Source organism: Falco rusticolus, chromosome 6 (assembly GCF_015220075.1).
Source record: "Falco rusticolus isolate bFalRus1 chromosome 6, bFalRus1.pri, whole genome shotgun sequence".
Taxonomy (NCBI): Eukaryota; Metazoa; Chordata; class Aves; order Falconiformes; family Falconidae; genus Falco; species Falco rusticolus.
This window is the reverse complement of record NC_051192.1, coordinates 15,703,932-16,248,734: the sequence shown is the minus strand read 5'-3', so window position 1 is coordinate 16,248,734 and position 544,803 is coordinate 15,703,932. Positions and strand designations below refer to the sequence as shown.

General features: G+C 42.7%; 6 protein-coding genes across 9 annotated transcripts; 3 read left to right on the top strand and 3 right to left on the bottom strand.

Annotated features, from left to right (window-relative positions):
- Window positions 1-793: 793 nt before the first annotated feature.
- EFHC1 (EF-hand domain containing 1) lies at window positions 794-18,628 on the bottom strand. Its single transcript, XM_037393143.1, has 11 exons — window positions 18,501-18,628; window positions 12,489-12,710; window positions 10,626-10,913; window positions 10,019-10,168; window positions 8,414-8,606; window positions 7,884-8,104; window positions 6,943-7,083; window positions 5,529-5,742; window positions 4,768-4,915; window positions 3,755-3,971; window positions 794-1,425 (listed from the first exon to the last, which is right to left on the bottom strand). The coding sequence occupies exons 1-11, from the start codon at window positions 18,561-18,563 to the stop codon at window positions 1,354-1,356; spliced, it is 1,929 nt and encodes a 642-aa protein (XP_037249040.1). The 5' UTR covers window positions 18,564-18,628; the 3' UTR covers window positions 794-1,353.
- A 4,041-nt stretch (window positions 18,629-22,669) lies between these two features.
- On the bottom strand, window positions 22,670-37,769 carry PAQR8 (progestin and adipoQ receptor family member 8). Its single transcript, XM_037392609.1, has 3 exons — window positions 37,741-37,769; window positions 37,246-37,298; window positions 22,670-28,278 (listed from the first exon to the last, which is right to left on the bottom strand). The coding sequence occupies exon 3, from the start codon at window positions 28,222-28,224 to the stop codon at window positions 27,166-27,168; it is 1,059 nt and encodes a 352-aa protein (XP_037248506.1). The 5' UTR covers window positions 28,225-28,278; window positions 37,246-37,298; window positions 37,741-37,769; the 3' UTR covers window positions 22,670-27,165.
- A 9,436-nt stretch (window positions 37,770-47,205) lies between these two features.
- MCM3 (minichromosome maintenance complex component 3) lies at window positions 47,206-57,709 on the top strand. Its single transcript, XM_037392696.1, has 17 exons — window positions 47,206-47,503; window positions 47,720-47,832; window positions 48,329-48,537; window positions 48,833-48,963; window positions 49,660-49,898; window positions 50,282-50,390; window positions 51,082-51,235; window positions 51,760-51,891; window positions 52,337-52,545; window positions 53,071-53,245; window positions 53,432-53,558; window positions 53,882-54,032; window positions 54,200-54,340; window positions 54,564-54,667; window positions 55,721-55,803; window positions 56,164-56,239; window positions 56,478-57,709. Exons 1-17 carry the CDS (start codon window positions 47,423-47,425, stop codon window positions 56,674-56,676), a joined length of 2,433 nt encoding a protein of 810 aa, XP_037248593.1. The 5' UTR covers window positions 47,206-47,422; the 3' UTR covers window positions 56,677-57,709.
- Window positions 57,710-65,688: 7,979 nt separating this feature from the next.
- Window positions 65,689-71,577, top strand: LOC119150554 (interleukin-17F-like). Its single transcript, XM_037393147.1, has 4 exons — window positions 65,689-67,696; window positions 67,836-68,104; window positions 68,942-69,186; window positions 70,521-71,577. Exons 2-4 carry the CDS (start codon window positions 68,078-68,080, stop codon window positions 70,756-70,758), a joined length of 510 nt encoding a protein of 169 aa, XP_037249044.1. The 5' UTR covers window positions 65,689-67,696; window positions 67,836-68,077; the 3' UTR covers window positions 70,759-71,577.
- Window positions 71,578-78,017: 6,440 nt separating this feature from the next.
- IL17A (interleukin 17A) lies at window positions 78,018-79,846 on the bottom strand. The gene is made up of 3 exons (XM_037392931.1): window positions 79,820-79,846; window positions 78,999-79,243; window positions 78,018-78,255 (listed from the first exon to the last, which is right to left on the bottom strand). Exons 1-3 carry the CDS (start codon window positions 79,844-79,846, stop codon window positions 78,018-78,020), a joined length of 510 nt encoding a protein of 169 aa, XP_037248828.1.
- Window positions 79,847-123,450: 43,604 nt separating this feature from the next.
- On the top strand, window positions 123,451-401,959 carry PKHD1 (PKHD1 ciliary IPT domain containing fibrocystin/polyductin). Of its 4 annotated transcripts, XM_037391751.1 has the most exons (68): window positions 123,451-123,521; window positions 124,315-124,449; window positions 129,866-130,021; window positions 131,163-131,284; window positions 133,882-133,959; window positions 135,983-136,127; window positions 137,102-137,201; window positions 140,372-140,429; window positions 141,766-141,844; window positions 144,071-144,145; window positions 145,386-145,450; window positions 146,458-146,497; window positions 147,059-147,129; window positions 149,022-149,123; window positions 149,429-149,524; window positions 150,637-150,772; window positions 151,604-151,718; window positions 152,552-152,827; window positions 153,600-153,689; window positions 154,427-154,520; window positions 156,703-156,845; window positions 157,760-157,890; window positions 158,877-159,061; window positions 159,435-159,573; window positions 162,162-162,316; window positions 163,797-163,981; window positions 165,033-165,155; window positions 166,768-166,873; window positions 167,357-167,635; window positions 170,662-170,792; window positions 171,587-171,722; window positions 175,090-175,285; window positions 176,735-176,802; window positions 179,450-181,063; window positions 181,235-181,378; window positions 189,236-189,449; window positions 193,853-194,003; window positions 218,208-218,358; window positions 231,556-231,768; window positions 248,567-248,774; window positions 249,742-249,899; window positions 251,496-251,690; window positions 252,757-252,882; window positions 255,531-255,664; window positions 260,619-260,731; window positions 262,704-262,803; window positions 264,120-264,254; window positions 267,486-267,621; window positions 269,324-269,570; window positions 285,784-285,961; window positions 286,470-286,665; window positions 294,664-294,729; window positions 296,424-296,543; window positions 305,152-305,289; window positions 313,832-313,945; window positions 315,889-315,976; window positions 319,402-319,556; window positions 321,477-321,629; window positions 321,999-322,877; window positions 324,046-324,208; window positions 328,158-328,318; window positions 370,842-371,847; window positions 385,386-385,521; window positions 387,870-387,957; window positions 391,557-391,664; window positions 395,277-395,432; window positions 396,624-396,758; window positions 400,821-401,959. In XM_037391751.1, the coding sequence occupies exons 4-68, from the start codon at window positions 131,233-131,235 to the stop codon at window positions 401,171-401,173; spliced, it is 12,081 nt and encodes a 4,026-aa protein (XP_037247648.1). In that variant the 5' UTR covers window positions 123,451-123,521; window positions 124,315-124,449; window positions 129,866-130,021; window positions 131,163-131,232; the 3' UTR covers window positions 401,174-401,959. The 4 variants fall into 4 exon arrangements, with proteins under 4 accessions (XP_037247648.1, XP_037247649.1, XP_037247647.1 ...); XM_037391752.1 differs by lacking the exon at window positions 123,451-123,521 and having other exon boundaries at window positions 124,239-124,449; window positions 129,926-130,021; XM_037391750.1 differs by lacking the exon at window positions 123,451-123,521 and having other exon boundaries at window positions 124,239-124,449.
- The last annotated feature ends 142,844 nt before the right edge of the window (window positions 401,960-544,803 follow it).

The window sequence follows — 544,803 nt, the reverse complement described above, 5'->3', positions numbered from 1 at the left end:
CAGTTTCTTTCTTTTCTAAAGCCTACAGCTCCAGTAATTTCATCTGTAAATTCTTGGTCTCTGGGAAAGCTGATTAGGATCTCATTTAAAAGTTAGCCTTTGTCTGCTGATGCTTGGAAGGCACACCTCATGCAACACCAACCCACGCTTTGAAATCCAACGTGGACCAGAGAGAGCTGTGGCGATTCTTGGTCAGAGTGAGCAGCAGCACAGAATGGGCCCAAAGGGAAGAGCGGTGACCCTTCTGAACAAGGGGAGACAGGAGGGAGCTGTCATGTGGAGACTCTCGGCTGTCTGAGGGGAAGTGAGGATCCACAGCACAAAAACTGATTTAAATAAGCATTTTATTCCAAAGAGCTTTGTTCTCAACCGGGTGCATGATAGCTGCCTTTCATATGTGCTCAATGGCAATACCTTGGCAGGTGTCATTTGGGGTGAGAAGGTCCCTGCCACGTTTACCTTCATGGAGGGATGATCAATGTGACTCTTACGTGGAGCACAAGTGTCATAACTCTATTGCTATGCCAACTGCCAGTTTTCCCTTTTCATTGGACCTGTCTGGTAAGATGACAGGTTGCATAAAATGGGTTTAGATAGTATCTCAGTCCTAAAACCATTCTCCCAACCTTTTGTTAAAAAATGCAAAGCTACTGGCAGCAGATTTCTGTACAGACCCCTGCTGTCTCCATAGCTATATGAGAACTACACTCACCACTCATTTTCAAGTAAAACCAGAATCACACTTTGTGGGGTTCCCCCCCCCCCCCTTTAGCTATTCCAGCCACTGAGGTACTTCTGTTTAAAGCAGATTTATTAACAATTTTTAGCAGCCATGCATAACTCGCTTACATTCAGAATAGCAAGTGTGAGTTTATCACAGTCTATGGCAGGACTGTTAGATCTTCTTGCAATGCAAATAACAATTTAAACTGGCAGGTTTTGCTGTTTGGAGGTGAAAGGCCCCTTTCAACTCTAAGAGAAATCTAGAGTAGTTATCACTCCAGGCTTTAGAGAGCTTAACTCTAGCAAGCCTTGCTACACTGCATTAAAAAGTTGTGAGATTAACAGGAGAACCTGGCTTTGGTTCTCCAAAGTTTTTTTTTCTCCTGTGAGTTTCATTTCAATATCCAGCAGTTTTGAGGTTGAGTTTTGTGGTAACTAAAAGGGCAGGGAGAGGTAAGGAAGGGGAAAAAAGTTAACAAAGTGAGGGTGAAATCAGCTCGCTTTAGTGAGGATGGAAAGGGGAGAGTGAGTGAAGCAGCATGAAGACTGGATCATCCTTTTTGAAGTTCAATGTCTTACGTCAGCTAAGAATTTTATTGCTGATCTTGTGCTTCAGCTTCTGGGCAAAGTTCACGAGGGGAAGGCTCTGAGGAAGTCATGGTAGTTTATCTTGTCTTCTCCACATGAACATAGGTCAATCACCTGGGGGGGGGAGGGAAGCAACCACAAAATAAACACTATAAAGAGTTGGAAGAAGCTGCAAATTTGTTTTTTTTAGGGGAAAGTGCCCAGAGGTACTCCTTTTGCAACAGAGCAGAAGATCTAACTCCCCTGTGCAGAAAAGCCTCACACCTTATCATCCTGAATCATAGATAACCTTGAGTGCTTATAGATGACACTAATCTATGCAAGGAGAATAGTTAAAGCGTTTGAGTTTAATCCTGATTGCCTTCACAGTATCACCACAGTGGCAACATGTCACAGCACTCTCCAACTTATCAAGCTGCAACAAGGTCTTTTACTATCTCATACCAGCATACTCTTCATGCCAGTCCCTCTGCTGCCTTTTCCCTCACCTCATCCAGGGCATGTGTTCTCTCTTCTTTTGCTTCTTCCTCCCTCTGCTTGCTGCTCTCTCTTCATTGGGTCTCAACCACTTAACTTAACCAGCCACACCTGCACCTTACCTACATCGGCCAACCCACCACCCCTGAAGCCAGCCCACAGTTGTGTATCATCAATGCTAATTAACCCAGGTTTATTCCTACATTTCCCCCCCCTTTTTTTTTAACATTTCATACCTTATATTTTTAACAATCATTACAACCCTTTAACAAACAAATTTTTCATACAGTCCTCTATAACTCCTCTAGAGCAACAGATCCACAAAAAACTGAAGTATGACACAGACTGACATAGGCTACAGCAAATCTTTCAGAAACCCCATAACAATCCCTGCCAAAAGTGGGATGAGGGCAGCATGTCTGACCAGTTACTGTTCACTGGTGTCGCTTTGGTGTGTGCACATGGCATAAAGTGGAGACACAAATAATTGAGCTCAGCGACAGCCCTACTAATGAGCCAGTTCTGGTATCCGTGCCTGACCCTGCATTGTGTTACAGAGCTATATCCTTTGTGTGCTTAAGGGGAAGAAAGAGGGCTTTTGTTTCTTTAATTGCATAACTAATCTCTTTCTGACACCCAGGGAGATGGAAAAGGTCTAATATCACAGTTCCTTGAAAGGATTCTTCTTTCCCTTGTCGCCTGGAGACAGATTTACTAGGGTTGCTCGTGTGACTGACAGCTGTGCTCCTCTCCAATCCAGGCAGTAGTTATCTGCCATATGTTTAATTTATAGCACAGCCACAATTCTGAGGGCTCTGGGCACACTCTTATTAAGATCTCAAGAGAGAAGAGGATGCCTCTAGTGTATAGGTCCTAGATGGGTATTCAAACATGGGGGTTTAGCCTCAATTGTCACAGGTTGTCCACATGCTCTTGGGCATGTCACTTCATCTCCCATTCTCAGAGTGGAAGTGGGAAGGACTGCCACATTGTAAATTCCTCAGGGCAGAGTGGTCTCCGATGAACTCTAGTACAGCAAAGCCCTGGGTGCTGGTCAAAGGCCTTTGTTCAGTGCACATTCAGGGACAAAAATACCCTGCCTGTGCACCTTTCTAACCACAGCTGTGATGCTCACAGTTGACTGGTTTAGGAATTATTATTTTTTTTTAATCAACGGAAATACTCCCTCTGGTTTCTAGATTTATTTAAATTCTGAGTCTGCCTTTATTGGCCACTAATCTACTGCATATCACATTATGCTAAAAAGCATCGTTGCCAGTCATATTCCTAAAACGATCCTCCATCCCCACTACATGATTTTTTCTCTTCAATTCCCCTCACGTTTTCTGCTATGCAGACTGTGATCTCTGTATCCTGTTGCTCACAGTGCCCAGCAAGCCTATGTTTTAGTTGTGTTAACCAAGTGGTTATGATTCTAATATTTTTTTTTCTATAATACTTAGTTCTCAAATCTTCAGTTCAGTTGCTGTAAAATCCAGAATGCATCTAAGCTTTCCTATGGCTCATTCCCTAAGCTGTCATCTCTACTCAAGACCAGGTGTGCTTAAGTCATGATACTCAGAAGCACTGCAGTACCCTATGCCTGATCTCTATCATGATATACAACCTCTTCTGCTCATCTCTGAGACCAGCATGGCAGCAGGCACTTCCAGGCTTCATGTAATAGTGCAGCCAAACACCAGGCTGCCCATCTAGGGGGCAACCTGGGTACATTTCTGCCCTTTACTCAGAGGACAGCAATTATATCCTCCTTTAAGACACAGACTCAGTCCAACAGCTCAGAGGCCTTTCTGAATTGGGACTCTCTTGCCCTTTTCTTGAAGCTCTTCTCCTTTGTAGGGTAAAGGAGCTGTTGGTCTCACCTAGCTAGGGTTGGTTTGTAGAAGATCTTTTGGAAAAGCTATAGGAGGGGAACTCAGGATGCACAGTGCCCCTTCCTTCTGACCTTGTTAAGAAGAACGGTGTTGGTCGGCACACTCAAGCTGTCACAAAGGGCTAAAAATTTTGTTTTGTCCAGGACGCCAGAGCCATCCTTGTCACACTGAAGAAATGCCTCCCAAATGTTTTTGTTGTTCAAGTACTTATGGAGCTTCAGCTCTTCCTGAAGCTGCACAATTAATTCATCCAGTTCCTGCTTGTTGGTCCCAAAGGTGGGGATGTCACTGTAGAAGAAAGGAAGAACAAGATTTCATGTAAAAGCTACTTCTGGCAGCCTTACTGTGACACTTGTGTGCTGGCTGCCCACCACGGCTGGCCAGACTGTATTTCTGAATACTCAGCAGGCTTCTGGGGTGCTTGATTTTTATGGCAAGCTCATCTCAGCTTGGACTTGGAGATGAAGCTCAGTCTTGATCTTGGATCTGCAAGTGCTCTGGGACAAAGAGTGTTTGCTCATGTGCTCCATACAGTCCCAGGAACTGTATGCAACTCTATTTTCAACCAAAGGCCTTGAACTTGATATTAAATGACTCCAAAGTGTGTTTTGAGCTAATAGGGTTGTTACTGGTTCACCCAAAATGGGTCCAGACAGCTAAAAAAGATGTGGTCCGGGGTCTGATGGGCTGATAAGCACAGCCAGAACAAATGGAAAAAAAAAGATTCCACCAACCCTCTGCTGAGCCTGCAACCATCTAGTGGCACATGGCGATACTTTTAGCAGCATCTGACACAGTTAACTGCTCTCTTTTGAGAAAAGATGACTGCATCCATTTAGCTGGAAGTGTCTCTGTTTCTGAGCCAGAGCTGTCTCCCAAGGCTTTTGGGTCAGCAGCAGCCATGAGGTCATACTGTACATACTTGACCCTCTCTGTATGTGCCCAGACACAGGCTCTTGGAGCTGAATAATCAGCTGAGCAGCCATTAGACAGCGGGCTGGAGCCCATGGAGGCTGCTGGAAATGCCCTTAGCTGTCAACCCTGAGTCTTATTTAGCTTCACAATGTCATCCTTTGAAGCTTACCTGTTGGCAGTCTCTTTTACCACCTGCCGTGGGTGAAAATGATCCCTCAGGGATTGCAGTGTTGCCTCAGGGAAACTCTCTGCATTGCTCTCCATGTAATTAAGCACATATTCATCAGCATCAGTGATAACAAATCTGTGACCAAACACTGGGGAAGAGACATTAAAGAAAGCAGTGTTACTTGTCTTTCAGCATGGGCAAGTTACTTCCTCATCCAGGAGAATGCATAGTTTCTCTCTTGTGGCTGGGCTCAGGTTTGAGCGAGCTCTGCTGTTTGTTTCAGTCCTTCACATGAGAATAGTTTCACTGACTCAAAAGGAGTTTTTCTGCCAGAAAAGCTGCTGCTGAGAGCAAAGACCCCATGCTTGGACCTACAATGACTTCCCCATTAGCACTGGTGTGTTTCTAAATATTTCATTATTACATTTATTTTCCTTACAGGATAGATAGATAGATGGCTGGTAGTCATCTGGCATAGCTTTAACCCTGCGAAACCAGCAGGTCCCAAAATGCACACTGAACACATACTATGAAGAACATAGTTCTTTTCATAATAATGTCAAAGGTCCAAACATTGACAGTAACAGAGTTATATGAATGTGCACCAGCTGGTGATCTGGAAACTCAAATGTGATGAGGCCCAGAAGGAACCCATCTTTCAAGTGAAGGAAGGTATATGCACCGTCCATGCAATAAAAACATATCGGAGCAGACACTGAAAAGCGATGCTCAGAGTATTATCAATCCAGGCTGGATTTTACCTTCAATTGTAGAACCAATGGTGAAGTCAGAGGGCTCATAGTACATGGCATTCTCTGTAGTAGAGCCTGGTTTGGCAACTCTGGTCTTGCGTAAGTATTTGCCTCCAATGATGCCAGAGTTACGGACTGGGGGTTCATAGATGCTGATCATATCATTGGAGAGGAAATAAGAGAGGATGAAGCGACGCTTTCTGTCCTCGGGGTTTGGTGATTCCTAGAGGAAAGGTAGTGGCTTTGGAAAAGAACATTTGAACAAGGTTTTTCTTTCCTGGGGTGCTTAGGAGTACCTAGTAATCCACTCATAAGCATCCACAGTTCATGGCTTTTTTATAGTTGACTAAACAAAGCACTTGATGTAGACCAAAAGCTACAGATACACTGACATATCATAACAAAGCCCTAGACACCATTAAGTATCTGAATTTCAAATGTTACTTGTGCTATTCAGGCTAACAGAAGCAGAATCTGGGCTGCAATGACCCAGTACATTCAGTATTTCCACAGACTGAGTAATCCAAGAGAAAGGAATATCATATATAGAATGATTCATTACAGAGAGAGACTGGCTGTAAAATTCAGTATTAAAGTTGTATTTTTCATTATAATGAGTGCCTGAGAGAGGTTGGTGCTGCTTCCAGCTCTTAGTCACAGGAAGACACTCCCTTGACACACCAGTAACTTTACTTGCTTAGTTTAAAATTAAGTGGATCTGAACTCATCAGCTGTGACCTTTAGGATCTCCTGGACAATAGGAAAAAGAAAGCCCTTATTCACCCTAAGTGTTTGGAGAGGGCAAGCACCAGGCAGCACAGGAAATGCCATTGCTACCTCCGGATGTGCCAGAGGCTCCTTGCATAAACCAACTATAAAGCTGGCACAAAGGCCAGGGCCTGAATGCCATTGTTGTGTGTGGAAAGCACCATCCCCATGGACTCCCCAGTTTCTATGCTGGCACGTGGCTGCTCAGCTAGCACAGCCCCTTGCTGGCTGCTGTGGCCAGAACTTGCCTGGAGAAGAACAGGTGCTGGGAGCCAGGAGCAGAGACAGCAAGCTCATGCTTGTGGCAGCGGTTGAAGGCAGGCAGAGGCACAGTGCCCAGTTGCAATGCTGTTTATGTTAGGGCCATCTGTCACGTGCTGATGTCAGTGGGAGTTTTTCCATAAATGGCTGTGGTTTTCTAGCATGTCTATTTTGTAATTTCTGTCCTTGTGGTTTTTTTCTACCTTTGCGTCCTACTAACTGTCACAGCAAGTACACAATAACCCAATGGCATCCCCTGAGGGGCACTTGTCTGGGGAGCTCTCTTCCCACCAGCACAGAGGAGAATTTGCTAACAGCTTTGAGTAGGCTGTTCCTCTCATCCTTCTGACTCTACAACATAAGCTGGGGCTATACCATCACGTAAAGCACTTACCAGGGCCACCTGGTATCGCAGCACCTTGTGGTCATTCTCTAGCATCTTAATTACATCTTTCCGGGGAGGCTTTGGAAACAGAGAAAAGCAGTTCTGGAGAGAGTCTTCAAGGATGCCAAAACCATTATAGGGAGGAATTACCTGCATCCAGAGGAGATATCAAACACAAACAGCTGAAACTTAGAACAAGACAATATTTGCAAGACAGTTTATCAGAAACCATCTGTTTGGAAAGAAATCTTCTGTCACCAGGTAGCAATAGCTGTGACATCCTGCCCAGTAGAGATGCTACTAGCCTGGCCATGTTTTGGACCCTTTACTTATAGAAAATATTTAATAGAATTAAGAAAATGGAAATTCAGAAAGCCAGGTGATTTCTCTGAATAAAGAGACTGGCTATACTAATAACTAAACTTTCCTGTGCACAGGAACTCAGTCATCTGTATGGTTACACTGTTAACCTAATCCCCATCCTGTTTGTGGTCTAGGCCAGCTAGCACTGTAAACCATTCCTAGGCTTGGTTTGGGAGGTAACAAGGCCTGTGACCATCCTCAGGAGGCAGTTTGGACTCAGCAACAGTTTTGGAGGGTGAGGGAGAGTTTAGTAGTATGAGTGCAGTCAGACTATGCCAGCTGACTTTCCAGCCAAAACCAAACCCTAACACTGTGTAATTTTCTAGTATAGACAGAACCAGAGTTCTTCCCATCACTATCAGCAAGTGCTTTGTCCTTTACAGTAATAGAAATCAGCTGTTTCAGAAGATTTTCATTTTGATATCAATTATGACCATTCTTGTCTTGTCTTTTTCAACTAACTTGCTCTTTTGTTTAAGCCAAACTTATCTACTATAGGTTCTTATTAAGCTGAACCTATACTTCACTACAAGAGCTTATACTGACTGCTTCCTTCCCTCCCTTCCTTAAGAAATTGTTTGCAGTACCTGTGGAACTTCCTCAAGTGGTTTCTTCTTTATTTCCACTGGCTGAAAGTCTGTGATGCCAAATTTGTCGCAGTAGAAGTTTCGTGTGAACTCATCGCAATCATAGATGAAGAAGGTGCGTCCGAGGAGGGTGGTAGATTTGCCAACAGCAAAATCTTTAGCTGTGTACCACTCAAGTACCTCCTGATCAGAGATCTCCAGCACACAGCTTGGGAAGGTCTCTAAGAACAAGGGAATAAAAGGGAAAAAAAACAATCAGGTAGATGTTAACATTTTCTAGTGCTACAAAAGCAAGCTGTGTAAGTAGCTCCAGGGACCTGTTGGTACTGCTGTTCTGCCACGGTTTCCCAAAAGATAAAGAATGTAGTGATCATTTAAAGAACTTTTCTTTGGCTAAAAAACAATGACACTTGGAGAGTTCTCAGCAAAAAATCTCCAGACTCGGTGAACCTCTGACACAGGCACCACATATGCGTGTACCCAGCAAGGCACTTTAACAGAGACAGATGTGCTGGCCAATCTAAACTTACTTTTCTTGTCCACAAAGGTTTTGGGTAAGCGTTGGCGTTTTATCAGTATTGGGAATGGGTCTCTACCATCATTTTGCTTGTAGACTTCCCGAACCTCCACCGTGTCATCTGCCAAGTAGTAATGGATGATGTAAGGCCGATTCTCACCAAAGATGCTGTCAGTGTCATCCCACATGGCGTAGAAGCGAAGAACCTGGGGTGGAGAAAAAGAGGCAGAGAAGACAAATATGGATTAGAGTTACTAATCCTTTTGTCCAAATGAAGTGGGTTGAAATCAGTTGGGTGATTGGAGGCATCTAACCAATCTTCTCCAGAAGAACCAAGCCCTTGTTCTGTGGGTACTGGGATGAATGGGCTGCTAAGGCAGCAGTGGTAAGGGCAGCAGTGACCTGGAAAGCTGGACAGACCTGTCTTACCTTGACAGCAGCAAGAGAGAGAGAACAGTTTATGCTAAGACAAGAAATTTAGTTCAGGAAACATGAAGAAAAATGGTGGGAGGAGTGATTAAAAAGCAGCAGAAAATAATTGCCCAGGAGTAAGCAGGGAAGTAGCCTTAAGGGAAGTGATTTTTATAATGAAACTTAATACAGCAAGATAGAATCTTGTTTTGACTCTTAAACCTCTTAGAGGTTTCGTGGCCAATTCTTCACTACTCTTATGCTGAGGAAGGCAGAGCGGAATGCACTCAGCAGTCCTGAGGAGGCTGCATTCACTGCAGACCCCATCTTGTTTCTGCGTAGTGGAAATACTGTCTTTTAATGCTACAGAAATCAAACTCCTCACACTGCAATGCTCAATAGTTCCCCAAGGTACAGCTCCCAAACAGACAGCCCAGTAGCCATTGCAGGCGGAGTTGGCCCAGCACAGATTTGAGTCACTAAGGCTAAACTCGCAATAAAATGGTAGGCATGGCCCAGCTTGCATCCACACAGCAAAACTGTCTTCTTCCCTCAAAACAGGGTGAACACATCCAAAACGGCAACTGAATATGATCCTGACTTATGCTAACAGCTAGATGATGTTCAGGAAGTGCTTGATGGATAGCTGGCCAGGGACAACATGCAGAACTCAGGTCATGTCCAGTCCTGTTTTATTTTCTAGTATAGATGTAGTCTATAGGGTTTCATGCATTGTTGCAAGATGAAAAGAAGATCCAGGGGAGCAGGGAGAAGAGTGTTAGTCAACTGTGTGCACAGGGAGAATTCAGTCAGAGCAAGTGGCATTTGTGTTTGTCTGAAATTGTCCGCCCTGGCACCTGCCATCGATGATTTAGGGGAAGAGAGGAGTGGATGCAGCACACCCATTTGTACTAGAACTGCATCTGGCCGCTAACTTCCCGAGGCCAGTGGCTTATCTCATCCCAACAGAAAACAAGAGAGAAAAGGATGATCTAGAGCATAGGCTCTGCAACCCAAAGAGAAGCTATTTACCAGGCACAAAGCCCAGCAAAACCGTAACATTTTGTTTCTCACTAAAGCCAGGAATGGAGCAAATCTAGAGTCTGTGCAGCAGACTGAGATTTTTCAGAATAAGGCTGCAGACACAAGACTCAGGTTTCAATAACATATAGTCTGTAATACCGGCAATCACTACCAGCTCTCTCACCTGCTTGTCGTAAGTCAGAAACTGTTTCAGTTGGTCGAAATCTGATGGTGTGGTGTACTTGCGCATAGCCATCCGACGCAGTTCTGTGTAAGGATCAAAAACCATTTTCTCTGGAGGGTTCAGTTCAATTCCTTGGCTCTCCAGGAACACCTAGAAAGGTCATTTGAGGTATTAATGGTGCCGTGAGTTCTGAAGGTAAGATGTAACTAGAGATTACAGATGGGCTGAGATGAGTGTTGTCAGAATACTGCAAGATCATTCGTCACGGACCACCAGGTTGCAGGAGTAATTCTATTGCAACAGCAAATGGACTTCTTCCCTTTTTGGCCTTGGGAAGTGGCCCATGAAAACATTCAGCTCAGGAAGGACCTATGCAAACATCTTCAACAGGCATGTGAGACCACACTGAAGGTTCTCACAAGGCAGGTTCACACTTTCACAGTTTACCTTGATCTGAAGAAAGAAGTCTTCACAAAAAAGCAAACTGAAAGATTGCAAGCAACCTTACTGTGAAAGCTACAGCTGCAGACTACTGTACTCTAACAGGTCTGTCCACCTGTAACTCCCAGGGTTCTTTCTGTCAGTGTTCTTTGTACAAGCAACGCACCTGCGTGAACAGGTCACAGTTGACTATTCGGTAGGTCCTGCCATACATAGTGATGTTCATGCCCCGATTTAGATCCTTCCAGTGGTAATGATCCCCACGGTCATTCTTGGGCACCCGGTGGCGTCTCATAAGTTTGCCTTGAGGAAGACCAGAGTTCTGCACAACAGGTTCTATGACGGACATGCTGTCATCTTCCAAGTAGTAATAGATACGCACTTGGCGGATCCGGTAATTCTCTTCTGCAGAGAGAGGTACATCTTCCTGGAAATAGGCATCAAACTTCAAAATCTGCCAAAGGGGCCATATAGCAAAGGGAGAGAGAAAGAAACAATCTGAATACCATGACTAGTCTATTAAGACCAACAATATATTTGTAATTTGCTTTGGCAGTGCAAAGTTAGAGGACAGTAATCTACAAAAGCATCAAAGACAACTGTAGCCTAATCTGTGACTGATGGCAGAGGCACCATGAGGGCTTTTATCAAGACTTGCCTTTTACAAATTTGGTATGCATTGCACAGGTATAAAAAATACAGTCTTTTTCCCTACTCCTTCTAGATCACCTGCTATTTCACCTATTGCCAGGTGCTCAGTTACTGCCAGCAATCTAGTTTACTGACACATATTACTTTCTTTACTATTGTCAGCTTTGCAGACCCTGACTTAGGGAAGCTATCAGGAGATTTTAGTGAAGTGTTCAACCCATCTGTAGATTTTAATATCTGCATGTGTTATCTGAAGTCACATCTATTCAGCACTGAAAGCAAAAGCTAATCTGTGCTTGAGAAACAAGGAGACAAATCAGCCAGTCAATCACAGCTCCTGTGCTCGGCAAAAGTATGAGGAATATTCCCTCCAAAACCATTTAATGCCCCTAAGAGGATATAAGCGGCCAATTGGGCCTTGCATATCCAGCCTACATCAACCCAAAGGCCTGGGTAATTAAGTGATGATAAAGCCAGCAAGCTCCTACCAGCCAGCAAAAGTGCTTTGAAAGGGACCATGACTTCCCCCAGCAGCACTGGGGCCCCTGCTGCTACTCTGGCTTGAATGAAGGGCAGAAAAGTATCTGACAGATTAACCAGCAACATCTACATTAGTCTGAAGGAACAGCCTCAGTAATTAACATAGCACATCTGTTGCCCAGACTGTCTCACAGATGGGCTGAGGGTTGGCTGCAAACTGCCTTACCAGGCCTGCCAGACAGCGTGTAAATCCCCACACGTGCTCAAGTCTGCTGAGCTCACATGCTCTGCAGCCACTGCTCTGTCCGTGGCTGCGGCTGCACTTGCGAGCTTGCGGTCTGTGCCACTGGCAGAGTTAAAATCAAGGGTCAGCTCAGGACTGCTCCAAGCAGACACATAACCACCTCCTAGTCTGATACAACCACCAAGATGTAACACAGGAAGCACTAGTGGAGCAGTATGGGCTGTAACAGGCTGTGGTGACAAACACAATTATAAATAGATAGACCACAGTTAAACCAGTCAAAGAGGGTCCCCAGTGCAGACCGCCTTTTACATTTTAAACTCAGTTACAATTTCAATGTAGTTTTGGAAACACAGAAGGCCAAGCTGTGACTTACAGGGCAATGGTTACAAACCGAAGCTTTCCAGAGTTAATCAAACCTCCTTTCCAACGCCTGCTGGAAATGCTGTAGCGTAACTTGTGGGGAATGTCTTACATCGTTTACGTATTATAATCCTCCCAAGCAAAGAAAGCCTCTTTCAGTCTGGGGCTCAGCTGTCTCTGACTAAGGGCTATGGCATCTGAAAACTGCTGTACACTGTCCCATGAACCCTAGAGCTGACTGTTTGTCTCTGAACTTGGCCAGCGATATTCCTGGAATAAGCTTCTTTATACCTTTTTGTCAAAAGCCACGTGTGCTGGTATGAAGCTGGAAGGTGGAGCCTGCCTGGCTTGCCCATACGTCAGCGTGGGTCTCTTGTTGGATAATTCATCTAATTCAGCTTGAGAAAGCTGATTCGTATATAGTCGCTCCCTGCCAATCCCCACTGTGGGCAGCCGTGAAAAGGCAAATCCATTTTTGTAGCCCAGTGTCTGGGACCGATGAAAAGATGTTTTCTGTAGAAGCAAATCCAAATTGTTAAAATACTGCATGCACTTCGTAGATACAGCTACTGAAAGCACAGAAAAACAGTAAGAGTGTAACATCCAGAATGCCCCCTCAGCATTTTATTATAACCTACCACAGCAGTTATTTACAATCAGATTTTACACTTAGGTCAAGAAGGCTGAAAAAACATTAAGTGACTGGAGGAACAAAGTATCAGAGTGAACTCAAATCCTAGCACTGGCACACACTTCCCAAGAACTCAAATCACTTAATTTACCTGTTGCCAACATTCTCCGTGCTGAGAATGGGGTGACAGCACTTTATCTGCCCCAGCATTTCTCTCACCCACTCTTTGCTCCCTACTTTGTGTTATGGCAGTACAGAGCATCATGGGACCCCACTTTGTTACTGCTGTACGGTGCTGTGCACCCTCTGTGTTTTCCATTGTTATTTATTTTGTTAACCCTCTCCTGGGGATGATGCTCACAGGATTTTCTTTGCTGGGCTAAATCAAGGTGTGCTCACAGAACTGCAATTATGAAACATACCAAAGCATGTTAGCTGTTTCACCACCTCTCTCCACAGTCTGTGCAAGGGTCACACATTAAATAATGACAACAGTGTAAGACCCTATAGCAGATTAATTAGAAGCCTGATAAGACAAGAAGAATTTGATCTATGTGAGCACTGTATAATGCTTGGCTGTAGGATTCACCGGTTATTTTTTGTTTTGTTGGTTTAATCTTGGGTTTGAGCTTCCCGAAGCCTTTTACCTATCTCTGCTATCTGCCTCATGTCAGCTACTGAGCCATTCTTCAAGCTAAATAATTACCCAGATGGCACAGGTAGGTTCCTGCTTTGATTAAGGACACACAACAAAAAAATGTCAGAGCTGTGAACAGGATCTAATCTCTGTCAGTGCAGTCCTGTTCTTCACTACTGAAGATTAAGATCAGACTTGAGTGACATCAAGCTATTCAACTTGCTGTACAATCCACCACACCTGGTACTTCACCTGCAATTCTGAAAGCATTTGAAATAATGCATGCCTGGCTGGCCCCACTGGCCTTTCAACACTTAATGCTCCAGAAAAAGCAGGAGAAATTGAGTCCTTGATAAAAAAATCCCTGGCTTTACCTTAACTTTTGCCAAGTAAAACACAGTTGTACGCATTTCTAGCACTAAAGAAACAAGCTTCTGCTCCTTTTCCGGACCCAAACATGCAATCAGTCTAACCTCTGGCATATGAGCCACTTCTCCATCCCCTACCTCACCCCTCATGGTTAAACCTCTAATCTTATACACACCTTCAAGGCCCCCACTTGAGTTTCACATAATTGCCTGTTTTCTCTTTAAATTGGTACTACAGATCTTGCAATGCTGTGGAGAAAGCAGTTAGGAAAACAGTTCAGGTGAAAAGAGTTTACTGAAGACATGTTAGCAGACCCTCTTAGAAACATTAGCCCTGCCACAGAACTGCCATTTCCTTCTGTTAAATAAATGCTAAGAGAAATCTGTGGGAAAAATATTCAAGGAAAACCAGGAAGTTTGTCTTTAAATTGGGCAATATCAGTGTTTGTCAGAAGTACGCAGGCTTTTAAAGGCCCACAGTTGCCTAAAGAAAACACCTCATAAATTCATAAGACTACTAGAGTTGATAAGCTCTCCCAAGTGAGCGCGGATGCCAGATAACATCTCACAGCATCAGGTGACTAATGTAAATTTAAAAGGGAAAACCCAGAATGTAAACTCCTAATCTCAGTTGCTGCCAGTCCATATCTGAAGAAATTCCATTAAGTACTTCTTTTGCCAAGTCTATAACACTTCATACAAACACCATTCCCCCTCCCAGTGTCTCTGTTTCTCCTGTCACATGAGCACTGAGCAGTAACAATACTATCTTATTTGAACACAGAGGTTTTCTTCAGCACTTCTCAGCGTTCACTTGGAAAACAAGTATTGCAACGGCCATTTCATAGACTGGAAAACTGTGGCAAAGTGAGTTGATAGCACTCACTAGGGCTCATCCTGAGGAACACTGCAAAACCATTTCTGGAGTACAGATCTCCTTAAAACATTACCAACAGTTCAATACTTCAAGTTACTTTAAAGTAATGATCTGCTCTGCTAAGTCCCATGGCTGTTTCTTACATACACACAGCACAGCTAGAAGTCAATAGAAGCATTCACATGACTAAAGCAGGTAGGCTTTTACTGATAGAGGAAATAATATTTTGCTAGGGGCAGAAATTTGCATTGCAGATTTCCAAGACATCATAAATTATATTGAGGAAATAATATTAAGCTGAGATAACCTTTATTACTGCATGATTAAGAGTATTCGTTAGGAGTAAATGACTCCGCTTACTGTTGAAGAACTCAGTCATCACTGAGTTTTAGAAAATAGTTTGACTGTTCATGCCAGAAGGCACTACTAAGACTGGTACAGTGAGAATTTATCCTTGGGTGGCCCTAATCCACACATAAACAGATAACAGACAAGACAGGGTCCTATTTAGGAAAACAGAGAAAACTGGGTTCCCACAAAGGCATCCAGAATGATCTGGACTGGGTTTACCAAAGCCCATCATGGCACAGTCCTCGTCAAGAGCACATCATATCAGACAGGTATTAGTGACAATACCACCACTGGTCTAAGAAACATAGGACAGTATCTTCCTAAGGGAGCACTCAATCCCTTCAGCGTCGCTAAGATCCTTTAGAGGTTCCTCCCCTCTCCATCTGAGAAGCAATCAAGAGCTACAGAAATTTCTGTCACAAGGACACCTATGAAATACTGTAGTGTCCTCTAGAAATATCAGAAAGCATTGCAGTGGCAGGAGATGGAAGGGAAGCTTTTCTCCTTGTAAGAATCAACATTTCCACTGGAAGATTCAATGAGATCTGTGTCCTGGGAAGTAAAGAGGCTCGGTGAGTGAGATGGGAAAAGCAGAGCAGCCTGGCCTGAAGTGGGGCTCACCATAACTTGAGAAGATTTGGCAAAGGGTAGACTGGATTGGTAAGAGGTTCTCTCTTCTGTAGAGCACGATCCAGGGGACATATCAGGAAGACACAGAAGTGCTTGTTCTAGAAGTGTCAGTTTTCAATGGGACAACGAGTACTGCCCCAAAGCATGTGTCTTCTTTTTTTCAGTACAGCATATCCCATCACAAATGTTCACACACAAGTATATGAGTTTCCTTATCCTGGAATACCAAAGCATACTGGGGCCCTGTTCTGATGACCAGGCAACTTCGATGTATTGGGAGGGAACAGAGGGAAGACAGGGTCTCACTTGGAACACAGAGCCTTATGGAAATGTTCTTAAGGATATTAAGCTCCAGGGAAATCTAAGGCAAGCCCTGGTAAGGCAAGTTCCCTACAAAAGTCTGGGAGTATTGCTTCTGAGGGAAGCAGTCAGGATATTGATTTCTCAAAGTGACATTGGTAGCAATGAGCTGAAGTCGAGCAATGGTATCAGGACTTAAGATCTTAGTTCCTCAGGGAGAAGGAAGGGCAGAGCTGTCAGCTGCTCTGAAACAGTACTGGAAGAAACTCAGGGAGTCTGTTCTTGTCTGTGGTACTGCTTCCTCGAGGATATTGGAAGGATTTGGGGTTTTCAGATCCTTAGTGTGTGGGCCAGTGGGAATGGGGAAAAGGAGAGGCTGCTTACTGATTTAGTATCAATTCAAGTGCAGAGAATGAGGATGAGACCACTTCTTCCAAGGAACCTGGGAGCAGCTGAGAGGGTTTCACTTCCTTGGGATGATCCTGGAGGCTGTGTTGATATCAGTTCTGTGGAGGCATACCAGTTCTCTGAAGATTATCAGGTTCTCAGGTTCCACACCATTAGTTTCCTACGGACTATCAAGGATTCAGTTCTCCAGGCAACACTGGGAGAGTATTTGTGGAAGTATCAGAGCTTTGGAGGAGGGTGTATCAGGAGGGTATTGATTGCACAGGAGATTGGTGACTTCAGGATGTTATTTGTGCCTCTAAGGGTGGTGGAGGGTCCAGGACATAACTGTACTGGGATGGTTTGGGGGATTAATTCCTAGTGGAAGACTGCTTTAGGTTTGGGCAATGTTGGTTCTCCTGGGTATATCAAGACTGTTGAGGGGCTGTCATGTGAGTTTATGGGTCTCAGTTCAGGGCAGATTCAGAACAAGTAATAGGTTCAGAACACATCCCTTTGGGAAAACTGAGATGGTTCAGAGAAACAGTAGTTTTCCTGGGGGAATCATGTTTCCAGACTGTAAAGTGAGTTTAGGGATACTCCTTCCCTTGGGGTATCACATGAACTGGCAGGGGAGCTACTGGATGGGTTCAGGGGTAATAAATGTCCACGGGGAGAGTCTGCAGGTAGTAGTTCTGCAGTTATAGAGAAACTTTTTGGGGTCTCAAATGAGGCTAGGGGAACCTACCTCTCCAAAGCTATCACACTGGGAGAGTATTTGTGGAAGTATCAGAGCTTTGGAGGAGGGTGTATCAGGAGGGTATTGATTGCACAGGAGATTGGTGACTTCAGGATGTTATTTGTGCCTCTAAGGGTGGTGGAGGGTCCAGGACATAACTGTACTGGGATGGTTTGGGGGATTAATTCCTAGTGGAAGACTGCTTTAGGTTTGGGCAATGTTGGTTCTCCTGGGTATATCAAGACTGTTGAGGGGCTGTCATGTGAGTTTATGGGTCTCAGTTCAGGGCAGATTCAGAACAAGTAATAGGTTCAGAACACATCCCTTTGGGAAAACTGAGATGGTTCAGAGAAACAGTAGTTTTCCTGGGGGAATCATGTTTCCAGACTGTAAAGTGAGTTTAGGGATACTCCTTCCCTTGGGGTATCACATGAACTGGCAGGGGAGCTACTGGATGGGTTCAGGGGTAATAAATGTCCACGGGGAGAGTCTGCAGGTAGTAGTTCTGCAGTTATAGAGAAACTTTTTGGGGTCTCAAATGAGGCTAGGGGAACCTACCTCTCCAAAGCTATCAAGACAATTTCAGGGGTTATCAGATGGGTGAAAGATGCAATGGGTTCCTTGGGGACAAGTTTAAAAGTACCAAGTCCTCTGGAGGGTGGGCTTAGGGATACCTGGTCCCCTGGGAACAGACTTTCAATTACATTGGGAGAACTTGGGTGTATCAGGTCTGCTGTGGGTAGGGTCAGGGGATACCAGCTGGGTTGAGTGAGTTCAGGTCCCCGAGATGTGAGTTCAGCAATATTTGTTGGCTTTGGGAAACATCAAGACCTCCTGGGGGCGAATTCAGTGGGTATGAAGTCTGCTGGGGAGCATCAATGAGTTTCCAGGGCACCAGGTCCCTTGGGGGTCACTTCACAAGGTGCCAGGTCCCCTGAAGGGCTTCTGGTGAGTTTGAGGGGTACCAGGTTCCCAGGACACCACGTTCCCTCAGGGAAATCAAGTGAATTCTGGAGGTAACAGGCCTTTTGGGGGAATCAGAGAGCAGTCTGAGGGACAGGAGGCTCCCTTGGGGTGGGTTCAGGAGGTAACATGTCCCCTGGGGTAATATTAGATGAGTTTAGGGGCACCAGGTCTCCCGGGGAGTTAGAGGAGGGTCTGAGGGAGAACCAGGTTCCCGGAGGGGGGTCTTTGGAGGGTACCAGATTCTCCGCAGGAGCTGGACAGGGTGCAGGTCACAGACGAGCCGCTGGCGCAGGGCGGGGGTGTGGAGGCCCGGCTCTCAGGGAGGCACCTGCCAGGCCAGGGGCTTCGCTGCATCCCGGGGGGGGGCGTGGGCGGGGATCTCCGGGATGCAGGGTACACCGGGGCGGCTGCGCTCACCATGGGATCCCTGAAGGCATAGCCCGGGAGGAAGGGCAAGCCCGGCACCGGCTTCGAGCTCATGGCGGCGGAAGCGACCCCTCCGCGGGCTACGGCGACGCCGTCTCCACGGCAACGGGCGGCTGGCCCGGTGCGCAGGCTCGCCGAGGGGGGGCGCATGCGCGCCGGGCGGGCCGCGCCGCGCCTGCGCAGTGAGCCCGGAAGGGGTTGCCATAGCAACCAGAGGGCGGGAGCGCGGCCGGGGCGCCTCTTCGCGGGGCGGGGGCTGGGGGCGTCGGGCCGTACCCGAACGCCGGGGAGGGGGGCTTAGGGCGCCCTCGTCCTCGCAGTGTGGAAAAGGGGCGGTGTCGGGAGCTGTGGGAGGCATTAATCCTGTTTTCTTACGGATTTCGGCACACTTCGGCCTGCTCCAACACAGGCCGCCGCCGTGTTCCTTCTCCCCCCCCACAGCCAGCCGGCGCCTCTTAGGATCCCGCAGCGTCAACTCAGGCTTGACTCTGCCAGGCCCTCACCCCCTCAGCACAGCTGGACTATGTCAATGCTATTAAAATCTCTTGGCCTCCAAAAGGGGTGGTGGCATGCAGGCTGCTTTGTGGGAGTTGTCCCTGACCTGTGCCATGACCCGGGAGAGGAGTAGCTGTGGAGGGCCAAATCCATGGCTGCAGCGCTCAAAACATCTTAAAAGGAGAAGTGATTGTGCTGGTTTATGATTTATACAGTATGTATATTAGTTGTGAAATAGTGGGTTTTGTAATATGCAGCACTGACGTAGTTCCTGTTACAAACACAATTTTTACCTCTTTCTGAGGAAGCGGCAAAAAGCAGCAGCAGGGGAGCCGACAAGGAAAATATGGTTGTGCAAAAGTCACCCCCACATGCAAGAAAGCTAAGTCAATCACCACTGAGAAAAGAGGGTTTTGTATGTCTTTCCCTTGGTGTCTTTATCAGCAGTACACAAGACAGGCCAGGCTGCGATTCAAGGGCAGGCAGCAGGATCTGAGTGTTTTGTAAGCAGAAGTCAAGCAGACAGAAATGCAGCCAGACTGTCTAAGCATGGTACGGGAGAGAGAAGAAAGCCAGCCGGTGGGAGATAAAGAATGAATCTGTTGAGCTTAGAAAGGAAAATAATAGAGTGAAGGCCAAGTAGGGCTGAAAGAGCTGGATCTGAAAGACAGCAAGCTGCTAATGTGACTGCTGACTCAGATGCAGGTGCTGGCACCGAAGCACTCTCTTTGATTTCTCATGCTGTGATATCCAAGCACTGTTTAGCAGGTTTCCTGAACTTAGCAAAGACCAGGGCCTTTCTCAGAGAAGGAAACTTGCCTCCATGGGCTATGGGTCATCCTCTAGGAGAATGACAGCAATTTTTTAACAGCTGTGTGGCAGAGTACCCCTGTGCACAGCTCGCAATGGGACAGGGGTGCTGCTGTCCTGCTCTTTGCATGAGTGGGGAACTAAGGCCAGGGGACTTGTCCAGGGTCACGAAGTAGGCCCTTAGGCTCTGAATGTGAGCAGGGACAGGATTGGAAGACTGTGGTCCCAGTACATTCCTCCTGTGTGTTTTAAGGGAGATTAAGCAAAGCCATAGCAGAAGCTGGTACTTTGAAATAATGACCATAAAGCACTAGAGAGGAGAAATGGGGAATGAGGAATTAAAGCGGAACTCAGAAGATCTGGATTCAGCTGCATCTTTGATATCAATTTCTGTATTTGCAAGTCCGACTTGCCAAGGTTAAGACAAGCCTCTTTAGCCTCCTATATCCCCTACTGTCTACTCCTGAAAGGGAAAAGGAAGTCTTTATGAGGCTCTGCTTTCGTGGCACTGGAGGCCTCTTCGGCCACAGATGAAGACATCTCGCCCTCTGGTGGGTAGAAACACAACAGTACAGAAGCCTTGGTCTGCATGTTACAGTCAGAAGTAATAATTAAAATTATTAGTGTAGTGGTAATAGACGGGAAAAGAGCAGATTTTTCAGAGGACTGAAATTCACACCAAGTGTACATCCTGGGGGAAGGGGTATGTACATGATCACACGCAATCCTCCCCATAAAGAGGGTTTAAACTAGTGAAGACATGTGAAAGAGTTACCAGTAGCCCTGTCATGGAGCGATGGACAGGGCTGATAAGCAGAGGACACAGAGTAATGTGACAGAAAGGGACCACAAAATCAAACAGAACAGGACTTAAGCGGGGTCATCTTCAGCACTTGCATGTAAGCAAGGACGTGCCTGGAAGGCACCAGTATGGAGAAATCCCCAAAACCCAGTCTGGGAAATCAGTATGCTGATGAGATTCATGTCTCTCTGAAATGCGTGTACAGTAATGCAGACAGTGTGGGGACCACGCATGAGGAGTTAGAGATCTGTGTGCAGCTGCAGGGCTACGATCTTGCTGGGATCACGAAGATGATGTGGGATGGCTCCCACGACTCAAGTGTTGCAATGGAGGGATACAGGCTCTTCAGGAAGCACAGGTGGAGATGAGGAGGGGAAGCTGCCCTTCGTGTAAGAAAACAGCTGGAGTGCATGGAGCTCTGCCTGGGTGATGAGCCAAATGAGAGCTTATGGGTAAGGATTAAAGAGAAGACCAATGTGGGTGACAATGTAGCGAGTGGCTGCTATAGGCTGCCTAACCAGAAATAACAAGTGCATAAGGTCTTCTACAGGCAGATAGGAGGGACAACATAGCAGGGCATAAAGCAATCCAGGAGGTTCCTGGAGTGCAGTGCTGGTAACTTCCTCCTCCAAGTGACAGAGGAGGCATCAAGGAGAGGTGCTTTGCTGGGCATCATGTTCACTAACATGGGCTTATTGGGGATGTGAAGGTCAAAGACAGCTTTGGCTGCAGTGACCATGAGATCCTGAGGGGAGAGAGGAGGGTAAAAAGCAACCTTATAACCGTGGACTTCAGGAGAGCAGACTTTGCCTCTTCAAAGACTTCCACCTGCATGGTAAAGTCCCATGAGATAAGGCCTGGGGAGGAGCGGGGCCCAAGAAATCTGCCTGACGTTCAAGGATCACTTCCTTCAAGCTCAAGAGCAGTCCATCCCAGTGAGCAGGAAGCTGGGCAAAAATGCCAGCAGGCCTGCGTGGATAAACAACGAGCTCCTGGCAAAGTTCAAACACAGAAGCAGCATACAGAGGGTGAAAGCAAGTACATGGATACAGAGGAATACAGAGACATTATCTGAACATCCATTTCCAAGGTTAGGAAAGCAAAGCCCACCTGGAATTTAATCTGGCTAGGGATGTCAAAGACAACAAGAAGAGCTTCTATAGGTACATAGGTAACAAAAGGATGACTAGGAAAAATGTGGGCCCATTGCTTGGCAAGATTTGGGAGCTGGTTACACAGAACATGGGGAGGGTGAAAAGAGGACACAGCCAGGCTCTTTTCGGTGGTGCCTGATGCCAGGACCAGAGGCTGTGGGCACACACTGAAACACAGGAGTTCCCTCTGAATATCAGGAGACACTTTTTTACTGTGACTGGCACAGGTTGCCCAGAGAAGTTGTAGAGTATCCACCCTTTGACATCTTCAACAGCTGTCTGGACATGGTCCTGGGTAACTGGCTCTAAGTGGCCCTGCTTGAGCAGAGCCAGATAGCCTCCCTTCTAACCTCAGCTATTCTGTGATTCTGCACAGCTATCAGCAAGAAGAACAGAAGTTCTAGGTTTATTTCATGTAAGCTCACATCTGACTCACTGATATCCTTCTGTCCATCAATGGTTGTGTCCCTTCGGTTTAATTTTACGCAGGCACTGAAATGTTGTGCTTGAACAGGCACTTGTATTCATTGCTTGGCCACTAAAGCTGCACTGCTTTGGTGCCAGGCCACCAAATGAGTAGATGCTCACCTCTGATAGAAATTAAGGAAAACTGGACACCCACGGACTTTTGTGGATAATGAACTTAAATCCCTCTAAGCAGTGTCAGAGCAGCCATTCTGCACCTTCCTTGTGAAAAGGGAATGCAATCACAGAGTTACCATGAAACCTGGAAAGTGCTTTGAGATGCACAGCTAAAACCACACCCTATTGTTCATTACTGTTATAATTATTACCCAGTCTAATATATCCACTCTGTAATTATTATCCACTTTTCTTCCTAATGATTCATAACCTTCTGTAGTTGTGCATTTGGGAATTTCACACCACACCACTCGTTATGCTTTTACAGATTTCTTTTTTTTTTCACTAAAATTTTTAAATAATGATCAGTACAGTACAAAGCTTAAAATATTATCAATGTTTTCAACAACACAAAGTCAGCAGAGGGAAGTTGGGAAGGGGGTGGTTAATTTCTAAAACTCATACCCTTCCCTGTTCCCAGGGAGAAAAATACAAGTTCTTTTGTATTTCTGTTTAGTAACAAACAGTGCTTAAAAATAATCTTGTCAGTAAAAGACGTGAATTACAAGGCACATGAGGAACCTGTCCTTGCCTTGTTACACAAATCATTAGGCATAAATACAAGTTTAAGGCACCTCTCTCCATCCTCCCCTTCTGCTCTGTACACCAAGCAAATTCTGTCAGTGGCTATCAGCAGTTAAGAGCACCCATGGACCGGCAGACAGCAGAGGCTGCCTGTGAGCCTCAGGTTCCTTCAGGATGAATCCTGAAAAGGAATAGCATAAGGCACATCGGGATGAATTCTCAGGAGTTGTCCTCTACAGATCCAGGTTGCAAGATCTGCAAAAATACTGTCTCAGGACCAGAGATTCCTGGGGGAGAGGTTTAGGACCTTGGTCCCTTCAGGATCTCAGATGTGCTTAACCTTTGGTGGCCAGCTGTTCACCAAACCCTGCCTCTGGTACACCTCTCCCAGCCTTGCCTCCTTAGAGGAACACCAGGATGGAAGGAGGTGTGCTCCAAGCAGTAAGCCCAAGGAAAAGGCCTTGAGAGGCTCTTGGACAAGCTGAGAGTTTATCACAGCAGCATTTTTACTCTCTCTGACCCAGCCCTGGTCTCCCCCAAATCAACAGCAAGGCTTTCAGGAGGGAACTGGCAGCCACTTTCCAGTCCCGGCCCAGCTGAGGTGCAGGAGACTGCACAGTATATGGAGTCTGCCCAGGTAGGCAGCCAGGTGCATAAGGCACAAGGATGAATTCCGGGGATGAGGGAAAGAAATAAGCTGGTTGGAGGAAGAGGAGGAGGATGGAGACAAGGATGAAGAAATCTCCAGTGTTGGCGAGCCCCTTGTGACACAAGGGTGCATCCTCACAGCAGCAGCGATCCATATTGCAGTTCCCTGCTAAATCAACCCATCATAATAACCAGGAGGTCAGCTCCAGGTCTGAGTGCAGGGCCGCACGGGGACATGAGTGGCTTCACCTGAGGGGTAACATGAGAATATGTAAAAACACCACCACTGACACACTGTCACTTCTGCTGGACCAGGGAAGAGAAGACACAGAAAGAAGAAAGAGAAATACCTCAGAAAAGCCATGCAGGCACCTGCTCTCCCTGCCTCTGAACTAGACAGCATTACTGTACTCATCCTCCTTTGACAAGGGCAGGACACGTCATCTATTTTCAAACCCTTAGAGAAGGAAATGCCTGGATGACCCCTTCCTTTGGTTCCAGTGTAACTCTAGGTAGCAGCAGAGCAGGGTTTGCTATTAGCAGCGATGCCCACTCCCTCTCAGTTTCAGCCCCGAAAGGAGCTCTGGACCAGCCTGGTTTACTTGCCTTCTTGCACAGGAGCCCACTGGTACTGTCCAGCCAGACCCACACTCAGTGGCTTATTCTGCTTTACCGCCACAAAAGCAAGGCAAACCGGGCTGTGAGAAAAAGCACGGCTCCCGCTGGAAGTCTTTCCCCAAACTGGGAGAAGACCCACAGAGACCATGGAGGGAGCAAGACCATCAGGGCAGCTAAGCTAGCTGAGCAACCAGCTGCTGTGCAAGGAGGAACTGCTGCTGGCCTCCACTCCAGCCCTTCCCTGCAGGCAGCAGTGTTGTCCAAATGAGCTGGCTGAAAGTTAAAACCAGCAGAAAATTACTGACGGTTTTTTCAGTAGGATTTGTTTTCTGCTGGTCTGTCTCCTGGCACCAGCTTGCTCTGAGGTGAGATGAGCTTCTGTGCATGGGAAGGGGTATGATGAGGTTTAAGTGGGACCATCTCCACTTGCCACACCCCTGAGGCAAATCTGCTGTTAGATCAGCACTGTAATGTCAAAATGCACTGTAGGAAATGAAGTAAGAAATTTCTCAGCTGGACTGGATGTAAAACAGGAGGCCTAGAGTGATGAGAAAGGGTGGACTAGATGACCTCCTGAAGGCTTTCCTATGATTTCTTCTCCTGTACTCCAAACTTGCTTCCCTCTCCCTTCATATTTAATTTGTCAGTAGGGACATGAATTTCAAATCTGTCTGCAAAACACAGGACACAGCAAAGCACCTATTAATAGATCTGTTTTCAGAGACACTGTTGTCTGGCCCACTTTGCTCCTCCAGCAGCATAGCACTGTTTCCTTCAGGCTAATCTTGACCCAACTAGGAGGCTCTGAAGATATAAAAGCCAAAGGCAAAGCCTCTCTGTGTAATAAATCATGCGCACACGCACATACACAAACACACACATCCCTCAATGGTTAAAAAACAGATCAAGTGCAGAAATCAGTGCTTGTCATGACAAATCATATCTCCAACCCTACGGTCCGCCTGCTCAGAACCAGCAATCACAATTCATCTGCCTGCCCTTGGATTCAGTGAGACAAATCTGTGGCTGGAATAGATCCCATGGGTTCCTTGCTTTCAGCAAAGATTTATAGCTCCTAGGAATTTGCCAGATGTTTTTTGAGGCTGCAGGTCTTGCACAGGGTATAGCTGGGAAGAGCTGTGCCAGGGTTTACTATAGAAAGCAAGCAGTGTGTCAAACAGTAGGTGTCTAGGCTGTGGGGGACCACATCTCTGCATTGGCTCTGAGCATCCTGTCCTGCAAATGCTACCAGCTTCAGTGCAACAGTGTGGCTCCATATCTGGTATTTGCCACAAGCAAGCACAGAAGAGACTCACCTAGTGGAAGAAACAGTAAAGCAACCCTTGCTACACCTTTGACAGGAGTGACCCATGGACATTAAGTATCCTTGACCACTATCTTTGCTGCTCCACACAGGAATCACCAAGTCTCAGGGACAAACCTATCCCAAGGTTGCATACGACACTAACGCTGTAACCTTCCTCCTCCCTTTTGCTATTCTACCTTCGTCTAGTGCTGACAAAAACATGCCAGATTCACAACTCCATCGGACAGAGAAAAGCAATCCTGAAGCTTCAAGGTCAGCTTTCCCATAAGGCCCACTGAGGACTGCTTGGTGTCCTGAAAGCCCCATTATGAGGGGAATAAGGACTACTTCACTTTCGTACCCTTTTGGCCATGACCATAGTAAGGCTGTTGGAAGTCCAGGGCCCAGAGACTTTCCCATATCAGACAGGTCACACCCAAGTTACTCTACACTCCATGGACATTGTTGGAGGTCAGTCAGACTCCCTAGACAGATGATACAGCCAGTCTATGCAGGAATGCATGAACCTGTCACACAAGCAGCTAAAATTATGCACCAAGCATCAAAAGTATCTTCCCTCCTGGGGCCAGTGTCCTGAATGCTGACAGCCTCAGGGGTGCTCAGCCTCTGCCACTGACTGCTACTGAGGAAGGCTCAAAACCGCCTCCGACCTAACCCAGGCCCAGCTCCTCAAAGGCAACTAAACACTTAAAATGGAAATGAGGAGCCTCTGATGACATGTCTTATAGGTTACCAAATAGCCATCAGCACTGCCACTACCTCAAGTTAAATTCAGACTGCTGAGGAAGACCCCATCTCCTTTTATTAATCCTTGGGAGAGCCTGACTCCTTAGTTTTCATGAGCAGCTCCACTGCAGATGGTGCAGTCATGCAGAAAGAAAAGATGGAGCTGACCTAACATCTCTACCTGTGCTGGACCTACAACAGTCACTGGCAGACCCAGGGCTCAGGTTCAGACCCAGTTCATGCTAGAGGACCCCAGGTCAGGCCTACATCTCCAAACATGCTTTGCCAAAGCCACCTCAGCAACCTGGCACTGAGGCACTCGACAAAGGGGCCATAAAGAGAACCTGGCTTAGCCCAGCTGGAGCAGGAAAAGGACTATACCAGCCACAGTGCCACACATACCCTTGCAGTTGAACCCTAGAAATGTAGACTCCTCCTGAAACCTTGCTACTGCCTTTGATAGTAACAGGTCTCCCACAGATAGCAGAGATGGCAAAACCCAGAGAGGTTATCACATCCAGCTGTGGTCTTCGTGGTGCATTCTCCACTGCGTTGTGAGCCCTGGCAGACCCTTCTACAGTCTCACAGCCTTCACGCTGCCCTCCATGACATTCAGCAAGGTATCACCCACAGGTTTACGGGAATGAACAAGAAACCTCTGCCTATTCCAGCATCCTTGGTTAAGCGACTTGTTCTGGCTTAAAATGCTCCACATCCCCCTGGATGGCAAAAGGCAGTCCCTGCTGTGAAAATGCAGCCAGCGTGAAATCTCCAGCCCTCCACCTGAGTCCAGGGTCCTGTTAGTCACAGCATGTTAGGCAAATAAGACAGTTATGTCTCTAATATGTTATGCCCCTTTCCTTGATTTTCACCACCCCGGTGATGTCATGCCCATCATGTTTGTGACGCTCAGGAGTCCTTTTTAGCCAGGCAGGCCTTGATCCTGCATCGCAGGATGTAAGCTGTGACAGCACTACAAGCCACCAGGCCAAAAAAAGAGATGCAGGAGAGATAAACAGAGAAAGGCCCATGTCTCTTCAGGAAAATCTCCTGCCTGCTCTTGTAATCCAAAAGAATGGCCTCCAGCTGTGATAGGGTGCAGATGGCCAGGAAGGTGTGGAAGATCTGGTGGGCATGGCCAACGATATCACAGGATCCAGGGAAGTACTTCTCAGGGACTGGGCAGGAGAAGAAATAAGCACTGATAAGAAAAAACAGTATCTGGTATGTGTGGTACCAAGCAGCATCTTCCTCACAGCCCCCCAGATGACACACAATCACCCGGTGAGCAACAGGACTAATATCCAAGATGAACGCCAGCCCGGCTGGGATCACCTGGCACATCTTCCTCATGATGGGGTAAGGCCGTCGGTACCGGTATTTCGCGTAGCAGCAGCCGGCACAAGACAGCCAGCCACAGAAAGCAGCTGCCGGCAGGAAGAAAAGCCAGAACTTGTCATACCAGGCTTGGTCAGAGCTGTAGTAGAAATGAGCCAGGGCACTACCATACTGGTAGATGCTGACTCCAACATAGTCCACGAAGTAGAAGGTGTAGTGGTATAGCTCCGATTTGGACTGCAGCAAGTGGGCCAAGAGGCTGCAGGTCAGGTAGGTGACAGAGGAGAGAACAAAGATGAGCAAAGGCAAGGACCATGCGTCCATGGGTAACTGCTCAGCCTCCACGAATGTCTTAAATCTCAGCAGCACAGCCAGCGCTGCCAGGAGGTGAGTCCATACATTGACCACCTCATTGTGCTTCTGGAAGAGGCTAAGAAAGTAGTACCGCCAGTCCTGGCCAGTGGGACGGTACCCAGTGTGGATGTACGGCTCACGGAAGAGCTGCGGCACCTCACACTCTTTGACTGTGCAAGGCATCTTGGGGAAGCCATCCTCCAGCAGCCTGGGGAGACGGCTGAGATGCTGCCCACTGAGGGACAGTGTGCTGATCCGCTCCAGGATGGCTGTCATCTCGCTGTGTGCAGCGGCTTTGAGCCTGCCTCTGGGGAACGTCAGCTTCGTACCCTGCGGGAAGGGGAGAAAGAAGAAATATTAATGGTCATGTACTGGGGGCAAGAACATGCTGCCATCCCTGGGCGGGATAAGCCATGGCGCTACTGAGGCTGGTCCTGTTCTTAGGGGAAAGGGTCTTTTCTTGACTCGGCAGACCTAGATTCAGCATGGAGAAGGATGGCACAGCCCTGGCCCTGCAGTTCAGCCTATGTCAGATGGGCACAGCAACACCACAAGCCTGCCCTCCTCAGGCACTGAGCATTAAGCATGTTCAGGAGTAGCCAGGAGCTGCCAGTGACTGGATGCAAGAAGCAGTTCGATATCAAGAAAGGACCCAGTGACTTGCAGAGGGGAGTTTTCACCCCTTTCCCCAGAACACACTGCTCAGAGACAAAATTGGCATGTAATTACTCCTCTAAGGGATAACCTGCCTTTCTGCACCTGAGTGAAGAGGGTCCCAACCAAATCACGGAGGCTGCAAATAAGCTTGGCTTCACTGCCACACAGCTTGCACATGGGTTGCACACCTGGGGCTGCTGCAGTGAGTACGGCAGAGGGAGAAGGGGAGAAGTCCACAGTCCCAGACCTGCAGCCCTCATCCCTCCATGTGTAAGAAGCAGCATGACTGGGAGGTGATGAAGAAATGAGAGGCTCTGCATCAGAGCTGGCTGCAGTTTGCATACAGCATCGAAGCCTTGAGAGCATCTATGGAGTCATGCTGAGGTGCTGCCAGATGGGATGTACCTGGAAGCTCAGAGCAGCCAAACCCCAGTGCTGGGCACTGCTCTGCCTGCTGTGCTCCACTCTGTGGCAACCTCCAGAGCTGCTAAACTCTGGCTGGAAAGATTCAGATTCAGGGCACAGCAGGATCCTAATGTCAGGAGACTACCTCACAGCACTGAATTAATTCTCAATACCCTCTGTTTCCCTTCCCCCCTAGATATTTCTCTTCCCTGCTGGTGTTTACGCCACACAAACCAGAGGAGAACTCATCACACAGATGCCCATGCTTGAACTGAAATTGATGCTGATGGAGCCCCACCAGACTCTGCAGGGCTGTGGCTACTCCTGTGCAGCCAACACATACATGTTTCCAGGAGTGGGACCTGACGTCTTAGCTTATATGCACCCAACCAGAGCTGCAGTGGATGGATATGGCCAAAAATATGTCAATGCAAGTAAGTATTTTGCCTGAGTGTGGGAAATGGCGTATTTTTCTTCTGTTGCATCAGATAGCTGCTGCCAGAGGTGAGGCAGAGGAATAGTTTGCTGGGGACATTATGGGAGAGCCATGCTAGGCTGGTGACAGAGGACAGGACAGTGTTAAACACCAAGAGAGAGTGAAAGCAGGGAGGTGGGACCTGTCAAAAGTCCCAGGGAGAGACAGCATAAAAAAGTCAGAGCAGACTCTGAAGCAGGTTACAAGTTTCCACTTTCTCTCACAACCCGATGCCTCTGATAACAGACAAAGTATTTTCAGATTGCTTCCGTATTCTAGCAGATGGGAGTTATCATAATTAAGTTACATTTTCCAGGCAATTCTCTCTCTCCCTCCGCTTTCCAGGCTTTCTCCCTTAGCACATCTCAGGGCCGGGGTCTTTCTCCTGTTTGCCACAGGGGAATCTGGCTGCTGAGTTAGATGGAGCTGCCTTAGCCACAGAAGGAAAAATGGTCCCTGCAAATGTTTTAGTTTCATAGATAAGACTGAAGATAGAAGCACCCTTACTGGGGGGGCTGATGTTGTGCATGTTCACAAAGACTTTTTTTCTCTCTTAAGGGTTTGCAGGGTCCAGCTCTGATAGAACATGCAGTTAATTCAGCAGCTTGTGTATCCCTGTGGGGTTACATGCCAAAATTTAGGGAGGCAAGTCAAATTTTGACTCTGCAGCACTCCTTTGAGAGGATGTGTGTGTGGAAAACCCGCTCTCCCTAGTTCTAATGTACAGCCAGTCTATTCTGGCTCTTTGGGAGCTGATGAAGAAAGAAAGGCTCATTCAGACTTCAGCCTCAGCATAAGGCAAAGCCCAAGCAAGGAGACTATCCCTGGCTATGCAGCACTGTAGTACTCACCCTCTGTTCCCCTACATCTCCTTTGGATGATCTGGTCTGAAATTGGCTGGAGGCTGAGCACGTTGGGGTAGGAAGGACAGGAAGATTTTATGGATGTGTCTATATTAAGACAGTGTTTGATCTCCTTGTCTAGGTGCACAGACAAGAGCTCCCTTCCCACACTGGCTGCATCTCCCTCACCGCAGCACCAAGACATCTGCTGTCTCCAGCTGATGATCTCCAGGCCTTATGCACAGGTTGTCCTTGTGCAGATGTGCAAGTACAGACTCTGAAGTGTGTTGCATGTTCTAAGCTCCTCCGCCCTCTCTGTTAACCCGCCATAATGTGTTTTACACCTCTCCCAGCATTTGTTCTGATAGAAGTCAAGCAAGAGGGCTTGGACACCTGCTTGCAATCTCCCAGCTTCCCTTTAACTAAGCATGGTTCAAGAATTTGGGCCCACTACAGGGGACTTAGTGTTGAATCTTCATCACAATTCATCCCAGAAAGATGCTGGAAAATCCTACAAAAAGTTATTTAGGCACTGATGTTGGGAGATGGAGATCATGGTGGTGAGGCACAAGGAGAAAAGGCATGGTGAAGCTCCTCACCTCATGGAAAACACAAACTAACACTATTGTGGACGCCTGGACATCAGGAACTGAAAAATCAGCTCAGAAGCAGCACAGCCTGGGCAGGAGAGCTCACAGGAGAAGGGACAGAGCGGTCATCTCCTGCAGAGGCATCAAAATGCTGAAACCTGCCCATAAAGAGCAAAGGCAACCACAGCACATGCAGGAAGATGATAGCAAAGCCTGGGCATACAGATGCATGCCAAAGTGAGGGGCACATCGCCCCTTCCACCATCCATGGCCTGCCTGCTTTGCATGCTGACAAGGATATGAGAGAAACAGGCAGCTTCTGTACCAGGCACAGGCTGGCTCCGGCTTGTACGGTGTGTTAGTGCCAGGATTTTGCCATGGTCTCTCATCCCGAGAGCTCAGTGTATACAGCGAGCATTGCCTTTGAGTAGAGCTAGGGAGAGGATAGACGCTGCAGATCTTCCTGACAGCAGCAGATGGAAGAGATTCTTCCAGGCAGGGTTTCATAGCTGCAAAATGCCAGTTTTTAACAGGCTGAGGGAGGGTCAGAGATTTTTCAAAATAATAGTCCAAAATCACAAGAAAGACATCTGATACTTGGATAAACAATGCTAAATCAGGAACGTGGTAGAGTGCTTATTTTAAACCAAACTTGTGACATTAATGAGTGAGAACAAGTTGGCAATTTCCAGCGATCATGTGATAGACAAAGCAACGAGCAATTAACGTTAGAAAAGAGAAGAAAAAAACCCACCAAAAACCAACCAACCCAGAAATCTGAGGTCAGCACTGGCTGTTTCACTTTCACAGAGCCCCTATTCTCTTCCCTTCACGGGGGCGTAGGAGCGGCTGAAAGCCACATTCATCAGCAGGGCGTCTCGTTGAGATTCTGTCCTCACTCCCCATCTCCCGGGGATTCAGTTATTTTGGCTGCTCCCAATTAACAGCAACCAAGTATCATTTGTTCAGGGAGGGAGCTGCAAGGCGAGAAGGAGGGAGTGGATGATGGCCAGGCTGTATCATTACAGCCACAATAAGAACTGCGGCACAGGAGGAGAACGATCCTGTTCCAATTTTTCTCTTTTGAAGAGAGTAATTGGAAACCCAAGCTTTTCCCACCTCTTTTGCTTTTTGGGCACAGTCTGATGGAGGGGTTTGAATGAGAAAATTTCCTACAGAGGACAGCCGATTTTCCCACCGGTCTGGCCTCTGCATTAACTGTCTGGGACTCAGGCTGTACCAATGTGATATATTTGCTTGCAGACTTGTACTCAGGCATCAGAGGTTTACACAGGCTTCCAAAAAGGCAGTAATTCCTGCAAAACAAAGCAGAGAGGACTGGGGAACTCAGCTGTGGGGAAGTCTTTAAGAAATGTGTTTTATTTAAAATAGGAAAAAAAAGAAAAAGTGGTTGTGAACAGCATCAAAATAACAGCAGTGATCGTGCAGCAGTGGGCAACAGAGTGGTTTTGAGAGCTGCAGGTGATTAATTCCTGAATTCCTCTCTTCTGGGAATTGAGCAGAAGTCCCTGGAGGGACTCCAGGTCATTTTGAAACCTGGGTTTTTATTCTGACCCCTTCCTACATGGGGTTAACTTTGGTGTTGAAGCTCCTACAGCACCAGGATGGCAGAGGGCAGTTCAGCTTGCCTCTCCCAGGGCTAGGAGAGGTTTCACCAAGGCTGCACCCAGCTCAGAGGCAGTAAGACCCTTCCCAAAGCCTGCTGCCTGCAGGCTGGTCCTCCCTGAACACAAGCATCTCCTCCTATAACTAAACCACTTGCCGAGGGCTCAGGGCAAACTTTGAAAGACAGCTTGGGAGCCCAGTGCCCTCTCCTCCATCACATTCTGCCTGGTGTTTTCAAAAGGCTCCACTAGGGATGAGAAACTAAGAGACCAGAGACTGGCTCAAGCAGGAACTCCTATGTAGTCTTAGTATTATCTGCTTCCTTCTGGTGACAAAGGTTTAGGTGCTAACCTTCCTCCTAACTGTAACAGATGAACACAGCGCTCAGATTCCCTCCGCTGGGAGTTACTGGGATTTACACAGGTGTCACAGAGGTCAGAAACAAGCCGTGCCTGAGCAGGCAGCAGGGTATGAAGGGCTGATCTACACTCCAGCGTTGAAAAAGTGGAAATTCCCACAACCAGAGAGAGGTCAGGTGCTTGGGACTTCTGTACATTTGACTTACACCTCCTCATCTATTAAAAATGGGGATGCCAATCCTCGCCTGCTTAATGAGAACAAGATATGTTCTTAATGCACCACTGTAAGGCACCAGGCAGTGCTGGGACTACTTAACAGTGCATTGCACAGAATATTTCATTTCCCTTGACACGTGTACGTACCCGGTTACATCTACATCAGCTCAATGGGTGTATTACAAGCACTCATCCAACAGGGACCTGCACAGCTTAGGATGCTCTGGAGGGTAAAAGGTGACGTGAAGTGATTTACTGGAGACATTGAAGGGCAAGCCTTAAAATAACCTCATCTGTTAAGAAAAAAGGTCAAAGTAACCTTGTGGAAAATTTCAAATAAAAGAAAATGGCTCAGATTCTACCTTTCTGTATATACACATGCACACAGTGTGTAGCTGAAGCAGGGTTCATCCAAGCATATATTAATCAGGAAACGAACGTCTCGTGACGCCGCGAGATGAGCCATTAAAGCCAGCGGGAGATGGCAGGATCCCCCATGGAAGCCATGGCAGTGTCAGTCCCCTGCGATTTCTGGCCTGGAAGCAAGCCGGGCTGGCAGCCAGCTCAGCCGTGCTAAGCAGCAAGTGCCTCTTGACATGGGTTCGGCATTGCCTACGCATTGGGACGGGTCCAGGTGATGAGAGCAGCAGAGCCGGTGCAATGAATGCTGTGCTTGGAGGGGGCAGAACAAAACAAAGCTGCTGGCAAATACGGTGTCCCTGCAGCAAAGCTGAGGGGATCCACACAATCCCACCAAGGAGGAGCCCCTGAGGTGTCTGGGCGAGCAAAGCAGGGCAGTGGCAATCCAAAGTTAGGAAATGGAAGACTTTTGTGAGGCTGCTGGCTTTATTATGAGAGTCCAAACCCTGAGTCAGACATCATGTGTGAGGGTCTGATTTTCACAGCACTGAGTGTTCAGTTCTGAGATCAGCCAACCACTGTCGTGCTGCTGCACCCTTGAAATGAGTGGCCACATGCAAACTGTCTGCTGCGAATAATTTCTGGACTGTGCTAACTCCCAGACCATGCTGGGCAATGGTGTGGGTCACCGTGGCACATTTCTGATCTGACGAGATAAACACAGCTGCAGTTTCTTCATGCCTAACCACAGTTAAACCATGGTGATGCTACTTATAACACAGTCAATACACTCAGTGCATGAAAAAAAATCCCCATCTACAGTACTAGGCAGATGCAAAAATGTTAATGTTCATTATTTCTACCCATAGACTCTGGGTGAGAATTATCTCCTCCGGCAAATCCATCCCTCCCATATCAAAAATTGCTCAAGATCAAGGTAATAATCTGCAGTTTTCCTTCCTGATCTCACTAAACCTTTGCTGTTTGCATTTTCCAGATCAGCTCACCACTTTCTTTTCCCACACACAACTAACACAGCCCCCAGTGCTTTGGGGCTCAGTTTTGGGTGGATGTGAGATCCCTGCGTGGAACACCCATGATTACAAGCTTTGAGTACACCAGTAACGAAACAAGACCAGGACACAGTCCCAATCAATGACCTGCTACCATCAGGCTGCTGAAGTGTTAGCACAATCCTGGGCATGGTTTTGGTCCAGCCACTCACATCAGTGCCTGCCTGCTATATCCAATCATGCAGGGACCACCAATGGAGTGGGTTGACTGATCCATTTCAGATGCCAAAGCTGGAATTGTGCCAGAGAAGTGACTAGGGTTTTTTTCCCCATTGACTGAAAAAGGAGCCTGGATTCGTTGCATCCCACTCTCACCTCCCAAACTTCCTCCTGCAAGCTCCATGAGATATGGTGTCCTTCCCTTCCACACCTGAGTAGCTGCGTGCACACCCTGTGAGCACAGCACCTCTGCAGCCAGTTTGCCAACGTAAGAGGTCACTTACCTTGTGCCTTTCCTAAAGACACAGAACTAGCACCCACCAACAGGACAAATCTTTCAGTGCAGATCTGCTGGAGACAGGAACTCCTGCTAGCACAGGGAGACCTCAACAAGCCAGCAAATCCCTCCCTGCTCAGATCTATCTGCTGATGGGACAACCCAGGAACCATTCGCCTGCAGGCAGAGCAACCAAACCAGACTGGTTGTGTGCAGTTTGAGGGTCCAGACCCCGTTGCCAAAAGATCTCCCAGAGCCTATGGCCTGAGGCTGCTTAGCTTTGCTGTCATCCACAAAAGCCTCTTGCACAAAAACATTTTTTTAATGTTGTGGATTTTAGAGCTTCGGTCATTAGAAAAAAATGTATATAAATCATGCACACCACCACTGTGGGTAGAGAGCAGGCTGCCGGGGAGAGACTGCAGCTCTGTGCCAAGCCCCTGGGGCTTCAAGCTCTCCTCTTCCCTGCACTAAAAGTCTTTGTCCCCATCCAGGACCTCCTCCTATTCAACCCGTGGCCTCTCCCAGCAAGCTTCTAGGTTTGCAATGACAGCAGTGCCACCCTTCCAGGGGGCTGTGAAGCCCTGAGCAAGGACCAGCAAGAGCCAGGTGGCAGATTGCCCCCCCAAACAAGAGATGCAGACTGTGCTGTGTCTGCTTGCTTACATCCCTATTCGATCCCAAAGATTTGCTGGGGGGGAAAAAAAGCAACTGGGAGCAAGCTTCCACTTGCTACTGCCTGTGCCCCAAGGATAGAGGATGTAAGCTATGGCCACACGTGTACAGCTGCAGACCAAACGCAGAGCCTCCAGGAGCCTTTCTGGGAATCTGTTCCTCTGGAGGAATTTCTTTAGCATAAATGGATACTGCAACTAAAGGGCCTGGCTTGACCCCAGGCGCGGGGGTTATCATGTACACTGGCAGCTAAAAATTAAGCTGGTGCATGACTCAAGATGTGCAAGTAGCTGCAAGCATACACACGTGACCTGGCAATGGCAGCTCCCCTGTCCTCAGCCTCTGCCTGCGCTGCTGGCATATCGCTCACACTGGCCATCCCTCCCTGCGGCCAGAGGAACACAACCCTCATAGCCAGAGGCTCTGGCCGCAGCTTCAGTGTAAATAAAATAAAAGCAATGATGCCCAGAAAAAAGGAAATCCCGCAGCGAGCAGGGCTGTTAACGCACATCTTTTACCAGCTGAGCTGGAGGAAATGTGTAACAGCTTGTGGTTTGGCCCGACAAGCCGGTGGGTTTCTAGGAATTGTTTGTAACATGTCTCACTCCCCTGAACCCCACACAAAGGCAGGAGCACGGGTCGGTGGTATAATTCACGGCTGCCCATCCCCTCCCTGCCCCAGCAGAGCAAAATCAGACTTCAGACCCCCAGGATTTCACTCCGGTGGAGCACTGCGTAAGTGCTTCATCCTTTTTCATGACCTTTTCGTGACTTCACTCTTTTTCAACAACCAATGCCAGCGTGGCATCACACACATCCTCATCCTAACCCCTATTCGGCTGCCACAGCTGGCAATCCCCCCAAATAACCGCACCTCAAGTGTGCCGAGGTTATTTCCCAGCTCTGAAGCAATGATCCTACAGCCTCTGACAACAAATGCAGGTCCCCATCCCGCAGTGCAGTATAAAGCCGTGTGCTCCAGCCAAGGGATGAACCACCAGAGCTGCACGGTTATTGAACAAACATCGGGTCTGGGACCACCAGTCCTGCATACCCAGTGCCAGTGCATCTGCAGCACTTCCCACCCCAGCACAGCTACTGCGAGGCTCCGTATCCAACCCTGCTCATGCCAGAGATGAGTTAGTTTGATGCAGAGCAAACGACTGTTAAACGTTTACCCAATTTTAGATGGATATATATTTTTGTCGGTGCTAACCAGAACAGTTCAAGACTACAACTTCTTTTTCCCCTCAAAAAGCGAGATGCTCATGGCATTTTCAGCCAGGAAAAAATCCAGATGGGATATAGAGGCAACACAACCAACAGCCCCTGAAGCATCCTGGAGAAGATAAGCAGGGAACAACCCTTCATGGATGCTTTGAGGCTACGAGCTGGGGCGCGTCAAGTGAAATGGGCAGGTAGCAGCTCCAAAGCAAACAACAGGAGCTGGTTCTTCACCCAGCTCATGGCTGAACTATGCGTTTCCTTGCCGCGGCCTCCGGAACACCCCAGGGGTCAAAGTCACGAAAGGAAAACCCACCCACGGCTATTAGAAACAAACACGGAGGAAAACCGATGCCCACCTCTCTCCTCCTCGAAGTCCTTGAGGTGCAGGTCACGGGGGCGTGAGGGCAATCTATGGCAAAAGAAAATTTGTCCCCATGCGTCCCTCCCCTCCTGACGCCCTTCCTCTGCTGCCCACCCGGCCGCGGGACCGACCCCGGCTAGACAGACCACGGTTGTGCGTGGGGTGCGTGTGGGGTAAAGATCTCGCGTCCCACTGTGCCTCCCGCTCCACGCGTGCTTTACCCGCGCGGGGAACCCCCCCGGGGGTGGCCGCTGGGGTGCTGCCCGTGCACCGGCCCCTGCGTGACCCAGCCCCGCGGAAGGATGCTCCCGCCGCGCCGGGGATGCGGCGGAGCGTGGTGCCGCGAGCTGCGGTACCCACGCGGGGACGCCGGAGCCCAGCGGGCAGCAGAAGCCCCCGTGCTGGGTCCCGCACGGGACCCTCGGCGGAGTGTCCCCGGGGGAGGGGAGCTGCCCGCGGGGGGGGGGACCGGGGCTGCGCCCGCACTCACCGCCCGCGCTCTCCCCGCCGCCGCCGCCACCACCCACTCCCGCGGCCGCCGCCTCCGGCAGCGCCGCCGCCAGCGGGTGCCCCCGCGCATGCGCGCCCCGCCCGGGGGTGGCCCCGCGGCCCGAGCCGAGCAGAGTTCACCCCGCCGGGCCCAGCCGAGCCTGGCAGAGCCGAGCCTAGCCCGGCTGAACCAGGCAGAGGCTACCCAAGCCGAGCTGAGCCCAGCCGACCCGAGTTTACCCGAGCTGAGCCTAGGCTAGGCTAGCCTAGCCAAAGCAAGCTGAGCCTAGCTGAGCCGAGGCGAGCCTAGCTGAGCCGAGGCGAGCCTAACCGAGCCGAGCTAAGCTGAGCTGAGCTGAGCCAGCTGAGCCTAGCCTAGCCAAACAAAGCTGAACTGAGCTGATTTTAGCTGAGCCAAGCTGACCCTAACCTAGACAAGCCAAGCTGAGCTGAGCCTAGGCTAGCCTAGCTGAGCCTGGCCGAACCATGTCTAGCTTAACCAAGCCGAGCTGAGCCAAGTGGAGTTTAGCCTAGCCTAGACAAGCCAAGCCGAGAAAGCCTAGATGAGCCTGGCTGACATGTGGAATTAAACTTTATAACTCAGGATAGGTTGTAAAGCAGGTATGTTTAATTCACTGGCGTTCATCAGGGTGGGTAATTCCAAAAGTACCTGCTGCCCTGACTTCTTTGTGCATGTGTGATTCAAAGTATACATTCATACATATTCAATAGATGCCTGAGAATAGGTTGGGTTAGGATAATTAGTCTACCAAGAAGTAATTAACATAAGTTTCCTCCCATTTGCGCTTTCGCACTGTCTCCTGGTGGTGGTTGTGGGGGTCATTGAGGATGAAGGCTTAGTAGTCTCCCTCACTCTGAACTTTTCACCTTCACTCTTTGTGCAGACTCAGTTGTGTGTTGAGTTTCTTCCAAACTGAAAAGATCCAGTTTTCCTATCTCAAGGCACAGATGTTTGCATACCAGTGTCTTCTTATCAGCACACAGAGCATCCCAGGTCCAACTTATCAGTACAAAGGGCCCCAGGACCTGGCCTAATTTGCAAAGTCATACTGTGAAGCTCCTCTTTGTACATACAGTGAGAGTTTTAATTATTCAGAGTTTTCCATAACCCATTAATCTAGTTATTTCTAAGCTTTCTATCATGGCCAAGCCGACCTAGCCTAACCGAGCTAAGCTAAGCCAAGCCAAGCCAAGCCAAGACTAGCCCAGCCAAACCAACCTGAGCCGAGTTAAGCCTAGCCTAGCCTAGCCTAACAGAGCCTAGCCTAGCTGAGCTGAGCCAAGTCGAGCCTAGGCTAGCCTAGCCAAACTTGGCCAAGTCAAGCTGAGCCTGGCTAAGCCAAGCTGAGCCAAGTCGAGCTGAGCTGAGTGAAACCGAGACTAGCACAGCCAAACTGAGCTGAGCTGAGCCTAGCCAAGCCAAGCCCAAGGAGCCTAAGCTGAAGAAAGTGGGGAGCTCAAAGCAGTGGGAGCACCACTGTGGGTGGCCAGGTGTGGGTGCCCAATGATGGAGATCACACGGATGGAGATCTCTCTAAAGGATGGAAGTTCTACCTTCAAAGTAGAAAAGATGGGACCAGAGGCCACTGCTCCCTCCCATGCAGGCACATGCTGAAACACAGGAGGTTCCCTCTGAACATCAGGAAACACTTTTATACTGTGAGGGTACCCGAGTGTCACAGCGCTCTCCAAACTATCAAGCTGCAGCAAGGTCTTTTACCACCTCATACCAGCATACTCTTCATGCCAGCCCCTCTGCTGCCTTCTCCTCGTCTCGCCTCATCCAAGGCCCACTCTCTCTTCTCTCTGCGTCTTCCTCCCTCTGCTTCTTCCTCACCTGAGCACTGGCACAAGTTGCTCAGGCAGGTGGTGGAGTACCCATCCTTGGTGATCTTCAAAAGCCATCTGGATGTGGTCCTGGGCAACTGGCTCTAGGTGGCCCTGCTTGGGCAGTGGGGTTGGACCAGATGGCCTCTGGAGGTCCCTTCCCACCCCAACCATCCTGTGATACTGAGCTGAGAAGCTGCACGACGCAGCAGAGGGGCCAGGGAGGTCTCTGTGAAGTGGTGGGCGGTGATTGCTGGAGCTTATGGTTTTCAGTTGTAACTGCTAGGACAGTGGTATCAAATAAAAGAATTCATAGTCCTGAGAGCTGTTTTTATGCTACCACCAAACTGACCCCTGTGGAGGTAAAAATGAGCGAAGTGGGAGGAAAAAATAGAAGTGCTGCTGCCAACTGCCCGGTATCTGGGCTCATGTTCAGGGCAGAACCCCTGATTTTGCTGCTGCGGACGTGCAAGTGTGCAGGAGAGGATGATTTTACCCAAGATTTTCAGCCTAAAGACAGTACAGCCTTGAACCAGCTGCCAGCACTAAAACCTTTCGGCTCTGGAAAAGAGGCACTTGCACCCAAATGGCCTTTCAGGAGTGGTCTCTGGGCCCTTGAACGATGCCTGGGAAATGCCTGGGAGAGGCTTACACAGCCTGGACTGAACTGTGCCGAAACTACGGCAATTGGGTCAGCTGTAAAGTCACCATGATCCCAGGAGGGGGTTAATTTATGAGTGTGGAGTACCTGTTTCACCTTTCCAGTCTCTGCGTCAACTTGTTTATGTGGGTTTTGCTTCACTTGTTTTTTAATGGGTTTACAAGGGAAACAGAAGGACTGCTTGTTCTGCTGGGAGAGGATTGCAGCAGAGGCAGCCCACGAGCGCATCTTTCCAGATCCAAGATCACTCCGGCCTGGGTGAAGCTTCAGCACATCCCAGCACTAATCTGCCAGCACACGGGAGAGCAGCATTTGCACAGTGACGAGGGAAAACCTCCTGGGTGAAGAAGGTGGATACTAAAAGATAATAGATTTGGACTAGATATTAGGAAGAAATTCTTAGCTGTGAAGGTACTGAGGCACTGGCACCGGTTGCCCAGAGCAGCTGTAGATGCCCCATCCCTGGCAGGGCTCAAGGCCAGGTTGGACGGGGCTTGGAACAGCCTGGGCTAGTGGAAGGCATCCCTGCACATGGCAGGGGATTGGAACTGGATGGTCTTTAAGGTCCCTTCCCACCCAAACCATTCTGTGATTTTGTGAAATCTCCAGGGATGCTTGGTGGCTGTGAAATGGAGGTCATGCCATGGCTTTTCCTCTTCCAACCGTCTTTCCATCATTACTCACATAGGAGAAGTGGGAACACTCAGCTGAGTGCTGGCAATAGCCATAGCAAAGCTGTAGATGAGGTGGAAAGAAAAATACAACTCCAGCAGAAGAGGATGATGGGGTGAGACATCCCTGCTACAACATGCACATTGCAATGCTCCTGGGTTGCCTGCCCTTCTGTTTTGCTTCCAATTAAAAGTTTTGCCTGCATTTATCTTCATGGCATGCCCCAGGGCAGGCTTGAGAAAGTCAAAGAGCAGTTCTGTGTGGGATAACTGCTTTCCTGGGTGGGTGCTCAGCGCTGGTTTTGCTCACCAGGCTTGGTGGGTGCTGCGCAGTGAGACCTTTTTGATAATTGGCTCTATGACCTGCTCTCAGGTGACTGGCACCTGCCAAGCTGTACTCTGTAGTTCATCTCGGACTCATCCTGCTGCATTGTAGTCCCTGTTGCTCCCTATCTTTAACATTTTACACCCTGAAATGAATCACCTTTTTCCTTTCAATGCAAAACCCAGGTGTGGTTGTGTTTGCTTAGATTACTCCCAGTGGGCAGTTAAGATTAGGTTGTACCAGGCTGGGCTTTCCCTGCCCTTTACAGTCACCTGATATAATCCATGCATGCTTTGCACCCTCAAACATATCCTGAATGCTTTAGTTCCCCACACAAATATACATCCTAGAATCACAGAATGGTCTGAGTTGGAAGGGACCTTTAAAGGTGTGTTGGGTTTGCATGGCCAGATTTTGGTGGAAGGGGGGCTACAGGGATGGATTCTGTGAGAAAATGCTAGAAGCTTCCCCCATGTCTGATGGAGCCAGCGCAGGCCAGCTCCAAGATGGACCCGCCACTTTTTTCATTAACCTACTCTTGATTGGTAATAAGTTAATTTCCCCAGGTTGAGTCTGTTTTGCCTGTGACCAGAACTGATGAATGATCGCTCCCTGCCCTTATCTGGATCCACGAGCCTTCCGAGCCTTTCGTTACATTTCCTCTCCACTGTCCAGTCGAGGAGGGGAGTGATAGAGTGGCTGTGGTGGGCACCTGGCACCCAGCCAGGATCAGCCCACCAGAAGAGGCTACCTAGCCCAAGCCCCCTGCCATGAGCAGGGGCATCTTCAACCGGATCAGGTTGCTCAGAGCCCCGTCCAACCTGACCTTGAACATTTTCAGGGATGGGGGCAGCAAAGGATCTAACACCTCTCTGGGCAACCTGTGCCAGTGCTTCACCACCCTCATTGTAAACATTTTTTTCCTTATACCTAGTCTGTATCTCCCCTCTTTCAGTTTAAAGCCATTCCCCCTGTCCTATCGCTACATGCCCTTGTACAAAGGCCGTCTCCAGCTTTCTTGTCAGACTCTTTATGTACTGAAAGGCCACAATAAGGTCTCCCTGGAGCCTTTTCTTCTCCAGGCTGAACCACCCCAAGCCTCTCAGGCTGTCCTCATAGCAGAGGTGTTTCAGCCCTCTGATTGTTTCTGTGGCCCTTCCCTGGACCTGCTCCAACAGGTCTCTCCGGTGCTGCAGGCCCCCATGCACCCTCCCTGGCATGCAATGCAAACCCTATTTTTGCAGGCTGAAAACTGGTCATCCTGTTACTTTGAACTATCACCCGAAAAGAGGAGTTTGGTTTGGGGATCTGCATCTTTTTCACCAAGATGCATCCAAATACACCATGTGTACACTGCGCTGCCCAGGAGGAACGTAGCAGCTTTACACCAAAGACAACTGAATTATTCAAAACACCAAATGGGATTCGGAAAACAGGATGAATTACCTTTTCCCTGTATTTGCTCATAAAAAAGTGACATGTTATCGTAAGTGGCTAAGAGGAAATTTTTCTGCACCATGCATTGCGGTCTGTTGAATTCCTTTCCACTGGACAAGAACTGATGCTCATGGTTGGGCAAGTTTTAGATAAGATTGTGCAGATATGTACTACTAAAGACAGCAAAAAAACCCACGCCAAAACAATTTTGGTGAGGATATAAACCTTCTTGCTTCAAAACAAAATCTCCAGCCAACAGGGCTCAGGAGGGAAATTCCTTCGTGATCCGTAACTTTCATGCAGGGGTTTCTTTTATCTTCTTCTGTAATAACACATACTAATGAGTTTCAGGGTGCTGGGTAACATGATTCCTTTGCAATTGTTTTGAATCCTGCTTATATGCTTTCTTTAGTTAATAATTCAGAAAAAAACCAGCCCTGAAAGCCCTGGGTTACCAGTTCCAGCCCCTGCAATCAAAGAGAAACACTTGTTACAGTTAATTTTGCCACTCCAGCTGCTTCCCTCATATTGCACAAAGGGTATGTGGCAATTTGGGGTCAGGACTCTCCCGCCTCTGCATGGTTTGCATGGAGCAGGGAGCCCATCATGACAGTCAGATGATGCTGCTGATGTGGCTTACATGGATTGCTGCAGCTTCCTATCTTCCAAAACTAGACATCACTTGCTGAAATGATCAGTGGATCCAGGCCTGTGGCTGAAAATGGATCTCCGAGATCCCCATGCAGAGGTGATGGTGCTTTGTGTAGAGATGGGTGATTTCCAGGCTCAGGAGTGGAGAAAATGAAGGGGAAGAAAAAAAAGGAACCAGCTGTCACTGTCTTTAGTAACATCCAGAACTCATGAGAGCAGACGAACAGACCAAAATAGCAACACCAAACCTCAGGTGACCTATATCTGGGCCTTTTGGTCTTCCCTGGAAGCATGGTGGGGTTGCCTCATTACGCAGGCATGCTCCCAGCCCCACTTTCCAGAGCTTTCTTGATTCACCCACTCCTCTGGTTTCAATTGCCAGGGAAATTCAGTTTTCCTGGTGGCACAGCCTGTGTGGGTTTGGTTTGCTTTTTTATTAATTGCTGTATTTTTCTTCTGCACAGTAGGAGAAAAGAATGAATCCCCTGGATCTGGGGTAGATATGCATCAGAAGGATTGCAACAAGGCTTTACGCTCCCATTGCTGTGCTAAGATTGTGCTAGTGGCATCTGGGAGGAAAGGCAGACCCGTACCCACTGGACTCCTACTCTGGGAAGCAAGAAGGTGGCTACAATCCATCCTAACATGCTGAAGGTCTGAGTCTTAACTTCTTACCCACTTTATTGTGCTCTCCTGGTGAGATACCAGCAGCTCCCATGCATTTAAGTAAAGAAATTCCATTCATACACACTGCTAGTTGTTTTCCGTGTTTTTATTCTCCACAACTAGGGAAAAAAAAAAAGAGCTAGATCAATTTAAAGATTATTTAAAGATTTACTAGAGTGCGTGGGAATAGCAAATACTTCAAAGAAAATGATGTTAGAAATACTGAGCTCCATGCAGATGCGGTTTGAGTGAAATTCCTCAGCCTATTTTAGAAAACAGGTCAGATCAGAGGATTAAGAAGGGTTCCTTCAGCATTAAGTTGTACATCTTCCACATGTGGTCCTAAAGTGGTGAGAGCCAGGGCAACTCTCCTCTTGTGAGAGCGAATTCCCTGGTTGGGGTTCAGCTCCTGCAACTGCATCTGCAGGAGACCAGCAAGGAGAAGCCCCTGTTACTCCTTGGAAAGCATAAAATTTACACTGATAAAAACATCTCATAGGTGGCCTCGCTTCTCCACATTGTTTAAATTATTAAAAAGTGATTATTTAAAATTTAAAACATTTAATTTCATGTTATTATTCTTCCATTTTATTATAAATGTATTTGGAACCTCAAGTCCATTGTGTTGCTTGATGAGAAAGTGACACTTGGAGTATTCTCCCCCACATTTTTGGAGCTGTGAATGAGCCACAAGCCTCTCCTCTGCTCTCCAGGGGTGAGACAAGGTTGCTCAGCATGCAGCAAAGCTAACAGATGGCAACTTGAAAAGTGAGTTGTGACTTGAAAATTGACTTTTAGTTGAACTAAGGGACACCCCCCCCCCCCCCCCCAGAATCTTGGAGGGATCACAGGGTACCTACCCATAAAGGGATCTCCGACACACAGAGGTATGAGGAAGGAAAGAGAAAATGCGCTCATGGAACAGTTGGGGTGTTCTGGCCAGCACCCTATGTGGGCAATTCACCCATGAAAATTACTCCTGCATCCACCCATGATTCTTTGATCTTTCTGTGAGCTCTGCAGCCCAGCCCTCCTTGTATTTAGGTGCTCAATTCCTGTTTTTTTCAGTGGTTGGGAGATGCTAAATGTCTCTGAGCCTGTACTGCACTCTCCACCCTGTAACTGCTGGGATGTGGCAGGGAGGTGAATCTCTGGAGACCTTGGGCATCCTCCCAAGGGAGTCCCAAGAGGCAGGGAAGACTTCCACCTCACCTGTGTTATCCTGGTGTTCTCAGTCTCCCTCCCTGGCCCGACCTGCTCCAATTAATTATTCAGGCAAAAGCCACAGCGGAGCAGCAGTTGCTATAGGGCACTGTTGTGAATAACAACGGGCAGCTATTTTTATCCCTAACTCTTGTTACAGTGCAGTCAGGAGCCATGGGTCCCTGCCAGCTCTCTTGACACAGATCTCCCTGTCCTCAGCAGGAGGGGCACTGCAGCAGTTCACAATGTCTCTGTGGGCTGGGATTCATTTTGACCACCTAAATGTAAGGGAGATCTATATACCATCTATATAGACGTGTCTGAATCCCACCCTGGTACCACTTCGTTCACTGCCCACTGTACTTGTGGGTTGCTTTGCATCTGTATTTTTTTTTTCCCCATCCATATTTTAGCTGCAATAAAGCACATGGACTGTGTTTATTGCTAGATTTGGTAGTCTGTCTACTGCAGAGAGAAGGAAACTGTCTCAAAGGTGAAATCTTATGTCAGGTTCTAACAACTTCTATAGGATACATTGTACTTCCTTTGGGGATTTACACAGACTGATTCCTCCAGCCAGTTTATATCCTCACAGCTGGCATGCCCACCAAAATGTCTTGCTATGACCCTGAGAGTGTGGCAGGCGCACACCAAAGGCTTTCTCTGTGCACTCCTCCTTGTGCTGCCCCCAGCCACGCCAGCTGCAATGAAAATGAGAAATCTCCAGAAAATCAGAGGAAGGGGTGGATTGGAGGAGTGTCTGAAGGGAAATGGGTGCTACTGAGTGTGCGGAGTCAGGGAGGCTGTTCCAGCTGTGGAAAGCATCTCCAGAGCTAGCAGAACAACCTAGAAGATCAAAAAGAAAAAAGAAAAGAAAAGAAAAAAAGGAAAAAAAAAAAGAAAAAAGAAAAGAAAGGAAAAAATGAAAAGAAAAAAAAAAAAACACAGAAAGAAAACAGCAACAGAGCCCAAGAGCCTCCATTCTTGCCAATCTGCCATGTTTGGTACTCCATCAAAGTACAGTGGAGGGCCAAACACCTGAATAGGAAAATCTGAACTTTCACTTTGATGCGGAATGACATAAGCAAATCTCACAGAACTGAACAAATACCCAGGACTTGGGCTACAGATATCCTAAAGTGGCCACAGCTGTTCCCAGCAACATTTCCTATTATTTTAAGAGAGGTCTGGTCTGGGGGCTGTTTCCTGCCCCCCTTCCAAAAAAGGAATTGAAGCAGCGTGAATTGTGCCTCAGTGTTTTGCACAGCCCAATGCGCCCTGGGTGGATATTTACTACCAACCCTGGAGAAAATGCTTTTAGCTCTAGTACCCAGGGCCATGGCCAAGTTCAGGTGCCTGCTGTGCCTTGCAGATCACAATAGTTTTGTCTAGCTTTTTATTCTTTATCTATTCTTAAACAGAGCTTAGATAGAGACTTTTAAGGGATACCAAAAGTATTTTTTAAGGGGGAGCAGCCGGTTTCCCCATCCGGAGCGGCACTGCTCCATTCACACCTGAAATCACCCTTTTCCTTGCGGAGCGGGCCCTGCTGCTTTTGCGTCCCCAGCCCCACATTCCCGGCCTGGCGCTTGGCCACCTAAAGGGGAAAAGCGGTGCCCAGTCTGTGCGCTTTGGGGTGAAAACGTGCGGAAAGGGGGCTCCCCAAAACGCTATAGGAAAAGTGGGGGTTGTTTTTTTTTGTGGGTTGAGGGTTTTTTTGTTTGTTTGTTTCGGTTTTGCCTTTTTTCTTTTTTTAAATACACCGGTATTTGCGGCCGGTCGGTGGCTGCCAAGCGCCGGAGCCGGGCCCGGCCCCCCCGTGCCGACCCCCGCCCCCCCGGCGCGGCCGCGCTCCCCCCGCCCCTCCGCGCTCTGATAGGCTGGAACTGGGCGCGCGTCACTCCCGCGAACTCCATCGCTGCCCCATTGGCTGACGCGGGGCGGTGCCAACCAGTGAGCAGCGCCGCAGGGCGGGGCGGAGGCGGGACTCCCGCTCGGTGGCGGGAAAGGCGCTCGGTTTTGGCGCTACGCAGCTGCGCGGCGGCTGTTGCGGGGGGGGAACCGGATCGCAGCCGGTCGGATCGCGGGCGCTGCCGGGGCCGCTGCGGGCAGGGCCGGCTCCCCTCGCCTCCCCTCGCCTCCCCTCGCCTCGCCTCCCTCAGCTTCTGCAGTGGCGGCGGGATCCCCGCGGCGACCCCGGATTCCTTGAGCGGCCGGCAGCATGGCGGCGCCGGCGGGCGGGCTGGAGGACGCGGAGCTGCGGGAGGCGCAGCGCGACTACCTCGACTTCCTGGACGATGAGGTGAGGCCGGGAGCGGGGCTGCATCCACCCCCCCTTCCCCCGGGGTGGGGCAGCAGCGATTCCCTGTGCCCCCACCTCTGCTTGCTCGGTGGGGTGTGAAGGGTTTTGAGCTTTGCAGGAATGGGCGCCGGGTGGGGGTGGGGATGGCTCAGACAGGCGGACATGCAAAACGAATTGTTTTTTTGGTGGTTCCCCCCCCCCCCCCGCTTCTTGCAGGAAGACCAAGGGATTTATCACGGCAAAGTCCGGGACATGATCAGCGACAACCAGTACCGCCTGCTCGTCAACATCAACGACCTGCGGCGGAAGAATGAGAAGAGGGCCAGCCGGTGGGTGTGGGGCACCGGGGCTCGCCCTCGGCGGGATTTCAGGGGTCCAGCAGTCCTGGTTCTGCAGGTCCTATGTGGCAAGCAAGGGCCAGACCTTGTCCTGTGCACCAGATCCTATGGAAAATGTGGACTTGCCATTTTCCCCAGTGACGCCCATCCCTTCCAAGCTGGCAAACGCATGGTTTTGCCAAAACCTTTTGCAGCAAGCTGGGTTTCATTGTACGATATCAATGAACTCATTTTTTTTAGGATGCACGGGGATGTTTTGGACCAGACTTGCCAGTCTGCTCAGGGACATGGGAGGCTTTGCAGATGTGGTTGAGTTTGTTCAGCTCCATCTGTGGCAGTGGACCTGACACAGAGCTATGACGGGCTTTGCGTCTTTTCACCTCTTGCTCCTAGGAAACCTGTGGAGCACATAAAGGCATGGGAAAATTATTGAGGAGGAAGGCAGAAGGGGTTGATTGGTCTGCATCATCACCTCCCTCTGTTGCAGGCTCTTGAGCAACGCCTTTGAGGAGCTGATTGCCTTCCAGCGTGCCCTGAAGGATTTCGTTGCCTCTGTTGATGCCACCTATGCCAAGCAGTATGAGGACTTCTACATCGGGCTGGAGGGCAGCTTTGGCTCGAAGCACGTGTCACCACGGACACTGACGGCCTGTTTCCTCAGCTGTGTTGTCTGTGTGGAGGGCATCGTGACAAAGTGTGAGACTGGAGGGAGACCCTGGGGCTTCAGGGGTGGTGGGTCCAGGTGTTTGCTGCAGAGGGGCTGGAGTCCACCAGGAGCTGTGGTACGGCCTGGAAACCTGGGCAAAGGTGACAGTGGGCTTTGCAGAAAGTCTTGAGTGTTGGGAGGGTCTTTGAGCTCAGCAAATCCTGGCCGTGGTTGGCAGTGGATTGTGTCCCAAGTGCAGTTTAGCATTGGAGACCCTGTTGAGGACTGTCTGCTGACAGAGGTGTGGGACATCCCTGCCCTAACTCCTCTTTCTTCCAACCTCAGGCTCTCTGGTTCGTCCGAAGATTGTCCGGAGTGTCCATTATTGCCCAGCTACTAAGAAGACTATTGAGCGCCGATACACAGACCTGACCTCCCTGGATGCTTTCCCATCCAGCTCTGTCTACCCTACAAAGGTGAGGTGAAGTAACCTTGTGGGAAGTATTGGCAGGTTCCTCCAGGGAGAATGTACCAGCTCGGAGCCTGGGGCTCAAATCCCTGTGCATCCCTTCTCCCTCTGCCAGCATAGTCCATGGAATAGAAAGAAGACACATCACACGTGAGAAAATCCAAGAGAGCTACTAGGAACATATGAAGAAAGTCTTGGCTGACACAAGGTCACCAGACCTGCTAGTTAAGATGTTAGTTATGATCTTGGTTCTGTTGTAGTGTGTTTTTCTGGGAGGTTGTCAGCCAGTCTTACTGCTCCTGGGACCCATGTCAGCGTGGGCTTGCCTGTGCTGTCCTGGAGGCTCTATGCACCCTTGGGTAGAGGTAGAGGGTTTGCCCCATATTTGGGAATGGTGGAAGGTTGACCTGAGCTTTGTCCCCATTGCACACAGCCTGCTGCATGGATGGTGTGTCACCACTGCCTGCAGTAGGGACAGGGCTTGGAGAGACCATCCAGACTAGCAGTGATAGATGTTGGTGGCTTTAGGCAGTGGAGGGCTGTGGAGCTAGTGAACACCAACCTCTGGCAATCCTGATAAATCAAGCCTTTCCAGCAGTCTTGTGTGTGTTGGGTGATACAGCCTGTCTTCCCACTGCTCAGCTGACCCACCTCTGTGCTCCTGAAAGACGGTGCTAGTCTTTTTATTGGGTTCCTCCTCTAGGATGAAGAGAATAACCCTCTGGAGACAGAGTTTGGCCTCTCAGTCTACAAGGACCATCAGACCATCACCATTCAGGAGATGCCTGAGAAGGCACCAGCGGGGCAGCTGCCACGCTCAGTGGATGTTATTTTGGATGATGACCTGGTGGACAAGGTGAAACCTGGGGACCGCATCCAGGTGGTGGGGACGTACCGCTGCCTGCCAGGAAAGAAAGGTGGTTATACTTCAGGGACTTTCAGGTGAGTCTTCTTGTGTCTTGAGTTCAGCCTCCCCATCCTTTTCTATTCTAGAGTCACATCTCTGGAAGATGTGATCTAGGGCAGGCAGGTGGCCGTCTCACAACTGGGTCAAACATTAGCTTAAATCACTTGGAAGTGGTTTGCATCTTGCTCAGCATCAGTGTGTAGCTGTGGGCTCCAGCTGCGCACAGAGGTTGGTTGCTCTTAGAGATGCTCCATTGATGTCCCAGTGCAGTCAGATAGAGGGGGCTACAGCTCTTAAAGCTTTCCAGCCCTCTCCAGGACTTCTGAGGGTAAATGATGACTCTGTGGAAGTTTCTGCTGTGTTGTTGCTGGGATGCATAGGCTCTATGGGCCTGATCATGGCTGTGTCCCTTCTCCAGGACTATCCTCATTGCCTGCCATGTGAAGCAGATGAGCAAAGACGTCCGGCCGCTCTACTCTGCTGCTGATGTGGCCAAGATCAAGAGGTTCAGCAAGAGTCGCTCCAAGGTATTTAAGTCTTAGAAGGTGGGCTTATCAGGGTGTGAGATTGCAGCTAGAGCAGCTTTAAGGCTTGACACATGGCTAAGGAGGTGTCTTGTTGGGTTGCAAGTAATTCTTCAGCTGTCTTAGCAATGTGGCTGGATTATACCACTCACATTCTTTGAGTTTTCTGCTTAGGCTTTGATCAAATCCTTTTTTTTTTTTTTTTGTTGCTGCTTCTGTACTGCTAGCAGCATCCTTCCTGCCTGCTAGCAGCTCTGCTGTGCATAGCTGCTGGGACAGAGATCTGCCCTTGTTGTGTGTGTCCTTATCCTGCCAGCTGGTTGCCAAGGAATTTCCTCTACAGGAGAAACACCTCCTTCTTTCCCCTTCAGATCCCAAACCAGAATGAGATACTGAGGTCTGCCCCAACCTGGTCTTATGCCTCATAGCGTGGAGCGGAGAGAGCCTTGCTTTCACAGGGGTTGCTGCTTCCAGTGATGAACGTGATGGTCAGGATGGTCTAGGACTTCAGAGCCCAGTTGAATGAAAACTGGCCAGCAGTTGTCTTCTTTCTAAATAATTTTCATCTGTGTGGTTCTGCGATAGGAGTAAGCTCTTTTCTTTGGTGTGCTGAAATGGACTTGTGGAGTATTGCTTCTTATTCTTACTTGTGACAGTCCATCTGATGGGCTGTGCTTTGTCTCTTCTGCCTTAGGATATCTTTGACCAGCTGGCAAGATCCCTGGCTCCCAGCATCCATGGGCACGAGTACATCAAGAAGGCCCTCCTCTGCATGCTGCTTGGAGGGGTCGAGAAGGTCCTGGAGAACGGGAGCCGCATCCGAGGAGACATCAATATCTTGCTGATAGGTCTGGAAAAGCTAGGCAGAGGCACGCTCTGTTGGTGGTGTTGGGGGGGGGGGTGAGATGAAGGAACATTTTTCTGGACTTAGTTTCATAGAGTAATTGAAGTTAGATGGGACCTCTGGAGGCCTCTGGTCCAAACACGTGCGCAGGGTAGAGCCAGTGTCACTGGTAGATCAGGTTGCTTTGGGACTTGTCCATTTGGTTTTGAACATCTCCAGGGATGGGATCCCATGAACTCTGTAGGCTCTATCCTACCATCCAGCTGGCATTTCCTGGGTTTCTATTGTCCCCGTTGCCTCTGGTTCCACCACCATACACTTCTCTAAACTCTAGCTCCATCTTCTCTGTTTCCTCCCATTGAGTCGTTGAGGAAGGCGAGAAGATCATCTGATCATTTTATTTTATGAAGACTGAATGAACACACTTCTTGCCTGTTTTCCCCGCACCTGCTCCTGCACTGAGAGCCCCAAACTGGAGCCAGTATCCAGATGATGTGTGGTTATTAAACGTGGTCTTCTCCATTTCAGGAGACCCTTCCGTTGCCAAGTCTCAGCTGTTGCGGTATGTGCTCAGCACTGCGCCCCGTGCCATTGCCACCACTGGCAGAGGCTCCTCCGGTGTTGGCCTGACGGCTGCTGTCACCACAGACCAAGAAACTGGTGAGGGGTGGGCTGGTTCCTGGTGGGAGCTGTCAGGGAGATACTTGTTAATACCTGGGAGGGACTCTGTGAGGTCTAGGGCTGCTGTTTATTGCGCAGCGACTCTAGCAGTATTTGCTCCATCCAGAAGTTTTATGGCAATGGTAGTAGTATTTAGGGGTATTTTCTCTAGCTCTGTTAGGTGGTGGTCTTCTCTACTCCTCTTCTACTTGGTGCACCCCATGTGAGGGCTAGCAGCAGCTTGGATCTTGTTGTCTTCCTTATGGGCTTGCTCCTCATCCTGTGTCCTTCTGCTGTCAGGTTGGGTAGGAGGTGGGCAGCTCTGAAGGATGCTGCTGCTCGTTGAGGCTTAGCCTACTCACAGGGGTGGTGGAGTGCAATGGCAGGGCAGATGTGTGGGCTGCTGAGTGGTGTTTGACCCTCTCTTTCTCCCACCCCATGCCAGGTGAACGGCGTCTGGAAGCAGGAGCCATGGTGTTGGCTGACCGGGGAGTGGTGTGCATCGACGAGTTTGACAAGATGTCAGACATCGACCGCACAGCCATCCATGAGGTGATGGAGCAGGGCCGTGTCACCATTGCCAAGGCCGGCATCCATGCCCGCCTCAACTCCCGCTGCAGTGTCCTGGCAGCGGCCAACCCCGTTTATGGCCGGGTGAGTGCTGGTGTTTGCTGGTCCCCTCCATGGGGAAGGATGCTGGCAGCCATCTTGGTGGAGGAGGCAGCTGGTGAAACCCAAAAGATCCCCCAAAATCAGTGACTTGGTTCTTGTTAGGACTGGATCCGTGGGGCAATGAAGACCTGGTTGGTTTGGTCTCTGTTGCTGCTTGTGGCCCTCCTGGAGGAGCGAGGGGCTTGTGGGGTTTCTTACCCTGGCTCATTTCTGCCTGGGTGTCTCACAACAGCCTGGTGGACCTTCATCCTGGTGACATGCCCCAGTCTTGGTGCCTGATCTGGGATCACAAAAAATAGGTGTTTTCTTTGCAAATGAGAGCTATGCTGACCTTCCAGGATGGGGAAAAGAGGCCTTACTTCTGCAGCAGGCTGGATTTAGTGTGGTGTCCAGCTGCCTGGACATCCATCCTTTAAGGCCTGGCCTGAGAAGGTCTTCTCAGCCTCCCTGGCAGCCAAGACTGGCCCATGAGGGCCTTGTGTAACCCCTTATATTGTCCTCTTCCAGTATGACCAGTACAAGACACCCATGGAGAACATTGGCCTGCAGGACTCCTTGCTTTCCCGCTTTGACCTGCTCTTCATTGTGCTGGACCAGATGGACCCTGAGCAGGACAGGGAGATCTCGGACCATGTCCTGCGGATGCACCGCTACCGCAACCCCAGTGAGCAGGATGGGGATGGTGAGTCATTTTTAACTGCAGCCTTGTTGCTGCTCAGGCCTGTCCTTCCTCGTTGGGTTGTCACCCCTTGGTGGCAGCTCTTCGGGTTCAGCATCCTGGCTTTGTGGAGGACTGCTTGTGGTGGCTTTTGGAAGTTGCTTTAAAAGCTAAAAGCCCATTCTCTGTGGCCCTCCCTCCCCTCTCCAGCTATGCCCCTGGGCAGCACTGTGGAGATCCTGGCTACGGAGGACCCCGACTTCATGCAGGAGGAGGAGCAGGAGCTTCAAGTGTATGAGAAACATGATGACCTCCTGCACGGGCCCAGCCGCCGCAAGTGAGTCCTTCATTCCACATTGCCTGGAGCTCTCGGAGGGGCTTCCAGCATTATGACTTGATGGGTTTGGCTTACGTACCCAGTGGCTGATGGCTGGTGCCAGTGACGCTCCAGACGGTCTGTGGGGAGGTACATGAGCAGGGTGCCAAGGGAGATTTGCTCTGGGCTTGATCTCTCATGCCAGGCAGGTGAGGAACATCTGGAGCTGAATTCTCCACATGCCTGGGTGCCCATGAAGGGCAAAAAGTGGGAAGCCAACTTCTGCAAACACCTTTTGCCTGTCCCCACCTTGGAGGACATGGGTGTGCGTGCATTCCCTGCAGAGAGAAGATCGTCAGCATGGAGTTCATGAGGAAGTACATCCACGTGGCGAAGATGATTAAACCTGTCTTGACCCAGGAGTCAGCGAGCTACATAGCTGAGGAGTACTCCCGCCTGCGCAGCCAGAGCCAGATGAACTCGGACATTGCCAGGGTGAGCCCCGGGAGCAGTTCCCTGCCAGGCTAGGAGGAGGGAAACTGAGGCACAGGCTCCCCTCTCCCTATGGGGGTTTTCCACCATGGACGTGACCCCTCTTAGTGAGGTGGGATGCTGTGATAGGGGTCAGCCTTGCAGAGGCACCTTTCTCTCTCCCCCCCCAGACCTCCCCCATCACGGCCCGTACCCTGGAGACGCTGATCCGCCTCTCCACAGCCCACGCCAAGGCCAGGATGAGCAAGACCATTGATCTACAGGATGCTGAGACAGCTTTGGAGCTGGTGCAGTTTGCCTACTTCAAAAAGGTGGGCTGAAGGTGTCCCTTGTCTCCTGGGGGAGTTCTAAAATTGTCATTGGAAAAGTTGGGTTTGGCGCAGGGTGAGCACCCTGTGCCGCCGGTGGGGTTCTTTCCTGGTGATAGTGTGGGATGAGGCCACCGTGGTGGGATCTTGGGTCTCTTGGGGTTGGTCCCCTAGAAGCAGCTTCAGTGGAAAAGGGGCCTGAGTCCATCATGTCTTTGCCAAACAGGTACTGGAGAAGGAGAAGAAGCGCAGAAAGCAGGTGGAGGATGACTCTGAGACCGAGGAGGAGGATGAGGAGTCACAGCCCAAGGAGGAGTGCCGGGTGAGCAGGTAGGAGCCAGAACAAGGGAAGGGGGGGCATGTCATGCAAGGGGCACCATCCTCGTTGGAGGTTGCAGGAGGCAGTGCTGGCCTTGGGGAGATACTTCACAATTGATCAACCTAATGGATTGTCTACTCCCAGTTTGTGGTAGCGGGACATGGTTATTTTGTGGGTAAGGAAATGGCTGGATGGCCATGTCCAAAGAGTTGCAGTCAACAGCTCGATGTCCAAATGGAGATTGGTAACGAGTGGGGTCCCTCAGGGGTCCGTGCTGGGACCAAGACTATTTAATACCTGTGCAAACCTCATGAAGTTCAAAAAGGCCAAGTGCGAGGTCCTGCGTCTGAGCTGGGGCAGCCACCAGTATCAAAACAGGCTGGGGGACGAATGGATTGAGGGCAGCCCTGCGAGGAAGGACCTGGGCGTGGATACTGATGGGTGAAAAACTGGGTATGAGCTGGTGATGTGTGCTTGCAGCTCAGAAAGTCAAAATGTGTCCTGGGCAGCATGGCCAGCAGGTCAAGGGAGGCAATTCCCCCGCCTCTGCTCTGCTCTGGTGAGACGCCCCCCCTGGAAGGTAGATTTAGATTGGACATAGGAAAAAATCCTGCCAGGGATGGGGCACCCACGGCTGCTCCGGGCAGCCTGTGCCAGCGCCTCGCTGCTCCCGTCATAGAAAAAAGTTTTATGATGGGAGCGGTGAGGCGCTGGCCCAGGCTGCCCAGAGCAGCTGTGGGTGCCCCATCCCTGGCAGGGCTCAAGGCCAGGCTGGACGGGGCTGGGGGCAGCCTGGGCTTGGGGGGAGGGGGCCCTGGGGGGTTGGAACAAGATGATCTTTGAAGGTGCATTCCAACCCAAACATTTGATGACAGCCACAGCCCTCAGTCTGGTACCACCTTGGGTCCTGTGGCATGGGCAGGGATTTGTGGCCAGCCAGAGGGGGGTTCACTTGTGAGCCACAGGTGTGGTCCTGGCCAGACATCTCCAGGCACTTGGGGCAGGGGGGGCTTCAGATCTGCAGTCCAGTTGCAGCAGGGGTAACGTTTTTTTCTCACACCCAGGAGAAAGAAGGCACGCACAGGAGACAAGGGAGGCTCCTATGACCCATACGACTTCAGTGACACCGAGGAGTTGATGCCGGAGGGTGAGTCCCTGGGGTTTTGGTGGCACCTGGCTCCTGAGGGTGCTGCTGCCTTCTGCCCTGGTGGGTCTGCATGCCCTGGGGTCACTTGGTGTCCCTGGCGTGATGTGGCACTGTCCAGCTCCACAGATTAAGATGATTTATTTTTTATTTTTTTTAATTTTTTAAACCTTCCATGGCTCTGTGGGCCAGGAGAGTTAGTATTGACGATTAACTTTTTCCCCTCCACTTCCAAACTGCTGCAGAAGTAACAACATTGGGAGGGAGTCTGGCATCGCCCACCCTGTCTAAAGCCCAAGTGCTTTTGCTCTGTGGGTGCTTGAACACCAGGCAGGTTGGAGGTAACCCTTCCTTCTGCTCCAGTTCAGGCACATGCTCCAAAGACGCCCGAAGCCTCAGCTGCTGGTGAAGTGAAGAAGCCGGAGTTGGCTGAGCCAAGGTGAGTGGGGGCTGAGGGTGGTGGTGTCTGTCCCTCCCCACCCTGGTGGGTCCAAGCTGTTGTCTGGTGCTGAAGATGCATCTGTGGTGGGTGCTTCCAGCTCCGGTTTTGGCTTTCCTGCTGGGTGCTGCAGCTGAAATGGTAAAGGGCTGAGGCATCCTGGGCTGGGAAGGAAAGGGATGGACTTGCGTGTGTGTGTGGTCTCCAAGGTGAGAAGTAATCACCCTTCTCTGACCAGGTTGAAAGCATTCAAAGCTGCTCTCCTGGAGGTCTTCAAAGCTTCCCATGCCCAGTCTGTGGGTCTGAAGAATGTGATGGAGTCCATCAACCGTGATAACCCTGAGCCCTTCTCGCTGGCTGAAGTGAAGGTGGCATTGGCCCACATGCAGGAAGACAACCAGATCATGGTGTCTGATGACATTATCTTCTTAATCTGAGCCTCTGGGTGGAAGAGCCCAAGTTCTTGTGGAGTCTTAGTCTGGAGACTCTTCATGTTTGCCTTCAACTCTCTCCTGAACTATTCTCCTGGCTGAGCTGAACTTTGGGGAGCTCAAGTCTGCGCACTTTACAGTCCTTCACTGTGCTTTGCTGGCACCAAAAAAGGCCAGGAGCTCTGGAAGTTCTTACTGTTGCTGTCTTCAAACTGGGGTATTTGGGAAGAGGTTGGTTTCTGCAAGGAGCTAAAAGGAAAGGCTTAGGTGCAGATTATCAGTGTTCTTAACATACTGTTTTTAGCATTGCTGGTAATAATTCCAGCCTTTGGATAAAAAAAATTGTTTTTAGGAATCCAACAGTCAATAGCTGTGGTGGTAAGAGGCAACATGACAGCACCACTATTAGTAGTGAAGCTTTTATCCCCACCCCCATGCCCACTCTCCCACCCTCTTTTTAATTTTTTCCTTTTTCCTCAGTTATGTATCCTAGATCTGCTTCTCTCACAAGTAATGCTAGATACCTCATGCCTGTCCTGTTGTCTGTGACCAGCCACTTCCCCCACTCTTCCTACCCATCTCGTGCAGGATCTGTGGTAATGGAGGGGCAAGTGTAGTCTGATCTGCTCCTCACCCATGGGGCAACCTGATTTCTAGATTTCACAGTCCTTCCAGGAGTTTTGGCCCCAAGCAGGTGGGAAGGACTTGGGATGCTCTGAGCTGCCCAGGGGATCTGTCCCTGGTGCAGATGGGTTTGGTCTCCAGCTGCTCCTGCCTTTGATCTGGGATCACGCCTGTATGAATATAATGGGACCACCACAAATGGGAGGAAATCTTTTTGGCTTTGTTTAGTGGGTTTTTTTTTTTCTGTCCTGGTGAGTTTCAGGTGAAGCTTTGGAGAAGACCCTGAACAGCACAAGCTGTTTGCTGATGTCCCTGCCCATTTCTGGGCACTGGCACAGTTCCTGTGCCCTTTTTTCTGGATGCCATGAATATTGATTTGAATAATAAAAATACCTAGATACTGTTTCCACCATGACTTGTTGCTTACTTGGATTTAAACCGTTCCCACTTCTGGCGTTGCATCCCTGCAGTCTTCTGGGGCCCTGTGCTGCTACAGAAAGCATTCAGGACCCCTCTGGGCTCAGGGACGGGGCTGGGCACCTTCTCCCACCACACTGCCTTTGCCTTGGTGGACCAGGCACTTTGCAGAAATACCCTTGGGGTGGGTGGGTAATAAATGTGGGCAGCTCTTGCCTCTCCCACTGCAGCTACGTGGCCAGGGGGCTATGTGTCCTGGTGCCTAAAAGGACGGGGTAGCATCTCATTGCACAGGGAGGGGGAGACACCCTCGATTTTCTATTGCACACAGACCTGTTGAATTAGAAAAGCCTGATTTCTGAGCTGCCCTCATCCAGCACAGCTGTGATAGCAGAGTTTTAGGTTTGAAAGGGATTTTGCATGTTTTTAACCTCCTAAAGATCTCTGGTAGGATGCATTGCACTTCTACAGAGTGCCCTTAGACCTATGGCTTGTGAAACTGCAAAGACTGGTGAAGGTGAGTTAAATGCAGATGGTCAGAGTTGTTCTGTCTCAGTGTTTTGCTATGCAGAAGCTGAGCCAGCATGCTCTGCTTCTGCATGGCCACTGCTGTCGTGGCTGTGTGCTGCAAAGCCCCCAGGCAGGAGCAAGGGGCCAAAAATATTCAGGTATCTTCTTCAGGGTGTAGGTGGTATATTCACACCAACTCATCTGTGGGCAAGGGAACCAAACTTTTTCTTCTGGAAAGGTGCTTGGGTGCTTTGATTATCAGAAGTTCCCTGTGAATTTCTGCAGCTCTGACATTGCCCTGCTGTAGGAGTGGGAACACTGTCACCTCCCTGTCTCCCCTCTGCTTCTCTCTGACTTTCGGGGGCTGCTGCTCTTCGCGCTTCACAGCAGGAATCAGGGAGGGCATTTGGTGAGAGTAGCTTTTTGGAGCCACCTCCTTTTTCTGCTGAGGCCTTTGTGTTTTCCCTGTACTCGCAGCTGGGGAACTGCTAATGCTGTAGTTCCCATGATGGGACACCAGGAGGCGCTCCAGGGGATGTAAATCTTGGGTTCATTTTACCGTCTTGCAGATATCACAGCCTCGGATGGTAGGATGTAGTTATCTACCTCCCCCATGTGCTGGTGGCCACCTCGGGGTATCCTTTGCAGTTGCTCAGGCCCTGGGGAGAGGGGTCTTTGGTAAGCGAAAAACAAATCCACGATCCTTGGAGAGAAGCTGACTTGGCTGGTGGGTCTGTGGCTGGTCCATAGCTCGTGGGAGGGTTGGTAGGGGAACTGGTGAGCAGAGCAGCCACCTGGCAGCCACCAGGTCCTCCAGCATCCCTGCTCCTGAGTGCAAGAGCAGATCCCTGCTTTACAAGGGGACAGGGGCAGGTCTATGCAAAGGGAGCTTGTAACTACTCAGTAGCGTAGGAAATGGAAGGCAGCAGGTAGATGTTTGTGAGGATGTATAGGCAGCAGTACCACAAGGGCTGAGAATGCTTAGGAAGGCAGCTTCTTCATTTAGCTGCTCTCTGGCCCACGTGGGCTGTGTTCAGGCCAAAGAAACGTACCCTCGAATGCTCCATATCAGGTTTTGGTCTGGATAAACCAGTGAGTGGTTTCCTCATCCCTGTCAAAAGAATTCAGGCAGGAGGTGCCATGGTGGGAGTAGGTGGGAGAGAGGAAGGAAGGAGTGGGATGCAAGCAGCATCAGCTTGTTGTCAACATTAAGAAAATTGTTTTGGCAACGAGTGGTCAACTAACCCTATGGATGGAAGATCTGGACGTACAAATCCCAAAGGCAGAGAGGTTTGTGGGGATCAGCTGAGTCTGACCAACAGCCTGAATCGGCGATATTCCAGAGGTCATCCAGTTTTTGGATGCTCAGCCACATGGACACTGAAGCCACATCTGCTCTAATGAAATAAACAGTGACAGGGCACAGACTTGGGCACTGCACCTCAGCTAGCTGTATTTTTTGACTGGTCCTTGGCACTTTTTTGATGGGCTTAACTAGCCCTCTCCCAAACAAGTTTTGGCCATGATTCAGGAATATGCGTGGGCCAAAGAGCAGTTGTGATATAGCCACTTCATTTTGGAGCCTGGGAGCTTTTCATACAAGCAACATAGCCAGGCTGTGCCATTTGGTTTCAGTTCTAGAAAACAGTCTTTGCAACTGTATAATTTACTTTTTTTTTTTCCTAATATTTGTATAATATTAATTGCTGTTATCTTTTGTTTCCAGGCTTCATTCTTGCTGATGGAAAAGAATTGATAGAAAATTCTGGAATGGATGAAAATGATGATGGAGTTTATGATACTTACAAAGAAAAGGAAGGACACCATAGAATAAAGATAGTAATTCTCAAGAAACCTGGCTTGAGCAATGTTAGGGGCTATATAGGAAGATCCTGTGGGAAGACAGCCTGGCAAAAGATTACTAAATCTTGAAAAAATAATATGTAATGCAAACTGGGTGAAACAAATTTTATTCGATTTAGATGGGACTAAGTCTAAGCATCTGCAGGAGTTAAGGCTAATTGGCATTAAGATTAATAAAGATTAACTGTGCCTGTGGCTCTCTACTGAGTCTTAAGCAAACCTAAATTGCCAAGCACAGCTCCAGGTGCCTTGGTTTTAGATCACAGAGATCAGCTGAACTGAGCCAATATATTGGATTTTTTATGGGAAATCTTGGAGGATGGATGCAGCAAACTGGAAAGAGGGAAAAAAAAATGGGAGAAAGAAAAGGAGAAACTAAGGAAAGGTGTAGTTCCCTGAAAACTGCAGGAAGAGATAATCAAGCAAACGTTAATATGCAGTACATGCAGTAAAGGGATGGCAAGACTACAAGGTAAATCGTACCAAGCCAATCTAACGTTCCTTGACAGGTAATGGGATTTGTGCTTAGGAGATGGACTGTAGGTGTATTTTATCTTGAGCCGTATTAAGCCTATGTGCCTAAGTTGCACATAACTCTCATAAGCATGCTAAAAAGGTGCTCTAGTAATGAAATTAGGAGGTGGTGGGTGAATACTTGCTTGGAAAAGACACGCTTAGATAAGAGTACTTGTGGTATGGGGAGGATGAACAGAGCAGGATTCCCACAGGGATTTGTCCTTGGTTCAGCACTGGTCACCCCTTTGATTAGCAAGCTGGGTAAGAGAAAAGAATATCTTCCTACTAATACTGGCAGATGATGGCCGGTTGGGAGAGGCCTTGAATGTTCAAAAACCAGTTAGAATTTAAGAAATAATATGGAATATATAGTATCCAGTTCAATCAATGTGTGTATAAACCTCCGAATGGAAGTAGGGAAAATCATGTGCCTTAGAGGCTGGAGACTGATGGGGAGAGAATAGTCCTTTGGGAAGAGGCTTGTCATCGAGCAAGTAGATCACATACTAAACATGAGCCAATAAATGTCATGTTGGTGTCAAGACCCTGATATATTGGGATGTATAAGATGTTGTGGAGCCTAAAAGACATGGTAGTTTCGAAGAAGAAAGAAATAAGCTTTTTTTCCTTGGCCACAGAGAAGAATAATAAGCTTATTTATAAAAAGCAGATCTTCAGGAATAGGTTAGGCAATGAGCAATTGGGAATGATTCAGGCAGTGGTGCTGCTGCCCTGGGGCTGAGCAGATGCACTAAGTGCCTTTTGGAGATCTCCCATGTCCTACAGCGCGTAAGGGAAATAGTGCACAAGGTGCCAAAGTGTGTGAGATTTCTGTGACTCCAATTTGGCTATGTGATGCCATTCCAAACCACCGTACACTAAGAAGGGATCGGACCCAGGCTCTCCAAAGGATCTGAAAGCACAGTTGGCCAGCTATCTCCATGTCTTTGTGGCCTGACCTATGGAAGACCTGTCAGGCGGAACCGTACAGCGTGTGACTGCAAATGCAACCTACATTGTCTAAGGAAGAGCCTGTGTGTGAGCAAGAGGCAGCAGGGCTTTCCCCAGAATGGCCTTGGTAATGTGCTGACTAAAATTACCTTAATGGGGAAGACTCAGATAACAAAGCTGTGTCTGCGTGACCAAGACTTTTTAGATGAATCCTGCAAAGCAAGTGAGAGAATAAACTTCAGCTCCCACTGAGAAATGGGGAGGGTGCAACCTCTCTTGAGGGACATCATGCTCCTTTAGAGGTTAAAGACCAGAGGTAGTAAAAATAACGATTCGGGGAATCTAACATCGGTAAGGAAAGAGTTTGGTGGTGTATGTTCTCTGTTGCTCCCTCTCAAGTCGTGTCCCTAATAATTTACCTGTCTCATCCTTGCTGCGTGGGGGGGGGGGGGGGGGAGGGGGAGAACAGAAGCTCCAGTTCTGGCCCTGACCCTTGTTTTGAGGTGGGTGACCTGACCCACCTCATTACTCAGCTCATCTGGCCTGCTACCTGGGCTCGGTCATGCTCCAGAGGTGTGAATGCAGTGTTGGGCCACGTGCCCTGGTGCCTTATTTCACACGCTGTGCCTTAATATTATATGTCTTAAGCCCACGGTGCCCCTCACTCCCTCCAGTGCTACTGAATGCCCTATTTACCTGCCTGCTGATGGCACCCAGGCTGTGAGCACCCAGGCTGCAGGGGCGAGGGGTGAAATAGCCACACCAGCACCCTCAGCATCACCTAATCCCTGCTTACCACTCAACCCACAGCTCTGGCCAAAGTGTGAAGCCAAGTCAGAGCTGGCAGCCAAAAATGAGGTTTGCTCATAGAAGAAGCCCAGAGGTGCTGCCGGTCCCCGCCAACAGTGGCACAGAGCTGTGGTCACTGCGTGCTGGAGCAGAGCATGCTGACGGCCCCGTGCAGAGCTTTTGGCTGCCGGTATCTGTGGCAGACTTGGCAGCCACGTTTCCCCAGCAATATTTAGTCTTTCCAGTTCACATCTCTCAGCTGTGGTCTGCAACTCGGTCATGAGCCTCGTCGGTGTGGTAAAGTGCCGTCAGCAAACCCTGCTGGGGTGAGCGGAGATGCGTACAGTCAGCTCTCCAAACCAGAAGGTAGGTGATTTTATGGCATCACACATCATGAATGGAAAAACCTAGGGTGGTCAGCAAGGCAGGAGTAAGCTGCTGGAGGTACGAGCCCTGCCCTGGGCTTCAGCTGAGCTGTGCTCTGAAACGTTTGGCCTCGGCATCTGAAGGTTTCAGAGGCTGCGATTGCAGCCCTGTTATCTCCTTTGCTGCTGCAGGCTATGGCAGGTCCTCTGATGCTCTTCAGCTGAGCTGGGTGAAGACACCCACCTCCAAAATGCTGCCTATGCTCACAGCGGCTTGCTGGGATGCAGACACACTGGGTGCAATGGACTCCATGCATGGGACAGGGTAGTGGTGGGGCAGAGGATGCTAGAGAAACATTACTCCCAGCTATATCCTGTTGATTTATTAGAATTCTGGCCATATCTAGGCACCCTAGTCCCTCCTGCATGGCAGGGCACCTGCTTCTAAAGCAGAAAATGACTGTGCCATTGTAGCGTGACCACCAGCTATAAACATTTGCAGAGATGCAGCTGAGAAACAGCGCTTGCTTTGCCTGGTAGCAAAGTCAGTGAAATGCAGGTCACAGTTCAGTGCCTGGTGTTTGTTCCTCTGGGTTCAAAGGCATTTGAGTAGTTTTGGTTTCTGTCTGCTCTGGAGTTTTAATTCCATGTTTCCTTGGAGGTGGTACAGGTGCCTCCTGTGAAGTGTGGAAGCTGAAATGTAGAGAGCTTAGAAGGATGTGGCATCCAAGGCCGAGCTGAAGTGAGGCATGTCTTATGCCTGAAGCCCCTGCAGTGCTATGAAAACCTTACCCTGAGTGTGTAATGAATCCTGCAGTGCAAACAGTGGATTTCTTGATAATAACTGACGTGTAGAAGAGTTCTTGTAGGTGAAATTAAAAATATCTCTTTTCTTTCCCAGTCCCCATCCCTTCTCCTAGCCCTTGCAACATGGGAGTGAACAGCTTTTTGAGATAACAACTATTTTTCCTCCTTTATGACAACTTATATCAAGTGACCTCTTTTAGATAAAATTTTCAGCAAACTTCAACACAAGTACAGTCATAGGAAATTTCAGGTCAAAGAGGGAATCCTTGCTAAAGTTATAAGCTGCTGAAGACAAAACGTGTGAGTGGAAAGTGGTGGCCAGGGCTTATAACCTAGTACTTGGCATGATAATGTCATTGCTTTGTCACACGTAACAAGTTTCCTCTTAACCCCGTAGCTGCAAAATCCAACCCATTTCATGGCAATGCCCTTTTCCTTTCACCGTGAGCGCTCAGGGGGAAAAAAAATGGGGTCAGTTTCTGGGCATTTCTGTGATTTCCTGGTAATTCTACCCTCTCTTGATCTTCCATGCTCCATGTCTCAGTAGATGCATTCGTGGACATATAGATGTGAACAGTCAGAACAGGAACATGTGTCACAAACTTGGTATTACCTCAGGTGAACTTAGTAACCTAAAACATGACAAAATTTCGTGACATGAGTTGTGGTCTCTAAACTGTCAGTTGAATTGGACCACAAAATCATGACAACATCCTGCAGTGACATAGAGCATCAGTCGCAGGAGGTTTCTGCCAGTATTATTCAAGAGTGGTGATAGAGCAGGGACCGGATTAGTCATTTCTCATTGGGAAATGCCATGAATCTGTAAAAGGCTCGTGCTTTTCTGGAGAATGGAAAAAGCCATGAATCTGTTAATGTTCTGGGGGACAGAGATTAATTTGTATGAAGAGTCCTACACTTCAGTCCTCCTCTTCCAGCCTGGCTACATGGCTTTGGGAGAGGCTTCTCCCAGGGCTTTTTTCTATAGATCACACTGGTTACATGGTCTTTTTCTGCAATAAAAATAGCTTTTACCCCCCCAGAGAGCTGCTGGTGCTTCTGGGGAAAGGTCTTTCCCCTCCAGTTTGTGGCTGATCCTCACTGGATCCCAGACAGCGGAGCCCTTCCTCTTGCTTCCCCTTTTATTTTCATGCCTCTCTCCCCTAATTATAAAATGAGGATTGTTAGTTTGTGTCATTAGGAGCCTTTATTTTCCACGAACACGAAGGAGCGGAGGAGCAGTACCAGGTGGAGGAACCCAAGTAACGTAGTGCCAGTACAGCCCCCGACCTGGCTCTTTCAGGGCTGTCCAAGGAGGATGGTCAACCCAAGCTCAGAAGTTGAGACCCACTAGACAAGTCACTGGGGGAGGCTTTCCCCACATTACCTTGCTGGTGACGGGGCTGTGGTACTCATTACGGTGTGCTGGGAAGAGCCTTCTGGGATTGTGCAAGACTTATTATGGGATGTTTAGGGGAAGGGGCAAAGCTGAGGAAAGGAAAGGATCAGGGTGGATCAGCAAGGAACAAACAGGAAAAGGAGAGGAGGGAGGATAAGGGCTGATCACATGTGAGTGGGATGGTCAGCAGTACGCTCATGACTTGGTTTCAGCTGGGATAGAGTTAATTTTCTTCTTAGTAGTCAGTACAGCGCTGTGTTTTGGCTCTGATGTGAGAACAATGTTGATAGCACACTGATGGTTTTAGTTGCTGCTGGGTGATGTTTATACTAAATCAAGGGCTTTTCAATTCCAGCGAGAGGGCTGGAGGGGCATGGAAAACTGGGAGGGGACACAGCCAGGACAAGTGACCCAAGCTAGGCAAAGGGACAGTCCATACTATATGACGTCATGCTGAGTATATAAACTGGGGGAAGAAGGAAGGGCGGGACATTTGGCATTACGGCATTTGCCTTCCCGAGTAACCGTTACGCGTGATGGAGCCCTGCTTCCCTGGGGATGGCCGAGCACCTGCCTGCCCGTGGGAAGTGGTGATGAGTTCCCTGCTTTGCTTTGCTTGTGTGCGCAGCTTTTGCTTTACCCTTTTCCCCCCACCTTTCCATTTTCTTGTTAGTATTATTGTTATTATTGTTGTTCTTACCTCTTTATTCTGTTTAAATTATTAAATTTTTCTTATCTCAACCCTTGACTTTTACATTCCTTTCCGATTCTCCTCCCCATCCCTCTGAGTAGGGGGGAGTGAGCAAGCGGCTGCGTGGTGCTGGGTTGCTGGCTGGGGTTAAACTATGACAGCTCGTCTGGCTGAGTTCTGTGCCTGATCACCCCAGCGTGCGCTGTCCTCTCATTAAATGATTTTCTTAGCTTTTTTTTTTTTTTTTTTTTTTTTGTGTAATTTCACTCTCTATCTTAAATGCGAGTGCTCCAAGCTCTAAGGGCTAGCAGCTGGGTGTCGTGTGTGTGTGCGTATTGTGTGAGTACATATGTCAGTGTGGAGATGCTGAAGACATTAAGCTGGAGTAGCTCCAGGTATTGAAGCAGCCATATGTCTGGGCAGGATGCTGGGGAGACTGGAGGGTCTGCAAATTGGATACTGGGGATACTGGGAGGTCTAGAGAAGCTACTGGAGGGATTGTGGGATCTGGGGGTTGGCTACTGGTAAGGTTGTAAGTCTGGAGAAGCTGCCAGAGAAACCCACTGGTGTGTGTTTGTGTCTGTGCATGAAGCAATGGGGAGACTGGGGATCCAGGACAGCTGCTGCAGACGTGGCCTAAGGCCAATAACGGGAGAAATCTGTTATGTATGTATGTATGTGTGTGTGCGTATACATATATATGTACCTAATTTCCACTAACTTTCACCTGACTTTCATCCTAATCAGCCAGAGAGAGGAACAAGATGAGGTCATTGGTCCTGACTGTATTTGCTTGAATGATTTTTGCCTGTGTCAATCCATGTGGCTGGACATCTACATATGTATATATGTTATATACATGTTGCTTATATGTGTGTGTGTGTGTGCCTGTTGGGAATCCATGCTCAGCCTTGCTCCTAGATGGACATGGGGCATAGAGCTGTAGTAGCCTCACCTCTGCTGGGTTTGGTATTTGGGGCTACTGGATCTGGCAGCTCCGAACAAGGACAGCATTACCTTTTCATCACACTAAGGGCTTACACGTATATTTTACTGAACAGGCATGATGCACTGGCGCAGCAGAGGAAAAAATACATTGGGAAAATCCTTAAGGAGCAATTAAGCCCATCCGGGCTTTAGCTGCTAAATTCTGCCAAGCCCTTACATTGTGCATACTGAAGCTTTATATACATTTATGATTTAATCAAGTTTGGCGAGTTTTTCACAGGATCATCAAAAGATATCAAAAGACACTCCTAGTTGCTTGCCAAGATACCAAATCCATGTGGGTTTGCTCCAACAGTACCACAGGGGGTACTACGCTTTCAGCAGCCCCCACGCTTCACCCCACACCGTAACATGTTGCTGTGCCATCACCATCTACAGTCACTGTGCTGGTGGTGGTGATACAGCCCTTTCAGGCACTTTAAAATGAGACAAAAACCTGTTTAAAAATACTTTTTATTTTCTCCAGTCCCCACCGGCACTCAGAGGCGACCTAGGCAAAATGCAGTCCAGTATGGCTGTTGAGATGGTCTACCATGTATGCCCAAGGAGTCCAGCCAGGAGAAATGGTACTTCAAGGTCCATCCTGTAGACAAGGCCAGAGAAGGGGCAAGAAGCCAGCACTGCTATGGCATAGCTCAGGCAGACCCAAAGCTGAACTGAAATGAGGCTTCTGGTGATGGGCTGTGGAGGGAAACCCATGGTGATGCTGGTCAAGACCAGGAAGGCTTGTTAGTGCCCTCAGGGCCCTTACAGGGCATGCATAAATTTTTCAAAGAGCTGTCCAGAACACGTCAACATGGGACCTCAGCAATGAGCGCGAAAGCATCCCAGCTTCTGGTACCCTGAGGTACCCCAGGAGGAATTCCCCTGGAGATCTGCTCTTCCCCTGCCAGATCACCGCAGAACAGGAATCCCCGAGATGAGATGGGGGTGGATTGTGCAATTCAAGTAAATGGAGATTAAGTGTGAAGTTCCATGTGCTGTCCTCATTTTGAAACCCTTGTTGGGTGCCTGACTGCAGCTTGCTGATCTCTGCTATCTGGTTTATGTGAAGCACGTGGAAGTGCATCCACAGATGTGTTTCTGGTGAGAGAACACTAATATTAGAAAGTGGGGGTGGGAAGGGAAAAAAAAAATATCTGCCTGATCTATTTTTTTTTCTCCTTTTCTTCCCTTATCTGTCTGAATAAACTGTATTGGTTGATTTGGGATTCTGATGACACAGTATCTGCCCTCCTCTTTGTGGAGGCAGACGGAAGGAAGTGGGCTAGAAAATGAAATATCAGCTCCTAAAGTTGGGTCAGGTAAGCCAGCGCTATGCTGCAATGGAAAGGATGGTAGTGGTTGAACTTCACTACAAAAAGGAGACCACTACTGGCTTTGACACACACGGGATAGGTCTTTGAGAAGGAGAATTCTTGTGTTCTGTCACCGTGTGCATCCGCCTAAAGCAGCAGAGAGGTCGCCATGACTTGTGCCAGCTATGCTGCAGTGGTAAGTAGTTATATTTGGTGTAAGCATTAAGATATACTTGCTGCGAGAAAAAAAGGAGAATGCAGATCCCACGATGCTGTAACCTACAAGCAACCCTTTTGGTCTTAGTGGGAGCTGAATTGGATGCTAAGGTTGTCTGATACAGCTTTCTGTCCTGAGCTTTTGCAAATGGGTGTGATGCTGGAGTGACAAGGAGGCGATGGACTATGCCGGTTTTATCTGTGAAGGTAGCACTGCTGTTGTGGGATTTGGAGGGACAGTCCTTTTCTCAGACAATGTGCTATCAAAACTGTGCAGTGAATGTCAGTGGATTTAAGTTTCAACTTTTTCAACCTGGGTAGTATTTGCAGCACTGTCAACTCCTGTGACTTTCTTAAAAGCTTTGCATTTATCTGTCTTCCTAAATTCTGCCTCCTGGAAATGGCTCAAGAATCTCAGATTCCAGCAAGAAAAGGGTTATTTCCAGCAGGTGGCTGCTAGGTGGCCAGCCTTTCCTGTCCTGAGAAAGCATATGGCTTTCTAAGCCTAGGCATGGGGTCAGCTGAGGCCTTATCCCACCTCGCAGATCATAAGACATCGCTGTTTGGCTGCGGAGGAGGACCTTTCATAACTTGTTGGAGAGATGCTCTTCTTGGTGCAGAGTCAACTATGAATTAGAATTTGCACCAGAGTTTAGCATCTGTTCGTGATGGGTATTATTAACATCGTTGTGCCATTTGCTCATGCTGGCCCATCTTACCCAGACATAAGCATGAAGATGGTCCAGGCTAGTCAAGACTCTGCTTTTTGTGCTCTCTCTTGACTGAACAGAGCTAACGACACCTGTCTCTCTTCCAGTTCAGATCACTGCTTTTGGTGCTGGTCCTCGCACTCACTGTAAGGTGCTCACCCCGTGGGAGGGTAGTTCATGCTCGACCGAGCAAGGACAGTGGCTCCCTGAGGCTAAGTGAAGATTGCCTGAACCAAAAGGATCTCAAATTCCCTACAATGGTGAAAGTTAACATTCGTATCAGCAATTCAGATCATACCTTTAGGATGGTCCATGATGTCAGGAACCGGTCTCTTGCTCCTTGGGATTACAGGTAATGGTTTAGTTGTACCTAAATTGCCAAGGCTGTACTACACAGATTTTCTTGGTGGTGAATGATGGATAGTTCTCAGCATATGCCTGGAGTTCTGTGAATATTGCAAACAGTTCTTGACACATGCTTACGTTTTGATGTTGAGTTAGATTTCTCCAAGAGGAATGGTTTGCAGTGCAAAGGGACATCATTGGAACAGTTTCTAATCATTTTGTCCATCTTTGTCAGTCATAGAATCAAAATCATTTAGGTTGGAAAAGACTTTTAAGATCAAGTCCAACTGTTAATGTAGCTCTGCCAAGTCCACCACTAACCCGTGGTTTTAAGTGCTATATCTACATGTCTTTTAAATACCCCCCGGGGGATGGTGACACAACCACTTCCCTGGGCAGCCTGTGCCAGTGCTTGTCAACCCTTACAGTGAAAATCTTTTTCCTAATCTCCAGTCTAAACCTCTCCTGGTGCAACTTGAGTCCATCTCCTCTTGTCCTGTCACTTGTTATTACTTGGAAGAAGAGACCAACTCCACCTATCTACAACCTCCTGCCAGGCAGCTGTAGAGAGCGAGAAGGTCCCCCTGAGCCCCCTCCTCTCCAGGCTGACCTCCCTCATCCCCTGCATCATACTGTCCCATCCCCTTCCCCAGCCCCCTGCCCGGCTCTGGACATGTTTTGCCCCCTTGGTGTCTGTCTGGGAGTGAGGGGCCAGAACGGACCCCAGGGCTTGAGGGGCGGCCACACTGGTGCCCAGCGCAGGTCCCTGCTCCAGCCCTGCTGGCCATGCCATCCCTGACACAAGCCAGGATGCTGTTGGCCACCTGGGCCACCTGGGCACACAGCTGGCTCATGCCCAGCCGGCTGTCGACCAGACCCCCAGGCCCTTTCCCACCGGGCAGTTCCCAGCCACTCTGTCCCAAGCCTGTGGTGTTGAGTGTGGTTGAAATGATGATGAAACAAACTATTCCTCTAGAAAAAACAAAGACGTCAGTACACTGTATTTTTACATTTTCCTAACTGAAAGAAATTTTTGAATGCTGAAATTAAAACAAAATCAAAGAAAAATGAATAGTCCATTTGCAATCAGTTCTGTATTTCACCTAGCTCCACTGCATTCATCAACTCCCAAGGAACGGTCTGGCAGGATTATGTTCTCAAGATTTATTCAATTTCTAGGGATTCATTCTAAAAATGTTAAGGATAAGGAAATTCTTTGCCCATGTCTCATAGTGAGGATACACGGGTAAATCTTATGGTACTTCCATGGAGATAAACCAGAATAACCTGCCAAACCGTGTCATGCAAGTGCATAAGACACATTCATGTCCCCATTCCCAGGCTCGACGAGGACCCCAACCGCTTCCCCCAGGTGATCGCTGATGCCAAGTGCCGCCTCTCCAGCTGTGTGAACCCACTGGGGCAGGAGGACCACAGCCTCAACTCTGTCCCCATCCAACAGGAGATTCTTGTCCTCCGTCGGGAGCAGCGGGGCTGCCTGCCCACCTACCATCTGGAGAAGAAAGTCATCACTGTGGGCTGCACGTGTGCTGCTCCAGTCGTTCGCTACCAGTCCTAGTAGGAATTAGTAGGGGAGGCGACACTGGGAGGAAATATCTCCTACAAACATCCTGCTGGAGAAATCCCACAGTCGCCTTGCACACCAGGAATTCAACATGACATTTCCTTTCCAAATCTGAGCAAATTACCTCTAGAAAACAGTGCTTCTTGCTGTTATTAAGCTATGGATTTTAGAATGGGAACCACCAGGAGCTGGGGATGGAGGGAAGATAGAGGGATAGAGGAAAAGTGTTATCTGTGACTCCAAGCAGAGAGAGGGTAAAGCAGTGTGGTTGGGGTTTTTTTGTTGGGTTGTTTTTGTCGGTTTTTTTGGGGCTTTTTTTTGGTTTTGGTTTGGTTTTTTGCTTTTTTTTCAAAATTGTGGCTTATATCAGTTTGGTGAATCAAATGAATCATACTTTCAAAAGTTGTCCTTGGTAGTAAATTGCCCTAATGTATACATATCAACCAGGATGGCCACAAAAAATTCCTCTTTCTTTACCTTCTCCCTCCCTTCCTCACCTCCTAGCCCCTTTTCTGTCTCTGGCCACCCCTGCCCACTAGTGTGTTACCACTGTAAATCTGACATAAATGCCACTGGCCCTGATTGTCATCACTCTCTGGGTTTGTGTCACTGCTGCTCCATGGGCAGCAGCTGCTGGCTTATTTCAGAGCATTTTGGGAAAGAATTGAGTCCACTTGCACTGAACGTTAAAACAGCAAAGTACTAATGAGTGTGTATATTTCTATTTATATCTTCTATTTATGACTGTATTTATGGCTTTGTATGTGCTCAGAGTATCAAAAAAAAAGGTAAATGTTGATCTGTATTTATTCAATAACTTAGCTGCTGAATAAAAAATGTATTTTATTTTAAAGAATATTGGTTTATGGTAGCTCATAATGAAAGCAGACACAGACAACGGGTTTGTGCTGCAGTAGCACTGAGAGATTTCAGCAGAGATCAGGCTTTTTCCGGTGCAGTGGTATGAGTAAGAGGGAGTGCAAGAGAACTTGGCCTCAGTGGATGAAAAGATGCAAAAATGGGCTGAAAGTGGTGAAGTGAGGTTATACAGGCAGCGCTGGGGGAGCTGGCAGCAGAGCCGGGTTCTCTAGACCTTGGGGATGATCTCTAGGGATGGTGGGAAAGGAGGTGGGAGACATCACATTGCAAGGCTGCAGCCGGAATTTGGGATGGGGGTCTAGCCTAGTTCATGGGAGCTGGGAAAGGCCTGTCCTGTTCTCTTCCAGGCAAGATGTCATCATTATAAGCAACCTTCTCCCCCACCAGCTGGATGGTTGGCTGAGCGGGAATGCAGGGCAATGTGCAAAGATGGCTTCATCTCACTGCTTTGTAGCTAGCCAGATATTAGGTGTTGGGCTTGAAGTGATTGATGAGGATCCCTCCACATCAAGGGAACAAGGAATTGTAGTTCCAGGGCAGGGTTGCCTGCTGAGCTGAGGTGTCCTAACACAGGAAAGGAGGAATTGCCCTTTCTCTCCCTTAGCTGCACAAGGAACACCGCCTAGCAAGGCTCACTATTATTTTATCAGCTTGCTGCAGTGTTGCTTTTTTTGACATTACTCATCTTTTGTCCAGAGCTGAGCCAGATTCTCAGACCTCTGAGCTGGTTTCTGCTGGTGGAGATTTTAAGCCTGTATATATATATATATATATAAAATTATTTAAGCCTTGTTCACCTGCATTTAAACCAGGGTAAACCTGCATGCAAACATTCTCATTATTTCATTTTGGCTGCACAGAAGCCACTTCAAATTAGATCCACCTGGTGCAGGTAGACCCTGAGCTTCCTCCCCTGAGTAGGTCAGACGAGTTGTTGGGTCTAAATGACTCTTTGGTGCTTGTTTATCATGTCTGGTGTATTCCCTGCCCTGTGGGTCACGGGGAGCCAGTTCAGCAAGCTGTGTGTAACCAGGTGGGGAAACCACCTCATTCAGTTACAAGCATTTGTACTTATTTGTGGCAGCAGCTCTTTCGTTATGACCACCAAGCTCTTGATGTGGTGGAGTGCAAACCCATGGAGGCGTTTTCTGCTCACTTTTGTGTAACACCAGCTCTCCTCTTACAGTAACTGCTGACCAGGAAATCTCATGCTGCACACCTCAGTTCCTTCTCCTGACCTATTTCCCTCTCAACAAACCTAGCTCAGGGGGTTGTCCTCGCTTGTTTTGCAGGGAGAAAACTAGCCTACAATTCCCTCCTCAGACATAACTGCTTGGCACTGGGTTCATGGCAGCTGAACAGGTGTACGCTCCTGTGCTGATGCTCTGAAACACCCATCAACTTACCCTAAGAGTTGGTCTACCTGGATGAATTATGAAGAGGCTAATTAAGCAAATGCAAAGGTAGCTAATTAAGGAAGTTTCATCTATGGGCCGTGAGGTTTAGCAGCCAGAACTATCAACTGCAAACCACACACCTCTCAGTAAGGCATGCGCTTGTACGTGGGGATTGTTTCTAATAAAAGAGGCAACAAGGGTTATTTCCTTCTAAAGGCATCATTCTTAGAGTGCAGCTGGTTGTAAACATGGGTTGTTATTTTTTAGGTGCTGGCTTTTGTGATGAGGTAGGTGCTTGGCTTTCATTTCCAGCAATCTAAGAACACGGCAAACAAGTTTATACTTCTTGTAAACAGCACAGTCATATCACCACCAAAAGCAAGTGCTGTTCACGGCCGAGGACCAGCCTTTGCTAAAGGCTTTGCTTATTTTTGTTCCCCTTGCAGCAATGGGCCCAGTCCCTGGATGCCCAGCTGGGAATCTCTGGCTCTGAAATGTAGCTTAGAGCAGCCTTCTGGGACTCGGTGGTTTTACCAGGAGAAGAGACACAGCTGAAGGTGTAGCAGCAGTCACACACCATCCTTGTAACCTACTGGGCTAAGAAGCCTACTGTCACAGGTTGGTATCTGAGCCTCATGGCCTTTCCTATTCCTTTCCTCTACTGATTGCTGGTCACTAGCCTCCTTTCCCTGTCCCTTTGCTCGCTCCTCCTCTTGGCCATGCCTGTTCTGGCAGTTCAGGCAGGGATTACGTTGGGTAGCAGCTCTCATGGGATGTTGGAGGGAGCAGAGACCCCTGCTTTAGGATGGGCTGGGGGGCACAACTGATGTCGGGCTAGGTATATGCCTCCTCCCAGACTTGTGCTGTGACCTGTGAGTCAGGCTTCTTCGGACAGGCGGATACTCCTGGGGCTGTTTGAAGGGACTCTAGACCAGGTCAGCCTTGTTCCACAGAATCATTGCTTTTAAAAGGGCACAGAAATTAAATATGTAAAGAATACCAAGGTTGCAACCTAAAAGGCTGAAACAACCCAAGAAATGTGTGTGTTTGGTAAGGCAGAGGAGCGATGGTTTGAAAATCCAGAAGCTGATGTGGCTTATTGTGAGTTAGACCTAACAGACAAAATTTTAAGGGGATGAGCAATTTGCTGGTCACTCCTCTGGAGATTTGTGGTTTGGTGCCAGGATGATGGGTATAGGTGATGAGGTGAGTTTCCATATTAAATGTGACTGCTGGCTGTCCTGGGATATGGCCTGACAGATCAGACTGCTCCCATGTCCCCATCATGGGGTAAAGTGTGAGACTTGCCTTTGTCCCCTTCCTCTTCTTCTTTGCCCTCTGAGATTGTTTTTAACCTTGTGCTTAAGAAGAATCTAGGTGAGTGGGCCCAGTCTGCATCTTCTACAGCATGTTACAAGGCGGTGATATTTAAAAAGTCCTGCTTAAAATGTCTGTGATTGCCTGATGCTGCTTGGCAGACTCAGAGCTGTGGGTGGGGGTGGGACTGGTGCTGGCTTTCAGGAGCTGAGAAGATGCCAGCCAGGCTCAGCACCAGAAACAAACCACTCTTTCTATCTTTGATACTCACAAAACCATTTTCCATCTTCGCCAATTATTGTCCATTCTTCCAGGGCTGGGTAATGGTAGCAGTTTCGAGCCCTCAGCTCTTCAGATGAACCCATTCCTGCTTTCTGTGTAACTTTTGATTTATTATTTCTTCAGAAAACTAGCTCAGTTTTCCCACCTTTTTCTGTAACTTCCACAAAAGATTAAAAATATATTTGATGCTCTTTGGGTGTTGTGGACTGAGTAGGCTCTACTCAAACCCCTGCTTTCTGGGCATAGCTTTCCATGAGTGAGTTTTAGTGGGTTTAGCCATACAAGGTGTCCTGTTAATGTTTTACTTGAATTCTTAGTAAGCACAGTATGTTTGTATCATGATCAAGGTTCCCTGTTCCAGTAAATGTTTATCTTCTCTCTGACTTGCCCCTATAATTTTTTGGGGTTTGATTTTTATTTCAGACTTCTGAAGTCTGTACTCCTGACCTCTTTCATGTCATAAGGCTTGCCAGACAGTTGAATAAATATCTTTTACAAGCATATGGTATCTGTCCAGCTTGCTTTGACAACTAGCAGTGATAGCATGGTTATCTGATCATTTGCTACACAAATCCAGTCTCAAACTTCCCTTTCTGCTGGGTTTTACTATCAGGTTGCCACGCAATCCAGCTACTGAACCGCTGCTGCTCAGATTTTGCAAACTGATGTGAAACTGAGACAGAGAACAGCACTGGACTGGAAACCTTTGTGCTGAAGAGGGTTTTGCAGCAATGTTCTTACTCCACACCTCCCCATGATATCATTAAAGGACATCAAATTAAGCAGGAATTTGTACTGAAACTCTCCCAAATAAGAAATGACAGGTTTTACCTGTTGAACCTCAAAGTGATAATAGCTGTGCAAGGGTGAAAGAGGGGTCCTACTCTCTTTGGTCTCCTATCGTGATCATTGTTGGCTGTAGTCATGAATGTTTGCTCAGAGGAACAAAGGCACCAATTAGGCGACCTCATGGCAGGGTGCACTGACTTTGAATTATTCTGCACCCTTCCAACTGAACACAGCAATGGGGAGGAAGACCTCTTAGCTCATGATGCTAGGAGTTAGGAGAGAACTTGCAGGAGGAAAGAAAATAGCCCTCTGGCCAAATGAATCCAGGTGATGAAACAATTAAACGGTCCTGCGGGAGCATGTACAACACCCAAGCGGCTCACAGAGGTGAACATAAACTTGGCTTGAGGCCAAAAAAATAGAAAATGGCTGTGTCCTAAGGCACAGATTTAATTGGGTTGGCAAGTGGTCCAAGGGAGAGTGACATTGCTGGAAGGGCAAAGTGTCTTTGCAGCCTGTCCACAGAAAGCTGTTAGTGTTTTGTTACTCCAACGGTTTCATCTCTTGCTGACCTGCTTCTGACTTTTTCCACACAGTAGCTCTCAGCATTACTAACTAGTCTCCATTACTCATGTGCCAACCCCAGCTAACAGCACATCACTACCAGGTAATAAAGGGTGGGACTTACTGTAACTTTAACCGTTAGAAGTTACTTGGGCTGCTGTAGACAATTTGCCAAAGCTCTTTCTATAGTAAGTGGTAGGACATGGAGAGTTTATCTAATGGACAAGGCAGTCAGCTCTAGTTCAGTCTTCCTGGACTGATATAATTTATATAACTCCTTGAAAACCTCAAAGGATGAGTGTTCCTTGATTTTTTTTTGTTTGTTTTGTTTTTTTGTTTAAAGTCTGTTCCTGTGCTTAATATTCTTGGGACAGTCAACTGGGGTGAACCTCAGGACTTGCAGGGGACCTTAAGGAAGAGTAGTTGGAGATAAGGTAGGAAACAAGCTAAGTTCGGGTCACATATGGGCAAAGTTCTGTCAGTGTTTGAAGGAACAGGAGTTCATTGCCATTGCAGATACTGTGATCACTCAGACTTCATGTTTCCTTGGACCAGTGTGTATCTGCTAGGTCAAGGGGTAGTACGAAACCTGTGGCTGTGCTGTGAATTTATCTTACGGGCTGACCCACCTGATTTTGCCTGGAGTAGATTAGGGAGGGTTTAGGCTCACTGGCACAGCTGGAGGGAAAAACCTCCAGCAGTAAAAGTTGGGATGATTACATCTCCAGTTAGCACAGTTCTATCTGGAGAAGATGCTTTCACCTGAGAGGACTTTGCCTGTCATTAGAGACTTGCACCCCTGAGTTCTGCATCTCTAGAAATTCTCTATTTGCTGTTGCATTTGCCAGCGGCTTTTTGCCAGTGCCTGAGAAGGGTCACACCTCCCCGGGATGGCAGCAAACAAAACATCCACATCTTCACAAACCGGCCTACCCTTTGAAACAGGGAACATTTTAATCTAAGCATTTTCAACCCAAGGTGCATTTGCAGGGCTAGATATCCACCTATGCAAGTCCCAGCACAATGTAGTAGAAGTGCTGCGTCAGTGTGCTCTACATTTGGAGCGCTAACTGCTGACAGCGGATGTGTCGGAAGGACACGAGTACTGAGAAAACTACGACTGCAGTTAGCAATACGTGGTTATTTCCTTCAATTATCCACCCGACTCACTCATATGCTTCTCCTTGTGTACCCAGGCAGTGACCCTGCTGCACAGAAAATGTGTTGGATGGGTTGGGCTGAAATTCACTGATGGTGTTGGACCAAAGTTAAAACTCAGCAGTGGAAATGCCCTCACCTCTTTAGGGGAGGGAGTCTCTTTGTGCTGAAAAAAGTATTCAAAGTGTTGTGTTGAACCTCTCTTTACAAATTCCTTTCAGATAATTAGGTGGATAACTGGGTAGTGACCCACTGCTTTTTTTGCCAGTCTGCCTTTAATGTGAATCTATTGGGTGTCACTTGGTAAATCGTTTTCCTCCAGGCATCTTAGTTTCTCTTTCGGTAAGGTGGTGTTAATGATACAAGCCCTAGTATTTCCATGGGCTTTACGTTCTTCTGCAGCATCATGCAAATCTCTTATATAGTCATAATTGAATTGGGTGATTTCTTGCCTTATCAAAAAGGCTTCTTTATAAAGAATGGAGAATACCATAATTTTTTACTGTTTTAAATATTTTTTATTACCCAAAGATAAATAAACAGGTACATTATTACTAACATTTCCACCAGCATAAATAAAGTTACATAAACAGACATTTCAAAACATAAACTGAAGATGTGCAAATAACTCCCATTACTTCTTCAGCCCAGCATATGAAGGTGTCCGGATTCTGAAATCATAATTCAAGATTTTGGGGAAAAACATGTATTTTTTTTTTTAAAACTGAGACTCTTTTAATTTTTAATACATTTTGATAGATTCTAGCTAATCATTATGGCTTGATTCAGTTTTGTGGAGACTGAATTTCAGTGCTGTTAGGCAAAGGAGTTCTCCACAGCTCCCTGCTCTTACGTTCCTGGCTCCCTTTAAGCCTGGTGTCGGATCAAGGGGGTGACACATGTGCAGCCCACAGTGATTATTTTCTTTTCCAGTCGGTATGATTGGTGGGAGCCCTTCTGCTCCCTCTGGAGGACGAGGATCTCCTGCTTGATGGGGACAGAGTTGAGGCTGTGGTCCAGCTGCCCATCCAAATTCACGCATCTGGAGTGGCGGCACTTGGCATCAGCAATCACTTGGGGGAAACGGTTGTGGTCCTCGTCGATCCTGCCAGTGGACATGAAAGGAAATAGTTGAAATGGAAAATGCTGCTGCATCTCCAGAGGCATGATAGTCTGGATCACTATGGGCTCCCAGCTTGGGAATCTGTACTTCCTGGGAGATTGCCAATGAAGGGGCAGTAGACCCTCCACTACTGTAGGTTTTTAAGAAATAGTGTAAATAAGTAAATATTGCAGGTTTTTAAGTGTAAGGCAAGCATGTCAGGACTGCATGCAACTGCCTTGGCAAAAACAGCTTTCTTCAAAAGGGCACTGACTTTGGAAGACGGGTTAGTAATTATTTGAGCTTTCCAGCATGTCAGACTGACTAACGGACCCAAAGACCTTCAGTTTCCCCCCAAACCATGAAACAGTCTTAGGGCCTGATGCTGATGTTACTAAACCACCACTGAATTTGGTGCAATGTTAGCCCTCCAAGGTATTTTTTATGATGTCTTAGGTAAAGAATGCTTTTGAAGCTAAAGCTTGTTCCCATACACAAATAAACTAATTAAATCACAGAAGTAATTTGCTTTGCCTTCTGTATGTTGGCCTAGACCATGTTTTTGCTCTGTGGTCCTTTCTGTATTGGTTATCTTTCAAAGGGGATTCTACGATCTGTGGATACCCTCATATTTCCAAAATAGCTCAACAGTGAAGCACTGAAAATAAAGACGTGGGCATAGCCTTGGCGTTATTCTTGACCAGGGCAGCCGGTGGATTTCTAGACCACAGGGACAGATATTGTACCTGTAATCCCATGGAGCCAAAGAGCGGCTGCTGACATCAGGAGTCACTTTGGTGTCCTGGTTCATGCTGCTGATGCTTACATTGACTCTCACCATCTGAGGGAATTTTGAGTCTTTTTGGGGCGGACAGCCAGTATACGCTTGCTTGAGGAGGCTCTCCAGCTTGAGCCCAGGGTGTATCACCTTCCCATCAGCAGAACCGGTGGCTGACAGCACGGTCAGCAGCATCAGGAGCAGTGAGCTGAACTGAAGAGAATTGGTGCATTTAGGAACACGACACAGGTACAGCTGCTGTGACACAGCATGCCTAATGAACTCTTCTGTGCAGCTGGGAAATTCATCCACAGTCAGCCTTGCTGGTAGTTAAAGCCTACACTGCAGGTTGCAGTAAATATGGAAAAATGTGCCATATATCACATCCACTCTTGCTTTCATTAAGTAATTCTTACAGTGCTGACAGGTATGATATACACTTAGTTGTAATGTGGTGCTAAAATATTAAATTATGGAAAATAATATCATACAGGATATAGCACAAAGGATATAACAATAAAAAGACACTTTAAAGTTGAGTTTTCAATGTATTTCTTGACTCAGTGTAATTTGCAGTAGTCCTGTTCACTAACATACCTGTGCAGCCTTGTTGTTGCCCTGTGCTGGTGCTATTCAGCTGTCTCCCATTTTACTTATTTTTAGTTACTAATGGTTTAAACAAGCATTTTAAAGGTGGGTGCAGATCTCCATTCCTGACACTCATCTATTAAAATTTAAATATGTCTCTGTCAAACTGGGGGGAGAAAAAACCAGAAAGCAAGTTCTTACCAGAGAAGCACGAAGGATTGGCAACATCTTCCTTCCTTCTTTTACTGTGGCTGATGCTTGTGCTGGGCTCTGTTGAATTGAAGGTGTTTGGGTACATGCGCTGCTGGACGTTTTATAAGGCCTCCTGTGCTGTCCTAGTTAATTTGGAGTAGGTGTTTTTTTCCCAACCTGAACTGTGGTTTCTGACCATAGCTTAAGTGTATGTATATATATTCCATTAACGCAGGTGGAAGACAGGATATGGGCTCACTCTTTCTTAGATCTGTAGATGGTGTCTTTACTTTTAGCTATGCCACCCAAGCAGTAACAAACCTCAGTGATGATACTAGAAAACCACCATAAAATGGGCATGTGCTGCAGTAAGTGGGGGCAAAGTATACAATTTTAAAGTGAGACTAGAGCTGTTATGAAGTCAAACTATATTGATGTGTTTCATCGTCTTGGGATACTGTAGGTATCAAACCCACTGATGTCACTGGCATTGACAGATTGGATCTGTTTTCTCCTAGGTCAGTCTGATGTCTTTTCATCCTGAATTGGGCAGATGTTGGACAGCTGGCCCCTGTCCAATTGCTCTCCAATACTTGCCATTTGCTGTCATTTGTCTTGATGCCTGAAGAGCTAGGTTCCTTCTCAGCCTCCCATTTTTTTTCTCAAATGTCCTAGTTTGGATCAAACTATTTTTATTCATGTCTACACCTCAGGTGAGGTATGTCAGTTTTGATCAGAAATCCAAACAGCGTCATTCTCCATCTGGGAAAAAAACCCCCACCAACCATAAACATTGGTTTTGAACTTGCCACCTTTTCATTTCACTTCAGGCTCTTGCACTCTGAGACAGGGCTTTCATCCTAAGGAAAGGGGTCTGGGAAGTGTCTCCTAAGCTAGGGAGAGGACAGAGGGGCTCAAGAGAAACCTTGCAAAGGCTGTGAGATGCAAAATGACTTCTCTTGTAGGCAGGAAAACTGGAAGGAACCACACACACCTCCTCCATGGTATACAGGTGACAGCATGCTGCACTTGGAAATATTGGGGGCTAAAATACCTTGCATCGTGTAGCCCCAAGGCATTACGACTCCCTGTGTCCCAGCCCTGTATCCTGGGTGACAGTGATCCGTGTTCCCATGTAGCTCCTAACCCCACCCTGCTGTCTCTCCATCCTTGTAAAACCAATACACTGCAGCTGTGATGTACTCTGCCACGTTAGGATTTAAACATGCAATATTTAAGTATTGCATTTTTAAATATTTAAATCCACATGTTCAAGTGGACCAACACTATGTGATGAGGTGACAGTCAGAATCCCTTTCTCCCTTTCAGCAGTATTTTTCTAGATTTTCACTAAGATACTGTAACCTGGAGAGGCTGAGCTGTTTGAAGGCTGTGCCCCCTTGTGACTTTGGCTCTTTGTTGTTGCTCTAGCTGATAGCAACCACATTGTTTTGTCTTAGGCAGGTGTCTTCATGAGCCCTGAGTGCTCATGAAAATCTGTGGGCTTGACCTTGAAAGAGACCTTGCCTTAAAGGAGGCATGTCTGCATTCACTCCCCTCATCTGCTTTCAGGGATTTAAATCAAGTCAGTATTACTCTCTAGTAAGTATTTTTGTCACTGGGATTTATAGCATGTTCTGGGCCAGGGTGCTTCTGTGGCATCATCATTATCCTTTGTTGAGAGCTGAGAGCTCCACAGCTATGCCAGCCAGCAGGAAAGCAGGGATGTGAAAATCCTGGATAAAGCAGATACTGGCCTAGGAACTATTGCTTTCTCTTCCAGGCAAAAATCCCAACCACTAGCCTGCAGTGTCTTCTTCTTCCTGGTAAATACTTCATGGCATAGCTCGTTAAGACAACTCAATGTCTTCCAAGGAAAGACTCTGCACCGAGTGCTGCAAAACCTGGCATGCAGAGGGAGGGGGAGGCTCAGATCCCTCAGGCTGCAGCTTCTCAGGTCATGATGCTGATGGTAATGAACTATGAGATATAATAAACCAGCTACTGCCTTCTCTGCTGAAGTTCCTGGAGAGTAAGTAGGTGGGTGATAGACAGACACAAGGGTGTTGATGCTGCTCTTAGGCTGAATTTCAGTTACATTCTTTGACCAAGGGTCTTGCCTTTTAGAAAGGAGGGAGTGAACATAGAGTCTAGCCTTCTCGAACATTTCTTTCTTTGGAAATGGCTCTTGTCACTTTGCTCTGACCGTGGGTTACAGATAGCTGGGGTGTGCACCATACAGTAACAGTCAGGGTAACAGCCTTGATCTGCTAATGTATTCCTTTTCTCAGGTCTGATTTTGATGATGTTTTCAGATGAAAATGATGCAAATGAAGTGTGTTTTTTACATTTGCTTAGTATTTATGGGTAACTCCAAATTTTACTCGCCTTGTGCCATCCAAAGGAGGATGCAAATAAAGGTAGAATTTAGTTTGTGGTTTCTGGGATAGAAATGACCTATATCAGCTTGTTTAAAAGATGCTGATGCTTGAAAAGTTTAATGTATAATTCAGTTTCCCTCTTAGAGTTAGAGGTGCGCATGTTAAAGGAAACGGTCCCCTCAGAAGGGGTTTTCTCTAATGCCAGTTACTGAAATAGCCATTCAAAGTGGGACAGTTAAATTTCCAATTTTAGAAGCAAAAAAAGATTTCAAAAGACTACAAGGTAGTGGAAGGTCAAATTCAACCAGCCTGACCCTAAATCCAGGCTCATCTACTTTAAATATGTCAGTGGTTTGGGTTACCTCAGTGCTTGAAAGGTGAATAGTTAAACATTCAAACACAGCTAATGGAGCACAATGTTGCAATAGTGAAAAAAACCCCAAAATACTTTCCATGGTTTACTTTGAGCCATGAACACATTCATTTGCAATTGTCATAGGCAAGATGAGAGGCTCTCAGGAGAAAATTTACTTCTTGAAATGTTTCCATGAGGTCTGAATTATACAGACGAAACTCACATTTCTGGTTCCAAGATTTTTCCAACTTCTAAATAATTATTCTCTAATTTTTCCTGGTCTGAAGTGAAAACAAAAATTGAACACAATTTTTGCCATGAGATTAGAATTTACCCCATGGGAATTGTTTTGTTCTGACACTTATCTCTCTTTCAGCTAGAGATCTGAAAACTAGGACACTAACAAATGTTTACAGAAACAGAAAAATTAAAGGTTATCTAAAGCTTTTTGAAATCAAGCCTAGCCTTTCTCTTGGCTCCGGTGAAAGCTTTCTTGCTATTAAGGTGCTACTTAAGTACTTGACCCAACTGAGATTCTTCAGGCACCCAAATTTGAGTGTGATGGTCTTGATGACATTTTCTCCCCTCAAAGTCAGTGTGCGTCAGTGCCAGAGCTCTAGTGTCCTGTTGTAAATTAAGAGAAATAACAGATAGCTCCATATACTTTAAACAATTTTTTTTCAATCAATGTTTTTTTTCCCAATCACTACCAGTTCAGTTTATGCTACTTCTGGAAAATAAGGAACTTTACTGTTTAGATGTAGGAAGATACTTACTTCTTTTTTCTTGTTGGAGAGAATGCATTTTCTTCCTCCTGAGTTCATATTTTTATAAATCCCTATAAATAAGACAACACTCTTCCTCCCACATACAAGCACTGGATGACCCACTGCATTGTGGTGGCACTTTCTAGGAGACCAATGTTTCAACTGAGCTAGAGGCCTGTGGTTATCTGAGAGAAACTCAGAACTTGGCAGGGCAAGCTCTGAGCACCCTGATTAAACACTGAAGCTTAAGTTTAGTTTAGTTTAATTTAACCCTGCTCTGAGTAGATGGTTGGATCAGAGACATCCAGAGGTCTCCCTTCAAACTGGTTAAATCACTGCACCAATGTCCTACCCCTTCATCTTTGTACATCTTTTTTTTTAAAAAGTAAACTTTTTCCTCCATTAAACACCTCTACTTTTCCTTCCCTGTAGATGGGGTAGAAATTATCATCTCCTACTCCATGCCTAAATTTTCCAAGCAACTAAATCAATATCACAGTTATTCAACCTCTGTGGTCGCTGTCAGTGGTTGACACGTGTGTTGCATGACTAATATCTAATCGATAGTCAGCAACGGGGAAGTCACCATAAAGGAAACAAACCACTCAATCTTTTGGATTACTGTTTGGAGAGACAGGCGAAAAAGAGGGCTTCCAGGTATGTGCGTTGGACTTAACAAGAAGCAGGGATTTTAAACCTGCTCTGTGGTAATTAATAGATGATTAATATTATATGACAGTATACATAATATTACATGACTGTCATGTAGTCCAAGTAAGTGGAGGGGGGCTTTACATGGTCAGGAGGTGGGCGCAGGATATGACCACTCAGATCACAGCCAGATCCTGACCAGCAGAGTACCACTACTTGTGTTACTGCAGTGCCTAAGGGTTCGTCGTAAAGCTGGGACAAATTAGCGCCTGACGCCTAATGGAAGGGACAATATCTCCTGGTCAACACAAGATACTTGTCTGCATGTAAAGGGAGGTCTGAGAAATGCAATGACTGGCTGATGAGAAGGAATCTAGGCTGAAACCAGATCATCAAAGGTGGTAAAGATCTTCCTTGAACAGAGACAATTTGATTTGTCCCCTCATTTATTTATTTTTGCAGTTACCAATAATGTTAATGACCAAATAATTTTGTTATCGATTAAAGATCTTGCTGTCCATGTTTATTTTCATGGCTTCAAAGGCATCCTGTGGCAATACATTTCACAGCCTGTTAAAAACTGTACAAGAAGAAATCCTTTATGCATAAAATTGGCTGATATTGAAGCTGATAGAATGGTTCATACAATTAAGTCATTTTGAAATTCTCTGCTGTGCTATCTGCTTGCATCCTGTGTCTCAACCACACCTTGGTGTCAGCAAATGTCAGGAAGCAGGGGGAGAAGGACTGAGGTCCCTGCTGCTGCCCTGCACCCAGCAGGTCCTGCTTGCAGCACTTCCCAAATGTCCATCTGAAGTTTTGTTTACTACAGGTTGAGACATTTATTTCCCATCCAGACTGGGTAGAGGGACAAGTTGTTCCTGTTCCCTTTCCCTCATCTGGTTTTTATCTTGCTCTGCTTGGGAGGATCTCCACTTGACCCATCCATCCCTGGCAAAGCAGCACTCCAAGCTCAGGCAAATTGTCTGCATCGTGCTGACACGTCCTGATGCTCACAGACCCTCTGAGGGGCAGGGAACTGGTACCTGGCAGCTCCTCACAATGGCAGCACTGAGAAACTCCCCGGGCTGCACAAAACCGGTGTCAATTTTCCAGGCTTTGGAAAATCTTCCTTTTTGGGATGATTGTAATTAAAATTTATCTGAAATGCAGTAAGTTCTGAAGGTTGCCAGGAAGCCCTTGGTGTATTTGTCTTTATCTCAAAACCAATTGTCAGGTACAGATTTATCAGCCTCTTTCACCTCCAGCTACACATACTTTTTCTGCAGTAAATTAGCAGTAGATGCACTGGAGTGCTCATTTTCCAAAACTGAATATCTGTGGCAAACAGAGAGAAAAACATGTCACCTTGTCTGGAGAACATCTGAGATGCTTTGCACCATCCATTGGGGAAAAAAAAAAAAAGATAAATTGTCCTTGTGTAGTTTTAGCAATTCCAGATGTTTAAATCTGCAAATATGAGTTTCTCATAATGGGCACAGCTTGTGATTTTACATTTGTGTCTCAGCCCTGACTTCAACAAGACAACAAAAGGAGAAATGCAGCAGTGCACGAGGTTACTCTACAGTTGTTTACTCTCTCCTGGCTGCTTCGAGAGAGGAGAGAGACCAGAACATGGGACGCTGAAATTCCTCACTTTGTACTCTTAAACACCTCATGAGGATGAAATTTATCTTGGTCCCCAGTCTGATTAATCCTGTTTATTTGGGAAGGCTTCAGAAAGCACAGTGCAAATAAAAATCTGTCCCTGAAATGTTCAACCGTATCTGGATGGAGAGCGAAGCGGAGGGAAGATGAAGCAGAACTGTTAAATAGGAGCAGTCTCCTGCATCCTCAGTTCTCATCTGCCAGAGGTTCTCCCCGCAGCCCTGGGCTGGGCTGATGCCTGCCAGGCTTGGGATCTGCCCCCCCAGCCACTCGGCAGAGGTGAAGCAGCCCTCACTGCGCTGGGCACCACGCAGTGCCCGCCCAGCTGGCTCATGGCTTCAGCTGCAGCCAAGGCGATGCCGAAAGAAACGGGCTCAAATTGAGCGTTGAGAGGTCAGTGCCACGTGGGGAAACACCAGCCCTTAGCCGGTGGCTGCTCTGCCACCAGATTTCCAACCAATTTCAGGTCAGAAAATGGGTTTTATCACCAATACACTCACTGTCGATATCCCAGGGCTTACACTGGGGGCTGCCTGGCAGGTTTCATAAGGCAGGCTGCAGAAATAAAGTTGTTTCCACTGTGGCCATTTGCCCACTGCTTGGGTAAAATCTGAAAAACGGTCATTCATCACCTCGTTTTAAGAAGTCAAGCTCTTTTTTTTTTCTTTTTTTTCTTTTTCTTTTTTTCTCTCACAGAGAAACGACTCCTGGCCACAACATTTTGTATGCAAGAGCGTCAGAATTCAAAAGCATTAGAGAATAAGGGGCTCAGAGGGCTTTTGGTGAGAGTGGCAAATGCGTAATGGGGATCCTAATTTTCAAGCCCATTCTCCTAGCTGGGGTTTGAGTTGAGTTTTTGTTGTTGTTGTTGTTGTTTTTTGGGTTTTTTTTAAATAAGAAAAGGAAATTCATCATTTTCCCAAACATATGCAAATTCAGACCGCAGTGCAATGCAGTTTCCAGAACTATGCCAGGCAGAGATTTCAGAGAATAACCACTGCTGAAGGTCTCCTCCTCCAAGGTGTGTGGCTTTGCAGCAATGGAGTGGGGGTGATGGGTGGGTGACAGAAGCCCATTATCCTATTTTAACCTGAATGATGCCTTTTAGCCAGACCTGATCCTGTCTGTGCTGATGCCGTGGCTACAAGAGCAGAGCGGAGAGCTTTGGCAGAGCTCTTGAGTAATTTCTTTGTTGAAGTGGACCACCACTGCTGTTTTTAACAGCTGTTCCGGGTGGACTGACTGTACTGAATCCAACTAGGGCTAGAAAAGGGACTTGTGGTCCTGCCTGTATTTCAAACAATGTGCAATCTTGCATGACTGTTTACTCCTAACAGCTCTAACAGCTTCTCCATCAACACTGCAGGACATCATCCATTCTCTGGCGTTCATTTACAGGCCTTACTCTCTTTATTTTCCATTGCAAAGAGTAGGCAACAAACGACAGCCAACAAGTTAGCCCCAAAATGGATACAGGGATGAGAATAGCCAAAACCAAAGCTCAGCAAACTGTAAGGGTTGGGAGCTTTTCTTTCTTCAGTCCCTCTTGAGACCAGAGTCAGATAACTTAGTTGCTTCATCAGATAACTTCTTCACAAAAAAAGAATTCAAGTAGCTCTGCCAGAGTGAAGTCTTATTTGTAGTTGCAGCTCATAAGCCTCCCAGCCAAGAAGCTGTGTGGCTACAGTTCTCACGAATGCTGCTTATACACACCCTACTCATTGCTAATGGGTCAATCTAATTGGTAGAAGAGGTTATGAAGAAGCATACAGACAAAGGTCTCACATGGATCACAGAGGGATTACAATGTCATATTTCGGTCTTTGCTTCCCTGATGCTCCTCTGGGAATTAAGGAATGTCTGTTTTCTCCACCCCACAGAAGCTTTGAGAAGTGGTGTTGGGTTATAGGCAATGGTGGAATTTTCTGGGCAGGACGGTGCATGAAGACCTCTCATGGGACACCATGAACTCATGGGGTAGTAACTGCTCCCTTGTGATTCCAGGCTAGGGATAGCAGTACACAAAACATAAAGGTGTTTCTTTGCATTTTTGTTCCAGTGTTTCCAACCACTTTTTCCCCTTGTGTGCGCAGATCCTAGACATCCATACACGAATCTGCTCTCCACCTCAAAACCAATAGAAATATTCTGGTCTGAAATCGATTTTCAAGAGAATTACTTGTATTGTTTGCAGTTTTGAACTGCTGTCCTTTTAAAGCTTGAATTCTCCTTGTTAAAAGTACTTAAGAGCTTGAGAGAAAGTGGATTCAATATTTAATAAAATAAATCTACAATCAACCACGTGAGAATTTTGGGTTTAGTCTATAGAGAGAAATAAGTAATAAAGACTACAAACTGAACTAAAGACACCAATATATAAAAAGTCTGAATAACTAACACCAAACTAGAATCTAAACATGCTTCTCAGTTTCATAAACATCATAAAATGAACCTGTGTATTATTTTTGCTTTTCATTTGTAAGCTGCAATAACAGGTTTGGTTGTGCAGGCTGGTTGTGTATGTATTTGGACACAATTCCTTGGCACAGAATTAAAATATCTGTTTTAACTACCTCACAAGTAAAAAAAAAATACAAAATTATAATCTGTGGACTATAGAGGTTATTTATGTAATTGCAACCACACAATTATCACGGTAACAGTCTGTCACAGCACTCTCCAACCTATCAAGCTGCAGCAAGGTCTTTCACCATCTCATACCAGCATACTCTTCATGCCAGTCCCTCTGCTGCCTTTTCGTCACCTCATCCAGGGCATGTGTTTTCCCTTCTTTCACTTCTTCCTCCCTCCATTTCTTTCTGGGCTGCTCTCTCTTCATTGGGTCTCAACCACTTAACCAGCCACACCTGCACCTTATCTACATCGGCCAACCCACCACCCCTGAAGCCAACCGACAGCTGTATATCATCAATGCTAATTAACTCAGCTTCATTCCACTACAACAGTCCAGACACCTTCATCTTTGCATCCAACCTTCACTTCAGAAGATCTGTACCCTTTTAAAAGTACCAATACTTGAAATCAAGCCTTTTGTAGATACAACGAACAATATATAGAATATATAGACATCTGTATTTATTTCCTCTGGAAATACGGTACAGACACTCAGGAATAGAGGAAGCTGTTGCACTAGAGGGAACAAGCTGAATGGGGTAGGAGCAACAAGCTTTCAGAGGAGAGAAAATCAAAGTTACGGGTTGTTAGACGTTGGTTTTCTGACTGCTCTTCACATTACCTGTATAAGCCATGCTGTGCCGAGCAGTGGGAAGGTTGTATAAATATACAGGATCTGCATGCAGAACTGTAAGAAAACTCTGATTTCCCCAAAGTAACTGGTTAAGGATTTGCTAAAAGCTCTTCCAAAACAGTATCTGAATTTTGTCTCCTTTTTTTTTGTCTTTCCTATTATTTTTGTTACTGTGAAGATTGAAATAATTACAATGAAACGTGTCCAACACTTCTAACCAAGGAGAGAAATCCTCTTGCTGCTTCCTACCAGTTTGCAAAGCCTGTAAAAAACCTTCAGCACATCCCTGCAGAGGCACATGCCCACAGCCTTCACCTCAGCTGCCTCCCCTCAGGCGGTTCCTCTGGGCTGGCTCAGGAGATGGGATTTAGCGCTGAGAGCAGCAGTGCAGGAGATGGTAGATATCACAAGGCTTCTGTGGTGCACAAGAGCTGATGACTGATAAGCAACTTCTATGAGACAAGCGGAAGGAGACAAGCAGGCAAAGTAACCAAATGTCTCATCATCCCAGCCCGAATTTAGTTTGCAAAGGATTCAAGCAGCATTTTACCATATAAAGTTGCATCTGGCCAAAGTAAAATGCTAATCAGATGGTGGGGTGATCGCTTATCTGTCTTGTATTCTTTCATTATTTTTTTTTAGCAAAGGAGGGATGGGCAGAGGCTTTTTGCATGTGTGCAGGTGACCTTTGTTCCCTCAGGGGAACATTCAACTGCATTGAATGGTCTCATGCCCTGGCAAAACCTGGGCATGACTGGTGGAAGAGCAGGTAAATGGTAGTTGGTCAAAAGGTGGGTCTTGGTCCTTCTCCTCATGGAAGAGTTATGAGGAGAAAGGAGAGAATGGTAATGCTCTTCCCCTTGGAAAGCAAACACCAACAGCGGTCCTCCTTGACGATGATACTCAAAAGCTTTTGGGTGATAAGTGTCTGGTTTTGGAGAACTGAGGTAATGAGGTGGATCACATTTAGCTTATGGAGGTGTTCCATTTTGGGTTATTCAGTGTGAATATATAGACTTCTATATTTATTTCCTCTGGAAAACAGCCATTTGGGGTGAATGCAATGCTTCCTGAAAACTGACAGTTGTGACAATTAATGACCAGTAAAATTGTATTTTATTTTACTTTCATAAATATTATGCAGAGTATTCTCTAGGTGGATTTGCACCATGTTTTCATCTGTTGTGAACAGGGAGTTTGCTTAAAGAAAGCAGCAGATTGCTGAAGGCTGTTTCTAAAGTGGTTTAGACTTTAAGGTGCCTGCAGTAAACAAAAATTGGGTCAAATTTATACTTTCGGAAGGCAATGGAACTTGGTGATTTCTAAGAATGATTTCCTTCCTGAATTTACTCATCGATGCTCCTTGTATCTCATAATTGTTTGGCTAATAAAATGTAATGGAAGAGCATGTCTTTCTGCGTAAGTCAGTGGAAAAAATCACATTAGCAGCACCGAAGCAAAATGAGATGGGGTGACAGTCAAACCATGCGGATGACATATGTGTGAAAATGCTGCTGACTACAACCCTCTTCATTCCTGCTGTGCCAGGACTAAGTACGAAGGATGGCCTTGTCTTATAAAGCTTGGCAGAGAAAGGAGTGAGATATGGTCCTGCTGTGCTTACTCCATGGTGGAGAAAGCTGAACCACATACAGTTCAACGTCCAATGCCATTTCTTGCTTTCCAAAACATGTCCTGGGGGACCAAAACGACTCCCAAGTTCACTGGAAAGCAAAAAACCACAAAACATGACATTTTTCTTTCTTTTTATAAGATTTTATTATAAGAATTATAAAAATTTATCATGGAAAGAAACTGGATTTTTGATCCTTAGTGAAGCAAGGTATTTTTGTCCAGATCATAATGAAACAAAATTGTGAGTATTTGAGTATTCAGAAAGACCTTTCCTTTTAATAGTTGTTGATATTAGTTTTCATTTATGGTAGTGGTAAGAAATCTGTTGGTGGAAGCTCTGAGTTTATTAACTGCTGAAATGCAGGAGGAACACAACTATGGGAAGAATATCCTGTGCCCAGTCACTCTAATGCAAAGGATGCTTACCAAGATGGAACATCACATCAAGAAGCTAAATATTAATTTCTGTCTTGTTTTACACATTTTATTTTTCCTCACATTGTTGAGCAAGTAGACATATATACTTGTTCCCCACTCATTTTTTTTACATAATTTTTCTAAGGTACTTGACAGGACAGTTGACTGGAATCTCTTTTCCTTTTTAAGTTATGGGACTATTTCCACTTATGTGCTGCTTCTCCTGGTTTTTGTTTTGTTTTGGTTTTTTTTTTTGGTTTGGTTTGGTTTTGGAGTTTAAGTTTTTGTTTGTTTGATTTTTCTTGGGTTTTGTTTTTAATATGCTGCTTTTTCCCCTTCAGAAAAAAAAAGTAATAATCCATTTTTTTTCTTTCAATTAAATCTTAAAACCCCCTCAAAATTACTTCTTAAATTTTTTATGTTCAAAATCCATGATTTTTGAGGTGCTGGGAGAATCCCATTATATTTATAGTACAACCAATGAAATGATGAAAGAGAAAACAAAGAAACAAACAAAATCTTAACAACTCTGAAAGGGTAAACTGGAAGACAAAAAGGCATACACACCAAAAAAAAAAAAAAAAAAAGGAAAAGAAGAAAAGTACAATATTTGAGGGGAAGGGCAGCAGTGGCTGGCAATACTGTACTTTGGTGATGCTGTGTGCTTCAAAGGAAGGATGCAAGATGCCTGGAAACACTGTTTTGGGTGAACTGTGTGTGACAGGAGTCACCAATTGTAACTCTCTCAATTTTTAGTTGCTTGGAAAGCCTGCAAGCAGTTATCTTATTTCAGGCATCTGTTTAAATGGGACTTGAGCAGAAATCTCTTTGTAAACCAGGACTGGATTTAAGCATGTGTTGTACTCAGTCCAGAGACAAACAAGACCTTGCTTGGGATGACTTTTCCAGCCTTGCTTTCTGCTGTATGTTACTGCTGTACACAAAGGTTTTGGCTTCTGCTTCTCAGCAAAATCAACATGAAATAAGGTTCAGAGGATATTCTGTAAAAATGGATTATTGCTGCTCTTCACATGCCTGGAACACCTGAGTGAAGGTGTATGGGAGGGAAAATACTCTCCTTGCTTGGGAAAGGAGTTCAGTACAGAGATCCCAGAAGAAGAGCCATGGGGAAGGAGCTGTGAAAGTACAAGGTTACGCTCCCTGCTCCATCCACACAGGTAACAGAGTCACTGAGCAGCAGAGAACCCATCTCTGATGTCTGTGTCATCTGTAGCCTTGCAGGAACTGCTCAGCTCCAGGAAAGGAGGTCAGATGAGAGGAGGTCATGTTTTCAATGGTGAAGGAAAGCGGAAAGCCCTTCTGCAGCAACTTCAGAGCTGACCAGCACATTTTGGGAGGAAGAGGCTGAGCAGAGATGTGCTCAACCTGAGCATGACTCATCCCAAACACCAGGAGGTTTCCAGCAGCCAGCAGCGGAACAGCTCCTGCAAGGATGTGAGTGGGTGACCATCAAGGGCTCAGTGCAACACATTCCACCCCACAACCCTAAAAGACTGAGCTTGCCATAACACTGACCTCTCAGTGCCTCTGTGCAAGGATAAGGCTGTGTCTGCAAGGAAGGGCAAGCCCATGGGCTGGCCAAAACTGCTGCTCCAAGGGTTAACTCTAACCCAACTCATGCTGGTGTGCGGAAGGCCAAGCATAGGCAGGTGAAGTGTGGGGATGTGCTGGGACATGCCGTGCTACACCCTGGGGTAGTGCTGGGCTGGCAACGGCATTAGGGAAGGGATTTGTTCAAACCCAAAGGTCACCCAAAGGCACACACAAGACTTTTAGCTAAGGGAAATTCAGTTAATTTATTAGCAACGAGTAAACCCTCCCTAAGAAACTTTTAATTGGATAATTAAATAATTTGAAACTGACTTGTATACTGAAAAACAAAGAAGGAAAACCATAAAGCAGACACTTAGGGAAAAACCTTCTTTCCCTTCCCACAAAGCTCAGATCCAGGCAAACACCTCTCCTCCCCCTTCCTTGTCTCCAGTCCCCTTGTCACCACACACTGTACTCAGACCTCCCAGTCCCTTTGGTGAGTCCTTCAGGGGACACTGCTCCAGCATCGGTCATCCACGGCTGCGGTCCTGCAGAGGTACCCACTCTGCCACAGAGGGCCTCTGGATCAAGATGGATTGACCAAGCTCCCACACATTGTCTGGATTTCCCCAGTCAAATGTTTGTAGAGCCCTTGCTGGCCCAGCAAACCTGGGGCAGGAGGGACAGTGTGGCCATGGGGACCTTTTTTTCTTCCCTTGAGGATTTTGTCCCCTGCTGGTGTTTCCCCTGTTGAATCTTAAGTTGCTGCTGAGCACTTGGACCCAGCCTGTTGTATCTCCTTCCCCATCCAAGACAGCTCTGCTTCAGCGATGGGTCTTCAGCCTCCACAGACTGGTGCTGGTCCTCGAGTGCTGAACACCAGGAAACAGTTTAAAGGTAAGGACATGCTCCTGGGTAAAGACATGCTCCTGGATAACCCCAAAAGCCAGCTCCTGACATGGCTAGAGGGTTTTAGGGTGCAATGAGTGCTGGATGAATGTAAGCTGCCATGTCCCTGACCATGTCCTTGCTTTGCAGTCACTGCCGGTGCTGTAGGACTCACTCCTTATTGGTGCCTGAGGGATATCCTGGGTCTCCCATGAAGGGCTTGCTCCATGACTAATGTCTGCTGGAAGCATCAAAGCAGAGAAGAGCTAACCATCCCTGCTGACTGCCCACCACCACTGCCAAGCTCGAGGCTGGGAGAGACCCACCACCTCCTCTCCATCAGCCATCTGGGATATGGTTTATTACCTGGCCACCTCTTGGGAAGTAGTTTGAACTCAGTAATGCTGTGGTGGTGGCTGAGTGTGGACATGACCAGATGAGTCCATCAGGTCTCAGGGACAGAGAATGGGCCCTGGCACAAGTTATTGCTTTAGCAGAAATATACCTTCTACATACTGTGCTGGAAGTGTTGGATCTTCTGTTCGGGTTGAGTTTATTTTGGATGGGACCATATTTTCAGACATTTCCTACCATGAAAAACATGTTTTTTTCTCAACTGAGAAGCTGAGGATTGCACATCCTAATACTTGCTTTGCCTGCTGTGTTAGGAGGCTCTGGGTATCTACTGCATAACCCGACACTGTGCCCTGCAGGTGTACCTTCTATAGATGTGGTGTTCCTGCAGGGCAGTGCTGAGGCTGAGCAAACCCAAGCTGTGTAGAGTGCAGGTGCAGTGAGACATGAGATGTTAAAAAACTCCCCTTTCGACTCATCTCCAGGAACCGTTTCAAATCGGGAGCAGGTTGCCTCAAGTGCTAAGAAACCTCCAGGGATTTAGAACTGTGAAATGTGGTATCTTTGCCTGTGTGGTGGTGAAGATCCGTGAGTTGCCAGTGATGACAGAGTCCTTGCTTATCATCAATTGTGTATCTGGCATATGAATGAAACCTGGGTATCTTGGAATGATTTGGGTTTTTTTACCTGAATTTACTAAACCTTTAAGATTCAGTAGTGCCATCAAACCCATACAACTCCTCCTTGCCTCTCAGAAAACCCCCTTGACATGTGATGGGGTCTTAAAAGCTGGTGTCTTTGCTCTATCTGTCACACACACATGATCCTGGCCAGACTGTCCCCCTGTGCACTGTAAACCTTGTGTGTCTGGGTCTTCCAAAGGACACTGGCCATGGAGACCTGGCAGAAATGGAGCTGTGTTCTGATATATCCCCGTGGGGAAAATGCAGGGACTGAGAAGATGTGGCACTCCATGGAGCATTGTTGTCCTGTAGCAGAGGCTGAAGCTGCTTGGGAGAGACTGATGCCAATCCGTACTCTGTACAGGCTGCATCTATGCTCCCTCCTCCCCATTCATCCAGCAAAAAATAAGGGCATAATGGATGATGAACATAATGAGCTTTTGTTAATGTGCATTTGTTCATTTATTTATTGATAGCTTTGCTTTTTTTCCCCTTTTTTTCCCCCTTTTTTTTCTGCTTTTTTTTTTCTTTTTCTTTTTCTTTTTTGCTGGGATGAAGACAGGGGTCAACTTTCTGATGAATCCCTAAAGTTAGATGTCCAAATTCATTGCCTGGCACAGAGAACAGGTCAGGCCCTGTCAGCAAAGCCTTTTTCAAGTTATTTGGCTGCTTTTCTTCATTTGTTGCAGTATGGTGTGGGTGAGAAGATTTGGAAGATACCTTGCATGAAGATGGGTAAGGTGATGTGTCTGTGGTGGGCTAAATGGCTATGGGATAACTAATGTGCTGTTTCCTGTGGGTCACAAATACGTACCTTGTAGACTATGGTTATGTATAGCTCCTTTTTGCATTAAATAAATAAGAAAAGACACAAAGACACAGTGTGCTTTCAAGGATATGTTACTCTTGATCTTTATGTTTTAATTATTTTTAGATTTTAAATACAAATTCTTCGGACTGGCAGTGCTCAGTAAAAGGGGGTGTGGTGGATGCGTGCTCAGTAGGGAAGGGGAACAAAGCAGGTTGTATCTTAGGGTCTTGTAGGTCCACATTGACTTAGAAACCTGCTGAACGTTGCAGAGCCAGCAAGCCTTGGATGTGATATTTTGGGCCCGTGGTAATGCTAGAGCAGGCACGTGTGTGTACCCTTGCAGGGGCAAGCACCCTTGCAGTAACACTTATTAAACCCAAAAACCTATCCCAAACCTTTTCAGGTGGCTCATCCCCAGATGCACCTCTGGAGGTGTTCAGAGAGATAGCAGATCCATCCAGGAGGAAGGGCTGGTGGGGCCGAGCTGAGGCAGAGGGAGGCACACCTTCCCGGCTTGATGTTTTCAACACTGCTATAGCTGGTTGAAGGGGACCAAACCTCCGAGGAAGATGGGCTTGGTTCCGTTTGACCAGCCAGAGCAGAGCATAGCTCCTGACCATGCGACTCGCTTGGCTTCGCTGCACCTTACCTGCAAGGGGAACTGGATAGATTAAACAGGGGCACTGGTGCCCACCCTTGCTTAAATGGAAAGAAGGGTGCTGCAGCACTTAGGACACCGGCTTAGGAGACCTCACCAGTTTCCATCTTAGGTGTCTTCTTGTACATCCATTTTGGCTGAGAACTGGTCTATACACAGGGTCCATGTGATGCCTCCGTTCCTGGGTGGGTGGTTGGACTAGGGTGAATTTCCCACTAATACATAAGGTAATAGCATTTAAGGATGGAGATAAGCCTCAGGAGCCAAATCCTGGGTCCCTGTCTAGATGTTTCACAGAGTCTGGGCTTGTTTTGGAATCTGGTCCCAGCTCATGAGCCTGGACATGGGTAATGAGGAAAGTCAGCTGAAGCTTGGAAGATTGGCATTTACCCATCTTAAGCCACAGCAGCATGTGTCTGAAGATTTCTCTTCATACAAGCAATTTCCTTCCTGCCACTTTCTCTCTCCTTATTTTCCCTCTTTCCTTTTATTTATTTATTTTTTTAAAATTATTTTTTGTTTGTAATTTTTAGATAATAAAAAAAGGGAAAAGCAGGAGGCAGGAAGAGAGGAAAGACCCTTCCTTTGTCAATTGAAGGGAGGTCACCTGCCAGTTGTCAGTCAGGCATCACTTTTCAGAGAGCCGCCCCAAGCCCTCCAGCTGTACCTGGGTGCCTCGGCAAGGAGACAGCTGCTGGAGCGTGAGCAGCGGGGCACGGGGCAGCTTCCAAACAGGACAAAAGCAGCATTTTTCCAACCCTGTGCATAGGCCCCTTTCCATGTGCATATGGTTTTTCAGGGACCTGATAACATTTTTTGCTGAAAAGCATTTTTAATTAGTAGGAGGTTTTTTTCCTCTTTATTTTTTTCTCCCTTTGCCCTCTCAGTGCTCAGTGTAGGGAGCAATACTAATTCAAGTAACCTCGGGACTCCTTTGCTTGCTTCATGGGAGCTCTTTGCTTCATCAGGTCTATTCATTAGCAAGGAAAGCATCAGCAACATAAACTCTGTGTTCCCTATGGACACATCTACCCTGGTGCCAAAAGAACAGCTCAGGCAGACCTTCAGCTAGAACATTCATTTCATGTGCTCTCCCATCAGTGCCAGACTGTTGCAAATGTAATAGAAGTGAGGAAGAATTAGATCTATCCTTAAGCTGTTTGATAATTTTACTTTCAGTCAGGGTCTGGGTGCAGATAACCCAACCAGGGGATGGAGGGAGGAACAGAGGGTTGAAACAGTGGCCTTGACCCCAAGCCAGGCTATAAGTTTCCCTAAACCTTAGCCCCATGTCTGCATGACTAGTCTGCATTATTTCTTCTCATGTGTCCTTGCAAGTGTGTGCCTGTAAATTAATCCTGGCCCATGCTGTGCGGCAAGAGTTAATGCTGATTGCAGGCTCCAGTGGAACAGGCGTATGCAGGCTGGAGACAGCTGCAGAAAGTAAATAAGGGATGGGATTCCACTCCAGATTTAAAACTCAAATTTATATAGTCAGTCAAGACTAGGAACAGGTTCGGCTGACCAGCCAGAAGGGTTGCCTTCATTTGCCAGCACATGAGCATCTGCCACCATCTGGGGAGCCATAGGGTATCTGAGACTTTGACAAGTCACATGCAGATATGGCATAGGACATACCTGAAGAAAGGCTAGAAGCCAGTGGACTACTCTTAGGGTATAAAGAGCATCTTTATAGGCACCTAAATAAAGTTTGAATCTCCACAGACTACAACATGTCTTCAATGTGTTAGACATGAAGAGACCACCAGATGCAAAAAGGAAATGTTGTGTTGGAGACATGGACAATGGGTTGATCAGCAAAGCCAGGGAGAGAGCAGAGGTCAGGATTCACACCTCTCTCTGCTCTTTCCACTGGGTGTCTTTTTATCTTGCATAGTTCTTAAGATCAAAGAGAAAAAAATAATTTTCCTCTACTCTGTTTCTCTTCTGAATTAGTCTTCATAACTTAAGAGTTAGGTCTGTAGAAGAAAGACAGGATGAAATGATGTTTGACAAGCACCTTCCTGAATTACATGTAGGAGACCACAGGACTTGGGTCAGATGCAGAAGCCTTGGTTTTGATTCAGATCGAAATTTTGCAAAGCATCTTGGTGACTGAGGAACATAAATGTCATTGGTTTCAAGGTCTATATTGGTATATTAGATAGTGCTGAGGTACAAGCACAGGAACTCAGTGGTTTCTGCTGTGTTTAGCACAGTTGCTGGCACAGTTTTGACCTGTGTTAACTAGCGCTGACCCTGATGGTTCCCAAGCTGAGCTTGGGAATCAGGACAGGTCAAGGACCATTCCTAGTAGGGAGTCTGAAGATGACCATCTATTTAAGAAGGTGAGGGAGATGATTAGTCTTTTTTGCCCATTGTTTTTAGGGCAAAAGTACAGGTCCTGGCACTATTTAGTCAGCTAACAGTGACGCAGACAATGAAACTTGGACTTCTAGATGCCAAAGTCTCTTTGGAGTATGAGGCTAAGGAATATAAACTACAGTGGTAAAAGCTAGGTAGCTCCAACATTGCCTGCAGCAGAGTGTTGCCAGCCTGAACTACATAACTGGCCTGGAGGTTGGACAATTACATGGGTACGAATTTGCTGAGTTATGAGACCTACCTGCTAGGACTACCTCTCACAGCCAGGTTAAAATTCAGTTGTGAACATTAAATACTGCAGCATAGATGTGTCCTTAAGCTTCTAACTAGATCAGCTTTGTAGAGGGAATTTTGGGGTGAAAATGGGAAATGAGGGTCTGAAAACCTTTTCAAAACTGAGACTGTGATGCTAACAGCAATTCCCATCACTGCAGAGCTTCAGAAGATTTCCTAAATGCTTTATTAAAACAGAGATTGATTGAAGACTGCCTAAAATTTTGAGTATTTGGCCTACAGTGGAAGAAATTGATGTATGAGAAATGGTTTGAACTTTTCAACTCTGTGGAACAGGATATTCAGGATATCCTCGAGATATTCAAGGCATCTCTAGGTTGTCCTAGATGGGTGAAAGGCAACTGGCCCACTGTCTTGCAGTTTGCACTTAAATATATGGAATTTATTGGTACATGGTGTTGTTAGACCAAAGGATTAAGCAGTCCTTAGAAGAGGAAGGGACATTTGTGTGCATGGCAAGACTATCTTGAGCTATGATAATATAGATTTAGGGAAAAAAAGCCCATCATTCTTCAAAAGTCTGTGTGCCTGCTTTGCTGCACACTGTCACATTAAATAGGAGGCAACTTTCTGCCACCTGTTCTATTACTGTACTGAGAGAGTGTATTGCATTGATCTTGACCACTCTGCTACAGCAATTCCTGCTTCTGTAGCATTCATTTTAATCCCATTAAAGAAAATCTTGTAATGAATTACTGGGAGTAAAGGGGAGATCACATAACCGATGTGAGATCTAGATCATATTCAGTCTCGTTCCTTGCAAGTCATTCCTACTCAGTGCTGTTTGATTCACTCCACGTCACTAAATCCGAAGCATTTTCCACCAGCTGAGAATGGATGACAATTATTGAGGCTATCTGGGTTGTAGTGATTTTCTGAATGCTCTTGAAAACCACTTTCAGGACAGTGTAAATACTGGTTTTTTTTAGGTGGAGCCTACAGTCAGATGGGTGATTTTTCTGGAGAAAGATGTACAGAGTACATCTTTGTTACCAAATTTGCATGGATTCAGGACTTTGCAACCTTTTTAGATTTGCAGATCCCTATGGGCTTTCCACAGGCACTGAGGGCACTGTAGAGTGAATATAAGCTGCCTGACTATATTTGACAAAGTAAAATTTAAATAGAATGCAGTTACAGAAAAGCATTTGACTCCTTGCAGTAGCTGGAAGCAGAGGACACTGGTGATGTCTCCCTGAAACCACACACTTCCTTACATTCCATAGCAGCCTAATCCATATGGGGATATAAAGAAGCATGTCATCTCATAAGAGAAGTCTGGGTTGTGACCTCTGGGCAGCAGGACATCTGTCCATCCTCCGCTCCTGAAGAGTTAGTGCTGCTTCTCGGAGTGTTTCAGTGTTTTAGAGCTGATGGTCTGCTTCCTCCTTGGAAAAGCAGTGGCAGCACAAACCCCTGTAATTTCATGGGTGCCCTTGGGCAGTTCGGGATGTTTTGGAGGTATATTTTCAGGTGGTTCATATTTTCCAGTGTCTGTTGTTTGCAAGCACTCCCATGTACGCCAGTGCACAGTGCTGAAGGCTCGAATCTCATGTGCGTGCATGGAAGTGCACGTTGGATCATGTCTTGGACTTGTTTCAATAGCCCTGAAATCCTGAAAAACTAGAGTTTGCTGTAAAAAAACAAGTCACATGAGTAAGAGGTGGTAGATCACGTCCTTTCCTTTCACTTTATTACTGGTATGAGGGCCTGGCTGAGAAGAGGAGCTGTTAATATGTGCACAGGGAGATAGTCCCTGCCCTGGAGAACTGCCTGGCCAAGTAGGCAAAGCATTCAAAACCAGACAGCAGCTAACTGGAGCCTGGCCAGGTTTTTCAGAGACAAGCTTTTAAGCTGTAGCATCACAGTCATTTAGGTCAGAAGGGACATTTGGAGGCCTCTTGGGCATCTCCTGGCTCAAAGCAGGGCCAGCTTAGGTCAGATTGCTCAGCACCATGTCTAGCTGAGTTTGCATCTCCCCAAGAATAGAGATGTCTTAGCCACTGTGGGTCTCTGCCCCAGAGTTTGACTTCCCTCATGGCAAAAATCTTGTTTGTTGATATCTAATTGGAATTTCCCGTATTCCAACATGTGTCATGTCCTGGTGCACCTTTGAGAGGAGTCTGTCATGACACAGAGATCAGGAAATATGGACCCATTTCTGCATTTGATGACAGAAATGACCTACAGAAGTGAAACACAGGGCACCCTTGTGCCCGCTCCTACGCTAAGCACTCAGTTTGGAGCTTTTGTGCCCTCTCGTCCTCAGTCGGGCAGGCATGCTCAGGGATGCCGGACGGGCTCAAAGGGAGTTCTGGCCATGCTTGGGAAACAGCTTGTTGAAATCAATTTGCTCACGTACCAGATTCACAAAGATGGTTTATTTCTAAGCTGAAGCATCTCTGAGGATGGGGGAGGAGAGGGAAGCAACCAGGCTAGTGATATGCAACTAGTCCACATGAGTATAGAGTGCAGGAAAAGAAAGTAAGTTTTGTTCCCATGTCTTCTCTTCCAAAAGAGCCAAAAGACTAAGGAATGATCTCAGTTGATGAAAAGCACTACAATCAAGCTGGGAATAGCCCCAAGCTTTGAAGGAAACACAAAGCCTCTTTGAAGGCAGACCCTAGCAAGAGGTTGCTGGCCAGGCACAGACTCCGGATGGCCACAGAGCGTGTACGCACTGCTCAGGGGCTGCAGACCTTCCTGGAGCGTGGAGGCCTCTCCCCAGCTTTGTTGTCACCCTCCAGGCATTTTATTGTGTGTTCAAGAAATTGGGTCAGAGTGGCTTTCCATGCCTATAGGGTTCTCCATCCTTCCCTGTGGCAGAGGCGTTCCCCTGCATGGTGCTGCTTCAGAAAATACCTCTTTTGCAGCTTCCTCCAAGATCTGACATTACTGATTTTCCACCTCTTACATGCAAGCACCTTGGTTTTTCTGCTCCTACTTTCTCTCCCTGTTAGTTGCTCAGTAAATGTGTGTCATTCAGTGACGTATGTCCCCAAAAGGGTTTAGGATGGAAGTCCATCCCGTGGCATGGCTCATTGTAACGCTCAGTTGGGGCTGAACAGGTCAGTCACCTATGTTTTTACTTACAGTCAGATTTGAAGGACTAAATAGTTTGTGGCTAGAACAAGGCACGGAAAGGGATTCATGTACTCTGTGTCAGCAGAAAAAGTGATGTCAAGACATACATGGCTGGCCCCGTGGTGCATGGGAAGGTCACAGCAGAAGAGAGACTCACACTTCCCTCCTGAGCCCCAGCTTGGACCCTTCTTCTGTATCTGCCACCAGTGGAGAAACAATCCAAATAGCTACAGATATTTGTAAAAGAAATTATTTTACTGGCACTTTGTTCAAGCAGTATTTCAAGCCTCGGTCATCACTACGTTTGCCAGAGAGAGTCCTGGGACAGGTAATAGCTGCTTCCCTTTAAGTAGCAGCAATCCAGCAGATTTCTGCAAGCAGAACTGGCAAAAATTGTGGTAATTACAAATATAAACTCATAGCTCATACAACATTACTATCTTTTCTTTTCCATGGATTTAGAGGCTGTTGAGTCTAAGAATGACTCAAATTTATTTTCACTTAGAAATTTTGTGATTTTGATATTATACATGCTGCTTTAAGGAATTTTGCTGTTATAAAAAAGACTTATTGACTGCAGTGAAAAGGTGCATGGCTTTTGTAGCGAGTTGCTTGTTTGTTTTAAAAGTAAAGGTAAAAAGGTAAAGACTTCCCTTTGTGATTTCTAGAACAATTCATGGTGGGGAATTTCAGATTCAGTCATTACTTCATTAATGACAGCAACTGAAAAAACAAATGAGTGTGAATTTTAGAGGAAAATGAGTCAATGCAGTGACCCAGTACATGATATTGTTTAAAAGCCCACAGGATCAGGAGTGGTGTCTGCATTTGTGCTGTATAGAGATTTTCACACCAAGTGCAACACAGGTGTTGAAAAAGACCTCCAGCAAAATATTCCTGCTCTTTATTTTTTTTTTTTTAGTGGAAGAGAGACCAATATTATAGGACCATTTATTATGATTTGAGATTAAGAACTCAATGTAATATTTGCTTCCCAGTTACATGAAGGTTTTTGACTCAGAAGAGGTGGGGAGCTTGAGTCTTGCTGGCATGAGGGTAAAACTCCCAGAGATTTCAGTAGAGCTATGACTCAGTCGGTGGGTTCCCACTCTCTCGGGTGCAGAGATCTGTTTACATGAGTTATCAACAATAATGAATGAAAATACGTTTCCTCTTAGCCCAGTTAGCCCTCATGTGGATCTGCATGTTTCATATTAGTCATGATTATAAACACCTAATCGAGTAGAAAGAACCAACCCTGCTTCATCTCTGTGCTACATCTGGTGCCCTGAACAGGACAGGACTAGGGGCTACTGCAACAGCCTTGTAAGAGATTTTCTCCATTAAGGAGAAAAGGTACCCTTGCCAACGAATTTCAGTTAAGGTTTGCTAAATGACATCCACTTCCTCGCCCCCAAGTCTTTGACCCCAGATTTCTTGCTTCTCATTCCAGTTGCACAAAAGTTTTGGATTGCAAACCTGTAGGTGTCAGGCAGGGAAACTGAGGCTTAGCAGAGGGAAGTGGACAGATGGGACCAGCATCAGATCTCCAGAATCCCCACCCCATTTGCTATCAAGTACATTACTGTACCTTCCTATACATGGCTACCGAGCATGGCAGAGGAGCTCGAGGAGGTGAGATCCACCTCACTTGGTGTGGGACACAGGGAAGTTGTACATCCAGCCTCACTAGGGGCTGGGCTGTTGGCAGCTTTGACAAGGACACATACCATCATCAACTGGCAGTGGGAGGCCAGAAGCTTAACCTAGAGGAGACTGAGGGCAGGAGAGAGGAAAAATGGAAATTTGCTGTCTAGAAAATAGGGAAGGAAATAACAGCATTAGTAAATTTCATGGGTCTAATAAAAAATTCTGCCTAAAGGTGGGGGAACTGAAACAAACAAACAGAAAGGATTAAAGATAAGGGAGGAAAATTCTTGCTCAGACATAAGCAGCAGCCCTCTTCAGCAAACCTTTCATTTTGGTTCCTGGCTTTGGCTAAGCCATCTAAACTCCTGTGTCTTTATAGGAAAGACTAAGAGCCCTTACCCAAGAGTACTAATTTCTGAAGTTTTTCCTGTTTGGTTTTTTTCTGAAATAAGCCTAAGAATTCTAGAGCAAAGAAGTTTTGCATAGATACATTTTCTAGACTCATTTAATATATACGGAAAACATATTGTCCTTCAACAAATTGTACAGGATACTTACAGTTGCTTACTGGCAGCATGTTCTTAAATTTCTTATATGCCTGTATCAAAGTATCATACAAGTTCTGGGAACAGATATTGTGTGCAGCATGATTAGGGATGAAACTGTCACTTTGAAGATCCTTGATCCCAAGCATGTAGGTAGGCAAATATTCCCAAGTTATGTATATTATTCTGGTATAATTTGTTGACTGGGATTTTAAAATCTTATGTAAGTATAAATGGGCACTTGCTGATGATGCTAAAACCTAACTTGAGCAAGATGTGTGTAAAATTCAATGACTTGAATGAACTGGGACTGTTGCAGTACAGGCTCACTAGGTTGGCTTTCCAGACCACGCTCTCTGAAGATTTAAAAACCTCAAAACAGGTAGAATGAAGAAACATGGATTTGGAAATTATAACCAAGTTACTAGAAGTTAAGGAGCTGACTGGGACGCATACTTGAGTGTAAGAGATTGACAAGAATAGCAATAAAAGCCTGCAATGATGGAAGCCAGTAGGGTATAAATGTATCCATTTCGAGCCAGTATCTTTCTTTTTGACTATCGAAGAATATTATATTCATTGTGAACAGCAAATATGTGAACTAAGAGCCAACAGATCATGCCTTTTTGAGCCACTGAGGGTAACCCAATCGTCTGAGGCATATCCAGAGCCACATCTGTCCCTGCCTGGTGTGAGGAAGAGGAGGAGGAAAGAATGGGGCAGCTGTCCTCCAAGGGTCCCTGTGATTGGGACGGTTTGCCACTGAGGACGAGATGGGAGGTGATAGTCCCAAAACAGGGTCTCTAATATGCCTGGCATTCAGGCACTCACTCATCTGGGCTCTTTGTCAAGTTTATTTTTCCACCCTGTATTTGAAGACAAATGCTTTCCTAGGAGCAGTTGCTACTGGAAGGAGGGAGGCTGTTTAGCCTTTCGTTTGCCTGCTTACACGCACATGCATAGTGAGGTGCATTGATGTGACAGCAGTGCAAAGCAGGGAATGGGTAAATAAAAGTAATCTCATTGTCTCAAAAGGGAGACACCCCCATCCGCCCACCCCCAACCTGAGAGCTAAAAGGTGTTGTGGTTTCTCTCCCTAATCCTAATCCTTCCAAATACACTACCTTTTTCCGCAGGAAGGATTTGATCCCAAACCTTTGCATGGCTGGAATTTACCACCTCACTGTTCCTCGATCTATATCAAAAGGCACCTTGCATGAGACAAAAACTCATGTAGAGCCTTTTCTTGTCTTTCTTGCAAATTTTCTTTGTGATCACAGGCAAAGCAGTTAGCTTTGGAAGTCGAATTTGTTGTCTGAGGGTACATTTATGCAGCAGGGCTAATTATTCTCATCTAAACACTGTCCCAACCACAGCTTCCAGGAAGTTAAACACTCAGCAAAGCAAGTTTGCATCTGTCTGCAAAACACTGCTTGTATCTAGCCAGAGACTATATTTAGGCATTTGGGTTTTAGAGGTACTTTGTATGCCTGGGTTTTTCAAACTGTGGTAGGGTTTCATGAGGGTGTCTCAGAGATTACTGAGTTTGCTCCATGAATTATGGTAATGAGCCCTCTGCCTGAAGTCAGTGGGAATAAGGCTTCAGTGAGCACCTCTGAAATGTTCAGTCCTAGTGTGCTGATATTTCTTGTCTTGAAAAAGGGAGGTACTAAGCAGAGTACAAAGCTGGAGAGAATAAGTGAGTTGCCCAAGGTTGTTTGGAAAGGCTGTGTCAGAATCACCAGCAGTCCTGGCAATATGCCTGTCCATCCTACTAGTCTCCTTGGTTGATTTTCTACCACTTTTAACTTGATATAAAAAGGAATTGATGTTATGGCTCTTTAACTTGTATTTTCTGCTTTATCTGGTCTGATAGATGGTCCTTTTAAACTGACATCTTGGCTCTGGTTTAGCCCCGTCATAATTTTATTTAGCCGGCCTGATCCTTTGCACAAGAGCAGAATAATTGTCCTTGAGCAAAGCCTGCTCACCCATATTCCCACATTATGAGTGGGGAAACTGAGGCACAGAGCTGAAGCTGTTTGCCTGCAACAAACTGGAGCGCCTGTAGCAATGCCTATACAGGTTCAGTGTGGCCCCCCTTGCCCCTTAGCTTTCCTTTTTTCCCCATATCTTGAGTGCAAGTGAAGTTAGAAAATAGTGCAATTCAGGACAATTGTCCTTCAAGAAGCTGCTAGGATTTTTGCCACTGGCTTGAAAAGGTGGGGCATCTCCCTTGTCTTCTTTCTCCATCTAAGACTGTTTAGCTGGGGAGTTTTGGATCACCTCATCTCATGAACCCTTCCTCGTGCTAAAGCTTTCTCCTGGAGACCACGAGTCTTGATGGTATGCTCTGAGAGCAGGTGTGAAGGGTACAGCCTTGGGGAAGAGGGCAGAGCCCTTTTCCTTTAATTTCTTTTTTGGTTAGTTCCTCCACATGTGGTCCAAGCGTAGGAAGCTGGGGGAATGCATTCAGCCAGGAGGAGTTTAACCTCACTGCTAGGCTTTTGATGGCTTCAGTCATGCCTTCCTAATTAAAATAACCAATACTGCTACCAGGCTGGAAGTACAAGGAGCAGCCACCCATGAAGGGCAAGGACCCACAAAGAGGGCCCAGGAATGTGTCAGGAAGGGGCTGTCTCTCTCCATCGACTCCAGAAGGAGCCAGGGTTGACTGTGGTCTTCACTTAAACTCCTCCCTTGAGAGTCTAAGGGTAATGAGGATCAATTTGGACTTATGAGTGCCTGTACTCCTGCCTTCCACCCAGAAATGGAGAAAACACTTCATTCCTGGTAAGGATTCTGGAGTGATAAATATATCAAAACCATTGTGGAGATGACATAGTCTAACAGCTGGCTTTGGTGGACAGGGAGCCACTAGCTGAAACTTGCTGGTGACTAATTATTTCAAGATGATAATTAAAATCAGAAGATCACTTCCCCTGGAAGGTTTTAGTCACACCTGGGTACCCTTCACAGTCAAAGGAGTCTCCTAGGGAGGAATCTGAGATTGCAGAGCTTCCCAGGAGGTGACACTGGCTCTCCAGCCTATGCTGGGTGGCTAAGATCCTACAGCCCTTCCTCAACAGTCCCTGTACCCCCTGGGTTGCTGAAGGTTTCCTTGTGAGCTGAGAGGTCTGGCCAACAAGGCACCAAACACCATCTCTTCTGCCCTTGTGTAGCAAACCCTTTTTTTGAAGATGTTCCTGAAACTGAAACACATCTCTTGGTGTTTTTCTGTCCATAGCTATGAGGCTGAACACATGCACCTTGAATGGATGCTTCAAAGCCATGACCATGGGCCACATCCAGGCAGTGTGGTCTGGTCCACAGCATCCTGTTTGGACCATGAGGGCACCATCTCACCACCCTTCTCTTTTCCATCCTCGGCATCTCCTTCCATCCTGAGCATCTCTTGCCCTGCCCAGAGTTCCTTGTGGTTCCTTAAAATGCTTCACTTAACCCTGGATACATGACATTGCCTGCCTCTTGCCTGTTCTTTCTAGGCTTGGCCACAAATATCAGCAATTCTCACTCTGCAGGAGATATTGCATTAAAAAAAGAGTAAATCTCAGACATTACCTTCAGCAAAGTAGCAGTCGGTCTCTTCATCCTCCTCTCCTGGGTCCTTTATGGCTTCATAGCACCCTAGGAGTGTTATCTGGGCTGGCATCTTCAGCAAGGGGTGTTTTCCTCCTTTTTAAGGTTTCCCCAAGGAAGCAGGAGCTGGTGTGGTCAGAAATCCTGTCCAGCAAGCAGCCTATGCCTGTGGGTGCCGAAGAGTCTCTTAGCAAAGGCTGAGGCTAAAAAAGCACTCGAAGCAACATATGCTACTGACCCCTATGTGTGTGCAAGTGTGTACGGGGAAGCAGGTGTTTTCCCCTTTCCCGCTCTCCTCTGTATCACTGCCTCTGTTTTGTCCTTCTCTCTAGTGACAGCCATGTTACACTACGCTCTTCTCACTCAGTTTTCTACCGTCTGGACTCATTTCCCCCACACTGCATTAGCATCCTCCTGACTCCCTTGCTAGGTCTGTTGCTAAAGGCTTTCCACCAGTGTTTCTGTCTCGTCCCACTCAGGGCAGACCAGCTTTCTGCAGCCCTGGGGTCTGGTTGTCTGTTGGCTCTTCACATGCACCTTCCCCTCCCTGCCTCGCTCTACTGCTAAGATGCTCGCCTGCCATCCCACGTCGTCCCTGCCCCAGCAGGCTGTCACCATCCCTTTTGTACTGCCAACCCGCCTGCCCCCACCCCCACCCCCCCCCCACCCCCCGGCCAGCCCACCCCATTGCCCCGTCCTCCCACCTGCCTATGTCCTTTACAGCCGGTGGCCATTCCCATCCCTCCTGTCCACCTCAATCACCCTGCTGACAGTGGCATGTTGAGTGACACCGCTTCAGCTGTCCCGTGCTGGGAAGGCACTTCTTCATTTTATCCCTTTTTCCAATGCCACAGCTTGGAAAAAAAACACAAACAAATCAAAAAACCCCCAAACAACCACCACCCCACCCTCACCCCCCAAACTCCAACCACTACAGATTTCTGAGAATGGAGGCATTTATTACAGGTACATCGGTTTAGTATTTTAGCGGTTAGAGGGCTGCTGCAGGAGGAGAAGGGAGCTAGAGCTGGAGCTGCTCTGAAATGCTGGTGGGGCGCTTTGGCTAGCAGGGGTGGTTGGCAGGGCAGGAGGAGCTGGGCTTTTGCAAGCGTTGGGGTCAGAGATCAGGGGCTGAGCTCAACCAGCTCCACAGGTCACACCGGTACAGCCAGGAATACCAACCCTGCCCTGGGTCCCCTCCACCCTGGTGTCTTTACAAGTACATCATTAACTATAATCGCCTTCTCTTTTCTTCTCCCTCAGAGCTGTTTAAAAACTGGCATCCCTGGGAGACTGGAAATTAATCCATTTGTATGGGTGGATGTTTGCAGAGAGGTTTTGTCCAGTCTGTTGTCTGGCAGATAATATCAGTGAGGTGTTTGAGTGCCTCAGGGTGCCTTTTAGGTCCTCATCCTACCCTGGGAGAGGGCAGTGCTCTCAAAATGTTTAAGGTAGAGAAACTGAGGCACAAGATGACATACGCAAGTTCTTGGAAGGAGTTTATGGCACAGCATGTACTTAAAAAATCACACCATTTACTCTGTGTCTAAACTAGTAATTCAATATAATTGGCACAGTTCCCTGGCCCTGATGGTAAATGGCCTCACACTAGTATCATTAAAGCCTTTTAACCTCCAAAATGAGGTTGCTGTATCCAGCTGCCAGTTGGGAAGTGTCTTATCCCATGCAAACTCCTGAACCGTGCCTGGAAAATGATGGAAGAGAGTATTTGTCTCAGCTAAAACCATGCTGAGGATGTTCCTGCAGTAGGGGTGATGGAGGTCCTGCACTGAGCAGCATTGCCTGGTCCTGTTTCATTTACTTTAGGGCATTGCTCTCCCAGACAGACTTATTACAGGCTGTCTTTTACCACACAGCATGCTTCCTGGTTTTTGTCCCCATCCTACCACTACTTATATCCCAGGTGAGTGTTCAAACCTCTGGAGGGGATTGCAGGGTTATATGGTCACTCTGCTTTTAACATGAAAATGTTTCCCTGCTAAAAAAGCTGAGTACACTTCAAAAATATTTTTCCCTGCAGAAGAAAAATGACACTAAACATTGATGTTTTGGCAGAAAATAGGGGAAAAAATATCTATACTTTTAAAGGGTATCTTAGTTTCAATCTCATAGGAGTCTGGTAAGGAGCAGAGTGACAGGTTTACTTTTAAATTTGCTTCTTTAACTTGAGAAAGATGAGGATTTTTCCAAATTTCAACATAAGGAAAAAAAAAAGAGGTGGAGAGGGGAGTGGTGGTGAAAAGTATGAAACTAAGATAAGTTACTTAGGCAGATGCATTGGCCTGGTCCTGTCCTATCTGGTACAACCCTGACTTCTTGCTCCATGGTAAACAACAGTAATACCAATTTCAGAAAAAGATGTAACCTGTTTTTTTTTTCACTGAGTTCACTATCCCATGTAACTACACAACTTGAAAAAATATTTTTTTCTTCAAACATTTTTGTAGTGCTCAAAGATTTTTGGACAGTAGGGAAGAAATGCTTATTTGATCTGCTTGTGAAAGATAATAGTTTGGGAAGGAGCATTTCCCCCCACCCACTAAGCAATGTGAATAAATTACCTAAACCCCAAAAGCTCCTGACATTCAACGCAAAGTGTTCCTGGTGTTGCTCGCCCAAGATAGTACATGGATGGTGCTCAAGGTGCTTTCCTATGGACATGTGCTCCTCTGAAGCCTGGGAGGGCGCAGCACACAGAGTGGGGGCTGTACACCACCCCCTGCCCTCCCCCAACAGCCTTCATAGCTGGCATGCTTTGCAGAACAGGTGGGTGCCCCTATGGCATGAACCAGAGCTGTGAGGGTGCTGTGCACATGTATGTCACCTTCTGCCTTGAAGCCTCTGCAAAATCTGTCTGTGGTGAAAGGGGACAGAAGTGGGATGAGAAGAAATAAGAGAACAAATATGAGCATCTCATCTTTGCAGTGTAGCCAAGGTCCCGACATTGGGTTTCACATGGACTCAGAATCCCAGGCTGCATCACCAGCAGCGTGGGCAGCAGGTTGAGGGAGGTGATTCTGCCCTCTGCTCTGCTCTTTTGAGACCCCCCTGCAGTGCTGCGTCAGCTCTGGGGCCCCCAGCATAAGAAGGACATGGACATGTTGGAGCAAGTCCAGAGGAGGCCACGTAGATAATGAGAGGGCTGGAGCACCTCTCCTATGGGGACAGGCTGAGAGAGCTAGGGTTGTTCAGCCTGGAGAAGAAAAGACTCCAGGGAGACCTTAGAGCACCTTCCAGTACCTAAAAGGGGCTGACAAGAAAGCTGGGGAGGGGCTTTTTAACAGGGCCTGTAGCCACAGGACAAGGGGGAATGGCTTTAAACTAAAAGAGAGGAGATCCAGACTAGATATAAGGAAGAAATTTTCCTACAGTGAGGGTGGTAAAACACTGGCACAGGTTGCCCAGAGAGGTGGGAGATGCCTCATCCCTGGAAACATTCAAGGCCAGGTTGGACGAGGCTCTGAGTGACCTGATCTAGTTGAAGTTGTCCCTGCTTATGGCAGGGGACTTGGACTAGATGGCCTTATAAAAGTCCCTTCCAACCCCAAGCATTCTATGAATCTATGATCTTTCCATTCAACCTTTTGAAATGTACCTGTAGTGCTGTCAGTGCTACAACATGGACTAGTTGCCTGTGGGAAGCTCTGCTGGAAAAACATGGTGATCTTACCAGGATGCTGGAGACGCCACCACTCTGTCCTCCCACTCTCCTAATGTTGTAGTTTGATCAGGTTGATGGGAGCATGGGTACAAGGTCACCAAAGAAAGGAAGGAAAAGGAACCACAACATATCTTGTGCATGGCAGCAACATGAGGTTGCAGGGAGGAAGACATGACAGGGAAAGGAGACACTCATGCCTCAGTTTACCCACCTGCCAAAGAGGGAGAACCATGTGGATGACTTTCCATTGCCCTCTAGTAGTTTATTGAGGTTCTGCATTAATCTTGCCATGGAAAGATTACATCTGGGTGGCTGGGGGCTGGTGCTCTCCTGTAACACCCTGGGTAGATGCTTGGTTGGACGCAGTGTCACTGGAGCCTGCTGGTGCTTGCAGGTGGTGCTGGGTTTCATGAGGATGCAGGGACAGCAGCTGGCACAAGGTGAGCATGTAACTTCTTCTGCAACCATGTGAAAGCTGTAAAAAGAGGATCTTTTCTATATAGAGCTACTGATACACCTTGTAGTGATACTGAGAGCAGCACTTTAGCTCAGGGACCGCGCATGGTCCCATGTGGTCATGGTGGTCATGAAATTAACCTTGGCTTCCCTGAATTTGCTATAAGGTGTCAGCCTGCTCCTTATGGATAGAAACGTGGTTGTCCCTCTAACCCCATCACTCTGGTCCATTGCACACACTGAAACTTGCAGTGTAAAATGAAAAGTCTCTCTTTTTTTTTTTCCTTCATTTTTATTAAAATCCCACTTGTTTGAAAGAAAGAAGTTGAATGTGCTGCATTGTTTTTGGGGTTTTTTTTGGAGTCCTAACTAATAACCTATAGGGCATAAACTGCCCAAACTATGTTCACTTCATTTTTATTTTATTTTTATTCAATACTTAAAGATTCATGGGGATGTGGGTAAAATCAGTCTTCTACAGTGCTCCATGCTGATTATCATTCATGAAATAATTGATATGATGGATAACTATAAACTTGCCAGGCAAGTGTTCCTCTTGTAGCATTTGAACTACTGTAACATTAACCAAGAAGAGACTAATTTCTGTGTAAGGCAACCAGTCTCAACAGAAATGAGAAAAGCGTAACCATCACTACAGAAAGGCATTTTGTATAAGTAATGCAAAAGACCTACCTAAACCTTGTGTCTGAGGATTGCACCCAATTGTTTCTTTAATGGACAGACACCTCTTCTCTAGAGTTTTCCTCTCAGTGTAGGACATTTATTCAATAATAGGTGGTTGGCAGTGCAAATCTGATCAGTGAAAGTGTTTATAAATATTGGAGCTTTTCACAAGTGTTGGGATGGGGAGGCAAGTACAGACTATGGCAGATGAAAAGTTGTAGTGACGCCAACTTCTGCTGTTGCAGGTAAATGAACAGATGCTTAGATCTAGGATGAAAACTTTCTGTGTTGTGGCTGTGCTTGATCTGCTCAACTGAGCAGAGTCACACCAGATTTTCCCCTCAACAGGATGGGGTACAACATTTCTGCTGCCAGAGACTGGATGAGGGGACTGGGGAAGAAGCTCAGGCTCTGAGCTGATGATGGACACTTAAAACTAGATATCCTGGCAATTTTGTATGGTAGTTCTGGTATTCCTGGAAGATGTGAAAAGGGTAATTTTGCTTTCCCACTTTGTTTTTCTTTGCCATTGTAACTCTGTAATACCTACCATTGCCTTATAGCTTGGCTGGTTGGAGGAAAGCAGCCAGCAGTAGTTGTTTTTTTCATGACTAGCGAAAAACTTGGGGTTTGTTCCATCTTGGTCTTCACTAGCAACTGTTATTCTTCAGAATCCTTTCACTGAGGATCCTTTTTAGTGTGAGAGTAATACAGGTGCTATTTATTTTGCGCAGTATTCTGTCTCTTTACCAATCTAAATAGCACATGCTCCCGATATTCCTTTGTAACTGTGTACTGTGGTGCACCAAAACCCATGGACTTTTCTCATTTTCATTGTAGATGTAAAGTCCTTGTTAGATGGAAGTAGGGAGGAATTATATTCAGTCACGTAAGATTCATCTTTTCTGGGTCTTCAGTGGTGGTGGAGATCGGTTTGTATTTCTGTACGTTCCCTGGAGGGATGCAAAGAGGATGGAGGGGAACAGATCATCTGCCCTTCTGGCTGTGCCTTCATTCACACTGCCTGGGTAAACGTGGCTAGGAACAAGGAAAGTTGTGGTGCCTCACACCTGCTTGCATATTTGCGGGGGTGGAAAAGAGCAGATGTCCAGAGCTGCCAATTCTGGGAGTTCTGCAGGAATGTGGGGCCTGTGACAGCTGATTGAGCTGGAGAGGGTTTGGGTGGGGGAGTGTGCCTGCATGCTGCCTGGGAGAGTAGGTGATGGGGAAGGGAAGTGGAAAGTTGGCATGGACTCCAGAATGGAAAAGGCTGTTTGAACCTGGAACTCTTATGGCCTGGACGAAGCAACTACATCCTCTACCCTTGGGAGACACTAATTCTCGAGCCTCTGCTTCATTTTGAGTGTGCTTTCTGGGTTAGTTGATAGGAAAATCAGTTTGTTGACCTCTTCAGATTTGGCCTGATAGGGCAACTGCCAAAAGTTATCATCAGTCCAATTTCAGCAGCCAGAACTTCAACTCCAACAGTCCCTTGCACCATTAAGGGACATGAAACATGGGAAGGATAATAATCTCAAGAAAAGGCCAAGAAGTAGCCTGGTTTTCACCCAATATTCAGTGAATCTCCTAAGAAATTCTCCTGAACCGTGGCCTTTTCTGAACTGGCTGTTGTTGAGTTTGATTTGGCAACAAGTTTGGTTTGAAAGCATCTGAGTAGGACTCCACTGAGTGGGTTTGAGCAGAGCAAAGGCTACAGAAGCCCCCAGATCCTCCCAGCAATGCCAGTAACTCATGTGGCAAGTGCTCCTTGTTTCCTGTATTAGAGGTTCCCCAGTCTAAGGGATCTGAAGTATTATATTATTCCCTGCTTCATCAGGTTGATAGAACATTATGATGCCTATTGGCCCACTTAGTTCTTGTGAAATCAAGGTTCAAACAGACAAAGATTACAATGAATCATGCAAACAGCATAGTGCTGTCCACCTGCGGGCACAGATGTGGTAAAGGAACAGGACAAAATGAATAATAATGTAGAACACAAGGATGTTACCTGCTTTTGATGTTGAACTAATGAGAGAAAAATAGCTAATAAGATATTTATTACCTTCACAAACTCATTGTCTGAGGATCCAAGAAGTCATTAATCTCACATTACTCTGCTGTTATTTTTACTTAGATAAGGAGACCTTAAGTGAAGACCTGAAGAACTGAAGAGAACCACCCAGGGTGCCCTGTAAGTCTATGGCAGAGCTGGCAAATGGACCTGGGCTCCAGGTAGATCCACCTTTTTAGGACATTCAGTCTCAATTGTGGAGTGGTCACTTCAGATCTCCAGATACTTTCTGAAATCTGGGAAGAAAGGAGATAGATTTTTGAGGCTATCCAGTAGTAAAGGTGGGTCAGGTAAGACTGCTGGGAAGGCAACAGTCTTCACTTCTTTGCTCCTCTTGCCTGATGAAGGTCAGGAGCACCAGGGAGGCTGCTCTGCTGTATGGCCAAGGACTCATTGCAGCAGTAGGACTGCTTTTTCTAGCTATTGCCCAAGCCAGGAAGCCACTGTCATGCTGGTCTGCTGAGTTGGACAGCTTGTGGCTGTCTTAACTTATTGGCATTAGAACAGGAACAATGTATTCCTGCCTTCCTCTCCTCTGTACAGGAATGTCTTTCCTGGCAGGACAGCTCCATCTGCCTTCAAGGCAGGAAAAAGGATCCTGAAGAAGTGTTGTTGAGTTCTGGCATGTACTTAGACAGGATTAAAAAAAATTATGCCTTAGGGTAGTGTTTCAACCTCATCCACTGGTGTTCTTACAATTAAGGAGATTAAGGAAGAGCTCATCAAGGTCCAATTCCATGTCTGGCTTTTGGAAAATAGCTTGCAGGCAGGCAGGTGCACACATGGGTTGCATCAAGCTGTGCATCTTTGTCTTTCTGAAGCCAGGGTGTGAAATTTACTGCTCCTGACTGCCAAAGGATGGAAGAAAATTCTTCCTTCAGTTTCCAGGTAGTTTCAGGGCTTCATCCAGCACTCAAAAGAAGAGTTCATCTCATTCTTTTCTCCCCTCCCCAACCTGAGGCTGCAAAAAGCCCCAGGTTGCCCACGGTTCTTCAGGAGCCCCTTGGGGTCACAGCATGGCTGAGCAGGTCCTGAACCCAAAACCCCAACCCGGAGTCCCTTGGGGCAGGCAATTGCCAAATTGCCACCTTGTGTGAGAATGCATCTCGAGAGCTAATTGAGCTGGATTTATGGGCATGGGGTTCAAATGCGGGTAGCACCAAACCTCATCTGACTTAAATAAATAGAGTCCCCACCAGCAGGCCAGTGATTTGGAACCCTTGCAGATGCCCTTTGCTGTACCTCCACCCAGGAGCTGGAGGCATCATCCCCAGCCCCCAGCTGTTGCCCTTGAGGTTTACACAGCTGCCGCGGGGAGTGGGGGAGTGAGGGGTGGGGAACACAGCCTCGCAAGCGCCTTGGTCCCGCAGCGGGGTCAGAGGTGGACACGTTTGGGCTAAAAGAGGAACAGGTGGGTAAAGGGCTGACAGCGGGAACACTGGCACTTTTATTTTTAATGGCCCTCCCCCTGGTACGCTCACATACGGCGCTGGAAAGAGCAAGACACGACTGTACAAAATGCATCTCACCAGACTGAATGGGCCCCCCTCCCTAAATATAAGGGATTGTCTTGCTTTTGGGAGTTGAATATTCATTCAATTTGCATTTTAACCCATGCAAAACTTCTAAATTAAAGTATTAATGCATACACTTAAGTGAGCAGGCTGTGATCAAGGCTTTCTTACTCATCCCACCTGTGTTCTTTTGTCCCCTCTTTTTCTGTATTTTGCATTGCTGTTGGGTCAATGAGTCCGTGCAGAGGCAGGCACAAGGATATTTTGTTTAGAGATGTAAGAATAATCAGTTGTTCAGACCTCTGGCAGTACTGAAAAGCTGGGGGGAAAGATATCTTGCTGTGGTTTAACAGAAGGGGTTTTTTTTTAAGACTGGGTAGGAAATGGTTTCTTGCTGGATTCAGGCAGTTTATGAAGGCCCTATGATCATAAGGAGAACAACAGAAGGAAATGTGAAAGAAGTAGTTTTGAGTGAGAAAACAAATTAAGATTCATAACACTAAAAATAGCAGGTGTGCTGGACACCAAACAACCCGTCAGGGGTCCAAACCGAACCCTGACACCTTAATTTAAGAGAAAAGCAATATGCAGATGCCACATCTGTCCTGTAGTTGGTCAAGGTACTTTCACCAACAGTAAAGGGATTTTTTTTCTTTAGTGTCTCATCCTCATAGGCATGTTATTGTCCCACCCTGGTGGAACTGTATCCTTCCCTCTGCTTTTAGGGCCCTGTATTTCTGCCTGAAGATGGTTAGGGGGGGAATGGCCAAGCTGACATACAAGCAGAGCTCGTTGTGTGTGCAAGCACCTGAGATACTTGAGAAAAAGGCTTTACTCTTGCTGGATGGGGTGTAAAACTGTTTGCTTGCGGTGTAACTGCTGTTGTTGAGCTGATGTGGGAGCTCTGTGGCTTCCAGCAACCAGAAGTAGCTGACAGGAGTGGAAATGCTCCTACTTGCTGGTATTAGGGCAGGCAATCAGTGTGCCCATAAAAACCAAAGTTAATCAAGCCTATGGTAAAACCTATTCTTTGACCGTGGCAATACAGAGCAGACTTAAGGTTATTTAGGTATCTGCATAGCTTTCTCATGGTGTAATAGGTTTGCTGCTCGTCTGTGCAACTTCCATGAGTTTGTGTCTTTTACTCCCAAGAGAAGGACAATATCCTCAAGATGCAGTTCACTGACCAGTACATAAACATGAGTCCAACTTAACACGGGTCTGTCCGGGAGTTTGTTGTGTGTGACATCGGATTAGTAGAGTTAGGACTGAGAGAGACCATTAATGCTCTGCTTGAATCCACCATGTGATGACAGGCTGTGGAGCTTCATACAAGGTGAATGAGACCAAATCCCACCCCAAAGATTTGATGACAGAAGAAGATCTCATTTTCTATTTGGCTTTACATGTTTGCCTTCACAACTGGGATCATTGCAAGTTGTTCTTTTTTTTTTTTTTTTTTTTTTTTTTTCCAGTCAGGGCTGTGGCACATCTTACATAGAAGCCAATTTGTGCAAATAATGAAAAAAAACTGTCACTTGACTCCAGCCCTGAGGAATACAGTGGCAAACCATTCCCTCGCCTGGAGGTGAAGTAAAGCCCAGGAGCAGCTTGCTGCAGGCTCTTTTCTTTCATGTGACTAATACACACAAATCCCCAGTCCTCAGGGGCTTGGGGATCGCCGACAGCAGTGGCAGGCTGTGAGAAAGGGGTGAAGGGAGCAAAACTGTGCTCTCCTTTCATTCACCAGGGTCAGCTGTCCCACCTGTTCCCTCTGCTTAGACATGGGTAGCAGGGATGCAGGGGATGGGGCAGTGGCAGCCTTTAAAATGAAAACTCACCGAACAGGAGGAATTTTGTATTAAAATGAGAAACAAGTGGGCATTTGCCTTGCCACAAGGGTAGGGACGGGCAGAAGAAAAGAGACTGCTGGACACAGCGGTGGGATTGGTGTTTGCCTGAATCACTCCTCTGAGAACTGGGGACCAGGCCAAGGACAAGTTTCCTAATGAAAGACTAATGATGGATGAAGCTCAGTAGGTGCTGGGTTGCAGTTTGATTCAGAAACCCAATCCTCTACCAGCTGTTTACTTAAGCAAATGCCACGGCTTCATTCTGCCACAGTGCCTGCCTAGACTTCCCTGGGAGATTTCTTCCATCAAAGTGATGCTTCTTGATTTTAACCGCCAGCGCTGTCTCTGGGGTTTGCAGTCCAATCTGTGCAGTTCTTTTGTGCCATACAGTTTGCAAAGCCTGTAGCAGGTATCTTTTCCCACAGTCATGTGGGATTGTGTTTCTTTGGCCCTCTTTAAATTGAAAACTTTTTTAGGCTAGATGCTATCTGGTATTGTGTGGTTACAGAGGACATGACACAAGAGAGCTGTAGCCTATCTTGGATACTATTGTTAGCATGATAAAAAGCCCTGTAACACAGAGACTGAAGGAGTGATGGTCCATCACACTGAAACAGAGCCCTGCTTGATGGGAAGTGTGAATGAGATGGTGTGTATGAGCAGCCCAGCAGAGGAAAATCTCTTGGAAGACCTCAGTACGAGGATGTTTTTTAACAGTACAGATGCAGCTAGTGCTTGATTTGAAGTTGCATTTTCCCCTCTTGTGGCTGCATTTGTTACTTAGGAGGATTTCTATGCCATGATGGGTCTGGGAACTGGCTTTGACCTTTGTTTTCCCTGGCCATCTCATGAGCTTCACAGATCCCACAGGAGCAGGGGACCACCCTCTACATGCTGCCGAGAAAACCAAAGCTGCAGCAGACAAATCCCCTGCAAGGTGCTGGTTTCTCCTTACTCAGCTGCCTTGTGCGTCCCCAGGCTCCAGCATCTGCCATGGGCAGGCAGCCGGGTGACTTGCATCCCCTCCACAACCCGTGCGACCACAGGGGACACGAGCTGAAACACACTCAACCTTGAAACCAAAGAACCCTCAAACCTGTCATTAAAGCAGCTGCACTGGCAATAAATTTAGTATTTAAAGAAGTTCATTGCTTGTTTAAAATGCAGCAAGAGTAGCTATGGGAACAACTTCAACAGTTTTATCATGATGAAAATTGACCCTGGAAAGACATGCAGAAAGGCTCCTGGAAGCACCAACATTTTTCCTCTCAAAGGAAAGTGTGGAACCTATTGCAAATCAGCTAGGAAAATGAACCAGGCAAGTCAGGAAGCTCAGTTAGGGGCTGCAAGTGTATGTAGAAGTAGTGGTAATAAAAGGTTTTAAAATCTGAATAATATGAATGTTAAAATTTTCAGGAAAAAATGCTTTTTTAAGTGCAAGGGATCAGGAATAAAGGAAAATTTGAAGGATATTTATTGCTTTTCAGCTTCTTAGTTGACTTTCAATCCCCTTTTGAAAATTCTTATGATGTCCCCTACATTGGCTCATGCAATATTCATGTTAATATTCTCTGCCTTCACTACTCTGCCTTGCGTAAATCATGGCAGACAAGGGAGCAGCTCAGCTGGAGAGGTTATGGCTTGGTGCCTAAAACACCCGAGTAAAGATGAGGAGATCTGAATGCCATTCCTGACCTAGCAGCAGCTCTTTCTTCTCCTGACATGGGAAATGTTCATGAACTAGCTGTACTGGCTTTCTCATATGCAGATTTCTGTGCTAAGGTGTTTAATGAGGAACTGAATGGGAAAAAAACAGACACTGCTTCTAAAATGCCTCTGCTCATCCCTGTCTGACTATTCTTGCCCTGCCTGTGAGCATCCAGACATAAGTGATTCATGACTTAAGTACATTGAACCTCAGAAGGAAAGATGGGATTTTCTGTGTGTTATTTTACAAAAGATGCACCTAATATCTCAAGCCAGTTTAACTCAGCCCTACTCCTGTGGCTATGACTGTGATGGAAAGGGCATGGTGCTTACCATGATGGGGACAGCTCAGCCTGTTCCACTAAATCCAGGACTGAACACAGTGGCTTGGTGAGGGCAGAGGTTTAAGGCTGAGATGCTGGTCCCATTTGAAGGAAGCTCAGGGCTGTAGAAAGCGGGGAAGCTGTAGGTACAGTCCACCCTGCATGGTGGGACTCTAGCAGTGAGAGGTATTTACCCAGTCTATGGAGACCATTAGGTCCTGATTACAACCAAAGAAACCCAACCCCTGTGACCCCTGGGGGCCAACTCTGAGTATGGCTGACAGATGCCAGATCCCTGCTGAGCATTACTGCACTGTCTCAACTCATCTTCCCATGGGTAGCTTCACCCAGATGGATGGTGATGGCCAGAAGGAAGAAGGCTGGAATTCAGAGAGGGAAATTCAATCAGAGTGGGGTTTCCAAATCCCCTAGGTTCTCTTGGAAATCCCAGCTCAGCACCCTGCCTGCTGGTGTCTAACAAGCCTCTCAAGAAAAAAGACATCAAACCCCAGGATTTATTATTAATCAGTCCAGCTTCTTAACACCTTCTCTTGTGACCTTGGTTGCTAGGAAATTTGTGTCAATACACAAAAAGTGAAGTATTAATAGAAAGAAAGAGCAGCTGTAAGAGCTCTGCATGGAGTGGCATGGCCAGTGCAGAGGCTGCCCTTGCAGGACACTCTAGCCTGTGAAGACTTCCACACTACATGTCTGCTAGGAAGCCAACCTTGCAGGGCCCCTTTCCTGCTTCTGCAGTAGTGCCCATGCTATAAAACTCAAAACCAGCCTCAAAACCTTAGTCACTGCATCCATCCTGCTCATCGGGAGGAGACACTGGCCATGCTGACTCCTGAACCATGCCTGGGAATTGTTTGAGCTAATGTGAGCTGGTCTGGGTCAAAATGATGCAGGGATTTGTGATCCACGGAGGTGCAATGCCCAAACCCTTGGTCCTTTTATTTCACTCACAGATATATCCACAAAGCTTGAGGCCCATATGCTGAAATCTTCTTCAGAGACTGGGAGCTTAGCTGCAGATCCTCAGTATCTGCAGAATTCCTGATTTGATTTTGGCAGGAGGCTGATGGTGTGAGTGCATAACCTGTCCCCTCTTGGGCACAGAGGGTTTGCAGGTTGCCTGGGGAGGTGACAAATGCAATAGGCACAGGTTGGAAGAGGATGCTAACTACGGACAGTGCCAAGCTTGGAAGGCACAGACCTTTCTCCAAGACCCGTGTCTGGACTGAGTCCCTAAGTTTAAGCACTTTCATGTTGTTCTTCCCCCACTGGGTGTCCAGCACAGCATACCTTGCATGGGAGAGGAGGGTGCTTAGCAACAGCAGTGTCCAGGAGAAACATGATGAGGCTGGTGAGGCTGGTGGAAACATAAGCCTCATTAGGCTTGCTTTCCTTTGGGGTGTTTTATGCTCTATTTACAGGTGTGGATGCAGGAACTGTGAGTGCAGGCACCATTCCCACATCGTTCCCTGGTGACCATGTTTGACTTTGGTGAGGAGAAGGCAGGGAAGGCTGGTGTCCTCCACATGGGGTGGTTCATGCACCAGCAGGGCTGCGAGGGAGGAGGGAGGTTGCAGAAAAATTGCTAAACCTCGCCTTATCCCACATTATCCTCCCCTCAGCTGTTCAGCTGGGATGTGCCATGTGGTGTTCAACAACTGCCGCATTCCTCTCGCGAGGTGGCCACGGTGTGACGGCTGGGGGGAGCGCGAGGGGAGCCCTGGCTTGGCTCTGGCAAAGCTTTTCCATCCCAGAAATGCTGCAAGTCCTGGGGAAACTTAGAGCCTCCCATGATGCTACTTTCTGAGAGCACCTGCCCTGAAAAAGGCCTCATGGCCAGTGCACTGCCGTCCCCATTTTACATGCAGATGACTTGAAGATGAAGCTGTTCAGTCCAAATCATGCATTAGTGAGGGAACAAGCTGGGGGTAGGTCCCGCATCTCCTTCTCTTGTGCTTTTCTGCTTTATCTTGGCCTTTCCCTCAAGTGCAGGGGCTTAACAGAAAGCGGTCCTGGAACTGTGTCCGACAGAGCAGTGGCAGCTTGGCCGACCTTCAGTTGGGTTTCAGGGGTAGACAGGTCTTCAACGGTTCCCTGCTTCCACCTAGTGACGAAGAACTACTGCTCACCCCTCCTGCTTTTCTCGGTGGCCTTGCGGGTTGCAGCGCAGGAATGTTTCTCAGATTCACGATGCTGGCCTGTCTGTAAGGCTATTTCTAGTCATACACCTAAAACCCGTAATCTCCAAATGGATAATTGCAAGCAGAAACAACCAGATGGCCCGGGGGTGAATGGTTTTGGGCAGAACTTTCCTTCAGCAGGAAAAAACTTGCTTGCACAGATATACAAACATACGCTTATCCATCAAATGGTACTGCTTTCCTGGTTTTGGGTAATCATACCCAAACCTAGTCATCAGCTTGGAGTGGGAGAGTATATACACTTCATTTAACAAGATTCCCATGTGACTTGACCATTCCTCTCCTGATCTGAATTACAGGCCTGTGTTTCTGGTTATTAAGGACAATGTTCTTCACCAGCTTCCCTTTTTCTTTTGACTTTTCAGCTCCTTCAGGGGGATGGTTTCCTACACAGTGCCTTACCTGATCTGTGACTTTCTGCACAGAATACACACCTTGTTCCAGGCAAATCCTTTGCATCTGCAAACCTTGGACATTTAGAATCATAGCATTATTTAGGTTGGAAAAGACTTTTAAGATCATTGAGTCCAACTGTTAACCCAGGACTGCCGAGTTTGCCACTAAACCATGTCCCTACATACCTCATCTATGTGTTTTTTTAAACACTTCTGGGGATGGTAATTCCATCACCTCCTTGGGCAGCCTGTTTGAGTGCTTGGCCACCCTTTCAGTGAGGAAATTTTTCCTAATACCCAATCTAAACCTCCCCTGGTGTCACTTGAGGCCATTTCCTCTTGTCCTATTGCTTGAATTTTTCCTATATAAAGCATTTCTTTAAGACTGGATTGCAAAATGTTATATAGAAAGACAGAGGTGACAGTTCATTTTTTTGCTCACTATGATCTAGAGAGTTTGAGTGACTGGGTATATCAGGAGCAGAAATGTCAGGGATCTGAAGGCAGCAATAAGCCTTAATGGCCCTGATCAGCCTCACCTGTGACCTTCATCCACACCCTGCCCATGGGTCAGGAGCACTAGATAACTTCAGCTTTGAGCCTGTAGTCCCTCCTTGAGATGTGATGTAGGAATACTGGTCTTTAGTCCTGATTCTAGTCCTGCCTTCTAGCTGGATTGTGGGCTCGTGCTGCAGTTGAGCCTCCCTGCTCCTGAGGGCACTCCCTAGACTGACCCTGTACCTGGTCCATCCCCTCATTTGGGACTTTTAGTGGACCTTGTTACCAGTATCTAGCTCAGTCTGCTGTGTTCAGGTTATCATCTTTGAACTGTCTCTTCTTTGACAATACTTCTTTGAGAATTTCTTCAAGTTTACTCTTCCTTCTGACCATGTTTCCACTGTAATTCCAGCTAATGAGTAAACTGAGTGCGGACTGCTGAGCAGGATAGGGTTAACTTTTATTTGGTTCCTGTAATCATTTGCTATATTCAGCCGAGACATTGGGGCTTGGCCTAAGAATAAACCAAATGCAACTGGTTCCACTGCTGGGCAGAGCTCCAGAACTTCCCTAAAGGTTGATTGCCCATGACTTTGTGCCTCTGAATTGAGGTTGAGGAAGAACAAGGAAGCCTGTTTCACCTCCCCTTGGGGATGAGGTAAGAGCATGGATACATACTGCTATTGCATGATTGGTGCATGGTAACTCATTAAACGGCAGTTATGCTGTGGTGTCTGAGAGCTTCCTCAGTGGAAACTTCTATGAAGGCGTCCATACCGGTGTAAGGGCTCAACAGCCTATCATGTTTCTGGTGGCTCCATCAAAAGCCATCTGGGTTTCAAACAGATGAGTGCAGAGCTGGGAGTAGGGGTGATGCTCACCCTGTTATTCAGCACCTGATTTAGGCTGAGCTGGGTCTTCCCTGTAGCCAGTGGAGGCACATGGCTCTCCATGGGGTGAATGATAACACTATGTATGTCCACTGTACTCTTTTTCCGCTGCTGACTGTATAAAGAGCTACACTTGAGGTGTGGTAAGAATTCCTGTCAAATGTAGACACTGTTGGGAATGCCATGGAAAAAGGGAATTAAGTGTATATAAGGAAACCCTGAGGTCCACTTGCTGTGAAAGTCACTCTCAGACTGGCTATCAGCATATCAAGAAACCATTCCATCTGTTTCTCTGTCATATTGTGGGGGGGAAAAGATGATAAAATGGATTAATTGTTCTCCTGTTGGAGGATCTAGTAGTCTACCAACAGAAAAACGATTCCAGGTTAACTCTGTAATGGCCATTAAAGACTTGGAACAAAACAGTTAATAGCAGCAAGTAGCTTAGGTTAATAATTAAGCATGCTCAATGGATGGCTCTGAGCTGTCTGTGACAGGCATTGAACTTGGAGAAACTAGTCTGGTGGGTTTCAGCACACAGTGACTCAGTTACCCATGCAGGGGCTGAACTGAATGCCTAACAACCTCAGACTGAAAGTTGTGGTAGAGCTGGTGTCAAAGGGATGGAGCAGTTATGCTGGTGTCGGAGCCTCTGCCCTTGACTCATTGGAGGAATCGAAGAACAAATTGAATAAGGTAAGTAACACCAGGAAAAGCCCTAATAAGAATAAAAAAAAGTAAACCTAAATGATCTTTTATGCACCTGCCCTGAAATAGGAGGTTCATGTGCATCAGGGCTCTGGAGTCTGATCTCTACAAACTGCAGTTAGGGTAAAATGTGCAAGAAAAAAAGGGGGGGGGGGTGTAGTTACAGCAGGCCTTGTGGTAGAAAAATCAATAGAAGCTTAGAATTTGGCTTTAAAGGGTCAGTGTGTTTGCTGTGGTTATGTGGCAAGTAAAGTTTCTGCCCAACCCTCACCTCTGAGAGTGTCGCTCTCCTGTTGCATTTTTTCTACGGTGCTAACTCACACTGTGCATCTCTGCTCTTACCCAGCAGCTCTGAGGAGGCTTTCTGTTTGACATTTCATGACCATGATGTATAGCATTTGGATGATCTTAAAACCATGTTTATGGTAATAGCAATAGGGGAAGGAACACATGAAAAACTTTTAGCTTTGTTATAAGGTTTGCCTTTCCTAGAGGACCAACCAGCAGACTTGGTTTCTGGAACACCCACATCTATGGATGCATTGCATTACACTCTAATCTTGCAAAAAAAGTCCCCGCTCCTAAGGGAGGGAGAGGCTTTAGAGGCTGTGCAATATCTCCTTTGGTGTCTATTTTAGATCAGGAGTGTGCTTTTCAAGCAAATCAACTCATCTCCAGATAAGGTGATTTATTCCATGCCACAGAACTGTCCCAGTGAACTGATGCCAATCCTTCTGGCTAAATTCAAACCAAGATTGGCACCAAAAACCACTCCAGCTGCAGGAACGGTCTGGAAACTAGGACCATGCGTGGCAATCAGTTAGCTGAGGGCAATGTGCTCGAGCTTGTCTAGACAACAATTAACATGATGAGGCGTGTTTACAGAGCACAGGGGAGTGGGGGACGGATGGCGCCAAGGGAAGGTAACACCTTGCGGTTAATTGCTGGTAGTTAACCACCAATCAGGGATTGCCTAGGATGCAATGCTTAGCTTCAAGAACCAATCTGTTTAAAACGCGCAGCTTCTGAAAGTGTATAAACCCTCGTGCTTCTGTACAACAAATCGACATTTGCTTGCATTAAGCTGCGTCCCGTCTCTTCATTCGCCGCAAATTGGTGACCCCGACGTGATGCGTTTAAGGATCTAACGTGAAGGGCTTTCGAATCGCCTATCTGAGCGACATGCAGCGAATCCCACAGAACTTTGAATGATCCTCTGAAAGGAAGCAGGAGCCGGCCAGAAATCCCTCCGGAGTTGAGAGGTGAGCTGTGGGAAATCCGTAACGGGGAATCAGGCTTCGTCCCCAGAAAGAGACGTATATGGACTCATGAAGGGTCTTCTAGTCAGATCAGGGAGTCCGTGCCTCAGTCTCCTCAAATGGTGACCCCTATGGTGGTGTTCCGAAGCCTTGGAAGAATAAGGACGGAAAAAAGACAGCTCGTGGAAGAGGGCTGCGTTCCGGAGGAGACGGCTTGGCTGAACGATCGCCTTGCCGTCTGGACCAGGCGGACAACCTAAACCCCGAGGATAACGCCTGTATGCATCGAGACAGGTGAGCAGCCAAGAAACTTTAGAGACTTTGAAAGAATGAAAGTGTGTACATACAGCAGCCAATTGTATGATGCTGCCGCGGAGGGGAACTCCGTGTCGGGAATGCATTTAACATCTTGGTGGCAAATCCTGACTACTCTTTGCCAAGTGTGGACTAATTCTACTAACGGTGCTAAACCAGAGGAAGCTGTAAATTCCACCGACAGCGCGACTCTTCTCAAGACACCGTCAGTGATGGCGATTCTGTCCACACCTCCTCTGCCCCCAAAGCTTCTGTCACTGATTGCAGCGACCCTCACAACACAGGACCAAGCACGGGAACAGGACAACTCGGACAATGATTCCATTGACACTGATAAACCTTTTGATCCAGGTCCTATAGATCTGGAAAAGGAGCTAGACCTTTTCCCCACCCCCTCGTCTCTCCTGATGCATTGATTGTATTTTTGGGGAGGGTGATAGGGAGTCTGAGGGATTGGTGGCAGGAATGCAAGTGGGAAACACTCAAGTGATGGGTTTTGGGAGTCGCTATGGCATGTTCAGTATTTTGTCAGACAAATCAACCTGCAGAGTGGCAGCCTGTGCAATACGAGGCTGTTAAAGGGTTAAGCAAAGCAGTGCGGGAAGGGAGGATTCATAATACATTTGCTATGTCCCTTCTTGAAGTGATGGCAGAGCCTTATACACTCACACTGCATGATTGGAAGTTATTGCTTTGTATGGTACTAACTGATACAGTATATGATGTGGTTATCTGATTTTTGTGAGCTATGTGTAGTGGCCTTGACTGAAAACCTTAATCGGGGAATTGCTGTTAACTATGAGCAGTTAGCTGGAGCAATTAACTGTGCCGATTCTGTGACTCAGGCAAGGTATCCCAGGGACAACCGTTTGCAAATGAATGAGATGGCTATTAAGGCAGTCAGGATGCGGGAGTCTTGCCACAGTCTTGCAGGGTCCTAGAGAGTCACTAACTTTAATACTAACTTTATTGATTGGCTTCAGAATATTTTGCAACAAGTCGAACATCAGGAAGCTCAAGGGTTGCTTTTAAAACAACTGGCTGTGATAACGTCAATGAAAATTGTAAACGGGCAACTTTCACAATCGCAACCCCAACATGTGTCAAATGATTGTAACGCAGAACTCACAGCAGACTGTAACTCTCAGGCTGAGTTCTGGAATGCAGCATAACAGATTTTTGCTTCTCTAATCTCTTCTGTAAGAATAGTACACGCTTTTAACTTGCTTAGTAAATTAGGCTGCTAGCTTGCTAAACAAAGTAATACTACAAATACTATTTTTTTTTCTGGCTTATTAACAGATGTTGATTCTGTCCATCATATGTTGCTACAGAACCGAGTTGCTATTGATTTTTATTATTAGCACAGGGACACAAGTGTGAAGACTTTGATAGGATGTGTTACGTGAATCTGAATGACCACTGTGAATTAATTTACAAAAGTATACAAAACTCAAAAGCCTTAAAACAAAGATCTGCAACAGAGCCAGGGGCGGGATGCCTTTGGTCTCTTCTCACGGCTGGGAAACTTTGGGCCATGACTCAAAAGTATTACAGGTTTTATTATAATTATCTTTAACCACCTTATTGATGTTTGCCTTATGTCTCCCATACTTTTTTTTTTTTCCTGTATTCAGTGTTTAGTTGATTGTAACATAAATCAGGTCATGGTCACCCAGCTACACACAACCTTTGCCTTGTCGCAATTAACAAGCAAAAAAGAGGAGGATAGAGAATGTCTGAAGAGAGATGTAGTAGAGGAAGCTGGAGAATATTTGACCTAACAAGAGATGAGAGAACAGCTAGGTATTGTGAAGGAGAATAGGAAAGATAAACATGGTTATCTAGTGTTTAATAGGTGTCTGCATACTTGTAGAGATACATAGCTATGTAACTACATGAATGATTCCTGCCCTGAGCCTGGTGGAGCATACAGCTGCGGTTTGTGTCCGGGCTCAGAGATGTAAATAGGGGCTTCTCTGTTATGGTAAAAGTGTTTCTCTTTGCATAAAAAAGAGAGGGAATGAAGGGAATGACCCCAGAGGTATGTTCAGAGAAGGCATGCGATGTTTCGAACTTTTTGACTGAACCAGTTCTTGTTTGGTGTGCCCTTCCATCTATGTATAATGTTAATCTAAAAGAAGCTGATATTGTTTACACTTTGTCGATAATTTTCTGTAGATGCTAATGTAGTAGGAGGGCTATGATGGGAACGTGTCGCAGCGGTTCTTCTCTTATCCAGAGTAACAGCAGGGAAAGCATTAAAGAGTTGAATCACCTTGTTTGGTAGGCAGTTAAGAATGTGTCAAAATTGCCACTGCTTTTTGTTGTTGGTTCAAGGACATGGCTGTGAGGATTTTGATGGTATGTGCTGCGTGGATTTTAGGCGCCCCATTGCAGCAACATGTTATCAAAATCTGAGAAAATGTCAGCCTTTTTTGGCATCCATTCACTCAATTGGCAGTATTGTTTGTTTGCTATTACCTTGGTTGCTGTCATGTTTGCAAGGGCCCTGCAGAACATGGCAAACCTGGTACTAGCTGTTCAAAAACAAAAAGGGGAAATTGTAAAATTGTACGGAACAAAGACAGTGGGTTATTTTGACATTGATAATATGTCTTAGTTGGTTTTTTATTTGTTCTATTACTTGTGCCTTGTTTTTGCTCGGTTTCAGGGGTTCTTTTGTGCAACAGGAAGGGGGAGATGCAGGAGCGGGCTGGAAACTAGGACCATGCATGGCAATCAGTTAGCTGAGGGGAATGTGCTCGAGCTTGTCTAGACAACAATTAACATGATGAGGCGTGTTTACAGAGCACAGGGGAGTGGGAGACGGATGGCGCCCTTGGCGCCAAGGAAAGGTTACACCTTGTGGTTAATTGCTGGTAGTTAACCACCAGTCAGGGATTGCCTAGTATGCAATGCTTAGCTTCAAGAACCAATCTGTTTAAAACGCGCAGCTTCTGAAAGTGTATAAAAAACCTCGTGCTTCTGTACAACAAATCGACATTTGCTTGCATCAAGCTGCGTCCCGGCTCTTCATTCGCTGCCTCCAGCCATTAATGGATGTTCGGTCCCTGGGGCTAGGCTAGAGCTAGTGCTATGCAACACCCCTAAATGTTTGCAGTGTGGATGTTGGGTCCTCAGCATCAGTTGCTTTGCTCTGCAGTTCTGCTTCCTTTGGGTTGTGCAACAACTGCAGACGTCTTTATTCTGGCTCTTGTATTTTCCTGCTATTATCACCAAATGATTTGCTGCCCAGTCCTGAGCAGTTCTGTTTTCCATTAATTCCCTCACTTTTGCATGAGGTCAGTATATTGCTATCAAAAATATCCCAATTACCAGATCAGTGTTGGGCGTCTCAAAGTGCTTGGAGAATGCTTTTCCTCCGACATTTTGTCAACGGCCCTGAAACTCGTTACTGTATTATCTGGTGAAGGCCAGATGGAAAGAAATGGGAACAGAGAAGCAAGTTCCCTTCCCTCCACTTTCCTCTTAAGGAAGGAATGCACAATGCCCCAACAATATTCAGCACCCTTGGACACAAGTTGACCACATCTTCTAATCAATGTTCAAGAGCACTTTGTGCCTATAGACCACAAGTAACTTCTCTGCATGTGTCAGTCCTTTTAAAAATTACTTAAACCATGAGGTATTCTGAATTGCTGTAGCAGTACCAAAGACCATCACCCCCACTTTTTTTCTCTTTAATTCTTTGATTAGTCTTGTTTTCTTTAACATAGCCAATTGAGTTGATTAACAGCTTAATTTTGATTGGTTGTACGAACATTTACAGAAGGCAGCAAAGCAGAGTGCTATGGGCAATTGTTTAGGCTTTTTCAGGTGACCTGACGGGCTTTCACAAATGCACAAGAGAGCTTGAATCTTTGCAGCGTATACATTGACTGAAGCAAGACCACTACATGGAAGAACACATGAGATCTTGGTACCATTGTCCTGCGGAGGAACTGGGCCTGAGGAAAGTCGAGGTCAGTTCTTGTCCTTTTGTCCAATAACTGGCTGGTGGAGCAGGGATGTGAAATTTCTTTGCATCATTTTGCTCTTCTGTGGGACATGCGTTCTCTCTTTGAGAGTTGGTGATTATACAGTGCCTCATACAGTGATTGTGGATTTTGCCTTTTAGGTCCTACCGTAACAACAATCAAAAACCTGTATTAGGTTCTTGCCATATGATTTTATGTTTTGGGCTTTGGTGGTCTGAGCTGAGTTTTAACAACCAAGAGATGTTCTGAGTGAAGGGAACAGAACCCCACGAAAAGTAGTTGTCCCAGTCTCTGTTACTCGCTAGTGAGAATTTGAGCTTCTTTCTCATTTGCAAATGTGGCTAAATTAATTTCCATACTAGTACAAAGCTCAGGGTGAAGGCAGTAGAATTTTTTTGTTTATATTTTTAAATGTTAGAACAGTTCCTCACACGGGCTTTGCAAAGAGAATGTGTGATATGTCTGGCTATGATAACAAGTAAGACCAAGTAACTTCCTAGTGTACAAGGGTACTCAAATGTTTATTTTCTTAAATTTTAGAACAGTTCACAGCTGTTGGGGTTAAATTTACCAGTGTTCTTCCAAACAGTTCCTAGGCATGCCTGAGGAGCCGGCATGGTCCATTCCCAGTTTGGAGCTAGCTGTGTAAGGCTAGAGAGCTTAATAGCGTAGAAAAGTCCTACCGTTTGGCTTTGGAGCTGGAGAATGAGCATGGCATGATTTAATTTAATCTAATGCAATGATTTCACATGAGGAAGCATGGAGCTAGGAGATTTCATCATCAGGGGCTCTAAATCCTGTAATTGTTTTCACCAGTTCACCTGTGTCTAATGCTTAATTAGTCAGCCACCTGAAACGTGGCTCCAGTGGGGAGAAAGCTCAGCCTGAGCCTGTCTGGAAAGCGGTCTGCTCAGAGGGGCATATATTCTGTGTAGGTTTTTTGCATGGCAGGATAAAGAGTATGGTTTGCAATATGTCGATCCCTTATACTGTGTGAGATGTGACTCGGTGTATTCTCTGTGACTCCACATTGCAGCCCATCTTGTCCGTTGTAACACGGACCATTGCTCCCACAGCTTTGCAGTGTGAAGAAAAAATACAGGTGGGGTTTGTTTTAATGTTACAGGAAAGGTCCTAAGGCCCCAAGCCATGATCCTGGAGCCTGACTCCCATGAAATCCCCATCCAAAGTTCAAGATGAACCCTTGGAGGTCATTCTTTCTGAGTGCCGAGCTGATATTCCTTGCAGGTGGGTGATAGAGAGGTGTTGACTCCAACCACGCTGGTTGTAAAACTGCAGCAAAATCTGATGCCACTGGGTTGGATATGGGTTACTGTGAGACATGGAGAAGCATCTCTCAAAGGTGTTGGGTATTAGGGGATATTAACTGCAGTATACCGGACATTATCTGTCCATATCAGTGGCTTTTCATGGTGTTATATCCATAGCCACTGGAGATTTCTGGATTAATTGTTAATTTTTTTTCCTGTTCTATCTGGGTTCATCTCATGTCTGTTGTTTTCATTCACTTGGTGATAGTCATATTGCTGTTTGCATGTTGATAGTAAGGGTTCATGATGCAAGTGTGTGCAATATTTGGGTTCAGTGATCAATACTGGTGTTCGGTGAGATTGTGTTCAGGTGCAACTAAGAAGTTGAAAACCTCCTGAAATGCTGAAAAGGAAAGTGGATATCCCTGTAAATGGACTTCTGGAAAATTCTGATCATTGGCTACAATAAAAGAAACCAGCCACTGGTTCACCTTTATTAGCTTCAGAGGATGAGGGTCACCCTAATAACTCCTAAATTACCTTAAGCATTTGATGCCTTTATGAAAGGCACAGCATAGCAAGTTACAAGTGATTTGATTTCAGGAAGCAGGAGTTTCTTTCCAGGCCTGTGTTTGTTTCTTTCCAGGCCTGTGTTTGTTTCTTTCCAGGCCTGTGTTTGTTTCTTTCCAGGCCTGTGTTTGTTTCTTTCCAGGCCTGTGTTTGTTTCTTTCCAGGCCTGTGTTTGTTTCTTTCCAGGCCTGTGTTTGTTTCTTTCCAGGCCTGTGTTTGTTTCTTTCCAGGCCTGTGTTTGTTTCTTTCCAGGCCTGTGTTTGTTTCTTTCCAGGCCTGTGTTTGTTTCTTTCCAGGCCTGTGTTTGTTTCTTTCCAGGCCTGTGTTTGTTTCTTTCCAGGCCTGTGTTTGTTTCTTTCCAGGCCTGTGTTTGTTTCTTTCCAGGCCTGTGTTTGTTTCTTTCCAGGCCTGTGTTTGTTTCTTTCCAGGCCTGTGTTTGTTTCTTTCCAGGCCTGTGTTTGTTTCTTTCCAGGCCTGTGTTTGTTTCTTTCCAGGCCTGTGTTTGTTTCTTTCCAGGCCTGTGTTTGTTTCTTTCCAGGCCTGTGTTTGTTTCTTTCCAGGCCTGTGTTTGTTTCTTTCCAGGCCTGTGTTTGTTTCTTTCCAGGCCTGTGTTTGTTTCTTTCCAGGCCTGTGTTTGTTTCTTTCCAGGCCTGTGTTTGTTTCTTTCCAGGCCTGTGTTTGTTTCTTTCCAGGCCTGTGTTTGTTTCTTTCCAGGCCTGTGTTTGTTTCTTTCCAGGCCTGTGTTTGTTTCTTTCCAGGCCTGTGTTTGTTTCTTTCCAGGCCTGTGTTTGTTTCTTTCCAGGCCTGTGTTTGTTTCTTTCCAGGCCTGTGTTTGTTTCTTTCCAGGCCTGTGTTTGTTTCTTTCCAGGCCTGTGTTTGTTTCTTTCCAGGCCTGTGTTTGTTTCTTTCCAGGCCTGTGTTTGTTTCTTTCCAGGCCTGTGTTTGTTTCTTTCCAGGCCTGTGTTTGTTTCTTTCCAGGCCTGTGTTTGTTTCTTTCCAGGCCTGTGTTTGTTTCTTTCCAGGCCTGTGTTTGTTTCTTTCCAGGCCTGTGTTTGTTTCTTTCCAGGCCTGTGTTTGTTTCTTTCCAGGCCTGTGTTTGTTTCTTTCCAGGCCTGTGTTTGTTTCTTTCCAGGCCTGTGTTTGTTTCTTTCCAGGCCTGTGTTTGTTTCTTTCCAGGCCTGTGTTTGTTTCTTTCCAGGCCTGTGTTTGTTTCTTTCCAGGCCTGTGTTTGTTTCTTTCCAGGCCTGTGTTTGTTTCTTTCCAGGCCTGTGTTTGTTTCTTTCCAGGCCTGTGTTTGTTTCTTTCCAGGCCTGTGTTTGTTTCTTTCCAGGCCTGTGTTTGTTTCTTTCCAGGCCTGTGTTTGTTTCTTTCCAGGCCTGTGTTTGTTTCTTTCCAGGCCTGTGTTTGTTTCTTTCCAGGCCTGTGTTTGTTTCTTTCCAGGCCTGTGTTTGTTTCTTTCCAGGCCTGTGTTTGTTTCTTTCCAGGCCTGTGTTTGTTTCTTTCCAGGCCTGTGTTTGTTTCTTTCCAGGCCTGTGTTTGTTTCTTTCCAGGCCTGTGTTTGTTTCTTTCCAAAGGACTTTGGCAAGAAAGAGCTGGACAGGCTGTCTTGGAACCAGAACAGGTTATGTTTTCTGGGGTAGCCCTAAGTCTGGGAGAGTGTACAGAAGACAGCAGACTCATTTCTTTGAGGGCTGGGGGAACAAACATGAGGTTTACCGTCTTTATTTTAATTATTGAGGAGAACAGGAAACTCAGACTGTAGCTTGGTTCCCCAAGTCCTGAAGGCATCAAAGCCCTCCTGAGGGGAAGCAGTACTGTTGCATGGAGGAGACAGTTGGAGGAAGAAGGATGAGCAATGTGACTAATTTGGATGCCTGCAAAGAAACGAGGTGAAGGGTGGGATTACAGGAGGACAGCTGTCTGACCACTGTGTCTCACCCTGAATGAGATATTTTAGATGTTTGCATTGCACTTCAGCCTGATGCATCTGGGTTGTTTTTGCAGTGACAGCTATGGGATTGCTCATTAAGCCCCAAGAAGGCAGTGTCGCTGGAGGGACGTGGATTACTGTTACTCTGGATGGTGAGTTTTAAACTTTTACAAAGCACCTGTCAAAAGTAGCAAAGCATCAGCTCCATACTGAGATCTGTGGTTGGAGTGATGAAACGACAGACCCTAAGCAAGCGGCGTGGACTGTGGCACCCATAACATGAAATTGGCTTCAAATTATTACTTCATAAGCTATTGCTTATAGTTGCTTGTTTTTAAGTTCTTTCTTAGCAGAAGTCAGATTTTTACCTTATTTTTGCAGATGTAGGGCTAGAAATTTCCTTCCTGCCACCCTTTTTTTGAAGAAAACCTGAAAATCTCTGTTCATAAGTCCTATGATGTTGAAGCTTTAAAAACACTAATGCTAAACGTGAGATCTGAGTAAAAAATTCACAGAAATTGATATGTCATGCTCTTTTGGGCCAAAACCAGCTGCAAAAAGCTAGACCTGATTTTCCACAGTGTTGACTATTGATTCATTGGGAAGAGAGTTGGTTTCTGAGTCAGCTGTATGTTTGGTTTAGCTGCTTAAGTTCTGACACTCGATCATTCATAACTATGATGAATGATATTAGTCTTATTTGTCTGAATATTGTGCATTCACACAGAGATGATGAAATGGATGGAAGAAAGGAAGCTCAAGTATTCAAGGGAGTTGTTTACCCTGAGTGGCAGGCAGAGACAGTCACAGCTGGGAACTCACAGTTCAAGCAGCGTCTCTTTCTTTTTGGTGGGGGGAAGCAGACAGCTAGGCCTTGGGAGAAAGGGAAGAACCTTCCTGGGACCAGGAGGAAATGGAGAGTTTGCTGCAAATCAAGAAACATTGATGTCATTTAAAGTGAGTCTGTGGGCTGAGAACCACCTGTGAAGATCGTGAGCAAAGGCAGAGCTGTTTGTAAGCCTCCTTCATTTTTAGTTGTATTTGATCATGCTACAAAGGTGAAGCATGCTATATGTTCAGGTAAAGCTTGACTTTCTGAAGGTTAAAAGTCGTTGATCCTTTGGACAGGTCACTCCAAAGAAATGGGCCAAGCAGATCTATATTACAGCACAAGCCGACTTGAGGTCTTGTCAGCAAAACTGCAAGGCATCAGCAACTGCAAAGACAGTGTCAAACGATGCTAATTTTGCAGGGCTTTAAGTATCTGTGAGCACGTGTTTTTTTCCAGTGTAGATGGCTGAGGCGATTAAAACTCCTAATGACTGTCAATCTCTGCAGTAGAATACATGTGGGAGAGACCAAATACTGTACTAGAGGCAAAAACCCATGCAGCTGCGTGTGGGATGAACTTGGTCTTAATGTGTGTACTGGTTCTGGCTGGGCTAGTTAAATTTCTTCATAGTATAAAAAACATAGCTTGTTTGGTGCTCTATTTTGGATTTGTGCTGAAAAGTGTTGATAACACAGAGATGTTTTAGTTACTGCTGAGCAGCATTTGCACACAGTCAGGGTCTATTCTGCTCCTTACACTGCCCTGCCAGCAAATACGTTGGAGATGTATAAGCAGTTGGGAGGAGACACAGCCAGGACAGCTGACCCCAACTAGCCAAAGGGATGTTGTATAACACATGATGTTGTGCTCAGCAATAAAATGGGGGTGGGGTGGGGGTGGGGTGAGGGTGGTGGTGGAGTGGGGCTTCATCAGTCAGTTGGTGGTGAGCAACTGTTTTCATTTGCATCACTTGTCTTTCCTGGGTTTTATTTTTCTCTCTTGTTATTTTTTCTCTTTTCCTTACATTCTGTTGTATTAATATTTCTTTTTCATTATTACAGTGTTTTTTATCTCAACCCGTGACTTTTCTCACTTTTACCCTTCTAATTCTCTTCCTCATTCCACTGGGATGGGCAGGGAGTGAGCAGCTGTGTGGTGCTTAGTTGCCAGTTGGGGTTAAATCATGACAATATGAAATTACAGAAACTTGATTAAAAAAAAGCCTGATTAAGGGCTCTAAGCATTGTGCCTAAAGAGAAGCTGGGTTGGACAAAAAAGTTTGCTGTGTGTGACTGAATGTGAGTGATCCTGTCCTCACAGAACTCTTCTGATTGATTGCTTAGGCTCAACATCCCACCAGCTAGAAAGTGTGTCTCCAGCCAGCGCATCCCCGCTGAAGGTCTTCCTGGTGAATCCAGACCTGCCCAGGCTGCCATGTGATGTGTCTCCTTTATATTTTGACTTATCCACCATAAGATGCAGAACAAGGTATGATCCATGACTACAGTATGGGTGAGACCTTACCGGTTGTCTGGTAGGATCCTCATTTTCTTTCAGTGTCTGTACAGGCAATTTGGGAGTTGAGGGAATTCTGACGACTGCTGCTGTGGCTGCACCTCATCACCTCTGAAGCTGTGTTGCATTTATTCTTGTTTCAACTTAATGAAGCTCTAGACTACCTAGCATGAGAGTCAGTGAGGCTTCTTGGAGAGGCTAGGCTCAGATCTTCAGTGGTTTGTAGACACCTAATTCTTAGACACAAAACTCCCAAGAAAATCTTGACAGAGATTTTACCAGCTCTTTGTGTCCTTGACCTGTCCAAGGTCATAGAGAGAGGTTATGAGTAAAGCAGGAAACAAATATGGTTTCAAGCACTGGCTGGGCAATCTAAACTCCCTGTTTTCTATCCTGTCATAACTTTAAAGGAGGTTGTTTGACTACAAGATGAAGGATGTTGCAAGAGGCTGTAAGAGTGACCCTAATTGGGCTCTTCCATCTCTTACTGCTATGATTTGGCTGGGAGTTAATTCTGCTGAATGCTGTGCTGGGAAATTGTGTGCATTAAGGATGCAGCATTAATTTACAAACCAGGATCAAGATGCCCTGTAGATCCAGGCAGCCCTGGGTTATTTTAATACTAATGAATAACAATTATTGTCTGAGCATGTCTAATGAGCATGTCTGTGTTTTGCATTAATGTACAATTTGGATAGAGTTCTGTAGTAGTCCTCTCACCTTCTGCACTTAACTGTAATTTCTTGCTGTGCCTCCACATTTCTTTTAAATCTTAGTTTTAGTGTTTGGGTTCATATGTGTAAAGGTTGGGTTCACAGTATAAATTTGCTTTGCTCTATTGAAGCCTCAGTGAACCTGCTAAGACTACCCTGTGAGGGAACTGACTTTTCCTAAAAAAATAAACCCAATCTGTATAAAAATAATATAACACATTTTCTTCCACCTAGGTCTTCACCCCAGGAGGGTTCATATTACGTGGAGGTGATCTTTAAAGGACGTTTGATTAACAACCTGACTGATGCAGAGAAAGAAAATTATACTTTCAAGGTAATCACCAAGCAAATATAGAAGTGATGATAAAGAACTCAAGGCATTGAAGGGAGTCTTAACTTCAGACATAGTATCACAGCGAATAGGTTGAAATTTTCTCTCTTATATGCTGTATGTATGTTTGTATGTCAGGACAAGATGTTAGGATGTTCCTTCTGCCCCTTGAGACTGGGAGCATCAAGGTACTCATTAGTCTGGCACAGGATAGACTAGGTGACCTAAGAGGTCTTACTGAATCAAAAATCTGGGTCCAGGTAAATCTCCCTCTGCACTTAAGCCACACAGAAGACCCTGTGCTGGCTGCTTCTGGTGTTACCCTCTAAGCTGCAGGGCTGACAGCTAACAGTCTGCACTGACAGGTAGCCATGGGCAAGAATACCTCCCATGGGCACTGCTGGTTCCAGGAAAGGACATCCCTTCAGGTCTAGAACAGCTCTCCATACCTAAGATGAGCAAGATTTAGAAAGCTCAGACCTCAGCTGTGATTTCATACCTGTTGCTCCATTGTTTTGAGAGTTTGCTACTCTCCCCACCGACCCTGACCAGTATTTTCCCTTTGGCTCTCAATGTCAAAGTAACACTGTCTCGGGGGTTGTGGGGTATGGTGGTATTTGACCAGTTGAGGATGATGGTCTCAGTATCTCTTGCAGAGCAGAAACCTTAACCATGGCTGCGTGTTTTGTGATGAGGCCTGGTGTATTCAGAAGTCATATCCCACTTCTGTGCTAACTTTGAGAATCGAGCAAGAAACCCCAGCATTTTCAGTAAATTGCACATTAAAGCTGAAGAGTCATTGGGTGGTTCAGCTAGCTTAGAGAGCTGATGAAAAATCACCAGGGGATGCTGTTAATGAGGCACATTCCAAGCTAAATAAAACACAATGTGTCTCTTTGTTTTGGGACTGGGACCTGGGAGCTACGCGTATTAAAAATTAATTTTGCCTCCACATTAGATTGAAAAAGCCTGCTTCAGGCAGCAACAAGTCTGAACAGCTCGGAAGACTTGTGTCAGCTAGTGGCCCTAGCTTTCATGCTGCTTTTGGCTTCTTTCTCCACATCAGCTCTAGCTCAGGGTATGGCATGATGTTGCCTTTGCTTCTCAGAAGCGGTCATCACTGGAGGGAGTTTATGACTACCCCTTCATCTTTAACTTGACCATGAGGAGGAAGCAAGGCAAAGACTGAGCGTTGAAAGGGAACGAGGTTCAAGGAAATCTCGGGGGTGGGTGGGGTGGGGAAACCCCAATATATGCAATGGTGTCTTTGATTTGATTCAGTAAATGAGTTTTTAATTATTTATTGGACTGACAGCAGCATGTTTAAGTGCAAGTAAGAATGAGAGAGGGCTCAAAAAAAAGGTGAAGAAGCCGAGTCCAAAAAAGAGCAACGAAGTTGGTGAAGGGTCTAGACCACAAGTCTTAATGAAGAGCAGCTGAGAGAACTGGGGTTGTTTAGCTTGGAGAAAAGGAGGCTTGGGGGGACCTTATTGCTCTCTACAACTGCCTGACTGAAATAGAGGTTGGTCTCTTCTCCCAAGTAACAAGTAATAAGACAAGAGGAAATGGCCTCAAGTTGCACCGAAGGAGGTTTAATTTGGGTATTAGAAAAAATTTCTTCACCAAAAGGGTTGTCCAGCATTGGAACAGGCTGCCTAGGAAAGTGGTTGAGTCACCATCCCTGGAGGTATTTAAAAGATGTGTAGACTTGGCACTTCGGGACATGGTTTAGTGGTGGACTCGGTAGTCCTGAGGTAATGATTGGACTCTGTGATATTAAAGGTCTTTTCCAAACTAAACAATCCTGTGATTCTAAATAGCATGTTCCAAGTTATTTATTTATTCATAGAGCTGTAGTTCAAAAGCGCACCTTCCCTTTCTGTAACTCTGATTGTGGCTTTCTCAAGATTTCCAGCTCTTTTTCATTGCCTGTCCAGGTACTTCCCCTCTGACACCAAACCACACTGTCCCAGCTATGTCAGCGTGTTACAAGATGATATGCAGCTAACCCAGCACTGGATAATACCCAGTGTGCTGGAGACAATTCCTTATCCACAGCAAGAATTTTAAAAACACTTCCAAAGAGCTTCACTGCCTTTGTATTTTCTGTAGTCCTGGGATCCATATGCTCAGTTTGGACATAAGGCACTTTTTAGCTGCTGAAGCCATCCATTTATTTGTCCTCTTTGGTTTGTCATCTTCCAGGGAGGGACAAGGACATTTACAGAATATGCTGGTTCCATGCGAGTTAACCCTGTGTGGAGGATGTGTGCCTCTGGCCACTTCAGAGATGAGTAGTGCTCCCACATGCTTAGCCATTTGAATAGGATTGCTGTCAATGCAAGCAAAAATTTTCTAGAGTAATTTTGATTAAAAGAAGTCTCTCAGGTTTTAAAGCCAACTGGAAAAAAGAGGCAAAGGGCTGTTCTACTTGCAGATGCTTTGGCTGCATGTTCCAGGTCAGGTCTGTGTCTCAGCTGCTTTGGGAGGCTGATGATGACTTTCCTGTACTTGGAAAGTATCCCTGTGTGTTCCCCATCTTCTGAAGGCTTGCTCCAAAGCACAATCTCTGCTCCTTCTTGGATTCTGTTTAAGTCAAAAATAGTACCCCATAGCAGATTTCCAGTATTTCCTTTGCTGTTCCCTCAGAGGCCAAGTTAGTGCTTTCACCAAAACACCTCTGACGCATTAAGATGGACCAATGCAAGCTTTTTCTTTGCTACATTGCTTTAGGGTACCCAACAAGTTTGCTGAAGGCTAACTGAAGTATTTTACTTTGTGACTTAGAAATAGTTTTGAAGAGTATACTATTGGGAAGAAAAATGGTGCCATAATGCAAGATAAAATGGAGGTCTTGACTTCAGATAAAGCATAGCTTAGAAATTTTATTGTGTATTAAACTGTATCTTCTGGAACTGACTCAAACCAGGGGGGACAATCTGGGCACAAAAGGGGATGTAAAAATAGCAATAAGCTGCTCTGAATGCAGAGCGGGCAAGAAGAGTGTATGTGTACTTACTCCCTTCTCAGAGCAGGACTCTGCCTCAAAGATGAAATCTGAAGTGTAAATCTCTGAAATGCTGTTGCCAACCATGTTGTAAGCAATATGTAATCAGATCTTGTTGGACTGCTGCGAAAATGACTGCCATTTAACAACAAATTTCTCTTTGCAGTTCTCTGCTGCGCAGACGCCTGTGGTTTACCAAATTAGTCCACCATCTGGCATCCCAGGTACGGGACCTTTGTTTAAGCTGGAGCCCACTTTAATTATTATTTGATGTTCCATACATTACCCTTATGAGGGATCAGTCTTACTGGGGATTAAAACGGGCACCTCCAGAAATTAATGTCCAAGCCCATGCTGAACACAAAAATGGGTTTGCATAAGGGGAGAGAGTTGGCAGTGCTGGGTACATGAGAAGTGGGTAACACGCAATGACCAGGTTATTTGGTACTTGGCTTGGGCAGCCCAACTCTGCCTGAGTAGAGAGATGTTGCTCAGGAGGTGGACAGGTCTAATCAGTCTCAGCTCTTGAGTTGTCTGCCCTTAGTTATTTAGTAGTAGTTTCAAGAATTACCTATCGGGTGATGATATTGCAATACCATATAGACCTTTTGGTTATTGGGGCTTTAGATCAGACTTTAAAGTTACATGAGAAGACAGGAGTTGGTTTTGGTCTGAATGTTTAGCTGTTTCCCCCCTATTTCTAGTCTATTTATATTTGCAGGCTTGTTTAGAGAAAATTCAAATGCTGATTTCCAGTGTCAAGATTAATCAAAACATTTTGGTGTCAAGAGTGCAGAAAGGTACCTGGATGATTAGATCACAGAGATGCTCCTAAATCTAGATTCTTATGCCTTGCTTTAGAGTGCCTGTATGGAGGTTTCTATGTGTTCGCTGGAGGTTTGACCTCCCAGTGTAGTCAGTGAAGAATGAGAGTAATGCTACATGTCTAGTGCTATTTGAGTTGTCCTGGAGCATGAAGGACCTGCATGGAGCAGGTAGATATGATGCAGAACCGGGAAGACTCATTCCCTTCTGGAGTCACAGTGGGAGGATAAGGTGCCCCAAATTTTTGACGGCTCTGTGTGTGTAACTGAACGAAGTTGTCACCTAGTGTTGTCAAGGGAGTATTGGCAGTGATTCAGCTGGCCACATCTATGCTGAGGTCCTCCTTTAGACCTTGACCCTTTCTATGGTACCAATCATGCCATTTTGGTTGCCTTATGAGGTTCTACAGTAGAATTTGGATAGAATGTGGGGTTTAGCTCACAAAAGAGTTGAGCAAAATGTCTTCTCAGTACAAGTATTAAAGATCTGCTTTAAATTCAGGAATCAATTTTTTTTTTTTTTTTTTGTGGGAAACAAAGGTGTGTGTTTTGGGAAAAGTGAATTAAGTGCAAAGTCACCTTGAACTGTGGTAGAAGCTGAGAGCAGCCATCAGTGCAGCCAGTTACGCACCTCCGCAAAATTCACAAAGACCAAGAACAACTTCTGTTTGCCTCACAAAATCTGCAAATAAATTCTCTGCTTCTAAGACTCCAATTTCAATTTCTTTTTAAACAGGAAATTTAATACAGATTTATGGGAAAACAATTTCTGGAAGATATGAGACGCTGGACTTCAATGTGGATTATATTGATGGGTAATTATATACAGGCAGCTATCTGACCCCGTCCCTTTAAATTGGCATTTCTTCCATCAGCCTCCTTGACAGCAATAAATTGCAACCAGTTGGCCCAGAATTGCCATTTACTTCCTTTGTGGTTTATTGCAGCTCATGAGTTGGGCTCCAGCAAACTTTGTTAATCTAATTGCAACTGGTCCATTAAGCTAGTTGGTTTGTTTACTGGCAGCACAGTCAATCACAGCTCAGTGTGAATTGTACTGTAATTGCGCCTGGTTGCTGTAGATTTTATTTTGGCTAGCAAATTAAAACTTAACTAATTAAAATAATGTCAGAATCTAAAAGTTAAATAAATTTTCCCTTCCATTAGCGTTTTCAGAAAAACTATTAGTTTGAAGCAGATGCTCTGGTGAGTCAGAAGACAAAGCAGAATTTGAGACAAAAGGCTTTGTTGTTCACTACTTTAAACACTCTCTGGTCACTTCCTTGTGCTCAAGAAAGGTTTGATTTTTATTTTCTGCTGCTTCTATGGTTACATGCAACTGAGCAAAGAAGGTAGATTTTACAAAAAGTCAGGACAGCAGCACTTTAAGTATAGTGAATACAAAATGAGCATGAATGCTGACCTGCTGTCTGTCATATGTATTTACATAGTATGGAAGTGTTCTCAGATACTGCCAAGTTGTGATTTCCTTGCACTTGTGTCAATGGCAGGGAAGAACTAATCCCAGGTGATTGTTGTAAAGAATGAACTATAAATCTATAGTTACTCTGTTGGTATTTTGAGGATCATTTCAGCAGACCAGGGAAGGTGTGTAATCTCAGCAGTTCAAAATTTTAATTGCAGCCTCAGATATTTGACCACTAGATGCTTTTTAATGCCTTCTCAGGCTGAATGGAAATGTCCCATGCTAAGTAATTAAATTCTCTGCTAGTGTGAATGAAAGCACAGTGCAGATTCCTGCCATAGCAGCTGCACCCATTTTTCAGCCCTACATTTTTGTTCACTGGATGCATATTAGCATCCTTTGTTCAATATTAATTATTGTTTTACCTGCCTCTAGTGGAACTGTGAAACCTTTGATCAGTGGGAAGAAAGGCTGGTCTGTCTGACTGCAGGTTGGACGTGCCTGCATGCTCCATTGCTAAATTACTCATTTACAGCTTAAACTCACTGTTGCCAAAAAGGAAATGGCATCAAAATCTTAACATACCAGACAGGTTCACATTGTAGCTTCACATGAATACTTTGCCCATTTTTGGTGTGTTAGTAAATACGTACCAGGTGGGGACTTGGACTAGACCAAAGCAGTCTGTCACGCAGTCACACTGATTCAGTATTTGGAGAGAAAAAGAGAACAGTGTTTTATACTTTCAAGTGTGTTCTGCACCCTTTTCCATGCTTTGTACGGGACGCAACAGCCCAGTGATGCTGAACCAAACATTTTGCAGCACTGAATTTGTTTCTGTTCATCCTTAAAAGGAAAGGTATCTCAATATCAGCAAGCTGTATTAACAAAAGCAAACTCTATTATTAAAACCTCATAAAACTACACTCTGAAACATGGATCATAGCAAAGTCCTTGCGTTAGAGGTTTTGATTACGTATTTTCCTTAATTGCCTATTAGTTCTCAAATAATCTTTGCCAACCTTTGCTTATTATGCTAACTACTGTGAATTTATTGGTCCCACCTGATTCCTCCTCTCCAGTGGAAGTTGTTCCTTGCCATAGTGGTTTTTTACAGTGGGGATACTTGAATTTTCTGTTAGGAGCTTGGATGATTTTTAGCAGAGGGTGTTTATAGTGTTTTTCCTCAATGAAACAAAGACATGACTGAGCTGCATCTTGAAGCAGTATGGCTGTACAAGCACTTGTGCTGCCTGCTGCTTCTGGAATGTAGGGGTGGGTTTAATCCTCCTGGAGCTCAGACTTCCAACCCTTCTCTGCAGGGAGGAGATATCCAGCGATTCAGGGCTGGCACGGGTGTCTTGAAGATGGCCATGTCATAATCTTTACAAAGGTGCAGTTCTCGCAGTATGTGGGTAATATACTTTGCAAGTGAAAAGATAAGAGGTTAGGGCTTGTCCAGTTTTCTAGAAGGTTAATACATGCTAGATACAAGTGAGGGGGAATTCCTGTCCCATTTGAAAATATTGGCTGCTGATTTTGACAGGATCAGGTTTTTATCTGTGAAGCTCTATGTCACATCATATCTTATCATTTCTGTTTATTTTTTGCCTAGGCCAGCTATCCTTATGGCAGAAGGAGATGGATGGACCAGTCTCTGCTCTTTTGCTGACAGGCGAGCTGGGAGCATGTCAGTTCTTGGCTTGCTTTTTGGTATAAGGGCTCGGCATGTCTTGTGCACAAAAAAAGTTCTTAACTTTTGGAGAAGCTCTTCTGCTTTGGCTTTAGGTGGAGACAGACCATGAGGAGTTGATCCTACGGTCTGTGACTGGGGTACAGGAGGGCTGTTGGTTCTCTGTGGCTCTAGCTATAACCAGGCAGGGCCATGGGTTGTCCTCTGTCCTGGAGATGATATGCTATGTCCTGGCCACATCTATTCTGTTCAGCTCTTTAGACTTCAAAACAGGGTAGCCATTTAAAAGCTGCTTATTGACCTTGGTCAATATGTTGTCTTCAGTCATATATAGACGCTAATTTTGAAAGGTGAATTAGCTGACCTGAACCCAAACTGGGCAAGCAGAGCTCTTAAAATTTAACAGTGTAAGTAGACAGGCTCTGGTGCCTGGGCCCTGGCACTGCTCATGTACCCTTGTGTCCCCATCATGTATTAACGTATCCTTGTCTCCTGAAAGTTGCAAGAGACCCTTTATGCTGCTAGCTCTTGCACCCTGTTGAATTACACAAAAAGCCATGGGCTCTGCGGCAGCGTTTCTTTTATGAATGGTTAAATTCTCAGCCTGTGAGCCATGGAGAAGGGGGAGGCTGTTTTTACAGGGAACCAGGGGGAAACCTGCCCCCACAGAAGGTCACTGCTAAGGCTGCTGGGGTCCTCAGTGAACCTTCTAATAGCACTGCAAAATTCCTCCTGGCTCCCAGAAGAGGGACTTATATGAAAATCTGAGTTGATGATGAGATCTGCATCATTCTGTGGCTCCAGAAGGTTGGTGTAATGCCAGTTTAATTGCTACTTGTTCCTTCTTACAGAGCAGGGACATGTAGAGGGGAGATACTTTTGTCTTCCTCTTCACCCTCACCCTGTGCCCAGACTTGTCTTTGCTCAGTTTTTATTTCAAATGAGGGTTCTGAAGGTCAGCAGCAGAATCAGCTTCTAGAAACAAGGGTAAAGGAGCCAAACTGGACCAGTGTGTATTGTTGGGAGGCATTCTCTGAAGCTGCTGAACTCTTGATCATCGGTGGGGAGATGGGTTGTTCCTTTGCCATCTCACGTATTTCACCCCGTTGTTTCTAAAAGGAGGCAAGCATGACTAGCTCAGATGTATAAGCCCACATCTTTTCTTGGTTAGATGATTCTCACTGTATTTTGCTCTTTTTGTTCCCAAGGCTTAGCAAAGTCCTTTGTCTCTTCACAGCTACCCTATTCAGGCAGAAGATGGACTGGGGACCTTGCAGTGCCGGGTGGAAGGGAACCACATAGGTTGGTGAAAAGTGGGGAAAATCATGGGTTTCTGTTATTCCTGCAACTCCGGAAGGTAGAGGAAGGGTGTCAAGCATCCGTTTCTGCTCTGTCTCCAAAGTTAGGAATGGTGTTCAGGGCTGAGTTCACATAAGCTGCTTCAGATCAAAGCTTACCAGTCTTCAACGTAGACACTGCTGTGATTTTATGTCCTCTGCAGTCTTGGAGAAAATGAAATGCTCAAGTGAAACCATGATGTGATGTGGACATTGCTGACAGCACCGGTGTGATCTGGGGTCTTTGCTCAGTTTACTGTTTTACTTTAATCCCTCTTGTATGTGGTGGACCTTCCCTTTGCTGCTTTATTAGAGGAATAAATTGGATGCTCCCTTCTATTCACAATCTATCTTGTAGCAGGTTGGACGCCTTTCATTGTTCCTTGCTTCCAGGCAGCCTGAAGAAGCTTCTGATTTCTTTTGGAGGCTTTGAGCAGCAATCTTCCCACTTGGGGAAGATGATTAGAGATATATAAACCAGAAATCGATATTTAGCTTTCATGTAGACACTGATGGCTCAGTACAATAGCCTGAGCTTTAAAGGTATCTTGGATTATCCAGCAGTTCTCCAGTGGGGTGTCAGAGCTAATGAAGGTCTTGAAAGAGGTCTGTACCTTCCTAGCATGGCAGGTGAGGTCAGATAGGATCCACAGGGTCTAAGATGACCCAAAGGGCTTATGATTAGGCAACCAAATCCTGCTTCTGAGGTTTGGTTTGCAGGTTCAGATATATAACTATGTATCTACATACAGTGTCTACCTACGAACTAAGGCTCTAAGCTTCCTAAGTTGATATTTGGTTCAGTTCCTGCACACATACTCTGCTGAAATCAACACAGTTATACTGTTGCAAGGAGAGTGTAAGGAAGAGGAGAATCAGTCCTAGGATACCTGGATAAGGTTTGGCAGGATGAACTCTTCATGAAGCCCTCCACACTTCTGCCATAATGCATATTACTTTTCTCTCCTCCAGGGTCCCACAATGTTAGCTTCTCGGTGTTTAACAAAGGAAAGTGAGTAAAAATCCTTTTCTCTCTTTTTCTGTTGTTTCATATGGAGGCACAGCTGCATATGAGTCTAGGATAAGTGCATGATGTTTTTGCTGAACCTTGTGTTTCATTGCTTAGAAATGAGGTTTTGCTATCTTGAGAGGATGGTCATCAGATTGGGAATGAAAAGGCAGAATGTTTCTGCCCCAAGCGTCTCTGCTTTTGGGATTTAATACTTTAGATTCAGTGCCTGAAGCATAAGTTATCTGTTAAACCTAGCCGAATAAAATCCTGTCACCACGCTTTTAACTCTTCATCCAAATGGGAAAGAACTTAGCCATAATAGCAGGTGAAAATGATACTGTCAAAACCATACTTTAATATGGGACAGTACTTCTAAGAAAGAATTTCAGCTGTTAATGGAGTCTCATAAATTTATGCCTCCACGTGCTGGTCAAGGGTGATGCTGTTCCTTGTAGAAATGTTCCACTGTTCCTCTGGAGAGCAACTGTCTAGTTCTGCCAAAAGAAGGTCTACTTAAGTTAAATGGCCAATGTTCTCTGAGGCATTTTCTCTCTCTTGCAGGTCAGCAGTACACAAAGATGCTTGGCTCATCAGTGCCAAACAGGAACTTTTCCTGTATCAAACGTATTCAGGTATTGCACTGATCCACCTCACCGGCTGCACTGTCTTTGGCAACCCAAGCGTGGTCTAAGACAAGACCTCTCACTGTTGCCTTTCCCAAAGGCCTAATCCTGTTGTGTCCTCGTTTTGAGTGTGCCACTCCCCTGGTATGGGCTTGACTAAACAAAAAGCTGCAGATGAAAAATTTCAAGATGATGTGCTAAGGCTGGATGTGCTGCCATGGGCTACATTCTACATCCCCAGTGAGTTAGTGCTCCTCTCGGGCAGGGATATGTTTGAACTCTGTTTTGAACAGCCTAACCTGAGACAGTCAGCTACAGGAAAGCCATATGGCAGGGAATGACATTGCTTTATTGTTGGTCCTTTTCCTGTCAGATCAGTTGTAGGCTCGAGATGTTGCATCTAGAGAAACTTTTCCCCCCTTAAATCATGCTGCATTTGGTAAGGTTGAGATCTTAGAAGTGCAGACCTTAGGATGAGATAGATCCCACATCAACTATCAGGAGGAGATAGTGTTCAGCTTTTCCAAAAATTGAGTTCTGGATAAATGGTGAATGGCAGGTTACTACACCACTAATTAAAAAAAACAAACAAAAAAAACCCCACAAAAAAAATAAGGTACATTAACAATAACAACCTCCTTGTGACACTTCCAGCTATATTGTAGACAGCAGACAATGAAGTTCTGAGCACCCACGCAGGATTATGGTCATAGGCAATCACTGTCAGAGGTTCAGCAAGGCTGTATGCCCTACAGCCAAAGCAGAAGTAGGGTACCAGGGGCTGCAGAGCACTGGGCAACTGTTGACCTTAGAGGTTGTATAAAGCGGAAAGATCGCTTGGTTAACCTGCACAGGTCCTCAGCAGGGTCTCATCAGTTTTTTCCATTAAGTTGGCTGAAATTAATGTGATGAATGTATTAGTTCCTTATGGGCTGAATCTGAGACGCTTGTTTTTTTTAAAAGAAAGTAGCTAAGATGTACCTCTGTTATATATATTGTTTATAGCATACAGCTTGTCGCCTATAAATTCAAAGTGCTTTGTAAAGGAGGGTGATTTTGTGTCCTTATTTACAAACTGAGGCACAGTAAAATGAACTAACCCTGCGTGAAGCTAGCTGTTGACAGAGCACCAGCAGAAACAAGATCTGCTGGATCTATCCAGTAGACTGTACTGTGCTAGCCAGTAGTCGATATTGTAGAAGTAAGGTTTAAATACCAGAGGAATTAACAAAAATTATATAGATGTAGACCAATGTCCCTTATCTTTTTTGCTAGTCTTTTTTTCAGTACTATAGAAGTACAATTGGTTGGTTAAACTATGACATTCGAGTGTAAGGTGGGTAAATGTCATTAAATAGAAAAACAGGTTTCCAGTGTGGAAGGGCATGATTATAACAGAGATAAAATCCTGAAAGATTCTCACGGTCACAATGTGGACGCTCCTTTGTCAGGTGTTCAGCTCCCTCTATTTGTCCCTGAAGCCTAAGGGATGATTGGAAAGCGTGGTAACATCTAAGCCTACAGGCTAAATTGAGAAGTGAGTCAGAGAAGGTCAAAAGGATTAAAAGTTTCACTTCCACTTTTTTTATTTGCAGAGCTCCTCAATAGCACAGAATATAACAATTTGTGATCTGAGCATGACAGATTTAGTCACTGCTAAATAACAGTCCAAGCAGTACAGTATTTCTCCTGTCATGCGGCCAAGTTACCCATGTTGTTACCTGGTGTAATCCCAGCGTCTGCCAAAAACCCCATAAAGGATCAGTGAGATGCTGGTTTCATTTACAAGAGTCTGTGGTGCTGGAAACACTGCAAGTGCACTGCTGACTTCAACCGAAATAGGGCAGGGATTAACTTTTCCAACACTGGCTTTTAGATTTCCCTTTTTCCTTCCTCTGCAGAGATAGCCTCTGTGTTCCCAGCTGGTGGGAGCCTTGGAGGAGGCACTGATCTTACTGTCACGGGGGATTTCTTTGAGGAGCCGGTGCAGGTCACTGCTGCAGGTAAGAGGACAGATGTGTGACATACATATATATTATTTTTTTTCCCCCAATAAAGTTGGTCATGATCCTGACCACAAAACCCAACTGATGTTCATGGATACCAGTGTGGGAGCTGTAGGACTCACCATTGGGAAGGTCCTGTTATTCTGACTGTGGACATGACCCGTTTTGCTTGCCTGATAGTAAAAGCCAAGGCTTTTAGCAAAGTGTTGACCTCTTTCAGAAACAAGATAGAAACACAGCTGAGCTGGAGCATGAACCCAAGTTTCTCACACAGCACATTTGTCTCCTTTTTCCACTGCCAGGTGTCCCCTGCAAAGTCAAGCATGTCTCTCCCCAGCAAATCAAATGCACCACTGAGCTCATTGGCCAGGACAGGAGGCTTGGTGCCCCCCAACCAGGTACAGTATTCAGATGACTGAAGGTCCAAAGAAGCAAACACATAGAAATGGAGGGCAGAAATCATTTGGTGATGAATGCAGTCAAGAAATGGGGCTTTCCAGAATGCTGTCTGCTTCAATGTCAAGCCAGTTTCTCCTAGGTTTGATAGGGAGGAGGACCACAAAAATGATCAGAGGGCTGGAACACCTCTGCCATGAGAAAAGGCTGAGAGAGTTGGGGTGGTTCAGCCTGGAGAAGAGAAGGCTCCAGGGAGACCTTATTGCAGCCTTCTCAGTACTTAAAGGGGGCTTATAAGAAAGATAGGGACAAATGTTTCAGCAGGGCATGTAGCGATTGGACAAGGGGGAATGTTTTTATACTGAAAAGAGGGGAGATCCAAACTAGATATGAGGAAAAAATTACTGATGATGAGAGTGGTGAGACACTGGCACAGAGAGGGGGGAGATGCCTCATCCCTGGGAACATTCGAGGCCAGGTTGGACAGGGCTCTGAGCAACCTGATCTAGTTGAAGATGTCCCTGCTCATAGCAGGGGTGGTGGTCTGGATGATCTTTAAGGTCCCTTCCAACTTAAACCATCCCGTGATTCTATATAGCAAGGAAAGGCAAGGTGGAGAGCTCAGCCCGCCACTTGCAGATGGGTGATTCTGGGAGGAAGGTCAGCCTGGTTTGTAGGGCTGTGGAAAACGAGGGGAGAAAAGTATGGATAATATTTAGAGGAAGGATAGCTGAACTAGAGCTACTGCAGAGGCTTCTGGGGACACTGCTTGAGTGGAGCATTGCAGTAGGAAACTATTGTGCATACAATGAATCTTAGCTCATTTTGACTGTGGGTTGTCTCAGTAACTTTTCCTATAAGAGTAGATGTGAGCTTGGGTGGATGCTCTGCTCTCTGTAGATTTTTTTGTATTTTCTTGTAGAGAATTTCAAGGTAGAACGAATCCCCTAAAGTGAGATCTGTGTTCTGCCCTGGACTGCAAAAAAGACCCACAAAGAGAGCCAATTTATTAAAATTTTCTGTTCTGGCCTGCCTCCTTACACAACTGATTCTAGTACATGCTATGGGAGTTTTGTTGGCTGCTACTGAGAATGCTTTTGTTTTAACTTTCTAGGAAACAGAGGGCTTCTCTTTGAAGTCTGGGATGATGCCTCTGATCTGACAGAAGCAGGTCCTGGATATAGATGGCAGTTTGTACCTAATGCGAGTTCCTCAGTAAGACTTCTGTCTGGGGCAAAGAAGTCCTTCAGGTACTTAGTGATCTTAAAAAGAGATGAAGCCATGGCAATCGCCTTTAGTGGTGTAAGGTGTAGCAATAACATCTGACAGCTCTTTATAGCAGAGCCTTGCTGCATAGCTCCTATAAATCAAAGCAAACCCTCTGCTCTGAGGTCCTTTTGAAGCTCAAAATGTGCAGTGAAGTGTTTTATTTTTCCTTCTCTTACTTTCACTCAGTATTTCTACTCTACCTGGCCTAGATGTGCCGAAGTGCTGCAAAAAAAATAGCTACAGAGGTAGAAGGAACTCCAGTTAAAGGCTGTGTTGGGCTGGAGCTCTGGTCAGATGTGGAGCACCAGATCCTCAGCTGGTGTTGGCAGCTGCAGCACAGGTGGAGTTAATGGAAATAAATTTGCACCAAGCTGAGACAGTATCTGAGTCTTGTTGGTGTCCATTGCATCTTCAGATGCAGCCTTGAAAAGCTGTGCAATATGCAAGAATGCTTTCATTTTTCTATCACTTCTCTGTTTTTCTCAGTTGATCTTGTGTGTAATGTTGACCCTTTACCTGCCTGTTTGGGATTAAGACTGCTTGAGAAGAAATACACAAAAATGTGACCAACAGCAAAGCTATACTCATTTTCATGAGGCTGTCTTTTCCTTTTTGAACACTTCTGTAAAGCATAAATGACACTTAATGGGAAAATGGGTCGTCCTGAGGTTCCTTCAGTTTTAAAAGCTGAGATTTTGTTATAACTTGGTCTCACAGTCTCGTTAGACAGTGTACATGTGAAGGTGTGGTGTGGGGCTGGATTTTTTTGCAGTAACTTTTTTGTATATTAAGGTGGTTCTGTTTTTTCTTAGCTCCAGGCTTCGTGGATTTTTTGTGGCTCCTCAGACCAACAATTACACCTTCTGGATTCAGGCAGATAGCCAGGCATCTCTCTATTTAAGTTTATCCCAGGATCCAGAACATAAGGTATTACTTTTGGCAGAGAAAAAATAAGATCAGGATAGGAAATGGTTTTAAGGAAGGTCGTAACAAGTGGGATTTCTCCCAGAGTGAATTGACTTATTGGCCCTTGTGATGAATCTGTTGCAAAGTGCAATCTGTATGATTATATTTGATTGGCCCCATCAGCTGCTCAGCTTGTGGAAAAACTCACTCTTCCAACCAGTCTTTGAATGACTTTTTCAGAAGACCTTTTCATTAGTTCAGCACATCACCACCACTAACAATCTGTGCAAGGGGACCTGGAGGCTTGCTGTTTGACTTCCTCAGTTTACTTCCTTTTTTGCCTGTTAAAATTTTGCCCTCTGAAAACATTGGTCCTTTCCTTTGTAAAGCTGAGAGGATGTTATAAATGAAGTTGATCTATTTCTCTGGGTTATTCTTAAACCTAGTAACTTAACAGGGCTAGAAGCAATATAAAGGACTTTTCTATTAAAAAAAAAAGGGGAAAAAACCCCACCATCTCTCATGCTGCTAATGGTAAATGTACTACATCTCAGAAGGCTGTAGGCAATTCTTTTGTATTTGCAGGACATGTGATGTAGAACTGAAGAGTTCCCCATGCAACTTCTCATGGATGACTTGTTAAGGCTAGGGTTAGCTATAAAAATTATCTTTATGATACTGAAGCCTAAACCAGAGCTCTTTGAGATGATGGCTTTTCCCTGTATAGTAGGAAGGAATGTGTCAACCATCAATGCGCTGCTATCGGCACAAGTCTGTTTTTTTGGAGAGTGGTATTGGACAATGTGTCTTTTGACACCGGAGAAATGTCTTTGATTTGGTCGTTCTGGACACAGGTGAGGATAGCTTCTCTCCCTGCCGGCAATTCAGAGTGGTCTGAGAACTGGGTGAAGAGCTGGAGTGAGCGTTGGCAGCCAAAATCCCAGAAATTTGAGCTAACTGCTGGTTCGAAGTACTACCTGGAAGCGCTGCATCATGGAAAGGCACCCAGCAATGGGATGAGAGTCGGAGTCCAAATACATAACACGTGGCTGAATCCTCACGTGGTGAACAACTACTACATCGAGAGACATGAAATTCGGGCTCACGCCTTGCATCTTCCAGACATGCAGGTCAGTGCTGCATGCTTGCTTGACCCTGGGAGCTGGAGCAGCCCTGATTCAGTTGACAGGGATGGCAGCAAATCCTGATTGTAAAGGTCTTGTCTGCACTAGACCTGAAAGTGTGTTCCCACAGTGTTTTTAATTTGATGAGACAGTTGATGAGAATAGCATCATGAGCTGAAGGTCTTCATGGTTTTTACAAACATTGGTGGGCTCTGTAAACCCTATGGTTACATTATTACCTGCTTGCGTGTTAAAGCGTAAACAATGCTGACTCCCTTCAGGTTTTATCTCACTCATTAAGGCCTCACCTTGTTAACTAATGCAAATTAGTACGAGTTTGGAATAGTTTTTATTTCCCCTCCTCTGTGACAGCACACTCTGTGTGTGTTACCTGGTCACCCAGATGCTGCAATCAGACAATAGAAGCTTTCAGCCTGATGAAGTGCTCAGCAATGATGGAAGTTTTTCCTGGTGGTTAAATCCCACAGCTGTGGGTCAGGAGCTTTAGGGGCCGTTTGTGGCGGTGTGTCTGCACAGGTCATGTACCCCTTGCACTCCTGTTAATCTAAGAACAGAAGCCCAAGGCTTGTGTCAGGAGAGACCATGGAGGACAAGAGCAGTTTAAGAGTAGCTGAAGGGACTCTTGATTTACAGAGGCTTAAAAAGGAAAAATACAGGCCATAAAATCTTCCTTAGTAGAAGACATCAGGTATCAGCCTGTGCGTCTCATGCAGTTTGTACCTGTTTTCATTTATTTATTTGCTTATTTGCTTGCCAGATGTTGACTGTGTCTGGTACAGGGTATTTCAGTATCTCCTGGAATAACTCATTGCGCAGAATGATGCCCACAAATGCTACGGCTCGCCAGGTAGGTGTCGTGAAACACAGATACCCAGTCCTCTGCTGGGGTGTAATTGATGGAGCTCTGGTCCTTGACGGCAGTTAAGCACTTGTCCCAGAAGCTGAGATAAATTTTATATGATGAAGGGGTGATTTTTGTTACTGTGACTGTCTCGCAGTGACATTTTTGGAAAGACTGACTCCCAGGTACATGTTAAGCATAACACAGCATCTTTTCTTGGCCTGTCATGTCTGCAATGAAGTATGCGGTGTCTTCAGATACCAGAATCTTGGACTTCTCCTTCAAGACCACATGTGTAGTGTATGGCTCTTGCTTCAGACAGGAGCTCCCATCTCACTTCTTCAAAATCCCATAGTCTCTTGGTGAGGTAGTTGGTCACTGTTAAAACTACTCTGGGTGATAGCTCCATGATAGCCATTGGACATCTAGTCAACAGAGCATCATGCAGATGCCCAGGCTGTGATATAGCTCATGTAAGAAATATGCATCTTTCTGAGGTGGCTGCTAGACACCTAAAGGATGTCTCACGCCCCTGAAGGGTATCAGACATGGAAGATTATGCTCTGTGTTGAGTTGAATTTTATTCTCTACCATTTGGCCACCTGCTTGTTCAGAGCTGCCTTGCCACTGGTCCTTAGCTCATGAAAAATGTAGTGATGATGTGTATGTTGAAGATCTCTGCTGAAATGATCCAGAGACCATTGTACTGTGATTGCTTTTCACTTTCTTAATTTTTTTTAAAGGTGCAAACAGCAATAGAGGAACTTCTTTCAATAAGATGTGAAACTGAGCCAACTTTGGCTAAAATCCTTTTCCGTGATGGCTTTGAGAAAGAAGGTAGTGATCTGTGAGAAATAAGCAGTATTTTTTGTGAGAGTAGATTTCCTTTTATGAAATAAATATACTTTAAACAGTTACTGACAGTAAATTTACACTTTTAATGGGTTTAAGTACATATGTTTATGTTTCTCAGTTATTTGTTGTTTGTGTGTATTCTGATGGGGGAGTTCATCGAACTAATATTTAAAACCATATGATTAACATAATAATGAGTGATTCTTTCTGAATACTCTGTGTGACTTAGTCATATCACAACACGTTTATCAAAGCAGGTGATATGTTTTGCTTGTTAAAAACACTAGGAGTAGAGACCAAAAAAAATTGCAGCTTTTGGGGCATGTGGAATTATTCATGTTTCAGTCTGTCTGCTGAGGAAGCCAATCTGGTGTAGCCATAGCTGCAGCTCAGGCTGTGGAAGTGGCTGATTCTGACTCTGGAGGTCTTTGCTTTCAGTGTTCCTCGACGACTGGAAGTGAAACAGTGCAAATATCTGTGGTATACTTGACTGGTCAGGCAAGGTGTAAAACATCAATCGCTTCTGTAAAAAATATCAAATTATCGATAATGGTTTTCTAATATTGAAGGTATTGTGCACATCAGAAAGCCTCTCTACTAGAAAGTAACTCCAGTAACACTGGCACAGGTTGCCCAGAGTGGTGATAGGTACCCCATCCCTGGAAACATTGAAGGTCAGGTTGGATAGAGCTCTGAGCAACCTGATCTGGTTGAAGATGTCCCTGCCCGAGGCACAGGGGTTTGACTAGATGGCCTTTAAAGGTCCCTTCCAACACAAACCATTCCATGATTCTATATTTGGCAACAATTACAGTATACTTATCCTATGCCAAAAAGTGGATGTTTGCCTAGAAACCTTGTATTGCATTCTTGTATTTGATATGGAGAGAGAGAACAGGTCCCAGCCAGTAATATGTATATTTGGTGATTGATTCCTTCAGGTGAAGGAAAGCAATTAACATTAATTAGGAGGAGAGGGAAGCTTTATATAGAAAAATGAAAATAGCAACTGGACATTCTTAATGTGATTCCAAAACTACAACTCTGACGACAAAAGAGAGAAAAACTTGAGCTAACAGCCAATGATAGTTCAACAGTACAGTGGGAATAAAAATTGATGTATAACAGATAGAACAAAGGAAAACTTGTATTTTCATTGATGATCGTAAAATGTAGATGGTGTAAAAAGACAGCAGAACAACAGTGAAATTATGGCAAATGGATGCCAGGAAAATAGAAGAACAGTCACACACATTCAGACTTAGGGTCTACCTAGCCCAGTGTCCTGACTTCAGCAGAAACTAAAATAGATGCCTAGGGAAGAGTAAAAGCTGGATGATCATGTGTAATAATTCATCATTAATTCTCTCCAAATATGAAATATTTTCAACTCAATAACTTCCTGAGTGGAATGTCTTTTTTTTTTTTTTTATTTTTAATTTAGTTACTTTCAGTGGCTCTCCTTTCCCTGTATTTACATAATCTACCCTTGAACACCGCTGAGCTGTGCTCATAATCTCTTCCAGTGAAGATTTCAACAGGTCCAACACATGTTGTGCAAAGAACAACTACTATTTCCTTTTGCCTTTTTTTAAAAACAAAAACCAAACAAACAACAAAACACCACCAAAACTCTATTAACTTCATTTTGTAGGCTTTATTTCCCTTACTAGAAGAAAAGGTGAATTGTCAGTATGTGGTGACAGAAGAAAGCCTTTCATGTTCAAGGAAGGAAAGAAATCCTAGCAGTTTTTCAGCAGCGTGGTTGATAGACCAATAGCACAAATATCCCAAAGGGGAAGGTGGATTGGCTGAGGCTTTACCCATCAATATCCAGCTTTGCCTGAGTGTTTTCTGGAAAGGAAGGGTGGGTTTGGTCAAACACACTCTATATGGCTGAAGGCTGCTTTTTGCCACGAGGTTTTATGGTCAGAACAGTAATCTAATGGTCCCTACTCCTGTCTTCTGGCACCCTTTAAGGTGGGGGATAATCGCCCTGCAGATGTTCATCATTTATCTGATGCAGGAGAATATTTAAGTGTAGGACTGTCTGACTAATTTTACATACCTGCTTTCTGTATTTTCTTGAATCTCTTGACTGTACTGGTGTCTTATGAATTGTTTTCAAGTGTCCCGTTCCCTCTTGGTTTTTTATCTCTGTCAGATATGAAGGATGTCATTGCCACAGGACACATCGTCAGCGGAACAGAGCCCTTCTGTGGGAGGTTCAGTGTTCACAGACCAAGCCAGCTGGTGAAAACTTCCCGCTCAACTCTACCAAGATATGATCTTACCAAATACACACATGTAGGTGGCTGCTCTTGAGTTGGTTGCACTGGGGACTGAATATAAGAGCCCAACCAGCAACATAATAGCATCTGGTCTGCTTAGACTTCCCCCAAGTACATGAAGGATCATGTCTTTGGACTACGCTTGTGGTCAGAGCAGAGCATCTTTGGTTGGGTGGATAGTCTGAGAGCCCTGAGGCATAGATATTTTTTAACACATCTGGCTGTTATTTGGGGATGTAACTCTGGCTGAGGGAAAGGAAAAGGTGGGGTGGTGTTGGGAAAAGATGAAAGATGCAGGGATGACCTCTGCTTAAGAAAAGGAAAAAAAATCCCTTATCTGGTTTCCGATCTCACCCACTTTTCTGGTCATCTTCTACATCTACTTTTAATAGGAATAAGGTCCTGATTTCAACTCTCACCCTTTCTTTTTCACCTGGGGGAAGGCAAATTCTTGGGGGTTGCAAGGAAGGAGGTGGGAGGGAAAGACTCATCTCCAAAGCCCCCTGCAGTCCTTCCAGATTCCTTCCAGGTCTTCACAGATCTCTTCCAGTCCTATTTCCCCACCTTGTACACATCCTAAACCTTGCATCTTGCAAATCAAACCAAATCTCCAGTCTCTATTCCTCCCGCCCAGGTACTTGATGTCCCCACTGACACTTACCAGCTATGTTTTGCCCCAAAACTGAGGCCTAAGGGATCAGTTTCACACTATGTGGTGGCACACAGGTCACCTGGATGCCTTGCACTGTCTTCTCTGGGTGCTATTCAAGGCAATTTGGCCTTAAGCGGTGGGCTTCATTGCTGACCTTGAACGACATGTCTCCCTACTAACATTAAACTGGGATTTAAACAGAATATAATATCTTCTACAGGCATTACATACAAATTATGTGTGGTTTGATTTGTGAATTTTTTTCCCCATTTTTGCAGGTGTGTTTTGCACATAAAGGCCTTATGAGCAAAATCCTTAATATCTTGATGTCCTACACCAACGTCTCTTTAAGTTCAGTGAAAAGGAACCTCACCTGCCTATGGGATTTCAATGAAACTGACTCTAAAAGGTATCCAGACACCTGTAGTTTCCCGAGATTGTTTTCCATAGTAAGGTGTACAAGGAAAACTGCGAGAAGTTCTTATTTGTATAGGAACAAACTGTCAGTTGGAGTAAGCTGATACACTCTTTGTGTCTGCAGAGGCATTCCCAGAATGTGCTTCCATTCTTTTTGAGGATGTACTGAGATAATTTGCATGTTTCTTGTTATATGCATGATCTCACCTTAGTAATTCACAGATGGAGTTTGTTCTGTCTCTGGTAACACCAAAAGGTTTCAGAGGACATGAATTTCCCAGTTTCTCTGGCAACAGTCAGTGGATTTTTCTGCAGTGAGATAGAGTTAGGAATTGATTCCCCCCCTGAAACATCAAGAGATCATTGGTACACAAAGTTTCAAAGAATGCTTTAGTCTTTGATTTTCTTTATTCACTTAGAATTACATAGGTAGAAAACACTTGGTGTTAGATGTAAAACTTGGGTCAGGCAGACTTAGGAGTGCCTTAGGAACTTACCCAAGCTGCCAACTTCACTTTGTGATCTGTAAGGCTGTGTTGAGGGGGATGGGTGCATACCTGCAAGGGGAAGAAGGGGTTGGTGTTAATTTACTATGCGGTGGAGAAAGCTGGGAGCCTTGAGCAAACATCTGGTATTCTCAAGGGGCCTGAACTCTGCCTGACCCCCGTTCAGATTACTGCTGTTGTAGTGTCTTGCCAAGACTAGAGTGATGGTATTCATTCCCACATCCCACTCTTGTGATGCAGAGGAGGACACCTGAGCAGAGATCTAAAGCTTTATCTCTTCCTATGGGGAGCCCAAGACATAGAAAATGATCACAAGCCATTGAGCAAGTGTCTTATGTATGAGTAAATGAGTAAACAGTAGTAACAACAGCAGTACTTGACATTACCTGGAAGCTTCACAAAGCATCTCAAAAGTTGATGATTGCACTATCTCACAGCAAAAGTGACCTTGCACAACCTTGCTGTCTTCCAGCTGGACATTCACCTGCACTGACCTCTGGAAGGGGTGTGTGAATCTCTCCACACTTCTCCAGGACCTCCCTGCCAATTCCCCAGTGTTTGTGCATCAGATAGACTTGCTGAGCCCTGTGCTGCGAAAGAAAACATCTGCGTCATATTACCTTGATGAAGTCATCATCTCAGACAGAGCTGTGACTGGTAAAGGAATCTATTTTTTTTTTTTCCTCTTAATGTTACTGTGTTTCCAGGGTACTCCATTAAAATCTTTAATGATAAGGCCAGTTGAAACTCTTTCAAAGGGGAAGGGTATTTCACAACAGGCACAAAAATAATTTTGCTTTCTTGATTTTTTTTTTTTGTGTGTGAAAGCAATCAAGAAGGAATTGCCAAATTTGGGGTTTTGAAAATGTGTTTCTATAAATGAACCTCTTGCATTGTCTTACCCAGACAAAACCAAACACCCCACTCCCCACCCCCCAATAAGTTTCCAGCTATGAAATGAAAATAACTTAGGCATAGTGACAGCTGTTCTCCTTGCTCTAATGAATGCTTGTGCTTTTTTTTCTTTCAGTTTCTCGGAGACATCCCAAGCCACCTTGGCCAGGTGGGAGGATAGTTGAAGCAGTGTCTGTAGTAGGGTCATCTCCCACTTACAATGTGTCCTGGGTGGTGTCTGGCTGTGGTGCAAGTCTGCCTCTTCTCTCTCTAAGGTAGGAACAGTGAGGAGATCATCTCAATAACCTGTAATACCTCTCACAGTTTCCCCTGACATGTCTGGGACTGGTTGTCATCTAAGACAGGACATAAGAGGCAGTGGAGGATAAGACTGCAGCTTGGCAACCACTGTGCTTTCACTACAGTCTTCTCCAGGCATTTCAAATGGGCTGTGTTCAGCCTGTTTAGACTACTGAATCCTACACAGATGTCTATACTCGGTAGATGGGCTGCAGGTCTAAATTAAGATACTTGATTTCATTCTCAGTACATCTTTTGAGCTTTGCTCATCGTATAGGGTCTTGAACGTATATTGTAGACATCTGAGTGAATGTATCTGATTCTGGTATTGAAGTTCCATTGTATGAGTGAGATTCAGTTGCCGAACCAGAGGTGCTTAAGATGTTTCAGCTAACCTGGGGTTAAGAAGATATAATGTAGGACTAGAAGGAGATTCAAGCCCTTCTGGAGCAGTGGATGGAGATCAGCCAGAGATGCTCCCACCAATTACTGTGTTAGGCAATGTAAGTGCCTGAGATGGTTTCTATTCTGGAAGTCCCAAAAATGAAAGTGGAGGTAGAACCATAGACTAATCTTAGAGAGTGCAACATTAAAAAGCTACACTGGCAGACAGTAAATCCTATAAAAGTTGGATTGTATCCAGTTAAGACAAAACATGCCTGATGGGAATAATAGAGGCAGGCAAGGGAGAAGCTGAAATGATGCAGCCTCTTCTCTGCAGCTGTTATTTTGGCTCAGTTACACCACCCAAACTGACTTGCCCAGGTGTCCATGGGAAACCTCCTTTCAGAAGATGAACCTCAGTCTGGTGTAACTTACTTTGGGTTTTTTTGTGTTCTTTCTTCTTTGTAGCAAATGCAAAGTACCATGTCATTAGTTTTGAGTGCTCTAAAACCAGCTAAATTCTCCTTTAAAAGGTGGCTAAGATCTGAAGAAAATTAGGTCTGGTTCCCAGGGCAGCCAAATCCTTGCATCTTCTGGTGAAATCTAAGGTTTTGGTGAATTCATCAATTACATTTGGGTTCAGAGACATAGTCCAAGTCAGCACAAAGGAAAAGATGGGCACAATCCAGTCTATATCTCATTTTTCCCAGTGTGACAGCTGCTCAGTGGCAGCTCAGACTGTTGTCCTGCAAAGCCCAAGTCTAAGAAGTTAGGACATAAAAATGTTAAACCACATCTCAGACCTAGCTGTTATGTAGAAGTCATCTAGCACAGCACAGAAGGATTTAACTTGTGAAAATCCATCCTTGAAAAGCACATTTAATTGCCAGTGTCAACTGCAGTGTTTTTATATGAACCACTGATGGTAAAGGCAAGGATGAGAATACAGGGGGATGTCTGTGGGGTTTAATATGCATAAACAGAGTTGTAACTAACAGAAAGAGGGGAAATTTTTACTCCTGTGTGTAGCCTTTACAAGACTGACATTAGAATACTACATACAGCACTGATGACCGCATTTTTCAAAGGGATTTAGAAAAACTGGGGAGGGGGCTGTGGAGTCATGATCATGATTATGGGGCTGAAGAAAATGTGTAGGAGAGAAAGATTTAAGAAGCTCAACCTGCTTAGCTTGTAAAAAGAGGATTAAGAGATGGATTGATCACAGTACTTCTCACCAGGAGATAAAAAAGAAAGAAAGAAAAAAAGGATGCTGGCACTGGTGGGCTTCTTCACCTCACAGAGGAAGATGTAAGAGAAACCAGTGTGTGATGCTGAGGCCAGGAAGACTGAGAACAGAAATCAGTGTGTGCTTTAAAAATGAGTGGGCTGATCACTGTCTTTGGATATCTTCAGAATAAACTTGGCTCTTCCTCTTAACTGAGCCTGTGCCGTGCTTTATTCTAATACAACTTGCTGCTGTCGGGACAGGAATATTAGCTATTATCTGATGTACTGGCTGTACATCAGACCAGAAGGGTCAGTGGATCGTTTGATTTTGTGTTCTTGAAATTTGCTCTGCAGAAGCCGCCGCTGAGCTCTGGGTCGTCAGCTGTTATCCCTACACGTACCCACACGGGGGCACCATTGTACCGCAGAGAATCTCATTTTTCTTTGAAAAAAATAATTTTAGTGGCAAGGGAGGAAATACTTTAAGTTTTAGAAACTGAGCCTTGGGTGAGCTTTAATACACAAAAATTATCACTGTCATTCAGGAGAGGTAAGATTTTGATAGGCTGGAGGAGACTACAGAATGAAGTAGGGGAAGATTTTTGCATTGATGTTATAGCTTGCTGTCCAGGCTGCATTGAATTGGTCCTTTAAAAACACCACTACCGGGATAAAATGTGCTCATGCTTGGTGCTGTATGAACTATGTCTTCTACCATATTTTTTTAAAAAAAGTGTTTTCCCTTTTGTTTCTCTTGTATGCATTGCCTATGTTGTGTAGGTATAAGTTGGGAGTATTTGATTCCAGTTGAGCTCTGAATGTGTTCTCCTTGGGTCCTTCAAGAGTGTTGTTCCCATAGGTGTGTCTCTGCTGCTGGTTGACATGGAGGTGTCAGGAGTGGGGGTTCTTGACTGCTGATGCCTTCAGGTGAATCCTTTCTGTCACACAGAGGTGCTTTGCTTGCGGAGGGCTCTAAGGAGTACAGCTACCTTTATGTCGCCACGGAGGATGTGAGGGTCAGCCTCACCATTCAAAGAGTGCAAAAGTCATCCCCACCTATTGGAGGAACCTTCCACATCCACTTGGCCAATACAGTCATATCAGGTAAAAAAAGATGCAAATATGGGTCCTGGATTTCCTTTGCAGGAAGCCAAGTGAAGCACAACCTTGGAAATGCCTGGGGTACAGGCTGGCAAGTTAAAACAGTAGTGACAGTTTGTAGATCTTTGTATTTGATGTCCTTCAAGACAGGAATTAAGGATTATAGGGAGGGCAGAATTTCTAGACATCAGGTATGGGGTTGTTCCAAAATAAAGACAGCCACTATGAAATACTTGCCTTAATATTAAATAACTTTGGATCCAATCCCGAACTAGGATTTTGCAACCCAAGGTTTTGTTATTCTGCTATTTCTTCAGCCTATGTACTTCTGGTTGTCTTGTATAACAAGATGCATGCAGGTTGGCAGGAATTTCATTCTCTTTTAGGATTAACAGGATTGGTAATTGGCTTGAAGATACTACAAAAGCTCTTGTGCATAGAATTGCTTGACTTCAATTAGTGACGCTTTTAGATGTGCTATGTTTTCTTGTCTTTGGTTTAAATAATCAAGGAGGATTAGAATGAAAGTTACCAGGTTAATCTGAACAAAAGCAATGAGAAAGTAACTGGTGACTCAGTTATAAAGCCAAATAACAAAACAGATAAATGTAGCCTTAGAATATTTGTGAAATAACTCTTTTCTGCATGTTGTTACTTAAGATTTTCATACAACAGCTGGAGGCTGTCTCTATGGTGTCATGCTTTGAATATCATCTTTCAAAAATGTACTCTGTTCCTCTTGCCCCATTCCCAGGTCTTGTGCTTTCCCTTCTTTCTTGTGAATTGGTTTAGAGAGACTTATTGTATCTGCAGCTTTGAATGGCTATGGGTGTTTATGTCAAAAGAACTAAAACTTAATTTGCATTTATTTGGGATTAGACTCTATAAAGTCTTCTTGATAGACTGACTTTTTTCACACCCATCTCATCTAGAAAGTTTCCAGCCTTTCTAATTTGAAGGAAAATGATTTGCACACTGAATATTCATGTGTGATGTAATGTAAAAGTATTACTTAAAATTTTTGATGGTCCCAACTGGAGAGAAATGTCTAGGTTTTCTTGGCTATTTAATAGTGCAGAAGATCTTCAGACTAGATATAAGGAAGAATTCATTTATGATCAGGTTGGTAAACACTGGAACATGTTGCCCAGAGAGGTGGTCGGTGCCCCATTCCTGGAAACATTAAAAGTCAGGCTGGATGGGGTTCTGAGCAACTTGATCTAGCTGAAGATGTCACTGCCCATGGCAGAGGGGTTGGACCAGAAGACCGTTAAAGGCCCTTCTGACTCAAACCATTCTATGATTCAGTTCCATGATTTTTTTGGCATTTGGGGTCCAGTAAATTTCTCTCTGCTGCTCTTTGGCAATTACAGAGGTTTGAACCACAACAGCCTTGCACCAACAGTGAAACACCTTTCTACTAGCCGGTAGCTGTGCTTCCCTAGGAGTGATAATAGCCATTGCTTTCTAATGTCTTTTGCAGATGTTTCAGTGCACATCTCCTCCCGCCATCTTCGCAAGCTTTTGCAAGACAACGTAGACAATTCTACAGCCCCGTACTTCAACACCAATGACTTCATTGTGACCAAAGACTCAAACTCTTGCTATGAAAGCATCTGGACACTCACTTGGAAAACAAAAACTGGAGACTTGCCCAATGTTATCAGAGTACAGTAATTTATATTACTAACATCCACTTTGAGCCCCATTCAATATCTTTGTCCTTAGCTGATTCATTCTCCCAACATGTTTTTATGGAGACACACATGTGACCTTAGACAATCTATCTTCTTATCAGGAACAGCAGCTTAAGCAAATTCCAGATTAGATGATTTAAAAACCAATTGCAGTTGCAGGAGGAGAAATTACATCATCAGAGCCTGTGCTTCAAAATAATGAGGAGGCTAGAAAGTAATTTCTGTGCTTTGTTGCAGTTCTGCACAATAAAGGGATTCCTATACTGAAATAAAATCTATTATAATCATGTTAATATTTCAGTACAGTAACTGAAGCTCAGTACAGGTTTGTGGCATCATTTATGGGCCAAGAATGTTTTTCTGTTTGGGTTCATATTTGGTTCTCACAAATCTCAGATGAAGGCTCAGTTCACACTCTCCCACCTCAAAATTTGTCATGCACAAAATGAAAAAATGAATTTTGACTTCAAGTAGAAGGATCTCTTTTGAATAAGTACTTAGACTGAGCTGCTTCCTCCTTCGAAAAGAAAACCTATTTCTTTGTATATTCAGCTTCTAAAAGTGTAAGATCATTTTCAACAAAGCAATGAGCTTTCATGCTCAAGACATTGGCCTAAAGGGTGAGAAAAGCTTGATCTGCATCTTCACCTGTAGCACAGTCTCTTGTTTCACCCAAAGTCATGTATTTGGGAAGCAGATGTTCAGAGCTCTTTCCATGCCTAATTCCAAATGATATTATTGAGTATTAGAAATTTATTTGCAAATCTGGCTCCTGAATCTCTGTGCCTCAGTTTGCAGTCTCTTTGCCTGCAAAGTGACAGTGGGAATGGGGAGGTGTTGTGATGTCTTGGATAATAAAGATTTAGACCTGGAGATAAGATTCCTGGAAGAGCTTGAGAGAAGGCTTCCAGCAGTTATTTGCAGCCTTGTGAAGACTCTGTATGAACAGTGGGGGTATGGTTTTAATTTCAAATCACAGAACAGAAAAGGGCAAGAAACTTAAATTCTTTTTTCTTTGGCAGGTCTCTGCCAAACACCTCACTGGTCTAAAACCAACTGTTTCTAGTCGTGTGGTTTATGATGGGGGTGTATTTATTGGACCAATATTTGGGGACATGCTTGCTACCTTCAATAACAAAACACAGGTGAGTTAATGTGCTGTCACACTTCTTATTAATTTATCCAGGTTTTGTAGATCCAGGAGTCTCTTACATATTCAGGTACCCAGTTCTGCCGCTAAATCCTTTCAGAAATCTGTTCTGTGCTTTGCCATAAATTGGTCAGATTCTGTTCCCTGGTTTGGGGAGCAAGACTTTCCTCCAAGAGCTGTTGCAGGTGGGGAGAATGGTTATCATGGGTGATGGAAGGCAGTTTATTTCTTTTGAGGCAGTGGCCGTGGGCTGGCATCAGCTCTGGACAGCCACCCTTGGTGGGTCTTATGGTGCTGGCCACCAGACTTGGGAACGATGCTCTATTCATCTGCAGTGTTCCCACTGTTACACTGATGGGCAAAATAATTGAGATGGTGGCTGTGGTACTTGCCTGTGAATTAGACAAGTCCCTCAGCCTCTGTGGATCTCAATTCAGGTGTGGCAAGGGAGTAAGGAAGGCCTCCTGGCTGAGTGGGTCTGCTGGACGGAAAAACGTGAGGCAAACCATGCTCTTGGTTGCTGCAGAGCAGTGCTCATTGCTGGGTTTGCTCTCAGCAAAGACTGCCAGGCATGATAGCGATAACAGGGTGATGCTGGATATGCGCATAGGGCAGCTGTGTAGCATCTGGGGCTAGGTCACCTTGCTTTTTTGGTAAGCCTGTTCCCCAGAAATACAGACTGTCCTTCCCACAGTGGCTCAACCACCTATTGTATCTTTGCCACCTGTGTTGCAGATATACCCTCAAACAGACCAAATGAAACAGAAAGGGCAGCAGCAATCAGATTTCCTCTTTATATTTGAAGCTTTATTCTGGCTTGCTGCTAGCAACAAGTACAAAAATATCCCTCTATTTATTGTGTCTCCATTTCAGCAGAGTGCTTGGCAACTCTGTGCCTCTTGTGTTTCTTGGAGATAGTCTGCTTTTGCTTTTTGCAAGCGTTTCTGTGTTCCGCTGGTACACCCTTAATACCTGGGAGAGAGATGAAGAGGGGCTCTCCTATGCCCTAGCTGTGCCAATTGGCTCTTTTGAGATACCAGGATGTCAGAAGAGATATCTAATTATAACTTTTGTTAGATAATCAAGGTCACAGCCCAGCTTTCTTCTTTCAGCATGAGCAACAAGGGGAAAAAAAACAGATTTGATGGCTGCGTGCTGAAAATACATGTTCTGGGATTCATTCTAATCAGCCTTTCAGGGGGCTTTAAATACAATAAACTTGTTCCCAGGGTGGGGTGGGAAAGACTGGGTTGCGGCACACAAGGTTTTCCATAGATCACTAGAAGAACAGGAATTGCGAGGAGCTGTGGCATCCCAGCAAGATGGGAGATAAGATCCTGCAGATACCGAGAAAGGGTGTCGATACAGCTTCCAAAGCTGTGCTCTGCTTTGCCGAAGGTGAGCCCTAACGAGCCTTGCAATTAAATTTGTGATGAGGTTGCCATAGGATAAACAGCTGTCCGACTGTGCTCTCCTCTGGCACAGGCCAAGTGCTCTTGGTAGCTCAGGGTGGCTACCAGCATCACTCTGCAGGTCTCCCAGGGGGATGTGGCTGTAGAAAACACCTCTGTTCCCAGCTTTAGGGTAACCTTCTTCTCTGTCTCCAGGTGGTGGTGGTGGTGAATGATGTCCTTGCAAACTGCTCTGGTTCATGCTCTTTCCAGTTCAGCCAGGAGCTGACACCCTTAGTCACTGATGTGGAGTATTCATCAGGTAATGGGGCTCTGTGTCTGGACAAAATGGCAAAAGTAATGTTCTGTGAAAAAGATCTGCCAGATGCTGAAGACTTGGTGTGCATGTGTATTCTTTTGGAAATTTCTGATTTTATGGAAACTGTGGTTTCTGGTGGGGTACTTCTGATCAGCTCCAGTCTTAAAGTATGTAACACAGACATGTTTTTACAGCAATGTTGAGATAGTAGAGGTGCAAAGAGAAAAATAGCAATGATCTTGGCACTTAAAGCAAAAGGTGGTTCTCAGTGCCAGTTATTTTTAATAACTGTAAGGAAATACATAATAGCTGGACAGGGACAGGCAGAAATAAATGTTATGGGGGACAATGAGAGATCATTGGTGGTGTAGTTTTTAGGAGGTCCTGATGAAGATGGTAAAAAATTTTTAACTGTTGGTTGAAATTAACTCCTGGGCATTGCTACACAAAAATTCATGAGTCATCTTGTTGCTTATATTCCTTCAGATGATAGGTCCCAGGCCACAGTAGTTATCAGGGGAGCTGGCTTCACTGTGGAGAAGCCAGCCTTGCAAGTGGAGGTGAACAACACTATCTGCCACGTCATAATGTTGAATCAATACAAAGTGGTTTGCCAGATGGAGAGGCTGCCAGTTGGAGTCTACAAGCTGACACTACTGGTGAGACCTTATGGCTTCGCACTCAATGGCAGCACAAGAGAAGGCATCTTCCTAAGAGTTGACCCAAAGCTGGTAGCTATTGAACCTCCTACAGCTTCAGAGATTGGTAGGTCTGAATACCAAGCCAACTCTAAAGGGACATCTGCTTTCTGTTGCTTACTTTTCATGGTGTGTCTTAGTTCTGTAGTTTCACTACTAAGGTCTTCACCTGGTGAAAAAGCTGTAATATGGCTGGACACATCATGTGTACCCCAAAGCACTGGGGCAAGTCTTGTAAAGAGTGACAGATCTTCCTTGGTTCTTTGTGGACCAACCAGTTTCCTGCCTAGTTTTGTTTGGGAATAGTGAGTTCGAGTGCAGGTATATTCATTCCAGCAAATCAGATGGGTATTAGAGTTTCATAGCTCATCTCTCCACATCCATTTAACACATAGCTTTGTAGTATTTGAATTAATCTGGCCTAATTGTGAAATGGCTGAACTTTGGTTCATCCCACTCATATTGAAATGAATTCATATTCTGAGTTGTAAAATTAGATACAAAACTCAGAAATCTAGAGAAGCTCAAACTAAACTGAATTTCCTTCCATTCCCTTTACCCCTCCTTTCCTCAAAACAGAAGAGGAAATAAAGGGTGATATATTCCACCCCTGAAGACAAGAGCCTGGAAGATTTTCCACAGTGCTCTGGGGTCAAAGGACCATTATGACTCTCTCATCTGCCCTGTATGTGACACAGATGAAAAGACTTCGCCTGGAAGTTCCTCCACAGTGTCTAGACAATTGTAGTTAAGACAAACTAAATGCTGTAAAAAGCCACCCTTTCTTTGCTGGGAAAGGGAAGAGCCTCCCCAACCCAATGAGAAATGTGGAGAACCTCTTTACACACTTGAGTTGTGCAGTAAGGACCAACAGTCTCAGCATGTGACTTGCTTTCAAGCAGCTGGGTATGCACCTAGAGAGAACATGATGCAGGTCTACACGGACAGTAAAAATTATCCTGCTTTTGTATGGAAACTTGCTAGTTTCAGTATTGCGGTGCTTTGAAATCATGGTAATACGCATGGCTGAGAGCAGAAGTACTGGCCTAGGTGCAGCATGAAGCTCGCTTAGCCATGTGGCTTGGTGAGCTGTCTGTGCTATGCTTGGCCACCTTGGAGGAGGCAGAGCGAACCTCTCTGGATGAGCCATGGGATGGACTTGGGACAATGTAGAGTTCCAAAGCTGGAAAGCAAGAAGTTATGGCTTTCTTTGCTTTTATTTTGTTGGGGTGCATGGAAAGAAATCTATTCTAACCCTTTTCTTTCTAAACCCAAACCCACAAAAAAAACCCCCAAACCAAAACCCAAAGAACACAAAACCAAAAACTCCCCCAAAAAAACCTAAAAGAAAAAAGCCAACAATGGCAAGTTTTAGTGCCTGGGCCTTGCTTCTTATTTCCTTCACTGGCAATCCTGTTCTCCCAATTACAGTGATCCATCACTCATTAAGAAGAAAGCAAGTATAATGTTATCTTACATTACATATGCCTTGAACATTTATAATTGGAAAGAATTACAGCTTCCATCTGTGTTTTTAATTTCTTCCATTTAAAATACTTCTCTTCAATCTTATCGTAAAGTGCACATATGCAGTATTTCACTGCATATGGATATAAGTGTAGATATCAAAACTTAAGAGCATCAGTCTTTACACAACACACATGGATTTTGTACTCTAAATCTGAGGCTCCTTATCTGACAACTGTTACATTAGACACGTGGCTTCAGGTTTGACTTCTTGCTGTTTCTGACTCTGCAGACTTAATGTTACAGGAGAGGAAGCATCTTGTATTTTGCTGCATCAGCTCCCTCTTGTCAACGTATCACTGGTCTTGGTGGTACCATGCTGGGAGATCCCTGCGACCTAACTCTATAAGCATGGGATGCCTTTCTAAATATATTACCATGTTCCAGTGGATGGAAGGAACTTGCTGTTAACATATCAGATTGCTGTTACTTGCATGGTTTTGCTGCTAGCCAGAGAAAATCTAGAAGATTAAACTTCTGTAATTCTCTAGTGGTGTAAAGAATTAGCAGGACAAGTTACTTTGAGGAAAAGGTACAAGGGACTCTGCTGTCAATACATAATGACTTTTCTATAGAAGTTTGCTTAAATCACACATGAAAACCATCATATCCAGTTGGTTCCTAACACAGCCATACTAATACATTCACGTAAACACTGCATTGATAAAGTTCCTGCCTGCACAGTCTGTCTGTCCAGCCACAGCCCTAAAACTCTGCGGTACTGATAACTAGAGCAAGCAGCTGTAAGTTTCAAGCAAAATTTCTTTCTTTCTTTTTTTTTTAAATTAGTCTCCGAATCACTTCAAAGAACAAAGTCCAGGCTAGAATTGCCATTAATGTCCATTCCTGTTCTCTATCCCGTTTCTCTTTCTAATATCCCTGAATATTCTAGTCACTTGGAAAAGCAGAGCTGCACCCTCACTATTTGCATTGGAAATGGATGCTGCAGAAAGATCAAGTGCGAGTCTGGCTTGTGTTGGGTATGATCCTGCATGTGATTGAAGAGGCTCAGCTGTGGCTGGCACAAAGCAGAACTGAGGCTTCTTAGTGCTTCACAGAATCAAACCCTCTGTGACTTTCCTCATAACCCTGCTAAGCCTTGAGCCCTGCCAAGTCCCCTTTCTAACCCAAGTTTCCTAGACACATGCTACAGGCTTTTTTGACAGCAGGGTGCTTGGCAGCTATTTGAACTGTGAAATCACCTGCTGTGTTAAGCTCATTTTCCATTCTTAGTGCTTCTTCCTTCCTTCCTTATTTCATTCTTGGGCTGGGGATCTTTCTGAGGGTGAGATCAGAGGCCAGACCTTGCTGGCTTAAATAAGTATGTAATTAAAAAATAAACCGAGAAACAAACCCAGTCCTTCTGTATCATGGACAAGAATTCAAATAATAGGCAAGAAGGATCGCTGGTGAAAGAGAGGAAGGTAGGCACAGCAAGGTAGAAGCAGATCATCAGATCAACTGAGAGACAGTACTGCCTTTTGCAGTAACCTATTAATAAAGAAACCTTTGCATATAAAAATATTGTTCTACATCTTGAATGTAATGGAAGAATTGGTTTTGTAGGAGGAGTGAGAGTGGTTCTCAGGGGGACCAGTCTGGAAGGGGTAAACTTGGTGTTATTTGGCTCTCAGCCTTGCCCAGTTTTGGAGGATGGCAGAAATTCAACGAGAATTGAATGTGAAGTTCCCTCTCGGGTAAGAAATCACGGGTTTGTTTTTTTTTTGCAACAGTCAGCGGCCTACAGGCCTTCCTGTGTTTTCCTGGCCTAAACCTGCACTAGGGGAAGGGCAAATGATAGCCCATCAGCGAAATCTTGGTTGTGGGACAATTTACTGTGGATGACTCCTACAGTTTAGACCAGCTTAATTAACAATAGATTGACTGGGAATTTATGAAAACCAGTGAAATGGAAAAAAATCCAGATTGCAATGTCATTAGCCAAGCCTTGCATAAACAAACCCGGGGCTTTGAACTCCAGCAAAATTGCCCATCTCTGCTTTCCGTTGTCTACTAGTAAATTAAACGTGCCTGGGACAACTCCTTTTGATCACATTGCTGAATCCTCTTCAGCTCCAAATTTTCTACTTTACATCTAGATCTCCTTTGGACGTTATCTGTGTGTCATGCAAAAATGTGCCTAAGGGGTTGTTAGCAGCAGTGCTCTTTACTGCATGGTGAAGTTATACCCAGGACAATGTTAATAGTTTACATGTAGGGATAAGTGTCTGTAACCTACGACTGTTTCATTTGCTAGAACAGATACAGAGAATGAAAATATCCATAGCCTGGGATTGTTTTAAGGTTTCTAACTTTCCATAGGTGTCCCTTTAAAGTCAATGCAACTATACATTTGATTTTGGTAGATACACAAATTCTGTCAGTGCCATGTGCCTAAGTTGTTAAGTATGGGAGATGTAGAAATATAGGGAATAACTTTTTTTTTATTGGTGCATTCTTATCCCAGACATTTTTTCATTTCTTTTTCTAGGGTACAGAAGATGCTGCTGTCCGTGTGACACTAATTTCTGGATACCAGTCAACAACAGTTACCAACTTGTTCCAGTATGATCCTTCCTTAAACCCTGCTGTAGTATCGCTAAGCAGAAACAGAAGTGGCATAGCAGGTGAAAAGGCTGCAGACGTGTATTGGGCATCATCTATGGAAGTATTGTTGCTGATGGTGGTGGAGCAGGGGGAATCTAGGTCTATGGAGTTTGTTAATCTGATGCTGTTCTTTTGTTGTTTTCTTTTAACTTTGTACTCCTTGTGTTTCCTGCTAGCTCTGCTCAGGTCTGGTTGTTTTATGTTGGTTTGACTCTAGCATACGTGAGATAACGAGGTACTTGCCTTAGGCCAGTATGGATGATGTCCACAGGATGTCAGGTGCTGCACAGTGCTCCCTTTGTGTCCCGTTTCTCTGACTCTGCCCTGAAATTATTCCACCCATTTGTTCCTGATAACAGGTTCAGCCATGACAAGAGAAGCGATCCCTAGAGAACGTCCTTCTCCAGGGTCCCAGAGGGTTGATCATAAAGTGCATTATGTGCATTTTGGGCTGCTGAAAACAGAATAGAGGGAAATTTGTCTTACGGTCTCCCATTTCCAAGCTAAACTGTTTCTTCCAGTTTGACCTTGTGTCAAAGCATAGACTTCATGGACTTTGTGGGGGAAAAATCTGAAGTAGATCTCATGGACTGTTTATCATTCCTGTCTTTTGAATGTGTCTACTTGGGGCTGGGTTTTTTGCTCATTTCCCTTCTTTTTTTTTTTTTTTTCCCCACAAGGGTTTGGCTGGGCTTTGGGAATAGAAGGCATTAACAGTGAGCACTGTCTACTTAAAAACAAGTCTTTTGGGAAGGTTTACTACATTTCTGTGTGGCAACCAGATTCCTAGTACCTGAGAGGGAGAGGAAGGAAGACAGGAGGCAGAGAGAAATATTCCTACTTTCCTACCTACTCCACTCCCATTCCTCCAAGCATGCAATCATCTGCAGGTCTTTTCCTTGCTTTTTGTAACTTCTCCAGTACACACTTTAATAAAGCTCCCCCAGCTCAGCAGTTTGGCTGGATTTGGTGGGGATGCAAGGAATTAGGTGACTGCCAGTGACAAAATGCACTTCTTGACTCACGCTCGGCATTTCTGTTCCTTTTCCCAAATGCCCTTGTTGTTTTCTATTACTCCAGAACGCATAAATAAGAAAAAACGTCCTTTATCATCTGAACATTATTCAGATACCATAGCACCAAGGGGAGATCTTTTTCTAGCCGCTGGCAGCCCAGGTGCAAGAAATTCCTTAATGTTATTGTGTCTCTTGAACAGTGGTGTGGCTGAGTTCAATCTCCTATTCAGAACCTCCATGGCTTCATTTTTTAACATAATTTCCCTCCTATATAATAAAAAGAATAAATAAATTACACTGATGCCTTCCAGGCATCTAGGATTAAGCTGACAATTGACCAAGAGTCCAAAGAGTTCACACTATAAATATATTCAACTTCACAGGCTTTCAAACTTTATCTGACTCTTGAGCATGCAGAATTGAAAAGCACTGGCTTCAAGATCTGCTTAGAGGACCTGGTAGATGAAGGGAGCTTTGTACAGGTTCTCCCACCTCACGGGAGGCAGAGACTCCTCCAAAGCAGAGGCTGGGGGGCTGAATGGCAATGGTGACCTTGCTAAAGCCAAGTGACCTTGCCCTCTGCTTGGGAGACAAAATTGCCACTGAATCTTTAGTGAGAATGCATTAACCTATAGAAGTTGATTTTGATTAAGACTTAAGAGAGAGTGAAGCAGGTGAGCTGCTCCTGACTACCTCTCTCTGTGGCTAGGATAACGGTGACGTGTGCTCAATGAAGAGGAATGGGCTAAAATGGAGTTGGTCTGTGACAGCTAATCTTTGCTATCTGTTCTCAAGCAACTCTGTACATAGACAAGTGTTTTGGGCTGGCTGGCTCAGGAGGATGATAATTTTCTTTTTTCTTGATTAATTTAGGAGAGGGATTTATATAATGTGAAAGCAGGGAGTTAGGGTTGAAGACCCCTCCTCATCCTGTTTATTGGTGCTTCTGCGTAATTGAACCCTCACCCTTCAGAGGAGACAGGAGGATGAGCTTCACCTCCTAAACACATCTCTGTCTGCACTTGTTTAGGTGCCTTGCATAGTCAGTGAAGAGAAATAGATGTTTCTATGGTGGGATTCACCACAGCTTTTTTTTGTCTCCCTTACAGTAAGATGAATCGTGCCATAAAGACCTCTTTTTCTCTTCATTGACTACAGAAAGCTATCTTGGTGAAAATACCTTTATTTGGGCTGTTGGATACCACTCTAATTAAGCTTTTTCAGGAGGAATTTAGGTTGTGAAATTTCCTTGTCTACTGCCCTTGTCCTTTTGTGTTACTACACTACGCACACATAAAGGAAAGCATGCTCTATAAACTGAGTATAATTTAGCTCACAATACAGCTTAAATGGGGGAGGACCATGTTTCCTGAAAACGAGGTGCTTTGGATTTGGCTGGGATAGGGTTAATTTTCTACATAACACCTTGTATGGGGCTATATTTTGGATTTGTGCGGAAAACCCTGTTGGTAACACAGGGGTGGTTTAGTTATCGCAGAGCAGTGCCTACACAAAGCCAAGGTCTTTTCTGTTCTTCACCTCACCCACCAGTGAGTAGGCTGGGGGGGCACAAGGGCTGGGAGGGGACACAACTGAGACAGGTGACCCCAACTGACCAAAGGGATATTCCAGACCACAGAGTGTCATGCTTAGCATATAAAGCTGGGGGAAGAAGGAATGTGGCGAAATTTGACATTTTGGCTTTTGTTTTCCCGTTACACGTGATGGAGCCCTGCTTCCCTGGGGATGGCTGAGCACCTGCCTGCCCATGGGAAGTAGGGAATGAATTCCTTGCTTTGCTTTGCTTGTGTGTGCAGATTTTGCTTTACTTATTAAACTGCCTTCATCTCAACCTACAGATTTTCTCACTTTCACCCTTCTGATTCTCTCCCCCATCCCACATGGGCGAGTGAGCAAGGAGCTGCGTGGGGCTTGGATTATTTGTTAAGAATTTAGGAAAAATCCCAGAACTCCTCAGCTCCAGATTCTGTGTGCTTTACAAAGGCTGGATTTGGCTCTAATTAGCTGCAGATATTTATAGGATAGGTGTTTATGGTAAGGGAGCACAGATCCTGTCCTATCCTGAAGGCGTATCAGCAAGCTGAGAGTGGCCATCGATGGTTGTAGCCAAGCTCACTGTGCTAATGTCTCAGGACGACATTGGTGGTTGGTGACCTTAACAATGATGCCAAGGGATGAGTGGGATACAGAACTCTTGTGGTCCTCTGGTTTTTGTTTTGGGCTGATGGACATGACCAGACCTGTTCTGGCATGATGGGACTCCATACTCTTCCTCAGGCAATGGTTACACATGCTAAAATAACTCTTGACAGAAACACTGAAATAATTCCACCCATTCTTCTTTCTGCAGGGGGTCAGGAGCTTCACATCGGAATATCCCAGTTTGCCAGCTACCATGGGGCAGATATCAAGGTCCAAATTGGGGGCTCAGGGGCACAGATCCAGGTGCAGACGGACCGTGGTGTCAATGTGACGCTTCCAGCTTTGGCTGCGGGATGGTACAATGTTTCTGTTATCATCAATGGCGTTGCTGTCACTTCACACAGGTGCGTCAATGTATGTACCTTCCGTAATATATAAATACAATTCTCCATCCTGTTTGATATTTTAGGGTTAATCTGAAAATAAAGGTAAGAGTTTTCACAAATTCTGTACCTAACGGTGAAATCTGCAGTGTGGTATAAAATTATGAATAATTATCAAGGCATTTATTGATCTGTGAAACCGAAGTCAGCAAACTGCTAATGCTAGTCAATTAACTCCCCTTGGATCAGTAGGAGGCAGAAGAGAAACATTTTAGAAAAAACAGTTGATTTGATGAAAAATGCATATTCAGGAAATCAAAGGTATTCACAGATTCAGGTCAAATGCAGATAAATCCTGCTGTAGGAAAACAGCACAAGAGAAGAAACACTTTTCATGAGAAAAACAAAAGCTAGTTTGAAAAATAAAAAAATGCTTTGTTTGGAGAATTTTTAAATGATGCAGTTTCCATCTTTTAAGGTGACACCTCAAGTTCATACCCAGATAAATGTAGTATAAGTGAATTAAAATGTGGGGGAATACTGACCTTAAAGGGGGATGCAACAATGCATTCATGAGCAACATAGTTTTGCTCCTCAGCCACACAGCGTCCATGGCAGCTGCTAGGAATGATTCTGAAACAATGGTGCTGGGGAGGAGGGAGCTGCTTTTATTGCTCACAAACCACCCTAAGCTGCTTGTTGAGTTTTTGTACCTCAGAAGGAAAAAGCCCGTGGTCAGTGGGATGACATGCAGGGATTCATCCTATCTGATACTGGAGTCTGTTAGCGGCACCATCACTTTGCCTCCAGGGACAGAGAGTGGAGGGAGATGGGTCATCCCAGGAGACAACTCTGATCTCTGGTGGGCTGGATTGCAGGCTTGGGAAGGTCTACTTCTCTGATGTGTCTTTTTAGGACGGGGCTGTTTTTGAAAGGAGGGTGATGAGGAGGAAAAATAGATGTAGGTGGGACAGAAGCAGAGCTACATCCTTATCTGAGCAGGCTTCAGGAGGCTGTCTCTGGGTTTCCTCTTGCTGAGGTTTCCTCTTGCTGCAGTTACCTCTGCTGCCTCCTGGGAGGACATAAGGAGGGAAGGCAGCTGGGATGTCTCTTCAGTCCACTTGCATCTCCTGTCCATGGGCATAGCTACAGTGGCATTTGTTTGGTAAACCCCTCCCTCGTTCTTGCTTATTTTAATGGGCAATTCAGTTGTACCTCATGAACTAAATTTGACTCACAGGTTGCCACTTGATAAGACAGCATTCATAATAGATGTCACTGAAATCACATGGAAAAATTTGGTGTGTGGGGTGGACTTGTCACTGTGGCATTGAACCAAGGGGGTGTGACAGGCGGATGTTTGGTCTTCCAACCTAGAAGGAGTTGTAAGAAGGAATAGCATCGCAGCAGGAGAGAAAAATATATACAAAAATAAACCAAACCCCTTTCTATGTTGCTTGTGTTTTGCAGGGTTGAGCCATTAATCCAGTACATCTCGGAGATCTTCGGCATAGAGCCATGTTGTGGCTCCTTTCTGGGTAAATCAGTACATCTGCAGCCATTTAGGGACGTTAAAGGGATCAAGGGCACAGTTTTCCTGCAGGAATGGAAAGGGCATCCCATTTCACATCAGTTTAAATGAGGGTGGTTTAAATCTGTGACCCTTGATTATGCAGACAGCAGCAGTCTGGAAATGTGGGATTGTAGTGAGCATCCCTCTACCTGGTTGGCTGGCTCTGGGCTCCCTGTGCTTTGAATTTCATTTCCCCCAGTGCTTGCTCATGTCTCCTTGCATGTTCCTATTGGGAAAACAAAGCACACCCACACCTGACTCATCTGTGCTGTTTCCTTCAGTCATTACACCTCCATCTTTCAAAGCTTTCTGCAAGAAAGTTAGGTGGAAAGCAGGGTACAATTGTGCTTTGAATCAAACAACAATTTCAAGTGATCCCAAAGGGGACGTTCATTTTTAAGTTGAAATGACAAAAAAACCACACCCTTTTCCAATGTTAATTTTAATCGAAAGGGAAATATTTATAATTCCCATTCCAATCTTTTAAACATTGGAAATAATTTATGTGTGTTTCGGAGCAAAACATCTCTGAATTAAAAAGAAAAGTTTTACTTTAAATCTTAAAAAGCATATTTGGGCTGGTTGATTTATTTTGTCATTTGGCTAGGGGTGGGGGAGAGTTAAATCCCTGTAGTGAATTTTACATGAGCCCTTAGAAATGCTTTTATAGAAGACAGAGAAATTCTTGTGATGCAACTTCAGGTCCTCCACAGATTTCTTTCTCAGGTTTACAATGCATTTAAAGATACAAAAACTCAGTGGCTTTGTGGTGTATGATTAGTTCAATAGTTTGTGAAGTGCCCGAGCCTTGAAAGATGAAAGCAGGGATAGAGCTTGGAGAGTAAAGCCTATCATTTATGAAGATTAAGCTATACTAAAAAAAATAAAAATAATAATAAAAAAATTTGCACCTTTTCATATTTAAGCTTACATTGAAATTTAAATAAGAACTGATTAACTCTTTGGCTATAGTTTTATGAATGGCTTAAGCTGACTTAGAATATCACTGCTGCAAAAAGCCCCAGTCTTTCTCCCCTTTTCTCTAATCTTTTGTTGTCTCAACGCTTTCGTGGCCATCTGATTAAGGATTGGAGCTTGCTCAAAAGGAACCCTGTCATAAAACCAGTTATTTTTCAGCCAGATCATGGGAAAAGAAAGGGCATGGGCTTAATGGACAAAGAGGCTGAAACAAGGCAGGGCATGGGGGGTAACAGTACTGAAAACTAAAGGAAGATCGAGAGAGGCTTCAGCTGGGCTCTGGGCTTGGGAGCATGGGATTAGGCTGGGAATGCTGGAGGGTTTGCATTTTTATGATTATGACTTCCTAAAGTCCAGACTGCTCCTTCTTCAGTGCTGCCCTTCTTCTCAGCACCCTGGGTGGCAGTGCATATACCGGTGCTTTACAATGTTATATAAATTCATACGTCAAGATTCATGCTTATTCCAGATAATTAGCACCTATTGTCACTGGCAAGGGTGGTAGCAGAGACTCCCAAGGCTCCTTCTCCTGTCAGTGTGGAGAGGAAAACTCCATTGCCATGCTGTAGAACAACTGTGCTGGATCAGACCAAAGATAGCCTGTTTCCCAGAGTGACCCAAACATGGGATGATTTAGGAAGATTATATGAGTGAGGAGCAATGGATGATGATACTTCAACAGACTTCCAGCTTCCAGCACTAGACAACAGGACAACTCATTTGGGGGTCATAACTTTGTATCTAACTCTTCCTGGATTGCTTTTCCATATGAATGATCCTATCAGTTCACATCGAGCCTTGTTTACCCAGTTGCTGTCATCTTCCGTGGTCTTCAGTAGATACCCAGGGAATGAAAACATCCAGGGCAAAGACAGGGGAAAGCAGGCAGCCTGCCTTCCTCCAGCCCCTGCGAGGGAAGCCCTGGTCAGAGTTGCCTTTGACAGTGGAGGGGGAACTGCTCTTCCCTTTCTCTTCCTGTTCTACCCACTTTAAACGGTGCAGGCTGGGAGTATGTCAGTAGGGGGGGAGGGCTTGAACTTGGAAGCATTCATCAATATATCAGCTTTTCTGGTCAGTGAACTCCTCGCGGGCAAGTGACCATCAGTGCATGGCAAATCTGGTGCTCTGCCTGAGTGGCCAGGCAGAACTGAAGACTGAAGGAAGGTCTGCAGTTCCGGCTTTTTGTTCGATAGTTTATCATAACCCATTCTGTTTCTCTGTATGCAGCAGGAGCAAACCATCTCTACCATCTTCTGTACAAGCAATCCCATTCCCTGAAGAATTAATTCTCTGTTTCCTCGCAGAGGCCCTTTCGCAGTGGCTTCTTCTAGTTCTGTGGTGGCTTTCTGCTGTCATTTACTGCCATGAAGGTCCCTGGCTATCTGATACCTTAGCCTCCTGTTCACGTAGGACTATCCTGATATATGATGGCTATTATCTCTAGCTGTCTTGTTCAAAAAAAAAAAAAAAAAAAAAAAAAAAAGACTTAATTTCTTCATCCATTCACCCTGGCCAAGACTGTCTGCCGTGCTTATCAGCTTTATGATGGTTTGTGATTGTTCACACACAGTTATTAATTCCTTTCCTGCATATAATGTCTTTCTTCCTTACTTTTTTTTTTTGTTCATTCCTAGGTGGAACGCTGCTCACAATCTCTGGGGTAGGCTTTAGTCAAAATCCTGCCCTGCTTTCTGTTTCAATGGACAGGCGAACCTGTACGGTTACTCACTTGGCAGAAGAGACAGTTTGGTGCCTGACCCCTCCAGCTGCTAATTTGCCCAATGAAGATTCACAAGACGTGTCTGTCAGAGTAAACGTAGTCATCAGCAGTAGGTCACTTCAACATGCTTTCTCTGCAAAAAGGACCACCACCTTTAATTACCAAAGAGCTCTGACTCCTCTGATTACTGTCATTGAAACAGAAATCACAGACAGCAGTCTGCTCTTGAGCATCCAGGGGATAAACATCACTGGATCTGTGGCTAAGCTTGGGCTCAGTGAATGTGATCTGGAGTTTCAACGTGGCAACAACTCTGCCATGTTTTATCAGTGCTCTTTGCCACTGAGCAGCCTGGAGCCTGGGACTTTCCCCATCCAGGTTATTCAGAGGCAGCTAGGATATGCTCGTGTGACAGCAAGGCTGCAGGCCCTTACAATAACTCCACGGATAACCTCTGTATTCCCATCACAAGGATCAGTCTGTGGTGGGATGTTACTCACTATATCTGGTATTGCTTTAAAATCCAGGAGGAATTTGGTACGGGTCAGCTTGGGAAGTAATTATTCCTGCGAGATCCAGAATTCTGGTAACGATGCCATTAGTTGTACCGTCCTCCCAGGCGCTCATCCTTTGCATTACCGCTGGTTGGCTGAGGTGTCTTGGGTTCTTAATGTCACAGTGACTGTCAACGGGATCACCAGTGTCTGCCTTGGAGACTGTACACTCCACCTTCATGAGCAGTGGACCCCCATTGTAGATCTGGTGACCTGGGAGATGAATGAGACGTTCACCTACGTGATGATCAAAGGACAGAGTTTGGCATGGGCAAGCGATAGCCCCGTGGTACATGTGAATAACCAGGCTGTCTGCAAGGTAACTTTCTGGAATGAGACCAGCATCAAGTGCCAGACGGGTTGCATTGCCCCAGGGGAGCACAACGTTTCCGTATCCAACAGGCAAAGTGGGCAAGCTTGCTTCAGAAAGGCGTCCAGTGCTCTCACCATCCTGCCCCAGGTGTACCGGTTTTACCCACGGAACTTCAGTACCAACGGTGGAGGCCTACTCACCCTAGTAGGCTCGGCACTGAAAGGAAAGAGAATGACTTCTGTTCTCATTGATCATCACCCCTGCCTTGTTCTCAGTGTCACCTGTGTAGCTATCCAGTGCACGGTGCCTCCGGGTAAGGGGACTAGGGCTTTGAGTCTAAAAGTAGATGGCATCTCCTATTACCTTGGAAGGATAAGTTACAGCGAGGAGTTCACCCCAGCTTTCCTTTCGCTTGTTGCAACTGGTCTCCTTTTAACCGTGACAGTTTCGCGAGTCACAGAGATGGACACCATCGACGTATTTGTTGGAGACTTTGCTTGTAGCGGTGTCACCATCACTCGCTCTGCTTTGCAGTGCTCAGCTCCCTGGCTCCCTGCTGGCAAGTACCATGTGCTGGGCCTAGATGTCCCCAGGGGCTGGGCTTCCTCCAACCTGACCTTCACCTCTCCTCTGATGGTGGCAGCTGCCCACTACAACTGGGGTAAGTCATGGAGGCTTGCTGCAGCTCCTCCACTGAGGGACTGCAATGACTGTTATTTTTGGCATGAAAGAAAAAATATGACTTCGAAAAAATATGACTTCAAAAAAATACCCTTGTTGAGAGCTGACTGTCGGGCTTTGCCTTAAATCCCATTTTCTGTCTTTTTCCAAGGTGGTTTGAACGGAGGAGCGCTTTACCTGCGTGGAACTGGGTTTTCCCCAGGGAATACTTTGGTCACAGTCTGTGGCACCAGCTGTGGACTGTTGGGCAACATGACGATGACTGACCTGAGCTGCCTTGCCCCACGCTTACATGGTCAGTTAAGATGCAAAACCTGGCATTGTGTTAATGTCTTCTAAAAAACTGTCTTGACCCAAAACTGGGGGATCCCAGGGGAACAGAGCAGCAGCAGCAGCTCTGGAGAAAGGAGAGGAGCCAACATAGCACTGAATTGTGGGTTTTGAGCTCAGTCTGAAGACAGTTGCTGTCAGGGGCAGTTTTTGTGTCAATGGCCATGGTTTTGGACTAGATCCACCATGCGCCTGTGGTCACTCATGCTTTGTGGATGTGTATGAGATATGCTTCATCAATTGTGCAACTTCATCAGTTCCTTGTGGCAATGACTCCTTGGGAAAACGGCCTCATACAAAATGTGCATGAGAGCTGCAGGGCTGGGTACCCGAGCTGCTCTTGGCCATCGTGACCATCGTAGTGAGCTGAGCTCCTTTAAATGTCTTTTCTTCTGTGGCCTCATGTGTTTTGTGTTTTGGCTGCATGGTGGGACAGCTTCAGTGGGGTAAGGGGGTGGTGGTGGGGGAAAGATAAATGACTGGGAGGGTGAACAAAAGATGTACTGTGGCCAGTTCATACCTTTTGGAAGCTGGAGATAAGAATTTGAATTCCTTGAAAGGAAGATGGGATCATCCCACAGCCAGAACATCCTCCTTAACTGGAGAGTGGTAGCAGGGAATGATGCCAAAAACTAGCTCTTTCAGAGAGAAATAACCCTGCCTCAATTTTGGAGGAAACTCTTTGAAACGGACATTTCCTGGGGGACAGGATTTATTCCTCCCTCTCCAGCTGGCAGCACAGAATTAGGCTTCTAAGATCTGCAAAAGGCAGGATTTAAGACTTGGAATCTCACCCTGAGTCATATGCCATTCCCCAAACACTAGGCAAGAGCCCCTACCTTGGTGCTGCAGCATTCCAACACTTGGTCATGTAACACTTCAGCCCCTTCGTAGCTCTGATGTGAGGACAACATCCTGAGATCTACAGAAATATTTGCTGTTCTGTGGCCATTCAGAGGTCCATCATCCAAGTGACCAAAGATTTGTAGCCTCCTATCTTTTGTGGACCTGGAAGAAAGCTGACAGGGAGAGTGTCTATCAGAGTAAATGGCCAGGGTTTTGCTCAAATGTGTGTGAACTCTCCATCCTTCAAAATAGACAAAAGTTGACTAGATTAGTTTCTGAGAAACCAGTCCAATGTGAAATTTAATGTTCTTTTGAGCAAGGATTGGGACAAGAAGCATCCAGTGGTGGTCTTCAGCCCCAATTATTCCAAAATTCTTAATTTATTCTTATAATTTCAAATGGTCCCTTTCCTCATCCATGAGGAATACTAAGAAAAATGGAGAGGAGGGGAAAAAAGGGATTTAAAACCCAAACCCAAACACTCAAAAGGAGACGCCAAGAGGTTGTAAGGCCTCAATTTTCTTTCTTTTAAAAAAGATCCAGGCATAGTCCACAAAACTGCTTATTATTGTTTTTTAACCAAGAAAAAAGACATGGTGCTGGAGCATTGATAAACCTACAGCACAAAACAGGGAAGTCTGGTTATTGCAGGAAGAACAGCAGAATAAAATGCAAATCAAATTGATCCAGACTGTGAAAACATTAATAACTGTGTTCAAAATTCACCGGGTGGTGGGTGGCAGAGGCAGCCTCGGGAAAGCCATCTCAGAGGCAGGACCACGAAGCTTATTCCGACACTAGATGTCAGCAAGTGCCCGCTGATTGCTGGCCCCGTGCGGGCCGCCTTCCTGGCGAGGGGATGCGAAGGATGTGCTGCCTCACCAGCCAAAGGGATGCAGGCAGCCCTGCTTTGAGGCCAGTTACAAGACACCCCCTCTCTCCCCTGCCGTGGATTTTTGCAGCGTGCAGTCTTGCAAATCTCACCAGTCGAGTTACAAAAATGTTTCTCTCTCAATAGAGTATTTACAGGAAAATGTTGTGGGTTTTTTTTTTTTGGTTTTTTTTTTTTTTTTTTTTTTTGCATTTAAGAAAAAGAATAAAAATCCTTCGCAGGCTGCTTAAATCTGTGAGTGTTTGCCAGGCTATTTGTGCTCCCTGAGACAGCCTGTGCACACCTGCATGTGGCATCTGCGAATCTATAGAGTGAGATGCTTTCCAGACAGAGTTCCTCCTAAGGGTTATACAACCCCACCGTCTAGGGCATGAATGGACTTAAGTGCAGTTAGTCCAGTCTCACCTCGTGGTTGACGTGCTGCTGTTTGCCCAGGGAAGTTTGCTATTTGGCACTCACACATCCAGTGCTCAGACCTTTCTTTCACAGCCTCGTCCACGTGGGAGAGATGGCAAAGTGACTTTGGGGATGCGGGACCATAAGCCACAAAAGAGATGGGAGGGATAGGTCTGTGGTGCCCCAGGGCCCCTTTGGCACAGAGGTTGGCCCAGCCAGGTTGGATGCTTGTCTGATATTTTCTAGCACTGCTTGTGGACTGGCTGATGAGAAGTGAAGAGTTCAAGCTGCATTTCTTCTGTTACAGCATGCTGTGAAGCAGAAACACCTCCCCTCTGGCACTGCGGGATGTCAGGTGGCAGCTCACTGCCCTGGGGTTTCAGTGCTAGGTCATGTTGTGTCTGGCCTGCTTAAGATTAAGAGATGTTCACGTGGAAATCCCCAACCAGTCCATCTAGCTTACTCGTGATCAAATCCGTAGGGCAAGGCTCTGCAGGTAGGAAATGTGACTTTTCCTTTTAACAGGCAGTTTTCTAAGACATGAGGAACTGCTAGTCTCCACAGGATCCATCCATAAGCCTGCCTGCCCCACAGGGTCTTCCTTAGGAACGGGTGTTGAGAGGGGTTGCAGCAAGGTTTTGGTTTGATCATTGATAAGAGCTGGGCAGGCTAAGTACTGAAACTGTGCTCAATCCGGAGCACAAGGAGTAGGAACGTAAGCCCACATGCCTTTATGAAAACTGTTGCTTGTTGCCAGCTCCAGAAAAATTGGAACGGAGCGAAAAATTTGAGTTTCACTCTTAAAGCTTAAGAAAATTAAATAAAATTAATGAAACTACGCTCCCTTCATGGAAAAAATAAAACAAACCGAAACCCCCAAACCCAAACTAACCCACAAGTCTTTCAAGGTTTAGTAGAGAACTGGCTTGATCCTGACAGCTCTCCCCTTCTCTGGTTCTTGCTTTGTCACTCGTGTCAAGGCGCTGTTGTGAATAGAGCTGTGGATTCTCTTCAGCTCAGGTTAAATTTACAGAACACGTGATTAACGCCTGTGGGATTGGATTGTGCTCCTGTGAAAGATGGGAAGATTGGCAGGAAGCTTGAGGCAGGTGAGAAAATAACTGAATATTCCTATTAGGTGCCATTAGGTAGGTACCATATGTAAGTTTTGCAGTGAGCTGGTACCTGAAATAGTACGTTTGACATTGGGGTGAAAAAAAGCAAAGAAAACTAAAAGTGGTAAAGGCAGCACCTTTAAAAGGAGGTGAATTGGTAAGAAGATCCGTCAGGGAAAAACCTGGTTGCACCAGCATGCTTGGAGTAACAGGTCTGGCATTAGGACTTTGATATAACATCTCTTGGGATCTTTGGTGGCAAGTTCTGGACCTACTGTTAGCCAGATTACATTGTTAAAAGTGGATGTTTATGGAAGAGGATTTAGATGGAAGGCTAGAAATTAAATTAGGCTGGTTTAAAAGGAAGAGAGATATGGCTTGGTGGAGCTCTGTCTATGGGGCAAGAGTGGAGAGAGGAATGAGTTTTGGTTGCAGCAGTGCAGATGTTCCAAGGAGATGCGCTGAGCTAGGACTGAGGAGGACTACAGCCAGGGAAATGGGGTGATTTTTATGAGTAAATGCAGAAGATGTGAAGGGGACATGTCATGGCAATTGAGACCTCAGTAGAAACCACGGCCTCTGATGTTTGTTGTGGAGATCTAACTAAAGGATCCAAATGGTCCCTTCTGTCTTTCAAATCTGGAAATAGAATTAAGAAAAAGGCGGGGGGGGGGAGGGGGGAAGCATATTGATTACACAGCAGGAATGTTCTGACAGTGAGATCTATCAGGCAGTAGAATAGATGTTTGCAAAGTCATCTCTTGGGACTTCTGAAACTTGGCTGTGTGAAATGAATGTCTCCTAGGGAACAATTCCTCATAGTCAGAGGTCGGACTTGGTGACCTTAAAAGGTCTATTTTTCCCCTTTCCCATTTATTTATTTATTTTAACCTTTGTCTTCTTTGCGAAGCACATGTTAATAATGTGCTCTTCAGTCTATTTTGTGAGCGGTGGATGACCAGGGATGTGTGGTTTGGCACTGGGAGTCCTTGGGCAGTAGTTCAATCAGTCTGCAGCTGCCCTTGGAACTCCTGTAGGTTTTAGCCTCATCACACATCCGGCAGTTGTTATTAAACCGTGACCCAGAAAAAAGCCCTTGTGCTGAGCATCCCAGGATCCTGCCTTGAGCCAGAGTATCCCTCAAAGACAGGGTTGGGGTCGGTCGGTCCCTAACCCATTACCAACATGCAGAGATTTGGCTGCCATTGGGTCTTATCTGAAAAGAGAAGCTGTAATGGGACGAATGGGTTCATCTCAGTGATGGGATTGTATTACATGTCATTAGCAGGTTTTATCTTTATGGGGAATATAAAGCACAAAGCAGCTTCATTTTGAGGTTTGAACGCTAACCAATTAATCAGTATTTTGTCCCAGAACAGACAGACTATCCTTTTAGGACATACGAAGTAAGTTGCAATCTTTAGTTGATTTTTTTGTTACTGTTGTGGCAGATCACAGCACCAGTAATACCAGGGTTATTTGTGTTTAATGGTCAGAGGAACGGGGGTGAAAGGAAGGCCAAGATTTCCTCCTAAGAAAAGATACTAAATCCTCTGGGAGCAGGGGAAAATGAGGACCTTGGAGATCCCCAAGGAAGGAATGAGAAATGGACATCTCCCTGAAGAGTGGTATCTCCATCAGATGGACAGGAGCTGTAGGGTGCAGAGATGAGATCTCTCCCTCTTTCCATCTGAGAGGGAGAAGGTAGTCTTAGGTTTGCTTCTGGGTGTCTAGATTAAGCAGGGTTTTCTCAGATTTAGGTTCCACTGATCTCTCTACAACCCTTTGTAACCATGCTCTTTAGCTTAGATTTTATAAATGAATACCTTTTATTTGCCTGGTTTGATTTAGAAATTATTTCAGCAGTTGGCAGGATGCAAAACCTTACGTTCCCACAGGCATGATAACATTGAGATGTGGGCACCAGAGCACATCAGGAATGCTTGATTTCCATGTAACATTTTGGGAGTATCCAAAGAGTAACAGGCTGTTCTGCTGAGCTCTAAGGACTGTGCAGGTAATATCTTCTGGTGGCCTACATTATCCAGGCAAGTTCTTTGACAGCAGCAAGGTATCTAGGAAAATATCTAGGAAAATATTAATGTCCTGGGATTCCGTGGGTAATTTCTAACATTGATCTTAAAATAGGGTGCAACTGGTTTTCTACCCAGGGAAACTGTCATGTTCTTTCCAAGGCCACAAAAAAAAAAATAAATCCCAAAGCCTCTTTTGATTAGCTCAGCAACCTGTGGTGGTGTGTGGTGGTTTTTTTTTTTTTTTTTTTTTTCCCTTCAACTCTGGAATGTGCATTTAATCTTCCTTTGACCACCCATCTTCAGAGGGTGGTCCAACACTGGAACAGGCTTCCTAGTGAGATGCTCGATGCCCTAAGCCTGTCAGTGTTTAAGAGGTGTTTGGACAATGCCCTTAACAACATGCTTTAACTTTTGGTCAGCTCTGAAGTGGTCAGGCAATTGGACTAGATGGTTGTGGTAGATCCCTTACAGTGGAAAATGTTCTATTCTATATATAGATAGATGAATATTCTCTATTTAATGCTATATATGGTATTAGTCTAGCTGGTTATTCATCCAGATTAGCTGTACCTTCTCCATTACCACATCTGAGCTTATCATAGTCTTTTGTGTCACTAGTAGAATAGAATAGTAAAACAGAAGGAGCTGTTATACCCTTTTACAAAAGAGGGACTAGTTCTTTGTTCTGCAGGAAAGGTGTGGGTTTGCAGAGGAAGGAAAAGGGCAGTGCCATTGCTGCTTGGATGTCCTTCATCTTTGCTAGTTTTGAGCAGTTCTCAGCCTCTCACTGGCTGAAAAAAAAACCCCAAAACAGCCCATGCATGGCACCTCTGTTGGAGAAATTCCTGTACTGAATTGGTTCTGTTGCAGGTTGTTGCAAAGGCAAGATCTTCATAGTATTTAGTCCTATTGGATTACACTAATTTGCTAAAACACAGATATCTAGTGCTGCTTAAAATGCCCTTGGAATGGCAGCCTGGCCTCAAGGAAGGCACAAGGCTTTTGTGGGAACTATAGAACACCTGAGGTGGCTCTAGACATCATTTCTGGGAAGTAAAAGCAAAATACAGGCACGGTGCCATAATTGCTTTAGGCTTCTCTGTCTATTACTTGTCTCTCTCATGTTTATATGTTGGTCTTCGAGGCAGGGATTGTGTTCGGCAATGTTTGAATGGATGCCGAGCAAGAGAATTTTCACTGGATTTGGGAAAGGAAAGAGATTAAGCATGTTGCAAAATGTGTGAAGTAATGATGTGGGTAACTTTTTTCTTATTCTAAATTCAGAGAAGAAAAATACAGAAAAATTGTGAACTCTCTCTCTGAAGTTCAGAACAGATGAAATGCTAGGTTTTAATATTTCAAAAAACACCTTAAACATTAAATAGTTACAAACTTTTCAAAAGTACTCCATATGAGATAATTTTTAGAAAAAGCACTAAATCTTTTAACATTAGAAATATAGCATTTTCATATTTTTACCATTTCAAAACCCATTTTCAGAATTGCTTAGCAGCTAAGACATTCATTAACAATGACACTTTCCCAGCAAACAAAATACCTTTTGAACAAACTGGAACTTAGAAAAGTAAACAAACAAACCAAAATATTCCTTTCTTGATAAATTTGCATTGACTGTGTTTCTGAAACTTGAGGAACACTCCTGGATACTGCAGTGCAGCCTGTAATACTGTCCATAGACCTTTTCAGGAGTTCATTACAACTATTAGATTAGTTCAGGGTTAATGAAAATTCTCCAAAAGTCCAAAACGATCAGGGTTTTGAGAGAAACAGTTTTGATCTCCAGCATTGTTTAATCCTTAAATGGTTCCTTTTTTAAATTATTAAAACCAAACATTTCAACTGAGCTGAACTCCAGGGACAGACAGTTCTTTTTTTTTTTTTTTTTTTTTTTTGTTACCGTTTTTTGTCTGGGTTTAGAATAAGAAAACCTAATTTCTGTTTACACCACTGCTTCCTTAAATACACCTCAAAGCAAAGTGGCTGCTCCCATTACACTTTCTACCACATCCATGGAGTCAATCTTGGACCGAGCCTCTAGTCACACTCAGCTGCAAAGCAAGGTGGGAGATCTCACTTATGTTCCCCAGAAGCCCTCCAAGCTGTGGCAATGCTTTCATGAAACCTGTTTCTGAATTTCAAAGTCGTGACAGACATTAAGTTATCACATGTCCCTGGTAAAGGATTTGTGTCTGATCTGTAAACCATGGTCTGTCTTTCCCGGGAGAACTGTCCGTGCATGTATGTAATCACTTCTGTCACCTCCTCCTGGACAGACCAATTTGATCCCAAAGACCATCCTAATGCTCAATGCACAAAGGAGATTTTGCTTTGTGTGAGCGAGCACATAAGGGACAGAAGGAGTTGTATGGAGACCTACCCATCCTCCAAAAGGATGCACCAAAAGGGAGGTTGGGATATGCACATCAGGAATCCACAATGACAACTGTCAATAGCTAAGATATGCTTAGTATTAGTGGCTGCTTTGGGTTATTTTTTTCACTTTCTTGCCTTTGCAGCTTCTTTGGCCGTTCTCTGTGGCCTCACGCATTCTTCTGTTGACTGCCGAGAAGACAGAGCCACCTTCATCAAATGTGATGTCCAAGTCACCGTGGGTTCCTACCACCAGAGAGGATATGTGTCTTACCTGTATGTCTGTGAGGACAGCCCACCTCAGCAGCACTGGAGGGACATCAACCCACCCCAGAGGCGTTTTGCTGGTCTCTTTGCCAGGTTGGTGCTTCTTCTCCTCAACAGCTGAGTGGGGCCCATCCGAGCAACACCCCCCCGAAGATATCTCACCTTTTGCAGAACTGGCCTCTGCCAAATGATGGACTGAAGAAGCATATTTCTAGTTCTTAGGTTGAAGCCAGCAGAGCGATTTAGCCTTGAGTCCACTAGGGAGCTCCGCTGGGTTGTGAAATTCTTTCCTTGTGTCTATCAAAGCAACACTAGTCCCCCCCCTCCTTCCCTCCCGTCTTTTTAAAGGGTTTGAGAGACATCAGAAAATCCATCTCGTAAACAGCCTGCTTTGTTCCTTCTTAGGTTTTAATATTTATCTTCTGATCCAAAGCAACATCTGGTGGATGCCAATGGGGAAAAAGATTAGGCATTATGAGAAGCAGAAGGTTGTGTTTTTTTCTTCTTCTCTCCCCCCGCCCCCCCCCCCTCGCCCCCCTTCCTTTCTCCAAGCAGTTTCATGAGTAAAAAGTAGCAGAGAAAATCCAGCAGGTTGTGCAATATTTACTCAGCAAGGGTGCTCAGGCTTTGCAAATCCAAGGCCAAGTTGCCTAGGAGTATAAATTGGTACCATTGCTTTTAATGGAGCTGTGGGGATTTATACCTGCAGAGCACTTACTCCTAGGAGTAAGAGGGAGGTCTGAATTAAGGAATAAATGGATGAACAAAACTTTCTAAAGGACACTAAAGAAACAGAGAATTAGAATATCACTGCAATACATTGCCCATGATCTGCTGTACATGGTGAACCCCATTCCTGTCTGGTGGGTGATGCTGCAGTCCAGGTGTTTCAATGGAGTTGCAGAGATTTGGTACTCATCTTTATCTGGTCCTTATGTGACAGCTGGTGTTGTGAGTCACCAGAGGGAGTTCCAGATGCCCTGTGTTGAGAGAAGAAAACCAACTGGATTTACTGAACACAGGCAGCAGACACAAACGGCACTATGTTTTTAACTTATTAAAAAAAAAATAATTAAAAAGAAAGATCTACATAGTTACAGCATCTGCCTGGCAGACTGTAATTTCTTCCCGCACACCAGTTTTCTTAATTTGACCTGGCTTTCATAAGAAATAGACACCTTAAGAATGATGAAATTTTTGTCAGTTTTGAGAAAATCTGTCCTAGGGCAGAAAAAAATTATTTTCCTGTTGCGGGAGAGCAAGGCAGAATTGTGCCCTGAACTGTTTGCCAGCAGACTGCAGGCCAGAGCGCAGGAATCTGGCCAACTGACCTGTCCAAAGTCACATCGTGCATTGGTAATGTCCTGTGACATCCTAGGAGATGGGGAGGACAGTTTTCTTGGGGCAGACACGAGTAGGGAGTCGTAGAGAGGTAAAAAGAATTAATCTTGAAATTAAACTAATTTCATCAGTTCTATTGCTCCTGGAATGACTTCAGTGTTTCAGTACAAGAAACTTGTCTTGTCTTACTGAATCCTGTTTGGTTTTTTTTTTTTTTTTGCTTTGTGTTTCCTGGGTATCAAAACGGTGCTCAGGTCTTTACTTGTAAAAAAGGTGTCTGCAATGTGTCTATTCCTATGATTGTTTTTCTGCTTGCTCCTTTTCTTGGTTTGAGCTGCTCCTGTGTAAGGAAAAGTAATGCGGTCCGTTCGCTGACTGTTTCCTTATTGTTTTTCGCTGTGGTTTTGTCCAATTTAATTGTGAATGTCCCAGAGACAGGGTTTATTATTCCTTCAGGGAATCCTATCAGGGAGATATTTCTGAACCAAATCAATCAACTTTTTCTTACCTAATGTTTTCCCACTCTTCCAGTGTCTTCAACCTCTTTGTTATTATCATTAGTTTTTCCCCTTGTGCTCAAGCTTGTCTAGTAGTTAGAAATTAAAACTTGGGTTGCTGAGGAATTTTCCAGAATACTGAGTTTTTTTAATGGTAAATCTATTTCTAAACTGGTTCTTGCTGAAGTGGAGCAGGGACAAAGAAGATTGATTTCAAGTGAGTTTCCTGATCTGAAAAAGCTAGGGAGAAGTAGAGGAAGAGGGAGTTTGAAGACATCCAAATTACGTGTTTCAGAACTTTGGAAAACTTTTTTGTTTAAATTTCAGTTCAGAAAAAATGTTTCATTTCCAAATATTAATAGAATTTGTAGAAAAGTATTAGAAAATTCAACTGTTCAAACTAGAAAATAACTGTTTGTGGAATTGCCAAAGTATTACACATGGATTACTGTAATCAATAACAGTAATAATAACCAAAAAACGTATGAATTTGTATTCTGTGCAAACATTCAAGTGGTAAGACATCCATTCCAGGACGGGGACAAAACTACTTAAATCATTCCTGGCTTAACTGCACATCAAATCTCTCCTCTTCTTTCTTACTACTTCTACAGTGGTTTGAATAAAGCTTCTCCTAACCTATTCTGTACTATAACCTACACTTTGTGAGTGTATAATGGCAAATGTGTATTACTTAGAAGGGGTGCAAGTCTTGCCATTAACCATTCTGGTACTAAGATGCGTCACTGAATTTCCTTTAATATATCACCCCTTTTTTTTCTTACATTTCATTTAAATGCTGCAGTTTGTTAACAGTTTTCCAGCATCAAGGTTTCAGGATGCAGTTACTAGGGGACAGGGAGGAACTGGCTCTTTGCCTATAAGCAAAGCTTGTTAAGTTTTGTAAAAAGATGTGAACAACTGCTCAAAGGTCCTAGTATTGACTTCAGTGCCTGGCAAGTTGGGCCTATGCCCTGCATCCAGCCCACAACAACCCCTTTCTGTCTTTAAAACAGTTGGTTATTTAAAAGACACAGCTTTTTCTTGTAGCATTAAAAAGAAGTTCTATGCAGTCTTGAAAGATAGCCCAGTCCATTGAATTATTGCACAGGACAAGAGCAGTTCTCAAAGTGTTGCTATCAAAAGCATGTGTAGTTCCCTACGGCTGGCTTTTGATTATTGATACAGCAGAGGGAAAGGTTCATTTAAATATAGCGATAAAAATTCACCGTTAAGAAGGTTCAGCTACTTGCAGAAGGCTTTTTTCCTGTTGTTTCTAATGTGGCTGCTGCCTTTAACACTTTAACCCTGAAGAAGGGCAACAAAACAAACACCCCCTAAATGCACTGTCAGAGCAGCTCTTTGTTTGCACAATGAGCTGCTATATCCAGCATGGTTTGGAAATTTCAGGTTCATTAAACCATTCTGATCATCACCCTCCTAACAAAGCTCTGAGTGTTGCCTTTCCAATTAGGTCAATTTTGGTAGAACTTAGGCTCCTGACTTTGGCACTTCAGGAAATCCTGTTAGATGGGGCTTTCCCGAGCCTGAAAACCTTTGAAAATCCTGGTCCTATCTATCTGGTCCTCTATTTTGTCGAGCAAATCACAGTATGAACTCTGTCCTTTCTTAGCCACTCAGAAAAGTGGTATAATTTCTGAGCTATGTTGGTGTTTGCTCTAACTCATCTCCTTTCTGCTCGCCTTCCCACAAGATGCAGATGTATTTCTGATGGTGGGATGGGGAGAGGAAGAAGAAGGAGCAATGGCTGAGGAAGGAATGAAAAGTGATATTGGATTACACCATCCTGATCCAAAGCCTGTAGAAGTAAATTTGGAAGTTTTCCCCTCATTTTGAGAGATGTTGGATCCCATAGCTCCCCATAATGAAATGCTACCAAAGTCAGCAGCAACTCCAAGGGAAAAAAAAATGTTTCCTCCCCACCACCTTTCCTGTTACTTCTTCCCCCTATGCAAGGGGAGGCTTTAGAGCAAATGTCTGTTAGTATAACTGGCACATATATCGAATCTGCTTAGTCTGGGCTGTTAAGTAACTTTAATTAATTTACTAAGTTAATGTTCCAGTGCTAGCAACAAAGCATCATTGCAATCAGCTGGGTAGCAGGAATTGGAACCCCTAAATGAGCTCATTTTTTCACAGTTGGAATTAGGGACCAGTTAGCCAGTTGTGTGGTTTTTCCAATTTCTCCCCTTGCCCTAGGGGAGTTGCAAGTTATTCATTCCCTATTGCTAAGTGTGAGTAAGATGGGGAGGGGGGAGACAGGAACAAACCCTACACCATGTAGGAGTCCATCTTTGATCCTAACACTGCTGATTCCCTAGCTGTTGTCTGCGCTTATCTTCCTGCCTTGGTCCTAGAGTCGTGTTTGCTACTATTTGTAATAGTTTGGGGAAGCAGAAAGGCATCACTGAGAGATATTTACTGCATGTATTTTCATCCCGAGTCTGTGCAGATAAAGGGGGGAAAAACAAATAAACAATAAAAGAATGGAAACAAAATTACAGAAATTTGCAAAGTTTGACAAATGGTGGCCAGGAGTTGCCACAAGCTAATGGCTTGCAATGATTAATAAGAGTAAAAATAATTGCATTTCATTAAGATTGATGACACCCCATTTAACCTCCCTTCTCGTTTCAGCCCTAAAGTGGAAAGAGATGAAGTTCTCATCTATAATAGCTCCTGTAACATTACCATGGAAACTGAGGCAGAGATGGAGTGTGAGGGAGCTAATCAGCCAATTACTGCCAAGATTACTGAGATATGGAAAAACTGGGGCCAGAACACTCAGGTATAATCAAATCTTTTTTACAGACTGATTCAAACAGCTTAAAATTAAATTTGTAATATTGTGTACATTTAAAGGGGGCAAAAAAAAAAACAATTTAGGCAGAGCAGCAGCAATATATAATATTAAATGCTTTCCAACTTTGAATAGCAGTTGTAATGCAGTGCAGCTGAATTAATGGTTAACTATGGTTAATCATGTATTTTATGAGACATAAATGAGCTTTACCTTATTTTCTGTGCAATGCAGGTGTTTTTTCAAACTCTCCCTTATTTATATAAATTCAAAGTCTGTCTTAAAAGTGTTATTTTCTGTTACTTGAAATCTTAGCCATGTGATACAGAGTTTCAGCTCACTGGCAGAGACTTAGCATTCCGCATTTGTGCAGCTCTGCTTATATTTGTTTTTTTCTCCTCTTCGGTATCTGAAGTAAAATGGGACAGTCCTCTCCGTGCTATGTGCGGGTATAGCAAGAAGAAAGACATATGTAAAGAGTTCATGACAAAAAATTATGACTCTGAATTAACATGATTGTAGGGCTCTATATCTAAAAAGGTAAACGTTAAATGTCCTTTTAAAGTCCACGTGGTGTTGCAGAGTTTCTGGGGGCTTGAGCTAAATACTGGGTTGTGCCACCTGTGAGAAGAAATTCAGAGGGGTTGGATATTTGGAGAACATCAAATATCCCTTTGTCACTCACCTTTCCTAAATGAGCAGCTCCTGAGAAGTGGTGGGGACCTACCATGTACAGGGCAGAGCAAGTGGGAAGAGTTCCTCACCTGACTTATGGTAAAAAACCAAATGCTGTTTTTTAATCTATTAAATCAAATTATCATGCAGTCTTCTTGGTACAGTTGAAACCTAGAGAAATGAAGTTTGTTTGCTTAGCGTTGGTGTTAAATCTACCATGGTCATTTTTAACTCTGTAATGACGTTTCCTTTACTCCCCCATCCCACCCCAAAAGTGGCTGCAGTGTCCTGGCAAAGTAATCTTGGTGTGTTTCCAGTATCGGATTCTAGATCTTTTACTAAGAACCTCTGACTGTTTGCCTTACCTTACATGTATGGTACTATTGCAGCTGGGTATCCCAAAATACAATTGCTTGCCTTCATTCTGTTAAGTCTGTCTTGATCTGTGAAGGAATGTCACGTGTAGCCCTTTACCTATTCGTGTTGATCTGCCAGTCAGCCTTGCTAGTCACGCTACCAGAAACGTGCCCAGCTAAGGAGAAAACCAAGCCCCAAAACTTGCTAGTTGACAACTGCAGGAGGACAGCAAAGGGAAGTGCTCAGGCAAGTATCAGATCAATTGGTAACTGCTCCTTCCTATTCATATTTTCCTTCCTGAATGTGATAAGGGCATCTCTACAGCCCCAGAGCCTGGGCTGCAGCGTGTAGGAGGTATTACCTGCTGTTGGCTGTGATCTGAACAGCTCAGCTGTGTCACAGGTCCTGTAGTCTCAGTAACAAGATGATGACGGGTTGTCTTTGACTCAGGTAGGAGCAAGAATAGGAAGAAGTGGTGAGGTTTGGCCCTACTATGGTTTTTCTGCTCAGAGTGGGGAAAATCACGGAAGTCCTAAGTGTTCTGAATGATTAAATTCATTCAGGGAGAGCAGGACAAAACTAGCCGTGCTTTTAGATCTGGGATTTGTGGCTGCTTAATGAACCCAGAGGGCCTTTGGAATCATTTTATCCCTCTTCCCAAAACTGGTCTGGGTGAGCAGAGGTGGATGGGTGGGGAGTTCAGATAAATGGTTTCAATTTTGGTCCCTTTCTAGCTGACAGCATCCTGTTAAGATTTATGACCTGGTGCAGCATATACATGCTTCACTGTAGAGATTTAAATCATGTCATGTGAACTGGCCTTACCTTTCCAGTGGAAATAATGGTCCCCAGGTTCAGCACTAAGCGGTGAAATGCATTAATAGCACCACGTGCCTTAGGATAATGGTGCTATTAGCAGGCAGCACCACTCTGTGTACAAGTAATGGGGCTGCATCTCTTTATAATAACATCTGGCACATCTATTGAACTCTCATGCAAGGATCTCAAAGTGCTTCGTAAAAAACGGGCCTGATCCGTAGCTGTTCTCAGCATACCTACACTGCTCAGTGCTTTGTTTTCTACTCACTCTTTTGCTTACTCTCTTCTGAAGGATGCCCAGGCAGGCTGATAACTCAGCAGTGTCTTAGCACAGCTGAGCTTTGTGGGAGGGTTGCGGCAGAGATGATTAGATGATGATGGAGCAGAATTAGCTCCAGGATGGCACTGGAAGTAAAAAGAATTGTTGGAGAAAGGCTGACAGACGCTTATATTATCAAGAGCATGGAATGAATGGGCATTGGCAAGAAGAGAGAACAACCTCTGTTCAGAGCAGAAAATATTTTTTTTTTAAAAAAGTTTGGTTCTGCGAACTTGAGTCTAAGGGATACAGACATTAGGGTAAGGTCCTTTTTATTTCAGTCATTTTAAGACACCTAATAAGACCTGCCTGTAATTCTAGAAATAATAAGAAAGACATGAATGTGATTAGTTGGGATTTGGTAGGCTGGAAATGAGGTGAACGTAGACTGTGAATGTGACAAGGTTTGGCAGCAATCTCCTGGTGGGAGAATGCTGGGCAGGAAGATCCAGAGATGCCTGGGGAGGAGCGTGGTGGGTGCATGAGGGAGGCTGGGTGCCATGATATCCCCAGTAGCAGGGAACCAAACCAGACGTGACCTGGCAGCATCGAAGAGAAATCCACGCATAAGGATCCTGGTGTACAGTGAGTGGCAGAGGCATGTCCATTGGCTTGATCCTGCCTTTGACCAGCACGGGCGTTGCAGTGAATGGAAATAGGCCATTTTTCTCTTACCTGACTCTGCAGAACAGTATCCAGACAGTGAATTCACCCTGGATCTGTCAGCTTTACTAAAACTTGTATTAAATGGCTGTTGTAACTCATCCAGGAATCTGACCTTAGCCATGCTTGTTGGGTTTTGAATAACAACATGTTGCCAGATCAATTCTCCCATTTTTCTGGTCACATCCAGAGGATATTATATGCATTCCTATGGTGTTCCCCCAACGCCTGTTTGAATTGCAAGTGTATATGTGCGCCAAAGATGCCAAAGAGATTAACAAATGCTGCAAATGTTCTTCCTCGGTGCATTAGAGGTGGTTGTCCTTTGAACTTCTTTTACTGTCTTAGATACGCAGAAACTCCAATTACTAGAGGATCATTGTACGTAGATAGAAATTCTTCACAGATGCAATTCCCCCGCCCCATTTCTTTAACTCCCATTTTCCCCTGCTAATTTTCATTAAAATAGATCTTTATATGTATTTAAGAAATTAGCTCTAGGTACCTTAATTTTTGGATGATCTGCATGAGATGGCTAAGCTTAATTCTGCAGGGAAGAGAGTTCTTCTACCTTTGATTTCAATATAACTTTGCTGAAAAATTGGGCTGTAGCTATCATAAAAAATTAGAATGTTATTTTTGAAAATGCTGTCTGTTTTGTTCACGTTGTACATGTTGTTCCCTTGAGTCAGGTACTTGAATTTGCTGTCTAGGTTGAATCCCTCTGAATATTTGTGGGCAGAATCCTCAGGAAAACAGCTGTATTTTCTGGTAGGTGATGCAATATCCATCACTTAAGTTTTGTCCCTTCAAAGCTGATCTCCGAGTTGTTGCTTGCATGGTTACAATCTGAGCTGGGCTCAGCTCTGAATCTAGAGGACCTCCAAGATTTCGGGGAGTTTCAAGTTGCTGGCTGGAGATCCGTGAGTTGCATGGCAGACTTAATGAAATTTAAGTTCACCAACTTGGACTTTACCTGGGGACTGGTCTGTCCCACCACCCCCAGAGAATTTTATGCTTTTATGCTTTTCTTCATAAACTGATTTAGGCCCTTGCCTCACTTTCTGTTTGAAGTATTTTATCCCCTATGACTTAATTAGGTTGTGCAAAGTAAGCAGGAGGCCTCTGCCCCACTGTTGCATTCAGCATCATCAGTGTTTGTAACTTGCTTCTTTATTATCTAAGGAAGAGTTGCAGAATAATTTTTATATTGGTACATAATGAAGTTTAGCCTACTTAAAGGAGAGGGGGAAAAGAAAACAACCCATAACTGCCCCCCCACCCCAGCACTGATTGTATATCCCACAGGACTTAATTAGTTCACAGTTTCATGATACTCTGGATAATGGGAAGATATGAATTAAATAATAAAAGGGAAAAGTTCTAATGCTCACTCAGTACCTGTCCACTTCCACCTTGGTTGCATAATGAGATGTCAGCTACCGTGACACTGATGAGACATGTAAACCATGCTGATAACACACGTAAAGGATGCTCATGGGAAGGTTTGACCAGGCTTGGATGTCTCTGAACCCATTATGCTTAGTGAGCCTTCAGATTATTATTCCGGACCACTGGACCAGACCTAATCATCATGCAAGCATGCTGTTTGAGCAGTGCTTCCCTGCTCTGGCTCCCCCTCCTCCCCTGGCCCAGATGGGTGATATAATGTTTGTCGGAGGGCAGATGCCGCGTACATTAAGTCAGTCATAGGGAAGCTGAACTGGTATACTAGTGAATTCTCTACAACCTAACCCTCGAGGGGTCCCTATTAAGAAATAGAAGGCTAATAAAAAATAACTTGCTAGATAAAAATGCCATCCTGGATTATGGCTCTGCCTGGGTATGCTGTGCTGCCTTTAGTTTGTTTTTAAATAGGGCATTAAAGGAAGGTCCTGAGATTTAAGAAGTGGCTTAGAGTATTGAGGATCTGTAAATTCTTGGCTTGGTGATTGATACCAGGATAACTGCTTTGTTCACTTTTCAGCACAAAAAAAAAAAAAAAAGAGAGAGAGAGAGAAAAATAAAACCACAAAAGGCTGTGTCTGAGAGATGCAGTCACCTAAGATACCCTGGCTGTTCAGCTTCCACTTAATGTAATCAGAACTAGCTCTCCAAATCCCTTGCATTCCACTGCAGATCTTAGAATCACTCCTTTCTTTTTTTGGGCCCTTGTTTTCCCCATTTACCATCACCCTGGATGCTGCATTATTTGAAGGGAAGGAAGGAGATGAGATCATTTTGCCCGTTGGAGATATACTTTATAAAGGTGGCAAATCCTAGGCAGCTTTCTGGGAAGCATAAAAGGTTCTCCGGAAACACGGAGCACTCTGAACGTAAAGGGCTCTTACTTTGTTATTGACAGCAGGACTGATGCCAAACCTCTCAACCATGTTGTCCATCTGTGAGGGACACAAGTGATGGGAGGTGACTCTGCTTGGCAGGTCCAGCAGGCTCTTTGCACTCTGCATAGTAGATGCCCGATGCTCTTTTACTCTTGTTTTAGTGCCATCCTCATGTTGAGTGGATGTTTGATGGGTGCATTTTTAAGGGTGATAGGGTCATAATTGGTTGTGCCTACATGCAGACAAGTGAGGGCTTCCAGTCCGTGGTCAGATAGGTTTATAAGTATCTTCTGTTTAAAAAAAACCCAATGAAATAACAAAATCCAGTAATTTTAGCAGGGTACCAGTGCCTAAGGATGAAGGTGTGGGGTATTGTCTTTCAAGCTTCTTTGCCTTCAGAGCCCTAGCACACTCTAATATCTACACTGTCTCCCTTTGGTGCCCTTTGGCCATCTATTTCCACCTGCCCTCCATCTCCTGTACTGTCCTTTTTTTTCCTTGAGCACCAAACAACACCAGAAAGGGCAAAGAAATCCTTTCTCTGCCTTCTCCAGTGCTCTCCTTTGCTGGAATGCCTATGAGGGCAACAGCTACACCAGTCTGAGAGTGGTTAAGCAGGATAGGGATGAGACATGCTGCCTGTGAGGGTGGATGCATCTGGGTCTGAGCAGGAGCCCACAAATGGGTCCTGGAACCGTGTGCTAGCAGAGATGGAGCACTTGGGTTTGTGCTTCCTCTACCTCGATGCAAGGGAAGCGGTGCTGCCTGCCCTGCGTTACTGTTTTGGGGAGATGGATGCTAAAGGGTGCTTCAAAAGTGGCCTTTCCTCTTCACCCTCCTTACCTTAATACAGAAAAGTTTACACTGGAAGCAACAGAGCAGATTCCATCTTGATACATAGTTTTTTTTGTAGGGGTTAATAAATCAGCTCCCCTTTTCTCAACTGGAGGGAGAATTATAGTAAGATAGGATATTTCATTCCTGTGTATCCCTTTAGATGCTTTAAAACACCAGATGCCTTTATTTGGCCATAAGGGGTCACATCTTGCAGAGGCTGGGGAATCATTTCCTTTGACTCTAGCTTATTAGGGAGGATCCTGATAGTACCTGACATCATGGTGTCTTGGGCTTTGATCAGGGCTCCTGGATGCCTTGGCAGCACAAATAGCCAAAAATAACCATGTCACACAAGATGGGATGTCAGGAGTAAGGCTAGATGAAATTCTTCTAAACTATTGTGTGTATGTTTTTCATAAATACGCACTTTCAACAGCCCAGCAAGCCCACCCTTGCATCTCCATGTTCCCTGTTTTCTTACCCTGCTAGCTTGGTCACAGTGTTATTTTCAGAAGGGGGTAGGGAAGGCAACAAAACCAACCGAGATTTGCAAGCCTCACAGAAAGGAAGTGGGGGAGTCCATAATAATACAATAAAAAGAAAACCAGAACTCCAGTCTTGGGGTGCGGATGCTATCGGAGCAGAGAGGTACCATCTGCAAGGTTGTTAAGATGTAGAGAACCAAGATGGCCTCCACAGTAACCACAGGCAATGTGAAGAGATAAATGGTTGACCCGAGCCCGTGTCAGGCTAGGATTGATGCCACTATCAGCCCTAGTGCCTTTGCAATGATTTTTTAAAAAATCTCTGATAGAGTGTGTTATCTAGTTACTGGCACGAGGGCAATGGCCTGGAGGCAGTGAGGAGGAGGGGGAAGGAAGAAGGAGAGGAGGAGGGAGAGAAAGAAAAAATGGTCATTCCAGGAGGACAATCTCTGTTGGACTAAATGAGAAAATAAGGACCTTGCTCTGAAAGGGGATGGTAAATAAATAAATAATAATAAAAAGTGGCTGCTAGGTGTGTGAGAAAAGGATAAGCAAAATTGCTTCTTTTTCTTTCTCTGTGTTGTTGTGTGGTGTGGTTTGTTTTTTTTTTTTTTTTTTTTTTTTAATGGGATCGGCCTTGGGGCTGCAATAGGAAATTTAGAAGAAGTGCTTGTGGTGTGGGATTTTTTCCTTTTACTTTAATTTTTTGCTTCCTGATTTGAGGCTTAACTCTTTCATCTCCTGCTGTCAGATCAAAAATGAAGGACTGAACAGCCCCTTGTTTTTTGTTGGTTTGGGTTTTTTTTTGTGTGTGTGTGTGTGTGTGTGTGTGTGTGGTTTTTTTTTTTTTTTTCCTCCCAATCTCGCCATTTTATTAGTATCTCCGAGGAGATTGCTTCCAAAATTATACATGCCTTTTCAGGTAGCCCTCTTCTCTCCATCACTCATACTGCTGCACTAGAGGCACATTGGAAGCTACCCCCAGGGTGGGATTCTGTTACCCCCGAGGTGGGATGCCATTATTCCCACGATGGGATGCCAGTCCCCTGTAACCCACAGCACATCACAGCCTTTCCACTTGCATTTAAACACACCCATGTGAAATCAGAATAGAGCATGGCTCAGTTTAATGAGAACTGTTTTCCTTCTTCTCCCTCCATTTATTCCTGCTCCCCACCCTTAAGAGAAACACAGATTCAGAGTGAAAAGTGTTGTTTTGGAGATGTTCCTCCAGGGGAGAGAAAGCAAATCTTTCCCTTCCTGCATAAAGGGAAGGCTCGAATTAAGGTCAGGAGGGTGTGGGGAAGCCTTCCTGAGGGACTGTAGGCACGTTTTCTCTCCACTTGCTTCTAGGCTCTTGTACAGAGTCTTGCTGCCACTTTCCTGTTTAATTATGACAGAAACTCTAATTGACGACTTCAACATTTAGGCAGTTTTGGGGGCAGGGGGGAGCATTCTGCTGTTGAAAGCATGGCTATGGTTCTCTGTTCATGGCACTCGCTCTCCATTTGGGGGAAGGGGCTTGGGAGCGTTTGATGCCTGGGTTTGTGCTGGGGTGCACGGCCTTGGCCTCTGTTTGAAGCCCGAAGGAAGCCTTCTCCATCACCCCATCTCAAATTCAACTGGAAAAGGGCTGGGCCCCTTGGAGACAGTCATTACCCAGACTTGTTCTGCATTGGAGCGTGGCTTTGATGTAGGTGAAGGTCTTGCCCACCCTCCGTAGGTGTGATGTGGGCTGAAGATCCTTTCAGACACTTGCATCACTAGCTTGGGGCTCTGTGTCACCATATGACTTCATGTCCTCTCCCCAGTCCTGAACAGAGCAGTACCGGGGACTTGATGCTCCGCACAGGAGTTTTCTGTGTAACAGAGGTACTGGCTGACCTACAACCACTTCCCAAATGTTTCTGGGGCCTGGTTCATCACCCAGCAAGGTCTGGGCATGTGGTCACCTTGTTTTGAAAGCTGGGAGATGTTTATAGCACAGACTTGGACAGAGCGGGACCATCGGCAGGGCCCTTGATTTAACTGGACCATGAATGGAGATGCTGTCTTCATGCTCTTCAAGCACCACCAAAAGCATGTGGCCAAGGCTGAGAACTGGGTTACACCATGGTGTTGGAGGCAGCTCCAGGTCTTAAACAATGAAATGCCAGATCTGGAGGTGAGCGTGTTTCCTTTAGACTCAAGCAATAATCAGAGCCATTTTGCTTTATTTTTATGTTTTCTTGGTGTTTTGTTTTAGGCTCCTAAATCCACACTAAGGCCCTGATTGACAGATGAATGCCCAGTTCTGAGCAAATTTTAAACCTTCCCCTCAATGGCCTTGTTTCCTCATCCACATGAAAATTCATTTGCTTTAATCTTCCAAAATGCTGAGCCTACATGTGTGTTGGTATGTGTCAAGTGCCCTGGTGGCTCCATGTTCCTGCAAGTGACTCCTAACTGTTGGCAATTTATTCACAGACATTTATGCAGGAAAAAGACTTACTGGATGAATAAAAAGCCATTGACTTCTCAGGGACATTTACTCATTTAGATGAGCACTGGCTGGATATGGGCCAGTAACTCCGATGGGTTCATTATCATTAGTCATGGCTTGCAGAGGAAGCAGGATCTCCTTTTTCTGTTTCTACAATGTTTCTGCTAGGCTGTAGACCATACCTGAATCTGGTGCCTCTGTCATTTATGGCATCTGGTGAGTGGTAGGTGCTGGATTAGGCCACTTCTATAGGGACATAGCTCTAAAAAGCTGAGTTCGGTACATGGCCTGTTCTCTAGCCATGAGTGCAGGATCAGGCTTCCCATCTGATCCACAAGAAGTGAGAAGCAGCCTGGGATAGAGTGTGTATGGTGGGGACAAGCTGGGTTTTGCTTACTTTAGGAAAAAAGTTGGTAAATCCTGAGGATAACAAAAACCTGAAAAGCTTGATCTCCTAGTAAGCTGGTGGTATTGATAGAAAATCTTGTATTGTGATTTCTTCTGTGTACAGGCTTCAGAGTAAGAGTAGAGTAAGGATGAGCAGTATTTGTTGTGTTGTTTTTTCTTTTTTAAGGTTTGATTTTATTTTCTGGTTTTGTTACTGTTGGTGTTATCGCAAGGTTTTTCGTAGACTCAGCAATGTCAACTAAGTGTACAGTTAGAGGACAGATGAACTGCTGTACTATTTCAGTTCTGAGAGTGTTTATTAAAAACTTACCAAAATAATTGCTGTAGCAGGAGGAAAAACCAGCACGTTCAATCGCTCTGCCACAATTAATCTGCTGGAACCTTCCTTCTGTCTTTAAGGAAAGGGTTAATTTTATGTGACTGCTAGTAAAAACAAGCTGTTTTCATGATGAGTCTGTAATAGCTGGCTGATAGACTGACTTAACAACTGCTTGCTAAACACTGGGTAGGTTCCCCTGATTGGCAGCTCTGTAAGTGGAAGCCCCTCGTGTCCAATCTGTCCCTGTGAATAGCTGCAGAGCAAAGGACTTCATTAAGGGATCGTAAGGCTACCTCGTAAAAGCTAGCAAATAATTATGACAGCAATGAGAAGGAGTGGAGGGGACTGAGCGCTCTGTGGTCTCTGTGAAGAAAAGCAGACATCCCAGGGCAGGGGAGCATCAGGTGAAGTGGATGTTATAAACACTTTCCTGTGAATGCTGCATCTTCTCAATAAAGCCTTGGTTTAGCCCGTCTACAGCTCTAACAAAATATTCCCAGTTAACTTCATGGGTGGTGCAGGGCTGGGAGCTGTTAGCTCATACTCAGTTAAATTTCAAATGTCAGAGCTCATTAACGGTGATTGTAGCCAAAGACAGTTTGTGAGAAGCTCAGTAAATTTCACTTCCTCAAATGAAATTCAGGAAAGAGATTGCCATTTTGCTTATTGATTTATTTTCCTGCTTTCACACATCTTTGAGGCTTTGATAGTGATCAAGGGTCAGGTTCAGCTTCACCCACTTAGGGATTATGGTTCTCCCTCATTCACACAGACCCGCTTGCTCTTTCATTCTCACATTCTCATTTATTTACCTTTTTTCTTCTTGCCCTAACCTGTGTTTGGTGAGTGGAAGATGCAAGTTTTTGCTTTCAGCGTTGGGAAGAACTTTTCCCTGAGCTCACCAGCAAGCCCATGTGGGCACGCACAGCGACGCAGCATGGCTTCAGGTGTTCAGAACTGACCTGGGAAAAGATCGGTAGAGAGTCATGAGGTAATTCTGGATTAATTGTAGGGATGACTCACCCAAGGTACGTCTGTCTAAGCTTTCCTGTTCCTGGGACTTGGCTCTTTGTTGTCCTGAACAATTCTATGCCAAATGAATTGGTGCAGAAGAAGTTGGGCAGTTGGTGTTGCTCTGTAACCCCTTTTTGGGAGTCCTACTAGAGTCAGCACAGGGGTTAGTCAGGGGATGGAACCACTGGAGGTAAAAATGTGGCTTCAAAGCTGAGATGGTGCAGGCAATGCTACAGAAATTGAGATTTTCCATGAAGGAAGGGCTGCAGTCACTGGCCACCAGTATGGCCCCAAGCCAGTGTTCATTTTCAGGTCTGGAAGAAGCAGTTTCTGGATTACCAGGTACCCGAGGGACTTGAAGGCAGGTACCACGGGGTAACAGTTTCGGATAATTTTCTCCAGGTGGTGATAGCTAGTGTTGGCTAGGGCTTTTTTAGGTTTGCACCTGTATGCAAATCCTCATTTGGGTTTGTACTGTGGTATGGTGCCCATCTCTCCTCAAAATCAAATCTGCCTTTGGAAAACACTGCTAGGCACCCATCTGCATCCTTAACCACTTGGATGTATTCAGATGCCAGGGCAAGGATGTGCCAGCAAGGGTCCTTGGGTAAGGGGACCCCGGATTTTATGTCCCCAAACAGCTAACAGGCAGACAAATGTGTGTGTGGGAGGGCAGACGGCAAAAGCCATGGAGTGTACATTATTTCGGGGGATCTGCATTCCCAACAAAGATGAGCTATTACAGCCTTCCAAGACAGAGGGGTGGCTTTATAGTTCAAACAGCAGCAGTTCGTGCTTTCAACTCAAAGGCCTCTCAGTTCAGAGGGCAGCATCTTGGTCAAGAGGTTCTCTCTCACGCTAGTCTCTTATCTTTTTGTCTGATTTAAATGAAGTTTGGGCTAAAAGCTCTTGAAATTACAAGAGTGGTTACTGTCCCATAACGTGTGTGATGCTGCTATTCAGCGGAGGCATACTCGTTCATGGCACAGCAGTTCAGTACAAAGTGCACTAAATTAACTTCAGCTGCCTTCTGGCTTATGTTGCGGTGCTGTCTGCACCCCTGCTGAAATTGCCTCTCGTGTGTCACTGTGAGCTCAAACTACTGGAAAAAAAAATAAAAGAAAAGGAAAGAAAATTAAATAGATGGAAGCACTGTTTCATTGGGAACCAGTTCTAATTTTAGCTATATAAAATAAATGTATTAAAGTGTACATATCTGTTGTAGACGTATCCTCATTTGGAAAGTGTCTTGCGTCAGGAATGTTCTCTTGTGTTTGTGCAGCAACTTGCACAGTAGTTTCTGAGGCTTTATCTGGATTCATTGCAATTAAACAGGCACTCTTGACTGCAGGGAAATAGCATGGGTGCTCCCAGCCTTATAAATGCCACTTAATGCTCAGATTCCCATTAGGACTTGGTAAACTCAGCTCAAGGTGGCAGTGCAAAGGTAACCTTTGCTAAGAGGTGACATCTTCCTGGCCATCGTAACCCAGTGTTACCCTATTGCTTATGTGACCTTTTCTGTAAGAGTCCCATCTTCACCTTTTTACCTTTCTGGCAGATAAGTGTTTTTGATGATGACAATAAAGATACCACAAAGCACTTTTATTCTTGGTTGCCCCATCTGGGCTGTGCGTTTGATCCGAACGGCCGGCGTTCCAGTCAGATTGCACTATCAGATGGAGCTGGCTCTATTTCCTGCATTATTCTTCCTGGCTGTACCACATTATGCAATTATGTTTGCATTTAAACCTGAGCACTTACCTGTAATGATGCTGTAGTTCAGTACATGATACATTACAGCAGTAGATAATGCATACAGATAGGCTAAGAAAGCATGTTGTTGATGTGCTAAAACTAAACAGGGCATTGCATTTGAAAGCGGGCTCTGAAAGCTCACAGATTAGGCTGAGAGGTTTAAAAAGCTTGCATTACTGAAACCACAGCCGTGCAGGGTGAAACCCCCTTGCTGCTGGGCAGGTACAGGATGGAAAGGGCAGGGCAGGTTTCCCGAGGGCTGCCCTTCAGTCTCCATCGCAAACGTCTGCCACTGGCACTGCTGGTTGCTGCCACCCACTTCTGCAGAAGCAGGAGGGTCTCAGCAGCTGCTGGGAGTCCCAAACCCTGCACCCCTGTAGCACAGCCTAAGAGAGGAGCCACGAGGCAGCTGAGAGAACTGACTGTGCCTCCACTGCTGGCCAAGCCCCTTACACCTGCCTTACACCTGCTCTTATCCCTGTGATGCAGATGCAGCCTTGGGGGACAGATTCTGACCAGCTGGTTTGCATTACTGTCATTACTGTGCTGTTATGAACACACACTGCTACACCCACACACACCCACACCCACCCACACACACAATGTTTACAGTGGTGCTCGGTGGCTGGCTGGCAGACCCTGTCTCCAAGCGCTCAGCGTGATGGTTACCCCTGAAGTGTACCAAGGCACTTAATGTCTCATCTCCTTTAGGATGTCGCTTCTGGCAGATAAGGTGAAGACTTAAGTAACTTCCCCACCTCTTTGCAGGGCACTACACTGGAGCAAGGGCACAGATTTCAGAGAGTAATAGCTTTCGACACTGGAGGTCTGTGTCAGAACCTACCCTGGCAAGGCAGAAAAGCTGTATAGCCTGAAGAAATTTCTTTGTGGCCATTCAGGTCCTCCCTCTCAAAGGTGGAATTTACTTTTAAAATACTTTTGAAACAGGCAAAAACGGTCAGGCAAAATGTTTTGATGAAGCTGCTGCAGTGACTCAGCAGAAACCAAACCTGGTACAATCAGCCATGAGTTTTCCTTGCGGGATAATGAAGCAATTCCCTCCTACTACAGCAAGCACATAAGTTTTCTCTTCATTACAACGGGGATTTCAACCTATAGTCTTCCTAGCAGGTCCCTCCTTCCATCATGTTCTGGGGATCTGTGGATGGAAGGAGCAATGACTGGGCAAATGTCCTCCTGTTTATTTGAGAGAGGGAATATACAGCTGATAACATTAGGGCTCACGAAGCCTTTTACCTTTCAGTTGCATGATGCTTAAAATGTTCTGGGTGGTAACAGATGTTTCAGTGGAGCAATACCGTGATGACAATGAAATATTTTTCAAGATATGCCTGAACCTCTTAATGAAATAGTGAAAAAAATTGTAATAGAAGAACAGAGGAAAAGTGTCCAGTGACAGTCACATAACTGGCTCTGCTGCTTTGGCTGAGGAGATATATGCTGTGGATGCATATATGGCATCAGTGTTTGTCCTTGGATTGTGTGGCTTTGCTGTCTATATGCTTCATTTTATGCATAGGATGTACCAAGTTGTAGCCTACACGCAACGTTTTCTCTCTTCAAAGCACTTTTGAGTCTTGGCCTCAAAAACCAGGTTTGCACTGGAGACGGTTTGTGCATCAGTTCACTTGTATTCCCTACTTCCCCCTGAAAGCTGTGTGAAAGTCAGGGGCTGGATCCCACACCAGTGCTCTGGCCTTCCTCCCACCCTTGCAGCTGATTTGGGACTCTCATGAGTGTTTTTTCTCCTGACTGATCCAAAACCCCCATCATCATCATTGGATCTCCACTGGCACCGTTGGGGTGGACCAGCCTCATTCCTCCCACCCCATTTACTGTAGCGTTCATTCAGAAATCCTTCTTGCTGACATGTAGGTACATAATTTGATTTCTTTTCCTGCAAGTGGTTGGAAAATGGTTAAGCTAATCTTTGTATTTGCAATTTTTCTCTTAGATTAGTTGAAGTAAGTCAAGATCATTCAGTTGTGCGATGATACTTGCATGGTGTGTACTGCAAAGGCTAACACAGTCATCAGGCTCGGTTATCCTGTTTGTGTAAACAACATGATGTTGCAATTTTCTCATTACCATTAAATTACCATTTTTAATTTGTCTCAGAAGCCTTCATTTTTTGAGAAATCCCTGGTTTAGAGAGAAGTGTAAAATATATTTGCCGTTTAGCTGTGGTCTGGAAAACGAAAACCAGTCATGATGTGTCTGAAGTGGAAGATTGCACTGAATTCCCCATTGTGTTTACACGCACAGGATTTTCATGTAAATTGGGCTTGCAGTTAAAACTCTGCACTGGGATAGTTTCCACTGAAATAAACTGTCTCTGAATATCAGGCCATAGATGAACATTAGGAAGATTCTTGTGAATTCACAATGACTAGAGAAAAATTGCATTTTGTAAAACAGGGCTCTTCATGTGTCTCAAGACATTTCCTCTGCTTCCAGGGCATTTTCCTTAATATTTCCTTAATAATCCTGAGGTTTCGGATTCTAGGATTGACCTCCCATTATAACCATCAGAAGACCCTGACAGACCCAAGAACAACACTTTGGGACTGGTGTGATTGTGGTACCTAGGCCTGGACCTTCCCCTGGGTCTCATGGTTTGTTTAATTATGGATTGGCTTAACGGCTCATACCTGCCTGTTACTTTGTGTTTTACCTCATATTTGGGTGAACTTTGTTGCCTGTGCGTAAGAAGCTGACTTGTGCTATGTCTGGGACATGCACAGCCCTGACACCAGCGGTCTTTTTGTGCCCTCCCTATGAAAGCACCATTAGATTTAACTAATACTCCATGTCCTTAATTAAATACCTCTGGTGCAAAGAGCCTTACCTTCTGTGCTTGGAAATTGCAGTGATTACTCCCCTGCTGGAAAAGCCTTTTTTTTTGGTGGTTTTTTCGAGTGGTTTCGCTGGTTTAGTTATTTGGGATTTTTTTTTCTTTAACAGGAATTAAGCTGTTTCTCATGCCATTGTCCAGTTGCAAATTGGCCTGAGACTTGTGCCATGGGCTCTGACCTCTGAAACTGCCCACTCATTTTTTTTCCTGAACTAATCAGCTAGACGAACTATTTACAGTTGGCTTTTGGGTCTTCTCACTGCTTTTGCGACTGCCCCTGTCTGAGTAATTAATGACAGCGTGGCTTGTTTATGGTCTTGAGTTACTAATGCTGTTGGCTGCAAATGCATTTTTACCTCTGGGACGTGCTAGTTTCCTGGTTCTAGTCCCACCTCACCAGCCCAGGTCAATTTTTTGTGCGTAAACAGATTTATCCTGTAATAGTTGTAGAGAGACTAGGGTCATTCATCAGTCCCATAGAGAACATGCCCAACCAGATTCTTCCCTTCTTGTGCCTGTGCAACTCAGCAGAAGTCAGAAAGATTCTGACAGGACTTCCAAAATTTTAAAAAAAAAGGGAGGGGAGGGGAGGGGAAGAGAGAGAAAAGGAAAAGCATTTCTTTCTTTTTAACTCGAGATACAGGGAGTCTCAACTAGAATTAAAGATATTGGATAGTGCACCACCTGTCTAGCCATGTCCCAGACCTGATCCTTGCTGTACCAATGCTTACGGGAGTCATTAATGAAGGAACTGTCACGTGGCTTTCTTCGGTAGGTTAATACCACCTACATCTGAAAGCTGGAGTAAAGGGTAAAGAGAAGTTACATAGCAGGAGATGATGCAGATAAGCATAAAAATATAATCTTGTGGCCTTGGAAAGGTTTTGCTGGGTTATGTTCCAGGCTTGTTCTATCATGGGCAATCATGTCAAGTGTGCCGATCCATAAGGGAAAACACAGTTTGCTCGCCTGCTCCCTCTGGAAATCTGTTACAGACTCTCAATGCATGGATAGTCAGAAGTGTTCTGCCGGTTTCTGTCTTTAGTTTACTCATAGCTACAGTTTCTTTCAGTCTCCTTGGGGATAATGTTGTCTTTTGGCATAAATGATTAATTTTCCCCCACTGTATAGTTCTCTAGGTATCTTTCCTTCCTTGTTTTTTAATATGTGTAAGGCTACTTTCTTAGTGACTGGGGACTCAAGCTCAACCATTGCTGCCATTTTTTGTATAATTTCTATCAGAAACTGGAAGAAGACAGTCCCATTATCTCTCTCATCTTTGTTGCCCAGTTCGCTTACCAGTGTCTGCTCAGTTGGGTTAACCATGGGTGGTCTCTGCCATGACATGAATTCGAGAGGGGCTTCCCTTCAGGCCTCTGGATCAATAGTGAAATCCACTGTTTTACCAAGGCAGTTTGTGCCAACATCTAAAACCTGCCACCCTATTACTCATAGCTAAGCTGGCATCAGGGACTGTCTTAACGCTGGCTCTCAGAGAAAAAGGACATCAGTGGTCAGATCATGTTATTATCAGGATCATCATCACATGGAACTGAACTGGGTGAAAAATTTCTCAAGGTCTGAAGCTGACGAACTCCTAGGAGCCAAGAGGCTGTCTTTTCTTTGAGGGAAGGCTGGGAGAAATTAGAGAAGTTCAAATACCCTCCCTGTTTTGCCATGTTCTTCTTTAAAAAGACTTTCTAAGTGGAAATAGGTTAAACAGAAATGGTAGAGTTAAATGCGGTGCTTTAACTAAGAGGATGGAAGTAGATTGTCCATTGCAAACATTTCCAGAGGTTCTCCTTGTGTCACTTTCAACTTCCTTACATCCAGCTTAGAAGGCTGCTTGGAAATGCCTCAATCAATGACAAAGTTGGAGTACTGTGATGATGTGCTCATGAATGAAAGTCCTTTATGGGGTTGCTGATCACATTGTACGATCCACTAGACTGCTTTGGCACTCTGATTTCCAGAGAAACTCAACACAGGCTCTTTCAGTGTTTGAAGACAGCTTCTCTGAAATTGCTGCGTGGACAAGACAAGCCCTGCAAAAAATGGTAACTCTTAATCTCTGTCCTGTTTGCTTTTCTGTAGTGAAAACTGACCTTTTGGAATGGGAGGGAAATTCCCTAGAGAAGGATTCACAGTGTGCTGGTTTTTAGCTCTTCCCTGCCAGTTAGTGTTTGTTTGCTGTGCTCGTGTAATGACCATCAGATGGTACCCTCTGTCCTGAGACTGGTTGGAGAAGCCTTGGGAACTTCTGCATTCGTTATTAGCCTTGACCGTCTTCAGTCTGGCCATTCTTTGGTTTCACAGCACTGCCAGCTATTCATTTCTATATAGAAGCCTAAATCCATATATTTGTCTACAAAACAAGGTGTTGCACTGTACTGTTGGTAGAGAGGATATTGTTTCTCACTGCTTATACTTGGTTTTGCACAAAGTAAAGTATTTTCTGTTCTCTTTTGGATGATGCTATTCTGTCTTTTCTATGAAGCTGTATACATGCCTTCATTCTCTCTGTTAGCAAAATCCTTATACGCTGCTGGGAATGAAAAGACAATTGCAAAAGTCCTCTTTCGGTTCTAGTTTATGTAGAAAAAAATACATTTTTTTGCACTGAGTGATGAAATGCATGCAGGAGACTTCTTATAACAGCAGGATGAAAGAGTGTCCTGTCATGCTTGTCTCAGGGATCCTGGTTATACAGAGGAACACCTAGCCATACCAATTGAAATTCTGTAACTTTGCAGTTGTGAGAATTTTTCAAGTGATTTGGCAAAGGGTTAGAGGCCCTACAAGCAGGAGAGGCAGGGAATGACGCCAAGAGACAGGTTCAGCTTCTACGGGCACTGGGCAGTGTTTTGCATGCTAACTCCATTGTCTGTAGCAAATAACATGCATTTGCATCCCTTTCAAGTATGTGTAGGAGGGAGGAGCCTGCACCAATTTGTCTGTTTTAATTATAGATGTTCTACCCACCTTCCTAATTGCTCCTTCATTAAGGAGTAGTTTGTTGTTTCTTTTTTCCCTAGGAGCTAAAAATAATCAACTTTTGTTTGTTTCTGTAAATATTTTCTTTTTTTTGCCCTTGAGGAGATAATTATTTCTATTGTTGCATGAAGATGGTGGCCAATACAGGAGGAATAATTAGAGCAGATGGCTGAAAATACTTCCCTTGTAAAAGACATCTAGTGTAATAAAATACCTCCCCTCCTCTTTTGTCTCCTCCAAATATACATTTTTCTTTCCTTCAGGTGGATGTGAGTTGGGTGAGGGGTGTAAATCTTTTCCTGATGTATTAAACTGAGGAGCTGTCAAGAGTTCACAGCCTGGAAAGTGAGCTCCCTGTATCCATCACTGAAATTAAAGTGTTTTCGAATGTGGCATGGAGTCCTGGGTCTGCGGCGTGGGGAAATATATGCTGTACTCCATCACTTAAAATGTTAACCTTGTCTCACTGTGGTGACTGAGGACAGGAACACTTGCTCTCCGTACTTGCTGGTTAAATGGCAATCTGTCAGCACCAAGGAAAAGGCTACCTTGTGGGTGTCAGTCTCCGCTGTGTCTGCAGCACTCCAAACCTTTGCTTGGCCACACATGCTGGGAGGGGTGTGCCTTTCTCCAGCTGGAGACCATAGGAAGCAACTAGGAGACTTCCTTGCACATGCAAGCAGGTTGCTGTTGTGCCAGAGCGGTACTGTGCTCCGTGTCTTATCCGGGGTGTCTGGGGGAACAGATAAAGCTGGCTGCCAGGGGTGGAGTTGGTGGGAAAACCTCCAGGCTTTAGATTTTCTCTCTGTGGCCATGTTGCAGATGGCCCTCAGCTGAAACCCACAGCCCAGAAGAGAGTGCTGAAGCACAGAAGAGTCTTTTGTTTAACTACACTGCTGGCTCTTGGTTTGGTATTCAAATGTCCATCGTTTTCCGACCAGAGGATGAGGGCTCTTGTCTTTGTGTCTGTAATGGTTGTTGCAGTCCTCACTTTTGGGACTGTACTTTAAAAAATCCCCACCTAACCAAATTATAAAGTTACCACGAAGTGGGTTCAAATTATTTACACTGTGTCTAAACAGAAGTTTCTCAACCCTTTTAAGCCCAAACCTTGCATTTTGGGGAAGAGGGAGTTAAAAATAACCAGACAAACACGTTTTGTGTTGGCAGAATGATTGTTCTTCACAAAAATTTAGATGAAACATTGAAAGAGTGGTCACTTACAATCCCTTCCCTTTGTGACTTGTTTGCCAGTCTGTGTGGGGATGCCAGTATATCACTGTTATTTATTCATTTGTTGCAGTTGCTGCTGCTGTTTCTGAGCCCTGGCAGTCATAGGCACGAGCTGAGAAACTGGTACTGGGAGATCGTGTCCCCAGAGGCTGACATAAAGGCAACCCCAGGCTGGCTGACAACAGCAGCAGCTAAAAACATAAAATGGAAAGAAATCTGCCTGAAAATGGAAAAAGAAGGTGCAGAAGGGAGGAAGGAGACAATGTGCTGAATGACAAGGAGTACATCTTGTATCATATGCTCTTAAAACATCATTTTACCTTTACATAATTCATTCATTGTTCTGGAGCTCTATAATGGGGAAGGAGTTGCTACCCCCCCTCAAATTAACCTGTGTTATAACAAGAGGTATATAACTTGGTACATAAGGTGCAGGCTTGAAGTGAGTTCTGCATGACACACACCAGGTGGATATCAGGCCTGGGGATATATTGCAGGACACTGCTCATTGAATGTTCATGTTGGATCCCGTCCCTGGTACTCATGCACTGTGCTATCCCAGGAAGAGCAATGGGCTCCTTAGAGGTTCCCAGCGCTTGTGATTTCCCACCCACCTGGAGTTTCTGCCCGTATTTTGAGGGTTTGGTTCCCCACTGAGTTAGGGTTATCTGCTGTACTCAATTCAAAGTGCACAATGTTGCCAGGGTGGGTTTTCTGTGGGTGTTGGTGTAAGGGCACATCCTGCAAAAGTTTGGGTGGCCATTTGAAGTGTTCAGTTCATGCTATATTTGTGTTCTTGGGGAAAACACCAGAAAAGTCTCTTGCCTCAATCTAGCCACTGATTTTCACGAACTTTGCATTTCTATGGTCTCGCTCCTCCTGTTAAACCCAGTTGAAGTTGGCCATGTTCAAGTGTGAGCGCTGACAGTGACACAGATGGATGCAGAGATGTTACGGTCTCATAAGCTCTGTTCTTTCCAAATCGTCTCCCCAACTATCTGGTGTACGTTGGAGCCGGAGTGTGAAGCTACCACTTGACTGCAGCAGCTGCAGCCAGCCAGCTCCAGTTTCACCGTTCAGGCCTTGTTTTATGCCAGCTTCTCTTTCCCCCATCCTGACTTTCAAGCTCCCTGCCATTTGCTGTACCCCGTGCTGAAGCTGGAAAAAGCACAGGAGGAAAACACTCACTGCTAGCCTCTGATGTGCAGCTTTCCTTGGCTCTGTGGGTTCCTCCTGGCTCATTCAACAAGCGAGCATGGGATAGGCACCCAGCCATGACCCTGGCGCTTGCAGCTGCTGCTGCTCTTCAGTCTTACTGAGTAAGTGTTTAAATTAAACACTGTCGGTCAAATGCTGGGTGCCAAGCCGGGGGAAAAATGGAAAAGGAAAGAGTTTTGCTTCTATGAAAAAATAGTGAGGGGGATGAGCTCAGCTGCATTTTGCCATAGGCTGCTTAATAGGGACTGGACATTGCCACCGGCATTCAGCAAAGGAACTTTAAAAGTCCATTACAGTTGGAGATTGCATTGGGCTTTTCTCCCAGAAAACATGAAGAGGGTAATCATATGAGATTCACAAGGTCCAGGCAAACTGTGCTTGTGATTCAGGGCAGCTGGCTATTTCATTAGCCTTGCACTAGGCGATACCTTCTTCTTTCAAAGGTCTTAAGGAGCGGCTCTTTCATCTTAGGGAAGGGTGTAGGACAGCAAGAGAAGGATAACCAAATAAAATCTTCTGTGGTCTCATTTCCCTTCATCAGTTCAAAGCCTTTCCTCAATTTCTACAGAGTTGCTTTCCCTCTAACCCCCCCCGTACATTCTTCAGTGCCATGGTAATTTAAAGTACTTTCCTTTAGCAAACCCCCTTTCTCTCCTCAGAAAGATTCTTTAGATTTATTCTCTTCATGACAATGCTCGGATGATACAAGAGATTATAAACGTCTCTTCGTCCTGTGTTATTAGTTGATGTTCATCTGTTCACTTTTATTTTTAAAAAAATAATTAAATAATCCAAAATCACTTGAAAGACACACGTGCAAGTGACGCACATGGCAGCAGACTAAGCCAGGCATCTTGTCACTGGCAACCTTTAGGTACTGACTGGATGGAACAACAGAGATTTTTATGACCTTGGCCAACTAATTTCTGCCTCTGTGTAATCATTCTTGGGTAGTAAACTTTCTTTTGAGCAATAAAATCTGTCTGCCTTTGTTTAGGTTGATGGTGCAGGGGTTGCCTCTTACTGTGGATAAACGTATTACCTGAATAACACTTGGTTTCAGCCTGTTTGTATTTTTTCTGAGTGACGTTCTTAAGATGGTTAATTGTTCTTAGTTTCCCAGATGGTTCCAACCATTTTTTGCCTTATTACAGTGGTGGGTATCAGCTACTAGCTTTTATGCCAGAGGGTATAACACTGAATGGTGTGGAGTGTTCTAAGGGTTGACAGCAGAAACCTAGCAAGAATAGCTTAAACACTCATGTTATATAGAGAACCTTAAATGAAGAACTAGTGTATTTTCTAGTCAGAAAGAGGGATTGTCTTTAAAAAAAAATATTCAAATTCAGAAAAGGAGTTTATTCTTATTAACTCTTGCAAAACTTCTATCAACAGCTGACTAAGTTTTTGGTGCTAGCAAGAACAACCTGGTATATTCCTTATGCCTTTGCTTTCCCATTAGAGCTACTGGAGGCTTCTAAGTGACTTCAGAGGGTTAGAGTGACATCAGAGTGACTTTATACTGTTTAGCAAGCCTTCTCAAAAAAACCCCCAATGTTCTGATGGATCCCACAATTTTGCAACTACATGATGAAGTGTTTTGCTAGTAGCATTGGTTGAGTTTGTGCCAGACAAGAATTTATGGAATTTGTAATGGAATATGCAGTTTGTGCTGCAGTTGGCTTGGTAAGCAGTGTGGTAAATATGGGTCTTTCCATGAGCTGTACCCTCCTCTGTCCCTTGTTTTGAGACAAAACCAAGTTTAATTATCTACTTTTTCAGTGGATCTATTGTATACCCTTGTATATTGTGTATCATCTGCTTCAAAGCACTGTCAGTGAAGAGCAATTCACAGCCTCTCTGGAAAGACAGTGACTAAACATATCTATCCTTTCAGCTGGAATTTTGTCCTAAATCTCTGAAATATATAGATAGATGTTTGCAAGTAATGAAGATGAAACTTGTCCTATTACACTTAGCAACCATGGAGAAATTGTACCCTCTGTAACAGTTGTGTACAGACGTGAAGGCTTATTTGTACTTCTATAATGATGAAGAGGTTCACTCCCTCTGACGCTGGAGGTTTTGCTTCCCAGATGTTTTCACTGCATGTGTGTTAATGCACTCCCAGGCTTCAGTCTAAATTGAACCAAGTAATTCCCTTTGTACGGAAATCGTAGAATAGGTCAGAGGGTAGAACTTACCAGCATCCATACCCTACAGATGGGATGGATGTAAACCAGTTGTATCATTTAACCTGGGAGCCAGCACCCATTCCTTGCTGTAAACAATCAGGACAGTAGTCACCATATAATAGTTGGTGACATATAATCATAGCTGCTATGGGGAATATTGTATAAAATATCGAGCACGTAAAGCTAGAATTGACAAATGCACAGTTGAAAGAATAACTATTGTACCACCAGTATTGATTCACCTAAACCGCAGCTCCAGAGCAAAAGCTTTAATGCACGTGATGTGCTTTGATTGAAAATGGAATAACTTTATTTTGCTTTTGTATTGAGGTTATTCTTTCCACTGCTGTTTTGGATTAGCACAATCCAGTGAGGACCACAAATATTTCCATGTCTGTTCCACGCCCCCCCCCCTCCCCCAATCAGTTGAGGCTGTTCTTGCTAGTTCACATGTGAGTCCAAAAGAATATGTTATCAATGCATATGTCCACACTTGTACACACATCCATGCAAAAACATGCACACTTTCCTGAAGAAATCGGTCACACCTTCACTGCAAAGTTCATGATTAAAGTTTAGAGGTAAGGAGACACCATGACTGGAAACAAGTAGGTGACATTCTGACATTGTCACGAGTCGGGAACTAGTGCTTTATTTGGAACTGGCAATGCAAGCCATTGAAGGAGAGGCAATAATAATACTGGGTAAGCTGAGAAAGACAAAAAGGTATTTGAAAAGAGGAATGTGTCTCTAGATGCAGATGAGTGGCAGGAAAGCCTTTGTAAAAGCCTGTAAAGCAAAACATTTCCCATCGAGCGGGATGTTTTAATTCTAAACTCTTTAGGCTGTTTTTACAACATTGCCAGGAATTAACATGCAGTTCTGCCTCTCGGGAGGCAGAGAGAGACACACACTGGGAAACCCGCGGACTTTCCACAGCCAGCCCTGCAGCAACCCCCTGGTGACCCAGACCAGAATGAGACAAGGGGGGCAACCCCCAAGTTGCGGGAGGTGTTTCCGAAGGCCGGGGACCTCTCCAGCCCCAACGCTCCTCCATCCCTTGGCTCCACGCGGTGTCCCCCCGGGAAAGCAGCTGGTGTGGCACAGGCGTCTCCGCTGTGCTCTCGGCCAGCTGGCTTCCTGAAGGGTGGGGAGGGGTGAGCTTTGAACTTCTCTGGGTCTTGTTTTCTTTTCAGCTTGCCCTCCAGTTTTGCGGCCGGTGGGATGAAGACTCCAGCTGGCCTGCTGGCCACCAGCCGCGAGATGGCGATAACGTCACGATAGAAGGCGGCCGGACGCTGCTGCTGGGGACCACCACCACCAGGCTCAACCTGCTGCATCTTAAAGGTTTGCAGGAGGGGGGATTCAGTGCTCTTCTTCCTCCAGGGCTGGAGTTTTTCATGGCTGTGATCTCTCCTTCCCTTCCCCAGCTCCAGCATCGCAGGAGACCCCTGGTCAGGCAGGCTGAATCTGCTCTCAGTAGATACAACAGGATGATGGTGGGGGACAGGGGAAGGATTTAATTATTATGTATGCAGAAAGCATCGTTTATGCTGTTTGAGACATAATGACAGTACGAGTAGGAAGTCTTTTTTTTTTTTTTTCCCTTTCTCTTTCCCCCAGCTACTGCCAGTGCTGCTGTCCTGAGTGGCGTTCAGTGATAATGGCAGTGCCGATAACAATAATCAACTCTGTTTTGTTTGGCATCTTTGAGGCAAACGTGTTGCAGAAGCATTTACAAAATTAATGATGTTACAGAATTACAGGCCACAGCTACCCAATGTAATAAATAATCCAAGATCCTGGAGCATGACTGGTGGAGAGTAAATAACTGTGCACAATTATGGGGGGAAACACTGGGTTTTCAGGGTTCACGTACCCTGGGGTAGATTCAGTGTGTCAGTATATCTTTGTGGCTTGTCAAAGTAGGAATTAAAATTACTTGTAATTCAGTGCCAGAAATATTACTCCCTGGAAATTAGGCCTTAGTTGTGAAAACTGTTGTGCACATGCTTGCATTAAGTGAATTACTTGTTCTGGTGAAATTACTTGCTCAAAGGTAAGCCTATGTGTAAGCCCCTGCTGAAATGGAGCTCAAAAACTGGGAAAAGGACTCTTTATATGCTTAAGGACCTGGATCATCTTTGCTTGTAAAAATGATTTTTTTATATTAAAGGGATGTTAAGGATATTAGTTTTTCATTGAGATGATGATGAAAAACGTGCTTTGACAATTATATTTCAATCTAACTTCACTCATTCTATAAAGAAAAATCTTTGCAAGTTTATCCCTATTGTGAGAATATTTCCAAAAAATATTAAACTTGCTCTATCTAGGTTCAGAGGTTTTCAAGACTTATTACAGCAGGCATCATTCCTGTTAAAAACCCCCACAAAACAATCAAAATTAAGTTAGAACTGAGATTAAAAACCAAAGTGAAATGTTTCAGTACAACTTTTTTCCCTCTCTTCCCCAGTGAAAATCCTAAATCTATATGATATGAGATTCTTCTTAACCTCATTGTGATTACAGCATACAGTAGAGGAGACAGGTCAGTACCCCAGATTTCTGAGACTTTTGGCTGCAAATCTGGATGAGGATTTCAGGGATCAGTCTCTGTGAAGAACTGAGGCACAATCTTGCAGCAGAAACCCTTTGAACTTTGCGCCCACTCAAAGGCACATTTGATCTATGAGTCAGCACTCACGAAGCAAACGGAGGTCTGATTGAATTTAATGAAGTCTGGAATGGTATCTTTATGGCTTTGCCTCATCTGACATTCAAATCATTTCTCCCCTTTATCATGTGTTCCAAGAAGCTTGGTTTATAATGTAGATTAAGTTAGGAAAGCAGCATTAAAATATTCTAGATGCTGTTATTGTCTGCATTGCTACATGCCAAACACAGGAATCAAACGTTTTAGAAACAGAAGCCTGCAAGGTAGTTGTTTACCCGAGCTTCATCTTTGCTGAAGTTTCTTTGTTGCATCCACCCCCACTTGCATGGGTGCTGCTAGCTGTTTAGTCTTGGTTAGATGTGGAGTCAAGACATGCTGGGGTCTACTCTGATATGAGACTGAGATTTATCTTTTCTAACCTTATCTTTAAGTTGTCCAGCTCAGGGAAGTTGGTTAGGCTCCGGTACTGATAGAGAGAAACACACACCACCAAAGACTTGTTCATCTTAGGCGTTACAGATACCCGTTGTAAGACGAATCATGGTCAGGTGAGCCACTTAAAGTAGCAACTACCTAGTCTGTGAGCAGGTCAGATTATTGACAACTTTCCCCAGCTGCAAGGTGGGCATGACAATAAGCCCCTAACCTGCAGGCAGGTGTAGATACGAGCTTCAACTGAAGCACCCCCTTCCTAGTCTAGCTGGAGTGGTTTTCTTAGTTGGAGCTGGAGAACGGGATTAAATTGTAGTTTTGCTCCCTTTGGCTTTCACGACTCGGTATCAGGCTGTCTGTGCACTCACAAGCTGAGAATATAATGCACTTTACAGAAGAAAAAAAGCTGGAATGCTACTGGATTCATGCCTGTGTAAAGATGCTGTACTGCCCGTTTTCTGGTGCTGTATCCAGCAAACCCAACACATGTTTATGGGCCATTTCTTGGATTCCCCTTTTTTAGGACACCATGAGGATTTTGAATACTGCCTCTATGTTGTCTCCTTATGATGCTTTGAACATTGCAGAAATTGTTTAAAGAGTATTATAAGAAGGGTGTCACCTTTATATGCAGCCTTAAAGTGACCCTGCTTTGGCTGTCTTAATATACAGCAAAATACATATAGTGGTTCTGGTAGTGACCAGGTTGTCTGAGCAGAAGATCTGGAGACCAAAGCAGTAGAGAAACAGCATTAGGCAACTGAATCCTGCTCCCTGCCATGGGGGCTCAGCAGTTTCTACCTCCTCCTCCACAAACGAAGCATGAACACGTGGTTATCGGCAGTGGAAAGTTTAGTAGCCAGACTGTGAAACTGCTCAGACAATACTGATTGGAGAAGAGATACAAGATAGACAGATTGTAGATAACTGTATATTCAGCATATTGCAGTTATTTTCATAATCCCAACATCACAAGTATGGAAATATTTATGGTAACCCAGGACAGATGGAAATTTCCTTTGCGCAGAGCTTACAGTGGAGTAACTCCTTTGTGTTTGATGGGTTGATACCTCAGACATATGTTATTGTCTTTGTCTGAATTTATAGTGCTCTAGGGAGCTCTGGAGGCCAAAAAAGCTGCCTGACCTTTCAGGAGTACCTTGGGGATGAATTTTGGGGTGATGCAGCCAGTATACCCTGTTGCTTTTCTAATGGCAATTTGGAGATGGCCATCATTGGAGGCATAAGGGAGAAGATTCCTTTGGCCCCTATTCTATAAAAGCCTCAATATCACTTGTCACAGCCCTTCCTGTCCCCCTAACATTTGTATCTTTGCTGTATCTTAGCTGTCCTGCTAAAACCAGCGTGCCAGTTCCCTCTTCCATGGTCAGGCTCCAGGCTGAGGTTTTCAGAAAGGTCTGACTCACCTCACCCACAGTTTCTGCCTCTAAAACCTGTGCATTCAGTTTCCAGAATACTCCAGCTAATCTGAGGTTTGGGTTTTTTTTCCAAACTATGAGATTCCAGAAAAAAAGTAGAGAACTGACAAGCCCCAGAGATACTCAGGACAGTGCCAATTATTCTTTTTTTTGAAGCAATGCTTATCCGTCAGTATTTTGCATTTCTTGTAATTCATGCTTAGATCAGACTCTGGCTAGAATGGGTCCTGTGCATAGAGCTGGGGAGCAGAGAAATGCAGATACTAATTTGGCTTGACTTTTTCCAAGGCTTTGGTGCTATTAGCAAAAAGCATCAAATATTTGCTGGTACACCTGCATAAGTAGTTGTCAACTAACCAGTGCTTCAGTCACTGCTGATAAAGACTGCCTTTGAGTTTGCTGAAAGAAGGAGAAAGCTTTTCCCTGTTTTCCTGTCTATGGCATCAACCATAAAACCCATTTAGAAATCCCTTGTCAGTAGGCACAGTTGGAAACTACTTGTGTTGCGGTGTTTTCTGTGCCATTTTGCTCATCCCATTTGGGATGTGCATTGTGATACTTTTTGCAGGCAGTTTCTAGTTCATATTTTCTTTTTTTAATCAGGCAGAGACATTACAATTAAAATACCGTAAAAGCGATTCTGGCAGTATTGCAATAAGCATGTTTTTTAATTAAAGAAAGAACATAGGATGTACAAATAGTACCAGCTAATGGGAAATTTCATCCAATGTATTTTTTAATTGAGATTTAAAAGGAAGAAAAGTCAGCCCTATTTCTCCCTGTGCTGTGTGGTATTTTCCTGCATTGTTACAGTGAGGTGTACCAAGTCTGCAATAATTACAGTCTCAGAGCCTTAAAGTCCTGACTGTTTTCACGGGGGTGAAAAAAAAAAAAGAAAAAAGAAAAAAGAGATATCAGTTCTTTAATTTGTTAGTATATTTTTTTGCAGGAATTCAGTGTTATTCTGTAGAGTGCAACTTGCAGAGCTGGACATTCCTGGAAGAAGGGTTTTAAGGCACTGAATCTGTAGCAATTTGGTGGGTTTTTTTTTTCAGTTCTTTCCACAGCTCTAAACCCTGGCTCGTGGGTAGGGGCTGCAGATTTCCCTTTCCCATCATGTTTCAGATGGGCATGTACATTAGACTCCCAGGGCTCTTGCTTGCCAATGAAATTGATTTTCTGCAACTTCAGTAGCTCTTGAAACTCCTGTGGAGTGTTGTAGGGTGAGCAGATGGGCGGAAGGTAATCCTGGCCAAGCAACTGCACATCGCTTTGGCAGAGATGGGGCTGAATCCCGAGGCAGCACCATCCTCTTCCTCCACTCACCAGCATGGAAGGAGGGGATGTGCACCTTTCGGGGAAGCAGGTACTGCCTCTAATCATGGGATGGGAAGATCTGCTGAGTTGGTCTCTACCTGTCCTAGATGCTAATCAGGCCTAATCAGTAGCACTGTTAGTAGACCTGTCCTCACATGCTTTCATGTGGTACAGAAATACAGCCATTGTGACCTATGGAGGCTGGGAACTGAGGTCCAGGTCTTCCTAAGTTTTTAAACTACAAATAAATACTTTCAAAGGCATGAGTCTGTATCATGAGCCCTGAACTACAGAGGAAGCATGCTGTGTAATAAGTTTCTTCAGTTTTGAGGTATCCTCCTCTGGCGGCTTGACAGACCGTGCACTGCTATAGCTTTGCTGTAGGAACAGGCTGTCGCTAAGACCAAGGTCCAACCCGCCGTGCTGGACACGAGGAGATAAACCTTTAAATTCAAATGGCAGAAATCAGCTTGAAATGAGATAACCGTGGGTGGAGAGGTATAGCAAATAGAAACAGTCTGGTCTAATAGTCACCCAGACAGACTGTAGGTGAGCAGAAGCATATTCCTGCGCTCAAAACAGTGGTCCTGTCTCTTCCCCAGTGCATCCATCCCTTGCTGAGGGAGAAACATTTAATGCACGTCTGTCACGTGGGGACTTGAAATAATAGCTCAAGGTTATTTTTCCATCACACCTCTACGTGTGGTGTTCACCTTGATGACTATACAAGGCTCATCTGGAATTTTCCTTCATTAGGTTCTAGATGATGTCATACATGTTGGAAGCCATCTAGCAGTGTCCACACCTCTTCCCCACCAGGTTAGCTCTCCTCTTGCAAATGCATCAAAGATAAGTATCTCGGACGAGTACCTAAGAGCTGAAGAAGTAGAACGACTTCTTTGAAGGATATATACCTATGGCAGCATTTTCTGGGCTGCCGATCTGAATTGCCTTTGCCTGTCTCCTGTACTCTAAGGGAAGAGCCCAACTGGCTTAAAAGGGAGCATGTGCCATCTGAGCAGATGGCGGTGAGTGCAGCAAGCCAGAAAACACAGGCTTGTTGAGCTTGGGAGACAATTCCTGTCTGAAAGTACACAAGCAGCTGCCGTCTCCTCGCCCAGGGACAGATTAAGGCCTCTGTCCAGCCAAACGTTAGAATACAGGCTTAATTTTTTAGCATGTTAGTGATGTTCTGGTGGAAATACACAGGCATGGGAATTCACAGCTAGTTTGGGATCTGTACCCGTGTATTATGAATGTGGAGGTACATACCCAGGGAGGTGGAGAATGAGTTTTGGATTCTTGGTTCAGGCAGCCTTTGGGATGAAGCCAATATAACAAACTTCTTTTCTCCTTTGTGTCTTGCTTGGCAGTGGTCCAGCCTGTAACCAACTTTCATGGCTCATCCGACTGTCAAGTAAGCATGTCAACAGGGTGCAGGTGACAGTCGATGAAATAATCGGTTATTCTTATTTAAGGCTCTTAAACTCTGTATTCCTCTTCCTGTACACAGGAGGACCTTTGTTGGTTTTTTTGTTTTGTTTTGTTTTGTTTTTTTCCCCCCTTCCTGCTTGGAAGCCCCACCAGGAACACCCTTGGAGCCAGAGAGTGAGCAATAAGTGGGCTGCCAGCACACTGCAGCCTTGTTGTACAGGATCAGTTGTTTCAGCAGAGAGATTCCAGCTCTGGCAGTTGCCTTCTGCTGTTTGCCACTCCGGGATGCTTGCCAGGAATATAACTTCTGAGCTTAAGCTTGTCTCATGGGGGGATACTGTGGCTTTGTCATGTGAAACACCAAGTGAGAGGAACCAGTAAAGAGCAAGCTGGAGGCTGTGGGAATATTCATTATACATGGCCGTGGTGTACCCACAGCACAAGCAGAGCAGATCTTCCCTGCACGGTGATGGGAAGGAGCAGTCCAGCTGAGGAGATGACTTTTCAATCAGTAAATCCTCTTCTATGCAGGGGAGGTGTTCTGTTAGTTGAGGGGCATAGCACAATAATGAAGTATAAGACGATTCTTTTGGTACTTTCGTAACACCTTCTATTATTGATTATAAAAAACCCAAAACCTTTTCAGACTATCCAGCATATTTCTTGTAGCTTGCCTGCTCTAACACTTCATTCAACTTTACATAAAGAAGTAGAATTAAATCTGGTGATAATCACTTATATCCTTGCTCCCTAATGAGCTGTTCATTAGGAAAAACTATCTTGTATCTACAGTGAATGCAAAGTATGGCCTCAAAAGATGATACTAAAAAAGGCCTCCACATAAAAGGTGCACTTTGGAATGGGAACTTTGCTTCCCTCTGGGTTTGGGAAACTGCTAGAGCGCTCTAAATCACAACCAAAATAAAAAATATCAATATCTATTTAATGCATTATAAGAACATCTAGGTTAGAAGGATTTTTTTTTTTACAAGGTTTTTGAGAAGGGATATAAGCTGCTATTTATGAAAGTGTGAATCGTCATGACAGAAGCAAGGAGAAACGTCAGTCCTCACAATCCTCTACTCCATCATTATTTGTTCTTTTTTTTTTCTTTTTTTTTCAGAAGTGCATGATGCAGCCTGTTTCCATAGTAAATGTTCTGGAAACCTGGGCTGTGGTATTGCATGAGCCAGTCCAGGACACCTGTCTTAGTGACGTTTACATCAGCTTTTCAAATCCTTTTCTTTTGTGTGTGCTCTGCACTATTTCCCAAGAACTTCAGATGTCTTTTTTCACAAAACCAGTTCTGCCAGTGGTATGATGTTGCTGCAGTTATTCACACAGCAGATTACAACCTCCACCTTATTATCAGGTTTTTATCAGGTTGTTTTCCTTAATATTCCCTTTCCCCCCTCCTCCCCATTATTTGGTCTGGCTGTTTCTCCTCTCCTGTGGGACAGATGGAGTTGCCTAGTTTTTCCCTCTTTCTTTTCCTCTCTCTCTCTCTCTTTCTCTTTTGTAAAGACAGATAAAGAAAGATTTCTTTTCTGGGCAGAGGTGGAGGCTAATCGCTGGGTTAATTGAGAAGAATAGTGCTTCTGATGTTCACACAAAGTATCAAATAGCCTCAACATATTTCTCCCTGCTCTCTGCTCTCCCTCACTCCACCTAAAGAGACCCATTGAATTTGCACATTACTGTACAGAAGTGATTATGGGTTTAATTGTATTTATTTTGCTTGGTGGGGAGGCCATCATAACAGTAGTTGATTGATTTTTATAAAATCACCCTCAAGGTCATATGTAGGACTTTGCTTTCCTGTGCAGCCATAACAAACAATTTGAGGGTCACAGCCAAAGGCTCAGTTGAGCAATATTCTTGCCTTCTGCTTTCAGAGAAGAGATCAAGTGCAATAAAAGAAGGAAGCATAACTTTTATTTTCTTTTTACAAAAGGGGAAGACAACCTTGTAAAGCAGCAGCTGTATATTTATTCTGATCCAATGAAAAACAGAGATACAGAGATCTAAGGGTTAGAGAGACAATATGCAATTTTTTGACATGAAAGTGTTTGTAAGCTTGGCTGGAGTTGGCTTTACAGTTAGATCTGGTAAATGGTTAAATGAAGCCCTGCTAATGCTTTCTTTTCTTTTCTGTGGATGCTGCTCTTCTTTTATCTTCAGCAGATGAACTTTTTTTTCCCCCACTTTACCTTCTCCCAAGGACTGCTTGCCTTTTGCCTTGGTTCTGGAAGGGGTTCAGCAGCTTTGCAAATAGCCAGGGGACAACAGCATTACGGTGTGACCGTGAGTGTATATATCTGTTTCCTATGATTATATGTTGGGTCTGACTGCTGCTTCTAAGGGAAAGTGAAAGTGTCACACACAGCAGATGCCTTCTGGTGATCTTGATCTTGCAAATCTTTGCACCATTGCCAAGTGTGCTTGGGTTGCCATTGCATCTAGCAACAGAGAAAACCAAAAGCCGGGCAATAACCACCACCTTGAAGTCCAATTATTATTACTCCTTCACATCTAAATCTTCACCCAGGGTGGGGAAACCTTGCTTTTGTGTAGGTTTTCCCCCAGGAAGGGCAGACTTGCAGGCCAAGCATCGCACAGCTAGTGCCTGCATGCCTGCTGCTACTGAAACTTGTTGGGACTATTGCTCGTACTTGCACCCGGTGCAGAACAGTCAGCAGCATTCAAATTTATCAGACACCCAGAAATCCACAAAAGATACAGGAATTCTTTGAATCAACAGAGAGAAAAGTCTATCAAGACAGCTGATATGCAGCTAGCTTATTACTGGGGAACAGGGGATTTTAAAAAGAAGAAAGGAAACAAAAGGGAGATAGAGGACTGGTCATAGAGGACCAGGTGTATGTAAGGAGGCAAACAGTGATTTTTAGGAGCTGTATGAGGGTGAGCTACTCCTGACCAGCCAAAGCCATCTTGTGCAGAAAGGTGCACAAGAGACAGTGCAGAACAAGTATTAACACCCATCCCAAAAGCATTAACTCTTGCTGGTTGAGCCACTCCTGTTTTTGCAGGAAGAGGGACTCCAATGTGAAGTTCAAGGTGTCACCTTTTCACTCCTTGCTAGTTTTCCAGAGAGGCAGATATCTATACCACTGGCAGCAAAACACAGCTCTGTGGTGTGCTCTGTTGTGTCTCAGCACTGCTAATGAAGGGAGGAAAAATAAACAGGTGCTACTGTTTTTCAGCAGACCTTCTGTGGGCCAGGCAGGAGGAGGCAAATCCCAGACTCTTACGGGAAACAGGCATTTTCCCCTGGCTGCCTCGAAGTCATCGGAATGGCTGCAAAAAGAAAAGGAATGAGGAATCTTACATTCTCCCATCTGTGTCATCCCATGGGGAAGGGATAGAAGGTTTTGTGCGAGGAATTCAGTATTTCTAACCTGTCTTGTAGACAGCTTGAAAATTTTGGATGGACAAAATGTGGCTGAAACTTGGGAAAAAATTTGGGGATGTTATGTGAAGCATAACTACAATTTTGCAATCAAAAGATAGGACAATTTTGGCTACCAGCCTTCCTGGTTCAGTGGTACAGCATGGCAGCAATTAGAATACTCATTAAAAATTGTATGAAGAGAGGTGGAAACAGAAATGACTATACTTCAGCATAGGAAGTCAATAAAGACCTTGGGGTAGAACTCTTTTTTTTAATGCATAAAATTTTATTTTAAAGGAATAAAATAAATTGCAGTTATTTACAGTTCCATTTCTAGATTGTGGGGATGAAATTATTAACACTGCTGCTATAAGGCAAATGTATTTAATAAGTATTTCTGTTCTAGTATATCACAAAAGGAAGATGGACCAGCAGGTCCATTTATTACTAAAGAATGTTAATATAATGAAGATGTTAAATAACATCATTCAAGAATGCACATTCTTAAATCAACAGGTCTATTCTCATTCAAGAGCTTTAAAACTGCTGGAAAAGGCATTTTGTGGCCCACAAATATTAATTTCAGAGTACATGGGAAATTACAGAGGACTGTAGAAGTTCTGATCTTGTCTCAGGGTCCAGGCAGGTAAACGGAAAAAAGATATTGGCTGCTTAGTCTGATATCAACCACAGGTCAAATGAGAAAACCGGATAAAGTTGAACGTTACAGATGATTGAATCCATAAATTACTAACTGTAGGAATATACTGAGTGAAAGGATAGAAATTTTATGGAAGAAAAGCCAGAAAGCTTTAGTTCACTCTCTAGGAAAATTGCAAGTTTGTTTGATAAAGTTAATTCTGTAGAACATGTGATCGTGTGATGGCTAACTAAGGATCACCTGCCAAGATCTCATGGCAGCCATCAGACATGAAATGTACTAACTCAGAAAGTAAAGTGTTAGTAAATTGAACCATTCTCATGCCTACTTGGATGCCACTGCACATCATTGATAATTTGAAAGTAAATGGAGAGTCGCTTATCGCATTTTGTGAACGCCATTCAAACTAAATGCAGATTTACACCGCTGGGAAGAAAGCTGGGCCAGGAGCAATTAGGAATGAAAGTAATGATTACACAATCAGGGACTTTGTCAGACAAAGCCATGATCATGAAAAGGATCAACAGTCTGTGTGGCTCAGGGATGCCCACCTGATCTCCCAGTGCAATGAAGAGGCAAAAGGAGGCAGTGGGGTGTTTTTTACCATGAAAAGCAAGAGGCAGAGTGTGGGGCTAAGCTGGTTTTGCCTCTATAGGCAGCATCAAGAACAATAAAGCACAGAAGAATTAGGAGGTCAGGATTTCAAACTACAGAATGAGAACTGGGTTGTGAAAGAGGATCCACCACTCCATGAATTGGAGACAATTCCTTGCAGGAAGAGTCCTGAAAACCTTACCAATCAGTCTGGATGAGGGCTGAGATTCGATTTTACCTGTAAGTACCTTCACAGAAAATGCTGTTTTCTATACCTCTCTGCAGTGCAACGCAGGAAGGTGCAAAGGGAACCGCTGTCTGAAAGCTCATCCTTGATGAATTATGGTTGGACATAAAGCAGAAATTGTGAAGAGTAAGAGAAATTTGCTGTGGGAAAAGATGATCATAGAAAACGGTAGAGTGATGTCCCCAAGTCGTTTAATTGATTGTCTGCCTTTCTGGAGGGTATGTGGCAGTCAAACACAGGCAACTTGACTTCCTCCAGTTTTTCAATAGCATGACGTGCACAGGCCATCAGGCGGTATGAGCTAATGGTCCCTTCAGTCTGCAAATGAATACCATTTCAAATATTCCCGTTTCAGCCTGGCATGTTTTGTATTAAGAATATTTCTGTTTTTCAGAAGTCTCAGATGTATCTCAGAAGAAATCGGGTCTCTTCTGCAGTTCTGTATGAGACAAGCTGAAGTTTCTGCTGTTTTATCACAGTGTATTCAGTATAATTCATAAAAATGCTATGTAGCAAGCTTAACAGAAATATATTTGTGTATAGAAAAATACGTCTAGGGAAAGAGAAAATGTACACATAGGGGAGCTAGTGTTTGTGAGATCAATCCCATGGTTCCCAGTGGTTATAAGCAAGAAAATGTAAGATTTATCTCTTTAATCTATTAAGCATATTCTGTAAAAACTTATGTGGAATCTACTGAAATTGGGAAAGAAAATATTTAATGGGTAGTCCTTATTCAAATACTAGCTTTGTTATAAGCCTAATAAATTAGAACTAAGGCTAAGTTATAAGACTTTGTTATAAGACTAAGAAATCAAGAAACAATGAAAGCCCCTCAACACAAGAATAAACAAGAATTACCAGGATAAACAGAATGTGTTCAGCAGGGGTGGATGCAACTAGGTGGGAAAGGCGCAAGTGCTATGCATCTCCTTTATCACTGAGAGCAGCAGGACCAAATCAAAGGTGAACAATGATCAAGGTAGTTTTAAATCTGATTTTTATCTTAAAACTTCTTCCTTCCTTTTTCAACTCAATACTGAAGTTAAAGCAGAGGTCTGATCTCCTTCTTGCTAAGGTTTGGTAGTATCTGGTGGTGAAGGAAAGCCAGCTGTTTGGTAGGTATAGAGGTCACCATTAAAAACTGCTAACACCAGTAGAAAGCTGGCCATGGTATGAGGTGGCACAGTTATTAGCTACTTTACATAAAAGGGAATGTTGGGAGGATGATAGACACTTTGTAAAGAGGCCTGAGGTTGCCAGGCTTTGAGATGTTCCCTGCTAGCTCCTGGGAAGCATGGCTTGAGCCGGGAAGCCATCCCACATGCGAAATGATTAGATATCTGAGAGTCCACTGTGTCCAAATACATTGTAAAGGTAGGGACAGTGTCCTTCACAGGGAAGAAAATATGAATGGAGATAAAAGCATAAACCATCCTGAGATGACAGGCTGGGATCACCAGCTCACACGAGGCAAGAACAAAGATAACATTTGACAGAACTGAAGAGACTGAGTAAAAATCAGGGGATAGAAATGCTTTTTCATGCACCATATACTTAGACCACAGAATTCATTGCTTCAAGAAATCACTGAGACTAAATACTAGAAAGATTTGAAGGATCAGATCTATATTAATGACAAATCTTAGATGGTAAAAGGACAATGTTGGCAAGGAGATGAAGCCTTATGCTTTGAGGTGAAGTTAACCTCTAATTAAGGATTAAAATGAGGCTTTCATGGGATGGGGAGGTCATCTCACATTCAGCTAACAGGGAGAAGTTTCTTATATTGTATTTGGAAGCATCTGGTTTTGAACAGCGCCTGGAAGAGTATGCAGGATTAAATCAACCACTGAGCTAAACAAGTTGCCAGTTCTTATGTTCCAAAGATGTTCTCACTTCCTCTCTCCCTGTCACAAGTAGCCTGTAATCTGAAAAGTAACATGCAAATTAAGTAGTACTATCCCTTTTTCATGTTTAGAGAGCCAGTAGGTTGAAACTGAGATTTTCCAAACACAGCTCCCTTGCACTGGAATTGGAGAGACTTAGATGTCTGCCCAGGCTGAATGGCCTTGCTCAAGTCTAGAACGGCAGCCTGTGGTAGAATTGAAGAATGGGCTGAGTTAATAAGGTCTGTAAAAATCTGATAAATCCATAGGCAGAAGCACAGGGCAAGGTGGAAATTTTGCAGGATGCAATAATATTTTACTCTTAATCTCATAATTTTATTGCAAACCCATTTTTTTACCCATCTCTTACAGTTCCTTTGACTGTGAGATGATGACTGGCTTTTAGATCTATGGTTGCATATCACTCTTCTGTTGTCTTCAGGTGGCAAACTCTTGTTCACTGGTCCAGGACCTGTAGAACTCCATGCTCATTACATTCTGATATCTGATGGAGGAGAGCTCCTGGTGGGATCCCATGAGGCCCCTTTCCGTCACAAAGCGCACATTTACCTCTATGGAAGCCTCCATTCTCCATCATTATTTCCATATGGGGTCAAGTTCCTGGCAGTGAGGAATGGGACCCTTTCCATTCATGGTGAGTACATTTTTAAATTTTCTTCAAAAGCAAAGCACAAATGCATAAAAGAAAACAAAACAAAGCAAGAAATGTTTTTGGAGGGGGGAAAAAACCTCACAAAACAACTTTGGTCATGAACTTGGGTTTCTAATTGCAATGAAATATTTGTAGAAATCAAAAACTGTAGAAATTTAGGCCAGAATTTCATATCGTGTTCACCACCAGACCCCTATTTCTGCAGTATCATATGCACTAGATCTTAGTGCTGTATCTCCATAAAAGCTCCCATATGGGGAGCTGAGTAATTTTGAAAATCTGACCCCCTAAAAGTAGATGGTATCAAGTAGATATGAAACCCTGGCAGGGATTTAGGTGCCTAGAAGATGAATTTGTGCACATCTGTTCACAAATGAAAGTCTCTATCCCTTGGACACTGGACCTGGGATCTCTGTTGTGAATCACGTGGGTTTGCTCTGCTGCTAGAACGGGTTATCCTTCTGTCATCTTTCTCCGTAACAACTGGGAAGTTTCCTCCCCAAAGAGTGTATGACTTTTGGGATGCCCAAGAAAGGGTAGTCTGCCAGGTAGGCTGCAGAGTGAGGCCAACGCCAAGCACGCTGCAGTTGGTAGCCTGTGCCAGCTGGAGTGGGGATGATGCTTTGAGCACCAGCAAAGTGCTCCTGGCAGTGTGTTTTCCCCCCCTCCTCCATCTCTCCATGCTGTGCTGGCATCCCCATGCCAGTGGTCTGTCTCTAGCATTAGGAGCACAGCCAGTATCTCTCTGTTTTCCTGGTGGTGCACACAGCTGCACCTGCTCAGCACTGGTTGTTGTCATAAACGACAAGTCCAGGGCTATGAAGAAAAACCTGTGGCAATGCCAAGAATTTCAGTCCTAGATGCCCAGTCCTCTGATTTAACCACTGGACCTCTCTCTCAAAGGAAGCCCCACAGGGCCAGGGCATTATGTTCTTACCAAGTGGAAGAGACAAGGGACATAAAGGACAGAAAATGGCTGTAGGTTTGCACATGTTGTGGCACAGGGGAATTTAGCTACAGAGTTTTTTGGAAGGCTATATTTATACAGATATAAAATGTCCTTTTCTTGGTGCAGCAGGTTGGATGTGGAATTCAGGTCCAAATTCGGCACGAATCAGAATATTAGTGCAATGCATGTGTGACAAGCTCTTAATTAATGGGTTGTTTTTAAAGGCAATATATGCCGTAGAGGAGAAAAAAACAAAAGAGCCCAAATGTATGTGAATGCTTCATCTCTCTCCCTAATGTTCTTGTGCATCTGCCTTCATATTGGTAGGTGTTCATATCCTCCAGCAGGGCTTGAACTGACACCCTCCCGGCCTACAGGCGGAAATGCTGCTATCTGAGCATCGCTGACACATATGCCTCTTGGTCAAAAATTATGTCAGACACCGAGGGATACAAGCTGGGCACAGACGGGGAGTGAGCTGTACCGCTGTGTGGTAATCCTGTCAGTTCACAGGAGCTGAGCAAGGTCAGGAGAGGTGGGTTGTTGGAGAAGAGTTGATGAACAGATGCTTTTCTCGATCAGAAGAGATCAGCGGAGGCTGGGGAAGGTGCTACTGGCAGTGCAAGGGAGATGGGCTGCACTGCTCCTGAACGCCGTGTCAGGTGCTCTTGACCACTTTGTTGAGACACAGTGAGGCTAAATTATTTAGTGCATGCAAATGGATTTAATAATTTTGGTAAACTGGCTTTGCAGAAGGGTAGAGTGTGTCTGTCCCATTTCCTAGAGAGGCTCTGTGAAAAAGGGCCATTAGATTGTCTAGGCTGAACTGACTGTCTGCTACTGGCCATTGAGTTTCACACACTTATCCCAGCCTTGGGTTTGGTAACTCACATTAGATTAAAGCATGCCTTCCAGAAAGGCTTGGTCTTTGAGGACGTCAAGGGAAATGGAAGCTAGCATTTTCTGTGGAGACTTGTTCCAGGGGATTAATTTGGTTAATCATCCATGGGTTTTTTTTTCTTTCTTTTTTTTTTTTCTTCTTCTTTAAGAGAAGTATTAAAATGTCTGATTTGAATTTGCCTGATAGCAGCTTTTGCTGCTTTGCTTTATGTGTCTTCTCCTACTACTTTAAAGTATCCTTCCGTTCTTGGTTTGACCCCTGTAAGTCAGGATTTTGTCCTTAAATTGTCAGGACTTTATAACAAGAGCCTTGTCTTCATGCTGGTTTGTTTTCTGGCAACTTAGGAAAAGCCAGTAGCATGTCCTTGCAGCTGTGCCTCCTGTGCTGCTTCCCCTTTCCATTCTGAGCCTGTATCATGACTGGCTACTTGTCTCCATCCTCATGGACAACACATGAAACTATAGAGACCAACAGGGCAGAAGTACGTTTTACAGTGTCACTTTGGCAATATGACAGAGGGAAGTAAACCCAGGTGTCCATTTCAGTACCCTCAAGGCATTTCTCACTGATATTTCATAAGTTTCACTCAGTGGCATAACTCCCAGCAATTCTTCATTCCTGAGGAAACCAGGAAGGTGAGGTCTGCAACCCAAGCATTACCTGGATGGAGATATGTGGAGCCAAAGGTGGCTCGGCCCATTAGTGGAAACATCTCTTGCTTTCAATTTCTTTTTGATTCTTATTCTAGAATACTTACACATTTCTTATTCAGGAAATCCATCTTTGATTCAAGAAAATTAAAGAAAAAAGCTATGAAGTCACTTTTAAGCTCCGCACTACATACAGACCCTGTGCATGGCTGCAATTAAGGTTCATTCAAACCAAGTAATCTGCAATTTAGCATGAAGCAGTAGAAGCCCGCTGGAAAGCAAGACCAAAAGCAGCGTGTTCTTTTGCTGGGTTCATATTGCCTACATAAAACAGAAATGTACTGTTCTGTCTCCAATTTTGTACCAGTCTGCCTTGTGGTACAGAACAAATTGTTGAGCATGACAGCTTCTTTTATAAATGCATGAAAGAGACTGACACGCTTAGCAGCACACATTTGTGAGATGCATACATACACATGCATATAGATGTTATCTCAGATCAAAATCATTAAATAAGCAGGCTTCCAAATTCTTAGCTGTCTTGGTGAAGACAGGACTGAGCACATTTTAGTTTCTTTCCTGTTTCAGACCGGGAAATTTGGGGGATGTTCTGCAGCCATGCTTGAGTTCAGATTGTTTAGTAAGCGCTGTCAGCTCCTCACTTTGATATGTTAATATGACTAAGGGTTTCCCACAATCCCCTCGTGAGTGGCAGTCCTTTGCTCCGGTAGTTGTAGCAGACTGGGAAATTTCACTGTTGCCTTTGGCTTTAGCCAACTCCCCTGCCAGTCAGAGCGTGCCACCCATAAACTGCCTGTCAATCACACATCAGTGTTAAAGGGGGTTTCAGTCAGCCGGGGCGACTCGGCTTTTTGACAATGTAATTATGGCCCTTGCATCCGCAGTAGGGGCCTGAGCGGAGCTGAGAGAATTTTATTGATTGTTCAGAAGGGAAATTTATCACTGTCTCCAGCTCCATTCGTACTTTATTCCCTGAGAAACTCTCCTGACAAGCTTCAGGAGAGAAGTTTAGCATGGTGGCCTTGGCTGTTCTTGTGCCTTTGTCCTTCCCAGGGAAACTGGACCGGAGACACCAGTGGATGCTGTGTGAAGGGCAGGGACTGGGTGCAGAGGCAGCTACGTGGAGATGCTGCATCAGTAGCTGAGGACACCTACCCTTCCTTTGTGACAGCCTGACTCTGTGGTCCCCACACTCTAGTTGCCATCAATGGGAAAATTTTAAAGGTCTTTTCCATTCTGTTCCATTTTTAGCAGTCCTGTGATCCTGAGTTTGTTATTCCGTCGTGTCCCCTCAAAACAGACTGTGCCTGTTCCCATAAGAAAACCAGGACTTCTGCTGTGTATTTAGCTGAAACTTTGTCAGTGCCAGCACTGTGATGATATGGGGCATGAACATATGAACTGTTCCCTCGTTTTGGCTAATAACTTATAGTTCTCCAACTAGATGGAAGGTGCTATGCTTCAGGTTTAATAACATGCTACATTCACTTTGTCCAGATGATGAAAGCTGTGTGGTAAATTAAAAATAATGTGCAAAGAGTTTTGGTTTGATACTGTACCTATTTATAATCAGCAGAACTAAAACAGAGGCGTCAGTGGTCGTTTCAGTCCTCTAAAGTCACGGATAATCCTGCAAAGAATATCCCTGCACTTGCACTGGAAGCTTACTGTGGAAGATGACGTTGTAGAGGCAGTCCTGCACTTCTATCCCAGGCTTCTCTGCAACCAAAACAATCTTATACATTTTCAGGGTTAGCTCAGGAAACAAAAAAAAAGTTTGTATCAGCTGAGCCAATTATTAATTTTAATCACTTTTAATCAATAATGAAACACAAAATGTTTGTGAGCTGTGCACTACACTCCACAGAGCCTGTGTATTCCTCGAGACATCAAACATTTAATCAAATGCTTCTTGCTTTTCCCCCATTAAGCAGTGCTATGTATCTGTGCTGAGTTGGAGATTAAGAGATCATAGACAACATGAGAGAATTTGTTCTACTTTACTCACATATTAAAAAGAAAAGATTCCCAGAGATAAAAAAGAATAAATATCTGCAGCAGCGTGATTCAGGACAGGGTGCAGAGATCCACCAGGGATAAGATGTGCTTTTTTACCTCACTGAAATGTTCATCCATTCAATATGTTATTTGGTACTAACTGAAACCACTGATTTGCACATCCCTGTTAACACCGTGAGTTCAGATCCTTCTTCCCTTTCTGGGGTTACTCCCATAGACTGGTTTTCCTTAGATGCTGGTTGTTCTGTGTGGTGCTTGCAGGAGGATTTTTGCCTTCTGTGACAGCACTTTTCCTTTCAAGACCTTGACTTTAACATGATGCATTAAAGCAGATGGCTCTTGAACAGAAGGCTGAGCTGCCTTGAATCCCCTTGTGTTCACTGGGGGTAAGAAACTGCACTTAGGCACTTCCCATGGAGTAACTAATGTACAATGACTTGTTCCTTCACTTTCTTATTCACAACTATAAGATGACCATTAGATTTTAAAGACCTAGCAGATGGAGGGGAAAAAACCAGAGTGTGCTGGGTTCAGGGAAAGCTGCAGTGTCTTTCATAGCTTGCCTTATTTTGCCAACATAAATGCATCTATCACCTTTGATCCAAACTTAACTCAGTTGCTCTGTATTTTGGTGCTGATCTTAATGAGGAACACGTGGAAAAAATGGGACTGAGGGGTGGGCGCTAGTATATACATATTTAATATACTATATATAGACTATAGCTAATGTATTGGCTTGTGTTCCTTGACAGGGAGAGGTCTGTGGGTTACTACAAATGTGGAGGCTTCTGTGGGATGAAGTAGTTGCATCTTTTAAACTTTTGAATATAACACTGACATACCCCTTCCCAATTACAGAGCCCTTCCCATCCTCAGTAAGATACTCCTTGCATTCTTGAGGGTGCCATTCAAAAACATTTAGGTGGAAATGCTTTTGGTTAAAACTGTAGTTTCACAAAAGGGAACCATTCCACATGACTAGGTCACTTTCAAGGATATTTTCTACTGGAGAAAACAAAAATTATTCACTTTGTCCTCTTGTTTAGATGATTTTTTTCCCCACTGGGAGAAGGCAAAGGTGTTTAATTTTATCATTTTCCTTTCATCTGGACTTTCATGGTGTTATTTTTAGTATTATACCTGTTCCATGTCAACATTTCTACACTACTGAAATGCAATGTGTTCACAATATAAAAATCAAACCCCCTAAACCTGCAAAGTGACGTTAGTCAAAAAAGTGTAATGGTTCCAAAAGTAATTTTTTTGGTGGAATTTTAATTCTGTGGAAGGTGTTGAAGGTTTGGCCTAATTTTAAATTTGGATTAAATCATGTGTAGCTACCGGTAGACTTGGCTTTCATTCTCCAGAACCCACTTATAATGGGGGAGCACCACCCCTAATTTACATGAGAGGTGGAAGAAGTCAGAGAGTTACTGAAGCTGTGTCTACATTGGGCCTTGGATGAATGGGCCACTGAGCAGGTTAAAAGCTGATGTTAAAAAGCTGAGCTGTGACTACATCTTTGTACATTCACAGTGCTCGACCAGAAAATAACTACTAGAAAATGTTGCACGTCCTCATGTTGCAGTGGCAACCTCAGCCTAGAGCAGCATCCTGGTCCCCTGCACTGGTTGTACACATCATCAGAGTCTTTCCAAGAAGGACGTCTGCCCAGAGCCAAGCACGTGATAATGCCACAAGTGAGATGGCATATGATGGCTTTGCACATAGGGACCCACGTCAGGGGACTGAGTAGGTCCAAATTTCCTGTCTCAGTCTGCCCATTGCTTGTGCAAAGCTTGTGCCTTGTGCTGGGTTTGGTTCCACACACTGGGGACATCAGGCAAGCTATGGTTTGAGCCCATGCTCAAATTCCATCTAAAACACCCAGTACGGTCCTGAGTGCCCAGCACTGAGGCTGCTGCAGCTCGCCTGTGTAGCAGTCAAAAAGCTGATAAACTTTTGGGTGTCCTAAGGGATAATGAGCAGTTATAAATTAGAAAGGACCTCCTATTTCACCTCCAGGTGTGAATGAAAAGCTTTCTGCACTGGCTGTGGTGGGAAGTAGCAGGAAAGCTGTCTACAACTCCCCAGGAGCAGCCCACACACAGCAGTTTGTCCTGCAGGACTGTACGGGGGTGGAAAGACATCTTCCAGTTTCAGGCACAGACATTCCTGTCTATCCAAGATGCGTACTAGGGAAAAAAAACCCACCCAAATTCCTTTCATTGTGAAACAAGCTAGAAACACTTATGCAATATACCTAGGATTGGAATTAACAGGGAGCAAAAGTAAGCTGGAAACACTCAAGTCCAGAGGGCTGAGGGCTCATGGTTCAGGGGAATTTTTTAAAGACATCTGAAAATAGAGGGAAGCAGCTCTCAGTCTTCCTCATCTGATTCCCTACATTTTATGGCCAGTGACTGCACTAGTCACTGTGAGTTGAGGTAGCTGTGACTTTTTTTTTTTTTTTTTAAGTCTTTATCCAATCCAAGTTCATGAAAGAAGTTTTCCAGATCCTTAATTAAGGATCTGGACCTTTAAAGGGCTATTTGACTACAGAGAGCTGCAGCAGCACAGCTGTGTGCAATCCTAACTAAGAAGGCTTTCTGGAAAAGATTTTCTATTCCTTTTAACTGAAGGAATTTTACACATTATTATTTTTACAATTTGTTTTATTAACTGAAGTAGCAGCAGCAAAAAGTCTCTGTGATAGATTTAAAAATATATTTTAAAAAACCCCAAACCCTTTTCTGAAGCACCCATTTCCAATGGCTGTATTCTCACTTGTTTGACACTTGGAAATTTTAGGAATGGCCAAGGTAAGTTTGAGTTGGCAGTGCAATTTGGATAGGGACAAGAGAATAATAAGGGATTATGACAGTGGAGTGGAAGCTGGATTCCTTATGTGGTCTGACACCTGAAACGCTGCAGTAAATTGTGTTGTGTTTTATTATTGGAGACTCACTAGTGGTGGTTTCTCCCCTCCCCTCCCCTCCCCTCCCCTCCCCTCCCCTCCCCTCCCCTCCCCTCCCCTTTTTTCTTCCCTTTTCTTTTCCCTTTTTAAAATTAGTATAGCTATAATTCATTGTATTACATTTATAAGTCTATCTCTTGCAAAATTATTTTCTTTTTTTTTGGAAATGTAAACAGCTTGTTTCTTTTCACTTTGTGCAAGGGAATTGAAAGATCTTATTCTCATTTACTGTAAAGATTTACAACGTCCCTGCAACAGATTGACAGATTGTCTGCAGCATAACTTGTATAGTCACCATAAGTAGATTGTGTGTCTGAGCCCTTCAGTTCTTGTAAATTCCTTTTGTGGTATAAAGGGATCTCATTACTTCAACTTTAAAGCACCAATAAACTGTCAAAAGGTGTAAAAGAGCTTTATAGTTTGTCAACAATGCAAACAAACTTTATGTTCGTAACCTGAGTTAATTAATTTGTGGTAAATAGGAGTGAAGATGAGATGCAGCAGGATCCTGGCCCTGTGTACTTAGAGCAGAAGAGTTCAAAGCCTGATGTCCCATGCCAGAAAACAAAGTTTTTTTGAAAAATATTAAACACATTTGTGAGAAAGACCAACATTCCCATGTCAGGCTTAGGGCTGGAACCAGTCCTCCTAAAATCCATTTAAGGAGTCTAGTTTCTACCAGCACGCCCATGCCTACCCCAGGATCTGCAGCTCTGCCTGCCTTGGGATGTGTCTCACACTGGCTGCTGGCAGGCTTAGTTAGGAGGTTCCCTGCGTTTCTAAAGTCAGGTGACAACACGTACTCCAAAACGTCTTTTTTTCAGGTCAGGGGCATCTGTTTTCAATCTAACCAGCATGCCATCTAGTCACATAAAATCATAGGCCTGGACCATTCCATAGATTTAAATTAGCATTAATCTAACTGAGTAGAAATGTGTGAAAGACAAAAAGTTCCTTTCAGAGCAAACTGGTGGCTAGGGAAATCATTAGGCAGTGAGATCTGGGGTTTCAAGCACCTTCTGGTTGCCACTGGAGTAAGAAGCACGAACGTGTTGTTAACGGTTGCACTTGATCTTTTCTGATCTAAATGCTTCTGTGCTTCTGTGTCTGTGGATGCAGATTGCAAGAGGATCAGACACAGAAGAATGACTGTGACAAATATACTCAGCAGAAAGACTGTTGTATCTTGAAGCAGCATCTTCTGGAAATAAAGTTGTAAGATTATGGCTAATAACTCTGAAAATGCTGGAAAAAACAACAGCACCATAGGACAGCCTTATGCAAGAAGCTGAATTGAGAATGAGAAACCTGAAAGACTCTTCCTAAATGCGCTGTCATTGGATCGATGTGTTGTAGATGTGCAAGAGGCTGGTGATCACAGATGCTTAGAAGAGATGGGCATACATTTTGTTCAAATACAGACTGACCCCAAGACAGCCTTTGTGTTGGGAAGAGAGTTGGAGACAAACAGGAGAAATAGAGGTGCAAAGTAAGAAACTTACGGGGAGAAATATGAAGGTGTATGTAACTAGGTGACTGAAGATCAGTCTTGGAACACCACATCCAAGGTACAGCTTGGCTAGAAGAAAGAAGAGGTATCAGCAGCCTTGACTGAAGTAAAAGAAGTACAAGTCAGCAGTCCAAAGAAACATTCTCAGAAGGAGAATGGTAGACAGAAAAAGTACAGATTGAGGGAAGACTTAGAAGAAGGCAGACCATGATGCAGCAGAACCTGACAGGAAGACCTGGAAGCATAAAAAGAGAGATGCAGGATGAACCCATGGATGGAAGAAATGAGAACGTGGGCAAAGCAGGCTGAAAAAACTCATTCTGCCTAAGGCTGTCTGCTCAAGCCATGTGCCTTCACAAATCAACTGGAGAATGGGTTGATCCATCAGTTTTCTCTGCCCATGCTCCATACATTCCTGAAGCTATGTGAGGAAGAGATGTAGTAGTCTGGGAGGTGTGACATCAGATTGAGAAAGGAGCAAAGGAACAAGTTTGAAGGGATGGCAGGAGAAAGGGCAAGGCTATGATAGTTATGTGACTGGAATCACCTTCTGGGACAGACCGGGAGAGGTGAAGGACAGGAGCTATAAGAAGCTGAAGAAAAAGCATCAGGGGATCAATGGGAAGAGAGGGGGGCAGATAGTGGCTGTTGGAGACTGAAAAAAAGCTGGAAATTAATGGATCACTCTCAGTTCAATGGAGAGTTGTTGTCTGGAAAGTTATTCCTTGGAGGATGGGGGATTGGTAACACAAGGTAACTACGATATCAACACCTCATCGTGTCCTGGCAGAGAGCTGGAGGTGACTCAGGAGGCTATGACCTTGTCTTTTGGTTTTGATCTGCTTCTTGGACCAGGGTAAACTAGCCGCTTTTCAGTTTATCTGTTGGAACTGACTCAGTTTCCCTTGTGCGTTCCAACAGTACCAGGCATTTGGGTAGATGCAGTTCAGCCACCTGCCTCTGGAGCTAATATCTGAACGATGAGCAGTAACTGAAAATGCAAACAAGAGTCTAAGTGTTGTTTTTCAGATGTGTTAGATTATTCCTAGCTGGAATAGTAGGCTTCAGTTTTGAGAAACTGGCCTGGCTCAGAGGAAACTTACTTCCCAGCTTTATCCCAGATACTCCTGTAACCCCAAAGAAGCCACTTAACCCTTCTTCATCTCCTCCACACCTTTCTTTGTGTACAACAAGATTAATAACTTTTATCTTGTGGAGGCCTCAGCCATGTTTGCATGGAGTGAAGCACCATGCAGGCAGGCTCCTCAGGTCAGTGAATGCTGTGGTGGGACTTGTCTATATCCAGTGTAGAGGCTCCCATTAGATCTGGTCCTAGCTATCTACACGTGTGGAATATCTAGCATGGTGGGCCTTACTTCAATACAAATAATAGATTACAAACTATGCATCTCCTTTGGTGATCAGTGTCAATCCAAGTTTCTCTTCTGATGGAAGCTGGAAGACATTTTAAGGCAGTGGGCAAGGGGTGATTTTTTTTCATAAATGTACAAGGAATAGGTAAAATGAACCCTTCAACACTTCATAACTGTCTGGTCTGACACAGGGAAGCTTTAAAGGAGATGTTTTGTCTGAAGCAAAATTTTGCACTGGGATGAGGGTAATATCTGGAGTAGCCTTTCTCAGCTGAGATCTATACCACTGCTTTTTTTTTGTCTCTCACTCTCTCCCTTGCTGCTCTGGAGGGCTCAGGCTGGCAGAAAAGTGGGACATGTGCTTAGGGTTATAATCGGGAGGAGGGAATCAGTGGCCAGGGCAGCACAGGTCTGCGCGTTCCTTCACACTCAAGGAAACTTGTAGATTTGTGGGGACAGCCACTAGCAAGGGCAGTTCGTGTTTCCAAGGCTCCTTGGCCACTGAAGTGCTTCTGAGTCAACTTCGGGGCCATCCAATCCCCTTGCTTGAATGAGGAGACAACTCTTCTGTGCCTGTAGCGGGACAGAGAAACTCCTCCAGAGGGTGATGCAGAGTGTGTACGCTCCCCAGGAGGCTATTTTCCCTGTTGACTATAGGACATGACTCCTAATTAATTAGCTTACAGCTACCTCTCCCTGCCCTGTAGTATTTTTTTTCAAACTCTTCTATTCGAGTGTTTCCAATTGTAGCGGCTTCTGCTTTCACAGCTGGGTCATCTTAAATCTTAAAACCAGCCAGCTTAAATTTTCAACACCTGTTGAGGCACCCAATGTGCACCTGGAAGAGGAGATGATATTCGTGTCTTTTGTGGTTGAAGTATTGTAAAAAATGGCCTGATTTATCTAAACCTACAAGACACAGCACAATCCACACCGTGCTTACTGTAGACAGACTTTCTTGTCACCCTGGAGATAAGTATGTCCTGACATACCTTGCTGAGTTTACTAGTTTTGGTGTGATTCTGAGACATTTCTGTAAAGGTCAAATTCTCATCTCCGGTTGAACTACTTAGGAGTAGGTGAAATCAGTGAAGTCATATAGCATCCGATGTAGATTTATAAAATGTTTTGTGATAAAGGCTGTAAGAATTGAAATTTATATTGTGTTTCCAATTCTCTACTTGACATATCAAAGACAGTAGCATTGTACACACCAGAATTGCCTTGTTATTAATAATTTTGCCAGGTCAGTACAAGACTGCATCCTCACATCATGCTTCCTACAGGAATCACAAGCCAGGGTCCTGGTGCCAAGATGTCCCTTATGCTACAGTTTGTGATTAATTCACTTTGGAATTTGCTTTCAAGCCCCTTTGCATTTCTAGGCTGCCATTTGGTAACATGGTTCAGCTCTGCTCAGTATTGAAGGGTGTTTCTGTCAAGTCATTTAGTAAAATGTTCAATTCCTGCTTTGCCTGCAATAGCATTTAGAGACTAAAGGTTCTGTCCTGTCCCTTTAACATGAAGGCACTTCTGCTTTAGATCTCAAGATGTGGTCTTTTTTCCAATCCGAGCTTAGTTAATTATTAAAAATGAGTTCAATAATTAAGGAGTTATACAGATTCATCTATTTTTCAACACTTCTGAGCGTTTCTGCTTGCAGTACTTTTTTAGGAAAGAAATAATTTAAATATACCACAGCTGTTGATCTTTTAAACCTTCTGCTTTCAAACAAGTAATTTATTTACCTGTTGCACAGCCCAGTCCCAATCACTGAAGGTTATTTTATGAACCCTGCATGTTTTATCTGAAATAAAGCTTGTTTTCAAAGGGAAACAAGAAAGAGAGCTCTGACTTTCCAAAGGGTGGTCCTGCAGACAGATGGCAGGCAGGGTTCTTTGTTCCAGGCAATCTCCTTTAGATATTCATGATACTGTAGCAAGTGCATTGGTTCTTTGAAGAAGAAAAACTGGAGAAGACCTCTGGGAAATGAAGGTTGTCTCCCAGCTGGAGACCATTCCCTCCTGAGATGTTCACCAGCACATTCCACCTCCCCATTTAAAAGCTGGGTATAGGAGTACCTCTGAAAAGTGGTGTGTCCTATCCAGTCAGCCCACCTGGTAGGCGAGCAGAGGCCTGGAAACTTCTTCAAGAAGAATTCGATTTGGCTGTCTGTTAGCTGTTTGGCTGTTCAGTTACCTGAGCGTTAGCATAGAGAACCATTCCAGGCACCCTGACTGGTGTCCAATGTATCTATGTGGGGCTGGCAGATGGATGCGGGACTTAACATCAGACCAGTGTCTTTCTGGAACAGCAGCTAGATGCCAACTGTACATCCAAAATGACACGCTTAGGCACCTGAAACCAAGCCACAGTCTCCAAAGTCAGCTGCAGACAACAGTGGTGACAGTGACTTAGGGGCTTGGTAGGTGTTGTGCTCTTTGTCAAGCTATCCTCATTTAAACCTCTTTGACACTGAAACTGGAGAACGTGGGGGTTGTGTGTTTTCCTACCATTAGAACTATGTGAGATACAGGTCACAATGTTATACTTACTTTAAAAAAAAAAAAGTTAAATTTTAGGTTTACCACCTGTAAATTTTTTCTAGAAAGGGGAATGGGTGATTTTAAACAGCAGTGGATGATGAATGCTCTAGAAAGAGTGCAGTTCATTTCTGTGTGGGTATATGATGGGTTCCCATCAAACCATAGGGCAGGAATGTGTTAGAGTTACAGCTACAGCAAAGAAACCTCATTTATGGTTCCTCCTTGGTGAATTGACCAGGAAAGCATCACTGACCAAATCTTGTGTGTCTCTTGTGCTGCTTAGAGCAGAATATGACCTGCAGATTTTGTTGAATGTGGGGATATAAATGGGAAGCAAGGAAAGCAGAATCTGCTAGACTTCTACCCTTGCTCTCCGCTTACCCCCCCCCCCCCCCCGCCATGAAAATATTCTAAAAGTATTGGAAACTGGAAGTTGATCTTACCTAAATTATCAGGAAGGTAAAACTGTGGAATGGGAGACAGAGAGGGAGTCTGAGAGAGCACAGTAAGAAGTCAAAAAAGAAAAAGGAAAAAAAAAAGAAAAAAAGTGGGGGGGAGAGGGATGTTTGGATACCTTGAATACTCTTTGTTTAGAAGAAAAAAAATGCTTGGGAAGATTTTCCTTAAAAATTTTTATTTCTGACATCGCAAGTGCCTGAAACAAGCCTTTTCCATTAGAACATATTCTGCATGCAGAATGATGGTTTGCACCTCTTAATGACAGGAGTTGCCCAGCAGTGTTGCTGTAGTATGTGTGTGACAGATGTACACAACAGGAGTCAGTGGTGTGTCTGGCCACAGATGCATGCAAACACACATTGACACACGCACACAAATCAGTATTATAAACAAAACGTCCAGAGCTGGAGAAAAATGGTATGCTGCTCAACGTGCAGATGGCTGCTGTCAGTTGTTTGCTTTTATGTGAGTCCTAAAAATTCATGAGGATCACTCAGTGAAAGAAGGTAAATGAATAAAGATGATGAAATTGCTGCTAGTAGAAGAGCGCATGTAGGCTGATATCGAGTGTTTTTTTAAGCTGGCTGAAGCTGTGTGAAGGATGAGGTCTCACAGGGAAAGTCTTTCATGTCTGTGCTGATGAATGGCGCGAGGTGGGCTTTGGCTAAGTCTGCATTAGAAAACAGCATGGCCCAGTAGAAGTAGGTCTGTAGAGAGAATGACGTAGGTGCTGAGGATGCAGGGTCCACACTGTATGTGTTTTGGGGGCTACGATAGAGTCGTTCTAGTCTGGTTCCATCAGCATCCAAAGTGTATTATATGTTCTACTCGATTACAACTTCTGCGTTAGTTTCATCTGAAGGAAATCCATTTGATGCACTCCAAAACAGTTCTATGACATGAACTGAAGCACATTAAGTGAAGGATGTCTGAAAGGTTTCCTTAACTGTAAGCTGAGAAATTCCAAGGTTGATTTAAAAAAAAAAAAGAAAAGATCATAAGCCAGAAGTATGTTGGCTAGGTTTAGATGCCCATCGTTGACACACAGAGCAGGTGTTCAAATATACTTTAAGATGACAGAGTAAAAGACTTGGTTCTTCCTTCCCTCATTCTGCTGTAAATTTTTTGACTTGGAGGTGCTACTCCGTATTTCTATCTTCATTAAGGAAAGAACTGGGACAATGGAGTGTAACCAATGAGAAAGTGAAACAGGATATGGAGAGGAAGAAACTTGCTTAAAATAATTTGAAAATGATTTATTTGATGCAACCTCTACCCTTGGTGATTTCAGGTGTTATTTCTTTTCTATAGTACCATCAGGGAGGACAGTAACTTGCTGTGGGCTAAAGGTAAATTATGATCTATTGCAAAGGAGGGAAGGAAAAATATACTAAAGGTGGGGGGGTGAGGCACATACTATCCCCTGATGCTGTTCAATGTGTTGGATCTCACTGGGCCAATCTGTTCTAAAGCCTGCTAGGGAAAAAGAAATGTCAAGAGTTAGAGCAAACGTGATGAAGTGAAGAAGGGAGGGTGAAATGGCAAGATGTTTCATTGCTGGGCCTTGTTATATACAGACTTGGTAGTGTGTCCACTGAAGAGGAGGGAATTTGGGAAACGGCAGTTGCCACCTTGGTATTGCCTTCCAGTGGTGGCCCAAGGTTGCTGATGGAGGGGGCTCTTCATCTTGCTTTGCCTAACCTATATATCATCCCCATCCCCAGGGATATTACATGACCTTCACCTCACCTTCACCTTAAAGTTGAAAATTTGTTTTCAGGTTTAAGCAGACTAAGGCCTCACTAAGAATATGTTTCAACCGTGTTTTCTGAAGTTGAAGTTTTCAGAGAAGATGTCCCCAAATATACAACATTAAAAATACTACATGATGTTATTTCTGCTTTTGATGAAAAAGGCTGAAGCAAGTTCTTTCCATAGGACTTTCTTTTTAAAAAAGAAAAATATTGAATTTTTGATATTTTTATTTTTTCTTAATTTTTAAAAGAGAGCTAATGTTGAAAAAAATGAAAATGAGTGAGTTTTTTTAACACCCTCACAAATGATTTTTTACAATAATGCATTGACCAAGATTTGATAAAAATGACAACATATTTTTTGTGGATGAGAATTCACTTTTCAACAACTTTCCATTTTTTCAAAAAGAAAAATTACTTTTTTGAAAAGCCTTTATTTAAAAAGACAGGAAGTAGAACAACTTTTGTGTTGGTTGTTGCCACACACTTCCCTGGGACCTCCAGGTTTTGTTCTCCTCTACCTAGCTGTCACTGATGGAGACTTTTTCAGGAACATCACCCATGGGGGACGCTTTTTACCTGCAGAGTATTCCTGGCTCTGGAACCAGCTTGAGATACATTTCTATGTATCTCTAGAATCCTGTTTCCGTCATCACATAATCTTATGCTGACTCAGCCAGATGTCCAGTGTCCACCATACTTGTCAAGTGGTAAAAAGAACCATCGACTTTTTTTTTTTTTTATTGATCGTTTTTTGTCAACTGTTTGAAAGCAGGCTGGTTGCATGCTAGCCATTTTAGTCTTGCATTTGATTTTGCAGCCCATTGGTTGTGTTGCATGACCAGGTAAACCACTTAGCCCAAGATGTAAAAAAATGACCCCTCAGTTTGTCTCTGCTGGAGACAGTGTCAGAACAACCTTATGTTGCTAGCTGAGCAATCTCTAGTCACTCTTAAAAGGTTTTGGAAGTGGCGATATTTGTCTTCACATAAGTCACTGAAATGTTACTAACAGGAACATATGTTTTTGTGAATGCAAGTTACTTGTAGACCTAGATTCACTGTATGTCATTTTGGATACATGACTGGGGAAGCTGGTAATTCAGAGTGCTTTTTGCACACAGAGAAGGATGATGGCCACTGCAGAGAATGCTTTTCTCCATTGGTTATGACAGGTGGTTAAGAAGAGGGTGTTTCTCATGTAGGGAAGTCAGTTTGGAGGAACGAACCTCAGCTCCTACTGCTTGTTGAGCAAACTTCTTTCCAGCATGTTTTTTTTTCCAGCTTTTTGGGACCAATAAGGACAAAATATATGAAAATGCCATGTTGTTTGGAAAGCACTGCATTTCTGATCCAAGCAGAAATCCTCCTTCATAGCATTAGTCCTGTATCTCCTACACAGCATCAGAAATAAATGAATGACTGGCATGATCCAAGTGAGGCAGGGTTTTCTAAACATGCTGCTTGTTTTTTCAAGTGGATTGACTTGCTTTTACTTTTCTTTTTTTCTTTCTTTTCTCTTTCTTCTTTTTTTCTTTTTTTTTTCTTTTTTCCTTTTCCTTTTTTCTTTTTTTTTTCCCCTTTCCTTTTTTTTTTTCCTTTTTTTCTTTTTTTTCTTTCAGGCTGGATGCCCAAAGTAGCTTTCACACGCTTGAAATCATCAGCTCATGCTGATGACACACGATTAGTGCTCCAGGAACCTGTTGACTGGCAACCTGGTGATGAAATTGTGGTGGGACGGACCAGCCTTGGAGATGCACAGCAGCAAGAAGAAATGGCTATTATTGAGTCTGTGAACGACACGGAGCTGTACCTTAGATCACCGCTCAGGTATCCTTTCAAGGGCCAAAGGGATTTCTATAGCAGAGAGCTAAACCAGGGGAAAATTTGGTCAAAGTGAGGATTTGCTGTTTCCTGCAGGACATAATAACTATATAAATCACTTTAACAAAGGTGGTTAGAGATATTTCAGTTCCTCACTCCCCCTAAAGCTAGTGGACATCCAACCCTGAATGTTTCTGACTGTGTTTAAATCCTGTATCATAACCATGAACTCAGAAAACCTTTGAAGAAGAAAACACTGATGGCCAGTACAATCCAGTCGCCTCAGCATAGGGTTGACAAAGAAATGTCTTGCACAGTTCGTTTCTTGAGAAAGTGCATTTTTTTTCACAAAAAGTGTCTGACTTCTGTAAAAAAAAGATAAAAATCTTCACTTCTTGTCTGATTTACTTAAAATGATTAACACCACACTCAAAGTGAATTATTTCAGTTTGGAAATACTGCTTCCATGTTTCCAGTGAGTGGTAGTTTCACTGCATTTGTTCCCTTCGTCTTCTGTGCATGGAGATCTCAGACAAACAGCCCCAGTGTTGAAACTTGTTATCTGTTTGGGAGGCAACCAACCTCTAGTGCTCAGGAAGATTAATGGTATCATTTTCAGGCATATCTGGGGCTTTAAGAAAGAAAGTACTGATGGTTTTCACCCAAATATGTTTTGAGAAGAAAATTCAAAGGCTGAAATAGTTTGTTATAAACATGGTCAGGAAAAGTTCTGAGCTTGAGAGACAAAAAAGACATCAAAAGATATCTGTTCCCAGACATCAGCCAAGGAAAAATGTATCTAGCCCATATACACAGACACATTGGATGTGCCACTGTTCATAGTGAGAAGAGGGCTGAAACCAGCTCTGAATTTGGGTGGCTGCAGTCATCAGCTTAAGGTAAACATCACTGTTTACAACTTGCCATCGGGCAGGTGCAGATACTTTCGTTCCTTTTTTGTGTTTTTCCTTAGGTACTCCCACGGTGCTGGAGAGGAGTGGGTGAATGGCCAAGGTCTGCGTTTGAGTGCTGTGGTGGCACTGATTAGCCGAAGGGTTGCTGTTCAAGGAAATGCCACGATGGAGAGGATGTCACACCTCAGACAGTGTGTAAAAGCAGGTGTTGCAAGAGGTGAGGAGGTCTTTTCTCACAGGAATGTAGTGAGGAGGAAAGTTGCTCTATTAAAATCACATTTTAGTATCGTGTATCGGAACTTTTCCTTAATAGGATAACTTTGAGACATATCAATGCCAGGGAAGCGAGTCTATCTTTCCAAACATTGTTTGACATTGAAGTGTGAAGTCTCGGGAGCTGAACTGCATTTTATTGTAATATCTCAGATGTATTATTTTCACATTGTTGTTTCAAGCCATCTTGGGAAAGACCCTTTAGTTTTGCCTGAGCCTAAGGGTGTAGAAAAGAAAGTATTTTCTGAAAACATGTTTCAGTGTACATAATATATTAAATTTTTAATTGTGTTTACTATTTAGTCATTTTAAGAAGAAGGAAAAACAAAACAGCCTAATGTTGTACTCTTTATTGTAAAATATTGAGATGCTTAGTGTTTAGGGATACCGAGAAAAAAGAACAGGTGATGGTTTCTTGTAGCTTATAGTTAGACAGGTGAAACAGTGTTAGGTATCTCAGTTCTCCTTTAGTTTTACCTGTATAAAATGCCATGAAGTTTGATATTCTTCCTGATTTACACCAGCTGATGGTGAAGCAGAATCAGACACAGTGGTTATAATTTGAGGAGAGTTAGGCTATCTGGCAACCCAGGTGTAAGGTTTCCTTTAAAAATAAAATGCCTTGGGCTTTTAGACTGTGACACAGGACTTCATTTGATATCCAGCAGCCAACTGCTTATATTACTCATGGATTTATTGTTCATTTTCTGTGGAAGTCATAAATATAGTCTCTGAAATGTGCTAACTGTTTGAAGTTTTTATTTGAGTTAAAGGATAGGAGGATTTCTCAGAGGAGTCACCAGAAGATGAGCGAGCAGTGTTTTTTCGTGGTTAATTTACCTTCTTTAAAAAAAAAAAATTAGCATTACTGAGATAAGCAGGCAGTGCTGGGATTTGAGATCTCCTCTGCACCTCCACTGAATAAACCCAAGTTGCACATTCACAGCCTGAAATTCTTCATACCAAAATATCCTGAGCACAGACCCGTGGAATGATGTCTTTCATGGATGCTGATGCCTTCCCTGGCCCTATGATTTACTTTCCTTGTCTTTAGACTGTGGGTAATAACAGTTCCCCATCCATCTGCAGGGAAAGTCAGGAGAGCAAGGGTTTTAAAGAAATTTCAAAATGTTCTCATTTCAGTTTAGTTCACTACATCCGTGTCCAAATCCCTTTTCAAGAGCCTCACCCAAAGTAAATCAATGTCAAATCCATCTTCCCTATGCAAAGGACTATTTAAAATTGAACACAAGGAACTTGCCAAGGCATAAAACTACCACAGCTTCCTGCTGGTTTGAATGTATGTTCCTCTAAAAATGTCCACACTCTTAGGGAAGGAACCATGAGAGTATTTAGAGGGAGTATCAAATACGCTTGTTTGTGGCTATTTGTCTTTGGGTCCGTATTTATGATCACTGCTGGAGATGGAGTCTTACTGAGTCAACCCAGTGGGTTTCATGATGTTGCTTGGGGCACTCTGCACATCCCATGGTCACCATGGAGAGGTAACACTGACAGCTCCCACCACGTTGTATTCTAGGTGGCTCCGGGTGTCTGTACAAGAGAAGCGAGAGGCAGCTAGGGTCTCAGGACCTGGGCGCCATCATGGTTGTGGAGGCCTTCCAGGGAGAGGCGAGTCGGCTCCGAGTGGAGGGGGTCCAATTCCGCCACGTGGGCCAAGCATTTCAGCAGCACTGCAGTGCCCTGACTGTTGCTGGCAACGCACGGATGGCAGGTGAGGCGGCTGCACTGGAGGTGGGCCTGAATGATTTCAAAAGTCCCACCTTTTCCCACCCAAAGTTGGGGCGATGTCCTCAGAAGCTGCTCAGCTCTTGGGTCAGTTGACAAACTGGACTGGTAAATGTGAGAAAACCTCACCTGCAGTCTAAGCCCAAGTGAAACTTGATGGAGTGCTTTAAGCTGCTTTAGTTCCTTTGCATCTCTGGACAGCTTCTTCTGAAAATAATATTTTATTTTTATACCACACCTCTGAGTTGGCATGCTACTACTAACTCTGGAAATGATTGCACTATTACACTGTGAGGGAGCCCAGGGGAAAACAGGGCTGTGCGGTGACATAGACCAAAATCTAACTATCACCAGAAGGTTAAGGAACACATTAAGTTCCTTTGACTTTGTCACTGATAAGTGCAAAATTAATCTCTGTGATGAATGAAGGCTCACAAGACTGGTGGTGATAGGGGCAAGTTAGATGGGCTTAAATAATATTTTGAGAGTACTGGATGGGACTTTCCTCTTAAGCTAACCCACAATTATGCCTTTCCTATGCCACCTTCATCACTAAGTGAGGATCTGGGCTTCCTGGTGGCAAAAGGCAGCACTGGCCATGATCCTGGAGTACACTGGACAGGTTACCATGCCTGGCTAGACAAGGTGTGCAAGATACCTGCCTTGTCCTTACTGCTCTACTGAAACGTTCCTCCTCTTCAGTCCCACTTCAATCATCCAACTGCCTGAGTTTGTAACATACTTCACTCTTGGGATCTTACCCCATGCTTTCATTGGATCTCCTCCTCCTACTTCCTCACAATACTGGACCACCTCCGTTAACCCATTTCTGTGCTCAGGGACCCTCTTTCCTACCGTGCCCATCCCAGCAGTGCCCACCTGTTGGCAAAGATCTGCCAGGTGAGTACGGGTGGGTGGCTGTAACCAAGCAGTCTCGCAGGAGCCAAAAGAATTAATTGCATGGCATCAAAGGATGAGGAGCTAATACAAAACTCTCCCTACTTTCAAGCTGCCATGTGCTTTTTGCTCACAAGACTCATTTTTTCCCCCAGACTCTTACATACGTGGCTGTTGTGTCTTGGACTCTTTTGGCCAAGGACTCCGTCTGATTGGCATCTCAGACTTTGTTGTGGACAGCAATGTTTTCTATAACATTTCAGGCCATGGGCTTCTGCTGGGTAAGTGAAGCAGAAAAATTCCTATCCTATATCTAACAGCAACATGTACTGATTAGCATTTGCACAAAAATCCCTTTCGAGGAAAGAATGGCAGATCCTTAACTGCACCCTGAGAACTTTAATCAAATCTGCATTTTCTGGTGCCAGTGAATCTGGAATAAAGCTCCCATGCTTCCACATGCAACTCCTAGCAGTTATTTCCATTTGACCATACACTCTGTTTCTTCATGCCAGTCTTCACTTGTTCTGGATCACTTACTTTTCAGTGTACAAGTGGAAGAATTTTTTTAGGGGATTGATTTATCTGTCATTGGAAGAGCACCATTATGCAGTATTTAAGACCCCAGTTCAGTGAAGCATTTGAGAGCATACTTACCTTTAACTTCAGTCATTTGACATCGAAGATAATGGAGTGAAAGCATATGTTAAAAGTTAAGCAGAGGATTTAGCACTTAAATAAATTGGAGCTTGGAGCAACAAAAGTGTTAAGCAACAAAATATTGCTCCTAACTAACCATCAGGAGACTGACTTGCAGCATCTTCTGCTGGGATCTCATGTTGCCTAAATACCTAAAGATATAGCTTGATTTTTGTTTTCCATCAGAGATGGGATAAAAATGACCAATTTTAAGATAAACAGAGGGGGAAAAAAAGCCTTTCAGTCCTGATCCTGCAGTTACATACACTTACACAGAGCCCCTATGCTAGGTCCTGTATTTAAACATAAGGAGAAGTGACAGATTATGATTTAAACAGAGAAGACTATAAAATGAGAGCGATTGTACACATCTTGCAGGGGAAGAGAGCTGGCTCAGAGAGATGCAATGCCTTGCCCAGGGTGATGCATAGAGTGCTCAGGGCCATGGCAAAGCAGAACAAGATCTCCAACCTGCCACATGCCTTGGCTCACTCATGCTAGGACATGTGTCTAGGACTCTGGGCTGAGCTGAACGTTTCCACTGAAGTTACAGGCTCAATATACCTTATCCCCAAGATGTCTTTAATGGCTTCACTGTCAGCAGCTCCAGAGGGTCTGATGGATGAATTTATATATCATTTTGTTGCCTGTGAAAGAATATTTATTATAGCTGGCCATTTGCAGCTCCAGAATTGGACTCCCTCAGTGATTTCATCTAAACCCCTTATTTTCAGGGGGTTTGCAAGACAGTCATAAAAAGTCGCTCTGGGCTTAAAATTAATTGACAAACCACGTCTTGGCTTGGAAGTCAAGACCTTTTACACCACCTCAAAAACCTATATGGCTGTCAAAAGGACTGCTTCAGGATCCTGTTCATGCTCTGGTACTGGCATAATTTGTAGTAAATGCAGCCTGAAAGGAAATATTTCCTAAGCAGATCTTGTTCCAAAAATGCGGAAAGGCTCAAAAGACTTAGAGGGAGGCTAAATATAGCTACTGACATCCCCAAAACCAAAGGACTTAAGTTTTCCTGTGAAGTGGCTTGTATGTGGGGTAGTAATGTTTGGGGGAGGGATCTGTATTTGGAGTAGAACTCGAGCAGGTATAATTGGAGATAATAATTACTGTTAGATAAACAAAACTAAATAGATTTAATTTGCTCCTGATGTGGGCCAAACAGAGATATTCCACTTTGTATTCTGCATCCAAAACACCAGAGAAGGTGAACATATGCTGATGTGTCCTTGTTCGGACTTGACTTATATGGGACTGTCCACTTTTTGCTGTTGGGTGGCACATTTCTTTGTGGTATCATTTTAAAAGAGATTTCTTTCTCCTTTTTTTTTTTTTTTTTCCTTTTTTTTCCCTTTTTTTTCCTTCCTACTTCAATACTGTTACTAGTTCTGGGGCACCCCATGACTCCGAGTTGTGTGATCAATTGGTTGATTGATTTTTCCTTTTTCTCCTCATACTTGATTGCTTAGGGGGCCAAATCCCCCACTTCTGTGCAGAGTTTGTGCAGGTATTTTTAAGTCTGTTTAGAAATTTTTTCTTGCATGTTAGTAGGGCAGTGAATGGAGACACAGGAGACAGGACTTTGAATTCTAGCACTGCCAGAAGCATGGCTATATATGCATAGGTGAGCCACCTCCCCACTCTGAATCTCACTTTTTCCAACTGTAAATGTTCTTTATAATATACCTTTTAATCATTTTCTCTATAAACCTGTGACACAGTATGGCTGGTGTTATATTCATATGTAACACCTGGTACAGGGCCTTGTGCATATTGAATTGCAGAATCGTGGTCTCTGTTGCATCTTTGTAGAATATATGTTGTAGCATTCCTTCCCCTGATTGTTTTTATCTCATTAGAGTGTAAGCTCTTTGTGGCAAAACCTTTTTTTTTATCGTATTTACAGTGTTGATCAGATTTTGATTGTGGCCTCCTGATGTTGCTGTGTTGAGCAGTCATGGCAGTCTTTGACCATCTCACAGCCATCTTCTACTGTATGTTAAAAACGGTTTTCTAAGTGCTTTTCAGACAGTGATTTACCCAGGACAGCTAGAAGGGAAAGCTAATTCCCAGGTGGGCCGTGCCAGCAAAGCAGTCAGGGCAAAACCCAGCAAGTTCTGTGACTTGCATAATAGATGGTTTCCAGATATATATAAATTATTTTTCTTTTTATCTTTTTATTTGTGTTTTTTTTTTTTTTTTTTTTTTTTTTAAGGAGAAGGACCAGAAGAGGGGAACAGAGTCAGTAACAACATAGTGATTGGCCTTTCGGGAACAGACAGTTTATCCAACACTGAGACACTGTCACCAGCAGGGATCTACATCAGGGCTCCTGCCAACCATATCAAGGTAAGAAGCTCAAGTATAAAGCGTAACATTTCCTTTCTAATCAAAGATATCAGAAAGATACAGAGCTTCATTAATCGGGGAGATCATATACAGAACATTTGCTTTTTAGCTGAGCTGTCAGAAACTGTGCTTGTGATGCGATATTAAAACAAGTGCATATTACAAAATAAATTATATTCATGGGCAAATTTATTACAGAAAATTTTACTGCACTCAAATGGAATGAAATATTGCAATGGTGTCCTTCATTCTGGGGTATTTCAAAAAGTTGTTTTATTTTCTAATATTCATGGATTCATAAAAACTGGAATAAAGTCTAAGCTTAACTTCTCTAGAATTTTTCCCTACTTCTGTCTTCATAAAAAAAAATTAAATCTCAATTTTAATGGACTGGTGGCAAGCACACTAAAATTCAGCAATATCAGATGCACCTGTGTTGGGTTTTAAAATGGCAACTTAGAGTCCAAAATTTGCATTCCACTCTGATGAGGAGAATGTGTTCCCTGCCCTATGAAAATGACATTGATTTTAAAAGAAGCAAAGCTTCTTTATTCTAAATAGTGATAAAACATTGAACTCTTAAAAAGCTAACAGACTAACAACCCTTCTATCAAAAAGTTGAGCACTGTAAAAAGCTTTTTGTTCCCTAATTCTCTGATGCTTTCTTTTAGTTCATGCTTTTTTTGTCTTCTTCAAGTCACATTTCAGAATGAGTCAATTTTAAGTGTTTTTTGGGGGGGAATATTTCAGTGATTTCAAACCATTTTTCCTTCCCAACTACTTTAAGTCTGGAATTTCATTGAAACTGACATTTCTTACTGCAGTTTCTGTTGTGACAAATGCACATTTTTCATATATATATATCTGAAATCCCAACCTGTTCTGTTGCTAACCACAGAAACCAAAGCAATTATTAACTATATGTGAAAACCTAATTGGCCCCTGGGCTTCTGTTCCAGGAGGAAAGAATTGCACCTACATTTGAAGGTGAAAGAGACCAACACATTTTCTATGTTAGTATGAAAACAGTAACATTTAGGAAGGAGAGGACTTTTCTGCAATTCCCTCAAGGGCATATTTATCATTTTTAAGACCATCAAATATGGTTAAAAAATACAACGAGGCAAAATCACATGAATTTCAGCTCCACTAAACACAGAGTTTTGTACTACCATGCACTGACTTACCCTGGAGCTGTCTAGTCGATCGCCAGTGGCTCAGCTTTTGCAAAGGTTTGCTGCAGTTACCTCTACGGGTACGTGTGAACTGACTGTGGTGGGTTTGCAGCCCATTTGTTTAGCTCTCCTAGTCCATGTGTCTTCACAGATACGCCCAAAGCTGTGTTTGTGACTGTGTATCGGAATGTCAGGGTTAAGCCTGCTCTCCAGAGGTGTGCTACTCAAGGCAGAATAGTAGATGGCCCTTGAAGGGTTGCTGACGAACCTCATTGTCAGCCGTCTCTCTGGGTGGGCTATTTCAGGCGTTGGGGCAGGAAAAGGAAAATATGAAGAAGTTGCCTAGCTTAAAATTATTAGCTGCACTTATTGTTCTACAGTACCAGGCAGTGCTCAGCAGAAGACGTGAAAGGACATGGATATTAAGAGAAAAAGTCACCCTTCCTCCAAGCAAAACACCTGTGTCTTGTGGACTTTTCCTTAGCACAGTATTAATAACTAAATGCAAGGGATGCTGGTCTGGCACCAGCATCATGATGTTATAGAGTTTGAGCACTTTTCATCTGGTCAAATGGCTCAAGAATTGGATACTGCTTTTTAGGTATTTGTAATCTTAATCTAACAGGGAGGTTTGAAGAACGGAATGGGAAAGACGCATCTTCCCAATGCCTGGTTTCCAGGCCATGCCAAGGAATAAACATTTCCCCTTCCAGATTTTAATGTTAAGTGGTTGTTAGTTTTTGTGTGTGGGGTGCTTTGTGTGTGTAGGTGGTTTTTTTTTGTTTTGGGGTTTTTTTTCTGTTTTCAGATTGCCATCTTTCGATTACTGGTTTTAAACTTGCAGGCTGCAACCTTTTGGGCAAGGATTAGAGCTAAGATAGAGAGCTTTAGGTCCATCCTGTTACATCTTCTGTGCATGATGAGTTAAGCTTTCCACAGCGAGTCCTGCAATAATATTTTCATAACTACTCAATTTAGTAGTTTAGGAGCCTAAATTTGACTGAAGAGCTTAAATATCCTTGAAAATCAGTGGTCTCCTAAACAGTATTGAAATTGGGACACAGCAGTCACTCAAACCTGAGCCTACAAAGGCATTTGGAGACCAAATTCCCACTGTTTTCCCTTTGACTTAAGCTCTTAAGTGCATTTGGGAATCAGCCATTAGACAAAATTTTATACTCGTGCAAAATAATTATTACAAGGTTAGCATCTTTTTTTTTTTTTTTTTTTTAAATAAAGTATGGAAGCCTTGGTTATCACTTTTTAGTGTCATAAGACAACTTCATTAGCCGGCTGGTTTCTTGCCTTTTAAATAGTATCAGCATGAGGAACTGCAGATCCCCTTCTGGTACTGGCTTTTTTGTCACTGAAACACATATCCTGTGTCCCTGGTTTTATTTTTTGGTGCAGGGAAAAAAAAAAAGGGTAATTTTTTATCTTTTTCTCTTGGCTATCTTTGGCCCAGTGGGTCTTGGACCTTTTGTAGTAACTTCTTATTCATAAGCATTCACCCCTTAAATCCCAGAGCCAGCATGCAGTGCTCATGCATAACAATGTACAGATGGGGTTTACAAAATCCAACGAGCATCCTCCCTTTCCTTTCTTGCCATGGCGTGAAGGACTGGGAAACAGCTGAAATGAATGAATGGGGTGGAGATCAGCCCATGTTTCCATGTTAGAGGAGTGACCGATGGTCACACTGTTGATAAATGGATTTGTTTCCCAATATTACCTAACGCAGCCATTCTCCCCAGTACCAAAGAGGTGAGGCTACAGCTGTTCGGCATTGATTGTTTCTCAACATTTCATCCCTACGGAGATCTTTTCTAAAACTTGCAAGGTGAGTGCCCACTGAAGTGAGCCCACTGGGGGTACTACTTGCATCCTGCCAGGTTCGGAAACTGGGGGGTGGTGCTGGGCACACTCTCCAGAGCTTTAATGTCATCTTTAAGGTCAACAGTTTGAGTCCTGGCTATCTAGAAGAAATTCATGAAATATTTACATTAGCAGTGTTGTACAGTTAAGAGACACTTAAAACGTCAGCCAACTTATTTTACTGACTTGCAATGCACACCTCCAGGTATTTGGCATGCTCAGGGAAGTAATTTCTCTCTGGAATTTTGGTTGCACGGACATTCGTAATATACTGACTTCCACAAAGAATTGATTTCCACACAAAATTCCCTGCTTGCCTAAAACCCCTGCCCTCCAGCCACTAGCTGGCTGAATAAATATGCAGGTTTTTTTCCTTGTGAATCATCTGTAGAACGGACGATTGGAGTCGCAAGTAAAAGATCTTGAAAATAATGTGACTCGACTGCAGAAGTATTTTATTAAAGGGAAAGGGTCTGTGGCTGCATTTTCGGAAAAAGCAGCAGTTTTGCCAGGGGATAGAGAAAGCAATGCTTTGGGTATTGATGCTTTGCTGCTTGACAGATGTCAGAGATCATGACTGCAGGGAACACACTTGGATGGGTCGGAAGAAAGTAATTGGTATATGGAGGCTTTCACCTCTAGGTCACCAGGCTCAGCTTTGAATTTGGACCATCAGGGACCAAAAAGTCATTAGTACTTCAACTTTGTCCGGTGACCTATGAATGTAACAGTGGGTGTCAGGCCGGACTTTAGAGAACAAGCTCTTCTTATAGCTGCAAGAAAGCTCATCTCAGACTCCCTTTAGAGAACTAGGTATCTCCAGAGCGCAATTAATCTTATCCAAGGATAGACCAGAAGAATTGCCCTCTGGACATGCCTATACTTCATTTTTTCCTGGAAAGGGAGCCATGGTTTACCAGCCTGGACTTCAACATCAAAGTTTTAGGCATCTAGGTAGGTGAGAGGGACCATGCCCAGATGTGCACAGGGTAACATTGCTGTACGGGCACCACCCAACACCAGCCAGCTTTGGCTGCTGGCCAGATGAAGCAGGTAAGAGCAGATTTTTTCCCTAGAGTATAAAAGCTCCTGATTCACTGGATACAAACACACATAACGCACTTGCTACTGATTTGGTAAGTACCAGACTCCTAATTTTAAGGCCGGGCAGACCTTATGTTTGCTTATTTTTCACCTCTTGCAATAGTACAAAGAATATACCTCTTGTTCATCTCTTCATTAAGAGATATTAAGTGACAATAACTTACATTTAAATTATTCACTTAACCTTGGTAAAAATAATCCCAAACAAGTAACTTACCACAGGTCTGAGTAAATTTAATTTTTTGGCCACTGACACATGCTAAAGATGTAGTTCTCTGCTTTTGCTTGAATTTTAGGCATCTCACCTTTTCAGTGCCAATGTTTCCTTTTCCTGTATTTGCTTTGGGAGGTATGAGAAAGATACAGATAATCAATAAACTGTTAAATCAGTACAGATAATGAATAAACTAAGTAGTTTGTGATTTACCTTTCTTTCATGACATTGCCTTCTTACTTAGAAAGGATTTTAAAGGTGTGAGAAGTTTTCCACACACTTTTTGTCTTACCTACTTCTTGAAGAATTATGGCAATACTATTTTTCTGTCATTTGTGTCTATTGCTTGGCCAACGCTTGTTGCCTGGTTTGAGAACAGTAGTTGTTTTAAGACTGGCCCAAGGACAGAGTGAAAACGGGACAAGACTGAGGACACAGAAACAAGGTACCAGCTTCTACCAGCCAGACTTACCAGAATCTGAATGGATTTCAGTTGGGATTTTAATTTGGGTTTTTCTTAGTTTTATTTTAATTTCCAGAGATCTGTGGTAATCTTTTTTTCACAGCCACATGTACTTCTCCGCAGGGTAACACAGTGTGTGCTGCTGGATATGGTTATTTCTTTCATCTCTCCCCTGAGGGACCATCCAAAATGCCTCTCCTGTCCTTCAGTGACAACGAAGCTCATTCCTGCACAAGGTAGTTGGAGATTTTTGGTTAAAGATAACTTAATTCAGTGCATGGTAGTGCTAACTATAATAGCAGTGGTGAGCAGAAAAGGCTTTACCCCTCCTTTCAGGATGTCTTCACACATCCACCCCACCCCCCCCACCCCCAGTTTTGCATGCTTTTAGGGGTTCCTTTCTTGTAAGCAGAGTTCTCTGCAGTAAAGCAGGATCGGTGTTTGACAGTGACGTGTCTGGGACTGTATTTGAGGGCCTGATGGCGAATGGTTTCCTTAATAGTTTCAGTATGGTCCTTCCTCATTCACAACCCCAATTTGTTAACTTGCAGCATTTCTCTGTGCTGTTAACAAGCTCCTCCACTGTAGTCCCTCGTTTAAATGATCCTGATGTAGTTTAAGGTGCCACATTTAACATACTTCCTCATCAGCCATTTAACAGCAAAGCACTGAAGCATGTGCTCTTGTGTTGAAAGCTCATTTTTAAGTATAGCAGGCATTTAGAGCAGAAAAGGTGGCATACAGAACAGATACATGGTTTGTTTCTTGGACGACTCCTTTAACATCTCCAGCAGGCCATCATTAGAGACTTGACACCAGCTTATGCAACCTGGAGCAGCATTTCTTACCTCCAGATGCTTAATTTCAGAGCAGCATGAACACTCAACTGTTAGAATTTCATAGAATCATAGAATGGTTTGGGTTGGAAGGGACCTTAAAGATCATATAGTTCCAACTATATATTCCCATTTATGCCATGGGCAGGGACGCCTTCCACTGACCAGGTTGCTCCAAGCCCTGGCCAGCCTGGCCTTGAGCACTGCCAGGGATGGAGCATTCACAGCTGCTCTGAGCCTTCTGCCCTCACAGTAAAGAATTTATTCCTAATATCTCATCTAAATCTAACTTCTTTCAGTTTAAAGCAATCCCCCCTTGTCCTGTCACTACATGCCCCTGTCAAAAGCCCCTCCCCAGCTTTCTTGTCAGCCCCTTTTGGTACTGGAAGGTGCTATAAGGTCTCCCCGGAGCCTTCTCTTCTCCAGGCTGAGCCACCCCAACTCTCTCAGCCTGTCCCCATAGCAGAGGTTCTCCAGCCCTCTCATCATCTTTATTTCTCTCCTCCGGACTCACTCAAACAGGTCTGTGTTCTTCTCATGTTGGGAGCCCCAGAGATGGACACAGCACTGAAGGGGGTTCTCACCAGAGCAGAGAAGAGGGGCAGAGCCCTCTCCGTCGACCTGCTGGACATGCTGCTGCTGATGCAGCCCAGGGTTCAGTTGGCTTTTTTGTCCTTTGATTAAGTAGATTGAAGGGCCTAATCACTTTGCAGTCTAATGGGATAAAAGATGCTGCCTGTACATCAGATATTACATGTAGCAGTTGTTCCTGTAGCATTCAGGAACAGCTATTCACCAGAGCTTTTGCCTGTGCTTTCCTAAAACAGAAAGGACAGTAAAAATTGACATTGTACTAAAAGTCAGTGGATGGAACCACCTGAATTTTGAGGAAATCTGCATATTAATCTGGATTTAAAATCTCTGAGAGGGTCAAACCAAGGGCTGCAAGTCAGGAACATGTACATTTGGAATGTACTCCAAGTTGGCTGAATCCAAGACAGAGAAAAGCCTTATCTGTCCAGATTTGTATCAGGCTTATCAGAAGGTGATGCTGGTGGGAAGCTCATGAGCATGGGGGGGATGTTTTGCAGTAAGACCTGTCAGTGGTACTGCACACTGGTTGTTAGCCCTAATGTGGCTAATTCTGAAATTATTTGAAAAGAAATTTTAAGTATGCTCTCTGGCACGATTAGATGCCTAAAATAAATATTACCATCCACCAGTTTTTGATTTAGGACTAAATGATAGAAGTGTCATGCAGAGAACTGTTACAGATTTAAGGTTTTAGATATCAAAATGATGAGCAGGAAAATCTGCTTGTGAATATATGCACTGTAAAGAAACAGCCTCCTTTGCTTTATTTCCTAAACAGGTATGGGTTGCTGGTGTACCCAGAATATTTGCCAGACAGCCCACACAGACCTGTGCAGCTCAGCAGCTTCACAGCTTGGAGCAGCCGAGGTGGAGTTCAGGTATGTCTCTCCTGACTGCCCTCTGTGATGCTCAGGACCTTTACAAGTATATCACCTCTACACAGACTTCATCTTTTAAGGCTGCAGATAGGTCACGGTTACAGTAAAGCTCTTGTACCTGTACATCCATGTCCCTTAGCTGGAGGCTCCTATTTTGGTGATAAAGCCAGAAACACTTTTTTTTTTTTTTGTGTGTGTGTGAGTTCTAACTGCCTCAGTGCAGAATCAATGCTACTTTCATCGAGAGCTGGTGTCCTTTGTAATCACCCAGCATCTGTCTGTCACTATGATCACAAAATCATAGAATGGTTTGGGTTGGAAGGGACCCTAAAGATCGTCTTGTTTCAACCCCTCTGCCATGGGCAGGGACACCTTCCACCAGATCACACAGCCAAAAAATTCCTCCCAGTGGATCTGAGCTATTTGTAGGGATTGCAGCTGGTAGAGGATCTGTTACCTTCACAGGGCTAATGGATTCCATGGGATTTTTTTCACCATTGTTAAAAATTTTAAAAATTGTTAAAATTAAAAACCCCACATCACCCTTTTTTATCTAATATTTTCTTCCCATACCAGTGCTTAGAGGCTGTGACCCGCTTAACACCCCATCTGATGACCTGAACAGATTGTATGTGATTCTCAAGACATGTTGTCTAGTCTAACACATCCTATGGCTCTTTCTTTGAAGGTGTCCAATTTTTCCATGCTTTTTTCAGACTGGTACATTATATTTCTGGAAAAAATTATTTGCATGAAAAAAAAACCCCAACAAACAAGCAAAAGGATGTTTTACAGGTGTTTTTTTTTTGTTTGTTGTTTTCTCTGCCTAAACTTGTAATTTCTTTGTATGTTACTGACTTAGAGCATACATGAACAACTAAGTTTATTCTGCTTCTTTCCATGAACTCCACCTAGGAACAGTCTTCTTGCTGTAGGTGACTGTAAGCGATACCTATGATTATTTTCAAAGCATCTTTCTTCTACAAACATGAACTTCTTTATCCTGCTATTCTTCCCAGTAATAGACCCCCAAATATTTAGAGCACTTTTACCCTTTCAGTTACTGATTCTCAGTTCTGATTTTCTTTCATACCTTTCTTTTTTTCTTTTAACATGAAAATAAGTTGGTGGAATGTAAAGATTTTTGTATTATTAATTAAAAGCAAAAATGAGAAATTAAGGGGAGATGCTCAAATACTAAATACACATTCAACAATTTTATGTGGTGTTGCACTTCCCCTGTCTATTACAAGTCAAGCAGAGCTATAAATCATAATTATTTTTAATTTTTATTCCTTTATTGTGCTTTTATATAGATTTTTAGTAGCAGCAACCTTAAACTCCAACATTTCTGGATTTACACTTGCAAAGACTTTGGCATTGACATTGTAGAAAGCCTGGGAAACACTTCCGTAGCTGACAGTGTTTTAATTGGACGTGTTGGGCAAAAGGTAAGCACTGCAGGAATTATTTCAGTGCCTCTTGAGCTGCACAACAATCCTTCAAACAGGGATTTTGAGAAATAAGAAAGAAACTTGAATAACAGCCCTGATCCATGGCAGCTTCGGTAAAGCTTGGATTTTAAATAGATTGTATGCAAAGATAAATACTTAGGCATAGCTTCAGGATACGGTTTGGGCACTGATCTGTTTGTGCTCTAGCTATCTTCCACTCCTTGGAAAGATGATGCCTTCAACAGCAGCAGCAGCAGCTGCTGCGAGGGACATTGATTTGGAGATGAAGCACAGAAACTTGGAGCATCAGTAACACTCTCCCAGCCTGCTGGAACTAAGAATTTTGTTGCTTCTGCTGGCAGCAGCAGAAGAGAAATAGCATTTGATCAGCTGGATCCTGCATAATTTTTTAGGTGTTCCATTCATACCAGCTGATGGTAGAGCTGAATAAACATCAGCTGTTGATGAACCAGAGATTGCATTCTGCAGGAAAATTCAGCACTATTTCCAAACTTGTTTTTATTTCAGTATGGAAATTTTGAAGTTGTTGTTTGTTTTCTGTTTTGTTTTGTTTTGTTTTTTTAAATTTGAAACAAGGACGCTTATTTTTCTATTTGGATTTGGAATTATTAAAAGATTTTATATTAAAATGCATATTAATGTATATTCTTTATAAAACAAGATTCAAAAGTAAAACCAAAATCATACTTCTGTTCAGCTTAAGAGCTGAAGGATTTTAGTAAGACAAGTGTTAATTTTTTCCCTACTCATGTTGTTTTCCAAGACTGACATTGTCTCAGAAAAAACTTGGAATTTCACAGAACCCAAATTTTTGAGAGTAATATTTTTTGTTTAAATGAGCTTTTCTAACATAAACTCCTATAAACCTTTTGATGTAATCAACCAACACCATTTAACCATACACAACTGGGTTTAGTTTAGTGATTTGATAATAATGATGGAGATCAACAGATTTGATTTCTCACCTACTTAACACCTTGGTGTCCTATGCTCTGTCATTGCACCGTTGGTCCACCTGGAACACAGTGCACTACTTTTTTACTGCCATCAAAGTGTAACATTTTTATTTATGCAGTAAATATGATCATCTTCCATTATTTCTTCAGGCAGCTGGACAAAGTCCTTTGGGTGCTATGAGGTTGTTAACAGATTAATAACATGGATAACAAAGGAATTTTAGTTATAACTTGCCACAGCTGCTTGTTCATGATTTTGAGGTCTTTTTTGCCCTGCTCAGTTTTCTATTGTTGTTTAGGAAATTAATTTTCTCTCTGACTGGCAGAAAAAGAGTTTTAAATGAGTTTTCTTTAGAAGGTTGCAGAAAGAAGCCTCAGTAGCAGGTCTGTTGAAAATACGCAGCTCAGATAAAATCCTAGCTTCACCAGTCCAACCTTGCAGCCTCCCAGCGACACAATGAATTTCCCTCAGACACCAAAGGGTGGATGTCTTTGTTTTTGCTTTGCTGGATCTATGGAAAGACTCCAATGTTGTACTTGTTAAGAGATTTAGAGGCGCTCAGCTGTGCCTTGTTTCTTGCAGTACCCCAGGGGGGTGATTATCTTTGATTATCTCATGATAAGAGCCTCCTTGTCATAATTTACATCTTAATTTATGTAATTCTCCCTTTAATAATGATGTCTCTTTAATATCAATTAAAACTTTATGACATTAATTTAATGGGAACCTTGGATATTCCTCTCTGCTAGCCCTTCCAATTTTTGAAAGAAGTGCTTTAAAACAAGATTGTTTTCTGGACATATCAGGGCATTTAAAAACTGGGGCTTTGATCAATTAAAATGTTAGTTGCAGGGGTAAGTCCAGGGCCTGTAAAAGCCAAGAGGAAGACTTTTGTTAGCTTCCTTGACATTCAGCAAGCCTCTTCCATGCTACCATAAAGCAGCTCATAGTCCTTGTGGAGCCATTTGAGGAGAAGCATTTCTTCCTGAAAAAGCAGGATGTCTGAGACAGGTGACACACAAGAGGGAGGAACTGTCATCTCACCTCTTTCTTCTATTTGCCATTTATTTACATAAAATAAATTAGCTACTAAAAAAAAAAAAAAAAAAGGAGAGAGAAAAAGGAGGGTGGAATGGAAAACCAGGCAAGTGTAAGCAAAAAATCAACAGAGTCTTTCTGACTGATTTGTTACCAGAAGCCAGGGATTTCAGCTTAGCAGTGACTTGGAATAAGATGGCCCAAGGACCAGGACTGTGACCCCAGATGTTTTGACCTCAAAGTAAAAAAAGGTGATGGAACTACTGTCTCTTAATAAGACTGAAGATAACAACATCTCTCTGAATTAATGATCTATTTATAAAAGTCCATTTCATTCTACGTTTCTGATTAAAGAGAATGCTTTCACAGAGGGTGGATTTCTCAACTAATTCTCTACCAAGGCTTTTGAGAGTTGTTCTACAAAAGTGTTTATTGGCCTCAGAAACAGTATCACACAGTCCTGCTGGCCCTTCCTCTTCCAGGCTACTCACTAGCTCTAAGTACATCCTTCCCAGCTTGTCTCCAAGACAAACTGGCAGAGAGATGCACACTTCCCCTGTATCCCAGCTGACAGTCACCACAAAATCTAGTTTTTCTGTTCTGTTTCCCATCACTTGTGGGTTTTGCTCTTCCTTTCCACTTGTTGTTACTTCGATGGACCCTGAAGTCAACTAGAACTTTAAGGAGAGCCTAGCTTAAATGCTTCCCCACCCCATCCCCAATCACATAAAAGGGCTTTAAATCATAGCAGTCAGGTTTTCCTTAGGACAGAAATTAGAATTATTAGCTTTGTAGAACAAGAAAATTTCCTGCCTACTGGACAAGACAAGGTAAAGTAAAAGGGGCTGTAAAAAAATATGCTTACTCTGCCTTCCAGGTGAATTCTTTATTCCCAGGGAATGTGCAGTTTTCTTTCCCTTCAAATGTCCAGCCTTAACTACTGTGCAACCGCCCGGACAAAACAAACAAGGCAATCACTGCCCTGAATGTAATACAATCACATACTGCAAATGGTGAATTAAGCAGATGTTACTTGTCAGAATTTGCAAAGCCATAGCTTAGATCTGTCCTTCAATCAGCATACATTGCCCCACAACCACTGACTTGAGTGCAGTCACATCCTTGTGTGCCAGCTGCTGTATCCTGGACTCATTAGACTTGGAGATTCGTATGGTGATACGTTTCCCAGTGCTCTGCGTTTCTTCATTGCAGGATAGGACATGTATGTCAGCAGGACTAAAAACTCCCAAAAGATACCAGGTATTTGTCTCCAACACAACCTTCAGGAACTTTGATGTGAACACTTGCACAGCGATCAGGACTTGTTCTGGCTGTTACCAAGGGCAGGGTGAGTCTGATTTACACTTATTTCACAGGCTTTCCTCAGTCCCCGGCTTCCTTCCATTTCAGATTTAGATGTTTAGAAGTTCACAGTTTCCACAGACAACCATTGATAGATATTTCAGCTGAACGCCACAAAAAAGCACCGTATAATGACAAAGAATACTGGCCCAGTTTTAATTCTGTGATCTTGTCACTATGTTTGCTATAGGTGAATTACCAAAAGCTAGGTTTTGAGGTATTTGCATACCTGCTGTCCTTAGGTTTCACTGTATTAATAGTTTTCAACAGTGTCACTCTCTCTGTTTCACTTCCCCAACTGGAACAGATGGATAATGGCTCCCTGTTTGCAGGGAGGTTGGGCATAAGGTGACAATATGCAGATGCAAGATAAATGTTGTGCTAGGTGTGCAGCTCAGATGCACTGAGAATATCCCTGAGCTGGGATTGTAAAGATTTGCATAACAATCAGTCCTCAACATACTCACCCTCTTTAGTGTGTGCATTTTGCTGGCGTTTGGGTGGGCTGAACCAGCTCGTTTAGCTGCTCTGCTCTGCATAGGTTGAGGTTGCAGGTTCTCTACAATCTTCCTTGGAAATAGCTTCATCGCTTAGCTGAAGCCACATATCACATGTATTTTGAAGATAAAGGTAGCCTTATTTTTGTGCTGGTTTCATTTTCTCAGTGGAATTGTTTTTTATACACTAACTTGTTTCTGCTTCTTCATTCTGGGAAGTTTCAAGATGGATGATTTATTTAATAGCTATAACAACCTCACAGAATTTCACCAAACTCCTACCTCAGGCCAGCCTAAACCTTAGATGAATTTGCCTGAGATAATGTGTAAACTAAGCATCCTTTTGAGCTTTAAAGAGGTACCCAAAGGCTCTTTGAAGAATGTTTCAACTGCAATTACCTCTTAAATATATTTATATATAAATGAATACTGTCCTACAATAACATAACAGAAAAAAAGACTTCAAGAGTTGAGATCAAAGAACAGGAGGAATACTAAAATCTGACTTTAGAGAGGCTACAGTTGAGAATACGATAGTCAGATAGTGGTGCATGAACACCCATGCCAAAGCTGACTTGTTATGGTCCATGAGGCAATGATTTTCTGTCATTTCTGGAAATACTAATATGTTCAAAAACTCCCTGTGCTGCAGCCCACATGACCATTCCTCATTTTTGTAGTTACCCATGTTACAGTAATGAGAAGATCCTTCAGACACACTTTTCAACCAAGAATTTATTGTGCGAGGTGCAGTACATGCACACAAGTATATTTACAGGCATGTAAACAGTCCTTATCTCTAAAGATTTTGTCTTATAAATAAGGCAGAAGAGATCTATAAGAATCGCTGTTTTGGAGACTGTAAATTTTGGCATTGGGACTTGTGAAGAAACATTTGGAGTCACTGAGGAGATGTTAGTAGGGCCAGGAGAAGCACTTGGATCTGAGGGCACTGGACAGGTTGGACCTGGTCATAAGAAAGCAGTGGCAAATCCTACAGCCATCTTTCGTTCTTTATTTATTTATATTTATTTATTTATTTTCCTGAATCTCCCCTTCTTGTTGACTCAGCAGACATTTTTCCAGAGTGAATGTGGAATGAAGCTAGTCTCTTTTTCTCCAGAGATGTCTCCAGACTTGTTACTTGAGAAGGTCAGTCTCTGTTTCTGAAATGCCGCTTGTTCCCCCCAGGTGGATTCACAGTGAGAGCTGAAGGTCTGACCTTCATCAACTCACCTTTCCAAGTGTCCTTCCCCTTTCCTCACTCTGCCATCCTTGAGGATCTCGATGGCTCTGTCACGGGGCAGAAAGGAAGTCACCTCCTCCCTTCTACAGATATCCTTGCACTATTTTGTACAGCCAGTGCCAACTTCAGTCAAGATTCTGGTGGCAGTGTTTGTGGCAGTGACCTTGTTATCCACCGTATGTCTCTTCACATGTAAGTAACCATGCCACTTCTGAAAATCTGGTATGAGTGTTGCTTGGTATGTTCTATATTGAGAGGGCTGCTGGGTCTCAACACAGTCCCAGGACTCTTGCCCCCCTGCTGGGTCCTAAACTAGGTCAAAATCCTGCGCACTGGCATACATTAGTCTGGGTTTGTTGTTCACATGGTCTCTGGCACTGGTTTGGTTCTGGCTACTTGTTCCCACCCAGACAGATCTCAGGCAGGGTTTGAGAGGCAGCAGAAGGACCATTCCCAACTGGCAATTTGGATGGGGGCACCATGGTTTTGGGAGGGAACTGCATGGACAGCTATAAGAATTATGTATGCCATTGGCCTTCAGGCCAAAGAGCAGTCTGTGGTTTAATTTATTTACGAATTTAGTTATGGGCTGCCCAAGTTCAATATTTTTCTGATGTTCTCAGCAAGCTGCTTACATTTCTTACCTTGGTATCCTATCTGTAGTCTTGATTCCTGTGCAATTCTGGCAGTGTTAAGTGGACCTTTAAGTGGAGGCTGTGATGTTTTGCCATTTTGTTATTCAGATTACCAGGGGGATATAAAGTGACCCTTGCAGAAATAAGAATCCAGCTCAAGGTGGGGACTTAGGCTTAAAGTGAGATTGATAACCAGTCCCCAGACACCCAGACATCTAGTGGGTGAATTGCAAACTTTGCCAAGATTTTCTGAGTGGTGACCGACAAAATGTGAGAGAAACACTTCAGTTGATAAGATACAATATTTTAAAAAAACTTTTAATTTAATTAGATTTTAAGTGAAGTTCTGAGAGTGTTTCCTTTTATGCTCACTGTGAGAGATTTCCTCAAATGCTCCCAAAGAATAAGTGGTCATGAATAGGGATAGGTTTTCATCTCTTAAGCAGAAAATATTTGCCATCTGATTTCACTGTTATGATATTTTCATCAGATTCATGTATTATGTTTTCTACTAAAACTGAATTTGACATTTGATGGTTTCATTGTCCCAGCTGTCATGCAATGAATACCTATATTATATAGAAGATATACTAAGTTCATGGTGTATTAAATTAAAAGAAAGCTCTCCAGTAGGTATGTTTCTGTTGCTCTGTTAGAACATCCATGCCTTTCTTACTCACCTCATCAGGACTTTCTGATCTTTCATTTTGCTGTTCTTTGCTTGCTGCAAGTTGAATTCAGTCAATTCAAATCATCAAACCTTATTAATACTGACTCAGGCTCACAATCTAAGCAACTTGTTTCAGTCTATACATTTATGGTTTCCTATCAACATGACGGGATCAGACAATGATACAAGGGAGATATGAAACTCAAGAATAAACTTCTGTTATTGAGAGTGGCAGAACATTTTTGGCCACGAGGTAATTGCTTCTCCAGAGTTAAGATGCCAATTTTCACTTGATTTCAACAGGCACTTATGATAATACCAAAGTTCACAGATGGGAATGAAAACCTATTTGTTGTCTCAATCATAATACAGGAAGCCAAAGCACAAAAGAGCAAATCACTTTATGAGTGAAAGGGACTACAGTAAATCTGTGATGTAGCTCTCCGAGCTTATTCAGCGATCAAAAATTACTGTTAAGATTTGGCAGGTGAGCCAGAAGCTTAGTATGAGTGAATTCAAATTGGCTTGAAGGCATATAAACATACTGTCCTGAAGAACATGTGTGGTCCCCACATAGACATGGACAACGTGTCCCACTAGACGTGATGGAAACCTGGGTCCTTCATTTGGTTGCCCATGGAGAGACATATAGTGCCATTTAAAATGCCCTCTGAGACCTCCCTTGGCTTGTCATTCTGTGGCAGAAGGGCAAGGATCTCCTGGAGACACTGTCAGATCTGGCATCTCTCACCAAAGGTTTTGATAGCTTGGGACATTTTAAGCAGGACTAGATGCCTCTATTTCTCTAATTTTTCTCTTAGGGTTGGTCAGCTGAATTGCCCTTTGGGCTTCTACTGACTGGACTTACTATGATGGTAGTGTCTGTAATGGGCACTTGGTCACTCAACGCATATTTAAACACCAGTAGGCACTTGGGTGTCTCAGTCCTAGACTAAATGACAGAATTTTCCTCTGCCTGTCCTCTACACTGGCTTCTGGGGAAATAAGACTTCTGCAAGCACAGGGAGCATATGCACTCTGTACATTAATACGTACATGTAAGCACAGTCTGTCTCTTTTTTTGACTTCGTCTTGAATGCTTTCCAGTTTTGGCTGTTTGTACTGTTGAAGGCTCATAATGGTCCCTGGCATGTTTTGGCCCAGGACAGCTATCCCATGCCCAAGCAATTCATGAGCACAAGAGATCAGCGTGACCCAAGGAACTGTTTCTATTAGGGCAATGTAGATGTCCCTATGCTGTTTTGGAGGCTGAAGGAGTTTGTATGATGTGACCAGGCCATGCTAGCTAGTCTCAAGGCTGGAAGACAGGCAATGGGGATGGCCAGCTTACCAGGGGAGGTGTAGCCACAGGTCTGTGTGTGAGTGCTTACAGAATCTATGAGTAGATGAGGCACAGTTTTCTGTGTAGATATAAACACATCTTATGATGTAGGGTACATATCCTCCTTCCTGGTATCTCTTCAGACTCCCTGTCAATTATGACTACTAGACTACTAGAAGTTTGAAACAGAATGATACTTTTGAATATTGGTTTTCATTTCCAGAAGGATAGCAAATGGTTTTGGTGAGTTCTACTGGCACTGCCCTATATCCCATCTTTGTAATAACCCAGCCCTGCGATGCAGCCAGGTCTTTCCCAATATCTTTGATGGTTTTACGGCTCCCAGTGGATGTTCCAGCTCACTTCTGTTGCTGCACTTGTTTGTTCAAGCTGGACTTGTTCCTGCCTTTGAGCAGCTGGTACCTAAAGGGATCCAGTGGAGAAATCTGTTCAGCCAAGTACTATCACCAGTTCTATTACCCAGGGAGGACACTTGTGAATTCCTGGCATAAAAAAAAGGGGTGGAAAAGGCTTTTAATGATCTAAACATCCCTCCTGCTTTTCTTCCCATGCTTATCTTCCCTTCCCAGTGCCCTGCTTAACATTTCACTTTCTTTTTGAAGTACAAGTCTGAACCATTATCCATTTTTGGCTGTTTCAGGTCAGTAGTATACAGGCAGAAATCCTAAAGTGCTCTGTCAGAGGGCTGATAATAATTCATTTCTGTTTTATAAATCATGTTTCAGAAGAAAGAGGAAAAAAGCCACCTTCCCAAATAGGAAAAAAAAATAAAATAGCATCCTTCTTCAAAGAAGAAAACTATAAGGCTTTCAGCTACCTGCAGGTTTTGCATGTGATTACTCTTCCTCATAATGAAAACAAAACTCCACAATAAATTAAGAGCTGGGATTCATTCTAATTTAACAAAAAGCTTGCTGGGTAGAAGACAAACTACAACTGTGTTAGATGTCTTTCTGGACCAGTTAACTATAATGTCTTAGGCAAAGCAATTCCCTTTCTAGTCTGCTTTTACCTTGATTATATGGACCACCAGGTCTTTGGGTCGAGGCTGTGTGGGTGGACAGAGCTTCTCTTAACATTGCCTGTAGTGTGATTTGAGTCCTTTTGGATACTGCCACAATGTAAACATTAATAATTCATAATAAATAATGTATTCAATACACCTTGTTGCTGCTTGTATCAAAAGGTGGTTAAGGAGCAAGTACAAATAGGATTTAATCTACACCATTGTTGTTAACTCTGGAAATGTTTGAGCCCTGACCTAGATATTGTCTTTGCAGTAAATTGCTTAAGAGTTTTAGTTTAGTCATACCAATGACTTCTCAATCGACCTTTTCTCTCAAGCAAGTACCATTTTTCCCCTTCTTTATTATTAATCTGCATGAGCTGGGAGTCAACTTACATCAAAGATACTTGGCAGTCCGAGTAGCAGAAGCCAGCCGTTAGCCTGTCCTCTGGAGGACTATGTAGTTAACAGAGTAGCCCTCTCAGTTGTGAGTATCCTCTCTGTGCTGCTTCCAGATCCTCTCTCCTGAGTAGTTCCTACCAGCCAAATCACTGTCATGTTAAGTTGAAAGACTGTCAGCATGCAGCCAAGAAAATGCAGTGAGTCAGGGAGGCGTTGGTCATGTGGACAGTGCTCCAAAATGGACCTGGTAGAGGAGCAGGGTGGGGAATGAAAGGAGATGAAAGGATTGAAGAATAAAAGTCAATGAATAAAATACCCACAGCATGATGAGAGGATGAGGGGGTGGGGAAAGAAGAAGAAAGTCTGAATTTGGTCCATATGTATTTGAAGAGTGTTCACAATAAAAAGGGAATATTTTAGGATTAATACAACAAAACATGACTAGGAGCAATTGGCAGAGGTTGAGCAGAGAGAATAAAGATAGATGGGTGACAGGAAAATATTCCTAAAACTGTTGTCTCTGGGATTCACCTAACCTCAGTAAAAAGATAAAAGTACTGTGGCTTGGCTGCCTTTAGTTTCTGATGAGCAAAGAATTAAAGATCACTCCGGAAGAAATTTTTCTGTTGTGCTCTGCCAGGCCCTGGAATATGGAACCTGTCAGATTTGCAACCTACTGCTTGTACTTACCATTTGTGTTAAGCTCTGTAGTTGGTAAAACAGGGGTGCTATCAAAACGAGGGGTGAAAAAGAGATTAAAAGCCTCTGAGTCCAAGCCTTAAGCACTGAATCCACATTTGCTGATCATCAGGCCAAAGTGATAGCACAAGAGTATCCTCATTTCAGTATGAAGTCACACTGTACAAGGAAAAGGTTGCAGGCAATAGCAGTAAAACAGCCCCATCTCCTGTGCCGTCTCTTGGTCTGGAGCAGTGCATTCTCTGTGTTCCTCAACACAAAAATGTGAGAGGCTTGCAGTGATGGGTTTTTTTTTGCTTCCCCTGAGTTTCAGGAATGGACTCCAGCTCCAAAAATCTTAAAAACTGAGGCAGGTAATGGATGTTGAGGAAAGCCCTAGCATGGCAACCTCTATCCCAGCATCCTCAGGCTCATTCCCTGACCCTGAGGGCAACTAGCAAGGCTTGGCCATGGCCGTGTTATTAACCTTCTCAGCCTGCAAAACATCAGGGAAATTGCGTCAGCAGTACCTTTTAGGCAAGATTGCCTGCCTGGGAGATGTCTGGGACAGGGCTAGTTGGCGCAAGCTAAAATCACGTCTGGGACCATTTTAATTATTTAAGTTACAATGTGGGTAATTGACTCTTAATCTTTGTGCTGGTTAATTTATCAGAATGCATGTAGTGTATTGGCACTTCCCCCCCTCCCCCCCCCCAACATATGTTTGGGAATAAAAAAAAAGAGTTTTTTGTTAGTGAAAACCCCTAGAAGCCTTTTTTTTTTTTTTTTTCCTTTTTTTAAGAGAACAAGTATCTTGAGCATTTCTTGACTGTCTGTCCTCAACTCCTTCACACTAAAAACTTCCAGGGAAATCGAAATCCGTTTCCAAGCTTGCATTGCTGTAACAAAAGCCTTCTTCGCGAAGTCCAGTTGAAAGTTAAACTAATGTGTCACGTAAGCACCCTTTAAAGAGAGGTTTTATGTCTTTTAAAAATGTAATTGAAGCTTATAAAAGTCTTTATAAATTTATATGTGAGAAAGTTATTGAGTAGTCTGAAGAACAGCTTATGCCATGGCATAGCACAGCATGGCTGCAGGCTAGATATGGCTGTTCCAAATGCCACTGCTACCCATATTATCATGAAACTATGAATCTCTATTAATATTAAAACAAATTTTCATTAAAAAATTGTCATAACATGATTAAGTGACTTTAAAAGTTTCTTCACATTATGCATAATTTTTACAAGAGGAGAGCATTAGAATAATCGGCTGCCAGGCAGCACCTTGCGGCAAAGGGGACTCCAAACACTTCACGGCTGCGCATACCAGAAGGAAGTTTGCCTCTTGTTCCTTTTCATTTGCTTTCCCCTTCTCACTGCAGAAACCTGGTTCTTGCTTAGCACTGCTCTTGTAGTTCAAGCCTTTTATTGCTTCCCGCTCCTCTAGTCTGCTGCAGAGGAAAAGATTAACTTTCTTCTTTATAGCCTTAATTCTTAAATCTGGTCTAATATCCTCTCCTGTAGCGCATGCATTCAGTTGCTGCAAACCCAGCCACTGCTGATGGGTTAGTGTGAAAAGAACAGCGTACCCCCTACCTCCGTGTCTTTGAGTCTTGAAGAGAGTTCAAATGTTTACTCTAGTGTTGTTTTTCCTTTGATATTTACTTACTGTGGTGCCTTCAGATGAACACCCACCTGCTCTGAAACACCCTTACAACCACACTTCTCCCCTCGATGTGCACATGCTTAGTTGCTCTCGGGTTGTGCATCCTTCCTGTGTACATGACTGTATGCACACATGGGGCAGTTTATGTGCTCACTTGGCCTCATAACCCAACCCTGTCAGGGCTCCTGTGGCAGAATGTGCAAGGAAAGTATTAAATCATTGGCTGCTGACTGTTCAGTTAACCAACACATCAGCTAAACTTCTGAGACTGAACACCTACTGTGCTATACTTCCGGCATCTGAGACATCTCACCACAACAGCCATGAGAAATTTGGTTCCTAGTGGAGGACCCCTTTCCCTTTGCCCTGCAGCCTGAGGTATTCACAGCAAAGCCAGATCCTGCACAGGCTCATGAGTATACCTGACAAGATGGTTCCCCAAGCCTTCCCCTTCAGCTTGACCATTGAATGGGATATTTCTGGGTGCAGGAAGGTGTATCTGGCATTGAGGCAACATTTTCTAGCCCTACACTTTCTTTGCTTTCAAGGAGAAGTATGGCAAGCCTGTTGGATGCTTCTTTTGGTCTGGATAGATCTAAGCCAGGCATGCCAGCTGGGCATCACTGTCATAACCAATGTATTATTAGTCCTAAGTTGGTGTTAATTGGAAGAGGACTGCAACTGAACAATGAGGTGCGGTAAAAACATGCCCAGAGTACCTGTGTCCAGATTTTCAGATCCACTTTGCATGCCTCAGAGCTCTGCCTAATGTGGGGTAAGTGGAGTGACAAAGGGGTCCTCTGCAGGTCTCTGCCGTGCTTACGTTGCAGAATTGTTTGAAGTGTTTGCTTACCGGCCACCTTCCAGCTCAGAATTTGCATCCAATTTTAACTTCCCTTAAAACACCAGCCTGTAAACTATTGGACCTGGGGAACTGATTTAAGAACAGAGAGGAGTTAGGAAGCCAGGGGTAGCAAACTCAAAAGCTACTTTAAATGAAGCCATCTTAGCTTCTCAGTGAGAACCCTCTCTGGTCCTGAGAGATCATCTCAATTCTTCTTTTACTTGAAATTCAGAAGGCCTATTGCACAGTGGCTATTCAAGATCAGGGACAAAGATCTAGTTATTTTTGAAAACACCAGTGGATGCAAAAACTCACTGATGGTAAGGGTTCATAATACAAGGCAGATTTGAATCATGTCCTTGGTCTCTCAACAAAGATACACACATTTACTGAAAACAGCCAAAAATTCTTAATTCTTGGCAATTAAAATAGAATGAACTGGGTTTGGGCCCAGCATCAAATCCATAAAGTGTTTAGTATGGTCACAATTTGGAATTAGTCTCCATTTGACCAACAAGAAATCAGACTGTTGATAGAAATATTCAAAGTTCGATGCTATATCGTTTCCTGTTTTAGAAGAGAAATAATCACAATGGATTATTGCACAGATATATCAAACAGAAAGCATTTAGAGCTAAGCACAGTGCCTGCCTTCATACACAGATATGGACCCTTAGGATAAGTAAGTTAATGGTAAACATAAACAGGAGAGTTAATATTTGTTCTACTTGGTGTTGTTGATTGGTTTAACAAATCCTTTGTGGCCCATCTATGTTGAGCAGTTCTGCACAATACACTTGAGCTAAATTACATAACAGTTTATACAATCACAATCAGTAAATTGTGGCTCAGACTGTAAAGTCCTATCCAGTAATCCTGCCATATTTCTAAAGCAAATTGCTCCTTAATTGAAACCTGCTTCCATATAAAAATACAGCCTTTTCAATGAGTCATCCTTTTTTTTCCCCTTACAGTTTGTAAAGGCTTCCAGCAGTTTAAAGTGAGGGTTAATTTTGCATTAAGACCATTGCCTCCTAGTTTCTTTCAAATAAAGCCAGGGGAAGTTCAGGGGAAGGCTCTTTCCTCTGATAATGAAGCTCCCCATGTTAATGATGCGTGCAGGCTCCCTTGGATCCTCTGAATTAGAAATACTTGTGTGTGCAAGCTCTGCTGTGCTTCATTAACATTAAGGAGAGGTAGATTGGTGGCTATTTAGGGCACAGTGAAATCGCTGGCTATTTAGGGCAAATGGAAATGGTGCTAATTGTGGCTGGTAATTCCATTAGTAGGGTACTTCCATTTTGGTGTCTGTTCCTCATGTAGGTGAAAAAACCAAGCATGCTGACATCCTTTCAAGGGGACTGTAGTCTCAGGCTTAACATTGCCTTGTACCAGTTATCTTCTACGCTGAGGTACAAAGTTTTTCAGGTTTCCCAAATCTTTGCTTTGGTGAGTTGCTGCTCTGTATGTGTTTGTGGGTGTCAAGACCTCGAGCAAAGTATGTAAAAGGCAAGGACATAGCATTCCAGGTCAAGAAACTCCCAGAGATTTCAGGCCATAAGATATCTCCTGCTCCCTTTCCTTCCTGGGTCATGAACAAACATCCAGGTGAAAGTCAGGGAAGCCGGACTATCATGGTATGATACCATGCAAAGCCTTCTTCCTGTGAAAGGCTTTCTGGCATAAAAAAAGGGCATTTTCAAACCAAAACCTCACCAATGAAGATTCCCTGTCTCTCTATCCTAAACACAGAACCATTCACTGCAAAAGGAAGTTGGTAGTGTCTAAAGCAGTCAAAAATTTATTCTAGCTCTGAAGTCTATGGAGAGAGGACATGATACGGAGGATTCCCTGCCCTCTCTCTTGCCTGGCTGAACACAGTGACTTCAGGGACAGGGGCAATAGTGACAATCCCTGCCTGGCTCAGCAGGCACGTCTCCTCTGTGACGGCCCCACCTGCCCAGGTGCCCGCACGTGACAGGTACGGGGCTCGGCAAGGGGAACCCAACAATAAGGACAATGGTTCATCTAGCTTGGAGATGTCCCCGAGGTTAGGTCGGCCTATGCCCTGCATCACAACTGCCTCCATAAAACCCCCAACGGGTCACTGTCATAGCGGACTCCCTTCTGAAGGGAGCGGAAGGCCCGATGTGCAGGCCGGCCCCACATCTCAGGGAAGCCTGCTGCCTCCCTCGGGCCCGGGTTAACGGTGTGAAGATAAAGCTGCCCGCCTGGTACCGCCCTCAGATTATGAACCACTGCTGATTTCCAGGCAGGCAGCGATGAAGTTGGAACAAGAAGTCTGAGGGCAATCGAGAGAGACTTCAGGACTGTGGGATGACTGGTTAAGGGATCAGGAGACAGCTGTTCTCCTCTGCCCTTCCAGCTGCAGGGAATGATGAGGGGAGAGACGGGAAGAGCCAGCAGGTCAATGCTTGGCTCCAAGCCTGGTGTTGCCAGCAGAATTTTGGGTTTTCCAATCATGGCTTGGTTTACATGCAAGCAGCCTGCTGGCAACAGATGGGGTACACCTGTCTCAAAGGAGGAAAAGGATCTGTGCACAGGAGTTAGCAGGGCTCATTGAAAGAGCTTTAAACTAGATTTGAAGGGGGAAGGGATAAAACCAGGCTGGCTAGAGATAAGCCTGTGGATGCCGTATCAATGTTTGAGGAACGGCGTGCTAGCAAGATCCTTTGGTGTGCTGTCTTAGTGGAGCTGGGAATGGAGATCCATGTGGCAGCAAAGACACAAGGGTTATTGGTGTGTTATAAACTATAGAAGTGCCTGAGAATGGTCATGTAGGAATTAGGGCTTCTCCCCCCAAAAAGGTGGCAGGATCAATAGTCAAACTGAAGTGCCTCTACACCAACATACTCACCATGTGCAGCAAACAGGAGGAGCTGGATGACATTGCGCAGCAGGACAACTATGACATAGTTGCCACAACGGAAATGTGGTGGCATGACTTGCACAACTGGAGTACTGCAATGGATGGCTATAAATGCTTCAGAATGGATAAGCAAGGAAGTAGAGGCAGTGGGGTAGCCCTTTATCTTAGGATGAGTTTTGATTGTCTAGAGCAGGGGTCCTCAAACTATGGCCCACAGGCTGGATACGGCCCCCCAGGGTCCTCAATCCAGCCTCTGGTATTTACAGAACCCCCTCACCTCCCCCCCCCCCCCCCCCCCCCCCGGGGTTGTGGGGGGAAACCAAGCAGCTGCAGACGACTTCCTGCCACTTCATCCGTGCACCGGCCCCCTGTTTAAAAAAAGTTTGAGGACCCCTGGTCTGGAGCTTCATGGTGATGATAGGGTTGAGTGTTTATGAATAAGAATCAGGGGGAAGGCCAACAAGGCAGATGTCATGGTGGGAGTCTGTTATAGACCACCCAACAAGGATAAAAAAGCAGAAAAAATACTCTATAAGCAGCTGGGAGAAGTCTCACAATCGCTAGCCCTTGTTCTTGTGGGGAACTTCAACTTGTCATATGTCTGCCGGAAATGCACTACAGCAGAGAAGAAACAGTCTAGAAGGTAGAAGACACCTTCTTTACACAGCTCATCAGTGAGCCAGCCAGGGAAGGCAGCCCACTGGACCTGTTGTTTGTGGACAGAGAAGGACTTGTGGGTTATGTGGTGGTTGAAGGCCATCTTGAGTGTAGCAATCACAAAATGGTAGTTTTAGGTTCTTGGAGAAGTAAGGAAGAGGATCAGTAGAACCACGACCTTGGCCCTCCAGAACATCGGCTATGACCTGTTTAGGGGCTTGGTTGACAGAGTCCCTTGGGAGGCAGTTCTGAAGGGAAAAGGACTTCAGAAAGGCTGGACATTCTTCAGGAAGGAAATCTTAAAAGTGCTGGAGCAGGCTGTCCCCATGTGCTGAAAGATGAGTGAGTGAGGAAGATATGGGCCTGGCTGAGCAGAGCTTTGGCTGGAAGTCAGGGGAAAAAAGGAGAATTTATGACCTTTTAAGAAGGGTCAGGCATTCAGGAGGGCTGCAAGGATATCATGAAGTTACACAGAGAGAAAATCAGAAGCCCAACTAGAACTTAATCTATCTACTGCTGTAAAAGACCATAAGAAATGTTTCTATAAATACATTAACAGTAAAAGGAGGGCTAAGGAGAATCTCCATACTTTATGGGATGTGGGGGAAAACATAGTGACAAGGGATGAAGAAAAGTCCAAGGTATTTAATGCTTTCTTTGCCTCAAACTTTAATAGTCAGATTGATTATTCTCAGGGTACCCAGCCCCCTGAGCCGGAAGACAGAGATAGGAAGCAGAATGAAGCCTCCATAATCTGAGGGGAAACAGTCAGCAAGCTGCTACACTGGTTAGATACACACAAGTCTATGGGGCTGGCTGGGATCCACCCAAGGATACTGAGGGAGCTGGTGGAAGTGCTCACCAAGCTACTTTCCATCATTTATCATCAGTCCTGGCTAACTGAGGAGGTCCCTGTTGACTGGGAGTTGGCAACTATGATGTCCATCTACCAGAAGGGCCAGAAAGAGGATCTGGGAAACTACAGGCCTGTCAGCCTGACCTCGGTGCCAGGGAAGGTTATAGAGGAGATCTTAAGTGCTGTCACATGGCACGTACAGAACAACCAGGTTATCAGGACAAGGTTTATGAAAGACAGGTCTTGCTTGATGAACCTGATCTCTTTCTGACAAGGTGACATGCTTAGTGGATGAGGGAAGGCTGTGGATGTTGTCTACCTGGACTTTGGTAAATGCTTTCACGTTATTTCCCACAGTATTCTCCTGGAGAAACTGGCTACTCATGTCCTGGATGGGTGTACTCTTTGCTAGGTAAAATACTGACTGGTTCCCTGAGCCCAAAGAGTGGTGAGGAATGGAGTTACATCCTACTGGCAGCTGGTCACAAGTGGTGTTCCCCAAGGCTCAGCATTAGGGCCAGTTCTGTTTAATATCTTTATCAATGATTTGGATGAGGTGATCAAGTGCACCCTGAGTCAGTTTGCAGATGATGCCGAGTTGCGGTGGAGCGTTGACATGCTTGAGGGTAGGAAGGTTCTACAGAGAGATCTGGACAGGCTGAACTGATGGACCAAAGCCAATTGCATGAGGTTCAAGAAGGCTCAGTGCTGGGTCCTGCACATGGGTCACAATGAGCCCACACAGCGCTATGGGCTGGGGGCAGAGTGGCTAGAAAGAACCTGGCATGTTGGTTGACAACAACTGAACACGAGACAGAAGCGTGTTCAGGTGGCCAAGGTAGCCAACAGCATCCTGGTTTATATCAGAAACAGCACAGCCAGCAGGACCAGGACAGTGATCATTTCCCTGTACTCAGCACTGGTGAGGCTGCACCTTGAAACCTGTGTTAGGTTTTGGGCCACTCACTACAAGAAAGACCTTGAGGTGCTGGAGTGTGTCCAGAGACAGGCAACAGGGCTGGGGAAGGGTCTAGAGAACAAGTCTTACGAGACACAGCTGAGGGAACTGGGGTTGTTGAATCTGGAGGAAAAAAGGCTGAGGGGAGACCTTATCATTGTCTACAGCTACCTGAAGGGAGGTTGTAGCAAAGTGAGGGTACATCTCTTCTCCCAAGTAGTAACAAGCAGTAGGAAAAATGTCCTCAAGTTGCACCAAGGATGTTTAGATTGGATAACAGCAAAAATTTCTTCACTGAAGAAGTTGTCAAACATAGGAACAGAGAGCCCAGGGAAGCAGCTGAATCAGCATCCATAAATCATAGAATCACAGAATGGTTTGGATTGGAAGGGACTTGATAGATCATCCAAGTCCCATCCCCCTGCCATGGGCAGGGACACCTTTCACTAGACCAGGTTGCTCAAAGCCACATCCAACCTGGTCTTGTAATAACTACCATCCCTGGAAGTGTTTAACAAATGCATAGATGTTGAACTTCGGGATGTGCTTTAGTGGTGGACTTAGCAGTGCTAGGTTAACAGTTGTAATTGATGATCTTAAAGGTCTATTCCAACCTGAACAATTCTATGATTCTATGACTTGTCTGTTAGAAGAAGGCATACAGGGAAAGGTGTATTTCACTTAAGTGTAGCCATGTGGAAGTTAACTGTCTAGTTGAAGATATTTATTTGGGGTGCCTTTGTAACCTCTTATCAAAACTGGTGTCTGACAGAGTTGGATTCACACTTCATTCACTAGCTAGTGAATTCACATTCACATTCATTAGCTAGTGAATCTACATGGCTACTGTGGAATTGCCACCTAACTTGCTGACAGATCAATCAGGTGACTTGCATCCCTCCCTATATCCCAGCAGGATTGCCCCCTCCTGGTTTTCTTGTCTGTCTTTAAAACTTCTTGGAAGTACTGGGGAGAAGTCCCTGAGAAAAGTGATTCAAGCTGTCTCATGAGAGTTCTCTTGCGATGAAGAGTAAGATGAGTAAAGAGCAAATCCAGGTGGATTTCTGTTGCACAGAGGATGGGTCTGAGTCTCTGTCACTTGCTGTGGCATTGTGCACCTTTGTAGCTCGATAAGGCAATTTCTGATGTGCAGGAGAGTTTAATGCTGCGTACTGTTGCACATTATATCAGGTGTGCTTCTGCTGCTGGAAATGTTTTCCTGAATACCTGTGCAGGTGCCGTTAACTGTGGCAATAACATGCTGCTTGTCATTTACTTGCTTAATTGGCAGCCTAATATCCTGGTCCAGTTAATGCCTATAAGAGGAGGTTTATTAGTAGTACAAAAGCTGTTTAATCCTTATAAACTCCTTCCAGTGAGTTTCATTGGTCTGCCAATATCTTATGGTTGACTGATTCCTTGCTGATTCATGCTTCTGTTTGCCATTGCTGTTTCTCAGCTAAATGTTTCTGGGAACCAGAAAGTTCTTTGCTGAAGTGACAGCCACCAGAATAACAAAAAAACCCTCAGTATTAATTTTAAAAGAGAAAAAAAAATCTGCAGGCAAGATGACTGTTGTTCTAATTATGTATTGTCTCCAAAGCAGCAAGGGGAAAGTCAACCAAAAATTACAAATATAAACATGATGACGTGAGTATTAGCACTGTTTAGTTTTGGTAAGCCACGTCCAGTCTGGAGGGTTGGGTAATATTCTGAGATGTCTGGTTGTAGGGTCATACTCCAATATTTTGAATATTGGGAATATGGAATATTCCCATTTTCTTTATGCTTAGAAGAGGGTTTTTTTTAAGCTTGATGTCAGCTAAAATGCCAAAACTGACTAAGTGGACTAAAGGTGAAACTGCCAACTTGCCTTGATCTTGCAGCAGCACTTGATTCATGTATAAATCTGCTGCATTCATCTTTATGGCAGAATCATGGTCCCAGGGTACCTTGGCAAGCCATCAAGGCTTCTCCTCAGCTAAGAATTAGATCTGCAGTCCTTGGATGTGTATCCCTAGCAATTGCCCATGTATAATGTGAAGAATGTAAAAAGCAGGAAAATAGTTGTGAGTTGCAGTTGTGCGACTGCAACCCCAATTCTCTTATAAGCATGTCTAGTGCTGGCAGGGCCAGGGATGGGAGATGCTGGTGGTGATGGGGTAAGACCCTTGCTAGAATTTTGGACACTTCTATCAGAGCTTCTCCTGTGTCTTTAGTGGCCTAGACAAACCTGTGCCAATCGTGCTCAGGTTGGGGAATAATCTCTGCCAGTTGCTGTTGAGAATAGTACCACAACGAGATACCTCAAATTCTCAGACAAGCTTAGGCAGTCTGTGCATGTGTGGGCAGTAAGGGGACAGGGAGAGGGTTCTTAGGCTAAGATTTATTCTTCCTGACTTTTGAGATCAAAACACAATTTCTAATGTGGAAGTCTTGTAATCCAAATTTGTTCAGGTCATGGAGAAACATCAGCTCCAGAGAACACATCTGACATCCTCTGAAGGAGCTAGATGCTCCTGATTGCCTACAGAAGGAGAGGTGACTTTCCCAGCCTCATTCCAGATGTGAAGTGGTAACACAGTGCAGCTAACCAGAGCATAGTTTCAGCCATGGTATCCATCAGTTTCAAGAGCTGTTGCAGAAATACAAGATGCTGAGGACCGGAGGGTAGATCTTTGTTTTGAAAAAGTGGCTTATGCTCAGGTGTTCTTGATCAATCAGACATGAAAAGACAATGGATGTTCAATGTTTGAACACTGGAAGAGTTAGCTGCATTTCAGCTTTATCTTTCCCTTTGGGTAGTTTGCTGCCATCATCTAAGCAGTTCCTGAAAGCAGAGTGTTCTGTATTTCTGGACTTTACGTTACACAGCCTTCCATTTCAGGGAAACTGGTGATCAGGGCAGTAAGAGGTTAGTCTGGCCAGGTGCCCAAATAATCAAGATCAGTTTAGTGTCATTTGAAAAAAAGTCTATGTGCTGGAAAAAGACAGAGACTGCCTCTGGTGAGGAAGTCAAGGTGGGTGGTTATACCCATCCCAGCTTCACACTGTTACTTCCTATTTTTAGTAAAGGTCTCCAGAGGCCTTACATCTAAAGGGTTTATGCCCACCCATGATATCATTACTACTGTTGATCCGTTCAGTGAGTTCTTTCTTCTCTGACTAGATTGAACAGAAATTAAGATGCAAAATTCTAGTGAAAAAGGGGTTTGAGTTCTCATTTGGATGGTCAGAAGAACTGCTGTACTAAAAGCTCCCCCATTTTGTGAAGGCTTTCATCAGTCTGCAGCAGCCCCAGCTTTGTACTGCCTGCTGGCCTGGGCGCAGAGCAGCTTTTGGAATTACACAGGATTTCTGCACCTTCAGCCTCGATGAAACTTTTGACCACTCAAGTGTACGTGAGTAATCAGTAAACTTATCAGATTTTATGAAGAAGATGATCCTAAAAGTTGAGCCTAAGGCTCATGAGTCTGGTGGATGGTGAAATACTCTGACAGCGCAGGAGCTGGTACCCTGGCTCTTGCCATTGTTCTCCTCTGGCACAGGCTTTGCTCCTCTGTGTCTTTATTCCTCCCACCCTTTCTCTCTCTTTCTCTTTTTACAGCATTTCAGGCAGAGATTGTTTCTTACCATATTTGTGAAGAGCTACACAAATGAAGTCACATTCTGAGAGAGAGCCAGCATATACTACTGTAATTCAAATAAACAGAGAACTGTAAAGGTTGCAAAATGACAGAGTTCAGTGAAAAAATGTGATTCTGTTTTTTTCTTCCAGAAAAGAGGCTCCAGACATTCCCTATAATTTAACTGTGAGTGACAGTAGGAATAAGACGACCACAGTCAATTATGTCCGTGATACTTTATCAAACCTGTATGGCTGGATGGTTCTCCTCTTGGATAAAGAGACTTATGCATTGTCATTTGACAACCCTTTGGTCAGCAAACAGCTCCAGGTAACAAGGGAAATTTTTATATTTTCGAAATTATATCTGGAAGAGATAATCATGCTTTCATCTTTCTGGGCAAGCAGAGAGAGAGAAAAAAAAAGAAGTTAAGTGCACTGAGAAAATCTATATATGTATAGGCAGGGTTTAGATATGATGACCTGATCCCTGAATCTCTCAGTGTAAATTTGGAGCAGGAAGATGATTTTGGAAGTCTTACATGAAAGTTCAGTGCAGTGTTTAGCAATCCACAAAATTTTTACTGTCTTAAGACATACTGAAGCATGGTCTTCAGAAGACATTGTTCCTCTGCACCTTTTAAAGATGATGAGGGGAGCTGGTTTTTCACCATCACCTTCTACTTAATTTTACATCTCTCTCCCACATTTCCAATACACATTTTGCAAAAGAATATGTTGCCTGTGAGGAGCACCATCCTCTTTATCCCTTTATACTGCACTCCATGGAGCTCTAATCACAGGCACAGGCGTGTTTATTTTGGTTCCCTCTTCTCCAGTATTCAGTGACGTTTAGCAACTTCATGACTGGGAATTACTTGCTGGTAGAACACAAAGATCTTCCTGCTCATCCTGAGGTTGTGGTGTCCTGTGGGACAAGGACTGGACAGCCACTCCAATCGCTGCCTTCATATGGACATCATAGGAGCTGTGACTGGTATCTTGACAGCGGCCTGAGGAAGCTAACTTATTTGGGTAAGTGCAATATGAGGGATGAAATGTTCAAGAATGGTGGTAGAGCTGATGTCTTTTTAATTTAAACCCCCAGACTACATAAGGCCTCAGACACAAGTCTATCTTTCAATGGTCTTTCAATAAGTGAGAGGTCTTTCAAAAAGATCAATCAAATAGGTAAATGAATTCACATCAGGTCCATCTCCATCTGATCTATCTGATGTTTGATCTATCAACAAAAGGAATGTATCATAAATATTGGGTGATGTGACATCAGTTGCATTTGAATTGGTGTTTTGGAGAGGTAAAGGTATTAAATTCCATTAATGATCGCTGTTGTCAGCTGGTCCCATATCACATGTATCATTAATAAATCATGTGCAATCTATCTAGGCTGAGACCACCGAAGGCAATAGGATTACTGGGTGAGAATTTTTCCTATAATTGTAAACTTCCAAAGACATCATAGACCTTTGCAGTTGTTGTATGTTGGCTTTATACATTATATCATGAAGTATGGTGGTATTTTTTTTAAGAAATTCCAATATTTACTTATATGTATTTAAGTTTCATTTATTCTTTTGAATCTGGGACATTTTCCACAACCTTCATTCTCAAGTAAATTATTATATAAGGGCCCAAGGTCTATATGGAAAAGGCAAGGTAACTATTGTTGCCATTATTAATAATAGTAGAACCAGGAATTACGAAAATGTTTCAGTGCCTTTGAGAAGCATAGCTTATCCTTTATAACTGTCATACGTGGAAGATGAAATATACATGCTGATTTTCACAGTAACAAAAAAAAAAAAGTAACTGATCTAATCTATTAGGTTTAATGAATTTCTCTTGATTTGCACTGATGAGATGGCAAGCAAATGGCATTCTCATGTAGGATCCATTTAGGAATTAGTAACTAGAACCATCAGTGGGACAGTGAAGAGGAAAACACAGCTAGAATGAGGGCAGGCAATCCACTGAGTTTAGTCTAACAGCAATGAAAACCATCCAGTGTACATTTGAGGAGAAATGGGGAAGCCCATACCTTGACCTCAGTCTGAGGGTCATGTTGCATTCATATATGGTCCTGTGGCCAACTGGCATTGCACAGCTTGTGTCCATACAGCTTAACATTGTATCTCTCAAAACAGGCTGGATGCACCCAGGCTTCAAATTAGGAAAGAGCCCTGTCCTGTGCAAACTCCCAAACGGTAATGGTCACCATCTGGGAGAGTGCATTCGTCTGGGCCAAAGCTGTGCCAGGAACTTGGTCAGCAATATAGCCATGTAGGTTATTGGGGGCCAACTCTTAGTTTCATGTCCTGAGCCTGTTTAGTTATACTACAGATATAGATTGGCTAGCATAAATCTAGCTGTTGAGTCTAAGCCTCACCCAAGATCAGGCCAGATATCTACTGAAAGAAGAAACATGTTTTTATTATTTCAGTTTACTAACAGTGTAAATTGGTTACTTCCAATATAAAAATCAACTTTTTTTTTGGTTTGGGTATCCTGAATTGCACTTTCATAAATAAGGCAGTATGGTGACACTCAGAATGTGACATTTATATCTTGGCCAACTACTGTTGAAAATAGAGCAGGTGGCAGTCTTGGGAATATTGGGACAAAGAAATCTGTCTGGTATATGTCACTCTTGCACCATAGATACTTTCTTGTCCATCTCTTCATTTCACCTTGATTATTATATTATGAAGAGCTCATTGTTTTCTCTCATTTTAATAGAGAGAGAAACAATCATCCCAAGTATATGAGGGGAAATTTATGAAAACACCTAACATGTATAATTAATGCTGTGAACATTTTCAGAAAGGACTTTTATAGCAGTGAGATCAATAATTCAGTGTCAGGTACCCAATATCTGATGCTGTTGGTAGGGTAAGTCTGAAACAAAGCGAATGGGTTCCTTGCCCTGGTGTGCCGTTTAATTTCTCTCCTAATCTCCGCTGTGCGAGCCGAAAGGGTGAGGATAATTAGCCATCAGAGCAGACTCGTGGCATGTGGTGGACTTTCCATCTCTCAGGGTCCTTAGATGATGCTTGGCTGTCTTTTCAGAGAAATATGCTCCAGCTCTATGAGAAGCTATTAGAAACCTCATGAGGCGAGATTCACGCTCAGTAGGAGGTCAGAGAAGGCTGCCACAATAGTCCCTTCTGGCCCTAAAAACCCACTGGTCCACCCACCAACCTGGAGAGGACAATGTTTGAAGGTCTGGCCTTCAGAACATGTTCCTGCCTAACTCTGCAGGCTGTTTCTTTATTTTTTATTTACATTTAAGTATGTGAAATAATTAGCTAACTAATTAATCCCGTTTACAAGCTTTGTCAGATTCTTCAGCTGTCAGTCATGCCCAAGCCCGGGGCCGGCGTTGAGTCTCAGCTCCCTCCTTCATCTGACTTGGTCTCCATGGCTACAGGCTGCATCTGCTGACACCCCACTCTCTATTTACTGCTTAATTAAGAATTTCACGCTAAGCTCTTATCTGCTGCTAAGAACAAGAACACACTGTTAAGAAACTCCAAATTTAGGCTGCTGCACAAGGAAAGCCTTTCTTGTTGTCCTGACTGCGTGGAGCCTCTTTAACTACCCTCTTGGCAACTGCGCTGCCACCCTTCAATCAAAAATCATTAAATGGGGCAGAGATAATGAGCATGTAGCATATCAAAAGGAGGATGTTTGCTCGGGCTAAGGAGGAAAAGCTGTAAGGGCCTATAAGCAGCCGCCACTTCAAAGGGAGAAGGGGCTGATAAAGAGTCATTTGTTCCTGTTTGACTTATGTAAAAGGTCTGGTATGTCGGAGTCCCGTCTCGCAGACGCGGGTCCCCCCTCTCGATGCTCGTGTGTCAGCAGTCAGGCAGCTGGGCGCAAACAGCATCAGCCCAAGCATATAATCACTGGACTCCACACCAACAATGGGCACTTGTAGGGGGTGGCGGAGGGAGGGCTGGGGGACAATGGGAAGACAATTATTGCAGCTGCTCGGGAGGGCCATAATTCTTCCTGCAGAAAGTAGCTGGCTCTTGCAGGGCGGAGGGGAGAGCTTGAGCGTATTAGTCATCCTCTGACTTTTGGAAGCACTTTGCCGTGCCGGTGGGGTTTCGACAGCTGCTGGTGTACCACCTCTTTCCAATAATTGTACATTCTGGCAGGGGTCAACTTACTTTTGACCTTCTGCTTTTGTGCCCGTCAGAAAGCCTTTGAGGGCACACTATAGGGAAGTGGCAGGGGTGCATTACATCCAAAATTAACATCAGTAAATACGTATCAGATGCCAGCTCATTCACAAGCAGGCTTCTGAGTTCACACAGCCTTTTGCTCAGGCCTGCACGGGGGAGAAAAGGGGGGAGAAAGGGAGGGAAACCCCATGATTGAGAAGATATTGTTATTCAAATGAAGCAGGCAGCTGAATGAAGCCACCTTGGCCAGCAGTTTGCATTGGGCTCGAGCTTTCTCCATGCCCCCTTCCATCCAAGATTTTCTGGCATCTTACGACTGTTTGTTTATCTTTGGGGGAGAAAAAAAGGTCGGTCTAACACAAAAGGCAAGAAAATATACCGTATGGAGGGGATTAAAGGAGTTAAGTTGCCTTGATGCTTTGCATGCTCACAGTTTTGTAAATTAGGCCGGGGCATGGCACAATGCAGGGGATGTTGAATGGAAAGAATTGTAAAGGAGAATGTTTCTGCTATGTGGGCTACCTGTGCAATGATCCTGTTGAAAAAGGTACTCACTGCTAAATGCATACATGAAACCCTGTTAACCAGTCCCTGAGTCCCTTTGAAAATAATCTTTTCAGACCTTTTTAAAGGAATCGGCACTGAAGGACCAATAACCCCACATCCCTGCTGGCTGCTGGGTGAAAGGGAGACAAGAAAGCTTGAGGCATCCCATGTCAGTCATTTCTACATCAGCTTTGCTTTGACATTATTCAGTCTTCCGAGCATCATCCTGATTTTCTCTGGGGCACCCCATGTCTTGACATAAACGTTCCTCAGGTGTCACTGATGGGCCCTGAACTTGTTGTGTGGCTCTCTGAAACACTGATGGGCTGTGGCACAGCCACGTTTTGGGAGAGTGCACCTAACATGACAAGATCGTGCTGAATCAAAAAAACTTTTGTAACAAAGGATGTGGAAAGAAGTGTCACACTGGGACATCTGGGATTTTTTTTTTGGAAGAAATATCCTGTGTAAATTACAATAATAATATTATGAGCTTTTTAAGTCAGTTACAAATACGAACATATGGTGCCACAGCATGTACTGCTCCTTGGTTAAGGTCTCTGGGCCATACCAGAATTGGCTAAAACCCAGGGAGATATTTCATTTTTGTTCACTTTTGAAAAGTTAAAGCAATTTTATTTTAGAATGAAACAAAGTCTTGGCTTGCTTCAGCTCCAGATTTCTCTTGGCTTTTTTCTGAAGTGCTAGACACAAACATTATTGAAAACATCATTGAAAGGATTATCAAACTTTTTATTTATCCCAAATACATTTTTCAGTAGACACAACTTTTATGGAGACAGGTCATCCTGCTGACTTTGCTCAAGCTACTCATGTGTGAGTTGTTAAGAGGGCCTGAGGCTCAACCTCATATTACTGCTGTGTCAGAAGCAGGTTTACAGTTTCCATAGTTCTTCAGAAAAATAATTTGATTACACTTATTGTCTTTTCTCAGTCCCTCAAGAATGATCTCATTTCCATTACACTCTGTGGGTTTCTGTAATTGCTTTGTATAAAAGAAAACACAGGCCCTTAAGAATGTTTGTTTCTAATATTAAAATACAGAAATAATTTCTGCAGCCTTATTGCTCAGAGGTAAAGGAGAATCCTAGGTGAAAGACCTAAAGAATGGAATTAATTTGCTGCAGAGGGCTGGTTGTACAGGCATGAGTCTTTTCTTCCAGCTAGATAAAACTCACCCTATATCAGTTGTTTCAGAAGGTCAGTTAACCAGATGTGGGCTGCTCAGTGACCTCCATGGAATGAAATGTCAGTTCTTAGCAAAGAGGTGCCCTTTGTAATGGACACAAAGACAAGAATCAACCTCCTAGATGAGCTCCTGTCCTTCTGGCATGGCAGCAGAGAGACTAGAGAATGTAACAGCTACAGAAATAAGATGAAGAAATATCCTTATACTCCTGTCAGGGATGGTCTTTAACTACATGATAGCTGCAGGAGGAATTTCATGCCTTCACCTCTGCTTCTACAAATATTAATCTGCTGTAAGCAAGAATCTGTGTCCATTAGCCCAAATCCTTTTTTTTTTTTTTTTTTTTTAACATCTCACTGCAGTGTCCCCACAATACTGTGTGTCTGGGTACCTCCTGTAACAGATCCTGGTAGAGGATGACAAAACATCCTAGCTCAGGTTCTCCAGTTTCTAGAGGTGTGTCTTATTGTGTTGTTGATTGTGCTGTCTAAAAGTTTTGATTTCCCTGTGATGTATGTTAGCCCAATTGATGTTAAATAGCATGGAGTTGCTTGTTATTTGTAAGTCAGGCTATTGGAACCATTTATCCTAGTTTCAGCCTTTCCTAATATCCACAGGCAAAATTCCCTGTCACTGCAAAGCTGATAAAAGACTAAGTTGCTCCTCCTTACTGTTCACTCAAGGAGCTCTGAACCAGATGAAAGTTACCAGGAGTATTGTCAAGAAGGCCTATATTTATGATTTGCAGCCCAAATATCCAGGAAGGGCTGTAATAAGACAGAAAATAGATGAGCCTTAGAAAGGTTTTAAACAACTAAACCCTGGAGCCTTGTAACTACATTTTGAGAAGAGTCACCTCTAATTCAGTGTTTACTAATGATGTCCTTCATCTGTATTGCCTGCATCTCTTCCTGTCCTGCACAGAAACAACGATAACATACTCAGCAGCAAAACAAAATAACCAAAAGGACTATGTCACTGTAGTCTTGATTATTCCCAAGGCCTGTATCTCTCCTGTTTTGATCAGTTTTTAGGACTATTTGTGTGAAATGGCAACAAAATGCTGATTCACAACCATTGCACTTTACATGCCATTGACACAAATAACTGTACATGTACAAGTTGCAGAGCTGTGGAGAATTCAGCCCTGATTCCTGCACTCATGTAGAGGGTATAAATGACTTATAGTGGTCTGAATTGTCATGCTCTGTGGTTGGGTGACCCTTCAAATATGAGAAACTTTTATCCTTGCCCTGACTCTGGACATGACTGTACTGAGTTAAGTCTTAATGGTTCCTTTCTTTACTGTATAAGGGAACTGAACCCCTTTATGAGGTCTATATAGCATATCGATCAAGTTTGATGTCCCTTTAGGATTTAATTAGAACAGCTTTTCTCTGAACAATGCAAACATGCTTAGTTAGACAACTGCACTGTGGTGTTTGCAAAATTAAGCAAAAAAAACCCAACAAACCTGACAAAATATATTTATTGAAAAGAGTAGTGTCAAGGCTTGGTTCTCTCGCTTTTCCTAAGACTGATGAAACTGACTCCTGATTTTCCCTGCTGTAAGGGAGAAGGAAGGCCACCATAACCATAAAGGTACCCATAGAAGAGTATTGTCTAAAAGCCACGTGAACTCTGTGTCAAAGACTTTAAATTAGCATCTTCCTGTCATTCTTGCTCCTCAGAGTTTTATCTTGTGGCCACTCAAAGACGTGAAGCTGTTTAGCTGGAGCTCTATGGGATGATTTGGGACAGTTTGTCTTGACTGATAAATGGATCAGACCATAGGTACCATTAAAAGAAGGTGTCACAGAAGAACAGGGCTGAAGCACCTGATTACTAATTAATCAGACATGAGGAAAACCTCATGGAATCAGTTTCTATTTAATTATGGAAGCCTCATTTGGCATAGGAGCATATGCTGCTAACTCAATTGAGTGCTTTCAACTGACATCAAATAGTAATTATCAGAAAGAATCAAGTTTTTTGATTATTCATACTAATTTATTGAACACTTAAAATTAATGAACCTCAGTTATTTTAAATTTGCTCAGTTGCACTGGGAGAAACGGAGGGAGGTAGGGAAGGACGGTTTTCACAATTTAAAAGTACAGAGACTTGTTTAAAGATAAAATAAGTAAATTACAATATGGCAAGAAATCCCATCGGTGGGTTGATATACACATAGGAAAGTTCCTGGCATGTTCTGGAACTGAGGAAAGTTCTGACAATAGCTTCATTTATACAATTCTTCTACCCTCAAAAAAATCTTCTAATGACATTATAGGGTCACTGTAAGGGGCTGGGCAATGCACAGGATTTATCTGTTTGTCAGAGTGTTTAACCTATGGTTGTTCCAGTCTGGTGACTGAAAGGAAGTGCCTTTATATGCTACTGGAGATGAAGAGGAGGTAGCCTTTTAGCTGCAGCTGAAACAGTTTTCTCCTGCTCCTTTTAGTTTGATTTGCATTATCCTAGCCCTTCTCCTGCTGACAATATATTGGCACAAAGGTTACAACTGTGATAATTGCTTCTGACCTCTTTTCACATTAGAGAACACAGGGTCCCTGTCTTCAGTCTATAAAGTCTGACTAATTAAAGCATCTCTTTCAGATACCAGATTTGGGGAGGGAAAAAAAAATCAAAACCAAACTACAAAACAAAAGCTGTAATTTGTGGTTTGAGCCAGTTAATACATTATGCATTCAATGGTGTGATATCATTTGTGTTAGTGGAACTGCTGTGGATTTATAGTAGGTTAAATGAGATTTGTGTTCCAGCCTAGAATTTCTGATTGTTGAATGTTTTCTTTTAGCTGTTTCTAATGAGTTGTCTTGAGACCCTTCATATCTGTAAATTAAAACGTGTTTGTTTAATACTTTCTCAAAGTACAAAAAAGACAAAAATGCTTAAACTCCATGTATAGTTGCTGTTCAAAAAAATATGTTTGTTAGAGATGTAAAATGTTGTTAGACATTCATGTGTAGCAATTGATTCGCTATGATCTTTTTGGTGTTAATTTGCAAGGCCTTCATTTAAGTCCCTAAAATTCTCTGTCTTCAGTCACAGGAGCTGACTTAATTCAGGTCACACTGAAAGAGAAGGAAAGCTCGGCTTCACCTACCCCAGGTGTGTGACAGTCTGTGTCTGAAAGGCTTGGTCTGGGAGTCACAGCATTTCTCTTTTACTACTTATTCAGAAATGAATTGCTATTTTTCACTTCAATATTTTATACATCTATCAACCCAAAAGGGATTCTTGGCATTCGTTTAAGCATTTCATTGAGCCATATCTACCATTGCTCAAGATAAATGTGTGATTCCACAGTATAAAAGACTATAAACATTTGCTAAGAAATACCATAGCAGATCAGAAAGGTCATGGAGAATGTAAGACTACAGTGTATTTTAGTGCTCCATGGTGAACTTAGTGTAATAGTCTGACATTACTGCACAGTTACATGTCAAGTCAGTCTGAAAAATACACCAAAGATGGGGACACCTCCAAAGTCTGGTCTTAGTTGCATAGCTGCCCTGCTGTGTATTAACAACAACAACCATTTATGTGGCAATAGGGTTTAGAGACCTTTTTGAAGAACGTTTCTGCCTGAACAAACAAGTAATGCAAAGACAGACTCAGCCTTAAGAATCTCCACCTGGGTTTAATTTCTCTGTGTTTCCCTGTGCTGGCAACAGAGGGGTTTTCTACTCCACAGCATTACCGAGCTGGGTCTAGCCCCCATGCTTAGGCATGAGCTTGCTCTTGTGTTGTCCATACTTAATGAAGCCCCCTTCAAGAACTACAACAAAAGCTAGAATTTCCTTTAGAGTGGTAGGACAGAAATAGGTGCTTGTAGAGGCCTCCAGAGGGAGGCCCTGCCTGCATTCGTGTAGGTCGTACAAATCTTAATCTATAGGATTTCCCTTTGCAGGCTTTTCTTCTTCTCTTGATGGCAGAACAAACTTAGGGAATTAATTTATGAAGACTGCTTTGTTAGCTGTCTAAAATACAAATGCAAACTAAGCACCTACATTTTGTGAACTTAATTTCTTCCTGACGCTAAGGCTCAGAAGTTTCATTTTGTGTTGAGCTGAAAAATAAATCTTTGGGGAATGAGCAGGAGTTGCCATGTGTCTCAGCCAAGCTGCTTTTCCATGACAGGTCTCAATTACGCCTGCAGTGGGAAGACTCCTGCTTTTCTGAAGGCTAACAAGCTTGTAAGGGCTGATCACTCATTTTTTAAAAATCTTTCATATTTTGGGAAACTATGGAAATTCCCATACTTTGGGAATTCAATCTGCTTTCTAGAACGCTGGGGAGAAAAAAAATGCATGAGAAGAGCTGGCACTTTCTGGTGGCGTTAGTTATCATTTTGGTCAGCTGGTTTCGCCACCAAGCACAGGTGACTGGCTTTTATTTCCATTTGTTCATCTTAATTTTGTGTTCAAAGTGTTCAGAGCTTTGGATGGCATAAATAAAAATAATGAAGCAGTTGCTTGTGAAGCATATTTACAAGGCGTAACATACGCTAAGTATGACAAACATCAAGATTTGCTTTGCTTTTGATGGGTTCCAAAGAATTTGAATCTGTTTTTTTCAGTTATCTCCCTGCCCTTTAACTCTGAAAACATGGTCTTGGGAGAGATCTGTTTTCCCATTAGGCAGCTTCCTTTAAGCATGGAAGATAACAAAGAGCAGTTAGTGTTGCTTAATCAGGGACAAAAAGAGGATGTTAATGTCACAGATGCTTGACTATCAAAGAAATGGTAATTCTTCCAGCTACTGAAAATGATAATTCTGTCTTTGTATGTCCTGTTTTGTAGTTCCTTCTGATGCTCTCTTGAAATGGTCACACCCGGAGACATGGAATGATGTGGATAAAGGCTGGGGTGGATTCAACTGCAGCGTCCCAGGCCCTGGGGAAGACGTCATCATCTTACCTAGTAAGTAAGGAAAGAAAGGTGTTTAATTTCTGTAGGAGTGCCGGGGTCTGTCTACATTAGGATATGCATCTATGTTGCAACATGGGATCCTTGGCACTGGTGTCCATTCTAGTGTGTGCAGGACACCACATTTGTTCCTCATCACATTGAAATCTCAGCTGCAGTACAAAAGTGTGATTTTTGGAAGAGAAAAAACCATTCTTTTCCATTTACACACACAAAAAAACACAGACACTTACTCATACTGATATTTAAGCTTAAGTATATGCAGGGACTTTATTTCAGGAGCAGAGAATTTGCAAGACCCAGCATCACAGCTCACAAAGAGGTCATCTCTTGATCCACCTCTCTGCGTTTTATGTGGGGAGCATGTTTTACACTTCCACAATTGTACCACCTTCCACATTCCTGTCACAGTTCCCACTGTCAATGACAATCTCTCAAGCCATTTGCCGTGGATGCCTCCGAGATGTTTTAGCCTACGCCTGTATTTCAACATCAGACTTGAGTTACATTTAAATCCCAGCTCAGCTTACAACCTCTTGGCATGAGCAACCTTCTGAATTCTAGCAAATATATTAGGCTACTCGCAATGAAATCTGGTGGAAAAAACTTGGGAGAACCATTTTATATAACAGCTGACCCTGCCCTGATCAGGAAGTTGGACTAGATGAGGTGCTAAGGTCCCTTCCAGACATAATTATTGTATGGCCCTATGAATACTGAGTGCTATGTATCTGACATACTCTAGGACTTGGTGTTGGCTCCTTCTCATTTGTTTGAAACCAGGTAAGTGTCTCTATCTATCACAGCTCCAGTTCTGAAAAAGGGGATACCACTGCTCCATGTCTCTTCCTCTTTCATGAGTTTTTTGGCTTATGAAGTCTTTGTGGAATGAAGTTTCTGTTGCTTAGTATGGCATTTGGGCATGGAGCCTCAGCCATGGTTAGAGCTTCTCTGTCCTGTGTCATTGCATCTTTATATATATATATATATATGTATAAAAATTCAGGTTAAATTAAAAATACGTTTAACCTTCAAAGAATATTTAATTTAACCTTCAGTTTTCTGATAAATGTGAAAAAAAATCTATATTGTTTGAAGCAATGCTTTTCTTCACTTCTTTTGGGGAACTTGCATATAGCTGAAGATTTGCATTTTCTCATTAGATCACTCTTTCCTGTCAAACAAGCACAATGTGGATTTTTTTTTTCAATTCCCCCATCTTTCTAGCTGTAATGCATAAATGTGGTTAAGTGTTAGTAAGTTCAGAGGCCAGAGAAGGCACAGAAATGTCCCTTCAAGGGTCTGCTTTGCTCCTGTAGGTCCTGTGTCCTATGTACATCTAACGTAACAGTAAGCACATAGGTTTAGGCATCTTAACCTCTTCCTTGGCGTTACAGTTAGTAGAGATAGAAGGGTTGCTGAGCTGGCCGAATGTAGGTATCTAATGTGAACTGAATTGCTCTTCACCGATGGTATTATGTGGACTCCAGGACTCAAGTCACTTCATTATAGGAAAATACGTAGTGTTGATTGAAGCACTCCAGGAGCATCCTGCCTAGCCCGGTGAAACCCTAGATGGTCACAGGTGGCCCAATGTCATATTTGCCTGTCCTGTGTGAGGTCTCAAATATCCAAAGGTATTTCAGATAGTACTGAATATCTAAATGAATTTACTATGGTGGGAGCTTAGACACCTAGCTCCTATCAGACAGCTCAGTTCAGGTACCATAAATTGAGGCCTGAACCTCATTTCTCCAGAGCAGATTCAGCAGCACCTGAGATATGAACCTACCTAGCTTGCAGTTAATGTATGTCCTCTGAACCCTGATGTGAAGGTCTGCTTCTGTCTCCCTTGACAGTATAAGCAACACTAATGTCCATGTAAAGGTCTTGTCAGTGGGAAGCTGTACGAGACCAGGGGATTGACCCTCCATCTCCAAAGTCCAGAAGCAACACCCAAAATGCTGGGCTTGCTTACCTCTTCCAACAACATTACTCCAGCCGCACCACTGGTACTTCATGTTGAACATACACCTGCTTGCCATTCAGAAACACAGACAGTGTCCTTTCTGTCCTGGACTCCCTGGTTCCCACTCCACTTTCACCTTCGTTATATCTGACCCCTTATGCAGGCATTACACGGTGGGGCATTTCCCATGTGCTTTGCTCTCTTATAGATCTTCTTGCCATGGTTGGACTTTGCACGCCATTGTGTATTTTGTCCTCCATAGTTCTCTGAGAACAAGGCCAGAGACACCACCAGATCATCTGTTTCAACTTCTTGTGTATCACATTATAACCAGTTCACCAATATCAGACCATGACTGTCATAAGACCAGGCAATTTCAGTCTTTAAAATCAGGTGTCAGATGCAGATATGAAGAGGCACAGAAGTGCCACTGGTGTCTAAGGGCCCTGCACTCGTAGCGAGTTAATTATGTGGGGTGTGATCAGATGGCCACAGGAGGTAAATCACAATTTACACAGAAGCAGAAAATAAAAAATAAATGAATAGAAAGGTTTGGCTAAGGATTTGGAGTTCTGTTGTTTAGATTAAGAGAGTGGAGGCTGGATGCTGAGGTTGTGATGATCCTTTGGTGCGTTGCAAACCTACCTATGAATAAAACTCCTCTGTGGTTCCTGCAAAGGTGAGTGTAAACCTCTTGATAAAATAACTCATTTTAGCTGCCACATGAGATATTGACCATGGCCTTTGTCACATACCAAGGCTCTTCATGGCTAAGGTGTGCCTGAAGCATTGCACATTGCTGCCCACAGCCCAGCCCAACTGATCTAGTTCTAGGACTGGAAACAATACTGCCGCATCAGCATGCTGGTATACCAGAACTAATTAGCTCTCATGAGAGCCAAAGCTCATTAGCTCAGGCCTGGCGCTGTGTGGCATGACCACACAGCCTTTGGGGTCAGAACTAGCATCTCACAAATTTAGAGCAGTGCTGGTTTGGTCAGCTTAACTGGGGAATGTCTGCACTGTGCCGCGGGGTAGGATGGCAGTTCTCTCTAGCATACTGGTACCAACTGATTGGGAGGCAACGGGATAAGGATTGCCCCCTTAGACATAATCTGTTGTTTTACCATGGACAGGAATGTTCTCTGCCGGTCAGGAAGTGAGGGGCCAGGGCAATAAAGGTTGTCCAAAACCAGAACACAAGTTGGTGCCTGAGCAGCAGGATAAGACCCTGTGAGTTCCCGGTTCTGAATTACTGTGTTCAGCTGCTTAAAGCAAGGTGCTCCACAGTGTACAATAAAATTGTCTCTTCTCTTCAGATGCTTTTTGAACTTTTGTTAAAAACCAAAAAAACTAATGGATGAAAAGGAAAGAGGCAAACGATAAGCAAAAATGCATTGCCTGCTAGGACCAGTGGAGAGCCATACTGTGTGACTGTCTTCCTGTCGGTGATAAAATCACTTAGCTCCCATCATCAGAGTAGATATATGTCTTTAGTTGATGTGCAGAAACTGCACTGTTCTTCTCTCCAGTGCCTTTCTGGAATTATTCTTCAGTTTTAGCCCAAGAACATGAACAGAAATGTAAACACAAGCTGTCTATCACCCAATATATATTTAGAGAGAACTGCTCTTTTGCATGCCCATCTTCTCTGATCATCCTCCCTCTGCTTTCTTTTTACTCTCCCTCTTCATTCTTACTGGCTTGGATGCGTTAAAACACTTACTGGCAGTGGGAGTCAACAGAGTGCAGGGTTTGAAATTGGAGTCATTGTCAGCATTGGTGTGATAAGGCCACTGGGTTTGTTGCTCAAATGAAGGCACCTCAAATGTGCTTAGGCAAGATGAATTTTCTGTCCATCTGTCATACTTCACTTTGCTGCCACAAATGTGTATATGAGTTTCCAGTTACAAGAAAGTCAACCAAAATCTAATTTTGGAACCAAAATCTAAAGTGAAATTGACAATTTTAAAATTTATGTTTAATTGTAGCATTTTATGAATGTTTCCCTTCACTTCCCTTTCCACTAGCTTGTGCATATCCTGCTAAACTCAGAATGGATCCAGATGGCTACAGAAAAGTGAGAGTCTGTTCTTGTGAAAACAAACATTCTTCAAACCACCCAAACTTTTGTGCTGCTGTACACACCAAAATAAGTTTTTGCAGTTCACTCCTGGCAAGATGCAGCTGTGTCTCACTCTTCACTGTCTTTTAGTTATAATTCCCTTCTGGGAGCCATCCATACTGATTTTCAGGTTGGAAGCCAAGCCATGGGGCTACTTCTGGTATGCTCTACATTACCGGGTCGGTCCTTTCAGCCCCCAGAGTACATTTTTAGAGTCTTATAAAAACAAATTATAGATGATTAGTGTTCATTTCTAGTGTGAAGGAGTGCAGGAGAAGATTTGGTCCGGACCTGACACTGTTGAGATCTCTGAATGAATATGGATTCCCAGAGTTCATTGAAAACTAGGGCACTGCCCAAATTTAGCTAATGAAGGCTTCAGTTTGCTTATTTAACGAAATAAAGAAATTGCAGCCCTAGGGCTGCCTCGTGGGTCAAACTCAGGAAAGTTTGAAAAGCTAGAAAACACCTCTATTAGCAAAATGTTCATATTAAACCCCAGGTTTTTGTGTTGCTGCTTGGTGCCTGCTTGACATCTAGAGGCTGCTTTTTGGAGGGCTGGAAAACTGGAGTTGTGTACTAAGTTATTCTTTTTTTGCCTTGTTTATAAAGCATGGGTGAGTCTTCAGGAGTTAATAACTTCTTTGTACAAGGATGAATTTCACTTGTGACAGAGATGGATTCTTCATGTTAAAGTGACTTTAAGTGTTGGTGTGTTACAAGCCCCCTCATTGTCTGTCTCCCTAGCAGATACAAGCCTCTTCCAGCCCCAGCTGTAAATCTTTAGCTGAGGCTGCAACTACTTGTGCTTTTATCTCTGGAGGTTCATCCTCCAGAGCCACAGCCATCCCACAAGGACCTCTCATATGCATCAGGCTTCAGCAGTCACACCACCTTGAAAAACAAGCTGGATGAGTTTAGTCATGCCATTCTGGCAGCCAGCAGTGGCATTAACTTCTCAAGCCCTCGGATTTTCAGGGCTTTGGTTTATGGTTTTCGCTATGACACACTCCTGATACAGCACGCTCTGGATGGAAAGAGAATGTGTTATAATTCCAGGCAATGGAATGCTGTTTTGAAGGGTATTGATATGATATCATGTAGCCTCTGGCAATTTCTCTCTTCTTTTTTTTTTTAATTTTTTTTTTTTTTTGGTCTTTTTTTCCAGTGGTGAAATTCACTCTGTTATTCATTTTCTGATTTTGATTTTCTTTGAACTTTTTCTGTTTGAAGAGATGAATGCTGCAGTACTGTATCTCATATAATAGCTCTTCTGTTGTGCCTGATTTCCATTCAATAGTATGCTATGGTGTTTTATACAGCGATGCGGTTGATCAAAGGCATTTTATGTCATTGCTTGAGTCATTAGCGACTTCTCAGTATTGTACATCTGAACATTAAGATTGTGGCATACCTGTGAACTTTTGTCTGAATAAAGTATATGTATAACGAAACAGAACACTGTTTTCAGGCTCAAACTATGGTTTCCTGAAAGTGATTGCCTGCCATTATATGAATGTCTTCATGGGAGAAAACCACCTCCGGTTTATCTTTCCCTGAAGGTAAACCACTTGAGCTCAGTGACCTAAAGTTTATGTTTTTAACCACTTAGTCATCATCTCCCTCTACTACGTAAATGAGTGTATTCTCTAAGGACTGTGGAAGGAAGTCTCCTTTGAATTTGTTTGCTTTTCTCCTCAAGTGTGGAAGGACTTTTTCTTCCTCAAACGAGTGTTCTGTTGTTTTTACAGAGCAACATTTCACCCTGCGAGGACTTCACACCCCAAAGATCTCACCCCAGAGTGCTGTTATTTTAGACTACGGAAACTATAGTTTTGCAGAGATATCTCTGAGTGGGGGAATTTATCACTCCTGTGTTTCAAGGCTCACATACATGATGCTACAGTTACAGAGCAGTCAGCATTTACTTTGTAAAACCTTTTTTTTAGAAAGATGTGCAACTCAGCAAAAATATCTGTTCTAGACTGAAACTTGACATATAAATGGTATGCCTAGGAGCACTTCTTTTCCTTGCAAAAATGTTTCAGTCTGTGTTTGATGAATATACTTATGGCCTTTGTCAACTGCATTTTTTTGCCACATTCTTGAGCTGTGATTTCACAAGCTAGATTCCCCTTCTCTCTGAGAGAGATCATTTTCACATCTTACCCCTTATTTTCTTCCCTGTTTCATATCCTCACATACTGTGCCTTCTCTTCTCAGCTCTGCAGGGTAGAGGACCGTACCCATCCTGTAAAGAGATTATAGGCAGGAGTTTCTTCATGCCTGTAAAAATGTATCAACTGCTAACAGTGTGAGATTTAGGGGAAAAAAAGATTGCACTTGTTCTGTAGAGACTTATTACATCTGTATGCTGTGAAAACCTTGCATTCTTTAAAGATGCTTCAGCCCAATGATGCAGGAATTTCTTTTGAGATGAGGTGCTCAGAGTAACCATGGGTTGCTGCAGTTCTTGCAGTAGCCCTTGAGAATGGAGGTCCTGGGCTTTCAAGGTGTCCCTTGCTGATGTCCTGAGAGAAAGATGAAAAATCTGGGAAAGGAAGAGGTGGGATGATTGAGTTACAAGGATAAAGTAGGAACATGTATGTAGAAAAGAAAAAACAAATATGCAAGCAGATCCAAGACCCCATTACATGCAGAAATTTTCTTCCCCTTGAAGCTGTGAAACTTCAGGGTTGCAAAACCAATAAGTAAAAAACCTGGGAAATTAAAGACAGTCTACTGCTTGTGGTTTTTTTTTCTTCAGTCTGCTTCTGAGTGTATTTTGAGGAGGGGTTTGGTTATGTTTCCTGCAAACAGGGTTTGGAAAAATTCTTAAACCTTTGTGCCAAATGGTTTAGATTAGTCCCTCTCCACATGTTTTGGGGAAAGGACTTTGCCTGTGTTACAAATTGCGTGGTCATTTGTGTCTTCATCCAAAGCAGTTGCTAATGGCTACAGGCAGAAGAAAACCTGTGAGGTAGCTAATCCACTTCCCAAGACACTTCATGGATCTTCCTGTGTTCCACACCTAAACTCTTTATAGGGGCCCATTCTCACCACTCTGTCAAAATCCATTAGAAAATATGTGTGTGCCTTAATCTCTCCAGTTTTGTATGTCTGTGCCTCACAATAAAAGCATATGAGATCAGTGAAAGTCACAGCAAATCTCTGGGCAGAATTTGGCAGTTGTCATTATGTTGAAGACTTATTTTCTGCAAGATATTTCTATGGAAGTCACAGCTATTTCTATGGAAGTCAAAATTAGATCATCTTATTGAACACTTTGTTAAGGAAATACCTTGCTTTTCCTTCTTCCAGGGACATACACTGACTCAGAGGTGTACTACTATACCTGGAAAATTAGTCTTGTCAATAATGAAAGGAGATGGAAATCACAATTTAAGAGCCTGAGCCATTTTCCAGTGCAATCAACCAAAAAGCTCCTAGTGACATCAAAGCGCATTAGATGGGCCCTGAGGCTGGAATTCACCTTGTGCAGTGGGCTACCTTTAAACGATACACCATTTCCATCTTTCTTCATGTCCTACTTGGAAAGCTTAAGTGGCATTTAAAAGGTTCACAGGCTGTAGACTTGCAGCTTTAGGAGGCAGCTGTGATGCTGGTGTTGTGCTCAGTCAACAACAGTCCCCACTCTATTCTGCAATATAAAAATACGCTCCTTGTTTTGTCCTGAAGTACCTAAGGGCATGGAGTTTTCCCTGGTCACTCTTAACCAAATTTTTAGTAGGGAATGAGTAGTCCTGTGAATACAGAATTGAAGAAGTCTGGCTTCCCACAGATTGTGCTGGTGTAAGGAAAGCTTTCCTCTTGGTGGGGAAGAGGTGGGCTTTTATACCCAAAACCTGAGAGTAAAGCCAAATTGCAGGGAAGGAAAAGCAGTGACAGGGTGTTACTGGACTCAGGTTATGGTGTGTGGCTTCAGCTTGTCACCCTGATCACTGCTGTTAACAAGGTGGGGACCTGCAGGCTCTTTGTGCTGTGAAGCACCTATTTGACACTGTTGGATTTTTTCACTTCCATCGATCCTGTTGTCTTCATTGTCATAAGGGAAAAATGATGTCTGGACACAGCTTAGCTTAGTCCTTGTTCATTGCATTGGGTGATCAAGATTTACTTTCATAAACAGAGCCAAGTTCAACTAGCAAGACGAACATGTCTCTGACTTGCTGCCCTTCACATGCATTCTTAAAGGTTCAAGCCACATTTGATGAGACTTAAGCATGCAACAGTATAATTGTAAATACGGAGTTATTATTAATTTGTCAGATTACAGCCACCCTGTCAAGCCCCAGCTTTAGATGAAGTTCTGGTTATGGATGCTGCACAAACACACACGCCCTGCTCCAGTAGTTCTAAGCAAAAAATAATCTAAATAAAGCAAAACTCAAGCAAAGCTAACGTTCTTCACCTCCATGCCACACTTTTTGGCAAGCAGTGTTGGTAGGCTGCCATCATTATAAACAACCCTCTGCTTTGTTTTGCAGATCGGACCATCCTGGTGGATACGGCTCTTCCCACTCTGAGAGGCCTTTACATTCTGGGGACTCTCGAGTTCCCCAGCAACTCCAGCAACGTCCTGAGCGCAGCCTGCATTGTGGTGCTGGGGGGTATGCTGAGAGTTGGTAAGTGAGCAGCCTGGGGTCTGGATGCCTGGTGTTTATTTCTGCTTTTGATAGAGGAAGTGGGAAGAAAGACTGCACAGTGTTACTATAAACATGCTGGCCACCGTAATGCCCCATGACTATCTGGCCATCTGCAATGTGGACGCCCAGAATCCCCATTAAGGACAATGATTATCCACTGGAGCTAATTACCTGTTCATTTAACAGCAACATATTACAAATACCGTTGTCTTCACTGAAGATAATGGAGATACTCCTGATTTCATCGTGGCTGAGATTTTATCGGATATGTGTAAAAGTCCTCCCTACGTCATGTGGGGTTGCTTTATGAGACAGTAATTCCTCAGGGCAGGATCTACCTTAGTGTTCAGGCAGTGCCTGGTGTCTGTGAGCATTAGGAAGGCACTTTCTAGGTGACAGAAATATTTAAACCCAACATAAACAGAGTCATGGAGAATCCCCAGAGTGCCTGGAAATCCTGCTGTGGCATAAAATTGGCACAACTGGATTCAGTACATTTGTTCCTCTCATCCTCTACAGGTGAGCACCAGGACTTAAAGGGAGGTACCACCTTGCCCCTACTTCTAGTGCTTTCAGAGTCCCCAATGTCACTGGGGCTGTTCCACATTATTTGCAATGGACAGGATCAGTGTTTTTCCACCCACAAGCAATTACCCACATAATTCTTTTTAAATATCAAGGTTCCTAAAGCCAGGCATTGTATTTACTTACAGGAATCCTTAGGACACTGGGATCACATTGTTGATCACTGCTTGACCTTTCTCAAGATTGGTTTCATGAACTTTAAAAAGAGAATTTGTTTGTGTAATCACCTCCTGAGGAAGTCTGCTCCAATATTTGTTTGTGGTTAATCTCAAGGGACTGTTTAGTTAATACAGTACTGGCCAAAAGAGTTATTTTGCAGTCTTGTGTTTTTCTTTGGAAAAAAGAGGTTTGAAAGCCTAATCTAGGAGGTTAATATATATATATATACTTAAAAGAGTCTCAGTCATTTCTTGCTTACACTCTTTTGTAGTTTAAATATGGTTTCATATTGGTTTTAAGGAAAAGCATGTGTTCATTGCAAAAAACACTTATTAAAAAAACATTGAGGCACTTCTTTACTGCACAAACTCCCCTCCAGCACATCTGTCAGTAGTAATGATATTAAAAGCCAAACAGGTATTTGCAGCTGTTGAACCACAGTCCAGCATCTTCTGGAGGGCTATCTTTGCTCTTGTTGCAGCTGTGAGATCATCGGTGGGTAGAGACTCTGCAATTTTCCCGCATCTTATACTGGTTTCTATGCTTGCCTGTAAAACCGGGAGTGCATGCTTTTTTTTTTTTTTTCCCCTTCCTCTTTCTTTTCCCATGTGTTCGAGGCCTAAAGGTAACTTCTTGGAGCCCATCTGTCCAATCCTAACTGTTCTGTGCCTAAAGGAAGGTTTTGAAGCCCATCTGTCCAATCCTACCACACCCTAAAGAAATCCTGACACAAAATAGATAATGAGACAGTTTAGTAAACAGATTTAATACATGTGGACATCAGCATTCAACATTGCCTGAGCAGGATCTGAGGTTGACATCATGTGAGCCAAATCCCCAGGTCCTCCTTGTTGTGTAATTTCTACATGCCCTGTTTTCTGCATAGCGATCTCTGGTCATGTGGCGTTGCTTCCAGTTCGGTGGCCTGGGCCAAAGACTCTCTGGTAGAGACTTAATGTTTTGTTCACTTAAACTGCTAGAGAACAATGATCAGTTCTAGAAAAAAATATGTCCTTTAGAGCACTTGGCATCTTATCTGCAGGGAAAAAGCAAAGTCAGATGGTTAAAACAAGACTATAAGTATACAGGAACTGGGTATATGTAACTATGAGTATGAGAAATAAGTATGAGAAACATGTAACAAATGAAAAAAAAAACCAAGTGAAAAATTGGAGTTTATGAAATGACAACAAGAATCCAATTAATTTTATTAAAACAGTGATTTGCAGGGAAACTAGGATGAGAAATACAGTGATTGTTGGAAGATCAGGATTCTTGGGACACCTTTGATCCTGCACGGTCTGTCAGCACTTTCCTCTTCAATGTATGATCACAATCCAGTGTGAATTATGATCAAGAGAATGACTGAGAGATGTGAGATAATTAAAGAGATGTAAAGGGTTGCAAGAACTCTGTCAGAGCCCTTGGACAACCCAGAAGTAAAATGTGTGGATCTATCCCCACAATAATTTCTCTGGGTGCTCCCAGGCCTTCAGTGTTGTTGGACCCGGGGAGATTTTCTGATTACTTCTTCTGTAGTAGTCACTCCCAGGTAAAGAGCTGCTTTTTTTCAATTAAACTTTCAATGTCTCTTTTTTGATGGTATTTGCAATAACATTTTTAGAAACCTCATTTATTTCTACCTCCCTGCATTACCATGCTGTAAAAAAATTATGTATTTTTCCAGTGTATAGAAAGAGAGTTTGAGGTTCAGAGAGATTAAGCAATTTGCTAAATATTGTTAGCACACCTGCGTCATAATAAGAAAAGAAATGTTAGGCTCAACATTAGGGCTATTCCATTCATTTTAACCCAAACATCAGCATTAGAAGAAATGTGCAGAAAGTGCTCTGTTCCACTGCTGAACAAAGCCCTCAACTCCTGATAAGGCTGCAGAAAATGCTGAAGTTTGTTTTGCATGAATTCATCCGCTGGACTTATCCCGAACTCCACTGTACTCAGCTGCTCTTTGCTGGCAGGCTATTTTTGCTTTTTATAGTAGAACTAGCCAAGTCATTATCCAGATAGGATTTCTCTTTTTAGTCTCAACTTGTCACATTATTTTTTCGCAAATCTCATGATGGCTCCTTGTCAGTCATTTCACTCAGTTGAGGCAAGAAGCCTAAGGTCATCATTAGCTCATGCTTGATTGTCTGGAGATGAAACCCCAGACATTTTTTATGTCTCGTCTCTTGCTTGTGGTAAGAGCTCTACTACATTCACTCGCCTTCTTTGCAGTACTAGTAAGAACCCCCATATTGACTTCCCAAAGGGTAAATCACTGTACCTCATGAAACGGCCGTGTGTTAGTGATGGTTAATGCTCAGTGTTATAATGGCAATTAGCACACAAGTGAGTTTCCAATTAACTGCCTTTTCCAGCTTCTCCAGTACCTGTTTTGTGGGTCCCATCTTCTTCAGCTGTCAGCTGATTCCTATCTTGCAGTCACATAGCATCCCTGCACAGCTATTCAGCTTGTATGAAGCTGGAATACTGTTGATGTATTGAGAGCAATTTCTTATCCCTGATCACAGAAAAAGTGGTTTGAAAAGTTCATTGCACCATCTGCATACCCTCCAATTAATCTCTTGGCCTCAGTCTGTTTGATTTTTACCCTTTCCAAGCCACTTGGTTTCTTTTAACTGATCGTACCATCTAGGAAAGGGATTTGGTTCACATGTTTAAGGGACTTGAATTTAGGCATAACGTGTGGACATCAGCATGTGAGCTGGCTGTTTCACTAGAGATCTAGTCAATATAGGCAATGGAGCAGCTTCAGTCAATCGGACTAGGCAGTACAGGTATCCAGCACAAATTACAGTCTGTGCTGTATTGTCTGATCTTTGTTGGCTCAGATAGCCAAAGAACATGGAAATATCTGCATTAAGAAACCTAAATGTGGGCATATGAATCTCCCTGGAAACACAGTTCAGTTGCCTCACTACAAGGATTTTGTTTCACTTTGGGCATCCTCTGGTGTCCAACCTGGCCTCCAGTTTCTGTTTAAAAAGCCACTGTCCTACCATTGAACTGCTCTGTCTTGTATCTGCTAACCTCACATAGTGGATTTGGAGGGCACCAGGACTCTCAGGTGGGATTAGACATCTATATTTAGGCAGCTGAATCGTATCCTATGTGTCTCCTTGGACATTCATCTCACTTCTGGCTGCTGGTTCCTACTCCATAGTTGCCTGTCTCTCATCTCTTCTGCCTGTTTGGCAGCACAGATGTAAGAGGCAACCCATGAGATGTCTCCTTGTTTACAGGCTGCTTTTACAGGCTTCTTTGCAGAGTGAAGTCTGGATACCCGAAGGAACAGCTTGGGAAAGAGAACCCATGCTAGGTGACTATCCAGCTGTGTATTGACCGTGAATAAAGTCTGCAAGCTTTCTGGTGACAATACGCTATAGTTTTCAAAATGGCTGAGTAGCTAGAGTCCAAGAAATTTTGGATTCAGGAAATACAGAGCTGATACTGGACATGGTTACACCAAGATATTTAGCAAAGTCTATTTGCCGATGGAAGGGAGAAGATCTTATCGCAGATTTCCTTGCTCTTATATACAACAGCTGTTGCAGAGTGTTATGTTGTAAAGAAAGAAAAGGCTAGAAGGGAGGAAACAACCACTATTCTAGGAAAGAATTGAATGAGTTTTGCTATGGAAAAAGAAAAAAAAAACCCACAACAAAAGTCTATTGGGAAGAACATCTGGAATAAAACTGAAATATGAAAACAATGGAAAATGCTTTTGAAACTCAACAGCAAACTAGATCCAGGCTGCAGTCCAGAATAAGTAAAAATCTGGATAAAAAAACCACACCTTACTCTCTGTTCACTCTTTTTCCCTCCGTATAGTTGCATAGTAGGGTTTTATCCTCTCCGGAGGTTAGGCCTGTTGAAGGTTTATGAACCAGCTGTAACCACTGTGCTAATAGATCTCTGTTGCAATCAAGGCAGCTGGATCTCACACTTCTTCAGGAAAGTACGTAATCAGTGATTACTTTATTAACAGAATAGGTTGTTTCTTATGCATAAGATTATTATATATATGGAGGGGTTTTTTTGCACTGTATAGTACATGCATTGTGCTGCCAGCACTCCCTGGAAGGGCATCAGCTTTAGATACCCCTTGTAGAAGGTCACACACCTGCAGTGAGGCCAACTAATGTGATGTCTACCATCTGACAGACAGTGAACACATCAAGCTGACTGTGCAGTGCCTGTGCAGAAAGCCCAGCTTGTAGGAAGTTGTGCAGCTGCTGCGTACGCATCAGCAGATTGACCTGTGTCTGCACTAAAGGAATACCTGAGACATCCAGAGTGGACAAAACACTGCTCAGGCTGGCAGATATGAATTATATCTGGACAGATGAGAAAAGCCTTCAAACTGCAGATAAAACTTCCAACTAGAAGAACATGTGTTTGAGGAAACCCTGCCTGTTTTCTGCATATGCTCTCTGAAGTCCCTCCTGACTTTTTCTGTACACCTCACCAGACACTTCTGCCAGCTTCTGGTTGCAATTACTTTTTTCTTGTTCTTTGCCAGCAGTGCCTTATTATTGTACCTTATGATCAACCAGTTTGCTCATCAAATTGGTAAGCCTTCCAGTTGTAGTAGGAGTATGAAGTGGGAACCATTTCTGTGCATCTCATGCAGCATAGGTAATTCGACAATTGATGTAATCATATGTAGAACTTGTTCACCACAATAAAGTGGGGTAAGTAACTTGAGGTTTTCACATCCAGAGTTCAAAGACAGACACTTAAAGCCCAGATCCTTCACATATGTGTTGCAGAGATTATGATTCCAGTGCTTATGGCACCTTGGTAGTTTTAATAAAACTACTTATTACAAGAGCTGTGGTTTTGTATTACTTTGTAAGGTGATGAAACTTATCCAGCCCCAGTGACTTGTGTGCACTAACTATTTTAGATTTCCCTGTGAGTAAGCTGAGGTAGCTGCCTATTCCATAGCTTCATTTTCATGAGCCATTCTGTAGGGCTGTATTTAGACTAAACCAAAGTGCGTATCTCAGACATTACTTAGCTTTTCCCTTTGTTTTCCTTTGATCTCCATCCATTCATAGACAGAGCATCACCTTTTCAAGACCTGCTTGCTATCTTATATTTTGAACATTCTTCACTTCCTTTCCTAATAATTCTTCAATTCCAAATTATTGCTGACTTTGCTGCGCCATCTCTTTTGTTTTTTTTTTTACTCCTTTTAGTTTATCTGCTTGCTTTCAGTATCTTCATACTCCTCTGGGTCATTGATAAAACATTGCATACCACAAGGCTTGCAAGACCAGACTTTTCGAAGCCAATGCCCTATTCTAGTCAGTCAGCCTGTAAATTAATGTGTGCCATGTTCGTGTTGTACTGGTGTAGTTTGTTAATCAGAAAGTTTTTTGCTACTAATTCAAGCGCCCTGAAGAAGCCAATTATATTATATCAAAGCCATTATCTTTATCAACTAAACCTGTAATCTCATTAGGAGATGATAACAAGGAAGTTTCACGGGACCTTTTTCTATAAAACCAGGTTGATTGGCATTAATTATATCATCCACCTTTAATGATTTATTAATTGATTTCAGAGTTGGACATTATGTTTTTATTTATTTTTCCCCTAGAATCAGTGTCAAGTTGACAGGCCTGTAATTACCTGGGGCTTTTACTTTTATCTTTGTTTGAAATATTGGCACAATGTTAGCTTTCTTCAAGTACTCTGAGACATCGTGAGTGATCACAAACTTACTGAAAAGTCCACCTTGATAGTCCATCTGTTTTCTGGACCAACTCAACCTTAGCACTTGCATGCAGTTTTATATACCGGTGATTTAAAGCTATGGAACTATTAATGGAAATAAGGAAGTATTAAGATTATTTTGTTCCTAAATACACTTAAAACAAATCTAACTTTTCTGCTTATAGATATCTTGTCTTTTGTTGTGTCATATACCATTTACACTTCGCAGCCACTGAAGCATTTCTGTGAACATTACCATCCTATCTTTTTCTTTCTTTTCTAAGATTTTAATATGGTGATGAGCTATTACAAATAGTATTATTATAATGTCTTTGCTTCACACTGATTATATTTTTGGTTTGTGTGTTTGTTTTTTCTTTAACAAGGGTAAACTTCCTTAACCTATTGTCATGCTTTTTCAGATTAAAAATCATTAATTTTAGCTAAATGTAGACTTTTAAAGGAGTGATAACTTCCAGTTCAAACCTTTAGAATTCACATTTCCAAGCATTTGTCTGTGATTGCTAAACGTGGAAACCTACTTAGAAATTTTTTTAAAATCGAGGTGAGAATTTGATATATCACATGGCTATTTTAACTGACTTAACTAGAAAAAATAATAATGCTTTGTAACCAGGAGTCAGACAGCAACACCAATAATGACACCAACAGTAATTCATGATGACATTTAATAATAACCCCCCACTTTAAGGGGACATCATCATCATTAGGAAATGGTAATTATGAATAACATTTTAAAATCAATATGAAGGTCTCCAAACATTTTTGCTGAGTCTTTCTTTGGTCTTCAGTGTAGCTAATAATTTTATCCCAGAGGGTAAAGGTTGAGGTTGACCTGAGGATTGGGAAAGGTATGCTCAGGCTGAGTATTTTAGATCACAACTTGCTGTGAGGGTGAAGCAGGAAAACAATCACTCCGCACACAAAAATAGACACAAATGTCTGCATAACTCTTCTGCTGCTCTAGGTGGATATTTTTTTAACCTAGTGTGTCAGTGGTGAAAGCACTTTTCACTAGTTTTGCTTTGTGAAGGTAGTATATAGTTACGACACAATCCCTGGTTTTCTTCTGTTCAAACCACACTTAACGTGAGTTTAAACAAGAAAGTCACAGATGGTTTGGATGGGCGATGGACACTGTAAGATTGAATTCCCTCCATGTCCCCAGAGAAGATATGAGCTTACTGGTGTGAGATATATTAGATGGGGAGCATGCAAGTCTTGTGCTGTTAGTCTTTTATCCATTTAAAAGCTGTACAGAGAATTCAAATATCCACAGATATCAGCCAGACACTGATGGGGAACAATGAATTTATTTATTGATTTCACTTAATTAAAAAATGCTCTTAAAGAGGAATGTTCTTTAGGACACAAAATCATCTCTCTTTTCCAAACTAGTAATTTTTAAATATTAAAAGAACATGACAGGCCAGCTAATTTTGTACAGATATGTATGTATTTTTTAGTTCTACATCTGCTGCAGTTTTCTGTTGCATAATTGATTTAATCTCTAATTTTAAAGGAACGCTGAACTCTTTTACTGGACTCCACATACATTTCTCCAGGGCAAAAACTGTCCTACTTTTCCCTCCTTAGTATCTGTCTAGTGCTAGGCCATTTTCTTCTGAAACTGTAAACTACCCTTGGTGAAATAAATGAAGTCAAAATTGGAATACAGTTTACTGTACAGATTTATCACCACAAGATAAGAGCACCATCATACACAGCAAAACTTCTTTGACATTTTCTTCCCCCCTGATCTTTTCCCTCAATCTTTCCATTGGTCTGAAAAACCATTTTGCCCATCTTGGCTGCACAACTCATGTCTGGGAACTGGTGAAATTGTAAAGGATCAGAAAGGCAAAAATGGGCTGAGGAGGGAAATGTTAGTTCAGCCATTTAGACCATTAAATTTGGATTCAGACACCCCGGTTCCCCCCCAGTTTCAACATTACAAAAGCTATTGATGCCTCTGTGGTGGGTTATTGCTGTTTTGTCTTTATTGCAGGTTCTTTTCAACATCCCCTAGAAAAGGATTTAAAGCTGTTGATCCTTCTTCGGGCATCTGAAGGGATTTACTGTGATCGTCTGGAGGAAATAAATGTCCACCCAGGGAATATTGGTATGTGCTCACCTTTTCGTAGCAAACCAATCTTAGGCAACTGCCAGATCTACTGCTGTGAGCCTAGGTCATACAGGAAAACATCTAACAAAGGTACACACATTTTTTTTAGCTAAATTTTTTAACTTTCACCAGCTCAATTCCTTTTTTTTTTTTTTGTGAAGATTTTGTTTAGGCCAAATTTGACAGAAGTGAGCAAGTAGGTGGCAATTCCTGAGGTTTCATATGAGAAACTAGAGAGGAGTTAAAAGGACTTGCACACACTTACAAGGGGTTTTCTTGGTTCTAGATTTGAGATTTGTAAAAGGTGGTTGTCAGAACTGAAGTTATTAAAAATAAGATAACCTTGCTGAGTAGAGTGAAATTAATATTGCCAGAGGCATTTGGTCTCAGTTATCTTTGGTCTCTCTTAGGATAAAACAAATGGTCCTCAAGTTTTGAGGCTAGTATTATGTTTAAACTCATATCATTATTTTTAAATGCCTCACTTAAGTAAGATTAATTAAATCCAAGAGCTACTGGATGGATTCAAATACACACATTTAAATATTTCCAAGCATTTGGACCCATACAAAGATTGACAAATGAAGGTTTCTATTAACTTTTACATGTTCTCACATAATTATGGTTAAAGAAATAAATTAACTTTTCTGTTTTCCATGCTTTAAAATATCTTTTAAAAAACACTTGAGTATTGCAAGACATTGTTCATTGCTGAACTTTTGTAAAGATAGTAGAAATTCAAACTGCTATCAAGACAAATTGCCTGGATCAAGATTTGTAGAATATTAAAGAAATTCAGGACAAAGGAAAAAAAAACCCAACATAAATTAAGAAACAAAAACCCCCACATGATTTGTTTCTGATAGTGACATTGAGAAACTACTGCACACATTGATCAAGTGATTACAAACCTAGCAAGTAGCTATGTAGATTGTTTGGAAGGCAGGACGAGGAAATGGATTCTGAGGGGTATTTTAAGTCTACATTACTTAGGAGTTCAAATATAACAAGAGCTAGCAAGTGGACTTCCTATGATTTTAGGCTGGAGGAGAAGATAGAGGCATTGCTGTCGTTTAGCACGCTGTCATGGATCAAATGAGACTTCATAACTGTTGATCCTATCCTCTTAAACCACAGCAAATGCAAGATCATAGAAGTTATATTGAATACCTGTCTTGGTGGGATAATCAGGGTTGCATTACCAGTGCTTGGTCTTCTTTTGGACGATAAGGACCATGTATCCTGGAAAAATTTGTTTGGGCAGGAGATTAGTCCAAGTGGTAACAGAGGTTCAAATACTTAAAACACAACTCCTCTGAAGCAACATGTCACTATTAGAGTTGCAGAAGAAATTTTGAACTGACTCATACTGAAAGGTTTTAGATCAGGTCAGCAAATGAAAGAAAACATTTCAGTGCAGGAAATCATAATTTTTTTCATGTTTCAAACTTAATCTTCTTGGAAAATGACACCTATATGAAAAGTTCTATATTTTGGCTTTTTGCCCTTGCTTTGGATCCCCTTTCCAGAACAAAACAGTGAATTATTCAGACATCAGAAATACAAATAGAGGCTGAGTAATTTTTTGTATTTTTCATTCTTGGAGTTTTTACTTAATTTATTTGCTTAAGGTAGATTTTTTTTTTTTAATTATTTTTTCTTTTTTTTTTAGGTAAATACCTTTGTCTGCAATTCTAGTTTGAGTTAATGAGACTTCTATGGTACAATACCCTTTCTTGGCTTTACACATGGTGGTCATTTTACTTTATTTCTAGTTCACTTTTTATTTCAAGTGGAGGCTATGTGCTGTTCTTACACTTTTCATAAAATATAAAACCATGCTTTAATAAATATAAATATTTCCATGTACTTAGTTGGTTCAGTTCTTCTCAAGTCTCCTTTCCCCTAACTTTTGAACTCCTGCTTTTGTTTTTTTCCAGGGGTTTATGGACACGTGCAAATTTATAGTGCTTATCCTAAGATGTCTTGGACACATCTGGAAACTAATGTTGCTCCTGGCAATGAAAGGTGGTATTTTGCCCAAATACACCTGCAAATATTAAGTTTTGGATCCTGCTCCTATGACTTGTATTAATGTTCCTATGAGTTGTACTGCTCTTTTCCTTTGTGATAGGCTCTGTTTAAACTATATCTAGGTAAAGAACAACTATGCTACACCTTGCAAGAAAATTATACTATTTTAAGATTAATTTTAATTCTAAGGAAGAACAAAGTTGAGATTTTCTTCTTTCCTTCTGTCCTTCCTTCTTTGCTTGCTTCTTCCCTTCTGTCCTCCTTCCTTCTTTCTTTTCCTTCCTCCATCTGTCCCTCTACTTTTTTCTTTGTAGAACGAAGAGATGTACTCAAAAGTGGCTAATATCTTAGTGATTAGGATGTTTGTTTTGTTTTAAGAGACCTACATTAAAATCTCATCTCTGAATTAAGCAAAATTGGGATATGAACCATGTTCTTCAACATCTTAGATCAGTCTTTCACCAGTTTTTGGAGTGAACTTATGAGTCTTAATTTCTCCTGTTAGAGTTAATATTTTTTGTATATGTAATTATTGTCAATTGTCTCAAAGAACATAAGGTTGCCTGTATAGCCTGATGAGCAAGTTTCTGTCTAGGATGTGAGTCTTCCAAGGTATAGACACGTTTTCACTTAACCTTGGCAAAAATAGCTTTGAAAAGCTACCTTCTCTTTCCCCTGGTGCTGCCATCCATAAGCTTTTACAGCCCCTGCAGCAGACTCATCTTCATCATCACTTACCCATGAATTCAGTCTGAAGGCTTAGTGAAAACCATCGCCTAAGGCAGGTTAAGTGGAGTTGCCACAGATGCTTGTTAAGTGAATAGGTGTCTATGGCCTGAAGTTCAAACCTTTCATCTGAACCAGAGAACATGTTTGCATAAGGATCTCCCTGTACGTGCACTGACCATTAGTTGGTGTGGGGTGGGCACCTCCTAAGCTGTCACTGGAGCTCTCATTCTTGATTTTGTGTTACAGAAACTTTTTATTGTCTTTTTGCTCTATTTCTTCCAAGTGCTTCATTTTAAACTGAAATATATGTATTCAAAGCAAAAAATTCTATCAGTCAGGCCTAAAAAAAATCTCATTGGAAGAGTTCCAGGCTGGGTAGAGGTGAAATATCAGCATTTAGGGAAGGAATTACTTGGAAACTCATTGTAAAGGTAGGCAATGGAAGCACAACAACCTCACAATTAGAATTTGTTTGTTGTTAGCTCTCACGCAGTTCAGTGTCTAGAGTAGATTAATTGTTTAGGCTTGCTGGATAGTCAGTGGACGAGACAGATACTTACAGATGCTGATTCAAATCATGTAACATTAGAATCCCCTCTGGAAATCCTTCTCTTTCCCTGATTAGAACGGGAGTTCAGAGCAAGAAGATTCTCAACTGAAGCGTGCCAGTTAAATACTTGGATGAAATGGATCCAGGCTAGTATTGGTCTGCTGCCCAGATGTTTTATATGAAATATCATGAGGTGCTAAGATACAAGTATTTGGAGCTCATTCATTGACCTTGAATATGGCACAAAAAGTTGTTTCCATTATTAAGAAAAAGAAAGGGGGAAAAGCTACTTATCATGAAAAGTCTACTAATAGCCAGCTAAGAGTTAATGTGGTTAGACACAGGAAATAGGCAAGTCAGTGCTAGAGCATGAAAACTGAAGGAATTGGCTTTTTTATTGACTGAGAGAAGCTGCTGTATTTATTTTCCGGCACGAACATACACAAGAGTTAGGGAAGAACTTGTGTTGTCAAAGAGGAGGAAAAAAAAATAATAAAAAGGAAAGTATATATTTACTTGCAATGAAAATCTAAATGAGTATTTCAATAGATCAGTATCTTAGATGGTGTCTCTTAAAAGCCACATTTTCTTTTCCTTACTGATTCCTCTCATTAGAATTCTTTGAAATGCAAGAACCAAAAGAGTTATGTTTGGGTTCACAAGATGTAAATTGGAGTGTATGTCTGGGACTGGACTTAAGATTCAACTTCTAGTATGGGTTATATGTAAACTGACAAAAATCCCAAGCATATGCCACAGTAATTCCTACTCTGTGTAGTTTTGCTTCCTCTTTGCCAGTGCATTTATCCTTGAACAGTACACAGTTCTCAGTCACACTAGCACTTTCCTGCCATTTCAGAAGGTATCCAGTGCTTCCTCTAAGCAAAAAAAAAAAATAAAAATAATAAAAAAAAATAATCAAAGTTTGATAGACTTCTCTATTGAATGTTCACAGGTGCTGTGAACTGGAAGTACTCATCTTAAGCCTGCTCATATTTGAAAAAAGGTGTGAGAAAAGACACTACAAAAACTTGTAAACATATATCTCCAGCTCTATCCCTTTAGGACTTTCCTTTCTCTCTACACTTCTGTCACTCCTGACTACATGATGAGGTGTTTTCTCAATTCATTCGGTGGTCTTTTTTCTCAACAATCACCTGAGCAGTATAGACCATCACCTGGCCAGCACCAGTAACAGGACACCTGACCACCCCCTGTAATAGGAAAAGGTGTTTATCAAATATATATAAAAACTGATCATTGTCCATTTTGCTTCCATTAAATGCTTTTATTTTCTATATGTGAAGCTAAAACCCTGCTGACCTCCAGATAGAGCTTTGAATGCAAATGGAGATTTTTAGTTGAAAATTGAAAAAGATAAATGTAGGTGTCTGTGTAATGTTTAAGAAGGTAACTAAGCTCCTGGTAGAGTCAGCAGAGTTCTCGGTGCTGGAGCCTAGAGGACTTTGCCACTGCTAAGGGCAGGATTCAGGTACCTAAACATAGGTTTGGGGCTCATCTGAGGTGCCTTTAAGTCCCCTCCATGGCTTCCAGTGGTGTCTCCAGGAACACTCTCCATGAACAACTCCTATCATATCTACCAGCTGATGCCTTAAATATCCTGGAACCTGTCAGGTAACAAGAGGTGCTCTTCTTTAGGGAATCAAATTGTGCTCTGTGTGCCCAGTTCAGAGAGGGCCAAATTGCCTTCCACCCAATACTGACTGTATCCATCAACTATAGCAGAAGCTTAATGCCAAGTGCACACACATACACAACCCTACACAACCTACATTTTGTTGTCTAAGTTCGAAGCTGACTTTCAGCTCTAGGATATTCCTGGCACCAAAAATAGCCTGACACATCTTTAGGAGGCAACGTAATTGAGTCCTGCAACTCCGTATTGGAACAGTATACCTTGTAAATCAGTGGTGTGAAATAGACATTTCAGGATTAATTTCCTTCCACATATTTTAGACATCTGTTTTTGCAGAAAGCCCTAAAGGGGCTTTTCCTAAAGCATAGCCTGTGGATTCTTTCCGAGAGCTGCCTAGGCAAAACTGATGTTCATTTTTTAGGAAATCTGAGAGCATAACTTTCATAACTGTAATGACATTAACTTAATATCTTGCCATGACAGGATTTTTGTGGAGGACGAAGTAGACTGGAATTCTGGTGGAAATATTGTGATCAGCTCTTCCTCCTATGAAGCCCACCAAGCTGAAGTAGTTACACTTAAAGAAGTCAATGGTCATAGCATAAGAATTCATGAACGCCTTCTGCACAGGCACATTGGTAAGGAATCTGCCTTTCCATTTGAGAGTTTTCTTCTGAAGTATTGACTTTCCCTTTCATACCTCACCAAGATCAATTTTACTTTATTGAGGTATTTTCATGTCTTCCTCCATTTGCTTTTTCTTTCTGTTTTGATCTGCTAAAAACATGATCCTCAATATTGCGCAGAATGGCTGATTCTAACATAAATTTCTGGGAATAAAATTAATGCTGAATTCAGTGCTGAATAATTTCAGAAAACTTTGTGGTGTTTCGTGTTTTAAGTAGAACTGGTTAACAAAGAAAGAAAGTAACTGAAAGTAAAGGGAAAAAATACAGGTTTTTTGAAGACCATTTGCACAATTTTTGTCATTTTTCAAAACCTGAAAAATTAAAAAAAAATCCTTTTTTTCAAATTTCAAAATAGTTAGATCCATGGAGTTTTAAGTGCAAAATTTTACCAATTTCATGGCATGAAATTAATATATTTGTAATCCAATATGTAAATAAACATAAAATATGTATGTAACTCTATTTCCTGTGTAGATTATATGGGATCTGTATTTAGGTGGAAAAATAGATTATTTAATTTTATTTCAACCTATAAAGTAAATCTATCACCATCTATTTAACAAAATAAAAAAACTTCTATTAACAGATCAAATTGTGAAGTTCCAAACCCAGGATTTTTCCTGTGTATAGCAATGTATTTTTTAATTCAGTCTTTAGTCAAGTTAATTGGCATGGAAGTTAGTAGGATGGATAAACAGGTTCAGAAACAACGTGTGGTTTAATTGGCTGTACCTGTGCTAACACTTGGAACTGGGCCCTATTCTACAATTGTCCTCAGTGTTAAATGCTAGTAGCCTCCATGGCACATTTTGTATGACAGTTGCATTTGAAAATAATAAAAAAAGTAGTTCAAAAGATAACACATCTAGACTCCATTTCCAGTAGTTTGTACATTGCCTTTCTTTTTTTGTGAGGGAAGGAAGAACCCTGCCAGTCAGTCTTGGGGCCAGAGAATGGTTCTTAACCTATTTTCTCAGCTAATGTAGATATAATAAGAGTATCCTGAGATGAAATGATTGCATACACATTGAGTACTGCAGCAGTTGTTAGATATAGCTGAAAAAAAAAAAAGAAAAAAGAAAAAAAGGACTCATGGGAGATCTGAGCTACATAAATACTGGGATTCACCTGGGCAAATGTAGATATCTACAGTAAATGTTCACACATGAGCTAGTCAATCTCAGCTCCCTTGATAATCAAAGCAAAAAAACACATACTTCTTGTTTCTATTTAATCTCCCCCTAAAGCAGATGTGTAAAATAGATAACAAATCACACTTGAGAATTGCCTATTGCTCTCCATTGTGCATAAAACCAGTTTGGATAAGTAAATCATATCTGTAGGTATCTGAAGTCACCTGAGTCTAATTCCAAGCTATACATCTGCATAAACTCTCTCAAAAGTCTCGTTTAGGAAGGCTTTGTTTAGAAAATGCACACAACCACAACAAGACTCCGTGCAAGTTGTTTTTAGCATTGTCATTGGTCTGATCCTAATGAGAATTCATGGAGATCAGCTCTGCAGCATACTGAAGAATAACTCCAGCACATATAGCTTAGAAAAGATGAAGTGTGAATCTGTTCATTGATTTGGCGTCTGCACACCGCAGGGAAAAGGTTTAGCACATTCTTTTTCTAAAAATGAAAAATGTTGGTAAAATATAAGTGCGTGGTGAATATTTGATGGGCAGGTGGCCTTTCTGTTTTTGTGTTGATGCATGTAGGTTGTGCTGGAGGAAAAACACACCTGAATGTCAGCGCATATTCTGAAGAGAGGCTGAGCATAAGCTGTCAGGCTTTATGTCCCTCAAAGCAATGGTTTATAGGTATGATAGACACTTATCACATTTTCTTTCTTGAAACTCTCCAGGGCATTCCCATGACACAGAAGACGGTAGACGCATCCCTTTGGCTGCGGAGGTTGGACTCTTAACACGGAACATACAGATAAAATCTGATGTGGTTTGCACTGGGAGGATGCTGGTGGGACGTTTTACAGACTCTGGTGGAAGAGAGTTTGAAGGTACTTGAGATTCACCTGTCCTCCTTGACCAGACCAGTTCTGCCTGAGAAAGTACAGTCTAAGAACGGATGTATCCGTTCACATGTGCTGTGCAACTCTAAGTGAACTATGACTCTGCAACATGTATGAAACTTGAGTGCTAATAATATTTCATACATAATGGGATATATTTTAGGAGGGTCTGTTCTGTGGTTAGATGTTTTCTGCTGTAACTTTATATATATTTATTATCAAATATCCATTGCTGGCAATACACTGGCAAAGACTGCCTGCTATTATATGCCTGAGTACTGTTTAGATGGCTGTCACCCTTACCAGTTCTGAAGTAATTTTGTAAGCTTCTGTTTCACTATAGTTATCTCATTGCAGGTGTCCTTCAAATCTTAAATACAGAATTTTTGAACTTTGGGCCTCCTCAGCTTTCTGCCGTCGAATTCAGGAACATATCTCAAAAGTCCTCAGTGGTGTCATCCAGCATCAGTAGTAGCTGCGGAGCTGGCATTAAAGCGGTCATGAGCAGCTGGATCTTGTTGCATGATAACATGGTGTTCAATACAGTTGGACCTGGCATTGATTTGGAAGGGCAAAATCATTCTCTCATCAGGAACCTTGTTATTCTGAGCAGGCAGCCAGAAGGCTCACTAAACTGGGTTGCTGCCATCAAGGTGAACCTTGTAATTGGTGTCTCCCTCTGTGGCAATGCTGTGGCAGGATCTGAGCGAATTGGCTTCCATGTCAGGGGCCAAGATTGTTTGTTAGATAGAGAGTACTGCAGTGAAAATGTGGCTCATTCATGTCTCCATGGTATTCATCTCTATCAGGAAGATGGATTTCAGACCTGCACTAGAATCACAGGCTTTCTATCCTATAAGAATTATGACTATGGTGTCATGTTCCATCTTGGAAGCAGCGTCGTCATGGACAATGTGGTGCTGGTGGACAACACCGTGGGTCTCATGCCAGTAGTGTACTGTCTCTACGCCATGCAATGCCACACAGGGAAAAGATTCATAGAGCTTAGAAACTCCATCATTGTGGCAACAAGCTCAACTTTTGACTGTATCACAGACAGGATCAAGCCTCACTCAGCTGATCTAACAGCCAAGGATCGACCACCATCCTACCCTCTAAGAGGCCGTGTTGGGATTTTATGGCCTACATTTACCACTGTTCTCAGCCAAAGGCCAGAAAACCCATGGCACAAGACTGGGCATTGTCCAAAAGTCCTGGGGCTCATGAAGCTGAAAGGTTGGTCTTCCATGTCCACTAGGCAGACTATTCTGTCACTGCTTTTCTTGACTAATTTAATTTTTCCAATTGAAGTTACAGCTTTCCACACCACAAGTGGTCATGGTGGAGAAATCCAAGCCTCAGTGGAATTAGTAACAGAATTGCTCACCAGTTTGATACGTTCATTAAAAAGAAATTAATTATTTGGTATTTTTCATTTACTGCATTTACTGCAGGATAATTATGTCATGTGCTAATGTATATATTTTATCTCAAACATGCCTGCCTTTTGTACTATCTATTTTTCCACCTGATTCATCTCTCTGATCTACAGTTACCTCTAGCTAAATAAAGATAACAAGTTTGAGAAGTGAATAGCACACTTTGTATAGAATTTGCGTAGAACATAATGACTACAGCTGCACAGAAACAGTTATGGCTTTTATTGTTAGAAGGGATTGCACAAGAGGAATAAAAGTCAGTTATGTATCCCTCGTCTTTGGTTCAAATGAATTTTACAGTCCCCAGAGTAGTGTTTGCATTTAGCAGAACCTAAATAGCTGCTTGCCATGGTGGGATCTAAATACCTCAGTTTTTCATGCCTTTATCCCTCATTGCTACCTACTTCTGTAAGAAAATACATTATCCTCTTTTTACTGAAGAATAAGAGAATCAGAGAAAGACAAACAGAATTGCCTAGGGTATTGCAGAAAACTTGCGGCAAAACCATGGATTTTGTAGCTGCGTAACAGTTCAGTGCCAGAGCCAAGCCTGTGTTACCAGACCCAGCTCATTTTCTGTTCTTATCTGGCAAGTGGATAAACTGTCCAAGGCATGTTGTCATTAGACTGGTTCTTACTCATTCAGATGAAAATTTATTAATCATTCTTACTTTTGTTTCTTTCTCAGTTACCATTTTGTTTGACTTCATTTCATATGGGTATGACTTGGCTTGTGTCAACTTAGGACGTAACTTGGCTACAAAATATTCTAAAGCCAACTGAGGATCTATGATCAAGCAATTATTCTGATACAAAAATTATTTGTACATATATATATGTATACACACACACACACACATATGGGAGCAATTTAACATGGAAAATGTCATAGAGCCTTTCTTTCTCTACTTCTGGCACTTCCCCAACCACTTTTCCTCACTTGATCTTCTCTTAATCCCTGGCAGAAGTCACCTTTACTGGTTTTACAGAAAGCTGCTACAGTGAAGACAGGGATGTCTGCATCATGTCAAATGCTGACCATTTAGGCATCATGCCTCTTATCACAGCAGAGTCATCAAGGATGTTACATGTCAATGAGAGGGACAAGTTCTACTTTCACCCAACAAGGTAATATGTTTCATTTTGAACTATATTTTTCAATGGCTTGTGGGGGAAAAAAAAAAAGAAAAAGAAAAAAAAAAGAGCACCCTCAGTTTTGGGCCCATCTTCACCTCTGTATCAGCTGTTTTTTTTTATTGTCTTACAATGATTTTAAGCAATTAGCTTAGACTGGATGTCTAGCTGCAGAGCAGTCCCATTCTTTGTCTCTGTCTCTGCTTTTGTACTGCTCCTGTCTGTCAAAAGTCAGGCTCAGCCATCAAACAAACATGCACAGAAAAACTGAAATCCAGGGGGGGGAAAAATAAAAAAGCAAAGAAAAAAAGAAAAAAAAGAGAAGAAAAACCTTAGCAAACTTAGTCTAGGGCAATTTTTGAAAATTTAAGGTTCAGATTCCATCAAGGTGCTTCTCCAGAATAATCCTCTTGGATTTCCCTTTTTACTGACATTTGTATAGCAGAACAAGCCCCACATATCCCATTTCTTAAAACTCCATCCTGAGCACCTCCGAATTCTCAACCACAAGCTTCAGAAAATGTCAGGACCTCCAGCAAAAAACCCTGAGATACGAAATGTCCTTTTGATTGGGGAAGCGGAGCTTGATTTTTGCCTGCGAGATCACATTGGAAATGTTGGTCAGTACCAGGCAGGCTGTGAGATGTCAAATGATTGCCAGAACTGCTCCTGCCCAGGGAGAATATCGTCTGTGCATGTAGAAACATGGAAGAGGGAGGGAAAAGCTTCATCTATAACCTTAAAACACTGCTGGTTGCAGCAGTTTAAACATACCACGTCCAATGGAAACCACATGCCTATTTATTTATTACAACCAGAGAACACAGCACAGAGGCTATGTCAGGAAAGCCTTGAAGTAGCAAAAAAATCCAGCATGGACTCCACTTGCCAGTCAAAAATAATTGGAGGTGTCCCACACTGCTATGTTTAGAGCCCCTCCAGCCTTCTGCCAGAATTTTTGCTTTTTGCTCTGGGCATTAGTTTGAGTGTAGATTTCTGAGACCTGTCCAGCTTGTCAGCTCCCATTATGTTTCACTTTTGTGTCCATCCCACAATATTATGCTATTAGTGAGCTGCTGAATACAGAGTCCACTGCAAGGGCTGGTGATTTTCAAACATGATGAATGCATATGGATAACTGAATGCTTTCCTAGTAGTCTGGCAAACCTCTGCGGTGATTACATCCCTCAGTACTCCTTGTGCATTATCTGCGTGCATTTATTTAATCCACCTCTGCAGCTGCTGAGCTTGACCTGGGCTGTGGCTGCATAACAATGCTTCAGCATCCTGGAGGGATGTCTTGGTGGATATGTCCTGTCAAAGAGAAGGTGAGAATTGCCTTAGAGCAAGAGAGGAAATGGAAACATCAGACAATACAGCAACACCATGAGATACTTTGCTTGTCCTACTAGTAGACCTAACCAGCTGAAACGCTGGATCTTCTGAGAAATGTCCAGGAATTGAACTAGCTGTCAGGATCAGAGGAACTATCTTTGTTCTCCATCTATTTTGAGCTGTGTTTGCTGGGGGCATTGTCCCATTTGTTTCTCTGCCATTCCTGTAAACCTCTACATTCAAAATACCAATAATTGAGTTGTTCCAATCTGAGCACAAGAAATTCTAATTTTTCTTCAAGACCATGTAGTAATCTGAAGATGTTTTCCTGGACTTCTCTGGATTACAAGTCATCGTCTTTCATTGTATTTTGTAATAGGAATGATATGGCCACTTGGCTAGTTCCTTTAAGCTGTGTTAAACCTTTAGTCAAAATGCAGTTAAAAGCACTTAAAATTCTCAAAATGTGATTTAGCTCACTGCACTTCAGTGATCAAAAAATTAAGTGTATAATCTAAAGAAAACACTAAATTCTTTCTGTAGTCAATAGAGACCCTTGTCTAGGAAATGATTAATCTCAACTGTCACATATATGTCTCAGGTGAGGTGAGCTCTCCTCCAACAAACATGTCCTGTTGCAGATACCTCCCTCCATGGATGCCAGTTTTTAATGATTTACATAGACATTTATAGCCTTTTTTGTCTGCTTCAAGCCACTAAAGTTACAAATCCCTCCTGAGAGTATACTGATGATAAAATTAGATAAACTTTTTTTGAAATTAGATGTAACTTGATGAAATACAATATCATGGCATCCAAAAAGAGCTTTGTCCTTGTTTGGACTAATGCTCTGAAACGCTAACCTGATTAGTCTTATTTTCAAAGTATGGTTTAGTTCTATTCTTAGGACCTGAATCTGTCATTAGAAAGAGAGAAGTAGCTATTTGTTGTCTGGGAGACAGTACTGGTTGAGTAATCAGTTACTACTAGATATGTGTGATTAGGTGATGAAACCCTGGCTCAGGTGTACCTTTGGGGTGAAATCCATGTGCAATTCACTTTAAGACCATCAAAACCACGAAAGTTACATTGAATCTCCAAACCCATCTTTGTATTAAAACATAAATTAGGACAATAATCCTTTCAGACACAGTCCCAAACACCTGATTATGAAAGAACAGCAACAACAAACAAAACAGGGTTATAAACATAGCAATCCTTATGCACTGTGTCCTATTAGAAAGTTATTTCTCTTTCAAGTTTGCTTCTGCTTTAGAAATGTTAAGTGGCTCCTTCACCTGCAACAAGCTTCTCTGAATCCTTAGCAGAAGTCTCTTTAATTTGTTTCTTATGGTTATGTTAATACTAGCAAATTAAGTAGAGCCAAGGAACTGGCCATCAGAACTTGAGTTTTAGCACTGTTCAACTCTTAGCATGGTCACTGGCTTGTTTTTGACATGAGCCAGCTAGCGTTGACCCAACTAGTGTCATAGCTCAGGAACTGCTCAAGGACTTTTCTAAACTGATAGTTTGAATGTGACCATCCTGTTTTGAATGCTAAAGGAATTTAACTCTACAAACATGGACAGACTGTACCAGCTGATCTAGGAAAAGCATGGGTTCTGAAACTGGCTAACTTGGATAGATGGACCCTCTGTGGCCTGACTGTAAATCTTCCTCCTGCTTGTTCCAGGAGTCTCCAAGCTTTTGTTTAAGATGTGTGTGCCCTTCTGGCTCCCTTTCTCATATATTCTGCCATTTAACCTTGCTTCATGCTTTCATCTGCATAAATATAGTTGTTTATGGGAAGGTGCAATTTTCTGACCCTTCAGAGGGCTTTCCCATTCCAAAGTGCAGAGGTAAGAGCAAGGCAAACAGGTACTACTGGGCAGCCAGCGCTTTTTAACAAAATACTACGTACAACACACACCAATCTTTAAGCAATAACTAAACAATCCATCATCTGGTGGATGTGAAAGAGCAATGCCTGTTCTGTATCAGCACTGTACACTGCAGCACAGATATTCCTCGTTGCTTCGTGCCATAACAGCCAATACATGTTTCTCCTTCACTCAGCAACTACAGGTTTCATCTGCGTGGTTATATTGATGGTTGCATCATTGCAGTTCCTCAAATCAGAAAAGCCAAAAAGGATCCAGAGTTACTCAAACTGCAACTGTATAGCTGGTTTTAAGGACAGTGATGGTCCACACTGGCCAAAACCAGCCCCAAGGAGGAAGACATATGGAAATAGAAGTTATGTTGGAAAGAAGATGACTTTCTCTGTCCAAACCCAGCCAACATTTGGAAAGAGAGGATGTTGAGTTGTTGGTTTTTTTTTGTCAGTTTGGATACAAACAGGCCAAAATATCAATATTGCTGCAGAATTTCTTTGCAGAGTATGCCAAAGTATGCTTAGGTTTCTTTCATTTTCACTAATTTTCCATTTTTTACTTTTCTCGGGCATGTGAGTTCATCTGGTAAATATTAAGACATTGCATGTATGTGCAGGAGTGTTTGTTTCCAGTGTAAATAAATTACAAACAAGAGCACAAAATGTTTCCTTTGTTCTCTTCTCCATAATAACATTACCTCTCCTACCTGTCAGTGTACAGACTTCTGAAGACACCATGTTCCCTGAAAAGAGATGCAAAGGCTCGAGGAAGGCGCTTTTCAAGGATTTGGATGGAGGTGTCTTGGACCTAGATCCACCTGTTTCTGTTTTCCCAAAGTCAGAATTTGAATGGATACAGTTCTACTTGCAAGCTGGTAAGTACCTGTGCTGTCAGCAGTGCTTGCAAAGTCATGCATACATTTGACCCATGGGATACAATTTCACCCCAGGCTTTCACTGAGACCTACAGCTGAGGACGAGATGGTGGTGGTCCCAGATTGTGTGATGCCTTTCCAGGATGGATGTAGTGAATTATAGTGTAGAAGTCTGGCAGGCCTCATTGCACTGCTCCGTGTCCACCAGTGCCTCTCTGCCTTCTTGCAGAATCATGTCACCTGGCATCCTTAAGCCCCTTTGGGGTTTAATTAATTCACTTTAAGACCAGAACAGAACTTATGTGCCCTTTGCAAAACCCTCTGGGACCACTGACACATGCCGTGTGAATGCTATGTAAGTGCAAAACAATAACAATAATTGGCCCAGCAAGGATTTTCATCCATATCCCACTGAGGAGACAATCAAGCTCAAAACCCACTCCAGAAGTTTAAAGAACGCTCCCTCTGGTTTAAAAAGGCCCATTCTGCTCAGTAACCACTTTCTGAAGGTTCACACAGCAAGGCTCCATTCTCATCCTGATTAAAACTCTGCTCTCTGATTCCAAATAAACTCTTTAATTAGAATTAGCGTTTCCTGTGCCTGCTGCTGAAGGCGGACATTTTGCTGAAAAGGCGCATCATGTGTGACTTCAGCGGTATGGGAGACTGATGGAAGGGACTGTAATTAATCCTGTTTTCCATCCCACTCTAATACTGATTAAACACCAGAACTTTAATCTTTAAACAAAATGCCTAATGTGTACCCAGTAAAGGCTTTTCCTCTAAGGATCCCACTCGAACTGGCTGCTTACAGGGCTGATTAATGTGTTCTTTAGTTGTAAACACACTGGTTTTTACTCCACCTTTTCTGTCCTGACTATGAATTGCATGCAAGTGCGATACCCTAGCGGTATTACCACTTAACACCTGCATATTAATGCATACATCTTTTTGCATACAGAACATGGATTTTATTTACATTCATACCATTTTTAACACACCCTGGTACACAGTCACAGGCGTGCCAGGAATCTGCACCATCTAAAGTGCACTGACAGTGCAACCTGCACTCCACAGGGTTTATCTTCTTGTGGAATGGAGGTGACAGCATATGGTAAACGCTGCCTGCTTCTGAGGCTGTAACAAAATTGCTGTTTTCTTCTTGCTGCCCAAATATGAATGAAGATCTTTTTTCCCCCTGCCTTCACAACTGTGTGTTAAATTCCTCTGTATTTCCCATTCTGACCTGCAGTTCCTTTCCTCTCGATGTTGACATTTGGAAAGGCACAGCCTGATGTGCAGGTGAATTCATAGTCACCTTCTTCCCTTCTCTACCCCCTCCTCCTCCTTCTTGAAAGTTGCAGTATGGAGTATTTTGCACATTGCAACACAGGCTCTCATGCTAGACAAGCAGGAGAAAACGCTCACCTTTCCTGCCCCCACAGGCCTTCCATGGGGCCAGATTCACCCTTGGCATGACAGTGCTTCAAGGCCAGTGGAGATGGTGGTGTTATGATGTTGTTGAGCAGCTTTTGGCTTTAATATCTGCCTTTCTGAAGTACTGCCTTTCCTGAATCCAGATGACCATTTGGTACTTACGTTATCTGAGTGGTCAAGACCCACCTGCTGAGTCTCTCATCCATGTGTCCACCTGGTACCTTTTGTCCCTGAGTTACCACTCAGGTTACCAGTGGCAAACCTAAGTAATTCTGACCACTTCCAGCAGCTTCATCAGAGCACTGCAATGCAGTGGCTAGTTCTCTGCTAGCCTGACTAACCACAGAAACAAGAGATAGACTTTTCAGGTAGCTACACAACATCCTTGCCATTCCCTTGTGAGGGACACAAGTTTCTTTGAGACTTAAGAGCTCTGGCTTTCCACATCCTCTTAAGTACACCTTTATCCAGGTGCATATATATATACATTCCCTTTAAGCTTCCAGTTTGGACAATCAGCTTAGAAATTATTTGCCCTCAGCCATTCCTAGATATTTTGATTACTCCAGGGGGAGCAAACCAAAACATGCGTTATACTTGAGGGATGCAAAAGCCAGGAAGATGCTTTCTCAGAAGAATACATAGGGAAGAAGCTGTGAGAGCCATAACTGAGGCACAGGGGATCATTCAGTTTGATATCAATGCCTCTGAATTTGCATGACATCTTTTATTGAAAATGCAATCAATATAGAATATGTGTTATATATTATTTATATATGTGTGTGTGTGTATGCAACAGGCAAGGAAGGGCCGCTTTGCTTCTTGAAATCTGCCCACTGCAGGTGGGCAGTAGCAAGCCATGCAATGTATAATTAATTATGTACCCACTTTTTTTTTTTCTTTTGTCTTCCTGTGTGCTTGGTCTTTTGTCTTTCTGGGTTCCTCCTGTGTGCTTGATCTTTTATGTGCTGTCTTAGTTCTTTGGGTAAGGGACCAGGTCTTCTTATTTTGGCTTTCTGTAGAAGCAGAGTTGTTCACGTGAAACTGAAGGTTTAGTTTTCTGGATAAACAGAGAATTCAGAAAAAAACCCCAACAAACCAGGAGGGAACAGATAAAAGATTTTTGTTATTATTATTTCTACTAAAAGAAAAATGAGCAACAACAAAACTGGTTTTGAGTTAAACAAAGCATAATTATTTTTCAATCTAAAGGTACTTTTTGCTTTTTTCTTTTAAATATAATGCTGCGAAAGTTTAGAATGAAATGTTTTCCAGCACGCACACCCCTGAATCATTTATGAGGAACTTTCACAGTATCATTTTTCAAATTATCCAAAACAATTTAATGAGTTTAACATGAATTTGTAACTATTTTAATCTCTTTGAGCTGCCATTTTTGGATGACAAAATGTTTTTCTCTCAAAACTCATCTCTATACCAAACCTCTTACAAAAGAGCTTGGGGCCAGGCCTGGAGCAGCAAATGGTACCACAATACAGGAAATACCAGAATCACAACCTGTACAGCAGAACTAGCTATAAACATGCGTGTGTCTAGCTGAGGAATGAAGGGTAAATGAACAGTTTGTGTACTCAGTTGAGTTCTGTGTCCACATTAAAAGCCCTACTCCACGAAGGAGACCTGATACAACCATCACTTCTACAGTTAATTTCGACCATTTGCTGGCTACCCGCAATATTTATAGGGCTCTGTTTATTGTACTGCCTCATGCCTGTAATCTGACAACACACAACTCCCAGAGACATTGAAGTTTGTTGCCTTCCCTTGGTGGAACTGTAGCTGAAGGCCAGAGGCTGGTAGAAGATTCAGCTGACCCCACTTCCATTGTCTTCAGTGTCCTTTCTAGTGAACAAAGCGAGATGGACACCTTAAGGGCACAACTGAAGTGGGCTGATACATGTATGTCTGAGAGATTAAACCAATTTTTTCAGGTTTTAGTCTAGAGCCTGCAGACACACATTTTCTTCCTGCTGGCAGATATGTTCTAGGCATTTTTGGAAGTAATTTGGGCTGAATAATCATAGAAACATAAAACAGCCCAGGCAGGAAGGGACCTCAAAAGATCATCTGGTCCAGCATCTTGTGGAAAAGGGACCCTAGAAGAGATTATCTAGCATCTTGTCCAATCACATCTAGAAAACCTCCAGTGATGGAAGCTCTACCATGTCCCTAGGGAGGTTGTTCCACTGAATGATTGTTCTCACTGTAAAAGATTTATTTCTTATATTGAGATGAGACCTTTTCTGGTGCAAATAGTGCCTGTTGCCCCTTGTCTTCTCCATGTGGCTTCTTGTGAAGAGAGAGCCTTCATGGCTTCTGTTTGAGTACTGGAATACTGTGATGGGGTCCTCCCTGAGCCTTGTCTTCTCCAAGGAGAAAAGACCTAACTCAGGTGTTGAGAACAGGAAGTTCCAACTGAATATGAGGAAATACCTCTTTACTTTGAGGGTGACAGAGCACTGGAACAGGCTGCCCAGAGAAGTTGTGCAGTCTCCTTCTCTGGAGGCACACAAAACCCAACTGGATATGACTCTGTGCAGCCTGCTCTAGGAGAACCTACTTTAGCAGGGGGTTTGACTACATGATCTGAGGTTACTTCCAGCCCTGACTATTCTGTGGTTCTGTAACTCAGTCTTTCCTCATAGGACAGGTTCTCCAGCCCTTTGATCATCTTTGTGGCCTGCCTTTGGATCCTTTCCAGTCTGTCTGCATCTTTCTTGAATTGTAGGGACCAAAAGTGAACACAGGTGTGGCCTGATAAGCACTGAGTAGAGTGAGATGGTCATATCTCCATGTCTGCTAGCAATGCCTCTGTGGATGCAGCCCAGGATCTGATTTTGCCTTTGTTGCTTCATCAGTGCACTGCTAAATTATGTTCATCTTGCTGTCCACCAGGACCCCCAGGTCTTTTTCAACAAGGCTGCTCTCCAGCCACACAGATCCTAGCCTGTACTGGGCTGTTTGGTTAGAGGTGCAGGTCTTGGCACTTGTCTTTGTTAAACTTCATATAGTTCTTGCTAGTCCACTCTTCCAGCTTGTCCAGGTCTCTCTGTAAGATGGTTTTCCTTTCTGATGTGTACACCTCATCATCCAGTTTAGTGTCATCAGCAAGTTTGGCGAGGGTGCTTTCAATCCTATCATCCAGATCATTTATAAAGATGGTGAACAGCATGGGGCCCAGGATCGAGCCTTGGGGAACAAATGAGCTAACATGAATATTAAATTATTGCCAGTGTCAGTCATCCAATTTAGTGATAAAGTGACTAAGAAAAGCAGAAATGAGCAAATATCAGAGATTTAACAACTTCTTTGACTTCTTTTATCCTGCCTTGTAGGAGAGATATTATGATGGGGTTATAGCTGGAGAAATGAGAATGTGGCAAGGGAAGCAAAGAAAGGAAATGGTCATCAGAAAAACTGTCTGCCAGTATCTCACTTGCAGACTGACTTTCCAAGCAAAGCTGAAAGATTGCAGCTTGCTGTACAGTTCTTTAATCTCAGCTTATATTTGTAATTAAACGTTAGACTATGAGGATTCCAGATGTTAGGACAGGTGCCTTTGAATGTTCATATTCACGCAGGCAGATGCCCAGTGGTATTGGGTCTGGCCGAGCCCCATAGCAGCCCTCACAGTGCTGTGCTTGTACTGGGGGCTAGAAAGGTGGGGATATCACACCAGTGGTTTGACTGCTGCTGCGCAGTGCTCCCACAGCACCAAGGCTGTCTCACCAACCTTCCCCCCACAACCCCCCCTGCTTCCCCCAGTAGGCGGGGGGTGGGCAAGATTTTGGGAAGGGACATAACCAGGACAGCTGACCCAAAGCGACCAACGGGATATTCCATACCATATGATGGCTGCTCAAATATCAAAGCTTAGAGAAAGGAGGAAATATGTGGGTGGCATTCGATATTTGCTACATTTGTCTTCTGGAACAACTTCTACATGTACTGCAGCCCTGCTTCTCAGGAAGGGGCCAAACATCACCTGCTGATGGGAAGTAGAGAATAACATCTTTTGTTTTCCTTCACTTTAACATGTGCAACTTTCGCTGTTGCTTCAATAAACTGCTTTTATGTTTACCCACAAGTTGTGGGGTTTTTTTCCATCTTATTTTCTCCCCCTCTGTTCTGCTGAGGTGGGGTGTGATAGAACAGCTGGGTGGGCCCCTGGCATCCAGCCAAGGTCAACCCACTACACCAGCCCTCAGTGATCTTGTGCAAATCCAAAAGTAAGTCCATCCCAATCTTATTCTTACCCTTTAGCATGGCTTCAAATTTGGCCAGAAGAATAATCTTCCCGTGTCTCATGGAATTGTTAATTATAATGCAGAGTTCCCAATATGACTTCCACGCTGGTTTCTAAAGAGATGCAGAAAGATCTTTAGGTTTGCATTCAAGCAATTTGATAGGGTAACTGATGTAGTCTGTCTTCTACTTTCACTTACTGGAGTAATTCTGGTGTACTGAAGGATTATGAAGTTCTGGGCTATAGGATTTAGCTATCATGCAACTTTTTCTTCCTGTTGTTAATATGTGCTCCTTGCTTTTCCTGTGAATAATTGCATTTATTTTCTACCTTACACTAGTAAAATCTGGCACCTCCTTGTAAGTTCTTTGACTACAGTAGAAGTATCAGTGAAATTTAAGTCTGTAATACCCCTGTGGGATTGGCGTATATTTTCACACTAGTTTCCTAGGCAGAGTACAGAATTTGTGACTCACCCAAGGTCAGTCACTGCATTAACGCATTCCCTTCCAAAACCATGACAGCCAGACTCTTAATTTAAAAGCACCCCACCCTGCTTAGACAGGTTGAACAGTATGGTTGCATTAACTAGAATCAGCCGAGTGTATTTTACATACTACTTTTTTATTAAAAAACACGCCTGGAGCATTTTTTGGAACTTTACTGAACATTTAAATTATGTTTGTGGTTTTAAACAACGAACTTACAAAACATTATTATTATCATTATCATTATCATTATCATTATTGTTATTAATATTGTTGTTATTATTACTATTATTATTATTAAGGCTAAAGAAATATTTTATTAAAAAAAAAAAGAGTCAGCTCTAGTGGGAATCTATTGGTGAGAGGATTGTGTTGTGGACAACTGATCTGACCAACAGATAACTGAGACTATGTTTTCCTATGTTCTTTTCAATCTAGACAAATCTAAAACTGTGAAATTCCTACAGTAGTCTTGTTTTCTCTCTAGAGGTAATTGGTACATTTTCAGATGATAAAAGTGTAGGTATTTCATACGTAAATGTTTGTCTGAAGCAACTTGCACAGATATTTAAATACTCAATTTTGCCAACAGGTAATGTAAAAAACTCTGAAAGATCATGTAGCATTGAAGTCAAATGTCATAAACGAATATGGAGAAGTTTGCTGGGTTCATCAGAAAAAAGATAAAATGTCAGATCTAGGTGTAAACAGTCTAAAATTCCCAGGGATGTGGATGAAGGATTTTTGTACAATCATCTTTCTTCTGGTAATTTTTATTCTTAAAATTCTCAAGTAATAGTTGAGGAAGTGTATAGTTTTGACACATAGGCTGCCAGTATAACTTAGGGCTAAAGCTGGGTGAAAATATTGCACCATATTTATTTAATATTCCAAGGACTATGATTAGCCACACCTGCTATGCACAATCATGTGTAGTAATTAAAGATGTTTGAGAACAGACTGCAGGTTTGCTAGATTTGCAAGGAATGAAACAGATGCAATATTGGCCTGAAACATTTATTGTTTTCCTCTGAAGCTTTTTTTTTTGTTGTTGTTCATAAATAGAGATTTTCTTTTTCTGCAATAAATGGCCCATGCAAAATGGGTTGAAAGTAGCAATGGAGGACATTAAAAGAGCTGTTACCCAGTTATTGTTTTATAAAAACAAAACCCAATATGATCAGAAAATGCCTGTAACTTTTACTTAATTTTCCTGAAAACACATGACTGGTAAAGATTTCAGCAGACCTTAATTAAATTGAGACCAAAGTTGGGAGGATTATTTGGATGCTCATGGGAGAACAAGGTTTAAAGTAAGCCAAAGGGGAAATAGTTATTTTTGTATTTATCTTTGATACTTCTGTGGTGGCTCATCAGATGTGAAACAGATGAACCTGCTGAACTGAAGGATCAGCTCTGTTAACTGAGGGCAGCATGGCAGCATGAGGAACATCTGTGGGTGATGAATCCACCGGTTGGGAAAGGCCCACATTTTTTCTGGATGCCGCCATGAGACTGTGCCTTAGGGGACAGTTCTGCCAAGGAATGACACTCTGCATTATTTGTTTTGGTAAATCATGAAGGAGTAGAGCAGAGTTGGAGATTTAGCAAACTAGGTCAGCATTGGGGCTGATGTGGCCATATGACAGTTCCATTTTGAAATACTATAAATTACATTCCCTCAAACTGAGCTGCATCTCAGCCTCTAATAAATAGCTTTTTTCCTTTTCCAGGGATGTTATTTCCTTAATTCAGAAGCTAGGAAATAAGATGAATGACATTGTTCATTGTCCATGTGGTCAGCATAGAGAAATGCATTTATACATATACATAATAGAATTATGGAATGGTTTGGGTTGGAAGGGACCTTCAAAGGTCATCTAGTGCCAACCCCCTGCCACGGGCAGGGCCACCTTCCACTAGACCAGGTTACTCAGAGCCCCGTCCAGTCTGGCCTTGAGCCCTGCCAGGGATGGGGCACCCACAGCTGCTCTGGGCAGCCTGGGCCAGCGCCTCGCTGCCCTCACAGGGAAGAATTTATTGCTAATACCTAACCTAAGTCTCCCCTATTTCAGTTTAAAACCATTTTCTCTTGTCCTAGTGCTTCAGATCCTACTAAAAAGCCCCTCCCCTTCTTTCTTGTTGGCCCCTTTAGGTACTGGCAGGTGCTCTGAGGTCTCCCTGGAACTTTCTCTTCTCCAGGCTGAACAACCCCAACTCTCTCAGCTTCTTCACAGGAGAGCTGCTCCAGCCCTCTGATCATATTCATGCCTTCCTCTGGACTCGCTCCAATACATATAGATACATACGTACAAATGTATAAGTCTATCAGACTTCATGTGCTTGTTCCCATGGAGAGCACCAAATGCTTTTCTCATGATGAATCAAAAAAACCTTGGGCAAACCCACCCATTTCGCACATTCACTGCTCTAAACGGAGGTTAGCTTTTTGTACTGCCCTTCCTACTTTTCTAAATTCCTCAGGTACTTTTACAGAGGCATGCACCAGTGTTTGGTTGCATAAAATGTAAAATACGTGTACATATCTATTAGGAATAATGAAATTTGGAAAAAGTTATATTAAAGTCAGGTCCCTGACTATGGGAGACAACCTTAGCCCTTAGGACAGCAATTGTTTTTGATGACGTGCCGGCAAATAGTTTGTGCTTACAATTGCTATCAGAAATTCTTGGCTTCTCCTTTTAGCCTGAATCCCTGAGGATAAAACAACAGATTTGTCCTTTTCAAAACTGAACTCCTGTATTTAAGAAGTTATTTAGAATAATGACACCATTTTTAGAGTCTGTGAAATCTCGAAGAGCCTATTTGTTTCCCTGTGAGCTAAAAAAAAGCTCAGTGCCCCAAACCACCACATTATCTTCATTTAGGAGTGTGGTTACAAATCTGATGTCCACCTATCTACCCTTCTGTATATAAATGTTTTCTGTAATCTGAGCATAAGCTTTTTTTATTGTTGACATGATGAGGCTGCTATTTCAGGGTAGTGGTTCTTAATTTGTGATTTATAAAACATTGATGGTGGTCCATGAAACCTGAGTAACTTATGCACACATCACCCATGGATTAATTTAGGAGCCTAACAGTTAAAGGTGAAAAGAATTGTTAGGCATCTGGAAAACAGAAGCTATGAAGAATGACTGGCAAAGTTGGATGACTGTCTTGAGGAGAAGAGGTGAATGAGAGATTTGAGAACTGCCTTCAAAAATATGAAAGGCTGCTCTGGAGTAGAGAGAAATAAATGGCTCCTGAAGTCTATATAATCAGAAATAGTGGGCTGAAATTTCATCAAGATATTTTTAGATGTGGTGAGGAAATGTTAGAATAGACACTAAAACACTGGAACAAGTTGTGGAGTCCCTATCAGTAGAGGCTACACAAACTTGCTTATATGATCCAGATAGAGCTGATCTTTTCCGGAGGTGGGGGAAGGATGGATCAAAAAAACTCAGAAGGCTCTTTCTGGACCTATTTTCAAAATTCTGCAAGGATGCTCAGTGATCTACAGGAACCTTTGAGGTCTGACAGTGATTTATGTGTCCAAAGACCAGAGTGTTGTAGTAGGAAGGTCTGGTAATTAGGACTTTCTAAATACTGATGATGAAGACAGAGAGTGACTACTAGGGAGGTAATTAGTGCAGAGAGATTCTCTCCCAACTCACGTGCTTGGTCCTTCACAGCCAATCTGCCTGTTCTTGTGGAATGCTAATGCACTGGAAAGGTTGTGTAAGTGTAGAGGTTAGTCCCATGGAAAATGGTGTACAGGGTCAGAGCAGAGTTTACAGCACCAGAGAACCAAAAGTGAGGCAGGTTCCTTATCTAGGACCTTTCCTTAAACCTCAGTAGCTGAGACATCACACCTTTTCTCCCGAGGGACTGTTTCACTCTTATTTATCATTCCTGCTTCAGTGATGTCCACAAAACTGAGCGAGTAGTTGAGTTTTATTACTACTACATGCCATTACTACTAGATACCATACAGGAACTTTTCTGGTACCTTCTGGAAGAAACCGTTGCTTTTAATAGTCAGCCCAGAAGGCTTCAGCAGAAACAGAGGAAAGTGGAGAAGTGAGCTTCTCCAGAGTCAGTCAGGGACAGAGCTGAGGACAGCAGCCTACAGCGTACATCCTCTCTAGGCTCGATGGCTGTTACCTTTAAGTAGACAAGATGGCTGTGTTTATGCAATTAAAAAAAGAAATGTGGATTGCATCCTGCAAGTATATTATTTTCCTTACATCTTAGAGGCATATCTATAATCCACCCAAACTGCTGAGTGTTAGTTTGCAGAGCTTTACAGGGGAAGCACTGCATTTTGCAACAATTAATTTTGCAGAGGAAGCAGCCTGTTTAAAGACGCCTGCAGCAGTCACTAAAATATGTGTTGTTTTTCAAGGCCACCAGACACACAGTTGGCTAGGTCGGCTAATAAACAAAACAACAATGCAAAAACCCAGCCTCATGGGGTTTGCAGGAAGAAAGGATGAGAAATAAAATGAATAATGCTTACCTGCTAGGGGTGGGTGAAGACTATAATTGTTTAGCCCCCAGCAGATCCCTGCAAGGGTTAAAAATGACAAAGATATTAGTTGGTGACTGCTAAGATTGTTGGTTTCAAGCTCTGGGCAAAACACAGACTGTTATTTACCGGACTTGGTCGATTTACTTCTTAATGCAATAATGACCTGTGAAATGAAACGTGAGCTAGACAATTGTTCCTCATTGTTTCCAGTAAAACATCCTTTCATACCCCATTAAACCACCATTAATTCCATTTGAAAGAGAAGCAGGCACAAACATCAAGGAATATCTCTATTTTCCTCTTTTCCTGTCTTTGTGGGACTGATCAAGGCCTCTGGATAACAAACAGCTTTCTTATCCGTTTTAGAGGGTGTTGGGCACCCTGTGGGGGCCACATTTCTGGATAAGCACCACAGAGATCTACTGGATTGGCACCCCGTGGATCACATTCCTGAATTTTGCAGAAAAGCATATCGCTAACCTGGCCATCAAAGTCAATTTATTGATGTTAATACATCATATTTCTCTCTCTTTTTTAGTTTGGCTTTCTTGAAGCGTAAGATTTACATCATCATGCAGTGTATGTGCATATGTATGTGTGTGCCATCTCCCACCCAGTAATCTTTAACATATTTTCAATTTTGATCAAAAGTAGTAGATGGATCAGTTCTCAAAGATAATAGACTCCTACAGATTTTAAAAAAAGAAACCTGTCTTTTTTAAAAAAGTCTGTGGAAAAAAAAAAGGGGGGGGGGGGGGCGGATCTGGGAAGAAAAACACTCTGTGTGAGCCCCTCTGTCCCCCCATAGGGGGATATCCCTTGCATCCATTTATCAGACACCAAAAAATGTTCTCTGGAGAGAAACTCCTGTTTTGTGTTCCAACTAAAGGAAAAACTTTTTCACATTGGTATGCACCAGAGAATCCAGCCACAACTCTGTAGTAAAGCACTCGTTCTGCTTTGCATGAAACTAGTTTCTCTCACTCCTGATTCTCCTCTGCTGTAGCATTAAAAGATGTGGTGTGGTGCTTAGGGACATGGTTAGTGGGAATTGGTAGTGCTGGATTAATGGTTGGATTCAATGATCTTAAAGGTCTTTTCCAAACTAAATGATTTTATGATTCTGTATTACTGAATAAGTACAAACCCATGAAAATATAAAACTGGAGCATTTAAGATGTTCAGATTTTATCCAATGATACCAGATCAAAAAACAAACCCCCAAGATTATTTTTTTCTCCCTTAACTGGAGCTCTAACATAAGGAAGAAAAGTAGCAAGCCATCTGAATGATGAGATATAAATGCTTCTTTTCTTTTGAAAAATATTGGTGAATAAAAGCAGACAGAGACTGTTTTCCTACTAAAGTTTCCTGAGAATATTTTTTTCCATGGGGTAAAAAATGAAAATTGTTTAACACTTCAAATATTTCAGCCAAATTAAGTTTTGTTTTCCTCCTTTATTTTGAGGGGGACACACATGGCCTGATTTTAATCAAAAACCAGTTTTCTTTCAATTACAACGCAGAAACCCAACTTTTCAGTTGGCTCTAGTTCAGTTTTCAGTTAGCTCTAGTCACTGTGAATAACTCAGAAATATGTAGGACAAGTTGTCCCTCAGTTAGTCCCCCATTCTATCTGAAGTTATAAAACCAGAGTTATAACATTTTCTGTTCATGCATGAGTTGTTACTGGGCAGGCAATATTTCTGGAGGTGAGGGATTGATTGATTTCTAATCTCCAGCGTAAGGTACAGAGGAGACACTTGGGTGGGATGTTGTGCTGGAGATGTCTGTTGCTGAGAGGAGTTTGGTAATGCCTGTTTCACACAACAGAGTGATAAAGTCTCCTTGAATCCAGCACATCTGCATGTCAAGTGGTGTGTTACACGCTACACAAAAGGAGGGGAGAGCTGGAGGGGATAAAAGTAATGACAGTTCTGATGAAGCCCAAGGTCTGGCACAAGAAAGTCAAAATCTCCTGACACTAATGTCACCATCATATCACCAATGACCCCCAGGACCTCCTCAGCTCGCTTCCTTTTCTATATTTTCATTCTGCCTGACTTGTCTAAGATCTCCAGCCCCAACAAACATTTATACCTCCAGAAGCCAGGACCCCACACCTCTGTCTCCCAGGACCCCTAAGATCCTCCTGTCTCCAAACCAAAACTCTGACTATGTGTCACTTCTGTCTTTCTTTCTGCTATTATTTACCACATTCTCCATGAAGCAGAGGTCTAACGCCAAACCCTACGCCTCCACAGCCTTCCCAATCAGCAACCAAACAGTCTCCTTGCTGCCTTGTAACTGTACCTGAAAGCTGGACCATGGCATTTAAGCAGTTCCTTGGCAGGTGTTGTCCACCTACTGGGAGGTTACCATGGATCAATGGCTTTTACCTAAGAGTACCACTGAATTTCATGAAAGCCACAGTCTGACAGCCCATATTGTAATACGTTTCATCATCATCCATGTTTTCCAGTTGCTTCTACTTTTGTACTTTATTTTGATTTTATTTAATTTTTTTTTTTAATGCTGTATACCTTTATGTTATTTGCTACACTTGTTGCCTTTGTTTTCCCATGGTAGGTTTATGCCTGGGATAAGATTTCATCTGCAGGTTTGCTCAGAAATGGTTCAGCTGCAAATAGCAAAATGAATCCTTTTTTTGGTGTGTGTTATAAAACAAATGTCTGAACTCTAGAACCTATGGGCTTGCAATAAAGAATTGAAGGCTAGCATGGAAACAATGCTGAGGCCAGTGAAATGTTTTCTATCCACTGTCCCCACAAAAAAAAACCCAAACCAAAACTCTGTCTAGAATTATCTATGAAAATAAACTGTAGAGATTCATTATCTTCTGATGTGCTGTGAAAGATCTAAGCTTTGGCTATCGGCTGTGAAATTTTTTGTTCCTGCTCTGCTGCATTGTTTGAAGCACAAACATCAAATGCTCCTCATCTTTCCACTGTCTTCAAAATACCTGAGTATTAGGAGCCTTAAATCCCATGTTCTAGTTCCCTTGCATTGGGTCTGCTAATTCACAGAAGAATTCTGGGCATTTCATGACCCTGGTTGATGCCCAAGGCGCTGTGTCCCTAGGAGGCAAACACATGTTATATCCTAACTTTACAGACTAGGTTGGATAGGAGCAAAGGGATTACCAGGAGTCATCTGTAGTGGAACAGAGAAGAGATTGCAAAATTTAACCATCAACAAGTATGCCATCCATCAACTGGGAATGTGCTGGTTATATTTTTTGATTAACTAGCCTTATTATCGAGGCACCTAGAATAGTTTGCTTTGTGTAGGATTGAGTTGAGGTTTTTTATACATGCCTATGTATGTCTCAATGACTTTTTATAGGATCAAGTCTCATTTGCAAAAAAATGTATCCCTGTGAAAGGATTCAATTGGAGGTCTGAAAAGAGATAGACAATGAGAAGTACAAAAGCCCTTGCCATGCACATGAAGGGCAATGGCCTGGGAAAATAAGTATCTTTTTTTCTCTCCCCTGTAATTCTTACATGGCAGTATTCTGAAACGGAGAGGATCGTGACTGTATGTTTGTGTGCATGCCAGCATGTGTGTTTATATGCACACACATAGGCACTGTCTTCACAACTGTGCTTGGAAGCATTTCATCATTTTTTCCCTCTTATCTTCCAAATATTAGCATTTAATGAAATACACATTTCCTTCATTTATTTTGAACCTACTCCAAGGCCAGCAAATACCAGAACCTCAAATGTTATGACAGGATAGATTCTTTATTGGTTTGTTTTCTTTTCATTCTTTCTGTTTTCATTGTGATTTTTTTTTTTTTTTTAAAGATTATAGACCCTTATGTTCTAACTCAAGGAGCCTGGCCTCCAACCGGGGTACACAAATATGTCCAAAAAAATGTCCCTGAGACCCATCCAATGCAGACAGCTGTGCAGCAAACAGGAAATTGAGGAAGTCAGGTTCATCAGAGGCACAGGATTTCCTTCATGGATGTTTCAGATAAAGCATCTTTAATATTTCTATGCTGATTCAGTGCTGTAAAAGAACCATGAGAAAAGCAGGGAAAATATCGCCTTGTGGCTTGAATACAGTGATGTAAAAGCAGAACCGAAAGGCAAGGTCTTGTGGGGACCATCATACCTTGGCAGTGTTGACACGACCTCTTGCAAGCAAACTCGCACTTGTCTGCCTGTGATGCAGGCTGGCAGGACATGAGCCAGCTCTGAACCACGTGCTGCATCAGAGACACAAAAGGGCAGGACTGGTGAGGATGGGCACATTTCCATACTAATGTTGTTACACTTTAAGTTGGGCACAGTCCTTCTAGTTTGAACTCTGGGCAGAGCAATCTCAGGTCTATCTGTCCAGGGCAAAGCAAGTATCCTCCTAGTTTACAACAAGCCATGCTGGAGGTCTCACCGCTGGCAGACATGCACCACAGGAGCTGGCAGTTTCAACCATCAGCATGCGAGGAGTGATTTAATGTGAGTGACAGGGAAACAGGCTGCTGCTGCAGAACCATTCAGGAGGTCTGAGTTCATTGCAAAACTCTGCTAACACCTTGTCCTGTGACTTTGAAGAAGTCACTTGATTATTCTGTGAAATGAGGTTAATTCTTTTTCCCCCCTCCACTCATTGGTTTATGATAGCTCTCAACATGTCAGCGTTGGGACTGAAAATGTGTCTATGAAGCATCTGGTATGATGTGATCCCAAACTAGTTTGAGGTTCCTATGAAACACTGGGAAAAATTACATACCAGTAATTAAGTGTCCATGTGGCATTACTAAAGCAGGCAAGCATTTAGATGTCTGCCTGTATGACCTTAATTTGCCTTGTTCTCCTATTTGTGCTTTTAGGTTTTGACAGTCTTGCATTACATGATCATAGTAACGAGCAAGCAACTTTGACTCATTTGGTCCAAGACGTGACTGCTCTGGAGATGGCTCAGGGCTGTGTAGCACTACTTGTTTGTATAAAAGAATTCTGCCTTATCTCCTGGAGAAACTGAAACATGTGGGATAAATAAGGGTTGGAGGAGAAGAAGGGTAGGTTTCATAGCACAGGTGGTTACTGAAACCCGTCTGAGTAACAGAACAACTCTAAATGAGTCTTTCAAACCAAACCGTTTGCCCATGACCTTGTTCATGTTCCCATAATATTTCCCCTCTTGCCTGGATCCAGCCATGCCTGAGAGTGGTGCTGGAGAGTGCTAGTTGCAGGGACCAAAACTTCTCTGGGAAATGTACTAATGGTCACAGTGTATGGGTGATCATGTGCTGACGCATGAGATCACGTGCTGACACTATTTGGTTTACTGGTGTAGATGTGGTCTGGGTGATATGCACACTGAAAAAAAGCAGTAAGTGAAGAAACTGCCCATCTCAGTTTCAGCTTGAGTGCATTCAGGACAGGGACTGAACAGGGTGTTTTAGCTAAAGAAATGCAAACATTGACTAAGTTTGGACCAAGAGGTTGGTACACCTAAAGGCAACTTTTCGCAAGATAATTACTAAGTCAAAACATGCAAGATCTTAATTTGCAAAAGATATTGTTGATATGGATGTCATCACTCTGTCAAGTTCAAAGCACATGTGGTGGACGCAATGAGCACCTTGGGGTTCTTAGGATACGTAGTATTCATACAATTATTCATTAAAATAATTAGTTGAAAATAACATATTAATTTCCTAATGCATTTTTGGAGAAATGTATCTGTGCTTTGGTTAAAAAAGTAAATTCGCCAGCATTGCATTTAAGAAACTGGAAAACAGACATTTGCATCTGGGGTAGTTACATTGAAGACTGAGTCTAAGATCATGCCATGAACATAGTTATTAACTTACCATATAAAACTTTATAGTAATTTTAATGTAGAAATACATAAGTCTATATGATTATAAAATCATTCTGCATTCTGCAGTTGCTGGGAAAAGACAGACACAGCTGGTGAGGCAGCTATTACACTGAAGCATCATAAACTGTCTGGAACAACTTTACTTTTCAAGGAAAAGTTGGTTTGTTGTTGGTTTGGCGTTGTTTTCTTTTTTCTTCTGTCTTGTAGGCACATTAAATTGGCAGCAGTACCTCAACCTGTCTTAGAAAACAGGTTGTAAAGACGAGATAACCTTGTAACTGTAATCTACCCCAGAATGGGGGTCATGGACCTGAGTCAGATATTGGCCCCGCTTGGGACTTCAGTGTCCTTGGGTTTTTCCATTGTCTTTTCTATTCTTTTTTTGCAGTTCTGGGTAACTGCCCACTAATTTTAGTTTCAAGAGGCCCTATTTTCTGGTGTCTTGGATAAGGCAAGTCGAATTAAAACTTTGGCATAGCCCTTACTTGAGAAACCAATAGAGAATTTAACTTCTGTGTTTGACAAGCTAATTGGCCAAGGTTTAAAACCATTAGTTATGCAATAAAACTGCATGCAATTAATTAAAGGGAGCTGATTATTTTCAGTCAGGCTCTGTTCCTGAAACATCCTCCTACTCACTAATAAACTTTGTTCCTGCGGTGGTTTTTCTGAAATTAATAAACACATTGCAAAACTAGAGTGAGTCTGCCTCATTGTTTTCTTCCCATGCTCACTAAGATGCAGCAGTTATTGGACTGAAAACAAAGTTTCATTCCTATAAGGTCCACACTGCAAGAACACTTTTCCCTTCCTGTGGGATTAATAGGACATTATTATAGCAATAGCTGATCAAAGGTGCCACCTGGGTTCAAGGTTGTACCATAATTAAATATGAAAGAAGCAAAGGGTACAGTTCTATTGGATAAATATTCAGTTGAAGATGATAGTTGATAAAAATTAATTCCTTAATAGCTGAGGAGAATCTTTGGCTTTTCCGGAACCTCTGCTACTCATTTGGTCCCCTTTGTGACAAATTGCTTAAACCTTCTGTCTGCATCTTACTCTGAGCAGTGACCGCAGTTAAAAGCATACCTCACATTGGAGCAGGGCTGGACGGTACTGTCTCCGGTCTCTGTGCCTTAGGAGGTGGGCACAACTGCCTCATTCCATCTCTGGAGAGGGAGCTAAGTGATAAAGAAATAGCAGGACCTCTCAGGAATGAAACCTGGTAGAGCATAATTTGCTGTGGGGTAGAGGAATAGGCTGTGTCACTTGTTGAGAACTTTTCCAGCCCTCTGGCCCTAAATAATACATGTTATTATTATAAGCTATTAGATGTATAAGTAGAACCAACAAAAGTATTTTTTTCTCATTGCAGGAAAATTATATATATCTACCTTACTGTTCAAAACCATGGTGTAGACATCTAAATCAGCTTTAGAGAAACTATTTTGTCCAGCTCCCTGTGCAGTCTGCTTCAGGTGGCTGGTTTGGATCATTGTGAAGTGAGGGAAACCTGCTTTCCCCTTTGCTTCTCCAGGGCCCAGGGAGAGAAACGTTCTCAGTCACTCAAATTTGTGTCTGAAGAAGGTAGCCTAATGGGAGTCAGTGACAACACATAAAAATATCCCTTGCTCATGGAGAGCCTGAGGGTCTCTGGAGAAAAGATCTGGCTCTGTACGTCCCTGTATAACACTCCAGAGAAAAAAGCCCCAAACCAGTCAGAGCCCAGGTACAAGTGCAGTGCTGCCCACAAGGGTCATGCAAATGGGAGTCCTACAGGACTCTGAGGTTGGCTTAAAATTCAAGGTCAAGTTTTAGCGTGTTTCTAGTGTCCTGGTGAAGGTGGTGGTTGCTTTGGGAAGAGTATTAAGCATTTAGAGACTGGCATTTTTCTCATACTCATGTCTTTCAAAGCAGCCATTAGACAGTTTGACCTGAAAGCAGACCCAATCCCTGTGCTATTTGTTGTTGTATCTTGTCTCATCCATGTTTTTAGCCATCCTAACCTCCAGTGATGAGGTGGCCCAGAATTTGTGTGACTGACAACTTCTGGGCACAAGGTCACCCTTAGGAATTACTGTTAATAGCAAATACTACCTCCATGTACGGCTCTCCAAGTCACTCTTGTTCTCGAAAATATTAATGCGTCAATGTTGGATGTTTGCAGGTTTTTTTTACTGTTCTCTCTGCAAAGTGAGTGTGGGGCCTGATTCAGTAGAAGGCAGAATAGAAGCTAACTTGTTTACTTTGACCCATTTTACTTGTAGATTATGTTTCCAGAGAAGCCCTTTGTAACTAATAACACTTTGCTGCAACCCTGGAGGGCTCACAGGTTATGGGATGGTGGATTATGGAAGAGGGTAGGTGGGAAAAAGTCAATAATAATACCAATAAAAAAGCCATCTTTCTGATCAAAGGAGAAAATGCTTGAATAAAGATTATATTAAAAAGAAAAATGTAAAGGTCTTGTTAAAACCTTTGGGTTACTGTCCAGTTATGTGGATTTTCCCTCTAGTGCTTATTCTGGCATTCATTAAACCCTGATAAGTTACATAGAAACACTTGAAAGAATGATTAGAAATGCTATGTGTGAATAATAGAATTGCTTAAAGGGAAATGGAAATTCTTAAAGGGAAATGCATACTGACATGGAAAGTGAACTCGTGTAATTTTCTCATTGTCCAGGGTTATTATCTTATTTTTTGTGGGTGTTGAATTTATATGCTTTTATATTCACAGTTTGGGGCTGCTTAGGAAAATAGTATTGCCTTTTGCTTAGCTCCAGTGGGAGGCAGATGTGCTGATGGTTTTTTGAAAAGCAGTCTCTTTTTTCAGGTGCCTTTCTTTGAGAGGGTTAGGCTAGAGTTTGGAGGGGAAGAAAATTAAAAGAAGAAAAGCTGCTACAGTTGTGAGCATCTAGAAGAGAAGTCAGGGTGGCCTTGGGTCTGTTGGAAAATGACTGTATGAATGTTCCCTGGGAAAAGAATGTGTCTAACTCTTAAATAACTTCACTAGGAGTTGGATGTCAGGCACCCAGCTCCTTGTGTCATTCTAGAATTCTCAGTCTCTGACTTGGAGTGTCTGGGGAAGGCACCTGGGATCTGCAAAGGAAAAAGGTGAAGCCTAAGATCAAAGGACAATAAATACTTCTGGTTTAGTCCTTGAGGTTTCTTGCAGCCACCACCGTGTCCAAGTGCTTTCTCCACAAAGCAGCTTCCTCCCACCAGTTAGATGGTTCCAAGAGCTCAAACATATTAGCAGAAGCGTGATAGAAGGCCTAGGAGAAAAAGAAGTTTTGAAGTGAGAAGTTAAAGCGTACCACCAGCTGAGCAATCTGATTGCTGGATTGCTTGAACTGTTAAGAGCAAAACTCTGGCATGCAACTCCTTTTTGTCCTAGTAGCCCTAGTAGTGCCTCAGTCTGTGCATTTGCAGCTAAGAGCTATCATACTGTAAAAATGGGACTAGAGACCCTAGGCAACATCATACAGCCAGAGATTAATCTGTTGTGAGGAACTAAAGCCCTGAAAGTAAAAGAAAGGGTGGGAGGGGAAGCTGAGGCACAGCCCAGTCTGTGGGTTTTGAGCAAGTCCATGGCAGAGCCAGAAGCCTTACCATGGCTGGTCTGGACTTGGACACAGGGCTTTCCTCTCCATCCTCCAGCGCTCCCAGAGTGAAAGTCCTCATAATGTAGCTTCAGACCCCTTTCCACAGGTTAGCTGTTTCATGGTTAACAGGTCCAATAAGGTCCACCTTTGCATGGAAATGGCACAGCCTTATTTTGCCAACCGGGACTGACAGGGGAACACTTTGTGTTGCAAGGAACAAGGCAGCCAGCACCTTCGGGAGGCTCTTTGCTTGAGTAAGAGTTTATCGCTTTCTGACTTGGTGTGTCTCTTTAAACCACCAAAGTGTTAGTGCCTGCAATGTCAAGCACTGGAAGGTTAAATCAAAGTTAAATTGTTGCCGCAAGAACATGTTATATTCCTTTTCTTTGCTCTTCATGTTACAGAAATAACATATTACCACCGCAACAGCTCGGGCAGAGGGGAACTGAGCTGATCTTGTGGTTGAATTATGAAGTCAAGCTATAAAAGCCCTAATCTAAACTGTGGGATAATGAGATGTGAGAGGATTTTCTGAAGTCCACTGCTGATCACATCATGTTTGTTTAGTAAGATGGGAGTGTTTTCACTGAGATAAAAGCATAGATTTCATTGAGAGAAGTTTCAAAACCGACCTTCAATACTTTAAGCCACAGTGATTTAATGGGACATGAACAAGTGTTTTTTAAGCCATTCTGAGGTTTTTTGCACTACCTAAGCTATATGTGGGTATAACGTTGACATGTCTGTCTTTGCCAATGTTATCCAATGGGATTTGAGAAGTGTTTTTTCCTTATATTTTCTTTTTCAATGATGCGGTCAAAAATCCCTCTAATTCAGAGGATGAAACCCTGCACCTATGAACTCAATGTCTGTGTTGACACAACTCTCAAAGAAGCATCTGTGGAGAAACTTAGGGCTTGATGAGCTCCCAGATCCATCCACCTTTCACCCCCACAAAGACCACACAGGTGGATGATTGCAGTATAGAAATACCTGCGGTCACCCATGGACAGCCAGTTCATGTGTGCCTCACTGCCTGTGAAGCTTTCAGGCAGACCAAGGCTCACCCCATCACATGTGCTCTGAAAGTTGATTTTCCCTTGTTCCTGGGGCCTGTAATTGCTCATTTATAGCTGCTGTGGGCTGTGGGTCAGGTCTTGAGGGAGACCTTGTGGTGTGCTAAGGAGAAGGCATAGATGTGTCTTGAATGTCATGGTTAGAGTTAGATTAGCTTGCTTTTTCAAAGACATTCAAAAATTCAAATATTTCTTTTTTGGAAAAAAATTCAAAGAAATTAAAAAAACCTCAAAAGAGTCATCTTGCTTAACTGAAATAATTTATCTCACCCTAAAACTGGTGTCTAAGATGCATAAATTTCCCTTTCAAGGTGTTGATCTCTCTCAGCTGAAGGAGCCAAGCCTGGACTTAGATGCTTGTGTCTAAGCATATAAACATGTAAACTAGATAAGAAACCAGACCTAGGGGACTCAAAAATAATTGCATAGAGTATTTTCTATGTGGTCAGTGGAGATGTTCTCTGAACTGATTTTCTAAGTCTCCATCATAATTTAGTTGATGAAAATACAGCAATACAAAACTATGGCCTTCTAAACATGGCACTAGGCATCAGGGCTGGGTTTTACAGTGAGATCTAGAAGAAAGCTTCATCCACCTTTGATTGAAATATCCTGATAGTAGGGAGTTGTCATTAAAACCTTGCCAGACCCACTGTTAGATCTCTGATCTAGCAGATGATGTGGAAGGAAAAGTATATGGGTGATATGGCAATTGTTCTGATTCTTTGCCTCAACCATTATGTTGTGTGTTTATGGCCTCTATGTTTTGTGTAGTATATCAATACCTAGAGTTGTTTCATATTAGTTTTGGGGTTTTATTTTTAAACCTTTTACAAGTCTCTGAGATAAAATTTCAGATTTTCCAGCTTTATCTAGAAAAAAGCTATCTATTTTGATTTCACATGCAATTTTGAGTTTTCATTTTTGGTTTTAAAGGAACTTTTTCATCTTTGTTTCCTTTGTCATTCTTTTTTTTCATTGGAAGTAATATTAAATGGAATACAAAGATAGCAGTCTCACAAATATTATTTGAAATTAGATAGTGATGATTTTTAAATACTTTGTTAGAAAAATCAGGAAATCGAATATTGATGTGAATTTTTTCAATTTTCTGAGCTAGTAGATGGTCTTATGAGCATGAATAATTGGGAACTGTCATTTCCTATGGCTTTTCCTTTTGTGACTGATTGATGTTGAAGAAATCAAAAGCTCTGAAAGAAGCTTTTTCAACGGCTTAAGGACTTGAGGATAGAAGGGTTTTGCAATCAAAAGACATTTCTAAGACATCTCCTCTAACCCCTTTAAGTGAAGGTGTTGAGTGAAATAAAAAATGCTAGGATACACGAAGGCATGGGTAGAGGGACACATGCATAGTGCAACTAGGTAAGTCTTGCCTCCACAGGAAACCCAGTAAAAAACTTAATTTTCAAATAAAAAGAAAAAAAAATAAATTAAAAAACCCCTAAGCTTCAAGTTACCCGTTTTAAAAGAAGAGAGCCCATCATATCCTAGAATAAGAATGTGCCTTTGTTTTTGAAGGACTGACATGCTGTTTCTGACCTACGTGTGCTCCTGACCCCAGCACTGTCCTTCCTCCTGTTTTACAAAGCTGAAATTACACATTGTGTTAGAACCCAGTATGACTATGCTCCAAAATGAGGTGACTTTCCATCTGCAGAAGTGTCAGAAGATCTGGTTTTCAGTCTGTTCCCAGCCACAGAGCTGGCTAGCAGACCTAGCCATACGTCTGCCTTGACCCCAGGGATATCAGAAGGAAACCTCACAGTGGGTTAGAGGCATGCAGGTTCACTTACACCTTCCTGAATCCACAGGAAACAGAAATCATCCATATCAGGGAGTGTCCAGATGTACAGCAGCCAAAGGGAGTAGAGGTACCTTGCTTCAAGCCTTTATTTTATTCACCCAATGTGTCTCTGCTCTCATCAACCCTCACCGAGGCCATTAACTACAGTTTTCCTCCCATCAAGGAGGCAGGCTAATTCAAAGTCGAATTTTAAATAGATTGGACCATTGCAGCAATGCATTGAGTTGATGGGTGGAAACTGTAGAAAGCTCCTTCTGTTGCCATCACACTTACGTAAAAGTTGAGTAGCATTAAAGAAATTTATTCCCCATTTTGTAAACTGATACCATTTTTAGTTTGCCTGTAAAATACTGCCAAAACTACCCTAAGTGTGTGTATTAACTGAACATGCACACAATATATCCTGTGTTTGTAATACCTGAAATAAAGTGTGCATCCTGCTGTCTTTGGTGTACAGACCACTGAAATAGTGAGGCTACCTCTTTCTTTTCTCCTGCTGCCACTATTCCTTTGGTCACTATCACCCCCCTGCAATCCAGTGATCTAAAAAACAAGAACTGGCGGTGACAAAGCATCAGAGGGAGGCTAAAATCCGTGTGGCATGTGACATAGAGAAAAGGTCACATTGCCCTGCATCAGCCCTCTCTTAAGTCAAGTTAATTAATGGTTCTTTTTTTTTTCTAATTCAACTGGATGGGCCTCCAGGCAAAGTGCTATTTGTAACGGCACCACATTCTGGAGTCACCCAGCCTGATGCTGCCATGCCCCTGCATGTCCTTATGTCTTCAGGCCAGGAAGGATCAGCCCAGCCCTCCACTCACTTTTCAGGTGTGCCTATTGCTCCCAAGTCACCTGGCAAAGAGTGATTATGAGCCTGATCTAGGTGACTTGCCATCGAAAATCCAAAGGCTAACATGAGCATCATGGAGCAAAGCAGACAGAAGATGCAAAGTCTCAAGTGAGAGGCCACAATAATTTCAGTCTTCTCTGTTGTGGACACACAATGGACTTCTGTCCACAGCAGGAAAAAAGCCACTGGTGGAGCATCGACAGATGGAGGGAGTGAAACACAGGGCCAAGATGTGTGCCTGGTCCTTGTGAGGGCAGCTCCCAGGCTGGGCAGCAATATCTACCTCTTTCATCAGTTCTGCCTCCACCTTGGCTGGGAAATGTGCTTCTGCCCTGTCCCTCGTGTGCTTGTACACAGATGTATGTTGGCTGAAGTGCTGTGCATGACACTGGACCCACTTGGGGTCCTGTCGAGAGGGCTGTCCTCATGCTCCTCTTGTTCTTGCTCCCTGTGGGTGCATTTACATCCAGCCCCAGCCCATGTTTCTGACTCCTCCTGGCATTCATGGCTGCTGTGGATCAGCCCTGTCTGTCTCTGAGCCTGTGCTCAGAACAAACCTTTCTGTGCACACCATGCTGTATGGTCAAAAGAAAACCTAAGAGTTTTCACAGTTCTCACCTGTGGGTGAGGCAGCCAACAGATTGTTCTCTCCAAAAACCACTGGTACCAGAGTCCTGGTGGTGTAGCCATGTCTTACCTCATCCCACTCTTCCTCCTGTATTTGCTCAGTGTGTCTGTAAGAAGGATTCCCACCCCTAGCTTTTTTTCTGTGAGGCTTTATGCATGCACATTTCACTCGCCATTTCTCAGCACATCCTGATTAGAGGGATGCCCGTGCGTGATGAGTTCAGGAGAGGGCTTACTTGATGGCATCGTGCATCAGACTATTTCCCACAGTTACATGAGGCCATAACCTCACTGAACTCAAAGATTATGACTGACTATTGGAGACCAGAGTTGGACTCAGCTGCATCAACCCAGAGTAGAGACAGGAAATTATTCCCAGGTTTTCTCCTGTGGTGACTCCAATTGTCCCAGATCCATCCTCCCTGTATTAATTAAGGTGCAGTGGGCAGGCTTGTCTCTCTTCAGCTGCTGTCAATCTACTGCTCATTTCCAGCAGGGAGATAACAGCTAGGAGGTGACTAAGATTGTCCCTTCCTTCTTTTCCACTCAGTTTAAGGTCTGCGCTTGCAACAAACAGAAGGCACACAGCAACAACTTCGAGTCCTGCCTCACTAATCACGGTTTTAATAATCACTTCAGATTGTTTTTCTCCACTTAAAATACTTCTCTAGTCCAAGAAAACATCAGCTCCAGCCTTGTAAAAAGCTAAGTGAACAGTAATTGTTTGTTTGAAACAAGTACGCCACAAATTGGAAAGATCTAAGTGTGAAAAAATTCAACAGCCTCCAAAAATGCCCAGAGAAGGCCAAATATTTCAAACAATGTCTGCTTGATCTTTGCCTGTAGGGGTGAATTCTTCTCTCGAAGGGGCTTGGCATTAACACTGGCTGTAGGTTTCCCTGTTAATTTCCTCAGGCTCAGGACACCTCTCTAACTGATGTGGCCTGCGCCCTCTGTTAAGTTTTGCAGTGATCACAGCAGCGCTCTCCGGGGGGAGATGTTAACGTGGGTAGGGGCTATGCCTGCGCTAAGATAAATCAAGTGATGCCAGGCCACAGACATGGAAATGCAATCCTCTGCTCCGCGGAAATGCTTACAACAGCCCCCAGCACGCTTTTGCCCTGGGACAATTAACACTCTCCCAGACAGTTTTTGGGTGCAGTCTGGGAGTTAATGTGTGCCAAGGAACATTCCCAGTTAGCCTGTTGGATGAATCCATCCTGGTTTTAAAGCTGAGAGAGTTTAATAGATGAATGGAGCCAGACCATGTCAGTTGGCCTCGGTGTCTGGGAATACTCCTGGGCACATTTAATTTACTAGTGAAGACATAGCCAGAATGTCTCTTCAGGACCATCCATTACTTATATATCTGTGTTGAATTCAATGTTTTTTATGCTAGTCTGATTGTATCCCACTGCCTCTGGTTTTAAAGCTCTTATTTTTCTTCTTTTGGCTGCTGTAGCTGATGTGGGACATGATCTGCTGTCTTCATAAATCTGCGCTGTGTGGGTTTACTCAGTATTCAAAGATGCCCAGATTCCGAGAGCTGCTGCACTTTTTTTCCCACTCTGAGATGATTAAGCAACCTTGATTACAAGCAATTAAATAGGCATCCTTTCTCTTTTGTAGCCTATGTGTTAAATTTCTTGAACAGTTTTTTTTGTTCTTTTCTGATTTTTTTACGTTCTCTCTCATGTATTTGGATAGTCACCACAGTAGTTGCTGACTCCATAGGAGTATGGTTAGGAAAATCCTTCTGGTGGATACCTCATTTTTAACTCTACCAGTGCCTTGTGTGTTCCTGAGCTGCTTGAAGTGGGATATGTCTCACAAGAACAGCGGGGGAGCACAGTGGTATGGTTCTCCACAGTGTGGTTGCAAAGATCTCAAACCTTCTGACTACCTCTGTGCTGGCAAACTACAAAGCACCAGAGCCAGTTTTATGGTCCTGGAGCTAACTCTTGGTGTGGCCACATGTATAATTATCAAAATCCCTTATCCTCCAGACCAGATGTGTTTTGTCCAAACTGGGATGGTCACAAATCACGTTAACCTTCAGGCAGCTCCTAGGCACTGTTTCAGTCAGTGTTAGTTGACCTAAACAAAAAAACATGCCAAGAATTGTCCTTGGAATTTAAAATATGTGTGACTGAGTACCAGGGCTAAGGCATAAGCCTTCACAAGTGTAGACATAGCCTCAGTGTATCTCTTTTTAAGGCTGATGGAAAATGTCTGTGTCGTATGGGACACAGAAGGTAGAGTTGAGCCTGGAAAATGTATGGTTATAGCTTTTAGGAGTTTTCAGCGTGGGCAGCATGTTTAACATGCCATCCCTACCCCAACCCCAGATGAAGAAATGTCTCTGGCAGTTCAGACATTTATTCTGTTTGTATTCTGTCTTCTGTGAAAGAAATAAATCCAAAATCTCAGATGTTGTTCTGGCTGCAGTGTTCATAGCTAGGTTCTGAGATGTTTTGTCCCTTTTCAGTCCCCATTGGCATCACTAATTTTGAGAGTGATTCCCCATTCTTTTGGGAAAGGTTTCGTGACTGGAACTAGAAGGTCTCTGAAAGGTTACAGTTGCCCTCAAATCCTTCTTATTGATCTCTCAGGTATGGAATAAAAGCAAGAGCATTAACAAACAAAAAGAAAAGAAAAAAAAACTCCAAACCCAAACCCCACAACCCTGAGGAAGGAATAGAAATTGCTGATTGATGCCTTTCTCTTCTTACAATGATTTCTGTTGGTGAGGGCAGGGAGAAGACAGATTTGGGGAGTACAGGAGATGCTTGGACAGTCTTCAAAATAGTAGTTTTCATTGATGACTCTGGCTCAAATTGTATGTAAAGGCAGAACCAGAACTAATCTAGTTCACAACATATTCTATAAAGAGACTTCTTGGTTAAAGTGGAGGGTCTTTACACTTTTTGTTAACCTCTTTTCACTAATTATTAAGTGGACAGAATTGATATCTCTATTTCGGTGTTTATTCACAAACTTACAGTGTATGCTTTAGGATTACCTAGGAAAATATTAACCATCTGGGCTTGAATTATGTGAAGAATCTGATTAACAAACCAGACTGTAGCTGTCAGGTTCTTGAAACCTTTCTTCCAGCAGTGGGAAAAGGTGAAGTGCCATGCTGGGTTTGAGAGCTGGACCTGGTGTAGGTACACCCTTAGTACCTCTCGGGCTCAGTTCCTAAGAGGTAAATCCCCCTTTCTCTTCCTACTCTCTTTCAACTTTAAGTCATCTGAGGAGTATCTCCTTGTCACCTTTTTCAGAGCATAGCAAAGGGTAACACTATCTTTGTAGACCCCTGGCCGTAACACTTTCCAGGCAGATAATCTTAAACCGTTCTTGCTCCAGACCAGCACTGTCAGCTTGCACAGATAAGCAGAATGGTCACTAAATGGTCACGTAAAGGCTGTTTTGGTTAAACACGGGGTGCAGGTCTCCCCTGATGATACTGTTTGGTACCATGATGGCCGTTAGTGCCTGGAGTTACAATGTGGTTTGTGGTGCCTCAGAGATGCGGTGCAGGCTTTGATGATACAGATCTGATCAACATCCATATGCCCCTTAGATGCCTGCTGGATGCTTGCACAAAGGTCAGACATCTTTAGTGCTCTCCCAGAAGGTTTTTAATGGAGTGAGCTGCTAGCTTTTATCCTTTCTCATAATTTTATGAGGCAGAATCCCCCCTCCCCCAGGCAACCAGCCAGCCTGCCACTAGCTATTCACTTTAAAATTATGATGAAGCTTGAAATAAAACACAGCCATGGACTGAACCCACTAACCCTCAGTCCAAAGGTATTAAGGCTGCTGGTTGATAGAGACAATATCTAGTTCTTAGAAATGTTTTGCTTCTAGCACCCTGGATGATTAGGAAGAGAGGACTAGGCAAAAAAGATAATGATTCTGTATTTGCTGTGGAAATGGCAAGTGCAATTAGAATTGCCAACTGAGTTGTGATCAAAATTCTGATTAATTACTTACTGCTATTTCACAGAGAATAAATTAGTGCGTATCTAATTGGCGTTACTGAAATGTATTCTGTGCCTCACTTGCATAAATTAAATGTAAAGAACAAATCTAGTGCGTGTGTATGAGAGAGAGAGAAATAGAGGGAGTAAAAGAGAATGCATGATCCTGGGCAAGATCCTAGTGATGTAAATCAGGACGGCTCCAGTGAAGTCTCTGGATGGTGAGGCTCAGACCCAGGATGCTAAAAGAGGGACTTTGATTTGGGTGTTTGCTGAGGGTCTGTGCTATATAAAAGAGGAGGACGGACTAGAGGATCACAGCAGCCTTTCTTCTAGTCTTATCAAATCTCACTCTATCAAAACCAGTCACAGCAGTATAAAATCCTATTTTCAGCTTGTGATGCCATGGCACCAACCCCCACCATACTATCAGAGACTTCCTATCATACGATTTTTGTTTGGTTATTTATTTCAATTTCAGATCTGCACATGCTCTAGGCACATATACAATAATGGCAATTACACGTTGTACAAAGCACATCAATAATTTTAGTATGAAAAAGAAGGAAAATGCAGAGCTATGATTCCAGTGCTTTAATCGGCAGGACCACATTATGTCAATGGAGTGGGGGGACAGAGGACTGATTAGATAAATTCCCCCTTGCAGTTCCAGCACCCAACACTGAAGTGCCCACCATGTTCTGAAAAAGAAATGTATGCATTAAAAATGTATCTGCATTTATTTTCCCTCTGGTGTCTTTTTGGTTTTTTTCTAACAAACAAAATCTTATGGAAAAGAAAAAAAACCCCACATCCCTAGACTGGAGCTTTGACGGTACAGTTGCTCTCTAAAAAGAAATCAGTGTGGTACCTCGGTGGAGAGGGCTGCCAATGTTGGTGGTGATTAGCTGAACATCCCCCTCCCTACTGCCCCTCAACTAACTTCTATCCTCCAAGCAGAAATGGGAGAATGTTGGCTGAAGTGGTGAAGCAAACAGACCCTCCCATTTTGCTGATCTGTGGATTTTACTGTTACCTGGAAAGGAGTTATTTTCCTAAGCAGGGGTCTAGTTCTGCCTGCATACTGTAGGTGTAGCTGCACTGAGTATAAAGGGTCACCCCAATACCTCCCAAAATTGCAATGAAATCAAGCAGTTATATGAATTGCCTTGCAGTGCCTTGCCATCATGCTTGCCTTTCCTTGCCTTTTGTCTATCCTCATTATAGTGGCATGGAAGTATATGTTCTAACCATAAACTATTCTTTTTTATTTTGTAATCTTTTCATAACAAACTGCCGTCCCACCTCTCAAACAAATATTTCACTTCTGCCCACTTGAGTATGAAAGGGCACAGCCATCACCAGTCAGTTGTAATGATGTTCTTTCTTTTCCTCTCTTCCTATCTCTGCCTCTCTTATCTCCATAATCTTCTTTTCTTTGTCTCCCTCCCACTCCAGACAGCTTTATTAAATTCAGATCTCTTCTTCTGAGGCCTCTGTGTCTGGGCTCCCATTCCACGTGAGCCGCAGAGAGCAAAAGAAAGAAAAAAAAAGTCAAGTTTCCCTCCTCCCCTGGATGTCCTTGGCAGCACAGGGATCCTTTACACAGCACATCCTTCCGGTTGGGTATTCAGGTTACTGACTGCAGTGCCGCCAGAATTATCAACCCTTTTTGGACCTCAGGGAAACATAATGTCCAAGGAAAGGTGAATTCATTTTTGACAACCAGCAACATGTGCCTGAACATAGTGTGCCACACTTTGGGGCAGGATTCGTGTTGGAAAGTGAGATCTCTGCTGAAGGCTCTTCCCTAGGGAAATTATACATAAACAGAATTCCAGTGGCTTTTATGGAAAGTGGTTATAACCCAGATGTCTTGACAAGGCAGCACAAATTTAGAACTGGACCGATTTTCTACTTGCGGGTTTAGTCTTAGTACTTAGCACTCACTCAGTACTTAGTGTGCTCTGACAGTGGAACGAACCTTTCCGCAATCTGGGAGCTGATAGATGCTCTGTGATGGCCCAAACCAGCAGAAAGGCCCATGCGGGTTCCTGCTGAGACCCTGCCAGCTCCAGCTTTTCAATTGGTATGCCTAGAAAATGAAATATATTCTGATATTTTTGATGCCATGAAATATATTCTGATCTTTTTGATGCCATGGAATAAACAAGTAAAAATCATGTTTGTGCTCATCTTATGTATCTGTCTGGCAATGCTGGAGTTATACCAAAAAAACCAGAGACCCAAAGTTGTCCATACTGGCAATTCTTTTCATAAAAGTTAGATAATATAGACTATTATGCGTGAAGGGCATCCTTTAAATACCGCAGGATGCCCGAGTTAAGCAGCCTTTGGGAATCCTATACTGTTCTGCCTGTCTTAACTCTGTTTTCAGTGCACTTTTTTCCCTGGTGCTAAAACACTAAAAAATCTCAAAGAAACAAATCTGCTTGATGCATCTGCCTGGTTTCCTGTGCACGGCTAGTGTATTCCCACATGATAGCTTTCAATGAAATTTTGTAGCAGTTGAATATTTGTATGCTTAACCACATATTCAGGGCAATGATAAATAAATACATAGTACCCTAAAACTGAAATTCTCAAATAATGCTATTTTCTGTCATGTTTTAGGGCTTGAGCATAAGGTAAGCACCCTCAATAACAATTTTTTTTTTCCCCAGCAGTTTGGAGGATTGCCTCATGTAGGAATGAAGCTTTATAATTTTATTCTCAGATAAGGTTAAAACATCAGCTGTTTTATACTGGCCTAAGCATCAAGCTGTTATCAAATAGACCACCTGAGGAAGTGGGCTGCTGGGGATGTGTTGTAACCATCCAAGCAGAGGCACCCAAACCTTTGCAAGCTCAACCACCAGAAATTACAGGGAAAAGCAGAGAACAAATGGCCTTCGGTTTTAGTCCCTTCAAGCACTGTATGATGGGCTGTTACTTCTCTTTTCTGTTTCCCGTTGCGGGCTGGGATGTTTTCAGACTAAAGTCCCCGTAACCTGAAACCCAGCCATCATTTATGGCAGTACCCTGTGCAGCATGGTTAATAAATAAAAAGTTAAGAAAAATAAAAAGACAACCTTTCCACTATTAACAAAAGACTCTTCAAAGCTATTCTTTTGCTCTGGGCTTTTACAATAATAAGCTGAAAAAATACATTAGAGAGCAGACTCCTTTCTAGCCACTTCATATTTCATTTTGCCTCTCACTTGTCTATTTATTTTCACGTCTTTCCTGATTACTTCTCAATTGTAGAAAGACAACATTAGGCACAATGAGTTTTAAATATACTCCCTGGCCAAAATAACTCCAAGGGCTGTCTGAAATTTCAAACGGCTCACTAGTAAGTCTGGAATAAAATGCAAAGGGAGTAATGCCTACTAGTTAGAGCAGGACAGTCAGGACTGGGTGGGTGTTTGCAGTGGTCCACCAATGTAGGGGGGTTTTTTTGTCTCCATGAGCACCATTCCATACAACCTGGATCACTGTGACTCCAAGTTTATTCAGGTTTATATGAAGATGAAGAACACTGTCTGGTAAAGTATAAGAGATGCTCCAGCTCCAAATCTCCTCTTTCCCTGTTGGAGCTGTCCAGAAGACTTTGATAGGACAAGGAATAGGCTTTGGACTACCTGAAACAAGCACAAATGAGTGTAACAACTATTTATAAAAGTAAGCCTCAAAGCTTCTTCAAACAACCTTGCAAGTGTGTAAAGTTATGTATGAAAGTGTCACTAAGGTCACAGATCTTCAAATAATTTTCAACTCTAGCAGCTTCTTCAGACTTACTCTAATTTGGGAGTTTTACCCTAGTAAACATATAAACCCCTAAAATGTAGACATACTATGATTTATGATAAAGCCCTCAGAAACCTGATCTGACTTTGTATTTAGCCTTGCTCTGAGCAAAGGGATGAAATGAATGCCACCAGGAGATCTCTTCTGGCCTATTTTTCCCTAAGATTTGGCATAGGCATTGCATTTTTGGACTATGCTTACAGTCACTTTTGATTTTCTTGTAAGTGGTGTTTGAAATCAGCCTCCTTCTATCCCAGCAGCTGTGTTGGTTCCAGAGGTTAGGGGTTAGTTTCTTAGGCTCTCTTTACATTTGCTTAGATGTCTCGTGTGAGAAGTTCTCTGTTTCTGTGCTTTCCAAGGTGTTTTGCCCAGTGCCCTCTCTGTTTCCTACATGAGCTGTACTGCTCAGAGCATGGGCTGCAGTGTGACTGCACCAGGCACAGGTGGAAGCATCTGGATCCAGCGGCTTCACCATCGTAGCTATCAAAGCCAAATGCAGAGTTTAATCTTTTTCAGGGCCTTTCTCAAAAATTTGTTGGCAGCCTGCTTAGATCTGCCAGGAGTAGAGGAACTTTCTTACTTATTTTCTAGATTAACGTGGCAGTGGCTTAATCTCTCTTCTTTCTGTCTTTTCTCTTGTTCATAACTGGAGAAGATGGTTGCTTTAGAGGGATGTACAGAGCTATCATTTCCCACGTATTTCAGAACACCTATTACCCTAGGTGTCCCGCAAGCCTCGCTAGCTACATCATTAAGAGTTGAGCTCATTTCACCTAACTTCAGCTGTCCAAATTCAGGCCTTCAGACCAAGGCTGTCTAGGTTTCCCACATAGCCAGTAGAGACAGATACCTCCAGAAGTAATACAATCCATCCAAAGGAAAGCCGGAATGAATGACCCTCTAAAAGTCTCTCTCCTCTCTCTCTAATGATTATTGTCTAGATGAACAGCTTAGACTAGACAATTAGCTTAGACTAGATGCTTAACATTTAGGCAGCTAAAATTAATGTGATGAATGCCATTCTATGTGCTCAGATAATGACTCTAGCCTTTGTATCTCAAATTTTAGCTCTTCAATATGTTTTCATAGGTGTTCAGATTCTGCGCTATGCTTTCAGATTAATTTTGTCTTCTAAGGCTTAAAATACTTACCTCCCATTACTGTTCATTGTCATAAATATGTCATGGTATAATATAGCTGTCTGTACCTGTAATAGAATCCTTCTGCTTTAAGATTCAACTCCATAGCCCATACAGGACTAATATTGCTGAAAATCACCCTAATAATGTCACAGGGACTCTTGTGCTTGCGAACCTTTCTGTCATGAGCACAGGCTCTACGACTGTACCTTCAACCAAGGCAGGCACAAATAAGATTTTAACAGTTTTTATAACTTACTTGGGCAAAGAAAGAAAGGAAGAATGAAAATGAAGGCAAGGCTGCTGATAAAAATGATACTGGAGGCATTGGGCAGGATGGGCAGAGAGCTCAAGAAGCCGCTTCACCCATCCATTTGCTCCAAAGTGATACCTATAATTAGAACACTCCCAAAATAAATTAATATAACCTGCTAAAAAACTTCTTCAGTTGTCTTAGATCCACCAGGTTCCTATTCAGTTGGTTTAAAAGCCTTGCTATTCACTTTTTTCTTTTTTAGTGGAAAGATGTTTTTCTAATTTCTAATTTAAATGTCCCTGGTTAAGATACCTTATTTAGTTCTCTCTGCATTGAACATGGGATAACAACCTTCTTTCCTAATAATTTTTATGAAGCTTCTATAAACTAATAATACCCTTTAATATACTAATTGAAATGTTTGCAGTCTTTCTGGGCTGAACTTGGGATATTTGAAATATGTTTGTTTAAATGGCATATCTGATGGAAAAAAGGCTTTTCAGTAATACAGCTTTACAGAAAAATTTTACATGGTCCAAAAATTTTATAAGTTCTCCAGTAAAGCTGAAAACATACTAGAATTTTGCTATTTAGTCAAATTTTTTGATTTGTTAATTAACAAAAAAAAAAAGGGGAAAATATTTTATGGCGAATCCTGAACTTTGTTCTGCCCTTTCCTTCACTTATGTCTTCTTTTTAAGCTTAACGTCTCATTAAGCTTTAAAGTCTCATTTTTAAGCTTAATTCTAACACAACTACTTCCAAAATCTGCAGGTATTTGGCATTTTCCTTCTGGTCCACTTTTAATGGAAAATTGTTTGGTCTCTTTATGAGTCTGTTCCCAGGACCAAAGAACTGTTCTCATTGGGAAGAAATGATAATAATAATAGTAAAGTGGAGTTCCCTGCAAATTTTATTTTGAGGCAGTTCATTTTATCCCCTTACTTTATTTTTGCAGAAGAAAAGGATGATTTGTCTTTGCAGTGACTGCAGGCCAAGGAAGGAAAGAGAAGCTGAGAACCTTCCCGTCCATAACAAAACCTGGCAACGATGGTCTTAATAGAGTTCAAGTTTATTTGACTAATTCTTTCATCACTTGTCAGAGAACATACTTTTGTTTGTGCTAACAAAACAAGCTCTTTCCTCTCCCATTTCTCCAGTGAGCAGCACAAGCACTTGTGTGGAGCACAAATTACTGCTAACCGTTATGATGTTTGCTGTCAAACTCATTTATTTATGCAACCGCTGTGGAAAGGCCTGGGGCTCATAAGCAACCCTGAAAGATTTCAGAGCCCTGGTGTGGGGTCATGAAAGGGAAAGTGAGGGGGAGGGTGAAACCTCCACTGGTTATGAGAAAGGAACTGACACAGGAAATGGTCACATATGGCACAGATTTATTGTGTCCGGGACTTCCCATTCAAAACTCATTATATCCACAGCTCAGAGCAGTGCATGGCACGGCCACATTCATTTTTAGGTCTGGCATTCGATGAAATTGCTGTTCTTCTTTCAGGTGGCGGTGGTAGTTTTATCATTCCTTGGCCAGAGAGATGGTGGCTGGAATTGCGTTGGCAAAGGCTCTGCTGTCCACTGCCCCTCGCCTGGATGCTGATCCCTGGGTATCAGTTTGGCTAAAGCTTTAGTCAACAGGATTGCCTGTCAGGAGGAGAGAAAAATCCTTCTGGGCTTTAAATACACCTAAATGAAACCAGGATTATCCTTAAGGAGAAACATAATGGGAAAGGCTTTAGCAGTGACATGAGAAACAAATTGGTACTTGCAGAACAGCACTTTTTTTCAAAGGTGATATAATTTGGACCCAAAGATGTTTCTCTTTGTATTTTTCTCTTTTAATTGTGTTTCCTGGGAGACAGGGTCCCTCTCACACTCAGCTATTGGTTCTTTGAATGATGGTTAATGACTTCAAGAGGTTTGTGGGAATACTTGGTATTATCTGTTTCATGAGAGCATCTGGAAGCTCCAGTCAGGGTCCTGCATCTTATTTTGCAAGCTGCAGTACAAAAAGCCATTTTTCCCACCCCTTAGCTGTGTATTGGTAGCTGTCAGGAAGGCTACGTTGACCCGAAGTATCTCTCCCATGTTGTCCTATGAGGGTTGGTCCTGTCCTGGTCACCACAGCCCCATGCCACACTTTTGATTGCATTACAGTAGGGTTTAAGGTAATGACTCCTGCGTTCTCCTTCAATCAGGGTTACAGTTTAAGGGTGCTTAATTTACTGCACTTCTGCTGACTCTCTGAAAATTCACAGAATTATGAACCATAGATCAATTATGCTGTTTAATCCGTTTTGTCTCCATGCACAGTATCATGTTGAGTAATGCTTCTTTTGTCACCATATTGGAGTTACTCCCAAAATAAGCTTTATAAGGAACTTTGTATTGTCAGGATGGTCAAAATGACTGAAGTTCCCTAATGATGATGCAGACAAAAATCCTCCCGAATTGCGTCTTTCTGATTAAGATTAACAAAATGATGGACAAATTGCTCTGGACCAGTGCTGACAAAAGCAGGAACGGGCCTGATGTCTACCTCAGTGGAGTCAAGCAGCACTGAGGTGGGGACACTGGAGCTTCCCAGTTACTCCTGCTACATCAACTACTCCAAACCCAGTTTGATCCCAAGCAACCCAGCAGCATTCAAGACAGTTTCTGGCCACTTCCAGAAATTAACACAAGCCAGGAGCCAGTCTGAAAGGGCAGTTTGGAGGTGGCCACCACCTTTTGGAGGGTCAATGACTTTAATACTATGGGTATGCCATGCCAGCTGCCCTCAAGGACAAGGAACTGGCCTTGGCACTGATTATTTTATTAGTTTTGATGCATGCAGTGCCATAGCAACTTGGTTCCAGCCTAGTCTTCTGGGCAGAGACAGTCAAGGTATTTCCAGATGTGGTCACCTTGCAGGGCATCTGAGAAGTTCTGTGGCACCATAAGTAACATCCCTTAATTCAAGCATAACACAAGGCTTGGGCTGGGACATCACACTAAAGGGCGCTTCAGATTTACTGACCTACCTCCTTTGAGAGGGCTCAAGATACTTCCCCCTGGCTAGGTTATTCTCCTCCCTGGCTTTTTGCAGCTTTGTGAGACAGGTTTGCTATTTTCTCTCAAAGACCACAGATGATCTCTGTGACTCAAGACATTCCTGACCTCTAAATCACTGAAAACTTGAAGAACATTTTGGGTGAATATTGCAATATATATGGGTTTGTGCTTTGTTCCCATACTCTTTCTAGATGACTCTTTTTGATCACTGTTGGAGAGCATCCTGGCCTCAGTGGGTTTCTGGTCTCCCTTGTTAAGACTGTACTTGTGCACTTATGCTTTAAGGTCAAGAATGAGTTGTTACTATAGACTGGGAACTGGAAAACCTCAACATTTTTGTTCGTAATGTTGAAAGATATACTATCATCTGTAACATATGTGCCTTACCTCTTAGGCATAGGGGAGCTCTGATGGGTTAGTGCTAACATAAAAATATATAACCATTTGAAAGATGTGAATAATATTTGATTTCACAGCGAATAAATACTAACAATGTGTGTGGCCGTATCAATGCATGCAAACAAGAAATGCAAGAACAAATTTTTCATGACTATGTCTGTTTTTCTCCAGATTTGTATGTGAAAGGGAAGGGCCAATGCAGATCCCGTGATGCATAATAGGAATGAGCTTATACTACAGACTTTACTTCAGTGGACACACTAATAACAGTCTTTTCTCTCCTTGGGCACCTACTTTTACAAAACTTGTAGGAACATAGTGTCTTTGAATCCACAAATGTGACTGAAATTGGCCAGGGGGTTCAAAGTTTTTATGGAGGAACGATAAACAGGAGAGCAAAAACCCCACACAGTGTGATGTTATGAGACTCATTTCCTTCTAAAATAATTTTCTTTAACAGAAAGACTTAACAGCCTAAAGCAGTCATTCCATTTTTATGTACACAGTCCCTGCTCTCAGTATATATTTTTGTGTGTGTATCTCACACACGTACATATGTACGGAAGTACATGAGTAAGCACATGTGCCACCATGCATTCCTATGCGTGTGTTCCCAACACACATCTTGTGAGAAACCCACCACAAATAAGTTACTTGACATTGCATATCTGTGTGTTAATCCTCTCTGGGAACACTGCTAAACCCAACTGATAGCCTTAGTTTGCAGTTGGTGGGATTTCTAAAAACGATGGGGAATGCCTTGTTTCATTATCCGCTAAAGTTGATGGGCTTGTTTTCACTTACCCACTGAAAGATTTGCAAGATTAGTGTCTGTAGAGTCATTGCTTTCGAAGGATGAGTGTGCAGGCATGAGGACCCTGTGCCAGGGATGAGGAGAAGCGGGGCTGAAATTATTTATGGGGAGCATCTGAACTCAAGAAACATAGAAAACCTTCTGTATAGAAAAAACGACTGACCTCAGAATAATTTACCTTTGCTAGATTTCTGAGCTCCTGTTGCTGGGCCCCTATTTTTAATTTTTATTTATTTATTTATTTCACATTTGAATGTCAGCAGGTCAAAAGGAACAGTTAATGCTGATGAATATTTTCCCCTCAGCAAAGATATGTGCTGGCCAGCCCAAGGCCAATGAATTGCAATTTCTAAACAATGTCCCATTCATCTCCCCTCCCCCTTCCTCCTCTACACGCTTTTATATTTTTGTAATTATAATTGTAGTTAAATTAGAAATAACTGACTGGCAAATCCAGTTGGATGGAAAGAAAATTGTGGGAGATTTATTTTATTTTGATAAAAAACTGTCATTGCCTTTTGTTTTTGTCAAAAAAAGACTATATTTTTCCTTGTACCATGAATTGTGAAATCTATCATGAAATAGGTAAAAATTATTGAAAGAAATGGTGGTGTTAACCTGAAGGGGAAAATCATTAATGTTGATATATTTCATTCAATTTTAAATGTAAAATTTATTTTATTTTATTTTATTTATTTGGCGTTGGGGAACTAGGGAAAAGGCAGGAGACTTGCAAAGGACTCTGTGTGCCTTTAAGTCAAAACATCTATTTTAAAAATACTCTTCCCTCCTTCCCTCCTGCTCCATTTTTCTAAATAAAAGATATGAGATGTTGTTGTTGGTGGTGGTTTTTTTCCTAAGCAAAGAGGACCCCCTCGGCGCATTTTTCTTTTCAAATGTGAAATGAGGTGGAAAATCCTCATTTCACGACAGGAAGGACAAATATTGACACAAAGTTAATATTTGTTAGGAGCCCTAGAAGCAACCTGAGTGCTAAAATCTCATATATATGTTTGTGTGTCTATGTGTGTGTGTGCGTGCATGTATATAATTAAATAATAAACTTCACTTGATGATAGGGGAACCTGCAAAAAGCAAAGTCTGCTCTCTGACACTGAGGAAATAGCTGCAGAGGGTGAACACACAGTCCCCACGTGTTATTTCTCTCCCTTTCTTGCGCTGAGTAGGACATACACAGAGCATGTGCCCGTGCATGTACCTACCGCCCATGTGCCCTCTTCTTCTGCTGGGGTGCACGCAGCTCCTGGTGTGACGTTCAGCCTCACCTGTGCACACATCGCTACAGATATGAACATCTTCTCCTTCTTTCCCACCCATTGGTAGGGTCCTCGGTTGACTCATGTATGCCAAGTGTGTCTTTCTCCCTGTCCCTCCCTTTTTTCCCCCCTCTCACACACGTGTATGTGCAAATGCACACACACGCACGCACGCACGCACACACAAATAGGACCTGTTTAATCTAATTTCACCCATTGCGGGGGGATGCTTCTGGAATTTATCACTGTTACTGTTCATTGCCAATGTAAATAGCACATGTCAGCTCAATATTCAGTGGTCACTCAGTATTTATTAAGTCCTGTCCACTCTGGCCTTTTTTAGAGGAAAGCCCCGGGGCAGATTAGCTGCTGGCCCTGACACACCGTGTCACTTATCTATTCTCATTGATTATGAGAGTCAGCTGTGGCCAGGACTCACTTTTTCCTTCTCCTCTCAGACCCCTCTTACAAGCACCCCTGCTTGGATTTTCATGAGGAAATAATCAGATTAGGGCTTCAGTGACGAGTTCATATGGAGTTCTCTTTCTCCAATGTGCTACTAACTGAATAAACGTGTTTTGTGGTAAATTGTAAATGACATTATGATTACTAAGGCCAGCATGGGTTTCATTTAAAAGTGATCGAAATTGCAGGCTGCAGAAATTGTGACTGGCAGATAAGGCCATTTGGAAGGAGACAAGCAACGATGCGTGTGTGTCCATGTGCACGTGTGTGTGCGCAGGAAACCCAGCAAACCCAGTTTGCAAGGCAGGCAGGGCAAAGGAAAGTCCTGGGAAATCACAAAACATCAGCAAACCCCATTTGTAGACAAGAGAAATATCAGCAGGGAGAGATGGGATGTTTCCGGGAGAGCAGACAATGAGATCTGTCAGCCTTCGTGGGCTGGCTGCCTGCCGCAGGGTGCATCCTCCTCGCACCCCAGGACAATGCTGAACATCTCCGTGTGCAGTGTTTCCACTTCTGCTTCTGAACGCAGTTGCCTCGCTCTCTCCCTTTGCCCCTAGCACATGCTGATAGCAAAATACTGACACTGATAAAGCAACAACAACAACAAAAAAAACCCAAAAAACCCAACACAACAAACTAAACCAAAAAAAGAAAAAAAACACAAAAAAAATATGAAAAAGCAAGTAAAAGGGAAAGAAAATGGTAAACTGGTGTCTAAAAGTAGGGGGTTTTGCACAGATCCTGTCTCACTTGGCTGTTCCCACCGAACAGAGCTTGACATTTATGTAATTTCATTGCTTTCCTTGGCGATGTGCGGAGTGAGAGCTCATTCCAGGAAATGCTCACAGACCATAGTCTGCACATGAGGAATCCCCTTGAAATAAATAGTAGGTAAGCGTCCGCAGGATCCAGGCATTGAGGGGGAACTATAAGCAGAGCCCAAGATAATTTCTCATAGCTTGTTTCTTTTTCAGGAATCTGCTATTTCTTTCCAGCAGCGAGTTTCACATCGTGCTTCCTTGATAAGGAGAATGGTCTTTTAGTTATCAAAAAGTTTGTGACCCTCAAGGATGTTGCTGTCCCTTTCTTTTTACCATTAGCACCAGGCACTGCTGTTCTGCACACATGTCCCCGAAGCTGCTGAATGAGGAGTGCAGGGATCGTTTAGACATCGACCATGCTTTGCCTAACATGTTCGTGAGCACAGCTGACTGGGGAAGGATCAGGCTTGGTGAGGGAAGGAGGATTACAGCTGGCTACGGCAGCAAATTCCTCCTCTGATTTTATTTTGAAGAGAGGAAGGAAAAACAGAAACACGCATCTTTTCCTAAGATGCTCCAGGCAGAAATGTTTATGGTTTTGGTGCCTGTATCTGAACTCATTTACTTTTATTCTCTCTTTATATAAAATCAGTAATGATCTCATCATTACAGCCTGGGGCACAATTTCTCTCGTCTTAAAGCAGAGACCTATATTTGGTCAGATGGAGCGTACCCTAACTCAGAAGACTGTATGGATTGCATCTCTTCAGTGTAGAGCGTCTGTAACAGGATGCTCTTGACTTGTCTCCACAAACACTTGGGATGGGATTTGGTGGCAAATCCTGACATACATGGAAGTGTCTTAGCTCCTGTTATATTCAGTGAAGGAATAATTCAAGTGTTATCTACAGTGACTTTTGCACTCCTGTGGATTATGTGCCATATCTATAGATGATGTAGGTACCCAAAGAACTCCAGGTGACATTATGTACTTGTGTTTAAGTCACAGGATCCTACCTCTGGTCATTAAAGTTCAAGGATGATCCAGCTGAAAAAACAGGAGTATTTTAGGGTGAACTTTGTCACTTTCTAAACTGCTTTGTCTGTATGGATGGCTGAGGAATTCAAGGTGTTTCCGTTAACCATAAATGTGCATCTAGTGTAATTTCAGGTGCTGTGGGGTGTCCCACCAGACCTCCAGCTGCACCCTTGAGGGACACAGGTCTTCTTATATCCTGTCACATGTATAAGATAACTCAGGGCATCCCATGTGATACTAGATGCCTGACTGTGGGCAAAAAATTTAAACTCCAGATCTCCACTGACTGCAATGGGACACCTGAAGCACATGTAAGGGTCCCAGTTATTTGTAGGTGTCTGAATCTGGTGCTTTCTTCTAGGTCTGAAAGTCAGTCAGATGGTTGACCACAGGAGTAGATTAATGATGTTCTGGTCCTTTCCCTTTTACTTGTTTGCAATACAATCCCTGTGAGTGGGATGAGATGCCTTTGAGTAGAGTTAAATTACCTTTCCAAAGACCTGCAGTCATGCCCTGATTTGTTACCCTGCTTCAGGCTTAGGACCAGAGAAATGTAGAAGACACAAGGACATAGGGACATAGTGCTGGGTCAGACCAAAGGTCCATCTAGAGAGCCTGCTCTTTCAACAGTGACCATAATTTGATATCTAGAAAGAATAAGGTAAGTGTATGTGATGTTTCTCTTTCATTATTAGCAGTCTTCGGCTAATTTTCAGCTCAAGGACATGCTGAGGTAGTTGCGGTTTCTACTTCTTTAGTATCCCTTAGTGTCCAGGCTTTTCTTAAGAATGTAAAATTTTAGTACCAGCAAAAATGACTTGGAGCACTGAATGGGAAAATAACCAGCCATACTACAAAATCCTGAGATGATGTCTGAAACAATTAATTTACTTTTTTTTTTCCCCCTATGTCCTTCTGTTCTTTTCTAGGAATTTACAGAGATGACAGCATGTGCATCTTCAAGCCCTCAGTACAAGGCTACTTCTGCAAACAGGCAGATCATGCACTTGTCATCCTAGAAAACTTGGACCCCGGTATGAGCAGCCAGAGGCTGTTTCCAGTGGTAGTAATGACTGACAGCTTTATGGACACCTTCAGTGATGTGACTCCACACACACTGTGTAATCCTGAAGAGCATCGTTCTACTTTCTTTTCTGTGTTGCCATCCACCAAACTCACTACAGTTTGCTTCCCAGACGTAGCCCCTCTGACTTTCAGACTCTACCTCCTCAGTGGCCGAAATGCAACCAGACTTCCCCTAGCTATATTTTACAATGAACCACTCAGCCTTCGTGTTTTCATTCAAGGGAAATATGTCTCTCCAACCCCATCTTCTTTTTCAACGAACAAAGGGGCAGGAACCAATTACTTTAGCTTTGAGGACAATCTTCTCTATGTTATGCTCCATGAGAAGGAACCTGTTGAAATAGTTGCTGACCTTTCCCTTCTTGTAGCTTTCACTGTAACTGAGGCTGTTGGGGAAGAGGTTGAGGCACGTATAATACGTCGATTAGCTGATTTCTTGAGGATTGGTCATGACCAAGTCAGAGCAGTGTATCATGTGCTGGGAGGTGAAAGCATGTTGAAAGTGATTTCGGCCAATGCTAGCAAAAAGAAATATCACTGCCCTAACATGGCATTTTGCACAGCCTTTCACAGCAGGTATGGCTCAGAGAAAACGGGGAGAGGACCAGTGAGCACCCGAGCTCTGCAGCCATCTGATGCAGCTGGTCCATCAAGAGTGCTGATCATTGAATTTGGTGACCCACCAGGCCATCCAAGAAATGAGTCAACAAATGACATCTTAAAGACTTTGGCCAGAACGATTATCAACACTCATCAGACTGGAGACCTCCAGAAAGGCCTTGGCTTGCCTATTGATACCTTGATGGTGACTCAGTCTGCCTTACTCTTTCCAGCAGAAGCTAACAATAGGTAAGTATCAAACGCAGTATCAGCAGATACTGATTTAAGTGCAGTGATATTTGATCACTTGATCTACCTATTAAGCTAGGGAGCAAGTTCTCCATTGACTGAAATATGACTAACTATGCTGAAACAAGTTTCCCTGGCAGAGCTATGCCCAAGTACAAGCTGGACTCGAGAGTATGAATCTGTTGGTGCTCATGAATCTGTAGTGCAGAGATGTCCATGATGCTTTAAACCAGGAACACAGTTCCTGGAAGTCTGCCTTGAAACTGTCAGGTACTGGGTAAAGTCAATGTTTCTAAAGAAGTTCAGACTATGACAGATCTTAAATTTTAAACAATTAAGTCTATGAATGTTTATAAATTGATGTAGCACCAGAGATGCATTATTAACGATGGGTTGTTGCCTTAACTAACGTGTAGGTCTAAGCCTTGATTCATATACTTTTAAAATTTAAGGCCAGAAAAGACCATTTAATCTTATTCTTCAGTCTCCTGCATGATACAAGCCACTGCTCTTCACTTTGATACCTCAGCATTGACCTTTCTTTTTGGCTAAAATTCTAGAAAACCATCTGGTCTTGAAGATACCAGACACATCCAATACTACCTGAATGTGTGCCTAGACATTGGATGCTATCTTTGTTTTTGCTGTCACAAGTACTTGGCCACTTTCTCTTGTCAGCCTCTCTCTTCAGCTTCCCATGAGAGTTTCGTGTTCTTTCCTTCACTGTTACGTCAGTGAGTTTCTGGGCATTGATTCTTCTTCCTTCTCCAGATACCTCCAGAGTAATCAAATCACTTAGCTGTCTGCTTTTTAATAAATTGAAAGGTTTGAGTTCTGGTGAGTGTTTGTTTCCTTCTCTGTCTCTGTTTTCTAAATCCTTTTTGAAATGTGCATGTCTGAAAAGCCAACAGTTTTTCTTTAGGGTGTATTACCCACTGGATACCTTTAAGATTCAGCTGGAAGCTGAACAGGCTGCTGGGCCACCTTGCCTAGACCGTGCTTTTGCCAAGAAAGGTTGGACCAGATGATCCTTGAGGTCCCTTCCAAGCTGGTATTCTGCTGTTCTCTGAGTCTATGATACCAATGCCATATGCAAAGGTAGCATTAAATCCCATTTTCTACTGGAAGAATTCAATGATCCCATTAGCCCATTTTTCCACAGAAATAGGTGAGCTCCGTCATCTGTTTGCTCATGATATTCTGTAATTCCTTTTCAGTTCTAACTTTCCAGGACCCAATCCACTCTGTTTATTTGCCCAGATCCTACATAACACATGGTCTAGGTGCCCATGTTTGACTTTTCCTTCCATAATTTATCAGCTGACCGATCCTTCCTTGCATTCTGTCAGCACTGGATTTATATTTGTTTCTCGATGCAGATATAGCATCAGGCCTGCAGCTGATTTTCACAGAACACAGGATGCTCCTTTATAATGATTTCCCAGTGGGAGTTACCTTTTGAGCTCCTCAGTTACCTATTTCTTGGTCAAATTTGTGTATACTCATTTTTTTATTAATATTCTGTACCAAGACTCACTTTTCAAAGGCCATAATTTTTCTACTGCTCCACAGCAACAAACAGCTCTTTCTGTCCCTCCTTCCTCTGTCCCATCTTGCTCTTTTCAGCCTCTTGCAGCCGCTATTTGCACGGCCCAGATGGCAGCCCTTATCTGCAGAGAAGGCTGTGAGGAGCCGGGCTGGGAAGGGAGCAGACAGCAGTGTATTTCAGCCTCAGATCCCGAATCTGTATTAAAAGCATATGGGAAATATGAAAAAGGTAATATCCCATCTGTTTTTAATAGGGGACATGGGATTTGATGTTTGGCAACCTTAGTGTGTACTCTCTTGATATTGCATAATGTTATTTTTTGATGTTGTGCACTACTGAGCCTTACCCAAGTATAAGCATATTCCATCTATACAAAAAAGAAATTGGATTTGTCTAAGACTTGCTTTCTCTAATTAATACCATATCCTGAACATTTAGCACTGACCTCCGTACCATCCTGATGTCTGTTGGCTGCTGGTGATGCAAACTACTATTCACATGCTTAACTTTTCCACTAGGCACTGTGTGGCTTATGGTAGTGAAGCACGCATACTAAGGGCACTGGTCTGTGACCATAGGAATCTTCGATTTTGTTGTTTGGTTTTGGTTTGTTGGTCCGGGGTGGGGGGGGGTAGCGGGGCGGGGGGGGGGAGGAGGGGATGTTGAAGTGGTGTAGTATTAAGCACAGTGGGAAATTATTAGTTGCAAGATCAGGACCAAACTCTCTTCAGAGCGAATTTTTTTATCAGCAGAACTAACATCACTACGGTCAGGGTGGGTATTTGTGTTACGATGCCGGACACTGCAAAATGGGACAGAAAAAAAGTGTTGTGGGAAGTTTTACAGCCTGTGATAGGAAATGGTATCCTCTCTCTGTGCCATCCCAAGACATGCCATAGCTTGCAGAGTGTGACAGGTACAAGACCCCTCATTCAAGGGTGTCTGTTATTGATGATCAGAACAAAAGGAGCGACAATAGCTACCCTGTGGGAAAGGAACAAGGTAAAGATTTTGCCAGAACCCTATTCAATACCTATAGGTTCTTCAATGTATTGGTGTTACATCATGGAGTGGGGAAAGCAGGGATCACCTAAAGGAGAGAACCACCCTCGTCTCTCTGCCAGGGATGGAACCTTGTGGCTGCCTTTTTTTCAGGTGCAAATAGCATCTTCTCCACACTGGGGACTGCTCTCCCAGCTGAGGTTTGCCTTCCCATCTGTACATGCCCTGTGAAACCTGTTGAAGCAGCAAGAACCAGGAGAGGTCCTTAGGAAGGAGGCTGCTTTATTGTAAGGAAAAGAACAATGCTAGCTTAAAGCCATAGATTCACTGTCTCAGCAGGGAAAGACCTGGGATGTGTATTGAAAAGAATACCAACATCACCAGACCACCAACCAGCTCAGAGCTCACCCACCCTTAGTGCCTGGGCTCCTCTGCAGTGATATTTATTGCTGCCCATCAGTCATAGCTTTTCTGGAATTACTCATGGCTGACATTTCTGATGCAATAAGGCCACAGATAACAGGCAAAATGAAATCAGGGTTTTCCTGTTGGGACATGTAACCCCACTGTCTATCTGTCTCTCTTTAGGCAGTACATGCTGGCACAGGTAAAGAGAATGGGTCTGGGGTTACAGATCAAGTTAAATATTCCTGTGTATTTTTTCTGTGGAAGGAAAACAGAAATATTTTCGCCCCTGAGTAGTGCAAAAAACAGTCGGGCTGTCAGATATACACAGAACCTGCACTCCTGCTGGGCCTTGTGGTTTCAGACTAGTGGCTTCTTTTGCATCAAGACAACAATAAAAAGATCTTTGATGAGCAGAGACTGGGTGTTCATCTTTGCAGCCCAGGACAGTGAAGCTGAAGGGAGCCTGAGGAACTTGTGTGGTTGGCTAGCAAGGCAATAAAGTCTGTATATCACGTTGTCAAGCCCTAAAAAAAAAAAAAAAAAAAAGAAGACTTATCTGTTATGATTTAAAATGATATTTTACATGATTTTAATTTAACTCCTTTGTTAGGGTCACTTGCAGCATGGCTCATTGGCTTGTCAAGGAAAGACAGAGGTGATTGCTGTGACTGCTGTGATTGCTGTGACTGCTATAGTCTTGCACAGCTGGAGAATCAGGGAGATGGTTATCAGGTAGTTTTATTTTCCTGTGAATGTGTATTTTCCTGTGAATGTCTGTGTATTAATATATACTGCAAGGTATTTACAGACAGAAATCTCTGTTTTGCAAAGTTTGTCTAATATCAATATGAATATAAAAGCGAAAGAACGAGAGCACAAGAAGGAAGGTGTGTGTGTTTGTGTGGGTATCTATACAAAATCAGAAATATAAAGACAGTCATCCAGAAGCCACTTAGTCCATATCCCCACACTAAAGCAGGGCACTTTGCTCCTTCTTGATGGACCTTTAACCTGCCACAAACTTAAATTTGCAGACATTAATCTTTCTTTATTAAAAACAAGGTTTGGGGCAGTGTGTGAAAACCAGTGTGAGTGCAGGCAATAACAGTGTTTGAGACTCATAGCAAGCAAAAAAAGTGAAGCAAATCATTAAAGAGCTGCTCATTCAGACAGCAAAACCCATGCAGAGAACTAAATGTGAAAGTACAACTAATCCACTATGTCACGTGGCATATACACATGCAAGCAGGGTTACAGGGCCAAACTAGATTAATTCTGACTCATCCTAACTCCAAAATGCTTGGGTTTGGTAACCTTCGTGCAGGTTTCAGGCAGGCTGCTGTATGGAATTGCACAGAGTTCTAAAAAATGGGAGATGATGACTTTTTTCCTGTGCAGGGATCCAGCTTCTCCAGCGGGTAGGCAAAGGCAGAACGCTAAAAATCCTGACCTCGATGCTGCAGCTATTGCAGCACTTCAGGCTCTACGAAGGTTTTATCTACCACACAAGCCCTGAAGCGAAGATGTAGAAAAGGTGATACTCGGGACCTTAAACTGTAAGCTTAAAATCTCCTTAAAATTAAGCTTACATAATTGTAAGTCAGATGTTCATAGGGACGCTATAGAGGGCATATGCTTGCATAGCATGTGGCACTCTGTTGATATATGAACAAGACAAACTCAGTGCAAGTAGATACAAGGAAGGACATTTAAGATGATCATGGAACTGGAGTGTAATATCATCATAAAAGATACCATAAAAGATGTAAGAAATAGAATCATAGATATATAGAATAATTTAGTAAAGAGTTTGGTTTGTTTAACTTGTCAAAACAAGGCTGAGGGGAGATACCATCCTATTTGTGAAAATAGGTTGGGAGAGTAAATACCAGAGAGGAAGTTCTAGACACTAATGGACAATGACAATACAGGAACAAAACGGAATCAAGTATTAAGAGGTGAATTTGCATTTAAAGATAGAAGAAGGTTTATCCTCAGAGAATAAAAGGGAAGAACCTTGCAACAGAACTGGAACACCATTTCCCATTCAACGTTACCCTATTTTCCTGATTATTATTTTTTTTTTTCTCATGTGGCCAAAGCTATATTCTATTTTTTTTTCTTTTTTATTATTAGTTTGGGAATAGTTGAAGCCCATTTTTGTCCAACATCTCACTTAACAGTCTAGTAAAATTGTGGAAAAGTACACATAAATAATCCAGAAGGCTTCTAGTCAGAGAAGTAGAATTCTGTAATTGGCTATTTATAGGAGCAATGGGATAAGAAACTTCATGAGAATCAAGTGGAGGCTAATACATGTATAAACAGTGTCATGTCACAGAAAACTGTGATCATATTGCACTTTAGGAATCAGGGTGAATTTCACTATTTTGTTCTCAATTCACAAGTCTTTTCAAATTGGGAAACTGAGTCATTGTGGGATCTGTCAGCAAGAGGTCATCGTGAACTCAGACTCAGACACATCTTCCTGCAATGGAGATGGTGGCAATAGAGGCTTGTATGTGAAAAGAGTTTGCATGAAGACATTCTGGGTCCCAGAGGTGAAGATTTTTTATTACAAATGCTTCTGCTAATTTTTTGCTTCTGGTGGCATTTTTGGCAGAAAATTCAGGAAATGAAATTGGGCATCAAAACTGAACTGTCAGTAGCTTTGTGGTGTGGTGTCAGGAAGGCACAGTCATACCAGCGATGTTACATAAGGTCTTTGACTATGTAGATGTTTAGCTCCAGGTCTGCTATTTTGGCATTTTTCTTCAGAAAGGGGAAACTGAGGACATATCTTGTGGCCCCTCTCCATGGTTGGTAGAGGAATTAAATTGCAGCTTAAGCAGAAACACTTTTCATTCAGGGACTGTTTCAAATAAGCACAAAGTATACCTTGCAGAGCAGGTATACGAATTACTCCTGCAGGTTGAACATAGTGCCACAATATAGGTTACTGCTAATGACAGTGATGTCTGTTCATAAGACTGAATGTCTGTTTTTGAGGAGGGAAAAAACAAAACCAGTCAAAGTAGCCTGCCCCTTTATATATGAACCTTGTGTGAAGCCAGTATTTCCTTTGCAACTTTTCAAACAAATCTCCAAAATACCCTTCTATACAACAGCCATGGAGCTCATATTCCCACTGCAAATCAGAGGATAGTTTTTCACCACTGCTTGAATGGACAGGAACCCTTTCGGCAGTGTCACGGTTAAGATGTCTACCACCAGTCACCAATCCTCCAAGCTATGTTTCCAGTCTAAGCCTTACTTTGAACCTAAATTTATGTTAGTATTTATTATGCATGGTAAAACTATCTAAAAATTAGTCTGTATTACTGTCCTGGTTTAACCCGGGCTGGTAATGAAGCACCACGCAGCCACTCGCTCACTCCCCACTCACCCAGAGGGATGGGCAGGAGAGGTGGAAGTAAAACTCATGGAGATAAGAACAATTTAATAATTGAAATAGAATAAGAATGAAAGAACAATAATAACAGCTGTGATAGTAACAGTTCTAATGAAAAGGGGAAGGGAAAGAACAACATCCAGAGGGAAAGGAAGAAAGGAACATGGGTGCACAACGCAACTGCTCACCCCGCACCGGCCGATGCCCAGCCAGTCCCTGAGCAACACCCTGCCCGCCCCAGCCAGCCCCCGGGTGTCTATACCAGGCACGACGCCCCATGGTATGGAATACCACTTCGGCTAGTGCGGGTCAGCTGCCCTGGCTGCATCCCCTCCCCATTCCCTGTGCCCCCCCAGCCTTTGCACTGACAAGGCCCGAGGAACTGAAAAGTCCTTGACTTAGTGAAAAATTACCCAGCAGCAGCTAAAAACATCACTGTGTTATCAACATTGTTCTCACATCAAAGCCAAAACACAGCACTGTACTAGCTCCCAAGAAGATAGTGAACTCCATCCCAGCTGAAACCAGGGCAATTACTCAAAGGTGACACCCATGAATTACAAGATTCAGGCAACTGGAAGTCCTACCCGCAGTATAACCGTGGTGGAAATCACTGCTTGCTCTGACAGTGGGCTTCCAAAACCCGAGTGTTTCCTCTGTGGGAAGGGAGCAGGAGGTAGGAAAGGTGAGAGGACAGCAGGAGGAAGCAGAGGAGGAGGAAGATGGAGAGGTAGAAGAGAGTCAGGAAAAGGAGTGTGGGACTTTGCAGGTCTCTATCCCTCTCTAAGGAGGTATATACTGCCATATATTTCCCATGCCAGTGTGGGTCTTTGAAATCAAAGGGTTTGTGATACTAAATCTCAGTTACGAACGAAGAGGCTTAACTCAAGAGGAGCTTTTCCCTGTTCCTCAGTGTTGCTCAGAAGTTATGGCTGTTCAGACACATGCAGGGGAGCCAGGAGTTTCCTCATCACCTTTCTCAGGCACTGGAAAGAGATCTGGTCCCAGTACCATCAAACAAAACCTGCCTTGTTTATATCACATATGGATCCATTTTCCCCCTTAACAATTAATGGAACCCACAGTAAAAGTGATGATTTACATGACACATGCACACAGCAGAGAGGAGCTGCCAGCCATGTCTCTGAGGGACTGATCCTTTCTTCACTCTGCTTTATTTAACATGTGAGCAGTGTCACCTCTATCAGCAGAGCTTGTCTGGCATGACATTCGAGTGAGTGATGGCCGTGACGGCTCGCAGGTCAGCTGTTCTGCTGTCGCACCACACTCCTGACCGGGGCTGCATGTTGGATATGAAAGGGAGAAAAATTCTTTCACATGCTTTGTCAGCAGGAATCCGGCAAGCAAAAGGTTAAATGGCTTGGGGTGCTGGGTCTTTGTGGGGATGTGTGTGTGTATATATATATGTATATGTGTATATATACATATATATATACATATATATATATATATATATATACACACACGCACACACCTTGGTTTGGCTGTAGGACCTCATGCCCGCAGGCCACAGCCACATTATCATCTGGAAATTGGATAACGACAGCACAATGACAAATCCAGGTTGCTTGCAATAAGGTGCTAATCCCTTTGCTTTAATATCGGAGCAGCGTGTAATGATGTTTGGACATCACTCCAGTTTACTGACGACCCCACTGGGGCCGGCAATAGAAGCGTACAACTGTCTAACAAGCCATCAGGTGACCGCCGTCGTCAAAGCAACGGAGGATGCAATCTAATCTTCCCTCCATCCCTTCCAGCTCCCAATAAGGACCAGATTATAGAAGTGGCCCATCAATGCTTGGTAACTCGAATCAATTAACGTTAATTCGCACAATGCTATGATGTATTGTGATCACTTTCATTTCAGAGAAGGGGGAAGAAATTGCTATAATTCACCTAAAATGAGGTTGTCTATGGTGCTGAGGTATTAATTGGGTGTCCATATTAAATGGAAAAGGAGCACGGTAGTGAAGGAAAAGTGGATGAGTGACTCTCTTGGCTGCTATTGACCTATCAGAAGAAGACAGTGCCCTTTTCCTTTGCTTTTATCTATTACAGTTTTCCCTATTGCGTGTCAAGTTGATGTATTATAAAAAATTCATTTGGTGACCTTCCACCCCCCTAGCAGATTAAACAATTTCACTGGGATGGCATCATTAACAGGGCCTTGCATTTAATGATGATTTCTCTAAAAGGCCACGGAGATTCGATTTTAAGCTAACAGATTTATTGCACTATTATAACATATCGTAAAAAACTGTACCACCTACGGTCTGGTTTTAGGATAGAAACTGTTTAAGAGTTTATGTGAAGCTTAAAGTGGTATTACCTTGGGATATGCAGCAGCAGCAAAGCTCTGACCCCCGGCGGGATGCTGTTTACATTTAATAAAAGACATTTCTCCGACAGTAAACTTTGGGAGTGTGTTACGGAGGAGGCCTGGCTTAGGTCCTTGCTGCTAGCAGGTGGCTTTGTAAGTAGGGGTGTTTCAACACATCTGCAGCAATTAATGGCAGTCACTAATGAATCTGGAGGATGTTTCTCTCCTATCTGATACATCTGCTCTGTCCCTCTCCTTCTAAAGGCTCTTGCTGATCCCACCTCACCCTTGAGTGGATCCATTAAGTTCCTCCGGTCTCCCTATTTTTCTTTTTTCTGTAAACAGTGATAAGGTGTCTTATCACTCCAGACTGCAGGAATCTGGACTCTTCCAGCTGCATCCACCAGGCAGCTGCTTGCCTTCAGCTTTTGGTGCCACTGGGACTAAAAAGTGAAGGTTGTCTGAGCTCAGGGGAAAGACTGCCCTTACTGGGAAGACATGTCTCTGTGTTCCTGGATGGCTGTGTTCATGCTCTGTGACTATGCCTGATTTGTAAAATGGGGAAAAAAAAGTCCTGAAAGCTAGATTGAGAGCCATTTGGAGCTTGAACAGTCTCTAGCCAATGGAGAAATGGGAATCTGATGGTGGTAGTGCCCCAAAAAGCTTAATTTCAGAAGCTGGTGAAAAAGACTGGGTATTTTAATGAATACATACTCCAGGACAGTATGCACTGAACCTCTTCTTCAGAACTTGTTCAGTCTAACCATCTTACCTGATGCTTTCAACAGCTGTAAAATATCCAGCTTCTAACTAAAGCATCTTTGCTTTATGAAAGGAAACCCTGACAATGATTAGATAAAGAGGCATAATTCTCTTGCTCAGCCTTGGCCACAAAGGCAATTCAGTTACTTGTTTCTTACCCAGGTCACCATCAATCTAGGCCCCCTTGCTACTTCTTCACACTGCTAGATCTCTTGTTAGCTCTCTGCCATCACACATCCACCTTAAAGGCAGTGGACGCACGGCTTCATGCAAAGCTCCCTGCTGATGCTAGCTAGAATGTGCATTTAGGTGCTTAGGTTTTTTAATTTTGGCCTTATTGACTCATCCTATGTGAAGGAAGGGAGACATCAGTGATGTCTGACACCATGGGTCCTGTTCAGTCCTCACAAGGAGGTCTGAGCATTATATATTTATTGTTTCTCTGTTCTCAAGGAAATCTGCAGCCTGCTTTCCACTGGAGTTTATTTCCTCTAGCTTTGACTTCTTTCTATAATATGGGAAAAGATGGCCATTGGTGGAAATAACTGTCATCCTTAGGAGAGCTTTTTTGCTTAAAGTGGTAATTACTTCAGGCTCATGGTCTTCTGCATGGTCCCATCTCTCTTTCCCTGTCTCTATTACTTAATGATAAAATCTGCAGGGGGAGACAAAGCCCTAACAGTGCAGCTGAGGGGGCACAGGTACCTGGTGTCTGGTTAACTTCATCACCACATGACATGAGAACGTACTTCTTACCCAAAGACGCAAAATTCCTCACAGCCCTTCCAGTGAATCTGTACCTACTTTGCCTCACACAAGTCCTCAGCTTGCCTATCTCCTGTCTTCACTACAGCATCTTCTTTCTTGTAGCCCGTCTTCACCAGCAATCACCATCTTTTCAAGAAAAAAAACAAAATGAAAAACCAAACAACAACAACAACAACAAAAACAACACAAAAACCCCCTCCAAAAACCCACCCAAGTCTTTGGCTTGACCATGATGCATTTTGGCATATTATTTATTCTACAACTTCTTCTGAATCTCCTTCCCCTTCCAAGGACATACTGACGCCATAACACCAGCATTGCAGACATACCCAGACAACTGTTCAATTGGTTTCATTGTCTATGTTTGTTAGAAAATTAAATATGCCAGGAACTGTTCTCTGGCACCAAGGCCAATTGATATGGATCGGTCTGTGTCCACAGAATTAAATTCTCTCACCCACCATTTCAGGGTGGCCTCATCCAGACTGCCAAGTGAGAGTATTCTCTGACTGTATTAGCTCCCAGACCATTTGTCCTGGACTTTGCCGTTGGCCCTGGACCACAGTTTGTGATGGACTGATAGTTTAACAATAGAAGTGATCAAATGTCAGTGCCAAGGCTTGTTCTTTGGCATTATTTAGTTTTCTAGTATAGATGTATCCATCAACTTTAATGGACCCTTGACCTAGGCTCTTAGTCTAATCTCTTTCCCCTTGAAGTCAACTGATAATAGTAGCTATGATGATGATGATGATGATTACCATTACTATGCTACTGCTATATTAGTACTTTTATTATTACTGTTTATATTATTATTATTGCTGTTGTTTTGTTGATTCTGTTTTTATTGTAATGTCTATTGTAATTATAATTAAACTTACCAGCTTTCCTTGATTCCAGAGGGACCTCCTTCCCTCTGCCCCAGATCTCTCCACCTAGGTCTCAATCATGCCTTTATGCCTGCAGCAGACCCTTTACTTTCTCTGACCTCTAACATCCTCGCTACTAAAGAGCAGACACTTGCTTTCCTGCAGAGCCTCAACATGTTCAGCAGACATGCTTTGGCACTAATGGTGAAAGGATCTGGGCTCCCTGGTGTCCCTGCTGACTAAGGTATCACGACCAGCTGGCTGTGCCCACATTTAAAAGAGCTGCAAGACACTGAGCAATGGAGCTGCTCCCCATTGAGAGCTGTCAGCAGGGAATTGCAAACCAGCCTGCTCCTTCCCAGCATGAGACTTCAGGGTAGTGACAAAACAGCGTGCTCTTCATGCCCATCACAGGGAAGGCAGGACTCCTCACTGCGGTCCTTGCTAGGCTACAGGCATGCTTGTCCGTCCCCACTTCCCAGTGGCAAAGCTATGCCAGGAAAACCTGTTTTCCTTCCAGCACAACTCACCAGGGGAGCAGGAGGCTGCTCCTCTCTCCTCCTCCTCCTCCTCACTGACACTGACAGCAGGAACACAACCGGCTGTGTGCAGGGCTGCACCCTAAGGCAGGGACTCCCTCACAGCAAGTCAGGTGGCACCACGTGGGATCTAAACACCATGCTCTGTGCTGTGTTAGCTGGATTCAAATCACCTGCAAAGAGACATTAATGTTTAAGCATGCGTATATTGTTGGTTTGATTTGGTTTGTTTTCTTTGCCGCTGCTCACCCTAGGGAGTGGGAACTACTTTCTACACCCACATTTTACAGCAGCCTTCCTTTAAGTCTGAGATCTGAGTGCAGTTTTACCATGTAGGGTGTGGGGGGTGGAGTTCAGGGCATTTCATGACAAATTTTTTCCTGTTTGTTGGTGGTTTTTAAAGAAGCTGGAGAGAGAGATAAAAATATTTTGGGCTTACAGAAGCCATGCCGAGACTGACCCAAACTTGTCTGGACTGAGCTGGAGCCAGGGAGCCCACAGACAGTGCAGAACTCTGCCATCAAAACAGGTGTGACTTGGTGTATTGTTCCTGCAGTGAGTTTCAGCCACAGTACTAGATGCGTACTGATGGAAGGAGCTGGATAAGAGTACAGACGAATGCATTGGTGCTGATGACATGAATTTCAAACATAACACTGCCTTTCAGACTCTTCTGCTCACAAAAAAGGAAAAGAACCAGGGTAACAACTGAAACTTAAATCCCTGAGCTCAGTCTTCAGACTGCAGGTATCCTTAAAGCCTTAAGCTGATCTTCCCAGTGTCTGTGGTTTGGACCAGTATTTCCCATCAACTGCAGTATAAACAGTTTCTGGTTTGTAACGCATAGTAACACCCTGAAAATAAACCCCTAAAAACCAGAACCCAAACCAGAAAACTAAGTTAAACCAAAGGAAACTTAGGCTCCATTTATCTTCTGTTTGTAAACACCTTTAAGCAAAAACTCGAGATGAATGAATAGCGTTTCTACTTTCATTTCAAGACAATACCAAACCCCCAGCCGCTTCACTGCAATTGCAGATTAGAGGGTTTTATATATATATAAATTATATATATATGAGAGATACCAAATGACACAAAGCACTGGGAGGGGGAATGAAATGATATAGGCTCAGAATAAAGTGTTGATTCTTTATTCAAATGCAAAAGCCCTCTCCTGGGATGCTCTAATTTAAATTTCAGTCTTGGAAAAACCAATGCCTTTCAATGGGGTGTCTGTATACTGCTATATTCCAGCATGCAGACTTTGCAGATAATGAAGGGTAAGAACACAGGTGTGGCAGGATAAAGAAATACAATAAAGCCCTGTAAGTGCTGTGCTTGGGTAGTGGAACTGAAACTTTGTTCTTAGAGGAGATCAGTGGTGTTAACTGGAAATCTTTCTGCCGGACAGGAGGCATTTGCAGCCTTCACTGTTATCAGTGCACTGCAATGAAGACTTTGGGGTTTTATGAATCCATAAAATCCTTGTCTCTGCCACATACTTCCAATGTAATAGTGAGGATAAAATTAACTTATTTTGTTCTTTTCTCACCTTTCCATCTGTAACCCGGGGATTAAAACAAAAGGATTTTTCATTACCTAGGTGCTGCTGTCTGCTTGAAGTGATGCCTGCTTCATATTTCCATACATACTGCTCTCACCCAAGGAATCAAAGTGCTATGATAAGATAAATCAGTATTGTTTGGTGTAGTGCTCCCTCCCATTCCTAACAAACACCTGCCTTACTAAAGTAGAAAATCTCCTGAACAGAAAGTAAAATGTCATTCCTAGGTCAGGTGTGAAGTATCTCTGGGACTAGCACTGGGTGTTTTCGTAACATTAATTTTCTGATTTTTTTTGCCCCACATTCCTTTTCATGTGAAAGAAATGGAAGCAGACAACATCCGGAAACATGCTTGTACGTGAGACCTTACAACATCTCAGTTCAGGTGCAGCCCTCAGACGGAGAAATCGAGAAGCAGCTTCCCGTACAGCCAAAAATCATTTTCCTGGACAAGAAGGTAGGATCTGCCCCTCTGTGGATGGATGCTTCTATTAAATCTACACAATTTTGACATTTCCAAGCAATCCAAAAGCTATGAGACAGACCTACATATGGTATAGGACAGCTCTATAAATAAACAGTCTTTGGCATTCTGGGAACATCTTCCAGGATGGTCTCTGTTCACATTTCTCAGCTTTTTTTCTGCGATTCTTAGATTCATGCTGTAGAAATCATTGTGTGCAGTTTTCTGATTTCACCTTCTAAAGTTTAGAGGATATCATCAAGGAATGTAGAAACAGCAACACAATCATGAAGGCTGGCAATATCAGGTATAATGAGGGGTCCTGTACTGCCCAAGCCAGTCCACAGCATGCAGAGCAGTACTGTATAGAGAACGCCGTGTTTAAAACAAGCTTGGACTTCTATGTGATGTGCTTTAGCACTGCCAGAGGTGGTAACACAAGTCCTGGAAGCAGCAAATTAGGTCCAATGAGTCCTTAGATGTTGGTGGGTCTTTGTACTAGATTCCGATGAAATCTGCATAGCATGTCTTTGTGCTATGTTTCTATTTTCTTTATATTTTCATGTCCTCTTCACAGTTTTCTGGCTATTTTCTATTATGGAGTCATTCCCATTTTGCTGGCCAGGCAAAAGTATAGCTGCAGAATAACTAATCCCAGGAACGACAATGTTACAGTGGTAACCCTAAAGCAAGGTGTCAAATCTAGGCTTGGGCAGCTTTGTGGGCATTATTTCTGGATACAAAGTTCCTTTACAGTAAAACCAGATCAATAGCCACTAGTCATGAGACTGATTTTACAACTTTGAGGCATAAAACTTTCAGCTTCTTTCTGTCTCAGCTCCATTCCCTGCACACAGGCATTTTGTTGCATTGTAGGCCATGGGAGATGTTATTTGGCCTCCAGCTTCTGCAGGAAGGTAAGACCTTTCCACAAGACAACTCCACTGGATGTCATAGTTGGCTACCTGAAATGCCACACAAAACTTACATCTAGGCAATAGAATCTTCCCTGGAGTTTTATGTCCTTATTCAGACGTGTTTCAGATTTGCCACTGGACTTGAGAACTGGTAGCTCCCTCAAAAAATAAAGAAACCTGAAAGCTAATGGTCTTATATACACATAGCCTATGAAGTCCAGAGCCTGAATCTACTATGGCTGGATAATTTAGGTGTCAAGATTGGTTTCTTTCACTGAGTTTACGAGGACTTTAATCCTCAGCCTGACTAAACAGAACAAACCTACTCAGTTTCCTTGAACCTGAGGAGGTTGTCCTGGGCAACCCCTTCTACGTGGCCCTGCTTCAGCAGAGGGTTGGACTAAATGACCTCCGGAGGTCCCATCCAACCTCAGCCATGCTGTGACTCTGTGAACTTAGATACTGTTGTGGTTTAACCCCAACTGGCAACTAAACACCACACAATCACTTGCCCACTTTCCCCCTCACTGCCCCACTGTCCACCAAGTGATGGGGAGGAGAATCCAGAGAAGGGTGAAACCTGAGGGTTGAGACAAGAACAATTTAATAATTGAAATAAAATAAAATAATACTACTAATAACAATAATAATAACAACAACAATTGCAATGAAAAGGAGGGAGAAGGGGCAAGGATTAAAATCCAAAGGGAAGGAGGGAAAAAAACCTAAGTGATGCACAATACAACCACTCACCACCCACTGACTGGTGCTCAGCCAGTCCCCGAGCAGGGGCCAGCAAGCCCCAGCCAGCTCCCCCCAGTTTATATACTAAGCATGACATTCTGCGGTGTGGAATATCCCTTTGGGGGGTTGGGATCAGCTGTCCTGGCTGTGTCCCCTCCCAGTTTCCCATGCCCCTCCAGCCCTCTCACTGGCAGGGCCTGAGAAACTGAAAAGTCCTTGACTTATTAGAAACATTACCTGGTAACAACAAAAACCATCAGTGTGCTATCAACATTTTCCTCACACCAAATCCAAACCACAGCACTACAGCAGCTACTCAGAAGAAAAATAACTCCATTCCAGCCAAAACCAGGACAGATGCCACAGAAACCACAGTGTCAAAACCAGTTGCCTCTCCGAGGTGATGTGAACGTGACCCTAGATACTTCATGTGAAGCAGCAAACCTTGCCAGACTTTACTGAAACAGACCTGAAGCTTCAAGAACTGGTTCCTCTGAGCTTAAGCTCATTTTAAAGTGTTGTGGTGAGCTTTGTGACATCTCTAACAGACAAGTGACATGTAGAAGCAAACTACCCTCACACTGGTCATTAAAAAATTATTGCAGTTAAAACCATCAAAACTTTCTTTCCTCATGTTGAGGAGACAAGACCTTAATTCTTCTCTTTTGTTCTTCCTCCAAGGGTCAAAGAGTTGACAAACTGGGGCCTCCCTCCGAACCCTGGGTTGTATCAGCTCACCTCAAGGGATCCTCCAAGGCTGTGCTAAAAGGTTTGGATGTGTCTTCTTATAGGAAGGGTTATGGCAAAGAAGCTATGCAGAATGATGGTGATAAATTTAGGAGCTGTCCTTGTGAAATACTCAATTTGAAAACTTGTCTTTGTGCTGAAAAGGGGGTTGCAGTAGGAGTTTGGTGAACTGCCCAGTCATACGCCAAAGAAAGAGAAGTTTATACCAAATATTTTCATGCTCTGGCAACTTAAAGTGGTATATCTAGTAGTTCATCTTTCAAAGACACATCTTAGATAAACAAAAAAAAAAAAAGAATGAAGGATTAGAAATCCTAATACTTGATTTTCAGCTAATGTTAATTGGGGCAATTTCCTTAGAATCAATGACATCCTGTTTGTCCCAGCAAAGGATCTGGCCAAGTACAGAGAAAAACAACTGCCCAGTGTTTGCAATTAGCATACTTTAAAGTAAAATGCTTGTCACAAGGGATCAAAATGCTTCCCTTCTGGTCTTCATCTGCCGAAAGATCTGAACTCATGGTTAACTTTAAAGCTGTATTTCCCTTGAGGTTGTTGTGGCTGTGAACATGCTTAGATATAGAACTTTGTTTAAGTACAGTGCTAAACTAAAATCCTGTAGACCGATCATATGCTTGTAAACTAGAAAGTGGAAATAATATTGATTATAAAGCATCTTAATTTTCATTGCTAACATCTCTAAATGTAAGCAAAAACCACACACATTGAAAAGTGAGTCTCCCTACTACTACAATAAAGTATTTTGTTGGCAGTAAAGCCATTTGTGTGTTAGCTTTGTCTTGGAAAGTTCATATTTGGAGAAGATAAGTGGTAATCATGCTGTAGATCAGAGCTTCTCACACTTTTAGTCTGTGTTTCTGTGAATTAGAAATTCTTCCTGCCTCATCATAGTCCCATATTTACAGGTTAGAAAAATCCTTTGGCCTTTTCTGCTGTTTTTCCTGCCTTTTCAGAGTGGTACACCTCATAGGTTTAGGAACATGGGTCTAGATGAACCACAGATTATTGGATCAGCTACTGGTTAACAGTGGGAGAAAGGAAGGGAGGAAGGGAGAAAGGAAGGAGGGAGTTAAGGAAGAGAAAAGAATGAGAAGACGAAAGGAAAAGAAAGAGAAGAAAGAAAGATAAAAAGAATGAAAGAAAGAGAGGGAGAAGGAGAAAAAGAGGAGAAAAAAAAGTCATTGAAGAGAAATGCACTTCACATTCTTTAAAAGATACATGCATCAAATTAATAGTCAATAAACTCCAGCACAGAAAGAACTGCATAGTACAGATGTTCTGCATGTAATAGTTTGCTGCAGTTTTTCCTTTGACAAACGTCCTTATTGCACTCGTCTTTTGAAGCATATGAAAGCAGCATTTAATCGAAATGGGTCCCGTCTAGCACACTGAGGCTGCTTCATCTGACAGCAGCCAAACTGCCTCATGGAAAGTAGTTTAGCTCCAAATTAGCTTGCTTCTACGTTAAATACCAGCTTGCCTGAGAGTTCTTTGTGAAGACTCCCATATATATCTGTAATATTCTGAGCTTTGAAGCATATGTGCCAGAAAGCTGAGATAGTCTCAGTACTGAGAAGTACAGTACAGTACTCCAGGCTTCATCATAGACTGGAAATGGCAATTATAGAGTATTCGAATACAGCTGACAGGACCGTCTATAAAAGCAGTGTTACAGTGAGTGTCAGAGCCAAGAAAAGTCTTGGTAGTCCGGGCAGATACTGTCATAAGGAGGATCATATGCATAGTAGATAAATAGATGAGCCAGGATCAGGCTGGAGCAATTAGAGAAATGTAGATTCCCACATCTCCACCAGGTCTCTTCACAGTGTAAATTACTGCTTATTTATACCTCACAGCTGGTCCTGGAGACTCACAATTAAATTGGGGCTTTGGTGTGCTAGAGGCTGTACAAAAATAGGAAAACATCTATGTGGTCAAAACTAACTGGGATATTAGTAAGTTAAACAGTACCAGATCATGGAGAGGGGAAACCAAAATTTCTGTTGCTAAATCATTAAAATGTGGCATGCTTTTGCCCACAACCTTGTCTCAGGCAATTTCTGGCCATAGTTTAGAAGTCAACACAGCAAGGAAGTAATCTCAGTAGGCAGTTTGCATTGCAGCATCTCTGTTTGGAGTCTGTAAGAGTTGAAGAGCCAGGACATGCTGGTTCTTCAGTACCAAAGAATAGATCCTGGCACTGTTTAGTTTGTATCACATAGGTGTAAGCATGAAAAATGGGATAAAACCAAAGAGAAAGTGTCCTGCAGTCTTGCCTACCATCAAAAGCATTGTCCCCACCTGCTGAACGCTCCCATGCATCTGTGATCGCAAAATGTCTCATGAAGATGTTTGCTACCTCACCACTTTGTTCAATATCCTGGGCATGAGAGTGGCAGAGCAGAAATGTCCTCCTCATATTCAGGCTTTATGTACCTTCACCTGTGATGCTTAGCTGCAATAAAATGTCAAACCACCTGCTTCATAAAGCAAATAGTTATTATGTGTTGTCTCTGAGCAGGCAAAATCTGTGTTTGTGATCATTGGAGCAAGTCCAGCATCCTAAGGAAGTTCTGACTTCTCACCCCCACCTGAACCAACATTTTGAAATTTGTCAGTCTTTAAGATTTTACCCCTCTCACCCCAAGAGTCTGAATGAAGCCCAGACCTGGTCAGCATTGCTGAAAGGCCAGGACTTGGCTGGTGCTCAAAGATACACACAATAAAATGGAGATCTAGTTGCAAAGTAAATCAGAACTTTTAAAAAGAGCCTACAAAAATAACAGCCACGGCAAGTGTAAATGTTGGGTTGGAATGCATTCCCTGATAGCTTTGAACAAGAAGTAAAGTGATGGAGAAACGAGGTCTCCTGGGTTTCATTTTAATACCCCCCCTGGAGCTTTCCTCTGCCAGGTTTCTTGCTGAAAGTGTCCCTGTACGATCACAGTCGTCACAGACATTTTTCATGGCCAGATCCCTTTCAAAGCATCTGACAGGGCTGGAGAAAAGTTCAAAGTGATTTAACAGTAGGACAGGAGGGATATGCCCAAATGATGAGGTGAAATACCTACAAATCAGAAAAAAAGTTAAAACAGTCAGCTCTTTTCCCTTTGCTGCAGGGGCTGGCTCCTTGAGACCATCCCTTTAGGACAGAAAATAGTCTCTCGCTAATACTGTCCTAACCTTGGTGACACGCTTAGTCACACAAGACATGGGTTAAATCAAAAAGATGAGTGCCTGGAACTTTCTAGTGCACCTGTGTAACACCTCTTACCTTTGCTTGATCCCCTTAACATCTGTATTCATGTTGTACTCCTACAACATGGATACGTACAGTAAATGCCATTTCACAATTAACTCAAAGAACCGAACTTCAAAAGCTAAAGTCGTCCAATCTATCAGGATATTGGTGCTCAAGTACCTCTGGAGACCTTACCCCATATGAAATTTCTGGGGTTAGACAAAATGTTTACAATTAGGAAGGGCACTGAATTTAGTCTTTCCAAAGTCCCCTTAAAGCTACAAGGGCTCTCTGAGGGGCTGAGGTGGTACTTGTCTGGGGAGTCTTAATTGCAATGTAATTTTTATGTTACTCTACAGGGCTTACCCAAGTGCAGGTCATAGATGGATGTGCAAGCTTTTCCAGTCTGGCTGTCTCCAGCTCAGGTACAAACTGGAAACTTGTGTTCACTGTCACATCACCTCCAGGTAAGCTCTGTTTTCTGCATGGTTTTTTGATTTGGTAACTGAACTCAAAACCCTGCTACAGGTGGTCTGAATTTATAAAAAGGGAGCTAAGCTTTGTTTGAATGAGTGGAGCAATGCCAAACCTCTAAACAGCCTGACTCCTGTTACACATCCAAGCTGGCGTCACCCAGGCAGCAAGAGAGCTGGGTGATTCCTGTGCTATTCATGCAAGATCCCCAAAATCAAGATGAGTCAGTAGAGAGAAGCATTGCCAGAGAAGGGTGCCTCTATCTCCCCGGATTCCTTAGCTATATATCCCATGTAGGAACCAGGTACTAAAGGTCAGATAAGCTGACAAGAGCAAACTTTTTCCTTTAAACTGAGTCTTCTTATTCCCTCTTTTTTTCCTGTTTGCATTCAGACAATTTCCATCTGTGCTCCCAGCTATTTTCATAGTGCCTTTCACCGACCGTTTGTCTGCACCTGGTCATCTTTATGGGTGCAACAGGTTATGCAGCTTGTACCTGCCCCTGTAAGGCCCCTGAGCAGCCCAGTAATGTTGACAAGGCAGGTGTGCCTACATCTCCTTAGAAATACCAACTGAGGGGCATTTGGCACCTTGGGGATAAGTCACGGAGTGAACTCTGGCTTGTAAAAGCCTCAGGGCAGCTGCACAAGAGAAGCACCTGTCCAGCTGTTTGGGAGCCTGAATGTGTCTACAAATGGGGCTTTGAATGTATATAGGGGTCAAAGTGCTGGTTTCTTGTCTCAGAATGACTGTTGAGGCAAGTAAATGGAGAAGCAGAAACATGCTGTCTGGTGTGTAGTCCAAAGACATATTAAGATATAGGTGTTCTAAGACTAAACGTAAAGTCTCTATTCTGGTAGTGCATACACATACACATACATATCTATCTATATATATATATCTAGATAGATGCAGATATAAATATCTCATATATATAAAATGAGACCCATCAGGTGGAATGAAGCCGAGGAAGCACAGATAGAAATTTTTCCAGGAAAGGTAAGGCAATGTGTATGCCACTGCATGAAACCCTGATGAGTACTCCTTTGAAGTGCTGAACATAACTTCGTTTACGCATGTTCGGAGATGATCGCAAAATAGGATAGGTACAGACTGAGCATTTTTAATTAGATAACTCCAAGAAAGCATGGCTTTTTTTCAGCCAGAAAAAAAAAAAAAAAACCCAGAGAGGGAAATACATCAGACTGGTGAAGTGGCCAGTTGGAAGTAGCTAATGAAAAAAATTTGAGCTATAAAATTGGAAGAAGGTTACTAACATTTAGACTGTATTTTTCTGAACAGCTGATCTTAAAAGGTAGGAATAGTGAGAGCAGATCAAACTGCTTTTGAATGGACGTCAATACACTTGTGGGTGGTACTGTACAACGTGGTAGACACAATGGAATGGGATGGGATTTATAGCCCAAAAAATCCGGAGAACTGGGCTGCAGGAGGTGCTTGGAGGTGGGTTTTAAAGGAGGCACACATTCCTGTTTTAAGGGGCACATATGCTCATTTTGAGGGCGCATGCTGCCAGACACCCACAGCTCCCATTGCCTTCACTTCAGTGACAGCAGATGGGAATCGAGCACCTCAGAGGATCCGACTCTTTAGTAGGAAGTGCAGCTTAATGAAATGTGTTTAGAAAGCTGTTTCAGGGAGGTCATAAAAATCTTTCCTCTGAACAAAGATCAAAAGGAGATCCCTTTTCTGAAAGATTTAGCCCGTCAGAGAGTTGCAAAGAGATATTTACAGCTTGCAATGCGGATGGCTGATGCCTCCATGTAGGTATCACCTCTGTAAATCAGAGTACTGTACACTTCTAATACACATTGCAAAAGTACACTCCAAAGAAGCAATTCCCTTTGCTTGTTTGTAATTGGGAACTGTGCTGGAGACAGTATAAAGGCTTTTATACTGCCAGGTTCTTATTGAAGATACTTGCTTATTTTTGAGGTAAACAAACAAAAATTAAACAATCAAATAGTAGATGTTTGGGATACGCTTTCATCACTAGGTTTCTATGTGTACCCTGGCACAGTTTGCTGTTTGGAGACAGCTCAGAAGATGCAGCTGACACTGAATGCAATAATCCCAAATGTTTCAGTGGTAGCTCCTGGGGAGAGCAGACTATTCATAACAACATTGCATAGTCTTGCTCCTTGTTTTACAGTAATATTCATTTAACTGATATAGATCCCAATGGGCCTGATATATCCACTTTCCATTTAAACCAATAGCAGTCTACTCCAAACTACTAGAGTAGTGCAAAGCACCTTTAAGCACCTGTGTAGAGTCCTTGATATCTGTGAGATTACTTCTCAACTGAAATTCATATGTGTTTGTACTTGCAGGCAAATTTTTCCCAATTGGAACATGCTTCCCACATTGTTCTGATGAAGCTCTGATTTGTTCAAGTGGACAACGTTGACACAAATCTAATTAGTTTCAGATAGAAGTACTTACAGCTACTCACCCTAGTCTCCAAGCCTCCATCTGACAGTGTTTCTGAATTTTTTTTTAATGACTTGAAGGAAAAAAGGTTTCTACATTTTTACTAAAAGTGCAACTCAAACATGTAAAAGAAATATCCATCTGTCAAAAGGATTAGGATTGTGGGGTTGGGAATCATAAGGAGTCAGGTAGTAGTAAGACAGGTAATGAGTTGATGTGCTAATCCACATCCTTCAAATTGGTCTATGGAGTGTCAGGGCCAGTTTTGTAAACTCCTGTTCTTCCCAGGCACATTTCCATTCAACATGCTTTTTGGAAGTGACTCAGGGAACCAAAAGCTCTCCATATTTCTGATTTTTTAAAATGGCAGTATTAGGCATCTTCCAGTCCTTGGAGGTGCTGAGATGCTGAGATCAAATGAACTCCTGACCACAGAAACTAGGAGTAGTGGCTGGCTTGATTCTGACTTCTTTTACAGAAAACTTTGGGTTCTTTGGGTGAAAAGCATTGTGTACATCAAGACACTAAACACTTGCCATGTTAACACTGACATTTTTTATTTATAATGCTCATTCTGCACAATGGAAATGTTAGCAAGTTTGCCAGGAGTTTTCTGCATCATGGACTTAAGCTTAACGCTAGCGAATGTTTCTAGGTTCCCCATAACTTATACTGGTATGAATCGGGTATAGCCTGTAAAAACTGCATGACTTAGCACCTTTCTTGTTGCAAACCATTTCTCTGCCTTGCTAGGCAGAATGAGCATGTTTTCTGTCTGGGCCTGATCTGTTTGTCCTCAGAAACAGATGTTTTGTGAATGTATTTTTGGGGTTTGGTAGTCAGCTAAACAAATACATGGAAGAAATGTTAAGAATTGTTAAACACAAAGAGACTGCCATCTGCTTCAGGAAGCACTGAAAGCTTGAAACATACGTTGGAGGAGTATTGTTACGTATTTGGTTTGTCCTGGTACTCAGTCCTAAATAAATATTGTTGGCTAACGTTGGATCTGGAGACAGACAGACTTACGGGTTGTTCCTGCATACATTTTTAACAGCAGCGTCAATGTTGAAAGGCTACAACATGGTGTTTTAGCTGTGAAACCAGTGTTCTTGCTTTCATAATAAACTCTGACTGCTTTGAATTCTCAGGGGCTAAGTTTACTGTGCTGTCTCAGCCTTTTACCATCTTCCCTGTCCCCATGGGAGCAAAGGCCAGCATGATCCTTGTTGTCATACTGAGTTCAGCAGCATCTGCATTCATCCTCGCTCTTGCACTCTGCTGGTTCAAGAAGAGCAAAAGCAACAGTAAGTTGGAAATACCCACTAAAATATATACTTACAGACTCTCGATTGTATTTAACAAATCTTCTGAGTGGCCACAACCAGATTCAGATGATGGCACTCAAAGACAGCCCTGAGAAGTTCAGTCATTAGCAGTATGGTTTGTAGTTCACATTTACACAGGTTTGTGCCTATCTGTTGCCTGAGTCCTGGATGGAAAAAGTACTAACTGTATGTGAAAATGATGAAAATCCGATTTCTATAGTGCAGGCAAGGAACTGAGAAATGGAGGAAATATTCACTATGATTTCAGTGATCCATCCAAGCACTGCATTGTCCTGATGAAGGATGACAAAGCAAAATATCTTGCTGTGGTGAGGTTATGCAAAGCCTTGGAGCTGACCAGGGACCAGACACAGCTGCAGTGTGGATGTCAGAGAGGCAGCAGCACGGCCATGCTCACATCACACCATCAGCATCACAGGAGTCAAAGCAATAGTGGGAGGGCTTCAGCTTCTCTGGAGCTCTCCCCCAAGCAAATCCACACCTCTACTAATTTACCTTAGGGTTGTTTCCTTTTTAGCATTGATCTTAAAACAAATACAGCGACCACAAGGAGGCTTTCTCACTGCAGAAGGCATAAAGTTATTTGTGTAAGAGAAGAACTGAAGATAAAAAGATGTAACTGTGACTGTAACTGTTGGTGGTTTGATTGCCAAACAGCCTCCTCAAAGTGCTGGATATGTTGAAAGTTATTAATAACTTGGCCTTTCAGATATGCTAACTGAAGCTGGGACCTAGCCAAATGTACAGGTAACGAGTAGCGGAGGAGTAAATGCACATCCAAGCTAGTAAGACATCTCCACTCGTTTCAAGACCTTTTTACTAGTTTTTCAAAAGTTTTGCTTGCAAGTAAGTTTGCAAATCCAGGCTAAAGGGTCTTTCTTCTAAACTGCACCATGAGCACTAACTGCAATAAGGTCTGAATTTCTAGTATTACTGAACATGGTAATAACATAAGGAAGGGTTCTACCCAAGACAACAGGGGGAATCCTAACAGCAAAATGTGAGATGGTATGAACATTCCACTTTGGGGCAGAAAGAACACTTCTAGGTTACCTGTTAATTCCCCAGCAATATATTGTTGCTTGAATTAATAATTGCTGCTGAGCTGAGGATGGACTGAGAGTGATGTGACTGTATGTTTCATTACAGCAACAAGGATGGAACAGGCTGATGTACAGCAGGCCAGTACCAAGGGACCCCGTAAACAAGTGCAGCCTCATGCAGCTCACATCCAGCCTTGCTACAATCAAGGAGAAAATAGAAGTGGTGTGCCTATAGCAGGAGGTGAGAGTGTAGTTCCACAATAATTCAATTTTTTAAACAGTTGAGTACTGAGAGTCATTTTAGGTCTGTTAAACTATAGGTTTGTATAGGATCAGTGACATAGTTCTTCTCAGAAGGTCTATCACTTTATTACCTCCTTGTCCTCCTTGGTATTTTTCTATATGTCATTTTATCTCCTTTTATACATGCAGTGTGAAACCTTGGCTGCACTGAAGGGAGCAGCATAATCCCTCTTGCCCTCAGTGAGTCCATGACTTCACCTAGTGTTTTTGGAGCAGGACAGCGACCAGCATTCCCAAAGCTCTGGAGGGATTTGCAGTCTGTGGAGGACTGCAGTGAGGTATGCTGGAGGTAGAAAAAAACCAAGCAGGGCTCATTTACATGGTCTGTGTTACCTTGAACCACTCACTGGACCTTCATGCCATGCTTTCTGAGCAGTGAGCCCAAGCCAGCACCCCACAGCAGCTCCATTCCCACCCACCCTACTCAGTGACCCCCTTTACTCTCCAGGGACCTGCCACAAACACCCGTTTTCCGCACACCTCCTCGAGACTTGTCTTTTCATCATCTGCTGATCAAACACGACTTCTTCTGAGGTCATGGAAACGCAGACAGCCTCAGGGGCCTGTGGCTGGCAGCACAAAGCACTGGCTCCACTCTCTGCAAGTGTGAAATGTTCTTACAGGACTGGGTGGTGCGGTTGTTTTTTGTTGGTTTTTTTTTTTGTCTCACCTGCCAACAGCACAGATCTAAGGGCATTCGAATAACCCCGCTGAACCACCCGTTTATTCTGTTTTGGGAATTTCTTCTTCCTCCTCCTTCCCAAAGCCTGTGGATTACATAAGAGGCAGGAAGAGAGGAGCTGAAGTTTTATCTCCTTTTAATTAGCATCCATCACAAAAGCAGAGGGAGAGGGAGAAGGAGAGAGGAAATTCTGCAGTTTATGTGTTTTGATATTTGCTGTACTCCTCCAAAACACAGCGTTCAGCTGTGTGCCTTAGGATACATATCTGCTATAAATTCATTTTTTATCTAATTTGTCTGAGATCTAAGCTTCCTGTGGAGGTCTGAGATCAAAGGATCTGATTCTGTCTGATGTCGGCTCTGACACATAATGCGTGCTGACTTAGTTCTGTCTATAAACTCGCAGTGGGAGGCTGCCATTCTCCCTTGGCACCTTTACATAGTGAACTTTCATTTTGGCTGGGGAGGCTGACAGGTATAGCGTTGATTGGAGCCGTCGTGTAAATAATTCATGGAAAGATTTTTTTTTGTCAGAAAAAGGCAATCCAGCCACTTAAAGTCTTTTAGGAATAGTTGCAAGAAAAAAAAAAAAAGATTCCCCGATAATGTTCAAATCTAAACAAGGGTAACAATATCTTAAGTGAATTTAATACATATGACTTGGAAATGTTTAATGTTTGATTTCCCCTTATTTAAAGTACTGTTGGCTTTGGAGAGAGAGAGAGAGGAAATCAGAGCTGCAGCCCTTTTTGTTTAGTTTTTGCTTTGTAGCTGTTGCCCCCATAAGAAATCCCACTTTTCTAATGCAATTAAGTGTTCGGAGACTTTGTTATTAATCACTACAGTAAGTCTTGCAAGGCAGAGTTTTTCTGTTTGGTAGGTGCTTATACAGTGTGGAGTCCAACGAAGGTCAGGGCCCTGGTTGTTGTCCCAGAACAAGTAGCTGAGGATGGAGATGAAGAAGAAAGCTGTATGCGTAGATGTGCAGTACTGCAGGGGAGAAGGGATCAAGATATTGCCTTGTCTGACCTTGGTGTAACAAAAAATCTCCTCAGATTCACATAATTATCTCTCTCTTGAATTAAATAACTTTTGATTGACTAACACAAGGCTAACAGAGCGGCACCTGGAGGTGAACATAGTGTTTCTTTTTTCTTTTTGCAATTTATTTGGCTGGTTCATCACCTTCACCATTGAAAAGCTGTATCCTCTAACAGCTCATATTTCCTAACTTCAACTTCCAGTCCTTTCAGGTAGTGTACCTGATTGATCCTTATCCTGAACTCCTTGGCCACCATTACCCAGAAACTGCTGTTGCATTCCTGAAGAGGCTGTCCATTCTGCAAATAGGGTGTGCATCCCTTGCTCCTAGATTGCTCCAGTCGGCTCCTCCTTCCTTTCTAAAAGTTTGTCATTTTCTCCACCTTTTACAAAATTTCATTGGAATAAATTTTAGTTTTAATTCCAAATCACTGGTGGAAACACTGAACATCTTCTGTTTTAGTGGTTGTGTCCAGTACTGCCAGGCACCCCCACCTCTGAGAATTGTCTCCCATATATTATCACGGCTTGAGCTCTGTCTGTTAGCTGGTACTTAATCCAGTTAATCGTGTGCTTTAATGATACTGAATAGTTTGTATTTAATTTTAAAAAATCAGGATATTTTAGATTACTATGTCATATAAATCTCAAGGCAGTATTTCATCCTTGAAACGGCTTATATCTAGAAAATATTTAGCTTCCTCCATTAATTCAAACTCATTTGAAAAGGCCTATTTTTCACAGTTGAAAATGGCACCTTTGAAGATGATCAATACATATCAGGAACTAAATGAAGCTTTGGTATAGGGGATCATGACCTGATCATCTTGTTTATGTCTATAAAGCAGAAAACTGAACCCAGCGATGTATGTAATTTGTACTTTAAAACAGCCAGCTATCTAATGTTAAAGGAATCTCAAGAAGGAAAACTGTTGCACACAGAAACATGTGTGGCTACTGAAATTTTTCTGACAACTTTCCAGTGAACTTCCAAAAGGTACAATCCTGAAATTGAAAGCTAGAGGTTGTACAAGTTGAATAAAAGCCAGCACTCTTCAACAGGAAAAGTGAGTACAAGCATAAAGTCATTGACATGCCTGTCAGAGTTCAAGGAGTCCCAGGAGCATCTGGATGATGCTTTTAGACATATGATTTAGTTTTAGGTATTCTTGAGAGGAGCAGGGAGCTGGACTCAATGATCTTTATGGGTCTTTTCCAACCTGAGACATTCTATGATTCTATGTTTCTATGAAAATGATTCCAGCAAATAGAGTTCCAATTAATACATTACAGAAAAGGGAGAAGAGAATGAATCTGGCCAGAAGGTCTGACGAACCACAGGGCTAAATGTCACAGGCTGCTAAGGGTTAAACTTCAAGGACAAACCTGAAAAATCAGGAGTGGTAACATTTTCTTGGTTCATTTGTGTTAAGGACCTATAATATATGCTGATGAAGGGACTACAGAAGCTGATGGTGTCCACTAACACATGAGTATAAAGGTTTGGGTCTGGACTGGTTTCATTTTATTTTCAGGGGGGAAGGGAGAGGTTTGCAAGAATTTTACAAATGTTTTTCAGCATCCAGATGAAGCAGGCTGCCAACCTTGCACTGAGGTGATAACACACCCTGTCAACTCAGAAGTCATCTGCTGTAACACTACAAGCAATTCTGCTTCTGTGGTTGATAAATGCTTGTTTTATTAAGATGTAAACATTTTTAATTTCCACATGAAAAATGTATAGTATATATTTTGTTTTTTCTGCATTTTTTCAATATAATTTTTTGATCAGCATTGCAGGTTACTGGCTCTGCCTTGAGTAGGATTCAAATGTTGGAAATCAAAAGTTCTACCTTACCTTATAGCCTGATTCATAGAGAGTTGATATATTTTATAGATGTGTAGTATTAAATTTATTAACAGTCTTAGCAATACATAGCTTATTAACCAGTTGAATTCTATATACTTTTATTATTGAGCATTCCCTGAAATACTTGTTAACCATTGGAAGATGTTCTAGAAGCTGTTAGTGTACCAATAAGAACAAACCAGCTGTTTTGGTTGTTTTATATTTATTTCTGGGAACAGCTCACGGTTGTTTGGTTTTAACAACTTGTTTCTGTCAACTAAAACTTGTTGCCAGTTGTAATTATTTCTCCAACAATAATTGCTTTTTCATTAATGTCTTTAACATGCAGTAAAGGCATCGAAGGGTAAGGAACACAATGGTGGGGTCTGACAATTATTGTAAAGCACAAATAAGTCTTGCTTTCACAGATATGGAAGGAACTGGAGCAGTAGGATGTGCCCCAGGACAACTGGAGGAGCTGAACCTGCAGCCCTGTGAACCCAAGCCAGTGAGAAAGATGAGCACTGTGCAGCGTAAGACAGGTGACAGAGACACCCTTGCTTCAGCTAGGAAAAGTGATAGTCACCAACAGCTATATGGAGGAACATCTCCTGGTGACTCTCTGCAACTTCAGCAGCCAGCTGTCCCGGGATGCTCCAGCCAGAAGGATGCTCCTCAGCCTTCAGCTGGTTACAAGAAGGAAAGAGAGATGTCTGAAAGGATGCCCAACCATCAGAATGATGTCGGAGAGCATGTTGCTGTGGTAGCAGCAGAGGTGTAAGAGAAGTGATGTGAGATGGTGGACCACTGACAAAGCAGACTTTGCCTCATAGTCAATGGGAAGCTGAGTCTTTTGTCTCTGTGGTCAGAGAAAAACAGACACATATTGGCACAGGGAGCCAGACGGCCACACGTACAAATGAACCCCTTGGATCTGCAGCCAGCTGGTAGACTCTGGCCATGTCAGTGTTGACCTTTCTTAGCTTCTAAAACAGGATGGGTGCATTAAAATTGCCTGTTGAGAACAGTCCTTCTGACACCTCTAAAACTCTCTCCAAGTGTTGTTTGGGGGAGTGTTAGATGGCTAACCAGGTCAGCTTTGAGATTACATCCAAAAGCATTCAGGGATTAGCCTACCAATTAACAGTCCAGATGATTGGATTTCTGACTCTTTAATATACCAGCACTGATGTAGTTCTTAGTGTCTAGAACAATGCTGATCGGTATGTATGCATATATATAAATATATATATGCAAATCTATACGAATTTTCCCATTTCTTCCAATCATGCCTTTAGTTTTGTGTGCATAAATCTCTTCCTTTTTCTGAGGAAAAAACAAACGTATTCAACTTTCGTCTCATTGTGACTTGAATAAGTGCTTCTATTCCTCCTTTGTGAAATCTGTGTTGGTTTTTGTTGATTTTTTAAAATTTCTTTTAAATCATTTTGCTGAGTTAAATCTTCACCATGGCATTGTTTTCAAACAGCCTTAAATCACTGGCTTGTTATGAACATTACTCTTTATGAATGATAATAATAACGTTGATGTTCTTTGGTTGCTCAGAGAATTCCTGTGTTTTGCTTTACTGAGCTGGAAGATGAGGAACTTTATTATGCCCTCTCTGTACCATAAAATTCTTGGTTGCAAGGTGTCCTGGTGGCACAAGATAAAATTTATATTCCTCTGCAGGAAAAATACTTCATCAGGAAGATGAGGTTTCTGACCAGATCAGCAGGGGAAGAGAAGGTAAGAAACCTTGATCTGAAAAAAAACCCACCCAAACAACCAGAAACCAGTTCACTTCAAGTTGAAGGAGATAAGGTGCAGATTCTTGTCAGTGAGCTACGTGGTTCTCTAAGCACAGAAGCATGCTCACCAGCATTGGTTTATACACTATGGTGTGTTTATAAGCATCATTTTCAGGTGTAATCAGATGGATTCCATGCTGAGCTAGGCTTCTGCCTGACGGCACAGGAGCTTTTCTGGCTTAAGACAGTTGAGGATGAGGGTCTTACATTATCAAGTGCAACAGATCAGCATTTCTGACCTCTTCCATGGTATGGAAAAGCAATTTACTACAGTATTTTCTGCAGAGGCCAAAATAGTGGTTTATGTGAATCAACATGGTAGATCCCTAAGTCTTGTGATTCAGGGTCCGAATAAAAAATTATACCTTGCAGAGACATCCAGGTTTGGTGAAATGATTTGGAGACCCTTCCCTTCCTTCACAGCTGATATCAAGTCTTAGATACTTTCATGTGGTAGGATAATTCCTTTCCTCTCTGCAGAACTACAATTCCTCCCTCCCCTAAACTCCGCTCCCCTCCAGTAATTCTACGCATAGTAAGTGACTCTATCACATCCAAGCAGTGTGGAAGCAAATAATATATAATTACAAATGTCAGAATGTATGCAAATAATATGCAAATAATAGTGAATGTAAATTATATGCAAACATTATACAATGAAGCCTTCTTTTGGGGGAAAAATCAGACATACTGGAAACAGTTAAGGGCTTTAATTAATCCTTTAATTCATAATCCTTGCATTTATCCATACTTTGTTTACAGAATAAGTAATGTCTTGCATGTATAGACTTCTAAAGGCATAAGCAGGGCTAAAAAATCTTTGATTGCAGCATTGTTTCTCTTGATTTCCCACACTACTGTACATTAATTGGGTGAGTGGTGGACCATGGGGAAGCAGTGGGGAGAAAGTGAAGCAAAAACTAATGAAAAATTAGTGCAAACAAGAAGTGAATCCTGAATAAATAAGAGATTTAGGGGAACCTGTTTATCAGGAAAAAAATCACTGTAGTGATGAGAGAGAAAGATGTGACTGAGACTTTGTGGTTGAAGAACATGATTAAAAATGAGATGGTATCTTTTCCAAAAATAATTGGTTCTAGACTGACTTCAGCAACACTTGGATTAAATGGGATTCTACTGCTTTGTGGCTGATGGAGGTCCACGTTTATTTTGAAAATTTTTCCATCTAGACAGGCAAAGGAAAAAACCAGCCTCTTGCTCTTACAGGCAATGTATGGTTAGATGAACAGACATACCCAGACTGCTCCAGGATGTCCTGGGCAGGGCAAGGAAAGAGAACACACATCTCATGTCCCAAGCCAGAAGCTTCATTTTACAATAGTTTGAATATCAGCTTGGCCTATAGAACACCTTCATGTCATTACTGCCTTGCCATCAGAACTTTTGGTGATCTTGCTCAAGATTCTTAGTCTTTACATTGTTGAGTTCTCCTTAATCCTTACACTATAATTAGGGCAACAGTGGCTTCCACCTTTGCATGGACTTTTTACGGATAAATCCATGTGTTGAAATGCTCCTTGATAAGAAGATATTATACATTCCAAAAGGCAATGTGCGGGCAAGACAGTAGGGATGGAATGGAAGAAACCAGAGGAAGAACCCACAGTGTGATGCGGGTTACCCACGAGGAATGGGGTGCCTTGATAGACTTGAGGTTGTTAAGACTTCTGGGCCAACTGCAAGGCGTTCATCTGAAAGGAGTTCACTTGTTTATACACTCAAAGTCCAGCTTCTGCAAGGACACATGAAAAGGCAGCATCAGGATGTCAGCTCAGCTTTTCAAAGAAACCTATAGGCATGTTGTGGCAAAGACTTGTGCTCTAGCTCAGCCCACATTCAGGCCAGCCCTGCAAGGGACATTAAGCCCTTTCAGCACATCTACTTAGGCTTAGCAAAGTGCTAACTTCCCCACACTGAACACCAAGGAAGCCTTCAATGTGCAGGCCAAATGAATGTAAAAGTCTCTGCATCTGCCTGTGCAGATCCATCCTCCGAGACTCAAAGTCTTTCTTGACCATCTTGTTAAGTGTCAGTGAAATTTGACAAGTTTGATTCCACTGCAGACAACAGCAAAATTTTAATGAAGTTTGCTAGATTTGGGGTTTCCACCTGCTAATCTCTTCCTGTCCCATCTCCAATAGCACTTGAATTCAGTTAATTGTTATAAATAGGAGGGTAGCTGAAAGGATGCCTTGTTCCTAACCAGGCTCTCAAGGCTTGTCTGAATTCCCAGACTATGTATGGTCAAAATTGTTCTTCTTCCTTTTTATCCTCCACCCCCCACCCCATTTTGTGGACGTAGTATTTTCTCTTCTTATGTCTGAAGTAGAGGAGTGCATTACAGACAAATTTGCCTAAGGCTTTGGGCCACAGTTGATGAGACTTCACAAAGATACAGGAACAGGCACACCGACAGAAAAAAGAAAGCCTGTGAAAAATTAAAATGACAAGCCTGGTTAGGGAGCAGAGATAACTGGTGATGTAGTAAAATTAATTACAGTCTAGGTTGAAGGAATTGTGTGCCTAAGACAAAATTAAAAAAAAAAAAAAAGAAAAAAATAGAAACCAAATAACAGCAATGAGATTATAAACCCTTTCATCATCTCTATATGGTATAACTTCCAATCCCTATTTATTATGACATTTATTATGGCATTTATTTCTATAGGATGAGAGGTATAAATGGCAAATAAAGGAGGCAAGTGTCCGGTCAGAAGGCTTTTTTGTGATCTTCTGATTCTGGAATGAATAGACTTAATAAGAGTGAAATTAAACTCAAAACCAATCTTCAGTGCACTAGAAACTGTGTGAGAAAACCTTCACTGGATCGGGAAAGCTGCATGATGCAACACTCCAAGGGTGGTTATGGGTATCTCCTGGTTATACAGATTCACGGGCTTCTTAGATTTATTTTTTTTACAATCATTATGCATTTGCCAGGACTTGAAATTATTCCAGCTTTGTACCTACTAAAAGGTGAGAAACATTGAGTGATGATTTGTTGATCAACATAAAGACAATTGGAAGAACAAAAGCCAGGCCCTACCATAGGGTCATTCCAAGATTCAAGAACGTAGCAGCCAAGGGTGTTTGCACAGGGATTTCTATGGTGTGTAAAAGCCATATGCTTTTTGGGGGGATGGGGACAGGAGGTGGGTGCTACCTGAGATATAAGATTTCACATATTAGGTGACATGACAGGCTGCAGTGAGGGACAGTGAAGTTCCTAGGAGCATGAGGTCAGCCTAGGAAGCACCTTTGGTAGGTATCACAGTTCTTTTTCACTGGCTCAGACCTCTGTGTGTGTGTGTGTGGAGGTCTGGAGCTGCCAAGAAACTACCAACAATCTTCTACTCTCTCACCAAGGCATTTCAAAATTTTCAGTTTTGAAAGAACAAAATAAAACTAGAGCAACTATTTCATTAGTGAATTTTCTGAAAAGGAAAATAGAAAGACATAGAGAAAGTTTTCTTTTTTAAACTGGAAATTGAAATGGCTTTTGAAGGATGGTTGTTTGGGGAGATATTTACACTCTCCTTTTGCTTTCTTTTTGGTTTATTTATTTTTCCTTTCCTCTTTTCTCTTTTCTTTCACATTCTGACCAGCAAAGACAAGGAAAAATGTAGGGAGGAAGGAAAGAAAAAAAGTAATAAAAAGACACAATGGTCCCAAACTAATTGAAAAATAAAATAAAAATAGCTTAGTTTGTCCCTAGCTTTATGCTTAAGGTGAATACTTTGGCAACCTCACCCCACCCCCCAAAACTGGAAAATTATGTGAAAGAAAAATCTGACTCTACCTAAGCTTCTGTTCCTCTCTTTTGGTCTACAGATCAGTGAATCATTTTCTCCTAAAATACTCCCAGCATGCTGTCAACTTTGCTTCAGATGTTTCAATTCAAAGCTTCTTCCTCACTTTACAAGCTGAATGAAAAATAGTCCCTACTGCCGATGAACCTGGCTCAATCTGCAGTTGTAAACAAAGGCTATGGCAGAAGAAGGCCATGAACATAAGCTAGGTAAACCTTTGAATAGCTTCCATATTGCATTGAACCAGACCCCTCATACTGAGGACTGCCTGTGCTGGATATTTGAGGAAGGGTATAAGAAAAGGGGAAAATATGAAATGAACCTCCCCTGGATTTTATTTTAAGCAAGAAAAGACTTTCTGGTTATAATGGTTGCTCCTAATGGCCATTGGGTAGACCTGTTGTCCCTAAGCATTCTCTGAAAGTGTGCCATTAATATCATGTTACACCAAATTATGTATATCCCATGTGAAAAAGCAAGTTTCTTCTGCTTTTATTTTAAATGTTCTGCCTGATATTTTCCAGGTTTTGTTGCAGGACAAATAGGGAATAATGCTTATTCACCTTGCTTTTCCAGATGTCCCCACACATTTTTTGTTGCTTTCCAAGTTCTGTGGGAGTCCTGTGGGACACAGGGATCTCACTTAAAATTCAGCTGAACAGATAAGGGGTAGTACCTCACAGGAAAAGAAGAAAAGGAGAATATATACTCAGTCCTCCTGCAAGAGACCTCCCTCTTTCTTGCTTTGTGCAGTTAAACCTCATGGAGGTAGATGCTGACTAGGACTCTGACTTTTGCTCCTCAATTAGAAACCTCAGTTCAGGTGGAAAAAAGCTTTTAATACTAAACCCAGCCACTTTAACTTGGGATCACTAGGGAAAGAAGAAAACCAGAAACAGGTGACACAGCCAAGGCATGGGAGCGGATCTCCTCAGCAGCGCTGTGGAAGATGCACTCCAGCCGGATGGAACGGCGTATGTCAGAGCGGAGCGGCATGCGAGCTGAGCATGGAGCATGCACTGAAATGCTCTGCTGCTTCGGGTGTAGGTCACCCCATTCATTCCCCACTAGGTCATTTGTCCATACCCAGGGACGTTAGGTGTGGTTGGATTAATTGGTGCCTTCCTCCTGATACACCTCTCTGTTCCGAAGTACATTAAAGATGAAGCCGGTGCCCAAGACACGCCAAGTCTCACAGCCGTCAAAGGGAATGATGCTAAAAATATCCCACCCTTGCTTCCCACCCACCTCCCACCCCCCCAACTGTCTCTCTATGTCTAGGTGCTGACAAAAGTTATTTGTCATATTCCCTTCATTCGGTGAGTGACAGGAGACTGGTGTCAAGTGAGAAAATGAAATGTAAATTTTATTAAACACCTTCTCATCTCTGTGTATCAATCCAGATTCCAGCCTAACACAGCAAATCAAATCCTGTCTTCACCAGGCCTGAGGGCACACAAAGAATCATTTCTCCTTAATACCATTCCCTCCTAGTAAAATATTTTTCTGTTTAGTAAATGAAAATTTAAAATGCAAACCCTATTTTAATCCCAGAGAAAAGATGTGCATTGCAGGGAGAAGGATGCTACATTTCATTCTGTTATGCCTCCTGCTTTCTTCTTGTTTTCAGACACCACAGCGATGATTAGCTGAAGCATAAATTCCAACTCCCTTTTAAGACTTGCCCATCGGGACTTTTTATCTTCATGTCCACCACTGGGCTTAGTAGCTTACTAGTCCAAAGATGATTCAGTATCCACTTGTTTAATCTAAAATTGCATGGTAAATTATATGATATACTGAAGTCTGAAACACTATTCCCCAGTGAATGGCATCAAAAGTTCTTTGCTGTGGGTCCTAATACCTCTATTTCTCTGACGATGAGTGCCATGGTCCACTGTGACAGGTGAAATTGTCAGAAAGGGAAGCTTTCAATTCAAGGTTTCTTGCTGTTGAGCAAAATCGTGGTTTCTTTGACTTCCTTGATACGCACAGACAGAGCATAAAAGAATTTGCTGATTTCGATAACAGTGTGAAGACATTTATATGTTTATCTGGGCTGTGTAGAGGTCAAAATTAGGATGAAGACAATACATACATGAGATAAACCCTGAACACAAGACACATTTTCCTTTGCTCCCAAGAGGTGGCACTGAAGAATATTTTTATGCAAGTCACTGATTAACCAGCCCTCCACCTTACTGCGTGAAGCTGGAAGCACCGGACCATTGCTCTCCAAGACACTCAGTGGAGGAACAAAACCAAGACCGCCTACCTTTCATCTACACTCATTACTCCTAATTATTAAAAGTTAGGTGTCTATTCTAATCTAATTCTCCTTTGCTTCTGGTTAATACCGTCAGATGCACTCAGGAGGGTGCTTTGCTTTACTTTTCGTACACAGCTATGGCAGGGCAGGCTGAATCACCCTGCAGAAGAGCCTGTTTCTCTGCAGGTGTTACCTGAATAACTTGGATGAGGTGCTTGGCTTCTAGCCTTTTTAAGCAGGCTTTTCAGCTTAACCTGGTGATGCACATCCTACGTCCAGTGGGGTCTTTCACTGAGCAGTTCCCAACTCATCAAGAGTTATTTTCTAATAGGAAAAGTACAGTGAAGTGCATAAATCCTGCATAAGATGTTCTGTGGCAGTTTTTCCCTCCTCAAATAGTTCCCTGCTCTGTGATTGTCCCTCTTAGTAGTAATTCATCCAGTACCATCTTATGTTGGAAGTGAGGATCTTGGGATTGCCTGGTTTCCCCACCTGAGGCAGCCCCTAAGAGGTTACAGGGGTTCAGGTTTTTGGTCATCTCATGCTCCTAGGAGATAACCATGAGGTCAGTCAAGGTTCCCATCTTGCACATCCTACAAATATTGCCTGCAGCACTCCATTTCAAGGAGGCTGAGGGTCTATGCAATCCTCCAAAACTCTGGAAAAAATTGTGATAATCCTAAAGAAAATGTTTTCATAATTAAAAAAAATACCCACAACATCTCTGGTATTCTTTTTTAAATTCAGGTTTTCCCTTCAAAGAGAAACAGTAGATTCTTGCTAGCTCTAATGGCTGCTTTTGCTAACCCCTTTTGGAGGCAAAGATGCCATGAAGCAGGGAATAGTTAAGCAACTCACTAAAGCTTGCACTAGGAACAAGTGGAAATGAAATCAGAAAAAGCACCCGTTTCCCTTGGCTATCTGTCCTCAGAAAAATTCACGACACCATTGCTGTTATCTAAGCCTGTTTCAGAGAGAAAAATGGAGACAGGTAACACTGAGAAAGTAATGCAGCTTATGCATTAGGTTGGATATCAGCTGTCCTCAGTTCAAGTCTGCATCCTGCCACCAATTCCCCTCTCTGACCTTAGGCCACTCATTTAATGTCTCTGCCCCTCAGCTCCTCGCATGCAAAATAGAATGCTAATACAGCTTTTCTCCATACCTCAGTCTACTTTGCCCACTCAGGCTTCAGGGTCCTCAGCACTGAGACTGTTTCTTATTAATTATTTTCCAAGTGCAGTCCAATCCTGGCATCCTGGTTGCCATTGAAACCACCCTTGAAACAAAAGAGTAATAGTGGTGATAGTAATAGTGATAGTAACAGAAATAGAGATAGAAATAGAAATGGAAAGAGAAAGAGGAAGAGAGAAATAGAAATAAGAACAGAAATAATAAGTGCACCTAAACTGGTTTCACTTGCAAGGTGCTGATGGTTAAAGGAAAAAAAAAAAAAAAAAAAAAAAAAAGGAAAGTGCAGTCCATGCAGAAGAGCTGTCATGTCACACAAATTGTCAGCTTCCCTAATATCACCAATCCCTCCTCCGCCTCACCAACTTAAATTCTCCCATGCCTCAAGGTAGACGGCTGTTGGGACTCGGCGCTCTAGATACATCCACACCGGAGATCAGTCATTTCACACTGCCAGTGGGCTTCTTTACTATTCTAATACAGAACCGATTGCACACTATGACTAATAATGTTGGCTGTATGAAAGAATTATTTATATAGAGACTGAGAAAGGCCTCCTTGGATTTCCAGACAGGACAGTCTTGATTTGGAGAGAGCAAAGCATAAAATAACTTCAGGGCCATTTCAGGCTGCCGTAGTCTGCCGGAGACAAGCTGACAATTGGTGCTTGAATTTGAGGCTGCAGATGTACGTGCTCTGGCAAACTCCCTTCCCTCATACCCTAGAGTACCCCATCCTCAGAAATAAAAAGGGACACCTAGTGAATGCCAGTCAACACAAGCTTATGGAAAACAGGTCCTGTCAAAGTAAACCGATAGCTCTTTTTCTGACGAGATTACAAGTTTAGTTGATAAAGATAGTGGTATGCAAGCAATAGGCATCTGTGAGGCATCTGACTTGGTACACCACGACATTTTGATTACAAAACTGGGGGGAAAAAGCACAAAATTAACACAGTACACCTTAAGTGGATTAAGAATAGGCTGGCAGCCTCAAAACGTGTTTATAGAAGTCACTGCTGAGTAGGTTTGATTCTAGTCCGGTCACAGAGGGATCAGGTTTTGCCCTGATGCTATTGTAGCAATGTTTTTTCTATAAACACGAAGATAATCTAAAAGTTGGTAATCAGCCAATTGGCTAGTGAGATGGAGGTTCAGGGGATGATAAATAAAATAAGAGGACAGATCCCTTATGCTGTGCGATCAGTGGATCAACCATGCAGACAAACGAGATACATTTTATTGTAATGATAGAAAAATTACACTTAAGTATATGGCTTTATTTACTAGGCAGTTTCTCTTCTGACAGCTGGTGACTGAAAACAGCTTGTCATCATGGTAGGTAATAACTAAAGATGATTTTCGTCAGGATAAAGGTCTTACAAAGGAGCTAATGTTGTTTTGCTGCATAGACACAAAGCTTTTAAATAAGAAGAGGTTGCTTTTATTCTAGGATTTATAGTGCTTCTGGTTTTGATGTCTACAGTTCAAGAAGTTGTTTATAATTTTGCAGAGGGTTTGCAAAGGAAACACAGGTGGGGAAAACACTTTGCATAGTAAAAAAAGGAGGGATTTAAAACCAGCTGAAAATTAGGTGCCCAGTGTAAATTTGTCAATTAGGCTTTTGCTGTAACCTGCAATGGGTACCTGCAGAAGGTGTGTCACTTTATATCTCTTACTCTTATCTTAAAGTGCAATAAAACACCTCTGAAAGTGCTGATCTTATGACATGGTCACAGTCTAAAAATACCTGTTGGTCAAAGAGAATTTTGGAAATAACTTCTATTGCACAGACAAAAAATGGTAAGCCAAGCAAATTCAGAGTGGAACTACTGGGATGTGAAGGGTGAAGATATTGGTAAATAGTTTAGTAAGGGAGGAGGTGATTTTGGGAGACCCTTCCTTCAGGCACACTCACCAAAGGTGTCTGCAGCATCTTTGCACCCACCATCACCCTTGACCACAAACAGAAGAGCACAATGGGATCCCTGAGGATTTCCTCTGGCTCCTGGACTGGCCCAGCAATCTCCTTTTGTCATTCAGAAGATGGCTCATCCCTCTTCCTTTTCCCATCCCGCTTAGTTTTCCCAAGATCCTGGAAACTGGAGGAGAGCAGGAAGTGTTGCTGGACAAAAGGAGGATACTTCTTGCAACATAGGTGGTGGGGGACATAGAGGGAGGAAAGAGGGACGAGAGGCTGTGTGCAGCTTCATCCTTCACCCTGGGAGATGTGTGCTGAAGTGAGGCAATGCCTCATCCTGCAGCAGCAGGGAGAAAACAGGAGAGCACCCAGGAAAGGAAGCAGGGCAGCAAAGAACAGCTCTGACACCACTTCCCAGTCCTCTTTATACATCCAGAGCTGATTCAGCCTTCTAATATTAAGAAAAATCCCATGTAATTAAGCCTTTCATGCCTGATTATCTCATCTTACAAATCTTCGGTAAACAATCTTTGAAAACTGCATTATTAGGAAGCTAAGGCATGTTTTTGTCATGAGTCTCAGGACTTGCTCCTCACAAGGTTCCTCTCAGTGTGAGATGTTCCCAGTGAAGTGCCAGATGCTGCCTCCGAAGAAATGACAAATGTAGGAGCAGCCACCTGTGACTGACATTGTGCTGACTCCACAGCCCGTCCAAGTCCATGAGGTACCTTCTCTGGACATGCAGGTTTAGATAAGGTCTAGAAGGTAAATGGAGTTAATTTACAGCTTATGTTTATACAAATTCTCTTTCAAAGTCATCGGCTAGGTTAGCTCCTTTCCAGATCTATGGAGTACAAACAATTGTGAAACACAAACTGTGATACCAAATAGTTTTGCAACTCCAAAAATGCAGCTGTAAATAACTTTCCACTTTTGTAGAGTTTATAAGGACTATGTCTTCTCCATTGAGCATTGTAATGGACAGACTGGAAAGCTTGAGCTCAGATACAAACTTGCTTTTCAGATGAGCTCTGGCCTTAGTCTGTTCAAATGGAAAAAAATTAGAAAGACTCACTTTCATTAAGCCATCAAATTCCTCCTCTGCTCTACCAAGACATGACATATATAAGGCTTATTAACATTGCTTAATAAAATAGGTGTATTACAAGGGTGATTACAGATTGGTATTATATTCTTGTATTACGGTTGCTGCAGAGGCTAAGCCAGTACTGCTCTAATCTTAATCACTGTGGATATTTCAGGAATAAAAAAAAACCCCAACACTATCCTTAAAAAACACTGCACATATACTCCCCACACCTCTCAGGATGCTTGGCTCAGTGAGGGAAATATCCTTCTTGTCAAGGTTTATTTATTGGTTTATAATATTCCTGGGTTGCATAATAGAGAGATGTCTACTAATACTCTAGAGAAAGCAGGATTTCTCATGAATTTTATACCCATAATTTCCTTTGGGAAGTGCTGAGTATGATACCTCCTGAAGGACTCTGTGGAAAATTCATGTAAATAAGGCAAAATGGATTCATGGCTCCAGCCTGCAGTTATCCTGTGAACAGTGTTTTGTGAAACGAAAGCACTGAAGGCTTAAAACATGGACATTTTCTTTACACACAATGGGCCATGGTGCATTAAAAGGACTGGCTGGTGCCTGCTCAGGGTATTCACAGAGATAAAAATTTGCCTTTCTGGCACTGCACTCTGCACTTTGCCATGATGAATGCACATTCAGTTTGGGCTAACAAAAGTCCCTAGACCTTATCCATGAAGGACCTTCTAATAGCACCATCATCTTGCATACTGCATGCTTCATATACCCTCTGCTCATACCTTCTGATCAGGGGGGTGTGTCGTTTGGTGTATAATTATATTGACCTCTACAATGATGCTTCTTGAACTTGCACCTCCATGAACCCATCGACGGCTTTGAAAGTTCATCAAAAGCAAACTTCATTAACCCTGTACAGCCAAAACCTCTGCTGCCTGTACCAACCTCTGCTGGTGAAGAACAGCTAGTGCTGCCCTGGGCAGGCTGTCAGCACTGACAATGCAATTCTGCTTTTCTAATGTCCTTTCCTAACAAGAATATCCACATTATCTCACAGATACAAATGAAGCTAGGCCCACAGTTTGGTGTGGACAATCCAAGGAGAGGTGAAGTTCATCAGTTTGCTCAAAGGCAGACAGAAGAAAGGTAGAAAAAAACCCCAGAAGTTATGGGTTTCAGAGCATTAACCAGGATTTCTGTCATTCTGCTTGGCATCACCCTCATTTAAATCTCCTTGTAGGAGAAAGGCTTGCAGTGTTATATATCTTATCTACGTAGCTGGTGAAGGGTGTAGAGAACAAGTCTGATGAGGAGCAGCTGAGGGAACTGGCTGGGGTTTTGAAAGGAGGCTGTAGCAAGGTGGGCGTCAGTCTCTTTTCCCAAGCAACAAGTGATAGGATGAGAGGAAACGGCCTCAAGTTGCACCAGAGGAGGTTTAGATTGGCTATTAGAAAAAATACTTCACTGACAGTCTTGTCAGACAGTGGAACAGGCTGCCCAGAGATGTGGCTGAGTCACCATCCCTGGAGGTATTTAAAAAATGTGTAGGTGTGGTGCTTAGGGACATGGGTTAGTGGTGGACTTGGCTTTACTGAGTTAACAGTTGGACTTGATTCCCTTAAGGTTTTTTTCCAACCTAAATGATTCTATGACCTTTCCTTTCTGACTTCGCGCTGATAACTGGAATTACTATGGAAGATACTGATGTTCCACGCTAGAGCCCTAAATAAGGATGAACAAAATGTTTAACTTTCTTATTTTGATGGAAAATTAAATATTTGGCTAAATTTTAACAGTTTCACAGACTGTCTGTCTTCCTCAAACGTCTTTGTTTTAAAATTTTCTTTGAAAAATCTAATGCCCCAAGCTTTCAATGATCCTCCGGACACCAATATTTTTTGAAGGCATTGACCAAAGTTTTATGTTTTCTAGTATTCTACAGACAAAAATCCTTCTGCTGTGTTAAAGGCCACTGAAATGGGTGTGTAAGGGGAAGCCATGGACTATGCACTGTCTGGGACATGCACTGTTGGCTTGACTGGGAGAGCTGGGGACATGTCCTTTTATGAAAAGACATAGAAGTTTCTGTTATTGGTAGGAGTCTACTCACTGACATCTTGTCTGCTGAATGCAGGTGCAAACATTTTCATTGCTTAGTCTGAAGTTTGTGTGTCCACTGGGTGCATGAAAAGAAGTGGTTTGTCTTTCTTCCTTATCTATTCAGTCTGTAGATGCACCCCCATCAACAGAAATGGCTGATTTTCTTGACATATATATCATCAGGCAGGATGTCTCACATGATTGCTTATTTCTCCCCACCTTCCCCAAATTGGGAAAAAATTTAAAAAAAGACTGAATGGTATAGATTCAAGAGCAAGGGGCACATTGTGAATTGTACAAAGGATGTATCAAAGGAGAATTTCTTTCAGGAGGAATCATATTTCTACTTTTTGCTAAATAGTCTTCCACTTTAAAACCAGGCAAAGTACAGACAGGTCTTCAGCTTCTGGAGCAGAGCAATACTTCCATAACTGCTGTAAAAATAGCTATAAAAGATAAAAATTAAGAAGAAAAACTCCTATCTAATTTTTATTTTATTTCAGGAAATCTAAGAGAGACCATGAAATTAATAAGTGACAATTCCTACTGAATTTTACACAAGTATTTGATATTGCTGTATGGACAAAAAGTCACAGCTGATACATTTTGGTAGGTCTATTTTGAACCACAAGAAACTGGGAATTTTTGAGTTTAGGCTGTATAAAGGTCCTGTATCCTTACAATTCATTTACTGGTGTGCAAGCTGAATCAAAACTTGTGATTTTGTCTCTAATAAGACCTCAAAATCTTCAAGGCAAGAGATATAACCTGGGTTTTGTTCTGTCTAACAAAGTATCTGCTCATGGCTTAAGTTCCTATTCTCAAAATGCTGCCTGGAGACCAATGCAGTGGAGAAAAATAAAATAGAATAATGTAGAAATCCATATTCAGGACAAATAAGTGAATCCTCAGAGGAGGTAGGCAGGCACAGAGGAGCTCTTCTGATGTACACCAGCTGAGCATCTGATGCCAAATATCACTAATGAAGTCACCAAGCCAAATAATGCACCCATCCTATTCCCTTATAAACACTCCAATACCCCCTTACAGCTGTTTCCAACTGTGTCTCTGATCTCCTTGCTAAGACATTTAAATCTCCTGTTTCATTTGCATGGTTATCCAGTGGAATAGCTCCTAGTGTTTCTTTTCTTGTTTGCAAAACTGAAGGGGGGGGGGGGAGGGATGAAGGGGGGGGCAATGTAGAAATGTGAGGATTTTTCTACATGCAGGGAAATTATTCAAATCTGACAACTTACTTTTGTTCCACGAAAGACTAGCTTGGAGGCTTGGATTCTCGTGGGGGCAGATAGCCTTTTTTTTGTAAAGTCTTACCATAATTAGTATTTCATCCCATCTTGTTTGGCATCCAAGTGTTGCGCTGCATTTCTCTACAAGGGAGCTGGCTGCACTGGAAGGACCATGGTTTGGTTTTGTTGACAGTGGGTTTTTTTTTCTAACCCATGAATAGGTTCTCAGGTCAACAGATCAAAAACTCTGCAGGAAAACTATCTGCAGGGCAGCTGGGCTGTGGAACAGAGCGTAAGACCCAGCAGAGAAACAGAAAGAGGCGTCTTGTGGTGCAGACATCAGAATAACTTGTCTGGTCCATATCAAAGATTCATTTAGCCTAGTGACTAACAGCAGCCAGAGTGCCAAGAGAATAGCAGAAGAAGCAGGACAGCAAAGACTGAAATTTCCCTGGCGTACTCCCCTACTCTCCTGTGACTTGCCACTCAGGGAAGGCCCATTGCTATTTAACATTCCTTGATGATTTCTTGCCATTTATTTCACCTACTGTTTTTGTGGGTTTCTAACTGGTGTAAGTTTTAAGTGTCTTCTTGTCATCCTACAGCAACGAATAAAACCGTTTACTGTTGTATTCTTTGAAGAAATAGTCCTTTCAAATATTTCAAACCTGCCTCTTGAGCTATTTATTTTACACTTCCTAGTGCTTTTACTGCAGGAGAGAGTAAATGGTCATCCCCTGTCTGCCTTCCCTCTTCACTCTGCATATCTGTTTCCAGGCTAAGTCTGTCTACTCCATTTGTAGTTCTGCACTGAAGTAAAGGGGACTATGCACTCCAAATTTTTAATGGGGGTTCAGTGCCTGTAAGGAATATGTAGATACTGTTTAATATCAAGCCCTACATTCTGAACTGGCATGTTATCTTCTGTTGCATTCCATTTCACGTATTTTCCACCCCACATTTTCCTCTTAGTTTTGGTTCCTCGGTCTCCTTCTCCCTCCACAACTACCAGTACCCTTTTGTCCTGGAAAAATTATCTAGCTTACCTGTTTCTTACTTTTCTCCTACAGCACCCATTGAATTACCACTTGAACAAGTCTCCAGTACTCTCCATACAGTGACGGCTGCACCTGACAAAGGGAAATAAAAAAAATATTTAAAAACATTTAAAAAATAAGGATCAGATGCAGCAAAGAGGTTGACTCCCACATGGTCTATTCACTCTCATGACATCTTCCATATTTTTCCATTTGTGCTGATTCTGACTTTTTATTTTGCTCAGTCAGAAAGTTGAAAACCCACTTTTTCAAGGCAATTGCATCTCACAGAGCACTGATTTCTGTATGAAATAAGAAGTCTGGTCCATGTGGTTCCCAAACCCCTTGTTCATATATATCTCATAAGATGGCTGGGGTATAATTATGGCCATTTTTGGCTGGAAGGAATCTGCTAACAGTATCCTTAGCAGAATTTATAGTGTGCAGCATCCTGAATTCCTTTCACACTACATCCCAAAGCATACAACACAGATTCTTAATGTTATGCAATAAAAACCTCATTGTGGCCATAAGGCACACCTTACATTACAAAAAAAACCAAAAAAACCCCAAACAACCCCCCCCCAAAAAAAAAAAAAAACAAACCCAACAGAAAGTAATATTCATGTTTTAGGGCCATGGAGGCATCCCATGGGATCCTGAGAAGCTGTAACTGTGATGTGGTGTGGATTAGATAGTTTCATTTTGAGGAGGTTTGTCCTAAACTGTGTAAACACAAGCCATTTCTAGGCTACCTGATCTCAAACCCAGGAATCACTCCTTCACCCTTTCTTATCTAGCACTGTAAATAAATTTTAGATAGCTAAGATCAGACAAAGTCCTTAAGCTTACCCTAGTGGTAGTGGACAGTGGTTTTGGCAAGGAAAAAATTAAATTTTCCTTATAGGTGCACTGCATTGTTGCACTGGAGAGAATGCATCCAGCCTTGGGCTGGTGCATTGCTGTTCTTTTTATTTTGAAAGGAGCAAAGAGCATTGAGCTTTTCCTGTAAATGAGCAGCAGCATGTCCCCAGCTGGCGAGGAAGAGAGGTGCTTTCAATGCACACGCCACAGCACATTGCTAAGGGGACACTGGGAAGTCCATTCTCTTCTCTTGCTTTGTCTTCAGTGGCATTGCCTTTTTTAAGAAGTAGATACTAATCAGACACACAGTGATTACAAAGGGGGGTACTCCTACAAGAAAAAGAAAAGGGAAAAAATGGAGAGAAAGGGATGTACGCTATTTACTCCCTCAGCTACAAATCGGCATCGAATTGGAGTCTAAGAAGTGTACATTAACATTCAGCTGGCTGTTACTGCGAGCCATAATAGACACGAGCATTGACTAGACCCAATATTAGTGATGGTACTGGGAAACCATCTTTGCTTTTGGCTGCCTGAAGGCAGTAGTGATCCCCTGCTTGTCCTATCTGTCAGTCTATTTGATCTCCAAATGAATTGCTTTTGATAACAGCTATATAAATGCAGAACTGTTCCGCTGGGCCTTCTTAAATGAGACTCCTCTCTTTCATCTCCCAGTCATTTCAAAAAGCAGATAGACTTGTTAGAGGTTTTTAATGCAATGATTTATGTTTTATCTTGCCTGGTTTGAGGCAGCATTTATTTAGCACTAAATTCTTCCCAAGCCTATATGTGAGGGAGAAACACTTCAACACAATACTTTGGACTTCAAATAGTGTCTCTTTGTGCACGTGTGTGTATGTGTATGTGTGTGCACGTGTGTGTACCCTGCTTCATCAGAGAGAAAAAAAGTGATGTACTTTCTTTTTAGGAATTCGATGCTCCAGTTCACTGGGATCATAGCACCTCCAGCCAAATTAATGGAAACAGGAAGGAAACAGTATCTGAAAATCATCTAACTAGTAGCATTCAGTCTGGGGCAAATAACAAACACTTTGGCGAGGAAGAGGAGAGAGAGCAAAATTGTGTATCTTTATTAGGTTCAGGAAAAAGAAAATCTCTGACTCTCTTGAAGCTATTAGCATTTCTTAACGTTAGCAAAAGCCTAGTATAGAGGTGGATTGTTTATCTTTTGCGTTTTTCATTTTCTTGGTTGCTGCATGAGGATATGCAGGTATTTGGATCTAAAAATCAGGTGAAGGGTTGATTTTTGGGACACTCGCATTAAGACTCTTCACTCATAAAGGAATAAGCAATACTCCTGCTGATGTGTGTGCAATAGAAAGAACTGAGGTCCTCTGGAGTAATCCAAGAACATTGACTCCAGACTCCATGTGAAAGCATAAGATAAAATTTCAGGCCTGGGCATTATAATTTTTTCCCCTTTGTTTTACTGTAATAATGGTTGCATTAGAGGTATAATCCAACCTCTTTATTCCAATTGTGAAACCTTAGGTTTCAATGCACAATGGATATAAGAGAAAGTCCTTTAAAGTAAATTGGACTAAATATCTTTGGGAGAAGGAACCTATGCTCTAAGGAGACCAATTTTTGAGAATAGTGAAGCTGGCTGGCTTGTAGCTGTGTTATGTAGCAAATCATTCTCTCTAATGAGAAATTACTGATACATTCAGAAAAATCCTTTCTGCCATGGAAATAAATAATACAATAAAAGAAGCTAAATGAAAAAAGGAAAATATATGTAATTTAAATAATCTGTTTAAAATAAGGTAATATCTTTGATGCAACAAGGAACTGAGCAGTAATAGGAAAATGAGCCTATTTTTCTTTGAAATGACAAAGCTTATTTTTTGTCTTGAAAGGAAAAGGGAGATTTGGGTTAGCATTAGGCAGAGGGGAGATTGCATTCTTCCACATCTCAGGTTGGGGTGAAGCATGAAGATGCTGTACAGGAGGCTTCCAAGGGATTACTTATCCCACCAAGCTTAGACACATATTTTATGCTGAAGCTCAAGTGACACCTACTTCTCTCTGTCAGCCACAGAGGCAATTTAGGGATTTTAAAGTTCTAAACAGGACTTCATCCTCTCTTTTCTGTTCCTGGTGCTGCTTCAGTTATTTTAAAAAGCTAAGTATTTTCTGGAACAAGAAAAGATAAATCCTGAATAGCCTGATGGTTTAGAGACTACCTTGACAGCTGTTGGCTGCAGCTCAATTAACCCAGGTTCACTCAGATTTTCTGTCCTGCTGGTTGGAGCACTTTTCCAGGTTATGTGGATCCTTCCCCAGCTTTGTGTCACTATCACAACTGCAGGTTTATCCTACTGAATTCTGGATGAATGGTCTGTTAGTGGCATATAGAAAAAAAACAAAAAAAATCACCACCTCCTTTTGCTTTTGTTTAGGATGCCTAAATCTCTAAATCTATCCAGGGGAGGGGGGTGGGGTGGGGGGGGAGGAGTTTAAAAAATTTGTTGAGGAATACTGTTTTCCTCTAACTGTTTGTAAACATTTGCCAAATTTAACACACATCCTTAGATAGTTTCCACAGTCTCAGATTTGCACTTTCTAAAAAATAAAAGTGAATGAAGCCCAGGTCTACTATGTTCATTTCGTTAGCAGGAGAGGTGCCATCCTACAGCTTCATGATACAGCATGTATCATACATGGCTCTCCAGACACCTGGAGATACGTCCCTTAGCTTAAGTGCCGAGTGTCCAAAAGGAACCCCTGTGCTGGCGTCATCTGTCAGGTGGCCAGTGACCATCATCCTCAACACTCCACAACAGGATGCCTTAGTTTGAATTGTTAGAAGACAGACACACACTCCTGCAAACTGCAGCACGATGGATCAAATATACAGCACAGAATCATCTTCCCAGCCTAAAATACTTCCAAACATGTAAAACAAATATGTAAAGAAACAGAAAGTTGTAGTTCTTTGGATATCATAAATCTAGCGATTTGCCATTAATATTAAAAAGTAGTTTCCTGCCAAAGGATACTTGAAAATGCTGTCAAAGCTTTACATGCCTAGACTGTATTTGTATTTATATTTGTATTTACATATGCAGATGTTATTAAAGGGGAAAAAAAACCCCCAAAACCCCAGAAAATTCAGAAGGCATTTTTTCATACATTCCATTAAAGAAAGGTATAAATTGACAAAATATAAAATTAATATTGGATGAAGGACTTAGACACATATGCTTGTTCACAAACATCTCGTCCATCCCAAATGATGTATAAAAACAACAAAAAAAGTTTCATTAAGTGGCGTGATTCTGCTCTTATCAAAGTCAGGATAACTTTTTTATTTACTTCAGAAGGAACAGCATTGATGAAGTTCATATAATTATTTTTATCTAGATTTATATATACATATATATGTATATTCTGAATATTTTTCTGAACTGTCGTCTACATAAAAATCTAATCAACTGACATTTCTTTAATGAATACAGAAATACCTCCATGTCAAATGCAACTATTGCAAGGAATATCTGTCCAAAAGTAGTCAGAATACTACCTGTGTCTCTTCTCGCTTTAAAAGGAGTCATATTGTTTTCATTTGGAAATATTTTCAAAAAATAATGTTTCTAAGTATTTTCATTCTTAAGGATTAAAACTCAATGGATGCTCATGCTTTTAAAACAAAATCAAACATATTATTGAACATTGGTTTTTTTGGAGCACCGAGGTTTCCACTGGAAGAGATCTACAATGTGTGTGGAAGAGAAATAGAAAGCCTGGAGAAAATAATTCACCGGGGGGAAAATGTCACTTATTTCAGTCCCTGTAAAAAAATGTTCTCATTGCTCCTCTTACTTATTTGCCATTTACAGTAGTTTAAGAACAGTTAGGGATAAAAATATTTTGTCTCCTGAATGCAACAGTCTTGTCCAAGTTAGCAGCAAATGCAGCTTTTTAGCAGATCGTGCAGCACTGCTAATAGGATGCATTAGGTCCTGCGATCTGCTTTACAATGTGAACAGCTACACCGTGTTTAATTCCAGTGCTAGTTTTGCACGTTGCACAAAGTAGAATCACCCCTAGATGGAGGAAACTATTTAGCAGCCCTTGGATCTGTCAGGGTGTCTAGCCGTGGCAGCCGTACCCCATTGGCAATGGTGTCAGACTCAAGAGGCAGCTACACAGAGAAGCTGGGAGAGTGGTGGTAAAATCCTGGCCTGGGAGGTGAAGAAAAAGCTCACCTGGACTTCACCTCTTTTAGGCATTTAACACAGGTCCTCTGTGCTTTTCTAGTCTGTTTAGACCAGTGATAAATCTGCAACATAGGCAAGTGTAAAAATGGCACTTACAGGAATGGACAGAAAAGTGAGGCCGCCCCTGGACCCCTGTGTTCAGTGCTGAGCCCCTCACTGCAGGGGGACGTGGAGGGGCTGGAGCGTGTCCAGAGCCCGGCAGGGGGCTGGGGCAGGGGCTGGGGCACAGGGCTGATGAGGAGCGGCTGAGGGACCTGGGGGGGTTCAGCCTGGGGAAGAGGAGGCTCAGGGGGGACCTGATCGCTCTCTACAGCTGCCTGAGAGGGGCTGTAGGTGGTGGTGGGGGGGGTGTGTGTGTCAGTGTCTTCTTCTGAGTAACAAGCAATAGGACAAGAGTAAATGGTCTCAAGTTGCACCAGGAAGATGTAGATTAGATATTAGGAAAAGATTGCTCACTGAAAGGGCGGTCAAGCATTGGGTCAAACTTCCCAGGGGGGTGGTAGAATAACCATCCCTGGAGGTGTTTAAAAAAAGCATAGATGTAGTACTTCAGGAGATGGTTTGGCAGTGGACTTGGCAGTCCTGGGTTAACAGCTGGGCTTGATCTTGAAGGTCTCTTCCAACATAAATGATTCTATAATTCTGTGATTCTATGAATTGGCTTCAGGGACAGTGAATGGTCAGGGCATTTGTAACTTACCATTACATATATCACCAAGATTGCTCCAGAAGGAGAGCCAGGGTGATCTGGATGTTTCCATGGGTCTTGTATGATTTCAAAGAAAAAAGTAAAGTTTCAAATCCTTATATCAGATTTAAAAAATATGAGGAAAGTGATATCACAGTAAAACTTCTGTTGTTCAGGAAATTTAGCATACCGAAGAGAAGACAGAGACTTTTGCAAGAGTTCGAAAATTATTTGAGTAATGAAATAGAAGCATTATTAATCAGTTTTGACAAATGAGAAACGATAGTACAGAGACTAAACCCAGGATTTTGTGTTTTGTTGATGTATACAGATATATACATACATATATGAATGTATATATGGGAGCTCCTGTTGCTATGGAGGACTCAGTGTAACTGGGCAAGTTTCTAAAGAGCACAGTATGCTGAAAACATGGCCTTAAGCATCATAATAAAAGCTGAGTGCTGTTGATGGCAGTAGAAAACTATGAAAATGTTCCATTTGAAATGTCTTCTTCTTGAAAAATGTTTCTTAAATTGGAGCTTTCTATAGGAAATGTTTCTTACGAGAGAAATGGTTTGCATTTTTGGCAACTGAAAATTGGCCAGAATTCAAGGTTTTTTTCCTCAACTATTGGCTTTCTGACAAAATTTTAAATACTTTCCAAGGCAAGGCTATCTGAAAATGCAGTACTTCAAGTTTTTCTCTAAATGTTGTTTTAGAATAAAGTACCTTTTCTGTCTTCTGACAGAAGGTACCTTTTAGGAAGGCACCAAGGAAGCAGGTGAGTTTGTTAGCTTTAAAGCCTTATTGAAAAGGTGATGGGCACTTCAAGACCTACCCTTAAATTACACGTCCAAGGTGCCTGAGAAAACGGTAGCAAGACCATGAATCACATTCAGCAATTCCAAACAGAAGGTCAGCACCTTTCTCTTGGTAGGTACCATCTGCCTGTTCCTTAAAGCAGAAGTTCTCAGGTGTTTTTTCTCAGATATTATGGAGTAGAAAACCAGGAATAACAATTCATGTTCTTCTTTGGTTGCCCAGCACAATAGCTCACAGCATCTTCGCAGGGGAATTTCCATACATGCCGTCAGTGCATGCCCTTTTTTACCAACAGGGAAAGCAGACCACATTCTAGTACTATTTTTCTTTTTTGTTTGCTTTCAGTCTGTAAGTGGTTCAGGCAGCTAATTTGGGGTTGGAGCAGGGGGAGAGCAGGAAGAAGGAGGGTTGCAGCACTCCAATATTTTCCCCTGTATAGCATCACTTATTAAAATCCTGTTGTCCTGACCATTGTTGTTGCCATTGAAGTCTGGTTTATTTACTTGAAAATCTGATTTGTTTCATTTTATTACTGTGTTTGCGAAGTAACTGATATCAGATTCTGCAGGAAAGAGCTGCCATTTACCAGCAGGCTGTGATGGCTCTGACACGGTCTGCAGGACCGGCTCCGAGGCTTGCTCTGCCCCGGGGGCTCTCGCAGAAATAAGATTACTGGCAATAACTGCTTCAACTGCTTTGAATAACAGACACAACTCAGAGAGCATAAAATTAGCATAAACACAGCATCAGTGTGTTCCCTCGGCGGATACGAGACAGGCAGGATATGGAAAATTGACTGAAATGGGGTCAGGCGCTGCTGAAATCAGAAAGGCAGGAAGCACTGCCAGGCGGAGAGGTGGTGTTGCTGCTAATAAATAAATAAATAAAACAATAACCATGAAGTTTTAATAACAACCTAGTCAGAGGGGTAGGTATTAAAAATACAGCACCAGTGTCAGAACAACCCTAAATGTTGTCTTTCCAGGCAAATTACTCTTCACCATCCTTTGGCTTTGGCACTTCTGCTTTGGTGCAGGGAGGGGGAAGAAATAACAGTAATATTAACAGCAATAACAGCAATTTCCTGTAACAAATTTCCTGAGTGTGGTTTGTTGTTGTTGTTGTTGTTGTTGTTGTTGTTGTTGTTGTTGTTGTTGTTGTGGTTTTGTTTGGTTTTGTGGTGGGTTTTTTTTTCAGTGCTGAAAAGAGGAAAGGTGGAGGGAGGGCACACCATGATAATTTGAGGAGGATGCCCTAGATTTGTTAATGAGTGGTACTGAGTATTTTGCAGCGTTCCTATCTCTTTATATTTATCAAATATTAAAATGGGAGATGCTTGCTGACACATTCAATAAAGAAGTACATTAGGAGGGGAAGGCACAGCAGCTCTGATTTTGCAGTTTTAGTAATGAGATGCTGCAGATATCGCTTGCAACAGATTTACCCGTGGAGCTCTGGATGTCCAAACCCTCAGACCTGTTCATACAGAGAAAGATGGAACTAGCACATGCTTAAAATCAGAAGTTCTTCAGAAACCCAAACTACTGAAAAAGACCCATAGCAAGCATGTGTAGCTCATAACCAGCGTGAGATTTGGGATATTGTTTTCAAAGCAGCCTCCCCTCCTTTGAAGAAGAGATGTCAGAGGAGGGTAATCCACACTGGTGGAGCATAGGTTGTTTTCATTCAAGAAAGAAAACGTTTATGACTATGCTCCTGCTTCCCACTGTTGGGAGTTTGTCCTTTAGATGAAATGGAGACTCTCTCAGAGTCTCGGGATCAAAGCCCTTTATCAAGCCCACTTACAAAGCAGAGCCTGGGACCCACTTTCAGAAAAGCACTTTAACCCATAGGTACTTCAGAGTAATACAATATTCCACATTTCAACCATCTTTAGCTAATGATGAAGAAAAATCTAAAAAAAATATTTTTTTCCTAAAATTCATTAAAGATGGCTTGGTAAGCTTGTTTATCTTCCTTTCTCTCTTTCTCCTCCTTTCCTTCCATTTCTCTCTTACTCTTTCCCCTCCCTGCTCTCTCTTCCCTCTCTCATGCAGAAGCTTTTTCAAGGCCTTGGTAGGGAAAGATGGGGTGTTGTCAAATATAAATCTTTGCCTAAAAAATTATCTGTGGAAACTCAGAAATGTTACACGACATTCCCACTGTCACGGGTGATAGAGAGGTTGAAAGGAAACACCCAGAAGTGGTAACCACCTTTGAAACAGTTACTGGTGCAAAAAAATAAAGAAATCATAGAATCATACAATTGTGCAATTATTTAGGCTAGAAAAGGACTTTGAGACCTGGATTGAAATAAGGTCAGAAAAGACTCTGAGAGAAACAGTACTGCTAGCCTAGCCAGAAGTTGCCTTAAAAAAAAAGAAGCCTGCCATTGTGAGATTTCAAGGCCAACAAAATTTATGAGCTAGCTTTGGATGTGAAATGAAACTCTTGACAGTGTGCCCTTGTCTTTAAAAATAAGCGCTAATTACCCTCTGTCCCTTGCTGGTAGATCCAGAGGAAAGGGCAAGTTTAAAAAGGCCCGGGAAACTAAACTCCTTTTTCACCCTTAAAGGTGGTCCTTTCAGGTCAGAGGGAAGGAACATGGTTGTGGAGCCATGTATAGAATGCCTGGGGACATATAAACGACTTTGTTCTCCCCAAGGCATCAATCCAGCATCTCTTACCAGCACCACATTCGTTAAACAAATAAGCAGATGAATGTAGCAGAACATGTGAGGAAAAACAAATCAGACTTAGAAAACGTCCTGGAGTCCAGCCATGATTTTCCTGTAGAAAATCTCTCTTTCTGTTGGGGTTAACCAGCATTTAATTGTTTTATTCAGAAAGATAATTGGCTCTGATGACAGTGGCAGGACTAAGCCCTCAAAGACTGTAGCTTACTGGCATGCAGACTGTCATGGTCCTCATTCATTTAGCCTAGCTACAGCTCCTGTGTCAGATGTATAGTTGCCCTAGGCTCCCCTCTATAACCCATAGAAAGAGGTAGGCTTCTCCAGAGAGTGGTGCACATCTAGCCTGGGCTAAATTCCTATCTGACAGCACTTTTCTCAGTGACTGTAACTGGAATCTAGGATGGCTATGTGGGATACCAGTCAGAACACCTGAAGTTCAGTTTACTAGTAGAAATACAGTTTTAGTGGCCAAAACTCCCTTATTGTCTCTTGCTACTTCCCTGTCTCCACTTGATACTCTCTTGTTCCAAACATGGATCAAAACCTTTGCAAATACGACTTTTGTTTTGTTTTCTTGACGACTCATGGCTTTACGTAGTAGAATCCTGGTCAAATACAAAGGCTTGCAAGTTTTATGATCCCCTCATCTTCATTGCATTGACTTTGCATGTGTATAAATCCAGATTTGAATTATTCAGCTGAAAATTAGACCTCAAGTGAGATGATTAAAAAGATATTAGAAGTGTTAGCACCCATTTTCAAAAATGAAATTTTTACATATACCCTTTCCTTATTCTTAAAAAACATAAATACAGAGCTTAAAGGAAATTTTCATTTTTTAACTGATATATTTTAATGGAAATATCATATAATAAACTTCAGTTCTCTGTTACTAAGAAGCTTTGAGTAAAGGCCACACTTGCTACTCTCGAATCCTCTAAATATGATCTAGTTTTGATTTGGGACCATACAAATAAGTTTAAGAAACAAGATGAAATTTACTTTAAAAATCACTGACAACATACTGTTACTGAAGTATCATGAAACTTCCATAAAGACTTTTAGGATCTGTAGGGTCGCTATCTGAAATCCATTAGAGTAAGAAAGCAATTCTGATTCAGGTAAGACTGACTAACAAGTCTTAGTTTTGGGATTAATTCATACACTAAGATGCCAGACCTAGAGACACTTCATTGCATACCTTTTCAGCTCTCTTGACCCAAGATAGATACTGTTCATGACATTAAGGCCATATGTATTTTTTTTTTAAGGCTAGAAACTCAGTTTGCAGGTTTAATTAATCCCTGCATTTCTAGGTGTTGAAATGAACAGTTGAGATTCGCAGAAGTGTTTAAAAACTTCCCACTTAAACTGTATTTCTGGGGAAAAAAATACACTTTTAATTGGATGAATACTATGGGAGCCCTTCAGTCTTCTGAATGTTTTCCTGGATATGAATGAAGAAAATAAAAATATTTCCCTATTTCACAGGAATGGTGGGATGTTAAATATAGTCATCAACAAAAAAGAAAAAAAATGTTGACATACAAGCAAGTTCTGGAAAGAAAATTTTCATTACCATGTCTTAGTTCCATTTAATGCTTAATTTTCAATGGTCTGGTTAATTCCCTGAAACATCTTGCTAATCTTCTCTCATATAATTTTTCCTGCTGAAAACGTCAGCCAATTGTTGGTAAGCAGCTTGGTACTAAATCATTTAGTAAAACAGAGGCTTGTAATCAGATGGTACTTGGCCAAGATGCCCAAATCAGCATCCTCTTTATTATTCTTAGTTCTGCTGCTTTTATGCCATCATGGTCAAGCCCTTGGTTACACCTATGTTCGGGAGAGATCGACAGCTTTGGGTACATGCTGGCATACTGCCTGATCTTACTGGATTTCTGGCTTGTATCAAGTAGGCAATGAGTCATGAGACATCACAGCCATGCCATTTTTAATTTAGTTTCTAGAGCCAAAGGCTATGGCAATATAAACTACCTAGTCCATGCTTGGAAATCAAGTTTAAGTGGGGAGCGGCACCAGATTCTTCTAAAGGAGCTGCAGCACACACAGAAATAAGAGTTACTTGCATTATTTAAGCGATGTTGAACATCCACCAGAACAAGAACATCAACAAAAACAACAGGTACTGAATGTAGCCCAGCATCACAAAGTGAAAGAAAAGCAGCATTAGCTTAGTCACTATTTACTGAACCTTTGTTTAATTGTATTTTATATGTTCCGTTCTTTCCAACAAACATATACTTCTAATTTCTAACACTTTCTACATCATCGTCATTGCTAACTTTTCCAAAACTTCAATAATCAGCATTTGTCTGAATTTATTCCATTGCCTGACCATTACAGACTTCTAGAAATGTTGGAATAGGGATGAAAATGCAGACACATTGTGTTATGAGGTTTACCAGAGAAGCTCAGGAGCTCTTATGACAGTATCTTTGAAATCACTGTAATGGTGCCAAAAGCACCTTATTTCATGGCATTTCTGATAAAGGACAAATAAGGTAGCTATTAAAAAAGAAAAAAATAAAAGCAATTCAAATAATGTTTTAACTGGAGGTAGTTGGAATAGCAGAGAGTAATTCTTGATTCTGAAGCTGGTTTTTCTCTGTTTGAATCATCCTTTTATGGGTGCATCATAGTCAGCAATCAAGATTCCTTCCAACTTCTTGTGGGGAACAGAAGATGGAACCTGAATTCAACCTGTAGTTCCAGCAAGAATTTTAAGGTAGAAAGAAACAGTTAAGTCATAAGCGGTACCATCAGGTGGGACTCATCTGCCCACAAGTATGTTCTGCAGAGTGTACCACTGTGCCAGATTGCAGCTATATCCCAGTTGCCTTGGGAGTCAATGGAGAGAAGGAGGAGCCTGCATTTCCTTCTGTACTAAAGCACTTCTAAAATGCATCAGATGAACCACTTATTCTTCTGCACTGAGGATGAGGAGGGACTTGGCTGCCCTGCTCAGCCGTAGCTGCCTGCAGTATGGAGTGACGGGAGGTATATCCCACTGTTGTTCCAGATGCTTATGGGTTGACAGCTTGAACCAATGCCTCAAGCATTAAGATCTTAATTCAAAACATTGTCCTCCTTAAGTTCCCGACACATAGATTTCTTTACCTAATTCAAAACCAGATAGTTGTGGTGTTTAAATTAGAATTTTAATGTTCGGGGTTTCTTTTAAAATCAATAATGAGAAGTAAATGTACTTGGAGAGGATGACTGACCCCCTTTTAAAATATATATCAAAGAAATGTTAGACAAATTGCTCTCAGAAAACGCCTCTTTCTTTCCATTGACCAAAAAGGGGTGTTGGAGGAGAAACAACAATCTGACAGCCTAATATTAAACACAAACTAAAACTAGCAAAGTTCAATGCCATTGCTCACTTCAGTGGGGATAATTCAGGTCTGAATATCTTTAGTTCTTCTTCTACCATCACAGCAATGTTGCACCACTTGCTAAAGAACAAGAAATTAAGCCCAAGGCAGCATGCCAACCACTACCCTGTGTGCTTTGAAATAGAAGGTGGCAACTGTCAGGATGTCCAGACATTGATCAAGTTAGTAAAAACAGAATAAAGTTAAGCACATTTTTGTTGTTCTTGTTTTTAATTTTTTTGTTAAATTTCCTGGTTCTGCAGTGAGTTTGCTGAGATCTGAACTAGTTATTTCTGTATGCAAAGAAATTCACTCCTGCTGAGGCTCTTACGTATTTTATTATTTATTTTCTAGTAATTAGTCTGAACCACTGACTCAAACAGAACTAGCCAAGTGAAAAAGAAAATATAACAAAGTCCCCCAATATGTTGTCTTTGCCTAAGGCAATAAGCAGCTGATGGCTAATGGGACAGATGATGCTCCTCTTCTCAGTTCATCCATTTAGTTGCTTGTTTAAGACACAAGAATGCCTGTGTGCCTTGACCCACACTTTGGCATTTGAAACTTTCATATGCGTTCTTGGTAAAGCTGGACAGATATTTTCCCTGACCTTTGGAAAACACCAATTTTTCAGCAAAACTTGAAAACTGAAGCATTTTGCTATGCAAATACAGACGTGCTACCTTTCAAAATTAAGTTAGATCCCTTCCTCTCTTTCTTTGGTGATGACAGGGCTAGCTGCATGCACTGCAAGCTCCTCTACTGGAAAAGCAAAGAAGTGGCAAATGGCAGTCCAGTGTCAGCAAATGTGGTGGGAGATGCAGCACCGAGTTAGAGAGGGAGGAAAGAGCAATCTGTATTTTGTAAGGTATGATGATATGTATTAATGAGGCTATACAAAGTGAACTAGCCAGTGGGGGGTGGGGGGTGGGGGGTGGGGGAGGTGATGGGGGGGGTGGTGGTTTTTTGGGGGTGGAGAGTAGCACCCTGCAACCAGACAACATAAATACAATTGCTTCTGGTATCAAGTTTCCTCTCCTGAGACAGATGCCAATAACAGGTGACATCAATTGCCTACTGGAGATGCCTCTGTCCTCTTTGTGAACTAGCCTAAGTCAGATGCCTGAGTTTAAGGCAGGCAAAGTTTGACAACGTTATTCTGAGTCTTAATTTGTTAGTTCTGTCAAAGTTAGGTAATGATCTGCAATCTGGGGCCATAGATGTCCAGTAATTTAACAGAGTGTAAAGTCACTTAGTGAAAAAGTGTGGATGCTCCCTTAAGCTCTTGGTTTACTAAAGGCTTTACACGATGGAAGAATTTCCACTTCTATTGCTTATCTAAATAGCTAAGTATAACTACTAGAACGTGGTTTATATTAACAACTTCAAGGCACAGTGCATGATAAAAACACATCAGTTTTCCCCTCTGCACATGTCATATGTCCTACCTTTTTTTTTCCTACTCCCTGCCCTCTGGTACATGTCAGTGCTGTTCCTGGGGTCAAACAGAGTGAGAATCTGATGGCAGGAATCAACACTGATTTCCACATTGACTCTGTTTATTTCTATTCATTCCCTTGGGGACTTTGAGGTTTGTCTGTTTTGTTTTCTCCTCATTTTCTTCCAAGGAACTTTACTGCTGCCTGTAAGGGAGGCAATCCAGCTTTGCTGGCTGGCAACAGGAGCTCAGGGGCTCCTGAAAACGTTGAAAACTTTGCTTTCCAGAATGTTTAAGAAAAGTGAGTTTACACAGCTTGCACAGAGTGCTTGCAACACAAAAGGATTTGAAACTCACAAGTACAAAATACCTTCCTGTTCTATGTTCCGGAGCTCCAGCACTGTCCTCAGCATACAAACTCTTACCCCTACAAGGCAGAAATAAGCATTAGAAATCATTTTAAAGGTCTGCAGAAAGTTTTCTCAGCAGTGCAATAAAGCAGCAGGATCCACTCCTAATCCAGAAAATGGTGTAGACTGTCTCGTAATTGTGCCAGTAGTACAAGATTCTCTGTTCCTCCAAACTCCCTCTGTATCTGTATTCCTCCAGCCTCTCCATTGGACAGGAAGGTCCCAGGCCTCGGAGAGATGCTGATGAAAGATCCCTTTATGCCAGAAAAATCTGCAACTGGACTACTAGTCTTCTTTAAAATGAATGAGGCTAATAAATCAAAAGGAAATAGTGAAGTATCTGGCTCTAAATTAGTAGGAGGGACATGCAGTGACTAATTACTTCCTTTAAGTCCAATTCTGTTATGTCAGTGTTATAGATGATAGAATGATAGCATCATGGAATGGTTTGGGTGGGAAGGGACCTTAAAGATATCCAGTCCCAACCCCCCGCCATGGGTAGGGACCCCTTCCACCAGCCCAGGCTGCCCCCAGCCCTGTCCAGCCTGGCCTTGAGCCCTGCCAGGGATGGGGCACCCACAGCTGCTCTGGGCAGCCTGGGCCAGCATCTCACCACCCTCACAGCAAAGAATTTCTTCTTTATGTCCAATCTAAACCTACCCTCTTTCAGTTTGAAACCATTGCTCCTTGTCCTATCACTACACACTCTGGTAAAATGTTTCTCTCCATCTCCATCATTTTCAGGAATTTCCTTAGCTTTGATAACCTTATGTCCATCTAAAGTAAAGATGCTGCATTTCCAGAGTGGGTGTCCACAACAAATCCTGAAAAAGGCAGCTGCTTTTAGAAGTGACCCCAGTTGGGTCACTTCTGGCTTGCAGAAACACCTGAAATTAACAGCGAAGTATGAAAAATTCTGCTTCTAGAATTTGATCTCTCAAGAAAAAACGGGAAGGAAGAAAGGAGGTTTTACTTATGCTCTGTGAGTTCTTTTTTTTCTGCTTGAAAGAGAGATAAAAGCTGGGATTTAATGTTTTGGTTCTGATTGGAAAACTGTGCCGCTCTTCCTCAGCTGTCCCTGTCCTCCTTCAGCCTGTTTCCTCTGTTCTCTTCCTCCTTGTCCTCCTGAGGCGTACAACAAGAAAATTACTTCAAAAATGGTGAGCTTTCAACTCTATTCCTTAATCACTAAACTTGGTGATCCCTGTCCCCATCCCTGCCTCCTTCCTTTTCTCCCTCTGCATTTTTACCGCCCATCACTTTCCCCAGCCGCACAGACCAGACCGAGCTCTCACCTTCATCTTTGATATGTACAGCTTTGCCAGCTCTTGCTCTCATACACAGTTTTGTCTTGCCATGCTCCTGGGACATGGGTTTTGGGGTTTGAGTTTTTTTGTGGGTTTGTGTGTTTTTTTTTAAATTTCTCCCTCTTTTCCTTGTTTTTTCTGTGTAAGCTAAACTGCTAAAGCCACAGCAAAGTCATCAGCTTTTGGGAGACCATCACGCAGCATCACCTCTCTGCCTGTAAATTACAGGCGTGTTGGAACCACCTGGCCACAACAGGCTCTTGCTTTTGCTGATGTATTAAATGTACTGTGGCTGCTGCCACCAGCAGGACGCTCAACAAAAACGAGGTGTTTTTCCAGCCACTGCTTTAACAGCCAAGTTTCAAAAAGAGATAATTAATAGATTGGAAGAATTTACATTCTAGCATCAGTTTATTTGCTGTAACAAGCTCCCTTCTGTATGATCTCTCTCACAACTGTCCCTCCAGATGATCTAAGGAGAACACGTTGCTTTTTATCATCCAGACTGCAAGAGGTATCTGAAACCTGTGTATTTTAAATGTTACCATTTTATACAATGCATAAATTGAAATAAAGATGCAAAGAGAATGAATAATGAAGAAAATGCAAGAAATACTTTCACCTGATTCAATGATGACTGTGACCTAAAGTCACTATTTTTAGTGAAGAAGTTCAGCAGTAAAATCTGTTTCCCAGTGTCAAAAAAAAAAAAAAAAAAAGCAGCTGTATTGTGCCTGCCAGTCCTTCTGCAAGAGCTACTGCATGATTATTGATTTTCTGTAACTGGCTACCTCAAAGTGAGAATGCTATCATGAGTTCATAAGTTGCAGTACCGTGTTAGTACAAAATGCTGTACACCATCTTTCACATGCTTTAGGACTTTTATAGGCCATTGTCTAAGTGTATCCCAAAAAGTTTAATTAGCTTAGTTTTCTCAAAAAGATTCCATTTCTTTATATCCTGAGATAAATAAAGCCCAAACCTTTTCCCACAATAAAAATGAGATGTTAAAAAGGTACAGAATTTGTAAAGTTCCTATACATTATCTCTAGAAAAAAAAGAAAAAAAGAAAAAAAAAAGTTTAAGAGATCAGGAAGAAATGTAATTGCAATAAAAACATGGACCTAACTGCAACTTTATATACAAAGAAAATGATACTGTCAACATACTACTTTTTTGGAGAATATATCCAAACTCTCTTGCACTAATAAAAAACAGAATATCACAACTTTTAAAAGTCAGTTTGGTTTATTTATTTTTTTTACACATACTTGTCTCACTCCATTTAGTTCAATATAAGCTAAACTGAAGAGTTTTGGGTTGACTCTGGCTAGCTTGCAGGCTTCCAATTAGCCCCAGATATATTGAAATTCAAAGCCTTTCAGAGTAGGGTGAAGGCATGTTTATTTTCATTTTGGAAGGAATGCTTCCCATAAAAATAACTAGAGCCTAAATTGCTATTCCATGTTGTCATTTAATTTTGTGGATGAGAATTTAGATATCTCATAGTTCAATTCTTATGTCATTGGGATTAAGGAAATTATTGTGAAGGAAGGCAGGATGAGGGCATAGAGCACAACCCATATCTGAAATGATTCTCTATTTAATTCTGGAACAACAGTGCTCACACAAGGCACTATTGTGGACTTGCCATTGGACTGGAGCCTATTTCGTTCAATTTCCATATACAGGGAAATTGCTCCCAACTCCCTCAGGCAGCTTTTCAGATCTGCTCAGGGATACTGAGGAAAATTAATCTGAATTAATTTTTGAAGTGGATTAGTTCAACTAAATTAAAACACCGTGTGGACTCTCTCATTCAGAATTAAAGTGGCTTTAATTTAGTTCTGCTTCATTCAGTTTAATGTTGGATGAAGCAAGACAGAGTTGAGGCTCCTTTAGAATTATGTCCGACTGAATGCAATTTCAATTCCCACCTTCAATTAATCTGGAGTTATTTTGCTGACTGTCCCTTCATAAACAATCATGAAATGCCCTCCATGAACGACAGGACATGGAATACAAAGATCTGTCTGCAGATGGGTTGTGGGCAGTGTGGTAGAGTCCTTTCCCACTCTAGTTTCTCTCAGCCTCTGGCCAGAAATCTGCAAGAGGGACATCTCAGCCCTGTTGTATGTTCAGTCCTAGGCTCTCTTCTCAGCCTGGAGAATGTAAGGGTTTCTAAAATACGAAAATGTGAAACAGACTCATTTTTCAAGCCTTTTTTATTAGAAAGATAGTTACAGCTTCCAAGTCACTGGTGACGTGTGTTGTATTTATACTGTTGGCTTTCTATCTCATTACAGTTCTCCAGAGCCTTCTGCTCCTCTCACCTCTTCAAATGAATCATTACATTAAAAAAAAAAAAGAAAAGAACTATTTTAAGCATAAAGGGCCGCTGCTCACCAGAATTGGGAGGAGGGAAAGAGAAAACCAAGGCCTTATTCAAATACCTTGGGAACAGAGATGGACCTATTTTCTCAGGGGCAAATTTCCCCTTTCATACATGTGAGAGACCACGTTCAGGTTGATGGTGGGGTAGTGCTGATACACATCAATAAGAAAATAGGGCATATCAACTAAAAAAAACCACAATCCTGACTCATATTAAATCAATTAAAGGTATTCTCCATCTGGTTCTACCCAAGGGGTTTGTACTGATTTAACTAAATTGGTTTCTAAACTGATTTAGTTAAATTGGTGCATAAACTGTGTGTGGAACAGCCAGAAGTAAGTACAAAAGAATCTAAGTAAGTCAAACAAATCCAAGTGAGTATAACAGGCACAGTGAAAGACTTGGATATTAAGTGGCAGCGTAACCTTTAGGGGTTATTCTGAGCACAGATGTAGATCTGACAAAGATGTGAACATCTGTCTCTTGCCCACACTGACTGTTGACCTCAAAGCACTGGGAGGTGGGGCACTGATCCCGGAAATTTGAGGAACATGTTCAGGAAGGTCCAAAGTGGTGCTGAAGCTGGCTGCTGTGCTTGGAGCTTCATCCAGCCAGTGCTGAGCTACAGAAAACAAAGCAAGGATGTGGCAGAAGTGTATAAAAGGCTTATTTATATAAAACATAAATTTAAGAAGGGTGGTTAAGAGTTGTATAGTGGCAGACATCAGGTGTAACAGAGAAGAGATAAAGACAAGAGCTATGCAGAGCTGAACTTCAGTATGAGGGGGTAGTCTCATGGCTGAAACTATTTCTGAACAGTCAAAGTTCACACCCTAGAACTGCTGTTGATTCTTCTTATCTGGCTGTGAAGAAATCATCTCATGCACCTACCTCGGTGCATCTGCAGTGGCCATCACCATAGTGGTACTGGAACTGTTGTCAGTGTAGCTGAGACAAGCAAACTGAGCCCCTTCCTAGCCAATTCCTGGGTGTGTTTTAGGAGTATTTTAGGATCCATAGCATGAGCTATGGATCAGTGCCCATGGGCAGTTTGGGTGTGTTCACCTTATTCTGGACGCTAAGAGAGTTTAATTGTGGTCACATCCAGGCAATGACAGATGGCTTCAGGACAGAGTATGTCCTGGAAATGTTTAATTTACCAGTACAGATCAGGCCTTTGTGCCTCAGTTCTCCAACTCCAAAATGGAGTATTTTGTATGTACTTTATGTACATGTGTACAATTCAGGGAATAGGAGACGAGGTAGAGAATTGCAGGTATTAGGGGTGTCAAAGACCTATTACATTAGCTTTGGCTCCCTGTCCTCTCTTGCACCAAGGGAAGAACCAGCCACAGATCATATTCTTATCAATGAGTTTTTATAGGGTGTTACTCATCTTGCATGAGTTAAGCAAGAGATGAAGATGTTACTAACAGCATCATGTATCATTAACTCCCAGAATTACTTCACCAAACCAGCTTGGGGTTTTGAATTGGTATTACACTAGCAGTAAGTGCCAGCATTCTCTCTTTCTTTTCCTGACTTTACTGATTATAATCTCCCTGGGCACATGCCTGGTTTTCATAATTTTTTTGGACAACACTGAGGACATTATCAGTGTTTGTGATGATAGGAAAGAGAGGAATTATGCACAGTGTGAAGCTTCCTGATGCTTCCTGATGTTTTGAGGTTGCATTCACATGACCAATACTGTTTCTTTTCTGTTCAGCCCCCATAAATCCTCTGGCTGGCACATTGTAAATGCCCGTGAACATATTTCTTGTCTTTTGGGGTCTTTCTGCTTCCCGTGCAAGTCAACTTCCTTCCTTCTACTTGTGTACTGGACTCACACAGTGCTAAGTCCATTCAAAAATGACCACAGATGAAAGCACTCACTGTTTGGACATTCAGCTGCTTCCTACAGCTGGCGAGTAACCAAAACTTCTCAGATGGCTTAACATGTGTCTGGGAGGAGCTCGGATATGAAGTCACTGAGAACACATACAGACCTCTAGCAGATAGAACTGACACAAGTTTGTTAGTACCCAGGCAGGATAGCTTCTTAGCTCTGCTGGTTTTGGTCAGGGTAGAGTTAATTGTCTTCATGGTAGCTGGTATGGTGCTATGTTTTGGATTTGTAACCAAAACAGTGTTGATAACACAGGGATGTTTTAATTACTGCTGACCAGTGCTTAAACAACGTCAAGGACTTTTTTGCTTCTCACGCAACTCCACCAGCAAGCAGGTGGGGGTGCAAAAGAAGTTGGGAGGGGACACAGCTGGGAGAACTGACCCCAAATGAACAAGGAGATATTCCATACCACATGATGCTCAGCAATAACAGCTGCGGGAAGAAGGAGGAAGGTGTGGGGGGGTGGTGTGTGTGTGTGTGTAACCGTTACGTATGATGGAGCCCTGCTTTCCTGGAGATGGCTGAGAAGTAGTGAATGAGCTCCTTATTTTTCTTTGCTTGCGAGAAGTCTTTGCTTTTGACTGTCTTTATCTCAAACCATGACTTTTCTCTTTTACCCATCCCACTGAGGGGGCGTGAGTGAGTGGCTGTGTGGGGTTTACCTGTCTACCAGGGTTTAACTGAAACATTAACTCAAGCTGTTCAACTCTTCCTCTTAACCATGCTGGATCCTAGGTCAAATCTCAGGCCATGAAGGCTTCACTAAAGTGTTTACCATTGAGTTATTGTGGAATCTTCTTCAGTTTTCTTTACTTCCCCCCTGCAACATGAATAAAATATATGAAAAGCTAAAATAACAATTTATGGAGAGTCCATGGGCCTGGTGTTCTCCTCTTGCTTGTCTTCTCCTTCAGGAATAACTCCCATGAGTAGCCTTGAACATCCTTGAACAGCTATAGTCAGCTGGTGAAAAACATGCCTAAGAGATGTGCCAATTACTCTGTAAATGGCTCTTCCTACTTTCTTCCTTTATTTTTTTTTTTTTGGGGGGGGGTGGGGGGTGAAGTTAGTGCTGAAGTTGTAGCAAAATTATTAAGCTGTAGAATTAGAGATCTCTTTAATAGCCGTTGAAGCACACAGATCCTGACATGTATTTGTATGCTGACCTGCACGTGTTCAGGTACAGAAGTCCTCACGTGCTCCTGAATGTGACTTTGTACATGCATGAATTGTCTCCAGACGCAGTTTCAGCAGCATATGAACAAAACCTTCAGACTTATTAAGTTTAGCTTAAATAAAGATTTCCTGTTTATTACGTTTCCACCCCCACCTAAAGTAATTACAATCAACTCAGGAGGCTCAGGAGTAGAAACTATTGGCAACTAACTTCCTAAGAGAATAAAGTTTAACCCTGATTCAGTTAGAGCTCATGGCTGCGAGTCAGGACATGTTATTTTGTATCTCAGTCCCAAACCAGATTTATTAGGTGTGGTTAAGATCCAGGCACACAAAGTTAAGTGAAGGCATCTGAAATGAAAGTATTGATAGGAGCATTAATGGACACAGTTGCCCAAATCTAGACATCTGGTGCCATTTGAGAGTGCCCAGCATATTCAAGATATTCACATGAGACTCAGCTCTTTGGGATTGTCAGCTAAAGGCCAGCTGGAGTACCCTGAGATATCTCAAATGGCTTAATAAAGGGACAAAAGACATGTCTGTACACTCCTTGTAGTCAACAGGGATCCAACCTATGAAGCTGAGAGAGCGGTTCAAAATAGACATCTACATTTTGGAAGCTGAGTAACTCCTCTGGTCTCCGTTGTCTCACTGTAGGTGGGGGTTGTCCTTCCAGGCTGTCTCGTTAGAAGGGTGTAAGTTTTCCTTAAGTCCTATGTCATGTCTGCCAGGCCCATGGAGATATGTCTTGGACATTTTAAATGGCAATAAGTATCTATATAAGTAACTACATAGGCAGCTGTGATTCCCATTGATTAGAATGGGAATGTCAACACATAGTTCTTATCCATACACCTATGCAAGTGTACATATATCTAAATGCAGGTGTTTGGACCTGGAGCTGAAACCCACTTCTTGCATGATATTTAGAAAATCAAGTAATCCCTCTGAATTTCTGTTGCCCATTAATAATACGGACATGATATATCCACAAATTCACATCTGCACAATTTGTCAGGCACCAGATCTGTTTCCTCAGAGCACTGTCCAACAAAGCCTTAAGCAACATGTCTGTTACTTTGATGTACATTTTTTCACATGTTACTGTGAAAAAAAACCCTAGTGGCCCAGTCCTAGAGCTATGGCTCTATCAAAGCCTGTGCCGACCATACAGAGTTGATAAGACAGGCTTATACCCAGCAGAGCTTAGGGGCAGAGAAGCAGGGGGCAGATATCATCTAAGGGTTGACCACAACACACATAAGCCACTGTCAAACCTTCCGGAGAGATCTGGAGGGCAATAAAGCTTGGGGAAAAGTTGCGTTCAGTTCCATCACTGCCTTGCATCACTGCTGTTTATCTTGGGAAAATTGTATAGTATATAAGGGTGATGATATTCATCATCTATAGGCCAGTGCACTAAAGCCTTGTCCCAGCAACAGACCCCCACCAGCAGGAACTCCTTCTAGTCTCCACATCTTTGGCACTGACAGAGGACTCTGCTTTCTGTCAGTGTATTTGTGCAGTGACACATATTCTCTAGTGATTAGATTAACGTTGGCAAAGGCAATATGAAAAACCCACACAGATTACCACTGTCACCCACAGTAATTACATTTATTCATTTCCATTTAGCCAAGTTTTTACAAGCTGAGCAAGGGGCCAAATAAGCAATAAACACAGAGGCAAGAAATTAAAATGCTGATCCGTTCACTGTGAAAACAATCAAACCATCATCTTTCTTTAGGCAGCTCATTCATCATCCAAGCGGGCCACAGTGTGCTGATATGGAGGGCTGGAAATCTAATGTTATTACATGTAAATTCACTAACATGAAATTACTGCCCCTGATATGATTTTACTAATAAATTAGTTCATTTCTACCTTTTCGCAAGAGACTTTAGGGACCGTGGAGAATTGTACACGAGTCTCGTAATCTTGCCTGCTTTATTTCAAGTGAACAGGCAGTTTAGTTCCTCCCTCCACCACCACCCCCTGCTTCTCCCTGTGACTCTTGCCTTGGCTTTGTTTCATTAGGGGATAAATAGACAGTTGTATTTCATTTCGAGCCAGTTTTGTGGCCTTGGGTCCAGGAGAAGAATAAGGAGGTTTCTTGGCTTGGCATTTTACTGTTGTGACACTAACTGGGAGAAGCCAGTATCATAGAATCATGGAATAGTTTGGGCTGTAAGGGACCTTTAAAGGCTGTCTAGTCCAAATCCCCTGCAATGAGCAGGGACATCTTCAACTAGATCAGGTTGCCTAAAGCCTCATGCAACTTGACCTTGAATATTTCCAGGGATGGGGCATCTCCTGCCTCTGGGCAACCTGTGCCAGTGTCTCACCACTCCCATCGTAAAACTTTTGTTTCATTTTATCTAGTCTGAATCTATCCTATTTTAGTTTAAAACTATTACTCCTTGGCCTATTGCTACAGGCCCTGCTAAAAAGTCTGTCCCCATCTTTCTTACAAGCCCCCTTTAAGTACTGGAATTCTGCAATATGGTCTCCTCAAAGCTTCTTTTCTCCAGGCTGAGCCACCCCAACTCGCTCAGTCTGCCTTCATAGGAGAGGTGCTCCAGCCCTCTGATCATCTTAGTGGCCTTCCTCTAGACCAGCTCCAGCACGTCCATGTCTTTCCTCTGCTGAGGACCTCGCAGTTGAACACAGTACTCCAGGAGGGGTCTCACCAAGGTGGAGCAGAGGGGCAGAATCACCTCCCTGGACCTGCTGGCCATGCTGCTTTTGATGCAGCCCAGGATATAGTTGGTCATCTGGGCTGCAAGCGCACATTGTTGGGCATATCCAGCTTTTCATCCACCAGTACCTCCAAATCCTTCTCGGCAGGGCTGCTATCAGTTGCTTCATCCCCGAGCCTGACCCAGATGCAGGACCCTGCACTTGGCCTTTTTGAACCTCCTGAGGTTTACCCAGACCCACTTCTTGAACTTGTCCAGGTGCCTCTGGATAGCATCCCACCCCTCAGGTATGTCTAGACCTTGCCTCAGAGTTTTCTGAGCTGTAAAGTCTGTGCAAGTTGAGGTTTAGGAGCCTAAATTTCTTTTTTACACTAAAACTAGGGGGGCAGAAACCTAAGTTCCTAAGCTGATAGCAGAGTCACAGGGCTACAGTGAGTAGGGTCAGAGAGAAACAATTTACATATGGAAATATTGAGACAGCTCCATTTGTATATCTTTCCAAATAGTTTTGCACCACATATCTCCTTTAGGTCAAAGCTCCAGCTTTCAAGGAACATAGTTTCACTGATGTGCAGACGATGTAAATGACTTGAGGTCAGTGACCATATATCTGCTTGCACATTATGGGGAATCTGGTCCACTAACTTCAATGGGCTTTAGAGTTATGCAGAGAGCTGTAACAGGCTCAAAGGCTTTGGCAAAGTTGCTGCTGATTTGCAAAGGTGCAAGAGGAGAATGAGGTTAGGATTAATTTCTCATTTTTGCCCTGTTTAATTTGCTTCTCATAAATCTTCAGTGAGGGGATCTGGGCAATCTGCAGAAGGAATTATAGTTTATTCTTCCAGACATGTAGGTGGCTCTTCAGTCTACCTTTGCAGCAATAGAAACACTTTTCTCAGTGTACACCCATTGCTCCCCTTGAAGCCAACTGCAAAGTGCAAGTCACTCAGCACTGAGTTTGGTCTTTTTAGCTCCTCAGCTGTAAGAAAGCAAATCTGGCTGATGCTCCTTCTGTCACTGGTGGGCCAAACCAATTTCAGACCATCAGGTCTGCTTTCCCTGCCACCATGGCTTTGCACTGGAAGCAAGAGTCAGCAGTGAAAACTCAGCTGCTGGTACCTATGGGACCCACTGAGAAAATTCATATATCAAAGTTCCAGTTTTACACCAAGCAACTTTCAGGAGCAGTGGCTAGATCCTCACTGTGTTTAAATCTCTTAGATTCACTGGGGCTGTACTGATTTATAGTGGGGGTGAGGGGTGGGGGGGTGGGGGTGGGGGTGGGGGGGTGTGCGGGGAAGGGGGGGAGAAAGCATGTTTCAAAGGCAGCTGTCAGTTCTGAGGTCTTGCTGTTTATTTGCTATGTTTTCATGCATATTGAGTGATTGAGTTATTTCATTTCCCCCTTTCCTCACCTATTCCAGCTCTGCCTTGCATGTTAGCATCAAAGGCACATCTATATCTCACGACATGTGTTTTATGGTGTTTTGGCCAATAAGACCCCTGCAGAGGATCTGGGTCCTTTGCTGCTGCCAGATAAACAAGGACATTTATCTGCTGTAACACAGGTGTCAAAGAACTACACGCCTAAGCTTGATCCAGTTATCTAAGCTCTTCCTACAGTCAATGGGAAAAAAATAGACCTTTTTAAGAGGGTAGTTTTGAAGCAGATGACTATCTGGCAGTGCCTAAAATAATAATACATATCCTTTTTTTTTTCTGGGAATTTGGCGTGCCCTTTTGCTGTGACTCTTTTGATCATCTCCACTTAATGCACTTCAGTTCATCACAATTTCTTGGTTCATTTGGTCTCAGAATGCACATACAGGATTAGTTTCAAATGTAATTAAACCAGAAGATAAACTCTAGAATTGTACCTGATATTTTCTAACCATGAATGGGAATGGGAACAAACTAAACCAAAGTGAAATCCCTCTGAAATGTCTACATGGATGTTAAGACTGCAGCATGGATTGCTTCGATCTACAAATCCATCCTGTCTGTCCAGACTATATAACAACACAAATATTGCTTGTGTTTTCCTTCTGCCTCAAAAGGTTGTCTATAGCTTGGTCTTAATTTTGAGATGCCTGAGTAATGCATGCTGACCCTCAACTTAGGAAATAAGCGGTTTGTCAACAGTTTGACATAACACAACATTAGCTTGTGCAAGGTAATCACAGGACAAACAAAATCACAGTACTTCGTCCCTATTACTAGGAGTACAGCCACTGTAAATATCTTCTGACTGAAGAGCTGTTATTTCATTAAGTAAACAACTAAAATTCCCAATAGTCTTTCTACTCAATAAACTGATTATCTGTAAATCAGTGAAACTTGCTGTCAATATGGACGAGCTGTTGACAATTTTAGTAGTTTGTCTTATCTTGATCATCTTAAAAATGAAATTATACAGTCAGAAGGACCTCAGTACGTCAGGAGTTTGTATCTGGATCACTGAGGTTTACCTACCAGTCGTGTCTGCATGGGGTTGGGATGACAGAAGGGGGGGCAGTGATCAGGGCAAGGACTGTGCTAAAGCAAGGGAGCCTATTCCTGTCCTCAGCTACTCTTAAGTAAAGCAGAAGGTTGTTCCAACCAGGCCTTTAGACTTTCATCAGAAATGAACTAGCATGATAAGAGATTTCAAGCTTACAACCCCACTACATGCAATTAGTACCTAAGTGGGACATTAAGTCAAGGAGTCCAATCTGCTGCTGGTGGAGCTCCTCTTCAGTCACCACAGCCAGGGTGACTATGACACATTGCTTTCACATTTCAGAGAATGGGAGGTATCAGGGACATTTAGATTATCATCAGACCAGTCTTCAGACTAGTCTTGGATTCACAGTGAAATCCAGACAAGGATCTTGGACTGGGTTGAATGGCGCTGACACACTTCTCGCTTCTCTTGCAAAACTTCAACTCCATCTGACTCAAATGCTGGGGTGTGTGCTGGTGCACCCCTGGCTCTCCACGGAGAGACTGTTAGAGCTTAGCTGATGACCATGCTAAAAACATGACCACATTCATCCCACCTAACCTTAGGTACCTAAGGGGCCTGGCAGACCTGTAGTTGCAAATTAAAAGTGGATTGCAGAAGCTGCTAGTTACCCTCAGCTGTATGTCCCATTCCTTTGAGGGAGGTTGCCATCCCCAACGGAGGACCTTCTATTCTCTTATGAACTACTGTTAACATCATGCATATTAAGCAAAGCAAAGCTGGTGCCAGTTAAGCTGAATACACCGTGATAAAAACTGGAATCATCCAGGACCTGCTTCTAGGGAAGATCAGTTTCAAGACAGGAACATATATCCCTATATTGAAAATGTCAGGCCCTCTCAGAGGCCAGGGGAGATGGGTGTGTGACAACCTCAGCTGTCCATTTCTAGTCTGCAGCCAGAATCCATGAGAGCACTCAGTGACCCACCTAAACAAGCAATGCATTTGGCATGGACATCCTAGATGGTCAGTGGGAAGTTACCTTCTGCAAGTCACACAGATCTTAGGTTACTGCTGGACTTGTTATGGTTCTCCCTCTTATCCCACCTATCTTATCCCTTCTTCTCCATGCCTGCTTCAGCCCTGGTTATTTATATTACATCAAGGTTTAGAAACATGAGTGAGGTTGAAGTTTATCTATGCTAAACCCAGAATGAGACAGCCTTGCTCCCGGATGCCTAACCCTCCGATCTAGGTAGCTGAGAGGGAGAGCTTGCAAACAGGTACAGAGATTGAGTGACTTGTTCAATGTCCTATACCTAGTCAGTGGTGAAGCCAAAGCTGACTCCAGGATTTCTGACATTCTGTTCTTTGCTGTATTCCTTAAATCACAGTGCCTGGCTGGGAAAAATCTCAACATGCACATCAGCCTGCTTTGGCCCCAAATGATCACACATCATTCAATGCCAATCAAACGTTGTGAGGAATTAAGAGGAAGCTATGTAAAAGTATCAAGAGATACTGTGTTTGTTTTTCTTTATCCGTGGGATAAATCCAGGAGCCTCTCCTTTGCTGATTTTGTATTATGCATTTGAAAGTGTTGTTGGATCAGATCAAAACCCGAGGAAGCGAGAGGGGTATTGTTTTGAGCGAGGGTGTTTTGAGGCCTCGGGTTGCTTATACAGCAAAATAAAGCAGTGCTGGCTTCTTTCTTTTCTTGCAAAGATCCTTTAGGAATTAGTCTGGCAATTCCAGCACCAGAGAAGGGCTCTTCCTTTGCTAATCACCTGGCTTTATTCGACTCTGAAACTCACTCAGAAGCTCCCTGTGTGTGCATTAACCAAAGGTACAGGATTATGTTTGTTTAATAATACAGTGGTGTCTTGCTGAACAACTGTAATTTCCATGTACTTATTGATCTTAATTTATAATGCCATTAGCTTTCTAAACTGCCATTAACTAATGATGGGCTCTGTAGGCTTAACAGCTCTTTCAAATCAGTTGCTGACAAGCGGGCCCCAGAAGCATTTGTCAAAAGGGTAATGGATCCCTATCAGAGTGGCAATAAATTAGGTTATAGTCTTATCAAATTAAACAATGGATGAAGGAAAATTAGCTATCAATAAAAATCTATAAAGCTGCCCTGATTATTCCCAGTCAATTATATCAATTAGAGATCAAACAGTGAACCCCCTGCAGTACGTTAAATAGAACTAACTGGGGCCAAAGGCGGCCAAATTGTGTTACAAAATGCAACACCACGGGCAGCTGTAGGAGATAATCATTACTGTCATTGACAAAGGAGCTGCTTTATTAGAAAGCTGGATGTTGCCTGCAGGCAGGCTTCTGGCCAGAGGACAAAGGCTCTGCAATGAGGAAGGGGAAAGAGGCTTGAACCTGGCTGCCAGTGTAGCAGCGTGTTTCTGGCTGATAGCTCCCCCAACTTTTGTCATTTAAAGTAGGCTGGGCTTCATCAGATTCTGCCGAGTCCTCTGAGAAGTGATTTTGTCAGCAGATGCCTTTCCCTCTCTCCCTTTGTTTATTTTTAAAGCTGTGCTGTTGATCTTTTCACTAATGATACACAATGCTTTGAATGATTTAAGGTCTAGATTGTAACTTCAGGCACATACTAAAAGGCGGTGCTGAGGGGCGATATTCCAGCATCTACCATGTGAAGCCACATATCCCAGAAACTGCCTGTGAGACCTGAGCAGGTCTCCCTTTCTCTGTCAGTCTTTGCACCTGTGGTGGGAAAAGGGGTCTCTTCCCTTTTCATATTGGGGTACAGATGCCAAGCCAACAGTGCTTCATTAGGTCGCTCTTGCTGGACAGTCCTAGGCTGGAGTGGTCTGCTTGTGTCCCTGCTGTTTTCTACTGCAGCTCATGACACACAGGGATTTGAACTCTTCTTCCCATTGCAGACTGATCGTAGGGTACCAGGAGCCACGTTTAGATATTTCTTTGAGAGATGCAAAAGATCACCCCAATAATTCCCAGCAGGCTCCAGATTTTCCATCTGTTTTCGTAATGTCAGCAGTATACCCCACAGTGGTCTGTTTGAATTTTGTCCTCTAGCACCAAATCTCAGCAAACCGCAGCTGGACTGTACACCTGCATGCTTTAAACCTTCATGGGATGATGATGTTGAAGGGAAGTCTGGCTCCAGGTGTTCATGTGGCTATCCGTGTAAGACAGTACCTATGTGTGAGCACGTATGTCTCTGCTGCTGGGACAACTTCCCCTCAAGCTCAACTGCCACTTGAAACGTCAGCTAAGAAATGAGCTGCTAGTGCAGGCCACCAGCCATGACCACTCTCCTACTTTCTTTGTATAGGAATTTAAAGTTTCTTCCAGGCTTTCTATAAAGTGCTTTGTGTCTGGAGTGAAAAGAACAATTTGTGGATCATTTTCTCCCCCTACTCCCTTTGTAGCTGTCTGTAGATTCACAGGAGTAAACTCAGTGAGTTAGGTGGTGCCTTTCAGTTTCCCCCCTGGGCTGAAACTTTTCTCTGAACTTAGTCTTGAGGCAAGGCTGGCTCTGCAGTACATGAAGTCTGACATGAGACTTTGGGCTGCTGCTAGACCCAGGACAGAATTTGGCAAGTATCCATCTCCTGAACCAAGACCTGAGCAGCAATATGCTTTGTGTTGGTCATTACTGCTAGTAGGAGCAGCTAAGTAAAGACATTCTTAATTCTCCCTGCAGAAAATATGGGATCAGATTCAGGAGAAAACAGGGTTCTTTTAAAAATAAAATACTGTTTTGCTCTCTACCTTTCTCTTCTAAAGAGACATAGACACACAACCACTGAATACCAACCCCTCTTTACAAAAAAAAGAGCACAGAATCATAAGACATCACCATTATGGGCTGTAAAACAAGGCATCCATGCTAGGAAACACTGAAATCAAGATTACCGAAGTATTTCTAAATCAGCCTATTTGTGATAGTACCTCACAGGGCAATCCTTGATACTGTGGTGGTGGTTTACAAAATCTACTGCAAGGTTCCTTGCAATTCCTTCCTTTGAACAAAGTGATGACCCAGAAGCACAGAAATGGCACAGCACAGTTGTGGGTTGTGGTTTGAACCTAATGACTAAATTTCTTCTGGTATCACATCAACTACTATAACGTAAAAGCATTTCTTTGTTCCTTCCTTAAATTTTATACTTAATCTAGTGGAAGCTGATCTTTAGGGGTGTAGCCCTCAAACTCTGGACTAGACTCCCAAAGATTCTCAAGGCCACCCTAAACGTTACTTTCTTCCATTCAAATCAGCAGCGCAGGTCTCTGTGTTATGTTCTGTAACAAACCTGTAGGTATGTGCACGTGCACGTGTGTAGTATTTTTTAAAAACTGCAAAAGAGAACACACCCCACACTCATACTTCTTCCAGCAGAGGAGTGTTGAGAGAACAAATTTGATTGATGTTGCTCATATTGCACTAAGGTGTACTGGAAGGCTTTCAAATACACCGTGATGAGACTAGACTTGAATACCTGTAATATTTCTTGCTGAGCAAAGCACTTAGTAAATGGGAGTAAGGATGATGAAATTTGGTCCTAAAGGGTTACCAGGATGTAACTGCTTAGGTTTTTGATCCTGCTCAGACTTTTGAATGTGCTTTATTACGTGCCTGAGAGTCACCCCTTTCAAGACACAAAATCTCCATACTTTTTGAAATCAAGCAAATGTGTCAGTACTTGCAGGACTGGGGTGTGACTGCACATCAGTTTGTAGTAAAGCCAGAGAGAAAAGAGGAATGGGTTATGTTGGAATATCCTCCTTTGAAATTTCCACTTCAGAAATCTTGGGTGTTTTGGTTTGGTTGTTTTTTGTGGGTTTTTTTTTTTTTTTCCTATGGGCAAATGTCAGTATATAAATAAGTATAGGAGTCGCTTTTTACATTTTCCAGCTGTCATTAAAACAGAGGTAAGGAAAGCAAAATAAATGTACTTTTCATTCAAATTTTCAGGGTGGAAACATTAAGAAATGGAGCAACACCAAGAAAAGTCCATGTGCTTTTTTCAAAAATATAGATTTTATGTACAAAGTATTTTTCAACAGCTCTCTAATTTTTAGAGTAGTTTGTTTTATTCCATATCCCATGGGAAAGAAATTGTGCACTAAAACTTTTGCAAGGAGATTTAGGTTAAGCAGTGACCCCCCACTTTGTCCCCCAGGAAATTAACTCAAAGTCTTGTAGAAACTATGAAACATTGGAAAGGAGTGCCTGCGGAAGCTGTGGAATACCCATTACCCAAAATCTTATAGGTGAGAAAATATAAGCATGAAATTGGAGAGAGAAAGACAGAAGGGGCCTTCCTTGTGGAGGACGGAATGCTTAGTTGCCATTTTGGAGTCTTTTCTAAACTTGTTTTGATGACTTTGCTCTGTAAATGATTAAATAGATGCTCAGGATTGTTGTCAGTAACTCTGTCAAGACTTATTACAGGAGCTTGACCCCTGTGAATCGACGGGCTCTGGCAATATCCATCTGAAGATGTTAAGCCAGCTGGCTGACACTGTTGTGAGGTTGTTGTCTCTATAGTCTTTGAGAAGTTATGGAGATTAGGGGACATCGCAGAAGACTGGAAGAAGGCTAATGTCACCCCCGTTCCAAGGGCTTAGAGAGGATCCAGGAAATTACAGGCCCGTCAGTCTTACTTCAGTCCCTGGAAAGTATGGAATGAATCTTCCTGGTGACCATCACAAGTCAAATGAAGCACATGACTGCGAAAAGTCAGCATGGATTCACCAAGGGCAAATCGTGCATGACAAACCTGGTTGCCTTCTGTGAAAAAGTAACCTGCTTGGTTTATGAGGGGTGAGTGGTGGACATTGACTACCTAGATTTCTCCAAGGCTTTTGATACCATTTCCCACAGCCTCCTCCTAGAGAAACGTATGTGTTATGGTATAGACAAGTGGTCCATGCAGTGGGTGGGGAACTGCCAGCCCAGCTGCACCCAGGGAGTGGTGGTAAATAGCTCCTTTTCAAACTAGCAACCTGTCACAAGTGGGGTCCCCCAGGGATATATATTGAGCCCAATGTTGTTTAGTATCTTCATTAGTGATTTGGATGATGGGATCAAGTATAACCTGATGAAGTTTGCTGATGATACCAAACTGAGTGGGGAAGTGGATGCTTTGGAAGGGAGAACCACCCTGCATGAAGGCTTGGATAGGCTGGAGGAGTGGATTATCAACAACCTTATGGACTTCAACAAGGGCAAGTGTAAGGTCTTGCACCTGGGAAAACATAATCCAGGAGTGCAGCACAGGCTGGGATCTACCCAGCAGGGAAGCAGATTGTGGAAGGGGTCCTGGGGATCCTGGTGGACAGCAAGCTCCATGTGAGTGAACAGTGTGCTGCTGCGGCAAAGAGAGCCATCAGGATGCTGGGTTGCATCAACAAGGGTGTCACCAGCAGAGATGAAGGAGTCATTATCACACTCTACTCAGAACTTGTCAGGCCACACCTGTAATACTGTGCTCAGTTTTGGTTCCTGCTGTACAAAAAAGATATAGACAGACTGTAGAGGGTCAAGAGAAGGACACAATGATCAAAGGACTGGGAAGTCTACCATATGAAGAAAGGCTCAGAGAACTGGGTTTATTCAGCCTTGAGAAAAGAAGGCTTAGGGGAGAACTTGTCGCCATGTTCCAGTATTTAAAGGGTGGGTACACAGAAGATGCAGATTGCCTTTTTACAAAGAGTCACGAGGAAAAGACGTAGGGTACTGGGTACAAGTTGATCCTGCGGACATTCAGTTTGGACATAAAAGGAAAATTTTTCATAATGAGAGCAATCAGTCATTGGAATAATCTCCCTAGGGAAGCGGTGAATTTCTCAAAATTGGACAATTCAGGTGCTGGGCCATCTTGTCTAGACCATGTTTTTACCAAGAGAGGTTGGACTAGATGATCCTTGAGGTTCCTTCCAATCTGTTATTCTATGATTCTATGACTAATCAATAATAAATGTTAACTGACAGAGAGGCATCAATTCCAGTCATAAGCACCTAAAATGCAATCAATCATCAAACATGGACATTACAGCAAGACATCTAAATCTGGAAAGAATTAAAGGATGGAAAACAATGATGGAAAAAAGGATGGAAAAGTGGGCAAAATTGCTTCATGAATTTCTGTTATTATTATTAAGTCTAATCAACAGCTTGGTTCATGCTTCTAATGCAATGCAGCCACACAGAGAAGGAGCAGTGTGTGTCAGATGTTACTTGGGCTTTTCCTCTCACCTAAAAGCTGCTTTCTGGATGTTCTTGACAGTCTGTGCCTGGAAAATTATCATTTCTAAGGTCTTGCTCTGGATATCTGAGCTTCACTACTAACTTCACCTATGCAGTCAGTAAGGAACCACATTGTGAAAGCTTTAATTTCTTAGGCAGTAACATAGAGAGCTTGAAGTGGTGGAAGATGACCACCATCAGACTGCCTTGTGGGAATGATCTCAGGTTTGTGATAACCCCTGAACGGTGCCTGACATTTTGGGAGTCACAGCTAGCTGGAGGAAGGATAACATTTTAGCAGTATAACTGACCAAGGTCTAGTGTACAGGGGCATGCTCAGGAACGGTTTAGCATGAATGTAGCCAGAAAATTCCCCAGGGTATTTCAGTATTCAGAAATGTCCTGTAATAAGGTAGGAGTTGAGCAGCTCATGCTATTCCACCTCTAAGGTCACTCAGCCTGTGGCAGAGCAGGGAACCATATTCTCCTTTCCCAATTGTCCTTAACACCAGCATTTCTGATTTCTAGGCAACTAACCAGCTCAGAGACAATCAAAATAGGATATGCATAAAGGTGAAGGTTTGATTTAGAAAAGTCTAGTAATCAGGGACACAGATCACTACTCTGTGCACAGTAAGAAAGAAGTCACCTTTTCCAATTCTTTCTGTATTCTAACTTCAGCCCTGGGAGCCAGCTTCCTATATATATGCCTGAGTAACCTATCTGATGACCCTGAAAAAGTTTAGTCTCTCAAATTCTTCCTATCTTAGAGATCTGCTCATCTTCATTTCCTGCTCTGACAGTATTAGCCAGAAGACTAATGGGAGGCCAGAAAGCAGCTAATGATGCAAAGTTTCCTGGAAAAAAACCCTACCTTTCTAGAACAGCCCAAGGACTGAGAAATTTGGATTCATGTAGGCACACTCTGTTGCAGAAGCCTGGGTCACTAATCTTCCCTTTTAACGGAGTACCTCTGCAATTTGATTCAAGGACTCCTTTCCAAGCAATGAGATGCAGCATTAGACACCAGACGCAGAGAAAGTGGGGTGGGTGCATGGAGGGGGGAAGGGAAAGAAAGTAATTTAGCATCTGGCAAAATGGATTGTGAACATACAGAAGATGTTATACTGTTAAGACTTCTCTCTGTCTCCCTTTCCCTCTCTCTCCTTCTTTTATTAAAGGCCTAGGCAATTTAAAAATGGAGACAGTGTACCCCACTTAATAGCATTGCTGTTAATCTTCTCACCAGTCAGCTCTCAGCTCTAAGTATTGAATGCACAAAATCCCTCCTCCTGTCACCAGCTGTGGTTAGGGAGTGACTGTCCTCAGGGGCTCCAAGCCTTTAAAAAAAAAAAAAATCACCGCTGAGAAAAGGCAATAACAGGAGTCTGCTGTTGTCTAACCTGCCATATAAATGAAACAATCAAAGAAGACAACAAAGGAAACTCCACTAACATCCAGAGGCAAAAGCAGTTTGCTGTAATATATCCTGGTTTGGGGAACTATTTTTAGCCAAACCCCTCGTTTTTTTAACAGACACACACAATCTTTTTCTAATTTTGATTAAGAGAGGAGAAGGAGGGGAAAAAAACCGCAAACCCTTAAAGACAGGTGAGGAAGAACATGATGAGGCAGCCAGTTACAAGAGAAAACTGAATTAAAACAAATCCTTGTGAGTGTATGAAGGCTAAAACCAAAAATTGCTTTGAATATTTAAATAAAAGCAGGTTCTGATATTAACAGTGCTCAGCTCTCTGGAAGACTCAGTCATTACTAGTATTTAATATTTTTACTGTGATCACAAGTAGGCACTAATGGCTTGAAACCCTGTTGTGCTCGGAGCTGTATCGGCATAAACAAAAAAGAGGGTTCTGACTTCAGATTTTTATATTTCTTCCTAAGTAATTTTATAAAATAATTGTATGTATTTAATGTATATAGGTGCATACCTGCACATGTGTGAGCAAACTCTCACACACACATAGTAAGTGGCATGTGGTATGTATATAAAGCACACATTTAAATCATAGCAATGAAATTTCATTGAAAAATATCTCTGAGATTTGGGATAGGGGTTTATTTTGAGATTTCTGTTTCCAATCTTAGTTCCTGAGCCATGATTTTCTCATGTAGTTATGGATCTCCCAGAGCTAAAAAAATACCCAGATATTCCCCATTCACTGTCAAACACTGAATTAGCAGCACTAGAGAAATGAACCTGTGTAGTAGCTTAAGGCCATGTGAATGATTTATGGCTGGCACCCACAATCAACACCAGACTATCAGGCCATAGTTAGAGCATTCAGATGTTAAGGACAATCCTTTAGTTCTGCCACACAAATTATTTGCAGTCTCAGAACTATCTAATACAACACGTATGAGCATCATCACATCTAATCGTATTTCCACAGAAATGTCATCGCATCTTTAGAGAAGATGGCTGCATTTGAGCTAGTAGTCTAGACTGCCTTTGTAAACAAGTGGCTACTTCTCAGGTGCAGCTACTTCTTCAAATGACCCTTCCTTCTTCAGAGAGCCATACCCCAAAAGTACTACACCTCTCCATGGATGATACATAGAGATCTGTCTGCAACAAGGTCAACTGTAGACAGACGAACTTCCATCCATGATGCACTGTGTTTTGGCTATACTTTGGTCCAGATCCAATAGCTGGGATGATTTGTATTCTCTAGAAAGATTATTCAAGATCCTGCAGCTTACAGCCCATTCACAGGAGATGTGGTTTGAATAATACCAATTTGAAATTGCTCAGAGTATTCTCCTTGCCAAAAGACAAACCCACGTTTTGCTCATTAATGTCTTCACCTTGAGTACAAAGTTCCTGAATCAGAAAGCTTGATGATCCCTAACATGCATCCCCAAAGTGGCCTCCTAGAGAAGAACATGCCTTCATTTGCTGTTAGCATCTACCACACTAAGCATATGTGCTTTCTGGGTTACCATTTTCAGGCATTTGACCATCTCCGCTGAATGTACGGGGAATACGCAACCCTAAATTGGGCACTCTTGGTCATCCCATTGGAATCAAAACCTGAAGTTTTATCCATTTATGCCCTTAGGTCTTGAGGTTGTAGGTTCGATACTATGTAATGGCTGCGAGCATAGTCATTACATTGCAAACCTTCAGTATAAATTCCTGTTAATTGGATAACAGCCCTGGGCAAACCACTAGTAAAGAACTTTAAAAGTAAGTTGGCAGCTTAGAGCCACCAGCTCCTTAAAATCTACCAGTCATCTCCTGCAAAGTTATTTAACAAAAGTATAGCTTTTAAAAACAAAACAAAACAAAATAAGTTCTTGTTGTTGCTGGCAGTCTTGGCTGAGAGCCAAAGCACTACAACGGTTTTCTTGCTACAGGAAATAAAAATTGCTATCCACAACTGTGTCAGTACTTGGGAGAAATATCCCCTTGTTTTGTGAGATGATTCTAGAAGGTAACTGCACCGATTTCCATAGAAATACCTTCATGTCAAAGACACATCCTTTGTAAAGGGTCACTGCTAATTAATAGATCACGTTTATTAAAGAGTAACCCATTTTTGCCATGCCCAGTGGGTAAATAATGGGCATACCATGCTCTCTAATATCCTCTATTAGTGTACTTATGGCCATTCATAATTCAGAAGTCTTACATCCATAGCACACTTATTCCTGCTATTAATCATTCATCAGCCTTTGATAAAGTCTTGAGAAACGTATCCCTTTACATAAAGAGTGACCAGCAGATTGACAAATCAGGTGTGCTGACTGGGAAGCCAAATTAGCATCCTGTTATTTTTTCTTTCCCTTTCTGAACTTTTCAAAACATGTTTATTATTAATTCATTCCGGTAATGAGTATTCTGTGCTCAGACTGTAAAAGTGAAAAGATTAAGGCTCTTGAGACTCTATTCTGTGTGGAAGGCTAGCAAGCCAACAAAGAACATATGGGAGGAAGGCAAGAAGTATTTTGTTATTACAAGCTCAATGTGAATGGATGTAAACAACTATGAGTGACTGGAACTGCATTCAGGCTCTCAGGAAATTCGAAGCTGTGGTAAAGCCTTCAGAAGTGGCCACCTCCCATCCTTCGGTTTTGTATCCAGCAATGGGGTTTGGGTAGCACTAACCAGGTGGGGATGTGATGGAGTCAGCAGCAGGAGCTCACACCTTACTGGTTGCTACCAGATATTCAAGGTGTAAAAGCTGACCTTGACAAACAGGTTTGCAGGTCAAAGATGGATGGAAGAGATGCATCCTTTCACTGGTTATTGCTGCCCAAAGAAATCAACGTTTCTGAGCCATAGTAGTCCAACAGGCCAACCCATCCAAGCTGATCGTTGAGGACTTACAAAGCCAGAAAGTGTTGACTGAATCTTACACCCCTTTCTCCCCTTCATCTCCCAGCTGGGTTTAGATTTCAACACCATTTCTGTGAAACGCTCAACTTCTTGCTGTTCATTTCAAGCCCGGCTGACAGAGCTCAGCTTGGATCTGGTACCCGTCGGGAGCCGATAAGCAGTTTCCACTCACAGATCACACGTAGCTGAGTGATGTTCAGAGACCCCCTCGCTCCCCCAGCCCTGCGCCCTGCAAAGTGACATTAGCGCTGGGTAATGATCTGTAAATGTGTCAGCACTGTGCCACCTAGTGACACCGCTGCCTAGTTCCTTTGGTGAAGTCACACTGATCGCACAACAGCAAGCCGTCATATAATTAGCATTAATTTGGTTTCTCGGTAGCTGGCTGCTGCACAGCTCCCTACTCAGCCACTCTCTGCTTCTCCAGAAGACTTCCCTCAACGTAATAAGAGCTTCATTAGGGATTTGTTTCCTCTATTTTTTTGGTTGTATAAGACTTTTTTTTTTTTTTTTTGTATTTGTTAAAATGGATTTTCTGCACATTGCCATGAATCTAAACTGCATGAAGACTTTAGTAGGGAGCAATCTGTTAATGAAGTGTGCTGGATTTTTTGATACACAACAACTAGAGCTGATGGGCAACTTCTGGACAGTTTCTTCCCCCCATTATATAGTATAAATTCCTTTAATATAAGAACAATTTGGTTTTGACAAAGTTTCCATTTCTAAAAATTGTTAATTCAACTTTTCTGATTGTCAGTTCCTCCAGTTTCAAAGTCCATTAAAGCAAAGTTCCAGGTTTCATTTGGAAATATCCATTAAAACAGGCATGTATACTATAAAATGTGAAATTGAAGTAAACTGCTCTGGCTGATCTAAACCAGTTTGGGGGAATATTTTTTTCTAATTTTGTTGTTATTGTTCTTGCTATTGCTGGGATATTGTCCTTTTCAGTGAATGCAGTTCAAGAAACTTTCAGAAAGCTAAATATTATTCTTGGTTAAGAAAACTATTCCTGATTGACTTTCCTCGTAACAGTCAATGCAGCAACATTAATGTGTACTGTATAACCTACATCAGTTTTGACACAGTGCAGGAGGGAGATCAGAGAGCAGGAGTCCAATGAAATGATCAGGCAGCAGATTTAAAATAAACAGAAGGTTGCACTTCTTTTGTTTGTTTTGAGTTTTTTCTTTGCTTTTCCTAAAACCTAATCACATTGTGAAAGTCACATTGCATTGAGATATTGTGGAATCTTGAAAGTATAAATAATTTATAAAAAAAAAAACCAAAAACAAACAACCAAACAAGCCAAACAAAATTGATAAAGGCTAATTGCAGAATAATGGAATAATGTATAATCTAGATTGAAAAGGACATCTGGAAGTCACCTGATCTAGGCCTTTGCTCCAAGTAAGGTCAGCATGGCTGCCTTAATATTCCTGTTTTCCTTCAGTGTGTGTGTGGTTGGTGGATGGTGATTACTTGAGGCATCCCCAAATCTTGATGGTTGCATGTTTTAATGCTTTTGGAACAGCACAACGTCCAGTTTTCAGAGGGTCACAATGCATATGTCAGGAATCATATCCCATGAAATTCAACAATACTTTGCTGTACATAATAGCCTGAATAAAAATACATACTATCAATGAGTTAGAAAGTTTCTGTTTGAGTAAGATGTATACAGCTAAACGCAGACTTCTCGACAGGAGCTGATCATCCCTGACTCCTTTTACAGTCATTGGCACTACAGCAATTGGCACTAGTAGATGTGATTCATCTCAGCTTAGAGTAGATGTCTAAGATAGGTCACATCAATCACACCTTAACAGAATCTCTTTCTTTATTGACTGAAAAGAAATCCAGGACTGACCTCTTTGAATTGTTCTTATTTTAGAAACTTTTTGGACAGATTTTTTATTCAAAATTTGCTGGGGTTGAAATTGTCAAAATATCATGTTTCCCAGCCTTAAAGTTTAAATTTCCAAGTTTCACCCTGAAACATACTCTTTAGAAGTATGGTTTAAGGTGAAAATTATATGGATATATATTGAATTACAAGGTGGCATTGAGTTTAGCTATACGGATATGTATAGTTGGTTATTTTAATATTAATGTCTTCTATTTACTTGTCTTTTCCTATTAGTAGCTATTGAACTATTTTCCAAAGAAGGTCAGCATCTTTATCACCATTTTAGAGACATGGAATCACAGAGAAGATGATTGGAAGGCATGCCTGCAGGGCCAGCCTCTTGCCTGAAGGTGGACTAGGTTCAGCCAGGGTTTTGTCTAACCAAGTCTTGAAATCCTTCTCAGATGAACCTTTTATGACTTCTAAGGGCCACACTTCCAGTGCTGCCCAACCTAATGGTGAAAACATTTTCCTGACATCCAGTCTGAACCTCCCAAGCTGCAACCCATGGCCTTCATGTTCTATCTATAGACAACTGAGAAATGTTTTGGTCTGTTGTATTTGAACTACATGTCAAATCCTTATGGGGTGTTCTTAAATTGCCCCTTAAACTCCTTCTTACCATTCTATGCAAGACCTGCCCATGCAAAGCCTCCTTGGAGGTCACTTTCTCTAAAATCCTTATGATTTAGTAGCTGCCTGCTGCACCCTCTCCAGTTTCTCGGTTTCCCTCTTGCACTGGGGTCCCAAACTGGACACATTATTCCAGATGTGGCTTCAGCAGCTCTAAGCAGAAGGGGATAAGCTCCCTCAGCCTGCTGGATGCACCCCTGTGCTGGATACACTCCTCTACAACATGGACACCAGTATATGGTTTGCTGTATTCATGATGACAGGACGGTGCCAGCTCGTATGTAACCTGGTGACGACTGTGATCTTCACATCATTTTAACTGGAGGCACTACTCAGCCAGTCATTTCCCATGGGGTTACTCTATGTCAGGTGCATCACTTTGCACTTCTCCTTATTGAACTTCACAAAGTTTATTTTGTCCCAGTCCTTAAATTTCTCATGCTTCCACTGGAGCGAAGAGCTGTCGTTGGATGTTCAACTACTCTCTAGCTTCATAACAGCTTCATATCTGTCGAGGGCACGCTTTGTCTGAGGTGGAGGATGCACTTTGACCAAGTCAATGATGGAGATACTAAATAGACTAGAGTAGAATACAGTATTTCAGATGGAAGGGACTTACAAGGATCATCTGCTCCAACTGCCTGACCACTTCAGGGATGACCAAAAGTTAAAGCATGTTGTTAAGGGCCTTGTCCAAATGCCTCTTAAACACTGACAGGCTTGGGGCATCGACCACCTTGCTAGGAAGTCTGTTCCAGTATTTGACCACCCTTTCATAAAGAAATGCTTCCTCATGTCCAGTCTAAAACTCCCCTGATGCAGCTTTGAACCATTCACACGTGTCCTATCACTGGATACAAGGTGAAGGGATCAGCACCTCCCTCTCTGCTCACTCTCCTCAGCAAGCTGTAGAGAGCAATGTAAGTCCTAGACTTGACCCTTGGGTTATTCCATATTGGCCTACAACCTGACTGGCCTGATGGGCTCACAGTTCTGCAGCCTTTCTTGAGGGTGGGAAAAGCATCAGCCTTTTTCAGTCACCACCACCTCCTCTCAATAGCTACAATGTTTCATAAATGACAGAGGCCTCGCCCAGCCACATCAGCTAACAATTTTAGTAACCTCGAGTGTATCCTGGCTGGTCCAGTGGATCTGATAGCACTGAGGTCCTCTGAGCAGTGCCTTCTCTGTTCCTTCCTCACCCCTGGCTGCCCCTCTCCCTACCAAGCTGTGTCGATGCACGCAGGGGTCTGGAGCAGTCCTTGTGAAAACTGATACAGAGAAGGCAATGTGCACTTCAGCCTTTCCCACACTGCTGGTGATTTAGATTCCCTTCTGCATCCATCAGTGCACCTGCATTTTCCCTGAACTTCCTTCTTCTGCTGGCACACCTGTGGGTTCCCTTCTTGCTGCTATTATTCTTCTCTGTCTTAGTGCCAACTGGGCTTTGGTCTTGTGCTTTCATCCCCAAAAGCCCAAGAAAATCTTTTCTACTCCTCCTTTGTTTCTCTTATTTTCACTTAGTGGAAGCTCCCTTTAAGCATTTTAGTTCATCAAGAAATTCCTTGATTAACCAAGCAGACCTGGTTGAATTCTTGCTCTTTCTGCAAAACAGAGCATTTAATCCAGAGCTCTTTGGTAAGTTTTCTTTAAAAATATGTCAGCTCTCCACAGCATCTTCCCCTTTTCTGTCCGCTTCCAGGGGTTCTGCTTAGCAGCTTCCACTGACCCAGCCTGCTCTCCAGAAGTCCACTGTTCTGACTCTGCAACCACTGTCCCAAGGTTTCCCCCAGATCCTGCAGCTTTGCTGCATCACTGCTGTCCAAACTACCATCTATGGCCATATTCACCACCAGTTCTTCCTTCTTGATGGGCAGCAGGGCTAGCAGGGCACTGACCCTGGTTGCCCTTTCTAGTATTGAAATCACAAGATATCTTACCCTAGGCCACCCGGAGCCAAGAATAGAATCTATTTCATTGTTTTCTGTGCAGTCTCAAATGAAAATGTTCTATAAATATGTGCAAGCAATGAGGAGAGTGGAAGTCTCTGAAGACGTGTTCCCATCATTCTGCTTTATTTACTGGAGAAGATGGTTAAAAAGCATCTTATCTTACTTGGGAAAAAGCGGTACATTTGCCAAGGTCAGGAAGATGCAAAGAGATTTGCTGAAGGCTATATTCTTTCTGATCTGTTCTGCCAATTTCCACTTCATATTCAGCAATCTGTCCACACATGGGGCTCCTAAGGGTGTCAGCAAGAATTCCACAACCACAAGAGAAGAGCTGGGCCCTTCGAAAGTTAGTTGCTCAAGTTAAACCTGCCTCAGGGCAACTTTGACTTATGCATTTGGTTCCTTTGACTTATGTGTTCAGTTCCTTTTGATGAAATTATATGTGTTCACAAGCTGCTATTTTGTCTGTCAGGACAGAAAAAGTGTAAATAGAAAGAACATAGGATTGGAATGGATTGCTTGCATCACTGAGCCTAGGTCACCCTTTAGCATAGACAAGCATATCATATGGCGCCTTTTATAATTTTGCCAAGTCCCATCTTTAAACTAGCTAGATTTGTTGTGTCCTAGTGGTCTTACTGAAATGCCGTTCCAGAGTTTCATTTCTTTGGTGGTTAGAAACCTAATTTCCAGCCTAAAATTATTGTTTGCTTGTTTATAACACCATTGTTCCTTTGATAGCTTTGTCCATTTCTTTGGGAAGTTTGTTTGGTTTTTTTTTTTCCTTTCTGCCTGCTTATTCTCTTCTCTCCTCTGTAAACTTACTCTTTCAAAGCCTATTGTGCTAAACTGATACGGTCCTGCTCTTCTTGCATCTTCACATGTGTCAGAGTTTCCATTCTCCTTATTAGCTACAGTGGCCGCCTTTCCATCTCTCCCAGTCTGAAGTTTTTTAACTTGGGTGAGTATGAATGACCTGTGTGAGGCACGCTGCTGTGTACAGACAAGTTATGGAGCCTTGTCCTTCTTAAAACAAGTTAAAAATCTTAATGAAAAATCCACCCCTTCCTAAACCCATTAAAACACTTTTTTCCTATTACCGACCTGGTGCTATTGCTACCCCTTTGCCTTCCTCTGATCAGCACATTTCTAATATTGCACGTTTTGCACAGCCCTCCTTCCTTGCACACTCACCCTACCTATTTTTTTCCCTTTGATGATCTATATCAAACAAAAGAAAGCACCTATTTATTTATTTTTTAAAGAAAAATACACAATATGATTAATAATGGAATCATGCATTTTACTAGACTAGACTAGATTAGTAGAATAAACTAGTTCAGTTGAAAGGGACCTGCAACAATCATCTATTTCATCTGCATCTGGACTTGATTGTAGGTACTGCAGCCTTGGCTCCCCCTGAGATTCTTTGTTTGTTGCCGTCCCTACAACCATGTTTGAATTATATGAGAAACTCTTTGGATATTGCTTTGCTTGAAGATACAGCTATGATTCTGCAAATTTATAGTTATGATATACTAGATAATACTATACTCTGCCTCTCTGTATCTGTTACCCAACTGTGGCCTAAACAGGACCTTTTAGAGAAAGAGAAAGAACCGACTGTGATCAACCAGCATGAGGAGTCCCATCTTTCCCAAAGGAAACCTCACTGCTGCTCCCTCTATAGCTTCTTCTTCCTTGTCTTTCATGAACTATTCCTCTTCCTCAGATCTTGCTGTTTTCTCCACACCTGCATCTCTCCCTTTGCATTCCCCAACCCTAACTGCTCCTACCTTTCCCCATATCCCACCCCCATGTCCCTGCCTCAATACCTTATCACTGCTGCTGCCTTTCCTGCCCAGTAAACTTTGCTCTCTTGAACTACTGCTGCTCCCCCTCATCCTCAGTTCCCCGGTTCCAGTTTCTTGTTTGCCCATTTCTCCGGACCCCACAGCTTGCTTTATTCCTTTTCAAGCTTTCTCTCTGCATCTTTGCTTCCTCCTTCAACATCCATGGTTTGTTTTCTTCTACATCTCTCCTCAAATCTATCCTTACTTCTATCACCAGCTTAATGGTTTAGAGTCCATGTTAGCATTTATGCTGATTCTATGTATTTATATATAGATATACAAATATGTACCTGTATGTGATCAGTACTTTCCATATATATATCCTTTCTCACTGCTGTGGCTCAGTGGTTGAAAACTAGTGAACTAGAAGTTGTTTTATGGCCTGAAAAAGTTTTCAGGCCTTCTAGGTTGTTTTCCTTGGTTTTTTTATTGGGTTTTTTGTTTGATTTGGTTTTGTGGGGGTTTTTTTGTTTCCTGAACTAGCTCTTGTTTGCTACTGAACTGCTGACATGAAAGCCCAGGGGGGATTTCTCTTAAAGGCTTGGTGAAGAAATATAGAATCTGAAACCATGATAAAAATGGCAAATCTCCCACCTCACAGGAGGTGGAAGGATGTTTACATGAGCAGCTGTAATTTGGTCGGGGTGCTGGTATTTAACTTCTCATGCCGCTCATCAGAAGTGCCAGCATCTCAGCTCATGCTGATTTTTCTTCTTTGGCAGACTCTGAAGACCAGACTGAGGTTGGGATCCATTACACCAACCACTGTTCAAGCAACCTACGGTGAAGGCAAGGCCCTGCCATGAGCAGCTTATACTCATTTAACACAGAAAGTCCTTTGCCAGCATGACACTGCTTAAAAGAAAGGGTAATAGAGCCTTCCTAGCAAAGGAGGAGGCAGGAGCACTCTCTGAAACCTTTTCTTGTCTATTCTCATGGCGCTTCCACCCGTCGGGGCTAAATCGGTGGATACGACAACTCCAGAGCCCCAGACAATGTTGCTACAGGTCACACAGGGAGTGAAGAGGAGCAGGAGGTGCTATTTACATGTCAAAATAACTGATGTGAACATTCCCGTGACTACTTCAAAGGAACTTCTCATTATCTTTGTTATTAAATGCTTCTGTATTGCTAAGAAGGGGGGCAGGTTAATTGGAAAAATTATGTTTAAACTTTATAAACAGTGCAAGCATGAAGCCCATCATTTTAATAGATGTTACCGTGTCTTTTGGATCTAATAGATCTTAACTGATGCATGCTATCATTAAGTTTGATTTAAGAAACTACCCCTAGAGATGTTTAAAATGAATAGGAGACAAGTTCTCAATGTTAGAAATATTTGATTTACCTACATCCTTACCACTGAACCAGTTTTCTGAGTAAAGCAGGAGAGAAGAATATACCACTTTACCATCTCATCTTTCATGCTAATAAAACAAAAGGAAAGCTTTTCTACCCAATGCATTACAATATCAAGTCATCCACCAGTGCAATTCAGTCACCTCCAAAGCAGCTGTTTAATAGTGCAGTGGGATGCTTCAAACAGGGACTTGCTAACTAGATCTGAATAAATTATTGCATGAAAATAACCCTTTTCTCTTTGTGAAAATGAATAACAAAGTTGGGTTTCTCTTGCATACTTCTGCTTCATAAGAATTTGAAGATTAGCTTAGCCAAACTTTAGGCTATTTCCTTTAACAATTCATTGAGTATTTAGGAAATAAGATTGTCCATCTAAGCTGCAAGCACATGGCTCTGGTACCTATTTTTGCTGTTCAGGTGCTGAGCAGTGAACACCAGACAAGCAAAGTTAACTGGATGGGGTAAAACAGGTTCTGAGAAGAGTGGCATGCTGGAAATCTCAGAGATCAGATGGGCAAGGCCAGGGATCTTAACCAACAGGACTTGTGGGTTAATGTTTGCTCTTTAAAGGGATTTTTTCATAGCGACTTATGTATCTGAAGCCACCAAGTAAGTCCAGCCAGAGATAGAGCAAAGTCAGAGTGATTCCACCTTTGAAGGGCAATGAGCTATTGTATACAGCAGTATAGAGCAAGTAAGATAATGTGGGGGAGCCAGCTTGGAGAGGTAACCACATGTTTAATACACAGTTTGCTTATTTGTCAGTAATTTCCCTCTGAAGGAAACCACAAATACACTCAGTCATTTTTGTAAACTTACAGTAAGCCTCTTCATACCTCTATAACCTCTCCAGTCAAGCTGTAATCCAGGCAAGAAAGCAAATTCATGGTTTAACACAGTGGCTGCCACAGTTTAACAGAGACCTTTTGACCCATAAATAGAACAATTTGTGCTATGGATTGTCTTTCATCAACCATCATTTGTTAATGCCCCATTCCATTCAGGAGAATGCATCTACTTCTTGCCATGTGTTATTTTTACTTATGCGCATATGAAAAGAAGTGTTACAAGAACTTGTGCTGCTTGATCTTCTCTCCTTCCTGCTGTCCTGTTTAATCCAAAAGTAAGAGGTGCTTGTTTTCCAAGGTTGGGATATGTTGACATTACTCTTCCAGTGTAATGTGTCTGATGGGATGTACCTCAAAGTCCAGAAAATCACTTCACCCATCCAGAAACTGAGAAGTTCTTCCTAATCATGGAAACAATCCATTCCTGTCTTCCATAATGTCCAGGCTTCAAAACTGTGAAATTATTATTTTTTCTTTCCCTCAGAAAAAGAATAGTCTTTGTGTGCTGCAACTGCACATAAAGCTGTGTGCAGTACATGGAATCAGTAACAGTGTCAGCAAATTCCATTAGATCACCCCAATCTCTATCTGTGATGGGGCTTTTATTCACATTTGGGGAAAAAATGGCATCTACCTGTCTAAACTTCAATCCCGACATGACCTGCATAAGCAGAAAATCTGTTTTTTCTCTGATTCACATTTCAGATAGAATTTTAGAAGGAAAAATGGGATGATCTTTGGGTAATTTATAATGAAAGAGAAAAAAAATATTTAGCTAATACTTTAATTACATGACTGAAAGTGTCAAAAAATGACAGACATGGGTTAGTTAATAAGATAGAAAAGTAAAATATCTCAGCTATCATTTTGATATATGCTATATTCTCTAAGAATAGGACATTACTGTTCCCAGTGAGATCTACACTTATTCTTAACTCCTGGACATTAAAAAAAGAAAGATGAAGAAGTCAAAGTTGCTGTTCATATCAAATCCTCTGAGCCATGTGCACTCAGGCAAAGTACCACGTGTGCAGCTGCTGCTACTTGCATAAACAGATGCAACACAAGATCAAAGATCATCCTTCTTGAAAGAAGGCCTTAAGGATAACAGGTAGACTCTAATATCTTGAAGTTCAAGCGTCCTTAAGAGTCAGGCCTCAAAAAACATTAGATTATTTTAGCAAACATGATGCTTAATAAAGGAGTACATTCTGGGTTTGTTTTATTTGCCTTCTGGTTTCTGAGCCTTTAGGGTAGCCCCTATAAAAATTGCATCCTCAATCTTTTATCTGCAAATGAAAAAGCCAAACAATTTATTCTTATAAAATATGACTGAGCTTCCATGATGTTTTGGACAGGAAGATTTTGAAAGACATCAAACACATATAGAACAAAATCTGGAAAGAAACCAGAGGTGTTAAGCTCTAATTGCCATTTGAGATTACTCCCAGGTTGTCGTTAGTACCAGATACATATTAGGTGATGTTTAAATAAGAATTAAAAAAAAAAATAAAAAAATTAAACACAAGCGCCAAATTCTTTGATAAGGAAACAGATGATCTTTAACTAGATGATCTTTAAGGTCCCTTCCAACCCAAAACATTCGGTGGAACATTGTAGAAGAGCATCTGAATGCTTGGAGAATTTTGGGTGATCATTTCCAAAAGTTTGGAGGACCTATCCACAGCTTCCCCTGTAGCTGATGAAAAATGGATTTATATTGCTCTGAAAGTCAAAACTGACCTCTGTAAAATCATAAATAAGCCATGGATGTGTCCTAAATTACTTGTCACTGTTGAAAGTTCAGTCTTGACAACGGGCATACCCAACTCTTTGTGTGGATACAAGAAAAATGTCTCTGACTGGTTTTAAACTCTAATAAACATTCCTTCCATGATCAGATTTTAAGATAACTGTTCCTGTTTACTCCACAGTGTTTGTCCTATTAATGTAACTATCACTGGAGTAATGGTGCTGCTTTACTTACAAGCAGATAAAGTAACTCTACCATCGCATAAAAGGAGTACTTTAATCTGGCCAGTTTTGGCATCTGTGTTGAAATCTGTTTGAGGTGACTTTTATGGCTCACTGTGACCTTGCTGTATGTGAAAATATTGCCCATCTGAATTCACCCTGAAACAACCTTCCACCACATGTCATGCCCTGGAAACACGATGCACCATAACCCTGTGCATAATACATGGGCAAAAGCTGAGCTGGTTCAGTGGCAAGGACTGACATTTAAATCACAACAGAAAGGAAAACAAACAAGTTGACATAAGCCAAAAAAATACTAGCTCTTCAGCTTTGGTCTGTTGTTTCTGTTGGGTTTATTTCTTTAGCAAAGGTCTGAGCTCTCACTGTAGGACACTGCAGGAATAGTTGGGCTGAACCCTAGAGTAAGCAGGAAAGAGGACATCTGTCCAGGGTTATTTCATCACCTGATTAAGGTGCTTCTGATAACCAGTGAAAGCAAGTTTAATACGGGTTTATTTCCATTCCAGAAATGCCATTATGCCACAAGGGGGTAGGGGTGTTCTGTTTAAAACCTTGCAACCTATTCCTATAGACCCAGCATTTCAATGAAAACAGTGTTGAGTATTATAAAAAACAACACAGATTGAATCCGCACAGACATTCTCTATACCATCTGCATTTCAACTATTGCTTTCCTTATAATTAACATCTGTTCACAGATATCAATCTGAGCAGCAAGGATGAAATTATTTAAGAACTGTCTATCTTTCAGCCTAGTGTGTTCCGGGGATGGTCCTGGAGGTGGAGAATGGGTTACCCCCAGGAAAGAGGATTTGGTTACAAGGAGCACCTTTCATTAATCTAAACAGATTGCCAAAGGCTTGGCAGCGCCGAAATGGACACAACTGGATCTCATCAGAGAAAGTGCCCCTCAAGCGTACAAAAAATTAAATAATGTTGGTGGGGTTGGCAGTGTGTGTGCACTCACTTCTTCACTGAAAAAAAACAACCAAGAAAATCTGTGCAGATAAAAGGCCACAGGTGATCCCTGAAGATGTGTATTCCAGAGGACAATGCAAACACCTTTTCCTCTTAAATCGCTTATTAAGAGGAAAATTTAAATTAATGATTTAACTTTTTTTATTATTTTGTTTCACTCCAATATGAGCCTGCCAGAGACCTGGCTGTTTTGTGGTAGAAGAGGATGTGGCACCTGGATATAGAAAGAGTGCCTCTCCTAAGCTGCTTACCTTGTCCAGGCAATACAGCCCTAGCATGTCTATTCAGTGCAAAACAGAAAAAGGCAGCTAAGACACTGGGTAAATCTTTTCAAATATTCTCAGAATCGCTGCTTGTTGACATGTGTCATTACAGGGTTAATAGGATCCACCTGCAGCCAGCTTTCTGTTCCCCTGTTTCTCCTGGCAAACAAACACTTGAGAGCCTTCAGCCCTCTTCCAGTGAGACACCAAGCAATATTCCTCCAGTCCTTTTCAGCCAACAGCATCTAAAGCATTTTGCTAGCCCTAATAGATCACACATATGATAAGAATGGGATAAATTTGTTTTTTCACATACCTTTTATTAGAGATATAGATTAATAACCCTCCACCTTGTCTTATTTCACTACAATTTTACATGAGCATTGAAATCAAACAAGTTTTCATCCTTCAGAGGGAATGGCATGTACTTTTCTTTTCCACAATTGTCCATAAGCATGCATAACCTACCTGCCCCTGCTACGAGGCAGATTAACCTTGTCCTATCACAATGAGCATGGACTGGGGCAAAGAAAGTGTCTTTAGCAGGAGTAGGAAACGAGATATGGTCAGACCAGCATATTTTTTTTCGTAGTCATTTTTCTGTCTGAGCTGGCATCATTACCCAGAGCTATACCCACTCCTCAGCTTGCCTGGTGTGCAGGGGTACACGTGTAGCACAAGCAGACTGAGATGCGTCAGGCTGGGGTTTGTATTCTTGAAATTCTTACACCATGCGATCCAGATCACCTAATCCATATCAGCTGCAGATCTCACACCCTGCTTCCCCCAAACTGTCCTAGGCTGGGTCAAATAGAGTCAAATAATTCAAATAGTGCCAGCTGGACCCTCTCGTCTTTCTCCTGCAGAGCTCTGGGAGAGTTGAGGCTATGGAATATGGACCTTCCACTGGAGAGGTGCTTGGGACAATGGAATCAGCCCCCAGAAAGTGCTCCTGCATGACACTGAAAGGGAATAAAACAAACTTAAGTGTTTATAAAGAAATTAAACTTTTTCTCAAAATTATTTTAAAATCTATCTTTTTATTATTTTTTTTCTCAGATTAGAACAATTCAGCAAGAAAATTCACAGCCAGGGAAATACGTTGTGAGAAGGTTTTGTACATTTGTTTCGGAGAAAACGATGACCTTTAAAAAATATTCCTACCATTTAGTTAACATATCAGACAGAAATTTTTGGTGTTAACCACCTTTTTCTTCTTCCTTAAATCTGAGGCTAAATTAGGGAAATATCATTTTTAGTGGAAGTTTCTTCTCCTGTGTGAGCAGACTGTTTTGTCAACATTTCACCGCCCAGATGCAATGATTGAGCTAAGAAATTAAAACTGAAGATAAATAAAAGGAAGATGCATGAAAACCAGGTAATTCAAAGAGTTAAACAGAAGTTAAAAAAAACTGGAGAGGAGACTTTTTAAATGGAATTTTCAAAAGCAGAAGTTTGAAAGTACTTCTTCAGCAAAAGAAAAAAAACCCTCTTCTTACAAATGTTGATGGCTTTGGCTGGAGGGGAAAATTGGTGGGAGAAGAATAAAACAGAGCATTGTCCATCCCCCCGCCACCTAAAAATTGTATGGGAATCCGGACCCTTCATTCAGAGCGAGCACAGTTTTGTCCTGCAAAGAGAAAAATAAGAAAAAACGAGACAAGAGAGGGAAAAAAGGAAAAAAAGAAAAAAACCAAAACAAAATACAAAAAAGACCAACAACTTCCAGCTATGCTCCAGGAGGAATTTCATATGGAGCTAACTAAGGCAAATCGGCATCTCAAAGCTGCTTTGGTCCTGTAAGTGAGTGGGGTAATAAGTGACAGATCCAGCGGGGCGAGGGCAGCGAGCAGTGGGACAGGCGCGCGGAAGGCAGGTGCTGCAGTCACTCTCCTCTCTGCCAGGAAACGCAGGAAGAATGCATGACCAATTCGGTTTCAGAGCAGAATACTCTCTTTAATGGACAGAAAACACTAACCTTTTATTTTTTCTCTTCCTCTCCCTCTCTCTTTCCCCCCTCCTGCTTTAATTTTTTTTTTTCTCCATTTTTAACCCTTTGAAAGGGCAAAGGACAAGGCTTACATCTCTGTTGCAACCTATTTTAACCCTGCCAATAGCTTCCATGTTACCTAGAATCCTGGACAGATGCACTGTTGTGTGAAAACAAAATAAACATCCTGAAAGGGTCAGATTATCTGAGTGTGGTGAAATCAGGTTAAAACACTCAAAATACTCTATCTGGCTTTTTTGCTTGCTGCAAAACCGACAGGAATTTTATGGCTCCAACAAGCGCTGCTGGTATTTAACATTTTGACTACTGGGGGTGTGTGTTTGTGTGTGGTGTGTAAAATTAGGAGAATCTTTTGCAAAGGAGGGAAATTCTGAAGTGGTGCAACACTATGGGGAAAGCTGACTGAAATAAGCAGATTTTGATGTGACACTTAACTTAGTTTCTGCTGAAAGCAAGGGCCAAAGCTGTTTTGTGCAGGATCAAACCTTGAAGTAGCTTGGATCAACTACATAATTAGGTTGTCATCAATCACAGCCATCATCAGCAACTTTTCTTCCTTGGGATTTCGTCTCTTTCAGTGTCTGTGCTTACGAATACAGGTACTCTTTCCAAAAGACGCCTAAGTTAAAGCTTACTTACAGATAACACGAAGGAGGTGCAACCACTGTGTGGAAGCACAGCGCCAGCAGTACCCTGTACCCATCCTTACACACGTCCCATGGGCAAGGCACACTGACCACACACCAGTAACACATACACAGCCATCCACAAATTACAGAATTTATTTCCTGGCTTGGCTGTTTGCTCCTAAATACAGTCCAGGTTTAAGAGTTCTGTATATGCAATATGGTATAATTCCATTATACAAAGATTTTTTTTTTTCCTGTGATAAACTTGGAGTTAATGGGAATGAAATGTATACTCCCTCCTACATCCCACAGATGCACAGTGAAACTTATCCTCCTGCCTACAGCTTGCTCAGAGTTTTCCAATAGCTGAAGTAAAGCAGCATTATTAAAAAAAAAAAAAAAGATTAATTTTACGACTCAGTAGTTTGAATTATAGCCTATGACAAAACCAAGATATTTGAAACACAGGAGAGAAGTATGATTTTACTGGGATTTATTTTTCGAATGCCCTTGATTCATACAGACCCCTATTTTTTCAAGTTTTGGTTGCTATAGTTGTAGGAAAGAGGAAAACTGTTTTCGTGTTTGTGTGTGCACATGCGCATATGCACGTCTAATATAAATTATACACTTTTGGTTTATGTCTGTGTGCATATGCATATGCATAGGCATATGTATATGTATAGCATAATGCACAGTCTTTAGGATTTGTAAAAAATCAGTAGTTCACATCCATGCTTTAAAATAAACTATTTTGATTTCCCATATTAAAAAAAAAAAGTCTAATGAAATTAAGGGTTGTTTAAATCAGGGGCAATTAAAAAGCACACATTTCTTTTCCTAGGGTATGTAATTGTATTCAACGTTTGCAGCACAAGGCCTGCCTGTAGGATAAATAATGTAATGGGTTTTGTGATTTGATACTAAAAGCATAACGAAATCCTACAGCTGTAGCCTTATTTTTCTCCACACTCAAACTGCTCACTTTTTTAAATTGCATATTTTGTACAGTTAATAAAAAAATCAGATTCTTTGTCTGGGAGAACCAATTTCCAGCATAATAGGTAATTGTATATAATTACAGGAATTTTAGAAAGTGAAACAAAGAAACAAAAAAACGGTGACTGTGTTGTTGTTTTGTGATTGAGATTAAATTGACAGCTGATATCTTTCAACGTGTATGTTTTTATCCCTTCAGTACAACAAAATGCATGTAACTTTTGCACAATTTGTGGAACAGAGCCTAATATGCAAAAGATTCAATTCTCACTGGCACCAGGGACAACATTTTTAAAGGTAATGAGATGCCTAAAGATACAAATCAGAGATCTAATGGGATTTTCAAGAGTACCTCAGTGCCTAACTTCTGATTTTGGGTGCCTGAATACCTGGGAAAAAAATATCTGTCCAGATCTTCCAATTAATTTTAGCTACATGTAACCACTGTACAATCCCCCTTTAGAAAACTGAACAGTGGCAAGATACCATCAAGAAAACACCTTCATAATTTGTTGTTTCCCCCGTGAGGTTAGCAACCATTTTAACAAAATCAGGGCAACTTCCTCTAAGTCATACAGAAAATGTCTTAGATCTCTTAAAACTATTCAACTTGGTGTTGATGCAGTCATGTTGACATATGACCAGGCCTACCATGGCCAAATAAATTCCCATTTTTCAACTAAATGGCAGGAACTGAAATCACGTGTGCTACTCCACCATGGTTTAACCATGCTTTGCCTCTCATCCACCACAGGCTTTGGTCACTCACCGCGGTTCAGCTGGGGCTCACGTACCTCACAAGGTGCTGCTCCTTGTCTAAGGAGGAAGGTGCACCCTGCCTGCTGCCCTGGGTTTGGACATGCATTTCGGGCATGTTAGTGGGACATGTTAAGGGGAAACTTAATGACTCAAAGAATAGGAAATGGAGAGAGGAGGCATGAATGTAGGCTCCAAGGTGAAGGCTGCTTTTGTTCAATACCAAAAAAACCCCTACGGGATGAATCTAGGCATCTTTCCTCTGCATCCTCCACAAAAGAGAATTAGCTTATTTTCCAAATGAAGATAAAAACTCAAGGACCACAAAGCTCAAATATTTTGTCATAGGGTCATTAAACTTCCCACCAACTTTGGAATCAAATTAATCTCAATGAGAGAAACTTGGAATTATTAAGGAAATGTTTTTCATTTTTATTATTGTAAAATGCTGATGACTCAAGCTGGAGTTATTCCTGGGAAGATTGTTTCCAACATGCTTACCTCTTCCACTGCAATTTGTGAAACCCCAAAAATGTTCTAAATGTTCAGTTCTGAGGCTTCTCAGAATGGGGTGGGGGTGGGGGGTGTGGGATGGGGGTGGGGAGCAGAACCTCTCCCTTTTGCTTGAAGTGATTTTTTCTGGCTTGGAATTTCAGTTTATTCTAGTTTTAACAAAAGACAGATTTTTTTTAAAGAAAAAAAGAAGGCAAGAAGGAAGGAAAAAAGGAAAGAAAGAAAGGAAGGAAGGAAAGAAGGAAAGAAGGAAGGAAGGAAGGAAGGAAGGAAGGAAGGAAGGAAGGGAGGGAGGGAGGGAGGAAGGGAGGGAGGAAGGGAGGAAGGAAGGAAGGAAGGAAGGAAGGAAGGAAGGAAGGAAGGAAGGAAGGAAAGAAAAGCTTCCTATGTGATCCAGTTGTCTTGAAGTGATGCCAGGACAGAGGTGGACCTTTAAGAGGAGCAGGTCTGTGCTTGCTGCAGGAGTAGCTGGTGCCTTTGCCTGGGGAAGCAAGGCAGGTAACTAAAGGAACAAAAGAAACTGCAACCTCCTCTCCTAACACCCCAAGAATGACTGTCCTGGCCTAAGGGATCACCATTTCCCCAGGACAAGTTAGAAGTTTCCTGGAGTCGACAAAAAAACTCATCTTAAGTTCCTCTTTCTCATCAGTCTTGCCCTTTGATATGAGGGGACTTTAGGGGGAACCCAAATAGTGTCACCTGGTGACCCGTCTACCCCTGGAGGTGATATTTTATTGCCTAGAGCTCTGGCAGCTTTGTCTTAGTGTGGCTTCTGCTCCCTCCTTTCCTGCTTAGCGCACTAATCCTACCCAGAGATCTAACTAGAGGGGTGCCCTTCGTGATCCAAAGCCCACTTGCAACAGCAATGATTAAAATTACTTTATCTTGCCTTAAATAATCTCACATGGGTTCTCACAATTCAGCTCTGTTTTCATTGTTCAAATCCATAATATCAGGCTGGAGCAACTCCTCAACAAAGCTGCTCTTTTCTGACCCCTTGACTTCTTGGGCAAGGAATATAATGACCTCCATTGATTCAGCTGCTGGTAGCGAGAGTGAAGGGAAAGAGGTTTCCCGTTTCCTCCCCAGCGAGGCTTCTAGGTTGGTGGAATTGTTAAAGGATTTTGTTTTCTGTCCAAGAGTCTTATGCTGGTGCCAGGCTTGCGTGCGGGAATTAAAACAAGGAACAGAGGCAAAGGAGAGACAAATAATTTAGATGAGGAAAAGATTTGCTCCGTGCAGGATGTCTGTCTATTTTGAGACAGATACAGCTAGAATGAACCTCGGTTTGTAGGATGGCTATAAAAAATGCAGAGTATGGGGGGACAGTGTAGCACAGGCGGAGTGAAAACCTCCATTGTCTTTGCAGTCCAGTTTGGTAAGTCAAGGTTTATGCTAGGGATTAAAAAAAGATGGCAATGGCATTCGAGACCTTTAATGGCAGAGCTAGAAGTACGGACACCCACCTTCCAGATTGTTCTAGAGGGGTTTGGGATATTGCCCTGCACAGACCTCATGACAAAAAGGTCTCTAAGTTAAGTGGAAAACCTCTCTAGAAGACAGAGAATCTGTCCAAGCCCATCTGTGTTGTTACCCTCTAGGTTACACCACCAGCAGCAAACATGCGCAGCATCTATCACCGTTTGCACATTAACAACAACCCTTGTAATCATAACCCACATTCAGGTAACAAAACATTTGGTAGAATTTGGTAGAAACATAGAAGGGAAGAAGGATTAATAAAACATGATTACTGGAGGAGCTGGGTAGAGTCTCACTTGCTTTTGCAGTTAAAAACACATTAAAGTTGGTGATATATTTTTATGGTGTTTTCAAGGGACTCTCATACAGACTGAATGAAATAAAGGAATCTTGTTTTAAATACAAAGCAGGACCACAGTTTTGCTTTTGTTTTTCTACACACACACTTTTTTTTTCTTCTTTTTTTTTTTTTTTTTTTTTTTATTGTTTAGTCTTTATAGCACTACTTTTTAGGAATACTTAGGAATACCTGAAAGGATCAAAAAGCTTCTACAGCCTCCTCAACTATTTAGCAAGCAAAGTGTAACCGGAAAGGTTTTCATCTTGCTTTACTATATTTTTCATCAGTTTGTTCCTGTTGAGTAGTGATAGGTGCTCACAAGTTCCGTAGTGTAGTTTTGCAAGGATATCTTTCATGAGTTTCACTATTATCCCATGGTGTTACCAACACCTACAAAAAACTAACCTGCTCTGCCTCTTATGCCCACATATAAGTAACCACAAAACCACGGGCCAGACTGTAATCTCCACTGGTGTAAATCTGGTGTAAATCCACACTGTCTTCCCTCTAGATTTACACTGTTTTAATGGAGATCACATCATGCCCCACCCTCCCCAAACTAGAGATAGAAAAGGCATGTGAAAGGACCTGAAGACAACCCTTCAGCAGAGCATTAATGCTTCACTAATATCTGGTTTCTACAACCTCAGTCCAAGTGCATGGCTCATAAACTGGGTCTTATTCTGCATGTTGATCTGCAGGTTAAGACTTGCTCATTTAACTGTTTCACTGCTTGTCCATATATCTTGCCTTCTAAAAACATTTCACAGGAAGATTCAATGCTGCTGAGCTACCCCTTCCCTTCGCTTTGTAAGTTCTTGCCTTCCAGGGGATCCAGAGAGCAACCGGAGTTTGCAGGAAAAGCATACTTAGATTTGAGTGAAATTCAATTCACTATATTTTGAAAAGAGGTAGTTAAAATGTTTCTAGCAGAGGAGGGCACATAGGTAATCAGATTCTCAGTGTGTAGTGCAAAAATACAGCTGGAGAGGCATGCACAGGAGAAAAAGCCAGGTGCCTGTCCTTTGTGTGCATCGTACCAAATGCACAAGAGAAAGAGCCTTTGGGACCACAAGAAGAAAACTGAACAAAGTTAGACCTGATGAGTATTTATTATGAGAGGGTTTTATTGGTTTCATCTCCTGACACACTTGGAGACAGGAATTTGGGATAGGTTTATTTTTAAAATCTGAATATTTCTACAGCATGGAGAGGCTGTCTGTGCATAACCCGGTAGTAATGCAATCAATACAAGTGTGAAACATTATGTGTTTGTGAGTCAATTAGATTCATCCACCAGAGGTCATTAGATGATCAAATGACACTTTCTCACTGTCTTTATAAGTAAAGGTATCCGCATTCTGTGCTATAAAAGATGCATTCTCATTAATAATAAAAAGCTTAAAGGAAAAATAAAAGTGTTATGAAGTAAATTATCACACAGTGAAGTTCATGATTTTAAATAGCTTTGATAAGAAAACAAAAATAGGTTCTGAATAATATTATCATGAGAAATTACAATGCTCATGAATTCATATTCCAAAATGATGGGAGATGCTTAAAAGGTAAGTTTGACTCTCCATTATTCAAATGACATATTTCTAATTGTACTGTATGAATGGCATAAATTCTGCCTAGAATGGTCCATGACTATAGAAAATAACAGGTAATATGAGAGAGATATCTAATTGTGCTTGTAATGAGATAGAATGACTCTCGCCGGCTTTGTTCTTGCGTACCTTTACACCAATGGAAACCAGAAGTCCCTCTGTCAAATAAACAAATTGGATCTGAAGAAAGAGAAAAGCTTTCTGATTTTCCTCTCTCCAGTTTCTCTCCATCCTCACTTTGATTTGTTTTTTCTTTCCCTTAGTTTCTTCACTTGTGATAGCACTCTGTCCTTTCTTTTCAAATACCCTTTTATTTCACTTCACATACTGTCTAAATGTAGTTCCGTCTTTTTTGTGTTATGCTCTTCAACTCTTATCTTCCATTTCTAGTTTTAGCTTTGCTATTTGCATGACTTTTGGGCCTGATCTCGTAGTTGGTTTTGGAAGAAATAATTCTTATACAGGATTAATAATGTAGCCGAGGATTTCAGGTCACTATCTGTGCAAGCAGCTAGGATTGCTTCCCAAAAGTACAGTTGTCCTCTCTAGTGCATTAAAACAGGTAACAGATAAATTAGTAGGAGTTTTTTGTGACCGAGAAATTCATAATTGATCAGACTCCTTTTATCCATGTTTTTCCCAGCATGTTCTCCTTTACTACCCACCAGGTACTGGTTGCATCGTTCACAAGGACATTGCCACTGAGGAAGAAATATTTTAATCAAAGGGTGAAGTCAAGGCTGCTTGGAGGGCTCTGGCAGCTGGGAGCAGGGTTTGTATCCAGATCTCAGACAGTGGGACAAGGGATGAAGGCACAATAAAAATGAGCTGGAGTTCAGGTCAAAAACAATTATAAGGTTTGCTCAGTTGCTGAGACTACTCTGTCCCAGGATAATAAATGATACTGGTGCTTGGGTCCAGCCATGGCAGAGCCAAGAGCTTCACCTTGCTTGAGAGAACATAGTTCTTCTGGGGTCTTCTTTGGGCCTTTAGCTAGGAATGTTAAATTTTAGCCTCTTTATCTTGGATTATGTTCCAGCTTTAGCCTTCATGTGTCACCTAATATCCTACATGGTTTGAAACTATCTGGGCACTGTCTCAGCTGTAGCTGAACAAAGAAGTGTCTGATTGTGCAGAGCAGGGAACAGAAAGTCTGGGAAGAGGTGGGAGGCCAGGGTGTGCTGAGGCTTCGTGCCCAAGAATGATCCTGTGATGTCAAGGGCTAGGTCAAGAAGAACTCTGAGACTGAAGGGCTGGCAGCTTCTGGTGGCAGATGGTCTCTGGGGGTGAGTTGGAGGAGCTGAAGGGCCCAAGGCAGGAGGCATGAAGCATGGTGGAAAGAGTATTTTAGAGCTGTCATTGGCAATGCTCACTTGGGGTTTAAACACAATGACCCATGAGTGTGTAAGAATTCACCAAGAGAGCGGCAATGTGAGAGAATATTCCATCATTAGACTATAATTTTTATTTGTATTCATTTTTGAGACTGATTGTATTTCAGACCAAATTGAATCTGTGCAACCTGTCCTGAGAGGAGGTCAGCATATAGAACGAGCAATGCTGCCAAGCAACAGTGGCTATGGTTATAGCAGTACCATAATTACAGAAATCAGGCAGTACCAGGTCATACATCTTGGTACTGGTACTATTTTGGCCCAGATAAATTTTAAGAAATTCCCAATAGGGATCCAAGAGCTAGCCCAGGACAAGGGCCATTCCCAATAAACAGCTGGGACATGGCTGCTTTTAGAATTTAGGATAAATATCAAAGATAATATTAGGTGATCAAATTATGCCAGTTGGCCTGAGGGTGAGTGAACAGGCTCTTTCATGGGATAAATGATTTGGTAGAGATTTCACCTGAGTGACTTCAGTAATCTTGTAGTTCAGGTGTAAAACCCAAGACAGCACCCTCAGGAGCAGACCAGTGATATTCTGGATAAAAGGTGTAACTGACTTCAGAAGCCTGTACTCTTTTTCTCTGTTTGCTTCCAAGACACCATATAAAGCAAGTGCCATGAGTGCTTCATGCCTCAGTTTCCCTATTAAAAAAAAAAAAAAAAAAAAAAAGAATGGCATTTCTTCATACTTTCACCCACTTTTATGCCTCTTAACTATAATCTTCCAACGACTTACGGTGTTTCTTTTTCACTTCAAGGTCATGGGAAATAATAGCCACCCTAGTGGGAAGGTAAGTATCATAGCAGATCTGGGGACCATAATAAAGAGCAAGTGATTTTACAAGTTGCAGTTCCTTGAGGACAAATGAACTCCATGACATCCATGGCTAAATGTGGATCTGAACAGAAGGAATTCAGCATTTCTGTTTTAAGTTTCTGGGGTCCTGAAATTTCTATGGTGGACGTACAATCCTTGCACAGTGAAAGTAAGCCTACTAGTAGAAGGTGAAATCTTCTATATTACACTCACAGACCTTCCAGAATTAGTCCTTCATTCCCAAAGGCTTATAGATCACCTTCTAGATACCATTACCAGAAGAGAAACAAGTCCACCCATAATACCACATTTTAATTATGGAACAATGGGAAAAAATAAAACATGGAGGAAAGAAAACAAAGACTGAAGGCTGGAAAAATAACTGCTAGGAGGTGGTGGAAAAGCCACTCTGGACTTTGTAATTCAAACATTCATTTGAATGTATAAAAATACGGGGGAAGAGCGGGTATTTTATTATGTGTTAGCAATGCCTGAGGCTGCTGGAAGATATGACCCTACCTGTTGGTGAGAAGCTTAGTATCATGAACAGTTTCATTAGCTGCAATAGATTGAATCAAATTAGCATCACCTATACCTGGTAACAGCTAGTTGATCTGAACTTGGTCTGAGAAAGGAAACAAATATGTACATGTATGCATACATATGTATGGTGGTTTAGATTAGGCAGCAACTTTTAAATATTTTTCACCACCTACCAAAAGTATTCACATGCAGTTTTTCTTTTCCAGTCTTGAAGAGATGCTGTTCTTTGCCTACAAATTTGGCTGCAAACAGACAAATCCAGAAATAATCAATTCATATTTCTTCCCCTAGTAACCTCTTACAAGTGACCGCCTGCAGTGATGAGCCTTCCTCCGTGCATGTGCAGTCAGTCTGGGCTGTTTTCTCTATTTTTGACCCACATTCCCTAATCTATATGTCTTTATCTGACTACTAGCTATACAGGGCAGTGCTGGAGATGGGCCCTCTATAGTCTTTATCAATGTCTAGGAAAACAAAAAAGGTTTATAAAATATGATCGGCTTTAAACTCCAAAGGGTGCCTAACTAAACTCAGTCATCCCTTACAGTGAGAGGCTCATTTCAGCCTCCTGCTAAGACTAAAACCACACAGTGAATATAATAAAGAATTCTTATTTTTGCCTTCTAAAAATGCAATTACAGTAGAACTTCACTAATTTGAATTTCCCTAGTCTGCATAGTTTGTGGTGGACTCACACTCTCCCTTCACTTACTCTCCTACCCCCATGCTCAACCCCAGCTCTCCCCACCTCTCTGTGGATGCTCAAATGTCAGCTCTGGTATCACTTTGCACAAATCTTTCTAGATATAATAACTGCTCAACACGATAGTAGGACTTGGCTCACTTGCAGTGTAACAGGTAGTTTAGACTATGAACACACATTAGGTTTTTGGAATTGGATCCTACAGAAACGGAGAATGAGCTCCAAGTTGTAGAAGCAAAACTCTAATCTCTGATAGAAACTCACATACTGCTCAACCACACCAGGTTCATCTTCTCCAATGGCCAGACTCTAACTGGAGCCAGAGTAAGATGTTTCATAAGAAGACCCCAAAGCGGATGATTTTAAGATGATTTAATTCCAAGAAGTATGGGATATTTGTTTATCTGTGTGTTTCTGTCTCTTGGTTACACGTTACTTTTGGGTTGGTTTCTACTTTGAAAAAAAGAGGGTTAAAACAGTCTCACCACACTCTAATGAGCTCTCCTGGGACCTCCATAAATGTGTGTTATATCAGTGTATTCATTTTAATGGGGCGCGGCAATTTGCTGTATCGGAATAATGAAGCCTAGACTCATACGGCTGGAAGGGACCTCAAAAGGTCACCTCCTCCATGCCCCGGCCCTAGGGCAGGATCAGCTCTACCTATGCTGTTTCTGAGACGATTTCCTAACCTCTTTGTAAGGGCCTTTAATGAAGGAGAAGCCACAGAAGGTCTAGCTTGAACACCATCACATAGCACTTTGCAGAGATTGTTTCATACTGAACAACATACAAGTGACACTTTCAAAATAAAACATGCAAGTCAAAAGCAAAGAAGAGATGTGTATAATTTTTATAAGGAAGGCACTTGGGGAAAAAAAAATAAGAAATAAAGAAAAAGAGGGGAAAAAAAGAGGAAAAAATAAAAATAAAATAAAAAAGAAAAAGAAAAGGAAAAAGAAAAAGAAAAAGAAAAAGAAAAAGAAAAAGAAAAAGAAAAAGAAAAGGAAAAAGAAAAAGAAAAAGAAAAAGATAAAGGAAAAGAAAAAAGAAAAAGAAAAAGAAAAAGGAAAAGAAAAAGGAAAAGGAAAAGGAAAAGAAGAGAAAGAGGATTGTGATATCAAGGTAAATATTAAGAACTTATAATAATCTAATTACTGGTGAATAAAAGTAACTACAGCTGTTCGGATTGTTATAAATACAAACTTCACATAAACTGTTCATGTGAGTGAAGTTAGACTGCTTCTCAATAGTTTATGAGCTTCTATTTAACACAGAATAAGATCATCTTAACCCTTTATATGTTAAGATATTGCTAGGTATTTTGCTGTAGTAATAGAATGCAACATCAAATGCCACGGATTAATCACATATAAAATGCCTTCTTTTGTTAATTAAAGAGTTTTGCCTTCAAAATCCATTGACAAGTCTCAGTTAAACTTTTTTTCATCAAAGGTAAAAGATAAATATAAGCATCCCATTTACCTCCCTTCCTTATACACCAAACGTTATCCTTTTTGTATTTGTAATCATATGTGTTTGCTCTGTTTGTACCCTTTCTGTTCTGCTCTATTTTCCCTGAGAGGAGGATCAAAACTGAACATTCAGCTGAAGACGAAGGAGCACTGTGGATTCTTGCAGCTGTGTCAGAATCGCAGAGTTCTGCTCTCTCCCTACCTTTATGTCGGCATCGTTCACATTTTAGCAACTTCTTCACTGGCAAAGGTTTTCACAGGATGGGTTATTTATTTCGTCCTCTAGAAGTTTAAATAATTGTGATTGTCTTTAGTCCTATTGGCCACAGGTATGGTATTGATACAAGCAATTTCCCATCTGCTTGTTTGTTCTCCCTGCTAACACTTTTCCCAGATCTCCATTTACTCAACCTTCTGCCTTGTCTTTAAATTTTAAAGAAAACCATTCTTATCTTGCCTTCAAACCAGGGTTTATTTACTATTTTCACCTGAACAGGCTTTATTTTGTGACTTTGAGAATGCTTAATTTTGTGGCATGTTTAACAAACGACATGAAGAGATGCCAGAAGATCACTCCTTTCCGGGAGAGGTTGCATTTCTCTCTCCTGCTCAGTTTTTCTCCTGGTTGGTTTCAGCTTAGGGAAATCAGTCTTTCTCCAAGCAGGCAGTATGTGTATTGGTAGCTAGGAGTACATTCCGCTTGCAAATCACAAGCAGAATTAGGTCAGGAGGCCATGTGCACCTAGGCAACCATCAGTTTTAGTTCAGCAATCAATTCAGCATCAACCACCCATACTAGGTTTGTTGGTAGTGCTGAAGGAGAGGAACAGCGAACCGCAAGCTTCTGTGCAGAGAAGCGCGAACTGCTCCCCGAGAAGGGAAGAGGAAGAGCATGAAGCGATGTGAGTCATGAGTCTAGCAGTGGATGAGGCGGGTGTGGGCCCAGTCCCTGTTCAAAGGACTCCTTATTTTGCATTCAACAGTTATTTCATGTAGCAGAGAAACAACGCTGGGAGTAAGGGCTGGAGCGAAGGCCTTCATGCTGAAAATGTTCTAACCCCAGGGTCAAACCTTTTCTTCCATCTGCATTCTTAAGTTAGCAAGATAAAAGTGAGAACAGACTTTTTCCTTGCTGTTTGAAAAAGGAAGCACTTACTGTAGCAGTGCTTTAAAAAAAAATACAGTTGAGGCATTGGCTACTGATTTAATTGGCAACTGCAAGTGGTTCATTAGCACTGTACTTCCCTTCGAAGCATGAGGTGTGATTCGCCTTCAAGGACTTTATTGATACAGGTCATTGTGGGATTGCGTGGGCCAGGGGCTATATATCCAAGATGTATAATGACCTCCTGTGAGGTCTTTTCGGGGGGAGGAGTGAGGGGGAAAGGGGTAAGAGCAGTTTGCAGGAATGCAATCCAGCCATGTCAGGTAGAATGAGATCCTCACTTATCTACTAGCATAGACACAGTTCTGATGTGTTTCTTTTCAGAACATCATTTATGTGGCAAAAATCTAAGGCTAAAATATTTCATTTTAAGGTTAAAGTAAAATTTAGGGGTAATTACCTTTCACAGCAACGTGGGGTGACTCTACCTCTCTCACACTTAGAAACAATTTTTCCAAAATATCTGCAACTGGGGACTGGAGATTCCAGGGTCATCCAAAAATAAAGGGGCGAAAACTGAACAATTTGTGTTTAAAAAAAAAGCCAACCAACCAACCAAACAAAAAACCCCCAAAAAACCCAAACCCACAGTTTTTTTCTTTCAGGCTTTCCAAAGCCATCATATTGCAAAGACAAGGCGTGACGTGTTCAGTCACACCATTGCTCCTCCATGGTCCAGGCACTCCTGTTGCAGAAAGCCTGTTTTGAAGAGTGATCTGACTGCTGGCCAGCACTGGGTTAAACTGTGCTCCAGGTGGATCTCTTTGCAGATTTGGTGAATGGGGCAAAAATAATTTGGAAAAAAAAAATGATGAAATTTGCTTGATACAAGGCTGCACTTGACCTCAGGCAGACAAGAAAGCAGACTCCTCATGCTGACGCTCCAAACCGGCTCTCTTCCCTGCTAACTCAGAAGTCTGGAGCTGCTTAAGGATATTTACACCTATTTTAACAGAAGCAATATCATATTACCGTATGATGATTTATAGTAAATAACAGTAATCATACGTGATAAGGAGAAAGATGCCTTCCCAGCAACCTCAAATCTTACATATGTATCTGAATATCCATGCATGTCTTTATGTGTGTTTAGATGCATACACATCTACGTACCTGTACCTATCCAGCTATACTTGTAGACACACTGTGGCAGACACACATAAGCAATTTAAATATTGATGACAGATTCTACTCTGTAAAACATCTGTATAAACACCGAGTTACTTACTGACCTCATTGCAAATGCAGGGAACAAACAAATATTCAACAGACACGAAAAGAAACTGAAATGACAGGTTTAAATTCAGCACCATTAAAATACAGAACCAGGGGGGTTAAAACAAGTCAGATGGTCTGCACCAGATCTATGTTATGTATTATGCATGTGTTTTATACAACTCTGTATGTTGGCGGATTGGTATCCAAAGAAATAAGTTAAAGTTGTGACCTGTCTGCTTTTGATTTGCTAAGGTCAAAGAGAGCGGATACCTCTTCTTCACGGAGAGTTATATATGCAAATCGCTGCACAGATAAGCCAAGTGTGGGCAGTACCTCCTTGTTACTTGGGAAAAAATGCCTGCTTGGCTCCCTATGGCTGCATCTTCCATACAAAGATGGGTTTGCTAGACTTTTTTTTTTTTTTTTTCTCTCCTGGTGAGGGTTTGCTAAAGGTTTTTTCATGGAAAGCCTGGATGGCTTGTGAATGTTTTATCCTCCTGAGCGGGGGCATTGCTAAAAGGGACAGAAAATGACCTCCATGCGAGTGTCGGTCAAATGCTCAGAACAGCTCTGTGGTGGTGAATAAAAGTCCTGGGAAGTGTTTGTAGCCCAAAAAAAAAAAAAAAAAAAAAAAAAAAAAAAGGCGGCAGGGGGGTGTGGTATCTGGGCCAGAGGGTGAGAGCTGTTACATGTGTCCCTGTCTCCTGCTGCTTGAGGCCACTGGAGTTCATGGAATAACAATAAAGAATTAGAGAGCAAGAGGCACGTGTGCTGCAGCTGATTCTGACTGCTCAAAAATGAGCCATTCGTCGTGGCCTGTGCAAATGAGCTATCGGGACCAAGCAGATGGGACTCCGTGTGTGCATGTGCCTGTGAGACAAGGAGAGGTTGGTGTCACTGAACTTCTGCTTTATTGTCAGATTGTCTCCTTTTATGGGATCCTCTCACTTATGATTTTATTAATACGTAAACCTTTCACTGGAGAAGTGGATGTGAAAGCTGTGCATTGCTCATCAAAGAAGAAAACGAGCAAACAAAAAAGCCCAAGTCCCAAACATTTACCAGACCCTGGTAATTACATTTACTGTGACACTTTTGGCATTTCCTCTTCTTCTATGGGGAAAGCTACATCTAAAGTGACAGTGACAAATAAAGAAGGGTTTTAAGTATTGATCTTTTGTTTTAATGGTGACTGTGGTGGCAAGTTGCAAGGCAAAGCCTGTGGGTGTCAGTGGAAGAGCTCCCTTGGCATCTCCAAGCTGGAGTTCTGACACAAACCAGAATAAAGAAGTAATGGGGGATTAACCCCTTCAGCGTCAGCTAGCCAGAAGTTAAATATCCAATCCAAGCTAGTTGTTCTGTACATTCAAGAAGGGACAGGTATGCAAGGGAGCAGGCTGAATGGCCCTCAGGAGGTAGGTCTCCTTCTCATAGGTGAGTCAGTGAGCTCAGGCTATTCACCTGTCGTGTGCATCCCAACTTCAGGGGAGAAGAAGTCACATTTGATGTTGGCTCCCATTTAAGTCAAGTTACTAGCCAAAGTTTCCTTTTATGTCAGCAGGATTAGCACTGGGAACTGAGGCCAGAAGGAGTGGGCACTGTGGCACATGCCGGTGAATGGTCTTATTGGGGTTAATGATGCCACTTGAAGCTTAAAAGGCTGCAAGAACTTGAACATGTGCACGTTCCCATGGGCTTTGTGTCCATACTGAGAAAACTGAGCACTGACCCTGTGTCATGATTGCGGGGGGGGGGGGGGGGGGGGGGGGGGGGGCGGGGGAGGTATTAGCATAGCAGAGCAATGAAAAAAAAAAAACCATAAGAGTTTTGAAAAATTTCAACAAAATATTTGGAAGGGGTGGGCTGGAAAATGCCAGTCTGTTGAACCCATGAGTTTTCTCAGGAGATTAGCTAGTTTAATATTAAAGAAAAAGGAAAAGGAAGCGGAGATGTCAGGAAGTACAAAAATAGCCCACTTGGACAATATTTAACAAATTTTACAAAGGTTTTTTGGTCAGCAGAGATTTTCAATTTTGACTTTTGAAGTGATTTATGGTAAAAGAAAAGGCTGAAAAGAAGAAACAGTTTAAAGCTATTAAACCAAAATAGTTTAACTAACTAATCCATATCTGGAACTATTAGAGTCTTTATTTTTCCCAGTTAGTGTTTGAGCGGTCAGAGGCTCATGATTTTATTTAGCCTTCTGAATATGTAGGTGAAATTTTGGCCTACATCTTGGTCAATAACCAGACAAGTCAGGAACTGGACTATATCTATGGATTAAAGCAAGTGAGCAGACTGAATTTTATTATAATTTTTGTGTTAGTCAATATTTTGGAGATCTTAATAGATACATGTACATACTTGCATATGTATATAGTCCTAGCTCAGGCAAAGAGAAAATCACTATTTTTATATTCAATCCACTTCCCTGAAAAAAGTAAACATTTTTGGGGGGGAAATGTTCACCTACTCAAAAAAGCTAATTTTACTCCAAAGCAGTTTCAAAATAAATTCTTCAACCAAGCATAATGATTCATATTATCTACCCTCTTTTCATATCAACTTCTGCATGAAAAGGAAATGGCTAATTCTTTGTGGTTAGACCTGCAAACATATCCTATTATAAACTACTGGTTCTACCCTCTCTGCTTTGGAAAATTAGTTTGGTTGGCAAATTGTTGAATTTATTCTCAGGATCAAGGGAATCATCTAAATTCAAAGAAAGCAGACTTCTCCCCTCCCCCCCCCCCTTTCAGTTTTATTAAAAATTACCTTGAATATTGTATTTACCTCTCTTATCTCCATTTCTTTAGCCCTAAAGGAGGAATATCATCAGTTTGATTCTAATAATGCCTAGTGGGTCCACTGTAAAAACTCTTTGTAAAAATGATCTCTCTACCCAAAAGACAGCAGCTTAAAAAGGAAAAGCAGATAAAGTGTGATTAGAGCTGGTTCTCTTTTTTCCTGAAATATAAACAAACCTTGATATCAAAAGCTACCTTCTTCTTAAAGTGCTGACTTGTAGTAGCAATCTTATTGAAATTCTCATGGAAGGTATTATCGGAATATTTTATAAAATCTGTTGCATTTTGAAAAGCAACTTTAAGAGATTCTTTTCTTCTGTACCTTTTGGGGAAAGAAAAAGTTACAATGAACAATTAAAATCTTGTATTTGGATAACGGTGAACTGGAGCAAAGAGAAGCGTGAAGTGACTTGTATGAAAGCCCTGTTGTGGAGCCCTGAGATCCCACACTGGAAGGAAAACCATGAAGACATTTGGAGACAGCCCTAAAAAGGCAGTTCAGTGGCAGAAACCTGATTTAGAAGCAAAAAAAAAAAAAAAAATTGCAGCAGGGTTAAGAGAAGTTGGGATATAGTCTTAGGAAAGGTTTTGGTTTGAGGTTTTTTTTATTCTAAGAGGTCTTACAGCTCTCCTGGGTGGTCCCTGTGATTCTGGCCTCACCAGACCCTAGTCAAATGGGACACTGCCTGATGCTGATCACTTTAGGAACCTTTAAAAGCCATTAACAGAGCTTTGTTTCAAACCCAAGCTCTAAGCTTGAATTGCCTGTGCTAACTGCAAAGCCAGCCTTTTCTCCTACCTTATTTCCAAATCTTTCACTGAATTCCAACTTTCAGAGATCTTATGTGTTGGTAAAACTTGAGGGATATCTGGTATTGATTGAGGAAAGCTGTGAATAATCTGGTGTTTATTCCTTCTGCTGCTGGTAAAAGAATATGTCTAGACTTTTGTATAAGCATATTGTCTCTATTTTATATTATCTTCTTTTTTTCTTTCTTTTTTTTTTTCTTGGAAAAACTACTTACTGCTCTGGCTTCCTCAAGAAACAAGGCTGAAATAATTGCACTGTCTCTTCTTCCACCTGTCTGTAAGTCCCTCCTCTTCTACTCTAACCCTTTTGACTCCCCGACAAGGACATAGCATTGACCAGCATTTCCACTTGGCATGGAGCTGGGATACCCATCACAGGTCACAGAATCACTGAGCACAGCTTATAGGGTTAGGGAGTGCTAAGGACCATTCCCAGTGAGGAGTTCACATGTAGCAACCAATTTAGCTGTATCAACATAAGCTACGTGGTGCCAGTGCAAGAGAGAAAGTTTCCCAGGTGGTTTTATACAGGAGTAAAGACGTAGTTGAAGGTAGCTAGATTTCTACAAGTTTTATCAGAACCAGCAGCAGGGTCGCTAAGAGAAAGTAAAGCAGAATGAACTTCTAAAGAAATCAGTCTGTTAGTTCAGTTACATAATTTGGTTTCTTTGGGGTTTGTTTGGGTTTTTTGTTTGGTTTTTTTGTTTGGGTTTTTTTTGTCTAATGATATTGGTGTCTCTGAGTTCTGCTTTTACCTTTGTTGAGAGCAAACCAGAGACTTTCAGTTGTGCAGGATAGATCTGGCTGTGGGTTTGAGGGCTGACATTTCAAGACGACTGTAAGAGAACAGTGAAAATTGAATCATATGGCTGATAAAAGAGCAAAAGCAAAATAGAAATTCATAAAATTATAACTGAAAGTATTTTTGTTTGGTTTTGCACTAAGTGAAAAAATTTATTCAGATGCTACGTTTTTGCAGTTTGAACAATTTGTGAATACAACTTGTCCTTGGCAATATGTTGTTTTCTGGGATTTGCTGTGGACTGGACTGGAATGTGGACCAACCCCCAAACTGCTGAATCTACTTTTGAATTGAAATATTCCTAAATAAACTGTGCAGGAAAAGCTTTTTTAGTTGTTTTTTTTTGTTGTTGTTGTTATGTTTTGTTTGGTTTGTTGGTTGTTGTTTGTTTTTTTTTTTAATTTAGCAGAGGAGTCAGAAATTTTACAGAACAGAGTAGAATAACATCAGACCATCTTAAAGTGTGTGAGTTTCTTTCTGTAACTTCTTTTATTCTTATGGCTCAATTCTGTCTTTGCACTTTTCAGATCAAATGTTTTAGATAAGCAGAATATTCAGGGTGATGAAGTTACACCTTCTTAAGGTCCTGATTTTTGGTCTGAATTTCTGATTTGAAGGAATCCAAAAACTCTGTGTGGTACACACTTGGAAAAAAATTACTTCCTTCATAATCAAGTGAATGCATAGCATTTTGCACAGCTGAAATAAGGCCACTGAAGCAGGAACCTTGGTTCATGAACAGGCATCCACATTTTCTTGGGAGCTCTGAGAACAGTGCCTCACCTTCAGTGAGATAATAATAGTAACAATAGAAGAAATATAGAAAATTGTCTGCTTTTACGTATCCTTTGTCAAGGATGAAAGAAATGCTAACTTAATATGGATCTTCAACACGTAGGACATCTTTATGGTTTTCCTTACCTTTCACATAAAGATCAGAAACAGAATGTTGCCAGGGGTACCTGAGGGGTCATCAGTTCAATCTGGTTTGACAAATCCTGACTTTTATGTGTTCGGCATTAAACGGTCATGTTGAAGATGACCTAATGGCTCTGATACTCTGAGCTTCCCATGCACCTTACCTTTCATTAACTCACCACTTACAGATGGGGACAGTGTTGTGATGTGCCTAGCTCTTCAGTAATTATTAGCACGAATAAATTCACGGGAACTGTAGTACCATTTAACTGCAGAGAAATGTTTAGCTCTGACAGCTCATTAAAGAAAGCACCATCTTTAAAGGAACTGATGCAAAAGAGAACATATGAAGCTTAACCCTGAGGTGGATTTGGCAAGGCAGAGCAATGCCAAATGTCCTTTATGGATTGCACTAAGGATCTGTGGACTGGACTAAATGCCAGGTCAGGTGTATGTAGTCTGTGGCCTATGATGTGTTTACAGTGGATGGCAACCAGATTATGCAGAAACATCGAATAAACTGGAATTTCCCCGATTAAGAACAAAGCCGGTGTACAGGAACTTGAGGACTCAGTAGGTCAGACAACTTATTAATTAAAGAAAATATAAAGCTGCATGTACTCAGGGGTCCTCCTAATATTTTACTGGTCTGATGAGTAACTTTGGGCAAGACCCTTTGATAGATAAAACCACATGACTTTACATGAGACTTCTGTTCCTGAGTCATGTAGATGCTTCTGAAAATCCCATCTTCACAGCTTTGTTCTTGACTTCTCCAATAATTTAAACTAATATTTGGGTTCTTTACAGGGGTATTTTTTTGTGTGTGATAGAGTTCTAAAAGCATTTCAGGGAAAGGATTTGGGGCAGGGGCTATTTTATCTCCTTATAGGAAAAACTCTGTCTCTTTTTTCACAAAACACAACCAAAAAATCAAATCAGCAGTCAATTAAATCAAGTACAAACAATTCATTTTTCACAAGTGTGAACATTCATATTTTAATCAGTTTCTGGCATTTTGTATGAAAAAAGTCCACTTTAACATGAAAAATTCTTTAGATCAGTGAAATACACATTTTGATCTAGTAAAGTTAGAGTGATGTAGGGGTGCTGGAGCATGTCCAGGGAAGGGCAACGGGGCTGGGGAAGGGTCTGGAGCACAAGTCTGATGAGCAGCAGCTGAGGGAACTGGGGTTCTAGAAAAGAGGAGACTCAGTGGGGACCTTCTCACTCTCTACAAACACTTGAGAAGAGGTTGTAGGTGAGGCGGGAGTCAATCTCTTTTCCCAAGTAACAAGCAACAGGACAAGAGGAAACAGCCTCAAGTTGCACCGGGGGAGGTTAGGATTGGATATTGAGAAAAATTTGTTCATGGAAAGTGTGGTCAAGCATTGGAAGAGGCTACCCAGGGAGATGGTGGAATCACCGTCCCTGGAAGTGTTTAAATAACACACAGATGCGGTGCTTAGGGACATGGTTCAGTGGTGGGTTTGGCCCTCCTGCATTAACAGGTGGACTTGTTGATCTTAAAGGTCTTTTCCAACCTGAACAATTCTATGATTCTGTTAAAATAGCATATTTTGACACTTTGAACATTATTGTCCTTTTTTTTATCTTTTATTTTTTTTTACAAAATGATAACTTGTCGCCTTTATAACTCCATTTAAAAATACTTAATAAAAAAATTTGTACTATGAATAAGATTACTATTTAGGAAAAAATAACCATGCAAATATCTGACCATACCTAGAAGACTAGAGCTATGCTGGTAAATGTAACAATAATGTCAGGCACTAGAACTCGATTTTCCCTCCTATTAAATAAAGTGGCTCCTGGACATCTAGAACTGTCCCCCAGAATTTCTGGGCCTGGCTCAGGAGCTGGAACTGGTAATGGATTATTCCCATGGGAATTCTGGTTGTGGTCATTCTGTTTCAGATGTTAGGAGGATTAAATATTTTCAGTGCAAGGTTTTCCATGCCAGCTGGCCTCAATGCCAGACAACTGTCTGGAGTGTGTCAAAGCGTAGGCAGGACCAAAGATTATTCAGGAAGCTTTATGGGCTGTCATAACTGATAATACCCATCTCCCATGTATCACAGGATTAGACTGCTTTTTATCCTGCATTTCTCTCAACTTTCTGCATATGTTCATTAAAACACGAAGAAACGCAGCTATGCCTAGGCCTGGTAAATGGTCCTTGTCTAGTGATCCATAGACGAAGGCAGCAAGGGTTACAGTTCAATTTCGGCTTAATTTTACTGCATTACTATAGTTTTTCTTCCCCCTAACTAAATTTCTCTCTGTCCATACAAAGTAAGAAAATTGGTTTTGACCTGCAAGCTGTTTCAAGCTCCAGCACAGGTTTCCTCTCTGATTTTGGACAAATGAGCTAAGCCTGTAAAACAGTTCTTTCTTATCTACAAAAAACAAGTGGTAAGCAGACGCAGTCAAGTCTACATTTATGGATTTCTATCTTGTGAGGGAGGGTAATTAGGAAACGCAGAGAGAGACAGGTAGGTACCTAGATAAAGTTTGAATTTTAATACACATTGGTAGAAGTTTCAGAGGAGCTGGATTACCTAAGGAAACCAATCGAAAGGAACTGATACAAAGGAACAGAGGTGGTAGTATCTTACCTTATGATGGTGTAATAACAAAGGTTACATTGGGGATGCATATTCCAGTACATCAAATATATTCTTACAGTCGTAGGAGCTATGTTACTTGAGGAGCATAGGGTTTCTATTGATCCTGTACATACCAGTGCCATAAAAGTGTCTTGGATACCCCAGGGAATTTCAGGTGACAGTATCTATAAACTTTTAAGCAATTAAATTGAGTCCTCCATAAGGAGCTGGCCATGACAGTTACGTGTCCCTCCTATATCCTCATTTTTACAGAGATAGTCTTTAAGCCCTGACTGATGTAATTTTCTACCCTTGCAAAAGTCTGCTTACACTCAGATACCTTTGAATACTCAATGTTGTAGCCAGTAACTATCTGTACCTTTCTAAATTAGTTAAGTTTTAGCTTTAAAAGTTCTTTTGCAGATAAACTCCATGATGTAATCATACAACTTTTCACTGGTTTTGAATTTGCCAACTTGATTTTTAATCTCCTTTTTGCATTGAATGAGTAAAGTTTAAGTTCTTTACACACTTTCTGTAGAAAACTGGCTGGTTTACAGTTTTACTTATTGTTCTGCTGTGTGTATATGTACCCAAACACATAGAGCTGCTTAACATTACACACACACATCACGTATGTATATTTCTCAAGATGGAAATTATGTATTTTTATATGCAGGTATATGTATTCCATGTATGGATGGGAAGGTATGGAAAGGTATTGAAGTGACCATAACATGTATTTTATATTTCAGTGTAGTTAATGTATTTGCAAAGTGATAGACTCAAAATCTAGTTTAACACATTAATTTACACTGGCTTGACTAATAACACTGTTGCATGGACTGAAAATGTAATGAAAATGAAAAGTAGACCTTCTTTGAATAATGTGGAGGAGTGTATAGCTGTCCCAGTAAGATCCACTTGCTAATACCACATAGTCAAATAAAAATTGGAGGCTCTCATTAATGCTCTGGAAGAAGGCTATTGTAAATAGTATGTTATAATTGCGTTTGCAAAATATATTTAATTGATATCTCTTTGAAATGAGGACACTTCATTAAAAACTGAGGGGCACAATAAAAACCTATCTTCATGAGACCACACCAGGAATCCTGAAGTCACCTTAGGGGAAAGAGAAATAATACAGAGGGACACACAGAGACTGCACTGGCAAGAAATGGGAAATAAAATTCAACCTGAAAAACTCAAGGTAAAGTACCCAGAAAAAAAATCAATTCATGTATAAAGATTGTGTGGAAAGTGAGACTCAGAAGGCAAAATTACTTGAGATAAAAGTGGTCTGCAAAATAGCCATGAGGTACTTATGTCAGGACATAGAAAATAAAATGTTTTTGCAGAGATAACGTTACAGCTACAGAGCTGCTAACTCATTTCCCTGTATCATTCACCAGAAGGAACCACACATATTATAAGTCCTGCTCCAACATCTAATGAAGTCAGCAGCAGTTTTTACAGCCTCAGCAAGTTTGGGATTTTGCCTACACTCTGTTTGGTCTGGATGTGTTAAAGCAAGAAGAGAACTGAATCTCTTCCTCTGTAGCAGTGAAGAGCGAGACTAAGAGACAATTAAGAGGCTGAGTAGGACTGACATATAAGGACAGATCCGAAAAAACTAATACCCATGTAGCTTGGCTAATAAATGACTAAAAAGAAACAGGAAAATTGCCTACAGTCATTTGAAGGGTTTAAATGCCAAGGAGGGTGAAGAACTATTTAGGGTGTGGACATTGCCATGAGCAATAGAATTCAATTAACTAAAGAAACATATAGGCTGACTATCAGAAGGGAAAAAAAAGAGTCCTAAAGTAACTTTTATACAACCTGTCACTGGTGGAAGGTCCATTAATAGGGTCATTTAAAATTCAAAACAGGAAAAAATACTGTTGGGCATAATTCTTCAATAGTCAAGGTATGGGACAATGTGATCTTAAGACTTTAAAGAGAGAAGAGATCATAATAATCAACTTATTATACAGGAGGTCAGACGAGACAATTATAATGGTCACTTCTGGCCTCATGCACTATGAATCTATGAAAGCAGAGATGGACAAGACATTCAGGAGAGGTCTCAATTTTGTTACTAAGGTAAAACTCCCACTGAGTCTGAGACGGACTGCTATTTTTATGTGGAATGGGAAGGGGGCATCCCGGAAACATCCCTCTTTTCCTCCTCACCCTGTGTACACATGGCCACATTTTGCTCTTTCAACCAAATGACTAGATTCTGACACTGAATCAGTTCAGTGATAGCGAGCACAATATCCATGTCTTAAGAACTGGAAGCTTCTTACCAGTAAGTGAATCTGAGGGATTTCAGCCTGAGTGACCCGGTTTGTATAAACTGAAGTTGAACGTTTTCTTTGTTTTCCTAAGTTCATGATTGCACTGACTTAACTTTAGCCTACAGAACTGTCTTCCTATCCTATACAGTCAATCACAACAAACAGAACAGGAACCCTGAAGCTGGGAATATTGGACAGAGGGAAGAAAATACTATAAACTGTAAATCAAAGATGATGTCTAGTTTATGAGAATTTTGTCTGAAGATACATTTTTTATTCCCAAAAGCCTCTTTGCTAAAGCATTTATTACTGATCCTAATTCCTCTTGCAAATTTAGTTAATACTCAGATATCTTTTGCATACAGAATAGCACACATGCAGTTACACTAATGTGTCTCAGTTGCTGATGAAGGCCTGAATAGAGCAGACTACAAAGTGGTTGGGCAGATAGTTGAATATTCATCTTAAAATTAAAATGTTGTTACTTGTGGACATAATGTTGCATTTAGTTAAATTTCTGTTCTAATTAGTAATGTCATGAGTGTAGCATAGCCATATAAGAATTCTCAGATGTCATAGACCAAGCTGTAAAGTGGAAGGGTGTCCTGTTAATGTCCAAGGGATATTATATAATAGAAGAATAAAGCACTGACATGGTTTTCATTTCCTGGGTTTAGATAATATCTTAGCACAAAGGGCATTTCTGCTACCACCACCAGATTAAATGAATCATTTCCTCTATAAGCAGCCTTGCATTTCTTTTCTTGCATTCCTTTTCATTCTGCAAAGAAACTTCACGTTTTCAGAATTCACAGAGCTGCTGTCTACATAGAGAATAGCCCAACAGGTAGGAAAACCAGCTGAGTGACAAGGGAACTTAGTCCCAGCTCTGAGCAATGTTGTCTTACTTCAACTGCCCTGTGCAGAAGCTCTGTGGTTTGCAAACCAGCATAGTACTGGGCTGGAAGGCTGGGAAAGATAAGGGAATCTGATACAATCCTAAAGTTTTCATTCAGGATCATGTTATATCATAGTTCAGGCAGGCAGTACCTCTACGTCAGTTCTTGTAACTTCACCTGGGTTTTTATTCCTGACATCATCAAAACATAAGGGTGCTGACAATACGCAAGAATTATTCCAAGAAGAACAAAAAGATCAAAGCTGGGAAGGACTGAATTATTAGGAATGATTGCAAGGATAGAATAAATATAGCTTCGCTCATAGATGGTTAACAGAAGCATAATAATAGTATGCAAATATTTGAGAAGTGTAAATGTCAAGGCTTGAACAGTGAGTATTTAGGAACTGACAAGAAGCTTTCTTGAGATGCACTTGGATAACGAGTGAAGCTGAAGAGTTGAGACAGTATTTAATTGGAAAACTCCTAGTCAGAAGTGATGAATGCCACAGTTAATGGGAATTTCAAACCTCGGGAATTTTAAAGATCATATTAATCAAGTTGCCCATGTTATGTCAGTACATGGGAATAGTATCTTGTTTGGAGAAAAAAAGCTGATCATCATAAAAATAGTTGAGAACCACTTCCCTGAAAGCAAACCTTGCCTATAGTCTCTACATGGTTATGTACTGCAGTTGTACTTGCACTGGCAAAGGAAACGTTCCAATGAACTGATGTTCCTCTTGTTGATTTGTGATCTCCATAATTTTGGCTCAGTTATGACACTATTATCTCAGTTTGATTAAGCCATGTGAAGTGCATTATTGTTCAGAGTCTGTGGGCTGAGAGAGAACGGAAATATTACCACCCAGACATCTTGTTTTAACAAGGTTAAAGATAAAAGAAATCTTTTATAGATGCTATCTGACTCTGGAAAAGTATCAAATTTGTGTGCACAAGCTGGAAATGGATTACTTAGCCAGTGGGTAATGTTGGAGAGTCCCCACCCTACTCATTAAATCTCTAGCCTTGAAGTTCTCAAGGAGAAAAAGTTGATGTGCACTTGGGCTTGTGTGATGTTTCTCAAACACTTAGGTGTGTCCTGTAACAGCAAGACACAAAATGTACTTGTTGGAGGAGGAGGAAGTGGGAACAGAGTATAAATTGGCTTCCAGTACCAAAATAATGTAGTGCCTCAGTATGAGAACAGTCTTTGTTGACGGAAGCATGGACGTGCACATCACAGTTGGCTTAAGCAGAGAGCGTGGTATAAAATATCTTTATAAACTGGTATGTATCGGGAACATTGCTTAAATGGTGGGTTTTTGACTCCTCGTCTTATAGCATCCAGTGAAGAGCATTGACAGCATGACGGCTAAAACTTTCTGTAGCAATCAAGAATCTGAAAAAGTTCAGTCTGGTGTTCAGTGAAACAGTTTATGAATACACATTTAAGTCAGTAATTATTTTAGTGGAGGTACATTTTAATTTAATAATTTAAAAACAACAATAAATGTAGCTTTGGAGAGGCAATTTGATTTCTAGATTTTAAAAAAGAGGAGTGAAAATGAAAGAAACAAAAAAAAGTTTATAGTACACAGACATTAACTAATTAGGAAAAGAAAACTGGAATGAAATGCTTCTGTCTGGGTCAAAGTAAGTGTTGACAGTAGTCAATATGTTTCTTGTTTCTTTTTTTTTTTTTTTTAAAAAAAAAAGAAATAAAAATATAAATTTGGGGAATAATATTGACTCTTGAGAAAAATCACCTCAAAAGCAGCCAGACTGGAATCTATTCTGACATTTTGTATATGAGTATGATTTCATTCAGGTACAGTAGACTGTGGTCAGAGAGAACAACAGGTGAAATAACAGATTTTATGAAATGTTAAAGTCAGAAGAGACACGACATCATTCCAAGTTCTTCACCAGGCTGTCCATCACACAGGCTGCAGAATTCCTTTCAGTGATTGCTGCTGTATAAAGGACCAAGAACATCCTTTTGTCTAGGCCATGCTCTCTGTAGTGGCATGGATGAAGGTATCTTTTGAAGCATTAAAGGGTACTATTGAGCTAGAAAGAGTAGCTGAGATCCACAGCCTGACTCTCTCCTCTGACATGGGCCTGACCTATAACAGGTCCCCTTTCTTCAGTTTCTTCTGCCAGTTGTTATTCCTCCCTGGAGCATCAGAGAGACAAACAAGCACGAGTTTCTTTGGAGACCTTTCTCATATCTACTTCAGAGAGGGGCTTAGCCAGAAACAGGCTGCTAAAGAAATGTAAAGGTGTGAAACTTCAGCCAAAACTCAGTCTAGCAGGTGTTCCACCCACTGGCTTCATTTTGGTAAGTTCCACCTTATGTAGTCTGTAGGTAACAATCTTCCTTAGGTATAATTTTTGTTTTGCTCCTTTTCCTGGTTACAGATGAAACATGGCCCAGTTCCCTTTGTATGAGCTCACAGATCCTTATCAAAAAATTTCTTTGTGATAAACAAAAGAGATCGAGCTTCTCCCTCTTACTTCAAGACATAATTTGAAGCCCTCACATTATGGACCCAGACCTGAGAAGAGTTTCCCAGCCACCATGTTCAGATGGCTGCAGTAGAGATTAGCCATGTCAGATGACCCCTCCTCAAAACTTTTCAAATCCTGTCTTAAAACTTAGTTTTTATTTGCTTTCCATACTATCAGTGGTAATCTCTTCCGGTGCCTAACACTTTTCACGGTTACACACTTTTTATTGTATTGCATCCTCAGGCTTTAACAGCAATGAAGCAAATGCTTCGCTTTAGGTTGCGTATATGGTGTATCCCTTTGCCAATGAGGCTAATTTTAGTGGTACCTTCTGGAAGTTGATCAGTTTTAAGACATGCACAGCCTGGGGTGTGCTGGATATGATAGTTAAAGAAACTTGGAATTCTGCCCACTCCTTTTTGTTGTCTGAATCTCATTTTTCTCAGAGAGTTAAAGTCATTTTTTAGTATAATTCCGAATTGAATTGTGATATTTAGGCCTGTACATAGATGCTTCAGCCCTTTGGTGCTGGGAAGTTCCACCTGGTTCCTAGACTCAGGTCTCTAGTGCATCCTACATCACATTTTCTGTTCTTGTGTGGATGTTGCAGATACTCACTGGGCCTCGAACAGAACTAGTGGCCTAGACTTAGGCACCTGTGTTAGCCCCTAATTTCCAATCATACAGTACAAAACACAATGCAAATACAAAGCAAACTTCCCAATGACATTTAATTTCTATCAATGATCTGTTATAGTTTACAAAAATATCCATCTAAATGTGTATATGTAGTTATGTATTTCCCTCCCTGCAGTCTACCATAAATCACACTGCAGATTAATTTTCATAATACAGATAATTTTTTTTAGGTAAAGTTGGATTAATTTAATTTCACTCTGAAATGTAACATTGCATATAGATGATCAGTGCTAATCACTCTGGAATCTTGCTGTATTTAATGGATAGGAATAACCACCTTCAAAAGTTAATTCACCTTGTAATTTCGAATGTCTACTTCAGGATGAGAAAATTCACAGTCCTGGAGTATTTTTTCCCCTTTTGAATGTGGAGAGGGCTTTTTGTGACTGGTCTTGGTACAGAAATTTAAATTGCAAAGATCTACCTTCAGTCAAATGAATCTCACACCTAATGTCTGATAAAATAAGGTGCCCAGAATGAATGAAAGATTATGGAGGAAATCAAGATCTGCAGCATCATGCAGAGGTACCAGAGCTAGTTTTAAATGTGGCTGGATCCTGGAAGCACAGAGGTACTGGGATGACAGAGGAGCATAGATCATTATAGGCATGTCTCAGTGGAAACACTCTTCTTCATATACTGGTAATGAACGAGGAGCTCATGATTTCCGAAGGGTGGTATTCAGGCAGATTATCACCTCTACAACCTTTTGGTTTGGAAAATGTCCAGCATCCCTCTTTAGAACAAAAAAAATTATTGCCAGATTTTAACTGATGTCAGTATACAGAACTAGCTTTAAATTAGCACTATCCTTTTGTCAAGTGCCATATTCACTTTCTTCCCTAAAACTGTGTGGTGTGGTCACAGCTGTTTAGGAGGATGCTGATTTGTACCCCTAGGAGTGGTTGTACCTCACTAAAAACAGAAGTGATTTGGTTAGATTGTACTACCAAAGCAAAATCAGCTCGATCACTTTCTACTGGGAATGAACAGGATTTGTGCCAGTCCATTGCAGAGAGGAAAATTTCATCTTCAGGTTAAATTCACTTTCTAAATGACCTAAGGGAAGAACATGATAGAGGAAACCAAATATGACAGCAGATGACTGATAAGTAGGTTATTGAAACATTTTGTGTTTAAAAACAGGGGACTAAAATTCTAAATTATAGGTTAGTTTCCAATATTTAAATGAAAATATCTATTTTAGTTCACTGGAGATTATGAAGTGAAAAACTGAAAACTGAAAATGAAAAGTTTTGATGTTGATCATTTTAAAGTTGACTTGAGTATTTTTTATATTTTGAAAACCAGAATTTTTCAAATAAATAGGTTCATACTTATCTAACATTTAGACTTAGGTAGACTTCCTTTCTTTTTTTTTTAACGTATACTTTATGAGATGGTGCTGTGATTGCACATCTGCAGTGTCACATGCAGAGCATGCGGATCTGAAAAAGTCAAAAGGATTCAGTTTTGTGACTTTTTTGCTTAGGGGTGAGGACTGTATCCATAGGTCCTGTGCACCCATTTCTGAGAGGTTCCACCTAATGCATCTAACAATGTCAAAAATATAGGGCTGGGGGGGAGACACAGTATGGGTTTTGCCCGTCCACACTCCATGCTGTTCTCACATTTCTCTAATCGTGTAAAACAACAGTGTTGATCAAAGAACCAGAGTGACTTGACAACAAACAGTAGACCAGTTATGGGTTCTTACAACATTTATCTGTTACAATATCTTCTGGGAAAGTTTAGTCCTGGAGTGAAATTTCTACTGCTTGTTACATGTAGTTAAGGGCAAAACACACTGTTGCATCCCCGAAAACAACTTAGCTGCATTCATTAGACAACGCAAGGGTGATCTAAGCACAGGATCGCTATGTTTCTCAAGAGAAAAGGCAGGATCTAACATAGCCTCCAGGAGACTTTTAATTCGGAGGCACAAACAGTTTGATGGCCATTAAACTTAACAGCTGGCAACACAAGGAGCCAAGAAGGAATGCGGAGCCAAGGAGTAATATTTCTGCCTTCCTGGGATGAAGTGTGAGAGAGTTCACTGATACTCCACACTGGGCGTCCAACAGAAAGCAACAGAAACGGAGACACTAACACATGAGTCATTCTCTGTGTCTTCAGCCTAACAGTGATGGAAAGTGAACTTTTTGCATTATCAGCTGGCAAAGGTAACGCCAGCTGCAGAGCAGTGATGTGGGAGCAGCAGCAAGGTTGGCAGGAGAAGCAGTAATTGGGTTTTACATCCTTCACCAGCTCCTGTTTATGGAGAAGGAAGGAGGAACCTTGGGGTTCATCTACCTTGGAATGATTTGGCTATTTTAAACAAAGTTGTGGTTCTTGGGGTTTAGGAATTTATTCCATCAGAGCTTCCTTTTCACTCCAGCATCAGGTTTTGGTGACTGTCAATCACTATTTGGACCCTAAGGCTGGTATAGTCCTTTACTTTAAACAGAGTAAATAACAGGGAGGTTATAAAAAGGCAGAGAAGCTGGTGGTTCAGAAATGGCCCATGTTGGTGTCCAAGCATGGTCTTCACCTACTGAGTTATAAATCAGTGTCTGCCTTGAGAATATATACAGCTTTCAGTGCTGCCAGTAATAAAAATAATGTAGAATTATTGTTGTTTTTTAGTCTTGCCCATAACTTCATGAGATTCATTTCAGAGAAGGAAGATTTGGAAGAAAAGTTCAAGGCCCCTTCTGGATCCATCCCTCATTTAGCCTGAGTCAGCTTTACACCTCTCAGGCAGTGTAAAGGGGAGTTTCAAATGGGATAAATTATGCTTTTGCTCACTCTAATGGCTTTTTGCACTCCTAAAGAGGTGGCAAGAGGCCTTAGTATAAATGAGACTGTTTTATCTGCTTTTTTTCTTCCCTGGTCAGTGTACTTAAAATGCTGGTGAGCACTGGGAAGTGAAATCCAAAGGGAAGCCCACACCTGTATCAAAAGGACACCCATTTTATGTTTGAATTTATTTTTTTTTAATTATTTCTTTTTCCTCCCCTTTTATATGCAACAATTAGGCCTGGAAAGAGAGAGGTGAAGATACGTGCTGGCGGGGAGCTCTACAGCATTTGAAAACACTCTCTGCAGTAGAGTCTCAGAGTTTATCGCTTACAGTTAACCTCTGATGCAGGAGTCCTGCTGCTCCTGAGGGAGAAAAAATATCTCGGGAAGGAAGTTACCTACAAGTATGAGCGCAGGCACATATATGTGTGCACATCAGAGTGCCTGTGCATGTGGTGGACGTGTCTTATGCTGAAAGCTGCACGTATAAAAAATGTAAAACATGACATCTCATAATATTTTCATATTGGGTAACTACAGAGAATATTTTGGCAAGGGTGCTTAATCTAAAATGTTCAATTTTAATCAGCTTGAACTATGGTCTGTCTTTCTGTGAACTGAAAACCACCAATCAATTTTCCTTTATCTTTTTTTCTGTTTTTCTTACCCAAGGCAATGCCTTTTGTAAAAGGGTATTTATTTTTAATGGATTTTTTAATGAATTTTTCAGTCAAGCTATTAATAATGCCATTAATTATAGGCAGCTTGTATTAAAGTGCATGCTGGCCTCTTAATCCTGACCCCCAGCTATTGGCTTGCAGCTAATCCAGCCCGGTGCTTGGCAGCGGTGCCGGCCGCAGCCCGTGGCTGCTTGGGAACAGGGGGAAGATGGGACTGAAGGATAAGGAGGGATGGGGAGGAGGCGGGGGGAGCGGCATTTTGAGTATATACTTTGCCAGAGGGGGTGAAGTTTAAAGCCAGATGATATGTTAGTGCAGTGGGGATAATCCTGGAGATGCGGTGCCAGCACTTGGGAGGACCTTCCCCAGCGGAAGGCTTTGCTCTGCCTGAAAGCCCTGGCCAGTTTGATAACCCCCAGGAGCCCCGCGCCAGCTTACCTGGGGCGGTTGTGCGCGACGGCCGCCCCACTTCAATCTGCTTAAAAGATCGGGCAGACAGAAGGCCCTGGCCACATAATAGATTCCTTTCCCTTCCCCAGGCTGCTCATCTGACATGATTGTTACCAAAGTTGCTAATTATCGGCTGGTTGGAAGATAATGAAGGGGCCCCATCCTGTGCGGTCAGAGGAGAGAAACTCTTGTCATTAGGAGCAGGACCAGATCCAAAGAGTTTCCAGCCTTTGTGCATGGATGCATATCCCTGTGTTTTGTTTTCTGGGGCAACTGGACGTGTTAGATCTTAGAATTCATCGTTTTGTGCCCGTGATGTTTTAACGTTTCTTTTAAAAAAAAAAAGTATAAATGTTCTTTTTTATTCCTGTACTAAGTTTTGTTTGCTTTGCTTTGTTTGCTTTGTAATTTCTCTCTACATATCTTAGGAAAAAAAGAAGAAAATTAGATACATTCTTCCCATTTTAAGTGTCTGTGGAACAAAGGATGTGCACTTGTCCCATTGCAGAGCTGACTCTGGGCTACTCTCCATGGCTGCGGGACACAAGTTTCATATTCACAAGCTTGAGGAGGAAAAAGCATTTCTGTTGAAGATCATGCACCCATAGAGATGTTAATCTGGTATTTTGTGGTAATTAATTTGAACATTTAAATAAGTGGTTTGGCCACTAGATTTGTTAATGGTTTTTAAAAGCCACCAATGCGAGGCATGAAGCAGCTTCTGTCCAAAGAAACAGAAAATTTGGACATGGAAGAGACTGGGACACTCTGGAGAGAAAATATACTGGCGGTTTATGTTCTTTAAGTTTCCCTCTTTTTTTTCTTTGCTTTTCTTCTTGCAATTATTACAGAAATGTGTATTAGGAAGGTGTTTGAACACTGGTATGTGTTTGGGGGTCCACTACTCAACACAGACTTTGGAAATGTACAGAGCAAGGCACCAGCTGCTCCCATGCCCAGCAACAATATCCACACACCCACCCCCGCCCCCCCAAAGTCTTTCACTCTCTCCAACCACCAAGCAAGTTTTTTAAGTGCAGCCACAAACCTGGAGCTTTCTTAGGAAAAAACAGTGGCAGGCTTGGGAAACACCTGCCCCCTCTGACGCTGCACCATCATCCTCCATTAAGTCTCTGTCCCGATTTGCTTTCCAGTGGGAAAGCTTTGTGTCTCAGTGAATAACTCTGGAACCAGGTATCAGTATTTAATAGTGTGGATATAGGTATAATTTCAGTGACAGCATAAGGAATTATGCCTGGTAATGATTTACTCTTTAAACTCTTAACACTATTTTTTTATTATTTGTGGGGGTTTTTTGTTTGTTTGTTGTATTTTGTCAACAGATTATCTTGACTGTAATAGAACAACAGGAAAAACCAAAACGGTATGAACTTTTTCCTGGAAAAACACTAACATTGGATATTGTGGCTGATATTCCTCAGTTTCATCAGTGGCTTACAGATTCTGCAGGTCTTTTCTTACCACTTCTGCTCTCGCTATGTCCTGTTAGAGAGCAAATGACAGGTAAGAAATGGAGAGGAAAGGGTGGACGACCACTAGGAATGAGTGCTGACCCTCCAAAATCATGCTCCATAACACTACTGTGGGAAAATACGGCACAGCACACACTATCCTAGTCACTGTGCTTTGTCTCAGCTTCTCTTTAGATTTACTCTAGCTGCAGTGTTGACCATATTGCAATAGTCTGTGGCAAAACGTCAACAGATTAAGAAGATGCAAGTGTGCCCCACAGCCATAGCATGCACTGGATGATGCACCCACATTACCACAGAGAAAAGCTTAATCATATACAATTAAACTAAAAATATCACAAAGTAGTTGGGCTTTTTTTCTCAAAGTTTTAAGTTTAGGGGTTTTATCCAGTCTGTGTGAGGATATTCAAGATCCTCCAAGTGGAAGAAGAATCCAGACAAATGTATGGTCTTTTTAAAGTTGGTCCAAAGAAAACCAAACAAATAGCAATTACTTCAATAGTGCTGCTTTTTTTGCCAATATTCTTAAATAAAATACAATGCAAGGCAAATGCAACAGATTTATTTTTGTTATTTTCATATATTTTATGTTTTCACACTCTTTTCTTGTCAAAATCAGAACAGCAGATACACAAGTACAACAAACTAGTAAGGACCTCAGGCCCTTTTATCACCCAATGGACCAATTTCCAAATCCAAGACAACAGCTTGGATAGTTCGGATAACGTCAGCCGTGTCCCCCTTCCTACAGTTAATCCCTTTACTGATAGATCTATTAGCACTGTTGAACTCGTTGGTGGCTTTTACTTTTTTTTTTTTTTTTTTTTTTTTTTTTTAATTAATCATGTATTTTTGAACATTTACCCAACAGAAGTTCTGAAACTTTTGAGATTCACCTGTTGGTAGTATTCTCTCTACTTGCCCGTTTTCAGAAAGATCAGGGTTTTTACAGTTCTGAATGAAAGGGATATTAGCCTGTTAATTTTGAAGGTCAGATTGAAACTGAGTTTGATCAGACAAGAATGAATGAATAACCGTATGTTCTGGCAAGATAGCTGTAAACATATCTAAGAGAAATGAGTATGATGGTCTCAGCAAGCTTTCCTGAGCAATGTGATTTTTGCCATCAGAAGGTTATAAATTACTCGGAAATTTGTTATGAGTTAAAGATGGCCTTGTTTGGCCCCACTGTTTGCTGTCTTTCACTAAAAACAAATATACACATACATCTTTCTTAATGGAAGGGAGGGCTGTGCTAGGTGTCAGTGCCTTTAAACTTCAGTTTGATTTTTTTTCCCAGTCCTGAAGGAGCAATCTTATCACTTTTTACTGAAGAATAAAAGGGACGGGAGAGCATAAAACTAATCCAAATTAATTTTGGATACATTTCTGCATAATGTAACTGGAAAGTTTGTCCCACAGCACTTCTCTCAGTTTAGGATTTTTTTTTCCCCATTTTTTTAAATTCACACTAATTTAGTAAGCTATATAAGTGAGTGCCTAGCTTTAAGGGTAAAAGGAGTTAATATGTGCTCAAGCTCTTGATAAATTGGATCTTGATTAATTTTTGTAAATCTATCTTATTTCTGGCATAGCTCAGGAAAGCTGTCAGTCCCTGCCTGGAATAGGAATCTGAAAGGCTTTCAGCACATTAGAGTTGTCTTTTCAGGTCAAGGCTGAGATACACTGAAAGGGAGGGAGGATTGCATTGTGCTTGCTTGACCTATGCAATATTTTATTTTTGGATAAACAGAGCACTGCAGCTTCCAGTTTTTTTCTGATCCATCAGTCTTCACAAAGGCTGCATTCAGCAAATAGGGCACACTGTTTCAATATGTGTTCTGTTTCTCTTTCTATCCATCTCACTCATTTCTCTTTGTAAACCTCCTCATGGCCTATATATATTGAATTGCAGATCTCATTTGATGCTTCCACCCACCCACCCCCAGTACATGACAGAAAGAAAAAAAAGAAAAAAAAAAGAAAAAAAAAGAAAGAAAGAAAAATGATCATTATTGTTTTTTCTCTACTTGACTCAGTGTGGGTCAAGGATTTACACCCTTACACCAAAAATTGCCTTCTAATAGGAGCTGTTTAGCTGAAGTCAAGCAGCTGGATCATGTAAATCTGTGTAACTCTATTAATTTAAACAGAGCTGCTCAGATTTATACCAGCTGAGGACCTGGCTCACAGGAAAAACTTCTAAGAAAAAGTGTCCTCTAGCTGGGATAAGCAGTTTGGCCCCTAACAGCAAATTCATTTTCTTTTTAAAGTAAGAAGTAATATGATGCAGCATCCTGAGTTGCAGGATTCTTTTCCCCTGGCATTTCAACGGGAGCCCACTTCCAGAAGACTGGATTACACAAGGGAAATAGGACAAAGCGACAAACACTGCTGCTTCCGCATCATTCACACACTGATCCTTGTTTCTTAAAAAAAATAAAATGTTCAATATTTGCCAATGAGAATTCTTCCTGTGAACTATTTGTAGCCCGTTTTCTCTGACTGGCATGATTGCTCATGTCATTCATAAGGAAATTTTCTCCTCCCTGGCTGACTGACCTTTTTCCAGAGCAGATCTAAAAACCTTTAGAAAAATAACTACTGGGGCTATAAAGGGTGAGACTTTAAAGTATGGAATAATTTTCACCTGTATCTGCCATAATGCCATATAATTTGTAAGTAACCACTAATGGGACCCCACGAAGGGCAATGAGGTGCTGCCTATTTTCCTGGGAAAGTCCAATGCCTGGAATGCACTGCTTTGTGCTGAAATGTTGTAGCAATGCCCCAGAGACAGGGCAGACGTGGTGGGGAATGTGCCACTACTGCAGCATCTCAGGGCTGCTTTGTTTATATACTGGTAAATGTAACTGTTGATTCTGGTGTTTCTGAGTTTCCATTTTAGCTACAGATCGGAATATTAGTGAGGCTCTTTCATTCATCAGTAGATATGAATATTAGTCTTTGTGTCCTTTTGCTCTGCATTTCTGCACTGCTCAAGAAGATACTACCACACAAGGTTGCAAGATAGTGGACAAAACCCCAAAATCTATTACAGATAATTACTTTCACATGAGGTATAATTACAGTATGTTTTTCTCCTGTAACTACAGTGAGAATCTGTGGTATTTCACTCATAAATAGAAGATGCAGATCTACACTGGAGATACCTAAAAATAGATGAGCCTGACCTTTACTTTCTGGTCTTTGCATGCTGTTGGTCTGTGCTGTGGCACAGAATTCACATTTTTCAGGATGTAATTTTTCTCCTTCATAAAATATCCATTTTTGTATGCTGCTACACATTTTTGTTACATGCCATACACTATGAATCTCTGATCTATAAACTGTATAAATCTATTGCTATTTGTAAGCCCATTTTCAATGATTCTGTTCTGTAGTTTAAAAAAAAAAAAAAAAAAAAAAAAGAGGAAAAAAAGAAAAAAGAAAAAGCCTGCTGTAAAGTACCTTAAGAATGGGAGCAGATATCAAATATTGGCACATCAAGAGTGCATCACGGTCTCTGTGCCTCTACCAAGTCTGAAATAATTTGCAAGTTGAAAATAATTTTGCTTCTTTTATAACAGATGGGGAAAATTCCTGGTTCTTCTCTACAGAATAAGATGTTGAAAGACCAAAAAGCTGTTACAGAGGTAAAAAAGATCAGAAAAAAATGTTAAGCATTTTGACACTGTGCATGTCCAACCAAAGTCGTCTCTGGTGCAGAAAAATGGCAGTGAATCAAGATCTAATAGTGACTCAGTATTTGCTGTGTCTGTGACTGGAAATGACTTTCTGAGACTACATTTTCATGAAAAAGGGCTCGGCATAACAAAACATCTTCTCTTTTTGCCTTTTTCTTTTTTCTTCTCCCATTTCTCCTTTTCTTTGTCTAATAAGGGTTTAAAAAAATAAGTGAAACTCAAATAACCATTAGAGATCACCAAGCATTTTCTAGCATTAATGTGCAGAATGCATTACTCTATGAAACTCTTTTTTCTGCAAACCTGCACAACATTTGCATCTTCTTGTGAGTGGGGATGGTGTGCCTGAATCCAACCTTTCTGTTGAAGGTAACCAAGTTAGAATACCACAAGGGCCAGCCTAGGGCTTCTGGCACCACCATAAATTAGGAATTGTGCTTTATTTTCAAGCTTTGCAGTCTCAGGAAACATGGCAATAGGTGCTGCTTAAGTATATATCGAGACATTCCCTTTCCCTGGGAAATTACAGCCTCCTGCAGGACATGAATTGCTCTTTATTGGGGATTCTCTAATGGCAGATTTTCCTGTGGCTGCTTGTTTTCCAATATCTTTCCTCTGCAACCAACATGAAATCCCTCTTATATAAGCAATGCTCTGACTCTGGAAGTAATCATGTATTTTTATAGCCAGAAAAAAACCAACATTTGATTGTTGAATCTAATTTTCTGTGTAAAACAGGTGATAAAGTTTTACCTATTAACATCTGTTTTGAGCTAATTGTGCATTTCTGGCTAAAACATATCCTCTGGTAAGCCATTCTTTCTTTATATGAAAATATCAGAAATTGAGAGATTCATGCCACCTTTTTGATGTTTGCTGTTGTGTCTTGGCTGTGCTAAGCACTGGTGTTCTCTTTTTGTTTTTCCCTTCTCTAACTTCAGCATTTTACCACCAGACCACCCTAGTATTCTTCTTTGTTAAAAAAAAAAAAAAAAGGTTTACTTAAGACCTGATATTTTATTTAAGAAACACAGATTCCAAATTAAAATCCTTGTAATCTTCTTTGCAGACAATTAGCCAAAATGTGACCTTTAACTATCCCAGTCTAAGATTTTTCTCTGAACCATATCCAGTCTGTAACATGCCTCGAAGAGGAGTGTTAAGCGTTAAATACTAGTTTTACCAATACAGTACACAAAGGCAAGGCTAGTTCCTTGATTGTCCACTCTATTTCTGTGATTTCTTGTCCAAAGTTTACTCAACTTAACACAGCACAATATTAGGCATTACCATGAAGCTGCTTTTTCTTTTGTGATTGCTAACTTTTTTAGCCTTTCTGTTTTGAACAGTATCTTTCAAACAGGTCAGGGAATCCCTGATGTGCAGCATATGTCTCTTTTCATGCCACATGGACTCAGTTTGTCCTTATCAAAACAAGCTGAAACGAGGGTTTGCTAGTAAGGTGTAAGCGTAGGGAATTGGAAGGTCCATGTGCACCAGTTCATACACTTTCAGAGTAGTATTACTTCACCCTGTTTTCGTTGTGTACATGTTAATTGATTAGCAAAACCCAGTCATTTAGGGTTTTATTGTCTATGAAGAAGCAAATTCCTCAAAAATTGTCAGGCATCTTCCTTCTTCCTTTTCATTGTCACTTCTCTTAGGGTGGGATGAATAGGGGACTTTAACCACTCAAAGATCTGCTGGAAGCACAACACCGCAAGGCACAAGCAAGGCACAGAAGGTTTCTGGAGTGCATTGAGGATTATTCCTGACTCAGGTGGTTGAAGAGCTGATGAGGAGAGGTAATCTCCTCATACTGGACCTCATACATACAAGCAAGCAAGGGGATGGGAAGGATGGGGGCAGCCTTGGCTGCAGCAGCCCACAACAGTGGAGTTCAGGATCCTGAAAAAAGAGCTCCAGGCAAAAACCACAATCATGGCACTAGACTCCAAGAGAATGGTTTGGCTTTTTCATGGATCTGCTTGAAAGAACCCTATGAGAGAGCATTCTGGAGAAAAAAAAAAAAAAAAATTGGTACAGCAGAAATGGTTGATTCATGGATGATCTCCTCCAACCTCAGGAATGGTCCATCCAACATAAAGGAAGCCAAGCACCTGCTGAGTGGATGAAGGGAAGGTGTTGGATGTATTTTTTTCCAGATTAAAGCTTTTGATACTGTCGATCACAGCATCCTTCTGGACAAGTTGTCTAGCTGTGGGGTGAGTGGGGTAATGGTGCACTTGGTAAAGAACTGGCTGAAGGGCAGAGCTCAGAGTGTTGTAGTGAATGGGGTTACCTGGCTGGTGACTGATTGCCAGTGGTGTTCCTCAGGGTTCAGTTATAGGGCCAGTTCTGTTCAATAATACTTTTTTCAGTGATCTGGATGCAGGAGCTGAATGCACCATTAACAAGTTTGCTTATCATACCAGACTGGGAGGTGCTGTTGACTCTCTTGAGGGACAGGAAAACTTGCAGAGGGATCTAGACAGATTGGAGCGTTGGGCAATGATTAATGGGATGAAATTTTAGAACTCTGAATGCTGGATACTTTGCCTAGGATGGAATAACACTGGTCACAAGTGTAAAATGGGAGAGGAGTCGCTGGACACCAACCCTGCAGAAAAGGATCGGGGAAGGGGAGGGCAGTGCTGGTCGACAGGAGGCCCAATAGGAGCCTGCAGTGTGTTCTGGCAGCCAAGAGGGCAAACTGCACCCTGGTGTGCATCAAACAGCATCACCAGCTGCTCCAAAGAGGTGGTTATCCTGCTGTACTCAGCATTGGTGCACCTTGAATACTGTGTGCTGTTCTGGGCCCCACAATGTAGAAACGATGTGAAGGTCCTTGAATGCATCCAGAGGAGGGCAGCAAAGCTGGTGAAAGGGCTGGAAGGAATGTCCTGTGAGGAGCGGCTAAGGACTTTGGGTTGGAGACAAGGAGGTGGCAGGATGACCTGCCAGAGTCATGTGGAGTGTGTGGAGTGTGTGGAGAGGGAGGTGCTGAGCTCTTCTCCCTGGTATCCAGTGATAGGACACGTGTGAATGGTTCAAAGCTGCATCAGGGGAGTTTTAGACTGGACATGAGGAAGCATTTCTTTATGAAAGGGTGGTCAAATACTGGAACAGACTTCCTAGCGAGGTGGTCGATGCCCCAAGCCTGTCAGTGTTTAAGAGGCATTTGGACAAGGCCCTTAACAACATGCTTTAACTTTTGGTCATCCCTGAAGTGGTCAGGCAGTTGGAGCAGATGATCCTTGTAGGTCCCTTCCAAGTGAAATAGTCTATTTCAGGGGTCCTCAAACTACAGCCCGCAGGCCAGATACAGCCCCCCAGGGTCCTCAATCCGGCCCCTGGTATTTACAGAACCCCCCCGCTGCCCCCCCCCCCCTGCCAGCGCCAGGGGTTGGGGGGGGAACCAAGCAGCCGCAGATGACTGCCTGCCACTTCATCCGTGCGCCAGCCCCCTGTTTAAAAAGTTTGAGGACCCCTGATGTAAGAGATGGAAGCAGAGTCAGGTGACCCAGGAGAAGTATAGACACACTGCCCAAGTGGAGGGATGGGGCTAGTAAAGCAAAAACCCAGCTGGACTTGAATTTCACAGGTGAAGTGCAACATAAAAAAACTTTTACAAACATGTGAGCAGCAAAAGGAAGACCAGGGAGAATACTAGTTTGCTGTTGAAGGAGGAAGGGGACCTGGTGATGAACACACAAAAAAAGATGAGGTATTCAATTCCTTCTTCATCCATCTTTACCAGTAAGACTGGCCTTCATGAATCCCAGGTCCCCATGATCAGAGGGAAATTCCAGAGTAAGGAAGACTCACCTTCAGTGGAAGAGGATCAGGTTAAAGAACATTTAAACAAAGTGCACATACACACGTCAATAGGACCTGATGGGATGCACCTATAAGTGCTAAGGTAGCTGTACAAGGTCGTTGCAAGGACACTTATTAATCTTTGAAAGGTGACAGTGATTGGGGAAGGCTCCTGAGAACTGTAAGAAAGTAAATATCACTCCTATGTTCAAAAAAGGCAATTAGGAGCATCCTATAGACCTCCAAGGAAAAAGATTAGCCTTAGGTTCTTGAAAACTCCTCCTTAGGTAGCAACAATTAGATTCTCATTTAATTGTCTATTCTCCAGCTAAACACAGTTCCCTCAGCATCTCTCCATACATCTTGCATGTTCCAGCTCTGTAGCTGTGTTAGTAACCTTTCTTGGACTTTCTCCAGTTTTCGATCTCTTCCTTCTACAAAGAAGGCCAAAACTGGGCAGACCATACAGTTCATAAGATCCAAGTAGCGGGAAATAATATTTTGACCTACTGGTTGCAGTCTTCTTGTGGCAGCCTCTGTTTTCTAGATGGCTGCTAGTAGATGAGCTATACCTGTGCAGAGCTGGGTATGGGTCAAATTCTATTTACTCTCTTAATAGAATAAACTTGGAATGGGTCCACTTGGCTGCAGAGTGAGGTACAAGGGATGGCAAATCAACATTGGTGTCAACTGTCTGTGAACATGTTCTTCATCTGTGGCATTTGTTCAGGTAATTTGTGCCAGCTTAAACTTATTTCACTGGAAGGTAACGTGATTCTCATTAGCTCACATATGTCACGGGCTAAGAATGTGCACAGAAACTCCTACTGTGGCTTAGCTGACTTACAGCAACACTGTTCTGTGGCTGAGTCCTCAGACTCAGTTTTGTATTTCTTAAGCCCTGGCAAAACAAAAGAGATGAAAGAGGATCTCTCTGATATGCCATGAACATTTCAGACACAAACCCTGAAAGAACTTCAGACGAAGATTTGGTTCTGAGCATCCTCGGTGCCCAGCTGCTTTGATGAGCTGATCCAAAATCCTGACCTCAGTCACATATGAAATGTGGATCCAGTTCTAAACTGGACTCTGGCTGTAATGTGTAAATTCACATCTGTCTCCACCATTAATATTTCAGGGTCTGAACGAAGCTTGGCCAGATTTTCTCTGATCTCTGCCTCATTCATATCGACTAAAGAAGTGCTCCTTGCTTCCAAGAGCAGCTTCTCTGTGTAAGTCACAGTCTCTGCCTGCATTACTTCATGCAGCCATAAGAAAGCTTTCTATGGAAATTCATACACTTTTCAACATGAAGATTTGGCTAACTTTTTTTTAGCAAAAGAGGTGCAAAAAAAAGATTTAATGATTTTCCTCCTGACTGTCCTAAAAAGCAGATGTAATATGCAGAGGGAAAACCTGCTTGCACAGAGCAGACATATTTCTGGGCATCTACGTAGTTAGCAGAGGGAGGATGTTCAATTAGTCTCTTTACCACAAGCTCCCCAGTTAGTCTCCCTCTGGAAAATAGGTGAGAAATTCTTATATTCCTCTCAATATGTTAATCAGACAACTGGTATCACAGTTCTCTAACTGTGTAATACCAGTCCCCCTTGGCAGATATATTTTATTTGGATAATGATGTGAAATTTAAGATCTACGTTTCAATTGTAGAGAGCCATAGGCAGTTGTCAATTTTAGTGACAGACATGAACCTGGAGCTAAATTCCTGTGCACAAGCAAAAATTCCAACAGGCGTAGCGCAGTTCTGGTCCCTTAATAGAAATACATTTTCTCCCATTGAGGGGCAGTATTTTTAAACTGTGCATTGCTTCTCCTGGTGCTGGCGAATCACAAATGCTCTCAAATGCTGCTTTTTACTGGGACAGTTTGGTGACCTCAGCTATCAAGCAGTCTGCTGCAAAATCTAATGGGTATCTACTTTTTCTGCCTAAAGTGTCCATCGCGTTGGTACCAAAGCACTGTCGTATGAATCTCCTGCTTTTCTTTCCCACTGCTGAATATAATTCTGCCTCATCCTGTTCCTCTGAATCCCTGGTCTTCCTTGGCAGATATGATTTTTAGCGCACACTACACTTTGTCTCTCCTATTCACTTCAAAATGTCTTAAGTCTAAGTTAGCTTCTGGGTCCAGTGCAGAGAAGGATTTTCTTTAGCTCTACCTAAAATCTCAAAGACTTGTTCAAGGTGGCTATTCAGACCTCTCTTTCCTTTTTTTTCAAGAGCAATAGCCTAACAGAAAGCATCCTTTTCCTGTAAATACCAAATTGTAGGTATATCATCTTAGGTTTCTTTCTGTTGTTGTTGTTGTTAATATCATTATTATCGTTACTATTATTTTGCATAAAGTTTAGAGGGGAGATTTTCAGTAAGTGAGAGTGACATTTTCTTTAAAACTTGTGGGTGTATCCAGAGCCTGAGGTAAAGATGAGCTGCATTCTATTAGTGTGTGGATTTTTTCTCCAAAGTAGATCTAACACTGCTGAAAGCTGTCCCCAGAGCTGTCAATCAAAAAAGGAACGATATGAATAGCAGCAACAGTAGCACAAAATTCCTCCATACTATATTACAATAGGCAAGGCACAAGGTTAGGACTCAGGGTTCTTTTAAATCTGATTGTTCAGCTTTGCCATCTAACCAGGAGGAATAAAAGAAAAACACTTGTGTCAAGTCAGTCTAAAGCCAAATTACTTTTTTCTCCGAATACCTAATGAAAAAGATCGCTTGCATTTCTTTTTAAACATTTTGCAGTAAAAACTTAAGAGCTTCTATTAAAAAATTAGAGTTGATCTGGATGTTGTTCTGTTTCCTACAACATACTTTTAGGATGCTGTGGTCCTAGGTCCATACCTCTTCCCTCCTCAAGTCAGAACAGAGTTGTAAACAAAATCTCTCAGCTTTAACAAGGTGCTTTAGTGAATGCACTGTGGAAATGCTTGGACTATAACTTTCATCAAATCTGCTTTGTTTCACCAAAACTACTTAAGTACTAATGAACGCTGGGACTGGAGCTGTCTTTCAGGTACATTCCTCAAACACTGAGCTATACAGTTACTGTACACTCTGTGTGGCCAAGATGGTAACTCCTGCAAAGCTGAACTGCTCCAGCTCTGACAGCAGAGGCAGAGCTGCCTCAGACAGCCCTTTGGCACAATAGCTCAGGCACAGCAAGAGAAGGTTGGATCCCATTTCTCATGCCAGAAGGAACCTTCACAATTAGAATCTGATGTGGGAAGGGACCTCTGATATCATCTAGGACAACTCCCCTGCTCAGAGCAGGATCAGCTAGAACAGCTTTCCCAGGACTATGTTTGAATCTCTCCAAGAATGGAGGCTCCACCACCTCCCTGGGCAACCTGTGATGGGCTTGGTTTGCCTGACAGTAAAAAGGGGAATTCTACTGTTTTAGCAGAATTTCCTGTGTTTCAGTTTGTGTCCATTGCTTCATGTCCTTTCACTGGATACCTCTGAGAAGAGTCTGGCTCTGTCTGATTTATTCCGCTGTATTGTGTAGCTACATGCACAGACAAGATCCCCCAGAGCCTCCTCTTCTCAAGGCTGAAATGAATTACTCTAAGACTCCCTGCAGTCCTCACTGACAGAAAACTCCCCAGAACAAACATTTCTGCAAGAGGGTGAGTGCTAAACTCTGGGCAAATCACTTACCTCCTACATAAACTCAAAGATCTACTAGCTAAGGACAGATTGAGGCATCTGCTTTTCGCCCAAAGACCATGCCTAGCAGGTAATTTGGAGGAAGCCCCACTCATTTAGAGGTTGGGAGAATTTAATTGTGTGATCAGAGCTAGATAGTGACCATTGGCTCAGGATCTAGCAGCGTTTAGTTTACTAGTATAACTGTAGCCACTGACCACATGGGTCCTGGGTGGGTGTCACCTGTCACCACAGTAGGTATTTACATCTGACCTAACGGTCTGAATTGCCTTCAGAGACATGGGAGAAAGATCCTTCTAGGACACAGTTCATCTCATCCTGAGGCATGTTTCTAAAGCAGGTCAGGTGGGTCAAGCCCCGGAAATGTCTGCTTCTCTCTGTGACTGTAAGATGATTAAAGCAGACCCAGCAGCCTACGTTGTAGGCGTCTGAAGCCAGTGGTGAACAAGCACAGCCTAGGTAAGTGCCTCCTTTTTCACTGCTTAAAGTCCCCAGGCATCAGCTATTGTGACATACCCAGAACAAACACAGTCTTCCTCATGATGGGTGAAACACTCAGTGCCCATGGGACAGGCAAATGCCAGCCCCGAGCACGTCTCCCTGACTGGATGCCACTCTCAAAGCTGATGTTAGCACTGGGTCAAGGATGAGCCCGCAGAGGGCTCGTCTTCCCAATCCCTTTTGCTCCTGCAAAACCTCAAATCCTCTCTCCCTTTCTGTATGGTGCCTGTGGACCCGAGCACCTGACCTGGTGCAGGAGCGCTTCAAAACCTTTGCAGACCTGCCTGTTTGCCAAAATACTTAAGTACCGAAGATACATAGTTAATATACTTCAGGGCCATATAAGAATTTGCAAATCTGGCCGCCATAATCTGCATCTCACAATGAAGGTTCCTCATTATGGGCACAATCCTGCTGTGTTAACATCTGCAGATGTTCTGACACAACCACGAAAGCTGCAGTAGGAAACGTCACATATTGCTCACGCTCATATTTCTGGCACAGAAGCAGTTGTCCTCTGAGCTGCTTCCCCACAAAGAACGCTGCACTTCAGAAGAATACAATGTGTGCTAGGAGGGTTTCCATTTTCCCAAAGAATCAAGGAAACTGGGGGCTTTAATCATATTTATGATTCTTTTAAACTAGATTAGTTGTTCCTATTGTTAACAAGACCATGGTGCTTTTTGTCACGTTGGAAGTGTGATGTGCTTTAGCATACCCAGATTTGAAAACAGAAGCTGACAGGTTTTTGTTCGCAATTGTTTTGATAGTAGATTTTTCCTTTTTTTTTAATTCTTTCTTCTTCAGATTCTGTCTCTATTGATCTTTAATGGCTTCCAGATGGGATCACGTTTGGCCATTTTATAGGCTGAGCTCTGAAAGACTAAGAAAATACAGTGTAAAAAAGCAGCCCATTAGCTAATAAAAAATAAAAAGGCACTGCAAATATACTAATAAAGTTTGTAATGTCGTAATATATTAAGGAGATGACAACTGCGCAGGAAATAGGCCTGGCCTGGCTGCATGGAATAACGAGGGAGTTTTAACAGCTTATGGTAGAGGTAACAGCTGTTGAGCAAGAGCAAAACATTGCTTACATTTTACATTGTAGCTGAAACAATACATTAACTGGCCTTCCTGCTAAGGCCTCCACTGTCAGCTAAGCCAGTAAATTCCTCTGTGGGAGACAGCATCTTCTCATCCTTCTGGTTTATACAAGGTTGGAGATGCCAGCTGCGGAAATGGGTTGTTGAAGGTCGTGATGTTGTGCAGATTGTGCAATGTAGCTTATCCCAGCCACAGACTGTCAGAGAAGAGACATTAGAAAATATCCTCTAGTGTCTAATACACTGATAAGAGTATCTCGGTCCTGCTTCCATGTGCAGCACACCCCGTGTAGCTGTCAAGACCAGTGTGAACAGGGTGTAAAACATTACCAAACAAGACCATTTGTTTGCAGAAAGCAGAGACTTTGCACCCACATACTGGCACGTGTGCACATATGCACACCTATTTTGCCCTTGTGCATAGTATGTATCATAAGGTGATGCTTTGTACTGATTAAAGTCATTTGCACTATTATCATACATGCACCAAGCACAAGGCTTCTTCAGCTCTTATTTCTAATTATATCAATGTCGTTAGAGAAGTTGCTGACAACTGTTCATGCAAGGTACTGTGTGTATGCCAACTGCATAGGCAGTCACAGTTTTAAAAAACTTGCCATTTACATGCCCAGGATTACCAAGGACATAACAGTGTTTCACAAAAGGGGCAAACAGGAGGCTTGCTTCAATGTAAAGTCATCTGAAAACAGCCACTTCTGCAGAAAACCTGTGTGTGAAGAATGCAGTATCTTAGGAAGTGTCTTTCAGTTTGAGGAGTCTTTAAGTGCATCAGCAACGGTGTGTGTGTCTGCAGACACATGTATATGCGACATGCATGTCAGAGGTATATGTCTGTGACAGAACTGGGAGCAAAACTCACATTTTACTCTTACAGTTCTTTACTCATAAATCTCAAATTTCTTTCCTTTGGAACGAACTGCATTAAACTCCTGAGATCCAGATTTAGACTACCTGCCACTGAGGTCTTCTGTGTCTTCACAGTGTCAACCCTGGAGATCAATATCAGGAAACATTAAAGGCTTCTTGGCTGTATTCTGTTTTATTACTTGGAAACAATAAGCATTTGGTTTCCCAGTTGTTTCTGGTCTCATAATTGCAGTCCTAATACAAATGCATACAACAGCACTGGGCTTCTATGTACAGAAAATGACAATAAGATTAAGAACATGGGCTTGATTATAAAGGCGCCATTAAACTTCGGTGTCATCCTCTTAGTGCACTCCACCCCTTCCCTTCAGAAACAAATGGTGTCGTTGTTTGTTTTCAGCTGCAGAAATCTTCATTAAAGTTGAGGAATTAAATATAGCACTTTAGCTAATTAATTATGGTTTGATCATTTTGACATCTCCAAATGACTCAGCCACATACCTGGAAGCTTTGTCAACTCAATTGCATCTTTATTTTTGTTGCCTTTAACCAACAATGAAGACTAATGCCACTCTTTCCAGTTTTCAATCACCTCTACAGAAGTGCTCCCCTGGCAATGTGCAGGGACAGACCTAATTAATCCCTCATCTGCCCTGCGCTGTGTCTATACATCACACTGGCAGTTGGAACTGCTGCTTGTTTTAAGGCTATTGCTGGAATGAAATGCTCATCTGTTTTTCAATAATTTTACCACAGGTGGTGATTTGTAATTAGAAAGGGCAGAATTCAAATTTTGATTTTTTTTTTTAAATTACCATTATTATTATTATTATTATTATTTAGGAGAAGCAACTGTAGAATGGGAATAGATGAGAGGAAGATTAGTAGTAGTAGTAGTAGTAGTAGTAATAATAATAATAATAATAGCTGCTGCACAGCAGGGAGAGAGCATTAACTTCTAGCACTATGAACAATAGTAGATTTTTGGCTTATTGAGAGAAAAGGACAAAGAATTGCACCAATGCATTTGCACACAGATTAAAGATCAAAGACTTCAAGAAAAAATATTTTTGCTGAGCACAGAGGAGCTTTGACAGCTCAGAACCTCTACAGAGCCCTGAGAAGATCCCAGTATCAAGTCTCTTTTCTACCTCTTTTCCACCACTTGCCTCATTTGTTACTGCTTTCTGCATGAAAGCAACTCCTGGTTGATGAGGTGTTGGTACACAGGTTCTTACACTTTGACACCAAATTTTGGAAGCATGATTTACCCAATGGCAAGACATCTGCCAAAACTGCTGGATAGATTTAGCATGATGTATAATGTCATGGGAAAAGATCATGACTACAAAAAAGTCAGAGATTTCACCATATGCTGGGCCTCTTTGGTTGATATCCATGTGGTTTTGCTTGATATTCATTATCAGCAACCACTTAAAACCTGATCAAATTCATCTTGAGGGACTATCACCTTGATATGTTTTGGATCAGGTTCTCAGATGCTGTGACAGGTACAAAAAGCAGTATCTGCATTGTTACTTGGTTGTGACAAATACTCATCAGCTCTAAACGGTGGGGTTCCGTGGCCTTACATAGTATTCTGGACTAATTTCTGTAATGGTTTCAAAGCACTACAGAAAAGATATGCTAATGCAAATGCTATAGATATGCTGCAGGTTGATTTTAAACCCAAAGTGACTAGGACATTAGCCTACACTCCTAACACCCTATTGTAATTTCACAGAGACTTCACATATGGCCTCATGTAAGTGGCTTAGAGTGAGATTTTTAGAGGCATTGGTATGTTGGTAGATATGTATTAGTATCTAGTAAGGTTTTCAAGAAAACATAGATTCTAACACTGTTCGATTTAAGCTCATAGGAACTTGAAAAATTCCTAAGCAAATATTTCTGTCTTTAGAACCCTCATGAGCTCAGTACACTACCTCATGTTCCTCTGACTTTCTTGGTGACTCCTAGATTGCTTTGAAAACCACATGGTGATGTAGGTAAAGGTTGAGATCCTACCCCTTTCTGAATTAGCCCATGGTGTCTTGTAATGAAGACTTCCCTCCTGTTTCAGGGTAGGGTTGTTCAGCTTTTCATAAGGCAATGAAATATGAATTAATCTAAGGAATCTAAGTCCCTAGCTCTTACATTAGCACAGTCCTGTGAGAGATCTGGCTTGCAGGCCTTCCTTTGTTAGCTGTTTTGTATGAACTGGAACAACTTCAAAAGCAGAGGCCCACCTCACACCATCCCATTGTTCCGGGAACAGCGAAGTCTTCAGGGAAGCAGAAAATCTGGGTCTAGTTCCAAGCTCCAAACCACGCAGAGATGAGTTACGTGGTTGTTACATCTCTGCTGGTTACGATGGGTGCACCACCCCTCCGAGACGTTTTACGCCCTCAATGGGAAGAGAGGCTAACTAAAACCCAGTTTAAGGTTTCCTATTCTTGATGTGTTACTGGTAAGGGGAGGAGAGGAGTATGCTTATGTGCTGCTTCTGCTGCCAGTGAGGATGGGATGTGCAAAATAAATTAATGAGATTTCACCTAAACAGACCCTCCCTCCAAAGAGCAATTGACCTGGTTTTCAAGGTCTGTGCCTTAAGCAAAGCATTCCTCTGGTTGGTTGCCACACCAGTAGCCTCAGCACCTGCCTGGTTTTCTCATGCCTAGACCTGGCCTTGGCTGGCCTGTTGTGGCTACTTGGTGCTAGGAAGGGGCTTCCTAGCAGGTCTTCCAGGTGACATGGGTTCCTTACCTGCATTCACAGTCCCTTTTCTAATGTTCTCAGTTCAACGCCATCTGTTATCCTTGTCTTTTGACTTGTGGCCTCTTGCAGTTCTCTGCCTAAATCCCACCAGGGCTCCTGTCCCTAGGACCTGAAGGACAGAACTGTGCCGTGCTAAATGACATACCTGAATGATTCCTAAATGTTAGATTAGCCTAAAAATTCTTGGGTTTGGATGTTCTGTTTGTTTGCTTTAATTTTGGGCTACTGAAAGAATAATAGCTTGACATTGAAAAAAAAAAAAAGGTCCAGGAGACAGGGAATTGTACCTACCCCTCTCCCCATCTTCCAAACCTATCTCACGAATTGAATACCCAGACAAGTCACAGGTTGTGGGAATTACCAGACAGACACCATGCATTTTTCTTGCTCAGCTATTCCAGAATTACTTTTCTTTTTCACTTTTCCTCTTTCTCAGGGCACCTTGCCCATTTCCTGATGCCCCAAAATCTCTTTCTATGTGGCCAGGCATTTTGTTTTAATTTTTTTTAATGAATTCAGCTGAGCACCCACACATCTTCTTAACCATGGATTTGTACGCTTAAGAGAAGACATGGAGATATGTTGATGTTTTTGGCTAGTATTCATGCCCTCAGTACCCTTTTTTTTTTTTTTTTTTTTTTTATGAATATACATGTTTTCTTGGCTGTTTGCGCTGGAACCCATCTGTTAGAATGGCACGGTTCCTGCTCACAAGTGGAATCAGACCCTGGCTGGAGGGGGGAGGTTTCAGGCAACGGCAGGTTTTTAAGTGGAGCAGCAGGAGCCCTATGGGAAGGCGCTCCCCCATGCCGGCACTGGCACCACCTGCCTCCCTCCACAGCAACACACCAGTTGACACCATTGCACCGACGGCCAGTGGGGCCAAGTGGGTTAGGGGAGGAAGGTGCAAGGTTCAGGGGCTGCCAGGAAAAGTGCTGGTGTTGCAACAGTGCCCTTTGAAAGTCGTATTTGGCTAGGGCAATGGCACAAACATATTCCCACTGACACTAAACTTACTGCTTTGCTTTCTGTCCCCAATATCCATGAGTTTGAGTTTTCAGACTCTTCAGTCATAAATACAAAACTTTACATTGTGTGAGAAGCAATTTGGAGCTACTTACAGATGCACCCAGGCTTCCCTTTTTGAGGATAAGACTAAAACTGTTTCAGGAGAGACTAAAACTGTTTCAGGAGAGCAATTAAAGATCTGTCTAGGTGGCTGGAGTGTTAAACTGGCTATAAAGATCTTCTGAGCAGCAGGAATGACATTACAAGTACCAGGGAAAATCCACAGAAGAGGTAAGACATAAACCCAGGAGTTCCCCAATTTAAGGGATCTTTCAGACTTCTAGAATTGTTCCTGGCTGCATTAATGAGAGAAGGAAGACCTCAAAAAGTAGTGGGTACAGAGCAATAATTCTACTGTTACACCAAAGGTCTTTATTCAGTTAACTTGAGGCTTTCTCCTTATTTTTCATTTTTATTTAAGTTGAAGTAAAAAAAAAGAAAACAAAAATTACCTGTAACATTGTAAGGGTGGTGACCATGTTAAAAATAAACCCCACTGTTAATCAGCTGCCTCGGTGGCCAGCAGACAAAAGATTGAGGAGATTTGGAAACTAAATCACTCCCTGGTCTCCAGACAATGGATGATGGGATCCACTTCCACAGTGGCTCTAGGAAGCTTGTTTTTCAGCTGCTCAAGCTTTATTTATTTCGGCACCATTAGTGAATTTAATGTCTTTTTTCCTGAGTTTTTTGCTCATGAACCACGTATGTGAGCATGGTCTTAAGGGGAAAGGAATAAGAAGTCCTAAATTTCTAGGTGGTGGCTCTACCCTGTCCCAACATCAGCTTTTATTAGAAAACAGGATCCCAATTTGTTTTTTGACTTGAAGCTCAGCAACTTCTCAGATGATTAAGTAGCAGCCTTCCTTCCAGTTTAGCCTGGATGTAAAGAATAACTACACCCATTACAAAAAAACATCATGCTGTCTTCTTGCTGTGGCTTTTTGCTTCTCTAACCTTAAGGTTGATAAATATTAATCAAATATTTTGAGTTCAATGTATGCTTAATTGTTCTCATCCTAAGAGTGAGAGATGTCTGCTTAAGGATTTTGTTCAGCCAGGTCCTTGGGAAGCAGAGGAGCCTATTTCCTTCTCTCAGTGGAACAAGAACAAGGTTCCTCCCTTAATTCAGGACATTGGTGGGACAATGAAGGAATTGCATGTTGGCAACTCACATTTCCTCTAGCCTCTGGATAAAGGATTGAGTTTTGTGCATGCTGCCAATCCTTTAACGATCTTACACACCCTATAATCACCCTAAAAATTTGAATAAAAGGGGGGAAAAAAGACTGAAAAGGAAAAGAAAAATCCTGAGGGCTGCCTTAGCCAAATATCTTGGACTTGAGAGCTATTTGATCATTAGTCTTAGTATGGATAATCGGTGTAATGCTAAATAAAGAAATTATACACTGAAATGGAAAATTCACTTGGTAAGTGCCCAAAGAATTATTTCTTTTCTGGAAGCTAACATTCCCAGTGAAAGGCAAATGTTATTTCCCCCTCATTGTGCATTGCTTCTTGAGGTGTTTAGCTGGGGTGTGTGTCTGTATTTTTATACGCTGATGCTAGGACTCCCCTATGAAGTGTGGCTTCGCAGTCTGCCAAGCAGCATCGACATGTACAGAAAAGCTCTGTCTTCATTGTGCAGAGCTAACACAGGTTAAACTCAATTCAGGTTTTTAACATTAGCTTGTCTCCCCCCTTGTAATTGATTTTCCCTGACTTTTTTGTCTGTTTTAAGCAAGGGTACCAGAATAAAATTTCAGAGGTACTTACTTTCAGGTTGGTATTGCTATTCTTTGCACTGAGGATGCTGTGGTAGACTGAGGAGTGTTTGCAAAAGAGACTGATTCCCTGGAAGCCACTTGAAAATTATATGTTAACTGCAAAATTACAAACACACACATACATAGGAAACAGGGATTTGATCCAGAAGTCTTTGCAGTTGGGGTGGGAGGATGCAATGACAGGTTTTGGCTGCGTATATGCAAGCAGGGCACAAGGATGTTCAGACTTCACGTCACCTCTCCCAGTTATCTCTGCACTGAAGTTATAAGGAAAGGGAAAATCTTTGCCCCAAATTAATCAAGATCCAGAAATTAACAGGAAGACAGAACAAAATGAATATGGAGAGGAGGTGCAGAGGAGGTGGGAGGAAATAGATGAGGAAATGTGTTTGGGGAAATGTAGGGAGAAATGGAGGAGACGTGGAAGAAGTTATTACTGGGGGCACAGTTGGAGAGGTGCTCTTGGAGGAAGATGTTCAGTGAAAACAGGAGGTACAACTCTGAGGGGACTGTGGCCCAAGAGCAACCCATGCTGGGGCAGGAACAGATATCTGCCCATGACAGATACTAGAAAAAAATAATTCCAAGGCATAAGACACATAAATCCTTTTATATTTAAATATGCTTGACTGGATCAAGGGCCTGTGATACAGGTATGTGTGGAATGAAGACAAACTCACACTTGCTTTGAATAACAGCACAGCGATGATCACGCAGTATTATTAAACTTGACTCTAGAAATACAACACTCACTTACCAGTGTGCTCCTCCCATAGCCAACTATTCTGAGTGCAGCTCTATGATACCAAGACCATACAGTTAGTGATTCTAGAAACAGACTACTTTGGTGTCTTCCCATATTTATCTGGATGCTCTACCACATATGGCATGACCATATTTCTAGTGATTTGCTTGACCTTAATGAAAGAGTTTGTTACAACACTGGCAATGCAAGTTCAGCTCAAAATTAGTTTTCTCAGCCTCATGTAGCCTAGCGTGCCTTGATAGCTTTTTTTATCAGACCATCAAATATTTCCCACATGTAACAGGCCACTAGACCTTAAAATACAGCCCTTTACTACAAAAGTAGTGCTGTCTTTAAACTTCTTATAGAAACAACCCTACATCTTTCTCATTGATTAACTGCAACTCTAAATCTTCAACCTGTCTCCATCTCCTTTTTAGTCTCAACACCTGTTTTGCCCAAATTTAGGTCATGTGAATTAGTCCTGTCAAACAACATAAGAAGAAAGTCTGCTGTATTCCAGGAAAAAACATCTCAGGGCTTCAAATTAATTTGTGGAATTTAAACACTGTTCCTTCATTGAAGTTAGGCAGATGTTAAATATCAGTACTAAACATATAGAGAAATAACTCCTAGATGTGTTTCTTTTTTTGTGTCCTTTATCTCACCTGAAAGCACAGACAGCAAACATTGCGATTCTGTGCCAAGTCATGATGTGTGTGGTTTTGTGCCATGTATTCACCTCAGATGCCTGTAGTACAGGAGGAGTGATATGCCCCTTCAATTTTAATGATGTACTTTGCAGATACAGTCCAAGTATCTGTAAAAGAAACAGAAGGGGAAGAATGAGGTTGAAATCTTCTGAAATCTTGCATATCCACATATTCCATGGTTACTTTCACACTGTATATGAAATTGTGATAGCACAGTCATATTGCCTTTGTGATCTCATGTGAGTCCTTTATACTGAGCCACTTTTTCCAGTATGATGGGAATAAAGCTCTATACTCTGCACCTTTGTTTCTAAGGATTCAGTTTTCTGAAGATACCTGCCAGTACACTGAGCACAAAGGGCAGGGTTCCTTCCACCCCATGGACTAATATCATAACTTGCACAAGCAATGTCCAACAGCCACTATTTATTGGTTCCCCTATGAACACACTGAAATTAGCCATTAAACAGTGAAAAGCTGAAAGTTGTATTTATTTGTGACAAAATAAGCAAGATCAATCTCTATAAAGAGACAGTAATTAACAACGGTGTGTTAGTCACAGTGCATTATATATTGAGAGACAAATACTTTGCCAATAAAATGGCTCTGTGCAGACAAAGGTGAAAAGGCCAAGTGGGTTATGGAAAGACACGCAGCAGAACATAAGAGCACACAAGTCCTGTATCTCAGGCCTCTTCCATCTCCTCTAACTTCTGCAGAACTTACCAAGACCTGTTGTGGGCTAAAATAAAAACAAAAACAAAAAAAAAGGAAGTTGAATAATGGCAGAGACTTTCCAAGGGTGGGGTCTGTGGGAGTAATTGAAAACCCAGTGGCATCCTACGTGCAGTTAAATGTGAGCGGACAGAGGACTGGAGGACATGCCCTTTCAGTGCCCAGCGAGAGCAATCCTGAGTTGTCAAAAGTGGACAGAACAGATGACCTCAGAGGCTTTTGCCATCTCTAATTTTAATGACTCCTTGAGATGCATGGCTCAGAAATAGATAGACACGTATTTCAATGTTTCACGACCTTTGGCACACCCAAGGAATGCTTTAGCTGTCATGATGTCCTGTGGTAGGCTTGGCGCACACCAAGGCAGGAAAAAAAAGCCATCATCTTGGCCTGACTTTGCCAGAAAAGTCTCCGGTTTCACCCCATTAATGAAAGTTGTCATTTCTCCTGCAGTTCTGAGTGTGTGTCACTGGCAGAGAGGAGGCAGAGAAAAAAGGTGTGTGTGTGTGTGTGTGTGTGTGTGTGAAATAAAAAAATAAAACCTCAAATCCTAAAAGTCATCGTAACAAACTTGCTGCTGAGTGAAGTTGCTGTTTGGCTGAGCATGGTGACTGCTGTGCTGTGACAGATCCTGTCAGAGAGGCACTGCCCCGGCTTGCAGGTGTAAGCATGACCTATCAAACTGAATGGGAGCTGACAGAAGGGATTTCGGCAACGTGAAATGGAGAGCTGACATGAAAACAGTGACGTGTGAGGGACTGAATCACCGCAAGCACAACTGTCACAGATGATGTCCAGAGAAATGACAGGAGAATACCAACTTTACTTGATGTCAGTTTAGTTGTCCTTTGTGTTTGGACGAGTAACTCCTAGGAAGGGGAAAATTTTAAAAGTGCACAGGAAAGGAAAAAAAATAATCACCAGAAAACCCACATGTACATCCATTTCAGCTCAACATCTAAAGCAGGTTTTGTGTCTTAGTGCAGGCAATTCTCTTTGCTGGCGTTTCTTGACACACTTTCTTCTGGCTACAAGGGTAGGTTTGCATAGAATGTTTTAAGACTGAGGTTTTCTGTAGTCTACTGACAACACTGAAGAAGACCTGCTATGACTGCTGCTGTCAGCTAATTACTCCTACTTCAAGGATGAACAGTCAGTTACCTTTCCACAGCAAGGAGCAAACATTTTCAAGGCATAATTTTCTAAGGATAAAAAATAAAGCAATGTACTAAGACATCTGAGATTTGTGTTGCATCATGCCGCAGACTTCCTCCATTGGACAATCACTTCATGTCTGTTACTCCTCCTGACATGCTGTTGTGTAGCTCATCAACTCTCTGGGACAGTAGCAATCTCTTCCTTGCACTCTTCTAAGTGCAATCAAGTCTCATCTAAAGCAGGTATCTTCAGTCTGTGTTTCATGAAAATAGCCTAAGTGTAGAGCAGAAATGGTTTTACTATGTTGAGACTACAATAAATATATAAACCTCTTCATGTTGTCATTAATTATTCAGCAGTGATCATGGCCAGGAGTGCTGATGTTAGAAAGATGCTAAAGACACCAGAGTTCAAAAGGGAGCAGAATAATCACAACATTACTACTGCCTCTGCCCGTGCCAGGCTGGGTGACAGGATTGATGTGAAGGTAGTGAAATGTGAGGGGCATGATGGGCAGTCCTTGAGGCAAGGAGGCAAGGTTCACACTTCTCCCATAGTTCTGGTTTTAACTAGAGCACCAAATAGTTTCTCTAAGCTCTAAAGTGAAGTGGATTTTGAAATCTTTTCTTTCTGTGTGACTGGAGTGCCCTGAAGTAGATCTAATCCCATATATTTTCTTTCAGTTCAAGAAAAGCTATTTATTGTTGCTTTTCTGAGTGAGCAGACAACCCCTAGGAAAAATTATGGTTGATGAGTGAAAGTATAGACTGGAGAGAACTCTAGATCATAAATCACTTATTCTCTTGGCTTAGTTACAGTATCTGATTTGATGGGGTTTAAAAAACAAACCAACAAAGAAGACCAAACAAACTCAAACAACTTGAATTAAGTCTGGTTCATATACTAAAAGAGCAGAGAATATTAGAATTAATATTTTCTAATGAGGACAAAATTGGAATACTAAACAGAAGTTGTTTTCTGTGACCTTGAGTGTTTTCTCTGACCTTGAGCAAGTCCCCTTTTTCATCCTCTACTGGCTCTCACTGTCTATCGACTGCTTAAGGCAGGGATCCACTCTCCCTGTGAGTCAGATTCATAGTCTACAGAGTCTGTAAGAATATTTCCATTGATTTCTCAGGGTTCTGGATCAGCCCATCAGCAACCGTGCAATGCCTCATTCGGTTGTCACATTTGTACTTCAAACGCCCAAACGTTTCCACATTGTAAATAATAGCTAACATCTCATCAAATTAATCAGCTGACTATCAAATCAGATCATGATTACAGATGATCAAAACCTGGAATATTTGTTTCTAAACATTGTTTCTTTATTTTCGATTGTTTCATCTGAGAGGGGAAAAAAAGCTAAAACTTCAGAAATTACATAGAAGGTGCAATTACTGAAGCATTTCCTTTCAGAAAAATTAAAATAACCTTATAAAAACTTCAGGTTTTCAGAACCTGAAAAGCCTTATTTTAGGTGAATGGCATGCTGCAGTAAAACAAACAAAATTATGAACTTTGAAACTATGGAAACAGAATGTTTCAAATTATTCTTTGTGTACTGAATTTTGTTGAGTCATTGTCTATCAACAGCATATTAGTGTTTAGTGAAACTACCATTTTCTGTCAGAAAACTATTTTATCCAAAACCATTCCAGTCTTTTCTAAAACAAAAGAATTTTGATCATAGGACAAATCACATAATAAATTGTACACATTTTGATCAAAGGCCTAACAAATTGCTCAGAAATGTTGAGATTATATGATAGATTTTCTTTCTTTTAGAATCATATGCATATGTGGCACCAGCCATGGTATGACAAAAGACTTGGAAGAAACTAACTACATATAAACATTTCTCATTCATTATCTTGGGTTTCTGCTACTGTGTGACAAATCATTAGTCGTAGTGTAAGGCAAGCTTTAAAAATGTAATTACTTAATCATGCAGTTAGTTCCCCATCAATCCTACCAGCACTTGTTCTTAACTAGCTTTAAAGAACAAAATTAGGAGTAATTTGTAAGCAAAAGTAATTGAGGGAAGGCTGATATTGCCAAGGTGTTGACAGCACTGCACATGGTGTTTCTTTTAATTCCCCAGCAAAGCAGTGGTCTGCAAACTTCTCTGAATAGCACTGCTGGCTGGCTGCTGGTGGAGCCTTAAAACATGCCTCAGTGTCCTAGCACTGGGGTCACGAATGAGAATTTTCTCATTTTGTGTCATCCCATCTTCAAGGGTGGCAGGAGGGAGTCATGGGGTCATTCAATGTGATGGAGAGAGGATGGGTCCGTGAGACCTGGATTTTAGGTTTACAATTAATCCTGTCTGCTTTTTGGAGATCTTGGCATCAGGAACAGCACTGACCCAGAAAAAGAAAAGGCTGTATTGAGAGCCAGAAGAATCAGAGCTTGTAGTCAGTGATTTTTATACTTGCATAAAACTCCAGGGGATCTAAATTAGGGTAGAGTAGAAATGGGTGGTGAATGGGAATTTTTTAATGCGATCTGTTTCATTGGAGAGTGCAGATTCATCAAAGCTTGGTCTGTCACAAGGAAAAGATTATTAACACTTTTTTCACCTCTGACAATCCTGAAAAGTGTTTTGAAAGCATTCAAGAATCTGGTCTTGTTATTTCCTAGAATGAAAAAGTCTAGTGCCTGATTTAAATCAGCTTGTGAACCACAGTGTGTGCACGTATTACATATCTACCTATCTATCTATTCGTACAATACAACCCTGAAATAGTCAAAATGAAAATGAATAATTTTGAAAATATTAAAATTAAATACTTAAAAACTAGAAATTAGGTTAATTTTGGCATCCTTGTGCTTGAAATAATAGTAAAGCTGGCTGGAAATATATCTGTTAATGAAAGAAAGTAAATTACTAAAAAATTAAATCTTTATGAAGACAGAAAGGAAATTAAAAGTAAGATTTTTTTTTGAGGGAGGGGAGGAATGGATTGACTTGTTCACAAGATTTTTTCTTCTTGAGCTTATTAAGTTTCCATGCAGGGTGCTGCACATGAGGTTAGTGTTTAGGGAGATTCCTCTACACCTGCTACGTATGTTATTGAGGAGAAAAAGATCGATATTAGCTAAGTCAACCGGCAAGAAAGCAAGGAGTTTTCCAGTGGAAACTTGTCTGCTTTCTATGAAATATTTCAGGAAATCTAATGTCAAGATGTATCTCTTTTGAAAATTGGCTCTTTGTTTTAAGGAAAATTGGTCTTAATTTGGGAGGGGGAGGTGTCGGGTCAGTTTTCACTCTTCTCCAGCAGCCAGCAAGGCAATATGAACTCTGAGGAAAGAAGGAAATCAAGAGCTTTCTGATACTGTGATCTGTGCCCTCCCGCATGCTTGCAGAGGTACAATGGGAGAGTGGCTTTTCTGAAAAGAGTGTCCTTCTGGTTGGGGGTAAGGGGTGGAGAAGGCTATGCCAAGGGAATTATAAGAGATTTAGTAAGAACCGTGTGCTCATCTTAATCACTTCTAAAGCACTTGAAGCTCTTGCTATTACAAATCCTGCCTTTACATCATACACTTGTCTTGGCTATGAGTTGCAAATAGGGAGGGAATGGAAGAAAAGTCACTTTGGCTGTATAAAAGTGATGCATGCTCACATCTGTAACATGGTGTTTTGCACCTTGGCAATTCAAAGGGATGGAGAAAATCACACCAAGCTATGCACCCAGGTAATTTACGTTCTCCTTTTTTTTAGAGACATTGTGTGGGTAGACCGTTATTTTCATTTGTTGCTTTAGCCAACAGGTATTTTAGCAACAGAAACAACAGCATTTGCTTCTAGGGTTCTTGCACTAAAGATCAGGATGTAAATAGTGTTTTTCTTGTGATTAGCTGAATGAGGACAGGCTTATATTGCTTTTTTGCAGACAAAAGCAAAACATCTCTGTTCAGTCCTTGAGCTGGTGCGGCATTACTCAGCATTGATCTAGGAGCTGTATAACTGTTACTGAAGCCCTAGATGAAAACTGGGGGGAAAAAAACCAACAAAACCACATGTTAAAAGTGTATTAGACGATGGCTCTGAATACTGCTACAAAACCAGTTGCTGGTGCCCTTTAGCCCCCTAGGTTTCTGCAGGAATAACATGTGAAGAAACTGAATATTGGCCAGTTTTCCAAACTACTTGAAAGACCTCTTTGGGGGAAATAAGAATGTGACAGATAAGAACAGCTGTGATGTAACTGTGTTTATTGCTTGGTCCAGCTGATTCAGATTAGGATTGAAAATGGTAGAATTCATCTCTGTTACACGTTAGACAGCTAAATATTGGATGTCTGGATCTTGTGTTCTCAGGTTTGACATTTGTTGTACCAGTAGACAGAAAGCAGTACCTCCTGAGAGCTCTTTACCTGTCTTACTGTAGAGACCTGTGTTAGGAAGAGACAAGTCACTCTCACAAAGGATCTCTTTTTATTGACTGTGAAAGCACCCCTGAGTGCCTAGCAGAGACAAGTAACAATTAGACACATAAATGGGATGAGCAGAAAGACACTTGGATGCTTTAACCTTGTCTCATGACAGAAAGGGAGACTCTAGGCTCTCCTCTAATTTTTGCAGTGATGTGTATTTGTATATAACTGAACCAGTTTTGCAAATATCCTTTCTTCATTGCTCAACACTGGTATTTGTGCAACATTAACATTTTGTGTTTAGCAACATACCAGGGATCTGAGGGAAGATGAGCCAGCTTCACACATCCAAAACCTAGGAAAAAGGTGATGTGAACAAACTAGATTAGCTGGACAGAAACCATTTGTTCCTCATGAGCTCTCACCCTAGACTCTAGACCTTCTAAGTTCTGTCTTTAATGATGGGTCTTGTTTAAAAACTGCATAATGTGGGGGTCTCCAGTATTCAATAAAAGGACTGAAACTGCTACACAGTGCCACAGATTCACTTGCTGAACATGTCATGAGGCAAAATTTTATAGGCATTGTAAAATCTTTTTACCACACACAGCTGCATTACCCAAAATTACTCAAATCTTCAGGGCATCTGAAACACACACTACAGCAATAATAGGCTTTGCTGCTTAAAAAGTGATTATGACTAATGCACAAAAACAATTAGCACCAAGCTTAATTGCAAAGAGTTAAGCACAGTGTGTACGTACACATATATATATATATAAAAGTGTAAACATATATGTATATATTTGTGCATAAAGATGGCATTCCATCCCTAGTTTCTTACTAGAAAACAGGATCTAAGAAAAGTAAAGATGAGGGGAATATGGGTATTTCAAAGAAGAAAAAAGCTAAAATTAAAATAAATTAAAAAAAAAAAAGCACAAACCCAAACCCCAAAACAAAACACAAAAGACTTAAAGAGCTTGTTCAATTGAAGAAATGGAAGCCACTCAGAAAGCACAGACAGTGCTCTTAGCGTTAAGGGTAAAGAGTGCTTTACTAAGAATGATCATAATTGAGTTAGAGCTAAATGTCCATTGACAGCACACTCATTTTGAGAGTGAACAGAAATCGATACTCAGGTGAAGATTACAAAAGAAGGAAAAACTTAAATTCTATTTATTTCCTGTTTTCTTAGCTGATTTTTGAAAGTGTTTATGTTTTTTGCCTCAATGGCCATGTTATCATGAACTTCCATACGTGAAGTACTTGTGTACTGATGCTTTTTCATGCTATCAAGATTTACTGGCTGAATGATCCAGAGGAAGCCAGTATGTGTATTCTGCTGGCTAAATTCAGGACAGCGTGTCGCATTTCATGCCTGCCTACCTCCAGCCCTGCCAGAGAGAGTCAATGCAGTCTGATAAACTAGCAGAGCAGGTACCAACTATTTTATTACTTTCATTGTTTGGAGAGGTTGTTGTTATTTCTTGTGCAGCTTCCAGTGGTGGTGATCCTTAAAAAAAGGACAGAGTTGTGATTAAAGCAGAAATAATAAGGGAAAAATGAGCTAAACCCTCAACTGTTGCTGGCTTCATTGACTTCAAGAAAAGTAGGTCAACTGATGTCAATTGGGGGCTCCACCAGTTGAGTTAGCTGTTCCTTCTGCTTCAGGCTTTTGCTGTGACTTTCAGTAATTACACTGTACAGCAGGCACATAAGCAGAGTGACTAAGACATCTAAAATGAGGCGGATAAACACCAGAAAAAATACAATTATTATGAGTAGTACGAATTGCAGTAAGGCCCATAGGCTGGAAAAGGCAATATTTGTAGTGTGCAATCGAACATGGATAGGGTGATGCCTGGGAACACTGCTGTGCTGGCAGGGCTCTGCCAAGCAACCCTTTCACCCCTGGCTGTGGATCACTGCGTTAATAACTATGTCAAGGCTTCCTTGATTCTGCTGCTACAGATGAGTCGTTTGATGCTGCTTTAGACTCTGCGGCTGTCTTTGAACTAGTAAACCTGGAACAGAACAGCAGGTCAGTGGCTCAGTGTAGTTCCCACCATTAAATTGGTAGCATAGCCACTGGATTGTGGCTATATCTAATATATAGCCTAGCTATATTTTCACAGAAAACTCACATGAATTATTCGGGCCACGGCACCAGAGCACTCCCCACCAGGTAGCTTGGCTTTGAGGGCAACAGTGAATGGCTGTATGGATATAAGCACTGCTGCACCAAGTAAGCTGAGTCCCAGAATTGTCCCTGGCTCAGTCTGTGAGACTGAAGAAAGTCCAGTGTACCTCTACAGTATATATTTACCCTTTAAGCAGATATCTCTTGTTGAAAACTAAGGTTTTTGCATTTATAATGAATACGAAAAGTATATATTGACATGGAGATCAGAAACACGCGGGTTTTCTGCTTGGCTGCTGTACAGGTGTGGATCTTGGGATTTTTTTGGCTGGATTCCTCTCTTAAAAATAATTAGAAGGTCAAAAATTTGGGACCCATGGTGATGCTACAATATTGATATTCTATTTATGATTTACTTCACTTAAACTAAAATTTAGGCAAGTAGTATTAACTCTACAGCTGCTGCTGCTAAAACAGAAGAAGACTTTTTCAGAAGAAAATTTATCCATCTCCTAGATGTCTTTCTCCAGATGGGACAAATTGAGCATCCTCCTTTATCAACCATTAAGGGACCCTGGATAACTTGCTTAGAACTTAGGCCTGGTGTTTCAATGATGAAATTAAGGCATGACTCATATTCACATACTTGAGGTTTGCTAAAGGAGGCTGGAACATCCAAAGCCCCATGATAGTCAATGGGAATCAGGTGTCTAAAGCCAAACTTTGTGTAGATCAGTGCTCCTTACCAAACTGCGTCGGTGCAATAAGCTCTGCCTTGTAGGGGAATTCACAGTCATGGTTTCCCTGTCTGGTGCCGGGTAATAGTTAAGCAGTTAACTTTGCTGCATGTCAGTCAGGACCCCATATGGAAAACTATCTGAATTTACCACTAAAGTGGAACAAATACCATTTGCCTTGTTCTATACTCAGTGGCCCAATTTTAGGAAGCATCAGAGGATGACATTGTTTGAATAGCAATCACCCTTCAAAATAAACCCACTGGAAAGAATTAACTAGAATGCACAAATTTATTTTTTTTCTCTTCATTCTTTAATTTCTGCCATATCACTTCTATAATAGCTTACACAGATTACAGTGTTACTTCAGTGAACTCTATTAACATATTTGCAGTAAGAGAGCTTAGAGTCTTCAGACATAAACCAGGACTCTGCATAACTAAGTGCTATATACACACTGAAGTGAGAAACAGGCCCTACTCTAACGTGACATTCTTCTTACGTAGAACTATATATTGAACTTTTCAAGTATATTCTAAATACTCAAATCCAGCTGTTTGAAAGCCAGAGAAAAGATTACACAAAACTTTTAAAACTTGAAGTTGATGCCTTTACTGTTTTCACAGAATTTGAAATATATTTGTAGGAGCTTTTTCATCTTCATACATTCACGATGTATTTGTTCTTTAGCGGTGATAAACTGGAGCTTTCTTGTTGCAAATCTGGTGTCTTAAAAATTCAAAGTTTCAGAAAATGTCAGCAGAAAAAACCTGATATTTTACTCAAAGGCTGCTGTGTTTTGCATTTCTGATGGAAAAAAAATCGGAAAAAAATAGCTCTCTAGGAGAACATCTGTTTGTGATTGACTTAAATCATTAGCCTGGTGTTTTGTTTTGTGGTTTTTTTTTTTCCTCTGAGAACCAATCTTCAAGCTTGTTTCTATCCCATCTAATAAAAATCTAAGATTTTCCTATATCAGTTTTGAAGAGACCAAAATGCTCAATTTTCACAAGAGGGAGAAAATAATAGTGATTAAGTTGAGCTCTATACCTCCCAATAGAAAACAGATATTTTTTATGGAAAGTGGCCACAGCTGCACATAACAACATGCATTAGTGCATCTTGCAGGGAAATGAAATCGAACAGCAAGACATGATCATAAGCATATCTTGGAGTGCAGTCAATTTGTCCAGTAAATATTGTGGCATTAACAGTTTTATTTGTTGATCATTTCTGATGTTAATGGTAATGGGCCCCTTTGGTATTGGGATATTTATGTCTGACAGTGTGGTGCAATTTACATTAATAAGACTCATTAATTTCAGATGGTTTCTAATATGGAGGAAGGAAATATTAGAAGTGTTTTGTGGTTTTTTCCAGCATTAGTCTCTCTCTCCACACAGCACAGAGCCACTAAGCTACATTGCTGTACAACAATGAATGTTCCCTTGTTGTTGTTATTAATGATTTGCTTGCCTGCCAGTGTTGAGGGTGGATAGCTGCCTCTTGGAGAAATTATCCTGCTTCCACATTTTACTTAGACTTTTCTTTTTTTTTTTCCTTTTTTTTTTGTTTGTTTGGTTTTTGGTCTGTGTGGAACTCATAATTCCAGATGAAACTAGACGCATTTCTGTTTCCTTCTCCCTTTTCCTACATCCTCTTTGCTCCATTGATGATGATAATCCTGGCCATCAGTTAGAATCTGGATGCTAAAATTAAGTACAACTTTGTGGGAGGATCTATGACAGAAATGACAATTCCTTCCTTGAAAATGATACAAATGACTCAGTTTTTTAGTGTGTTCAATTTTTATAACAGGAAATAGAAAGCTAATTACTGGTTATTAAGGGCTTTCTAAATCTCTTTCTCTTTTATTAGTTGGACAATGAACAGTTACTTCATATGAGATGGGAACAGTCAAAGCAAATAATTTACTGGGATTGATTTCCATAATGGGTTTTCAGGCACAGACTCACAACACTGGCAGCTGACATGATTGCCACTGTCCTGCCTTAGCTTTAAAATGTTTTTCATTCTTTATGAAAATGGAAGATTCAGAGTTTTAGCTCTATAGAACTCAGCTAGCTGCGCTGGATAAAAGTGCACAGCCTTGCAATGACTAACTCCACAATGTAAAGATCCTGGTTTGGGTTGGGATTTGTTTTACAATACCTTCTCTTGTTTTATTTTGCACGCTCTGAACAAATAAATTTGAAAATATGTTCTTTTTCAAGCAGCACAGAAAACATGAGACTTTCTTAAAGAAAAGAACCTAAGCAATTCATTGTGTAGATAAAGCTGACGAGTAGGGCTGTGGAATGAAAATGTGAGGTTTTAGCTGTAGGGAAAAAAAAAACCAAAACAAAGGAAACACTCAGGGTTTCACTCAGATACCATTAAAAAACATCTCATTCTTATTACTTTCATCCCTGAGAAGTTTTTACAACAAAACTGGGTGCTGTTCAGAAAGGTGCATTCTTTTTCAGTTCTCAGCTTTCCCTCCAGTGACTCAGCATTACAAGGAAAAAAACCTCTCCAATTTCTCTTAGAATCTAGATATGAAATGAGAAGGAATATTTCAGAACTCATTAAACATATGGTAACAAAGTTGAGTCTGAACAAAATCCTAGCTGGAAAGTTCATCACCTGATTCAGATAGTTGTTGAAGTTTAAAACAAATCTTGTATGGAGAGCAATCCTGTGTACATTTATGCAGGTGCATAGCTTTTGGGTCTTCCATTACTTCTGCTAAAAGCAGCATCAGCAAATGGGCATGCAGTAAAATATGTGCTGAGGTGTTTAAAATAAGTATTTAATAAATGGAAAATAACTACAGGCTGGCAATTAGAAAAGGGAGTAACTGACTTAAGGAACCGAGTGAAGTTAAAGACAGTCAAAAGCCAAGTTTAATGTATTAGGAAACAAAGGTGTGCCCAAAAAGCAAAGTGAGAGATGGTCTGGGTAACTTGTGCCCAAAAGTATGAAAGAAAAAAAAAAGAGGCCAGCAAAATATTCACAGAGATTCCAAATCCATTTTAGACACAATTGGCAAATGACCGAAGAAACAGCTTGCTATGCTAATACAGAAAAATAGTAAATGGAAGATCAGAACTATGCTAGGGCCTCAACAAATTTATGGAAAGGGTTATTTAAGTTATAATTATTAACAGAAAGTAAGTGAAAATAAGGTAACTGCCAAATATAAGGTAGAGGAAAACAGGCACCACAAGTCAAACCTTGTGTACTTTTTCAGTGTCGCCACAGGTTTGATTTCTAAATGCAGCATGTATTAGGATTCACTCATATATGTTCATTAAAGTGTTTCTAACCGCCTTCTTTGTCTATCAGTCCTTCCTTTACTGATAGAAGAAAGAGATGAGGTTAGATAAGAAAGAATAGCCCTGCTCAGAATTCCTCCATTTTCATCACTTGTTGACAGTTCCATTATTTCTGTTGAAACGAACCAGAAGCATAAATCCATGCTCTTCCCTTTTGCCTGACTGCAGGCAGATGCTCAAGCAGCAGCAGGAAAAATAGCTCTGTCCCTATCTCCCTGAAGCAAAACTGCTGCCCCTGGAGCGAAGGGAAATTTCAGGAGCAAGCCAAGAAATGTACATTTCTCATGACCATGCACTCATTAAACCTTCCACTTTGTGTGTGCAAGTTCTTTATTTGCATCAAAGACAAGGGTGGCTCTTTCTGTAGCGCAGACTCCTCTTTGATGGATGCTTTCTAAAGCTGCCAACAAAAAAAATGCAATAAAACAGTAAAGGGAGGTATGAAATGAAAATAACAATGCAATGGAAGTAGTTTACTATGCAGAATTAATGTCCTTATGGCACTATCGTATTAATTCCCCTTTTTCATATTTATATGGTGACTGCAGAGAAATACAGATAAGTTTTATTAATATTTATTTTTAAGCAGTGTCCCACCTGTTTTGCAGCCATACAGTTGTCTTGCAGGTGAGCAGTTTGTGGATGACACCTAACTAGTTCCCCAGGACTACAGCTGTACTAATACACCAGACAATACCAGGTAAGTCCTATGCTTTGGAATTCAGTTGTCTACAGGACTAAGCCATGTCTGGTTTGGGTCTGTCATGGATCACCTAGTGCTCTTCCGAAGATTTCCATGCACATTTTGGTTTAAGAAGGGCCAAGAACCATTTCCAATAGGATATTTGGATTAATCATCTCTGCTTTAGTGAATACCAATAATATGGACTGCTTATTCACGTACACTAGCCAAACTGCATTAAGAGGCATCTTAACTGGTGATGCCACTGTGACCGATCTTTAATGCAAAAGCCTGAAAAGCCTGATCCTGAAGGTCATTTCACGAGCACTTTTTGAACAAACTTTTAAGATTTTGGGTTTAGAAATGTCCAAACCTACCAAAATATATTCATAGTATTTCATACACAATATAAGTAAAATGCTTGTCCTTTTCATTCTTGAGTTTGATTATATATATTTCACAACCAACTCTTGTGAATTGTTTCTCCTTAGAAGTCCTCTTAGTTATTTCTTGAAGTAATTTCAGCCCTTAACATGAATCTTAAGCAATGTAGGTTTTAGTTCTCCTTGACCTAAGTTTCAATTCTTTCTTTAATACTCAGATCCCACTGATCCTACCCTCAGTCGCTGCACACTACTAGTATCCACCATCTAGCTGTGGTAACAGGACACTTTAACCTCCTGCAGCACATTCCAACCTGTAGTTTGCAGTGTGCAAGTACGACTTACTGTGATTTAAGTTCAATCCACAAATTTGCTGCCATCCCAGGCTTCTGGCTAACTTCTATGTCTACATTATAGGTGAATTTCACTCAGCTGCTGAAGTGAGGAGACCCACCAACAATGTTGGCCATGCATATGTTTTAGAATTTGAAGGTTTTAGAGGAGTTTCAGTGAGTTGGGAACGTAATATTATATTTTGACTGTCTACCATGGCACCTGACAATTATTCAGGCATTATTACAGCGCCTGCATTTGAGAGAGCGTTAAGGATCTGTCCCTTGGACCATCAGGGGCTGCCAGAAATATATTTTGTATAAAGTCAGTGAACAGAGGTAGTTGTGATGTACATTGTGGGTGCCTGATAGGCACTGTGACTCTTTCGACTTGTTTAGTACCAAGCTAGAAGTCTTTAACTGTTTGTTGCTCTCTTGAACCTAGAGAATATAATACTGATAAAAGCCAATGAAAATACCATGTTTTAATACATCCGTTAAGAGTTACTATCAAACATTGTAAAATCAATATGGCTTGGAGGATCAGCTGCAGCCTATTTAACAGTGATAGTAGTTATCAAAGCTGGATTACAGATACTTCCAGGGCTTTCTGTTTTGCGAATTATTCTTCACATTGGTATTTCCTTTCTTTTTCTGAATTAACTCTCACAGTTATAACATGTCTGAATTTTGCCTTTATTAGTGGGTTTAAACTGTGCTCTTGTCAAGCTATAGCATGATCATACAATTAGATGCCACCCACAAAAGCAAGAACAAAACAACATACCAAAGTTCATAGCACAACTTAATTGACCAAAGGACTTGGCTAAAATTAACCTATTTGTTTAGGGTCAGATTCCTCTCCTGTGTAGACTAAGACCTAATTCTGACTGTCCACTCCACTCAAATCATACCAATACTTGAGAGTGAGGTACTGCTGCTTTAATGTGGGTGAAAAAGAATCAGAGAATTAGTTTTTACTTTTTAGGATAAGCATAGCTGGGAATCATATCAGACTGGCCCCTAGTATAAAAATCTATTACTACTTCTTTATAATTTTGCCAGAGCTGAGCCATTTGGATAGAAAAATTCTTTGTACTGAGTTTACATCCAGCCACTTTTGTTTGTTTGTTTGTTTGTTTGTTTAGGTTTGGGTTTTTTGAGGGGTGATTTTTTTTCTAATATTTTGGTTTTATCTTTTGAAGTGTTTCTACTAAAAGACCTTACTATTTCAAAGAACAAACTAAAAGAATCATCAGACACCATTAATCCTGCTTGAGGAATCACCTAAAACAAGGTCAAGGATGCTGTTCATGTGAAAATCTTCCCAGATTTGGCCAATTTTCCAATTCTGGAAACTGCTTGGTAATAAGACAGTGTCATTATCCAGTGGTTTATTCTGAACACAGCACAATTCAGCCCCTCATGTCTCCTAGAAGACTGTAGATCCTTGTCTACCTTTCATAGCTTCTTGATCTCAGAGCTGGGCAGCCTAGATCTGGTAGTTTGCAAAGTGCATGGAGCTGGGAAAACCTGGCGAGCAGCTCAGTAGGGTGCTTTTGATGTGGTAGTAGAGAATAACAACCAACCCCTGCTACCAGCTCCTTTGGTCAATGTGAGCTGAAGTTTGAAGCCTGTTGACAGATTTATGCTGGCAGAGTGCAGATAGGAGAAAGGAAAAAGGAACTGCAAAGTCCATTAACAAATGATACAGCAGAGCAATATGAGTCAGATTTTCTTGCTGTTTCTAGGTTTTAAACCTTAGGTGGTTATTTGGCCTGAGAAACAGTTCAGGTTGTGTCCTGTGGAAACCAAACTACAACATGCTATCACAGCATTAAAAGCTCCATCTTAAGGAGTAGATGTATGCAAACAACCTTCCTCCTGGAACTGTGAAAATTCAGAATTTTCATATCTAGCATTCTTTGAAGATTCTTCATTTGTTGTTGGTTTTGGGGTGTGTGGGTGTGTGTGTGTGTGCATGTGCGCGTGTGTGCGTGTTAAATCTGAATTTAGTATCTGTCACCCTCAGAAACCAAGTGAACCCAGCAATTATTGCTTGTGGTTCTGAGTCTGTCCATGTCCAGTTTCAAAGAGCAGGCACTTGAATTTTTTTTCAATTCAATTTTCAATTCAAGGGTTTCTAATAGTGCTTAAAGCTATAGCCTGTTTTCTCCAAGAAAACTGAAGAAAAGGAAACAGGTTACCTGCAACCACTCCCAGTGCCAATCTCCAGACCACATTATGTATAAATACCACTTTACCCACCTAAGCAGTAACATAGACAGCTGCTTAGATGTACAAGTACAGAAGTCACTTTCTGAAAGATGCTTGTGTCCTTGAAGAAAGCACCAGGGCATTTTTGTGATGTGTGACAGCTGCATTTGGGGTTGTTCTCCCATATCTGAACATATTCTGTAAGTGGAATTGCTGTTGATTCACTGCTGAAAACAAGGTTCACGTTTTCAATGGGGACACAGCTTGAAATAAATCTGTATTACTTTAAAAAAAAAAAATCACCCTTAAGAGTAAATTAAAGCAGATACGTTGTCTTTGATCAAGTTACAAGCAGGCAGAAGTGTTAATATACTGGAGCGTTTTCACAGCGGAAATGAATTACACCATAGGCCATGCAACTGTAAAGTCAAACGGAAATTGTAACAAAAAAATCAACGACTGAGTCTAAACTGTGAAGGATATTGGCAAATGTCCAGGAAAAGGTATGGTTGGTGCCAAACTCGCATAAAAGAATGGTTTAACAGTCAGTCCAATTGCTATAACTGCCTCTTTTTTTTTTTCTCTTCCCTTTTTATTTTTTTTTCTTTTAGCTGTTTTTCCTATTGTAACTAATCTCATTAAATAAGGCCCATTGTCTCTCCCCCTCAGACAACAGGCTCATTCAGGGGAGCTGTGCCATGCATTGAGATCCTTCAGCAGGATTTGAAAGGGACAACAGCACATCATAAAAAATAGGATGGATTGAGCGTGTTCCACCCTGAAAGGCAGGAAAAAGCCTTCACAGCATGTCTGAAATTCAGCATCATTTGAAGACATCTCTTGGAAAAGCTTGTGTGAAATCCTATCAATGTTTAAGATTATGGGAAGGTGGGAGAGAGAAGTATTTTGGGCATGTCTGATGATTCCATAAACCTATGGCAGCATGACAAAAGGAGGGATCAGCCACCAGGATTAGTGCGGGGGTGATGGAAGGAAGGCAAAATTGAATGCAGAGAAAGGTAAGTTTTAAGAATATGATCCAACTCCCTCCGTGGCAATGGGAAGTTTCCCATTAAGTTATTAAAGAATTGTAACAACTGCACTTATAAAATACCTCTTCACTTATCCATGTCTTCCTTTTCTTGCAAGAACACTTGGTTAAATGAATGGCGGTCACGAGGAAGCTTCTCAGGAGATAAATCACCCAAATCTTAGTGCTAACAATAACACAGAGATGGCTAAATTAAAATTGTAACAATAACTACTATGAGTAACCAGTACTTACAACTAAAATTCTGTGACAAACTTAAGTATTTGGACTCTATGACCTTAAGGGTCTTTTCCAACTTGAATGATTCTATGATTCTGTGTTTTCACTAGCTCAAGCGAGACACATTTGGTGTTAAGGCCTTTAAGCCTAAACACAACAGAACTGCAGAGTGAAGGCAAAGAAGAGAGTAGAAAAAAGTTCCACACTTGGAGAAATACTGACCTGACTCCCATGGGAGTCTGTGCATACAGTACAGCACCTGCGGATCTGCTGGAGCATATTCAGGTACTACCAAGAGCACCACACTGTTGGTGTCATACTCTGTCTAGAAAAATATTTCCTGCTCCTCAGCTGATATAAATTGCTTGGTCAGAATGTAGCTCATCCAGTTTTAGGATCCAAGGAAGCTCTTCAAGAACCAGGGAAAGTGCCTCTTGTCCTGTCATCTCACTTTGGGCCTAGGGACGTTCTCCATGTCTGGGACTTACATGGAGTCTCCTTATGGCTGGCTTATGTAGCCTTACAAGTCATTGTATTTGAAAAACAAAAAATAAAAATGTTATTGTTACCTTCAGTACCAGATAATGAAACAGGTACAATTTTCATGGAGTCCTTCACATGGCTAACGGAAAAAGCAACAACAGTCTTGTGTTTTCAGCCAGACCTTTTGTTCATTTGTGGCCACCACAAAAGCAGATCCCACCTGTTGTCCTCCATGTTTGCATTCCTTTGTGCTTCTCACTGTGTTGCTCTTCTCTTTGGCCTTGTCTTTCTGCCTTTTCCAGCTTTTTCACACATGCCCAACCAAGCACTCATGCTCCTATGCTAAGTCTGGCCACAGAGTTCACCTGGCTCAGGTGAAAGGTAGCCACAGAGGGACAAATTAAACAACCCCCCGGTTATTTCAAACTCTGAACTTCCTATGTAGGATCTTGTAGGGAAACTGATCATTAACAGACTACAGGCTCTACTTTAGGGAAAAAAAATAGCAAAGAATTTGACTTAAAATTCTTTTTTCGACTGAGCTTCACCAATACCTTTCAACCTTACTACAGGAAGTCAAGACCTTTTGGAGTTTTGACCATCATTGAGCAGCACATGCTTGGGTTGCCCTGAGGAAGATTTCTCTGACAAGGAAAAAAAACAGCATACAGATGGAAAGGCAAATGTATGGACAGATAATCCTTATGTATAAATAGTATCTTCAATGCAATGACAGTCACAATGTCAACTTTCAGGTGACTTTCCATTCAGTGTTATACCTACTGAGGACAATAAAGTGATCCAGGTGAACTAATTAACTTGTATCCTGGAGAAGGATGTAGTCACTACAGAAATGCAGTACAAAGCAAAACTTAAGTGTCCTAGACTCTGGCCTGTAGCAACAGGAATAACCACAAATATTAAGTAGATTAAAAATAACTGTCATGTTACATCACAGAAGCTTTATCCCTCAGTCCTGGCACATCTCTACACAGCAGTTATCATTAGCAGTTGCAGTTAAGAGCAGCATCTTAAGTATCTGTTCTTTTCATTTCCATTAATATCTTAAGAAACAGAGGCATTATGGGCGAATCAAACTCAACTGGAACATGAAGTAAATCCCTCATCCGTAGCCAATTTGGATCTCATTTTACACAGAGCTAATCTAGATTTAAACCTGCTGAATTAGACTGGATTTGCAGTCAAGTTAGCAAGAGCAGACTCAGATCCTTATTATCAGGTATAAGGTTCTGGCTGCTCATCTGGTGTGAGTCACCTGTGCACAGCACTGGAGTCAACTGAGCTGTCCTAATTTATACCTGGTGATCTGCATCCCCTGTTGTTTTAGTGCTTTGCATAAAAGTTTTGTGCCTGGATTGTCGCTGTGTGATATAGCCAGTCTGGTAATTCAGTGACAGAGGTGCTTCCGTTAACAACAGTTTAAACTGTTTGCAGAGATAGGGAAAATATTTCTGATTACTTTTAATATTTGAATCCTTCAGTAATTGTTTTTTATTTTAAATTTTAAAAATTAAAAACCCCAAACCTTTTAGTTACAGTAAAAGTACTTTTCATGTTTTAGATCTCTTGCCTGCTACATGGCATGCACAATGCACTAATCATGCACTAGGAGTCCGTCACAGAATTGTTTGATAACATCATGGATCTCTCCTATATATTTCTATGTGCGAATAAATTTGGTATTCTTTCATAGTAATTTTGTGGTTGTAGAACATTGTGGTCTTACCATCTATCTGGAAATTCCTTACAGAAATTCTGAGACCTTCCTAGCAGCTACCACATTTGAATTGCAAGGTAGATTGTTTCCACACATCTATGTTCTTTCAAGTATTTATTGTGCTTTGCCTTCATTTGTAGAAAGAATTTGTTGGGTTTTTTTTAAATGAAAACAGGTCATCCACTGTGAAATAGGATAATGAGAGTAAAAACTTTGAAGGTTGTAAAGTCTTTGGGGAAGTTATTGGCTTTTTGTTGCTTTTACACATAGCAAGGAGCAGAAAGGAGCCCTTCCTGATTAGTCACTGCAACACTAGGAATAATATGCATAATAAACAGTAGTAGCTCACCCCAGGGCACATTATTAGCACCAGCTCTTATTTAGGCTCACACAATCAGAAAAGAACATGCTGCTCATCACATTTCATCCAATGTCACTGTCAGACAGCACTGCCATCAGCACAGCCCACTGGTTTTCTGTGTAAGCTCAGACTGCTCCAGAATCTTACCCCACTAAATCTTAGTCACTTTCCTTATACATCACCAGGGTAAAGAGTGTTGTTTTGGTAACAATATGATTATTTCACTTCAGAAGATCCTATCCCTCTCCATTGGTTGTTTAAACAACTTATCTGTTCCTTATATATAGTCCAAATACATTTATCCATCATTTTGCCAGTATAAGTATGCCATGAATTCCTGACATTGTCTATTCCACCTATGTGCAGATAAGCTATGATGGAACTTGGGACAGAAAGAGTGGGATGAACTTTAGATAACTCCACCAGCCACAGAAATAAACTTTTATATCTCAACTAATTACCAAAGTCCCATTTTAACTTATCTCAGGCAGCAATTCTACACTGAGGGTGTTTGTTTCTAGCATCATAATTTTAATCACCCACAGGTTTCCATGTATGCGAGGTGCACCACTCCTGCCAGCGGAGACTGAGGGAACAGATTTGGCAGATTTTGGAGACCACTTCAGCTGTTTGAGTGTATGTGCTTCCTTCAGGATTCATTGCATCACTCTTCAAACCCTATTGACTGAATTAACTCACTCTGAGACTGAAACTGGGATCTAAAATACCCATGTGGGCACCAGTGCCATAGCTGTCTGGAATGAGGAGAGTCGAGTGCCAGCTCAATGATTAGTTTGAGTAGTAAAAAAAATATCTAATCTGGGCAGGATAGTGACACCAGATATAGACACATTTAATTTATTTTTTTTTTTACTTTTTTTTTAATATTATTATTTTATTGTCTTAAATTCATGTCTGTCACCTCCTGGCACAATAGCTCCTAACTTTGACTGTAGCTCAAATAAATGGATTTGAACTGTAGCACATTTGCAGTGTCCTGAACCTGACTCGCAGAATAAAGCTTCAGACCCAGAAGAAAATCTGATCTCTTCTAACGTGTGAAGGAAAACACACCCTCTTTACTGAACTTCATACTCTGTTCTGGCACACTCATATTATAAACTGTTGTTGATTATCTAATTCTTCTGGGCATATGAGCAATGCCAGAATGTCGGTTTTACATTAAAAGGATGCAGTTTAAAAAACAAAACAAAACCCTAAATACAGAAATAAAATATGTGTTTAATTAGGGCTTTAATCTTTCCTGAGCTCATTAAAAAAAAAAAAAAGTGGGGAATGGATGCCCATAGGGTCTGATAATATTTTCCTAGACTGAAAACTGCTTCTACAACATATATTAGTAAACATCCATTTGTGTTAGTAATTAACTTCAGTGTTTGGATATCCATTTATTTCTCCTGATTTCATGTTCCAGTCCAGATCATTGTTAAATGAGCAACACCATAATAACATTGATGGAACTGTTTGGACAATTGTTTTTCAGTTAAAGCTGAGACATAGCTGATCTTTCTCTGCCCCACAGCTGAGCTTGCAGATTGCTTGAGAACTTTGCTTTTGGAGCAGATGAACCAGAGAGAGAAAAATTTAAAAAAAAAAAAAAAATAAATTGAGATATTGAGGCTACTGAACCTTGTTTCCAGAATATCACATCTCTCCAGGAAACAAAAATAGAATTTTCATCAGGCTGTAATAGCATTAAAAAGAAAAAAAAAAAAAAAAAGAGAGAGAGAGAGAAAAGCCATTCAGGGAAAAGATGCTCAACATACAGAGACAA

Excerpts from the sequence above, each read along its gene's own strand:
- IL17A (XM_037392931.1), bottom strand. The coding sequence starts at position 79,846 with ATGTTGCCAATCCTTCGTGCTTCTCTG. Across the intron at positions 79,244-79,819 it reads CAATCCTTCGTGCTTCTCTG|TTCAGCTCACTGCTCCTGAT; the intron begins GTAAGAACTTGC and ends AATTCTCTTCAG. Across the intron at positions 78,256-78,998 it reads TTGGCTCCATGGGATTACAG|GATCGACGAGGACCACAACC; the intron begins GTACAATATCTG and ends GTCCACTGGCAG.
- PKHD1 (XM_037391751.1), top strand. The coding sequence starts at position 131,233 with ATGAACCCTTGGAGGTCATTCTTTCTGAGTGCCGAGCTGATATTCCTT. Across the intron at positions 147,130-149,021 it reads CCTGTATCAAACGTATTCAG|AGATAGCCTCTGTGTTCCCA; the intron begins GTATTGCACTGA and ends CTTCCTCTGCAG. Across the intron at positions 194,004-218,207 it reads ACTGGGGCCAGAACACTCAG|CTTGCCCTCCAGTTTTGCGG; the intron begins GTATAATCAAAT and ends TTTTCTTTTCAG.
- LOC119150554 (XM_037393147.1), top strand. The coding sequence starts at position 68,078 with ATGACTTGTGCCAGCTATGCTGCAGTG. Across the intron at positions 68,105-68,941 it reads GTGCCAGCTATGCTGCAGTG|TTCAGATCACTGCTTTTGGT; the intron begins GTAAGTAGTTAT and ends TCTCTCTTCCAG. Across the intron at positions 69,187-70,520 it reads CTTGCTCCTTGGGATTACAG|GCTCGACGAGGACCCCAACC; the intron begins GTAATGGTTTAG and ends CCCCATTCCCAG.
- EFHC1 (XM_037393143.1), bottom strand. The coding sequence starts at position 18,563 with ATGAGCTCGAAGCCGGTGCCGGGCTTGCCCTTCCTCCCGGGCTATGCC. Across the intron at positions 5,743-6,942 it reads TGCGATACCAGGTGGCCCTG|GAATCACCAAACCCCGAGGA; the intron begins GTAAGTGCTTTA and ends CCTTTCCTCTAG. Across the intron at positions 3,972-4,767 it reads GTAAAAGAGACTGCCAACAG|TGACATCCCCACCTTTGGGA; the intron begins GTAAGCTTCAAA and ends TTTCTTCTACAG.
- PAQR8 (XM_037392609.1), bottom strand. The coding sequence starts at position 28,224 with ATGACAGCCATCCTGGAGCGGATCAGCACACTGTCCCTCAGTGGGCAG.
- MCM3 (XM_037392696.1), top strand. The coding sequence starts at position 47,423 with ATGGCGGCGCCGGCGGGCGGGCTGGAGGACGCGGAGCTGCGGGAGGCG. Across the intron at positions 55,804-56,163 it reads CGAGGAGTTGATGCCGGAGG|TTCAGGCACATGCTCCAAAG; the intron begins GTGAGTCCCTGG and ends CTTCTGCTCCAG. Across the intron at positions 56,240-56,477 it reads CCGGAGTTGGCTGAGCCAAG|GTTGAAAGCATTCAAAGCTG; the intron begins GTGAGTGGGGGC and ends TTCTCTGACCAG.